Source organism: Myodes glareolus, chromosome 13 (assembly GCF_982192425.1).
Source record: "Myodes glareolus chromosome 13, mMyoGla1.1, whole genome shotgun sequence".
Classification (NCBI taxonomy): Eukaryota; Metazoa; Chordata; class Mammalia; order Rodentia; family Cricetidae; genus Myodes; species Myodes glareolus.
This window is the reverse complement of record NC_142038.1, coordinates 51,787,115-52,363,830: the sequence shown is the minus strand read 5'-3', so window position 1 is coordinate 52,363,830 and position 576,716 is coordinate 51,787,115. Positions and strand designations below refer to the sequence as shown.

The 576,716-nt window shown below is 43.5% G+C and overlaps 4 protein-coding genes, 3 long non-coding RNA genes, 1 other non-coding gene and 2 pseudogenes across 10 annotated transcripts; 5 read left to right on the top strand and 5 right to left on the bottom strand.

Moving 5' to 3' along the window:
- Positions 1-74,572: 74,572 nt before the first annotated feature.
- On the bottom strand, positions 74,573-76,776 carry LOC146891684 (uncharacterized). The gene is made up of 2 exons (XR_014996925.2): positions 76,730-76,776; positions 74,573-75,173 (listed from the first exon to the last, which is right to left on the bottom strand). It is a non-coding gene; the product is annotated as an uncharacterized LOC146891684 (long non-coding RNA).
- Positions 76,777-110,824: 34,048 nt separating this feature from the next.
- Positions 110,825-111,180, bottom strand: LOC148120027 (NADH dehydrogenase [ubiquinone] 1 alpha subcomplex subunit 3 pseudogene; annotated as a pseudogene).
- A 2,002-nt stretch (positions 111,181-113,182) lies between these two features.
- On the top strand, positions 113,183-121,330 carry LOC148120026 (uncharacterized). The gene is made up of 2 exons (XR_015734716.1): positions 113,183-113,358; positions 119,459-121,330. It is a non-coding gene; the product is annotated as an uncharacterized LOC148120026 (long non-coding RNA).
- A 5,420-nt stretch (positions 121,331-126,750) lies between these two features.
- On the bottom strand, positions 126,751-138,079 carry LOC146891685 (uncharacterized). Its single transcript, XR_015734717.1, has 2 exons — positions 137,872-138,079; positions 126,751-126,906 (listed from the first exon to the last, which is right to left on the bottom strand). It is a non-coding gene; the product is annotated as an uncharacterized LOC146891685 (long non-coding RNA).
- Positions 138,080-138,103: 24 nt separating this feature from the next.
- Positions 138,104-264,995, top strand: Ctnna1 (catenin alpha 1). The gene is made up of 18 exons (XM_085699709.2): positions 138,104-138,253; positions 162,758-162,864; positions 164,541-164,736; positions 182,565-182,731; positions 183,194-183,313; positions 190,027-190,296; positions 192,766-192,969; positions 230,235-230,315; positions 231,405-231,557; positions 244,335-244,427; positions 247,667-247,823; positions 252,592-252,792; positions 253,661-253,812; positions 260,030-260,140; positions 261,211-261,392; positions 261,533-261,638; positions 262,907-263,041; positions 263,863-264,995. Exons 2-18 carry the CDS (start codon positions 162,760-162,762, stop codon positions 264,148-264,150), a joined length of 2,721 nt encoding a protein of 906 aa, XP_085555835.1. The 5' UTR covers positions 138,104-138,253; positions 162,758-162,759; the 3' UTR covers positions 264,151-264,995.
- Lrrtm2 (leucine rich repeat transmembrane neuronal 2) lies at positions 220,239-224,019 on the bottom strand. The gene is made up of 2 exons (XM_048442452.3): positions 223,280-224,019; positions 220,239-222,931 (listed from the first exon to the last, which is right to left on the bottom strand). The coding sequence occupies exons 1-2, from the start codon at positions 223,281-223,283 to the stop codon at positions 221,385-221,387; spliced, it is 1,551 nt and encodes a 516-aa protein (XP_048298409.3). The 5' UTR covers positions 223,284-224,019; the 3' UTR covers positions 220,239-221,384.
- A 9,200-nt stretch (positions 264,996-274,195) lies between the features above and the next one.
- On the bottom strand, positions 274,196-518,637 carry Sil1 (SIL1 nucleotide exchange factor). 3 transcript variants are annotated; one of them, XM_048442448.3, is made up of 11 exons: positions 518,486-518,631; positions 477,001-477,091; positions 452,448-452,564; positions 432,253-432,391; positions 356,416-356,536; positions 347,335-347,434; positions 334,189-334,380; positions 327,573-327,694; positions 276,610-276,706; positions 276,020-276,184; positions 274,196-274,705 (listed from the first exon to the last, which is right to left on the bottom strand). In XM_048442448.3, exons 3-11 carry the CDS (start codon positions 452,556-452,558, stop codon positions 274,349-274,351), a joined length of 1,404 nt encoding a protein of 467 aa, XP_048298405.1. In that variant the 5' UTR covers positions 452,559-452,564; positions 477,001-477,091; positions 518,486-518,631; the 3' UTR covers positions 274,196-274,348. The 3 variants fall into 3 exon arrangements, with proteins under 3 accessions (XP_048298405.1, XP_048298406.1, XP_085555836.1); XM_048442449.3 differs by lacking the exon at positions 477,001-477,091 and having other exon boundaries at positions 518,486-518,637; XM_085699710.2 differs by lacking the exons at positions 477,001-477,091; positions 518,486-518,631 and adding an exon at positions 506,363-506,465.
- Positions 318,360-318,458, top strand: LOC125405892 (small nucleolar RNA U13; annotated as a pseudogene).
- Positions 355,848-356,147, top strand: LOC148120025 (signal recognition particle RNA). Its single transcript, XR_015734791.1, has one exon.
- Positions 375,731-377,008, top strand: LOC148120024 (neuromodulin). The gene has a single exon (XM_087896157.1). It carries the CDS (start codon positions 375,792-375,794, stop codon positions 376,476-376,478), a length of 687 nt encoding a protein of 228 aa, XP_087752283.1. The 5' UTR covers positions 375,731-375,791; the 3' UTR covers positions 376,479-377,008.
- Positions 518,638-576,716: the final 58,079 nt, after the last annotated feature.

Sequence of the window (576,716 nt, the reverse complement as noted above, 5' to 3'; positions counted from 1 at the left end):
ACAGGTGGTTGTAAACCATCTTGTGTGTGCTGGGACAGAATCTGGGCCTTCTGCAGAACAGCAAGTGCTCCTAATTGCTGAGCCAACTCTCCAGAGTCCCCAGGCAGAGTTTTGTAGACCTGTATTTTCTTGTTCTTGGGTGCACTTTGAGAGATGTTTTTACCTTCCTGCTGCCCAGTCTCTCACCTTCCCATGCCTTGGTGGATGGTGTGCCAGCTATCCTTAGCGTAAACTTGAAGAATCCTGTGGATTCTCAGATGCAGACTTGTCCTTCAGTGTCCGGATGTAGCATAGTGTGAAGTGGAAATCAAAGCCTGAAGTGTGTGATGGGGGCTGCAGTGTGTAATGAGTTCAGGTCCTCTGCCCAGTCAGCCCAATGCTTGTGTGGTGGTTACATTTAATGGCCAACCTGACTATCTTCTTCCTGGACAACTCCATTAGCTTTTCCCTTGGGAGAACTGGAGTGGACAAGTGCATGGGTGTGGGGCGGGGGTTGAAATGCATCATCACACCACTTGTGGCAGTGTATGCCTATAATCCCAGCCCTCTGGAACGCAAGAGCAACCGCAGTTCAGACATACTTGGCTAAGTTGAAAGTTAGAAGCAGCTTGGGTTATATGAGACCGTGATTCAAAGAAACCTAATAAATGGGAAAGTCCCTTTACATTCTCTATTTTACAGTTCTGAATTTATAGACTTAACGTTTTTGTTTTATTTTGATTTCCTGAGGATATTTTATGAGTTCCATACACTGTGTACAATTATTGGCTTTGGCAACTGAAGTAGAGCTGGGTTAGGTGGCACCTTGGATGGGAAAGAAGGTGGATGTAATGGTCTGTCCTGTCCCTTTAAGAGACAAGTCCCGCCCAATTTCCCCACCCCTACAACACCATCCACCAATTCAAGCAATCTTCTTTCCCCTTCCAGCCTGAGCTCCTTCCTTTCTGTCCCTCTCCCAAAGAGCTAGCTTCTCTCCTACTCTCCTCCCCGCTCTCTGCTCCCCCCCCTCTGCTTCTCTCCTTCCCTTCTTTCCCTTTCTCCTCCATTACCTACTAAATAAATACCCACTTTGTCTGCATGGCTTGCCTATCTGTTTCTGTAGGTCTGGCTGACCTGCTGTAAGGCTCCCTGCCTGGGACTTACTGCCCCTTATGGCTGGTTGCCCACTGCTGCCCCCTGGGGAACCACAGCATTTTATTTTTACCATAACAAGATGGGCTCAGATCACCTACTTTTTAGCTCCACAAGCTGGGGAGGAATAAAAAGGACTTCATCATTTCCCCTTGTAATGAAGAAATTGTTGGCTCTATTATGTAAACATCGGGGGAGTGAAGAATAGCTCAGTGACACTATGCTTGCCTAGCAGCTGTGAGCCCTAGGTTCGAATCCCAGCATGACAAAAAAAAAATAGGACCTTGGAATTTTCTCAGAGAGATTCTGTAATGATGCTGGTCAGAGAGGAGAGGGCAAGGAGAGAAGGGAAGTCCCAGGACACGGGAGCAGGGCTGTGAGTGAGAAGAAACTGCTTGCTACTTCAGGAGAGACGCTGCAGATCTAAAGAGGGAATCAAATCAGACCAACTCAATGTCTGCCAGGGAATACTTAGGTTCAGCCCCCCCCCCCCCCCGCCCATTGAAAGCAAGGAAAGGAAGAAATCCCTCAGACCATGGCTAGTGCCTGATACTCAAAATATCAGATCATTGTGAGGCCGGAGGTAGACACGGCCATTCCCTGGCATGTAAAGGACACGCAAGGTACTAAGAAGAAAACGCATCTCCACCAAGGGATTCCAGCTTCGGTATCTCCCCATTCCAGCCTTTAAGCTGCTGTCAAACCACATTAGGGCAGAATATTGAACCCTACCATGTCCCAGCTGCTGGGGATTTCCCCAGAGACGAGCATGTGACAAAGCAGGCACAAAGTTCCCGTCCATGTGTCTGCTCCTGGCATTGCTGAGTGCTTCTACCAGGTCCTACTCTCAAAGTCATTTTCAAAATCTAAGCTAGTTGTTCAGGGTGCTGCCTCCCCACAAAGTCGCGAAACTCATTATAGGTTACAAAGGTCCAAGTTCGTAGAAGCAGTCTGTGAAGTCTGGGGTTGAGAGGCCACACTAGAGGGTTTACTAGGCAGGCTCTTGGACTGGGAGAAGCAAAGTATTGAGTTCAGGTCCTGGTCATGTCAACACTTTAGGGAGTTTCATCTCTATAATACTGCTAGTAATGAGACAAGGCGATGGTGGCACACTCTTTTAATCCTTCACTAGGGAGGCAGAGACAGGCAGATCTCTGTGAGTTTGAGGCCAGCTTGATCTACAGAGCAAGTTCCAGAACAGCTAGGGTTACACAGAGAAACTCTGTCTTTAAAAACAAAAACACAGCAACAACAACAATAACAACAGAAGAGTTCAAGGCGAGCCTGGGATGAGGCTGAGACCCTGTTCCAGCAACAACAGATGTATAAATGGAAGCAGAGGAGGAGGAGGACAAGCGGAGGAAGGACCAGGAGGCTTTCAGAAGATGTCAGACCCTTAATCTTGAACTTGGAATTTTCAGGACTGTAAAACTAAATCTAGGGGACTGGAGAGATGGCTCAGCGGTTAAGAGCATTGCCTGCTCTTCCAAAGGTCCTGAGTTCAATTCCCGGCAACCACATGGTGGCTCACAACCATCTGTAATGAGGTCTGGTGCCCTCTTCTGGCCTGCAGGCATACACACAGATAGAATACTATATACATAATAAATAAATAAATATTTTAAAAAAAACTAAATCTGGCATTCGAGAAGCAGAAGCAGGTGCATGTCTGTGAATCTAAGGCCAGCCTAGTCCACAAGACCTAGTTCCTGGACAGCCAGGACTGTTATACATAGAAACCCTATCTCAAAAAACCAAAAACAACAACAAAAAACAAAACTTATATAACAACCCCTCCCAAAGACCCCCAAAAAACTAAATTTCTGGGGGTTCCATGTTTTGATTTTAGAGACAGACTCTCCCTATATAGCTCTGGCTAACCTCAAATCCACAGAGATATGCCTGCCTCTGCCTCCCAAGTAGAGGTATAAACATCAATGCCTGGCCCAATCTTCGTGGTTTTTAAATATAAATTAATTTTGAACATTTTTTAGAAAATGATTTTTTTTAGTTATGTGTTTGTGTGGACATGAGTGAACGTACCCGTGGAAGCTGCAGGTTTCCCATCCCAGATCCCCCTGGAGCTGGAGTTATAGGCAGTTGTGGGCTACCTAACACGGGTACTGGGAACTGAACTCAGGTCTTCTGCAAGAACAGTCCATGCATTTAGCATCTCTCCAGACCTTTAAGCATACTTTCATAGCAATTAAAAGCAGATTAAAACACAAGGCGTGCAGAATAGAAGACTGAGACAAAGTTGCTTGCTGTGATTCTCCATGCCTCAGTTTTCCTCCACCAGTGACCTGTCATCTGACCCCAAATTACATTCCTAATTCTTCAAAGAGAATCTGATTTTTCTCCCCTCTACACACCCCATCCAGGTTGCCCTGGCTCAGAGCTATGGTTGCAGGGATCAGGCTCTTATCATAGACTACGTGATTATGAGACAAACCAGACAAGCAACGACAAAATCAGCAGCTCACAACTGATGAGGCATCGTCTGTGCCAGGTGTGGTAGAAAGTGATTCTGATGGCTTGACTCCCTAGCGTAGCCGTCTAAACCCTGTCGCGGTAGACTCGGGATTTCCCCATTGTGTCCAGAAGGGTGGGCCGACTAGGAGTTGGCCCACTTAGGGTTCAATGGCAGGCAGATGCTTCTGAGCGGGAGCTTGGAAGCAGCGTCTCTGCTGCTGCTGAGGTAGAGCTGCGGGTGACGCTGTTGCTCTAAGGAGAAACGAAGGGTGTGCAGGCAGTGTGCTCAGCATATGCGGTCCAGATGCATCCTGCAGGAAGGAAGGCAAATGAACCTGGTCCCAGAGTCCTCCAGCTCTTTGAGGGTGTGGCATGAAAAAGATGCCAGTTTCCACTTAAAGTTGACAAACGCATGACACCCCCACCCCCGTCAGATTCTAGTAAAGATGCTGTTTTCCCCTTAGTTTTAGTCTACAATTTCCCAAAGTTATCTCAGCAGGAAATCATGTCTTTCTCTGCAACACATCTACTCACAAATGGTGAACCTTAGGACTGTAGCGAACGCTTCCTTTGGCTCTCGGGATACCCACCAACCCCACCCAGTCTCTTTAAGTAGTAGCAACCCCTTAGCTGGCAGTGAGGATTTCTGTAGCACAGAAAACTTGGTGACCAGTCAGCTCAGATGACAGCCACAGGGTACTAATTAGCCTAGGTGAGGCAGCAGCTGAGGTTTCTAGGCTGCAGGAAGAAGCCTTGCAACCAAACTGGGCATTTCCCCTGCCACGGCTCTTGTCTAGACCCCCGCACATCACATCTGGACTGTCAAAACAGCCTCCTGACTAATTTCCTTGCCTGCTGGTTTCCCTGTCCGCCCCCCACACCTGGCCACAGCTGTCTTCTTAACGCGCTGCGGTGCTGGCCCAGCTGTAGTAAAATCAGCCTTCTTGTCTGTCCTGGATCGCCCTGGCCTACCTTCCTCCACAGCCTACACTGTGCATGGAGCTGAGTCGTTCCAGATTCTTCCCTACATGCTGCTTCCTCCAGCCAGCGCTTGGAAAGCTCCCCACTGCTTTCCCTGCTGCTTCTGTCAGATCCCTGCCTTCTCATTCAGTCTCTTATCCATTCAACAGCAGTTATGTGGTGCGCAGGTGCCAAGCACTGTGCTAGGTTATGACCCGGTCCTTTGCCTCCTGGAGCTAATACAAACAGATAAATATACAAATGAAAGCAGGACAGTTAAAGACATAAAAAAACAAACCAAGAAAACCAGGTGGTGGTGGCACACGCCTTTATTCCCAGTACTTAGGAGGCAGAGGCAGGTGGATCTCAGTGAGTTTGAGGTCAGTCTGGTCTACAGAGTGAGTTCCAGGACAGCTAGGGGTACAGAGAAACCCTGTCTTAATAAAACAAAACCAAACCCCAAAATACAACACTGAGGTGATTTTCTTTAAATTTAGACTTGTTTATTATACTTCATGTGTATGAATGCTTTACTTGCATGTGTGTGTATCATATAAGTGCTGCTGAACACCCATGGAGGTCAGAAGTGAGAATCAGATCTCCTGGAACTGAAGGAACGAGAGGTTATAGCCCCATGCGGGTGCTAGGAATGAAACTGTGTCCTTTGCAAGAGCAGCAGATGCTCTGAAGCATTGAGCCATCTCTCCAGTCCTGGTTCTCGTGTAGCACAGGCTAGCCTCAAAATCATTATGTAGCTTAGGAAGACACTGAACTCACGATCGATCTTTCTATCTCTATTAACTAAGTGCTGGGATTGCTGGCACGTAGCACTGTGCCTGGATAACTAGTGGGTTTCCCAGCAGGGCACATATTCTTTCTTGGGCCCCAGAAAGCAGTCTGGGATAGGCTGCTTGGGAGAAGATGTTGAAGCATGCTGGTTGAAATGCTGTTAGTCATTTGAAAGGCAGATGGTGTGTAAACTAAGATGGGCTAGGTGTGTGGGTTTTCACCACGCGTTAAATAGGACGGGCACTCAGACCCAATCCACCTGTCTTCGAGGAGAGTCTCTGGCTGGTCCCATCGACCTGGAGAAGCCAGGTAAGAGAGTATATCAGGACAGCGGAGACTGGAGGTGGAAAGTCAGAGAATGACCGGCCTGTTCCCTACATCCTCTGGTTCAGGAACTGCCTCCCTCCTCCCTAGCTCCCAGGCTTTTCTAAGAAACACATTCAGGCAGTTGGTTGCCAGGGCAACCCCAGAAGGCAGTCACAGTCCAAAAACAGATGCTGAAGCCCCCCACCCCGAGCCTCGGTGCCCTACTCTGAGAGACAACAGGGTGTCCAGTCCCCTCTGGGAAGCAATAGAACAGGGCTGAGATGCTCAGGTGGTCTGCGTGGAGGGTGTGGGAGAGCCTTTCTAAACCTCAGCAGTGTCCCGAGGAAGGAGGTGACTCAGAACAGTCCAGGGCATTTTAATCCACACAAATACTTCATGCTTGACACGAACAACATATCCTTGCTTTCTGAGGCACAGCTAATTTATTTCAGGCCTCGGGCTCAGTAACGTACAGTGACAGCCTGCAGCTCTCACGCGTGTGTGTGGAACCGCAGTGCTAATGAGGCTGCAGACATGGTGGATTTCTCCTCCTCACGGTGTTTCTGCTCTGTTGAGTCTGAATGCCAGTAACTCTCTCCTCTTCCTGAGCTGGGACCTGTGATCTGGGCCAACAGGTACTAATTATAGGAGAAGGCAGAAAGCTCACACTCCTTAAAGACATGCTCAGAGTCTCTGGAACGCCACGGTGCTTACCTGGGCTCACCGCTGCTCCTGTCTCCCTCTCTTCTGCCTGCTTGAAGTACCCACTGCTCGCCCCACAGCAAAGAAAGCTGTGTTCTGTGTGGTCAGCACACTGACTTCCAGTTTTCCATCTATGGCTCAGGCAATTTATTTAAGTATCCTGAATCATTCTTCACTCATGAAATAGAATTGGTACCATCTGCCCCAACTAATCCCACAGGGTTATTGTTAAATACCACATAAGATTATTTATTTTTATTTATTTTAAATTCTTTATTATTTGATACAGGGTGGCATGCATCACCACCACCACCACCCAGTTCATCTCCCAAATTCTAAGATTGCAGGTTATGCCCAGTTTCTCTAACGCATTGAGGGTAGAGCCCAGACTTTGGACATGCTAGACAAGAACTCGACAAGTGAGCTATATCCCCGGTCCTAGTTTGTCTTGCTTTGAGGTTGTGTCCCACCAGAGTTCAAAGGCTAGTTTCAACTCATGGCAGTCTTTTTACCTCAGCCTCTCAGCTCCCTGGGATTCTTGGTGTAACACCATACCTGCATAGGGTAGTTTAGGGGCGAACACTTTCTGAAATGTGGGCAGCAAAACTGAGAGGAGGAGGAGGAAGAGGGAGAAGAAGGCACCGGCACTGTGCGGCCTACTGTTGAATGACTGTGTTCTAACAGCCGTCTTCTTTACTCATGGAGTGCCATGTGAATGAAGATGCCATTGGTTTTACTCAGCTCTTTCCCGTCTGCTGTGCATCTTCTGGTGAAATCTGTGGCAGCTGTCAGCCATGCGGGTGCTCGCTTCTCTGAACCAGTCCGTACTGCTCACTCCCACTACCTCACATGCTCAAGTTTCCTGTTCCTGGATGGACTGCGAACTCAGGAGGACCGGTTTTAGTTGCTGTCCCGGAGAGAGTGAACCCCGGGGACTGGCGTGATTCCTCACTGGTTAGCAGTACTGACTGCTAGAGTACCTGGGTTTGAGTCACAGATTCCTGGACCTGCAGGGCCACTGACCATTTCCAGAGGTTCTGATGCCATCTTCTGGCCTTTGTGGGCACTGAACACACCTAATGCAATCATACATGCAGGCAAAACGCACATGCATAAGACAAAATGAAAAAAATAATAATAATAAAGGCACTGAACAGATAGCTGCTAATTGAAAGCCTGAGGTTGGCTAGCAAGATGACTTAGTGACAGAATGTTTGATGTACAACTCTAATGTCTGAGTTCGAGACCTGGAACTCGTGTAGAGGTGGAAGGGGAGGACTGACTCCACAAAGTTGTCCTCTGACTCCACGCCTGCACTGTGGCTCATGCACACACAGTAATGATTAAAAAGTTATTTGTCTTGTTTTTTTGTCAAGACAAGGTTGCACTGTGTACAGGCTGGCCTGAAAAATGCAGAGATCTGCCTGCCTCTGCCTCCTTGTTTGGGCCTCTGAATGCTCCAGGCATGTATATGGTGCACACAGACATTCAAGCAAAACATCTATACATGTAAAATAAACATAATAATAATATAAATAATTTTGGTTTTTTTTTTTTTTTTTTTTTGAGACAGAGTTTCTTTATGTAGTCTTGCTGTCCTAGACTTCACTCTGTCGACCAGGCTGGCCTTATGCTCACAGACATCCATCTGCGTCTGTTTCCTGAGTGCTGGAATTAAAGGAGTGCACCACCACCGCCCAGCAAAAACATAAATTTTAAAAGAAAGAAAACCTGAAATTGAAATGTCTACCCACTAGTTATAGTACAAGTTGTAAATGTCCTTTGCTTGTCTTTCTTCGTTTTGTGTAACTCAGTGTCACATGTAGCTCAGGCTAGACTCAGACTGGTTAGGTAGTGAAGATTACCTTGAACTAATAAATAATTTCAAAATGATTTTGCATGTGTGTGCATGAGAGAGAACAGGTGTAAAAGTCAGAATAATTTTGGGGTTTCAGATTCATTTGAGACTTGTGAAGAAAGCACTTCTACCCAGTGAGAGTCCAACCTTGAACTTCTAATCTCCCTGCCTCCACCTCCCAAGTGCCGTGACTATAAGCATGTGCCACCATGCTTGTTTAGCGTGGTGCTGGGCCAAGCACTCTACTAACTGAGCTACACTCTCAGCCTGAGAATGCCCTACACTTTTCAAAGCAAAGCCCTGGGTGAAAACACAATTATTTTTCTTGGTCTTTATCAAAAGTCAAGAACCCATTTATGAACTGAGGTTTCTAACCATTAGGGTTTATTTAAGATTATTTTCTGTGTATGAATGTTTTACCTACACTTATGTATATGTGCCATGCACCTGGTGCCTGTAGAGGTCAGAAAAGGGCATCAAATTCTCTGGAGCTGGAGTTAGAGATTGTTGTGAGCCACCATGTGGGTGCTGGACCATAACCCTGGTTCTCTGCAAGAGCAACAAGTGCTCTTAACCTCTGAGCCATTTCTCCGGCCATGTGCATCACCATCATCTTCACAAAGTCTTTACTGAGCTCCTGCCTTGAGTCTTCTCTTTATAGGACCTGCCTTTAGAGGTGCTGACCGCGTGCTAGTATTATAGCTTTTGACAGAGCGCTTACTTCCCTGTGCAAGGCTCTGGGCATAATCCCTAGCACCAGAGAGAAGAAACAGTGCTATCTGTTACCCCCGTGTTCTCTTTTAAATTATTATTATTAGCCAGGCTGTGGCTAATAATAATAGCACCTATTATTATTAGGTGCACTAATAATAATAATAATTATTATTATTAGTGCACCTCTAATCCCAGCACTCAGGAGTCAGAGACAGATAGATCTCTGTGAGTTCGAAGCCAACCTGGTCTACAGAATGAGTTCCAGGACAATCAAGGCTACACGGAGAACACAAAAAGGAGTTCTAGGGGGGCTGGAGAGATGGCTCAGTGGTTAAGAGCATTGCCTGCTCTTCCAAAGGTCCTGAGTTCAAATCCCAGCAACCACATGGTGGCTCACAACCATCTGTAATGGTTGCAGACGTACACACAGACAGAATATTGTATACATAATAAATAAATAAATGTGTTTTTTTTTTAAAAAAAAGGAGTTCTAGGGTATCTAGTCTTGGGCTACAGTAATATCCTCCTGTCTCCAAATGGACAAAAGACCAAAAACAACAAAGAACCCCTCAAATTTTGTCATTAAAAAATATAGTGTCCTTCCTCTCTATAAGACTAAATAGAGGACTGGAGAGATGTCTCAGAGGTTAAGAGTCTGACTGCTCTTCCAGAGATCCTGAGTTCAATTCCAAGCAACTATATGGTGGCTCACAACTGTCTATAATGAGATCTGGTGCCCTCTTCTGGTGTGCAGGTATACATGCAGGCAGAACACTATAACTAATAGAGATTTATAAAAGAGAGAGAGAGAGAGAGAGAGAGAGAGAGAGAGAGAGAGAGAGAAAATAGCAAGGAAGACTAGAGTTATATTTCAAGAATGATTTTTCTCCTACCTCAAAAAAGTCAGTAGTTGTGATAAAGAGACACCAGAACTTTTTTTTTTTTTTTTTGTAACTTTTGAACCTATCCAGGAAGTCATTCTGTGGACGAGGCTGGCCTTGAACTCACAAAGATTCATCTGCCTCTTCTTCCTTAGTGCTGGGATTAAAGACATGCACTACCACTGCCCAGCCACTTTATACGGTTTCTTAAAATCTGGGGCAGATGGTTTCCTGGGGAGATGTATTCCTATCTAAGTGATTGACAGGCTCATTTGGATTAATTCTCAAGGAAGTGGTATACGCTTGTTCTTTACTCGAAAGCTTCTGGCTAGAGAATAACCTTATGATTTGATCTTGGATCTTTTTGGTGGTTTAGAGACAATTCTGATCCCTCCCTGATTTAGTCTTTTTTTTAAGCTTTGTATATATTTGTATGTACACGTTCATGAGTGCACATGTGTGTGCAGGTACACACAGAGGCCAGAGGCTGACATCAGGTATTTTTTCAATTGCTCTCCACCTTATTTTTTGGGGTAGGAACCATCCTAAACCCAGACCTTACCAATTTGGCTAGGCTAGCAGGCCAGCAGACGTGCACTGCTCCACACGGCCCTTTTCTTTGTCCTTAGGATTGCATGGCAGGTCCTTTACCAACTGAGCCATCCTCCCAGGATCCCTCTCTCTTTTTGGCTCTTTTGAGACAAGGTCTCATATAGTCCAGATTGGCCTCCTACTCATGTAGCTAGAAGATGACCTGATCGTCCTGCCTCTCCTCTCAAGGGCTGGGACTGCAAGTACACACTACCATGCCAGCTTGAGTTCTGGTTTCTGCTGCTGATTGCGAGAGGGTAGTTCATCCTCAACGTCTCTCAAGCCTGCTCATGTCTGACCTAGCCGCGCTCACCAGCTGTGCACAGGGACCTGCGCTGCTTTCTCGCCAGTCGGATCTCACCTAGGGCTTTCGCTCTGGGTGCTTTCACAGTTGACAGGCTGCTGCTCTATCCAGCTGCTATACTTTCTTATCATTCAAGTTTCAGACAGAATTACAAGTGTTCCTGAGGCCCCATTTAAATACGATTTGAGTACTAGCGGCCGATTCAGAGGAAGCTGAGGAGGTTCCCCGGCCCTGGCAAAGAGAAGGTAAGGGTCCTAAGTGACCCATTCTTTGGGATGAATTCACTGATTAGTCATGTGATCCTAATCAACTGGTGTAAGTCTCTGAACCACAAGCTTTCTTAACTTTCTCTTTAAAAGTGTTTCATGGAGTTCTTTAAGGTGGAACAGTGGACATAATGTTCAAGGACTCATGTAGATGTCTGGTGGAGAGGACATAGGCAGGGAAGCACTTGGCTAGCAGTGGCTGGCAAAGATGGAGTCCGCCTGGCACTGACTCCTTCTGACTTCCCTAATGGGACCCAGGACGGCAATGTGGTATCTCCTGATATTCAGTCAGGTCCTCTTGACTTATGTTTCTTTTTCCCTCCTTTCCTACACCTTCTCCCTCCCATTCCCTCTCTTTTCTACCTTTTTTTTTCTTTTGAGACAGGATCTCATATATAGCTCAGGTTGGCCTTGAACTCACAACTCTTCAACCTTAGCTCCTAATCGTTGAGATTACAAGTGAGTACCACTTCACCCTGGCTTTCATTGGTTGGTCTTCTAGAGTTTGAATTTCAGAGATCATTGAGTCCTTCTTTTTCCTTTTGCACAGTGAGGCTTCTCCCTCAGACAAACTCAGGACCTCTCCGCCATTAGCTGAGTCTGAGGGCAGCACGACCACCTTTCTTTAGCCCCCGTACCAGAAGTCGCTTTCTAGAGTATGCCGTGGGAGTCACTAGGAAGAGCTCTAGGGTTCTCCTTATAAAGGCTGCTGTGGAGGGAGTGGGTCAGTCTTAGGGTACTGCCGCTGGTGTTCCGTACTAGAAAGTGCTGGAAAGGTAGAATCCAGGCACTCAAGACTCACTGCCATCTCCACCTGCTGCGCTAGGCCAAAAGTGACTGACCTCCTGCACTACAAGAATGCCAAGTACCAGTGCGATGCCAGGCCCAGGAGAAGAAAAACAGAACAGAGGAAGGGGGCTTGGTGATGCTTTTATTTACTCTTAACTGTTTATTTATTTATTGTGTGTGTGTGGGTTGGGCATGTGGAGAGCACTCCCTGGGTAGGTGGGCATGTGGGGAGCAATCCCTGGTAGGTGGGCATGTGGGGAGCACTCCCTGGGTAGGCGGGAATGTGGAGAGCACTCCTTGGGTAGGTGGGCATGTGGGGAGCACTCCCTGGGTAGGTGGGCATGTGGAGAGCACTCCCTGGGTAGGTGGGCATGTGGGGAGCACTCCCTGGGTAGGTGGGCATGTGGGGAGGACTCCCTGGGTAGGTGGGCATGTGGAGAGCACTCCCTGGGTAGGTGGGCATGTGGGGAACACTCCCTGGGTAGGTGGGCATGTGGGGAGCACTCCCTGGGTAGGTGGGCATATGGGGAGCACTCCCTGGCATGAGTATGATCAGAGGACAGCTTGTGGGAATCATCTTTTCTCTCATCACTACTGTTAAGTTGTGCTTGCCCAGCTCTAGACCCGTGTGTGTGTGTGTGTGTGTGTGTGTGTGTCCATATGGATGTCAGGGAATTATACACCTGTATGTACATACTGTGGGAATGTAGGATGGTCAGTAAATCCAGGGCTTGTCTGTAGCCGATCTCCCCCATCACTGGTCCTGGAGGGGGCGCTCTAACCCAGTCTGCAGGCTGCCTAGCTGCCATCCCCACCCCCAACAGCAGCATCTCACTCTGTCACAACAAGGAGCTTTGGCAGGAAGGGATGAAGTGTGGGTGTTCCAGACAGCAAAACACCCTCAAGTTTCAGGAAAATGGCAGGAGAGATGCCAGCACACAGGGAGCAGGCGCCTTCTGCTTCTCACTAGGCCAGGACATATACCATGATTTCCTTCCTTCCTTTCTCTCTCCCTTCCTGCCACACCCTGACTGTGTGATTCAGGAAAGGGAAGCCTACAGTGAGGAGAGAAAAACAATAAGAGATGCTATTTTTGAGCTCCTCCTGCTCTGGGCAACATGGTGTGTGCTTGCGTGTGTGTGTGTGTGTCTGTGTGTCTGTGTGTCTGTGTGTGTCTGAGACACAGAGAGAATGGGGTGTTGTGCTATATGGGAGCCTGTAAATGTGTGAACATGAGTATATCTGTGTGAATATAAATGCTAGTGTGTTAGTGAGTGGAGCTGACTGTGTTCTGGGAACAGTGGAAACAGGGTTGAAAGAATAGAAGGAACAAGCGTACTGTTGGTTCGATACTTGCCTCGGGTAATCCACATAGGTGTGGTGGATATTTGACTATATTTGTGCATTAGGCTGGCCATTACTCCATTTTATATAGAACTGGAATAAAGATATATGAAGCAAAAAACCCTCAAGCTAGACGCTTTTCACCTGGTACTTATGAGTTAGGGAATCCACCTGCGCGGTGGCTCCACGTCGCAGGACAGAAGCTTACAGCTCAGAGCGCTCACTTAAATGAGGGCTGGGGCTTACCGTGATCTATTTGCTTACAAAATAGTTGAGTTTGTAAATAGAACCCCAAGGGGAATATTTATCCACCTCAAGAAATGGACTTCTTTTTACCTTTTTGAAGTATCTATTTGAATTCCAGCAATATGATAATTATAGATCACTTCTTCCCAGCAATTCATTAAAGCAAGTCCTGGAGGCAATCCCTGCAGAAAACAGGAAGACTGTTCCTTTCTACTTAAAACACCTATGGTGAATTCTAATACTTTATCTGACTTATTAAAGTAATTCACATATGATCATAATAACTTCTAGGACTTACTGAATGCTTATCACAAGCCAGGCATTGGTTTAAGACTTATACACATGGCCTGACCTGGTGGTGAAGATCTTTTCCTTTATTCTTTTTGGTTTTTTTGAGACAGGGTTTCTCTGTGTAGCTCTGGAGCCTCTCCTGGAACTTGCTTTGTAGACCAGGCTGGCCTCAAACTCACATCTTTAATCTGGGCACTCAGGAGGCTGAGGCAGTCAGATTTCTGTGAGTTCAAGGCCAGCCTGGTTTATGTAGAGAATTCACAATGAGCTGAGCAATGTGGTGAGACCCTGAATGGGAAAGAAGAGGAGGAGGAAGGACACTGACCGGCTCAGAAGTGAAAGAGCTCCGAAGGTCCTAGGGCAATGCTTCTGAATTCCCTCTGGAAGGCAGAAGCAGGGACGGAAATGGGAAGAGGCTGGGGAGAGTCCCAGCCAGGGAGCACTAGAGAGCAGCTGTGTTCCTGGGATTCTCTGAAAGAAGAGCTGGATTGTGAAGGTGGGGAGGGAGCAACCTGGGAAGAAACTACAGGAAAGGGAACCATCACTTCTGCCTGCTGAATAGGGCGTCAGCACGCCCCTGCCTCTTGCTGGACTCAGTGCCTTTCTAGAGAGGCCTAGCAGAGTGCAACGAGGGCTCATGGGGGCTGTGTGGAAGCTTGGTGACCCCAGGATTTTAGTCACAGGAGAAAGGGCCTGGAAGGTGGAGACCAGGCCTAGACTTTGGCATGGAAGGTTGGTTTTGTTTTTGTTTTGTTGTTTTTTGTTTAAATATTGATTTATTTATTATGTATACAGTGTATACAGTGTCCTAGCTGCATGTATGCTTGCACGCCAGAAGAGGGCACCAGATCTCATTATGCATGGTTCCTAGGAATTGAACTCAGGACCTCTGGAAGAAGAGTCAATGCTCTTAACCTCTACGCCATTTCTCCAGCCCCTTGTTTTTGTTTTAAAGGAGCTATTTCACTGTTACCACTGGATTTCATTGTAAACCTGAGAAGAGATAAAGATGTGGTGAAATAGACCATAGTACCTCCACTTGGCAGACTGAGCAGGGAGACCTGAGGGCAAATGCACAGTAAGACCTTGACTCAGAGAAAACAAGAACAAGAACAAAACGAAAATGCTGAGGTGATCCGGACAGTGGTGGTACCTACAGACATTAACCCTGCAGGTGTGTGTGTGTGGGAGGGTATCTCTGTGAATTTGAGGCCAGCCTGGTCTATAGTGAGTTCCAAGACAGGCAGGATTGTTGTACAGAGAAACCTTGTCTCAAAACAAACAAACAAACAAACAAAAAAACAATAAAAACAAAAATAAAATAATTTCTTTTAAGAAAGAATCTCAGACTCATATGTTCCCCAGGCTACTCTCGAACCCTTGAGTTCATACCTCAGCCCTCACAGTAGCTGGACTTACGAGCAGATGCCACCGAGCCTGCCTAGAAGAATTTATGAGCGATTATAAGATATCAAGATCTTTACCAAGGTGACCCTAGGGACTGACTTGTTGGAGCTTTAAAAGCAAGAGGTCACAGCTTGATGAGTTACCTGGGTGCCTGGCCTGTTGCACGTCCCAGCCTGAGTCAGGGAGCAGCTTTCTATTGTAATACTGCAGACTCAAACCATGTCTCCTAAAACCTATCTCCAACGTGCCTAGCCTCACTCACATGTGTGGTTACACCCTACACACACACACACACACACATACACACACACACACACACTCACACATATACACGTGTGGTCACATACTCCACACATGCGTGCAATAACGTCCTCCACACACTCACTTGTGCAGTCATGCCCTCCATACATGTGTGTGGTCACGCCCTCCACATCATGCCCTCCACACACTCCAGTTTTTCTGGCTCTGGTCAGTTTCCCCTCCAGATATTTTGGTCTCTCTCTGTCATATGATGTTCCTTAAGCTCTGAGTGTTTGTCCTCTGATTTTCTCAACTCTTCTCCCACCCTGGGACCGGGATAACAAGTTGCAGAATGTGTAAGGGTCCAGGGAAGGTTAAAATCCTGAGATCTTGGACCAGACAGGTATCTCTAATTTCCTAGAATTTAGCAACTGCTCAAATGAGGTAGGGGAGGGATGCCTTCTCTTCCACCCTCTGCTGGCTTGAAGAGGGCACATAAACAAACTAATAATCTGAGTGTAGACGAAAGAAAAAAGATATCTTTCCTAAGTTCAAGGCCCAGACAAAGAACGGGCCGTTCTCACCCCCTAGAGCAGAACGCAGCCAGAGAACATGGTACCAGCTGTGACTGAGACAGATGTAGGCTCTAGTCCCACATCTCATAGTTTCTTCTCATAGTAAGAAAGGAAATGAGAGATTTTTCAGGCCTTAAGAGATTTGAGATTGATTGATTTACCATTCATTCATTTATTCATCCATTATGTATGTAGTGTTCTGTCTGATGTATGCCTGCCAGCCAGAAGAGGGCATCAGATCTCATTACAGACATTGTGAGCCACCATGAATTTGCTGGGAATTGAACTCAGGACCTCTGGAAGAGTAACCAGTACTCTTAACCTCTGAGCCATCTCTCCAGTCCCAGAGTTGTTTGTGGTTTTGTTTTGTTTTTTCAAGAATTGGTATTCTAACTGAGTGTGATGATGTATGCCTGTAATTCCAGCACTTGTATGGAAAGGTAGAATGTTCAGGAATTCAAGGCCAGGTTCTACTACACAGGGAGTTCAAGACCACCCTAGGCTTCATAAGACTCTGTCTCAAAGACAGGCATGGTGTATATTCCTTTAATCCCAGCATAAGGGAGACAGAGGCAGGCAGCTCTCTCTGAATCTGAGGCTGACTTGATCTACACAGTGAGTTCTGGAACAGCCAGGGATACACAGAGAAACAGTGTATCTAAAAAAGAAAAGAAAAAAGGGAAGAAAGAAAAGGAAAAGACCCCACCTGAAAAGATCACAAAACAAACACAGAGCAGAGAACACAAGAAAGAGGAGTCAGGATTTGCCAATCCCCATGCTAGTGCTAATCAAGGGCCATTCTTGGTAACATAGAGGAGATGGTCAATATTCCAAGTAGGAACCCTGGATTCCTGTCTTCTGAGAAAGATAACCGATAGCCATTCTGCAGATGGATTTACAAGTCTAACAGGGACAACTGGTCCATCAGAACTAGGCTGTCTCAGAAGAGGGGCCTCCAGCTCTTACCTTTATGTGAATGTGGTCACCGGCTTTTATCACATGAGAATTGCGTTCAGTGTTTCTATGGTCTGGACACAAATAATTTACCTGCCAATCCCTTTGAAGGATAATCATTAGCCAATCATAGGTTCGCTCTGAGTATGAGCACCTGAACTCAAATCACAGTGCCCTCTTACAGCAGAGGGCTGTGGTCTGCCTTAGTTACTGGTCTTATGGTTGCAGTAAAATTCCTGACAAAAACATGATGGGAGGAGCTTATTTTGTCTCAAGTTCCTGTGTACAGTCCATCATGGGGGAGGCAAGGCCGCTGCTCACCATGCTCTCAGTCAGGAAGCAGCCAGAGATGAGCACTGGTCCTCCGCTCACTCTCTCCTTTTATTCAGTCTGGACCCCCAGCTACAGAAATGGTGCCACCCATATTCACGGTGGATCTTCCCAGCTCAATTACCCTAATCTAGAAAATTCCTCATAAGTACACTTAGTGGTTTGTCTTCATGTGGATTCTAAATGCCATGAAGTTGATAATCAGGGTGAACTCTTGTAAGACTAAACAGATGTAGGCATCACTTCAAGCAGGTAGAGGCTGCAAGTTTGTTTCCCAACTGTTCAGACCCGAATAATCACACAGAAACCATATTAATTACAACACTGTTTGGCCTATTAGCTCAGGCTTCTGATGAAGTAACTCTTACATCTTAAATTAACCCATTTATTTTAATCTGCATTTTGCCATGAGGCTGTGGCTTCCTGGATAAGTTCAAGGCATCTTCCTCCTTTAGCAGCTACATGAAGTCTCCCTGACTTCACATACTCTCTCTATATATCTCTGTTCAGATTTCCCACCTGGCTTCACCCTGCTAAGCCATTGGCTGAAATAGCTTTATCTATCAACCAATAAAAGCAACACATATACAGAAGGACATCCCACATCATCTTCCATTTTCTGTCTAAATAAAAAGTAGGGTTGTAACTTTAACATAGTAAAATTACATATAGCAAAACAGGTTCAAGCAAGAATTACAGTTACAATATTTAGTCTATTTGTATCTGGCAAAATTAAAGAAAATATACTATCATCTATTTTATCTTTGTGAGTCTAAAGTTTTATATTAATTTATTTTTCATCATAATTAAGGAAAACTATATCTGTTCTACAACTTCATCAAAGACTTCAGGAGGATATAATATTACCTAAGTAAATAGGAAGTGAAATCAAGCAACTTCCAAAACTCTAGAATTGATAGAGACATCTCACTGCCTGGGAGGTTACCCAAAGATCTTCTTTAACGTTGGGACATCCATCTTTAGCCTACAGGCCTATAGTATCTTCCAGACTTTCCAGTGAAGCAGAAGATTTGAAGATCTGTTTTGCCTTATAATGGCAAAGTTTATCAGTTGCTTTCTTCTGTGTTCTGTAGAGAGTCTGACTGTTTCTTCTATGAGGCAGAAACCCTAAAGGACCATGCTGTCCTTTTGTTGGCATACAAGAGAGTGCCAAAATAGTTTAGAATGGATTATAACAAAGATTTACTTACTAGGGATAAACTCACAGAAACAGCAGCGATCCACAGGTCTCTGCATGCACTGGGAACTGAAATCGAATCCAGCAGCCTAGAACCTGGGCACACTCTTCACCTGCATTCACAGTACATGGGACCACACCCAAAGTGGGCTGGTGTCTTAAAGGCTATTGGCTGAAGGAGTTCCCACAGCAACTATGAGACACACTGGTGGTGGAAAGAGAAGGGCTCACGTGTGTGAATACTTGATCCCCAGTTGGCAGGACTGTTTAGGAAGGATCAGGAGGTGTGGCTATGTTGGAGGAGGTGTGGCTATGTTGGAGGAGGTGTGTCATTTGATGCCCAGTTCTCTTTCTCTTTGTCTCACAGTCGTAGATAAAGACATGAGCTTGCAGCTGTTTCTTTGCTCCAACATTATGGACTCTAGCCCTCTGAACCCTTAAGCCAAATTAAACACTTTCTTTTCTAAGTTGCTTTGGTCATAGTGTTTTATTACAGCAGTAGAAAAGTAATGAAGGCAGGAACCAAAGGGAGTTTTCTCATTGTGATGTGGCAACCTGCTGAAGAGGGAGGATATAGAGCCAGGCGTTGGTGGCACACAACTTTAATCCCAGCACTCGGGAGGCAGATGTAGGTAGATCTCTGAGTTCAGGGACAACCTGGTCTACAAAGGGAGTTCCAGGACAGTCAGGGCTACATAAGGAAACCCTGTCTTGAAAAACAAAACAAAACAACATAAAAAGAGTCAAGATATAAATGGAATCCTGAGGCTGAGAAAGCAGTGGTCTCTGGGGAGAGGGAAACACAAAAGCAATTGCAGCCCAGCGTTATCAGAGCAAGTAGAAAGCCACAACAAACTGGCAAAGAATAAGTTCTTTATGAGCAGAGGGTAAGAAGCAGCTATGGGAAGTGTCTAAGAAAGAACTCAAGGTGTTGGTGAAGATGGCTCAGGGGTAAAGACACTTGCTGCCAAGACTCCAGGGCCCACAAGGTATAAGGACACAACTGACTCCTGCAAATGTGCTGTGGCTTCTACTTGTACACACACACACACACACACACACACACACACACACGAAAAAACATTTGAAAAAGAAAGAAAAGAACGGACCAGAAACAGGGAGAGTGGAGCCTAACCCGGATGGCCACTGCAGAAGTGGGTTCTCAGGAAGATTGCTGAGGGGCAGTGGCCGCTGAACTAGTGAAGACGAGATTTCCCAGAGACCTGGAGACTGAGAGGGCTGTGCCCTGGCCTCTGCTCCCTGTCTCTCTTCTCCCTTTCCCTGCCCCACATTTTCTTTGCATGCCAGACCAGACACATCCTCACAGGCTGCTGCTCTAATTACTTTATCCCGTTTTAATTCTGCTGAGTTAGGAGCCTGTGAACTCAAGAGGAAATTCATGCAAAATACGGGACAAATTGAATGTTCCGGCATCTTAGAATCAAGTCTGACCCTATCTGCCCCATTCATCCTTCCTCTAGCTTGAAAAATCTGGGGCTGAATGTGCTGTTGGAAAAAAAGTGGAATTGATGGGTAAGATGTTGGGTTTGATTGAATAATTTGTGCATTTCTGAAAGCATCAATGGACAGAGTAGAACTTTCCAGCCTGTGTGGGTGATGGGTGTGCATGTGGGTACTTTATGGGGCTCTTTTTGGAACCGATGGAGTCCATTTCTACAGCTCTGAAATACTGTCTGTGGTCATAATGTTTCCTTATATGTCAAGATGTTTACAAAATCTGCCCTCAAGAGACGAGAGCAGGAAGACTGAGTTCAAAGTCAGTCTGAACTATGGTGAGACCTCATCTCAAAACACAAGATAGGAAAGACTTCTTTATTCCTTACTGTGAGAGAGCTACATGGAGTCTGAGGGCCGGCTTGTCGGGCTTTCTGTCCTGTCCAGTTGCCACAGCTGGCAAGTCCCAAAGAAAATCACACAGAACGTCTGCATTAAACATAAACGGATTGGCCCATTACCTCAGGCTTCTTGTTAACTCTTGTAGCTTATATTAACCCATTATTCTTATCTATGCTAGCCACATGGCTCAGTACCTTTCTCAGCAGGGCAGGTCACATCGTGCTTCTTCCATGATCTGGGAAGAACTGCCAAAAGAGCTTCCTTCTTCCCAGAATACTCCTGTTCTCATTGGCACACCTCTACTTCCTCTCTGGTTTTCCCGCCTATACTTCCTGCCTGGCTATCAGCCAATCAGCATTTATTTAAATATAATTGACAGGATACAGACAATTCTCCCGCACCAGCTACATGAGAGGCTGAGGCAGGAGGATTGAGAATTCAAGCCCTCCTTCAGTATATGACTTTGAGTACAAAGTCAGCCTGGGCAGCTCAGTGAGACCCTGACTCAAACTGAAAACATTAAAAGTGGTGGTGGGTCCTAAGGATGTAGCTCAGGAGAAGGGAGTTTGCCAGGCATGCCCAGGGCTGCGGATTCAATCCCAGCCCACAAAATACAGTGATAACTGAGATGGTAAAATGACATTTTTAATGAATTCATGAAAATACAATAAACAGTCATTATATACTAATTATACCAGCTAATTTTGGTAAAAAAAATATTGTTTTCTAAAGAAATAAAAACTAACCCGGTGTGGTAATATGCACATTCAGTTCCAGAACTTGTGGGCAGAGAATTTGAGGCTAGGCTGGTCTACAAAGTGAGTTTCAGGACAGCTAGGATAAAATAGACAGAGCCTGTCTCAGGAAAAAAACAAAACAGAACTCGAATACAACGCCCCCACCTCAACCCAGCATTTTAGTTCTTTAAAGATTTATTATTTTGCTTTATGGATGTGGATGTCTTTCTTCCATGTATGTCTCTATACCACCTGCATGCTTGGTGCCTGCAGCAGTCAGAAGAGAGCATCTGAGTTACAGAGGTTGGAAGCCACCCAATGATTCTGGGAGTGGAACCTGAGTCCTCTCTGAGCACCCCTGTGGTGGCTCACACAACTATGGCCCCACAGACTCAAACGTCAACGTTAGGCCCACAGGGAGTGGCACAGTTAGGAGGTGTGGCCTTGATGGAGGACATGTGTCCCTATGGAGCCAGATTTTGAGGTTTCACATATGCTCAAGTCATGCCCAGTGGGACAGACTCCTTCTGCTGCCTGTGGAACTTTCTAGCTCCTTCCCAGCACCATGTCTGCCTGCATGCCTCCTGCCATGACAATAATGGGCTAAACTCTGAAGCTGCAAGGCAGCCGCAGCTAAATGTGTAAAAGGAGCAGCGGGCTGCGTTCCCACCCGCCACCCAGCTAGTTTTACCTGAAATAATTACATGGAAACTGTATTCTTTTAAACACTGCCTGGCCCATTATCTGTAGCCTCTTATTGGCTAACTCTCACATTTTGACTTCAACCCATTTCTAATAATCTGTATGTCACCACGAGCTCGTGGCTCACCCGGAAAGATTCAACATGTCTGACCTGGCAGCTTCATGGCGGCAGCTCTCTGCCTCTGCTTTCTTTCTCCCACAAGTCTGTTCTGTCTACTCTGCCTATCTAAGCTGCTGTCCTATCAAAGGCTGAGGCAGTTTCTTTATTAACCAATGAAAGTAACACATAGACAGATGACCCTCCTCCATCATAAATGTTTTCCTTTAGAAGAGTTGCTGTGGTCATGGTGTCTCTACACAGTGACTGCGACAAACTCCTACATACATATACATATCTTTTTTTTTTTTTATTCATTGCCTGTCCTGGAACTTCCTATATCGCCCAGGAACACCAGTTTCTACATTTTATTTACTTGAGTTTGTGGTGTGAGTCTATGTGTGGCTGCCCGTGAGTACACGGCATCCATTTGAATGTCAGGGCATCTACTAGAAATGGATTCTTTCCTCCCACTGCAGATTCTAGGACTTGAATCACATTGTTAGCCTGAGTAGGTATTGATACAAACAGGGACACCTTGGAGGAGGGAATGCCAACTGAGGAATTACCTCCATCAGATTGGCCTATGGGCACATCTGTGGGGCATTTCTCGACTTCTCATTCATGCAGGTGGGTCCAGTCCACTGCGGGAGTACTGTCCATGTGCAGTCGTCCTGGACAGTATAAGAATGGTAGCTGAGGGCTGGAGAGATGGCTCAGAGGTTAAAAGCATTGCCTGCTCTTCCAAAGGTCCTGAGTTCAAGTCCTAGCAACAACATGGTGGCTCACAACCATCTCTAATGGGGTCTGGTGCCCTCTTCTGGCCTGCAGGCATACACACAGACAGAATATTGTATACATAATAAATAAATAAATAAATAAATAAATAAATAAATATTAAAAAAAAAAGAACGGTAGCTGAGGGTTGGAAAGATGGCTTAGCACTTAAGGGCATTTCTGCTCTCTCTCTTGCAGAGGACCTAGATTCAGTGCCCATCACTCACAAGGTGGCTCACAACTTCCTGTAGCTCCAGTTCCAGGGGATCCGATGTTCTTTTCTGGAGCCATTGTGGGTATTGTAGAGACCTACATGCAAAGAAATCATCCATACACATGAAATACAAATCTTTCAGAAAGGAGAGAGAGGCAGCTGGCTGTGCGCTGGGAGAGAGCTGGAAGCTGTAGTCCTTCCTCCCTTTAGTGTCTGCGTGGGCTTCCTAAGTAATGGGCAGTAACCTGCAAGTCAAGTCCACCCTTTCCTTCCCCAGAGTGGGTGTGGTCAGTTTTCATCCCAGCAGCAGAAAGCAATGCAGGACAAGTGACAAGCGCTTTTCCCTGCTGGGCCATCTCACAGGCTTGACGCACAGTACTTTCTTTGTGTTCCCTAATGTAATTTGTTAATGTATTTAATTGAAATAGAACTTTCCGGGGGCTGGAGAGATGGCTCAGAGGTTAAGCACATTGCCTGCTCTTCCAAAGGTCCTGAGTTCAATTCCCAGCAACCACATGGTGGCTCACAACCATCTCTAATGGGGTCTGGTGCCCTCTTCTGGCCTGCAGACATACACACAGACAGGATATTGTATATATAATAAATAAATAAAAATAAATATTTTAAAAAAAGAAATAGAACTTTCCCCTCTTTCATCCCACCAGCCCCTTCCAGTTACCCTCTCTTGAATCTCTTCTATATTCCCCCATTCTCAAGTTGATAGCCCCTTTTTCTTTGATTATATTTGTTACATGTGTGTGTGCATGTGCACATGCAAACATATGTAAATAGAACCTCCTGAGTCTGTTTTATTATTTGTGTATATAAGATCTCAAGACTGATAACTCTGCATTGGATGGCCATTAAAGAGTCTCATTCCAGGGCTGGAGAGATGGCTTAGAGGTTAAGAGCCCTGACTGCTCTTCCAGAGGACCTGAGTTCAATTCTCAGCAACAACATGGTGGCTCATAACCATCTGTAATAAGATCTGGTGCCCTCTTCTGGCCTGCAGGGATACATGCAGACAGAACACTATATACATAATTAAATAAATCTTTTTAAAAAAAAAAAAAAAAAAGACAGTCTCATTCTGAGATTCCGGGAGGCAGGATAGCCATTTTGGACTGAGGTAGAGGTTCCTTCCCTGTTTGAGTTCCTGTCCTGACTTCCTTCGATGACTTGAATGGTGACATGCAAGTACAAGCTGAATAAGTCCTTTCTTCTAAAAAAAAAAAAAAAAAAAAGAGTCTAATCCCTTGGAGAGGCTGATTCTCCTCCCAGCAGTCAGTGATCCCCTACAGCTCTTTGTTTAGGAGTGAGGAACCTCAACATTTTCCTCCTTCCATCTTGGCAGATCCGTTGATATTACCATGTTCTAATCTTGTTTATACAAACATTTCTAAGAGAGACTGTATCCAGCAGATTTCTTGTTATTCTGGCTCTTACAATGTTTCCACCCCCTCTTCCATCATGTTCCCTGTGCCAGGAGCTGTTTTGTAGATGCAGCCATTGGAGCCGTGCTCTCTGAGGTCCATTCATCTCTGCATTTTTGTTTGTTTGTTTGTTTTGAGACAAGGATTCTCTGGAGCTTTGGTGCCTGTCCTGAAACTAGCTCTTGTAGACCAGGCTGGCCTCGAACTCCCAGCTTCTGCCTCCCGAGTGCTGGGATTAAAGGCGTGTGCCACCACCACCTGGCTCATCTCTGCATTATTGTTTACAGAGGTTTCTGCCCTGCCCAGTCCTACAGCCGTTCAGTCCCAAAGAAACACACAGAGGTCTATATTAATTATAAACTGGTGGGCCTATTAGCTCAGGCTTTCTTGCTAACTTTCTTACATCTTATATTAGCCCATAATTCTTGTCTGTGTTAGCCATGTTGCTTGGTACCTTTATTAGTGAGGCAGTCTCATCTTGTGTCCTCTGTGTCTGGGTGACAACTGCAGACTGAGCCATTTCGTCTTCCAAGAATTCTTCTGTTCTTGTCACCCCACCTATACATCCAGCCTGGCAACTGGCCAATCAGCATTTTATTAAACCAATAAAATTGACAAATCCTTGCAGGGTACAAGCCCATTGTCCCATGGCACCCCCCCTCCATTTTTTTCAAAACAACAACTCTGAATCTAATCTCCTTGTTTAGCTTTTTTCCTGACCATTATCCATAACAACTTTTAATCAACACTCTAAACAAAGACAAACATCCATAATCCATGTTTTGGTAATGTAGGTGTAGTTTTCCAGGCTACTTCCTGCTGATTGGGGGCACTGATAATCTTATGGGGACCTAAAGAAAATTTAGAATTATTGTCAAGTCCTGACTGAAATATTCTGTGAGGCTGGATCATCTCATCCAGCAATCTTGAGGCTGTTCTGGATATAGATCTTGGAGAAAACTCCAACCCTGGATTCCAGGAGTACCACTGTATCTAGCTTTTTATGAATTCTGGGGATTCAACAATCAAAGGCTTTACCCATGTAGCAATGCCTTATGAATGATAAATGTTGTTTTCCATGTTTATCTACACAGAAGAAATCTGGGTTAAGTCAATCTTGGTGTTCTTAACTAAAAGTGTCGTTCATCTGCTGTGGAACAATCTTTTTGAACACTATGAATATGTAGTTCTCTTACTGATTAATGAAGAGCTGACTGGCTAATGGCTAGATGGGGAAAGGTTGGGCAGAACTTGTGGACAAAAAGAAAGCGCAGAAAGAAGATGGTGAGGTCGCCAGTGAGACATAGAGAGAAGCAAGATAAGTATGCCATGCTGAAACAAGGTACGGCCACACGGTCAAGTGTAGATAAGAAATATGGACTTGTTTAAGTTGTAACAGCTAGTTAGTAACAAGCCTAAGCTATCAGCCAAGCATTTATAATTAATAGTAAGTCTCTGTGTGGTTACTGGGGAGTCGGCAATCCTGATGAAATACTCTGCCTACCTTCAGCCTTTCTTCTAAGACCCTGAGGCAGTCCTCTGCTCCAGAGAGCTGGAGACCCATTGGAGTAATGAAATAAGGTGACCAGACCTGGGAGATCGAGACACTTCTCTGAGGGGGCTATAATAATATATATGGATATAAAACGATTGAGGTGACTGAGCTGTTAAGAGCACTGTCTACTTTTCCAGAATATCTGGGGTGGATACCCAGCACCCACAAGGCCTCTGACAATTGCTTATCACTCTAGTTCCATAGGATCAATGCCCTCTCTGGCCTCTTCAGACAATGCACACACACCTGCTGCACAGACATACAGGCAGGCAAACACCCATGCACATAAGATGAAAACAAATACATCTGGAACAACGAAGCGCTTCTCGGAGCTGAGTACTTTTCCCAGATAGTGACAGGATTAGGCATTTCTGGGACAGCGACTAGCTGGGGCTCATTTCAGAGTGCCAGGCCGCAGAGCCCGGTCAGGACTCTGGCTGCTGAGGTTCTCGCCTCTGGAGCGTGGGGCACCATACAGGTTCCTTATTTGGGGAGAGCAGATGCTCAAGCCTCCCCTAGGCTGGAAACCCAGAGCTCAACTGAGAAGGCGCCTCTTTCTCCACTTATCCATTTCTGGTCGTACCTCTTGTCACATTGTTGTGTGCTGTGCAGAACTGGCCTGGTTCTGATGCAGGGGAATTGTCTGTATTCTGTCAATCATATTTTAATAAAACGCTGATTGGCCAGGCAGGCAGTATAGGTGGGAAAACCAGACAGGAAGTAGAGGTGATGCAATGAAAACAGGAGTATCCTGGAAAGCAGGAAGCCATTCCTTCACTCCTGCGCAGATCACTGAAGAGGCAGCATGTAACTTGCCCAGCTGAGAAAGGTACGGAGCCATGTGCTAAAGTAGATAAGGATAATGGGGTAACATAAGTTATAAGAGTTAACAAGAAGCCTGACCTAATGGGCCAATCAGTTTATAACCTGATGTAGACTCCGTGTGATTTTCCTTGGGACTTGCTGGTGTGTTGGGGTACTGGGCGGGACAGAAACTGCAACAAGCCGGCCCGTCATACTACATATGGCACCAACGTGGATAACTGAATCCACATAAAGCGTGAGAAAGCTTGGGAAAGAATAGAGTAAAGCATGTTTTCTTGGTAGCAGCAATTTCTCAGGTCTGCTCTGTTTGCTAGAGCAAGCAAGCGCTCTCATCTAAGGGAGACTTCCTGACTCAGCTTTAGCTGCAAAACCTTGCAGCTCTTTAAAGAGGTCCTGCCACAAAACACTTAAATGTTGTTGATGACAAGCTGAACGCATTCTTTTCAGTTTTCAGCTGTAGCAGGAGAAAAGCTGTGCTGTTTTAAAATGCCGGCTATCTGGGCTGTCCTGCCAGAGCAAACTCTGACTCTTTCAGGCAGGCAGTCCGACTGAGTGTGGTCTGTGAGCAGAATGCTGCAGCTTGCTTGCTGGCAAGGACCTTGAAACGCCATAGAGTTGTGGCAGTGAACACAGTTCTGGCTGGTACCTCAGCCTTGAGGCTGAAAAGCTAAGGAATGAGCTGGATCTAGCCGTCAAAGCCACAGCTCTCCATATTGCTTAGTAAATTAAAGACTCATATGGTCAGAAAAAGAAAAATATACAGTAAAGAGAGATTCAAAGAGGAAGAAAACCTCTAAATGGTTTACAGTGTGTATATGCAGGCTAAAAGTTAAAGTTCTTAAAGTTAAAAGGAAAGAAAGAGAGTAGTTGGGTGTGGTGGTACACACCTTTAATCCCAATGCCTGGGAGGCAGAGGCATATTGACCTCTGTGACTTCAAGGGGTAGAGGTAGATTGACCTCTGTGACCTCAAGGTGTGGTAGTACATGCCTTTAATACCAATGCCTGGGAGGCAGAGACAGATCTCTGTGAGTTCAAGGTGTGGTAGCATACACCTTTAATCCCAGCACTGGGGAGGCAGAGACAGGAGGATCTCTGTGAGTTTAAAGACAGCCTGGTCTACAGTGTTATTCCAGGACAAAGATATACAAAGATCCTGTCTCAAAAAGTAAAAGTAAAAATAAAAGAAATAGAGGTTAAAATAAAGCCACATAAAGATGGAAAATGCACAGAGAATCTTCATACTGTATGCTATTATGCTCTCTTTAAATTGTTTGAATGCTGAGGAAGGAGCAACAGTTGCTAAAAGACTTTTGTTTATAAATGCTGCTGAACTAACCCAAGATAGGTATTTTGAAAATACCTTGGCTTCAAAACTAAAGTCAAAAGGTATGTTATTTTGGAGAAGAGATTCTACTTTTGTTTCCACAGAAAATGAGAGGCTCTGGATTTATTCAGAGTTAAGAAAATTCATCTTTGACCAAGGGAGACCACCTGAGCAATCTCCGGTAGGAACAGATGGCCCAGATGTCTGAGTTCTACATCCAGAACGGATTCAAGGCGCTGCCTGAGATGATCAGGTCTCACAGGATACTCCAGTCAGGACTTGATTATAACTCTAAATTTTCTTTAGGTCCCCATAAGATCATCAACGCCCCAACCAGCAGGAAGTAGCCTGAAATACTACGCCCACATTCCCAACAAATGGACTATGGGTACTTTCCTTTGTTTAAAAAAAAAAAAGAGGGAAATGATGCAGGGGAATTGTCTGTATTCTGTCAATCATATTTTAATAAAACGCTGATTGGCCAGGCAGGCAGTATAGGTGGGAAAACCAGACAGGAAGTAGAGGTGATGCAATGAAAACAGGAGTATCCTGGAAAGCAGGAAGCCATTCCTTCACTCCTGCGCAGATCACTGAAGAGGCAGCATGTAACTTGCCCAGCTGAGAAAGGTACGGAGCCATGTGCTAAAGTAGATAAGGATAATGGGGTAACATAAGTTATAAGAGTTAACAAGAAGCCTGACCTAATGGGCCAATCAGTTTATAATCTTATGGAGTCTTGTGTGTGATTTTTCTTTGTTGCTTGCCGGCTGTTGGGGTACTGGGCTGGACAGAAACCCCAACAAGCCGGCCCTCATGCTACATGGTTCCTGTATGTCTTCCTCATAGCAACCCTCGGCCTGCTTCAGAGTCAGTGTCTGTGTCAATATGATAATGCCGTGATAATGGCCAGGAGATGTCTTCTGCTGACTGATTGGGCCCTCTGGAGTGGCGTCCAAGCCCAGGCTTAATTCTCCCTGGTTAGGAGGCAACTGGGACCCAGGGCTGGAACACAAGATATTGGCTAGGAAATTATATCTGGAAAAGCACTGAGGGAGAAAATTGGAAGTATCAGAATTTCCCAGGTTGCTATCCTACAGGGGCCAAGCATCGTTAGCAGCAGCACTAATTACGATCCAGAAGAGCCAGGTCAGACTGCCGAGCATGCCAAAGCAGCCCTTTGGAGCAGCCTTGGGAGCTGCTAGGGCAGAGGCAAAGCTGCTGGCAGGGCAGGGAGGACCTGAGAGGAGACTGCAGGGTCATTCAGACACATGGCAAAAAGATGGAGAGGTTTACCTGCGGGAGGTCCTCATGTCCTTCAGAGGGCTTGGTCTGTAACAGGGAGTGATACTGCTTTAATGACCTCTACCTGCTAAGTTTTCTATGTATTTCCTGTGTCTGTCTTTGCTTTACATTTTCTCTCTTTTTAGAAAATTATTTATTTTATATGTATAGCTGATTTCCCTGCATGTCTGTGCACCATGTATGTGCAGTACCCACAGTGGCCAGAAGAGGGCGGTGGATCCTCTGGGACTGCAGTTATAAGTGGTTGTGAGCTACCATGTGAATGCTAGAATTCTCTTCCCCCATCCCTCCCAGTTCTCCCAATCTTGCCTCTCCCCCATATCTAGTGCTCTTCTGTTTCCCTTCAGAAAAGAGCAAGCCTCCCAGGGATATCAACCAAATACGGCATTAAGGGATCCAATAAAACTAGGCACAAACTCTCATACCAAGAGTGGATGAGGCAACCCAATAGGAGGTAAAGAGTCCCAAGAACAGGCAAAAGAGTCAGAGACACATGGGGCTGGAGAGATGGCTCAGAGGTTAAGAACATTGCCTGCTCTTCCAAAGGTCTTGATTTCAATTCCCAGCAACCACATGGTGGCTCACAACCATCTGTAATGAGATCTAGTGCCCTCTTCTGGTCTGCAGGCATACACACAGACAGAACTATACATAATAAATAAATATATAAATATTTAAAAAATCAGAAACACCCCATTCCCACTGTTAGGAGTTCCACAAAAACACAAACTACACAACTGTAATACATGTGCGGAGGACCTAGTACACACTCACGTGAGCGCCGTGATTGCTGCCTCAGTCTCTGTGAACCCCAATGAGCCCTGCTTAGTTGATTCTCTGGGCTGTATTTTCCTGGTGTCCTCGACACCTATGGCTCCTACAATCCTTTCTCCCTCTTTTCCACAGGATTCCCTGACCTCACCGAACTGGAGTTCTGGTGGCCAGTGTGGCCTCTAGTCAAGTGAGGAGCCTTCCCTGAAGTTCAGGGTCAGGACTGAGCATGGTAACTCTTATAAAGGAAAAAAATCTCTTGGCGCTGGCTTCCATTCAGGGGTTTAATCCATTATCGTCATGGCAACATACAGGCAGATACAGTGCTGAAGAGGCAACTGAGACTTCCATGTCTGGATCCACAGACAGCAAGAGAGAGAGAGAGAGGCCTGTCCTGGGCTTCTGAAACTCCAGTGCCCACTCCTAGTGACACACTTTCTCAACAAGGCCACTCCTCCTAATCCCTGTGAAGTAGTGCCATTCCCTAATGACAAAGCGTCCATATACATGAGCCTATGGGGGCCATTCTTATTCAAACCACCACACTATTGTTTGAATATATAATTTGATTGAGGTAATCATCTCATAATAGTATGTATCTCAAAGCATCAAGCTTTATATGCTTACTTTTGTGTGTGTGTGTGTGTGTGTGTATCTCCCTCAAACACTCTCTGCCTTATTTCTTTAGTGTGTGTGTGTTTCCCTTAATCACTCTCCACCTGAGTTGTGCAGAGGACAGAGGAACACAAGTGTCTTCTCTGTCACCTACTGCCTTAATTGTCTTCAGACAATGTTTCCCACTCAACTGGAAGTTCACAGTGTTTTACACTATGTTAGCTGGCCAGCAAGTTTTGGGGATCTGCCTGTTTCTGCTTTCCCAGTGCTGGGGTTACAGACACATGCCACTGTGCCTAGCTTTCTGAGTGGGTTCTGAGAATCCAGCTCCAGGTTTCATGCTTGCCTGACAAGGACCGTGCTGACTGCACTATCTCCCCAGTGACCTAAATATCTGCAAACTGTGTTAGTCAATTAGATCTCAATAAAACTGGGGGGAGGTGGAGGTGACCATGGTGTCCAGCTAAGCTGAGCCCTCCAGATCATGACTTGAAAGCAGTATATATTGCCCAGCTCACATCCTATCTTCTGCATTTTGACCAGTGACTGTCCTTGGCTCCAAGGGCAATTAGGGACTGTAATCCCTTTTCTGAGCCTAGTTAATCATAGATGAGGACAAGTTTGGTGAGAAAATCTTGACTTTAGGAATAGTCTCTACAGTAGTTACCCTACTGCTTTGTTTGTTTGTTTTTTAAAACGGACACTCACGCAGGGTGTGGTTGTGCACACCTTTAATCCAGCAGTGGGGAGGCAGAGACAGGTGGATCTCTGTGAGTTCTCTACCAGTCTCACCTACACAACGAATTCCAGCACAGCCTGGCTTACATAGTGAGATCCTGTCTAAGAGTAAATAAACAAAAATTAATAGAAAGTTCTGGAGCTGAAAATATGGCTCAGGCATCAATGCAAGGACCCAGGTTTGGTTCCCAGCATCCACATGGTGGCTCACAAACATATGTAACTCCAGTTCTAGGGGATCTGATGCTTCTTCTGATCTTCGTGGGCACCAGGCATGCCCATAAATGCAAATAAAACACACACACACACACACACACACACACACACACACACGTAAAAGTGAATAAACAGTGCTTTGATTACATGCCTGCACTGCCGTGTCCCGTTACAGTTTGTTTCCGATAAGGTGACTAATGGCATCTGAAATATGTTTATTTGTTCTCTATCTGTTTTTGCCATTACCACAGTGATCAAGAGTCCACATAGAGGGGCTAGAGAGATGGCTCAGCCCTTAAGAGCACTGACTGCTCTTCCAGAGGACCTGGGTTCAATTCCCAGCACCCACATGGCAGCTTACAACTATCTGAAGATCCAGTTCCAGGGGATCTGACACCTTCATACCAATGCACATAAAATAAAGTTAAATAAACTATAAGAAATATTTTTTAAAAAAAGAGTCCACATAGACACATTTGCTGAGTGAATGAAGAGGGTTGAAGAAGACAGTATGTGGTGCAGAGGCAGCCAAACTGAAATTTCTGGAATCCACTCAGAAGGACCCATTTCTTGTTCTTTAAACTTTTTTTAGAATTATTTTTTTTAAATATTTATTTATTTATTATGTATACAATATTCTGTCTGTGTGTATGCTGCAGGCCAGAAGAGGGCACCAGACCTCATTACAGATGGTTGTGAGCCATCATGTGGTTGCTGGGAACTGAACTCAGGACCTTTGGAAGAACAGGCAATGCTCTTAACCTCTGAGCCATCTCTCCAGCCCTAGAATTATTTTTTATAGATTTATTTGTATATTATGTATACAGTGTTATGCCTACCAGCGAGAAGAGGGCACCAGATCTCGTTATAGACGGTTGTGAACCACCCTGTGTTTGCGAGGAATTGAACTCACGCAGAGCCCTCAGTGCTTTTAACCTCCAAGCCATCTCTTCAGCCCTACTTTTGGTTTTATAAGACAGGGTTTCTCTGTGGAACCCTGGCTATCCTGGAACTTGCTCTGTAGACCAGGCTGGCCTCAAACTCAGAGATCCTCCTACCTCTGCCTCCCTTCAGGGATTAAAGGTGTGCACTACCACCGTCCGGCTATTTATTTTATGTGCATGAGTATTCTGTCTGCATGTCTGTACGTGCATCGCATGTGTGCCTGGTGTCTGTAGAGGTCAGTAGACACTGTTGAATCCCCTGGAGCAGGGTCTCTCTTAGCTGGTCTGCCTAAGATACAGCTTGAACCAGTTCTCATTCAGTGCATGGGGGAAGGTGAGGAAAGGTTGCACAGCCAGGCAGCTAGCGGAGACAGAGGGGAGGACCTGGAGTGTTGGGGAACCCTGCGTGAAGGGAGAGAGGAGTGGAAACGCTGGAGTTAAACAGGAGATACATTTCCTGAAAGATTGCTCCATTATCCTTTCCTGCTCTGGGCAAAATGGAAAAGGCCATGGCTGTTGTTCTCCCCAGAAGGCCTCCCAGGGCCACTGAGACACTGCTCTGACATTTACAGCAGGAGAAGACCAAAGGCCTCCTGCCTGACTTGGGGTTTCCATACTGAGAAGGTTCCATTTCTCCCACCTTGCATGAGGCTGCCTGCTGCACCCTCTCCCAGGTTTTCCTTCTCTTGACCTTTTTCTAAGCTTCTGTTGTGGGAATGGAGCAGGAAGTAGAGCCAAGAGCGAAAGTAACTTTAAGAAATTTTTTTAAAGACTTATTTATTAATTATGTATACAGGGTTCTTCCTGCACGTATGCCTTTAGGACAGAAGAGGACACCAGACCTCATTACTGATGGTTGTGAACCACCATGTGGTTGCTGGGAGTTGAACTCAGGACCTCCGGAAGAGTAGTCAGTGCTTTTAACCTCTGAATCATCTATCCAGCCCAACTTTAAAAATTTTATGACACAGCCGGGCAGTGGTGGCACACGCCTTTAATCCCAGCACTCAGGAGGCAGAGGCAGGCAGATCTTTGTGAGTTTGAGCCAGCCTGGTCTACAAGAGCTAGTTCCAGGACAGGCTCCAAAGCTACAGAGAAACCCTGTCTCAAAAAAAAACAAAACAAAACAAAAAAAAAATTATGACCTCTTATTCTTTAAAGACATAGTGGTTTCTTACTGTCTATCTGTTTACTGTGTGTGTGTGTGTGTGTGTGTGTGTGTATACATGTGTATGTACACACGTGGAGGTCAGAGGACAACTTGCGGGAGTTAGTGCTCTCCTTGCTCTCCTTCCACCATGTTGGGTCCTAATAATGGAATTTAAGTGATCTGACTTGGTCATAAGTGTCTGTCCTGGCTGAGTTACTATCTCACCAGCTTAAGCAATAGTTATGAAACTTTATTTTATTTTATTTTTTTGTTTTTCAAGACAAGGTTTCTCTGTGTAGCTCTGACTGTCCTGGAACTCACTTTGTAGACCAGGCTAGCCTTGAACTCAGAGAGACCTGCCTGCTGCATGCTGAGATTAAAGGCGAGTGCCACCACCGTCGGACAACAGTTCTGAAGCTTGAACGTGTGTGCTGCGGTACATATACCCCCCACATACACAATGAATGGATGGATGGATGACATTAATTGGGGAACTTGAGAATGTGTGTTACCTGTTGCCACACCTAGACTTTCGATTAATAGATCTAACTAAGAACTGAAAACGTACATTTCTAGAGAATTCCCAGCTGACTCTGTCACTGCTTGTCCCAATTATTGGTCTGGAGCAAATAATTTGGGTTTAAAAAGGAAACCTGTCCCAGTGGTCCTGATCCTAAGTCCTTTCTCCTCCACTCTCCAGCTAAGGGAAAGTGGGCTTGGGTTATCACAGAGTCATTCAAACGAATGCCAATGACTTTCTGACTATAAGAGCTGCTGGCCAAGACACCTGTCCCACCTGACTCTCTTTCTTGGGCTTGGAAAGTAGCATCACCTGTTACAGGTAGAGGGCAGGAGATTATGGCTGCAGAGTGAGCGGGGGACCCTTTGTGCCTACACTTCTGCTCTCTGAGATTAAAACACCTGTTCCTTCCTGGACTGTGCTCAAGCTGATGTCCGGGAAACTATGCTTCATGTCCCCAAGTCGTTAGCAGGCCCACATGGGCCTCTCCTGATCAGATTCCTTGGTGGCAGCACCCTGAAGAGTGAGGTTGTGTCTACACCAGCTGCTCAGGTGGACAGGAAGTGTCTAGACAAAGATCCTGTCCCAGGTGGGCACAGAGCTGACCTTATAAAGGCTCCTCCCTACTTTAGTTCATCCGACGATAACCTGTCCTCCACTTCCTATATGGTAATAGTGCCAGCATGGACTTCCTGGTCATCTTGGCTAAAGTAGCAAGACACTGTCCCCACCCTGCACAAACCCCATCTTACTGTCCTTCCTAGTTTAGAGACCAGTGGCCTTAGGCCATGCATATGCCGTGGTAAAGTTCACGCACAAAGCCTGGGTCAATCCTGGCACTGCATAGAAGTGCAGCTGTGCTTTTCTGCACACAAGCACATGCTTTAGCCACTTAAGTGTGAGACCAGCCTGAGACACAGGCGACCCTGTCTCCAAAAAAGAAAGCGAAGGAAAGCCTCCTTGGAGTGTATTTCTGCCTTCCTGACCCACTGTGCCCATCCTGCATCCATTATTTTACCTCTATAATTGCAGTGGGGAGGGGAGGCTTCCCCCATACTGCTAGCTTCCCTCTTACAAGTCCAAAATTCCAGGGCAAAGATGGAGCTTAGTTGGTGGAGTGTTTGCCTGGCCTGCACAAAACCCTGGATTTGATCCCTGGCACACAAAACCAAGCGTAGTGACACACACCTATAATCCTAGCATTCAGGAGGCGGAAGCAGGAGAATCAGAAGTTGAAGTACAGCTTCTTCTGCATAGTGAGTTCAAAGCCAGCCCAGACTATATGAGATCCTGTCTTCTATTTTTTTCTTTTCAATTATTTTTAACTGGTTTGCTTGAGGACTTGGCTACTTCCTCTCAATCTCTTGGTTTCTTTGAAGGTCAGGTAAACCACTCAGTTTTGTCTTGGTGATATACAGCTTCAGCACAAGTGACTCCATGTTGGTTTGTCCAGTTGAGCCTAGTGTAGGAGGTCAGACTAGACCTACGGCCTCCTATACGTTTCATTTAGCAGGTCTTTGGGAGACAGGGAAGATTAGATGGCATACGAGGGTGGGAACCTCACAATGTGACTGTGGTAGCTTCCTGCTGCTTTTCGATTCACCATGAGAGGATGCACTGGCAATCCGGAAAGGGGTTAAGCATGTTGGTGGTCTCAACCTGGACATTCTGCCTCCAAAACAGTGAGGAATTCATTTCTGTTGTTCGTAAGTCACCTGGCTTGTTTCAATAGCCTGAGATGACTATGACTAACCCACTAAATAACTGCAAATCCCACAAAGAAACAACATGATGGAAAGGAATGACACCATATTCCCATCCTTACTCATGAAACACTCAAGAGAGGAAGGGGTGAGTTTCCCCTGTAAGAGGGGATCAACAAGTGCCAGAGATTAGTTTTGGCTTATCTGCCCCTCATTTGCAAAACCTTAGGACCCAAAAGAGATAGAATCAGGCTGCTATTAGAATCACAAGGCTGAATAATGGTGACTTTTCTCCTCCTAGGCAGGGAGAGTCCATATGGGCACCAGTATTCCAGGCTACAAACAAGCTGGCTGCTTGGCCAAGAGCTCACAGCCTTTCCCGTTCCTGCCTTTCCCATCCTGGCTGCTCATCCTGAGGTCCGAGCCACAGGGAACCCTCTCCAATCTGCTGGAACAGAGCATCACAAACTGTTCCTGTTGTGGTTTGGGCAGTCGGCTCCCCAGCCTGCTGCTGCTAGAAAGCAACTGGGAAGAGATGCAGCCACAGCATCCCTCTACGTGCCAGTCTCTTCATTTGGACAGAATCACGTCCGAGGCAGGCAATTTCGGGAATGATTGGAAGAATGGAAGAAGACAGAAGTGCTCAGATGGTCAGCTGGGCAAAGGCAGGCCACATTGTGCCTTAGGCTTTCCCCACTAACCAGCCTTCTGGCTCAGCCAGTTCAGACCCATCTGCCCAGCTTTCCTCCCAGGCCCTACGGAAATAACAGATCTTCCCATTTCTGCTTCCAGGTCCCACCTGGCCCATCCCCAAGATGCATAAGCCCCCCGACAGGAGGCTGGCTTGCTGGAGGGCCATGTGAGCAGGGCACAGGCTGCAGCCATTGGTGTTAGTTGATGAGCCTGTGGCTTAGAGCTAACTTAGGCAGGTGGGCACACTTAGAGACTGAATGCCACCTGCTCCTGGCTCCCTTCCCTCTTAGGATGTGATGATCCAGAAAGCAGACTTTTGAGGGGTGAGGCCCATGTTTGACCCTGGTGTGCCCCTTTTTAGCCAGCCCCTCTGATCTTCTGCGAGTGCAGAGTGGCGGCGTCTATCTGTCGTCCTGTTATTTGGGAGCCTGAGACAAGAGGGCCCAGCGTTTGGGGCCAGACTGGGCTGTGGAATGAGACACTGTCTTAAAACAAATAAATATCATTTGTTTGTTTGATTCTTTAAGGTGCAGAATTGGGGATATAGCTAGTGGTAGAGCACTTAGCATGCTCAAGGTCTTGGGTTTAACCTCAAGCCCTGAAAGAAATAGGCAATCATTAGAGTCATTTGAGAAAGAATGAGTAAGCCAACTGTATACAGATCTCAGTTATCTTTCTCTCGCCTGTCCCTGGGTCCTCCTGGGTGATGTTCTCACAGGAGATGCTCTCTTGGCTATCAGGGCTGTGGAGATGCTCCCAGAAGGCAGCCCCACCCCACTGAGGAGCAGGCAGAGCCCTGAACCCTCTAGAACAGGGTGACCGACCCTATGTCTGTGTTGTTCTTCTACAACACAGAGGGGAAGTGGACAAAAGCTTAGGTCAAGGAGACATGGGCAGGAGAGGGTACAAGGCCTGATCTCTGCTGCTTCACCCCAGAAGCCTACAGTTCTGAGTGGGTTTCCATACCTGGAAGACAGGTTCAGAGGAGCAATGTCTGCTGGAGACTGATGTCAAGAACCTGCTTTCCCTCCCAGCCTCCTCCTTGGTGATTTACAGGAATTATTTGGACAGAAGAGTTAATGGAAGTAGGTTGCCAGTGCGTGGGCAAATTCATCACTGTCTCCTTGCATTCCGAGAGCGGATCTGTCTTTCAGGGTAATATATCCTGGAGACACTTCCCAAGACCTGAAAAGTGTAGGCTACCTTGGGAGGACAAGGCTGGGGCCAGCCTGGGCAGAGATTTTTGTAAACTTGGGAGGGTAATACACTGCAATGCGGCTGTTGGAATTGTCTGGGAGGACTTTTCCTTGTGTTTCTCTAGCCATGGGCAGGGGCAGGGGGAGCAGAGAGTATTGGCTTTCATGGGGATGCCTAAGCTTAAGGCCTCCCTTCCCCCAACCACCTAAAATAGTCTTGTCACCCCCCCCATCCCCCAGTGCCCATTGTTTAGTGTGGGGAAGTGGTAGGAAGGGGGAGCCATTTGTTGGTGCAATGTTCTGAGGGGAGGGTCTTCTACTTTCACCCCATTGCCAGCCTCCTATGGGCTCTGCTTGCCCTGTCTCATTACTGGGGACTGAGCTGTTCTGGAAATACAAAGACCTAGTGCTAGAAGCCTGGGGACAGAGGGAAGGGGAGCTGAGGATAAGATTACCTTGCATATGGGGGTGATTCTGAGTTCAGTGAGTCCAGTGAGGAGAGCTGCCCCCTCCACCTTCACATTTGCCAGGCCTTCTCCACAGACTGAGTGGTGTGTGTTTGTGTTTGTGTGGATGGATCTCCATGTTTAGTGTGAGCCCACACAGCAGCTGTAAAGTGCAGAAGCCCGTTCCTGCGCTCTGCAGCCTCTGCGGGCCTCTCTTAGACGTTCACTTGCGGCCCACCGATCTGTTCCTGCCCTTCCTCTAACTAGTTTCTCACCATCTATCTCCTCTTTCCCCCTGCCTTCCCGATCTTGGAAATGGAGCAGAAGAACCTCCCTCCCAGCTGCTGGTACTTACGATGCACAAAATGAATTTGAATCAGAATGAAGAAGGAACTAGGAATGGAGGCGAGGGGAGGATGTCCAGGAGAGAAAGCAGCCCTGTAGAATCCTGTAAACTCGGGGAACATAAGAACTAAAGGCGAGCCATTTGTGGGTCTCTCCTATGCTTGAACAAAAGGAGCAGGATGCTCTCCTGGAAATAGCTCCTGCCTGCCAGTGGTAAATGAGGGCCCCCTCCCTCTGGTCCTTACGGAGTTGCTGGGAGTATTAGGATGTCTTTCCTGGACTCCTCAAGACCCAACGTCAGAGCCCAGAGGTGATTGACCAAGTGTCTCAGCTTCTCTTGGGCTCCGAACAGGAGTTTGGTCTTGCTACGTGGAACATACGTTTTCTTCTGAGGTTGGTGACACCTCTCTTCAGAGCTTTTTGCCTGTGTCTAGAGGTCACACTGCAGGGCCTGGGAGAGACAGCCTAGGTGTTAGTCTCCTGTCAGGTCCATAAGCCTCCTAGGCAAGTCCAGCTCTGATCGAGGTTCTGATATTACTTGGAGCAGCTCCGGAGCCAGGGTCTTCCTGGGGGGTCTGGCCTCCCGCAGTGGCCGAATGTGGACCACTGTAGCTAGTTCCTTCCTAGCCAACCTCTAGTAGCCTTCCCAAAAGCTAAACAGCAGGGGGCGCTCCAGAGTCACGCTAGCAGATTCTATGGTGTCTCATCTTAGCCTTGCCTTGGGAAATTTTGCCTGTCAGGATGAAGGTGAGCAGAGCAGACTATTCAGCCTCTGGAAGCAGTCTTCTTCTGGCAGACAGAGACAGAAACTTGAGCGGAAACTGGCTCCAACTTGTGTGGGGCTCCATGGACTTCAGGAAGCTGAGAGGACAGTTTGTGAGGCAGCTCTCTGTGGGGATGTCATGGCTCAGGCTGGCTCCCACCTAGTTTGGGGCCATGTAACTTTTGACCCTTTGCCAAAAACAAACCCCAGGCCTTCTCCGGGGAGTGGAATATCTCAGTTTTCTTCAGAAATATTTTCAGATCAATCTGTGTTGCTATTGCCCATGCCCTTCCCCCGAGGCTCTTCACCAGTAATGAGGACGGGAGCTTTCTCTTGCAGATCTGACACAGTCCCAACTTTGCCTGAATTTACTGGAGTCAGATAGGCTGAGGCTGCTAAGCAGTTCTATGGGTGTGGCACATTCCTGACCCAGAGCCCACACAACTGGGCAGCAGCTGCCAGGAAAGGAAGTCCAGAAGGGAGAGGCTTCCCAACAACCCCTTGGCACCACATTTAGTAATTTTTCCAGTTGTCTTTTTCAGATTTTCTCATCACACCCCTCCCCACCTCCAGACAGACAGACAGACAGTCAGACACACACACACACACACACACACACACACACACACACACACACACACACACACAGACACACACACCAAAACCAAAAAACAAAACACCTGACTCCAGAATTCCTCCTTCCCAATGAAAGGGCCTGTGTGGTGTTGGTTCATGGGCCTAGCAAGGGTAAGATGTCTGTGTCAGGTTACACAGCCTAAAAGAAAAGACAGACCTTTTGGCTTTTACCACCTCCAACCTCTCTTTGTGGTTGAACTGGGGCTGGGGAGCCCAGGAACAGTAGAGGGAAGAACAGAGCCTCTGGACTGGACACAGGCTTTGTTGCCCACAGAGCTGAAGGTCAGGTTTGTGTTTGTTACAGGGGATTCATCCTCTGAGCTGGAGCCTTCCATCCAAACCAAGTCAAACTCTCCCTAGAGTGTGTCTTTCCTGGAAATCAGAGGCTTTTCAGGAGCCTCCCTGGGGGGGGGGCACAGGCTTGCCTAGGATTAGGGGCACCTCCACTTTCTTCATGCCCCAGAGTCCTAGTGTTGATCAGCCAGTCCTGCTGAGGTGCTAACTCCAGGGTAGTGGGGGTGGGGGTGGGAGAGGACTAGTCCTCTCTGGAGGAAATGCCATAGGCCTGCAGCCTTTTCCTTCTGTCTCTCGGGCCTTTCAGTCACGGTATTTTTCATGAGATTTCACCTGAATTCCTGCAGGTGCACTTTATCCCACGCTTTAGCATCGAAGACCCTGGGACGCTCACTTGTGCCATTGGTGAGAATGCAGACTAAGGGGTTAGACTGCAAGGGAATGGACAAAGTCCCCATTCCGTCCCGTCCCAGACTGGCCTCTAAATCAGAGAGAGATGGATCTGCCTCTGGCCCCAAGCTCTGGGTTAAAGACGTTCACCTCCATGCCCATCATCTGTCACTTCTTTTTGACTGTAGGTTTGACACACGGAGCTGTAGAAAGGACCAAGGATGAGAAAGGGCTACACTGATTCTAAAACCCAAGATCAGTCAGTCTCAGAAGTCAAAAGTGCAAACTGGCAGTGGTGCACACCTTAATCTCAGCATTTGGGAGGCAGAGGCAGGTGGATCTCTGTGAGTTTGAGGTCAGCCTGGTCTACAGAGCAAGTTCCAGGACAGTCAGGGCTACACAGAGAAACCATGTCTTAAAAAACAAAGATAAAAGCAATCTGATTACAGGGGAAGGTCAGTTCAGGCACCCTCTCCACTATTGCTTAGGTGCTTAGCTGGGGTCAATGTTGTAGATTCCTGGGAATTTCTCTGGTGCCTGGTTTCACGCTATCTCCATAATGGCTCTCTCATTCAAGATATCATTCCTTGCTATCCCTCTCTGTCCAGTCCCCATGGTTTTTTGTTTTGTTTTGTTGTTTTGGGTTTTTTGTTTGTTTGTTTGTTTGTTTCGAGACAGGGTTTCTCTGCAGCTTTGGAGCCAGTCCTGGAACTAGCTCTTGTAGACCAGGTTGTCCTCGAACTCACAGAGATCCACCTGCCTCTGCCTGCTGAGTGCTGGGATTAAAGGAGTGTGCCACCACCACCCAGCTATTTGTTTGTTTTTAAATGGGGTCTCATGTAGCCCAGGCTGGTCCAGAATTATGTAATTGAAGATGACTTCAAACTCCTTCCTGCCTCCTGACCATTGGAATTAGAAATTTGAGCCATCGTGTGCAGGTTTCTGTTTCTTTTTGAGACCATGTAGTGGTTTGAATGAGAATGCTCCCATAGGCCCATATATTTGAATACTCAGTCCCCCACTGGTAGAACTGTTTGGAAAGGATAGGAAGTGCGACCTTGTTGGAAGTGTATCACTGGGGGTGGCTCTGAGGTTCCAAAAGCTCAAGCCATTCCCTGTTAGCTCTCCCTGCCTTGTGCTCCTGCATCAACTACTCAGCTACTGTCCCAGTGCCATGCCTGCCTGTTGGCTGCTGCGATCCCCACCATGATAAACAGGAACCATAAAGCTCTGAAAGTGTAACCCTCAAATAAATTCTCCTCTGAGCTGGCTTGGTCACAGTGTCTCTTTGGTGGCACCAGCCAAGGAACTAAGAAAGAAAGGATCTTCCCAGTAACCGAGGCCTCGGGTCCTCAGTTGTCCTTGCACCCCCACCCCCAACCCGGTCAGTGCTAGGGTGTGCGCCACATAACACAGCGGGGAGCCAAGGGAAAGCAGAGCTGGGCTCCTCTTCATTGAGGCTGAGGTGTGGTCAGAGACACAATTTTCCATGGAATCTGCAAGTCACAATTGGATCAGTCCTAACCCCGATTCGGATTTTACAGATAAATAAGTGGAGTTACAGTGCTAATAGCAATCAAAATGGGAAGCCATTGGTATCTTGGGGGTAAAGTCACTTGTCACTACACCTGACCACCTGAGTTCAATCCCTGAGACCCACTTAACACAGAGACAAGTGGGCAGTGTTAGTGCAGGCCTTTATTTCCAGCACTCAGGAGGCACTGGCAGACACATCTCCGTGGGTTTGAGGTCAGCCTGGTCTACAGAGAACATTCCAGCACAGTTAGTACTGTTACACAGAGAAATCTTGTCTCAAAAAAACCAAAACGAAAGGAAGGAAGGAAGGAAGGAAGGAAGGAAGGAAGGAAGGAAGGAAGGAAGGACGGACACAAAACAAGTCCTGCATGTTGTTTTCTGATTATATGTGTTAGCTGTGACTTGTGCAGGCAGGCACGTGCGCACGCGTGCGTGCGCACACACACACACACACACACACACACACACACACACACACTAAATGTAATTTAAAACATAGAAATAATGATTAAATGTTTGCAGCTTAAAGAAAAACTTACCCAGTGTTGGGCCTTATGCAAACACATTTGTAGGATTATTAAATCCTGGGACTCATATTATCCCTATTTCCATCTAAGAAAACAGAGTCTGAGAAAATAACCGAGCCAAGAGCCAAACGGCATCCGACATCCACACAGACAAGCTGTGACCCCTTGTCAGTACTGCCTCCCACAGGGCACTCAAGGACAGCAAGCGGTGGCGAGAGGCCCTCTGGACTTTGAAAGCAGAACCCATGGTTCATTCCCGCTGTGCAGAAGCACCCTCCCCTGTTCCTCCCAAACAACCAGGGTGTGAAGCTTCACTGCTATCTCCCCGCCACCACCCCCCGCCACCCCCCCCACCCCCCGCCCCACCGCTCCTTACAGCACTGGGCTACGGAACAAGCCCACAGCCTGAGCTCAGAGCCTCACACGAGCTGAGAAGGGAGAGGGGAGCTGCTCACTCAGCCTGAAGCCTGTCTCCTTGTTTACCCCCAGACACACACCCCAACCCTGATATCCTGTCTGGGGCTCCTGTCAGTCTTTGCTCTCTCCCAGAATCACTGTGAATCTTGCAGGGCTGCGGTTGCCTTGGTAACTTGATGGGAGGCTCTTGAGGTTTTGTGGAACCAGAGAGGGATGTGGGGGGCGGGAGGGAGAGAGGAAGGCAGGGAGGGGTACTGGGCTCTGCTAGGCTGCTGGTCACAAAAGGGAAGGAACAGTTCTAGCCCTGGCCGCCTGTTAGCCAGCCAGTCCTTCTCTGGGTTTGGCCTTGGTACCTTCTGTTGAATCTGCAGTAGTTTTGTTGGGGGCTGGTGGTGGGGACTCTTTATAGTCGAACCCACGAGGAAAAGAACTATGAGGTAACTGCTCTGTCCTTGGAGTTGACTCCCATAGTCACCCAGAGCTGAGGGACTCCTGCTTGCTTCCCACCCTGGCCCTGAAGTCTTAATTGGTTTTATGAAGTTCAATGCCTGTATTTTATAAGATAGATAATTATAGTGAGGGGAGGTCAGGCCCTCCTCTGCTAGACTTGGCAGGGCCTCCAGCCTGCTGAATTTCCAATCAGCATCCAACACACTGATGGGACCTGGGTGGGCGGGGCAGCCGGGTCTGTGGTAGTCACTGTGTGAGGAGGGCCTGTCTCTATTTTCCAGTCCCTGTGATGGTCAGGAGAGAGCTTGTGCACCACCTTCGTCTCCCATTCCCATTCTGAACGCTCTAGAGCTGCCTTACTGTGAGGCGGGCGCCTATGGGAGTATAGGGAGAGGAGGCAGCAGGGGGCAGGAGGGGTGGTTATATAGCTGTCTTTCTAGGGCAGCTTTCTTAGGCTTGCTAGAGGGATCCGGTATGGTGCAGCCCCCTCCCTACTTCCCCACGGCAGACCTGGCTAACTGCCTGCTGGAGTGCTGCTCCATTGAATGCCTTAAGCTGGCAGCGACAAGGGCTGAGGAAGGTGGGGATAGATAAGGCTTAAGGATGGCTTCCCACTATCGCTCGTGGACACGGAGAGGGGGCAGGGCAGAGGGTTCCATGTCCTTCTTCATGCCATCAGCTGCCATCCAGGATTGCAATTCACAGAGACAGTGAAGGGTTGGCTCCTGCTCCGTGGGCCAAGCTGTGTGCCCTGCTTCTCTGGGAAGGCTGGCTGTCATAATGACAGGGACAAACCTTTATTTTCAGGTTGAGTCCGGTTGCTGACTATAGCTGGCTAAGGGACAGATGACCCCAAATGCCTCCTTAACAGATTATAAGCTCTGTCCTCCCCCTGATTTCTTACTCTTTGAGAAAGTCCAGTCTTCAGGAAAGAAGGGAGGAGCGAGAGCTACCCAGGTCCGCAGCCTGGGACCCCCAACCCTGCCCCGTGAACCTATCAATCCCTTTTCCCTCTACCCCCTTCTTTTAATTAGCTAATGTCTATAAAAGACCAGGTGCTGTAAAAGCCCTATACAAATGTGGAACACAATTTCATTTCCAAGACTAGCAAAGAATGTATTTGCCGACTTGAACGAAAGGTCACTAGGCCTGCCTGGGACAGAGGCCAACTTCCCTCTCTCCAGGGCCCAGAGGAAAGACATTTCTGGAGGTCAGGTAGGGAAAGGAGAAGCCATGTAGGGACAGAGTGCCAGTCACACCAAGGATCAAGTCCCTGGACATCATGCCAGCTTCCTACCTGTATTAGTTACTTTTCTAATTGCTGTGCAACAAAAGCAACAAGAAAAAAAAAAGAGGATCTGTTTTGGTTCACAATTTAAAGAGCGATGATCCATCGTGAGAGGGAAGGTATAATGGTTGTCACATGAATTGTAGGTCACATGGCATCCACAGTCAGGAAGCGGAGGGAGATGAATGCTGGTACTCAGCTCACTTCCTCCTTTTATTTGGTCCAGGGCCCCAGGTGAAGATGTGACAGCAGCCTTCAGCATGGGACTTCCCTCAGCTAAACCTCTTTGGAAATGCAGGCATAGACATGCCTGGAGGTGCGTCTCCTAGGTGATTCCAAATCCAGTCACCTTGACAACGCTGATTAGCATCCCCACCCGAGTACATTCCTGACTCCCAGAGCTCCAGAAGAAGGTCCTTTCTGTAGCAGCATCTTGGCGGTTCTTCACCAGCGGTATGATGACATTCACATTATTAAACATGTACTGGCTAGCAGCCTTTGTTAAGGGCAAGAGCTCTCCAGCTCAGGGCCTGGTGGCTGTCTCTGCAGTGGGGATTAGAAGCTTGTCCTCTGCACAAAGGACCTTGAAACCCTGGGGAGAAGGTTATCACTAATCATCTCGGGCCAGTGACAAGAGTTCCTGTTATCTGCCCTCCTGAGAACTTTCAGTGTGGATGTGGCCTACGCTTCTGAACTCTACTGTCCTTGCCCTGGTGATGACAGGCCCAAATCCATTAGGAAAGAGCACATAGGTCCAGCTTGGGGGCGGGCGGCAGCTCTTCAGTAGAATAATTGTTTAGCAAATAGAGATGCCAGAACTGGGGAGATTCTCAGTCATTAAGTGAGTGCTGTGGACCGTGAAGACCTGAGTCCAGATCCCAGCACCCACATAAAAGCTGGGCACAGGAGTCCATGTCTGTAGCCCCAGTACTAGAAATGTGGGTACAGATGGATCCTTGAGGTTAGTTGGCCAGATAGTGTAGCCAAAACAGGTAGCTCCAGGCTCAGTGAGAAACCTTGTGTCAAAAACAGATAGATGATAGGTAGATAGATAGATAGATAGATAGATAGATAGATAGATAGATAGATACACACACACATACATAGACAGTAAGTAAGATATGGTGAAGCATGCTTTTAGTCCTAGCACACAGTTAGTTCCAGACCAGCCAGAGCTACACAGTGATACCTTTTCTCAAACAAAACAAAATGGTGAGAAGCAATAGAGAAAGACTCCTAACATCCCTCTCTGGCCTCCACACATAATGCATGCGTGAGTATACCTATCCAAAAAGACACATTTGCATAAACACACACACAACAAAAACGTAAGAAAGAAGCAGCCCTTATCCCAGGCACCAAGAAAGAATGAAAGGAAGAGAGGCAGAAAGGAAAAAAGAAAAAAACAATAATGAGACCAATTAACCTCAACAAATTCCGTGTCCAAGGGGCAGCTTTCCCGTTTCTGGTGCCCCAAGGCCTACACCAGTCACCTGTGTGTCTCTGCCTCTTGAGAATTCTGTTAGCCGGTTCTTAGGAATGCCCGCCCTTCACCTCTAAGCAGGAACTGGCTTTGGTTCAGCTCCAAGGTGAAGGGGACTGAGAGAGCAGACTAGGAGCCTTAACCTTCACAGCTCCTAAGGTGCTGTGTGTGTGTGTGTGTGTGTGTGTGTGTGTGTCCAGAGAGCAAGGGAGAGTGCAAAACTGGGAATGAATGTAGGTTCAGGAAGAAGCTGGGAGATGGATGTGTTTCTGCTTCTTCTGGGCCTCCTTTGTCTCCACTCCCATAGCCCCCTAAAAGCTGAGCAAAGCTGGTGAGATAGCTGGGAGACATGGCCCCACGGCCCTCCAGCCCCCACTGTGTCCCTAAGTCCTCCTTTCTGGCTTGTCTTCAGGATCCAGGTGTCTCACTCTGTCATCAGTTCATTATCATTCTGAAAAGTTATCTGTCCTTGAAAAAGCTAAGGCCAGTCCCCACCATTTGAGAGGAGTTCAGATGGACAGAGGCATAGGGAGGCCACAGGCATCCACACAGCATGCAGGGACTGGTTCCCAGAGTGTGTCTAAACAGACAAAACCACTAGCATGCAAACACACACCTTTACACGGGGGTTTCATGTCACCCAAACTGCCGTGCCATGGCAGGCACACAGATGCCCCAGTTCCCATAGGGCCCAGCAGCCTCCACCTCTAACACAGGCAGGGACCAGGCTGCCCAGGCTCTGAGGATGGGGGCAGAACAAAAGTGGAATATGGAGGACAAGGTTAGAGATCTCTGAGTTCCATTAACCAGAAGATGCGTGTTGTGAATAAGAAAGTGGGGAGAAGGGCACCGCGGAGTTGGTTCCTGACAAATGCGTCCTCACTTCCCACCCCTCCCCCACCCCCAGGAAGCTTCTTGCTGTCAGCAAAGCCATTTAGGGATTAGAGCAGCTCCCTCAATTCTCTCTGCCTTATACAAAAGGTGCTTTCAGTTCACGTGCATTTCTTCTTCATGGATTTCATAACACACAGAGACGTTTCCGCCTCAGTACCCACCTGGAGTGCCTGGTCCGCACAACCTAGCCACTCAGGCTGGCCTTGACTTTCTGGCAATGCTAGCCAGTGACTGTCATACTCCAAGAGGGCAGCTCCAGGCACAGCCAGGAGAGGACATAGGTGAAGTGTTCCCAAAGAACAAGAAAGGGTTCTGAGCTGTGAAGACAGTTCCCCAGTGGGGCGCAAGCCTGGAGGGAGTGGTTTCAGCTTGTAAAACTCTGGGCAGGTCCGCTACATACATCTAGTTGATTCATCCTATTTATTTACACCCAGTGTGTGTGAGGCTAAGTACTAAGAATACAATATTTGAGCCAGCAGTGGTCGTAGTGCACGCCTTTAATCCCAGCACTCAAGAGGGAGAGACAGGCAGATCTCTGAGTTCGAGGCCAGCCTGGTCTACAGAGCGAGTTCCAGGACAGTCAGAGCTTTTATACAGAGAAACCCTGTCTCAAAAGAACCAAAAACCAAACAAAACAAGACACAAAAATCCAATTGAACAAACAAAACTCCCCACAACATTGAATAAGATAATACACTCATCGCTGTTGCCAGGCATAAAGATGAAAACCTGGAGAAAACCAGATAATAATTCAGAATTATGAAAAGAGCTAAAAAGAGAACAGACAGGATACTAAGTTAGATAACAAGAAAAAGATCCGGGATTCAGATGGAGTAATCAGGGAAGTATAGTGCTGCACACTTAGGCCTCAACGCACAGGCAGGAGCCAGGTAAGATAATTACAAAAGCCCCCGTGCCAGGGATTGCAGAGAGACAGACAGCAGGGTGGCTGGTAAGGTGATGGGGTGGAGGAGGTGGATGGCTAAGTGATCTGTCAGGAGACGAAGGAAGCTTACAAGGTTTAACAGGAAGAGAGAAAGGCTTGTCCTGACTCCCATTCAGCAGGAGTCTTCAGAGGGTCCAGGTGGGTCTAGGGAGGTCACCGAGCAGGATACTGTAGTCATGCCAGAGAACAGGAGACAGGAAGAGGAGAAGGAAACAGCCAACTCCTAAAAAATGATGTCCTCAAGATACCTGATAGGTATGCGTCAAATCCTTGTCTTGAGGCTGGAGAGATGGGTCACTAACAGCACTAGCTGCTTTTTCAGAGGACCCTGGTTCGATTCCCAGCACCCACATGATGGCTTATAAGTGTCTGTAAGTTTGGTCCCAACACCCTCTTCTGGCCTCCTCAGATACCAGCCACACATGTGGGGCTTGCATACACATACAGATCAAACACCTACACAGAAAGTAAATAGAGAAACAAAATAAAAGGATCCCTTTTAGGCTGGGTGTGATGGCACATGCCTTTAATCCAAGCACTCGGGAGGCAGAGGCAGGTGGATCTCTGTGAGTGCAAAGCCAGTCTATATAGAATGCTTGTCTAACGGTGGGGAGTGTTGCTCAGTGGGCAGAGTGCTTGTCTAGATCCGCAAAGCTCTAGGTTTGATCCCCAGCATTAAATATATCAGGCAGTGACGAATGCCTGTATTCCTAGTCAGAAAGTACAGAGTTTGAGGACAGCCATGGGCTACATGGGAGCCTATTTAAAAACAAAACTAGGGGGCTGAAGAGACGGTTTGGTGGTTAAGAGCATTGGTTGCAGCTGCAGAGGACCCGACTTTGATTTCCAGCACCCACAGGTGGCTCACAGACACCTGTCACTTTAGTTCTAGGGGATCCGGTCCCCGAGGGCACCAGAAACCCGTGTAGTGCCAATACACACACACATACAGGGAAAATACTCAAACACAGAATAAAATAAAATAAACCTAATGAAAAACAAAACAAAAAGGATCTCTGTCTTAATTTGTCCTTCTGTCACCTCCAAGGTCCACTATGTGCTTTTCCGTCTCAGATCCGAGGGGGTCCATGGCTGCTACTTCCTTATTTCTAAATGAACCCACGGAAAGGGCTCTGTCTTTTGGAGATTCTCCAGGAAGCTGTCACCCTTCAGGCTGCCATTTTGGGGAGGGGTCATTTTCATTGCCTTTCTGCCCTTCTGATCTGGAGTAGGACCACAGAGCCACATGTTAGATAGACCGAGGCTGACCGAGCCGTGAAGACCCAGAGGCAGCCATCTGCCACCAAGTCCAGGTTCCCCGTGCCTGTCCCATCCCGCATGGGGGGGGGGGGATGAGGACAAGGCAGAATTAGAATTGGGAGAGCTACTCAGGGCCTGAGCCGCCCTCTGGGGACTCAGGAATATGAGCTGCGGAGCTTGAGCATCCCAGGTAACACTCAGGATTGAAAACTGATTTACAGTCAGAAAGCAGGCGGGCGGGAGGGGGAAGGAGGCGGGGGCTCTGTGTACAGTGCAGCCTTGTAGGGCGGCGGTAATTACAGATCACATTGAACTGTCCTTACCGCACACTGAAGGGCAGTGGGAATGAGACTCTAAATCACAGTTCCTCGATGTTCACCGTAGCTCACTCCTGTGATGTGGCCCCAGAGCCCAGGGCTGACACTTCTGGACACACACACACACACACACACACACAGAGCCTATTAGGAACTAGCTTCCCTGACTGGAGATGAGGAAGTGGAGACGTTACTGGCAGGAGCTGCAATCCCACAAGCCTCGCTGTTTGTCCCCAGCCCACAATCCCACCATTTCTCATCCTCGATTTCCCTTCTTCCACGGGGCTCTGAATGACCAAGCATCATTTGTTGGAGACACCCAGTCCTCCATTCCTTGCTCTCGCAGCAGCTCTTTGCCTGACAGCCATTGTCTTTGTTCATTAGGGACCACACCCATTTACTTCATTGCAGAGCTGGGATCCTGGGGCTCCAACCCAGGGCTTCCTGTCTGCTAGGCAATCAATCTACCACTCCAATACCCCTTTTCCCATCTTGCGAATTTTTACCTGAATTTTGGCCATCTCCTAACTAGATCCCCTCTCTCTAGCTCACTCTCTCTCCTCATCCTAATTCTTCCCATTATTGCAATGGTAATATCTCCAAACACACTTCTGACTCCGTTTTCTTTTTTGGGGATAAGGTCTCTGAGCCATGTAGCCTTAGCTGGTCTGGATACCCCTCGCCCCATGCAGACCAGGCATAGCAGAGACCTCTGCTGCCATGAAAGGTCTACTGCCACCAAACCCTGGCTATCTGACTCTAATTTTAATTTAAATTGCCTGAAAACCCCAAGGATGGAATGTAGCCCAGGCTAGTACACTATGTAGCTGAGGATGACTTTGATCTTCTGGTTCTCTGTCCCTGCTTCCCAGATGCCCAGATTATAGGCATAGGCCTTCTCCCTTGGTTCCTGGGTTTAGGAGGCAAAGGAAACCCCATTTCCTCTCGTGGATCTCCACAAACTCTTTAAGGCAGGTTACTTCCTATCCTCAACTAGCAGCCTGGGGAGGTACGACTTTTTCCCTCGAAGGACCCTTTCCGTGGCCAGACAGATCCTGATTCTTAGAAACAGTCACAGAGATTTCCCTAATCTCCCTGTCGTTCTGTGCCTCCCCCTCCCCCGCACTTCCTGGTTCAGGGATATGGCAGGATGTAGAGGTCAGACAGCAGACAGATCTGATTGAATTCTGGCCCATGACCACACAAGTTATTTGCGCAACATATAGATTGACAGTCTGCACCTGGACTGCCGGAGTCAGACACTGCTCTGCTGTTCTCGAGCTTGGTTGGGACAGTGACTTACCCTCTGTTTGGTTTCCCCACTTCTAAAATGAGGGCAATAATAGCACCTCCTGGATTGCTCCTTGCGTGAAAACAGACGTCGTGACATTACGGCAGTTTTGTGCTCCAGCACTTATCACTGTGATTTGACCTCCCTGAGCCTCAGTTTCCCCCGTCTGGAGCAAATCTCCAGAGCTGTTCGCCTCACTTTCAAAGCTCTGCTCTGTTTGACTTTTCGCGCTGTGCTGACTGGGTCTTCAAGCCGCGCTCGCAGTCAGGCACTCTGGCCGTGGCCCCAGGCTTCGCGACGAGGGACCTACTCTTCAGCCCTAACACTTCTTCTAAAATATTTCTATTTTAAATCAATGGAGCCTGTGTGCAAGTGTGTGTGTGGGTTCAGTTGGGAGTCTGTTCTCCCCTTCCACTGTGTGGTCCTGGGGATTGAACTCAGCTCATCAGGAGCGGTTAGCAGGCTGCTGTCCGGCTGGCTCCTCCCATTACTCCTCTGGAGTTTGTTTCTCGGATTCTCGGAGTCTGGGCAGGAGGCAATAGTTACCTTCTTCCTCCTACTCCAGATCAGTCTGAGTCCTGGAGGCCGTGGGGTTCTCTTCCCTTTGGGAGCAAAGGCCATGGGGACACACCCACCTCTGATAGCTTTCAAAGGAGGAGCACAGCAGGGCCTGATGGTACACACCCAGGACGTCAACAGAGACAGGAGGATTACTGTGTAAATTAAAGGTCAGCCAGGGCTACCCAGCAAGACCTAAAAAAAAAATCCCAGCACTCGGGGAGGCAGAGGCAGGCAGATTTCTGTGAGTTCAAGGCCAACCTGTTCTACCTGAGCCTTGTCTGCACATACACCTGCACACTAGAAGATGACATTGGATCTCATGGGACTATAGTTACAGATGGTTGTGAGCCACCGTGCGGGTGCTGGGAATTGAACTCAGGACCTCTGGAAGAACAGCAATGCTCTTAACCTCTGAGCCATCCCTCCAGTCCAAGCCTGGTCAGTTTTAAAGAAACAAACTGAATAGGCAGGGAGCCTGGAGACTGGAACAATCTAGAAGTTAGAGGGGAGGTTTTTGGGCTAGAAGAGGTGTGTGTGTGTGTGTGTGTGTGTGTGTGAGAGAGAGAGAGAGAGAGAGAGAGAGAGAGAGAGGGGGGGGGGGAGGGAGAGGGAGAGAGAGCGGGAGAGGTCAGGGGTGTGTTTGGATATGTGTCATAGGTATGCGCTAACTGTGGACTGGATGTCCCGTTTCCCTGTGGAAGGAGATGATGGGGGAAGTAATGGCTCTTCCTGACAGACAGAAACCCACTTCACAGATTTCTGAGGAACGCTGAGTGTTACTCACCAGCAATCCTTCTGTTTACCTGGTCAGAGTCTAGTGTGAGCTTAGCCCAGATTGTCATTTTAGGGATTAGGACCTAACCCAGAGGACCCAGGTTTGGTTTCCAGGACCCACACGGTGGCTTACAACCACCTATAATCCAGTTCCAGGGATCCTACAACTTCTTATGGCCTCTGTACATGGTGTACAGACACATGTGCAGGCAAACACCCATACAAATAAGACCATTTTAGTAATAGTAATAACAATAATAAAACCCCACAAAATTAAGTTTAGGCTTTGGGAAAGACCTATGTAAATGGGGAATCCTGTGAAGCCTGAGCTGTCACTTCCCTGGAAATGCAGGCGGGACCTTTGATATGATCAGCAGCAGGTTGCTTATAGCCAGAAGCATGCCCTCCAGCCTTGGTGGGCGGGATTTCCAGAGGAAGCTGCCTCCCAGGCCCAGCCTCCAGAAGTCACCCTGTACCAGGCTTGGCTTCTCCAATGGCTTCATCTCATGCTAATTGTTCATTTTTAAAGACTCAATCAGCTATTTATTTTTGTGCTTGATGAATTTGCATGTGATTTACATAACATTAATATTCACACACATGTTTGGGAACCCTGCTTTCCTTTGTTCTAACTTAAGCTGAATTCCTGGCACTTAGTTAAGAAAGGAGGAAACAAACAAACAAAACTTTCACAGAGTGAAAGGAAAGCATTTATTTAGAACAAGTTTCTAAAGTCTCTGGCCCTGCTCAGACCATCTTTCTCTCCATATTCCTGAGTCTTAACCATGACACCCCAGCTTCCCTTTAATTAGAAAATTGAAAGTACATATTCTCAAGGACTAACATGCTCTCCCTAATGTTGGGCCCCCTTGGGCTCAAAGGAGTGGCTCCTAAATCAGGAGACACGTGTCACCAAGACGCCATTGGATAGGAACACATGGGGTCCTTCCCCAGATTGCCCCTTACCTCCAGCATGGTCCCCTCGAATTGTTCAGAAGCCTTGTTTATGAGTCCTCCGACTGCCAGCAGCAGATGGCGGGTGGGCGTGCGTGTGACTTTGTGTGTGTGTGTGTGTGCTGGCATACACATGAGCTGTGCACACATTACAGAAGTGTGCACACATGTGAGACTGTGAATGCCCACGTGCACACTAGTATACCCGCCAGAGGCGGTGGAGGTAAGGATATGGGAAGGCTTCATCCAAGAAAATTGTATGGTAAATCTGAACGTCACGAAAGGTGACCTTGCCTTCCCAGCCCTACCCCGCAATGGAGAGGCACAGAGAAGTCACAGCAGCAAGAAGAGGTCTCAGGGAAGTTCCAGTATGGCATCTCCCAGATCCCCCCCCCTCCCCCGGAGGCCATGAGTCACAGAACCCAGTCAATGCTGTATTCCACTTGTCTCTGCCTTCTTTATGCTCCTCTCCCTGGCCTGGCCTCTGCCCCCACGGGCTTCTGAGATTCCTGAGACACCCTAGCCCTGTAGGCCTCCATCAGGGAAGGCAGGGGCCCGCAGCTAATGCGTGAAGCAGAGACACAGTAAGGAGAGAGAGGAAACAGCCTTCTTGTATATGGAGGGAGCATGGAAAGAGAAGCTGAAAACATAACAGAGAAGGAGACAGACAGAAAAAGAGAAGGGGAGAAAGCGTGAGGAGGGGGAGTGGGCTGGACTGGAAACATGGCTGAATGGGTAAGTGCGTGCAGAGCTCAAAATACCCGGAACCCCATGTAAAAAGCAGGCGTGGAAACACATTTCTATAATCCCTGTGCTCTGATAACGGCATGGGAGACAGGGACTGGAGAATCCTTAGAGGCTCACAGGTCTGCAAGACTGGGCATCGAGCAACAAAGAGACCCTGTCTCAGGTGGAAGACAAGGCGTGGCAAAGTTTGATCTCTGACCTTCACATTGTGCATGCACACTCCTATAGATGAACATGCACACACATTGCGTACATACACACAACGAAACATACAAGAAAAAATAGCAACAGCCAACCAGGTGTAAAGCAGGCAGGCAAAGCTGACAGCTGTGGACTGCTCCCCCTCCTCAGGGTTTTAGACTTGCTTCTCTGTTTTTCTACCCCCCATCTTGTTTAGGGGCTCTGGAACGAGTGCTGTAGAGAGAGTCTCAACCCCACAAGCCAGCTCAGGGTCTATGCTATTGCCTGGGGACCCTAGTGTCTCAGCTTGGTCCCACCCTCCTCAAAAATGGGGTCTAGAAGGAGGTGGGAAGAAAAAAAAAAAGCGAGGCACAGGGAGAGGGTGAAACTCACTGGGGCAGCTATGCCTCTTCTGTGGAGACCTAGTTCTCCCCAGAGCCTTGGCACTGGTCCAGCCATTGTGTCTTCTGGTCAGGTCCTTGCACTCAGTGACAGCCTAAGCGGTCACTTCTTGTCACTGACGGAAATCAGAACAGGGGCCCCTTTATCTGACAGTGAGGAGGACTCTGCCCTGTCTCTGAGACTCTTAATTTCCTAAAATGCTGTTTGTTCCCAGCATAAAGTGGGAGGCATAAATGAAATCAAAGCCTTTGTTCTATGTCTGAGGCAACAAAATGGCAGCAGACTGGAAAAACGGGGCTTTCACAAGACTGCCCTAACTTCCAGTGGAGAACTCACCTAGATCTGTGACTGAACGTTTCTAGAGACCTGAAAGTCTGGTGTCCAGGCCTCGCACATCACGCTTCTGCACTATCACCATCAACAGCGATAGTGACTCTGATCGTAACAGCCAGCATTTACTAACGCCTAATACATGCCAGAGATTTCGATATCTTTGTGTGCATTATTTTATTTGATTCTACAGCATCATTATGGTATGCTCACCACTGTGAGAAGTAGAGGAGAAAACTGAGGATCCCAGGGGTCCAGGATCTCACAGCTTGCAATAGAGCTGAAATTTGAACCGCGATCTGTTTCTCACTGGCTTTTCTTTCTTTGCTTTAATCATGCATGTTTTTGATATTTGAGTTTCAAACCAAAGCTTTCGTCTCTCGGAAGTACTCACTCATCTCTCCCTGTCTCACCTGCCCTCTGGCCTGTGCCACCTCTGGAAAGCCCCAGGTCTTGTGGACCATCCGTCACGACAGCTCGGGTTAGATCTGAAGTTACACTGGAGCCCTTGGGGTTGAAGTGGTGAAGAAAAGAACAGCCTGCACCTCAGCTCCCTTCTCCAAGAGGAAGGAGATGAAAGTGGCTTGTCACTTCACATCAGGGGCAGCAGGAGCTTGCTGGGACGGTTTAGGGTCACACGGTGCCTTAGGCCTTGGTTCCCATAGACATACCCTGGCAAGACTCAAGAAATGCAAGACTGTAGGAAGTTACAGGTCCTCAAGGGAGCTGGGGACAGGGACCAAAGTGGAACAAGGAATCCTTTTCCACCAGATGTTGTGTTTGGTGCTGTTGTTTGTCCGCCAGGCAGTCAGAGCTTCTCGTTCGTGTGCTAGGTGCAGGCTTCAGACATCTTGGAAGGCCACAGGTGGTTTTTGGTAAGCTCAGGAGAAAGAGTGTGCTAGCCAGGCATGGCGGTGCCTTCTCTCTACACTCAGGAACTGAGGCAGAAGAATTGTGAGTTCAAGATCAGTCAGGATTATACAGTGAGAGTCTCTTTTAGAGAGAAAGAGAGAGGGAGAGAGAGAGAGAGAGAGAGAAAAAGAGAGAAGAGGAAAGAATAATGTTGGAAGGCATGTGGCTATGGTTTTTTGTTTGCTTGTTTTATTTTTTTTTATTTTTTTTAAATCTTTTTTTTTTTTTAAAGATTTATTTATTATGTATACAACATTCCTTCCATGTGTGCCTGCAGGCCAGAAGAGGGCACCAGTTCTCATACAGATGGCTGTGAGCCACCACGTGGTTGCTGGGAATTGAACTCAGGACCTCTGGAAGAGCAGCCAGTGCTCTTAACCTCTGAGCCATCTTTCCAGCCCCCCCCTTTTTTAAAAATATATTTCATTACATTTATTTATTTATTTAGTATACAATATTCTGTCTGTGTATGCCTGCAGGCCAGAAGAGGGCACCAGACCCCATTACAGATGGTTGTGAACCACCATATGGTTGCTGGGAATTGAACTCAGGACCTTTGGAAGAGCAGGCAATGCTCTTAACCTCTGAGCCATCTCTCCAGCCCCCTGTTTGCTTGTTTTAGTATATGATTTACTTTTATGTTGTGTTCTTTGGTGTTTTGCCTACATGTATGTCTGTGTGAGGGTGTCGGATCCCCTGGAACTGGAGCTACAGATGGTTGTGAGCTGCCATGCAGTTACTGGGAATTGAACCTGGGTCCTCTGGAAAAGCAATCGGTACTCTTACCCGCTGAGCGATCTCTCCAGCCTGCTGATTTTTTAAAAATTGTGTGTGTGTGTGTGTGTGTGTGTGTGTGTGTGTGTGCATGTGCATGGGTGTCTGTGTGTGTCTGCATCTGCCTGAGCACAGAACATAGTGCTTATGTGGAGGTCAGAGGACAGCCTTGAATGTTGGCTTTGCATTTTACCTTGTGCGAGGCAGGGCCTCTGGTTTTCTATTGTGTATGCCAGACTAGCTGGCCTCTGGCCCCTGAGGTTTCTCTGGTCTCTGCTCCTCATCTTTCAATAGGGGTATTGGGGATTTAACCAACTTTCTGCTGTGGTTCTCAGGACCTCCCAAAGCCACCTTGCACCAGACTGCCATCTCAGGCCTTCTCCGAGAGAATGTTCTGGAGCTCTGCTGGGACCAGATGCTCCTCTGGGAGCTGTGAGTAAATCAGGGAGGGAAGTACATAGAGGAAAGAAGTGCAGGATCAGGACAGCTGCAAGGGCTCACACAGGGAGAGCAGTGGCCATCTGAGGACAGAGTCGGAAACCTGGAGACGAACCAAGAAACAGAAGACAGCAAGCCCCTAACTGAGCCACAGTGCCTGCTTTCTGCTGGAGTCTGGGTGTAGTCTAGGGAAACCTCTCTTTTAAAAGTGAGGAGGTTGAGGTCCCAAGTGAGCAGATGATGCTGCCTGAGGCCACTCTGCTCAGACTGAGTCTCTGTTCAGTGCCTAGGAGTGTGTGATGAGGTCCTGCCTGGGCTACCTTGTGTGAAGCAACAGGTCCTGAAGGGACTGGTCAAGGCTCCGCCAGCCATCCCCACTCACTTCCCTCGCCCGGGGACCTCAGCGCCTTCCAGCTCTCATCGGTGGCTTGCACTGAACAGCTGCTTTGCTGCTGCACAGAGCGCCTGGGAGGATCATTGCACACGGAATTGCTTTACAAGCACAGAGCGTTGTCAAGTCTGTGATTATGCCAGGTCAGTGAGGGCTGCAGCAATAATGGGAGGATTAATATCCACAACACGGGAAAGAGGGACACTAATGTCTGCCATGTCCTCTTCTCTCGGTCACCTGCCCCGAGAGAAAGCACTCGGTATTTCCAAATTGACTTAAAGAAATGTGTGGTGGCAGGGCTGTCCCTCGGTCAGCCGTCACTTGCCCAAGGCAGAGAGATTTTAATTTTCAAGTTGTAATGAGAAAAGGAAACTCAGAATTAAATAATATTCCGGTGAAGCAGTCAAAATAGCTGCCCAGACTCTGAATCAAGGGGAGAAATAGAAATTAAAACCTCTCTACCTCATTCTCTAGCACCAAGTGGATTTGAGGAAGCGGGGCTGTGCAGTTGCAGAAGGACCCTGTAACCATGGCCCTGAGGTCAGAATGGGACGCCTACTCCCACTTTAGGGTGATCACAGGATAATGAGAAAGAGATTCATATGGTGTGTTTTTGTTTTGTTTTGTTTGTTTATTTTTTTGTTTTTCGAGACAGGGTTTCTCTGTAGCTTTGGTGCCTGTCCTGGAACTAGCTCTTGTAGACCGGGCTGGCCTCGAACTCACGGAGATCTGTTGCCTCTGCCTTCCAAGTGCTGGGGTTAAAGGCATGTGCCATCACTGCCCGGCGTCATTCAGTGTTCTTAGAGAAGAGATTTACCTTCTTCAGGTTTGCTTCCATGGGTTCTAACCCTCCTGAGTGAGGTCAGGTAGGCCATAAAGGTTGATCTGGGGTCCTGGAGGGTTGATGGGCAGAGCTTCCCTCCTCTCTGATCTCCTGAGTACAGAGATACTGCTGTCTTTTGTGTAAGTGTGTCTATCCCCAAGGGAGACCTTTTCAACTGTGCTTGTATTTCAGGGCGATGGGAGCGGCCAGAAACCGTTAAAAGGCACATGAGAACCGAGGGACCATGCTTCTGGCATCATATCCCAGGCCCCAGAGAGATCTGTTGCCCTGGCCTTGCCCTTACTATCTGCTACTTCCTCCTTTCTTTATCTGCCTACCTACTTAACCAGAGTCGCCTGTGTGCTAGAATCTGTGTGTGGGTTAAGGCCTACAGAAATAACCAAACCCAATTCCTGTTGCCAGGGATGAGAGAGAGAGACAGGTGGTCGGAATTACCGTACAGCACACCATGCTAGGCAGTCAAGTATGGCAGGTGGCTCAAAACCCGGGGTCAGGATGATCTGGGGGAAACACTGCCTCCATCACCATCTCTTCCTTTGGGACAGAGCTAGTTGCCCAGCCCGATCAGTTTGCTTGTCTGTATAATGGGGATAATACTTGTTTTGCAGGATTTATGCCAAGATGTATTAAAATAATCTTGACAACTGCTTGGAACTATCCCTACCTGTGGGAAACACCCATTAAAGACCAATTAGAATTACTTGAGGGATCCTAATGTTAATTCATTAGCCTGGACAGGGAGCTTACTGTGAGCCGACCAGGGTAGCAGCAATTCAAGTGTAGCCCTTATCCTGAGAAGGCCACAATCTGTCAGAGAGGTGTGCAAACAGACCACTGAGAAACGCGTCATCACTGCTGCCTCTGGGAGCTGTCATTTTCTAAACACTGACCTTGTGATGGAGACACAAGGTGTTTTTTGTTTGGTTTTGAAGTAGGGTTTCACTGTACAGCCCTGGTTGGCCTGGAACTCACTATGGAGACCTGGTCTCCAACTCGCGGAGATCTGCCTGCTTTTTCATCCCTAGCTGGGATTAAAGGTGTGCGCCTCTACACCCAACTACCTGAGTTTTTTTTTTTTTTTTTCCCCGAGACAGCGTTTTTCTGTAGCTTTGGAGCCTGTCCTGGAACTAGTTCTGTAGACCAGGCTGGCCTCAAACTCATAGAGATCCGCCTGCCTCTGTCTCCTGAGTGCTGGGATTAAAGGCGAGCACCACCACCGCCCAGCACTACCTAAAATTTTAAAGGTCCACTCTCTGACTCCTCACCAACTTTTAGGGGACATATCCCCCTCATTTACAGAGAGTCCATAACAACTGATACTTCCGAGGTCATGGTGTTTGCAGAGTGAAGTTTTGATGCAGTACTGAAGGAGTGATCCACTGGGCCTGAAAAGAACCCAGGGAGAGCGTCAGTGCTGAGGGCAGAGTCTGGAGAGAAAGGATATTGTCCCAAGACCCCTAGGGGTCTGCAGGAAACCTGAAATTGCTGGCAGCTCCCAGGGGATTCCCCATGTCCACAGATCCCCAAGGCCCTATGTTCCCAAGGTTCCCTGCACCCACTTAATAGTTAGTGCCATGTGTCTCTCAGCACTCTGTCATAGCCTACAAGGAGGGTGACCATTTGAGAGAGATTGTGAACCTGGATGAAGGATAATTAGTGAAACTATAGTTAGCAGTCTGTAATTCCAGAGGATTCCAGCTCGATTACAGATTCCCTCAGGTCTTCTGCCTAGGCTAGAGAACCAGTTCCAAGAAGTCAGGGTTGGGGGGCTTGGGACCCCAGGGAGGCCAGGAGGCACGAATAACCTAAAGACAGATGTCTGGCATCCTTGGGAACTTTCAACTGGATCTGGGACCGGTAAGCATCTCTGCCATGCTTAGTCACTTTCCTTCCATTCTTTCCTCCTTTGAGAACAGCCACTCAGAAGGCAGCCATCTTGGTGTAAGCATAGATTTGACGGGCAGAGCCGGGAAGTGGCATTAGGATCCATCTGGCTGGTTCCTAGGCTGGGGAAATGTGCATTTGTCCTCATTAGCATTCTGTTTTTCTACCAGGAACAAGGAGAGGCAAGCACACTGCTCGAGCAAGGGACAGCGGCAAGCGGGAGCTCCAGGATTGAGAAGCCAGCAGAGTTCAGGACCACCTGTCCTCAGCCAGTGGCGTGAAATGCTGTCAGCACAGTGTGTGGTTTGAGGAGGCTCTGGGGAAAACTTTCCTACCACAAGGTGGGGAAGCTTTGGCGCCTGTGACAAACAGATTGCCGGTGCTCTCCATATACAGGCCAGAATAATGTGGCTTCGGAGGAAAGAAAATGAATGATGGACAGGCACCCGAGGTCTGACTGCCACTCCGTCCTTGAAGCAGCTCCCTAATTCACTCCTCACACGGAAGAAGCTAGCCCTGGTAGGGACCAGCCCCCACCGAAGCAGGAAGCCCGTGCACATTCCAATAAAGCACTCAAAGAGGCAATTATTTCTGGGCTGCCTATCCCAGAGCAGGGCGCAGGCAGCCAGATTTCCAGCATCGCTGTCATTGCCTCTGGCTGTCGGCAGAATTAAACTTCTTGAGAAGTCAGAGTGAGCTGGCGCCAAGGGGGTTGGGATTGCTTACCTGCCTGGGGCCTGGGACATGGGACTGGGTGAGGGACTAGGGCATGAGGGTGGGGACAGAGATCCTGTCTGTAAAATGACCTTATAGGACCTCACAAAGTAACACATGCCTGTTTTATGTACATGTTGAAACATATGTGCGTGTATACCAAGTCTTCCTATCACCCACTGAGATGTGGCTTAGATGCTATCACGTGCCTGCTTAGTGCTATGCCCTGGGACCCTCCCTGATGCCTGTCTGATGCTCAACATAGACACTGATTGGTGAGTGGATGTGCACACTGTGGCCTCCAGCAGGCTCCTGACAGACACTGAGCCTCTCCTGGGTCTCTTCCCACACACATAGGTCACACAGATACTGGAGAAGCGCCTGTGCTTTGCTGTCTCCTGAATGATGCTGTACAATATTTGGTAAATCTCCCCAAATGTGAGAAATGGACTGCCTGAGACACGCCAGAGTGGGCAGTGTTCTAGCTGACCACCCACAAGGAGAAGGCGCTGTCTCAGGCCTCACATTCTCTCCCGCACCCGATTTGGAAACATTCTCCCGCCCTCCTTTACACCCTCCTATCTGCAGCCTCTTGCTGTGGCCCTCTCGCATTTTTAGATGTCTCTTATGCACGGCTTCAGATTCTACCCACCAGCTGTGACAATCAGTTCTGCACTAGCTCCCGCCTCCTCCTGCCCTGTGACCTGACCACAGCCACCCTCTCAGGCCCAGGGCCTTCTCCTTTGGCTTCTTGCTTTGGAGAGTCTCTGTTGCCAGAGAAACTACCTGCAACCCAGCATGGCCAGGTAGATAATACCTTGGGGGCAATTCTTGTCAGTGAGGGTGGATACCTTTGGATAAACGCATTCCCTTTTTAGTCCCTGGTGGGCGGTCCATGAAAGTTCTCTGAATGTTTCCGGGTGTTTGAACCTGTGATGTTGTGTATCTTTCCTCTGTCCCTTATTGCATGTGTATGGGGTGTGGGGGAGAGGTGCCCTCTGAGACCTCCACAGCCAGCCTAGTAGCAATCCTTGGGAGACAGTTTGTTTCTTTTCTTTTTTTGGGGGGGGGGGGAAGGAGGGAGTTGAAGAATGGTTCCTGGCTCTCCTGGAACTCACTTTATAGGCCAGGCTGGCCTTGAACTCAGAGAGCCACCTGCCTTTGTTTCCTAAATGCTGGGGTTAAAGGTGTGCTCCACCACTGCCCTGCAAGAGAGGAGGCAGTTTGTTTTTGACACAACTAAGTAGCAGAGGTTGACTCGAAGTTCAGGACTTTGACCCTGAGTGGTGTATTTTAGGCATATTTAGGCACAGCACAATTTGGTGCAAACTTTCCTGGTGACAATTAATTCGACCCCATGTGTACTGTAAAGGATACGGACGTCTCCTTGAGGAACGAAGTAAACCAAATAAAGATTGGACGTGACTACATCAAAATTCTTTGTGAAGTACATGAAGGTGGGTTCTGTAGACTGACTGAGGAAAATAAGCAGACAGTAAAGGTCTGGGGGAAAGATGCAATTTGGGAGTATGGTCTCAGGTCACAGAGAGAGAGCAAAAGGTCACCACCAGGCAACAGTTCTCATTGTCAGCTTCCAGCCTTCTGAGTGAACAAAAGGGTTCGCATCCATTCCTGTGAAGAAACAGCCTTGTGTTTAACGTTCCAGGTCCCCCTAATGCTTATTTGTAAGCACAAAGACCTCCTCCACACCTCCCACACCTCACCCCTGCTCTCTGGAGCTCAGCCTCGTTCTCAGGCCCAGATATCAGCGGAGCTCAGGCTGTCACTGACCTGGCCATTAGCTTTTCTTACAGAGAAAACCACTTCCTGTTTCCAGAAGAAATGCCTAATGCCTGGAGCACATTTGTCTCCGCTAAGGACATCGGGACAGGACTTGAAAGACCAGAAGTAAGCAGCAGCCAGGGGTTCTGGGAGAAGAGCGCGCCATGCCTCCGCTAAGGAAGTCGGGACAGAACTTGAAAGAGCAGAAGTAAGCGGCGGCCAGGGGTTCTGGGAGAAGCACGCGCCAGCTCTGAAGCCCGGGGCAGGAATGACCTGAGCAGAGCCAGGGTAGAGCAAAGTGAGAGAGCAAAGCTTGCAGTCCCGGGGCTCAGGGACCACAGGGACCGAGCTGGGTTGGCTCTGCAGACGGAAGGACTGTGCCCTCTCAGTGCGTCAGGAGGCGAGCCCCACAAGAGCAAGGCGAGCCCTGCTCCTCTTGTCCACTGCCAACCCCGTAAAGAGCAGGCACTTAATTGTGAAGTGAACGAATAACATCTTTCTTGTCCTTGTCCCAGCCACCCCTCCCCCACACAAAGGGACAAAATTGTCCCTTCTAAGACTGTATCCCTGGAAGGTTGCTAGCCTGGAACTCAGTGTGTATCCAGGCTGGACTCGAACTTGTGGCAATCCTCCAACCTCTGCCTTCTGAGCTTTGGTATTTACGGGGCGTGCCACCTTGCCTGGCTTTGGTTTTGATTCTTTGAGGCGGAGTCCAGGCTTCAACTTTCTGTCCTCCCGCCTCAGCCTTCTGAGTGCTGGGAACACAGTCATGGGTCACCGTACCGGGCTTCGGTTGGTTTTTCGCAGAGAGCCTTCCAAGCGAGGGCACTGCCTGCTCCACGAGGGCACTGCCTGCTGCTGCCTCCTCTTCACCCATGGTCGGTTTTAGTCTGGCGGCTTACTCTTCTGCTCCGCTGGACTGATACCATTAGTCAACCCCCCTTGGTTCTCAGGCTCCTTAATGAGCCGCTGTCTCCTCCGTCTGAGAAGGGCCTGCCCTGGTCTGCTGCTTCCCAGGGAAACCAAGGTCAAGCATACAGAGGGCAGAGAAGATCCCAGACTTTCTCCCAGCACCCACCACGCTCCGAAGGCCGTGGGGAGGGAGGGAAGGAGTCTCTCTGAGCAAAGGAAGGAGGGAAGACAGCTAAAATTTAGGGTAGTTATAAAGAGTCCATGGAGAACAGAATTGACTATTTTTCACTGAGTGGCAAAGAACAGGTTGAGATGGCAGCGACAGGAACAGGGGCGGGGTGACGGGGAGAGAATCCATCACGGCAGGCAACTGAGGACATGGGTTGAAGGCCTTTCCTGCTGCTCACCACTGTTCTCCGTGTGTGGAGGTGACAGAGAAACCTCTTAAACGCCACACGGAACACAGAACTGAAACGTGTTTCCTTGGTTGCTGTTGGCTGCTCTGAGGCAGCCCTGGGCAAGGATGTCCAATTAGGGGCCAAGGTGACAGGGGGCTTCTGGGTTGCTGTGTAACAATAAGAGTTACACTCAGCAAGGGCCTGCAGGGAAAGAGACAACACAGAGAGTAAGCTGAAGAGGCCACCGCCGACCTGTTCACATGCAGGCAGGTTATAGGAAGACGGGCAACGACATGGAGGGAGCCAGAGCCTAGTACAGCAGAGAGTGCCTACGTGTGAATGTATATGTGTGTATTTTATATGATACCTATACCATATGCATACATGTATGCCTGAGTGTATGTGTACCGTGTGCATGAGGAGCCTGTGGTAGTCAAGAGGCCTTGGCTCCCTTGGAGCTGGAGTCATAGATGATTGTTAGCTGTCTGCTATGACTGCTGGGGACCAAGACCCCTAGAAGAGCAGTAAATGCTACTGCTGAGTCATCTCTTCAGGTCCCTCATCCCCCCCCCCTCCGGCCCCCCACCTGTGTTTCTAAAAGAGAATCTTGGGGCTGAAGAGATGACTCTCAGTTAAGAGTAGTTAAGAGTGCTTGCTGTCCTTGTGGGGGCCCAGAGATCAACTCACAGCACCCTCAGCAGGGGGCTAGCAGCTGCCCATATCTCCAGTTCCAGGACTTCTGATGTCCTCTTTGCCCTTTGCTGGCACCCACTTGTCCCTTCCCTGCAACAAATAAAATGTGTGTGTGTGTGTGTGTGTCTGTGTGCTGAGTGTGCATGAATGTGGAGGCTAAACAGCAATCTTGGTTGTTGTTCCTCAGGTGTCATTTATTCACGTTACTATTTGGTTTATTGTTGTTTTATTTTAATTTTTAAAATTAAATTTTATTATTTTTTTATTTTAATTTTTTTTTCAAGATAGGGTCTCTCTGTCTAGTCCTGGCCATCCTGGGACTCACTCTGTAGATTAGGCTGGCCTCAAACTCATAGAGATCCTGCTACCTCTGCCTCCTGAGTGCTAGAATTAAAGGCATGCATCACCACTGCCCGGTTATTTTATTGTGTGTGGAGGTGTGTAGGGGTGGGGAGTATCCATGTATGCCATGACCCATGTGTGGAAATCGCTGAAATCTGTTCTCTCCTTTCACCATGTAGGTACCAGGGATTGAACTATAGGAAAAGCACGTGTCAGCCAGGTGGTGGTGGTGGTGGTGCACACCTTTAATCCTGGCACTTGGAAGGCAGAGGCAGGTGGGTCTCCAAATTCAAGGCCAGCCTGATCTACAAAGTGAATTCCAGGACACCCAAAGCTACACAGAAAAACTCTGTCTTGAAAAACACCAAACCAACCAAACAAACGTTTGTCATTAATCTCAGTTTACTACTATTATTATTTTGAGTGCTGGTGACCAAACTCAGGCTGTCTGGCTCCTGTCACTCATAAACAATTTATTAACTGAATCATCGCCCCAGCTCCAGTTGAAAGGTTTACCAGAAAGGGGGGGAGGGGAGAAACGGGAACTGACAAAATCTGTGGGACAGTTGTGATCCAACAGGAGCAGTACCATCCTGCCGCCCCCTGTAGAGAGATGGGGAACTCTCACCCCACTGGCGCTTCTGCTGGCACCTCCATTGGCCAAACTCAACAGGAAGCCAGGATGACACAATCCTCATAAATCAGCTTCCTGCGGCACTGAGCGGGAGAAATGGAAAGATTAGAAGCCTTAGTTGTTGTTTTGAGACAGTCTTATGTAGCCCAGGCTAGACTGGAAATCAGAACCTAGCCATGGATGAATTTGAACATCTAATCTACTCACCTCCGACCCCCACATACAGGTGTGCAAGCACCCCACCTGGCGAGCCCTCCTCCTGATGTCAGCATCCTCTCAACACAACTTATTTCTGATTCTAAAATAATCTTTCAAGTCCCTGTGTTACTTGTGCTCAGAAGCCATTTGGTCTTCATTAGTTGGTAAGGGAAGCCCAGCCTGGCTGCGGGGGCTCCAACAGAGCAGAGGGGATGGCAGGCACCCTGAATTGGCCTCACCCAACTTGGCCTCTACTCTTCACCTTGCATTTTGTTATATCTACCTATTTATTTTGGCTTTTCAAGACAATGTTTCTCTGTGTAGCCCTGCCTATCCTGGAACTAGCTCTGTAGACCAGGCTGCCTTGAACTCACAGAGTTATTTGTGGTTTTTTTTTTTTTTCAAGACAAGGTTTCTTATGTATTGCTGAGTATCCACACTTCCTGGCACAACCTTTGGGGGCTTTGGCTGGGGCACTGTTTTAGCATACCCCTCCCACTTTCGCTCACAGGTGTTGACCGTATGGTCTCACATGCTAACCATGCACTCACCCACTGAGTCATAATCCCTACCCTACGGTTACAATCTCGGTGAGCTGTCAAGGAAGGCATGTTCCGTATTCCGTCACCCTGAAAAGGGGTTGGTGTATTGGCATGTGACCTGAATGCTCTTTCCTGCCTTAGTTTTGGATGGCATGGCATGCCCTCATGTGAACCCCGAGATTACATCTAGAGTGAGTATCCCAGTTCCACTGTCTGCTTCTTCACCTTCATCTCCCTGCAAGCCACCTCTATCTCTTCTTTCGGCTTTTTTGTTTGTTTTGATTTTTTGAGACAGGGTTTCTCTGTGTAACTGTCTGGCTGTCCCAGAACTCTTAGTAGACCAGGCTGGCCTTGAAGTCACAGAGATCCACCTGCCTCTGCCTCCCGAATGCTGACCACTTAAAGGCGTGTGCCATCACTGCCCAGCTCCTCTATTTCTTTCTAATACAATTATTTTTTGTTGTTATTGTTTTTGACTTGTTAAAGTATTTGTGTTGTTTGCAACCAAAGAAACCTTTTTAAATTAGTATACAAGAGTTCGACAAACTAATGGGCTTTACTGTGACATGGTAATCAAAGCCAGGAAATCTGCTCAAATGTGATTTCAAATCTGAACCTGGGGCTTGGATTCAAATCTCAGGTGGAGGGCTAGGGCATGGGGGCAGGTCAGTGGCAGAGCATTTGCCTAACGCGCAGGGAGGACTTTGCTCCCTAGCACAGCAAACAAGGCCTTATCAGTCCTGGGAACAGCAGGGAAGAGTGTCCGTAGCTGTTGGATTCACGTCCCAGTTCACTTCAGGAATCCTGGCTTTGTTGGACTTTCAGGCTGCTTGAGTCATAGCTTAAAATAGTCAAACTTAGCTCCCATGACTCCCTGTCCCGAGGCCCCCAGCAGGCCAGGCATATCTCCTTGTTATTTTCCACAAACAGCAAATTCATAATGTCCTGGGACACCTGATAAGCTGGTGCTCACCGTCACCAGAGCCTCTGAGCCCCTCTGACCTTAGGTCACCCCTGCTTCCTCCTTCCTGAGGGCCTTCTGTGCCTCATCAAGTCCACAGCTGCTTGCAAGCCAACAGCTCACTGCGTTCCAGTGAATGTGGGCCAGAGTCAGTGATGGGGGGTGTTGGGGCTTGATAGGAGGCCCTAAGTGTGGCGTCCAAGTGCCCGAGTGCCCTTTCTAAAATGGACCTCATTGGAAAACAAGAAGCCAGCACAGGCTGTGCCCATGGTCCTTTCGTCTGTAAATGCCCTGGCCTTGTGACCCACAGCCTCCGTTCGCTTCCCCATTGCCTACCAAGCACCTATGAAGTAGAGGCTGTGTCCTGGGTTCTGGAGGAACTTAACAAATAGTAAGATATTTATAGTCTAGTAAAATTTAGTTAGAATTAAATGTAGACTGGGCATAGCGGCACACGCTTTAATTCCAATCCTTGGGAAGCAGAGGCAGGTAGGTGGATCTCCGAGGCCAGCCGGGTCTACAGAGTGAGCTCCAGGATGGTCAGAAACTATGCAGTGAGACTCTGTCTCAAAAATCTAAAATAAATAAATAACAAAATTTTAGTAGAATGACATGTTATAAAAGACACCCATGTTTAAGTTTTCTGAGCTGCAGGCTTGGTTCAAAAGAATGAAAGGTATTCCGGCCATCCCAGGGGAGAGCTGGATTTCGTGTTCTTGAGGTTTGGATTTTCTTGACCTCATAAGGATCCGCGTGTTTTGGGGTAGAAAGAAAAAAAACTATTAGTGTCAGGTTGGGGGCAAGAAAACTTTCAGACAGGGTTTGGCATTTTTGTTTGTTTGTTTGTTTTGTTTTTCGAGACAGAATTCCTCTGTATAACAGTCCTGGCTGTCCAGGAACTCACTTTGTAGATTAAGTTGGCCTCTAACTAAAAAAAAAGAGAACCAGCTGCTTCTGCCTCCCAAATGCTGGGATTAGAAGTGTGTGCCACCACACCCAGCCCAAACAAAGATTAGGCTTGGAGGCCAGATGGTTCCAGACTGAAGAGGGCTGACGTGAACTCAAGAAGGTTAGTTAAAACTCAAGACTGGAAAGGGAAGGGAGGCGCGGATTGTATCAGCGGCAGAGATCTGTTCCAGAAGGAGGGCCAACACGACAGACTATATATAACACCATTGCTGCGTGCGGAGCACCCTGCTAAGCACTCGTTACGTTTCTACTTATTTCTCAGAAGAACTCCGTAACGGAGATACTGTTGTGGCTTTCATTTTACAACACAATAGATGATGTGAATTGCTCAAGGATTATGGGTCTGAGACAAACTGGGAGCCAGGTATAGTCGTGCAGACTGGCCACAGAAGGACACAACAGGGGAGTCTGTGCTCCAAAGGGTGTCATTGGTAGACCTGGTACAGAGAGGACCAGCTGCCCCAGCCCTTGGCCAGCCTCCACCAATCTTGTGAGAAAGGGTTTCTTTCAGGTAACTAGGGCCGTGGTTCCGTTTATCAGTGGGGGCTCATCGCTAGAGGTTGACTTCGGCTGTGTGGTTTGCCTCTCCTAGTGTCTCCCTCTCTTCTTAGGAGCAGGAAGCCAACCAGATGGCAGAAACACATGAGCACAAGCCCATTTTATACTTCTGCTTATGTCGTGATCCTAATGGCAAATAGAGACTGAGGCAGGAGGATCACTGAAAGTTTGAGGCTAGCCTAGGCTGCGTAGCAAGGTTCTGTCTCAACACAACCATCACAACTAAGTCGTGTGGTTGAACCCAGAGTCAAGGTACAGAAAAATACTTTCCTCCCAGCCGAGCAGATGAGCTGCAAAGCCACTGGGGAAAGAGTGTCTGAGCAGTCCCACCGCCCAGCGAGGTTAAAGGACTTAGACGTCAGTCCAGTGTCCCACAGGGCTTAGGCTGGATTTAGCTGTGATTTAAAGAAAGATTGAAATGCTGTTATAAAGACAGATGCTAGCTGCAGGGACCACAAAGTTCCATATGAGATTCTTTATCTTTTCAGATTTTATTTTAGTGAAACTCTTAAAATGCTTTTAACCGAGAGCATGCTTTGGGTGTTCTGGAAGACAGGACAGCTGCTAACAGGTTTCAGAGCCCCAGTACCGCCTGCAGGCCAGCGTTTCCCTTTCTGATGCAGCCTTCTCAAACAGGGATCTGTTGTCTCAGGGAGTCCTTGCATTTTCAACAGAAGCAACGGTGACAGCGAGTCACTGCAGACAAGATGGAGAAGAGGCCCAGAGATGTGCGGGGGGGGGGGGTGGCACCTTAGTTAGGGCTTCTATTACTGTAGAGACACCATGACAACACTTGTAGAGGGAACATTTCATTGGGGTGGCTCACTTACAGTTCAAAGGTTCAGTCCATGATCCTCATGGTTGGGAGCATGGCGGCATGCAGGCCGACATGGTGCTGGAGGAGTAGCTGAGAGTCTACATCTTGCAGGCAGCAGGAAGTCAACTGGGAAACTGGGCAGTATCCCGAGCATAGGAAACCTCAAAGCCCACCTCACAGTGACACACTTCAAACCCACTCCAACAAAGCCACATTTTTTAATAGTGCCCCTCCCTATGGGACTATGGGGGCCAATCACACTCAGATTACCACAGATGGCATTTGGAAGACAGTGGGACAGCCCTGGGGATGATCTCTGGGTTCCTCTCAGAGTGGATTTAATCAAATTCCTTGTATCAAGGACTTCTGGCCCTGGCACTCACCTATCTGCTGCTGTAGGGCATAGCACTGGAGGAGCCTGAGAGGTGCAATGGACAAATTCTCTGGTCTTTAGAGCATGGCCAATTTGGGCTCAACTCTTGGCTTTGACAGTTATTAGATGGGGAGCCCTGGCCATCTGAACTCACCTGGAAGGGAATCATGATACTGTCATGAACATTTGAGATTAGAACCCACCAGGGAGGGTTTGTTTGTTCTCCTGGTTGGTTTTGTTTGGGTTTTTAGAGTACTGGTCCTAAGCTCACTATGGAGCTGAAGGGGTTACCTTTCTGGCCCATCCGTTCTCACCTCCTGAGTGCTAGGGTTACAGGTGTGCACCGCCATGCCTGTTTTATGGGGTGCTGTGTGCATAGGGTTACAGGTGTGCACCGCCATGCCTGTTTTATGGGGTGCTGTGTGCATAGCAGACAAGCACTATTCTGTGCTACATTTCCAGTCCTTAAACTTCCTTTGACATTTATTTATTTAGTGCGTGTGAACGTGCCTGCCCTCATGCATATGCAGAGGTCAGAGGATAATTTGTGGGCGTCAGTTCTCTCTTCCTACCATGTGGGGTTTAGAGATCCCACTCGGACTGTCAGGCTTGGCACAATGCAAACAGTTTTACCCAGGGCAAGCCTCTTTACTCCGAGTCATGTTACTAGACCTGAAGACAAAACAAAAGAGAACAACAAAACGCAGGGTCTTGCCATGCAGCCAGCTCAGGCTGTCTTGATACTGTGGCACTCGGGAAATGTTCTTGCCCAGTCCCTGAGTAGCTGGCACTACGGCCCAGTATCCTCTTAGCTGAGGTTTTGGAAACCAGTTTCTCTGTGAGGGCAGCATCTTAACTGCCGAGCCATCTCTCCAGCACACCTGGGGTTTATGGGAAGGTTTTTGATTTCTGACTCAAGTTTCTTAGTGGCCATAAGATTATTCAGGTCCAACAAGGGTCATTTCAGTCAATGACATATTTCAAACAATGTGTCTGCTTCATATCATGTTTCAAAACATGTGTCATGTTATATTGTCACAAAAGTATTCATAGTATTTTTTTAGTTTTGAACCTGAAGCATTTATATATAGTTACAACTTTCTTTTCATTTTTGATGTTAAACTGTTTTTACTTTTTTGGCCAGGCACTATGGTGCACTCATTTATCTCCAGCCTTGGGAGACAGAGGCAGGCAGGGCTCTGTGAGTTTGAGGCCAGCCTGGTCTACAGAGAGAGTTCCAGGACAGCCAGAGATTCATAGTGATTCATAGATTCAAAAAAACCTAAAAATTCCAAAACAAAAAAATTAAACTTTTTTCAACACCTTCTCTCCCTTCTTCTCTCTCTCTCTCTCTCTCTCTCTCTCTCTCTCTCTCTCTCTCTCTCTCTCTCCCCCCCCTCTCCTATCTGTTATTCTCACTTTATAGGCCTAGAATTCACTATGTAGTCAATGTAGGCCTTGAACTTTCTGTGATCCCTGTCTCAGTCTTCCAAGAGCTGGGTGTGCAAGCATAAGCCACCACACACACCAGTTTACTTGTTCAATTTGTTTTCTTTACTTTATTTCCTTCCTGTTTATCCTGAGTTTATCTTGCTGTGATACCCCATTCTTATTTATTAAGATAGATTCTTAGCTCATTTATTTTCAATCGATTTGTGTTTCTAAGACAAGCATTTAAGCCTATTACATCTCCTCTTGGAGCCTAAAAAGATTTTTTAAATTTGTATGCATGCATGTATTTATTTTGGTTTTTTGAGACAGAGTTTCTCTGTGTAATTTTGGTGCTTGTCCTGGAACTTGCTCTGTAGACCTGGCTGGCCTCGAACTCACAGAGATTAACCTGCCTCTGCCTTCTGAGTGCTAGGATTAAAGGCGTGCGCCACCACTGCCTGGCTCCAATTTCCACTTTTAAATTCACTTACTATTTATTATTATTGTTATTAAATTGGTGGTACTGAGGATTGAACCTAGGGCATGACATATACCAGCCAGGCCACTCTGCCACTGAGCTATGTCCCTTACCTGCCATTTTTTTTTACAATGCTGAGGGATTGAATCCAAGATCTCATACATACAGAATATATGAATATATGCTCTACCACTGAGCTGCACCTCCAAGTCTCTCTCTCTCTCTCTCTCTCTCTCTCTCTCTCTATATATATATATATATATATATATATATATATATTATAATTTTTTTGAGACAAGGTCTTGATATGTGGCCCAGGCTAGCCTCAAACTTTAGTTCCTCCTGCTTCAGCTTCCCATGGTTCCTTTTGACTTCCTTCAGGTTCTGTTTAGGGTAAAGTGTCTCCTGTGAGGTATTTTTAGATAGAATCTAATGTAGCCTAGGCTGGCCTTGAACTTGATATGTATGACCTTGATCTTCTGATCCTCTTGCTCCTACCTCCCGTTGGGATTACAGGTATACATAACTATGCCTAATTTATTTATTTATATATATTACTTACTTATCTAACAAATATTTTTGTTTTTTGTTTTTCGAGACAGGGTTTCTCTGTGGCTTTTTGAGCCTGTCCTGGAACTAGCTCTTGTAGACCAGGCTGGCCTCGAACTCACAGAGATCTACTTGCCTCTGCCTCCCGAGTGCTGGGATTAAAGTACGTGCCCCACCACAGCCTGGCTTATCTAACAATTTTTAAGGAAGATTTTATTAGTTATTTTTATTTGTGTATGTGTGGGCCTGTGTGTTATGTGCACATGAGGGCAGGGGCCCCTGGAGGCCTGAAGGTATTGGATCCCCTGGAACTGGAGTTACAGGCCATGATGAACAACCTGCTGTGGGTGCTGGGAGCCAAATCCCATCCTCTGCAAGAGCAGCAAGTGCTCGTAACTGCTGAGCCATCTCTCCAGGCCCTATCTAAATTCTTTTTTAAAAAAGATTTATTTATTAATTATGTATACAGTGTTCTGCCTGCATGTGTCCCTGCAGATCAGAAGAGGGCACCAGATCTCATTACAGATGGTTGTGAGCCACCATGTGGTTGCTGGGAATTAAACTCAGGACCTCCAGAAGAGCAGCCAGTGCTCTTAACCACTGAGCCACTTCTCCTGCCCCCACATTTAAATTCTTAACCCAGACAATTGTCAGTATAAAAATACCATTTTAAACCCTATGTTTTGAAGTGTTTTGCTGCATAGCAATAGACAACTGAGGCGGTGCCGCCATCTTGTTTGTAGTCCTCCCGATCAGGAGACTTTCATTTCCCATCACAGGCCATACACTCTGTGTTTGCCACATAATCCCAATAGAACCTGAAAAAAAAAAAAAGCAAGCAAGCATGCCAAAAACATTTTATGTAGGCTCTGTGACAACCAAACTGCAAATGGATATTCTCTCATTAGTTTTACTGCTGAGTTGAATTTCCTGGGATACCTGTTTATCAAGTTCTGTGATATTAAGACCTCCTTTATTAAGCTTGGTGGCTTTAATCCCAGCACTCAGGAGGCAGAGACAGGTGAATCTCTGAGTTCAAGGCCAGTCTGGTCTACAGAAGGAGTTCTAGGACAGCCAGGGCTACACAGAGAAACCCCATCTGAAAGAAATTTTAAAAAAAGAAAGGCTAGGTGTCCCCCCGCCTCCACCTGATGTGTTGAGCTTTGAGTCAAGCTTTATTGAGAGCTGACATTTATTAAGAAATTTGTGTATTTATTATTTTTGGTTTTTCAAGACAGGGTTTCTACTATGTAGCCCTGGCTGTCCTGGAAGTAGCTATGTAGACCAGGCTGACCTCAAACTCCCAAAGATCTATGTCTGCTTCTGCCTCCTGAATGTTGGGATTGAAGGTGTGTATGCTTACTTTAGTAAGAACCTTAATAAGGGCTGCATTACTCTTTCTAGGAAAGCCTGTACTATGTCTGGATGCACACTATCTTTTCCCGAAGCCTCCCTCTCACCTCTTTCCCTTCTAACATCCATGCTTAAATCTATGTTTAAGCCTTTTCTTAATAAATTCCAACTCTGGGAGCTTCAGAAATGGCTCCATTAGCAAATGTTTGCTATACAACTAAGAGGACTTGAATTAATTCCCCACATCTCACTGAGAAGGCTGATCCTGGTGGTGCTCAACCTTGTAACCCCAGAGCCTGGGAAGGTAGAGACAGGAGGATCCCTGGGGGTGTGCTGGCCAGAGCCTAGTCAATATTGATGAGCCTTAGGCCAATGAGAACCTCTTGTGTCAACAAACAAGGTGGGTAGTTAGATAGCTCCTGAGGAATGACATCCAAGGCTGACTTCCATGCTTCACATGTACAAAAAATGTACCCCCCCTCTGTCTCTCTGTCTCTCTCTCTCCCTGTCTCTCTCTGTCTCTCTCTGTTTCTCTCTCTCTCTCTGTCTTTCTCCCTCTCTGTCTGTCTGTCTGTCTGTCTGTCTCTCTCTCTCTCTCTCTGTCACATGCACACACACATACACACACACACACACACACACAGAGGGTCAGGGGAGTATAAATTACAACATCACTTTAAAGAGTATCAGGTATATTTTACAGATGTGAACTGAGGTGGCTGGAATGTCCTAGCAATATGTTTTGTACATGCAAAGCTCACGTCATGAGAAGGGTGTCGTTGGCTGATCTAGGTTGTCAACTTGGACACTTCTGGGAAGAGGAAACCTCCACTGAAGAGTTGCCTTCATCAGCTTGGCCTGTGGGCATGTCTCAGTGGGGAGATTTTCTTGAATACTAATTGTTGTAGGAGGGCCCTGCCCACTGTGGGCAGGTGAACTTGGGCAGTAGAGAAAGGTGGTTCACTGTGAGCCGGGAAGCAGCCTTCCTCTGTTGGTTTCTGCTTCAAGCTCCTTGACTTCCTTCAGTAACGGACATTTTTTCTTTTAACCTTTAATCCAAACCAAACATTTTCCTCCCCAAACTGTTTCTGGTCGTAGTGTTGATCACAAGAACACTAGTGCGGGGTCTCTAGCACGCCGTCTGTCTGCTTCTTGGGTACGGCAGGGCTGTTCTCCACTTTCACCTCCAGTCCTGAGAGCCTGCAGGCCGCAGTCTATAGTCCCGTGACGAAATGTGCTTCCTCCCAGTCTTTGTCCACTAGGCCCCCTGGCTATTCTGAAAGGCAGGACCAAAGCAAAGCCATTTTATTTTCTGCATTGTAATGGCATCTCTAGCAATGGCCATGAGATCATCATCCCTGTCACCATCATCATCATCATCATCATCATCATCGTCACCATTTCCTGCCATATTGGGGACTGACTGGGGCCTCCTGCATTCCAGATAAGAACATTACTGCTGACCTTTATCCTTCATCCCTATTTTGAGGTAGTCTCAAAGTTGCCTAGGTTAGCCTTGAACTCACTTAGTTGCTAGCCTTTCCTAAGTCAGGCTTTAAACAACGTGGCTGACGCTAGCCTTGTTCTCAGCAAGCTGAGACCCTTCCTCTGTCTTCTAAAGGGTAAGGATTACGGGCCTTAGAGGCATGTATTACCACACCCGATGGCCGCGTAGGTCTTGAATTTTTGATCCTCCTGAGTAACTGAACTTTCAGGGTTTTGCCACCAGGCCCGGCTTGCATCACTTATTTTTAAGTTATCACCAAGGCCATTCAGTTCCTACATTGAAACCTCAGAGGATCAGCAATTCTCAGCTGTTATTACAATCGCCCATTTGCTTTTCTGGCCCTGGGGCCAATATTGACTGCTCCGATTACAAATTTTTCGGTAGTTTTATCTCCTTTTGTTCCTCCAACGTGTTTGTTACCAACCCCTTGAATTCCTTCTGCCTTACCTATCATGATACCTAGAGCAGAATCTGGTTCTTCCTGATTGCTATGTTATTGGCTTTAGGGAACTTCGCGTGGCCTGACCTTTATTGACTTTCAACCTCCATGTCCCGATTATTCTATCTCGCTCACGCTGTTGCATCCACACTTGTCTCCTTTCTGTTCTAAAAATAACCTCACACTTTTCCTGCTTTGGGGGTCTTCACATCTGTTGTCCCAGCGCTTAGAATACTTTTCTGTGGTGCTTGGAGAAGCTTATCCCTTTTCATGTCTCAGGTCTCAGCACAGACGTCAGCTTTGCCCAGCAGCCCTCCTTCCCTGACCCCTTATCCAGCAGGAGCCTACCACACCCAGATTCTCCTTGTATCCTGTATTGTCCTCAAAGCACTTGTCCTTAGCTTTAACTTAGGTCTCCTTAGATGCAAATGAAACCGAAAGAGCAGGGAGCTGGACTGTTTTGTCTCTTACTGCATCCAGTCCTGGTCCTGAGCTGGGGCTCACTGCACGCTTTTGGGAGAAGAGCTAATGAAATGGGTGGTGCACAAGCATCCCTCAGCCCCCAGGTGGGCCTGGCACCCACTGAGATGTTTGGTATTGAAGACCACCAAGGGAGATCTTTCTGCCTCTCTGAAGGCAGAACTACCAATGTTTGGATCCCGAGCTCCACTTGTGCCCTCAGACAGGCCTCTCCTGGGCAGGGGGTGGCCTCCCCGTGGCTCTGCCCTGTCTCCTGGCACATCCGAGTCAGCCTCCTCCTTTGCATGCTTCTAGCAGGCTTCAGGGCATTGGTGATTAAAAGTGCAGACCTGCACAGGGCCAGTACCAATTAGGCAACACGCCCACCATGTGGACAGCTCATCAATTCTAAACAGCCAGCACTTACCTTGCATGGCTAGACTTTCTCCATCTGTTTGCTGGATTTGATAACTGCAAAGAAAACCAATGAGATTGCTATAAAATTAATTTTTGATCATCACATTCTTATCACATAAAAACATAAAATTTCTGTTATATAAACACTTAACCCAAATCATTGCTGTAATAAAAAGCTTAATCCAAAAAGACAGTGAAGTGTACACTGTAATAGATATGACTGTAAAGAGACGTTATTTTCCTCTTTCATGACGCTGTGAACAAAATAAGTGGTAGGGCTTTATTCTAAACAAAGCAAAACAAGGATTCATTTTATTGCTTCAGGACTGTTCGGAAATCAAGGCAAAGACTGAGGGTCCCTTGTAGGGCTGTGTGTCTCACCAGGGCATCTGCCTGTTGGCCTGCCCTTGGGAAGAACTCTGTGGATTTTAAAACTTCCTGCTCTGGATAATAGGCAGGCTGAAGCAGACAGAGGAAATAGAAAGCTCTCAGAAACATTCCTGGGATGGTTGAGGGTAGCTTGTCTGTGGTGAACTTGCCTAGCATCGGGAGGCACTGGCTTCAGTCCCCTACAGACACACACACAGACACACACAGACACAGACACAGACACACACACACACACACACACACACACACACAGGCAGGTAGGAAAACAATTCCCAACAAGGCACTGAGAGGAAAGGCTGTCCATGGCCTGCAAGAGAAAACAGTGCGTCCCCAAACAACCACTCTGGACCTGCTGCTGACTCACTGAGGTTATAATGCAGGATCTGAACGTCTTGTGAACAAGATGAATCAGGCCTAGTAACAGAGACCTGAAATTCCAGCTACGCTGGAGACTGAGATAGGAAGGTTGCTGGCTGGGTCAAGCTGGACTCTCCGACTCTCCTCAGACACCTCAAAGAGGAGTCAGGCTTCCATGGCTGCCCCACGTTCCTCTACTCAGGCTGCCCTGCTATCCCTCTGCTAAATGCCTCCCCAACCCATCTTAACCCTCTTCCCATGTCTAAGCAGGGTGGTGCACACCCTTCATCCTAGCACTTGGCCGGTGGAAGCAGAAAGGTGGGCGTTCAGGGTCATCCTTGGCTACCTGGTAAATCTGAGGCCAGTCTAAGACCCCGTCTTAAAAAAGAAAGTATTACTAACTCTGTCCAAAAGCCATCCCAAAAGACCTCCCCAAGATCTTCTCCAGACTCTGCAAACTGGAAAATAATTCATTTATAGAGCTGGGTAATTTTCCATGGGATTCTCCGTCAAGGAGACTGAATTCTGGTTAAACCTAAAATGGCCTCAGCAAAATACAAGATGGAGAAACCTCTGCACTGTCCTTCCCTGTTACACCATCACACCATCCTCTTAGCCTGAGGCATAAAACTACCATGTGCTAAAATAAGGGAGCCCCTTCAGCTAAAGCTGGAGCCCATGGTTTGGGAATTGTTGAGCATTGTTTATTATAGCACAATCTAGCAGAAGCTAGACTAATATGTCTTAAAATAAATTCTTAGACATACTTAAATTTGAATTTATTTTACCTCCATATATGTATGTGTACCATGTGAGTGCCTGGTGTCCACAGAAGTCAGAGAGAGTGATGAGTCCACTGGGACTGGAGTTAAGGCCTGCGCGAGCTGCCCTATGGGTGCTGGGCAGCAAACCTGGCTTCCCTACAGGAAGATCAAGTGCCCTTAACTGCTGAGCATCTCTCCAGCCCTGACTCATATATCTTTACTGAATTGTAGGTCCAGTTCCTCGGTAGAGAGAATCGCTTCTCACTCATGATTTGTCTCTTCTCCTTCACGAATGTAGTCAATGCCTGGCCAAGAGTGTTACAAGGGAGAGGGTTGCTTGTTTGTCCCAGCCACCTGGCTAGCTTACACCCGAAATAACCACACAGAAACTGTATTAATTAAAACGCTGCTTGGCTATTAGCTCTAACTTCTTATTGGCCAACTCTTACATATTAGTTTAACCCATCTCCATTAATCTGTGTATTGCCACATGGCAGTGGCTTACCAGAGATTCTAACCAGTGTCCATCTCAGGCAGAGGATCTACGACTTCTCTGACTCTGCCCTTCTTCCTCCTAGCATTCAATTCTGTTTTCTCCACCTACCTAAGTTCCACCCTATCAATTAGGCCAAAGCAGTTTCTTTATTCATTAACCAATGAAAGCAACATAAAAACAGGAGGAACTCCTACACTATTTCAGGAACTATTTATTGGGGGACAAATAAAGAAATGAGGCCAGCATTATTAAATGTTACTGCAACGATCCCTCTTCTTGTGCATCTTCAGACACATGAGATTTTACTGGTGCCATCTCACTAGGCTGCAGGACCGCTCTAGAAGAGCAGAGAATATAGATCAGTTGTCCATTCCACATCTCTTTTTGTTTGGAGAACTAAATGCTCATTCTGATGGGGCTGCCAATCCTAGTCCCAGCCCCTTTGAGAGCACCGTGGGCATGTGATCTAGTTCTGTCCAATCACAGTGTCCCATCCTCTGAACACTGTGATTGGGCTGGAGAGATGGCTCACAGGCTGCTCTGTCTTGCCCAGGACCCAGGTTTGATTCTCAGCACCCACATGGTGGTGGACAACCACCTGTAACTTCAGTTCCAGAAGATAATCAGTTGGATCTCTCTTGGAGAGCGCACAGAACAGAGAATGTCTACAGAGTTCCAAGTCAGATATGGTGGCCCACACCTGAAATCCCAGCACTGTGGAGGCTGAGGCAGGAAGATCATTGTTTGAGGCCAGTCTACATACATACTACAGTGCTACATAGTTCTAACCTAGCCTGAGCAACATATCAAGACTCCAGTTTCAAAGAGACAAGGAAACAAATAAAGTATTTGGAAGGGCTAGGGACGTAGTTCAGGGCCAGAGCACTTGCTTGGCATGTGTGGGCCCCCAGGTTTCATCCAAATACCAGTGAAAATCTCACATAAAAACTTAATACTGCTCAGAACTTTTTGGAACTCCTTTAATGTGTGCTGTGGAACAATGGTCTTTTACCCTGTCACTTGTATTTTAAATAAACACTGATTGGTCAGTAGCCAGGCAATAAGTATAGGCGGGGCAACCAGGCAGAAAGTAGATGTGGGTCAATGAGAATTCTGGGAAGAGGGAAGTTTCAGTCTGTAGTCATCACCCAAACAGGGAGGACCAGTGCCAGACACAGAACAAGCAAGATGTGACTGCCTCATGGAAAAAGGTACCAAGCCACGTGGCTAAAACAGACAAGAATTATGGGCTAATATAAGTTATAAGAGTTAATAAGAAGCCTGAGATACTAGGATAATCAGTTTAATAATCAATGTAGACCTCTGTGATTTCTTTGGGACCTAACGACTGCGGGAACCAGGCAGGACAGAAACCTCAGTCAACAAATGTGTGTGTGCATGCCTGCAGCAATGGAACACTAGTGCTCACCTCTTTGTTCAGCCCAGGACCTCAGCTCACGGAATGGTGAGGCCCACATCCAGGGCGGGTTTTCTCATCTCTGTTAGCTTAATCTAGATAATCCCTCACAGGCATGCCCATACCCCACAGGATTGTTTAATAGACTCTCTTTTTTATTTAAATCTTTTTCTTTAATTATTTATTTATACTTATTTTATAAGCATTGGTGTTTTTGCCTCTGTGGATCTCTGTGTGAGACTGTCAGATCCCCTGGAATTGCAGTTACAGACAGTTGTGAGCTGACATGTGGGTGCTGGGAATTGAATCAGGGTTCTCTGAGAGAGCAGCCAGTGCTCTTAACCACTGATCCATCTCTCCAGTTCCTTGACTCTCTTAAATTGACAATCAACATTAATTAGCACAAGCCTATCCCTTGTCAATTTGACATTCAAACATATCATTTACATTTGTGTGTGTGTGTGTGTGTGTGTGTGTGTGTGTGTGTGTGTGTGTGTTTGAGACAAGGTTTCACCATGTAGCCTCAGCTAGTCTAGAACTCACTACGTAGACCAGGCTGGCCTCAAACTCACAGAGGTCTGCCTGCCTCTGCCTCCTGAGTGCTGGGATTAAATGTTTTTTTTTTTAAACTTGTACTTTGCTTTGTTTTTGTATGTTGTTGCTATTGTTAATTTTCAAATTTTATTTTATTTTTATGTATAAGGATATTTTGTCTATATGTTTATCTGGGCACCATGTGTACCCTTGAACTGGAGTTACAGATAGTTATGAGTCACCATGTGTGTGCTGGGAATCAAACCCAGGCCCTCTGGAAGAGCAGTCTGTGCTTTTAATGGCTGAGCCATCTTTCTACCTCATTTTTTTTTTTTGACAGTGTTTCACTATGTAGACCTGGCTGGCCTCAGCCTCACAGAAATCTACCTTTCTTTGCCTCCTGGGTGCTGGGATTAAAGTCCTATGCCACCAAGCCTTGCAAAAGAAAAATTTTAAGAAGAATATGTTTTTATTCTTCATTTTAATTTTTTTAAAGTTTATGTATGTATGCACACTTATACATGAAGTGTTTCATTATCGCATTTGCACAAACATTTCCCACATACATAATAGGCATGCTCAGAAACTAGTCGAATCCTTCCATTACTTCCCTAACCCACGGGGGTGGGGACTATCGTCATTTTTGGTAGGGGAGGAAGTGAAAGCCACTTGATCTGACACAATTGAGGAAAATATCAAATCAAACGCAATTCCTCATTCCTAGAGAGAATGCAGAGAATTCAGCCCAAAAGGGATGGGGCTAATGACTCCCACATCACCATCCAAATCACCTTTTTTTCCGTATTTTTTAAAATTGTTTATATTGAGTTACATATTTTTCTCTGTTCCTCTCCCTTACTCCCCTGCAAAAGAAATTTTTATTACACTATTTCATTGTATGTGGGGACACATGCCGCTGTGTATGTGGAGGTTGGAGGACAACTTGTAAGAATACATTCTCTCCTTCTGCCATGTAGTCCTGGGTGGGAACTCGGGTGGTTGGGCTGCTGGCATGCAGCACCATTACCCAGTGGGCCATTTCTCTGGCCCAAGCATGTAAACTTTGAAGCCATCACCTTCTTCTCTTTGTTCCCATAGGCTCATGCCCATCTTAAAAGGCAAAATACATTCAGTCTAACTTCTAGAAGGCCCATAAGCTTTGACAGTGCCGTCACCGAGTGTAGCCTGGTGCGGTTGTTCACGTGTTTAATCCAAGCCCTCGGGACGCAGAGGCAGGAGGATCTCTGTGAGGTGGAGGTCAAATGAATAAAAGACATAGTTTCAATATTTAATGGCACAGAACAAACTTTCTCTTTCCAAAAGGGGGTGGGGTGGGAGCAGAGCAGACAACGATAGGACCAAAGTGGACCTGAAGCCCAGCAGTGCAAACACTGCAGCTCCATGGCGGGCATCTGGAGTGCAGGGGGAATCTCCTGGGCTCCAAAGGGCTTAGCCCTGACTTTCTAGAGCGGCTGCCTGTGGTGCATATCTCTCTTTTGGGCCAGCTCTACTCGGTGCCTGAAACTTTCCTTGGCAGATGTCTCGTGGTCCTGGCATCTCCAACAGTGTAAGATCCCCGTTGCGATTTAGGCTTTGTCTTCATAGCTTCGCGCAGTGGCCACTCAGGAACACGTTGAAGGGCCTCCAACCTGCCACACGTCGCCTAGCCTCAGCAGCCGTCTGAAACCATGAAGCAAAACTCCTTGATCCCCTCAATCTTTTTTTTTTTAAGTTTTTTTTTGTTTTATATTTATTTATTTTTATTTTATGTTCATTGGTGTTTTGCCTGTGTGTATGTCTGTGTGAGGGGTCAGAAGCCTTGGAACTGGAGTTACAGACAGTTGTGAGATGTTATGTGGGTGCTGAGGATTGAACCTGGGTCCTCCGGAAGAGCAGTTGGCCATTCTTCAGGTCTGCAAGCCGAGTTCCTGTGAGTGACACTGCCAGGTGCTTCTAGCATAGGATGGGCCACAGCTGTCCTTTAGAGGGGGACAGTGAAGCCCGAGGGATTCCCTGGGACATTCCTATAGAAACTTGGAATAAAATACTACAGAGGTGTGGCATGAAACCGACGGAGCCAGTTCCTGCCAAACGCTTCCTGCCGTTCTCACCTGTTTACAGTGCTAGAGTGGCAGAGGATCTTGGAATAAGACCCTAGCAGAAAGCCAGATGGCGGTGGCTCAGGTTTTTAATCTCAGCACTTGGGAGCCAAAGGCAGGTGGATCTCTGTGAGTTTGAGGCCAGCCTAGTCTCAAAAAGCAAAAACAACAACAACAACAACAACAACAAAACAGAAAAACAAAAACAAAAACAAAAAAAAAGAAAGAAAAAAAAGACCCTAGCAGAAGCATCTACAGACGTGAACAGGCCTAGAAGTCAGAAGTCATTGTGGTGAGGCAAGGAACACGGGTGCATGGATAGGAGGCCCCTGAGGAGCAGAGCTGGGAAAGCAGCAGAATTATTTCTAAGGTTCATTTTGGGACAGGGTAATGGCATCTGCGATTCTGTGAGTCGGGGATGAGGGCACGTTGGTGAAAGTCCTACATCCTGGCCTCTTGTCATAGACAGGCCAATGCAATGGTGACAGTACGTGTAGTTAAGAAGACAGATAAATGTTTGGAGGCTAATAGTAAAGGTCTTGAGAGAGCCATCCAGGACACACTGACAACAGAAACCTTTAAGGCCATAGATTCCAGCCTCCAACATGGGTAGAGAAAACAAGGTACAGGCAGGGAAGTGACCTTCTCAAGGTCTTACAGAAATGAGTGCCACAGCTGCTGTCCCCACACTTCTGAATCCTGAGGTGACAAGCCCAAGGTCTCTTCTCATTTTTAATATTCAAAAGAGAGCACGGAACAGGCCGGAGTTGTGTCGTACATGGCTGCTTGTGGGAAGCGGGCATGTGTTTCAGCCCTTGCACTGGGACCTGAGTGTCCCTGGAAATCAAGGTGGCGCCCTCGGGGGTGTGAATGACACTTCTGCTCATTCCAGTCACACGCAGCCCACCTTCGAATGCAGAAGGGTGTTCCTCAAGCCCTCTGGGCACCGCGTCTTCGCCTGTGATTTTCTCTGATGATATCTTGTTTTGCCAACTAAATTAAGACTATGACAGAGAACAGAGACTACCTCTAGCAGTTTAGTTCAATTAAGATTTCACATCAACAAATTAAAATGCATCCTTACCGTCTGCAGAGGAAATCTGCCTGCGTTTAGGAGGCGGCTCTGACATTTGCTGTTCAAGCACCTAGAGGATATGAGCTGAGTGTCAAACAGGACTCATCCTTGTGGGGGCCTGTTCGAGGGGTTCAGAGTCAGGATTTACATCCATAAGGTTACAGCCTTGGGGCCACAGCTTCCCAAAGCACCAACTTGAGCCTTTGGCAATCTCCTGGTCATTGGTAAAATAACAAAAATAATAACGCTATCACATTTTCCATGAGAAAAAATGGTTAATTCAAAGTAAAGGACCATAGGAAATACTTGGAATTGTTTAATTTGTCAATCATTCTTCAGGAGACTAAGGATGCAGCAGCGAACAAACCCGGCACTCCCCCCACTCTCCCACAGCTTTGCTGTATGGGGGAGAGACAGGCAATAAACAAGACAAATGAGGAAAGTGTGCAGTAAGTTAGCGGCAATAAGAGCAACGGAGGGTAACAACGCAGAGAAGGAGAATGGGAGTGTGCGGGGTGGAGGAGTCTGTGGCTTTAAATACGATGCAGGGAAGACCTTGATGAGAAGGTGACAACTAAGTCAGGACCTGGAAAAGAGAAGGAGTGAGCCACAGGATGAGGCCGTGCTCTGAGCGGAGGAATGCTGGGGTGGGGGTGGGGGGAAGGTTAGCTTGGCATTGTGGGAGTGTGTGGAAGGAGGAGGCTAGTTGGCTGGAGCTGTCTGAGCTCAAGGGAGAGGTGAATGAGAGGGACCAGAAAATGGCAAGAGAGCAGAAGAATGTTCATTCTCTGAGTGAGCAAGGAGCTAGTGCAGGGTTTGCTGTACTGAAGAGACCTGGTGAGTCTCATCTTTTTTTGTTTTTTTTCGAGACAGGGTTTCTCAGTGTAGCCTTAGCTGTCCTAGAACTCACTCTGTAGACCAGGCTGGCCTCTGCCTCCAGAGTGCTGGGATTAAAGGCCTGCGCCACCACTGCCCGGCTGCAATTCTCATCTTACAGAAGGAGGGAGCAGTGGTTACTTTCCTTACTGCTGTGACCAGACACAAGACAGAAGCAACCTAGGGAAGGAAAGGTTTATTTTGACTGATGGTTTCAGGGAATATAGTCCATCGTGTTAGGGAAGGTTTGACAGCAGGATCACGGGGCTGACAAGTGCCTCCACGTCTGCCTTCAGGAAGCAGAGACTGGTGACTGCTGGTCCATTGTTCTTTGTATCTATTTACCCAGTCTAGAAGTCCATCACCACATTTTCTGCCTTTAGGGTCTGGCTTTCTTCCTCACTTGAGGCCATCTGGAACCGCCCTCATAGACATGCCTAGAGGCATGTAAAATATAAATAAGGAGGCATACAAAATAAAGGAATAAATAAGCATTCAAAATTAATAATAATATCATAGCAAATCCAACATGTAAGATTAGTAACCTTTTGGAACCTTTAGCCCTGAGGAATGGGGCCAGGGCTCCCGCCCTTACCAGCAGCACTTGAATGATGACAACATGGCTCCAAACAGTAGGTCTTTCCCTGTAAATTGGTGGATGATCTATTCCTTTAAGGATGACAGGTAAAGGATACTTCTCTCCACCCAGCAAATTAGAGGACTTAATGAGCTGCAAGTTTCATGTGACAAGAGCTGTGCCCATGGCCTGCGGCAGATACCCACCAACACATGCGACGGTTGCCATGCCCGTGGCTGCTGCAGATCCCACCAACACATGGGTGAGCCCACACACCACATGTAACACTCAGAAAGCAGTTGCTAAAGGGTATCAATAAGGTTTTTCTTACCCCCTGCCCCAAGGCAAGGCTTCTCTATGTAGCCCTGGCTGTCCTGGAACTCCTTCTGTAGACCAGGCTGGCCTCGAACTCACAGAGATCTACCTGTCTGGGTGGTGTGCTTCCGCCACATGGGTAATTTTTCTCTGATAGAATCTTATGTTCCCCAGTCCAGTCACAGAACTGCTGCTAACCCAGAATGGAAGCTGACCTTGAACCCTGAGCCTCTCCTCAACCTCCCAAGTGTTGGGATTGTGTGGAGGTGGGGGCTGTAATGGGTCCTGGTGATCAAATCTAGGGTTTGTGCTAGGCCAGTGCTCTACCAACTGAGCTATATCCCAGCTCTTAGTGAGGTTCTGGACATGGAAGTAACTTGGTAATCGGGAGACCATGTCTCTCCCCTGTCAGCATTTTCTTCTGGAAGCTTGACTATGAATAGAGTTCTGTGCCTACCATTCCTACTATTTGAAGTGAATGAGCAAATACTTTTCATTTCTGTTTCAGAAAAAAACTAACAGCTAAATTAAATTATTTTTTACTTTTGTATCGCTCATTGATTTTTCTCTCATGGAACTTCAGCATCCCTACTTTCTGAGTCAGAGCATTGGTGTCATTTCCCAGAAAGGAGAAAAAGCGCACCCAGCATGGAGCTTTGGACTTCCCACTACTTCCAACTTCTATTTAACCTGCTTGGTAATTTGCATAGATCTACATACGTTATGCAATCAGCCTGCTCTCTTCTCACATTTAAGCCTAAAATAATTTTGCTTTATGGTGTTTCCCTTATCTGCTGCCTTCTATATTTCTTTCTGGTCTTGAAATTTAGATTTTTTTTTTTTTTGTAAATGGAATTGATGGAAGGCCAACAAGGGAGGAAGAGACTGGGGAGCAGAAGGATGAGGTCGTCACAGGGATTCTTCTATTCATTCACAAGCCACGTATTGAGCACCTACTGTGTTCTGGGCCCTGAACCAAGTGCTGGGAGCAGAGAGTGAGCAAGTTAAACAGTTCTCACATCCCGCTCATAGTCTAGCGAGGAAAACACGTAACAAACACAGACAACGGTGAGTTCTGACACCAAGTAGCTGTCGTAAGGAAAACACAGCTACGTGAAGAGCATTTTTCTTTGCCTTCCCCTCCTGACAGACCCTTACTCTGTAGCCCAGGCTGAACGCAAATTCATGGCAATCCTCCTGCCTCAGCCTCCCAAGAGCTGAGATTATAGACATGAGCTGTCTGGCCTGGCTGAAGACTAATTTGGAGTAAGTAGTAAATAGGTCTCTCTGGGAAATGATATTTGGGCTGATACCAAGACGGCCGGGAAACAGTCACATGACATGAGATAGCCAACTCTTCCAGACAGTGAGAATAGCAAAGACACCTTGAATGAGAGTGAGCTCAGAGGGTGTGAGGACCAGAAGGGAAGTGTGCCACTAAGGGTGATTTCAGTGGAGGGAAAGAGAAGCCCCTGTGTAGAATGGCACAAGAAGGAGGATTTTTCTTGCTGTACATAAAGAAGCCTGGGAGGGGCTGGGCAGTGGTGGCACGAGCCTTTAATCCCAGCACTTGGCAGGCAGAGGCAGGCGAATCTCTGTGAGTTCAAGGCCAGCCTGGTCTACTAGAGCTAGTTCCAGGATAGGCACCAAAGCCACACAGAAAAACCAGAAGAAGAAGAAGAAGAAGAAGAAGAAGAAGAAGAAGAAGAAGAAGAAGAAGAAGAAGCAGAAGCAGAAGCAGAAGCAGAAGCAGAAGCAGAAGCAGAAGCAGAAGCAGAAGCAGAAGCAGAAGCAGAAGCAGAAGCAGAAGCAGAAGCAGAAGCAGAAGCAGAAGAAGAAGAAGAAGAAGAAGAAGAAGAAGAAGAAGCAACTCGGGAGGGGCTAGAGAGAAGTCTCCACTGACAAACCGCTTATGGCAGAAACATGAAGATCTGAGTCTTTGTACTCAACAGGGGTGTGGGTAGCGCCAGGGTAGGGAGGTGGGGACAGGATTCCTGGAGCGCTCTGGCCAGCTAGTCTAGCTAAATAAATGTGCTCCAGATTCAGTGAGGGACTCAGTCAGAAGAGAAGATAGAGAGCGACCTCGGAAGACGCCTGGACCTCCAGTTTCCATGTGTGACTGCACACATACGCACACGCACACACATACAAACACATATCCACCCCCACAACCCAACCTCACACACAAATCAGCCAAGGAATGTATAGACAGGGTTCCAAGCTGGTCAGTTTTGCAAATCAACATCATCATAGGTGCAGAACAATACCAAATGAGAAAGAAAGATAGAAAACCTCCAGCATGCCCCTTCCTGAGCTGGGCCCTGGGGAGAGATCCTACAACTGGTTCTGGGTCTAAGTTTCTCAACTGAAGTGAGAAAGGACTAGACCCCAAAGGGTCAAGATGGACTGGGAGGTCAGAGTGGCTACAACGTCGGTAGGAGGAAACAAGGGCTGATTTTAGATTCTTTGAATGCAGTCGTTTGAAACTGCCTAAATCTCCAGAAACCTCACCTGATTTGCACCAGGAACTCCCTCTAGCAACTCCCACCTTCGAGAACTCATCCCACCTCTGGGTGTGGAGTGATGGGAAACTGCTCAGCCAGCATCAGACACCAGTGGCTGCTGAGAACACCACGGAGGCCACTCTTCCCTCCCCACGGCTCAGCTTCGCTGTCTGCAGAGTGTTCCGTGATCCCAGCACTGGGGAGCATTAGGAGCTCAAGGTCATGCTCAGCTACACAGCGAGTCTGAGGCAAGTCTGGACTCTGTGAGGTCCTGCTTTTGATGATGTTGTTGTTTAAAAGAGAGAAACACATGCACACAACACCATCAAGGAGACGGCATCTGCATGTCCCTGGAAAGTTACTGCTCTTGTCCATCTTCCATGAGAGACAAAGAAATGCACAGACATGGACACACATATACACTCATATTCTCAGACATAGACATGCACACATGCACACAGACATACACTCACATACACACAGATAGACATAGACACAAATACACACACACACACACATATGCAGACATAGACACTCAGACACATACACAGCAATAGATACACACACATACTCAAGGATGTATGTGTACACACATTTGCTTTGTTTTTTTCATGTAGCCTAGTCTAGCCTTGAACTGTTTATTGGCTAGTTTTATGTCAACCTGACATAGCCAGAGTCATCTGAAAGGCAGAACCTCAATTGAGAAGATGATTCCATAAGATCTGGCTGCAGGGCATTTTCTTATTAGTGACTAAGGGGGAGGGCACAGTCCCTTGTCATTGTGGGTGGTACCATCCCTGGTCTAGTGGTCCTGGCTGCTATAAGAAAGCAGTCTGAGCAAGTCATGATGGGCGAGCCAGTAAGCAGCTCCCCTCCATGGTCTCTGCATCAGTTCCTGCCTTTAGGTTCCTGCCTTGCATGAGTTCCTATCCTAACTTCCTTTGGTGAACTCTCATCTGAAATTCTAAGTGAAATAAACCCTTTCCTTGCCAATTTGCTTTTTGTCATGGTGTTTCACCACGGCAATAGGAACCCCGACTAAGACGAATTCTGTCTCCAAAGACGGCCTTGAACTCCTGCTTCTACTGCTCAAGTATTGTGAGGACAGGAACAAGCAGGTCTGGAGCGCTCTCTGTTTTTAATTACTTCATTTTATTGGTTTGAAGCTAGGGTCTGGCCCAGGCTAAGCATATGCTATGTCGCTTAGCTGTATTCTCAATGCAGAATTTCAAACACGCTCTCCCACTCCTTGGGAGGGATGCCTGACATTTTAAAAGAACTGCACTCCAAGAGGTGGGGACAACAGCCTTAGAGGTTCCCTTTGGCCCTTGATTCTTCAGACTTTTCTTCAGCAGCCCCCAGCCTCCCAGCAGCCTTTATGCTTCACATCAAATGTCCTTGGAAACAAGCGAGGCTGATATCCAATAAAATGGAAGCTAGACTTGGCTGAGTTATTATCCTTTTTTCCTGATAAAAAGAGGGGATGTATTTTCATTACTGGCAGAGCTTTTAGCTGGTGCGGACAATTAAGCCCTGGAAATGCAGAAATTCATTTCATACTCGGAGAAGATCTGAGGATGAATCTCAACAAAACCAGGCACTGGAGGAGCCAGATCAACAAAACCAGGCACTGGAGGAGCCAGAAATCTGGCTGTGGTGCCCAACCATAAAATGCCATGGCATTTTTGTGATAACGAAGAAAAGCAGTCGGCTGTTTCCAGCTGCTCTCCTGGTGGGATGAGACCCCTGCCCCCAGCAGCTTTGCTGTTGGCCCTCAGGCCTTTGCTGGCCAACTGCTGACTTTCTGCCATCTCTCGGGCAGGCTGAGGAGGGTACAACCTTAGCAGAAAGTTTCCAGCTAGCTTCACCTTTAAGATCTACGCATTCTTTTTGTCTTCCCATCTCCTGATTGTCTCTGTCACCTTTCCACCCAGACTCCCTCTCCAGAACCGGAACTCTGAATCAAGGGAGCCACTCATTCCCAAAGACCAGGCTGGCCTGGAACTCACAGCGATCCGCCTGCCTCTACCCCCCAAGTGCTGGGATTAAAGGCATGCGCCATCACCACTCGGCTAGTTTCTTAAAAAAACCAAAAAGTCATTTTCAGGCCAGTGTGTTGGCACTTGCCTTTAATCCCAACACTTGGAAAGGAAAGGCAGGCAGATTTCTGTGATTTTTTAAGGCCTGGTCTACATATCACTGAGCTTCAGGCCAGTGAAGGTTAACGCAGTGAGACTCTGTCTATTATTATTGCCAGAAGTGGTGGCATATATCTTTATCCCAGCACTTGGGAGGCAGAGGCAGGCAGATTTCTGAGTTCAAGGCCAGCCTGGCCTACAGAGTGAGTTCCAGGACAGTCAGGGCTACACAGACAAACCCTGTCTTGAAAACAACAAGTTATTATTATTGGGTTGAGGAGATGGCTTAGCTGTTATGAACTCTTTCAGAGGACCCAAATTCAGTTCCCAGAACTCATGTTAGAAAACTCAAAGCTGCCTGTAACTCCACTCCGGGGAAACCAAACTCTCTTCTGATCTCGTTGGACCCTTTGGTTTGTGAGCATGTGCACACACACCTGAGTGCTCTCACACAATACACACACAGGCACACACAAATGAAAAGAAATCCTAAAGAGTTCTCTATGTGTGTGTGCACATGATATAATGTGCATATGTCAGTGTGTGTGCCACAATATTTTTCTAGAGATTCTTTTGTTTCTTTCTGTCGAATGCCCATGTATGTGTGTGTGAGTGTGTGTGAATGTGTGTGTGTGTGTGTGTGTGTGTGTGTGTGTGTGTGTGTGTGCCATCCAGAGGACAATCTTTGGTGTTATTTTTCAATCTCTGTCCTGATTGTTTTTTGTTTTTTGTTTTTTATTTTGTCCTGTTTTATTTTGTTTTGTCCAGTTTTTTCTTTCTTTCTTTAGTTTTTCCAGACAGGATTTCCCTGTATAACAGTTTGTCCAGCTTTTGAAGCAGAGACTCTTGCTGGCCCAGTAGGTTAGGCTAGCGGGTCACCAAGCTTCAAGAACCCATCTATCTCTGTCTTTCCATTGCTGGTATCACCAAGGCCAAACTCAAGAGAGTCACGCTTACAACCAATTGAGCCATCTTCCCAGTCTCCTTTCTTCCCCTCCCCATTTCCTGCTACCCCGAGACAGGTTTCTCTGTGTCGCTCTGGCTGTCCTGGAACTCTCTCTGTAGACCAGGCTGGCCTCAAACTCAAAGATCTGCCTGCCTCTGCCTCCTCAGTGCTGGGATTAAAGGTGTGGGTTTAAAACCATGCCTGGCTTCCTTTCTTGCTTATAAAATGATGAATTACAATGCTGATTTCCAGGCAGTGGTTTTCAATCTTCCTAATGCTGCAAGCCTTTAACACAGTTCCTCATGTTGTGACCTCCAACCACAAAATTATTTTCACTGCTACTTCATAATTATAATTTTGCTACTATTATGGATTACAATATAAACCTGTGTTTTCTGATGATCTTAGGTGACTTCTGGAAAAGGGTCGCTTGACCCCCAAAGGGGTCGAGACCCACAGGTTGAGAACCTCTGTTCTAGAGGTTGAGACTAGATGACCATCTCTCACCCTCCCTGCCCCGGTTCAACCCAAGCTAGAGAAGCTGTAATTGGAAGGTTATCGGAAGCAACACGTGTGTATATGATGCGGCTTGTTGCTTACATCTGCCTTCTCCTTATGCAGTGAGCAACTGAGGGGCAAGCATGGTCTGCATCTCCTATAGCCACACCCTGCCGGGCAGAGTCAGCTTCTGACATCTGAAGAACGAGCCAAGAACGAGCCAACGGAGGCACGTCTATGTGGGTTTGTTGCTGTTCTGTTAGATGCCCACAGTTCTTCTTCTCACAGCCTAGAAAGTGCAAAGGACTGAGTGAGGGTCAGTAGAGGATTGCAATCGGCTACTTTATTACATTTCCCCCTTTAAACCACTTAAGCTCTCGTTCCCCTCCTCTTTGCTGTTAGAAGTGATTCCAAATCAGTTGTGAACCTTCTCTCCCCTTGAGGGAGTAAGACGAGAGCCGGGGTGGCTGTCCGAGTTTATTATCTTCCCCATTACTCAGGCGTGTTCCCCTGAGCTTGCACATGATTTCATTTTAATGCAGTTATTTGTATTAGGCGAGGCTCCAGCTCAGCTAGGCCAAAGTGGGAGGGTCTGGGAGCCAGGGGAGAGCTGATGGAAAAATAAATACCCTGAAGGTTCATGAAGATCTGACCGTGGCTTTAATGTGAATCAAATTTGCTCCAGCCTCTTCTCCCCCAGTCAGCATTTCTGCTAGAAATAATTTGTAATTATCAAACTCCAGTTAGGCCAACGACTCCTTGCACTGGACTCTGATATGATTAGCAAAAGTTTGGGAATGTGATTTGCATGGCTCTAGTCCTCTGCCAGCGACATTCCTGGAGAAGACACCTTGTCCTTCCTGGCAAAAGAAAACCCAGGAACATACAGGATCTGGGAACTAGACTTCCAAGTCACCAGGACTGCTGCTCCAGGCTGGCCCAAGAGCAGGTGCTTTCCTGGAATCGTGATGTTGAAAGAGTCCCCATCTCAGCATGTAGGAGCTGAGAGTCAGTGAGTGGCCATGAGGGACAGAACCAAGTGCATGCTGGTCAGCATCCCTAGCACTGCGGACGAACTAACTGCTCTTCCGTGACTGCCCAGCCCCAGTGTGAGTTGTCAGAGGTGAGCCTTGGCGGTGGCAGGATCCTGCAAATTTCAGAGCAATTTAGTCAAAGTCCTAAGAAAAAGATTAAGGACTCGGTGGTTAAGAGCACTGACTGCTTCCAGAGGACCTGGGTTCAAGTCCCAGCACCCACATGACAGCTAACAACTGTCTGTAACTCCAAGACTTGATACCTCCACACAGCCATACATGAAAATACAATTTAAAAAATAAATTATTAAGAAAAAGGTTAAGTGTGGCACACGCCTGTAATCCCAGCACTTCGGAGGCAAAGCCAGGCAGATCTCAGTGAGTTTGAGGCCAGACTGGACTTCAGAGTGAGTTCCAGGACAGCCAGGACTGTTACACAGAGAAACCCTGTCTCAAAAAAATGAAAAACAAAACAAAACAAAACAAAAACCCTGTAAGCTTTAGGGATTGGAGAGATGGCTTGGCATCCACATGGAGCTCACAGCCATCTGCAACTGTAAAGACAAAGGTGGAAACTGGCTATGGCGGTATACACCTAGAAGCCCAGTGCTGGGGTGCTGAAGCAGGAGGAGGCTGACTTGGGGGTCAGCCTGAGAGTCACAACAAAACTGTCTCAAAAACACAGACAAAAACATGTCCTCACAAAAAAGGGAAAACATTTGACAAACTGAGAATCTACAGCTTTCCTCGGTTCCTGGGAGAACCGTGGTCAGAGGATAAACTCCTCCCCTCGTCCCCTCAAAGTGTGACTCAAAGTGTGACACAGGCAACCGCACAAACGAGAAATGAAAGCTACCAGAGCCAGAACAGTAGGAATGAGGTCTTGAGCCACACCACAAACAGATGAACCAAATGAATGAAACCAGACACAAAAGACCAATAGAATACAATGTCATTGATAGAAATATCCAGAAGAGGCGAGCCTAAGAGACAGAATGATATTGGCGATTAGTAGGACATGGGGGGACTGCCAATGGTGGCAGGGCTTCTTCCTGGGCTCGGTTGATGGCTGCACAGTCTACTTTTGAGACAGGGTTTCTCTGTGTAGCCCTGGCTGTCCTGAACTCACTCTGAAGGCTGGCCTCGAACTCAATAGAAATCTGCCTGCCTCTGCCTCCTGAGTGCTGGGGTAAAGGCGTGTCTACCACTTCTCTGCCTACATTGTACATTTAAGAATGGTGACAACTTTGCCTTGGGAATTCTCTCTCATCTAAAATCCAAAGATAATTTTGGATGAGAAGTCCGATTTTCCTTCAGTCTCAGTCTGTTGATGATTTTCTGGAACCAGATCCTTTCCTACTGACTGGCCAAATCCGACGAGTAAGCTGCTCCTTCCTCTCCACTCAGGGTCTGGGAACAGGAAGGAGGGAGGAGGGAGGCAGGGAGAGGAGGAAGGGAAAGAGGAAGGATCTGGAGAAAGAGGGCTAGGGCTGGGCAAAGCTTAACTTCCAGTCCAGAGCAATAAGGCCCCACCATCATGAAGTCTCCTGAAATTTCCCTTCTGTAAAGCATTTCATCGGACACACACCATTCTGGACCAAAAGACCTCATGCTGAATCTGTTGTTGCCTTGTTGTGGTACAGGTCTGGCTGTTACAGAGAGCAATGTGTTTGTTCTGGATAGTGTACCAGCAGAAATGGCGTCACTCTTTTGAGAGCAGGACCCTCTGTCTCACAACTCTCTTCCTACAGAGGGTGTGTTAGACATACCTGCTTCTCACGGCCTAACTTAACTGTCGTCCTAGACCAGGCGAGGTGTGACCTGGGCCTGTAATTGCAGCTCCTATGGAACCGACACCAGAGGATCAGAATTCTAGGCGATCTGGGTTACACAGCAAGACCCTGTCTCAAAACACAAATAAGCTGGGCATGATGGTGCTCACCTTTGATCCCAGCACTCAGGAGGCAGAGGCAGAGGCAGAGGCAGAGGCAGAGGCAGAGGCAGAGGCAGAGGCAGAGGCAGAGGCAGACCAGTTTCTGGGAGTTTGAGGCCAGCCTAGTCTACATATTGATTTTCAGGACAGTCAAGGCTATAAGGAGAAACCTGGTCACAAAAAACTAAAAACAAAACAATGACAACAACAAAAGCAAAAAAGCAAAAATAAACGTGGCCCTGGGTTGGGGGTGTAGCTGGGTTGGAGGTGTATACTTAGCATCCATGAGGCCCTGGTTTGATAAAGAAAAAGAAAGATGAAAAAACAAAAACAAAACCTATCAGCAAGGCCATCATTCTGTATTCTTTATTCGTAGGACTAGGTTGATCTCATCACTATAGACAAGGTAAGTCACAGGTTCTGACCCCTGTCTCTTTGGGAATCTGAGGGGCGGTAGCATGGCATGTTTAAAGTGTTGCTTTGGAATTGTAGGACCCCCCCCCCTCCACTCTACTACTTCCTGGTACTACATTGCACAAAGTGTTCAGCCTCCCAGGGCCTCGGCTTCCTTGTACGGAAAGCGCGGGGATAACTTCCTCACTCATAGGATTAGCATGGGGATTGGATCACTAGTGATGGTACATACTGAATGGGGGAGAAAAAGAAATAAAGAAGAAAGGAAATGATTGGTCCCAGGTTTCAGCTCCAGATGAATGAAAAAAAAAACCAAAGAAATATAAAGGAAAAGGACATTACTGTTCCTAGGTATAGTGGAGAAAGAAGTTTCTACAGATATATCAGAGAACAGAGGCAGAGGCAGGAATACTAGGCATCTCTCAGCCACTGCCCATGTTCCTTCTCAATGCTAGGACACACACACACACACACACACACACACACATTGCCTTTCCAACTCCTCACACCTCACCTTTCCCAGTCCCAAATTCTGAAACCCGTTTCTCTCCAATCCTCATAGTGGCCCATCTAGGTGCTCTATGAACAAGTCAAGATTTATCTTTCACGTACAAGGAGGTTTTGGAGGTAGTTTCCCCCCAAAAGAGTTTTCTCTTAAGGTCAGGACCCAAAGAGGTCCAGGATGCGGGAAAGGTGCCCTGGACAATACCTAGAAGGAAGGTCCCTGTGGAAAATACGGTACCCTCAGAAGCCCTCTCTAGGCAAACACTTGCCAGAGCCACCGAAGTGAAGCCAGCATCGGTCACCTGCTCTGCATAAATCATAAACTGGAAGATGGGGAGTTACAGTTTTCCGGAGGCGTTACATTAGCATGTTGTGGATGCCGCTTCCCCAGGCCTGACTTTCCTCAGGCATTGCATGGGACTTGTTCTCTAACTGCCTAAGAAAGCAGGGGAAGGTAATGTATGTTAATTTTTCCCTTTCTGGTCCATTAATTTCTGCGATGTTAATATATCTTATGTGGAGCCTCCTGTTAGCATAAGCCCTTACATCCGTAGGGTGCTGCTGGGGTAGGGGGTGGGGAGAGCTGCTCATACCAGTACACAGTAGGGCCCCTGTGTCTGCCTTACCAGCCGGCCATTGTTCCAGCTGCCTGTGAACGCTCTACTTCTGTAGACAGGAGAGGATATGGCTTTGGCTACTTCAACTGAAAGGGTTTTGATTTTGCATTTTTGTGTGTATGGGTTATGACAGCCTTGCAATATAGCCCGGACTGGCCTCCTGAGCCTCCTGCCTCAGCCTCCTGAGTGCTGGGATTTCAGATGAGAGTTCCTCTCAGCAATGAGTCCTCGAACTCCCAGTGGGCAAAGGTCCTTGGGCACGTTCCATCTAGGGTCCTTTTAGCCAGGCTGCAGGAAGTTTGGTTGGTACAATGCACTGACGGGGACCCTGAAGCTGGAGAATTAGCAAATACTTTGTGAGCACCTACATATAACATACGAAAGTTCTGACCTGAGGGGGCAGGGTATGGAATTCATGAATGAATAAAACGTAATTTTTGTTTTAAAGGTCCTCTTATGTGTTGTTGAAGATGACAGAGAGATCCAGCTGTAGTCAGTTCTGTTGTGAGGTGACACGCGTGAGCCTAAAAGCAAATTTTCCAAGGTATGCAAAATTCTTCAGGACGTGTGATGAAAGTGAAGTCGGGGCACAGTCTTGAGAAGACTCATCAGCAACACACAAAGATTTGAAAAAGGCTAAAACCCTGAAAAGCTTGTAGTGTAACTTTACAGAAGTTAAATCAAGCCAGCTGTAGTGGCTCCTGCCTGTAATTCCAGCACCAGGGACACAGGCAGGAGGATCCGGAAGTCAGGGCCAGCCTAAACTTTAAACTTCTCCTCGAAAGTGAAAGTGCCAGGATTGTAGGCAGGCACCTTGCCCGGCTCAGCAGGATTTCCCACACTTCCCGGGGGCTGCTTGCAAGGGAAGTGGTGCAGAAGGGAAATCACGAAGTTTGCTTATTTGCTTGGTTTCCCTTACAGCAAACATAGCTTCAAATCCAGCCTTAGAGGCTAGGTAGGCTTGCACACATGGCAGGCATGCTGGTGATCCCAGCACAGGAAGAAAGGAACAGGATTGCTGCCTCACTTGGTCTAAATAGCCAGTAAGCTCTAAGCAGCCAGCACATAAAAATAAACATATGCTTTAGGCCAGGGCTATCCCACAGATATTCCTCTCAGCAGGGCAGGAGTCTTCCGTGTCTACTGTGTCTAATACGGTGGTTACTGGTCACATGTGCCTATTGAGCCCTTGAAATGAGTATGACTGAGGAGTGAAATTTTATTTAATTACCATTTATATTTAAGCTAGGTGTGGTGGTTCATGCCTGTAATCCCAATTTTCTAGGAAACTGAGGCAGGACGATGCCACAAATTCAAAGTCACCCTGGACTATAGAGTAAGATTATAAAAAAAAAAGTGGGGGCTGGAGAGATGGCTCAGTGGTTAAGAGCATTGCCTGCTCTTCCAAAGGTCCTGAGTTCAATTCCCAGCAACCACATGGTGGCTCACAACCATCTATAATGAGATCTGGTGCCCTCTTCTGGCCTTCAGGCATACACACGGACAGAATTATCTATACATAATAAATAAATAAATATTTTTTTAAAAAGTGCATGGGGGGTAGGGGAAGGCTGGGAGATGGTTTAGCATGTTTGAGCACTTACTGCTCATGCATGAGAACCTGTGTTCTAGTCTCAAGCACTCTTATAAAAACCTGGGTGTGGCCACATCTATGTGATCCCAGAGATGATGGGGGTGGAGACAGGAGGATCCCTGGGGCTTTCTAACTGTGGGCCTAGCTCTCCTGTCTCAAGGAATGAGGCCATGTTGGAGCAGAACCTCTGACATCCTCCTCTGGCTTCTGGCTATGTGAGATCCTGCCTAATAAAACAAAATAAAACAACAACAGCAAAACAAACAAACAAAAAAACGCCAAAAAGCATTGTGGAGTACTTGTCACATGGTAAGAGCTCAGAAAATGCTCATTTTTCTTCCTGCTGAACTGGCCAGCGCCATCCTGGGGCCCACCTGTGGTATGAGATTGACCGTCTCCTCAGGCTCGACCTGGATTCCTTACTGCTTGCTCTGATCCCTTCATGGGCTTTTTTTCTTCCAGGCATTAATTCTAAGCACCTGCTCGTTATTAAAGCAAATCTCTCTTTACCTAGCACCTCGTGATCCGAACAGGCAGCTGTAAATAGAAAGTGTACTCCCTATGACGCAGCACTATTGGCAGTTTGCTCTTTAAAGGTTAATGGCCAGGGTTGTGCCTTCGGAAACCTTGGCCGGCGTGCTCAGCAGACAGAACTGCAAAAGCAGGAAGGTGGGGCTGAAATACGGGGGGTGGGGGGCCAAAGGCCTGCAGAGTGGAGGGGTGAATTTCTGTAAAGAGAATAGCAATATTCTGGAGAGGGGAGGAATGACTGGATGTCGGAGGACCCCAGCCAGCGAGGTGACAGGGCTGTGGCTTCAGTCTGCCTCAGTGATGGACCAGTTTCTTATTGCAGATCTTTCTGGACAGCAAGAGCTCCTGAGAGGCCTTGCTGTGATAATTTGGTGCCTGATCATGCTTCAGTTGCAATTTATTTAAAGTCGACAACAGGGTTCCTGTCTTTTGCAAGCAGATTCCCAGCACTTGAGTCTCCTAGGGTTGGAATTTTTTTTTCCTTTTTCTTCTTCTTCTTTTTTTTTTTTTTTTTGGTCTTGATGAAAAAGAAGTTAAATTTCACACTTATTATAGCACCTGGCACCTGACAACCCCCAGGGGCTGTGTAAAGGCTAATGAAATGGAGCCCTCAGCACTACTGTAAACAGGGAAGAAGAGAGACCAGGCTCCTTATCCCCTTTCCACAGGAAACAAAGGGTCACACCTGCCTTACCTCTGCAGCACAAGTTGCCAACTTCAGAGAGCTTGTGGCTGGCTCTCAGAGAGGGTTTGGCTCAGAGTATCTCTTGGATGGCAGGATCTGCCTGAGAAATGGGTCTATATGGCTCCAGAGGCCTGAACTGCTGCAAATGAGGTGCCAGGCCCAGGTGTCCTTCAGCTTCCTACGCTCAGATAACAACCTGTCAAGGATGTTGGGCTTTTTGCAAATGCCCCCAGGGATTAAAGGGCATCTGCAGGTTGTCCCTGGCATGGGAAGTGGGTACAGGATTTGGGGTGTGGCTTTACTCAGAAGTATTAACAGTGGAATACCCTGCCACTCTGTCCCGTCCAGCCAATCCCTCCATCTCATGCCTGACTGGGCGGGAAAATCACGGGCCTTAGGTTTTTATATTTTGTCTTGCTGAGTTTTGTTGTTGTTCTTTGTTTGTTTGTTTTGAATAAGGGTCTCTCTATGTGGCCTGACTGTTTGGCCTCAGATTCAGAGACCCTCCTGCCTCTGCCTCCTGAGGGCTGATTTAAAGGTATGTGTCTTCCTTTTTTTTTTTTTTTTTTTTTGCATAGACTCCTCCACATGGAGGGGTGGGAGGGGCTGAGGCTCCTGGGTCCCCACCTATGTGTCTTCTTTTTTGAGGTTGCACACTTATCATTCAGCTGACTGACTGGATAGAGTCTCCCGAGATTTGTGAATACAGTAACACATTGTTGCACTTGGCTTTTTTTTCCCAGGGTTATTTATTTATTTAATGTCCATTGGTGTTTTGCCATGGGTATCAGGTCCCTTGGAGCTGGAATTACAGACAGCTGTGAGCTGCCATGTGGGTGCTGGGAATTGAACCCGGGTCCTCTGGAGGAGCAGCGATCTCCCCAGCCCCTGTACTTGGCTTTTTACGTGAGTGTTGGGTCCCTGACTCAGGTCCTCAAGTTTGTACGGCAAGCGCTTTACCAGCTGAGCCATCTCCTCAGTCCCTTTTTTTTTCTTTTGCTTTTTTTTGAGAGAGGGTTTTTCTATGAAGCCAAGGTTGAACTTGGGATCATCTGGCCTCAGTTTCCCAAGTGCTGGGATTACAAATGTTTCCATGTATTTCTCCTTTGTCTTGTCTCCTCAGATCTCCACTGAAATCTGAATAAATGGTGCTTAGTGACAAATCTTAGGGTCATGTCCTGGGTAGGTGTAGACAGTTCAGTGTCTCTAGGTTTTCATGTTTCATGGGATAAAAAACTGCAATAAGAAGGAACTCTAAAGCTGGGACAGTGGCACATACCTGTGGTTCCAGTACTCAGGAGGCTGAGGCAGGAGGATTGTGAGTTAGAGGGCAACCTGAGTTACATACATAGTAAGACCCTGTCTCAAAAGTATAAAGTAATTGAAAATGCAAGATCAAGTTCTTGGTACTGTGAGTCTGGCCCAGTGATTCCACTCTAAGCATATGCAATCCTATGCTACAGCCCTGAGATAAATCAGTATTTGACTGCACGCTTCCTTTAGGGCCGCCAAGAAAACCTCGCTGGGAAGTGTTTGCATAGCTGTGATGGAAAAAGCAATCCAGCGAGGCAGAGAGCTTGAATTAAAGGAGTCCAAGGAAGCTGCCAAGTTTGGAGCCCACTCAGAGAGCAGGAATTCCAAATTTAAAACCCAACTCTAACCTTTGCAGGCCTAAGTTCCATTTATTCTTGGCAAGCTCATGTCTTTTGTTCATGGAGAGAGTAGAAGCTTTAAGGGACTCAGAGAAAATTCTCTCTCACAGTAAATCACTCTCACAGAGCCATGGGGAAGAAGTAATGGCGACCGAACAAGGAAATTATGACTTCTTTTTCCCTTTGAGTTGTATAGGGGAACATAAAATAGGGGGACATGTGAGGGAAAGAGTGGTTGCAGCATCCCAGCCAACGGCAGCTCCAGAGCCATACTGTAACGCTGTCTGCTGGGTGAAATAGGAGATGTTGTCAGGAAGGTGGACAATGGGACCCATGGAGCAAGCAGAGCATGCAGGACACGAGGAGGGAGGTAACAGGAGAAAGCTTACTTACCATCATAGAACTAATTATAACATGTCAGTCATGCCTGTAATCCTCAGCACTCAGGAGATAGAGCAGGAGAGTTACCACGAGTTTTAGGCCAGCCTGGACTACATGGGTACATAGTTACACAGTGAGTACCAGAAATAAATATAGTGAGACTCTCTCTCTCTCTCTCTCTCTCTCTCTCTCTCTCTCTCTCTCTCTCTCACACACACACACACACACACACACACAGGGGTTTGAGAAAGACTGAGAGATTTATTTTACAGAGTTCCTGAAGGTCATACACTAGAGTTAGGCAGTTCTGAGGTAGTCTGTCTGGGGCTGCAGCTATCAGAATTGTTCACTGGAAGAATCAACCCTCAGTCATGAACAAGATGTGTTGGACATCTGTTTGTTCACAAAAGTGTGTATTAGGGTTTTTATTGCTGTGATAAACACTGCAACTAAAACCAGCTTGGGGAGGAAAAGGTTGACGCTTCTAGGTAACTGTCTTAGCTGCTGTTCTGTTGCTGCGAAGAGACACCATGACCAGGGCAACTCTTCTAAAAAAGGAATTCATTTAATTGGGGCTTGCTTACAGTCTCAGAGGTTTAGCAAGTCTGTTAGCATCATAGTGGGGAGCATGGAGGCAGAGGGCAGACATGGTGCTAGAGACGTGGCTGAAAGTTCTATATCCAGTTCCAAAGGCAGCAGGAAGAGAGCCATTTGGGCCTGGCTTGGACTTCTGAAATCTCAAAGCCCACCCCCAGTGACACACTTCCTCCAACAAGGCCACACCTCCTAATCCTTCTCAAGTAGTGACGCTTCCTAATGACTAAGCATTCAAATATATGAGCCTATGGGGGTCATTCCTATTCAAACTACCACAGTAACAATCCATCATCGAAAAAAGTCAGGGCAGGAACTCCCGACAGGAACCTGGAGGCAGGAACTGAAGCAGAGGCCATGGAGGAGTGCGACTTAATGGCTTGTTCTCCATGGGTTCTCATCGAGGACCACCAGCCCAGGCGTGGCACCACCCACAGTGAGCTAGGCCTTCCCACATCAAACATCAATCAAGAAAATGTCCCACAGGCTTGCCCACTGACCAATCTGGTGGGAGCTTTTTCTCAGGTTGAGGTGTCTTCTTCCACAATGGCTCTAGCCTGTGTCAAGTTGACATAAAAATTAGTCAGCCAGCACAGGTGAATCCCAGAACAAATGAGAGTAATGATGGAGACAGACATCTTTTGTTAATTTTTTTAAGATTTAAATAACTTTCATGTGTATTGTGTGCTTGAGTACACCAAGTATATGCAAGTGCAGATGGAGGCCAGAATAGGGCATCGGATCCCTGCAACCGGAACAGAGAGCTGTGAGCTTCCTGATATCGGTGCTAGAACCAAACTCAGGTCCTCTGCAAAAGCAGCAAGGACTCAACCACTGAACCACATCATCAACCCCCATTTTTTTAAAATGTTAATTACGTGCATCTGTGTGTGAAAATGTATGTGTGTGAGTGCAAATGTCTGTGGAATCCGGAAAAGAGCACTGGATGCCCTAGAGGTGAAGTTACAAGTGGTTTCAAGCTGTCTGGTATGAGCCAGGTCCTCTACAAGAGCAGTGCTCGATCTTAGATCTCATGGGCTGTTAATCTCATTAAGTATGCAGATGGTGTATATACAGATGTGCAGTGAAACATTCAAACACAGGAAGTAAAAATAAATAACCCCATAGGCTAATCTTAGAAGAGACATGGTATTATTTCTGCTCTGTTCTTGGTCACAAAGCTCAACTCTGGCAGTGTGTGGAACTACGCCAGACGTGTGTATGGGGGTGGGGGGGAGATTGATGAAGACTGGGTACTACAGACAGGAAGGGCACCGAGTTCAGCTCAGCTGGTGGTTCTGAGATCCTGTGTGCTGTCTGGTTTAGAACGGGGCAATCTTCAGAGAAGGCTCCGGTCACCATGGGCTGTATATTCTGAGAATTGGAGAATTGTGTCTTATTCTTTCCTGGTCCTCTGGTGCCTGGCCCATATCTGGTGTATAGGATGCAAAGTCCTCCATAACTGTTGGCTGAGTGGTGAGATGCGTAGGAAAACATAGAAGCAAAGAAGCAAAACTGGTAAACTGGGTAAGGGTACCGAGTTTGAGATCCAGATCTGGTTGTTTGTGTCTGTGATTCTAGCATTGTGTAGGCAGAGGAAGGAGGATGGGAAAATTAAGTGTGGGTCACACGAGTTCCAGGCCACTCTGAGGTATGAGATTCTTTCAACCAAACAACATTAGCAACAAAAAGGGCTGACTTTGGGGGGGCTGGAGTGGTTAAGAGCACTGGCTGCTCTTCCAGAGGACTCAGGTTCAAATCCCAGCACCCACATGGCAGCTCATGACTGTCTGTAACTCCAGTTCCAGAGGATTTGGCACTATTTTAAAAAGGAGGGGAGTGCTGAGTTTGAACTCTGGAGCTTAGACTTTGTCTCTTGGGTGACGGGAAGGTCATTCCTACAACTGAGCGGGGGTATACATTGTCCCCAGGTGTGTGCTGGCTCTTGTTGCTTCCTCTGCCTTCAATAACTGTTCATCATTCAAGGAGAGAAGATATTAGAACCTCTGAGAAAGCAGGCAGGGCATGTGCGTGCGCACGCGCGCGCGCGCGCGCACACACACACACACACAATCACTTAGAAGAAGGCCAGTCTCAAGTGTACATCCAATGAAAAATGAAGGCATGGAATTTGGAGACATTTTCGGTGGCAAACAGGGATGCAGAAGACAACAGGGACAAGGAAGGGGTTGAGCTTTGTTCTGCTTTGACTCCTCTGGGAGTTATGTCAGAGTAGGGCTATTTGCATAGAGGAATACAAGCGTTCTCCAAGGCTCTGGAGTTGTAGCAGATCTGATCAGCTAGAGTCCTTCCAGGTGCCCAGACCCCTGCCTGCCAGACACTGCTCACCGCACATCTGGGTGCCTGCTGAGGTTTTGCTCTGGCCACTGGAAGATACTTGGCTGTGTATAGAGAAGGAAGAGCCAGAGTTAAGGGCTCAGCTATGGTAGCAGCTCTATCCGTGACAGAATGGTGGTGGGGAGGGAAATGCCCAGATTCCTCCCCCCTCAGCTGGGCTCACTCTGAGGCATGTTCCGCTTTGCCTTCCAGAGTTCCCCAACAGACACGGCTTAACTGTTTCATGTTTCTTTATTTTGAGGGGCTAGTACTGCTGTGTTGCTCAGGTTGGCTTCGAGCTTGGAATTCTCTTGCCTCTGACTTGAAAGTGTTGCATGTGTCACCACGGTTTCCTTTCCTCCCTTCCTGTCTTAGGTCTCTACTGCTGTGTTTTAACATCATGACCAGCTTGGGGAAGAGAGGGTTTATTCATTTTATGGCTTGTGGTTCGTCATCCAGGGAAGTCAGGGCAGGGACTGAAGTAGAGGCTACAAAAGACTGCAGCTCACTCAGCAGGCTTCTTAGTCAACCCAGCTACCTGTCCAGGAGCAGCCCCGCCCACACTGGGGGTTCACTGGCTACTGGCAGGGTGTCTCCTAGGGCAGTGCTGAGACAGGCACTGGGTGTGTGGCACTGAAGAACATTTGGTCTTCTCCCTTTATGCCAACCTGTGGCCCTCCAGACACGTTGTATCTTATTTGATTTCTTCATATTTTAGACTCTTAAATATGAGGCTGGGGCTTGGAGAGAGCCTTGGTTTAAAGGTCAGCAAAAGTCAATCTAGCCCTCTGGGCTTTTGGAGAGATAAGGCCAGGCCTACACAGGTGGTCAGCCAAAGTGTGTGGGGTTGGCTGAAGATAAAAGATCTCTGCCCTTTCCCCTAGAGCAACCTTTCGGTTTCACTCCTGGAATCCAAAAGAAAAAAAAGGCTGGGTTTGCTGCTCCCATGAGTTGGTAGGCAAAGTCTTTAGCAGACCAAGGAAAAAGTCCTGAAAGTGAGAGGGGTAAGCCCAAACCACAGCCTGAGCACACTCTTGGGTGGGCAGACTCTGTTCTGTTCTCTCTTTCTCTCTCTCTCTCTCTCTCTCTCTCTCTCTCTCTCTCTCTCTCTAATATATGTGCAGGCACACGCACAGGCACACCCACACACACCCACACACACTCTCTCTCGATGCACTCATCTACACTCCTTATTAGACCACAGGATGCCAGACCCATCCTGAACCCTGTGACTGTCCTGAAAACAAAGCTTCTGTCTTGCACATTAGCCTGCTGCTAACCCAGAAGTCACCAGTTCCTTGGTAATGACGCAATCAACATTCTTCTGTTCTGAGTGGTCAGTAACAATTACAGCAGAGGAATGCAGACGTGTATCTCCACTGTTGCCCCAGCACTGGAGTTTACAGGCACAGGAGGCCTACAGAAAGACTGGCTCTTTCACACCCCTTTCAAGGTCCTGACCCCAAGGGAGGGTGTTCCTTTCACACACCTAGGCCTTTGCATTTTCTTCACTAATGAATGGGACTCAAACTTGTGGTACTGGCTAGGTAGGATAGGTTGTCCTGAAGTTCACGATATAGCCATGGCTGGCCTGGTGCTCTTCACATACAACACACTTGCCTGGAATCTGTTATGCAGACCAGGCTGACCTGAAGTAGCCTTCAACTCAGAGATCAGTCTGCCTTTGCCTCCTGAGTTCTGGGATTAAAGGTGTGCGCCACCATGCTTGGTGTTGCTGTTGTGGTACCTGAGGGTATTGGTCAACAGATGCCATCTTCTTCTTGTTCACTGACCGAACTCCGCCCATAGTCTAGGTTAGCTGGCCTTGAGCGTCAAGGGGTACACCTGTCCCTGCCTCCCATCTCAAGTCACCAGGATTAGAGGCAAATTACACACCTGTGTTTTCCTTTTATTCCCTCTCTCATTTTTGTTTTTAAGACAAGGTTTCTTTATGTAGTCCTGGCTGTCTGGGAGCTCAGTATGTAGATCAGGCTAGCCTTGAATTCAGTAATCCTCCTGCCTCTGCCCCAAGTGCTGGGATTAAAGGTATGCCCCACTACTTCTGGCCCATACCTGGCTTTTTATGTGGGTTCTGGGGCTCTAAACTCAGGGCCTCATGCTTACAAAGCAGGGACTTCATACACTGAGTTGTCTCCCCAGCCTCTTTGTTTTTTGAACTCATCATGTGATCGTGATCTAGGCTGGCTGGCCTTCAGTTTAGGGCAATCCTCCAGTCTCAGCATTCTGAGTGCTGGGATTATATGCACGCTCCACTACAGTGCTCAGTGTTAACTCATGTCTACAAAGAGCTTCACAGTCCAAGAGGCGCCTTCTTGAAGTTACTGAGGAGAAACAGTTTCTAGACACAAACTATGGTGTTCATCATGCCCAAGGCTCTCAAGTGCTCTGCAGTCACACGGAGCTGAACAAAGACGTTCATTCTTTCATTTCCCCAGCTTCTGAGGACATAGATGCTGATCTCAGGCTCTTGAGTCCTCTCTTTCGACAGTGATGGGACAGATGATGGTGAGGACCTCAAGTCCTGTTTACTTGTGCCATGTCCACCCTAGTAACCCTGTAGCCATGTACGGCTCCTGGGATAAGGTTATGTGGCCAGGACACTTTCCTAACCTTCAGAGCAGATCAACGCCATCTAGCCTTCCGTCTCAAAGGCTCTCTCTTTCATGAGGTTCTTCCTCCAAAACCCACTTTTGTTTTTTGTTTTGTTTCTGCCTCAGGCACATTTTCTCTTTAATTTTTGGAACCCAAATATAAGGGAAATATCATTTTCTCCATTCTGACTCACTTACAATTAAATACACTTGTTCCCATCTGTGTCTGTATACATCTGCATACATTTAGCTATAGCATCGCCCTGAATTTTGGAAAATGATGTGGCTGGTGTTATATTTTTATTCCGACTACCAAACTGGCTGTGAAGACCAGTGGGTGTCTACCCACCCAGTGACGAGCCATTCCGGCCTGTCTCTTAGGGAGGTACTTTCCTCCACAGACAGGCCTACAGACCTTCAGGCAGTACTGCATTTGTGGCCACTGGTGTAGACTCTGAGTACCAGAGCTAGGTGTGCTTCTCTCCATCTTGGTGCCAGACTTCCGTGGTCATAGCAGCTCACTCTGACTCCTTATACTGCTTGGCATTAGCTGTTTTTCTGGATTTAGAGGTGGGAGTTTGCAGGTTCTCAAGGAGGGTGCCAGGGACAAAGCGATGTCAGGCACTGTGCCCCACTCCTGCCAGCCAGAAGAGCAGAGCAGACTTTACTGTTCAAAGGCATGTGGTAGTTAGTGTCTGCCTCGCCTCTGTACCTAAAAATACCACACTCTGGTTGTCTTAAAAAGTCAAACAACAGGTTACATTGTAAAGATCATGTAGTGAGACAGAGGTGACCTTCAGCATACTTAACCTTTTTATTATGATTTCACTGAATAATTTTATTTATATAAATATGCTAAAATAGAACTTGCCCAGTGAGAATTACAGGATTCAGGAAATAAAGTATCAACTGCTTCCACTAAAATATCAAACTAAAAAGAAGAGAGGGAAGAGGAGGCTCAGCTGTTAAAACCATTTGCTGCTCTTCCAGAGGACCCGAGTTCAATTCCCAGCTTTAGTATCTTCTGTACTCTAAAGGCACCTGCGCTTATCTTTATACACACACACACACACACACACACACATGCACACACGCATGCATGCACGCACTCACGCACGCACACACATAAAAATTAAAAAAATAATTTTTTTTTTCAAAACAGGGCTTCTCTGTATAACAGTCCTGACTGTCCTCGAACTTGTAGAGATTCATCTGCCTCTGCTTTCCCGTGCTGGGATAAAAGTTAAGAGCCAACACTACCACCCAGCAAAAAATAAAACTTTTAATTAATTTTTTGTTTGTTTGTTCATTTTTTCCAGACAGAGTTTCTCTGTGTAACAGCCCTGGCTGTCCTGGAACTAGCTCTTGTAAACCAGGCTGTCCTCGAACTCACAGAGATCCACCTGCCTCTGCCTCCCAAGTGCTGGGATTAAAGGTGTGCACCACCACGCCTGGCTTAAAAATATTTTTCAAACAATTTCTTTTGATTATATTATTTCCCTTCCTCTAACTCCTCCCAGATTCTCCCCATCTCTTCCCCACACTTCATGTTCTTTCTTTCTCTCTTAAAAAGAAAAACAAAAACAAACAAAAATGAGAATCAAAACAAAAGATCAACTAGACAAAAATGAAAGAAAGAGTACATAAAAAATATGAAGTCCAATTTGCACTGGCCAATTACTTCTGGGCATGGGGTCTGCCCTGGACTGTGGTGGATATGCCTAATGACACTCCATTAGAGGAAACTGAATTTTCCTTCTCAGCAGGTATCAATTGCAAATAGCTTCTTGATTGGGAGGGGGAGTTTGTTTACTTCTTTCTACCTTTGGCATAGATCCCCAAGACTCAACAGGAGTAGTTTGGTAAAGCCATCCCTTTTAGTACTGACTGCTCTATTTTTTTTTTTGTCCCCCCAAGACAGGGTTTCTCTGTAGCATTGGAGCCTGTCCTGGAACTCACTCTGTACCAGGCTGGCCTTGAACTCACAGAGCTCTGCCTGTCTCTGCCTCCTGAGTGCTGAAATTAAAGATGTGCACCACCACCAGCCCGGTAATACCGAGTGCTCTAAATTCTCCCACTCTTTGCCCATTGTCCAGTTGTAGGTCTCTGTTGGTTATCATCTCCTGCAAGAAAAAAGCTGTGATGAGGGCTGATCGATGCATTGATCCATGGGTACTGCAGTGTGTCATTAGGAATCATTTTGTTGTTACGTTCCTTTAGCAGAATAATAGTAGCAGGCTTTTTCTCTAGGTTTTTGGACTGTCTAGCAGTGTCTGGTATGGGTTCCATCTCATAGAGTGGGCCTTAATCTAACTTAAAAAGCAATTGCTTACTCCCAGGACACGTGTGTCACTATCGCACCACTTTAAAAAGAAAAAGTAAAAAGAATTTGAGGCCAGCCTGGTCTACAGAGCTAGTTCCAGGATAGAGAAACCCTGTCTTGAAAAAACAAAAAAAAAGGAAGAAAAGAAAGTTGGGCCTCAGGTGGGTATAGCTCAGTGACAAATAAAACCCTGGGTTCAAACAAACAAACAAAGAGTATGAAAACAATATCTGAGGGCTAGAGAAATAGCTCAGTGGTTATAAATTTACAAAACTCACATGGAGGCTCACAACTGTCTACAACTCCATTCCCAGGAGACCAACACCCTCTTCTGACCTGCACAGACACCAGGCACACATGTGGTACACATACATACAAGCAGGCAAGATACACAAATAAAAAATTAATCTTAAGAAAACAGCATTTGAAGCAATGCTTACTTTTTGCTGTCCTATAATCTTTTCTTGGAAATTATGGAAAGGGGGGTTCTGCTGATAGGTAATCAAGACAACTAAGGGGAAAGGTGGGCTTCTGTATTTTTTTTTCTTGCATCACTTTTAAGGCCCATGGAGAAATATCTGCACCCCACTGAAGAGATAGCTTGGGATGACACCAGAATTTATTCAAGAGTCTTCCAGCTGCTCCAGGTTTCTTTAGGCTGAGAATCCATGAAAACAAAATACAGGCCATTTTACCAAGTGTCTGTCTTTTCTTTTCTTTTCTTTTTCTTTCTTTCTTTCTTTCTTTCTTTCTTTCTTTCTTTCTTTTTTTTTTTTTTTTTTTTTTTTTGAGATAGGGTTACTCTGTGTAACCTTGTGTGTCCTGGAACTCTCTCTGTAGACCAGGCTGGCCTTGAACTCAGGGATCCACCTGCCTCCATCTCCTGAGTGCTGCAATTAAAAGCATGTGCCACCACATCCACCTGTCTTCCTAAAGCTCTTGCCTTTGTAGTGTGAGACTCACTCGAGGCTCTCATGCATGGTAGGCAAGTGCATTACTGAGTTGCACCCCCAGCCCCAATGATCCCTTTGATACCTTGTTATTTTGTGACTACAGAGAGATTATTTCTTGGCCCATATTTCCAGTACAAAGTTATATAAAATTAACTTATCTCTTTTGGTAGGTGTATCAATCCCACCTGGCAAGAATAAGCCATCACCACATCTTAAACCAAATTTGAAGCAAGCTTTAATTAAATACTGGGTAGGCAGATGGTCTCCTACCATCTACCTAGGTCCATACCTGGGTTCCCAGAAAAATGGTCATGAGTTACACCTTGCAGAGGCTTAAAGAGGCAGCCACACAAGGCCACTGTATTTCCTATCAGGTTCAATCAGAGGCAAACACATATTCTGATGAATTTCCTGCCCATATACCTCTCATCCACATGTGATCAAGCACATCCGGTGCAGATGGGTCGAACAAACACAGGATGAACAGGAATTTATTCTTTTTTTTAAAATTTACTTAATTTTTTTATGTGCATTGGTGTCTCGCCTGCATATATGTCTGGATGAGGGTGTCAGATTCCCTGGAACTGGAGTTACAGACAATTGTGAGCTGATATGTGGTTGCTGGGAATTTAACCTGGGTCCTCTGGAAGAACAGTCAGTTCTCTTAACTGCTGAGCCATCTTTCCAGTCTCTTCCCCTCCCCCCGGAACTTATTCTTAACTTCAAACAGAACTCTTAACCTGTAAGGTATATTTTTCCTGTTTTGGTCTCACAAGTGACTATGTATTTACTTTCTACATTGACAGCCTTGTCCAAGAGGCCTTGAATGGGATTAATCTGAGAGGCTACTATACAGCCCTTAATGTTTAGTGGTTATGGTCAGCCATCTGCTCTATAAGTACCAAATCTTTTTTTTTTTTTTTTTTTTTTTTTTTTTTTTTTTTTTTTTGTAGGGTTGGTTTTCCTATTTTTATTTGGCGGCAACAGGGAAAGGGCCTCTTTCATCAACAGGAGTATTCACAGGTTCTTCAGCCATTCCAGGCTTGGGCCCTGAGGGTCCTGGGGGTGGCTGGACACATCGGGCATGTTTCCATTATCTCGTACAGGGACTGGGTAGTTGTAGCATGTTGCCTGGTTGATCATGGAAGCATACTTGGTGTAGGGGCTGATTATGGGCATAATTATAGCAAGGCCCCAGACTGAGAAGGACACCACCAGCACCGGCTCCTTCGCCCAGGCATTCTTGAGGAAAGTGGTGATTCTCGCGGCCATCTTGGTCTTGCAGTACCAAACCTTTTATACCCAGTTTTCCTAATTTCTTGTTGTGGGATATTTGTACACTGTGTGAAGATATATTGCTGGGATTGGTTTAATACAGAACTGAACAGCAATAGTTAGACAGAAGGTATAGAAGGGACCTCTGGGCAGAGAGAGGAGGTAGGAGAGGAATCTAGGCATGGAGGAGACACCAGCAGACACAGAGAGCAAACAGGAGGTGTAAGATGGAAGAGAGGTAAAGCCACATGGTAGAACACAGATTAATAAGAATATGGTTGATTTAAGTTATAAGAGCTAGTTAGGAATAAGCCTAAGGTATAGGCCAAGCTTTCATAATTAATAAGAAGTCTCTATGCCATTATTTGGGGACTGGCTGGCAGGACAGAAAAAGACTCTTTACAAGCTTTCTTGTCAGACTATCTTTGGATCGCTTAATGACCTGGAGACTTATTATTAATTATGAAAGCTTGGCCTTTAGCTTAGGTTTGTCTCAACTAGCTCTTATAACTTAAATTAACTCATATTTTTAAATTTATGTTCTTGATGTGGCATTACCACTCTTTCATCTTGCATCCCATCTCTTCTCTCTTATCTCCTGGCATCTCCCACATGCCTAGATTCTTCCTCCTCTTCCTTTCTCTTTACCTGAAGTCCTGCCTATCTCTCCTGCCTAGCTATTGGCTGTTCAGCTTTTGATTATACCAATCACAGGAACACATCTTCATAAAGTATATAAATATTTCACAACAGTTTCTGACTTGCTTATTTTTGTTCCTAACTTTGTATATATGTAATCAAATAACTCCTATGCCAAAACAGATTTAAAAACACTATACCACACATAATTATTATGGACTTTGTTTGGTTATGACAGACTCCCTTGTAGTCATGTATCCCAGGCTATCTTCCAATTCACTTCTGGTTCTCCTACCTCTGTCTCCTAAACACGGGGACTGTGGGTTTGCACCACACCGTAGTTTATGTTTCGTGAGATATGTCTCCTTACGTGGCCAAGGTAGACAGGAACTGGCAATCCTCCTGCATCTACCAGCCTCAGAGTACTGGGAATATCAGTGTGGTAGTGTATGTTCTGAATTCTAGGGCTGAGGAGGTTAAGTCAGGAGTTTGCCACTTTGAGACCAACATTGAGTACAGAGACCCTGTCTCAAAACCAGAACACCCCACCACAAAGTGGCTCTTGCGTTACTTTGAGAAATAAACAGCAAGAGATTAGGTAAGCAAGACACAGAATGGACAGCATCTGTGAAGCAGGAAGCGGGAGGCGCAGTAGGCAGGTGGTGAAGACTTTGATACAGGTTTCATCATCTGCAGAAGGAATGAGAGGAGCTTGCTAGGAGGATCTTCAGAGCAAAGTGGACCTTGTGTCTCAGCTGGGCTGAGACTGACAGTCAAGAAATAGACAAACAATCTAGGTGTGCTGCACACCTTTAATCCCAGTGCTAGGGAGGCAGCAGATTTCTCTGAATTTGAGGTCAGCCTGTTCTACAAAGTTAGTTCCAGGACAGCCAGGGCTACACAAAGAGACACTGCCCCCCCCCCCAAAAAAAGAGAAAAAGATAAATGAAATGTGCTCTATAGACTATGGAACGCTACTCTGTCTTTATTTTTAACAGACATATCATTCTTGATTATGAATACGTGTGTGGGTCTGTGTGTAGGTATATTCACATGAGTGCAGGCGCCCACTGAGGCCAGAGGCATCTGATTATCCTGGAATTGAAGTTATGGGTGGTTGAGCAACTCTGTGTGTTGTAGGAGCCCGTTTGTTTGTTCCTAGCTGCCCAACTCGAAATAACCACACAGAAACTGTATTAATTAAATCACTGCTTGGCCTATTAGCTCTAGCTTCTTATTAGCTAGCTCTTACATCTTAATTTAACCCATTTCTATTAATCTGTGTATCGCCACATGGATGTAGCTTACTTGTTGTGGGAGTAACTTCCGCTGCCTCAACCAATAATCACTGAAGCAAGAGCCCACAGTGCAGCGGGGAGCGACTTCAGCTCCGTCAGCCAATAGCTGCTGAAATACCAGCCCACTGGGGCGTAGTATATTTCTCTCTTAAAAAGAGAAGCAGTTCCGGAAAAGGCTCTCTTGGTTCCGGCTCTTGGTTCCGGTGCTCGGTCTCAGCTGCTGCTCCCGGCTCCTGCTCCAGCGACTAGGCTCCCTTCCTGACGGTTTATGGTGTATGTAAGTTTTACCCCCCGCCAAATAAATAACCCCTTAAAACATAACTGGTGTGGGATTGATTCGTTAATAATTGGCGCCCAGCGTTTGGTTTAAGAACCGCCCCACCCCCCCACCCCCAGCTCGGCCTCCCAGGATACACAGGTCCGGACAGTCTCTGCCGGCTTACTTTGCCCTGTTCGGCACGGATTTTTAAATTTCTCCTTGCAACGTGAGTCAAAGAGCTCACAGCGCAAGCTCCCTTTGAAGTTCCAGCAAGCTGTTTGAAACCCATAACTGATTAGGAGTGCTGAAAGCAGCTTGACCCTTAATCCCGGCACAGGGACACAGGGCCCAAAGCACTAGGCCTCTTTAGCAACAGCGCAGTGGCTGTGTCACGACCCTCTGCATCCGGTTGAACAGAGCAGCAGGGCCTTGTTTATTGCCTTGTTTTTTGGCCACTAGAAGCTCTCTGACCTTTTGTGATCTGTGGATTTAACCTCTGGATTTGAGTGTATATATTCTAGAGTTTACTTTCTCAATCAACACCACTGACACGTGGATTCAGGTGCGCCCCACCTCCTACTGGCAGGCAACGGTCATTACAGGTAAGATTTTTCTTTTCGGTTGAAAATAAATACATACATACATACATACAAGTACAATTTCCTTTGATTGAAAATGTCGGAAAATATTACTATCCAAAAGTTCAATGGTTTTTTCAGTTGCGCTATGGAGGATATTCTGAAGGATGTCTCAGATATTCCTCTTACTTTGTTATTCCTGGGATCTGTTGCTTTTCTGGTGTTTGGCTATTTTATAAGAAAGATACAGTCCTTACAGACTGAATCTACAATGCTGAGGGCAGAGATTAAAACCTTAAGAACAATTCAGACTGATACCAACCTCCTCAAAAAAGAGTTTGGAGATTTCAAGGAGGAAACTAGATCAGAGTTTGGAGTTTTCAAGCAGGAGACTAGATCAGAGTTTGGAGTTCTCAAGGAGGAGAATAGATCTTTGTTTGATATGACTCGGTCAACTGGCCAAAATATCAAGAAGGTACAGTCTGATATTGCTTCTTTAGAAGGGAGCGTCACTGCCCTGGAGGAGGGGACAACCAAAATGACGCATAACCTCCAGTCCATGACTGTAAGTGCTGAAACATTAGCTGAGAGGATTATAACCATTGAATGTGAAAATCGGACTTTATCAAAAGGGTATGATAGATTAATTGACAGGATTTCCATACAAGAAGGCACAGTACATGCCATGAGGATTATGTCCAAGGAGGATATCGTGTCTCTGACGGACAAGGTCCATGCCTTAGAATCGTTAATGAAGGCTTTGGAGCATAATACTGGACAGGAGATTCAGGACTTACAGAAGGCAATGGTGAGCAGATTTAATAAGATTGAGGAAATCATAGACTCTGATGAACAGGAGCAAAAGGTAGAAAGGCAACCTTCACCTCAAAAAACTCTCAGTCTACATAGAGTTATACCTGCCTTTCCAGTAATAACATCAGAAAAGATAACTGGCTCCAAAAACCCTAAGGTCGTTAAAGAACATACATGGGAGCCTATACGTATGAATGATCTGAAAGAATTTAAACAAGCAATTGTGAATTATGGACTACATTCATCCTTTGTTAGGGAGATGTTAAAATCCTGGGCTCTGAGCAACAGGGCCACCCCTAAAGATTGGAACCAGCTCACATCAGCTGTCCTTGAGAACGGACCTTTATGGCATTTCAAATGCCTATTCAAACAAGAGGCCAGACTTTTACAACAACAAGAATCAGCGAAAGGAATTGAGGTTTCTCTAGATCAAATTCTAGGGGAAGGACCTTACTCTGATCCTCAGGAACAAGCTCTTTATGATGAAAACATTTTATCCATATGTGCTACAGCAGCTCTAAGGGCCTGGGACAGGGTTCAAGACTCAGGTCAGAGAGTAGAATCGTATGTCAGGGTCAAACAGGGTCAGAGAGAACCCTTTAGTGACTTTTTGCAACGACTAACTAAGGCTGTACAAATAGGGATACCTGATCCAGAAGCAAGAAATATAGTAATTGAGTCTTTGGCTTATGAGAATGCCAATGTAGAATGCAAAAGGATCCTGGGGCCTTTAAAGCTCAGATCAGCGCCTTTGGACGAATGGGTTTTACATACAATGAATGTTGATACATTTGATTATGGCAATGAAACATGGGTACAAGAAGCAATTTCCAAAGGTAAAAGGAGACATCAGATTACAAAATGCTTTCATTGTGGCAAAATGGGACACATGAAAAGGGACTGCAGACAATGGAAGTCCAGGAATAATGCCTCTTCTAGGAATAACAGGAATAGGAGGACTCAGCCTTCAGGTTTATGTAGGAGATGTGGAAAGGGCAGGCATTGGACGAATGAGTGTAGGTCAACAAGAGATAAACAGGGCAACCCGTTGCCATCGGGAAACTCAATAGGGGGCCTCTCGAAGGCCCCCATGGCAAATGTGGTCCAGTCATTTCCGATCACTGCAGAGAACATGCCTCTTCAGGGAAATTAGAATGCCCCATGCCTGCTGTTAAAAGCAATAACGGCCTGAAGGATGAGTTAAATGTGGTGAATGAATCAAGAAATCTAAGAGGACAAAGTAAACGAATATTCTGGCAGACTTCTATAAATGAACAAAGGCCACAGCTAAGAGTGTGTGTAAATGGCAAACTTATTACTGGCTTACTGGACACAGGTGCGGATGTAAGTATCATTACACCAGAGTCTTGGCATCCGCATTGGCCTCTTCAGGAGGTAGATATTCAGTTCTTAGGAATTGGAACCCTATCTCGAGTAAGACAAAGCACGAGATGGGTCAATTGTATAGGTCCAGATGGACAAATAGGAAAACTAAGGCCATATGTAGCAAATATTGCAGTGAATTTGTGGGGCCGTGACCTATTGCAGCAATGGAATACCCAAATTAACATTCCTGCTGCTTCCAGAGCCCATATTTCTGAGGACAATATTACAAGATATTACAGATGGCGGAAACCAGCCATTAGAGCTATACAAGAACACAACACAATTGATGGCTCTTCAGAGGTACCAACAGCCATGCCTCTACAATGGTTAACTGAGAAACCAATATGGACTAAACAGTGGCCTTTAGCTGAGGAAAAGTTACAGGCTTTAGAACAGCTGGTACAAGAGCAATTAGATGCTGGACATATAGAAGAATCTACCAGCCCTTGGAACTCTCCTGTGTTTGTTGTTAAGAAAAAATCTGGTAAATGGAGAATGGTGACAGATCTTAGAGCTATCAACAAGGTTATTCAACCTATGGGCCCTCTGCAATCTGGAATTCCTCTGCCCTCCCTGTTACCAAAGGGATGGCCTCTTATAGTTATTGATCTGAAAGATTGTTTCTTCACTATACCATTACAAGAAAAAGATAGAGAAAAGTTTGCCTTCACAGTGCCTACCTATAATAACTCTCAGCCTGCAAGGAGGTACCAGTGGACCGTCCTCCCACAGGGAATGTTGAACTCTCCCACCCTGTGCCAATATTTTGTAAGCCAACCATTGAAAATTATACGCAAACAATTTCCTAAGTCCATAATATACCACTATATGGATGATATCCTGATATCTGATCAAAACAAAGATACCTTAGAAAGGCTGTTTGAAGAAGTAAAACTAGTATTACCTAAATGGGGATTGCAAATTGCCCCTGAAAAAATTCAGAGAGGAGATTCTGTTAATTATTTAGGTTATAAAATAGGCTTACAAAGAATTAAGACTCAAAAGGCACAAATCAGGAGAGACCGGTTACGAACGCTTAACGACTTTCAAAGATTATTAGGAGACATTTCCAGTCTACGACCAGCTGTTGGGATAACACCTGATCTAATAATTCATTTAAACAAAACCTTAGATGGTGACAAAGATTTGAATAGTCCCAGAGAGTTAACAGCTGAAGCAGAAAAGGAACTGATGATGGTTGAGGAAAAATTACAGGAGGCACATGTAGATAGGGTGGATCCAAATTTTAGTTGCGTTCTAGTTATATTGCCTTCCAGAATTTCTCCTACAGGAATTTTAATGCAGAGGGAAGATACTATTTTAGAATGGATTTTTTTACCACACAAACCAAGTAAAAAATTAAAAACTTATGTGGAAAAAGTCTCTGAATTGATTATAAAAGGAAAATTGAGACTTCGTCAATTAGCAGGTATAGACCCATCAGAAATTATAGTGCCTTTCACTGCTGATGAGATAAAAAAGTTGTGGGAAGACAATGAACCATGGCAAAGAGCTTGTGCTAATTTTTTGGGAGAAATCAATAACAATTACCCAAAAAGCAAGAGACTTAACTTTATAAAGAGAACTTCTTGGATCCTCCCTCGAATTGTCCGTGATGCTCCAATAACCGGAGCCCATACATTTTATACCGATGCTAATAAATCAGGGAAAGCAGGTTACAAATCAGAAGAATTGAGTAAAGTGGAACAAAGTCCTTATGATTCTGTCCAGAAAGCAGAATTATATGCCATCCTTATGGTGCTTAGGGATTTTAAAGAACCTCTTAATATAATTACTGACTCACAATATGCAGAAAGAGTTATTTTGCATATTGAAACTGCTGAATTTATACCTGATGATACAGAACTGACCTCATTGTTTATCCAGGTACAAGACATGATCAGAAACAGGCTCTGCCCTATGTATATAACGCATATCCGATCCCATACAGGTCTGCCAGGTCCTCTAGCACAAGGTAATGCAGATATTGATCAATTATTGATTGGTAGTGTGCTGGAGGCATCTGAATTTCATAAAAAACATCATGTCAATAGCAAAGGCTTGAAAAAAGAGTTTTCTATTACATGGCAACAAGCTAAGGAGATTGTAAAGAAATGCCCTACTTGCTCTTTTTATAACCAAACACCATTGCCTGCAGGGACTAATCCAAAGGGTATTAAAAGGAATGAAATTTGGCAGATGGATGTGTTTCACTTTCCAGAATTTGGCAAGTTAAAATATGTACATCACACCATTGACACTTATTCAGGCTTTCAGTGGGCAACCGCTTTAAGCTCAGAAAAAGCTGACTCAGTAATCACACATTTATTAGAAGTTATGGCCATTATGGGTATACCTGCACAAATAAAAACAGATAATGGTCCAGCTTATGTATCTAGGAAAATGAAACGATTTTTTGCTTATTATAATATTAAGCATGTTACAGGTATACCATACAATCCTACAGGTCAAGCCGTTATAGAAAGATCAAATCGTACTATAAAGGATATGCTAAACAAACAGAAAGGGACGAAAGATACCCCCAGAAATAGATTGCATAATGCTTTATTAACCTTGAATTTTCTTAATGCTAATGAGAAAGGAACAACAGCAGCAGAGAGGCATTGGATAATGGAAAAAACTTCTGAACTAAACCAACCTGTTTATTTCAAAGACGTGCTGACCTCTCAATGGAGGCCAGGAGATGTGCTACGTTGGGGAAGGGGTTTTGCTCTTGTTTCCACAGGAGAAGAAAAATTGTGGATACCATCAAAATTAATAAAGGTTCGATTTGAAGAGGAGAAACCTCTTGGAAAGGAGAAATGACAGCTCATCCACAATGATGATATTCATAGTTGTTCAAGGGACCCTGGATATCTGAATACTGACAGATGGAAAATAATGGCACAATAAGGACTATCAAGAAAACTGAATAGGTTCTGTAAGTAAAATATACTAAATCATATTTCTAAATTTATAGAGCTGGTTTTAGAGTTGGACTCTGGCTCAGTCCCTCTCTAATTCCAAGCCTGTTGTTAAAAGAAAAACCCAGAATTTCTGGAGTTTCTGTCTCATGTCAAGAGCCATGATATGGGACAGAAAGAAATATGAGTTTAGAAAACATTTTTACTTTTCTTCATATCTATCATACCTTTCAGTGAATATATCTATCATGTCCTTCATTGAATATATGTATGTCTGTATATGTCTATATGATTAATATACGATTATATATTATTATAATCATATAATATATGATATTAATATATGATTAATATATATGATTAATGTTTAATTTTTCCACAATGAACAATAAGTTTTTCCTGCAGTGACATTTGAAGTTTCCAGGAAGAAGATGGGGCCCCATAACAACAACTCCACCTGGTTGATATGACATCATGATACTGATAGCGCTACTACAAGACCTGTTTTGAGTACCAGCTGCACAAGACGATGCCAACGTGGTTAGCTGAAATGATGCACATCTTGTACAACATTCTGGCCAGACCTCCACAAAATACTCAGAGACTATTTGCAATTTTAAAAGACATTGATCTTGAAATTTAACCATCATTTTACTTTCACAGGATCCCCCAGAAAGAACGTCGCCCCCATGACAGCTGGAAGTAATTCTAGAGAACGACGTCCCCTCTCCCAGTAAAGTTTGTCCTTGGGTTTAGGGACATCATTTAGGGGTTGGTTATAATTAGTATAGGGTTGAGGGTTGGGGGAGGAATTTTATAAGCGCAGGAATCAAAAAAAAAAAAAAAAAAGAGGGATAATTGGATTATGGGATAATAGCTTTGTACTTGTGAGTTATTGTTTTTGACAAATATATTGGTATTGATTCTTATATATTGATACAAAGTTAAATTATGTTGACTATTTTATGCATACATGCTTCTACCTCTGTTTAAAACATTTTTATGTATTGACATATATATATTGTATTGATATATGTATATTTTACCATATTGCATTGTACACTTCTACCTCTGATTAAGATACTTATATATTGTTTATGTATTGATATATATATTTACCATATTGCAATGTATACTTGCACATTGTTTATATTTGGAGGTCATATTGTCCCCATTTATTGCACAGTTGTTTACTATTTCAGTCTTTAAGTTAGATAGATATTGAGAATAATATAGATCAATAGTCATCTAAGTTTGTCATTTATAATTAGACTAATCAGGTTCTTTAGATACATAGAGATTATATTCAGTATAGATAGATAATCTTCAACCTCTTCAAAGAGCTGTAGAAAATGGCCTTTAATCTAACTCAGAGTTCTGTGGTAGGGAGACACAATCCTTCCTGGCAACACTGATCTATTCCCGAGAGAATGTTGAGCACCAAAGACACTCCACCTGGAGCCTTTCTTCTTGGTAGAACTGGCCTTTGGGTAAAGAAATGCCCATACCTCAACTACTGACAGAGTTGCAGAGTATCCGTAAATGGATAAAACAGGACTGTCATATCCTGCCAAGACAGGATAAGATAGTTTTGAAAAGTTCCTTGCCTTTGAAAATGGTATGTCAGTTACGTTAGGCCTTAGCCAAAGTTGGTTGCTTCAACGCTGCAAACGTGATTTTGGGTGATTGCCCAGGTAGCCAGTTGTCTCTGTGATTTGTTACATGTTCTGGAAGTTTGATTGCACTTCCTAATTACTTAGGTAACATTATTTCCCTTCTCAGATCTTTGATGGGATTGAAGATTATATAAACGTAGTTACTTTCCTTTTATGACGTGGCCAAGTTATTTCTTATACAAGACTTAAGCTAGTTAGAATAGGATATTTGTATTTATTGTATATAATTGTGTAGGTTTGTACTTACTGTATATAATTTCGTAGTAGGCTTAGAACTCTCTTACTTAAAAAAAAAGGGGGAGGTGTTGTGGGAGTAACTTCCGCTGCCTCAACCAATAATCACTGAAGCAAGAGCCCACAGTGCAGCGGGGAGCGACTTCCGCTCCGTCAGCCAATAGCTGCTGAAATACCAGCCCACTGGGGCGTAGTATATTTCTCTCTTAAAAAGAGAAGCAGTTCCGGAAAAGGCTCTCTTGGTTCCGGCTCTTGGTTCCGGTGCTCGGTCTCAGCTGCTGCTCCCGGCTCCTGCTCCAGCGACTAGGCTCCCTTCCTGACGGTTTATGGTGTATGTAAGTTTTACCCCCCGCCAAATAAATAACCCCTTAAAACATAACTGGTGTGGGATTGATTCGTTAATACTTACTGGCAAGGCTCTATCTGGCGTCTGTCTCTGGTGGGGCTACATGGTTTCTCCCTGACTTTGCCTTCTTTCTCCCAGCATTCAGTTTAGTTTTCCCCCCGCTTACCTCTATTCTGATCTATGCAGGCCCAATACAGTTTCTTTATTAACCAATGGTATTCACAGTATACAGAGGGGAACCCCACATCTTATGTGGGTGCTGAGAATGGAACTCTGGTCCTTTGGAAGAGCAAGAATCCTTAAGATTCTTGCTAGGCCCCTAATATTTATTTTTTTAAAGAAAGAATTATTTATTTTGGCTTATGACTTCATAGGTTTCAGTCTATCTGCTAAAGAGGATGCAGCAACTAGGAAGCGGGGAAGAACGCTCAGGATGCTGGGACTTCATTCAGCCATTCAAAGACGTTTCTTATCTCTCTCTTCCTTTTATTTATTTATTTGGTTTATTTTATTAGTGCTGTGTGAGAGTGTCAGATCCCCTGGATCTGACAGTTGTGAGCTGCCATATGATTGCTGGGAACTGAATCCCAGTCCTCTGGAAGATCAGCCAGTAACAACTGAGCCATCTCTCCAGCTCCTCTCTTCCTCTTTTAAAGACATGACCTCACTGTGTAGCTCTGGCTGGCTTGTAACTTGCTACTCTCACCAGGCTGGTCTGAATTAGTGGTGATCCTCCTGTTGCTCAGCCTTTTGAGTTGCTGGGGTTACACACTGGCTCCTAATGAAGACAGTTCTGACACATGCTACAGTGTTAATAAATCTTGAAGGCACTAAGTGAGTCAATCACATAAAGGTGTTTACATTTTTAAAAAAAATGACATTTGGGCTGGAGAGACGGCTCAGCGCCTGAGAGCACTGGCCGCTCTTCCAGAGGTCCTGAGTTCAGTTCCCAGCACCCATACGGTGGCTCACAACCATCTGTAATGAGATTCTATGCTCTCTTCTGGTGAGCAGGCATACATGCAGGTAGAATACTCTATAATAAATAAATAAATATTTAAAAAATGATCTTTATATGTAGGGATGAGGGGTGGCACACACGTGCCATGGTGCACATGGGAAAGTCAGAAGATAACTTGTGAGAGTCAGTTCTCAGATTGGTAGGTTTGGTGGTAAGTGTTCTTATCCATTAAACAATCTTTTTTCCTCCAAGATAGGGTTTCTCTGTGTAAAAGCTTTGGATGTTTTAGAACTCGCTCTGTAGACCAGGCTGGCCTTGAACACGCACAAAGATTCACCTGCCTTTCCTGCCTCCTGAGTGCTGGGATTAAAGGCATGTGCCACCATTGTCAGACCCATTCCCCCTCTCTTGAGGATAAGAGTCTCATTCTAGAAGTGAGTGCCTGGAACTCATTATGTGGCTCAGGTTGGTCTCTAACTCATGGTGATCCTCCTGCCTCAGCCTGCTGAGTGTTATGTTTATACGTATAAGCAAACATGCCCAGTTTCCTTCTTTTTTTTTTCTTCTCTTTTCTTTTCATCTTCTTTTTTTTTTTTTTTGTTTCAAGACAGGGTTTCTCTATGAAGCCCTGGTTCTCCTGGAACTCACTCTGTAGACCTGGTTGTTCTCAACTCACAGGGATCCATCTGCCTCTGCCTCCTAAGTGCTGGGATTAAAGGCGTGTGCCACTACCACCTGGCTTCCTTGTGTTTCTTTACCTATAAAACCAGGGTGCCACACCATACCTGACTCACAAGCTAATCTATGTTGTTAGGCATGGTTAACTATCAAGTGTGCTGTCTGTTTAGTATCGTACAGCTAGACTAGCTCAGAAGAGTCTCCCTACGACCCTATGGTTCTACGCTTAGAGCTGGGAAAACTGAAAATTGGCAAGGTCCCACAGCCAGAGCTCTGTGGTCACAGGCAGCACGGAGGTGGTGTCTCTCATCAACTCTTTGTTAATGCACCGTAAGTTTTTTTTTTTTTAAAAAAAAACTGGTCCTTAGTCTTTAGCAATAGCCTTTTCCTCTTCATCAAAACTCATCATCTTCAGCATCATAAGCATCTTCCAAAATGACTTTATTAAAAGCAACTAATTACCCATCCTGCTGTTCTATATTTTAGACAACAATAATTACAGAGACTTCTATAAGCTTAGCAACTAAGGCTTGGATGAACCAGTTAAGGGCTCGAAGGTAGCATATATTAAATGCATAGCTGTAGAGTGGTTGCTCATGTTGGTTGATGGACCAAGGCTTACTGAGAGGATGAAGCCCCATTTCCTACCCGATCACTGTGAGAGAAGAGTTGAGGATGGGCTTGGTGTAGTAAGAAACCCTAGCAGGCACTTTCTCTAGACCTCTGGTTGGTCCTGCAAATGTGGTAGTAGAACTAACCTGTACTCTAAAATATTTCATTTGAATTTAAAAAATAAAACTTGCCTGAAGATCAGAGAGTAAAACATCCCCACTGCTCAGCTCTACAGACCAGGCAGCAATGACACACACCTTTAAGCTCAGTAGCTACACTAGTTTGCCACAGAAACTGGGTGGTAGTTTTGCATGCCTTTAATCCCAGTCCTAGAGAGGAATATAAGACGAGAGGAGATGGCTCTCAGACACAGTCTCATTCTGAGATTCCTGGAGGCTGGATTGCCATTTCAGATTGAAACTGAGGTAAAAGCCAGTGGCTAGCTGCTTTCCTTTCCTGACCTTGGGGTTGAATCCCAGTATCCATCTCTGGGTTTTTATTAATAATGCTACAGTACTTCTCTTAATACCCTCTCACACTGGGAGGTGGTGGCACACACCTTAAATTCCAGCAATTGGAATGCAGAGGCAGGCAGATCTCTGTGAGTTCTAGGCCAGCCTGGCCAACAAAGCAAGTTCCAGGACAGCCAGGGCTGTTACACAGAGAAAAATTATCTCAGAAAAACAAAAATAAACTATAACAAAAACAAAACAAAACAAAAGCAAAAAACAAAACCCCTCTCCCACTCGGGAGTGTGGAGGTGGTGATCACATCACCTTTTCCTGAGTTATCAGAATTTAATCTGATGCTGGTTTTCTGGTGTGGACCATATAGGGAAGGGCTACTGCTCCACTGTGGTATTAGGTTTACCAACCCTTCCCCCCACTGCCATAAAGATGACCGCAGTTTCGTAATTTATTTCTCTAAACCACATCAATTGAGAAACAGTGAGGCAGCTGTTGTATGCTGGCTCCTGTGCTGCACTGGGGGTGGGTGCTTCTCTTTAGGAACTCAGACAAGTCCAATTGGTACACTCAACAGGACAGCGAGGGGAATCCTGACAGAGGTGTGTGCCAGAGCCGAGTACTTGGGAAACTTCAGAATTCGTAAGAAAAGTGAGAATAAATGTGGTGACCAGGAAGGAGTGACCAGGAGAGGATGAAGATGGCCTAGAAAAAAATTAGGGCTCAATTTTCAAGGCAGATCTAAAGACCTATGGATCTCCACCCTTCCAACTCCCAAGAAGTGATCATAGCAATGGAAAGAGATGAAGCGGGAAATACACGACAGGGCCATAAATTCGTGCATTTACTTGGCATCTAATATGTGTCAATCATTTTTCTAGGAATTAAGCTGAACAGGGAGCAAAGAGAACATACAAGGTCATTGCTTTTAAGCCACATGCTGGAGGGAAAAGCCCAGCAACCATCAAGTAGATGAATAAATAATTTCACATGGTGATGTGTGCTATGAAGAAAATATAATGTGAACGTCGGGTAGGAACGGCTACTCAGGTGTCTTAGGTTGACCGGCCAGGAAGGGCATTTGGAGGAGGCAAGATTTCCATGGAGACTGCAGGATGAAAAGATGCTGTGCAGGTAGACACAGGAATAAAAGCCCTACATGCTAGGGGACAGACATGGAAAAGAGCCCTGTAGGCCAGGCAAATTTATTTAGATTTGCCTTACAGCTGAGAGACATTGGCAACAGGGAAGACACACCAGACTGTTCAGCAATCTCCCACTGGTCTCTGGAACGCCAGCCTCAACAAAGACAGAAGATATCCTTCCTTCTTCACCCTCACGTCTAAAGCCTCCCTGAAGGTCAGGATGGGCAGGAGACACTTTTCATTATCAAATAAAAAGGTCTTTCATGCCAATACCCAGACATTTAGCTGAAAATAAGAAGGTAAGAGAAAGGCTTTAAGGGCACACAGCAGTCAGGGTTGTGTGTGTGCGCAGGACAGCATTACCTGAAGCACTGAGGAGACAATCCATTGCTAGCCGAAAGGACCTTGTGCTGTGCTGTGAAAGGCTTAGGAAATCGGGAGTGCTAGGGGGTGGAGGGGGGGCAATCACAGAAGCAGAGATTGTTGGTTGTTTGACACTATAAGCAAATGACTGAATGACTCCTGCCGGTCCAGTGCACAGAAGCAGTGACAACTGTCACTTGCTAAACTGGTTTTTGCTTAGCTCAGAAAGTATCAGTAGGGATTCATTGAGGGCTTGACAGGCACTCTCAGCAGGGTCTACTTTGTAGATGAAGTATGGTATCCTGTGGGATAGTGTCCAGTCTCTTGTGTATGGCCAAAGCAGTTTTAATACTCATTTATTCAGGTCACTGTACTGTTTAAAATGGAACTCAGATGCTAGAGTGCTTGCCTAGCACATACAAAACCATGTGTTCAGTCCCCAACATCACATTAAAACCAGGAATAGTGCTTTTGGTTTGTAAACCTAGCATTTGGAGGTGGAGGCAGGAAGATCAGAAGTTAAGGCTATCCTCAGCTACATGGCAAGTTGTCTACCTGAGACCTTATCTTAAAATACAAAAACTAAAATAAAACTCATGAAAGCTGCCTAGCAGTTTCTGCTGGGAATGACATTCAGAAGACGTCCTTAGCATGGCCTGATGCTGCTCTCGGTCATCTTTCCACTCCCGGACCCTCTGCCTTCCCATATTGCAGCCAACAGTATGTCACTTGCTGTTTCCCCAGTACACTGTGTTCTGCTACCCCATGCCTCTGACGAGGCTATGCTGCTGTTACGGGATGCTGCTTTTTGCTGTACAATTCCTCTTCACCGAGCTAACTTCTGTTCTTCTGGGATTTGACTTAGAGCCAGAACTTTCCCCAACCACAGTCCTCTTCCCTAAGTTCCTCTCCAACACCTGGGCCTTCAGGTGTTAGCTCAAACAGTTTGTCCTGAACCCTCATTCATTATTCCAGGCCCCTTCCTATAGATTCTATTTCCCTTAGCACTCTGTAAGCAGCATGAGGGGAGTGCCTTACCGGTTTATTTCACCAGCATATCACAGTTTAGAAGAGGACTGTTCACTACATAAATGAACTCCTTTGGACTCCACACCAGATGGCGGTCAGTCACTCCCGCCACAGCACTTCTCTATCCTCCCAGTGACTTGGTAAATCCGTGTCTTAGCCTTGCTTTCTACTACTGTTATGAAATACTAGAGTAAAGGCAACTTGGAGAGGAAGGGGTTTACTTTATCTTACAGCTCTCAGGTCACATTCCATTACCGAGGGCAGCCAGGGCAGGAACCTGGAGGCAGGAAGTGAAGCAGAAACCAGGAAGGAATGCTGTTGTATGGAGGCCACTTGCTCATTTCTGATCACCCAGACCTGAAATAATTATACAGAAAATGTATTAATTAAATCACTGCTTGGTCTAGTTCTAGCTTCTTATTGGCTAGCTCTTACATATTTAACCCATTTCTATTAATCTGTGTATCGCCACATGGCAGTGGCTTACCAGCAAAGTTTTGGCATATCTGGTCTCTGGCAGCAGCTCCATGGCTTCTCTCTGACTCCACCTCCTTTCTCCCAGCATTCAGTTTAGTGTCCCATACCTCCCCCACCTCCTGCCTGCAGCTCTACTCTACCCTATCAGGCCAAGCCAGTTTTTTTTTTTTATTAATTAACCAATTGTATTCACAGCATACAGAGGGGAGTCCCACAGCAGAATGCTCTTTACTGGCTTGCTCCCCAAGGCTTGCTCAGTCTTTCTTACATAACCTAGGAATGGTACCATCTACAGTGGGCTGGGCCCTTCCATATCAATCATTAATCAAGAAAATGCCCTACAGACTTACCTACTAGCAATCTGATGAAGGCATTTTCCCATTGAAGTTCCTCTTCCAAAATGACCCTAGCTTATATTGCTTTGACAAAAACTAATCAAGACACTCCTTGTTGGGAGGAGGACTGTAAATTCACTGTTTACCTGGCCTATTGCTGGGCTACGAGGCATCCAAAAAAGTAAAAGCAAAACCAAAACAAAATGAAAACCCCTCTTGGATTCAGGCGATTTCTCCCCACCTGCTATGGCCTCCTCAGTAGAGGAGCCATGGAACAAGCATATATTACATGCTTAGATTTCAATTTTGGGGATGGGTTAGAGGGGATAAGGGAAGGCATGGTGGCACAGCCAATAATCTCAGCACTTGGGAGGCAGAAAGATTAGGATTAGGATCTCAAAGCCAGCCTGGGCTACTTGAGACACTCTTTCTTTCCTTTTTTCCTTCCTCCCCTTCCTCCCTCCCTCCCTCTTTTCTTTGTTTCTTTTTGAGACAGGGTTTCTCTGTGCAGCTTTGAGGGCTGCCTGGAACTCATGAGGTTGGTGTTGAACTCACAGAGATCTGCTTAGCTCTGCCTCCAGAGTGCTGAGATTAAAGGCGTGTACCACAATGGTCTGGCAAGACATTATTTCAAAAGACAAAACAACAAAAACAACTACCCCCCAAAAACCCAAAACTACAAATTGAACTTGATCACTTAGCCTTGCATGTGTTTCCCATGCCCACATCACAGCACTGTATCACCAGGACCTCAGTCCTTACCATCTCCTAAAGACCTTGAATGATTTGGCTCCTGCCTGCTTTTCTGTCCTTATTACTGTTAGCCTTATCCCCACTCACTACTGTTCAGCACTCTAGCCTTGCTTTTGTTTTTTTGAGACAGGGTCTTGCTATGTAGCTTTGGCTGTCCTGGAATTCACAGAGATCACATGCCTCTGTTTCCTTGAGTGCTGGGATTAAAGGAGTGCTCATACTTCGTACTTATTTTTGTTCCTCTGGACATTTCTTCCACTGTGGGAATTGTTCTAATCATTCAGGCCTCAGCTCAAGCATTATCTTTTCAACAAAGCCTTTCCTGAGCCCCGTATGTGTGCACTCCTTGCCACTGTTGCTAGCACTGACTGTCTGAAATCATACTGCTCATTTGTTACCTATTTACTACATTTCTGTCTCTCTGGAATGTAAGTTCAGGACTTCTGTAGGCCAGTGTATAAGCTTTTCTTAGTACAATGTGTGGGCATAGTAGGTGCTTCTCCCTCCCTTTCTTTTTCTTTTTTTAAAGGCAAGGTCTAACTTTGTATCTAGGCTGGCTTTGAATTTTCAGGAATCATCCTGACTCAGCCTCCCAAACACAATGATGAGAGAGGTTTGAGTCACTATGCTCAGTTTAAAAATATTTGACTGAGCAAATTAAATGGATAAATGAGTGAATACAATAGCCATTTGTGGCAGAGGGCAGGTCCTGTCATACTTACAATCAGACAGAAGACTGATATACTGTGATTAAAGAAACGAAGAATCTGGCCTGCCAAGAGCTGATGGAGGGAGCCAGGATGAAATATGGCCTTGCCAGATTCCAACATCAACACCCAGGATCTGGGAGTCTCATGACAAGCTCAGCTTGTCTGACTCCAACCAACCCACAACCAATCTGAACATGGATGAACCAAAAATAGGGGCCGCCTTGGCTTCTACTTTATGTCCTACTATATTCATAATGCCCATACCGGGACCAGTGGGGCACAGAAAGATTCCTGACATATATGTGTCTGTGCTCTAGTATAGCAGGCTTTTTTCTCTTCAAGTTTCTTGGAACCAAAAAAAAAAAAATTGTTGGTGAGCAACAGAAACAATGAATGAAGACAGATGACTCATTTGCAATGCACCTGAGATCTAAAATGTATTAATTTAATTCAGTTTATAGTACAATGCAACAATTCTTATTTTGATAGCCCTTTTCATACCCATATGAAAGTCTGAAAACGCCATACAAAGGAAAATTTTAGAATGGTTGAATACACAGAGCCAGGTTTCTACAATAAAGCCCACTGGAACTTTAAAGACAGAAAAAAGCACAGCCTCCCTCCTCCATCTCTTTCTCCTTCATAGGTGTAATTTTGCTGTTGTCAGTCTTTTAACTTTCTCCCACACAGGCTCTCTACCCAGGCTGTTATCAACAAAAATACGAACATGAAAGGGGTGGGAAGCACTTGTTTTTATGTACACATCTTTGATCATATCAGAGATGAAAGAGTGAATACCCACTCCTGCTGCTTTTAAGAACTAATTCTTGAATCCAGTTTTGTAAGAAAGATGGATAACAAAAAATAAAGAGATGCTTAGACATCTCCCCTAAGTGTCAAAGGCCCAAGTTTAACTCACCATTTCAAACCTGTGGCGTTCTGTTAGAACAGGCCTAGAACAGATGAGTGGGAAGCTCTGCACTGGGCCCTCCAAATCCCCCAAGGCTCCCCTGTCCCCTTCTTGAAGCTGTGCACAAAGACAAAGTGTATATGGCACAGCAGCACACATTTGCATTATTCTCACAAAGGCACAGTCTTGGCATGAAAACTATTCTGAATGTGGCTTTACAGCAGATTTTAAAAAGCAACATTGAGCTAGCAACAGGGCTCAGTGGGTAAAGGTGCTTGCCACCAAATCTGATGAACCAAGTTCAATCCCAAGAGACTCTGCACTTAAAAAAAGTGCGACACTGGCTGTTCAGAGACCAAGGGACTATTTGGGAAAAACAGTCTGGAGTTTGGAGAGATCTTTGGTTCTGGAGTTGGAGAGATGGCTCAGCAATTAAGAGCACATATTGCTCTTGCAGAGGACAGTTCACTCCCCAGTAGCCATATCAGGTGACTCACAAACCCCTGTAACTCCAGTTCCAGGAGGATGCAATGTCTCTGACCACTTCAAGCATTCTGTGCAGTTGCAAGGCTGGGCAGATGGTTCAGCAGTTAAGAGTATTTGCTGTTCTTGCAGAGAACTGGGGTTCAGTTCCCAGCACCCACATGGTGGCTCACAACCTCTAGTTCAGAAATTAACTTCAATTTCAGGAGCTCGGACGTCCTCTTCTAGCTTTATCAGGTGCAGGCATGCATGTGGCATACATATACATGTAGGCAAACATTCCTATGCATAAAGTAAAAATACATAAATCTTAAAAAAAAAAGCTTTGTGGGCTGGAGAGATGGCTCAGAGGTTAAGAGCACTGACTGCTCTTCCAGAGGACCCTGGTTCAATTCCCAGGACCCACATGGCAGCTTACAACTGTCTGAAGATCCAGGTGCAGGGGATCTGACACCTTCACACCAATGCACATAAAGTTAAATAAACCATAAAAGTATTTTTTTTAAAAAAAAGCTTTGTTTCTGAATTCTGGTTGATCTCTGGTCTCAGTGCTGCCCCACTCCCAGTACAACCTAAGCCTTTGTTCTCTTACAGAGTGAGGAATAGAACGGTAACTGTCTTAGGACAGTGAAGAGGTGGGAAGGAACAATGGCACTTTGAGCACTGAGTCTGGTCTACAATAAGTATAACAAAAGTGAAGGTGAGAAGCAGGCAGATTCCATCTCAGTAGTCCGAGTCGGTTTTATTGGAATATTGAGGAGCTTCAATCTTCCTGTAGGATGAAGGTTGAGCACATTCAGAGGGGCTGAGGGACAGGCATATATACATACACACATACATGAGCTACCAGGAAGTTATAGTTAATTTTTTTGTGGTTTAACTGGAGCAGGGTAGGTTGTTTTCGATATCTAGGAATATTGTTTGTACAGGTGGAGGGGGACAGGTCAGGTTGGGGCCAAGCCTTTATGGCTAAGGGCTATTGCCCAGTACAGCCTGACTCAGTTCCTCATGACCCGAGGCTACTGTCCAAAAACAAGGACACAGGAAACTAGAGTGGTTAGTTTTCATCATTCAGAGTATTAAAAAATTATTGTGGATGAACACATTAATAAGTGCATCTTAAGCTTTTATTACTCTGCTGAGGCTGAGACAATGCAATGAATTAATGATTCAGAACACCAGAGTCATCCTGAGAGACTTTTAAAAATGCTAACTACCGGGGCTGGAGAGATGGCTCAGTGGTTAAGAGCATTGCCTGCTCTTCCAAAGGTCCTGAGTTCAATTCCCAGCAACCACATGGTGACTCACAATCATCTGAAATGAGGTCTGGTGCCCTCTTCTGACCTGTAGGCAGACACACAGACAGAATATTGTATACATAATAAATAAATAAATAAATATTTAAAAAAATGCTAACTACCTCCTGAAGATTTGAATTTGAGTTACTAGAGGTGGTGCCGAGGTATGTTTTTTAAAAAGTTTGCCTGGTGATTTAGTTGAGGATGACCAAGCTCTTGTAGCCCAGGCTGGTCCTGAACGCATGACCCTCCTGTTTCCACCTCCAAGTGCTGGGATTACAGGCATGAATCAACACACCGAGCTCAAGATTTTGCAACTTTTATTACAAGCTGCAGGACTGGTTCTTGTTCTTTATCCCTCTTGAATTTTACTTACCATTCTGTCTTCCTTAGGATGTGGGTGTCTCAAACGCAATAACAGCCAGGAAAGTGCTTTGTAGATTGGTGAATCTATTTGCCAGCATGATGTAGGTAAATAATTACGAAGTGTTCACAATGCAGAGACTCTACAAAATGATCTTTGCCAGTTCATCTTTATTGACATTTTGATATTACTGTTTCCTTTTTTAAACCCCAAGAACAATTATACTAAGAGTTTAAGAAAAACACAGCATGGTTTAGGTTAAAATCCTGGCAGCTACTAGGACAGACTGAAAAAAATTGTGCCTTTTCAGTCAGCCATGGGAGAGAGATCACTTATTAAAATAGGAACAAGCATTCCTAAGAATAAAAGTGGGTAGTGAGTACAGAAAAAGTCCCAAAGTCAGTATTACTGTTTCATTATCTCCTGTGCTCTTGCTGACTGACCTGTGCTTCTCTTAGTGCAGCATAAACTTTGTGTGTGAACTATATTCAGCAAGGTAAAATCTGATGACATCTGAAGCTTCAACCCAGATGCCATCAGTTGACGTCAGCAACCAAGTCCTTGGTTTAAATGCTTGGTTTCCTTCCTATATCCATGGCTCTTCATTCTGTCTACAAATCTATTTCCCAGCTTTACTGGGAAGCTGGATTTGTGTTAGGCATCTACTATATCATTAAGGTAAATTCCTAGCTTGGCCTCCCTTCTTTGTAGGTCAGTTGCCCCTGAGTTCATAACCCTCCTGTGCTAGCCTCTTGAGGGCTGGGACCACAGACAGCTGTGTACCACTGCTGCCATTTCCTTTATAGTCCTCCCTCCCTTTTTGAGACAGGGTCACATTATGTATTCCTGGGTGTCCTGGAACTCTCTAGGTAGACCAGGACAGTGTTCAACTCACAGCAATCCTCCTGCCTCTGCATCCTGACTGCTAGGATTAAAGGTGGATACTACCAAGCAGCAAAAAAATTATTGGTGACGGCTGAGGCAAAGTCTAGCTATATAGTCTGAACTTGTGTTTATTCTGCTGCCCCTTTCTTCTGACCCGTGCAAGTAATTTTAATGTTTTTCCTTTTCATTAATTATGTGTATGAGTGTTTTGGCTGGATGATTTATGAAGCCTGGAAGCTAAAGAAGGCATCAGATCTCCTGGAACTGGGGTTACAGACAGTCCTAAGTTGCTATATAGGTACTGGAAATTAAACTTGGGTCTTTTGGGAGAGCAGCCACTGACTACAGCCCCTACAAAGAGTTTTAATGTGTATTTTATGTCCCACATACTGGCTAAACTATGGGAGAAAACGAAAAACAAAGAAACCAACCAACCAATCAACCAGACAAAGATGAAGTATTCTACAATGGAGGGGAAAGAAAATAAACTTCTGGTGGGGAGATGATGGCTCAGTGGATAGAGTGCTTGCTCATAAGCATAAGGGTGTGAGCCAGCACTTGCATATAAGTTAGGCAAGGCAGTATTTGTAAACCCAACCCTGGTGGATACAGGTGAATCCTGACAGTTCACTATCTAGCTAACCCAGTTAAAATAGCAAGTTCCAGGTTAGTTAGAGACGATCTCAAAACATAAGCAGAAGGTGTCTGGCTGGACACTGCTTCGGGCCCCATTCCTTCCCATGTTCTAATGAAGAACATGTCTGGTCTTGTGTCCTGCTCATTCACACTAGTCTTTTCTGTACAACCAGGACATATCTCCTCTGGTCCATTCTTTCTGGCAGTATGTACAGTCCACTGGTCCCACCTCACCTGACTACCACACCACGGTTCATGAGTTGGGCAAGGGGCTGGAGATTAAAAACCACACACACACACACACAGAGAGAGAGAGAGAGAGAGAGAGAGAGAGAGAGAGAGAGAGAGAGAGAGAGAGAGAGAGAGAGGTCATCTTTGAAACAAGAATGCCCCTTTTATTGTGTTCCAGGGCAGTTTTAAACTCTCCTTGACTCATGGCCACGCCCTAGCTCTCAGGGACTTTTCAGCTGCAAATCCACCAGAAACCACTCCCTTGTCATTAGGAACTCATGAGGGTCTCGTACTCTGGCAGGCAAGGGGGTCATAGAAAACTCAGGGTTTGAAGGTCTGCAGTCCCCAACAGTAGTCCCCAACTCTTCCCATGACGAGTCCCAGTCATAGGGCTGGTGTTAGTAATCTGTTTTTTCCTCCTAGCATTTCCTCAAGAAACAGATTCCTGAGGTCATATGCTTCTTCACCCATATCTTCCCATTGAGTGTAAGCCCACCAACTCTCCCTCCCCACATCCTCCCAAACTAACAGGAAGTAGCCAGTTTTGAACCAGTGCTTATCCAAGAAGGTCAGGGCTGTCTACCTGGAAACTCCGCCTCAGCCCACTCCTCCCCATTCTACCCCTCCTCAGAAAAAACCAACAAAAGTCCAGGCTCCTCAAAAAGCTCAAGATCACCTCCAGGATATTTAAGTGACCCCTCCCCCACCAGCGGTTGGTTCAATAAACCTGGCCTTTTTAATTTGGCTTGATCTGGTTTACTGGGTCGGCAGAGAAACCTACTATTAGGGTACAAAAAAACCCAAAAACAAACCCCAAAACAAACAAACAAACAAACAAACAAACAAAAAAACCCCACCTATCAGAAGGGCTAGTGAGATATCTCCGCAGGTAAAGACTTGACACCAAGCCCAAAGACCTGAGTTTGATTTCTAAGGACTCACACCATAGAAGCAGAGATCTGATGCCCCAAAGTTGTCTTTGACTTCCACACAAGCACTGTGGCACAGCTTCCCCGTCCCCACAGAACAAAATAAATGATTGAATGAATAAACTGTAACTTAAAAATATAAGATGAAAAGTGAGAAATGATGCCAGGCGGTGGTGATGCACACCTTTAATCTCAGCACTCAGGAGGCAGAGACAGGTGGATCTTTGAGAGTTCTAGGCTAGTCTGGCCTACAGAGTGAGTTCCAGGACAGCCAGGACTACACAAAGATACCCTGGCTCAAAACACCAAAACTGGAAAAAAAAAAAAGGAAAAAATAAAAAATGGACTAGGAATGCCGCTCATTAGCAGAGAGCTGTTGTGAAAATCCCTTCCTTAGGGAGACAGCCCTCTATCCTCCTCCTCAGAAAGCCCAAAAACAAACCAAAGTAGTCTTAGCATCCCAAGTGATACTGTTTCAAACTGTACTTTGCTTCCTATTCCTACCCACATTCCCTTGGTCGGAAGAAAACTCATCCCATCACCATCTCTGCATATTTCAGTCAATAAGTACTCCCGAGGGGCCTGTGGTGTTCCAAGTACTAACCTAGGCGCCAAAGATACAAGACTGAGCATAATAAAACTTCTAGCCTCATGTGGCTTAAATTTTAGTAAAAGAAGTCAGGAAAAAGCACTGAACCATATATGCTATCATATATATGACTTTATAGATCATATATACAATTAAGAATATGTACTCAAAATGATATGGCACAAGGTGATAGAGGTTGCAATTTTAGTTACAGTAGTTGAGAGGAAGTTTCACTGGGGAAACCTGAGCAAAGCCCTGGCAGAGACAAGGGAGTGAGTCAGGATGGATTTGGAGGACAGCATTCCAGGAGAAAGAAAAGGCCCTCAGGCAACAGCCTACCCTGGAATGGTAAAGAGGCCACTGTGTCAGAGACGTGTGTGGGGGCATGGGAGCTCTGGAGGCCTTATAAGGACTTGGGCTTTTGCTCCGATGGGTGAGAGCTACTGGAGGTTTAGGGCAGAGCTGGTGAGAGTGTGGGACTTAAGTTTTACAGGATCACCCCCTTAGGCTGCAGAACCAAGGCTAGAGTGAGTAAGGCGAGGGCAGAAGGAGGGAGGCAGGTTAGGAGTCTCCTGTGAAACTTAGGCAATGGGATGATAGTGCTGACTCAATTCATGACGGTAACAGTGGCGATGCTAAAAGCTTGGTGCATTCTGAGTATATGTTGAAGTAATCAAGTAAAAACATGTGAGAGAAAGAACAGTCAAGGTTAATTCCAAGATTTCTTTTAAGATACATCTTATTTTATAATCATGCCTGCATATACGTATGTGTACCACATATGTGCCTGATGATGCCTGTGGAGGTGAGAAGAATGTATTAGATCCCTTGGAACTGGAGTTATGGATGGTTGTGAGTCACCACGTGGGTTCTGGGAACTGAATATAGGTCCTCTGTATGAGAAACAAGGGCTCGTAACCAAAAAGCCACCTCTCCAGTCAACTCCAAGGTTTCTGAATTAGAGCTTCTAGCTAAGGCGAACCTGCTGTGGGGTGAGTAGAGCTGGGGAGTTATCAGAAAAGTAGTTTTAGATATGTCATCATGGAAAGTTTGACAAGCTGAAATGCCTATCAGAAGTCAAATATGGAAAAACATCAAACAGAGACCTGAATATGCTGAGTCTCAAATTCAGGGAAAAGGTTTAAGGTGGTAACGTAATCCTGGACTTTTCAGTATAGTTCTTGTCAAGCCTAGATAAGACATTCATCAATGGCTTGACAACACACAGAAAAAGATAGCCACCGGGCTCCAGGACACAGCAGTTCTTAAAGCTTCCTGAATTCAAGATCCCTTCATGCTATTTTTCTTCATTTATTTACTTACTTGACTTAATCTAATTATTTTTATGTGCGGTGTTTTTATTTGCAAGTTTTTTTTTAAACTTTATTTTTTTTAGACAGGCTTATTTCACTGTGTAGCTCTGATTGACCTGGAAGTCATTATGTAGACCAGGCTGGCCTTGATTGAACTCATGGAAATCAGTCTGCATCTGTCTGCAGAACAATGGGATTAAAAGCATGGGTGATGAGAGTCTTAGGGTTTCTACTGTTGTGAACAGACACCACGACCATAGCAACTCTTTTTTTCTCGAGACAGGGCTTCTCTGTGTAGTCCTGGCTGTCCTGGAATTAACTCTGTAGACTAGGCTGATATCAAACTCACAGGGATTCAACCTGCCTCTGCCTCCTGAGTGTTGGAATTAAAACGCCTGCCAGTGGAAACTCTTACTAAAGAAAACATTTAATGGAGGTCTGCTTATAGTTTCAGAGGTTCAGTCCTTTATTGTCACGGTGGGAAGCATGGCGGCATGCAGGCAGACACGGTGCTGGAGGAGTTGAGAGTTCTGCACCTTGATCCACAGGAAACAGGAAGAAGTCTGTGTCCACACCCGGGGTAGCTTGAGCATAGGAGACCTCAAAGCCCACCCCCACAGTGACATACTCCCTCCAATGAGATGAAAAAACCACACCTCCCAATAGGGCCACTCCATTTGGGGGCCGCTTTCTTTCAAAACACCAGAGTCAAAACCCCAAAGCTAGAAACAGAATAGAATATAGTTGGACAAGAATGGTCTTTTTGGTTTTCTTTTTGTAGTTTGTAGTGCTGAGGATTGAACCCAGGGCATAGTAGGTAAGCACTCTATCACTGAGACCTGTCCAATCCGATCCACCTTTCTTTCTCTTTCTTTCTTTCCTTCTTTCTTTATTTCTCCCCCGACCCCTTCTCGTTTTTTGGAGACAAAGTTTCTCAAAGCCTGTCCTGGAACTCACTCTGTAGACCACCTCGAACTCACCACCGCTCGGCGATTGTCCTGGTTTCTACCCAGGCACTGAGTATGTGCAGTCCCTCTGCCCAAATGTTAAAAAAAAAAAAAAGTTTTAGGCCATTCTTACCGATACAGCTAGTTTGAGATCAGCTTGACCCAGGTGAGCTCCTACCTCAAAAATAAAATAACACAACCAAAACAAAAGCCACAAAAAACAGGTTCTGAGGGTCGGATTCCCGTTCCACTGTGCCCGGAGCGGTGGAACGTTTACTTGGAGTTGTTTCTCCTAGGTTGTCCCCTTTTCTGGGCGCCTTGGACTAGGAGACAGGATGACAGACGCCACAGGAGTGAGCCAGCAGCACCCCGCGTCACCACGCAGGGCCCAGGGAGCCGGCCGGGGCGGGGCCTTCCGGGGCCGCGCCCCGAGACTCACCTGAGCTGGGAGCCGTGACTCACCTGCCCTCCGCCCGCCTTCCCCGGCCGCGGGCTGTTCCCTGAGTCGCCGCCCCTCCTTCCCGTCGGGGGTCCGGCTCTACGCGCCCCGAGGCCATACGAGAAGGCCTTCTGGGGGTCCTGGCTTAGAGTTGCCGGGCAACCAACCCCCGAAAGCACCGGCTGCGCCAGGCCGGGACGAGCGGCTTGGAGGCCGCGGGAGGCGCCGGGAAGAGCGCGCGGAGGGAGGTGCCGGGAAGGGCAGGCGGGCGCGGCGCGGGGCGGGCCGGGGGCGGGGGCGCAGGGCGGCCCATTTCCTCCTGGGAGCCGGACGGGCGGGAGACAAAGCGGCGGCCGTCGGCTTGGCGCCTCAGGAGTCGTCCCGCGCTCGCCTCGCTCGCCGCAGGTAACTCTTCGTACCTTCCCTCGGGGCGCGCGCGGGGCTCCTGCTGGGCCGAGGGTCCCCTCAGGCCGGGGGTCCCGGGTGACGGCGCCCGTTCTGGGCGGCCGCCGCCCTGGGGAGCGTCGGGCCGGGGCGGCTTCCCGGAGTAGCCTGGGCCTGGGCGGGCGGAGCCCGACGCTCGGGAAGCGGAGCGAGCGGCGCGGCGCTTCCTCGGGAAACTTTTCTCCTTCGAGTTTCTCAACTTTGTTCCCCGAACAGGGCGCGCGCTCGCTCGCGGGGCCGGCGTCGCGCCTTGGGCCGCCTGCCCCCACTGAGAGGCGACCGTGGCGTGGCCCTGGCGTTCCGGCGGCGGAGTGTTTTAGGGACGCGATTGTTCCCCGGAATTTTGCCGGCTGCACCCCTCCCCCTCTGGGGCCGGAGGTCGGGGGTAGCTGGCGTTCCAGCCCGACCCACCGAGTGTGGGAGTCGCCGCTTCCTGTTCTCCAGCGCTCTTGTCCTCTAAGGTGCGCCACACCCGTGTAGACCTGTGGCTGGGAGTTTGTTAATCTGGACTTTAAGATCACTCAGCCGCCTTCACTGCCTAACAGGACTGACTTTCCTCTTAGTTTTCAGGGGTGGCGTTAGGGTCTTGTTGCTGACTTTGTGTTACCGAGACCGGGTCTCGCTAAGTAGGCTGGCCTGGAATGTTCGGGCATCCTGCCTTAGCTTCCCCAGGGCGGGCGTTGCAGGCCTGCGATGTCAATGCCCCGCCTTTCACTTGTAAAGGAACTTGTGCGTAGAACTTGGGAGAAAAATGTTGACTGGCTGCATCCATAACCTTGGATTGCAAGCAGTGGTCATTCCCAGTAATTCAGCGGTTGGCTCAAACCGACGGTTGATACTCTTTATGTTCTTCGTCTTCATAACATTTTGTATGTGTGTTTTGCATAGAATTCACAATAATTTATAATGTAAACTTATGCTCACATCACTGTATTGTGTATTGTACCTTTCCGATAGGCGTTCTTGAAAAGGAGATTGTGTGGTTAGCACCGATTTTTAAAGACTACAGGTGGATGTTACTTTAAGAAACGGAATTTATTTTGGTTTACAAAAGGATTGAGTGGGCAAATCATTCGTACCTCTGCTCAACTGTTTGTATGTCCTGACTCATTAAGTTAGAAAGTTTTTAAAAATCCTCTTTTCTTTGAGAACCGGAAGCTTCTCTAGTGTCGTATCCTTTTTTTCCCCCAGACTGGATCTCACTATAAAACCCAAGCTAGCTTAAGTTTCTTGAGTGTTGGGATTCAGACGCGTGCCATACATGACACCTGTCTGGGACAAATTGTTTATAATACAAACAACAGAAACTTGTAGAAGCTTGGATGGGGGTGTTAGTACGTTTATGAGAATAAGTCTGGGAGTTATGAAAGGTGCTGGCTTTTGAACTGAAGTCCTGTGACAGGAAAAGGAGAGAAAAGCATAAAAGAGCCTGTAGTGTTGGGGAATCGTGATAGTATTCTGGTACCCCCCCCCCCCCTTTCATCCTCTCCCTTTCCTGCATGTGATTGTATCCTGAGTACATTGATTTTCAGCACCAGTTATGTGGTACCACTTCCATTCCCCTCAGAAAATTTTATATATTGATCAGAGATGAGGGGTGTCTTTTCCGTAGTTGAGAATCACTACCTTGTGCCTTCTTTCATCAGTGCCTCCTTCCCCTGTGGTGTTGGGGAAACAAACCTAGAGCCTGTGCATGCTAGTCAGATGATTTACCATTTTAGGAAGTCACATTAGTTACAGCACAGAGTCCTGCTTGTTGAAGGTGACGATGTAAGTGTAGTGGCTAAAACCTAGAAAGGAATAAAGGAATAGGGTCCTTAACAGGTATAAATGGCCTGAGCATTGGCACAGTGTTTGGAAGCCTAGAGGTTTGGAGGCATCTTTGTATTGAGTACTGAAGTAGGGAAGTCTCATGTAAGGTCGTCAGGGAAGGCAAAGGCCAGGTTACAGTTTATTCTAAAGCTGTAAGAAGCCATTGTAGGGCCTTTCATGATCTGAGCAGCTTTTTATTTCTTGTTGGTGCTTCGAGAAGATTTGAATTTGCGCCTATCTAAAAGCAGGGAGTTGAGTAAGGAAGGTCATGTGGGTAAAGGGGATCAGGGTGAATGGAGCTGTGTTTTGGAAAGGACCCAAATAAAGATTGGTTTGGAGGTGGAGTCCAGGCGTCTTGGTAAAATTGTTTTTTAATTGTTTACTAAGATCTTGGTCATGTCTCAAGATCTAGCATTTCATTTCTGGTAGCAAACTTTGTGCTGTGTTTTCTTAGTAACTTTGGTTTGTTTTGTACCTTGTTGATGTACCTGTTTGCCATCTCTGTTTACAGTGAGCCTTGTAAACCTCTTTAGGGCAAGGCTCATACTCTAACTTTTGGTTTGGTACCTGGCTAAGAGGGCAAATTAGATGCTGTATTGAATGAAGAAAGAAAAGATCTTTCTGGCATCTACTTATTTATGGTGGTAAATGACAACAGGTGAGGGAGCTGGTTACAGTCAAATTGTTGTTTTGGGCACCTTGAACTTTCTTCAGCTTTTTTTTTTTTTTTTAGCCAAATCTCATGAGTGTCAGAACCTCCTCTACAGTGCTTCGTTTACATGCCTTCTTGTCCCATTCTTTGCTTCCACTCCAGTTTTAGACTGTTTCTGAGTGGTGGACCCCTCAGTAGTATCTGAGTAAGCTGTTTCGTTGCTTGTTTTATTTAGCAAAGGCTCTTGATTGAATTTAATGATCCTCTTGCCTCAGTTTCCCGAATGCTGGGATTACAAGTGTGCACTACCATACTCGATTTTGCCTTCTTTTTATTTCTTTTATTTCCCCTGTGGTTTTCTTTTTGAACCATGTTGCTTTTTCTTAACCACCTGTTTTTTAAACTCCCTGGGTTTTTTCTTGGTGCTCAGTGCTTTCTTTGGTCTCTTGTACTAAATAATTTTCTTCTTCTTTTTTTTCCCTTTTCTTTTAGGGAAAAAATTTAGTTTTTCAAGACAGGGTTTCTCTGTATAACAGTCCTAGCAGTCCTGGAACTAGCTCTTGTAGACCAGGCTGACCTCGAATTTAAAGAGATCTGTCTGCTTCTGTCTCCTGAGTTCTGGGATTAAAGGTGTGCACCACTACTGCCCTGCTAGTAAACATTTTCTGTGGATGATTTCCTCCAGTCTGTCACTTCTTGAAAGTGGGGGAGAGGGTCTAGGTTTTATCTTATTTTTTTGAGAGGGTCTATGTAGTCCTGTCTTGCGACTCACTAAGTAGACCAGGCTGGCCTCAGACACACAGAAACCCACCTGCTTATGCCTCCTAGTGCCAGCACCAGAGGTGTGCATTTAATAGTAAACCTTTTCGAAATCAAAGTACAATTAGAGAAAAATGTTCAAATTATAATTGTCATTGTTCATGAATTCATACAAACTGAACACCATGTACATTACTGTTAGCACCCCAGGAATTCCCACTAGTAGCTGACTTTGTTTGCCCTTCTGCTTCTTTGTTTTGAAACCAGGTCATACTGTGCTGCTAAGAGTGATTGAGCTTTTTTTTTTTTCTTTTTTCTTTTTAAAAATTTTTCAAGACAGGATTTCTCTGTCTGTCGCTTTGGAGCCTGTCCTGGAACTAGCTCTTGTAGACCAGGCTGGCCTCGAACTCACAGAGATCCACCTGCCTCTGTCTCTGCCTCCTGAATGCTGGAATTGAAGGTGTGTGCCATCACTGCCAGGCTGTGATTGAGCTCTTAAAGTTCCTAAAATAAAAAAGCCATTTAAAAAAGTACACACATTTTAATGGTGCGGTGGCACACACCTTTAATCCTAGCACTTGGGAATCATAGGCAGGTGGATCTCTGAGTTTGAGGCCAGTCTACAGAGTGAGTTCCAGGACAGCCAGGGCTACACAGAGAAACCCTGTCTCAAAAAACCCCCAGCTCCCCATCAACAAACAAAAGCACATTTTATTATTTTGTGTTTGTGTGCACAAATGTGGTCAGAGGACAGCTTGGAGAAGTTGATTCTCTTCTTCCATTATGTGGGTCCCAGTGATCCAACTGAGGTTGTTTGGCTTGGTGGCAGGGCCTTTACCTGCTGAGCCATCCTGGCAGCCCACAGTTTCCACACTTACTTTTGAAACTTAATGCTATGTTATTGTACTGGTTAGTCTCATGGTGGGATTCAAGATCTTCTAAATTCTAGAATTTTACTTAAAATTTCAGAATTTCGGACCAATTTCTTTTCATTGATTTTTTTTTTCAGGGTGGGGGCTGATGTAGTGGCTCATACTGCAGAGGCAGAATTGAATTCAAAGACAGCCTGATGTACAAAGGGAGTTCCAGGGCTGCTAAGGGTATATAGTGAGATTGTGTCTCAGAACAGGTACTTTAATTAAATTTACGAATTCACACATGTGGACACACACACACACACACACACACACACAGAGAGAGAGAGAGAGAGAGAGAGAGAGAGAGAGAGAGAGAGAGAGAGAGAGAGGTTTTTGTGAATTGTTTTTTTCCTTCTACCAGGTGGCCTGGGGAATCTAACTCAGGTTGTCAGTCTTGTTAGTAAGTGTAGTAACTGCTTTTACCCAATGAACCCGTTTGGGAGCCTTTAATTTTTTTTTTTTTGAGACAGTGTTTCATGTAGCTCAGATTTATGTGGTGTTGGGGGTCAGACCCAGGGCCTCTTTCATGCTAGGCAATCACCTACTACCAGATTTATTTTTCTGTGGTGAATTGTTCCCTGTCCTTTGTATTTTACCCTGGGTCTTTCGCTGTTTTGTTGAAATGCTTTATAATAAATGCTTCTATACCTCCCTCCAAAAGCTGAGTAACACTGTCCCTACTCTTGAAGAAATGATCCAAAAAATCCTAAAATTTGTACTGATAAATGATAGTGTATTATTCTAGCCTTTGTTTACTTTAGAATTTTTATTATTTATTTATCTACCTGTCCATTTATCTATCTATTATTTATTTATTTTTGGCTTTTTGAAACAGTGTTTCTTTATGTAACAGTCCTGACTGTCCTGTAGATCAGGCTGGCTTCGAACTCACTGAGATCCTCTTGCCTCTGCTTTCCAAGTGCTGGGATTAAAGGTGTGTGCCACAACGTCCTGTCTACTTTAGAATTTTTATTTTATGTGTATGTGTGTGCACCTGACCGTGTATCTGTGTATCATATGTGTGCAGGGTCCATAGAGAGGTCAGAACAGGTGTTTGATCTTCCAGAATGAGAGTTATACAGTTTTGAGAACCACCATATGGGTGCAAGGAACCGCTTGTGTTTTTTGTAGTAAGATATGTACAACAAAATCCACCATTTAAACCTTTGTGTGTGTGTGTGCTCGTTGACTTTAAGTAATTGCATATTATTATGCAGTCTTTTGTCTCTAGAACTATTTTCATCTGTCCAAGGTGAATTTTGTACTCTGTAGCTTTTCATTCACCTCCTTTTGGGCCTTAGGCCTTGGCAGCTAACTACCCGCTCTGTCTGTCCGTCCGTCCGTCCGTCCATCATCCATCCATCCATCCATCCATCCATCCATCCATCCATCCATCCATCCATCCATCCATCTGTCTGTCTATCTATCTAGGGCAGTTAACCATTCTTTGAATTTGACTTTTTTTTTTTGGTGGACCTTCTCTTTTCCTCATTTCCTTCCTTCCTTCCTTCCTTCCTTCCTTCCTTCCTTCCTTCCTTCCTTTCTTTCTTTCAGTTAAGTTTTAAAATTGAGTGTTTTGCTGCATGGATGTCTGTGCCCCACGTATGTCCATGGGACCAGAAGAGGGTGTTGGATTTCTGTTGGAGAACAAAGGTCCTTGTGCTCACAGATAGCACCAGGGAAACCAGGAATGTTTGTTGAAATAGTAAGGGTTGTCTTTTAAAAGGAAAAGATATTTTCTGCCTGGAATGCTGGGAATGGTGGCTAATAGTTTAGGAGATCCTTGTGTTATCTGTAGGGCCAGGCCATACCAAGCTCCCACAAGCAGGACCACAGGTGGCTTATAGTCTAGGCAACCTTTGTATTATCTGTATGGCCAGGGCCTCCCCCAAGCACCTGCAACCAGAACTAGAGATACTTAAGTCTAGGTAACTTTTGTGTTACCAATATGACCAGAGGCACCCCTAAGTTCCCACAACCAGGATTAGAACTAATAGCCCAAATGAGCTCTGTGTTATCCGTATGACCATGCCCACACAAGACCCTCCCCTAACTCCTTAAGATAACACGGTAGCACATTTTGAACCCATCTTAATGGAAGACGTGACCAAGTACTTTAAAAGTTTTGATGTAATTATGCCTCCTTGTGCACAAGGGATTGTGTTACACCAAGAAACTTTTATTCCAGATTGTACTGTACTTAAATATGTCTACAATAAACTGCCTGGTGTTAGACTCTAGAAATTTGAACCAACCAGCTATTGAGTTGTGTTGAACCGGATTTCCTCCTCCTCCTCTTTTTAATTTATTCTTATGTGCAATGGTATTTTGCCTGCATGCATGTCTGTGTGAGGGTGTCAGATCTTGGAGTTACAGACAGTTGTGAGATGCCATGTGGGTGCTGGGGATTGAACTCAGGACCTCTGGAAGAGCAGTCAGTGCTCTTAACTGCTGAGTCATCTCTCCAGCCCACCTGGATTTCCTTCCATGTGGATTGTTAGTCTGTTGGCCCTGGTGGTTGCAGAAAACCCTAGAGATTGCCCTGAAACTGGCAGAGTTAAAGACCTCTGTGAGCTACCATGTGGATATGGGGAATTAGACACATTCCAGGCCAGAGCAGCACCACTGATCAAATCCCTAGGCTGGACTTTAAAATAAAATTTTTTTTGATGATATGCTTGAGCTGTAGTTTTTATATATTCTTTCATTGTTGTTGTTGTTTGTTTTTTGAGACAGGGTCTCTGTATTTCTGGCCATCCTGGAATGCCTTATGTAGATCAGGCTGGTGCTCACTATCAGATATCTACCTGCTTATACCTCCTAGTGCTAAAAAATATATATATTCTGCAGGGTAATCCCTTGTCGGCAAAGTGATTTGTAAATACTCTCTCTGGTTGTCTTTTTACTTTCCGTTGTTTGTGCTTCTTTGTTACAAAGTTTATAATTTTGATGATGTATGAAATGTGTTTTTGTTTCCTTTACTTTTGATGTCATATCTAAGAAATCATGAAATCCAAAAACTGTTTCCTTGGAGGTTTTCTTTCCACCCCTCTCAGCTAAATGGTGCGGATATGGTGAGGGCAGAAATTATGTCTCTCTTTACCTCTTCTCAGTGAGCCCTGAAGTTTCTAACTCAGGCTGGCCTCAAACTCAATAGCTATTCTGCCTTAGTTTCCCAAGAGCTAACATAAGCATGAACCCACCATACCTGGTTGAATAATAGATTTTTTTTGTTTTATTTTTTGATTTTTTCGAGACAGGGTTTCTCAGTGTAACAGTCCTAGTTGTCCTGGAACTAGCTCTTGTAGACCAGGCTGGTCCTGAACTCACAGAGATCTGCCTGTGTCTGCCTCCCAAGTGCTGAGATTAAAGGTGTTTGCTCCCACTGCCCAGTGATATAATTTTTAAAACTTATTTTACTCGAGCTGGAGAGATGGCTCAGAGGTTAAGAGCACTGGCTGCTCTTCCAGAGGTCCTGAGTTCAATTCCCAGCAACCACATGGTAGCTCACAACCATCTGTAATGAGATCTGGTGCCCTCTTCTGGCCTGCAAGCATACATGCAAGCAGAACACTGTATATGTAATAAATAAATAAATAATAAATAATTTTTTATTTTACTCGTGTGTATATGTGTGAGTGTATGCACATTTATGTGTGTGTGTAGGTGCTCACAGAGGCCAGAAGAAGGTGCCTAATCCCTTGGAGCTGGAGTTACCAGGTATTTGTGAATTGTCCAATGTGGGTGCTGGGATCTGAATTCTGGTCCTCAAAGATTGAGTCGCAAGCACTCTTAATTACCGAGCCATTTTTGCATCCCATTAGTATATAGTTCTTATAAGGGTAAACTAAACAATGGAGTTAGGATTTAATGATGAGGTATTTCTTTTTGCTAATTTGTCATTGATTATATGTCTGTACCTGATGAATTATAATAGCATGCTCTTTGGAGTTCTTAAATCTTATGAGACTTGGCCTTACAGTTTGAACTTTGTCATCTGTCTAATGAGTAAGATGATTTATAAAGGGTGTTTATTTTAACTTCTAATGTGATAAAAATGCTAATATAGTTTTTCTGTTATGAAGTGCTGGACAAGCTGTATTTTTATCTATATTAAGTGGCTTTTCTTAGGGGTGAATCAGTTTTTGTTTTGTTTTGTTTTTCCAAGACAGGGTTTTTCTGTAGTTTTGGAGCCTGTCCTGGAACTAGCTCTTGTAGACCAGGCTGGCCTCGAACTCACTGAAATCCACCTGCCTCTGCCTCCTGAGTGCTGGGATTAAAGGCGTGTGCCACTACTGCCGGACTGAATCAAATTTATCATTTAAATAATTACCGTGTTGCTAACTTGCTTTTATTAAGATAATGATAGTAAAAATCGCTTAGCTGCTGTACTAGATGGTAGTCCTTCAAGTCAGTGTGTTATTTTCATCTTTCTGCTTCCTGTGTCCGGACTTGTTTCTTTGTACGCAGTAGGTACTATTCACTAAATGCTAGGTTATTGGCCCAGGAGACAAAGTGTTGCTTTCCTTTTAAATAAAGATGTACCCTCACCTTTTGAAGACAAAGTCTCAGTGTGCAGTTCAGGCTGGCCTTGAATTCGTGATCCTCCTGTCTCAACCTTCCCAGTGAATATTAGAGTGCTAGGGATTATAGTCATTGTTACCACGCTTTCAGTCCCACCAGCTGGGGACTAACATACTCAATCCATTTGTAAAAGTAACACTGAGGATCAAGAAGCACCATGATAACATTCTAATCTTAAATGTTTGCTTTTATATATTATAACCCCATCTCCCAGAAGAGAATAAAGAGAAAAATTAAGTGGGAGGGGAGAAAGGTACATTACATTTGGGGAGGAGAATTAGCATTAGTTTAAGCGTAGTAGTGGATGCCCTTCTGTTTCTCTATCTCCCTGATTAGAAGCAGTAATTAGCAATAAGAATACAGTTCCCCAGTATCTGGAGGGCAAGGACCCTTATTTGTCCACCTGGCAAGCTGTTCCCGTAACATGTGCCCGACTAGGGAGATAGAGAGTTGCTGCTAGGCGAAGCGAGTTGAATTTATCCAATATGCATATGGTCCAAGCCATTGCCTGGAAGTTTCAGGACTTTTTCTTCCTCTCTGAGACAGGGTTTATCTGTGTACACTTGACTATTCTAAACTCAGTCTACCTGCCCTGCCTCCTGAGTGTCGGAATTCAGGGAATATGGGACCACATCTGGCTCTAGGATTTTTATTTACTTAAGTTAATTTTTTTTTTTTTTGAGTTTTCGAGAATGGGTTTCTCAGCTATGGAGCCAGTCCTGAAACTTGCTTTGAAGACCAGACTGGCCTTGAACTCAGAGAGATCTGCTTGCTTTCTGAGTGCTGGGATTAAAGGCATGAGCAGTGCTGCGCCACCATCACCCAGCTGACTGTAGGACTTTTAATACTAAAGCATCACAAAGTAGCTAAACTAGATAGATTTCTGCTGGTATAGTTATCTAGGCGGGAGGGTTATTGGTGTTTCCTGGGATGCTGTCTTCCTAACACTTCCTCCAGAATTCCCTGTTAGGGTCGAATATTATATTGTGTGTGTGTGTGTACCACATTGTATGTGTTTAGTATGTATGGATGTACCATATGTGTACAAGTGCAGGTATATGTGTAGTATGTATGCATGAATGATATGTGTACAAATGCAGGTGTGTGTGTATGTGTGTATTGGCCAGAGGACAACTTTTGGGAGTTGTTTCTTGTCTTATACCCTTGTTTTGAGGGAGGTGCTCTCTTTTTAAAAATTTAAAACAATTAAAAAATTTTTTTGGTGTATGTGCATGGATACATGCATACCATATGAGTGTGGAGGTCAGAGGACAAATTATGGGGATCTATTTTATCTCTACAGAGTGTGGGTTCTGAGAATTAAACTCAGAAATCAGGCTTCGTGGCAGTTGGCTTTACCCAATTAATCATCTAGCTGGCCCTCTCTTGTTTTGATTTTTTTTTTCTTTCAAGGTCTATAAAGATCTCCTGTTGTTTTTGCTGTTGTGCTTAATACTCTAGGGTAGCTGTCCTGAAGCTGTGGGTTTGTGATTCACTTCCATCAGTCCATAGGACTGCTGGGATTACAGATACACTTCACCAATTCAACTTGGAATAATTTTCTTTCTTTTACCTTTTCCTCCGTCCCTCCGTCCCTCCCTCCGTCCCTCCTCCCCTCCCTCCTTATTTTCTTTTAACTTAGCAGTCTGAAAGTTGTATATGAGGTGCCTCTAATGCCTCGACTTCTCAGTCGTTTCTTGCTCGTGTGCAGTCGCCCTTCTCTTTTCCTACTGTCGAGACTTGATTTTCCTTTCTAGGATCTTTTTGCGGTCTTTGTCCAGCGTTGGCGTGGTGATAATCACCTTGCTGTGGTAGATGCCCACAAGGACTGTTGTGCTATTAGCCTTTTCTCGCTGCACTCGTTCAGTATAGATGACATATTTCTTCCTGCACACTTGGACCACTTTGCCAATCTGCTGGCCTTTGTAGTGTCCTGGGACAACCTGAACTTCGTCATCCTTCCGAATGGGTGCAGATTGGACATTGTACTTCTGTCTCAGCTGTTTAGAAAGAACAGTGGTGGTGTGTGCTTTTAATCCCAGCGCGACAGGTGGATCTCTGCGAGTTCAAGGCCAGCCTGGTCTGTAGAGTGAGTTCCAGGACAGTCAGGGCAACACAGAAACCCTGTCTCAGAAAACCAAGGTGGGGGGGCTGTGCCAGGGGAAGGCAGGAAGAAGAGTGGAATTGTGGCATTTACTATAACTTTTATTTTTGGGATTAAAATTTATTTTTTAGTTTTATTTACTTTATGTGTATGAATGTTTTGCCTGCATGTATGTTATGTGTACCATGTGTTCCTGGTATCATCAGAGGACAGAAAAGAGGGAGTCGGATCCTCTGGATTGGAGTTACAGATGATTGTAATTTGCCATGTGGTTGCTGGGAATTGAATCCAATGCTTTTTGTAAGAGTAACAAGTACTCTAAACCACTGAGCCAAACAGCACCCCCAATTTTAAAAAAAGACTGAAAATATGTTACAAAATATTTAATTTATTGTTAGTATTTTATAATGATTAATTCAATTTCATATTTTTATTTTTATTTTATGTGCATTGGTGTTCTGCCTGCATGTATGTCTGTGTGAGGGTGTCAGATCTTGAAGTTACAAACAGTTGTGAACTACCATTTGTGGGTGCTGGGAATTGAACCTGTGTCTTCTGGAAGAGCAGCTAGTGCTCTTAACGGCTGAGCCATCTCTCCAGCCCCCAATTTAACTTTAGTGTTATAATCTATCTCATTTCTGAATTGCTAATTTGAAGGCTAATTCTTTTCTGGAATACCTAATTTTTATTTCCTTCTTCTCTATAAAGCTATGGGTTTTCCTTGTCATTTTCTGAGGTTCTGTTGTTAAATATTAACAAAATAAGTGGAATATCCAGTCATGAAAATGTTTTAATTGCTACCATTTGTTGTTAGTATCTGATATCAGAATGAAGATTTGAGTTGAAAGCCTGCACTGGTTTAATAGCAGGGTTGAGCTGCTGGCTGTTCTTGAAGTGGGGAGTGCTGTCCTAACTCAGGAAACACATGCAGTATGGCCTGTTTTTACAGACATGACGGAAAGGAACCATTGCGAATAGTGCATTTGACTGTGCAGTTAGCTTCAACACACGCTTTCTTTCCTATTAAAGACACATCGTTACCATTTACTCATACTATGCTAAATATTTCATTATATTATACATTTCATTATTAATCTGGGCCCTTTATCACAGTTTATAAAATAGGGTGGAGTGAATGAGCCAGAGGCTAAAAGGCAGTGTTTGTGAGATTTCTGTTCCTGGGGATCTCTACATTGACAAATGTTTCCTATAATCATGTGTTCCCTTTTCTTAGCTTCATTGATCTGGGGGTCATTTGGTTCTCAGAAAAGCTTTTTACTGGCTTTGAAGTGTATCTTTTAAAACCTGTCATTTTACAGAGGTGTGGTCAAATGAAATGTGAGCTTGATCCCTTGGAAAGGGGCAAAATCCAAGGAAAATGGAAAATGGTAACCCTGAAAAAAAAATTTAAGCTTATTTAAGACTAGTGAGATAAAGCCGTTTTTCTCGGAAGTGTTACTAAGTCTAAGGAAGTGTTATTCTGAATGTCGGTAATATTGGGAGGGATTCACTTAAATACAGCACCTTCATCAAAAACTTGCCAGTGAGCAAGATGCTAGAGAGATGTTATGTTTCCTAGCTCATGAGATTAGCCCTAGTAAATATCAGTGATAGATAGGAGTTGCAATCTGTGTCTATTTTTGCTAATCTTATTCCTCATTTCTTTCTGCATGTCAGTATTGCAAAATGAAAACTGAAACAGTTTTGAATCAATTCGGTTAAACATAGAAGATTACAAGCATGTGTCCCCTGCTCCTCGTTAGAGTGTTATTTTAGTTCAATCAGAAAAGTGATGGTGGGCCAGAGAGATGGCTTATCTGGAATGTACCTGCCTCTAGGTAGGATAACCTAAGTCCCGGAAGCCACAGGGTGGAAGGGATAGAGCCAGAGTTGTTCTCTGACCTTCACTCCTCTGTGTATAAATTTTAACTAGGATTCTCCTCAAAGATAGTCCCCCACACTCCCCCCCCCCCCCAGACAGGGTGTCTCTGTAGCTTTGGAGCCTGTCCTGGAACTAGCTCTTGTAGACTTGGCTGGCCTCAAACTTAAGAGATTCGCTTGCCTCTGCTTCCCGAGTGCTGGGATTAAAGACGTGCACAACCACCTCCCGGGTTAAGATAAGTTTTTCTTTTTAAAGTGATGGGTTGTTGATTGTGTTAGCACACACCTACAGTCCTCTTTTCACTTGGGTGGGAGACTGAGGCAGGGAAATTGCCTTTGTTTGAGGCCACAGCAGGGCTTAATGGCAAGCAAGATCTTGTCTTAACCGAGATCTTTGTGTGTTCACAGTGGCTCTTTTTTTTTTTTTAAGCCCTTGTGGCCACTTCTGTGAAACTAGAGAAGTGGAGCTAACCCTTCCTGTGAGGTAGAGAATGGATGGATGAGTAACTTTCCAGTTGAAAAATTATGAAGGTTCTCTTGGCAGAAGAAAAGTGAATGGAACGCTCTGGAGGCCCATGTTTTCATGGGGTGGAGACTGGGAAGGCCACCAGGCTAGTGCAGGTGAAGTTGGCTAAGTGAGGCTTTGGCTTTATCCTGTTTGTTCCTCTCAGAGAGGAGTGACCCAATAGAATAGAATAGCTGGGGTGCAGATTCATCAGGAACAACCCTTCCACACACACTCTTTATATCAGTTCTGGGAAAGGAGCCCAGGGCTCAGCTAGTGCTAGGCAAGTGTTGTGTCACTGAGCTGTGACACTACTGGCTCACTCACATTCTCCAGACCAGAGATAAGACTTAGGGGCTAGAACCTTCAGAACAGTGTATATTGTATCAGTAGGAGGATTATGTAGTCAGTGTTGACTGATGTAGGAATTAGGAGGGAGAAGGGGAAGGGAAAAGAACCTAGAATCTCCTTATAGGGACCTGGTTGGTGAGGCTTTGGTCCACAGTGATGGGGAGCTCCTAGGAGTTGGTAGGGGTAGGATTGTGAGGGAGGTGGTGCTCGTGACTGTGAAGTTTGAAGAATTCAGCTTTGTAGTTAAGTACTTGGAGAAATCCTGTAGACTTGTAGGAACATGACTTTAAGGACATTTTCTACTTTTACTTAATGGAAAAAGCAGGATTTGCGTGTACTATATAGTTGGGCTCTGGAGTGTCCTTCAAAGGCCCAAGTGTGTGGATGTGGTTGTACATGCCTTTAATCTCAGCACTCAGGAGGCAAAGGTAGGTAAATAGATCTCTTGAGTGCTAGCTAGTTCAGCCAGGGCTACCCAGAGTGACCTGATAGAAGAAGCTTTTGAACAGTGGTTCTCAACCTTCCTAATGCTATGACCCTTTAATACAGTTCCTCATTTGTGGTGACCCCAACCATAAAATTATTTTCATCACTATTTCATGGCTGTAATTTTGCTACTGCTATGAATCACAATATAAATAGTTTTGTAGATAGAGGCTTGCAAAGGACTTGCAACTTATGGGTTTGGTCAAGAACCATTGCTTTAGGAGATAGGGCCCAGTGGGATGTCTTTATATCACTGGAGGCTTGCCTTCCAAGGAGTTTATAGGACACTGGGGCTCCCCACACCATTGACGGATGTGGGATGTTCTTCTGGCCAGTAGACTTTATTTCACCATGTTTTCCTTGATGTATTGCCATAGGCTCAAAGTTGTGGCACCAGCCAGTTACAGACTAAAGTAACTAAAACCGTGAGCCAAAAATAATCTTTTAAAAGTTGATTATCTTATGTATTTGCTATATTCATAATACGCTGACTCAATATAGGTTTCCTTCTCCTTTGGAGAGGAATTGTTTTTTAGCTTTTCTCAAAATAGTTGTGAACAGTGAGAATAGAATGGCTCTAGAATATTTTAAGTAAGGAGGGATAGAGTCCCTGGAACTAGAATTAAAGGTCATTGTGAACTGTGCAACCTGGAACTCTTGATCCTCAAGAACAGTACACTCTTTCCAGCTGTATGGGAAACTTTTTACTCTGGTTAGATGCAACCAAGAAGATGATACTGAAATTGTGATAGGAATATTTGCTATAATTATGAGTAAATTTCTTTTTTGTTTATGGGGACTACCTCCATTTAAAACCCAGATATTTTCTTACTGTTCCCTTAATCTGAACTACTTTATAGTATGAAAAAGAAGAGTGGGGTTTGGCAATTTAGTCAAATAAAATTTGTCAGAGTAAGTCAATTATAAGGATTACTTTTTTTTTTGGCAGTTACAAAGAGATTTGGGAGCCTAGGTTCCTACTGCTGTGGTAAGTCTGCTTAATGCAGATACAACCTGGCATACCTATGGCTGTACAGAGTAATCCACAATCTGGATCTTGTGCAGTGTGTGACAGTTAATGTTGCTTTGGGTACTTTTAATTTCTAAATCTCCTGATTTACATTTAAATGAACCATCCTAACATTTCATTAACATAACCTTGCTGTTTAAAAAATTGGCTATGACTAGCATCCTAAGGATAGAAAAGCTTTGGAAGAGACACATTTTAGGAATGATGTTTCCATTCTGTTGTAAATGAACTTGTAATGTCTTTGTGAGAATGTATATAGCTCTTTCCACAAAGAGGCAGTTTGCCAACAGTCAGCTCCTCTGGGTTCTGATGGAACTGTGCTTTATTTCCTTTCTTGCTTTATCTTTCATACAGGTTGCTAGACAAGCAATTGACTCTCTTTCTGAATTTGTAGCGATATTTTGCTTTATAGACAAGATCACTATTTTTAAGGTAATGAAGACCGAATAACTGCATTTTAACCTTTTATTTCATTCCACTAAGTATAATTCCTCCTGAAAAAACTTAAGGTTGCTGTTTTTCATTAAGGCTGGCCAGCTCTAGCAGATTTTATAATAGATCTTGGAAAGGAGTACTCTGTAAGTTAATTGGAAAACTAGACGCTGCCAAGAGCTTTAAAAGTTATTTGTTTAGCTATTCTAAACAATACCATTAATTGTAAATAACCAGGAGAATATGACTAAGATTAAGACAGAAATTTTTTTCTTGGTAGGCTTGGGAATATTTTCAAATGGGTTGCATAAATTCAATTCTTCTTACACTGCTGTGCACTTTAGAAAGTATTTTGCCAGTATCTTGTGGAATATAAAAATGTTCAAGTATTGTTACCTTTAAACTTAAAACATGGAACACATTAAACTAGAGAAAATTAAGTTTAATAAAACAATTCAAAGGCTGTCGAGATAACATAAGTCAGCAGTTCTTAACCAGTGGGTCACAATCCCTTTGGGGGAGTCAGACAATCCTTTCACAGGGGTTGCAGATCAGATATTTACATTACCATTACCATGACAATAGCAGATTTGCAGTTATGAAGTAGCAACAAAAATAATTTTATGGTTTGGGCCACCACAACATGAGGAACTGTGTTAAAAGGTCACAGCATTAGGAAGGTTGAGAACCACTGACATAAGTGAAAAGAGCACTAGAAAGACCCTTTTGCTGCAGACACCACGTACCTTGTTTGCAGGGTCCTTTTCATAGTGGTGGGTGGTGCTATCTATGTAAGCTGGTAGATGAGAAAAGGCATCAGTGGTCTTAATCAGGTGTAAACCTTACTGACTTTACCAATAGTCTGCCAAGAAAGATGTCCCCACTTGTATGTACTATAGCGGTGTGATGGTTATGGGTGTCACTAAGCACTTTCTGTTAGGTTCTGTGAGACCCACCCCACAAGAGGAAACCCATGCACAGTATGCTAAACTTGATCAGAAACATGGGTTGGTTCTCACATCCAAATCAGATAGTTCTTGCAGCACCAGCTCTAGGGTATCCAAAGCCTGTGGCTTCCAAGGGCACATGTACAGAAAGGGATTTATAGGAAGGAGAGGGTTGACAGAGATAGGAAGGAAGACTAATTAGAATGTATTTTATACATGTATGAAATGTCAAAGAACAAATTTAATTAAAAAGAGACTTTAACTTTAGAGCTCAAAGGATGTAGAATATGGAATTCAACCTTAAGAATTATAAAAATTAAGTATTTTTGTTTATAATTTTATGTGTATAAGTGTTTTGTTATATGTACACCACATTTATGGAGTGCCTAGTGAAGTCAGAAAAAGGACATCAGGTGCTTGGAACTGTAGTTACAAGCAGTTGTGAACTGCTATGTGGGTGCTGGGAACAGAACAAGAGTACTCTTAACTGCGTAGCCATCTCTTAAATTTTTTTATTATATTTATTTATTTATATGTATTGTGTGTGTGTGTGTGTGTGTGTGTGTGAGAGAGAGAGAGAGAGAGAGAGAGAGAGAGAGAGAGAGAGAGAGAAAGGGGGGCACCTGTGAAGGTTAGAGAATGCTAGAGCATTGTTGGTTCTCTCTACTATGTGGGTTGGAGGATGGAACGTATATGCTTCAGGCTTCGCAGGAATCTGACTGGCTCCTCTATCTCACCGGCCCTTGGTTTTTATTTTTCTTTGTGTGTGTGTGTGTGTGTGTGTGTGTGTGTGTGTGTGTGTTTTGAGACAGGATTTCATAGTCCTAGCAAGCCTTGATTGATGACTTTTGCTTTGGCTTCCTAAATTCTGGGATTACAAGCATATACCATGTGGCCCACTCATTTTTTTTTCTTTCAAGATTTACTTTCTAAGATTTATTTTTGTGTATGTGTGTATATCTGTGTGAGTGAATGCTATGTGTGTGGGTGTCTTCAGAGGACAGGAGATAATGTCTGATTTCTTGGAACTGGAGTTAGAGGTGTTATGAGCTGCCTGATGTCGGTATTGGGAACTGTACTCGGGTCCTCTGCAAGAGCAGCGGATACCCTAAACTGCTGAATGATCTTTATCATTCTCTTCTTTTTGTAGATGAGAAAGTTGAAGCTACAGACAGAAGAAATGACTTCTCCAAAGTCAAAATAAGTTAGTGGAAAAGCTAGTGTCAGAGCTGGTGTTCTTCTGGTTATTGTTCTTTGTAAATTTTAAGATCTATAGTTTTGTTTGGGCCTTTTTCAATACTGGGCCGTCAAAGTCCTAACTTGGTTCTTTAGTATAATTTACTATTGCTTGATGTCACTTTTGTCAGAAGCGTGTGTGTATATATATATACATGCGTATATATGTATGTATATTTATTTCTTGTGTATTTGTGTGGATGTGTGCGCCATGGTATACATGTGGAAGTCAGAGAACACAACTTTGAAGGACCCAGTGGCTCTCTCCTTTTTACCATGTAGGACTTGAGGGTTGAACTCTGGTTGTTAGACTTGGTGTCAGCCTTTATTTGCTGATCCATTTAGCTGGCTGTTGACAGGGTTTTTGATTAAAGATGTTGTTTGCATAAGATAAAGAAAATAGGCCATGAATTTGAAAGAGAGAAATGAGGGTGGGTAGAGGTGTGGGTTGGGGAGTAATACATGGGAGAGTTTGGAGGGGATAACAGGTATTTCTTCGGACTGCTAGCTCCCAAATAATGATACGGAGACTATTAATTATGAAAGCTTGGCCTTGGCTAAGGGTTGTTCCCAACTAGCTCTTAAAACTTAAATTAACCTGCTTATATTAATCTACATTCTGCCACATGACTTGTTATCTCTGCTCAGTACTGTGCATCCCACTTCATCTGAGTCTGGCTGGTGAATCCCATCTCTCTTCCCAGAGTTGCTATCTCTGTCTGGAAGCCCCACCTATCCTCTCTTGCATAACCTTTGGCTGTTCAGCTCTTTATTAAACCAATCAGAAGGTGCCTTGGCAGAGACACATCATTACAGTGTACAAAAAGTCTTAAAAAAAATGCCAGGCCTCATTTTCTCTAAAGCTTGATATTTTTCTAATTTAATTGTGACATAATACGTTATTTACCCAGTGTCTATAGCCTCTGATAAATTTGCAGCTATTCATTTCATATTCTGGTATTTTTATTCAAGGTTTGGAAGGTTGTGTTACGGAATATACCTTTGAGTTTATAAAATTGAACAAAATACAGTATTGTCTTTTCACTAATCTGTAAGATTTGTAGTAATAGACTTTTTATTTCCAAAATTGATACTGTCGGGCCCGAAAGAAACTTGGGTCAAGGCTCACGCAGTATTTGTGACTCCTCCCAGCATTTCTCACACCACCCTCTACCCTAAACCTCTGCACCCCAGGCAGGCTTTGCTTCTGTTCCCCAGCTCCTGATTGTTAGAGAAGTCAACCAAAAATTTTTGGTTACTTGCTGCTCTCTTGGCTCATGGCTTCTCTTGGCCTGCGGCTTATTTCTAGGTCAGCGGACCGCCCTCCCTTACTCTCTCTTGCACTTTCTCTTTTCTCAAGGTCTGTTTAAAGTCTGGACCCTTCCAGATGCCTCTGACCGTTCTTTCCCTTATATCTACAATAAAACCCTTCTCAATCAAACCTAGGAACATTCATGTTTATTGTTATTCAGATACTTGTCTATTCTTTTTCACCTGTCCATGGCTTAATACTTCAAAGTCAAACAGCCTTGACATTATTTTCCTTAAAAGTAAATTTTTATTTCATTAAAAATTCTACATTAGGCAGTTTGTTTCTGTTATGTTTTTTTTTTGAGTCTTAAACAAGGTCTGTTTTGAAGTGTATATATCTGTTTTTATCAGTGTGTGCAATTGAGCACTTTCTTCAGCCTCTTTAATTAGGGCGAATTGTGAAGGAAGGTGATCTTAGAGACTTTTAAGAGTTTGTAGAATTTGGAACTGGAGATTTTGGGGAAGTTGTTGGTAACTGTTAAGTTTGGAGATTTCAAGTAGAAATTTGTATGTCTGGCTTTTCTTAAATTCAGATCATTTGAAGTAACCGAGTCTGTGATGATTGCCTGCAATTGATCAGTTGGGCATGTCTTTTGAGTTGGCCTTTTTTTGTAGGCCTGTTCTGTCCGTCCTCCACCTGGGGAGGCCAGGTGTCATTTCATTCATTGTGTTTATAGTCCACCTTTGTGTTGTGTTTTTGAAAGTAGCAGAGCCTCAACTCTTAACACACGGGAAGCCCTGGGACTCTGAAGCAGGAGAACAAAAGATTTTTTTTGTTTGTTGTTTTTAGACTGTAGCTCAAGTTAGACTCTGTCAACTCAGTATTTAGGATGTCCTTGTGATCATCCTCCTGCCTCAATCAAGTGTTCATATTACAGGCATAGACCACCATGTCTACCTTGTTAAAACAATTTAATTCGGGGGCTGGAGCACTTGCTGCTCTTCTGAGGACTGGGTTTCTGGTACCCATATGGCAGCTTATCCAGTTCCAGGCTATTCAATGCTCTCTTCTGATTTCATGGGCACTCTGCATGTATGAGATATGCATACATGCATAAAGGCAAAATAAAACATAAAAATAAATCTTAAATTAATTTCACTGTAGGTGTGTTGGCGTACACTTCAAAGGCAGAGGCAGGTTGATCTTTATGAGTTCCAGGCCAGCCATAGCTACATAGTGAGGCCCTGTCTCAAGTAACATAAACCCTTAAACCCTGTAACTTTTTTTTTTAATTTGGTTTTTCTGTATCTGGAAAGAATTTTATTTCAGAAAAATTAGAAGCATTTCTTTGGGAAAGTGAATTGTCGTCAGTGGTAGAGTAACCGCCTCACCTGTGTCAGGCTCTGAGCTCAGTTCCAAGCACTACTACTCTCTCCCCAAAAAGTGAATTGAGTTATGCTTGCTCAGTAACTGGGAGTTGCTCTGAATGCCCACTTAGAACTGGTTTTATTTAATCACAGGGTCTAGCCCTCTAATCCTGAAAGGTTGTCTTATTTGTACTGAAGCAGTCTCTTTGAAATGTTAGGAACCTGGGATTCACAGGGCAAATAATTTCTTCTGAAATGTGTTATCTGTGACATTTGATGACATTTACTTGAGCTGTTAGAAGCCTTTAACAACTTAGACCCACCCAGCTCTTAAGGCTTGCTGACTAGTGGACAAATAACCTTTAAAGACCAAAGAGTGTGTGTGTGTGTGTGTGTGTGTGTGTGTGTGTGTGTGAGAGAGAGAGAGAGAGAGAGAGAGAGAGAGAGAGAGAGAGAGAGAGAGAGAGAGAGAGGCTGGTCATAATATAAGCATAGAGAACAAATTCCTTGGAAACTGCATTTTGTGTTGTTAGATTAGGCAAGTCCACTTTTTTTTTTCATTCCCATTATGTGATTCAGCATTTTATTGATGCTTAGATAATTAAAGTGAAATGCTGAAACTTTGGAAATTTAACATCAATAATTATGCTTATTATAAAATCAGAATCCATTTTCAAATTATATCTTTGGGTTTCTTGACCTTTTCCTAATTTTATGAACTATGCCTCATTATCAGTTAGTCTGATATTTACTTAATATTAGTTGAAGTTATGTCATTTTGTGAAAAAGTACTACATATAGAGGTCACGGGTGTCAGATCCAGTGGGGTTGGAGTTAGAGTTGTAAGCTGTCAGATGTGAGTGCTGGTGATTGAATTTGGTCCTCTGGTGCTGACATCAAACTCACAGAGATCCACCTGCTTCTTCCTCCCAAGTACTAGGATTATAGGCATAAATCACCACCATAGCAGTATGGTGATGCTATTCTGAGCCATCCGTATAGCCCCCGGAGTGATGTTTTATCTTTCCTAGTGTATCTTGACAAGAGACAAAAATTTATTATTTGGTTAAGAGTGTATGTTCCATGTTTATTTTTGGTAAGGTAAAGTTAATGCTTTTCTTCCTTGGTCATAAATAATCTGGATTTCTATGACACCATGTAGTTCTTCAGTATTCCAGTTAGTATCCATCTACCTGGCTTAGGATCTATTTATCTCTCTCTCTCTCTCTCTCTCTCTCTCTCTCTCTCTGTCTGTCTGTCTATCTATCTATCTATCTATCTATCTATCTATCTATCTATCTATCTATCTATAAAGGTCTTTAGGCCTTTAATCTCAGCAGAGGCATAGGACCAGGTGAATCTCTTGAGTTTGGGGTCAGCCTGGTTTACATAGCAAGTTCCAGGCTAGCCCAGGGCTACATAGTGTCTCAACCCTCTCTCATTAAAAAAAAAATTGTGTGTGTGTGTATGCCTGTCTGTGGTTTTGTGCAAGTGGGTGCAAACTGCCTTGGAGGTCAGAGGCATTGCATTCCCCTGGACCTGGAGTTCTGGGCAGTTGTGAGCCACCTGAATTTGGGTCCTTCCAGGAGTAGATCTGTTTCTTCAGCCAAATGCTTTAGTGTTCTTGATTCTTCCATGAATCATCAATACTGTGGGTGTTCCTAAATGTTGATTTCCCCTTTTCTTACCTTTTTAAAGTTTTTGTTATTTTGTGACAGGCTTTTATTTCTTAGCTTAGATTGATCTTTAATTTATGATCTTTCTTCCTAAGCTTTCTGAGTGCTGGGTAAGTTATATGCTTGGCCTAAATGGTCTTTTAATTTAAATACATTTTCTGTATTCATTAGGTCTTTTGTTTGGAAGAATTTTCCCGTAATTCATATTAACATAGCCTATATCATCTAGAGGATCACAATCTGGTTTATCTAATTAAATCTGTAGAAAAGCTTTTTGAAAAAGACACTGGTTGATAGTTTTTTTTGTATAAATGATACAAGTTCAAAGTAGTTAAGGTGACTAAGTGTGCTCTTGGATTTTGTTGTCCTCATTTATCATGTAAAGAGTTTAATTTTGTTAATTGTGAAAATAACTTTTTTTCCCTGAATGACTGCATAGTTTCGTAATATTAGAAAATACAGCTAGGAGCCTGGTGGTGGTAGTGCTTTATTTTAGGTTGCCTGGAGCTGGAGTTACAGGCGGCTGTGAGCTGCCATGTGGATTCTAGGAACCAAATCTGAGCCCTTTGGAAGGGCAGCCAGTGCTTTTAACTTCGAACCATTTCATTAGTGGATTGAGATTTCTTCCTTCCCTTTCTCCTCCCTTTCTTTTGACAGGGTCTCACTATGTAGTTCTAGCTGTACTAGAACTCACTATAGATCAGGCTGGCCTTGAATTTACAGAGGCAGAATCTGTCTGCCTTTGCTTCCTTAGTGGTGGGATTATAGGTGTGTGCTGCCACATCTGTCTGGATTGAGGTTCCTTAATATATAGTGATTTTTTTTGTTTGTTTTTTTGAGGCAGGGTTTCTCTGTGGAATAGTTTAGACTGGCCTTAAACTCACAGAGATCCTCCTGCCTCTGCCTCCTGAGTGCTGGAATTAAAGATGTGTGCCACCACCACTGACCAATGTATAGTGAATTTGTATTGGACAAATTTTGTTTTTGTTTTCAGTGCTTACTTACAGGAATTTAGCATTTCTTTTTGTCATGAGTATGTATAAAAGCTACATTTTCAGCTCTGTCTAACTTTGTAACCAACGGGAATATCGGTGCTTTTCATAGTTGTAGTGATAGTAGAGCATGTCTTGAAAGAAAAACATGCATGACCAGTATTACTTGGAAGTAGTTATCAGGACTTGTTATCTGTATACCAGCTGGCCTTGAACTCAGAGACTCTTGCCTCTGCCTCCTGAGTGCTGGAATTAAAGGGCCAACACAGCCTGGTTTACTAAACGCCTTTAATTAGTGACTTGTCTGAATTGAGTTATTTCATAAGTATAAAATAATACTATATTTTGAACACTTGGTGCCTAGATAAGGTATCTCTAATTAAAAATATATTCATTACATATTGAAATATTTTGGATATTTTGGGTTAAACAAAATACATTATTAAAATCCGTTTTTTTTATGTTTTCACTGTGGCTACTAGAAAATTTTAAGTTACATAAATGGCTCACGTTATATTTCTGTGGTATGTTGATTCTGTGAAATTGCTAAAGGTATCCATGATATTAAATAGGATTTATTCTCCAGGTTATTAAACCCAGGTTAAATATTCAGAATAGGGAATGGAACTATGGCTCAGTGGTTAAGAGTTAAGAGTACTTGTTGCTCTTATAGAGGACCCTGGTTCCATGTCCAGCATCTACTACATGGTGGTTTGTAGCCATCCATATAATTTAGTTCTGGAGAATTTGATGCCCTCTTTTGACCTCCTTGGGCTCCTGGCATGCATATGGTGCACAGACATATATGTAGATAAATCAACACTTAAACACATAAAATACTTTAAATCTAAAGCAATAATGAAGTGAGGTATACCTTTGGGGATACTGCAGTAAATGCGGGGGAAAACTAATAGAAAATGTTTCTGTATTAGTTTCTGAATAAATTTTCTTCCTTCCTTCCTTCCTTCCTTCCTTCCTTCCTTCCTTCCTTCCTTCCTTCCATCCATCCATCCATCCATCCATCCATCCATCCATCCATCCATCCATCCATCTTGGTCAGGGTCTCACTCTATAGCCTTGAATGGCCCAGAACAGCCTGACTTCAAACTCATAGAGATTTGACAGCTTCTGCCTCCCCAGTGCTGGGATTAAAAGCATGCGTCATCAGGCTTGGCAGAAATTCCTTTTAAAATACCCTTCATTTTAGCTTCTCATGCTGCACCAATGTTGGACTGGAAAAACTGAAACTAGAAATATCTTGGTATTAGAGAAGCCAAACTTTAGAGATTCTGTGTGCTCAGAATTATCCCTTAGTGTTTGTAAGTTTGAAATTGTTATGTGTAAGAGGTCATTTGTAGGTTAGTTATAATTATTTCATCTTGTGAATGCTGCTTTACTGATAGGAAAGTCTTTGTTAGAGGTGTATTATGTATTTTATGTTTCTGTTTGTCATTTGCTTGATTCTGGCTTTTTGTTTCTTAGAAATGACTGCCGTTCACACTGGCAACATAAACTTCAAATGGGACCCCAAAAGTCTAGAGATCAGGACTCTGGCTGTAGAAAGACTGTTGGAGCCTCTTGTTACACAGGTAAGAATCTGGAAACATAAATGCATAGCTGTTTGAACATTCTTTTGCAATAGGCCTGGCTAACAGACTCATGAACAAGGTTGTTAGCTCAGTCTTATTTGAATTGATTGAGCTTGGCTAGTTTGATGATTTGGTTTCATTACTAGCTGAATATCAACACATTTATTTATTTATTTAAAAATTATTTATTTTTATTTTGTGCATTGATGTTTTGCTTGCCTGTATGTCTATGTGAGAGTGTCAGATCTTGGAGTTACAGTTATTAGTTGTCATGTAGGTGCTGGGAATTGAACCTGGGTCATCTGGAAGAGCAGTCAGTACTCTTAACTGCTGAGCCATCTCTCAGCCCCACATATATTTATTTAATTCTTTTTGTTACTGTTTTTTGAGACAGGGTTTTATATCACCAAGACTGGTATCAAAACTCCTTAAGTAACTGAGGCTGAACTTAAATTCTCCTGATCCATGTCTTTACTTCATCAATACTGTTTGGATTAGAGCCATGTGAACCATGCCTGGCTTTAGTTAGTTCTTTAGACTACAGTTGCTACCATTTTCTAAAGTCTTATTGCTGATGGTAAAGGTTTTTAGTATGTGGCACAACTGTCCAAATATTTGTGCTTTTCTTCACCCTCCATTAAAGAGGAAATCCAAGGAAGATGGGACTTGATTGTTACAGTTCCTCATTTGGCTTAATGTACCTTTCGTTGTGTAGGATTAGTTGGCAGGTAATTAAATTTAAAGGTGTAGGTTTGGTATATTCTGTTACAATATATGTATCATAATGTGATGGTGTTTATTAACTTAGCAGCTAGCTATATATCTTTCCTCTCTTGTAGATATTAGAGGAGAGAGAAAATGAGAATGGCATTTACTGTCTTAAAAATTGCCTTCCAAGGGCTGGAGAGATGTTTCAGCCGTTAAAGGCTAGGCTCACAACCAAAAATTGCCTTCCAAGTCATAAACTGTTATTTTATGTATCTATATGTAGCTGTGTGGGGGTTAGGTAGAATATTTGCTTTCTTGAACCCAGTATATACTGTATCTTTCAGGTCTTGTGTTTGGCAGATTTATACTGTAGCAAATCTTTAATCATCTTCAACCTACAGATCATCTGGCATATTAAACTTATTAATGATGGCTAAAGTTCTAAAACTTTAAGCATCATCACAATAGGTTTCTGTGGGCAATCTTTCTTTTCTTTATTAAGAACTTTTGCTAATTAATGCTAAGATTTGTGTTAATAAGCTCGAACAGACTTCAGAATTAAGTTATCTTTTGCAGACTGGTGACAATGACAAAATGTAGCCTTCTGGTAAAGCTAAATTTATTGTTCAACTTTTTCTAGAAATTCTTCACTAAAAAAAGGCATTGTACTTATCAGTAATCTTAGTTTTAGTCTGTAAAGTCACTCTAAATCCTAATGATTACTTAAGAAATTAAAATATGCATTGCATTTCTTACCTTACATATTAAAAATATTATTTTGGAAACTAAATGTAACATCGTTTTTCTGTTCTCCAATCTGGAAAGTGTTGTGCTATTTCACGCTCAGCAAGCTCTCTAAGTGTGTTGCCTTCCCTCCTTATGAATTGAGGCTGCTGTCTTTAGAGATATTAGTCTGTTACTTTTCACTTTAAATCATTATTCTTTTTTAAAAAAATTTTAACTCTTAGGTGACAACCCTGGTAAACACCAACAGCAAAGGGCCCTCTAATAAAAAGAGAGGTCGTTCCAAGAAGGCCCATGTTTTGGCTGCATCTGTTGAACAAGCAACTGAGAATTTCTTGGAAAAGGGGGATAAAATTGCAAAAGAGAGTCAGTTTCTCAAGGAGGAGCTTGTGGCTGCTGTAGAAGATGTTCGAAAACAAGGTAGGTCAATGATTGCTGTATATATGAAGAGATACAGGTCTTTCTAGAAACTCAGTAAAATTTAAAAATTACATTTATTTATATCTGTACACATACTTGTGTTTGTACTCAGCATGCATGTAGAGGTCAGAGGACGACTTGTGGGAATCAGGTTTTTTTTTTTGTTGTTGTTGTTGTTGTTTTGTTTTAAACCATGTATGTGTTGGGGATTGAACTTAGGTTGTCAGGCTTGGCAGCATCTGCCTTGACTGATTGAGCCATCTCACTGGCCCTAACTGGCCTTTTTTCCTTATGGGTTATTGACCTGGGGAAAGTTGACTGCTGTGCCATAAGAATACTCTGGAAGTTCTGTAGTGAGGACATAAAGTTCTGCTGCCAAAAGCCATCAGCATACGTTCCCAAGCATGTGAGTAATCTACTTTGGAAACAGAGATCCATTTGTATCCAAATTCAGATGACAGTACCCCAACCCCAAAGGATCATACATGTTCCTTTGAAGCTACCCTTGTTTTTTGGATGATTTATTAGCCAGCAGAAGAAAATATGAATTCCTTTCTCTAGAAGGTCTTTATTGGTTCTAAGCCCTGATGTGACTTGTTTTACTAGTATATTAAATAAATGCTTGTCTAAGGAAATGCCTTATGGTATCTATGGAAACATCTGGTTCCTAAAGGTAGTTTAGATGTGTTTGCTCTGTATCAGTGTTGACTACTTTTGATTAGATTGGAGTTTCTAGATTTTTTTTTTTTTTTTAAGTAAAGGACCAGGTAACATTTTAGTCTTACTGGCCATAGAATCTGTGCTGAAACTGTTCAGTCCTGCTGTTGAGTTGGGAAAGAAACTATGGAGAATATATACACAAATGCACAAAGGTATGATCTAATAAAATTTATAAAAGCAGTATTCTGTTTTGATATACAAAATATAGTTTTCTAATTTCTAATCTAAGATTTTCTATACTGCTTAATAATGTAAGTTTGTTATATTCAAAGAAGTATTTGTTTATATATTTATAATACTTTTGAATTCGAAGTCAGACCTGTGTTAGGGGCTTGTGTGTGCTCTGTGCTTTGTTTTCTGTGCAGTCATGACTAATGAATGCATATAGTTTCATACCATACTTTTCTTTTTTTTATTAGTCCGTTATATAAATAATGTGTATGAAAATTTGGGTACCTTAAAATACCACTTAATGCTATATGTGTGTCAGAAACATCCACATTCATAAAACTCAGGTCCATTTTCCTTCAGGGTAACAAAATGACCAGGCGAGCCTCCCATGGCAAATGGGAACCAGTTATCGATTTCAGGACTTTTAAACTTCTGTGATCTAGGGTTACATTATAATGTCAGTCTACTTAAACTAGGTGCTGAACCTTAAACAGACTGGAGCATATTGCTGCTTCTCATATGTGCCCTTTCTTTGTTTTAGGTCAGTCCTAGCTTCGAGAGCTGTTTTTTTCCTAGTTCTTATCATAGTGATAATTAAATGGGTTGCCCGCCTCTTTCCAGTTTATTTTGTAGTCTGCTGGTCTTTCTCTGTGGCACTTAAAACATGGTACCTGGTTTGTGATAGGTACATGTTTTAGGATAATTAACTATTTTCTAAAGAGTACAGTGTGAGTCTGTATTTCCTTTCTCAAAATTTAAGTGTGTTTTACTTCTCTTTGACAAATGAATATTTTCATGTAGGTCGAGACTCATAAAAAGTTGATACAGTGCACATGGTGTAAGAGTTATCCTTCCAGTGTTTTTAGTATGTTCACAGGATTAAGCTACCATTGTTGTCCTAAGTTCAGAGCATTTCTGTTACTCCCAAAGTCACTTTTTACTCATCATAAGTCACTGATGTCTTTTGTATACAGTAGGTTTTTTTTTTTTTTTCCTTCTTAATTTTTAAAGACGGTGGTCTTGCTACTTAGCTCAGGTCAGGCTTGCCTGGTACATTTTGCCTTGGTTTCCCAAATTATCATAAGTGTGTGCCGTCATGCCTGCCCCCATGCATATGTATTTCAGTAGTTCATACAGAGGAGGGCTGCCTCTGGTTATCTTAAGTGTATTTAATGAGTCTTTGAATAATAAGAGTTCTGACTAGTAAAAGAAAACACTTAGCTGCCTAAGGAACATTCAACTGACAGATGAGATGATTTAAGTGATTAGAAATGGAGAACTGGGCCGTGGTGGTACACACCTTTAATCCCAGCATTTAGGACGCAGAGACAGGCGGAGCTCTGAGTTTGAGGCTAGCCTAATCTATAGAGTGAGTTCCAGGATGAGCTAGGGCTACACAGTGAACCCTTGTCTCAAAAAAGGGAGGTTTCAAAAACAGGACGGTGATGTTAAATTGAAAGTGGGGAAATGAGGAATAGTTTCTGTTATTAATTGCTTTGTCTCAGTTGCTATAAGAAAATACCTGACAAATGCAACATAAGGAAGCTATTTTTGGCTAAGAGTTGCAAGGTATACTGTATAGCCTGCTGAGCAAGGTGTGTTAGCAGGACAGAGGTGTGTAGTCTCATTGCTCCTCTAGTCAGGAAGCAGAGAGTTATGAGTATTCTCAGTTAACCTAGTCTAGATAATGCCACATAGATATGCCTAGAAATTTGTTTCCATGATGAGTCTAAATCTGAACAAGTTGTTACTCAAGATAACTATTACATACCTTCTATTGGAATAGGATTTTGCTTGATGGTTGTTGTGAGGCTTGCCTCTTAGAAAGCTTAGGCAGGAAGATTGAAAGTTGCACCTGGGCTACATGTCAGCCCTTATCCTTAAAAAAAGAAAGAAAGAAAGGAAGAAAGGAAGGAAGGAAGGAAGGGAGGAAGGAAGGAAGGAAGAGAGAAAAGAAAAAGAACAACAACAACAAAAACCCTACCAAGCTAAAACAGCAGGGCTGTAATATTGGGCCCCATCAGCATTTTGTTTCAAAAGCTGATAATAGGGACTTGCTCTAATACCAGCAGCTTCGTCCCTGCTGCTCATGCACACACCTGGGTGAAGACTCAAAGAAGCAGAGGCATACCTTTATACAATCTTGCATTGTTTCCAATAACATTTTTTTTTTCCCCAGTAAAGAGGCCAAGTCTGTCATGGACTACAGAATAGCTTTGTCTTGGGAGGGGCACTACCACCACTAACAACAAAAAAATACAAAGAAAATGAAAGAAGGTTCAAGTTAATACATGATTAAGTAAAAGCGAATCTTCTAGAAAGAATATATATTAGAAAAAAAAAAACAGAATGGGGCTGGCTGGCTGATTGTGTGTGTTCCTCTGATGGGGAAGACACTCTTCTAGTAGTGTCTTTAGTTTTTTAGTTGCCCTACAGATACCATGACTAAGACAGCTTACAGAAGGAAGTGTTTATTGGGGCTTATAGTTTCAGAGGGCTAGTTAAGAGTCCATGATGGTCTTGCTTGGGAGCATAGAGGCAGGCATGGTGCTGGAGCAGTAGTAGAGAGCTTACATCCTTACCACAAGCATGAGGCAGAGAAACACTGGGTGCGAACTTTTGAAACCTCAAAGCCCATTCCTAGGGACACTTCTCATCCACACCTCCTAATCCTTTCCAAACAGCTCCACCAACTGGGACCAAACATTCAGATATATGAGCCTCTACAGGGCAATTCTCATTCATATCACCAAAGCAGAAAGACTGGTTTTTTTCTTTCTGTTTTGTTGTAGAATTTATAATTAGGACACATGGGCTCGAAATGTAAATTAATAGAATGAATATAGAAAGAATGATGAGAAGATAAATATCTGGTTAGAAATCTTCCTTAATGTGTTACAACATTGGATCTTGAAATTGAGAAGAAAGGGGGAATGTCAATCCAGTGAAGTAGGAGCACATGCAGATTGTGCTTGGAGAATGTTGAGGCTCATGCTGCAGGACAGTGTTAATGGAGCACTGGAGACAGGAAAGGTTAGAAGGGTCTGGAGATTTGGCTCAGATGGTAGAGTGGGTACTAAGCACGCACAAGGTCCTGGGTTTGATCTCGGAAAACATTCTTCCCACTAAATGGTCTAGGAAATTACTATGTCCTGTGGGTTTTTTGTTTTCAGGCCCAGGCTAGCCTTGACTTTATTCTTCAATTCAGTCTCTCACTTTTGTGTATGTTATTACCCTTTATTTCTCCTGGACAATTCTTGATAATTGTTTTGGTTGTATATAGTTTTGTATTAGGCTTAGAACTTTCTTATTTAGATAAAAAGGGGATATATTGTGGGAATTCATTCAACCAGTAAGTTTGGGGTACTGGCCTTAAGGTGTGTCTTGTTTGAAGACATGATCTGTTAAGAGAGACAGGTCGGTTTGCACGAGCTCTTGGATTGTAAAGACTGGATTAGGCCGTGTGAAGCAGTGTGTGGCTGATTCCCAACTCCCTTGGTCCCAGCTCCATGAACCTGTTTTCCCTATTGACCCCTTTTAATAAATTGTTATATATCTTTGTGGTTCTTGCTACAGGTGTGCTCTTGGCTTAGGGCACTATTTAAGGAGTGGCTTGGAATGCCAGGTGTGGAAGGGAAGAACTTTAAGGCAATGATATAGGATCACAGGATTCTATTGTTGGGACAGGTTCACAGCTTCCCATATGCTCCGGTATATAAGTGATACAGAGCTCACTCCCTCAGGAAGCAGCTCTTTCCAGTATTGGTTTGTGTTTATTTTTAAAACTTTTTCTTTTAAATTTAAATTGAAGTGTTTTATTTAATTTTAAGAAATTCTACCGTCTGGGCAACATCAAATATAAGGAAAAGTGGTGGTTCATGGGAGAGTAATCTTTGAGCTTTGTACTCCCGGGAAGATTGAAGAGGTTGAGAGATAGGAGAATCTAGAGGCAGGACTCTAAGCCTGGACACCGTTGTCACTACTGTGTGCTAACAAGGGGATGGAGGGAGAAATGTAAAGGAATAAGTTTTCATGCGGGTTAACTTGTGCAAATAACTGTTCTTTTAATCGATAAACTAAGGGAGTTGGTACATGAAATATTATGTAATTTATTTTCTTGTGACCTGAATCATTTTAGGAATATATTGAGGCAATGGTGGGTGCTAAGAACTGAGGCAAATTATTTAAATTTGAAAGTATTTGTTCCAGGAACTTGGGATGTAGCTTAGTTGGTAGAGTGCTTGCTTAGCATGCTTGAGAGCCTGGGTTTGATCTCAACGTCACATAAAACCAGGCAGAGTGGCATTCCCCTGTAATTTCAGTACTCAGTAGGTGGAGACAGGAAGTTCTAGGTCATTCTTAGCTACATAGTGAGTTCAAAGCCAGCCTGGGATACATGAAGCTCTTTCTCTGAACAAAAAAGAAAAGGGAGAAAAAAACCCTCATCTCAGCATAGAGCTATTTGCATTCAGCGCTGCCAGTTTTTAGTCAAGTTAGCATTGCTTGACAATATTTGGTCCAGTAATTTAGTTATATTAACAGCAATCAATTAATAGGTTGCCTTATTTTAACTTTTTTATTACATCTGTAGATTTTATATAAAATGACTGCCACAGTCAAGATACAAGGACTTGTTCATTTTTTCAAAGATCTCATCTACTTCTTGATATTCATTCATGTACCTCTTCACCTCTTTCCTGAATCACTTTGTAATTCTATCCTTTTAAGGATGTTACATTCATCTTTTGAGACTGGCTTTTTCTCCACTGAGAATGATGTCTGATTTTGAAGGTCATCAATATAGGTCTACGTAATAATTGTTTAAACTTTTAATTGCTATTCTGTAGAATGGTTATAACTTACCATGGGAAAGTAGAGATGCCTCTTGTATTTTATCCTCTTAACAGGTTATTTTTTTTCTATTTTGTTCATAAAGATTTTGTTTTATTTTAATTATGTACATATGTGTATGTGTCTGTATTTATGTATGTGTGTATGTATGTATGTGGGTGTAGGTGCACTTGAAGACAAGAAAATGTTAGGTGCTCTGAAGCTTTAATTACAGGCAGTTTTGAGCTGCCTTATATGAGTACTGGTAACCAAAACAGGGTCATGTGCTAGAGAAATCTGCAGTCTTAACCATTGAATCATTTTCCAGTCTTTTAACATTTTCTCCTCTACAGTAAAACTTTAATTTTGATTAAGTCTACTGTATTGGTTTCCCACACCATTTATGAATATAAATTCTTCATGAAGATTTTCATGTTTTCTTTTAAAAATTTTCATTATCATTTTATCCTTCCATCTGTTCGCCCGTCTGTCCATCCATCCATCCATCCACCCATCCATCCGTCCATCCGTCCGCCCCTCTATCTGTCATTGGAGGTGTTGAGACAGGTTTCTCTATGTAGCACTTTCTGTCCTGCAACTTACTATGTAGATCAGGTTGGCTTTGAATTCACAGAGATTCCCCCTGCTGGAATTAAAAGTGTGTGTCTCTATATCCAGCTACTTTTATGTTTTTAGACTACGTATTTAAACCTAAGTTGTTTTGGATTGTATTTTTTTTAATCAGGTTTAGTGTTTAGGTCACTCTCTCTTCCCCTTTTGCCTGTATAGAACCCAGTTGCACCAGCGTTGCTTGTTGGAAATGTTGTCTTCTCTCAAGTGAATTAATTTTGCACATTCATTAACAGTCTGTTGATTGTACTTGTGTGGAGTAGATCTGGGTTCTGTGTTTCCTTCCATTGATCTATGAGTCTTCATTTTCCTTTGGCCAGTTCCACACAGCCTTGGTTGTATAGCTTAATTATTATTATTTTTTATTTCTTTGTCTGAAGAAGAAGCAACTTAAGGGAGGAAAATTTTATTTCACCTCACAGTTCCTGGGATAGACTGCTCACGGCTGTGGTAGTGAACTCTCCTGCCGTCTGGGTGGATCAGGAACAGATGAGTGCTGGTGCAAAGCTGCCTTCCTCCAGCCCTTAAAATTCTTGGAAAGAACCCTCTTATTTGTATCATGTAGGTCTTGGGGGATAAAACTTAAATTTAGCAATAATTATAAATATTTAATTAAAAAAATTCCAGCTGGGAAGTGATGGTGCACTCTTAAATCCCAGCACTAAGGAGGCAGAGGCAGGTGGATCTTTGAGTTAGGGGCCAGCCTGGTCTACAGAGCAAGTTCCAGGACAACCAAGTCTGTTACTACACAGTGAAACCTGTTTGAAAAAAAAAATCAGCCAACTAACCAAATAAATAAATATATATGTGTGTGTATATATTATATTTATTATAGATTATAATATTATATATTATATGTTAATTTTGTAGTGCTGGAAATTGAACAGTGGGGCTTTGTTCATGCTAGGCAAGCACTCTACTGTGGACCCACATCCCTATTTCTAGTAAAAACCTTATATCATTTTCTTTCCATTTTACTAGGTTGAAATTGATGTGTGTGTGTGTGTGTGTGTGTGTGTGTGTGTGTGTGTGTGTGTGTGGTATATGTATCAGAGAGAGGAAGGGAGGGAGGGACAGTGGATAGGCAGGCAGGTAACCAATTGCCAAGAACAGAGGACAACTTTCAGGAGCCAGTTGTCTTCTTTCAGATGGAGTTGGAGATTGAACTCAAATTATCAGGATTGTTCTGCAGGTACTTTTAGTTCTGAGTCAGAGACTAGACTGGCCCTGGAATTCCCCATGTGTAGGAAGCTGGCCTTGAATTCCTGATCATTTTCCATCTGCCGCCTCACACCACCTTGTTTGGCTGATGATGTAACTGTTCTATACTTCTTTGTCCGTAGGGTTGTTCTCCTGGTGAGCATCAGATAACTTAATTCAGCCTCTTCTCCTCTTCTAAACGGCTAGAAGGTGAAGAGAGTTTGTTTAGTAAATGGCCAGCAAATCTAAAGAGAATGCTTTATATTTGGCTTGCAGTATCCCTTGAAGTCTTTTTTTTTTTTTTTTGGAGTAATTGTCTTAAGATTTTGGAATTTCTTAAGTTCTGGAATTTGGGTCACTATTCCATTTTAGATAAACTTTCCTAAATAATGCCATGCATTGTAGAGATAAGATTTCAGCTTATTGGAAGCAACCAAAATTGTTCTCTTCTGAGTATCAATCTTTATATGAGTCAGTCCCTCTCTCTTTCCCTCCCTTTCTTTTTGAAACAGGATCTTATCAGCTCAGACTAGCTTTGAACTTACTATATAGCTGGTCCTGATTTTGAATTCTTTTTTGTTTTATTTTGTTTTGTTTTTTTGAGGCAGGGTTTCTCTGTAGGTTTGGAGCCTGCCCTGAAACTAGCTCTTGTAGAACAGACTGGCCTTGCACTCCCAGAGATCTGCCTGCCTCCGCCACCGAGTGCTGGGATTAAAGGTGTGCACCACCACTGACTGACTTTGAATTCTTGATCATCTTCCACCATCTCCTGAGCTGTGAGATAACAATCATGTAAAACATTGTCTATCAAAGCTCATGACTTTATAAACATAGTTGTTATCTCCAACTACTTTTAAGTAGAATTCAGGAACACAATTTTATACTCATGTAAAACTGGTGGTCTTTTACAACATTCAATAGAGGATGAATAATATGCTTCCTTTTTTTTAAAAGTTGATATTAATTGAAACATTGTGTCAGCCATTATGTAGTAAAATAGGGAGCATAGGGAGCCTCTTCCTGTTTACAGTGTGAGTGATTTGTATGTAGGGAGTGTGTACACCATTCTGTGTGGGTTTTGTTTTGTTTTGTTTTGGGAGTGTGTTTGTGTGTATGTGATGGTACATACATCTGTGTGTGCACGTGGGTGTGGAAAGCTCAAGGTTGACGTTGGGTGTCTTGTTTGATTGCTTTCTAGCTGAAGCCAGATCTCTTCCTGAATCCAGAGCTTGCTAATCCAACTAGTGCAACAAGCCAGTCTGTTCTGAGGATTCCCTGTCTCTGCTAAGACTTGTAGGTTCTGGGTATCCAGACTTTAGTCTTCATGCTTTCAAGGTGATGATCACTTTACTCAGCCATTTTCCTAGTCCATAGATTTCTTTTTTAAAAGAAAATAATCTTGGCAAGGTAATTTTAGATGATGTATTTAATTTCTGACAAAAGGGATATGGAACACAAGCTGATTCTTGAGGTATATTACTTTTTTTCTTCTGGCAGCTGACTAAAGTCACTTTTGAAGAAAGTGAAAATTGGGTCTGTGTCCAGTGTAGATGTTGACAGCTTCAGACTGATGTTATTTCTGTGTAAGCAGCCTTAATGATAGATGATTGGTATATGTGATCAGGGCATAGTAACTGTCAGTGACTGCTTTGAACAACAGGGTTTGAGAGATAAACGGACAGAATGAAGTTTGAGTTTGCTGAATTCATGATGTAAAGACAAAACAGCCATGAGGAGATTTGTGTTGGTATGTGGGTCATTTTAGTCAGATGGAGGTGGTGGGCTTGATGTTACACAGGGGCCCTCTCCACAGGAAACAATTGACAAGTGTTTCTTTTATTTTTTATTTATTAATTATGTATACAGGGTTCTTCCTGCACATATCCCTGCAGGTCAGAAGAGGGCACCAGATCTCATTACAGATGGTTGTGAGCCACCATGTGGTTGTTGGTAATTGAACTCAGAGTCTCTGGAAGAACAGTCAGTGAGTGTTCTTAACCTCTGAGCTATTTCTCCAGCCCTTGACAAGTGTTTCTACCTTGCAATGCTGAGTCACTCAGCATTTGAGAAAAGATTAAGATTAAGTCAGTTCTGTTTTCAGATTGTGTAGTAACTTTCTTCATTAGAGCTAACAAGTTAGCTGATTTTTCTCATAGTCTTACTTTGAGTTCTGACTTGCTCTTTGCCTTTTTATCTTTGCTGCATGGGTAAAATTGTCCAGTTTTTTCCTTCCTTTGTGTGTCTTTCTTCATTCATCCTTTTAAATATCTAAATCCATTCTAAGAACATCCATTGCATTTCCTACTCTTCATGTGTTCCTAAGGCCTATGATTAAGTTAAAAAAAATCAAAAAACCAAAAAAAAATTGTTCATAATGCCTCATGCCTCTATTCTCATCTCCTGGTCTTCATTTTAGTTGAAAGCAAGAGGGAAAGCAAATATAAGTTCTGGGAACCATTAACTGGTCGTCATCTGGAAGCTTTATGCCTTAGGTTATATGTCTGCCTCAAACTGTAAGTCTCTAGGGTTGGTGCTATACTCTCTTTGACTTGAGATGTGTCAAGGATGCTGTCTGCTTCTGGATCTGTGCCCTTATGTGAGCATATGCTGCTCTGCAGAGATTCAGTGCTAATGCAGCCAACTTGTAAGTGAGGAAAGAAGAGTGAAATCATTAAATTCTAATGTTTCTTACCATTTTGAAATTGTTCCTCTTTTTAAAGATCTGACTTGTTAAATTCATAAAAATAACACCCATTGAAATAATGCTTTTAAGTTAGAGCAGGTAATATTACTGTCTTAACATATTTGTACAGTGTAGTAGGGGAAGTTACCTTAGTGTTTTGCTTTTGTTTTTTAACAATTCTTTTCTTTTTTTAACATTTATTTACTTTATGTATACATGTATGTACTTTAGTGTACATGTAGCTATGTCATGTGCTACTTGGAAATTAGTGGACAACTTGAGGTAGTTGTTTTTTTTCTCCTTACCCTATTGTGTCTGGGGTAGGACTCTGGTCATCCAGCTTGATGGTAAGTACCACAACCTGCTGAGCCAGCTTGTTGGCCTCTTAAAATTTTGAGATAGGGTTTCATGCCAACAAGACTGGTCTCCAACTGGCTATGCAGCAGAGGATGATCTTGTGCTCTTGTCTTCCCTAGTGCTGAGATACAGGTGTGCACCTTTGTACTGGCTTGGTTTTGTGGGGTTTTTTTTTTTTTTGCTTTGTTTTGTTTTGTTTTGTTCTTTGGAGACAGACTCTTATTCTGTAAACCAGGCAGGCCTCAAATTTGCATCAGTCCTTCTACCTAAGCATCCCAAGTACTGGCATTACAGGTGTGCACTAGCTTACCCAGTTTAAGTGTTAACATTTGCCTTTGGCATGACTTCAGACGTGATGTTGCAGTAACTTGGTTTCTACCAATTAATTTCTTAAAGAAAGTGGTTCCAAGCTGAAATGCGTGTTGTGCATTTATTTGAATGTGTAATCAGGAAGCAAGTGTCTCTCTTTGGAGTGTTTCTGAATAGCAGCAGGGCACACTTGAATTAGTAAGGAAAATGAGAACATGAATATGTGTGGTACTCTATTTTAATTTAAAGAAACATTCTGCCAACTATAAAAAGTGGAAAATGCAAAGTTTCTTTCTGTGCCGCCAGGGGTTGAGAGGAGAGTAGATTGAGAGGTTTTCTAGGATCTGTGGATTTGGATTTAAATAATTTGATATTAGCTTGATGGGGTTAGGTTCACTTTCAGGTGAAAAGTACCTGCCAGAGATTCCTGGAATTGTGTATCATGTTTTCTGTAGTCATGGTGTATCCAGGGGCCCAGGAGTTTTGCCAGAATGCAAGGTGAGGGTGGAGGGATTGCTGAAGTGGTGGAGTGATTGATTTCCTTACTTTCTTCCCCTTTCTCGTTTCTGAAATTCTCTTTCTTTAGGTGTTAAGATCTGTGGCTTATGTTAAACTCTTAGGTATAGGATACTGTATGATAATGTTTTCTTTAGTGTTTGTTTCTTGCTACTCCGGGTAGAATGGAAAAAAAAAGATGATTCTTTTTGGGGAATTGAGAGGAAACAAAGTCTTATAGCTCGGATTGCCATTGAATCTGTGATTTTTCTGCTCGGCTTTCTGAATATTAGCATAGTCATGAATCGCCTTGCCTGACCTTAATAAAATCGTGTGTGTGTGTGTGTGTGTGTGTGTGTGTGTGTGTGTGATCGTAAGTAGTAAGTAGAAAGGAAGGGAGGGTGAGGGATCTCCTGTACCCAAGCTAGCCTTCAACTTCAACTAGCTGTAGATGTCCTTGAGCTGTTGCTGCTTCCTGAAAGGTGAGATTACAGGTGCGTGCTACCAAGCCTGGCCAAAAGAATTTTAAACAAAAGTTTGCATTTCAAAAACAAAACAACATCATCAAAAAGGAACAGCTATTATTATTTTGTACTGATTTGTTTTGATACTAAGAGCAAAAAAATAAAAATTACCTAAAATTTTGTAACAAAGAAATGATGTTTGTGATGGAGAGATTGACAGTTAAGAGCACTGGCTGCTCTTTCCATTTCCAGCACCCCTATGGTAACTCAACTTTCTGTAATTCCAGTTTCAGGGGATCCAATACCATCTTCTAACTTCTGAGGGCTCTTTTATGCACATGGTAGACATGCATATACCCAGACACACATACACATATAAAAGAAGTTCATTTGCAGTTTGTTTTCTGTGACTATGCTTACATGGGTACATTGTGCTTGATTGTGTCTTTTTTTTATTTTATAATTCTGAAAGATGTTTAGAATCCAGTTACTTTTTCCCTATAATACAATTTTATGAGTGTATAATATTTTCCACGGAGTGAGACAATTCAAATACACTATTGTACCAGCAAGCTATAGATTTTAATTTTTCCCCTGTGTATGTGTGTGTATGCTACGGCAAACTCCTGGACCAGCCAGTTATTTCCGTCACCGTCTGGGCTGTATAGATGGACCCAGGCTTGGTGGCAAGCACTGTTACTCACTGAGCAGTCTCACTGGCCCTGAAGATTTAAAAGAATATTGTTAATGTTATTCATTTTTCATAGTTTTAAGCAATTTGATAGACACAATGATGTATATAAATATATGTTTAAGTTTTAAATAAAAGGCTGAAGGCAGATAATGAGATAAAGGAGAGGGAAAAGGTTTCAGGGCATTAAAATCCTGATGAGTTAAAGAGAATAAATTGAACAGAGTCCTGGGAAATAAGATAGGTTTTAGAATTTTCTGAATGTCCATAAAATTGATCTTGAAACAGATAATTTGAACATACTTAAGATGCTTAATATTACTTAGTTGTTTACCTGAAAGCTTCTGTCATTTTAACACAGGGCCCCTTTTTTCCTGGTCTGCAAAAAAATATATCCAGACGATGTCTTAAAATTTTTTTTTCTGTTGGATTTGACAACAACAAAAAGTATGCTCTCATAAAATGTTTCAGAAATGCCTTCCTAAGGTTCACGTAATAATTGAATTTGTTTTCCTGCATCAACTGTAAATAGAAAAAAAATAACAGTTGAGATTGGGTTTGCAGATAACCACTTTATCTGTGGTTTACCCATATATTAAATATCTGATTTTTGTAAACCCTTTAAAAAGGGTTTTTGAAACCAGGAGCAATGGTACATCCTTGTAACCTCAGCATTTAGGAGGCTCAGACAGGAGGAGCATGAGTTTGAGGCTAGCTATAGACAGTCAATATTCTGGCATAGGTTAGTCAATTTCAATCTTCCCTGTGGTACACACATTGTGGTCCCCCTTTTCACTATGTAGCACTGATTCTTTTCTACCTGTTGTTTAAATAGAAAGAAGAACAAATCTCATTAATAAAGACACTTGGGGCAGGAGAACTGTAATTTGTAGCCATGTTCCTCTGCTGACAAAAAAAGGGGCACTTTTCTCCCCATCTCCCTCTTACCTTGCCCTTACCTTTTCCTGTCTATCCCCCTTCCCCTTCCTTTTCCTGTGTACCTCCCTTCCCCTTCTTTCCTTCCTGGATTTTGAATATAGAAAAGTTACGGTCAAGAAGCAAGCTATCAGTATCTTTAAGGGGCTGGAGGATGGCTCAGTCACTAAAGAGTGCTTTCTGCTCTTGTGACTTGAGTTTAGTTCTTAAGGAAGCACCTGTTTCCATGGCTCACTACTGCCTGGAACTCCAGCTCCAGGGCATTAGACATGCCTTTTTGCCTTCTTGTGCACACACAAATAACACAGAAATAAAAATAAGATATCATTACTATTGTTTCAGAATTTTTTTTCTGAAACAATAAATTTTGGAGTTTGTTGGCATAGAGTGCGGGCTATGGGGGTGTGAAGCTGTTGGTGCGATAGTTAAGTGAGGGAGATGAGAACTCCCTTGAGAACTAGAGAGAATCTCAGCTTGGAAAGCCTTTTTAAAATGTGGAGAAGTTGAGGTGGTTTGGTTGGCTCAGCAGATTAAGACACCTGGTGACTGAGTTTGGTTCTAGAATCTATATGGTAGAAGGGGAGGACCAACTTTGGCAGCTTGTTTTCTGACCTCATGTGTAATGTGGCACCTGCATCTTCCAAATAACCAAGTAAATAAATAGATGTCAGTAAGAAAACAGTGAAAATGTGGAAAGATTAAGGGTCAGTAAGGTGAGTTTCCCAGACTGGTAAATCGCAGTAGGACCAGGTCCGTTTTTTAGAAGCACCTTTCTGTGCTGTACAGGTGGAGTGAAGGAGGTAGCTGCTGCAACAGTTCCTGCTTGGAGCCAACATCTACTTTATCCTTAAGAAACTTACAAACATGACTGTTTCATTTTTATTTTTCTTTGCCATTTAAAACAGGGCCTCATATCACAAGCTACCTGGAACTTGCTACGTATCCTAGAATGGCATTGAACTTCTGATTCTCATGCCCTGTTTTCTCAGATTGTGGGATTACAGATATGTTGGGAAGGGGCTAGCTCTTTGTGTCAGAAAGTCGAGATCATCCTCAACTACATAGCTAACCTGGGCTACAGAAGAATTTGTCTCAAAACAAAGAAACAAACACACTAAATACTCACCATGAAAGTAAGCAAAGAAACAAAAAATTTAGTACAGCATAATAGTATCTCTTTGCAAAATGTGGGCAGCTCATGCCTCTAATCCCAGCACTGTGGAGGTGGAAGAGAGGCAGGAGGGTTGAGAGTTCAAGACCATTTTCAAGTATATAAGAGTTTGAGGCTACCTGGCATATATTAGACACACTTTATTTATTTGTTTGTTTGTTGATTTATTTATTGGTTTTTTTCGAGAAAGGGTTTCTCTGTAGCTTTGGAGTCTGTCCTGGAACTAGCTCTTGTAGACCAGGCTGGCCTCAAACTCACAGAGATCCGATTGACTTTGCCTCCCGAGTGCAGGGATTAAAGGCGTCCGCCACCGCTGCTCAGCACTTTTTTTTTAGTTCTTGAAAAATTGTTTTATGTGTGTGTGGATGTTTTTGTCTGAATGTATGTCTGTGTACCACTTGCATGCCTGATGTGCTTGAAGAAGGTAGAGATAGCTGTAATCTGACATGGGTGTTGTAATTTGGACCTGTGTTCTCTGGAAGAGTCCTGGAACTAGCTCTTGTTGACCAGGTTGGCCTTGAACTCACAGAGATCTGCCTGCCTCTGGAGTGTTGGGGTTAAAGGCGTGCGCTACTACCTCCCAGCACTCTTAATCACTGAGCCATCTCTCCAGCCTGAGATACCTGCCCCCCTTTTTAGGTTTAGGGTTCAAGTTAAAGAAAGAAAAACCTAGCCACTTCCTTTTATAATTATCCATCCAACTTCTTTATCTACAGCTGTCTTTATAAAGTTTGATTGCTTTCAGGGGATATAATTAAGGTAATTGATTCTTCAGGAAGGTCTTTATCTGAACCCTGTTCTAATAAAGGGCCATGGGCTTATTTTTGTTTCCTCATAGAGGAGCTTAACTGTTATCTTTGATCCAGAAGAAAATGTATCAGGGGTAACAGATCTGGATTCCTGGCAGATGATGTAATAGAAGGTTCTCTCTTTTTAAAACTTTTAATCATTTTTACTTTTTATGTTTTTGGTTTGTTAAGACAGGGTCTCTCTGTGTAGTTCTTGCTGTCCTAGAACTCACTATGTAAAGCAGGCTGGCCTCCAACTTAGAGATTCACCTGTCTCTTCCTCCTGAGTGCTGGGACTGAAGGCATGTGTCATCACTCTCAGCAACCGCTTTTTTTCCTTCCTTTAATTTTATATGTTTGGATGTTTTGCCTGCATGTGTATCTGTGTGACATGTGTGTGCCTGGTGCCCTCAAAGGCCTGAAGAGGATGTCAGATCCTCTGGAACTAGAGTTGCAAGTGATTATAAGCTGATCCAACTCTAGGCTTGTGGAGGATTTTGATGTAGGAACTCAGGTCCTTGTCTCACAAACACTTTTACTCCCTGAGCTGCCTTGCCAGGTACAGAATTCTCTTAAGTTTAATCTCTTTTATATCTTAGTAAATACCACATGTGTTATTATTGACTAGAAGGTACTGGGAAAAAAAGAGTAAGTTCTCAGTTTTTATTGTTGACCATGTCATCTGGGATAGCCTTTTGTTGATGTGCAGGAAGAGTGCTTTGATCTCAGAAATACACTGTAAAGACTTAACTGACATCTGTTATTTACTTATTTTGAGACAGGGTCTCATTATATATTATATAACCCTTGATATTCTGAAACTCACTAAGTAGATCAGTCTGGTCATGAATTCACAGAAATACAGCTGCCCGATTTCCTAGTGCACCACCACTTGATTTACTTTTGTTTATTTGTTTGTTTATATTTAAGACACGGGGTCTCATGTAACCAGTCTGGGGTGGAACTTCAAATATATTCAAAGCTGACTTTGTAGTTCTGTTTTCCTCTCGAATCCTGGGAAAAAATTATTTTTATTTTTTATTTGTTGTAGGCGGTGATATATAAAGAGACATGTCATGGCATGCATGAGAAAATCAGAGTTCAGCTTGTGGGAATTGTCTCTCTCCTTCCGTTATGTGGGTTCCAGGGATCAAATTTAGGTGATCAACTGTGGTAGCAATTACTTTTATCTGAAGGGTCATCTTGCTGATCTGGCTTAATTATTGACTCATTTTCTGTTTTTAATTTTACAAAAAAGTGCTTATTAAACTCTTATTGGGTCAAGGAGAAAGATCATTAAAGTGCTTGTACTTTAATGTGTGGGGCTTGGAGTTTGGATCATCAGAACCAATGCAAATGTTTGGATGGGTGTGTGGGGCCACTGTAGTCCCAGCACTGGGAAGGCAAGGACAGATCAGAGCTCTGACCTCAATGGATAGGCCTTGCCTCCACCCCCACATGTGAAAAAGAAAATAATATTATTTATCTTACTGTCATGTTTCTTTACAGGGATAGCCTTTAAGCAGTCATTTGAATTTAGTTCTATTAGAGGCTTGTTTGTATATTCATCGTTTTGTGAATTCAGAAGTTGTTTTAATTAATTGTTCGGTTTTGTTTATTTACTGGATCTTGGGGAGGTGAGTGATAGGGAAACTGGGTGAAACTTTTTAGCCTGCCAGCATTGAACCAGAAAGTCTTCTACCTCAACCTCAGAAATGCTGGGATCACAGTTATGGGCCACCATACTCAGATGTTCAGTGTGACTTTCTTTTTCTTTTTTTTTTTTTTTATTACTAAAAAGCACCTGTCAGGAGATTAAGGAATTGTTATGGCTGAAAGCTAGAAGATGTTGCAGTTGATACAAGTTTATCTAATAATTTCTTTTAGTTATTTGCTGTTGTTTGATTTTCTAAAATTTTTAATATTACCTCTGTGCCTGACTGTCACTTGGGGGGGCATATATTATCATTGAGTTAAAGCAAGACATATTTTTAAGTCTTTTTGTTATATAGTGTCTAGTCATTTTCTGGGTATTTTGTTTTATCAGTGTTATATGAGGATTCTTCACTGTAGTACAAACCGAAGGGAGAAAAACATAAACAGTATTCTTAAAATACATGTATATGTGAAATGAGTGTGCGCTATTTTCCCTTTAAATAAAACACTTAATTAATGGTTTTCTGAGACAGGGTTTCTCTGTGTAACAGCCTTGGCTGTCCTAGACTCTTCTTTTAGACCAGTCTGGCCTTGAACTCATAGAGATCCCCCTTCCTCTCGAGTGCTGAAATAAAAGGCGGGTGCCATTACACCCAGCATTATTTTTTAATAAATAAATTATTTGAGTTAATTTCTGCTGATTTTGTGTTTTCGTTTTCCTGACTAGGAGACCTGATGAAGAGTGCCGCTGGGGAGTTTGCAGATGACCCGTGCTCTTCTGTGAAGCGAGGTAACATGGTCCGCGCAGCTCGGGCTCTGCTGTCTGCGGTTACCCGGCTGCTGATTCTGGCTGACATGGCAGACGTCTACAAGCTACTTGTTCAGCTGAAAGTTGTAAGTTTGGGTCTCTATCTATAATTTCTTCTTTGTGTTCTAGTGAAGGTGATGCTGCCCATAGTTAGTTTAGCATTAAGATATGATTTGGTTTTGAACCAGTGATGGCTTTATTCGGTTTCTTCTCTATTTCAAGTATATATAATACTCTACTATAGGTCACTGTTGTCTTGGTTTTATTGAAGAAATTGTAGCAAAGGTGTTCTTCTGACTGTCTCCTTTTATAATACTCCTTATATGTTTCTGTGTACTATTAGCATTCTAGAATTAGAAAACCAAAATATAAACTGGTTAGCTGCTCCCCACCTCCTTCGAAACACTCGGGTAATATGAGGGTGTATCAACAACATGTATTTGCTTGAGTTATTTTCTGAATAGTTGTTAAAGAAGGCAGAGTCTTAGAATTTATTCATTTTACTTATAGATTTGTCTGGTTTTGCTTTTGGGGGTTGTGTTTTTTAGGTGGAAGATGGTATATTGAAATTGAAGAATGCCGGAAATGAGCAAGACTTAGGAATACATTACAAGGCTCTGAAACCAGAAGTAGATAAGCTGAACATTATGGCAGCGAAAAGACAACAGGTACAAGCATGATTCGCAGACATTTTGTAATATTATTTACTTGCTTAGTCCTTTGTCTGTTGAGACAAGGTCTTACAGCCCTGACTGACCTGGAACTCACTTTATAAAACAGGCTGGAGAGTATTTTATTATATCTAGTGGAGAAGACTTAGTTTGTCTAAATTTTCTAATGGTATCATTACTTTTTCCCATTCATGTAGTTTCAATAAGAGCTTAAATTAAAAGATATCTTTTAAGCCTAGCTGCAGTGGCGCATACCTTTAATCTCAGGGCTCGAGAGAGAAAGATAGGCTAATCTCTGAGTTTGAGGTAAGCCTGACCTGTAGAGCGAGTTCCAGGACAGCAGGGACACACAGAAAAACCCTGTCTTGAACTCCTGCCCCCCTCAAATCTTTTTAGTATTGTGCCAATAGTGAAGCTATAATTTTCACTCAGATTTTCATAATATGTTTGTTTCACATAGTTCAAGGCTGTCCTTAAACTTACAATCTTTCTGTCTTATGCATTCTCTCCAGCATCTGAGTACTGGGATTAAAGGCATGTACCAGGATATTTGGCTAAATTGTGTTCTTAAGTTAAACATAGTAGCAGTCAAAAACTTGTGTCTAATTTTAGAAGCTTAGTAGAAAGTAATTTTGCCTTAGTTTTAATTTTTCTGTGCCTGAGTCCATTAGGAGTTCCTTATACTTTAGCAATTCTCAGTCTGTATGCCTCAAACCCTTTGGCAAATCTTTAGCTCCAGACATATTCATATTACAATTTAGTAGCAAAATTACAGTTATAAAGTAGCAATGAAAATAATTTTATGGTTGGGATCACCACATATGAAGATCTCTATTAAAAGGTGGCAGCATTTGGAAGGTTGAGGACCACCGGTATACATGATCTCAGTGTATTAAAGAGAAATATCAATAAGTGTTAAATGTTCTTGAAATAAGGTACCAAGAAAACTTACTTTCTCTGTGTCTGATTTCTACCCTTGTTTGCCCTCTTCCTGCCTTAGGAATATGACCTGTCTGGATATACCCACGAACTCACTTTTCTTTAGGTTCCTATTGAGGTTTGGCCAGTGGAAACATGATAGAAAATCTGAAGAGAAAAGCGAGTGAAGCTATGCTATGTATAGGCTCTTCCCTGCTGCTGGTCCTCAGTCACTAAAAGGCACAGTCTGTAGACCTTGTTTCTAAGTTTTGGTGACTATCATCTCTTGTTCCTTCAGGCCTAGAGTTCCAGTGACGTTATGTTTGCCCTTCACTTATATCTTTTTTTTGTAACAGTCATTATTTTAAATCTTCATTATATTGCCTTTTTTTCCTGTTGAGATTTTGAGTGATACATGCTTTCCAATTTCTTGGGTTATTCCTTTTCACAGATTATACTTAATTTACCCTATCCCATCCTGGGATGGACCTTAGGGTCTTGGCAAGTGTTTTACACTCAGCTACATCCCTAAATGTAGTTTGCTTAATTCTTTTACCTTTAGATTTTTTTTAAATTTTTTTTTATTTAGCTCATGGTTCTGAAAGTTTGGGATGTCCAAGAGCAATGTGCCATTACCAGCAATTGAGAAGACCCTTCTTACTGCATTGAGCCGACAAAGAGCTTCCTTTGTCAAGAATGCTCGGGTCTCTTCCTTGCCTTACAAAGTCACTAATGTCACCATTGGGGTTACACTTTTCATGAAGTATTTAATTTCTGTTTGCTTCTCAAAGGCCCCATCTTCAAATATTATTGTGATTTGGGGCATTGTTTCCAAGATATAAACGTGGGAGTTGGGTACATTAATACCATAGCCAGAGTAAAGATGATGGCAGAGGTAAGGGGTATACCTGTGAAGTTTTTTAGAGTGTGACCTGTGCCTCATTGTTAGCTATGGTTCCTCAACATACAGAGTATTTTGATGTTCAACTGTCATCTATTCATAATGCAGAAAGATTTTTGAGATGTTTACAAGAACTCAGTGCCTCTTATTCCTTAACTACTCTGACTTGCACGATTGTTTTCTGAAACACTCCAAAACTGTTTGGCAATGGTACTGTTGGTGTTTTATTTGTTTAAATCTGTTCTAGTTTGGTTTAACCTGATCTAGTTTATCAGGTACCAGGTATAGTCATTTTTATTCATAAACATCTGATCAAGTGTATCTATGGCTACAATTCTATATTGTTAAGAGGGAAACAAGAAGAAACTTACACTTGAATTTCCAGTTCTTTTAGTAGAGTCATGTTAGATTACTTAGAGTTTAGCTTTTATTTCTTATTTACAGTGCATGGGATGGATAAGTCAGTAGTTTTTATAAAGTAGTTTTTCCTCTGTATGTTTTCTGTTTATCCTTAGTTTGCTTGAATTATAACCAGATTGGTGAAGTTGAGAAATCATGACACAATCTAAAACACAGAATTTTTTTTTCCTTTTCACAGAACACTTTTATAATTAACTTGTCATGCTGTTTTATAGCTTACTTTTCACCAGATTTTGAATTACTTGATAGCTTGTATAGCTTGAGGAATACTTAATTATTGATTTATTCATATTGCAACACTAATTACCCACATTAGTGCCCTTTTTACTATCTTTTAACAAAAACCTGTACAAGGTAAAAATAATTCTAAAGAGGGAAAGTAGAACTTCAGCAACTAGGATAGATGAGACTTGGTTGTTAGTCTCTTCCTTGTTTAAAGTTTATCCCTAATGCTTGGCAAATGGCAGATGAAGAGTTTGTTCAGAAAATGCTCACATAGACAATATGTTCCAGTTATATAAGTATCATCACTAGTCAGTACTTGTTATACTTTATTTTTGAAATGATTACTAACTCTGTAAAGCCACAAGATTTTGTTTTTAAACAGCCTAATATAGTCTTAGGAAAAGTGAAAGTTCTTGTTCTTGACTTGTCAGTGACTTAGGGAGGCCGGGTGTTGGTAACTCATTCTGGTGCCTGTAAACTTTAGGTAGTCATGGGTATCTGTGACAGCTTTTGTAAGAGACTAAGCTTTTAAGCACATAGGAATGCTCAGGCTGATTGTACATATAAATGTTTAAAGGGAACGGTGGCCATCGGAGACTTAAGAGGTTCTTGACATTGTGGTGAGAGCAAAACATTCAGAAAACGCCCACAGAATGTTCATGCCACATGTTTAACCCATAACTTGAGTCTTTTTTTTTTTAAATCATAAACTGGTTGGCCTAGTACCTCAGGTTTCTTATTACCTATTATAACTTATATTAGCCAGTAATTCTTACCTGTGTTAGCTACGTGGCTTGGTACCTTTTTCTGCAAGGCAGTCACATCTTGTTTGCTCTGTGTCTTGATCACTACTGCAGACTGAAACATCCCTCTTCCAGAATTCTTGTTGCCTCACCTCTACTTCCTGCCTGGCTATTGGCCAATCAACGTTTATTAAAAATAATACAAGTGACAGGATACAAGACATTGTCCCACAGCACTCCACCCCCTTTATTTAAACAAGAACCCTGAATCTAATACCCATTGTTTAGCTTTTCTCCTGGCCATTATTCTTAAGAACCTGTAACCAACATTCTAAACAAAGGAAAATATCCATAGTTCGTTTTGGGGGAATGTGGGCATGGTTTTCCAGGCTACTACTGCTGATTGGGGACGCTGATAATCTTATGAGAACCTAAAGAAAAATTTGGATTATGGTCAAGTTTGAATGGAATATTCTGTGAGGCTTGATTATCTCAGCCAGCAGCCTTGAAACTGTTCTGGATGTAGAACTCAGACATATGGGCTATCCGCTCCTACTGGAGATTTCTCAGGGGGGTCTTCCTTGATCAGACCTGATTTTTCCTAATCCAGAATGAAACCACAGTCTCTCATTTCCTATGGAAACAAAAGCAAAACCTCTTCTACAAAGGAACATATCTTTTGACTTAAATTTTGAAGTCAAGACATTTTCAAAATATATAGGTTAGATTAATCCAGCAGTATTTATAATCAAATATCTTTTACCAGCTTTTGCTCTTTCCTCAGCCATCAAACAATTTAAACAACACAGTAACACACAGTATCCAGACTCTCTGTGTAGTTTTCATCTTTACGTGGCTTCATTTTAAACTCTATTTCTTTTATTTTTAATTTTTGGCTTTTGAGACAGGGTTTCTCTGTGTATCTTTGGAACTCACTCTGTAGACCAGGCTATCATTGAACTCACAGAGATCTGCCTGCCTCTGCCTCCCAAGTTTAAAGGTATGTGCCATCACACCCAACTACTCTCTTTTTTTCTTTTTTCTTTTAAGGACTTTATCCCCCCCCCCCCCAAGCTTATCTACATTTTTAAACACACTGTAAATTGTTCAGTGGCTTTTTCCTCTTTGAATCTCTCTTTACTGCATATCTCTCTTTTTCTGACCACGAGTCTTTAATTTGCTAAACGATACGGCTAGGACTAAAGCTGTGGCTTTGGCTGGATCCAGCCTATTCCTTAGCTTTCCGAGAGTCCAGCCTCATGGCATAGGTACTGGCCAGAGCCATGTTTATTGCCCCAACTCTATGGTGTTTCAAGGTCCCTGCCACCAAAAAGCATGTGGTCAGCTTTTCATTAACACCATTTAGGTGTTTCGTGGCAGGATCTCTTAAAAGAGCTGCAAGGTTTTGCAGCTAAAGCTGAGACAGGAAGCTTCTCTTAAATGAGAGCGCTTGCCTCTAGCAAGCAGATCTCAACCGAGAGAGTGCTTTTATTAATAAGCCATGTTTAACTCTATTCTTTTCTGTCTAGAATTACTTTCCAAGTTCTGTCAGGTTTTCTGTGTATGCAGTTGTCCACACGTTGGGCACCATTTGTTGACCAAAATTTCTGTCCCACCCAGTCCTGCTGTCATTCAGTCCCAAAGAAACACATAGAGGTCTACATTAATCATAAACTGGTTGGCTCAGGCTTCTTATTAACTCTTATAACTTATATTAGCCCATAATTCTTGTCTGTGATAGCTACATGGCTTGGTACCTTTTTCAGTGAGGCCATCACATCTTGCTTGCTGTGTCTGGATCACGACTGTATAACTTGAGTCTTGAAAGGATTCGCAGTCTAAATCCACAGGATTCTGTTTCTGAGTATTCAGCCTAATGTGCTAAGCTACAGGGCATTTGGCATCCTGTGAACTATTACTCAAAAATTCAGGTTCCAAATGAGAAAAGAATTCTAGGTCGAAAAGTAAACTGTCACTGTATAAGGTTTGAATGAAGATGTAAACCCCCAAATATATGTGGAACTGAAGTTTCAGAAGAAAGGAACCACTTAGTGTCTCTAATGTTTAAGAAGTCGTCTAGAAAAGAGAGCCATTAAATAGCTAATTGAGTCTTCTGAGTATTTGACTTTTCTACATTATTTAAATTTTTCTCTTCCTGTTCATCAATAAAAACCCAGAGACAGATATATTGGGGTCCAACCTGAAGGTCAGAAAAGCAAACAGCCAGCCACTGGCTGTTACCTCTACCTCAGTTCAAAATGGCGATCCTACCTCCAGGAATTCTCAGAATGAGACTGTGTCTGAGAGCCGTCTCCTCCTGTTTTATATTCCTCCCTAGGGCTGGGATTAAAGGTGTGCACCACTACTGCCTGGTTTCTGTAGCAAACTAGCATGGCTATTGGGATTTGACCAGTGGGGCTGTTTTACTCTCAGATCTTCAGGCAATCTTTTAATATTTATTAAAATACAAATGAAATATCACTACAATTCATACATGTAATACTAATCTTAAAATCATTTAAATTTGTATTCTAGTATTTAATTAGTAACATTAATGTTGAAAATTTATGTTCATATGTAAAATACTGTTGGAGCAGATTTAGAGTTTAGGGTTATTCCTCCTCTGTATAGTGGTTCACATTTACCAAAGATTCCTGTGTGGTTTTTTTTTTTTATGTTTCAGTAATGGCTGTGTGCCAGCTGTGCTTCCTTCCTATCTTGTGTGTCCTTATTACCTAGCATACCCATCCCACTTAGTGTTCTAGATGTCATTAGTTGGAATGATGCCAGCAGCCTCATGTCCTTGTACTTATGGGATTGAGGAAATGTAAAAGGACATTTTCGCTTAAGGCCACATTTATAGAATATTATAAGCATGCATTGAAATCATGGAATATGTGAGCCTTCACTTTATGACTTAATGGCCAGTGACTTGATTGATTTTTCTTTGTGAAGAGAGTATTGTTTTGTATTTTGAATTGTTCCTCTGGGTAGGAAAAAAAATGGAGGAGGTGTTGTATACTTAAGAGAATTAATTGCTGGTCATATCCTTACCTAGTTGATTTGCAAAGTTCATACACAAAGAATGTTGTGTTTCAAGTTTCACAAAATTCTTGTAATAAACTTAGGTTACTTAAAATTTCATAGTATTTCCTTTAAATATGTCTGTATGTACTTTTATATCTATTTTAATTATATGGACCTGTTCAAGATGTTTTTTTTGTTGTGACTTCTTTTTCATGCCTTATTTAATACTTTCTTGGTTCTAGGTACTTTATTTCATTTTATTCATCAAAGTGCTAAAAGAGCTATAATACTGTTCCTGTTTTGCATAAGAAAAAATTGAACACAGAGTTTACACATAAATGTAAACTCACATGGCCTGAGACTTGTGATGTCAGAGCTCTGTCTTAACTTACTTTTGGGTTAGGTTAACACAGATATGTCTTGATATGAATAGAACCCTTATAAAAACCCACCAATTTCTTATTTTATTATTTTAGGAACTGAAAGATGTGGGCCATCGTGATCAGATGGCTGCAGCTAGAGGAATCCTGCAGAAAAATGTTCCAATCCTTTATACTGCATCGCAGGCATGCCTACAGCACCCTGATGTTGCAGCCTATAAAGCCAACCGGGACTTGATATACAAGCAGCTGCAGCAAGCTGTCACAGGCATTTCTAATGCAGCCCAGGCTACTGCATCGGATGATGCCTCCCAGCACCAGGGTGGCGGCGGTGGAGAGCTGGCATATGCTCTCAACAACTTTGATGTAAGTTATATTTGGAAGGAAACTTTGGGCTCTTTACCACTTGCCAAAAGATAACTAGTTCCTGGGGAAATATGATCAAGGCTTGTGATGAAAACTCATCTTCCAATTAAATTTGTAATCTAAGTAGAAAAAAATTATTATGAATCATAAGTTTACTTTATTGTAACTTGGCTAAAAGCATTTCTCTCTCTCTCTCTCTCTCTCTCTCTCTCTCTCTCTCTGTAATGTGGCTAAACTTCTGCATTCTTTTATGCAACTTATGTTTCCTGTGTGGTCGTGCTTTTTCCTTTTAATATGGTCCTTATTGAGACTCTGAGTCTGGTTCATTCTAACCAGAATTTTGACCATTTGGCAAATGGACCTGTGATAGATTCAGAAGCAAACAGAGTGTGTGTTGGCTTTGTCTCTGGGGTACTCATGGTCTAGTGAGAGATGTAGATAAATTACACTGCTGTCATCTTAATCTTACCTGACTGTATGGAAAGATTTCTGTACTCTGTGATTTGCTTTGAATCATGAACACAAAAAATTAAACACATTGAAACGGATTTGAAATTAAATTTTTATAATAATGCTTTTATAGATGATGCCCTAGATCTCTCCTATGTATATGATGCGTATCTACTATTATCTTTGGTCCTCACATTAATGTTTTGTGCTTTGCTTTTAATTTTAGCCCAAAGTAAGTCATGGCTTCCAGTAGATGAGATATTCTTTTTTTGAAACTAGGTCTGGCTATGTAGCCCAGGCTGGCCTCCATCCTACCGTCATGCCTCAGCCTCCCCACATGCCACCATGACTAGCTTTGTTTTAAATCAGTTGTTGGAAAAAATAGGTATAGGTCACAATCATCTTTCATAATTGAAATGTTGAAGTATAGCATTAATGTGATGAAATATATTTTGTTTCAACAGTTTTTTTTTAATTTTGGCATTTTTATCTTCTCTATACTTGGACATGGATAATTGTTTTTTGCTTATATGCACTGACTCAGAACTTTTCATAAAGCATGAGAAAAGAAAGGTAGTGTTATGCCTAAAGACAATGGTATTTGAATTGAGTTTTTAACAAGAATTTTTTTTTTATTGCAGAAAATTAAATTCAAGGTCTCATCCATTCATGCTAGGCAAAATACCACTGAATCTAGTCTCTAATTCTCTCACAGAATTAAACATGGAATGACCTTTACCATTGTTAGGATATGTCTTGTAATATACTCTTACCATTGTTTTCTTCTGCTTCCAACTTGGTAACATTAAGTATTTGTCATTTCCAGATACCTAGAACCATATTTGTGCTAAATTGAATAGTAGATCAGAAATATTTCTCTTTTAGGGTCACAGTTTCTTCATTTGTCAGATGAGGGGGCTGTACTACATAATCTTTACATCGTAGTTCTGTGACAGTATTAAAATCTGTGACCATTTCTTCTTCATTTCTGTGGTCCAGAAGGTATCAAGTCTTCCCCCAGGACTTGACAGTGTTGGAGATTAAATGCAGGGCCTTACACATGGTTAGACTAGTGCTTTACTAATGAGTTACATTTCCAGCCCCATATTCAACCTTGATCAGAGAAATCCTGTAAACGGTCAGCTAAAATGTAGCTAATGATTAACTGGAGGTGTTGCATGATCACTTTCAAAACCCAAGGTTCTTTGGAAAGAAAGAGAAATGTTTTCTCTTTGAAAAATACTAAGCTTTTGGCAGGAAAAAGAGTTGACATTTAAGTTGAAATTATTAATGACATAATTCTATGAAGAAAACAAAATTAAAACCAAAATATTTGGATAAACATTTATTGGTGTGAAGATCAGTTGTATTTAATAGACATGTGAATAGTTGACCATAAGTTCTTTATAAATGCATTTCTTGAGGAACAAAAGCCAGTACTTTAATTGTTTAAATCTGTCTTATAGAAGTTATAGACTGCACATAAAGAGAGTTCTTATTTTCCTTATAATTATCATTTGATAATTTTAATAACCAGTACTATGCAGGCTGACCTTTAGATGTTTAGGAAAAGTAATGTGAACATGGTATATTGTGTTTGCATTTGTGATAGTCATATTTTATTCAGACCCTGTTGGCAAATAGTGCTCTCTTTGAGAAGTGATTACTGATACAGTTTGGCAACTCACATGGAATGACCTTTGTCTGTTATAAAGAGTGCATTTTAGGTATTGGGATTGCATCTTTTTTCAAAAAAAAATTATCTCACTTTATTTTGTGTGTATTGGCGTGAAGATATCAGATCCCCTGGAACTAGAGTTACAGACAATTGTGAGCTGCCATGTGTGTGCTGGGAATTGAACTTGGGTCCTCTGGAAGGACAGCTAGTGCTCTTAACCACTGAGCCATCTCTCTAGCCCTGGAATTACATCTTGATATTTCTATTCAGTACTTTCCTTGTCTTTTGAATAACTGAGGAAACAGAAATGAGTATTGATATCAGTAACACTTTCTCTGTAGAAACAAATCATTGTGGATCCCTTGAGCTTCAGCGAGGAACGCTTTAGACCTTCACTGGAGGAGCGCCTGGAAAGCATTATTAGTGGAGCTGCCCTGATGGCTGACTCATCCTGCACACGTGATGACCGTCGTGAGCGCATTGTGGCAGAATGTAATGCTGTCCGTCAGGCTCTACAGGACCTGCTTTCAGAGTACATGGGCAATGTGAGTGTCAGAATTTCTCTTTGAACTAAGATGTCTGGGGAATATTTTATGGCTGTTGGTGGTCCCCTTGAAAAGACTCATTTCTCTCTATTCATTCATTCATCATTCATTCACTCACTTACCTATTATTTGTTTGTTTGTTTATTTAGTGTGGTGTTTTATCTACATGTGGGGCTAGAAAGATGACTCAGTCTTTAAAGTCTTGCTGTGCAAGGATGTTGACTTGAATTCAGGTCCTTAGCACCTATTTAAAAAGTAGGTATGGTGGTGCTTGCCTATAATCTCAGAACTGGGAGATAGAGATAGGTGGATATCTAGGTCTTTTTAATCAATCAGTCTACCCAAATCCTGTGAGCTCCCAACTCAGTAAGAAACCTATCTAAAAAGATAATAATGGAGAGCAACTGAGGAAGACACCAGAGGCTTCCACATACATGTGCACATCTGTGCACCTATATATAAGAAAATACACATCAGAAAGAACACAATATAAAATTTGATGTTTGACTTTTTTAACTATAGAAAATACCATAACTGTTGGCCTTTTATCTTTATGTACCTTTCCTTCCCCTTCCCTTATGCTTTTGCTGCTCCAATTATTTAGTTCTAACTTAAAATTACTATAATTTAGACTGTATACCCAGTATTTTGCTGTTCTAAGGAAGGAATAAATAAATAAAAGTATCTTAAAGAGTCTCCTGTGCCTCTACTAGATTGACTGCCCCATGCTGACACTACTTTGTGTAAATAATAGTGGATGTGAATCTTTAACTGTGGTGTGCTGAGTATGAATGACCTCATCCTTGAGCACTTGGTATAGTGACGATATTGTTTCTTTGTACAATAGTGAACTGTTTCATTAACTATTAATACATTTTAATATTTTTCAAAATAACGTATTTTAAAGGGAGAAGTGATGAAACAAATTAGTTATTCCTAGTGATTTTATATTTTGTTTTACTTATTTAATTATCACTTTTCCAAATAAAGATACTGGTTGATAATCTTTTCTCATAGGTTCTTTGCAACACATTTTGTTTTGTTCACTTACATGCCTTTATCAATGAAAGGGTAATGGTGAGCCATGATGCTGTTCCCACGGTGAAGATGAATGCTTTTCTGTTTTTACCTGATTTAACCATATGTGAAGTTAGTGAAGCATATTATTTTAAGTTGTTGCCATGCTTTGATTGTGGGCAATCTACCTAAGAAAAATGAGTTTAGAAGTTGAGTTAGATAGATAGTAGTGAGAGTCACAGTGGATATATGGAATTCGTTAAAAAAATGCTTGTCTATGGATTGAATATAAAATCATAAAAAAGTGTATAGGTTGAAGGGTATCTGATAATGTAGGAATCATGAGCCAGAGTGTGTATGTGGATCATCTGCTATTTTGTACAGCACTGAAAGTCATATAGAAGTGTTCAGTGCAGTTGTGATCAGGAAACTACTTTGAGTATATTCTAGTAGGTATATGATAATCATACAGAACTTTGTAAATAGTCTTCAAAATAGCCCTTGAAATTATGGGATTGCTCAGACTCTACCCAGTCATCCTGGTCATGAGTAATCTGATTTCTTCCTTGGCTGCCATACAAGTAGTGTTATTTTCTCTTTATGTTATGGATATAGGAAAATGTATAAACATTCATACAGAAAATATATGCTAAGACTACAGTTTAGCACTCTTCGGTGGCACTACGACAATATTTGATGTTTAGGCTAAAATTTAAATATTGTTGTGTGGGGGTCATGAAAGAGCTTTTCTTGAGTTTCAGATTGGGAAATTATCTTTGGCTATTTCTTTTCATTATCAGTTCATGGAACATTAAACTCAGTCTTGTCAAGATTTAATAAAAGCCAGGAGTGATAGCCTACACACTGTATAGGCAATTGAGTGTCTGTGATTTCCAGGCTAGCCAGCAATACATAGTGAGACTTTATCTTAAAATTAATGGAGTTAGAGTTGAAAAGAGGGCCTGGTGGTTAAGAGTGTTTCCTACTCTTCCAGGGACCCAAGTTGAGTTTCCAACACCTTTATTGGGCAGCTCACAACTACCTGTCACTAATGGTACAGTAAAAAATTTATGGTAATTGGGGCCTGGAGAAATGACTTAATTGGCTAAGATCGTGGGCTGCTCTTGCTGAGGACCTGGGTTTGATCCCCAGCACCCAGACTCTGTAATTCCAGTTTCAGATGGTCTTGACACGCTTGTCTGGCCTCTGAGGACATCTGGCTACACATGGCAGGTGTATATATCCATCCATCCATATACACAAAAATAGTGAAAGAAAGAAAATTCTAAGTGCTTAGTTACCATTAGCGCTCTCACAAGAGAGGTTGAGAATTGTGCCACTCATCCATTATACAGTTAAGAGCACTTTATGCTCTTGCAGAGGACATAGGAGTTCCCCCCCCCCCCTTTTTTTAACTTTAAGCTTGCTTGATTTTCTCCATTTCTCTCTTTGGCTTGCTGGGTGAGACTAAGCCAAGTCTATATCTTTATTGTAATTGGAGTTTCCATGTTTCCCTCCATCTCCTGCTGAAGGCCATTTTGAACTGTACCGTTATTTATTATCTCAGTGTTTGCAATTTTTCACCTAATTGTATACTTCCTTGAATTGTTATTTAATTGCATTTCCTTTATTAATATAATTTCTGAAAGTAGGTTTTAAACTTTTGGAAGACTAAACTATAAAAAAAACCTCTTATGGTCTGTAAACTGCTAGAAGCAGTACTCAGTAAAAGTACACTTGATGAATTCATGCTGACATGGGAAAATGAGTAAAATGAACAGTTTTAGATATTCATATTGCTAAGAATATGCATGTGTGGAAAAAAAACAAAAAACTCAATCTTGCTCTTATAGACTTTGTATTGTGTGTGTGTGTGCGTGTGTGTGTGTGTGAGAGAGAGAGAGAGAGAGAGATATTTTCTGAATGTCTTTTGTTATACAGATAACATTTTTTGGGAAAAAAATTAAACCCAAGGACTCTGAAGTAGGTAATTAGTAAAAATGATATATTAGTTCAGAATGAGACCAAACTTAAATTAAATGACTACCAAATTCCCTTTTTTTAAAAAATATTTTTATGGTTTATCTAACTTTATTTAATGTGCATTGGTGTGAAGGTGTCAGATCCCCTGCAACTGGATCTTCAGACAGTTGTGAGCTGCCATGTGGATGCTGGGAATTGAACCCGGGTCCTCTGGAAGAACAGTCAGTGCTCTTAACCACTGAGCCATCTCTCCAGCCCCCCAAATTCCCTTTTAAAGGCTCTTAAGGATAAGGAAGCCAGCAGCCTTAGTGTTCCTATTTGCATCACAGTTTGAAGGGATGGAAGGTTAGGCAGTCTTGTCTTTAGTTCACTCACTGTGAAGACTGTGTAAATGATAGATATTGATGTAAAAGTAATACAGCTGACTCTACTTAACATGGAAATGCCACAAATGCATCATAGTAGAAGGGTCTAGAGTAGATCCTTTCGGGTTTTACAAATACCTGCTCAATTCCATTGAAATGAAACCTGGTGATTGTGGTTCAATTTATTTTGCTTTTTATCTATCGGCTTAAAGTTGCATTGGGTATGGAGGTTCTAGAGAGTAAAAAAACAGCTTTGGATGAGTGTCATGATCTTTGAGAATTCAAAGTAAGTGGATTGAAATTAATTAAGCCTGGTGTGGCTGTGCATGCTTTAATCAGACTCGGCACTCAGGAAACATGCAGGAGGACCGAGTTGGAGGCCAGTCTAGGCTATATAGTAAAACCCTGTCTCAAAGGAGGGAAAAAATTTTTTTTTTTAAATCTTAGTACTTGGTTCTGTATATAAGCACAAAATACTTGTTTAAGTAGGATTTACAGTTTGTTGTCAGGTTAGCTTAACAAAATGTTCAGGACCACACAATTTTTGAAATGAAATCCATTTGGTTTTGTCTTGAGTAGTCTTCCTCAATAATGTATGGTCATATATAACTGGAGTGAGAGCTTGTAACATTGGTGAGAACAAGCTTTATTCTGTGGACATACATAGTTCTAGCTCTGTGCTTTTTCTTGTGTTAGCCATTCATATAGACAGAATACTTGAAATTTGACAGGTGGTATTTTATAGCTATAATGTATATATAAACTAAATACTAGATTAAACTTAGTACGCAAAAGGAATGTAAAATAGTTCATTGATAAGTATCAAAATAAGTAAAATCTCATTTTATTTTGTGCTTTATTAAAAGTGAGCCTTAGAAAATTTAAAAGCCTATTCGTGGTATATATTTTTGATTTGTATATTATTTCTGTTGGATAATTCTAATTGAGTAACCAACCAGCTAAGGTGGGTGAATGTCCAGAATGGTACAGTAACCCATGTATAGTAGTCATTATACAAATGCCTTATATTTCCTTATGATTGGGACTTTAGTTTTAGGTTACAGGTCTGTGTTAGGCCAACGATGGTAAGGACATGTTTATTTGTATCTGTGTTTGCCTGCCTGCCTGTATTTCTTTCCTCTTCTTCCTCCTCTTTGTTTTAGTTAGTTTCACTATATGTTGCCCATGCTGACCTCAGCCTCCTAGAGTACCGGAATTACAGCTGTGAGCTTCCACTGTGCTCAACCAAGATGAATGTTTCTTAAAGATACATTAAAAAAACAAAACAAAAAGCCCACAAGATTTATTTACTTTATGAATGTTTTACTTTCATGTATATCTGTGCCATGTGTGTGCCTTGTGCCCTCAGGTCAGATGAAGGCTTAGAGATCCCCTTGAACGGGAATTAAGAATGATTGTGAGCCATCAAGTAGCTGGGAATTGACCTTCTGCAAGAACAAGTGCTCTTGACTACTGAGCTATCTATTCAACTCCTAAGGATACATTTTATCTTTGTTTTAAAATACACTTTTTATATGTCTGAGTGTTGTACCTGCACATATTTCTTTGTACCACCCATGTTCCTGGTACCTGTGGAGGTCAAGAAGAAGGATCTGATCTCGTGGAACTGGAGTTAATGGATTGTTATGAATCATCACGTAAGTGCTGGGAATTGATTGCAAGAGCAACAAGTACTCTAAACTACTGAGCTTCAAACTCTCCAGCCCTCTATCTTTGTTTCGTTCTAAAACATGGTAATTTTTACCATGTGTTAAAAGAACACAGTAATTGACCAGTTTTTGAATTGAGCTGGATATATATTGAGGAGACTTCATTATGCTAATACACCAGGCAGAACATTTTAATTTGATTTGCTACTAGTTTGGTGTGGAATGCATGCCTATAATGCAGTTAATATTCCCTTTGCATCATAGTAAGGGGAAGCACTTAGTTTGGATGTTAATTCATTCTCAGTTTTTCAAATTCTTTCCTGTAATTCCCTCACTCCCGTGCTCTGTACTCCTCCCTTATAGGACAAATATCTAAAACTGAAAGCCTGCTGGCTATTGTGTTTCACACTTATTATCCTATCACCCTGGAGACAGAAACAGGAGGGTCACAAGTTTAAGTCCCACTTGGGTGACATAGTAAATTCAGATCAGTTTGATCTTCATAGTAAGTCCTAGTTACAACACACAAATATGCATTGTATATATAATATGTACATATGAGTGATAACTTTCTATACTAATATTTTTTTCCTCATTCATCTAAAAATCTTGTTTTTGAATAGTGAGGTGTTTCAGAGGGCTTAAGGTAGCAAGTGCTTACTAAGATTATGGTTTCTTTTTCTTTTTAAATCTTTTTTTTAATTTATTTACTTTTTATATGTGAGTGCTCTGTCTTTATGTACATCTGTACGACAGAAGAGGGCATCAAATCCCATTATACATGATTGGGAACCACTATGTGGTTGCTGGGAATTGAACTCAGGTCCTCTGGAAGAGCAGCCAGTGTGCTCTTACCCACTGAACCATCTCTCCAGCCTCTTATTTTATTTTCTTAAGCAAAGTTTGCTGTAGGAAACGATGACTTTGAACCTTTAACTTCTGAATGCTCTTAATAGGATGATTGGGCTGGGGTTGATGGTTTTTGCCAAGTGCTCCAGCCAGCCATGCTGCAGGTGTGTTCTTTTCGAGTTAGAGTGGCATGCCCCTTCCCCAGTTTTCAATATACGGTTGTTTAGAGTTGCCTGTTCAGATGCTTTATGACAGGCAGTTCTAGTTCTTCTGTAAGCTCTGCTTTAAAATTATCCTTCCCCAGGACAGACAGATTGTCTGTCAGGATATTTCCAGCTTTGACTTCAGGCCTGTTCTATTGAAAATTGCCTTCTTGGTTGACACATCTTTGTTATAACACCAAATTAGAAGAACATAAGTTTGCATAGTATAATATTTTCTTGAGTGCATGTCCTCATTTTTTTGTGCGGTGGAGGATGTTTGTGGTTACTCTATGGTTACTAATTAGTAGTACTTGCTAATCACTAGATAGCTTATTTAAAAGTGGAACACTTGCCATATTGAACCAAAGAATGACTGTTTCTTTGGTCACTCTCAAAAAGTGGCTGTAAGGCCTTTTCATAGTGGGGTGACTTGAAAACTTTTACAAGGAAGATGTTTTAAGTTTGCTTTATGCTAAAGTAATGTTTGACCTGTAAATTGTCTTGCAAATTGTATTTTCAGATGTGTTGGAACAATCAACCTCCTGCTGTGTTTTTATAGTTGCACATATTCTAGTTTCTGGTTTTGTGATTATTGCAGTTTATGTTAGTCTGTGAAGTAGAATGCAGTGTACCATCACATGCCATGTTGTCCTTGCTAATTACTCTTTAAAGTTACTCTGAATTATTGGTTGGAGTTACTTTTCCCTGCTTTGAGTCACATTTAATCTCAGAATTTGAGAAGCAGAGGCAGGTGGATCTCTTGAGTTTGAGGCCAGTCTGGGTCTATGTAGAAAGTACCACGCTAAACCAGTCTATACCGGGAATGGGAGTTGGGAAGGGAAAAAAATGCCTTCTTACTAGTGAAAAATTGGACATGTAAACTGAAATAAAGCCTTTCCTCCCTAAGTTGCTTTTGGTCATAATATTTTATCACAGAAACCTGACTAAGATATGTTTGGGAAATCCCATTATCGTTATTGTGGCTGAGTATCATTGTATTAGATGTTTAAGGATACTGTCCTTACCATCATTTCTTCCTACAGCCACCAGCAGTTTTTATTTTTATCCCACTTAGCTCCCTACCCTTCACTTAGTGGACTTGCTAGTTTCAGCTAAATTCTTCTGGGATTTCTATGTAAATAATAGGGTGATGTTTCAGTTAGCAGTGGAAACTAAAGGAGGAAAATACTAGAGCACAGTGAGGTTCTGAGAGGCTTTGGTGAGAAGCAACATGAATGAGAAAGATAGCGAGTCATCCTCTTCACTCCCCCTCCTCTCTTCCCTGGTAGCCAAGGCTGACTCTGAACGCCTCATCTTCTCCACTTCCCAAGTGCTCAGGTCACAGGGTATGTGCTGCCATGGTCACACCGCCACATCCAGCCTTAGCCTTATTTTTAAAGATCTATTGTGTGTGGCAGGAGGCAGTGTATTTATTTGGCCGTAATAATTTAGTGGTCTTCATTTTCCTTATTGTTTACTAGATTTTAAATAAAATGTAAAATGATAGTGATGGGATAGAAGTTGTTTATTTGGGCTAGCTTGTGCCTTATGTGCTAGTTTTTTATTGAGAAGTACTTACAATTTTAGGTGCTTTAAGCATTTGGGGGTGGAGGATATTATGGAGGTGTTGGAGATTGCACTGAAAATCTCCACTCATTGCCACTGAACTATATCCCAGACCCCTTGCTTTTCTTTTTAACATTATTTTAGAGTCTTTGCTTTGACAATTAGTTTTGAAAAGCTACCACTCTTAGTTAGAGGGAGCCTGATTTGATAGTATTCCATCTACAACTCTACTCATATTTGATCTCATTTCCCCCTTTTGATGCTCATTTTGGGGTACAAAGATAAGAATGAAGAACTCTGGCTTAAAACAAATTGTATTAGTACAACAGAAGCACATTGCCATTCTAAAGCACTGGAACATGTTGATATTTGGAAAGATACACAGACAGGGTTGGGATTGGGAAGAGAGTAAGAGAATGATAGGAGATAGAATCGAATAATCGTGGGTTGATTAGTTAGCAAGTATTAGCAGCAATTTAGATTATTGGGAACTAAAACTATTTTACAAAGCAAAACTGGCTAGCAGTCCCTTTTCTCATGCCATTGAGTAGCTCACCAACAACATCAAGAAACTTTAGAAAATCTCTATGGGGTTATTTTTTTTTTCTCCATTTCTTTAATTTGCCTCTCAATAGAAGGTATTGTGTAAGAAGCCAAGACTGACTCAGTCTAGTGAAAAAAGGGTTGTGGGGGGTGTTTTGATCATCATTGTTATTATATTACAAAATCTTTGATTGCCAGCTTTCTTCTATGGTAGATTTAATCTTTAATCATTTTCTGAGGTCCAAGAAAATGAACTGCAGAAGTAGAAATGAAGGAAACAATATCATTTATCCTCTATAGACAGTGACACATTAAGGACTAATGACTGCCAAAAGGAAATGTCAGACACTAAGCTAGTCTACTTTTTTTGGCAGCTAAGGATCTGGTGAATCAACAGTTTTAGGGTGTGTGTGTATTTAATGTGGGCGAAGGAAGAGAATGTCTAACATTCCTTAAGGCCCCATTGAGATCAGTACAGTTAGACTTGGAGCCTAGCTCTACTTTTCCTAAACCCAAGAGAGGCACATACAACAGAATAAAGGTAAGGTGGTCATAGGGCTTTGTGGTTAAGAACAGTTGACTGTGCAAGCAGGAGGACCTATTTAGCATCTATGTAAAAGTTAAATATGACTACGTTGTGCCTGCAATCCCAACATTGCAACATGGAGATTGGGAACTTGCTGGCCAGCCAGTTTAGTTGAAATGGTGAACTTTAGATTCAATGAGGGGGAAAAAAAGGTGGAGAGTGATGGAGGAAAATACCTGACACCCTTCTCTTGCTTCTGCATGCATACATACAGGTACCAACATCTCCATTCCATGCACACATTCACACATGTGTGCACACACGAATAATAATGACAAATAATAATAATAATAAATCATTTTCTATAGAAATTCAGGCAATTTGTTTATCCTGTATGATGTAGAGAATGTTTTTTTTTTTTTTTTTTTTACTATTCTGAACATTACCTACATCCGTTATAGACAAAATTACATGGGTAGTGTTTAAACCTGTATTGTATGTGAAGTTGGTCTACCTTTGTCTTGAATACAATTATAGCCTATAGGTTTTGGTCGCTATTTTACTTAAATTACACAAATGTTGAGTACTTTTAAAAGTTGCTGCATCAAAAATTGTTTCTTTCAGGGCAAAAATAGTTGAAGATGGCTCAGCAGGTAAAGGTGCCTACTATGCTAAGCCTGATTTTTTTTCTCCAGAACTCATATGGTGGAAGGAGAGTAGAGACTCCTACGAGTTGTCTTCTGACCTCTACTCTGACATTGCGGCATGAACATGCCCTACACAGATACATAATACTAAAAAGTAAATAAATATAAAGAAATAGTTCATGAATGGAGAAATCAGAAGTCAATCTGACTAGTTTTCATTTCATATATTTTGTCTCCTATTAAGCAGTGGTGGATTTATGAAATGCAAACTGTTTGCTTTAGAGTATTTTATTTAAAATTATGATTTTATGTATGGGCATATGCAGTACATATGTCTGCATGCACATAGAGGTTAGAGGTCAACTCAGTAGCTTTGGTTCTCTTTTTGTAGGTTCCAGGGATTGAATTCAAGTTTCTAGGCTTGTGTACCACCTGCTTTTGATGCTATTGAGTCATCAATTAGATCCAGTTACCATATTTTTAAATCTTAGGTTCTTAATAGAAAATTGTACAAATATTCACCTAGAATTTGATTATAAAATTCTAAGAACTGTTAAAAGGGCTTAACTTTATTATGTTAAGTACATACCTGGATTTGAGGTGGGCAGAGAGAGTTAGCAAGCCTAGAGATTTGGGTTGAAATACTGGCGCTTACTGGAGCCTGAAGGATTTATAAAATTGTATAGTAGAAGTTGTGGGTTGACTCTCTTTTGTCCCATCAGTGGTACTTTTTGTTGGTCAACAGCCTGCATTTTCAGCTAGCTATGCAGACCTCATTAGGCCTTTCTTTATGATATACTTGAGGGAGTCCATAGTCTGACACTCCAGTTAGGTTTGGTGCTGTCCAGCAGACCTAAGGTGCCTTCCTGCCAAGCTTGCTAGACCCTTTGATGAAGTATTGGTTAGTGTTGGCAGCTTCCTTTGCAATATTTAGTAATCCTGAGCCTTTGTCACATGAGTTCGTTCGTTTCTACTGTAGAAACTAGCAAGAATTTTATAAGTAGAAACCAAGTTTTATATTCTCTGTATATAATAAAAGTTATAGATTATGCAAATTTATATTATACATATAAATTTATATATAAAAATAGCTGCTAGACGCAGGTCATGTTAACCATAACTAAATATTGCTAGGATTTCTCCATCAATATTAACCTGCTCCATGCTCTAATATATTGATCCGTGGATGTTTACAACCATACCAAAATTTAACAAATTCATATGATAGGTGATTTTTTCCCCAATTGTTTTGATGTTTTTTTTTATTTTTATTAAAAATTCCCACCTCCCATTTCCCTCTCCCTCCTCTCACTCCCCTTCCCCCTCCCTCTCCAGTCCAAAGAGCAGTCAGGGGTCCCTGCTCTGTGGGAAGTCCAAGGTCCTCCCCCCTCCATCCTGATCTAGGAAGGTGAGCATCCAAACAGACTAGGCTCCCACAAAGTCAGTCCATGCAGTAGAATCAAAACCCAGTGCCATTGTCCTTGGCATTTCAGTCAGCCCTCCTTGTCAGCCACGTTCAGAGAGTCCAGTTTGATCACATGCTCCCTCAGTCCCAGTCCAGCTGGCCTTGGTGAGCTCCCATTATTCCAGAGCCTTTTCTGCAACTAGATTGAAATTGATGTTTTTTAAAAGCTGTCATATTTCATTTTTTTAAAGTTTTTTTTTTTGTTTTTGTTTTTCGAGACAGGGTTTGTCTGTAACTTTGCAGACTCTCGTGGAATAGACTTTGTAGACTAGACTGGCCTCAAATTCACAGAGGTCCTCCTATCTCTGCCTCCCCAGTGCTGGGATTAAAGGTGTGCATCACCACCACTCCACTCAAGATGATTTTTTTACTTAATGTTTTTACTTAAAATATAAAATATTGGGTCTTATTTCATTTTCACAGTACTTATATGGTGCTGCCATAATTTGTTACTCAAGGCATTGATTGAAAAAGTCAAATGTAATGCCTCTTCATTATTGTTTTATTGGAATATTATTTCTCTCTCTTAGAAAAAGCTTGATGATATTTCTGGTGCTGTGGTGGGAAGTAAAATCTGTTTTGGTAGAGATTTGCGTGGGCAAGTTCTTAGGAAACTTATTTTGAGGAGGTTCATCTCAGTTGACACCCTACGAGAAATACTATGTATCTTTGTTGCCCCCAAATAAGTCCCAGTGAGCTATAGAAGTATCTGAGAGTCCTACTTCTTGACCCACAGGCAGCAGTAAGTGAAATGAACTAGGCACTTGAACTTAGGGACCTCAAAACCTGCCTCCATAGCAACACACTTCCTCCAACAAGGCCACACCTACTTCAACAAGGCCACACCTAATAGTGCCACTCTCTATGAGTTTATGGGGGCCAATTATATTCAAACTACTACACTTGGTGAGATTGGTTGGTTTTGTTTGTGGGATAAACACATTCTTATTTTGAAGTTTTGTTTTCAGAAATGTTTGAATGACATGTTTACTAATACATGTGTGTTATATTATTGTAGGAATTGTCTGTGGAGAGACTTTGTTCTGATACTTGATAGTTACATCAGTATGAAAAGTTACCTAAACTTGCCTGAGTGTCTTCTGCCTCTGCGCACTGGGCATGATGACAGTGCTCATGTACCTAGCATATTGTGAGGCTGGAGAGCTACGCCAAGGACATGGTCACTCCTTTATAATCTTGCTACAATTACAGAAACTGATTGTTTGCTTTATAACTGAACTGTTCAAACAGTCCTCTTTTTGTTTTTAAGCAAGATTTCTAAAGGGTTTTGTAAAGTAATTGCACTTAATATTCTGTTGGTAAAAGCTTATTCTCTTGAGTCACGTCTCCTCTGCTTTCAGTTGTGGTCATTATGTGGACCCTGGTAATAATGGCGGAAAACTATATCAATTAATTTTTAGCAAGTAGATCCCCACTGACTGTTGCAGAACTTATTTTATTGTGCCCCGTTATCTTGAGTGAAGTTGGTGGCCCCATTCCTAGATTCATATTATTATATTCTTTTTACTATTAAAATGTATATTTTGCTGGAGTCTGGCATACGGCATAGTTCATTCTGAGTTATCTGGCATAAGGAAGCGAGACTGAACATCAATGTTCATTCTCTGAATTCAGTTTTGAATAGGCTTCTTTGTATAAAAATCTCTTCATTATTTATTCCTACTCCTTTTTGATTTTGATGATTGGATTTGAAATAGACTTGCTATTTGAATATATATGTTCCTTTTCTTATTCATTTTTATAGGTTGTATTTATATTTGTCTTTGTTTATTTAAGAAAAATCTAATGCTAGTAGGAATGCTATTATGAACAACCTTTTATGATTTTTTTATAGTTCACTGTTTCAGGGACTTGATAGATGATTGAATAATTAGCCAGTTATGAGTTTAAACATTGCCTATGTTACTAAAATAGACAGTAGAAAAGGCAATATGATGTCTGGAACGTCTTTCTCCCTTTTATGTTATATTGGATATTTCTCTCTTAGGGTTTTTAAAAGACCAGAGGAAGATTCTCATTAAGAGAAAGTCTTATAGTTAAGGTGGACTGACTCTGAAGTGGTGCTTGTTAGCTGGCAGTGTCCTCACCTCTGCTTTTGGAATGTGAACTCTTGATGTCAGATGGTATCTGTGCATTCATCCTTGGCTGGGCTGGAACTTAGAGAAGTGGGCCTGCCTTTGCTTCTGAGATTAAAGGAACACACAACACACATGCCATTTCTTTATATTTGTTAAAACATTTTTAATTAAAAAATTTAGCTTACATTTATTTATTGTGTTACAGGAGTCAGTTTTCTCTTTCTACTATGTGAAATCTAACTTTCTACTATGTGAATTCTAAGAACCAAACTTACGTGGTTTGGCTTGGTGGCAAGCACTGTTACTCACTGCACCATCTTATTGGTCCTGATAAAACATTAAAAACCTTTAAAGTTGGTATTGTATTTATAAGTTCCAAAAAGTCGAGTATGAAAGAATATATAAAAAGAGTCCTTTCTTTCTCATTTCTTTTATAGTCACTTAATAGGTTTTCTATTTAGTTTCTTGTATCTTCCAAAATTATTTTATGTAGCTACAGTAAACTACATGTACATACACACAAGTAATATAAAACTACTTTTAAAAGAAATATATTACCTCCTTGGACTGATTTTAGGTTTTTCTGTTCTATGTTTATTAGGACATGATTTCATTATGTGGTCAAGCTTGCTTGAGCCTGTAGCTCTCCTCCCATGTCCTTTGGAGTGCAGGAATTTGTACACATGCAGCACCACACCCAGTTCAAGGATCTTTTATATCTTTTGGCCTTATAATGAGTCATTGATTGTCAAACAGGTATTACAATTTGAAGAAATATTTTAGTGTTCTCTTTGTCTTTAGGCCACTGAATTTTACTCTACTTCCCCCTGTTATCTAAAACCGGTTTTCTTTTTCTGGTTCCCCCAAGGAAGCTAATCTCCATCTCTTTGCTTGTCTTGGTCCCCATGCTTGACTTCCAGTTTTCTCTGTTTAGTCCCCATGTGTCACTTCCTATTCTGTCTGTTGTGGCATCAGTTTACAGTGTCTTAGCACAATGAGCTATAAAGGTCACATGTGTGGAATAAAACCATTTTTTCTTGTTTCACATCTACTGTCTTAGGATAGTAGTCTGTTATAGATTGTTCTATATAATATATTTCTTCTTAATCAGTAATTAATAATAACCTAAGTGTTACCTTTATAGCTGTTAGACATTTAGTATATTCTTTAGATGCTTTTCTTGAGTTGCCAGGTCTATGTACATTTTATTAATTTATTAGCCTTTCTCCTCTAAGTTGAAAGTCTTTATTCACTATAACAATTTTGGAAGTTTTATCTTTTTACTATTGTCTTTTCCAGTTTCTTTGCTCATCTTCTATAGCCTTTAACTTCTAACCCTGGTTCTTGTACAAAAACACGTAATTTATTTTTTCTTAATTTTTAATTGCTATTATTACATCATCATTATAACACAAACAAGACCCCATTCCTGTCTCATTCCTGCTTTGTTAATGATAATAATGTCTGCATTCTCATATTGGAATTACAGTTCTAACTATGGAAAAAGAATTTTTATATTTGGTTTAAGGGATACTGAAAAAATAATGGTAGAAATTGGATGCTGTGCTCTAAAGAGAAAGAAGTGTGTATCAACAGAAGGTACTTTCTGCCATGTGCCAGTTGGTATCAGTATAAAAACATGCAGTGTAAATCTCACCAGTGATATATTCAGGAAGTTGAGATTTAGGATAATTTCACAAAATGTGTTTTGTTTTGAACATGGCATTGGTAACTAGGAGATAGGAGAACCTACATTAACCCTCCCTTCTTTCTTTTTCTTTTCGTGTTGTTGGGTAGCAAATCTAGGGATTTATACATGCTAGTCCAAATTCTTGACTACTTACTGAGCTACATCTTAGTCTGCCTTCTTCAAACTCTATTTAAGGACCTTGTTCTTCTATTCTGCTGGATAATGCTATGCCTGATTTCTGATCACAAGTCTTCTGGAATCTTTGATCATTTCTGATACCCCTGGCAGTTGATTCTACTTGCCTGTGGGCTATGATTGCACCATAGAGAAGAAAGGAAATAGTTTCAATCTCTAAACTGGAGAGAGAATCAGTGTATGTCTATCCAGTTAGCCTAGGGAATTCTGATTAATATTGTCATAGTTCTGGAATAAGATTCGGGAGGCTTCTATTAGGCCTACTACTAAAGCATTAAGTACTTGAGTGAAGGATATGGACTATTTCAGTACTTGTAAAGGTGTCCCAGTGTACCCCATGAGGTCAGCTTTGCTCGTGAGACTACAGAGTAGCATTTTGACTTTTCTTCTTCCAGCCTCAGCTGAGAGATGTAGTTTACTTCTTTCTTGAGCAGTGTTCCACAACAGTAATTTTAGCTTTTCCAGTTTACATCTTATTTTTCCTGTTAACATACTTTTCTTTTCTGTGTCCCAACCTAGTTCCAAGATCCAGTGAAGTCTCTGAGTACTATAGTCCATGAGTTCAACTAAAGGTTCTTCTTTATGTAGCCTGTATTTCTTTTTAAATCAGAAATTAAACTCCACCTTAGTAAATACAGCTTTATAGTAAAAACAAAAAGTTATATACAAACAAATATTCTTTTTAATAATTTTATACACAAAGCTTTTACATAGATGTTGTTGTATGCATGTTTGATCCTTTCATCTTCTTCTCGTTACCTACATCTCTCCCACATTTTTTTCCTCCTAAGTCACTGTTGTTAGCAATCTGATATGAATAACTCTATACTTTCCTCTGCTTCTATGATATGTTCTTAGTTCTTCCAAATTACCAAACTATAATCATTCCCTCCTTTTGGCATAAACATTTTCTTAATTAAGATGATATTATTGCTTACAATTATGCATGTTATTATTTAAAAGCACTTGATGGGGGCTGGAGAGGTGGCTCAGAGGTTAAGAGCACTGGGTGTTCTTCCAGAGGACTTGAGTTCAAGTCCCAGGAACCACGTGGTGGCTCACAACCATCTGTAATGAGATCTGGTGCCCTCTTCTGGTGTGCAGGCAGAACATTGTATACATAATAAATAAATACTTTTTTAAAAAAAAAATAAAAACACTTGATAAAAAAGGTGATTTTTGTTCATTTGTTTTAAAGATTTGCTTATTTTACTTTATGAGTGTTTTCTCTTTCATGTATATACTATGTGTGTTGCTGGTACCCATGGAAGTCAGAAGAGGCAATTAGGTGCCCTGGTTGCCATCAGTTATGAGTAGTTGTAAACCACCATGTGGTGCTAGGAACGAAATGTGGGTCCTCTGCAACAGTGACGAGTGTTCTTAATCTCTGAGCCTGCTCTCCAGCCTCCTTGAGAAGACTTTAGTCTTATTCTTATTGCTGAGTATTAAAGTCTTATTTTTATTGCTGATTTATTAAGAATATATTATTTTAACCCACAGTGTGAGTACTGTAAATTATTTAACTACTACTTTTTCTGATGAACATTTGCTTTTTAAATTGTTTTAAAAGGATTGTGTGGGCTGTAGCAGTGATTAACCCTGAAAGGTACCCTTGTATTTGGTGCTTTTATTTTTACATGAAAAATTCTCAGTTTTGTTTTTAGGGAGATAATTGAGTTGTGGAAGGAGGGGAAGAGAGGGTTATTTTCTACAAAGGGCTAAACCTAGTGGCTGTTGTACCATCAGTGTAAGATACTAGCCTCATGCTCTACCTACTAATAGTATTGTTTTAATTTTGCCTGTGTGCCGTGTAGTTTTTCTCTCTGTCAAGTACTTATTGTAGTTAGCTCCCGTTTTTCTAATAATGCGTGGATCTTTTTCTTTATTAGAAGCCATTGAATTTTACAGCTATTACTACAGTATCTGCCATTTATTTTATATTTTCTCACTCTTTTTGTTGGTAGATTTTAAACAATCACATCAAACTTTTGTTATTTTTATGCATTTTTGTTTACATTTTATTTTATGGTAATGGAGTGAGTTTCTGTTTGAAATGAAATATTCTCATCTGAGATGACTTGAATGCAACATTTGAGTCCTTCATGGTTAAATCACAAGAAGCAGAGCCACATGAAAAGGTGTATGTGCGTGTGCGTGCATGCCTGTTTTAGATTTATTGTAGAGATTTTAATATTATGTAATCATGGAAGTTGATTAAAAGCTTGTGTGAGTCTGTTGCTTTTATATGTCTTTTATAAAAGAAGAAGGATTTTTAAGCTCGGTGTTTCTAGGAATGAATTGTCACATTTAAGTGAATTTCGTATAAATCGACATATTCCAAATATAGATTCCTTTGAAAAATGTCATGGTTGAATACAAGGTAGTAATTAATTGCCTTACTTTGAGTTAGAGGTTTTTTTTTTTTTAGAAAGTTCTTTTCACATAGACCATTTTAATTGTTTAGAATCAAAATTCTTTGACCTGGATGGCTAGAAGATGCAAACTAGTTACAGTTTTAATGATGTTCTTAGAGTCTTTTCCTTCTATGTTAAAAAAAAAAAACTTTCTTTCTCTTATTGGTACCCTATTTGCAGTATTTTATACATGTAAATAGTTTCTTCTTTTAGTAGTTTTCTGTGTGCACATGAATCCTAGGGCATCCCATTAGCCTGACCTGTAAATAGTTTGACTCCTTCACTTTTTTTCTGTTTATATTGGCAGAATTTATCTGTGCATTATTTGTGGTTATGCAAGTGTTGGTTGGAAATATTGAATTTGACCTCACACATATACATGATAGGTGTATATTGAAGTGATTAGCTCTTTCTCTATTCAAGTATAAACACCCAGTGCTAGTTTAAAATAAACTAGTAAAAATAAAACTCTGACAGAAAGTGAGATAAGTAGTGGGTTTCTCTTTGACATAGTTTTCGTCTTGATCAATTTGCATCTCCTCTCCACTCCCTTAGATTTATACATTTTGTATATGCTCCCCCCATCCAGTTCAAGTGGAGACTTCTCAAGTAAGGAAAAGACAGAATGAAATGCTGAATAAATGGGCTGCTGGGCATCACCAAAGAGAAACTGTTGTAGGGAGGAAGAAGAAAGAACAGTTTGCTAAACTCTTCAGATTGCAGTTGACTAAGAAACAGAACTTATGTGGTCATCTGAAAACAGGACAAAGAGTGATAAGAGGATAATTGATTTGAACCATTAGATCTTTCTGATAGGAAAAAGTGCTATTAAGTCTCCATTTTTTCAGTTCTTTCTCTTTGGCTTTTTTTGTTTGTTTGTTTGTTTGTTTTACAATGCATAGTTTTCCTTATTCTTTGTAGTACTGTTCACTAAAAAGGAAAATAAATTACTTATATAATAATGTCATTCTGCATAAGAGTAAGAAATACTCTATGTGACATACTCTTTTCAGTGATTTTCCCTTAGTATTGGTACTGTATTTTTATTGATATCATAGCTTTGAGACTAACTTATGATCATTTACAAGTACTGTCCATTTCAGAGAAAAACAAAGCAGACACATGCAAAAGAACCTGATATTGGGGTTCAGAATGTAAAGAGCAGAACTGGTCCACACAAAGTCCGGTCTCATGACTAGTCTTTTAACCTAGATGCACAAACTAGTCAGGGCAGGGTATCCAGCTCCTGTGTGTCCTACCTACATATACCATTGTGGATATAGGGAGCTGAAATTAACCATTAGAATCCCTTGAATAGTAAGTAAAAGAAAATCTCATCATACTGAACTAAACTAGAAGGTCCTGTCCCCCTTTTCTAAATTGCTCTTTGTTGAGTTATTTTGATTGGGAGGAAGAGGGTTTAGTTAGACCTTAGAGCAGTGATTCTCAACCTGTGGGTTGTGACCCCTTTGTAGGTCAAATGCCACTCACAGGAGTCACCTAAGAGCACTGGAAAACACAGATATTACCTTATGATTCATAACAGTAGCAAAATTATAGTTATGAAATAGCAATGAAAATAATTTTATGGTTGGGGTCACCACAGCATGAGGAGCTGTATTAAAGGGTCATAGCATTGGAAGGTTGAGGACCACTGTTGCTCATACTAAGTTGCTTTTCATTACCTGGAGGTATTGGGGCTTTATATACTTCAATGTTGTACAGGTGAGGCAAGTCCTTAATAATCTGCTACTACATGACAGGGCACAAAGCATCTCTTACCTAGTTCTGAAAGCTGGGGAAAACAACAAGAATTGATTTCTGTTAGGTGGTCCTCATTTGGATTGATTAAATTTAAATTAGAGTAGATTTTTAATGTATAGCCATCAGATAATTTTTATTTTGCCTAAGTAGAGACATTAGATTTGAGAGCTAGTCCTGATTTTAATAAAAATGTGGAAAGAAACTTCTTATTTGGCTTGTCAAAGAACCACTACAATTATAATGACTTCTGAATATATACTTTGTAAAGAAAAAGGAAGCATTTGATAATGGAGATAACTAGAGACAACAGAGTTAAATTTCAGTAAGGAATAAAGTACTTTTAAATCCTGAAACTTGCGGCTGTTGTGAAGTATAATATGTAAGATGTAATTTTCCAGTCTGAATTTGTGTTATTTAGTTGGGAGGTAGATAAAGACTTGAGGCTTTTATTAAAATTTATACTGGCAACCACATCACATAATTTTATTACATGTGCATGGGTGTTTTGCCCGCATCTATGTCTGTACCGTGTGTGTAGTGTTTGTGGAGATCAGAAGAGGGCATTGGATTCTCTTGGAGTTACAGATGGTTGTGAGCTGCAGTGTTGGTACTGGGAATTCCAGTCATCTGGAAGAGTGGGGCTGGAGAGATGGCTCAACAGTTAAGAACACTGCCTGCTCTCCCAAAGTTCCTGAATTCACTTCTGAGCAAATACATGGTGTCTCACAGCCATCTATAATGAGATCTGGGGCTCTCTTGAGGAAGCGACCTGGTCAGTCATCCTCATCAACTTAGACCATGAAACCCAATACGGACACATTCAACAGAACCACTGTCATAGATGGGCTGCCCATGCCTCAGCATTGCCAGGGCATAAATTTCATTCATTTGTTTTTCCTCTGGAAGAGCAGTCATTGTTTTTAACTACTGAGCCATCTCTGCAGCCCCCATAATTTTTTTTAACAAAACTAGTAGTTCCACTGAGTTTTTTTTATTTTTAAAAATATTTATTTATTATGTATACAATATTCTTTCTGTGTATGCCTGAAGGCCAGAAGAGGGCACCAGACATCATTATAAATGGTTGTGGGCCACCATGTGGTTGCTGGGAATTGAACTCAGGACCTTTGGAAAAGCTAGTAATGCTCTTAACTGCTGAGCCATCTCTCCAGCCTCTCCACTGAGTTTTATAAAAGTGTAGCCATTAATGTCTTATAGATGAAAATAATGCCTTAAACCTTGTAACAAGGTTCTTTCATAGAAATAGAGAAGGAACAAAATCAGTAAGTTACCTTTACACTGTACTGCGGCATTAATATTTAGTATTTATATCACATTGGGGAGAGTTAGAAGCTATGCTCTAAAAATTTGAAACTTTATTTTGGAAATATTATAAAAATACATGGTAAATATATGGAAACCTATTAGGTTTACTAGGAAGAAAGGACTAAAGCTAGACCTTTTCCTCTGTCCCCAGCACATGTTTTACAAAGAAGATACTTGTTCTGCCTTTCCATGTGAGGATATCCTTATGAGAGTTGGAAAAGCTGGAAATACAAAACTGTCTTAAGAGACTGTGTCTTTTCAGGAAGCAGTTTTAGGTTGGAAATGAATAATCAACATTGAGAGATGATGTAGGGCTGGATGTGGTGGTTCATCCCTGTAGCCCAGCACTTAGTAGATAGATCAGACTGAAGGCCACCCTGAGTTACAAAAAAGTAGCTGTGGGGGGCAGCACATGTCTCTAATCTCAGCACTCCAGTACAGGGATAGATGGAGCTCTGAGTTTGAGGCCAGCCTGGTCTATAAAGCAAATTCCAGGACAGCTGGGCCTACACAGAGAAACCCTGTCTCTAAAGGCCAAAACAAACAAACACATAAAAAAGAAGCAAAAACTAACAAATAGGGACAGGAAAGATGGCTCAACAGTTAAGATCACCAGCTGTTCTAGAGGGCCTGAGTTTGATTTTCAGTGTTCATGTGGTGATTCACAGCTGTCTGTAACTCTACCTCCAGGGGGGTCCAGTACCCTCTTCTGCCCTCTTTGGGCACTCTATGCATGTGGTACATGGACATACTTGCAGGCTCACACATACAAATTTTAAAAAAAAGTTTAATAAAGAGAAAACAATAAGGGTTGGAAAAATGGCTTTGGGGTTAAGAGCACTTGCTGCTCTTGTAGAGGACCTTGTATCAGTTCCCAGCACCTACATGGTGGCTTACCGCCATCTTGCCACTCCAGCTTTAGGAGATGATGCCCTCTGCTGGTCAACTCGGTGATTGCTTTATCTATTTAAACCTGTTCTTTCTTGGGAAATTAGTTATCTTACAGACTCATAGTCAAAGAGATAGAAGAAGTGTGAATTTATTTATCTATTTAGTGGGTGTCCTGTGTATGTGTGGGAACTACATAGTTTAAGATGTGGCAAGGAAGAAATAAATTACTTATACATGTAGACAAAGCATGTAGTATGAGCCAGTAGGCTGCTTATCAAGAACTGACATGACAAACAGGTCTGCTGATTTTCTAAAACTTCTTAGTGGTTTCATCTGACATTTTTTTCTTACTGTTTCCACATCTGACTCCATTTATTCAGAATTTTGCATGTAACTCTCTCCTCTAAATAAAACAATGTTTTTGTTTTGGGTTCTTTTGGGGGGTTGTTTTTTGTTGTTTTTTTTTTGTTTTTGGTTTTTTTGTTTGTTTGTTTGTTTTTCGAGACAGGGTTTCTCTGTAGCTTTGGAGCGTGTCCTGGAACTAGCTCTTTGAGATAAGATCGTGCTCTGTTACCCAGGCTGGGCTCTTAATTTGTAAATCTTTTACTTCAGCATACAGAATGCTAAGTTTACCACTACACATGGCTAAAGCCTCTTCTTTACCAGATGAGAGCTGTTGTTTTTGGTTTTGCCTTAGTCACCAGGAAGATCAAGTTTAAAAACTTACTTTGTTGTTCTATTAGTGCTGTCTAATCCTTAATTATGAATTATTAAAACACTCTAGGATTCAGTTTAATCTTTGCAGCTATGCATAATATTGTATTAATTTCTAAAGATTCTTGAAGTCTGTTAATCTCATTCTGGACCTTTGAGGTTTAGAATTTTGGCTTTTTTATCATTTTGCATCCAATTTAGCTATTCTGCACATATGAATGTAGTTTACCTTTTTGATTCTATAGAATTGGGCTCTATTTAATTATAACCACATTGTTTTTTAAAGTTCTGGGCACCAACCAGTTGGTCTTCATTTATTTGACAGCTAAGCCTGTGGGGAGGGAGAGGCAGCCCTCACACATGCTAGGCAAGTGCTATATCACTGAACTGTATCCTGATGGGAAATATTTTGTTTTCACGAATATTTTGACCCCTAAAATAACAAAACAGATTAGCTAATATAAATAGCTATTGATTCTTATCTGATCATTTTTTAGAAAAAGCAATTTACAGCTTTGGTAACTCTTCTCTAACCATGAATACCAGAGTCTAATGGTAGAGCTGAGCCAAGCACACTTGTGAATGATTGTGCAGTGTAGTTTGTCCTTAACTACAACTCTTTGTACACCTTTCCTGTGCTTATTGGTAAAGTCTCTTGACATTTGAAAAAAGACATTGAGAATTGTTTCTGGAACTGCAGTTTTAAAGTATGGTTCCCGTGGAAGAGATGCGTCATCAGCTGTTGTCAGGTAATGTTCACAGGTGCTCCATAGTCCTGACTAATAAGCAGGGAGTCCTTTGAGGCCTTAGGTTAGGCTTTGTTGCCAGACTGGGTGGAGGGCACAGAGAGAGGTTCTACAGGTTAAGACTTCTCGTTATATGTGAAACATTTTTATAAAAGGAGTGTGGGAATCACTTTAAATTAACATTGAGAGAAATATCTTCTTTGTATTTCAGTGGGAACCTAAAAGTCTGTGGTCATCCATGCCATCCTAAGACATTTCTTAGAGAGGTCAGGAGTAACTACATGGGGATTTTAAAATTAAAATGTAAGAGAATTATATTAATAAGCTCTGCCTTTTTGCTCCATAAAGTATAGAAATTTGCTCCTTCTTTTGTAGTGGCATTTCATTTGTATTTTAATAAATAAAGCTTGCCTGAGGATCAGAAAAGTAAAACAGCCCCACTGGCCAGCCTTACAGACCAGGCAGCAATGACACACACCTTTAATCCCAGCAGCCACTAGTTTCTATAGACCAGGTGGTAGTGGTGCATACCCTTAATCCAAGAACTAGAGAGGGCTATAAAATGGGAGGAGACAGCTCTCAATCTCAGTCTCATTCTGAGATTCCTGAAGTCAGGATCACCGTTTCTGACTGAGTTAGAGGTAAGAGCCAGTAGCTGGCTGCCTTGCTTTTCTGACCTTCAGGTTAGCTTTATTTATTAAAATACAAATGAAATGCCACTACATTGTATAAAGTGTAAAATGGCCATTACTGATGCTAGCTAGTGTCAATGCAATTATTCTTGATATAAAAGTGTATGCTATGCTTTCTTTCTCTCTATTCTGAAGTAGTTACAGGGTTTCTACCATGAGAACTCTGATAGCCACTGGTCCCAAGAATCACTGAGTATTGGGAAGGAGTTGGCTTCTCTTTGTGTATGTGGAGGGGTACACATTTTAGTAGTGGTATACAAGGTGATGCTGAGATCTCTCCATTGAGGTGGAGGCCAAGTTTCTGTTTGTGTGCACATACATGGAGGCCAGATGAGGCTATGTGTTGTCCTTTGACTTCTTTGAGGCAGTTTATTTCTGAATCTATAGCTAATGGGTTTTTGCTAGGCTGACAACCTGAAAGCCCCAGTGATCCTATCTCTTCCCACTTCTAGTGCTGGGGTTGCAAGTATATTACATACTTGTAACATGCTTGGTTTGTTATGTGGTGCTAGGACCCAAACTCAGGTCTTTGCAGATGCACTGTAAACACCATCTCTCTAGCCCTAAATTGGGCAACTCTGTCAGCCTTGGGGCTGGATAAGCATGAGGTTCAAACAAGGTGAATCATCCATGGCAGTTGGTACCTAGAAACCTAGACAGTTTCTGTCCAAACACTGCAGAGGCATAGCATTCTGCCTGAGGGTATTTAAGCCAAATAAAATCACTTTTAAAAAATAAAATCTTTGCTTTTCTCATTCATACCTCTTGATCTTTTCATCTAGGGTAGAGGAGGCCATACAGTGAAGCTTATATTCCTAGCATCGATAGCATCTATGGACTGCAGGCAGGCGTGGTATGCAAGATGATCCTGGCATTTTTTTCTCCATTGAACTAGAGGCCAAGTTTCAGTTTAAGTCCAGGTACCAGGGTGCCTTTTTCAATTGTTTCAGACTGCGGTAGTCTGTTGTACCAGGAGAATTGAGACAAGCGACCAACCCCAGGGCTTATGAGCCCTACTTTGTATCCATTTGTTAAGTCTGTGACAACTGGTTATTGAGTGGCAGCTTTTTAGCATGGTTTGTTGTATGTTGTCATATTCCGCCTCCCTCACCTCCCCATTGCTTAACCAGATTTTGCCTCTGTGAAAAAAGACAGGTAATGATTAGCTACCCTTTTTCTGCAGACACATCGACACTGAGAAACAGCTTGGTACAGAACAGTTGTTCATCTTACTTCTGTCTTAAATACCTATTCAAGTTTTCCTGCCAGCACTTGCAGATTTCAGGGGGAAATCAGAAACAAAAGAGACATTTGTTTTTTTACAGTATACACAATTTTAATAACAAAACTTTCCTGTACACTGTATTACGGTTTTCCCAACCCGATTCCTTGTATAATAGTATTTTCTTCCTATCCCCCAATGCCCCACCCCCCCATGGCTCTTAAAAGTAATTGAACAGATATGTTTGGACTGTACTTTGAGTTTCCAGTCTCAGTGTTCATAGGTTCCATGTAGCATACTGATTTTAAAAACTCAAGGGAAGAAAAGGTTAGTTGAAGGAGTTGGAGACGTTTTCAGATGTCTACAATAGTAGAATAAGAAAGCATCTGTGGTCATTTTCTGGTTTTTTTCAAGCGCTGTGAGTTTGCTCCAGGTTAGCTAAAGAAATACTTATTATCTATAGGTGGCCCATGTTGTCTTTGAAAAAAAAATCTTTTCTGGTTCAAGCACTTTAACTGAGAAGCTATGAAAATTTTGTTCCAAACAGACTTGATTGCTTGATGTCCCTGGATTGCTGCATTAGGAAAATTATCATGTAAGTTTGTTGTTAAAATATTCTTTGAAAGTACCTATGAGAGAGAGAGAGAGAGAGAGAGAGAGAGAGAGAGAGAGAGAGAGAGAGAGAGAATTTATAGCCCCACTCCCCTACACAGCTATGTGTGGGAAGTGTGGCTCAAGAAAATAATAAGACTATTTCATATTTTAGAATTCAGACCAGTGCTACATAGCGCTTGCTTTTATTGGAAAGATGGGGTCTAGCTTTTAGTGACTAGCATTATAATAAGCAGATGGACTTTAATAATTAGTGAGTAGAATTAGGAAGTTCAGTCAATTCCATTCATTGAATTGGTACAGAAATTAACTTAGACTCATTAAGAAATTATATGTGATAATACAATTATTTGGCTTAAAAATTAGTGTCTGTTTTTTGATGCTGGCAGTAAGTATTATGAGTTTTGAATGGATTTTCAGATTTACCAGCTCACTTTCTTTTCAGAAAGGTAAACTAGAATTTCCTGTAGGCTACAGAAATGAGTCACCATAGTTGCAAACTTGTTCTTAGTTCCTAGGTAGATATTTCATTTTTCTAATTCTCAATGATCATTTTACACTAACTGTTAAAATTGAGGAGAGGGAAAGGTGTGTTGTTAATGGTTAAGAGAATCAAACCCCACCCAAAAGCCCTCACATTTATGACTTAGAAACTATGAATGGTTTTGCTGTGAGGCAGTTCTTCTCTGGCCAGTTGGTAGCACAGATACTGCAGTACAAATACATGTTAGGTAAATGGAACCCTGCTTTCTGGAGGCAATTAGAAATGACAATTTGTGCTTTAAGTAAGAAAGGAAAATACCTGGTTGGCATTGCCTTTACCAAAACCATGGAAGGAAAAACAAACGAACAGTGTGTGCCTCCCCTCCCCCACCATAGTATGCCTTGGTGGCTTTGGCACTGCTCTCAGGTGCTAAATGGTTTGCTCTGCTACATATACTTCATTAACTATGTCCTTTAGAGTCAGTTGGAATTCCTAGTTATATTGCTTACTTTTTAACTCACAATTTGAATTGATTTTGGTTATCATTTGAAATGATGACAAACCATTCATCCTTTAGGGCCAGTGGAGTCTTATATGCTCAAAGCTGCTGCTGTGGACAAGCTGTCTATCACCTGATAAATGGCAGTGGTCGCCATCATACAGTTGGTAAATTCTTCCCCATCTCAGTGGGGAAACAGTGTGCTGTGCTCTGTTCCGGAAAACCAGCATCTGTCTTGGCTCAGACAAGCCCAGCGTCTGGGTTATCAGGAGATGAAATGCTTGCTTGCCACTCAAGATCAACTGAATTGAACTGCTCTGAGGCTTTGCCAAACTAATCTACCCACCTTAAGTACATAAAGAACACATATTTTCACTATAACCTGAATATTGTTTGCTTTTTGCTAAGAGATTTGAAATGTGGGTGGTTTTTTTTTTTTCTGTGCTAAAAGAGGAAAATTGTGATTGAATCTAGGTCTGTAGTAACATTTCAGTTCAATCTTGGGGAGGAAATAAGCTTTGAGCGAAGAATATAGTGATAAACATCCATGTTAAGGAAAGGATGCCTTCCTTTTTTATGTTAGTGCCTTTCTTTAAGCATTTATACATTTTTTTCCACATACGAATGCTTGTGTTTTTTTCCTGAAATCAAATTGATGCTTTAATTTCAGTTTTCTCCTATATGTGGAACCTTCTTTGTAGAAAAATTCTACATGAATTGGTATCTTGAGTCTAAATCCTCAGTATGCCATCTCTTGCTTTAAAGAAGTCATAATTGAACACTTGTGTTTCTTTCCTTCATGAAAAAAATGTGGCATCATTGTCATTTGTTATTATGATGAGAGCATCCGTACTTACACCAAGAGCCTCCTTCAGTATCATACAGGTCCCTGAGCGTCGCTTATTTGGTGCAAACTGTACATGATAACATTTGCTGCTTCATAGCTTCCACTAACCTGAGAGTCGGGCTTTCAGAATCTTTCTTTGCTGTCTGACTTTCCTTACTGTTGTGTGGCTGCAGGGCCTGTATCAAGAGTTCTGCCTTAGGACTTGCCTCGGAAATAGGTTAGTTTTGTCTCAAAAGGAGCTGACAATATAAATGTGTATCTTTATTAAAGGTCAAACTTTAACATCATATTTTGAAATTAATTCTTCATTGTTTCTTTATAATGTAACAAGAATCAGCGTTAGGCATCTTTAGTACCTAATTATTTTTAATTTGGGTCTTTGAAGTTTAAAGATCAGAAAAAGACAGAAGGAAGAAGCTTAAACAGTTTGTCAAGGCATCTTTAATCATGAGAGGGGCTGTCTTTTCAAACCGGATGGAGTATATCAGGATTGTTAAGTTGACTCAGTTTTTCTCTTTCCAAAATGCAGGTTTTCACATAAGTTTAGCATTTAGTAAGTTAATTAGTAAAATGATAATTTAATACTAGTTTAAAATAATAGTCTAAATGCCACAAAAATCAGCATGTCCATTATAAGTTAAACTAGAGTTGTATAAGAAGTCAGTGTAATTATTTAGTATTGATTTATTATAATGAGACCTTTTAAAATAATTGCTTGGATTTATTGTTGAAAATTAAAGAGTCACCCGGTTTTATTAGAGTTATGTAAAAGGTGCTGGTTTCATGATGTAACTTAGATAATATCTATTAAACCAGGCCAAACTCTGAAAGAATAATGTTTAATATTTACCAGTCTTAAGCACACATGTAAGTCTACTTCTTCTCATACTGGCAGTAAATTATAGGTTGAGTAAATACCACTTTATCTTACAAGAGAACTTTAGCTGTCTCCTTTTAAGCAGGAAGCCAGTTGTGGTCCATGGGATGGAGGATAATAATCAAACAGGTTTTCATCCCTATCTATTTTTGTTTAGTAGCTTCTTTCGGAACTGTTTTCAGTAGAAAAAAAATAACATATGGAGGAGACCTTAGTGTAAATGTTTACATACAATAGTATATAATTACATACATGAAATGTTTTATATTGAATTAAGCATTTAGATTTTCCAACAAGAGTGCAAATTAATATGAGCATTGCTTCATTTAACACTTAAAATGTTTTCATTAAAAAAATTAAAAATACTTCAACACTTCAAAAACTCAAGTCTCCACTTGATTTGGAAAATTAGGCTTAATGTCACCATTGGTAAAAATTAGATATGTATTTAGCCCCTACTATGTAAAATAGGTTACTTATCTGATGTGATTTTTGATGATGAGTAGATATTATACTTCACATTCTTTGTATGGCAGCTGCTGACACTTGCACTGTCCATAACCATTAATGATGATGAAAGGTCCTTCATGGGTGGGCTCATACTCATTATACGGTCCTTGGTCTGACATGTTTGACATATGGAGTCGTGTTTGGGATCGGAGCTGCCTGTGGTTCTGAATCATTGAGCACTGTCTGATTCTTCTTAAAGTGGGAGGGCAGCACTTCCTGGAAATGAACACTATAAAAATAATAAAAAAGAAAGAAAACAATAAAGCCATTGTTCCTGTAATTACTCGCTGAGTGAAGATGGCATTGTCTGGTTCGGAAAAGTGTTCCTCTGTAGTAACTGCTATGCCTGCAGTAGTTGGAATTTCTTTGTCTCCTACATGGTAACTCGATGAGCTGATTCTTTTTGTATATTCAGTGGTTGGATCTCTGTAAGTTGTAGCCATGGCAGTGACAGTGGTTGATAAATTCCAGCAGAGCTGAAACCCGTGGACCGCATCTAGAATATCCTCTCCCTGGGTGTGGTCAGGGCTGTGGCATAGGATGGAATGCTCCCACCGACCTTGGAAACTGCCCAGCCAGGAGGCGAGAGCACACACTCGGGGGCTGCATTCCCACAGATTGCCAGAGAGGCCAACGGTTGTGAGGGATCTCAGGGAGTTTAAGATTTTGGAATCAAGACTGTTTAACTTGTTGTTATCCAGGAGGAGTATTTTAAGATTAGGCATGGTTTCAAACACCGTTAAGTCGATGGCTTTGATTTCATTTCCAGTTAGGTCTAGCTTTTCTAAAGTGCTCCAGGTCCATTCCATCCCACATGTCAAGTTGCTGATTTTGTTCCATTGTAAGAAGAGTGTGTGCAGACTGCTTAGCCGGAGGAAATGAGCAAAATTAATCTTTGTCAGCTGGTTGTGCTCTAGGTGAAGCTCTCTTAGTTTGATTAATCCTGCAAATCCATTGCGAGCCAAACTTCGCAAACGGTTTGTGCTCAAATCCAGAAACTCTAGACTACGACAGTCCCAGAACAGGCGTACTGGGATAGTCCGCAGGGAGTTGGAACGCAAATGCAAGGTCTGCAGCTTCCGAAGGCCATAGAAGAGCTCAGGATGCAGAGATGACAGCTGATTAAAAGACAGGTCCAAATTTTGCAGGTTAATCAGTTGGGTAAAAGTTGTGTTTGGCAAGTAAAATATTTTGTTGGAACTTAAGATTAACTCCTTAAGTTTATATAGTCCTTGGAAAGCATCTTCTTTTACAGTTGAAATTTGATTGTGATCTAAGTGGAGCCAGGTGAGTTGACTGAAGCTGGCAAATTGATCTCTTTCAAGCGCTGTGATGTGATTGTGCCTCAGGGACAGGCCCAGAGAACCCTTGTCTGTGGCGTTTGGCACTGAATGGAAGCCCTGAGAGTCGCAGTAGAATAGCAGCTTCTCACAGCGGCATTTGGGTGGACACGCCATACCCAGGGCAGGCAGCATTTTTAAAACCACACTCATTGCATATATTGCTGCCAGCATAGGGGCCCCTAATGGCCACTTGAAATGTAAGCCTGCAGAATATAATTTAAGGAAAACAAGAAGATAGGATATGTTTCAGCAGAACACAGGGGCTGTTGAAAACAACAACAATGTAACATCATAATGAAAGATTTCACTGCATGGAACATTTTTCATTTACTGCAGAAAAATTAACCTTGTATACTGGAACACAAAACTTAAACCATGTATAAAGGAGATTAAAACATGTTCCTTTCCTTAGTGTTTTATGCCTTTACATTAATTTTAAAATCCGAAAACAAGTGATTTGCATCATAAAATGGGAATTCACCAGCTTAGTTTATAAAAGCGTGAATCCTCTTTGATTGTAAAAGAAATGCCATAGAAATGCATGGACTTACCCATTCTTCTGAGCACATTGGAGGCTGCATTCAGTCGAGGTTGTCAGACTCAACGCAGTGAGTCTGTAAAAGGCTCTAACATGCAGGAGCCTTTGACCGGTTTCCTGTTTTCTGTGTCCCAGGATTTCCAAGTAAAATTCAAATCTGCCAGGGTGAATTGGTTTTTCCTTAGGATATTCCTCTAGATAGCATTGGTTTCATTTTCTGTGGTGCTCTGATCCCCTAAATCAGCTTTGATTATCAGTTAATAATTTCCTCCTCCTCTGATTACTGCTGGTCGCCGGAGCTTCAGGCTCTCCTTACCGCAGCTGTTAGTTCTCTCGGTCTTAACTTGTTGATGGCAGATGGGCGGCTTGTCGCGGAGAAGAGCCTCTGGAGCAGCATGAGTGCATTTACTGAAAAGCTTTTCCGAGAAACGGCACAAGAATGGATTTGCTTATGTGCTGCGACCACACAGAACTGTATATAGGCTGACGTCACCGGGTGACGTGTCTTTTGTTTGGGTTTTCCAGAAGCTTTACTGTTAAAAAGCACTGTGCTTTGTACCAGTGTCAGGGTCGTTACAAGACCCCCTGTTTACAATAAATTGAGAAAGAAGAACTCCCGACTTAAGAATTTGGTATTCCTTCAGTGTAGGAAGCAACAATGAGGTTGTAATAAATGCTGCATTCAAGAAGACCCATCTGAACAGTGAGTTGGACTAGCAGAGTGATGATTTCTAATGCGTGTGAGAGCTAGTGTTAGACTGCCGATTCTGCATAGAGATCATCTAAATGGGCACGATTGATTTATGAAGTGCTGATTTAATGCCAGCCTATGCAAGGTACGCTTCTGCTCTGGTAGTTTGCAAAGCTGTTCAATTGCCTTGTTGTCATGCTTGGTAAAAAGCAAAGTATGACTCTGTTGCTAAACTAAATGGGCTTAGTTTTATTGTCATTAAGAATTTAACATTATAAAGCCAGAAAAAAGAGGGTAGCTTCCAAAAGAAGTCATTTTGGCTTTTTTCCTCCATTCAGAATTTCAAGGGAATAATTCTTTTCTGCTTATTATATAACAATACTTTATTACCACACTGATTGGAAAACAGTGCTGAGTTGATCTTTGAATATCCTACCAGAAGAGAGGAGCAGATTGACACCATCATTTTTTATACAGGTGACCCAGATGTTAGCAATTTTGAACAAGTTTTGTAGTGGGCCTGGATTCTGACACAGTCTTCAGAATTTCTGCTTCAACATCTCACCTGTTCCTTAACTGAAAGCCACAGTTGCTACTGAGATTGGGGTGTTGTAACACCAAAATTTTGAATCTCATAGCAGCTCTTGTTGAATTCCGCTTATGAATATGAAAGGGCGTTTATATTGGAATAGGATTTTGTTGGTTGTTTTTGCTTGACAACTCTAGCTTTTCCTGTTAGATAACTTTTCAGACATGAATGTTTATGGTTAGTGTTATATAAATGCATGAGATGTGTCTAGCATGAATCGGGGATATGTTGCAGGCCAGACTAAAGGATTGCCTTTTACATAACTTATCTTGCTGATGTGGCTATATGAACTTAGTTTTCCCCTTACCATTACTACTTACCCTTAGTGAGTCCTGTTTCAAACCCAAGAGTAGAAATCTCAAAAGTATTGATGATGTCCGTGAAATAAGCACATGACTGGCCTGTGGTCTTCTGAGGATTTCATTCCACTGGTGAATTCTAAGAAGTCTTTATGTAAAGAGGAGAATTTTCCTACTGGAGTAGGGCTACTCTGGTAACAACTGGAATCCTATTAGTCTCTTACTTGGGGTCATGTGTAAAGGTTTTGTGGAAACTCTAGTAATGCAAATATATAATTTTAACCTTTTCTACAAGTGACCCCAAGGTGGGTTTAGAAGTGTAAGACTTTGTTGAATGCAGCGAATGCCTAGACTGCATGAGAGAGAAGGTAGCAGCAATCCTTTGAGGGATAAGTAAAGTTCTTATGGCACATCTGACACTGGTAAAGGAACAGTTGTGTAGACACTGTCAGACTGGGATGCACTACAGTCCTCACTGAATGAGCTTTGCGTCACAGTTATGTGTACTACCGTGATGTTGATCCTCCCTGTGATACCTTCCTGTACTCTGGTGCTTATTAATCTTGGTCTTTGTGTAGATGGGACTATGAAGTGTTATTACCTGTTGGTTTTTTTGTAGATACATTTTAATCAGATCCTACTGAGTTTGTGAATCTAGGTTTTAGAAACACTGTTCACTATGAGCTTGGCCCTAAAAGTTGCAAGGCATCATAATTAGTTGAAAGGAAGCCCTTATGATGTTGTTAGTATCTTTCTGAAGTCAGCCACATTCTGATGAAAAATAACCTTTCTAATGTAGAAGCTGTTTAATTCTTACTAACTGCCTTAGTTGTAGGAAAAATGTGAGTTAGTTGGATTAGATCAGCCATTATTAGGAATGAGTTGTATGTAAAAACTGAAGGGAAAGCGTTTCCTTCCTCTTAAACTCTTAGAGCATTTAGTTCCTTTCTGATTTTTAGTCTGTTTGACCCCCTGTTAATTTATTAGTAAAGTGAAACTATTTAGATTATACCATTGCCTACTGATTTACCTAGTGAACTGAAACTTCAAATTATATTGTCTCTGCTGTTCTGTCAACTTCTGAGGGAGGGCGGTTGCTCAGATGTGCAGTGGAAAGAAGTCGTGCTTTTTTTTTTTTTTTGTAAGAGACAAATCTTTTGCCTCAGCCTCCTAAATAGCTGGTGTTACAGGAGCCTGCTACAACTCTGAAGGGGTGGGCATTTCTACTTTTTCCATCAGAGTGACTGAGGACACAGCCTTTCCCAACTCGGCAATTATTTTTTCTTACTTGTCTACTTTTTGGGTTTTGAAGGCCGAGGCTGTGGCCAAAAGACAGAGTATTTACCTTAAAATTGGTGTATGTGGCAGGTGGTGGCAGCACACGTCTTTAATCCCAGCTCTCAGGAGGCAGAAGTAGGTGGATTTCTGTGAGTTTTGAGGCCAGCCAGGACTACACAGAGAGAAACACTGTCTCAAAAAAATAAACAAGCAAAAGACATATACATACACACACACACACATACATGTATATGTACACACAGGTTTCATTGATAATTTCATTCATATTTCCTCCCTGAGTCTCAGTCTTTAAATTTTTTTTACTTTTATCTGTACCAGTGTTCTGCCTATGTGTGTGTGTGTATGAGAGAGAGAGAGAAAGAGAGAGAGAGAGAATGAGAATGAGAATGAGAATGAATCCAAGCATGCTTTGTTCCTGAAAAGGTCAGAAGAGGGTATCAGATCCCCTGGAACTGGAGTTACAGGTGGTTATCCACTGCCATGTAGGTTCTTGGAACCAAATTCAGGTCCTCTGCAAAGAACTAGTGAACTACTGAGCCATCTCCATCTCCACTGTTTTTTCTGAACTAGACTTTCTTCTTGACATTTAATGCTTTATTCCACATAGAAATGCTTTTGACTTAAAGTGGCAGTATCGCTTCTGGAAGATGGTGTTTGTGTACATACCACTTCAGGGCAGAGGAGGCAGAAATTAACCCAACTCTCCCTATAAAATAGTTTTAAGGAAATTCAGCAAGTGGTGGTTATACTTACTTGCATTCTTCTATGTGAGAGTTTGTGATTAGAGAGTTACTTTCCAACTTGGAGTGACATATAGACATGTAGGTGAAATTTTTATCCTTTCCTGGTAGACAATGAGCTTTGCACACACACCTGTTTAATTGTGCCTATTTTAGGTTTCTGTTGCTGTAAAGACCAAGAGAGGTTGTGCTATAGGCTGTGGGATCACTATGAAGGAATAGGAACTTGGAACTTAGAGTTGAGGTTGACCAGTGGAAGTTTCCAGAAGGAGATGACTCTTATCCCAAGGAAAGATAGAAATCAGAATACATTAGGTGAGAGAGACCATGACAAATTTGGAGAACCAGAACAGATATGGATAGCTGATAGTATGGAGAATGGCTAGGTGATCTTAGTTGGCAAAGTAATGGAAATGGCAGACTCCTCCAGGGATTGTATGTAGAATAAGAAGGTGAAAACTTCTGGCAGAAAAGCCTTAAGACCATTATAGATTCTTTACCTTGGAATGTTTCCCCTGCCAACAGAGTGTTGTTTGTAGTTAGGTTGGGTAAATTTTTTATAGATTTGTTTTGAAATTTAGAGGCCAAACTGTGCTTTGAGGTGCCACCAACAATGTCAAAGCCTTTGTTTTTGCCTTTGTGGCTGTTATATTTTCCATCCATTCCATATCAAGAATGGAGTTGATATCTGCTGGGTGGTAGTGGTGCACACCTTTAATCCCAGCACTTAGGAGGCAAAGGCAGGTGAGTTTGAGAGCTAGTTCCAGGAAAACTAGGGCTACATAGAGACACTCTGTCTCGAAAAACTGGGATGGGGGGTGGAGTAGAGAAGTATGTAACTTTTTCCTTTATATAGTTTTCCTTTATACTCTGATGTGGTATTTTGTCATTAGGAATACCTGTCATAACACTCCATGATACTGCATATTGTTGAATTAGGTATTGCTCTGAATTATTATTGTTGTTGCTATTATTATTAATTGTGAGGCTGGGTCTCATTATATACCTTTAAATGTCCTGAAACTAAATATGTAGACCAGACTGGCCTGGAATTCACAGAGATCTGCCTGCCTGCTGAGTACTAAGATTAAAGGCATGTACCACCATGCCCAGCCTGCTCTGAATGATTTTAGATTCTAAGACTTCTGTGGAAAGAATTGTGGTTAGTTCTGCCCATTTTAAGTGTATGGAATAGGCATGGGGGTTTGTCTACATAAATAGTAGTCTGTTCCATAGGAGGAAGGTCTAGCAGCTTCTCTGATGAGATGAGAATTCCTAATTCCAGAATTGTACTATTAGAGACTGACCCAGCTAGAAACCTTTGCCTCTCTTCACCTTAGCTGGTATTTGCTTCCTGGAGGGAAGCTTTATCGTGAAATATTCCTTACTGTTTTCTGAGGGAACCCTTTGCCACTGCTAAACAGTGGCATATCAAAATGAAGCAAACACTCAGGGTCTCCATGCTGTGGAACACAGTTAGGTGAGAGCTCAAGATTGCTTACTTTAGTTTCTTTGTTCTGATAAAAGGTACACAAGTTCAACATCCTTAATCTGAAAACTTTAAATCCTCCAGATCCCTAAAGTTTTTTGTAAAAAGTCTATACAAATATTCCAAAATCTAAAAGAAACCCAGAGTTCTGAAATATTTCTGGTGCCTGGCATTTTGAATAAGGGATAGTCATTTGTGCCTCCTGGTTGCTTTTCCTAGTATTTATGTTTGAATTACTTTATTTTATAAATAGCAGTTCACAGCAACTTTAATTTTAAAAGAACAAATTCAACTTTATAAAGCAGTAAGCATATTTTTGAGTTTTTAGTTTTATGTGTATAAACGTTTTCTGTATATGTGTGTGTACACATACCCAGTGCCCACTGAGGTTAGTTAGAGAGTGTCTGATCCTCTGAAAGTACACAAATGGTTATGTTCCACTATGTGGATTCTAGGAACTCAACCTGAGTTCTCTGCAAGATTTGCAAGTACTTTTCTTAACTCCATAATCTCTCTTAACTTCAATAAGCTATTTTATCAAGCTTACGTGTTCAGGTTGTGAGTGGTGTAGATGCATGTGTGTTACATTTTAGAGGATGACCAGAACCCTAAACTTGGTCTTTGTACTGAAAAACCAATGGACTAGAGGCCAACAAACATGTTGATTTAAGCGCTCTGTCCAGCACATTCTAGAAGGATCAGTAACTGCATCTGAGCTAACTGACCCTTTTTTTGTTTTGTTTCGATTTTTGCAATAGGGTTTCTTTGTATAGTTCCGGGTGTCCTGAAACTTATTCTGCCTGCCTATCTCCCAAGTGTGCCTGGCCTGACAGACCTTTCTTCACTGAGGCATTTTGTTCCTACAGTGAGGGGGTGGGGATGGAGGGAGGGAGAGAGGGAGAGAAATTGATTTTTAGGGTAGTTTAGCAGCGGCAGAATTAAAGGATTCATGGTGTGTGGTGGCATTGTGTCTTAAAATGGATGTTCCTCAAAGGTCTTGGGTGTTTTGCCTACATATTTATGTGTACCTCATGAATATGTGGTATGCTTGGAGACCAGAAGATAGTGAGAAACTAGTTACAGACAGTTGTGAGCCACCATGTAGGTGCTGGGATTTGAACTCGGGTCTTTTGGAGGAACAGCAAGTGCTCTTTTAACTGTTGAGCCATCTCTCCAAACCCGCATCTTACGTTTTGGAGATTGGGAAATGGCTTGCTGTGTATGCGCAAGGACCTTGACCTCAGCTTGATTCCCAGAGTTCATGTAAAAAGCCAGCTGTGGTGGTACCCTTTATTATCTATCTTAAAACTGAGGAGATAGAGACAGAAGAATCCCCGAAGTTTGCAGAGCTTAATCTAGCCAGCCTAGCTAAGTCAGTGATGAGTTCCAGATTCGGTCAGAGAACCTGTCTCAAAAACCACAATGTTTCAGGCTGAAGAGATGGCTAAGCCGGTAAGAGCACTTGCTGCTCTTGCAGAGGATCCTGGTTGGTTTCCAGTTCCCATATGACTATTGAAAGCCATCTGTATAACTCCAGTTCTAGAAGATCTGATGCCCTTTTCTGGCTTCTGTGGGCAGCCATAGTGCCCAGAATACAAATACATATATGCACATGTATTAATATGCATACACACTCGTATATGTATATATGTATGTACATATATGCATACATACATGTATACAAATATACATATATTCAGACAAAACACCCTACATTTAACAAATAAAACAATCTAAAAAAAATTTAAAGCCCATTTTACTGTTGTTTCTTTTTTATTTCAGTGTTTCTTTAACACTAAATATTTATAGACTTTCCTTGAGGTTTCTTGATGTATACTCACATGAGCATCTGTTTATTTAGGCTGGACGTAAAGAAAGAAGTGATGCACTCAACTCTGCAATAGATAAAATGACCAAGAAGACAAGGGACTTGCGTAGGCAGGTAAGCTTTTTTTTTCCCTAAGTGTTAGTTTTATTTCTAAAGTTTTCAGCTTTAGTTTTGATTAAAATTCTAATATATTTTTAATTAAGGGAAAGGGTAAGTCTTCTGAAAAGTGGCTTTTCTGTTGTGTTGCTAATAAGCTTATTAATGACTAAAAAAATCTCAGAGGGATGTTGACTGTGCTGTTCCCTCTGGGGTGGACTGAATAAACTAGGTCCAGTGTGAAAAGGATGTATGGGCAGGAAAATCAATTACAGATGACTTGGGGACCTGTGAAAATAACCTCAGAAGATTTTGTTGTGTTGACTTCCATACGCTAGATTCCAGTTTCTCATGTGTCCACCCATTCTGTTTCTGTATTACCAGTTTGTTCCCACTGGTAGAAATGTCTTTTTTAGCTTAAGTACAGTAATGTTGGAGATGCCGAATTTTTTATGTTAATAAATTTAAAAATCTGTTCCTTTAATGACATATAATCTCATTAATATTTTGAAATTAAATTTTGTGTTAAAATTTTTAGAAGAAGTTAGAGCTGACTTTATAAATATGTAGTATAATGTATTAAGACAAGTTATGGTGAGAATTTGAACAGTTTTCAGGAATTAGTAAAGACATTTTATTGTTCATATCAGATATAAAACAAAACTAAAAATTGATATACCTTTGGTGAACCAAGTGTCAGCAATAATTAGAAAGATAACATTTAAAATTCATATAGGTTCATAACCCTATAGTGTAGATAAATCAGGCAGTGCTCTTTTTCCTTTTTTCATTTAATTTTAACTAATTAGACTAATTACATATATTCCAAAGCTATGTACTAGTTCAATCCAGAGCATTGCTGTGATCCCACTTAATTCTGTAAGTTCCAAGAAAAGAAAGAGGTACTGTCTGGAAAACTGAAGTTCTGCTGCTGAAGTGCTATGTGTGGTATGAACTGTGGGCTCTGCCGTCCTTTTTGCAGGCTGCTTTACTGCACTGCTTATGTGGGGGCTTAGCTGTATGCGTTCTGCCTTGTCTTTCGTAGATGTATTATATCACAGTTTAACTTCTTAGAAATAAAATCAAATTTACACAATTTATTACTAGCTTCGCAAAGCTGTCATGGACCACGTGTCAGATTCTTTCCTGGAGACCAACGTCCCTCTTTTAGTCCTGATTGAAGCTGCAAAGAATGGAAATGAGAAAGAAGTTAGGGAGTATGCTCAAGTTTTTCGTGAACATGCCAACAAATTGATTGAGGTAAGTGTCTGATTAACATAGGTAACTTAGTGAGTTAGCAGTTTTAATCACATGATTGAATTAACTATAAGTTTTCAAGGGCTCACCTAATACACAACATTTATAAACAGTTTTTCAGTTCTCACTGGGTCTCTATTATGTTTGTGAGTTTACACTGATTCCGTGGATAGCTTTTGTCCTAGAAGCTTTTAACACTACCCCTTACTGGTAATGCAGCTGAAGTGAGACTGTGAGCATCAGACTTACAGTGCAGACAGACAGTGGCAGCAGCTGTGATCTGGTGCTCTTCTGAAAAGCGTCACCTGGGCTTCCATCCCAGCAGGTTAACTAGTTCTCACTTTCTATGTCCTGCCTGTAAAAAGAGGTTACTAATGATACCATGTTCTGAGGACCAAAAGAATGATAGATATGCTAGGTGTTTCACCTTACACTCAAGGTAGATGTGACTCCGTCCTGTTTTAAGAGTAAAGAAGCCCCAAATCAGCTTAATTAGACATAATTTTACACTAGAAATATGTGTGGAAATGGTTGGTTTGTAAAATAATTAGAAAAGGTGAATTACCACTTAATTTCAAGACAAGTTTCTTCATTTGTTAAACAAATTTATATTAATTAATTATTAGTATAGTTTAGAAATGAGACACACACAAAACATAGCATTAGTACAGAAACTAATAATTGATAAATATTCCATAGACCTATTGGTAAGTGATCATTATTTAAAAGCAGAATGTAAAATGTGATTTATAGTGAAACAACCCAAGTTAACACTATAAAAATACTCCAAAGAGCCGGGCCGTGGTGGCGCACACCTTTAATCCCAGCACTCGGGAGGCAGAGACAGGCAGATTTCTTGAGTTCGTGGCCTGCCTGATCTACACAGCGAATTCCAGATTAGCTAGGGCTACACAGAGAAACCCTGTCATTCCAAGGAAACTATCAGTAATCACATTAAACACCTTACTAATTTTACACCTCATTTTCTTTGACTGTTGACTTAAGTGTTTTTGAAGAAAATTTTGTACAGAATGCATAGGTCAGCCTGTTATTCAAGTTAATGATTTTGACATTTGGAACTAAAATTGAGAGTTTCATTTGTATCTCCATTAAGCATAATCTGGTTCACAGCAGTCATGTGACAGTATGAGACATAATTTTCAAGTGGACAGAAATTGTGTTCCGGAAACTAGTCTCTTATAGGTAGCCTACTTATTAAAAAGTTCCTTTGAGTGATATGCGTCAAGGCTTGGAGTATTACTGTCCGAAGGAGGGCAGCTCTTGTCTGTATCCGAATGGAAGGCCCTTTATTCTTCCAGTCACGTCATCCTCAGGCTCTCCCACCAGCGAAGCATAGCTGATATTTGAAGAGCACTTATGGTATACAGCACTGTGTACTTTCTATAATTCTTTTTGTGTGGAAACTGAGGCTTGAAGAATTGGGAAACAATAACTGGGCTAGGCATAGTGGTGCAGGCCTTTAATCCCAGCACTCAGGGGCAGAGAAGGCAGATCTCTGAGTTTGAGGCCAGCCTAGTTTAAAGAGTGAGTTTCAGAACACCTGTCAGTACAACCCTGTCTTGAAAAAACAAAACATGGTTGCAGGGAGAGAGGGAGAATATGAATCCATCACTGACTGGACTTGAGAGTCTTTGAAAACTTTTTTCCAGACTTAAACATTTCATTTCATTCTGAACATAGTCTTCAGAGACATGATGTTCCTCAGCACAGCTCAGTTCTAACCCTTCTGTCACCTCTTTCCCACTGCATACCCTTTACCCATTACCTTCTCCTACATCTTACCTGTCTGTTTAAATGACAGAGGATTTTCATTACTTGAGGCATAACCCCAGGCTATGTAGTGCCATTCTGCAAACAGTTATGATTATATTTATGATAATTGAGACAGTAAGATATATAATTAGTATGTCCATGAAAAGGAAATTAATTTTTAAAGAGTTAGAAGCCTCAAATTCCTAACTCAATGCAGAACTTTTTTTTCTATGACAAGACTTCTCCTCCCCCTACAACCTTTGTATTATAATGACATACCTTGAGCTAATCAAAGACTTGTTTTTTAGCAAAGGTAAAATGCTCCAGTGTGTTTTATTAATCCCTTGATTTGATTTCTTTTCATTAGTTGCCTTCCAGTTGAAGTAAATGTCTACAGGCCAACTCTGATGTGAAGGCCTGCTTCCCCTTATTGGTTCAACAGAATTAAGAATAGTGAATAAAATATATACATGATTGGTTATATATTCATATAATTGGAAAGGAGAAGGTCGGGTAACCACTAAGGATATTTGCAGGTGTGTTTTGAAAGAGTGATCTTTCTGAAATGCTGTAACAGAATTCTGACACTAACTGCCATGAATCAGTGTAAACCTACAGGGAAAGGTTCTAGGCTCCAGCAAGATCAGGCTCCAAGATATTACCACTCTGACCAACTTGCCTCAAATCCTAGGCATTTTCATAACTTATTTCTGGCTTGACAGTTGACTAGAGCAACATGTACATTTAACGTTTTATTTGAAAGATAAAACTTTTATTAGTCAGGACCAGCCAAATTAAGAGACACATGGGTTGGAGCTTGGGAAAAATTTTTGTTCCCCAAGTGGATGGAATTGGGCCATTCCACCCTCCTATAACAGTGGTAGATATACTAACCTAATAGCTCCCATGAGTTTCTATATCCAGAAATTTTGTTCAAGTTTCATTACGTATGCCTGGTTGTTGGATCTCAGTCTGACTCTCACTTTTCTCCAGGTCAAGCTGGCCTCAAAAGCTCCAATTATTTAATCAGATGGTTGGTTCCCTATCCCAAGTCACCTTACTAGCATAAACTATCAGTTCTGGCATGGGTAACTGAGGTACTACTTTTAAAGTTGAAGAATATTTGTATTTTATGATGAATCAAAAATAAAACTAGACCAGTTACATAATGCACAGTACTATTTACTTCAGTGTGCTCTGAAGGTATGTCACATACATGTTTTTTTAGTAGGTATCTTGAGTACACAATCTGCCTAGTCCACTCCATGTACATACCAGGAAGAGGTTAAGGCTGCTGAGTTTGTTTCCCCGTAGGTTCATTTTACGATCCTCACTCACCTATTCACTCACTACTTCTCTTACCTGGTACGATTGGCTTTGAGCTTTGCTTTTCTTTGGAGTTTCTGCCTTTAACAGTCAGATTTACTCTTCTCTTCAGGGATCAAGTGGATTATTCAGTGTTTACTTCTTATAAAATGATAGGTTTTTTATTCAGCCGTATAAATCCCTTTCTGTGTAGCTTTTTAAAGCATCATGTATGCTGAGCTTTTAAGAGGCAGAGTCTAGGAATTCAAGATCAGCCTGTTCTGTGTAGTGTGTTCCAGGCTATCTTGGGGCTACATAGTGAGACTCTGTAATATCTGTGTTTCCCCCACCCTCACCCCCGCCCCCATCTAAAAATCATGTAGACCTTCTGGGACTCCTTCAGTCTTTCAGTCAGAGAAAACTCACTGTTGTCAAAGACAGTATATGCTGCTTGTGGAGATTCCTCTCTGCCTGTTACAAGAGGGAAGCTCTCATCCACTCTACCCCCGTCCATCTTCTTGCTGTTACACACCTGTGAGTTGAGGGTACTTTCAGTATAAAATACGTACTTTAATACATAGTTTGAAAACAATGACATTGGTTCGTTTCATTTATTACATATTCAAATGATAATAGCTTTAGATAAAATGTATTTCACCTTTTTAGTTTTTTAACATTACTACTGAAAATTTCACAAGTCTCTGCTGTCCAGTGCTAGATGGTTTCCAGGCTTTTGGGGAGCTCTCTTTATCACAGCTCTTCCCTGAGTATCCTCCATTCAAGTGCAGCTCTCAGTGAACACCTGCTCCGGGGACAGTAAACATAGTGAGACGGCAGCCAAGGCTTTCATTGTTCTGGAGATTGGCTTAACATTATATCACTGGGTGATTTTTGGCCTTTGGGTGATGGCTATGTGCTGAGATTCCCATTTACCTTACAGTCAGCTAGAGCTCCTAGGTTTTTCCTACAGAGGGACCTGCTCTGTAGTGACATCAGGTCCACCTGTCAGTGTGGGTGCAAGTGGGTATTTGGCTCTGTGTGTAGTTTTGATACTGCCAGTGTAAACTTAGATCTGGTCTAATCTTTTGTCAAAATTGCTGCTGCCGTTGCTCTTTATATTATCAACTTTCCAAATTTGTGTCATTTCTTCTATCTATTCTACTTTGTGTGTGTGTGTGTGTGTGTGTGTGTGTGTGTGTGTGTGTGTGTATATAAAATTTCTCTTTTCATCTAATCTGATGTTTTTAAAATGTTGTCTGAGATAAAGCATAAGATAGAAAGAACCTTTCAACTTGCCATTGGAAATCTCCTGATTGAACAGGTCTTCTGTATAATTGGCCTTTCAGCCAGTCAAGAATCCTTTTATTTTTATCTTGCTAAGTCATCTAGATAGGATAGGTCTACACTGTTCCCCTCATGTCCCTTTCAGTATTGAGCATGAGATAATTATATAAAGTCTATCCTAGCAGTTTCTCTGTGAATATATGCACTCTCTCTTCCTAGAGCAGGTTTCCCTACTGTCCTGTCCAGTTTTCATGTCATTAAAAGTCAGTCTAGAAAATGAGAAACAGATTTGCAAGTATTGTTTAATTTCTGTGATCGTGTCTATAGTGTAACAATCATGTGTTGGATTTCTGCAGCAGCTCCTAACAGGTATTTAGCTTGCACTTTGATTCCTGTCTAGCTTGTTTTCCGAGAAGAAAGCCAGTATGATCTCCTTAAATCAGATCATGTCATTCCTTTGCTTCAGGACTTTTCTCATCTACCTTTGCCATGGCTTCTAGAGACAGATACGATACAGTCTGAAACTGTAGTAGCCATAACTTATGAAGTGTCCTATCTCATTTCCAGCTGCCTTTATTCCTACAGGACTACAGGTCTCCTTCTTCAGGCCTGAGTGTACTCTCTGCCCAAAAGTCACCTCCACAGAAAAACTTCCCTAAATCCCCTCAGCTTATGTACTTTACAGCCTTCCTTATTACCTGAAATTAGTGGATTTACTTAATTTTCTTATTTATCTAGCCCTACCCACTCCAATATAATGTTGTTTTAAAATAGAATGATGCCTAATACATACTAGGTTCCTAACAGCTAGTAGATTAGTGAACTTTCTCATTCTCCTTGTTAATAGGTGTTTTGCGGGTGCTCTCTTTCTGCATTCAGCCAGTATCTAGACTCTGATTCAGTTGTGTGTAGATGGTAGACAAACAGAGCTTTTTATTATGGATTGGTCTAAAGTCATCTTTATACAGGTACCATGCATATTGTGTGTGTGTTTGGGTTTGTGCATACACAGAGGTCTTGGGTCCCTTGGTTACATATGTTCCAGGATGCCTGGCTTATTAGTAGACTCTAAGTCTGATCCTTATGATCATGCAGTTAGCACTGATCCGTCTCTCTAGCTTAAATCAGATTTCAGGGGACGTGAAATTGAGAAAAATCTGGAGAATAAAAAAAGTTGAAAAAAACAGAGTTGAACAGTATTTAGCTAGAATTAAGCTTTCAAACACCTAAACAAGTATTTTTTATAGATTGGAAGAGGAAAAAAAATATAGAAAGATTATGTTAGCAAACATTTGTGGACTTCCTCAGCCAGGGATTATGGTGGTTCACACATTTAATCCCAGCGTTTGGGATACAGAGAGGCAGAAGGATCGTGAGTTCAGGTCCAGCCTGGTCTGCACAGTGAGTTCCAGGACAGCAAGGGTTGCACAAAGAAACCCTGTCTCAAACAACAAAACAAGCAAACAAACAAAATGTAGAGATGTAGCACTAAATAACAGGAATCCTTACCCATGTGAATATTATCTTCAACATACAAGATCATCTCTACATACAAGGTCATACAAGCCATCTCTCCAGCACCGTTACTGATGTCTCTATGTTAGTCTTTGATTAAAAGTACACTTAGGTGGGAATTTATTTGCTGTCAGAAATAGTAACCTTTTTGTCATGAATACATCATCTGTGTGCCCTTTTTGATGACTTCCTTCCTTGCCTACCTTTGTTTCCTCTTCAGCTGTGCGCATCATAAGAGCTAAGGAGCAATCAGTGTTTTTTACTTTTCTGAGTCTTCTTTCAAATTTATAAATTATGAGAGTAAAACAAGGAAGTTGTTTTTAGTATTCTTGTCTCTTCAGTTTCAGATAGTGTATTAAAATATACTTATGATGGTGAATTTGCTCTGCTCAAGTTGCATCTCATTTGCTGCCTTGTGAATTAAGAATTACAAAATAAATATAGCTCTTTTACTATTGGGTTCCCTCTCTTCCAGTTTTCTCATAGTTAGAATGTCATAGGGTATAGCTGTATTAGCTTGAAATGTGTATTTTTGACCCAATGAAAATTGAATGCTCTGCATTATATATTTTATTTTTGTTGTGAATTCATACGTGTTAATATGGAACAAAGTGTCCTTGAAGGCTCTGAATCATTGGTTTTAAACATTGATCTTACATGACTAGTTGTGTATTTTCTCAGTACTTCTATATGAAACTCTAGCAAATAACAAATGAAGTTTCTATCTTCTGTAATTGTTGGAAGATGCATGAAAGAAGTGAGGTGTCCGAAGAGAATTGTGACCCTGGATTATAGAGGAATTCTTAGTGTTTGTGCTTAGCCTTATATTTTCCAGGAGCTGTAAGTTCTGGTGAAACCGAGGTGTGTCTTACTTGTTCCTGGGCAGTCTTTACTTTCTCCAGACCTATCACCCTGTCAGGTTAACAAAACAACCCCCCTTCCTCCCTCTTCCTTCCTTCTCCTGTCTATTTACTTCGTGTAGGAGAGTGGGTGCACATGCTCACACTTACAGAAGTCAGAAGGGAACTTGCAGCAGTGATGCTTTTCTTTTACCAGTTGGGGACCTTAGGTAAAACTCAGGTCATCTGGGCAGGCAGCGGACACCTCCCCCCCCACAGTCATCTTAACTACCCCAAAAACTCTATTCTTTTTTGTTTGGTTTGGTTTGTTTTTTATTTATTTATTTATTTATTATGAATACAATATTCTGTCAGTGTGTATGCCTGCAAGCCAGAAGAGGGCACCAGATCCCATTACAGATGGTTGTGAGCCACCATGTGGTTGCTGGGAATTGAACTCAGGACCTTTGGAAGAGCAGGCAATGCTCTTAACCTCTGAGCCATCTCTCCAGCCCCCTTTAACGCCCGTAGGGAAGGCTCTCGCCTTGAGTCTGGTGCCTTAGACCACTTGGCCATCCTGACACCTACCACTCGGCCATCCTGACACCTTGTTTTAGTTTTTTGAGACAGGGTTTCTCTGAAGCTTTGGAGGCTGTCCTGGAACTAGCTCTTGAAGACCAGGCTGGCCTCGAACTCGGAAAGATTCGCCTGCCTCTGTCTCCTGAGTGTTGGGATTAAAGGCATGCGCTACCACCACCCGGCTCAGAAACTCTGTTCTTAAGGTGCTTCAGTATTTTTCTTTTCTCTTGGAGAGTGGTAGGAGTGGTTGAGGAACACTCTGCCCCGCCTTGGCTATGTTTCAGTACAGATAATAGGCCTGTGAGGCATGGTTGTTCAGACCTTTAATTCCAGTACTTAGAGGTAGAGGTAGGCAGATGTCTGTTTCAGGCTAGATCAGTCTACATAGTAAGTTCCAGGCCAAGCAGAAATGTATAGTAAGACCCAAAGAATGTAGGGTCTCCCATTTTTCTCATTGAGAGATGTCAAAAGCCAGCTTGGACAAAACTCATACGTTCCAGGATAGGAGTATGAGAATTAGAATTATTAAGCAAAAAAGAAACAGAGAAATAAGAGACAGAAACACAGAACAGCATCGGGAAGGACATTCAGTAAAAATACTGAATTCACCGTGTTTGTTCTTCCACCCTCTTATATACTTTACTCCAAAGGGGGAGCGGAGAGGCAACAGACTTCATTAATATGATATAAGGAATAGTCTTGAATTCTCCGACCTTTGGTCCAGGTGGAGCAGACCCACCACTGCACTCAAAATACTAATTAACCATATCCTAGGTCAGCAGTTCTTGTTTGTAGCCACACCTTTTGTCAACAACTTTGAGAAAGCAAAAATAAGCTCAAATTTTTTAACCTCCAGTCAATGAAGAACAGGCTAACAGCTCTGTGGGCCCTCACAGGAAGATGGCCCTCTCATGTTTAATGCGGCACCTTTTCTAAGTTTGCTGATAGATTAGAAGTAGAGAACTTTAAAAATAATTTATCATTTAAGTAAATTCACTGTTATAAATACTGTTTTGTATTTGTTACTAGTGATGCTTTTTTATACTCTTATTCTCCCTAAAAGTAGATTAGCATGACTTATTTTGAACAAAACTATATATGATGAAGTTATATGTGGGAAGCTAGGACCAAGTAAAGAGTAGCAGGCGGTATAATTGTCTTGCAGGAGTTTGGATTTCATACTGAACTACTGGGGTTGGGGTGTTAAACAACCATGTAGGCTGAGAAATTCATGTTGATTTGTTGTTGTTGTTTTTTTTTTTTCTGGAACATAAGTCTTTCCTAAGACTTATTTCAGAAAGAATCCTTTTGTGAGATTTGTATATGAGGCATCTAATGATTGATCTTCAACATCTTACTAATAAATATAGGACAGCTGTTTTTCTTTAATGGCAAGGTCATTTGCTCACATCATACGCTGTGAGGAGCTGTTCAGTATGTGCATTGAAATGAAATGAAAGAACTGAGAGCATTGACTACCATTACTGATAGGTGGATTCATTTGTGCCATTAGTTTTTCCTTTCTTTTTCTTAATCCCCATTCATTCTCTCTTAATTCTTAGTTCGTCTGTCACTCATTCTCTATTATTAACTCTTTTTTTTTTTATTACATTATGTATTTTCTTCTTTTGTTTTGATGCCACTACTTGCTGTTTTATTAGTAGAACCTGCCTCAGTCTTCCTGTCGGGGCTGAATGCTCCCATGCTTCTTGTTTGTGTTTTTTTTAATTTAAATTTCAGATTCTCTTAAGATCCCCTCCCCCATACATACCACTACTATACTGGGGATTGAACCCAGGACCTCACTTACTAGGTAAATACTCTACCACAGAGCAACATCCCACCCACCCACCCCAAAAAACAAAACACCACCATACCCTTTGCTTTTACTTTTTAAAGATTTGTAAAATGGGGCTGGAGAGATGACTCAGCTATGGATACTAGCTATAAACAAAGGACATTAAGTTTATGGTTCATGATCCTAGAGAGGCTAAGTTATGAGGTGAACCCAGAGAAAAACCATATGTAGACCCACCTGGAAATTGAAAACACACAAGATTGCCTGGCAAAATTGGGAGCATGAAGGCAGGGGATAGAAGGAAGGGTTGAAGGAGAGGGTTGAGAAGAACTTGAGGGAACGGGATGGTTGAGATGGAGGAAGGACAGATATGAGAACAAGGAGAGAGATACCTTGATTGAGGGAGCCATTATGGGGTTAGCAAGAAACCTCGCTCTAGAAAAATTTCCAGAAGTCCACAAGGATGATCCCAACTAAGACCCTAAACAATAGAGAGAGTACCTGAACTGGCCTTGCCCTGTAGTCAGACTGGTGATTATCTTAAATACCACCATAGAACCTTCGTTCAACAACAGATGGAAACAGAGGCAGAGTCCCATATTGGATCTTTGGACTGAGCTCCCAAGGTCCAGTTGAAGAGTGGAAGGAGTTAGAATATGAGTAAGGAGGTCAAGACTATGAGGGGTCACCCACTGAGACAGTTTGCCTGAACTAATGGGAGCTCACCAACTCCAACTGAACTGGGAGTGAATGAGCATGGGACCAAAATAGTCCCTCTGAATGTGGTTGACAGTTGGGGCAATCTGAGGGGCCACGGACAGTGGCACTGGGATTTTTCTCTACTGCATGTACTGGCTTTTTGGAATCCTATTCTCTTTGAATGGATACCTTGTATTAGGGAGGGCCTTGGACTTTCCACAGGGCAGGGTGACTGCTCTTTCAGAGGACCAGGGGTTCAATTCCCAGCACCCACATGTCAGCTCACAACTGTCTGTAATTCCAAGAGCTGACACCCTCACACAAACATATGCAGGCAAAATGCCAATGCACTTAAAATTAAAAAATAAAAATATTTTTAAAAAGGTTTGAAAAACAGGGTCTTACTAAGTTTCCCAAGCTAGTTTTGAACTTATCTTCCTGCCTAGGTGGGATTTAAATCTGCGTCTTTAGGTCCAGGGATCTGAGACAGGTTCTTTATTGTGTAGCTTAGACTAGCCTGGATTTCTTTATCTTTCTGTCTTAGCCCCCTGCTCCTGGGGTTACAGGGTACTACTATGCCTGTCAAACTAAAGACTTCACACTGCTTTTATTATTTAATGGGAATGGGTGTGTTGCCTGCATGTATGTGTACCATGTGCATGCTTGGTGCCAGTGGCTGACAGAAGAGGGTGTCAGATCCTCTGCAACTAGAGTTACACCATTGTGAGCCATGTAGGTGCTAGGACTCAACAGCCAGTGCTGTTCTTAACTGCTGAGTTGAGCTGTCTCCCCGACAGATTAATTTTTTAAAGTTATATCAACTGCTGTTCCAAATCTAAAGGTGCAGATTTTCCTCAGTAAGAGGTGTGAAGGATTTCCCTTGCCTTACTCCCTTTCACAGTAGCCAGGTCAGGCTCGCTTCTCAGAGAGCTCTGGTTGAGATGTTGATTTGCACACTTGTCACCCTGAGAAGTGAGTAATCCTGGAGGGGCATTGAAGTTTATTCATCCAGAAAAGACTGTCAGTGACAGGCAGCACTTCCCTTCCCAGGCCTTCTAAAACACTGTCCTCTTGAGAGCATTAATGCTCTCATAGTACACCATAAACATTTTAGAATAATGTTTTAAAACAAAGGATAAACTGTCCGTAGCCTTTGTTTTAGAATTTGTATCAGGAAACAAATGACTTAAAGAATTCAGTATCTCACTTGTAGTCAAGAATATAGTCCTTTCTGTCTAAATTTTGAAAACATGTGTGAGTTATGAGATTCAAAAAAAATTGAGATGATATGAATTGAAATAGAATTGTTGGTGATATGAGGGAATCCCTGTTACTGACCTCTGAGAGCCACTAGAGAGGTCAGGGGGTAGGGCTATTTGCACACCTCACCAGGGAGCATGAAGGTTTGTTTTCTAGAATGCCCCTCCCTTTGGAGTTTTTTGTTTGTTTGGATGGTTGATTTGGTTTGAGATAAAGTCTTCTGATAACCCAGATTGGTCTCAATCCTGTAATCCTGTCATGCACAGCGATTATAGGAATTCGCCACCACCCCTGGCGTAAAATACATTCTGAGTTTTAAGTCTTAAGTTTTTTTTTTTTAATGTGTTCTGATAATTTCGGTGAGTTTAAACAAATGACAGTCTCTAGATTGTGATCTTTTAGAGAACCGTGTCTTTGGTCAGGTCAAGTTAACGACAGAAGGTGGAATTATAAGTTTCTAGGATCTAAAACGTTTTACTTGATGTGATTTTTAAAGGGTTTGAGACTATCAGAGGTCACTTCCCAATTTTTATTTTGAAATTGCTTGCTACTTCTATTTTTCCTTGTTTTTAAGTATAATAAGATTCTAGTGCTTAATAGCTGGTAGTCATAACTGTAATACTCCAAACAATAGCCATAATAGTAAAATTTTTTCTGTGTGTGTTTATTTAAAATCAAAGGTTTTCGCTATCACCCTTTTTTTCTCTGACATTACCTCTGACAGTCTACTGCCTATGCCTTTATCATTCATACGCAGTTCATTCCCGAGGTGAAACTGTCTCAGCACTAAGTATGTGGTGGGCCTGGCACTCCTAATGAAGTGGGCAAGGCTGTCACCACTGCTACAGTGTCGCTGAAGAACTGAGTTCTCTGTGTAGCCTGAGTCTACAAGCTGGACTGACACAGCCTGTAAAATCATTTCTGGTTACGTCGATTGTGCCATGGAAAGTGTTGGGAGGGAAGAGAAAGGTTTCCATTAAAGTAAACCCTGCCACACAAGAAAGTCCAGCACCAGTGTCCTAAGAAATCAGTTGAAAGAGGCTTGTGTTCATGTCTGTGGAGTGTATCATCGTTTCCTTTCCTTTCCTTTTTTTTGGTTTGGTTTTGTTGACAGGGTTTCTCTGTAGCTTTGGAGCCTGTCCTGAAGCTGCTAGCTCTTGTAAACCAGGCTGGCTTCGAACTCACAGAGATCCACCTTCCTCTTCCTCCCAAGTGCTGGGATTAAAGGCGTGTGCTAAGACACCCAACTCATTGGGTCCATCTTAATATCACCTTCACGGTGTTTTAAAAATCTTCTTAGTTGACCTGTGTTCAAATAAAACTTAACTTATATTTCTACATATGACAGTGAGAACAGCAATATGGAGTTTTAATTTCCTTCTTTCAAGAACAGCTACAAAATTTATTATTTGTGGATACTACAGTTCCTTCCTTGGTGTTTCTTGGCTTTTTTTACATAATGTCTGTACTAGACAGTCTTATAGACTGTTCAGGCAGATTGGAGCTCCTTCAAGGCTTGGGAGTTACCTCTTCTGATACCAGCCTACAATATAACATTGTGAGGTCCTTACAGTTAATAATGTATCCTAATGAACTGATAATCAGTCTGAGAAGTGAAACTCCTTGGTGCTTTTGGTATCTCTCTGTTCTGGGAAGGCCAGAGTAAGAGGTAGGTATTAGCCTGTTTTCCAGTCAAAGAGAAAATTTCTATGTCCTTCCCTCTTGCAGGTTGCCAACTTGGCCTGTTCAATCTCCAATAATGAAGAAGGTGTAAAGCTTGTCCGAATGTCTGCAAGCCAGTTAGAAGCACTCTGTCCTCAGGTAAAGTATAGCCAACAAGCTTACAGTGTCTCCAGCATGGATTTTAGTAGAGTGGGTGTGAGTTTATTTTATTAGGTTTGCTTTTCTTCCTTTTCTTTTTTCCCTCCCTCCCTCCTCCTTCCTTCTTTCCCTCCTTCCCTCCCCCGCTGCTTCCCTTTCTTCCTTTCATTTTAAATAGAATACTGATATACATAAACCACATTGCTTGAAAAAGTATCATTTTTTCTTTATCTCATTCTACTGTGTCCTTGCCTTTCATTTAAGATGTGTAGGAAGGGTCATCAAGACAGCTCAGTTCTGCCAAATCTGATGACCTTGATTCTATTGCCAGGGCCTATGTGGTGGTTAAGAGAGAACAGACTTCCACAAGTTCTTCTGTTTTCCACACATATGGCATTGTGTGCATATGTTGTGTGTGTAGTGCACAGTTTTCCGACCGGCCTGTGTGCCATTGTGACACTACTGTCACAAAGCATCTAGTCTGCTTTGCTGAAGTGTCTGCTGCAGATAATAATAGTAACCTGATTGAACCAGCCGCTGAAGTAAAGCCTAAAAACTTCTGTGTAATAGTGACACTTGGAAAGACAGGCAATTGGGCTGGGTTAAGTGTATTGCTAGAAAGTCTCTGAGGTGCTTAAAACAACTAATGTTTTTTTCTATTTTTCACTTACTTACTTGTGTGTGTTAGCACATGTTCCATGTATTCATGGTGTGAAGACAGCTTGTGAGAATTGTGTCTTTTCTACCACTATATTGCAGGTCACTAGACTTGTCAGCAAGATCCACTAGCTGCTGAGCGCTCTCACTGGCACTGGTTAGTGCTTTTCTGAGTGTTCAGTGTTACTTGCAGTCTGTGAGGGAGTTCTTCCTGCCACTCAGGGATTGCTAAACTCTTCGGTGGTGTTTTGATGGAAGAGGTTACCTTTCTGCTTTTCCAGACAGAGACCACGCACAGCTTAGTCTCAGACTTAGTTAACCTCTATGCATGTCCTGCCAAACCGACAATAGCCGAAGACAAAGGGAGGCACACAGAGGAACTGTAGTAATGGGCCAGAGGTTGCAGGCATCCGGTTTCTGTGTAAAGTCTGCAACCTTAAATGTGCTGTGACCCTGTCACTGTGGCTCTTTCATATGACTGCTGTGATGGACCAGCTACCAATCCCCACTGTCTGATAAATAGTCTTTATACAGTCATAAAATGGTCACGAGACTGATTGCTATGCATGTAATTAACACAATAGATTTAATCTACTTTCAGGCTGACCAAATTGTATGAAATAAATTTAGGGTAGATTCTAAAGATTATACTTTTTCTCAAGTTTACCATTTTATCCTCCCAACACTTTAATATCTTTGGTTCTCTGTTTCGTTTTAAAATGCTTGAAAAGCGACAATGCTTCCACATATCTTCAGAAACAGATGGTAACATACGCTGATCACACCTACCAAGAGTATTTATATAAATGATCTTAAAGCCTAGAGAAAAAAATCACAGGGAGAGTCTAGTTGGTCCTAATGAAAATGCTGGAGTGTATGGACTTGTGACTCAACCCGTGTCCCAGCATGAGCCCACTGCACAAAGCCTTATTTCTCTCCTTTGCAGTGTCATTTAAGATGGACCTCAAGACTGAGCTTTAGACAGTGCCCAAGCCATCCTTGGTATTAGGGGTATGACCTGAGTAAAAGGCCTTTCCTGAGGGTGATTATTCTTTATACATGCAGAGCTGGGCAACTTGAGTATTGACAAGTACAAATTGGATGATGTGGGGTGTTTATCTCTCTAGTTATTTAGATAAGTTGCAAGAGACCCCATTGGCATTTCTCCAATGGCCAAGGGTGGTAAGACTGTTTTCCTGTGTTCACCCAACCCTTTTCTGTGTGTCTTTTGGAGAAGGACTTTTCAGATCCTTTCACACATTCACCGACTGCAGTGAAAAATGGTAGTATGAAAATGAACTTTCAGAAGACAGTGAAGAGAGGTTGTTCGAATGAGTTGTAAGTGGGGTGTGACTTGAGATACGGCTCAGCAAGTAAAAGCAGGGACTACACTTGCAAAAGACCCAAGTTTGTTTCTCGGTACCCAAGTTAAGAAACAATTATAAAAGAAAAGTACCTCTAGTCCATGTTCAAAAACTAGGAATCATAGAAAACTCCCTTAGCTTAGTTTAGGATATCTGTGAAAAATGAAGATCGGAACATTGTAGTTAATGGCTCAAGACTAGGTGGTTTACTCTTGAGAAAGAAGACAACCGTGTGCACCCTTGCACTTTTCTGGGTGGTGGTGGTAACTTAGTAGTTACTAGAAGATGGGGATAAGGAGAGAAGAGGAAAATGGGGAGTGCTTGCTAATACATTCCAAGTCTTCTTTTTGGAGTAAAAAAAAATGGTAAAACTGAGTGTGGTATCATTGTGACTATTGTCATTGAATTCTGTGCTTTAAATGGATAAATTGTATGAATTATAAACTGTCTCTCAGTAAAATATTTGTATGTGCATGCTATACTGAGGCTGGATCCCTATACATACCAGGCAGCTATGTCCTCAGCCCTGTATTTGTACTCATGAGCACACTATATATTATGGAGTTGTTATAAGTTGTGTTAAGATGACAAAAGGAAAAAAGTCCTTGGAATTGGAATACAATACCTTTATTATGAATGAATTTGGGTAAGTTTGGCATTTCAGATACAGGTCATTGTTATATACTATTGGGCATTATTGGCTACTTTTGTAATAGTGATGGATAACTGAAATGACCCTAAATATCCCACAGTAGGAGAGTAACATAAGATACCTATAAAATGGAATACTGAACAATGTTTTAATATATACTTAATCATGCTGACATATTTAAAAGAAGGAACCAGGATAGTTAATCATATGTGGCCTATAATTTTAATCATATAATTTTTTGATGGTATATTTGTATGATTGAGGTTTTTTAAAAAGCTTGAAATTTATGTCAAAAATTATAGATTTGCCTTCACAGATTGGAGAAATTAGAGGGAGCCTTCATTTGTTTACAGTTGCCTATTGTTTCCAAATAAGACTTACTGTTTTGGTGTTAAAGTCTAAGACCTGCGGTTCAGTATTTCCTCTTTGTACTAGTTATGGTGAAGCACATGGTGTTATGTTCCTAGTGACAGGGAGCTGTTCCTGCTCTGTTGACCAAATCACCCCATGTGATTGATTTGAGTGACTTTGAGATAGATAGTGATGCGCATTAATGTCTTCTGCAGGTTATCAATGCTGCGTTGGCCTTAGCAGCAAAGCCACAAAGTAAACTGGCCCAAGAGAACATGGATCTTTTTAAAGAGCAATGGGAAAAACAAGTCCGTGTTCTCACAGATGCTGTTGATGACATTACTTCCATTGATGACTTCTTGGCTGTCTCAGGTAATGAAATGGTTCTCTAGTGTAGTTATTGTCCAAGTCATAATCACAGACAAAACACCTTCAAATATGGGCAAGTAAATTCTGTCAATAACATGCTGGTTTCCAGTTTTATGACGTTCTGACCTGAGTCCTGAGCAGGGGGAGTTGGAACTGGAGCTGTTTTCCTCATGGTGGGGCTGCTGGTCATCCTGGAAGAATTAGTTATTGGACTAGCCAAACCTTTCACTGCTGGTATAGACTGAGACCCTCTGGCTGTAACCTGTGTAGCATATAACTATCCATCCCTCTTGATATTTGAGTTTAGACCTCTGTCTTGGTACTGCTGGTCATTTATTATGAGCCCATGAAACTCAGAAGGAACCTCTCAGCTAGTTTATTGTAGAGAATGCTCTCCCTTCTTGGAAAGCTTCTGTCTATTGGAAGTGATCGTAGTGTACCTGACTACTTCCCCAAAGACTGTGTCTGTCTGATGCAGTGAGAGAAAACAGAGAGGAAATATTTAAGTGCCATTTAATTATGAACTTGAAAAAATAAATCTGAGTAATTCACGTCACAAAAACAGTTGATTTCATTATATAAACATAAAATGGTAATGACATAGTAAATTGCATTCATATAGAACATGTCTGTCAAATGCAATTTAGTGTTTATCTCACAGAAATAAATTTCAATCCTATCTCCTTAGAGTTGAGTAATACTAAATGCATTCTCTCCTTAACAGGGCTTCTATTGCCCTTGGCTGTGTCTTCTCCTTGGAAATGCTAGGCTTCCTGAGGCTAGTGGCTGTGGGCAGATTTAGTGACTGGGTTCTTGTAGAGCTGAAACTACCTGTCACCCCAGGGAACCACAGGCTGGAATGTGGAAGATGTGAGTGGCAATGGGGCTTGAAAGAGAAGCAGAACTTCAGTACGTGCACAGCACAGTCCTCCAGCAGTGACCTAAATAAGGGTGACACTGTGTTCTGCATACCAATGTGTCCCTGTCTTTGCATGAACTCAAGATGGTAGTTTTCTTTTTGGCTTAACTTGAGAGAGTCGGGTATAGGTTGTATGTTAACTGCAGGAAGACAGGGTAAACCATGTTGCCTCAGAACTACCAAACTGCAGATGCTGCCACTTTAAAACAAAAAATTCATTTGCGAGCACATTGTTGCAGGTGCCAAAAAAGCAGCAATGACCTTTTTGGGAAATCTTGGCCTTCTGTTGTTTTTCCCAATGAAGTACGGAATTATTCTTTTTCATAGGTTTAGGGAAAAACATTCCACCTTCATAGCACATTTTTAAGCAAACAACAAATTTGGAAATCTAAATGCAAAGCCCCCTCTGGATAAGTACTACATTCCTACAGTTTTTTAAAATTAGGTTGGATATGTTTACCGGGCTTTGTCTCCAGGAATTTTCATTCTTTCTTACAGTAAAGTAAAATATCATACAATCAAAATGGCTCTCATATAACAGACAACAAAAGGGATTCAGTATCGGCATTTAGTGGGATCCAGACAGGATTTTTTAGGTTATTTTAATATAAAACAGAAGACCAGTAAAGAGAAATCAAATTTTTTAGCAGATTCACTTTTATCTGGTGAATGGGTTCAACTTTTATGTAAATAGGAGTTTAAGAGAGATTGACTTGGTGCAGAGCAATTGAGCCAGTTTCTGTTTAGCAAATTCAAGCCCAGAAGTGTTCTCTTGAAGCAGTGCTGTTTCAGAGCATCTGCATTCTGGCTGCCTACTTCTGGTGTGTTTGTCTGGTGTTGCAAGCGATTAGTAATCAAGGTGTTTTTAGAGCCGTGGTGAGGGTCAAGCTTACTGTGTAGAGTCCTAGTAGACTAAGCAGTTAATTCATAGCACTCTGATCTTGTCCACTAGAATTCATCCATAGCCAGTAGTCCAAGAAGGGATTGGGCCCTGTGAGACCCTCCTCTGTCCATGATTGACTCTTGTCAGGTTCAGTGCAGGCAGCTGCTGCTGTGAGTTCATATTGTAATGGCTGTCATGACCAGGCATTTCACAGGCCTTTTCCTTTCTTCTGGCTTGTGCATTCTTTCAGACCCCTTTCCACGCTGTTCTCCAAGCCTTAGAGTGGGTTGTGTAAATGTCCTGTTTAGGGCTGAACACTCAGCCATCCCTTATTCTCCTCACCTTGAAAAACCAAGTGTCTTTGTGTTCACTGTTGTCAATTGCAAAGAAAAGGACTTCGTCTGTGTAATACAAACAAGTGCTCAGGTGGTGTGACACCAGTTTAACTAAATAGCAGCAGTAAGTTCCCTTTGAGGGTCCAAATCTCCCTAGCTATGGGCTTTCGACTGGGTTTATATTGCCGCTTCTCCTTTTTATTCAGTCTAAGACCATGGTTAAGATGAGTCTTCCTAGTAATTACTCAGAGGTGTACCTAAAGACTTGTTTGCTTGCTGAATCTAGATACCTTCAGGTTGACAGTCAGTATAGCCATTGTTAAAATGTTTATTCCCTGCCTTGTTTGGTTTTGATATGAAAGGATTTTATGCTTTTTTTTCTTCTGTAGTAAAATAAGAAAAACTGTAGATGAGGATTTCTCTTTGGAGGAAGGAAGCAGTACAAGCACAGCTCACTGACTAGAGAGAATATTAATTGTGTGTGTGTGTGAGAGAGAAAGAGAGAGAGAGAGGTCAGGTAACTGGATAGAAGCAAGCTTAGGAGGGAAAGGGTTCAGAGTTCAAGGGCACAGTCTCTTATGGCAGGAAAGTCCTAACAGCTGGAGGTTGAGGTAACTAGCCACCCTGTATCTGTAGTATCTGTAGTCAGGAAGCAGAGAGTAAATGTATTCAGCTCCCTTCCTCCCTCCTCCCCCCCTTAATTTTTAAGTTTATTATTATTATTATTATTATTGTTTTAAGACAGGGTTTCTCCTTGTCTTGAAACTGGAACTTCTTCTGGAACCAAACTGGCCTTGAACTCAGAGAAATTGGTCTGCCTCTACCTCCTAAGTGCTGGGATTAAAGGCGTGTGCCACCTTTGCCTGGTTTCTTTCTCCTTTTAGTACAGTCCAGGATCCCAACCCAGGGACTTGTGCCAGCCACAGTTGATAAAACTTGTTAGCCCAGTTAACCTAACAAGGTAACCCTCACAGGCTTGCCCAGATGCTCACCTCCAGATGTCACTGTAGATCTCATCACACTTCCTAAGATATGCAGTCATGTGTTAAAGGGACTTCCTTTGTTACTAAAGAGTGGCTTGCATACCTTCTCTGGTTGTGACCACTTACTGTATTGTGGGAACTCCTTCAGCCAATAGCCTTTAGGATACCAACCCACTTTGGGTGTGGTCTCATATAAGTGCAGACAAAAAACATGTAGCCCCTTTTCTGCTGGATTCAGCTCCAGTTCCCAGTGCACACAGAGGACTGCGGATGGCTACCCATACTGTGAGTTTACCCCAGATAATAAAGCTCTGCTATACTCCATTCCTGGCTACTGTGGAACTCTTAGATACAACAATTGGACATCCAGCATGGGAAAAAGACATGGGGTGGGAAGAGTCAGGATGAATTTATTAAAATTGGGGCTTAGTTTTGAAAACATGTGTATCTAGATGATGCTTTTTGTAGAGTACATCACTGAGTCTGAGGTATTAACCCCCTCCAAAGTGTTAACCACCCTGAAACAGGATGAGAATTAAAAGAAATAATATGAAAAACACTGGTTTGTAGTTTTCTTAGCAGAACCTTTTCTTTTAACATTCTTACCTTTGTAATACAAAGTGTTTCTTTCACATTGATCTTGTGTTGCTTTCAGAAACGGTAGTTTCAACACCTGAGGCCTTGAATGATGAACAGGTTTGGTATACATTTGCTTTGTTGTCATTAGTATGTAGGGGGTTTGGATTTAAAAGATGCTTCAGGTCCATTTCTTCTAGTTGGCATAAAGATCCTGAAATTTATGCTAGAAATTTTGTGGTTTTGCATTCCATGCAATGGCATGGAATCATTCTTTCTCATTTTTTGTTTTGTTTTTTTGAGAGAGTGTATTTTTGTGTCTCTCAAGTTATCTTGGAACTCGTTCTGTAGACCAGGCTGGCCCTTAATTCACAGTAATCCTCCTGCCTCTGCCTCCCAAATTCTGGGACTAAAGGCGTGCGCCACCACCCGTCTCATTTTCTCTTTCATAGTGGGAATTCTTATTGTTTCTTAGCTTTCCTTGGAAAGACTTTTGAAACCAACTCATTTTTTAATTTTCCTCACATCATTAATTATTGCTTTTTTCTGTTCTCCTTACCTCCATTGTGTTAGGGATGGGATCCAAGACTGTGCACATGATAGGCAAATGTTCTAGCATTGCTAGTCTTTGAATGGGATCTTACTATGTAGCCCAGATTGGCCTTGAACTTGCAGTCCTCCTGCCTCTTGGCTACTGTGTGATGGCAAGTCTGTACCAGTGTGGTTAACTAGTTTTTCTCTTGGGAGTTCCCATTCTACTCCAGTAGTAACTGCTAAACAGAGAGACTAGTTTAGTGCTACCGGCACCCTGGTCGGGAAAAGTCAGGTGGTCATACCATGGACATTTTTAGAGGACAGAGGACAACTTGCAGGAATTGGTTCAAACTCTGTTCTAGCTCTACCCTCCTGAGTGCCAGCATGCCACTGTGTGCTTGTGTCCAGCTTTGTATTATAAAACTTTTGGCATATGTGGTTGGCACCAAGCCTGTCCTCTATACATACAACATGCCATTCTACTATGTCACCCTTTAGTAGAAGACCTGATCCTTCATTCAGCTTTTTGCTTGTTCCTCAGAGAATCACATTTTGGAGGATGTGAACAAGTGTGTCATTGCTCTCCAAGAGAAAGATGTGGATGGGCTGGACCGTACTGCTGGCGCCATTCGAGGCCGGGCAGCTCGAGTCATCCATGTAGTCACCTCAGAGATGGACAACTACGAGCCAGGAGTTTACACAGAAAAGGTTCTGGAAGCCACCAAGCTGCTCTCCAACACAGGTCTGAGGACTGTCCCCTGTCCTAGTCTTCTCCTGGGTCCCCATGATGACTCCCAGCATCATTCCAAATCCTGTGGATTACACACACAGAACTCAGCTCTGGTTTTCTACACACTGGGTGGCTCATCATACTAGCGAGAAGTTGGTTATTAGACAGTTTATAAGCACATTTTTCCTTTGTGTGTCTGTGATGAACTATGAGTATGCCAAACATGCATGAAGGCAAACTCCCATATACATAAAATAAATGTTTAAAAAATTAATGGCTTTATTGGATGAAAAACAGGCAGTGTTTTCAGCACGGGTCTGGCACATAAATGACTGCTTACTATATTTAGTTCTGTGCTGGGATGAGGAATGGCAGGTCTTTACCTCCTTCTGGACCTCTAGGTGTGTGCAGAAGTGAGATTGGCCAGGAGCCAGCAAAAGTAAAGCTTTGGTGATGCCTGTGCTTTAGTTTGTGCATAGCGTCCTGCTAGTGAACACATAAGTGAAGGTGGGTCCCCCCTCCTGAAGTGCTGTAGATTGAACCCAGAGCCTCTTACATGCTAGGCAAGTTTACTACCACTAAACTACTATTCCACCTTTTGTAGGTCCATTCTTAAGGTCTCAAAGTAGTTAGTATCATTTCAGTTCTCAGTCACCCAGTTCTAGATCAGAGTGCTGAGAAGGTGGCTGAGTCCTTGCAGATACTGTCCGTAAGTTCACCTATGAACATTGTGGTCTATTTTGCTGGTGAGCACTGGGCACAAGAGTAGAAACACAGGATCTTTGTCCTGAACTTGACTCTACTGCCTATTCAAGGATTCAGGAAAAGGTTGTGGAGTGCTGTCTCCTTAGTGTGACCTGCCTGTCTCTTGTCTCCATAGTCATGCCACGGTTCACTGAGCAAGTGGAAGCAGCTGTGGAAGCCCTCAGCTCAGACCCAGCCCAGCCTATGGATGAGAATGAGTTTATCGATGCCTCCCGCCTTGTATACGATGGCATCCGGGACATCAGGAAAGCAGTGCTGATGATAAGGGTGAATAACCACATTCTAGACATTTCAACAGCTTCTTCTCATTTGCTAACTTGAGCAGTGTGTCGTTCTGGAGCTCAGCAGCTACCATGTGGTGTATTGAACCATGGGTTCTGGGGCTCAGCAGCTACAGTGCGGTGTATTAAACCATGGTTTGATCTGTTAGAATGAGATAGAACCCAAATATAGACCAAACAAAGAGATCTAGCATGATTGGGCTTAAATTAATTTAGGGAACTTAGTTGGATAAAACAGAATAGTTAGAGTTACAGGGGAAACTACAGAAAATAGTCTCTTAAATTTCAGAGAAGGAGCTTCTTCTTAAGGTAAGTAAAGTTACTGTACTTCTGTTCAGAAGGAACACTCCTCTCCTTGAAGGGAAACCCAGGCAGGAGGTTAAACTTTATTCAGGATAAAGAGTGGCAGCCCCTGATGATGCTCCATGGCTCAGGGCCTAGTGCTGAGCTGAGTGGAAGTCCTACCTCCAAGTCTTATGTCACCCTTCTCAGACAAAGCAGCAGAATGACCTAGACCTCCCTGTGAACTGGGACAGGGTGGGGTTCTGAAACTGCAGATTTCTCTGTCAACATGTCCTGGGCCTGTGTCTTCCAAACTGCCTTTTCCATAGCTGTGGATCTCTTGCATGTTGCTCTTGAGAAAAGGAGCAGGGTTACCTGGGTCTCATTGTCATCATTTGTGTGTCCCATGCGTGCGAGCGTGCGTGAGTGCGTGCCTGTCCCCAGTTGTTGCAGGCTTCCAGAACAGGCATTTGGAATACAATGCCCACCTATTGTATTGCTAGAGCTTTGCCTGCTGTTGTGTAGTTCAGTCAGTCAATTGATTTTCATTTATGCCTTCACTGTTTTCTAGTTAAACCTCCAAGGTATTAGACAGGGACTCTGTCTTACTTTTATACTCCCTCTTCCTAGTCTGCAGAAGTTAACCACCATGTCAGTTTGGGAACATGTTGAAGGCCTGTTGCATTCATTTTGTATGCAATGTTGAAACACTTAGGCAAGATCACCATTCTCTGGTTGAGGTAGGAAAATTGTCCCAAGCACACTGGGAAGAGGAATGGTTGTAGATACAACTGCAAGATAGCAGAGGCTTTAAGTCTTTGAGTGCTGTGCTAAAGAAGAACCCGGGTGGGCCTGGGATGCTTTAGTGGATGAAGGTGTCTGCCACTAAATCTTGTGGCCTGAATTTGATCCCCAGGACCCACATGGTTGGAGAGGATCAACTCCTGCAAGTTGTCCTCTTGAATTCCACATGTACAAAATAGATTAAAAATACCACTTAAAAATGGTTTTTAAAGTTAAAGCAGAAGGATCTTATCTACTATAAAGGCTGATCTGATTGAACTGTGGCAGCCAGTGGCTATAATATGGTGTTAATGGATCCCAAGGCTCCATATACTCCAGTGCTGCATAGTTCTGCTCATGTAGCTTGAAGTCACGTTAAAGCCAATGGGATCAAAGCTGTGTAGTGTTTCCTAGGAGGTGACTCAGACTTAGAGCACCATTCTGAAGAAGCAGTCTGGGTACTGATAAAGTTCATCCCGGGAGGAGGCAGGCAGCTTAGGTGCCTCCTCCAAAATAATCCCTTTGTCTCTCTGATATGTTATTCTCTTCTTTTTACTGGGGAGCTGGAGTGAGGACTCAGTGGTTAAAAGCACTGGTGCTCTTTTGAGAGTTTGGACACCCACATGGTGCCTCAGAACCACCTGAAACTCAGTCCCAGGGGATCCCATGCCCTCTTCTGGCCTATGAGTATGCCAAGCGTGCATGAAGGCAGAACTCCCATACACATAAAATAAATGTTTAAAAAAATTAATGGCTGTATTGGATGAAAAGCAGGCAGTGTTTTCAGCACGGGCCTGGCACATAAATGACTGCTTACTATATTTAGTTCTGTGCTGGGATGAGGAATGGCAGGTCTTTACCTCCTTCTGGACCTCTAGGTGTGTGCAGAAGTGAGATTGGCCAGAAGCCAGCAAAAGTAAAGCTTTGGTGATGCCTGTGCTTTAGTTTGTGCATAGCGTCCTGCTCACTGATCCCGTCGCTGCCTTTGACTCAACAGTCTTGAGTAGAAATGAGTCCCAGTGAGAAAGCCAAAGCCAAGTATTCATTAATGCTAGCCTTGGCGTGTATATACACACACACTTGAGTTTACTGCTTGTTTGATTCTTACCAGTCTTTAGGTTACCAATGGTGGTCTTTGATTGATCCCACTTTGATCCCACTTGTCACTTTTCACTCAGCCCTTCAGCTCTTTCTTTTTTTTTTTTTAATACATTATTTTTGTGTGTGCATGTATGGAGGCCATAGGACAATTTGTGGAAGTCAGTCCTCTCCTCCTACCGTGTGGGTCCCAGGAATCAAACTCAGGTTGTCAGACTTAGTTGCAAGTGCCTTACCCACTGAGGCATCTTACCAACCCAGGTCTCAGGTTTAAGTAAGTATATCTCCTTTTCGTAGGCTTTCTGCAGTCTTAGTATTTCTCATTTTTCTGCTAAGCAAAAATCAGATCAGTGTAGCCATTCTGATGGAAGTTTCTGAGGCGGAACTTTGTGAGGGCCCTTGGTGCCCTGTGGGTTAAGTCATTCCTCCAGCTTTGGTCTTAGAATCTGTAACCTTCCCACACCTGAACCTCTAACCCTGTCCCTGTCTTACCAGTCCCATTGGAAATACTGGGCAGTTGGACTATCTGCCCCCTACTGTTGTGCCCCTGTGGCCACTGCTTCCCTCTAGGAGAGGTCCCTGTCATTGTTCTTGGCTGAGGTTGCCCAGCATCCTTAACTTATTCACTGTCTCTGTACTTTCTTTATATGATTATGTTCCTCATTTTGGGGTGCGGGGGAACACACCTCTCAGCCTCTCTCTATCCCAGTCTCCTTAGCAGGAAGCCCTGTCCTCTTCTCTTTACCTGCATTTCTTTGTTAAAATATGCTTTATTTTATTTTATTTTATCTTATTTTATTGATACTTATTGAGCTCTACATTTTTCTCTGCCCCCCTTCAATCCTCCCCCAAGGTCCCCATGCTCCCAATTTACTCAGGAGATCTTATCTTTTTCTACTTTCTATGTAGATTAGGGCTATGTAAGTCTCTCTTAGTGTCCATATTGTTGTCTAAGTTCTCTGGGATTGTGGTTTGTAGTCTGGTTTTCTTTGCGTTATGTTTAAAAACCACCTATGAGTGAGTACATGTGATAATTGTCTTTCTGTGTCTGGGTTACCTCACTCAAAATAATGTTTTCCAACTCCATCCATTTTCCTGCAAAATTCAAGCTGTCATTTTTTTCTGCCGTGTAGTATTCCATTGTGTAAATGTACCACATTTTCCTTATCCATTCTTGGGTTGAAGGACATTTAGGTTGTTTCCAGGTTCTGTCTATGACAAACAAAACTGCTATGAACATAGCTGAGCACATGTCCTTGTGGCACGATTGAGCATCCTTTGGATATATATCCAAAAGTAGTATTACTGAGTCTTGAGGAAGGTTGTTTCCTAATTTTCTGAGAAATCGCCACACTGACATCCAAAGGGGCTGTACCAGCTTGCATTCCCACCAGCAATGCAGAAGTGTTCCATTTTCCCCACATCCTCTCCTGCATCAGTTGTCATCAGTGTTTTTGATCTTGGCCATCCTTTCAGGTGTAAGATGAAATCTCAGGGTTGTTTTGATTTGCATTTCTCTGATGACTAAGGATGTTGAACATTTCCTTAAGTGTCTTTAAGCCATTTTAGATTCCTCTGTTGAGAGTTCTTTGTTCATGTCTGTACTCCATTTTTTTTTTTATTGGATTGTGTGATATTTTGGTGTCCAATTTTTTGAGTTCTTTGTATATGTTGGAGATCAGACCTCTGTCTGATGTGGGGTTAGTGAAGATCTTCTCCCATTCTGTAGGCTGTCGTTTTGTCTTGTTGACCGTGTCTTTTGCTTTACAGAAGCTTTTCAGTTACCGGAGGTCCCATTTATTAATTGTTTCTCTCAGTGTCTGTGCTGCTGGGGTTCTATTTAGGAAGTGGTCTCCTGTGCCAATGCGTTCAAGTGTACTTCCCACTTTCTCTTCTGTAAGGCTCAGTGTGGCTGGCTTTATGTTGAGGCCTTTGATCCATTTGGATTTGAGTTTTGTGCATGATGATAGATATGGGTCTGTTTTTATTTTTCTACATGTTGATATCCAGTTATGCCAGCACCACTTGTTAATTATGCTTTCTTTTTTCCATTTGATTTTTTTTTTTTTTGCTTCTTTATCAAAGATCACATGTTCGAAGACGTGTGGATTGATATCCGGGTCTTCTATTCGGTTCCATTGGTCCTCCTGTATGTTCTTCTGCCAATACCAGGCTGTTTTCAGTCCTGTAGCTCTGTAGTAGAGTTTGAAGTCAGGGATTGTGATGCCTCCAGAAGTTCTTTTATTGCATAGGATTGTTTTGGCTATCCTGGGTTTTTTTGCTTTTCCAAATGAAGTTGAATACCATTCTTTCGAGGTCTTTGAAGAATTTTGATGGGCATAAAATATGCTTTCTTTAGAGGCTGATTTTGCTAAGTTCCATACTTACATAGCCAATTTATAACCTATTTTCAGTTACTGTGCCCAGGAGTGAGCCCCAGCTTCCAAAGCCAGATTACTCAATAGTTAATTCTTCCACTTGCTCGGGTCTACACAGTGGCTTCCCTGATCAAACAGCAAGTCTGATTGGCTTTGTCTTCCCTGTTGGGAATGTGCGTGTTCCCTCCCTGGTCCAAGGCCTGGCATCCCTTACCTAGTCCCGCCCCTCTGCCCGAAGGCCCCTGGGTCGCAGTCTGACTGAGTCATCTGCTGCTCCATGCTCTCCTAGGCGTCCGTATCCCTCGTCCTGTCATCTGCTGCTCTTCTCACCTGAGCTGGGACCCAGCCAGTGAGCCAGATTGCTTTTCCTCGGTGTACCAACATCTCTCCCACCTGCGTGTCCCACTGCCCTGCTCACAGATCTGCCTGTTTTCAGTCAACGCGATGACTCCGTTTGCGGCGCTCTAGGAGGTCATATAGTTGTCTCAGTCTTTGCCCACTGCTCCTGTGGTTTCCTGTAGAATAGCCGAGTGAGTGAAAAGGAAAAGGAGCTTTCCTTTCAAGAACAGTTCTTAGGACCCAGATAGGCGGTGGGCAGGTGCTGCTGTGGAAACCTCTCTAGACTTAGCACGCCAGCTCTGTGACCAGAGCTTGGAGGTCACCCTGACAGGATCTTTGTGGCTCTGACACCTGTGATCCCTGCCCACCACTGTTCTTACCTCTCTATGGTAGGCCCAGCCTTTGCCTGTCAGAACCCACGCTCATGTCCCTGAGAGCCTCCCACCTGTTCTGTCACTTGATCCTCACAACAAGGCCCTGGCCATGACTTGCCTTAGGGCCTGGTAGAGAGGAGACCTCAGTCAGTGCCCTCCTGTCACAGACTAGTCGTCTGGGCTAAAAGCCAACCCCAGCTGTCCTGCCTAATGACGGTGTCAATCAGTAGCTAATGAGGAGAGGCTGGCAGGTTGTACAACATACAGATTTTACTAAGTAGTTAAAGCAGAGAATGAGAAGCAGCAGTCTGTCCCGTTGGTATACACTGATTTCTTATCTGCTATATTCTCTTTTTCTTTGATAAAAGTAAAATAAGACTTTTAATAATATATCGCTTTGTCTTATTCCTCAAAATAGCCTTTGGCATCCAGAGAGAAAGTCCAGTATTAATGTCATTTTCTTTTTGCCATAAAGTGGGACTTTTATGAGAATGCTTTCTGTCGTATGAAACATACCTAATTTAAAGACTTTTGACCAAGAGTAGTTTTCACCTTCATGCGCAGATGCAGCTGTATTAAAAGGGAAATCTTTATGTTAGAGCAAGCCTGAGCTCTTCACCCTATGAAAGGAGCTCTCTTTAAAAAGTAAGGGTGTGGCCAGGCAGTGGTGGTGCATGCCTTTAATTAGCACTCAGGAGGCAGAGGAAAGTGGATCTTGGTGAGTTTAAGGCCAGCTTGGTCTACAAAGCAAGTTCCTAAACAGCCAGGACTGGTAACACAGAGAAACCCTGTCTCCAAAAACCAGTAAATAAAAAGGTGAGGGTGTGGAGGCCACACAAACGACTCCGGTGACCTGCACTCTTGGCCGCCTTGCTCTGCCCAGATGTCATTCAGGGAGTCTGGAGGCAGGGGACTCTGTCTGGCTCATAGTCTTTTGTCTTGGCTGCAGACCCCCGAGGAATTGGATGACTCTGACTTTGAGACGGAAGATTTTGATGTCAGAAGTAGGACAAGCGTGCAGACGGAAGACGACCAGCTGATAGCTGGACAAAGTGCCCGGGTGAGAATCCGCTTCCTGTCCCTCTGACTTACTCTGTAAAGCTCCCTGCCTGTTTTCTCCTCTAGGATATTTAGCAGTATTCAGGGCTCCGTTCTTCTTGTCTTTTTTTGGTGTTATGACCTAAATCCTAAGTCATGGCACCTACTGATCATTTGTGCCTTCCCACCACATGCCTTCTCAGCTAGGAACAAGGCTAGAACCTGGGGCCTCGACTACCCGTTGGACTGCCAGTTTATGGTACCCCAAGTCAGAAAAGGCTGCCAATCTAATCAGAATAATGTTTGTTAAAAAGAATTTTGAAATACTTCTACCCATTGCATTGATAACTATGGGGGTGAGCTCTTAATTATTCATGGGCCTTAAAAATGTCCAAAAAAAGCCCATAAAATCCATTAATACATTCAAGAAAACCAGTCAGCACCATTGCATTGGAGTCATTAAGTCTTCAGTCAATAAGATCTCTGCTTTTGGAAGTGTGCCAAGATATATCTCTAAGAAGTCTATTTTCTCACTCCATGGAAATCCATCAGAGAGCTTGTCCCTGCCCTAGGCCTTACCGAGTCGTGAACACTTGGAAAGCTAAGAGGATGGAGCCCAAGCTGTGGGCTTGAATTGGCAGTTGACCTCCAAAGTGCTACTTGTCACGTAGCTAAGGTGTATGCTCCTCAGCAGATTCTCTGTGTTCTCACACTACCTCTGGTAGGCCTCTCAAACTTGGGGATGTCTCTTCAGGGCTCCACCCACACACCCTTTCCTCTCCTTTCCTATTGCCACAAAGAGCAGCAAGCTTAAAACTTAAGAGTCAGGCCATCGGATCAGCACAGGTGTTTGACTGTGAAGCCACTGAGTTAGCCTCCTGTGCTGTTTCCTCCACATTCAGACATGTTCGGGAAGTGGGTCAGGAATTTAGGCTGCAGAAAATTTTCTGCAAGGAGAAGAAAATAGCCCTTCAGGCAAAGTGAAACTATTAAAGCATTATCCCACTACCCATGTTGTGGATTGCTGCTAGAAGTCTTCTTGGCTAATGCCCTGTGAGAACTTCCTAATAGTGGTTTGGCTTGTGATTGTAGGCGATCATGGCTCAGCTTCCTCAGGAGCAAAAAGCAAAGATTGCAGAACAGGTGGCCAGCTTCCAGGAAGAAAAGAGCAAGCTGGATGCTGAAGTGTCCAAGTGGGATGACAGTGGCAATGACATCATCGTGCTGGCCAAGCAGATGTGCATGATCATGATGGAGATGACCGACTTCACCCGGTGAGCAGAAGCCCACTCTGCAGACTTTGCAGAGAGGGGGAGTTTACTTCTCCAGGACCCTGATGCTTTGTTAACATCTCTTCTCCATTCACCTCCAACCAGGAGGGGCTTCATAGACAGGGATCCTGTTCTCTTTTCAGAGGCAAAGGGCCACTCAAAAATACATCAGATGTGATCAGTGCTGCCAAGAAAATCGCCGAGGCGGGATCCAGGATGGATAAGCTTGGCCGGACAATCGCAGATCATGTAAGTGCCGGTCTGCTGGCCGCTGCCGAAGCAGCTGTCCGTGAGCATTCTCAGGGGCCACAGTCTATCTTTGAAAACTGCCCTAACCTACTTAATTAATCTCAGCATACGTTCCTAAGGATTTCTCAGATCTGCTTCTCTGACAAGTCTCAGGAGTTGGGTGTGTATGTCCAAAAACTTTCTATCACTAAATCATTAAAAACAGCCTCTATCATTTCTTTCTCCCTTCTGAGAAGTCCACTTCCGGGCAGAAGCATATCCTGCCTGTCCCAGCACTGGCACTGATGTATGGCAGCCTCTTGCTGAGGTTTCTGTAGAACTTGGGAGCTCTGAGGACTGTTAGAGGTTGGAACAGGTGTCTCAAAGCACATTCCTGTGGTGCTTAGGCCAGAAAAGTTCTATCAGTTGTGGGTTTTCTGGGCTACAGAATGAGTGACAGCTGCCCCTCGTTACTCAAGCCACCATTTGATGATCATTCTTGACTACCCTGTAAAAAGCCTTGTGGACCCGGTCTTTGCTGTCTGAAGTCAGTAGCTCTATTGATCTCTCACCTACCTGGACCACTGTGGCCTATGACCTATTCTTTTCTCCATTTTGCATACAGCCATCAACACTGTCATTTTACAGTGCAAATCGGACTTGAATCTGTCCTGCTTCGGTGGCATCTTAGGAAAAATCTAAAAGCTTTCAGCATTTTATACCACGCTGCTGCTCACTTCATCCTCGCCCCCACTGGGAGCACTGTGTTTCCCTCTCTGATGAGACCTAAACACCTGGGCTTCAGTGCAGCGTGGGCAGGGCCACACTTCTAACTTTTGGTAATCATCTCTGCCTAGAGTGAGTGTCTGTCATTAGGGGCTTATCTTGTGGACCCCTTGTTGAGCAGACAGTGCCTGAGGCAGAGATGTTAATTTACATAACTCAGAACGTTGACTTTTCTGTATGACTAGGCCCTTCCTTGAAATCACCTTGTAGGGCCAGGAGCTTCTTCCCGGGGCTGGAAGCCTAGGCATAGGGTGGTCGTTTGCAAGCAGGCGCTGAGTTACTGAGTGGAAGGCTCGGGGTGCTTCACTGTGTGCCCCGTGCAGTGCTGCATGGGATGTAATGGCCTTAGAGAAGAGAGCAGTTCACCCCTCTTGGCCTCTGCTCCTTCAGGAAAGGAGGGAGCCGGTTGGTGCCTACAGGGAGCCTTTGAGAAACAGCCCTGGGAGCAGGGGTTATCTCAGTGGGGCTGGGAACATATAGTGCTGAACTTCTTGTCCCATCAGTGCCCAGACTCCGCCTGCAAGCAGGACCTGCTGGCCTACCTCCAGCGCATCGCTCTCTACTGCCACCAGCTCAACATCTGTAGCAAGGTCAAGGCTGAAGTACAGAACCTTGGTGGAGAGCTTGTCGTCTCCGGGGTAAGTGTGGCAATGAGAAGTGGTGGTTAGTGGGAATTGGCTGAAAGTATATGTCCCTACATACCACCTACCTACTTGAGACACAGAAGTATAGAGACCAGAAACTGCAAAACCCATCTGGGTCCTGGAACCCCACAGACCACACACTATCTCTTTGAACTACAGCACTTTTAGATGGCATGGTTGGTGACAGCTGGAACCATTGCCAGGCCTGGTCTCTTCCTTCTGCCAGCTGCTCTTTGGGAAGGGGTGTTTTTACTTCCCCACCCCCACGGTAATTAAGCCTGCTCAGAAATGACCAAGTAGAACTGCGCAGGCTGCTTTCTCAGTTTCTACCCATAAAGAGCTGAATTGTAGCAAGTCATCAGGTCACAGTTCTGGGTCCCTCTCACTGTGAGCAAGAAGAGGAGACATTTTTCTATATCTGGAGAGAACACGTCTCTATTCTCTAATGGGAGACCAGACCCATACCTGAGATCACCAGTGTGTCTTGGATGGGAGTGGTCTGACTTCAAGTCTTCTCTGTCACTGCTCATGGGGCCTTGCAGTCACTCAGGACCATCCAGAAAGTCCCCGGCCCTGGGGGACAGGGCTGCTGAGGTGATCTTCTATTTTGTGTTTTCACCATTTCTTCTCAAAGGCAAGTCTTTGTGGGTTATGTGGATAAGAACTGCCATTGAGAGAGCAGTAACAGCCTCTGCACAGTCTACGGAGACCCCAGGCCCTGAACCTAAGCTGCTGTGACCAGGCCGCTGCTGTGACCAGGCCTGCATGTATGCAGGGTGCGTCGGGCTCGTCACCACTCCCTCTCTCCCTTGTAGGTGGACAGCGCCATGTCCCTGATCCAGGCAGCCAAGAACTTGATGAATGCTGTGGTGCAGACCGTGAAGGCTTCCTATGTGGCTTCCACCAAATACCAGAAGTCACAGGGCATGGCCTCCCTCAACCTTCCTGCTGTGTCATGGAAGATGAAGGCGCCTGAGAAGAAGCCCTTGGTGAAGAGGGAGAAGCAGGATGAAACACAGACCAAGATTAAACGAGCCTCTCAGAAGAAGCATGTGAGCCCCGTGCAGGCCCTTAGTGAGTTCAAAGCCATGGACAGCATCTGAGCCACTCTGCCCATGGGGCCTACAAATGCTTCACGCAGATATATTTGCTAAGTAGAAAACACTTAGATTCCACGGGAGGTAGCAGATTTTCAACCCAACCAGGTGGTGAATTTTGCAAGGACATGTTTGTGTTAAAGGTGTTTAAAAAAAAAGCTTTAGAATTCAGAAGTATATTTCTAGCTATATTTTTATAAGCTTAAATGAAAATAAAAGTTCCTTAACCAAAGAGTACCACATTAACTTCTGGTCACATTTCAGAGTAGGATGAGGTTTGTTTTCTAGGTAGAGATGAGGGCTGGAGGAGAGAGGTGGCAGCGTGGAGTTAAATGGCCAGGGTGGACCCAGGGTAAGCCACTGGGCGGCCTGAGAAACAGCCTAGAGAAGGAACTTCTTCTGAAGAATAAACTATAGGAAACAATAAAGCATAATGTATTGTGTAGGAAATTGATTGCTTTCTTTATGAAACAAAATGGGAATTATAATGCATGGCTACAGTTACTAATGTGCTCTGCTGCAGGACATTAATAGAGCTGCTTTTTCAGGCTAGAAAGATGTGATGCCATAATCAGAACACGCTTCCCCCATTATTCCAGCATCAAATGCAAATTCATCATCGGCCTTACTTCTCATAACTGCAGTGTTTCCTGCCTTGGGCTGGCAGAGAAGCCTGACAGAATAGTGTTTGCCTAGGCAATAACTTAGACTCCACCTTATTTGTGATTTTTGTAGTAATTACCATAGCTATGAGGTAAGATTTTACTACTGTCTTATTTAAATTTTATGAATCTGACTGTTTTTTACACTAATTTTCCCAATAAAGTCCACTATGAAACCAAGAATAAGAAGTTATTCCTTTGCCTTCAGTAAGAATCTCAGACTTCTGACTCATCGTGCCTCTGCACCCCCAGCTCACACAGGAGGTCCGGTCGTGTCAGCCTGTGTCTTTCCCCTGTGAGTTTTCATAACCACTCTTCAGGATTCAAGTCAAAGCCATGGGCACAGTCATATCAGCACTTGACCGGGACGTCAAACCCCATTCCATCTTGGGGCTCCTTAGACAGATGGCTGTGGCCATTGTCACCTTACAAGTCTCCTTTCTGCTGTTTCAATCAACTCTTGCCCTGCCCACTCAGTTGCTGTCCCCTGGTCAAGGTGACGGCCTTCCACAGTCTGTCAGACTGGGCCTTTGTTCCTATCTTATCAAACCTGCTTATGAGGGGGGACACACTTCCTAGTCACGCTTCCTCCATGTGCCTTCACACACACGTGCGTGCGCCCTACACTCCTGCAAGATCTTGAAACACTTGGGAGTCCTTGCAGATCTTGTGGTGCCACAGAGTATGCGACGTGACTCACTGTGTGGGGACTTCATGAAGATCCCAGGGAGGTGCTGGTCCCTGCCCCTTGACATTTTTCAGGACATCACTCCCCTCTGCCTCATACTGCTGACCTGGGCCCAGGAAGACCTGCTCCTCTCAGCTTGGTGAGGCCTGAGTGAGGGAAAGGCTCAGGTCCCTGTTCTGCATGCCACTCCCTCACCTGCCGTGCTGCTCTTGCTCTGATCTCCTCACAACAGCCCACGCAGTCATTGCAGGGCACCCCGGCCTCTTTACCCTCAAGGTCTGCACGTTCCTAACCACCCTGCCCCCTTCTGTGTCCTCTTCCCCAACTTGACCTCTGTAGCACCCAATTGCTCAGAGCTTCCAGGCCCAACCTGCAGGACCTTCCACACGGGCCAGGGCCACCTCCCCAAGAAGGAGCTGCTGCGATGAGCATGCCAGAGTCGTCCAGTTCTTAGCATGTCACCCGTATCTGCAGCATGGCAGGTGTCCATGTTCTCATCTCTTGAGCCCTCAGGCTGAGGCAACAGATGCAGAGGCAAAACCCCTCATCCAAGTTACCTGGCACCAAGTGGCTTGACCCCAATGCCAACTTCAAGGTCTAGTCCCACCAACATCCCCCGGGTGCCAGGCATCCATGAGCTTCAGTTGTATGTGGTACCTACCTGCTCTAGGCTTTTGTGATGCTTCAGATTTCTTCTCTTCTCTCAACTCCTTGATGCCTGTGTTGTTGCCATGGTGCAGGGCTCAGCTCGGAGTTCTGCTTCTCCTGTCTGTCCCACCATGACAGCATACAGGCCTGTGGCCCCCACACAGTGCCTACTGCTAGATGTCCAGCGCAGGGCCGGGAGAGGCTCCGCCTCTACACTCCGCATCATTTACAAGCAATAAAGCATGCCTTTGTCAACTGAGCTGACTTACAGCAGCCGCCACTAATTCTCACTGCACTCTTATACCACAGCCAACCTATGTCACCAACAAATGACATCAATGTTGTTTGACATTTCTGTTTATCTGAGGGAGCTAAACATGTTAGAACCATACCTGTTGGTCAGTGTTGCTGATCAGACCGTTGTCACCAGGTCCTGAGCTACCTACCGTGTCACCACTGTGCTCACACATATGTTTGATTGGCAGTAGTATTTTATGCCCTTTTTAAAATGTATTTATGTATTTATCTATTTATTTATTAGTTTTGAGATGGCCTCACACTGTTGACCAGGCTAGCCTTAAACTTTGAACACTCCTGACTTCCCAGTATCAGAATTACAAGCATGGTGATCCACCATGTCCACCACCACTTTCTTAGAAGTCAAGCTTCCATCTTGGAATGGCTGTCCAAGTTTCTTTGGTACAAGTTGTTACCATGTCCGATCACTGCCCTATTCTGATTGATTGCTGTTCTGAACCAGAGTTGGCGTAGGATCCCCGGGCTGTGCAGTCCCCTGAGCCAGCGAGGGTGAACAGCCTCCAGAGCACAACAGGAGAAAAGAAGCAATGGGTGGAGGAACCGCTGAGGTTCATTCTTGTTTTTGATTTTTAAAAATTTAGGGTGGGGTGGGGCTAGAGAAATGGCTCAGTGGTAAGAGCATTTGTTGGGGTTCGATTCCCAGCACTCACATGGTGGCACACAACCATCTGTGACTCATTTCAGGGGTCCAACACCCTCTTCTGGCCTCTGCGGGCACTAGGCACACGATACCCAGATATACATGCAGCCAAAACACCCACACACATAATAAATATAATTTGAGACTTTTAAAATAGAATTAAAATTTAAAAGTAGGTTAGAATTTACATATAGTAAAACCTACTCTCTCTGATGTCACTGGATAGTTACCACACTCCCTCCTGCTACCCCAGGGTAGTTGGGGCACAGCCTTTCCCTCTTCTGCCTCTATATAAATGCAATCCCTTGTTCTTAGCCTTTGCATCCGGTTACATCTGGCACGGTGCATGTCGGGGAGCACGGAGCCTTTGAGCAGCACACGCTGCCGTGAGCACCTTGCTCAGGCTTCAGTAGTAAGTTCACTAGCGGGTGCAGTGTGCCCATTCCTCCTCTAAGGGACTGGAACTGTTTCTAGCTTTGTCTTTCTAATATATACGTTTTATAGAAGCATTTAAACACAGGCTTTTTTATTTTTCTCAAACAGAAAGAAGGATGTGTTCTGTCCTAGGTATGTTTAACTGTAAGAGGCTTGCAAACCTCACAGCCGGTGTACTGTGCCATTTTGCATTTCACCAGCAGCAGTGAGCGAGCCTCCAGCTGTTCCACCACTGGCACTTGGCATTCTCAGGCTGTGTGTGTTCGGTATAGGTGTGTGGTGTGCTTCATGGTGGCTTTATGTGCATTTCTCTAACAACTAAGGATGTTGAGTGTGCTCGCGTGCTCTGCAGCCATCTGTGTGTCTTTGGTGAAATGCCTTTTCAAATCTTTTGTCTTTTACCGTGTCGGCCACAGACGGGCTCTGACAGCTCCGTGCGTATCTGGATATAAACCTTCCGTTAAATATATGATTGCAAAGGGCTTTCTGTTGTCGGTTTTATCTTCTTAGTTTCTTACATTTTACTCTGAGTCCAACTCATGGGGGTTTTTAGTTTTCTGAGTGGTGAGCTGGTGTTATATCTAAGAGCTCTCCCTGACTTTAGATCACAAAGATTTGTCTCCTATTTTTTAGGAAAGATTTAGATATAGGTCCATAATTTGCTACACAGGCTGAACTGTGTAGTAGTTGTGAGGTTTGGGGTCCACAGGTCTGACTGCTATGGTACCATTTATTGAAAAGACAATCTTTTCTTAACCTTTGTACCTTGGTGAAAAATCAGTTGCTGAGGTGGCACACACCTTTAATCCCAGCACTCGGGAGGCAGAGGTAGGCAGATCTCTGAGTTTGGGGATAGCCAGGGCTCTATAAGAGAGCCTGTCTCAAAAAGAACAAACACCAAAACCACTTAACTATATAGTAGCCGCTCCTCATTTAGTTTTGCTTTTTCTTCATTCCAATTACCCTTACTCAACCATGGCCCCAAAATATTAAATAGAAAATTACAGAAATTAACATTTTATAAGCTTCACGTTGGACACTTGTGTAGATAGAGCACCACTCACTCACTGGTCAGCTGTCCTGCTGCGATGAGCATCGGACTGAGCACCGGCCTTTGTCCACACGGCATCCGAGTCACTGAGCAGCTGCCTTGGCTGTCAGAGGGACCCCAGTCATGGTAACGTAGCTCTTATAATCAAGTAACACCTAATAATAATGGCTCCAACATGCAAGAGTAGTGATGGCTAAATCTGGACACACCTCTAAGAAGCTACACAGTGCTCTCTTCACATAATAGGGGATTCTCAACGGAAGGAAAGAAAATTCACTAGGAAACTGGGAGAAAAGGAAGATGTTCTCGTTCTGCTGTTAAGTCTCCAAGATGCAAATCACTGCCACTGTGCAGAGGTGCATAGCTGAGACAAATGTAGTGAGTTCCAGGCCATCCAGGGTTACATGGGGAGACCTTGTCTCAAAAATCAAAACAAGAAGATAAAAAGGCATCATACAAAAAAGGAAAAACAAAACAAACCCAGGCAGTTTTAGAGCTAGGCAGGATCTGAGCTTCAGACCTGAAAGGCCAACCCTGACCATGGGGGTGGGGGGCTATTTTTGTTCATCTCTGATTTATTGATCTATATGTCTATTCCTTCTTTCTTTCTTTCTTCCTTTCTTTCTTTCTTTCTTTCTTTCTTTCTTTCTTTCTTTGCTTATTTATTTATTTATTTATTTTGGAGACAAGAGTCTCCACATAGCTCTGGCTATCCTGGAACTCACTAAGTAGACCAGGCTAGCCTCAAACTCACAGAGATCCACCTGCCTCAGTCTCCCAAGTGCTGGAATTAAAGGCTGCCATTACCATGCCGGGCTATGTATCTACTCTTTGGTCAAAGTCATATATTTGGTCCTTATACCTATGGGCTTGTAGTCTTTTTTTAAAAAAAATTGTATTTTATGTACATGGTGTTTTGCCTGCATGTGAGCTGCCATATGGGTGCTGGGAATTGAACTCAGGTCTCCTCTGGAGGAGTAGCCAGTGCTCTTAACCCTTGATGGGCATCTCTTCAGTCCCATGGGCTTGTAGTCTTAAAATTAGCTAGTCTGAGTCCTCCTCCTTTTCAAAATTATTTTAATCATTCTAATGCCTTTGTGTTTCCACTTAAATTTTCAAACAAGACTCATAACATCTAAACATAAAATTAACTTTGCTGAGGCTCACATCCCAGCTGCATTGAGCCTTCCAATCCTGGAGCTCAAGTATGTCTTCCATTTATTAGGATCGTCTTTGATTTTCTTCTCTGATATTTTATAGTTGCCAGCATATATACTGCAACTTTGCCGCCATAAATTATACTTCATTTTTTCTGCTCCACCTATAAAGTGCCACTTTCAGATTTTAACATCTAACTATTTATAACAGTGTAACAGAAACAAACACATTGGTTTGGGCAGAGACTTTGCACCTGTCCTTTACAACATAATAGCTCCAGGACCCCTTCTTCCGCGGAGTCTGTGGGCTTTCGCACACTGGCCGTCTGTGAATACTGTCTCATTTCTGCTTTCTAACCTGTCTGCTTCTCATTTCATTTTGCTGCTAAGGCCCACCCAGAACTTCAGCACAATCCTGGGGAACTGTGAAGATGGTGGCCCTTGGTTGGTATCGACCTTAGAGGAATGAATTCAGCCTTTCGGCTGAGAAGGGCAAGTGCAGCATTATGCAGACTCTTGTGAGATTAGGGAAGGTCCTTCTGATATGGGTGATCTGGCAGGGATCTGCAGAGGGACAGAGCAGGCAGGGCGACATATGTGAACACACACAATCAGCTCACTGGCAAATAGCAACAGCATCTGCCTGTTGAGAACCTGATAACTGCTGGGTGCCTCAGCTGTTCTAATCTGGAGGCTTGGAGATGCTGGTTCCCATAGCAGAGGAGGCAGTAGCAGCAGCAGGGCAGATTAGCCAAGGAGGGAGGAAAGGCCTTCTGAGCAAAGGGCCAACAACTGGCTTTCTGCCATGCCCCTTTTAATTGGCTGCTGCCAGAAGGCTCCGCCCACATTTGGGGTAGGTCTTTACACACCTACTAGGGTGATTCTATTTTGTGGAAAAGTGACATTAAAATCAACCATCCCAGGCGCATTTGGCTGGGTTTTGTTCCCTGCTCTGCATCTATGAGATGATCCCATGGCCTTGCTTCCAGGGTGTGAACACGGTAAATGGAGCTGAACCAACCATGCTCTCCCAGGTGCTGGGTTTGGTCCCTCTAACTCCCCAGGCAAGCGCCCACGAAGTGGCAGGCAGGGATACCACGTGGGAGCCTGGCCAGCTTTCTGTGACTCCAAAGGGGACTGACTGAGTCAAGGAATTTTCCCCAAGTTGAGAAAGTCCTGGGCACAGGCCCCATCCCACAACACCTGAGAACTGTGTCAGACTTACAACCTGTGGAAGTGCAGGAAAGTAAATGTGGATGTTTACAGCCCTGAGTTCGTGGAGATTTGTGGCAGAGCAATAGAAAGCGCAGAGAAAAACCCGTGCTCTGGAGGAACCAGCCGCTGTTTCCTCCAGGCTGTCAAATGGACTTTACAGCGCATTTATTTAGTTGTTGGCGGCTTATCTACTTCTCACCTTTAATGCTGTGGATTCACAGTGACGGCCCCTTCATCTCCAATATGGGTGATTTGTGACACCTGGCATTCACAGAGCCATCTTTTAGTTTAGTTTCACTGATCTTTCTCTATACTTTTTTTGTTTTCAACTTTATTGGTTTCTTTTTTTAACTAATTTATAAAATTGCCATTGACTTTTAATGTATTAATGAGCCATAGGTTATAATCATTTTATTAATTTTTTTTGAGACAGGGTTTCTGTGTTGTGTAGCTCTGGCTGTCCTGGAACTCACTCTGTAGACTAGGCTGGCCTCTAACTCACAGGGATCCACCTGTCTTTGCCTCCCTCTCCCCAAGTGCTGGGATTAAAGGTGTGTGCCGCTGCCACCACCCAGATTCATTAATTAAATTATAAATTTATGACAGAGACTGTTTTATCCCCAGCTGAGCATGTTTGTGATTCCCAAGGGTCCCGTCTGGCCCCTCCCCTCCTGACAGGCTCTGCTCCTGCTGCCCAGCGGAGCCTGCCGTGCTCATCTGGCTCCATCTTGCTCAGCACATGCCCGACTCACACCAGTGAGCCAGAATGTGCATGCAAGAGGTGAATGAGCAAAGGAGGGACATCAGGAGGAGGGCATGGTCCATGACAAGGTGACAGGACACTGGATCACGTGGTCCTGGTGACACATGTGGCTGCACCTTAGGCAACAGCCCCTTCTCACCACTTCCTCCGGCAACTCCAAATGTGGCTTTCTCAAGTGAGCCCCTCTCCTCAGCCTCAAGCCCTCCCTACCTTACCTGGGCGATTCTATTCTTCAAGCCTCATCTCATCTTGGGCATCATCGGTGTCTGAGGGCCTTTCTATGACCATTCATCTCAGAACAGGACGAAAAACTGAATATGCAAGCGAATTAATAAAAACCAAGCTTTCTGAGAAATGGGGTAGGACCTTGGCTCACCCCTCCCCTACCCACACACATTGCAGCCCACTTCCACTGTGGCCCCTCAACATTGCAGCTCTCCCCACTGTGCCCATACACTGCAGCCCCCGACACTGCAGCTCCCCACACTGTGGCCCCCAACACTGCGGCTCCTTCCACTGTGCCCCCACACCGTGGCCCACCCCATACTGCAGCCCCCAACACTGTAGCCCCCCACTGTGACCCACCCCACACCGTGGCCCACCCCATACTGCAGCCCCCGACACTGTAGCCCCCCACTGTGACCCACCCCACACCGTGGCCCACCCCATACTGCTCCCACCCCCTCCACTTTGTCCCCACCGTGACCCCACTACTGTGGCGCACCCCCACACTGCAGCCCACCCCACACTTTGGTCCCTTACACTGAGGTCTTTCCCCACTCTTCCCCCCAATGCAGCCTTTTTTGGAAGAAGCAACCCAGGCGCCAGATACTAACCATCAGTGTAGAGGAGCTGGCAGTTCCAGGAGGTCCGACCACGTGACAGAGATGGGAGTTTCACTCCAGTTTCGGTGGTTGCAGCCTTGCTAAAATTCACAAGCCTTGAGTCCTGGCCATGCTCCCTGGCTACCAATCCCAGGACAGCACTGAAAAGCAAGGTAAACCAAGGAGCTTTTTGTAGACCTGAAGACCCAATGCTGGCCAGGGTAACAGCTAAGAAACAACACATGAACCCTGGCTCCCTGCTCTGAGCCAGATGACCTGGGTGATGCCAAGCAGGTTACAAACTAAGCTCACCTCCAGTGATGCTCTAAGGGGGATAACTGGGTGGGGTGAGCCCATGGCTCAGCAGTCTAGCTGGACGGCCGCCCCTTACTGCAGTCCCTGCCCCAGGGATCACAGCCCCCAGCTGCTCTGGAGACAGAGATGTGCTGGTCTGCATCATACACGAGGGCAGAAGGGACGGCGGGGACCTACATCAAGTGGTGACACTCTTTTCATGGCAGCCCCTTCCATATGCCAGACCAGCAGGCAGGGCTTGCCGTGCTCCCAAGGGCTCGGGAGTATGCTACCACAGGGGCCTGGCTGGGGCTCCCTACAGCCCCAGTCAGCTATGTTCCAGCCCCCATCTCGTTCCTTTCTAAAACCCACTCCCAGGCACTCTGACCACATCTCCAAAGTGCCCAGCTCCTGCACAGCCCTTCTGAACCATGCCTTGCTTGTGGTCGAGGCAACAGTGCCATCCTCCCGAACCTGCTTCCTGTGACCACAGGTATGGTCGCAGTGTGTCCACTCAGGCAGCACACACGGGCTCCCCGAGTCAGTTTGTTCCTCTGGGAAATGCAACACCACAGCGCTGGGTCTTTAAAGCCAAAAGGCAGTGGTCCCCATGGCTGGCAGACTGAATTCTGATTCCCACAGTGGACGTGGCCTTCCCAAAGACCAGTTGCTGCTCTGATGACCACAATCATCCCTGCTTCTTTGTGGCTAATATGGGCAGAGGAGGGCTGAGAGGAAGACCAGGAAAGGAACTGCAAGGGGCAAGACCACCCACTTAACCTTCCTTTCTCTGGGCCTGTGAAGCTGAGCGTTTTAAACCAACAGTGACCTCCCCAGCTTCCCTTCCTGGGGATGCGGCCTCAGGAGCCAGCAGGAGTCAGCCTTTGGAGCTCTGGGAAAGACTGAAAAACAAACTCACCAGAATCCAAATCAGGAAAGCCCAGAACTGGGGTTGCCATGGCAACTTGCAGCAGGCTTCCAGCCTGGCATGAAGCCTCTCTGGGTGGGGGAGTCTAGACTTGCCAGGAGGGGTTTGCCCCTCCTTAGACTTACCCTTGACACTGGAGGCAAGGGCACAGATGGGGCACGTTTGCCTTATTTAGTAGCCAAGCAGGTCTGGCTTGCCTGGGCATCCCGTTAGCTGATACAAGATCACTTCTCTCCCAGATCAATGCCCACATGCAAGGGCCACCCAGGATCCTCCCACCGTGCGGACTCCAGCAGGCCTTTCTTGAGAAATCTGTTACTAGAAGCCCTGGGCTGACCAACATGTCACTAGAGGCCCATCATCAGTGGCTCACAGAACTCTCCTCAGGCACCCCTGATGTGCACAGACACAAGAGACACACCACAGTCTTCATGTCTCTGTTTAATCACCAAGCCAGCTCTGTCCAGATAACACTCATGCCCCAGTAGGGAAGTCCTCCTCCTGGTTGATGTCCCCGGAAGAGCCCACCCAAGTGCTCACTAGCATCGTCCCAGTCCAGTCCTGGTACCAGTGTGGCAGCCTCATCTCAGCTCCTTTAGCAAGCTGTTGATGGAGGCCAACAGTTCCCGGAAGTAGCCATCATCTTCGCCTTCTTGGAGCTCCAGGGAGGCCAGTGCTTGGTACTCTGCCTGGAGACTGCTTAGTGTCCTGCTGAGCTGGAGGTCCTGACGGTAGTGGTCCCGGCAGGTGGCCAGGAGGGCGCCCAGCGTCTGTAGCACCTTCTCCCGAGCATCATGCTCTGGGAGTGCCAGGAGGTGGGCAGTGATCTCACACCAGCCTTGTTCCCGCAAGCCCGGCAGGAGGTGAACCTGGCGATACTGCTGCAGCTTCTCTGGGGATGAACCCTGGGTCAGCTCTGCCTCCTCTTCAGCAAACATCTGTGCAGCCGGGACAGGGTGGGTAAGAACAGGCAGCAGCCACCTGCGCTGGGCTGGCTCTTCCCATCAGGAGATGCTTAGCTATTTCTATATGACTCTGGGCTACCAGGGGCCTCCTGGGAGGCAGTCAGCTGAACTCCTGGCTTTTCATATGCTCCCTCAACCCTCTGTTTGTGCATGTGTAGGCATATGTCTACATAGAAGCCCAGGCACCAAGGTGCTGCCCCCAGTAGAGGCTCCCCAATGCTGAGGCAGAGGAGGAGTTAGCTGCGGAGTCAAAGCCTTGAGGTATATATGGTGGTCTATCCAAGCAAGCTGATGACTCACATCCTTAGGTCATTATGGAATACCCACCCATGTCTGCTTACAGTTCTTCCTTAGGAACCGCATGAGGTCCTGAAGTCCCCTGGCTCAGAGCCATCATTGTCCTCCCTGAGGGAGAACAGCTGAGTCCATAGCACTTACAGAGGGGACACCAGAGGAGAGGTCTGTTCTTCCCTGGCAGTGTCAGCAGGCAAGCTCTCCTCTGGGCCTGCTGGCCCTCCTTTTACAATGCCAAATGAAAAGTCTTAATATTTGGCTCTGAGAGAAAGAGAAGAGAGAGGAGAAAGAGGAAGAGAAAGGAGAGAGGAAAAAACAGACGAGAGAGATGGAGAGAGGGAGGAGAGACCCACTGCTTAGAGGAAATATGGGGCGGGGAGGCCTGCGGCTTCCAATGGTGAATGAGCATCAAGCCCAGGATCAGGCAGCTGGCCTCACCAGTCAGCAATGGCCCCACAGAGGCTAAGAAGAGAACCCACTGCAGAGGTTAAGAATCCAGGCCTACTTCTCTCTTCTCAAAAAGGTTTGCCAAAACCAAAGTGAACTGGGCACCAAGTCTCCCCCAGGTAACAAACCACTGGAGTTTGTCCTGAGCCCTTGCTCAGAGCCAAAGCTCCCAGAGGAAGTGTGTCTAGGTTTCTAGAGCCCCAGAGTTAGCACCAGCCCAGCCTAGCCCTGGTGTCCTGGCTGCTGAATGGCTCCCAGGCTCTGCTGCTCCATCCCTCCTACGCCTTCCTCGATGCCTGGCTGCCTGCACACTTGGCATTCACATTGCTAGCACCTCCTCCCTTCCCACCAGCCCTCAGGATCCAGCTGAGCTGTCATGTCTCATATAACATCCTTTTTGATACACATCTTTTCTATCTGTCCGTCCGTCCATCCATTCTGTCCCAAGTGCTGGACAGAAGCATTTGGGAGGGTACTTTGGTTAAATGACCAGAAGTGAACACAGAGCAAAATGAAGGGGAAGGCAGAGCAGGTGCAGGCACTCACCTTCTCGGTGACCAGGTCATAGAGCAGCGTGACCACACGCACGGCCAGGACCTTCGCATTCTTCTCTTGCACGAGACTCCTGAGGACCTGCAGCCCCCCGAGCTTCAGGAACTGCTGCTGGGCATAGGGGAAGTGGCGCAGCAGGGAACACAGTGCAAACAGGACCTGGGTGGCACAGGCTGGGTAAGTGAGAGCCACACAGATCTGTACCAGTTCTAAGGCACAGGAAAAAGCAGTCAAGATTAACCAGTGACCCAGCCCAGCCTCCATCCTTCCTGGCCTCTTTATTCCCTTGGGTATATCTGTACTCCAGAACTCAGGGTAATGGAAGCCACTTTAACAACACTAAGCAGGCAAACAATGGACAAACAGCATGGCTCAGGAGACTGGGGGGATACAAGACCATCGGGCCACAGCTAGACCCAGGCCTCCAGATGACACGGCCATCTACTTTAGCTGGTGTGAGCTCTCCTTGACACCAGTGGAAAGCGCTCAGGCCCCTATGTATGGCATAAGTTGGAAGGAGTCTTTCCCCTTCAGGCCCCGCAGGTGTGCCGGACACTGGGCAGGGGCAAGAGACAGGGCCTTGCCTTCTTCTTGGCGGTGAGAGGCTGCTCTGTGGCCAGGATGACCAGTAGCTTCTGCAGAGCTCCCCCTTCAATGGCTTCCACTTGGACCTTCGGATTGCTGCGGGGAGAAGCACAAGACACTGTGATACTGGGCCAGGCAGTGGTGGCACACACCTTTTATCCCTGAACTCAGGAGATGAGGCAGGCGGATCTCTGAGTTCAAGACCAGCCTGGTCTACACAGTGAGTTCCAGGATAACCAAGGCTATACAGAGAAATCCTATATCAAAAAAACCGCAAAAAACTAAAACCCAACCCAAAGGAAAACAATAACAAGAAACAAACAAAACCCCACAACCACCACCGGAAAAAACAAAAAACAAAAATGGGCTGCTTCATTGGGCCCAGGGTCCAGGGACGGAGCTGGGGCTAATACCACACCGACCTCCCTGGGAAGAGTCAGGTAGTTCAAGGATGGCCCTTTTCCTAAACAAGGATTATTCATCTGGGAAAAGGAGATGAATGAATGTGGATCCACCTGGGTACAATGGGCTAAGGCAGAGATGAGAGGGCCAAGGACCGCATGCCAGCCTGCTGATCCTCAGGAGCCAACAGACTAGGCACTCTAGGACAGAAATCTCTTCTCCCACCATCAGACCATTCTGAAACTGAAGCAGCACCCAGAGGTGGTACTGCGCTGTCCCTGCTGTATGAAGCCAGGGTTGGAAGCTCCATCTCCCATGACCCAGGTGGCCACACACTAGGGAGAACTAGAACTGACTCTGCTCTCTAGGTCGAGAGCTGGAGGCCAGGCCCACCCTCCACCCATGCAGCACTCAGGATCTGCTAGAACACCATCTGGGAAGAAGCAAAGCACAAGAGACCAGAGTCTCTGAATGCATAGCAGATCTTCATGCAGGCTCTGCTAGAGCTGTGACTGTGACGTCCCTGTCCCCAGGTTCTCCATGCTCAGCTCAGAGCCTGCCACACTATAATGCCTGACAACACACTAGGGAATGAACAGACAGGACACCACCACTAACAGACCCAGCACAGTGCAGGAACACTCAAAACCCGCTCTGAGCTGAGAATCTGTGAGGCCATCAGGACAGTCACTTTCGTCCTGGGGCTGAAGAGATGGCTCAGCGCTAACAGCACCAGCTTCCCTTGCAGAGAACCAGGCTCGGTTCCTAGCACCTGCCTAGCAGTGCATGCCTGCCTACAACTTCAGTGCCAGGGGATCCTGTAGTTTCTGGTCTCCAGGGATTATTTATACATGTTGTGCACAATATACATGCAGTCAATCACACATATACAGAAAATAAATAAATCCTTATATTTCAATTCCATATTCCAGCTAAGCCCCTAAGCAACAGTGGATAGGGTGCCTGAACTGGCCTTCCTCTGTAATCTGATTGATGACTACCTTGATTCTCATCATAGAACCTTCATCTAGCAACTGATGGAAGCAGATACAGAGATTCACAGCTAAGCACTGAACTGAGCTCCCAGAGTCCAGGCAAAGGGGGAGGAGTGGTAACATGAGCAAAGAGGTCATGATGGGGATGCCCACAGAAACAGCTGACCTGAGCTCACTGACTCTGGACTGACAGTGGGTAAACCTGCATAGGACCAAACTAGGCTCTCTGATTGTGGGTGACAGTTGTGTGGCTGGGGCAATCTGTGGGGCCACTGGCAGTGGGACCAGGATTTATCCCTAGTGCTTGAACTGACTTTTGAGCCCATTCCCTTTGGAGGGATACCTTGCTCAGCCTAGATAGAAGGGTGAGAACCTTGTTCCTGCCTCAAAGTGATGTGCCAGACTTTGATGACTCCCCGCGGGAAGCCTTACCCTCTGTGAGGAGTGGATGGAAGGATGGGGTGGGTGGAAGGTGGGGGAGCAGGAGGACAGGAGGGAGAGGGAAATGGGATTGGTATGTAAAGTGAGAAAATATTGTTTTAAAAAATAAAAAATATAAAAAAATATTTCAATCTCAGCCCTCCTGTATATAAGGAGGGTACCAGGCAGGGGACATGCTGGGAAGCCCAGATAAAGATATACTTTTACATCTTTTCTTTCTTTTCTCCCTTTCTTTTTGAGACAGGGTCTCTCTACAGACCTGGAACTCACTATATAGACCAGGCTGGCCTTGAACTCACAGAGACCTGCCTGATTCTGGATTACTGGTGTGCACCACTATGTCTGGCACATTCCTTGTGTTCTTATTTTTTTAGTTTGCGGCACTGTCTCACTATGAAACCCAATCTAACCTCAACTCCACCACCACTCTCCTGTCTCGGGCTCTTGAATGCTAGGATTGCACACATGCACCATGGTCCTTTGGGGTTTTTTTCTTAAATATTTATTTATTATGTATACAATTCTGTCTGCGTGTATACCTGCAGGTCAGAAGAGGGCACCAGACCTCATTACAGATGGTTGCTGGGAATTGAACTCAGGACCTTTGGAAGAGCAGGCAATGCTCTTAACCGCTGAGCCATCTCTCCAGCCCTGGTCTTTTGGTTTCTAAGATCACATTAATGATCAATTATGGAGCATGTGCCAAGCACAGAAGCCTATACATTCAGGTTCTTAACAAGTTCAGGGCTCTCCCACTCAGAGATCCATGCAGGGGTCGCCTGAAAAGAGAATTGTCAAGCTGAAGGTCACACAGCTTGTAGCTGATAGTCACACACACCTTATCAGCTCATGAAGGTGTACCAAAATCCCATGAGTCGTTGGCTAGCTTAAGTTCATCACTAAGGGGGCACCAGCACCCTGGAACCTCCAAAGCACCTGGCCTCCTAAACTCTGACTTGCTAGCCAGGCAGCCTCACGGTGTTCCCAACAGTGTGGTGGGGCACAGAGAAGCAAGGACAAGTTGGAAGCAGTCAGCTTCTGTTCTGGTCCAGAGTCCAGAGAAAGGAGGAAAACTTGTACACAACACGGCAGCCCTCACAAGGGGCCCAGCATACAACCGGTAACCCCAAAGCTGGGCAGATGGAATGCTAGGGGTCAAGTCATCCCCCCGGCCCCATGGCCTGCCCCTTCTGCTCCTGCCAGGAAGCAGCTTCAAGGCTGAGAGCAGACCTAGCTACACACAACTTTCCTTCATCCTCCGTTCTGGCTTCGCCCATCAGAAAGATGTAGGGAGAGTGCTGACCAGTCCCATGGTAGCTCCACCCTTGTGCATAGGGAGCAGCCTGAGGAGAAATGGAGATGTCCCTGGAGATGGCAGGCAGTCTGTGCAGGGGCCTGGGGCAGGGCTTGTTCCCTGCCTCATTCCCCCTGCTTGAGACAGGCAGCTGCTTCATCAATGTGAGTTAATTAGGTCATTTCTGTCATCACGTGGCTAAGGAACACTTGCCCCCAACAGACAGGGTCTATGAAGGGAAGACTGCCGTGCTGGAAATTCACTAACATCAAAGCTACCTCCCAAAGAAGGGGTGCTGTGAGATCCGACAGTGTATCAGCCCTAGAAAGCACCTCTGAGGCGCCCCATTCCCATGGGCCCTCTGAAGACAGCAAACAAAATCTATCACAAAATCCACTGTTAGGGTCTTAGCAGATCAAGCAGGGCTAAGCATCAGAACCCTTCCATGTCACGCTGGAAGCAGAGCAAAGAATTCACTTCTCAGGCAAGCTGCCAAAGATCGAGAACCACCTACGGTCACGCCACCAGAGTCCGGCCTCCCCAGGGAACAAAGCTCATTTAGAGCAGGGGAGAACAGGTTCCAAACACAGGGATGAGAATCAGAGAGAAAGACAGCTGGAGGACTTCTCAGGAAGTAGACAGAGGACTAGACACAGTTACACACGTGCCTGTGGCAAGACACGGCATGGGCAGCGGGGCCCGCATGTCTCCTTAATTTGGAGACATGGAAAGGCTAGACTTTTCCATGTCTCCAAATTAAATGGGGTGTCTGCACCAGCTCTGGGCCCAGCCCTGGGACCTCATGACCTCAAGGTCCCACAGAACACCCCTAATGGATGTGAGTGCTTTCCAGGCAGAGAGTTGAGGAAGCAGAAAGGGGGAAGGTTGGGCCAGAGGTTTCAGGTGGCTTTAGACTGTGCAGGCAGGTACAGACAGCAGGACGGCTGTACAGACAGCAGGACGGCTGTGCAGATGGCAGGAGAGAGGCTCCATTCCGTCAGCCCGGAGCAGACATTACGCTGCTCCAGAACAGTCCTTCTCTCCAGGCACCCAGTCACGGGCCCTTGTTGTTCACAGCTGTGTGTTGGGGGGTGGATGCCTACATAGCTCAGACTAAGCTCTAAGAACATGCGAGAGCCAAGGCCTGCAGGACGGTCAGGGAGAGTCTGTTAACAGTGGCTGATGACTTGGACAAGCCCCTTGATGGCGTCCTCCCCTGGGAATCCGAGCTGGGGTTACCTCACATTAGAGACAGAATGACTAATGCTAAACCATGTGTATACCAAGACTATACCATAGTGGACTTGTTTCACAAGGAGACCTGACCAGATTCTTAAGAGCAGAGCTATGTCCATGCCAGCCCCATCCCTCTCAGTCCATGGGCTCTGGACCAGAGTTCTGCCCGAGCCCGGAGGAGGTCAGTCCTGGTGGCTGAAAGGTGGTGTTCTACAAAGGGCATCTGAGTATGTTCAATAGGCAGACGCCTTCCTTGCTCTTTACCGATGCCAGCAACACCAGTGCTCAAAGTCAACAGGAGGACACGGAGGATGGAGCTCGTCTACGATCCGCTAAGCAGGCTAAATTGAACAAATAGCATTAGCACTTGGATTGTTGGGGCGCTCACAATCAGCGAGTCAGCTGGCTGTGTGTGGAGGGCAGTGGCAGCTGTGGCTCCGTAAATCTTAAGTGGGGCAGGCAGGGAGAAGGGTGGATCTTAGAGCTGGAAGCGATTGCAGTTGCTAAAACCAAACAGGTGACAGCAATGTCAATTTTCCAATGGCCACGGTCATATTTTAGCTAAGCTGAGCAACTGTCTGGCTACCTGTCCGGTAAAGACCTGACTTCAAGAGCAGCCAGCAGGGCCAGAGACCCGTGAGAATTCTGCCTGACACAGGTCTCAGGACTGCATTTTCTAGCCTTGACCTTCAGGACGAGCTACATGACTTTCAGACCCAGGTAATATATGAAAATGTGGGCTCTTTCGGAGAGTGTCAATTTCAAGGTGGTTCCAGCAGAGCGCTGGGTCAAATGTGGGGTTCTGTGCTACTGCACTGACCTTCAGGACACTGTGGGGTACACAGAAACCCTGCTTGGGATAATCTGACCAAAAGTCAAATGTGGATCTGTGAAAAGGAAGAAAATGTGGAGGAGGCAGAAGTCTGGGATGAGAAATGGGGGAGGCTGACAAGCTGGATGGGGCCAGGAAATGCTCAGGTAGAAGCCTGGAGCAGAGCTTGCAGCTACCAGATTACCAGATGGAGTGTGGGCTCGTGGGCTCTGGGCATGTCCGCAGGGCAGCAGGCACACACCAGGGCAGGTGTGTGTTTACTCCTGAACACGGCGGAACAGGTTTCTGCAGAACTGGCAACACGATGCCAGGTCAGGAAGCTGACAGTGACTCAGCCATTGACGGCGTTCAGTTTCTGCCAACCACCCCAGGGTGGACCTTTTCATCCTAGGTCCAGTCCGAGCATAGTCTGTTAGTCTCCTCTGCTCTGGAAGTCCTGCTTTGCAGGACACTGACATTTAAGAGTGGAGGCCACTTGTACAATGTCCCTCAGTTTGGATTTATCTCATGATTAGACTGAGGTTATTCATGTTGGCAGAAATATCACAAAAACCATTGCTTATTTCTAAGTACTTCATATCAGAGGACACAAGATGTCAATCAGTCCCACAGCTGGTCATGTTCACTTCGAATATTTGATTATGGAAGGGCTTGTCGGATCTCTCCACTGTAATATTATTTATCCCTTGGAAGTTAATAATATTGCATGGAGACCCTTGGAGATAGTAAGACAACCCATTTCTCATGAGTCTTTCACCACTGGTTGGTTCTAGCATTCACTGGCAATTCTTGGTCAGTTATTTCTGTGTTGTCAAATGATGACAGATACACTCTGCCATGGCTTCCATCTTTGTATGTTGGCACTGTACAGGAGAGAGCTGGTCTGTCTTCAATTGTTCATTTACATACCAATATGGATTCATGGGCTCTCATTTAACTTACGGGACGTAATTCACCTTAGTCAGTATTCGGATGCTCAAACTATCCTTGAACCAATCACCAGTTCCTTTCATTGTAGATTATATCTTTCTGACATGTTTGTTTGTTTGTTTGTTTGTTTTTGAGACAGGGTTTCTCTGTGTAGCCCTGGCTGTCCTGGTACTTGTTCTGTAGACCAGGCTGGCCTCAAACTCAAGATATCTGCCTGCTTCTGATTCCTGAGTGTCGGGATTAAAGGCATGCGCCCCCCAGCTCTGATGTGCTTTTTGCATTCTTTGTAAGGATCACATTTTCTGGCACAAGATGCTTCTATTTGAAATGCTGTATTTCTTCTGAAACTGACTGAAGACATGTTGCACTGATTTCTCTAAGGAGCATTGATTTTGGGGCACTTTTTGAAAATACAAAATCTAAACCCTACCTTCATACACTAAAGGTATCCTTTTCCGTGCGTGTTCCGTCTGTCTGTATCCTGAGAACCAGCATTTGTGATAACTAGCCAGAAGCCTAACCTGTGGTCTTCTATGTCACCTCTGATAACCTGCTGTCCAGTACTTGAAGAGCAGGAGAGAGATCACCATCAAACGAGACAGCCGCATGCTGGTTTAACTCACTCCCATCTGCTATCCAACAGTCTTCTGAAGCCGAACTGCAGTCCACTCTCAGGAGGCCTCTACCTCCCGTTCCAAGTCTGCCCCATCTAAGTGGAAGGTGCCGAATTCTGCCATGATAGGTCACGGCCCTTCTGACGCTCAGGCACCAAATGCCCAGAGAAGGTTCCCCTGTGACCTGGCACCACAGGACCCTGCTCTTGTTCTCACTGTGACTCTTGCAGCCCTGACTTCCACAGGAGCTCCATGGGATGCTCGGGGCTCCCAGAGCCCAGTCCCGCCAGCCATCTGTGTTGTAGGTCCCTCTGTCCCCATGCTTGAGGCTACCTCTGAGCTTATGGTAATCCTTTATAGAACCGACTTTGCTTAGATTAGCTTCCTGGAGGACAGTCACATGATCGTCTGATGAAACTAAACACCGGGCTTCTCATTCAGTCTCCCTGAAGAAAAGATGTTAAATGTACACAAGCAAACACCAAGTTACACCCTGTGAGTGCTGCGCCACACCTTCTGCGGGGCCAATTTTCCCTACACAATGAATACAGATTGGTATATGTATTAAGTAAGTTGTTTGTATCATTTTACTGACAAAATTAATTTTTTTGAGATAGGGTTTTCCTATATAGCCCTCATTAAGAGACCTGTTTGCCTCTTAAGTGTTGGAATTAAAGGTATATGTTACCACACATGGTCTCTAAATTAAATGACTTTAAAAGATTATACCACAACAATGACCAGCATGGCATTATAATCCTAAAGGTGCAGGAGTAGGGGTTAGCACACATGCCTTGGCAGCAACCAACAGCTGTCTACTTGGACTGAAGGAGCTCCCAATCTGGGCAGTCGGCGGGGGGTCACACCTTTAATCCCAGCACTTGGGAGGCAAAAGTAGGCAGAGCTCTGAGTTTGAGGCTAGTCTGGTCTACAGAGTAAGTTTTGGGACAGAGTTGTTACACAGAGAAACCTTGCCTTGAAAAAAAAAAATCCACTAAACAAGTGAGAAACCATGTCTGGTACTGGAAACCTGGTCAACTACCCAGGGTTAGTGAAGTCACAGATCTTGGAGCACTGACAACTGTCACTTTATTAAACCAGAATAATCCCCAACTACAAGCTAAAAGTTTGTTCTAGTACTCACAGATAAGTGTAGGTCTCACCTCTCACCAAGAAAACTTCTCTTTACAATACATGGAGGCCATTACAGAAACCACAACTAATCAAGATGCAGAGCCCAGCCCCAATGGTGCATCCATGTGTGGACTCAGAGGGGGCAGAAAGATTTATGGGCCAGAGGAACAGGGAGTTTGATGTGAGATTGTCTCCTAGGAATATCAGAAGCCATACCCACACCCATAAAGCCAGCACGGCTGCCCAAGCAGGAGCTGAAGAAGAACAGCAGCAGACATATCAACATGGACTGCAGTGGGGAGCCCAGGAGGCCTCAACTCCACTAAAAACAAACAAACAAACAAACAACTAAGGACCGCTGAGAACGAGAGTCTCCTAGGAAAGAGCGTATCAATTGGTTATCAATGCCAAATGGTCAGTCCTGACAACATACATAAGTAACATTATACAGATCGAACATGTTATACTTACGTGGTTAGAACACATACACATACATGTAACAATGCTTAATGAAAAGAAGAGGCCATGAATGTGAAAAAGAGCAAGAAGGGGTGGAGAGGGCTTAGAAGAACAAAAACGGGTAAGAGAAATGCTGTAATCATATTATAGTCTCAAAAAAGAAAATAATTAAAAAGTATCTAAAAAATATTTGTTTTAATGTTTATGGATGATTGTACCACATGCATGCAGTTCCTGTGGAGGCCAGAAGAGGGCGTTAGAACGCCCTGGAGCTGAAGTGCTGGGTAGTTATGAGTGGCCTGGAACCGAACCCCTGGGTTCTCTACAAGAGCAACAACCGCTCTTACTTACTGAGCCTTCTCTCCAGCTGCCTAAAGTTAAAATTTTAATAGGAAAATTTAAAACATGACTTTGCTAGGAGCCTTTTATCCTAGCCTTCGCTTTGATTGTTTTGATCTTCACTCTGCCATGGACCCATCATGCTAATTATTCAGCCTTCTGTGTTATCTGTTGCTGTGCTTTAATAAAAGTATCAAAACATGAAGGGAAGGACGGGAGGGGAAAGAAGATTCAAATCCCAGCCTGGGCCGAGTGTGACGTGAGCTCTGGGGTTCCCATGGAAGGCCTCGCTGAACTGACCTCCCACAAACGCTGGGTCTGAGGAGGCTACTCAACTCTACACCCTCGCCACCTTTCCTGCGTGCAGCAGATCACGCTGTGACTCCAGCACATTTTCAACAAATGCAGACTTCCTCTGAGGCCCTGTCATCGTAATCTCTTAGCTGGCAAGGTTTTCTCAACAGGGAATTAAAGGTAGGAAGGTGTGCAAGGGCAGCTCGTGGTATGTATGGGGACATGGACGGCTGGGCACGGGCATGCTACACTTGTTTCTGTGTTGTGTTGACTGAGATCAATGAAATTGATATTTGTTTTCTCAATAAAGAGGGGGGGAAGCGGGGAGGGAAATAGGGAACGACTTAAACATTAAATTAATCTGCAAGATTGGGTCCTCTGCCCTTTCAGCCCCCAATACACTGTAAAGATCCACGCACACACAGGCCTCATGAAGATGTCATGTGATTTTTCAGAACTTCATCTGGAGAGCCAGTGGCTCATTTACTCAAAGCCATGCTCCTGCCACTAACCCCTCTTAGCTGTGCTTGTCTACTCTTTCCAGCGGAAAGCCCACTGCCCTAGAAAAAGAAGGCAGAGGCAAACAACAGGAACCATGGGTGCCCACCACACGGGGTCATGTGACTCAACAGGCCATCTGGACCCGCCTCTCTCAATGGCAGCCTCTCAAGTCTGTAGCCACCAGCTTTCCCCGTCTGGCTCCTCCTGGCTCTCAGAGGTTTACTGTTTTCCTACCTTGTTGATTTTTTAAGCTTTTCAAGAAAGTCCCAACTCAGGCCCCGATTTTAGGCCGCTCCCTCGGCCCCTGCAGCAATCACTAGGACTCTATTTTAGAACTTCTCAGTTTCCAGACTGAGTCATCCTTCTTTTCAAAGATCTAGTTCAGACATCACATCTACTGTCTCTGGACCCTTCTGAAATCTGCTGTCTCTAAGATCTGTAGTCAGAGACTTCCTGTGTCCCTCTCCAAACACAGTCAGCCTCTGCAAAGGCTCCCCAGCCGCTCACTGCACCAGAGAATTCTTCTTTTTATTCACAAGACAATTTTAGTGGGGATTTTTTTCTTTGTTGTTTTCTTAATCTCCTGAGAAATGAAACTGTTGGAGAAGTGAGTTTAATTTGTGAGCAAGTTATCTAGAGATTGTAGCTCCGCTGCTAAGAGTGCTTGCCTAACATACATGAAGCCCTTGGTTCAGTCCTCAGAACCTCATAAACCAAAATCATAGGTAGAGGCAGGAGGATCAGATGTTGAAGGTCATCCTTGATTTTAGAGTGAATTAAAGGCCAGTTTGGAATATAAGAGACCTTATCTCAAAAAAAAAAAAAGAAAGAAAGAAAAGAAAAGAAAACAAAAGAAAAGAAAAGAAAAGAAAAGAAAAAGGCAAGAATTGATCTGAACCTGCTCTCTGCAGAAGCAGCTCTAACCGCAGACGGTCACGGGAGCTTCTGCGGCAAGGGCACAAAGGGACAGTGATCCCAGCGGAGGGCTGATGAATGGGCAGGTCCTTTGATAGCTAAAAGACAGTGAGTGAACTGAGTGAAGAGCGCATGGATCTAGAATCCGAGATCCTGGGTTCAAGTCCTACGCCCAGCATTTCCAGGCTGTATGTCCTCCCTCTGGTATCTGTAAAGTGGGGTGCGCAATGACGCCTCGTAGAGTCACAGGTGACAAAAGACAATTACTAAAGTTCTACGATGTCCCCGATGATATCCCCGGGTTTCCAGGCTTCTCAGCGTGTGGCAGGGTACAGGCAACACAGCTTCCCAGCAATGGCCGAGTTCTCAGTCTCAGCTCTGTGGCTGCACAGACAAAGGCATCACTAAAGGAATGCAAGGGGGAGAAGTGTAATTAACAGGCTAGAGGGAAAGACTGGGAGGAAGGATCAAAGAAGCTAATTAGACTGGGCTAGAGGGACACCACAGGGTGGGGGACGTGGAAGAGAGAAGGCTAAAGAGAATTCTCTGTGGCCTCCAATTATTCTAAGAAGTCTGTGCAGTTGTCTCTGGCAGTGAGGGGTGAGGGAGGAATAACAAGGTTAAGCAGAAGAAAATTTAAGCTAAAGCATGGAGGAGCTTTTGGATTCTTCTCCACCCTGAGATTTCTCATGCTCACTGGAGAGTTCAGAGAAGGTGTGCACTTAGGTCATTTATACCACTTGGTGGCCTGCCACCCACAGGTGCACAGCAAGAGGCTCTTCCCAGCAAACCACAGTCGCCCTGCTCTCAGCTACAACAGTAAATACTGTCAGCTGACCCGCATGACTCAGTACAGACTCCCCACTCCCCCAGTCCGTGTTCTCAAGAGCTCTGAAATGAGCTCTGGAAGCCAATCATCCCTTCCCTCAATCCCCTCCCTTCTCTGTGCTCTAAAAATCTCAGTAAACATAGCATATCTCACTGTATGAAAAATCATCTCAATAGGAGTTGCTTTTGCCACACAACTGTAGAAATGTTTATGAATGAGCCATCTCCTAATAGCAAAAGAAAGGCAGCAGCCGTGGGATGGTCTAGAGCTGAGGATGACAACAGCACAGAGCTTCATTTACAGGATTTGGAAGTCGTATATCTACAAATGTCTCTGCTGTGCAACATACACAACACGCCTCAAAATATCCTTTGTTTGCTGAGGTTTTGCTCAGATATTTAAGGTTTCTGACAGTTTAAATATGGTGAGCAATATGGTGAACCATCTAGATATTTTACATCATTGTATTTGGAAGGATCTTTACAATTAATTCAGGTTCTAACAGGCACATGCGGCACCAGGCTCCTGGTTTCCCTGGGGTTGGATCACTCGGTGAGGATGGTCTCACAGTGCCCACTCACATGCAGCTTTGCCTGTGCTGTAACAGAGGAGTGGCCTCCTCAGCCTGGCTCAGGGATCACAAGGAGAGATGGCTCAGCAGGTAAGAGCGCTGACTGCTCTCACAGAGGACCTGGGTTTGTTTCCCAGCTCCCACATGAATGCTCACCTGTAGTTCCCAGTTCCAGGGAATCTGACACCCTCTTCTGATCTCCATGGGTACCTGCACACATATGTTGCACATACAGATAAGCAGGCACACATGCATATGCAGAAATAAAGTTTTGAAAAAGAAGGCTAAAGAGAGCCCCTCTCTTGTTAGTACCAAGAATTGAACCTAAAGCCTTGGGCAGCTAGACACTCTCCCACAGCTTCCTTAGCTATAAGAAGGAGGCCTGATCTTGCCAGAGGCCCTTTTCCTGATTCATCAGATGCAAGAATTAGGGGCCTAGAAGGAATAAAGGCTTCTGATTCTAGAGAAGTCCTTAAGAACCGAGGGATAGTCCAGTGACTCATAGCCTCTAGAGACAGAATAATGGACGGGTGGGGTTGTGAACACACTTTTCCTGGGACTCCTGGTCCAGCCAGCTGTTCTACAAATAGTGACTGTGCTCAGCAGGCAGCTAAGGGTCTTAAGTCCAGAGTAAAGAATGGGAATAGTTCCTGCCCCTGTTATGTGTGGACAGACAGGGCTGCCCAATGATGGGATCATTCAGGAAGATGTCTTGGCAAAATCTAAAGTCACTAAGAGCAGAGGGGAAAGGCTAAAATTCTGTTAACACTGTCCATCTGATGTCAATAAAATTTAGTTTTTGCTGGGTATGCACACCTTTAAATGCCAGCCCTTGGGAGACAGATCTCTGTTGAGTTTGAGGCCAGCCTGGTCTTCACAGTGAGTTCCAGGACAGCCAAGGCTACACAGAGAACCCTGCCTCAAAAAAAAAAAAAGACAAGGAGGATCTTTTTATTTTTAAGAAAATGTTAAAAATTTCCTTCCATAATCCCTTTAACTCTGTCTCTGATAAATCATTAAAAGGCCTTCTGCAAAGATCATTTTAATGTCAAAGGAAAAGTTACACTCATAAAATAGTGTCAGAGTATGAACGGTTTGTTTAAGATTCAGCAACTGTCACGGAATCAAATACAAAATCTCTATAGTCTAGCAAGGGAAACAAAGGCCTGGCGCTACAGACTGAATTTCAGATCACAAGGTAAAAAGAGAAAATATTAAGCCAGTTCAAATGTGGATTGGCAAATGCATGACCCTTTCCAGCTGCCTGCATATGGGACAAGGCCAGCCCGCCTGAATGTGCCTGACCCAATCCTAGCACAGCCCATGTCCAGGATACAGGGCAGGATGTGAGGTGAGGTAGGCAAAAACCTAAAATGGAAGACGCTGGGAAACTGGGACCTGGGCCCCATTGGGAGCTAGAGGTGGCATTGTGGATAAGGCCAAGCCTGGGATCTACTGTGGGTGCGGGGAGGGGGGTAGGTTAGGGTAGGGAGCTTTGCCCTTTCTTGCCTGTGCGTCAGACACTTGGGTGTCCACGGAATCTAAGTGCAGGCACACTAACCCATAATAGTCTTCAAGTCTGATCTCCCATGGGGGGTTGCGGGACAATGTTCTTGGCCCCTAGGCCATAAAAGTGCTTCACATTTTACCATCTGGGATTTTTTTCTTTGAATCTTAAAGACAATTCAGTCTTTCAGGGTGCCCTATTAAAATGCTACTGCCCCTTGGTTGGGAACAGTCACATATAAGCAGGGTGATCATATAATTTATTGTCTCAAGCGGGACAAAAGAGTGAAAGATGGCGCTATTAATTATTGCACTGGAACAATAGGCACAACAGGAACATATGGCCGACCACTGTCTGTGTAAGGCTTGTGTCAGGCTCTGTGAAAGACACAAGGGTAAGAACGTGCTTTTCATAGAAGCTGGGTACTGAGCTGAGGGTGGGGTCCCTGGGAACAGGTTAAAGTCTGACTATACAGAGGGAAGAATAGAAATGCTACACAGATCTGAATTTGAATCCAGATGTCCTTTCTGCATGGCCTTGAGACAAGTTCATCTATCTTTGTCAGACACCTACATCTGTAAAATGAAACTTATTTCATAAAGTCCTCATGAATATTAAATAAAAAACATGATAAGATACCTGATACTGCTTTTCAGTAAGTCAATATTATTAGCATTATCAAGATTAGCCATCTTGATAATGTCGGGAGCTGGAGGAAGGGTAGAAGAACAAAACACCAACACCCCAGACCTAGTACAATCGATTCAAAATAACTCTGAGGCCCACGCCTCCTGACCTCCTGACCTCGGATTTCACACCCTGACTCAGCCATCCACTACTGTGCTCGCTTCAGCTCCTGGTGGCAAATGCCATTCTCCAGCAGGGCAGACCACAGAGAGAAGTCTGCAAATGAGCAGAGGAGGAGCAGACCCCATTCCTGGGGCCCTGGACACTGTCTGGAGGGTAATGGCATACCCTCTTCAGCTCCTTCGGCGGCTGCTGACAGAATGCAAGAATTAAGGCAGTGTTTCAGTCCTGAGGAGAACGGCTTCTGGGGTACCTCCACTCAGTAACTCTCAAGTACTTCTCAAATACCAGCTCATGTCCTCCCACGATAACTCAATGAGGCAGATACTATTGTTCCCATTTCACTAGACCACAAACTGAGTCACAGAAAGCCAAGTAATTTTCCAAGGTCATATAACTTAAAAGGGGCAAAGTCCTGGAAGTCCCAGCATGAGCATTCAAAAGATTCCAGGAGGCACGCACTGCAAGCTGCTAGCTGGAAGGCCACGGAGGTGTCTACCTCACCCGCACTGTTCTGTCAAGACACCAGAGGAACACTGTGAGTATCACACAAGATGGGCGTGGGATCATGGAGTCAAGCACATCGCGATGCTAACTGCCAACATCATCCATCATTTGATTTCAAAGTTTGACTCAGGATGGGGAGAAGAGGCCATTTGTGTGTCCTGCTAATCCACCTCTCCAGTGTAGACGCCAGACTGGAGACAAATGGCTCTGTAGCATGGTTCTTAAAGTCCGCTCTCTGGCCAGCAGCACTAGCAACATCTGGGAACTAGGCAGAAATGCAAATCCTCAGGCCTCGGGCCAGCTTTGCTGGGTCAGTAACTGTGGGGAAGAGGAGTGGCCATCTGCATTTAACAAGCCTTCCGGGTGCTTTTGGGCACACCTCAGTCTGAAAAGCAAGAGTAGGGCACACCTCAGTCTGAAAAGCAAGAGTATCCAGGACACAGCAAGTTGGGCTCTCTCATGGCCTGGTCGGGAAAGGCTAGCCTCGGGGCAGGTAGGAGAGCCCAGTTCTTGCAGAGACCAGGCTGTGAGGGCCACTGCCAAGAAGATGAAAAGCTCCCAATAAAACCCAGACCTACCTGGCCACACTGATCAAAATACAATAAAGAAGAAAGTGAAAAATCTGACAAAAAAAAAAAAACAGGGCTTCAGTGGGGGACAAAATACAACAATCTTCCGCGGAGATGGGAAGCATAAAAGAAATGTTAGATGTTCAAAGAGCCAAATGTCGGAATGACAAAAAAAACAGGAGAATAAAGACAAAGTGTGGACATCAATGCTACACGGGCTGCAGTCTAATGATGGCAGTAGCAGGGACCAGCACCACCCGCCCTCCCAGAGACTGCTTCCCTTCCCCCACCCCCTCAACATGACAGCCTATATAAATAGTCTTGAGGGAAAAAATACCAGCAATTAGTCACTGAATCTTGCTTGTTAGAATGAGGGGAATTTGGAGAAAATCACCAGAGGCTCTGATGACAGGCAAGCTTGGCTGCGGAGGTCCTGTGACTGGGTTGGGAACATGATCACCAAAGGGTGGGTTGATCCTGCGCTCTTTGATGCCTGCCAACTTTTAACCAGAAAGGGAAAGATGGGGGCCTAGCCACTGGGCCATACTGAGCTCCAGGCTGGTCAAGTCCTGGTTGGAAGTCCTTTAATGAGGGCTGAGGCAGGCTGGAGCATGTGTGGATAAGGGAAACCCAGTGACTCCAACTGAGCAGAGGGCTCCGTGGTGGGACAGCAGGACAGTGCCTAAGCAACGTGCTCACGAGGAAAGCCGGGCGCCACACTTCCCTTCTCCTGGCCTGAGGCGCGCGCTTTGCAAGTGGTGATCAAGCAGCCCAGGGCCTCTGCTGAAAATAATGAACTCTGTCAGGACTGAAAGCCGTGGAGTAATGAAGGAGGGTCCCCTTTTCCCAGGGACTCTCTCAGCTAAACATGCTGTGCTCTACATCAGCCCCTATGGAAGCCCTTACCTGTCCTCCTCCCTGATTCTGTCTTCAGCCGTCTAGTTTCAAGTCTCTCCTCAAATGTCACTTCTGCTCACTCCCATCCAAGGACGATGCGGCCCTCACTGCGGTCCTCCTGTCTTCCTGATGCCTTTACCCCCCTTCAACATTCTCATCAATCTGATCGGTTAGCTTCTCGGCAAACCATGAATTTCCTTGAATATGGACTGCGCTTTGTTGTCTCTTCATCCCCATTCCAGGTGTCTAGTCCAGTGCAAGGCACGAGGTAATGAGCTACCCAGAGAGATACGTCATGCCTGTATCCTATCTCCACCAGGACAATGAGACCGGAGTGGCCAGCCTTGTAAACTTGGCATGGAATTGGGCTTCACATGATCTTCCTTCCTTCCTCAGTGGTAAAGCTCTGAAGATCACCCCAAGCAATGTCCTGAACATTACCTTCTCTTCCCTTTTCCTTCTCTTCTGTTTGATTCCTTTGGCCAAACCCCTCATGTGCCCCCACATCTGTGATCCCTTGGCTACTTGAGAAAGGGATACAGCAGAGCTGTCCAACAACCCCTCCCCAGTACTTTTCCTGGGAATGCCAACATTTGCCTATAAACAAAAATTAATATTTAAAACAGATAAACTAATTTCTAATCATACTAATAGAACTTTAGGCAGGAGAAAGAGAAACAAAGACTGATGGGCTACTAACCTCCATATGGCTCCTGAAATAAAATAAAATCTCTAATAAGTTAAATGGCTGCCTCTGCCATGTATGAAGCCAGCTGTGACTCAATTCTATGGCTAGGCACTGCACACATATGCTCACAGGTGGCCACCGTTGCCTTTTAGCCTGACTTCACCTGTCTGGCTGACCCCCGGTGAGGGCTCTCAGTGAGGATCAGGGCAGTGTCAGAACTCTCTGACTTCCGTCCTGGCATTCCATCAAGCTCTCCAGACATCTCTCAGGTCAGCACACACTACTCAGGAATGGCTCCTTGGCCCTTTCTTCTACCAACCATGGTTCTAAGAGCAATCTGAAGTCAGCTTTGCTTGGGGTTGTGATAGACCCACTGAGGAGGTGGCACTGAGCCACACAGAGGAACGAGAGCGCTGGACGAGGGCAAGGTCAAGCTGACAAACATCCCACGATGAGAAAGGATCGCAGGAACTGCAGTGGCATAATGTAGCATAACAGATGGATAATTAGATTTATTCTGAGAGCTGTAAAAGTAAGTAATTAAATAAAAATATGGAACAATGAATCTGCCACCGAGAGACACCTAACAGGCTCATGAGGGCCTTGCAGCTGGCACAAGCAGCCTGGGAGAGAAGTGGAATGGGAATTTCTCACAGTTCCTGATGTTTAGGCACAATAAGCTAAGCACCAGCTCAAGATGGGCGCAGGGTGACGACCTAGTCTGAGAGGGAGCCATGCCCCTGTTACAAGCAGTGCTATGCCGTGGTGAAATCATCTCTTGTGCACAACTGAAAGACTACGACTGGAGGGAAACCAATAAAGTCCCTATCAGTGCAGCTGGCAAGGCTCTGACATTGTAAGACTGACTGTACTGTCTGTCTGAAGTAGAGGAAGGGAGACACGAGTGGACGCACGACAGGGTCAGGACTTTCACTTTCTCCTAGAAGCCGGAAGCAGGTGAAGCTCAGCAAACCTCTAAGGAGCGTGAAGCAAGCACCCACTGTGTACAAGGCACAGACTAGGTATGCGACCGCACCAAGAAAACATATCATCTGGAATCTGTTTTATATCAGGGGTTATGGCATTGTTGTTGTTGTTTTGGTTTGATTTTTCAAGACACAGTTTCTCTGTCAACAGTCCTGGCTGTCCTAGAACTCGTTATGCAGACCAGGCTGGCCTTGAACTCAGAGAGATCCACCTTCCTCTGCCTCCCCAGTGCTGGGATTGAAGGCATGGGCCATCAGTAGTGACTAAACTAAATTTCAAAATCATCTAAGGAAAAGGGACTTTGTTGGGTCCCATTGAAAGGCAGGATGACAGAAGCAAGAATAACCAGTGAACGCCTCTCAGGCTGCCTCTCTAGGTGTGGTTCCCTCAGCTGTTCTCTCAAGTGGGGTGAGTCTGGCAGCCAATGGCACTACACAGACCAATCCCAACATAAAGTGAACTTTTCCTTTCCAGGAGAAGGACACTGATGTTGTGGGCTATTTGTACACTGTGTGAAGGTATATAGTTGTGACTGGTGTAATAAAAGGCTGAACAGTCAATAGCTAGGCAGGAGGTATAGGCTGGATTTCTGGGGAGAGAAACAAAGAGGAGGAGAAATCTAGGCATGTGGGAGAAGTCAGGAGGCACAGAGAAGAAAGAGGAGATACAGATGGGTTAATTTAAGTTATAAAAGCTAGTTAGGAACAAGCGTAAGTTATAGGCTGAGCTTTCATAATTAATAAGAAGTCTCTGTGCCATTATTTGGGAACTGGCTGGAGTGTCAGAAAAAGACTCGTAATATATGGTGTCCAATATGGAAGCTCGAATATCCATATAGGACCTGAGAATGTGATCTCTCGGGTAGGCTCAGCATACAAAGGCACAGCACCTTTAAGAGGCCCTGCTGTACACAGCTCCTGAAGATGTCATCACCCATAGACAACAGGAAGCAGTCTAGAGAATATGATGCTCATATTCCCAAGAGGTTGGTGGGTGGTTTTTGGTCATTCGGTGGGTTATGGATGTTTGTCATCATTTAGGGGACTTGATTACAAGTTGTTATTGGTCATGGTCAGAAAAAAAGCTGAACAAAGGAGATTAGATTCAGGGAATCTCTTTCTGAGGGGAAAGGGGGAATATAGTGTAGAAATGATGGGATAAAAGGGTGAATTGTTGAATATAATTTTGAATAACTACTAGTCTCAAATATTTTACAATGGTATGGACTGTTAAGGTTATTTTTGTTATACTATATATATATATATATATACACACACATATATACACATATACATATGCTTCTACTCTTGCTTAAGGTGTTGTACCTATGTAGCTCATTTAAAAATGTAATGTAAAGTTTGGGTCCTTGAAAGCTATTTAGGATAATGTAGAAAGATAAGTTAGTAGTTAATCATCTATAACAATTTATAGGTATGTTTTCAAGGTCAAACAGATATATTTTTAATAGATGGTCTTTGAACACTTTAAAGACCTACAGAATATGACATTTAAAATGTTGTAATAATGGGGACTAGCCATTAAATGCTAGGCTCACAACCAAAAATAATGGGGCCTGGAGAGATGGTTCAGCAGTTAAGAGCACTGGGTACACTTCTGGAGGACCCGGGTTCAATTCCCAGAATCAAACCGGCAGCTCACAACTGTCTGCAACTCCAGCTCCAGGGGATCTGACACCCTCATATAGAATATATACAGGTAAACCACCAGTGTACATCAAATAAATAAAATAAATAGGTAAATAAGTAAATAAATAAATAAACCTTTTAAAAGACGTTTAAGTCAGGAGGTGGTGGCACACGTCTTTAATCCCAGCACTTGGGAGGCAGAGGCAGGCGGGTCTCTGTTAGTTTGAGGCCAGTCTGGTCTACAGAGTGAGTTCCAGGATGGCCAAGGCTGTTACACAAAGAAACTCTGTCTCTGACTCTGAGGAGTCTTGGACAAAAAGTCCTGGGGTGGCTGCAATGCCCCCTCAGTAAAACAGTCATAGTTTTCCACAAGGGTTCTCCAGGGTCACGGTACTTCTAAAAGCAGCTGCTCACCCTAATGTCTACCCCATACAGTGACTCTGCTCAAAGGGCTCCCAGTGGGGCTCTCCCTGCATCTAGCTTAAAGAGAGAGGTGATGCAGGCCTGCCACCACATACTGACTCTTGGTCGGCTCCAGTCAACACCCTGTCTATTTGACAAAGCACCTTCCCTTCACAGGACTTCAGGGACTTCGGCCTAACTTCACACAGCTCAGAAGACACCCTTCTTCCTGCAGCTCAGAACAAGCTCGTGGCTCCCCAGGTGCTGAGATGTTGAGGAGCCAGCTAGAGCCAGTGCATCAAGAGTCAGGGCCCAGAAGGACATCATTAGGCCTCAGCTCTGCATATTCTTAAGTGATTTTCCAACTTCACAATGAGCCTAGGGTCTGCTCTAAGGGATGGTACTAGTCAGCACCTAGCAACCAAGTCCTTTCTACTGCTATTAAGTGTCCGTTGAGGCTTTCCCTAGAAATATAAGTGCTAGCTAGCATAGAACAACCAAATGCTCTGGCTACTCCTGGCTCTTGGAGTCACACTGGAGGGTCTGATTCAAAGCAGTCATCTGAGGCCAGATGTAAAAACCAGGGGCTGGGCTGAAGGGCAGCTTGCACATGGATGGCCCTGGCCGGAAGTCCTCTAAATTGGCTCTGCTCCTGCTCCCGTTGACAGCGCTTGACCGCAGCTAGTTAAGCTCTCCCCAGAGAAAAGCAGGTTCACACCTCCCACTCTGCCCCTGGCCTTCCTCAGAACAGAATGAGTCACTAGGCCAGCGTCTGGAGTGAATCTTAGCTTCTATGGACCCAGACTGAGCGCACGTACTTCTTCTTGGGCTAAAGCTTTTTTTTTTTTTTTTTTTGGTCAGTCTTAGAAACAGTTTCAAAGGTAGCTAACCTTGTTTCCAAAACCACTGAGCTTGGCCAAATGGAAACATCAAAACAGACTGTTAAAACATTAAAACTTTACTAACCTTTTACAGCACAGTTGAGGAGTGGGCTGAGCAGTTAGCAGCAGGTGAGCAAGGCTCTGCAACAGAATCCACGACAGAGGGTTCCTGGGGCCGCAGGTCAGGAAGGAGCAGTGAGGGACAAGAGGAGGAGGAAGGAAGGCAACCTGGGAGCAGTATGTGATGAAGGGGAGACTACTTGCTCAGCCCTAGTGAGGAGTACACTACTCCTGAGTAATGTCTACCCATCAGGGGGCTGAAGGGACCCAGGCAAGTGCTGAGTGTACCCCCAAATTCAAGTCAAACTTAAGGCTGCGAAAGGCTAACGTGGCCCAGAGGGAGACCATGAGAGTGGACATGTAAATTCAAAGGAGTCATACCAGAGAACCCAACAGCATCTTCTATATCTTAATTTTATTATCTTCTTTTAGTTAGAAAACAAGATAGGTTCATGCCATATTAGGGAACAAAATAGAAAAAAAATGCATCCCTCTTTTCTTTGCTGTTTTGTTTTTTGAAACAGGGTTTCTGTGTAATCCTGGTTTTCCAGGAACTCACTCTGTAGATCAGGCTGACCTCCAACTCAGGGATCCACCTGCCTCTGCCTCCCAAATGCTGGGATTAAAGCCATGAGCCACCAGACCCAGCTTTATCCATCAATTAAAATAAATGCAATATATATGCAATATACATGCAATAAACATTGCATATTTATAAATGCAATGGGCATACAGAAAAATTGCCCATTTCCCTTTGATATGGGTCACCACTATCCATGTGATTATTAATCTAAAGACCCTACTTCCCTGGAGGGGAGGCTCTTCAGACTCCCCAACACAGCTCCTTAACACCAAAATGAGCAGCAAACAAAAGGGAAGACAGTGGCCAACCATACTGTAAAAGCATCCCGGAGAATCTGACATTCCAGGACACTTGTGTGAACGTGATGTCAATAGGGTCTCTTCCACTGGCCTAGACGAGAGTGAAGGATCTTTGTAAACAGGGCCTCCCTGGATCTTTTGCCTATAGCTGGCAGCTCCGCGTGTCCTGGCTACCCACGGGCTCTCATTTTTACTGCCATAGCTGTCACCACTGGTGTCCTCCCTCTCTGATCTCTGCACTACATCCTCCAAGTTCCTCTGAGAAGCATCAGTGACAGCGCTGAGCAAACTGAGAACAGGAGATGACCTCATAGCCTTCGTGTCCTAGCGCCAGCTCCCAATTACTTGTACTGCTGAATAATTGAAAAGAGGAGAATAATCCACTCCGCTGATTTGGGAAGCCAGCCAGTCACACAGATTATCTCAGAGTGAATTATTCACATGTGGGATAATTGGGAATTGCCCAAACTTCTGTTAGAGGCTCAGACATCACATGGAAGGACACTGAAGATGGGAAGTATGAACACTAGAATAGGGCAGAGACCTCTCCTGGGCTCAGGTGTCCTTTATAGTCATGACAAATTGCTGCCCTTCAATGGCATGATGGTGACAGTGGGACAGCACTGGTATCAGAACAGTCACGTGTTGGGTCCTGGACTCTGTGTGCACTCTCTACACCACAGCGCACACAATGCCATCAGGAGTCTGTGATGCATACTGTTCTCTCCAATTCTTAGCTATGGAGGGCAAGATCAGGCAGCCGAAATAGTTCATCTGGGGGGACACCACACTGAACTGTCCATCCAGAGCCCAAGCCTTACCCAGGATAACTCCTCCCCAACTCACCACTTTGTAAAGAGGTCTTTCCAACACCTGAGACTGGGAGAAACTAAAATCGGTCTTCTTTGGTACAATGCCATCTAGCCACCTGAATGTATGTAAGCAGTGCTATGGAGGGGCTCAGGAAGAGAAAGACTAAGGCCTCTTATCAATAGTCAGCGCCAGCATGCCAGGCCTGTGACCTGGAAGCAGATCTTCCCATTTAATCCCAGATAACATCTTATGCACACATTAAAATTCTTGATCTATACAAGCTATGACAAACTATAGATTGTTATTTTAACACTAACTTTGGGAATAATTTGTTATAGGGTAACAAACAACAAATGGGTAGGAGGAAAGGAAATGCTTCCAACAAATGATAATGTATCAATAGGGCAGGTCTGCTGTCAGGGTCAGATCCCACTAAAGCTTGACTAACCCCCAGGGTCCACAGAAAGTGAATAAAGACCTTCAAGTCCCAGGCACGCCAGCATTCTAGTCAAGAGGGGGTTTACCTAACATACAATCCACGTTCCTCTGTCTCTAGGGTGATGGAAATAACGCAAGAGCTGCCGAGCTTGCTGGGATTTCTCTGTCCTCCCTTTCCCCCCACTGTGACCCTCAGAGGGTCACACAGTCAGCACTAAATGTATTTGTTGCATGAGTTGAGAACGAATATTAGACAGTTCTTCTCTGCAATTCATCTACATCCTCCTACAACTCCCCCTTCTTACATTCCACATCATTTTAATGTTTGGAAAGCTCACCAGTGTGTATAACTTATAGGGTCAGAGGAATAACACAAATGAAATTAAAAAGAAATATGTGCGGAGAAAACAAAACTTTTATGATTATGGGACTTTCCCAGAAAAACCTAACTTCCACTCTGAGCTGACTGAGGAAATGTTAGGGTAAACAAAGAAAGGGCAACAGCACTTCCATTCTGAGCCCCACCTGTCAGGAGCTCATCTGGATGTCTAAATGCATCAATCAATTCACTAGCTCTCAAAACACCCAACCCTAGGCAGATACTGTTGTCCCCATCTTACAGATGTGGAAATTGCCTATAAGATTTAAGTTTTCCCATGGTTACAGAGCTAACGAGTGACAGGGTCAGATGTAAGTTTCAGCCATACAGCCCCAGCTTTGCACTTCACACAGCATAGCATATGGCCTCTCAAGAGCTACCAGGAGCCATGCAAAAAGCAGACACCAACATTGTCCTTGGGTTGTGCATCTCTAACCTAGCAGCACCCTCACTGCCAATCCTAACCTCAGAGAGAAGGAGCAGATGTGCTGGTGGCTGGCAGAGATGGCAGGGTTGTTCTGCTCCTCACTTTAGGGCCATGGAAAGGGCTCCAGGTAGACACTATGGTCCTGAGCCCACCAGTCACGTTCCTATAACAAAAGTAATAAAACCACAACATCATCTTGTAATCTGGCAAATAACCTTTCCAGTCATCAAATGCAACATAGCCACAAGGTCTGCCATGCACCTTGGTGAGGGGGTGACTTGAACTGGACACCAATAGAGAACTTGCTGAGAACGGTGCAAGGCTGGAGTCTCCACCTGAAGACTGTCCACAGTACGACCAGGACGGTGTCAGCCATGGAAACCACAGCTTACTACTCTCTTGATCAAAAGCCACCACACCTTCTTGTTACTTAGAAAAAAGTTCCAAATAATGCCCCGGGGTATTGAGGTGCACTGCCTAAATGCACCCCAATTCCTGCCACCCTGGCCTCTGACTGCTCCATTGACTGGCTCGATTTGTCCTTCCTCAGACCCCTTGCCTAGCTGTCCCCTCTGCCTGGAAGGTTTTTAGCTCTACCATGTGCACTGGGTACAGAGGGCACATCCCTTCACGGCGGCTCCATGGTTAATCCACCCAGGAAACCCTGTATGCTCTACATTCTTCATATATTTTACTATAGGCATTTGAAAACAGCTTTATTAAGATAAGATTCACATATAAAATTTACCCACTTGAAGTATACAATGCAGGATTGGGTACAGTTTAGTGGGAACACTTGCCTAGCATGACTGTGGCCTGTCTATCACAGCATCAGCAGAAAGATTAAATTCAGGGGCTTTTAGTATATTCACAAGGTGTGCAAAGATGGCTACAATAAATTTTTCGCACCCTGCAACAAACGAACAAAAAGCCTTTCCTTCTCTTAGCAGCCACTCCCCTGTCTCTTCAACCCCATCCCATCTCCATGCCCCAAGCATTAGATATCCACCAATCCATTTTCTGCTGATATAGAGCTACGTATTCTAGATAGTTCATATAGATGGAATTACAAAATAAGATTTTCACGGCTAGTTTCTTTGACTTAGCATGTTTAAAAGTTTCAACCTTGCCAAATTTCAGAGCACACTTCAGTATCAGGACAACCCTGCTACTGAATGCTTTTCTACTGTATAATAATATACATGTGTTCATTTGTCAGTTGATGGGCACTCAGGTGGTTCCACTTTGGGACAACAGAGAACAATGCTACTACCCATGTTCATGTACACTGTCTTCTGGGTATGGAGGAGTATGTTCTTATGGTTGATAGCAGCGCCAGCTGCATGTTTTTCAGAGTGGCTCTATCATCACATTCCCACTGAGCATGCCTGAGGTTTCAATTTCCCCACATCTTGTTATCACTAATAAGCTGCCTGTTTGCTAACAGAGCCATCCTGCTTAGTAGAAATGACCTCAACCCTTCCTTGAACAACTGCCTATTCAGAGCCTCTGCCTTTAGAACTGGGTTTATCTTTTCATTATTGACCCACAAAGTCATCCGTTGTTGATTTGAAAACATTCTTTATATATTTTGGATGCAAGTCCCTTATTAGTTAAATGATGTGTAAAATTCTTTTCTCATTCTATGAGGGATCTTTTTAAATTTTTTTCCTGTTCAGTTTTTTTGTAGCATCAAACAAAAAACAAAAGAATAAGTAAAAACACGGAAGTATTAGTTTTTGACGACACAGATTTTAAGAACTAATTTCTACTGTAAAGATAAGCCATAAAGGAAGAAAGACCCCCCCCCCCCTTATTCACTATTATATCTTTGGGTAGATATTTAGTACATATTTTTCTCTTTTAAAGGTTTTTAATTTTTAATTGTGTGCATATGTGCAGCATGTGGGGCTGTGGGCACGTGCAAGCTCACAGAAGCCAGACGAAGGCTCAGAGAGGTTACCAGGTAAGATGCCCCAAGTGAGTGTGGGAACCATCGACGCTGCTCTTAACCACTCATCCATCTCTCCAGTCCTCAGCGCAGGGTCTGAATGGATGGAACTTTAAGGGCAAGCAAGCCAGGTAAGTGCTGGTATGGGCAGGGAGGGTTGTTCTGAGGGAAAGGGAAGGCAAGAGCTGGTTTCTTACTTCCCTTATCTAATCTCTTCCAAGAACAACAAAAACTATCTGAAAGGCAAATGTCCAAGCCAAGGCTCCTTATCCTCAGGGATCCTGGACTTGGCTGCCCAGGGGAGGCATTTTGTCAGTCAGGCAAAGAGCTGGGAGGTATGATATGAACTCAGCATGAACTGAATCCTGAACTTGGCAGACAGTTTAGAAAATTTGCTACAAGCCCTCAAGCCAGGAGAGGGTAACCTAACAGAGGGTGGGGTCCGGACAGCAGTATGGGAGCCTGTCAGTGGCAGATCAAAGAGATCCAAAGACAAGGATGTCTGCCCTTCCTTCCCTGGCTCCCACTGACTTCTGTGTTACCTTTTCCACCCAGTGCTGGGGATGCAACCCAAAGCCACTCACTCCTATGCAAAGCCTGGGATTTTCCTTCCGAGAGGGTATGACCTACCGCACATGGCAATAATGGTAGTGTATAAGCTGTTTATGGCTCACAGGCAAAGAAAACAATAAGAACTCAAATTATAGTAGTCAGTGGTAAGCAACTGTATCTTAAATACAGAAAACCACTGTGGAGAGCACCATGTGTGTGGTACCCTCCTTAATACTTACCACCATTTGCATGACACAGAGGCAAGAGACTGGCTTTAAAGCCGCACTGCTTGGTTCTCATCTTAGCTGTGGCACCGGCCACTGCTGTGCCCTCGCCAGGACCTCCTTAAGCCCCAGCCTATTCATTCGCGTAGCAGAAACAATAGCTGGACCTGTTTCACAGGAGTGTTTACTTGCCCTGATCCAATCAGAGTGCGTGGCAAATGTCTTAGTTTGGTGCCTAGCATATAGGTGCTCATATTTCTAAGCATTCTTCATTTCTTGCTCTAACTCTAAACATCCTGAAAGCAGCAGCTGTGCTAAATGCATCTTTCTGTCTCCTGAGAGCGTAACAGAGATGCAATTCAGTAAACATTTGTCAGATGAGCTGGCTTCCCTAAGCCCATGTGTCATGAGCAGCAAGCACAGGGGTCAAATGCTTTTCTCTTGCCCACAGCCCTTGGCTATGCACTACCTCAACACTCCTTCCTACCCACAAGGAGAGGAGCAGGGGAGGCAGTTGCTATCCCTGCAGGCACAGGGAGAGGTGAGAGTCAACAGGAAAACGAAGGCACGGGCAGCACACCCGTTCCCGAGAGTACTGCCCTATTGATTTCCGCGTGTCATTACTAATAACAACTGGCAGAGACAGAACATTCCTCTTCCAGGATGACTGTGTCATTTTATAGTGGTGTCTCATCTCCCCACTGCCCCAGCAGTTGTAGGAAGAACTTGCTTACGAGTATGAGAGCCCAAGGAATTTGGCCAAGTTAGTGAGACCCTGGTGTTTCTAGCCCCTGAGTCCCTCCACATCCCTAGATGGCATATCTGCAACCCTGGGACTTTGCCACTATGGTTCTTTAGGGACATTTGTGAACAAAATTGTTTAACAAATACCACGGTGGTAAATGACATCAGGTACAATTCTCCAAAGCATCGATTTCGGTGGGAAGCCCTTAGTCATGACTGCAGCTTGGCTGTGTCCTCCCGTCCTGAAAGAATCACAGTCACCAAGCAGTCCGAGGCCAGAATGCCATGCAGAAATGAGGAAGTCAAGGACGAGACTTTCTTCTCTACAAGACATACACAGGATGTATGCCAGAGCAAATATCTGTCCTGCAATCTCCTTCTACTCTAAGGAGTATTCAACATGCCGACCCTTGCCACATGCAGTTACTCATCCACCTGGATACAACAAAGAATAACGGTCCAGGAGAAGAGGAACAGCGAAGCTGGCAAAAACTATGAATGCAGATGCTAGCAATGGCCAAGCCTCTTTGGCATCCCTCTTGCCAGGGACCACAGACAGGCCCTAACTACCCATCCCTATGAGAGTGACCTCTGTTCTGCTGAAAACAGCGCATGTGGCAATGGATGCCTATCTTGCCCACAGACAGGTGGAGCAGGACGACTATGAGCTGTGTCACTTTCTTTTCACCACACCCAACTAGACTGGAGGACTAGAAAAGGTGGCCAGAGTGCTTTCCTGGCCTAGAGGATAGGTTCCAGTGAAGGTCTAAGAAACCAAAAGCTAGGAAAAAACCAGGAAAAAAATTCCTCTTCCACTTTATATAACCAACAGAATAAGGAATATAAATGGTCCTCTGGTTTCTGAAAAGGGCAAATAACATTTCCAGAACCCCAGGAGAAACAGTGCCCAATGCAGATGGGAGATAAGAACCAGGCTCAAAAGGAAGCTCCCTAGACCCAAGATCCTAAGGAAAGACTGGTATTGTACCACCTCTTCTTGAGGCCTCTGAGTTCCAGGCAGTCAGGAATTGCTGGAGAAGGAGAATATATCTCATCAAGGTTGTCTCAGGCTCAGGGATTAGATACTGCACAGTGCTACTGTTCACAAAGGGACCTCAGCAAAACAGGAAAATTAAATTCCATGGAAACTATAGTCAGAGCTGACAGTGAGGTCAAGATAATGCAGGACATCGCAGTATGGAAGTGGAGACCAGAGCTTGACTGTGACCCAAGTGTAACGGCCCCGGCCTTAGCACAACTGACACCATGACGGAATACCATTCAGACCCGGGAGTCCTGCATGAAGGTAACACCACCTGCCAGAATGAGAACAAAGACCCAATCTGTCAAAGTCCATAGTCCTGGGGAAGTCCTTAATTGTATTAGCCTTGTTTTTTGGCTTCTGTAGCTGTTCTTCTAGCTAACTATTTGTTAACTGAAGTATGTCGGCCCAGGACATGGTTGTCATGCTTAAAGTCTCGGGGCTGCACTCAGGTCCCAAACACCCAATGTCGGCACTGGCTGGCTAGTAAAGATTTTCTATTGGCTTGAACCTGTACCCAAGTCATCTTCTCTGGTGATACCTCACAGCACAAGGGTTAAATGTGGGTCGTGGTTTTAGAACTGCTAATTTGAGAGCAAGGAACCTCCCCTCCTCCCCTGGGGAATACTGCCTTTTAAGTGTGTTTGGGAGAGAATTATCAGTAAGGATGAATCCCCTCCTTTCTTTCTCCTCCTTCCTTCTCTTCTTTTCCCCCCATGTTCTGCTGTGCTAGTCCATCTAGGGAGAAGCAAGATCCCTTGGTTCCCACTGACCTGCCTGGTTAGCGACTCAACAGGAAAACACCTCCCACCACAAAACGAAAGCAGACTTCAACTGCTTTCCTTCTGGCTGACTCTCATGTAAATGAGCTGCCTGCAGCCTGACTCACAGGAACTCAAAATGGAAAAAACAGAGAGAAAAACAGTACAGTTCAAAGGTAAAGGTGAGCCTGGCCTATGCAGTGAGGTTTCACTGCTGTACAGGTCGCATGCTGCCAGGCCTTGGCATGGGTACCAGAACTTGAAAGATACTCACTGGCACATTCCTGAAGCCAGCAAGAGCCCTAGCTATCAACTCCTCTTGTTTTTACACCAAGGAAATGGAAATCCCAGAGAACTAAACTGAGACCTTATCATCAGCTTTCTGTAGAACTAAGCCTGTGTCCCCTATGTCAGTCTTCTGGACCCAGATTAGAGTCAATTTCGGGCTCTGCCCCACCCCCTGGTCTCATAGTTCATCTCTGACCAGAGCTGAAGACTGGTCAGTGATGGTATGCTGGGAGGCAATGTGGTTTCCCTTCTCCCTCCATTCTGCCTGGCTCTGAAAGCAAACACCAGGCTGCCTAGCTCACCAGACAAAGTTCAGCACTGACAAGGCCTCCTAGCAAGACCCAGAGCATCCATGGTCCTAACAGACTTGGATCCTATGACTGTGATCCGTACAGCATCAGGTCTCCCCCTTCCCTCTCCCTGAAGGCTCCCAAGGACAGCAGCTGTCCTAGGTGACTGCTCCCAACATTAAACACGAACACACCCATCTATTCACTATGGAGAAGAAGCAGTTATTTTGATTCTATACATTATGCATCCTTGCTGGAAAGAAAAAAAAAAGAGCAAAATTGCATTACAATCCTCTCTGTTAGATTTCTGCCCCCAAAAGACAGAAACACAATCTGGAATTAAACCTAGTTCCCAACTCCAAGCAGCTCTCAGCTCTCCTCTCTCTTGCTCCTAGCTGGACAGCTCCAGATGTGTGGCGTTTCAGTGACTCACCCTAATGTAAAGAACCCGCAGAACTAATCATGGGCTCCAATTGATCTAGGAGGCCACTGGCACAAACGCCTGTAATCTGGTTCTAATCTTGTTTGTTTCCATTCCAATTATCCTGCACCAATGTTTAAAAATGGGAACTGTCTGCTGCATATATCCCGGCCATTTCAGCAGAGAACAAATCCAGGCCACTGTGTCCTTTTCTCTCGTCAGGACAGCACCAGACGTCTCAAGGCTCTGACGGGGATAGACCAGCTCGAACTCTTTTCAACTCTAAGGATTCAATTAATCATAAAGCCAATTCCAGTCTGGGCTCCATCTGTCTCGCTTCCCTTCAGGGACTAATAATCACTCATTGTGTGTTTTTACACACTAGTTGAACTGAAATTAAGACTGATTTCATCACAGTGCCTTAAAAAAACAAAATCCATTTCTTGAAAAATTTAGACATATTTTTTATTTGGATAAAGATACTTTTAAATAAAATAACTTTTTTTTTAAAAAGAAACTTTAGAATTCTTGATATCGTAATTCTACCCCTCCAAAAAACAAACTCAAGAAGAAAACAGACCCCCTTGGAGAATCAGCCCCTCCCAGAGTTGAATGATCGCCAGTCTATCCTTTGACAAAGCATGGATACCCCAAAAGAATGTGAGGGGAAAATGGAGCTAATTTGACATTTTATACACTATTTTAAGAAATTTAACTAGCCATCAACTTGGGACTAGTGGACTTAATTTACTTAAAGTTTAAAGGTACTTTCATTTAAAATAATCTATTCAGGAGGGCAAGAGGGGACACTGTTTTAGCATTCAGGACCCCTGAAGTCCCCGGCTAGCCCTGAGGAGTCTCAGCTCTCCCATTCCTCTCCAAGACGAGAAACATGACTTCTCTTACACAAGCACCCTAGCTCTTCCAAAATCAATATTAAGTCTCCTGACAATACTTGGGATTCCCCGAACTCATTCCCTATACCCGTGAAGACAGTCTTATTACAAGGAAGACAAGCAGAGAAGCAGCCAGGGCCTAGTCAATCAACCTCCTGGGTCTGGGAAGTATGCCTAATTCACTAGCAGGTTTCAACACGGAAAATGCGCACTGCAAGGCTTTTTACTCTGATTTTTCAGAGCTCATGGCCTGTCCGGATCCCACAGGTCCTGGTGGATGGATGCTGCACTGGGTCTTCAAGAATAGTCCCGTAAGGTTGCACTGTAGGCAAGGAAGCCCAGCATGTGGCTGCTTCATGCCCTAACAGCTCTCAGAAGAAGATCCTGAAACACAACTCCCAATCAGAACTAATGACAGTCATTCCAAACTTAACATCAAAGATGTTTTATGAGTCATACTGGCTTTAAAAAGCCAGCAGTAATCATTTCATAGACACAACAATCAAATACTTCCTTCATCTGAACAATAAATTTTGCCTAGTAAAAAGTCTAATTAATTAAAGCACTATCATTTTAAAATGTGTCAATGTAAGCATTCTCAAAACTTCCAGCTAAGATATTTTATAATTATGAAAAAAAATTACCTCCTAAGAACATCTTCATGGATTGATAACACATGCTATTCAAAATATATTACTGGATGGGAAAAGAGGCATTATAGAATTATGTCTATAAATGAGCAGAATACAAGATTTTATATATGAAAATATTGAAATAAAACTCATTATTTTGCACACCACCTAAAAAGTTAATTAAACAAAAAGAACTTAGTAACAAAGAGGAATCATGTATTTGCCTTTTATGTAAAAATGACTCAGATATGAATAAGCATCTCTGGCAGAAACAGTGACAGTGGCTGCCCTGAAGGGAAGGACTGGTAAGCTCAAGGCAAGCTGAGAGTCAGCATGCCCCTCTGGGCCCTTTGCACTGTGAATCATGTGACTCTATTACCAATCAGAGTTGAAGATACAATGCTTAGGTAAATTAATTCAGACACTAATCAACCACAGTCCAGGGGAAAACAAGCCTTTCCCATCTCTCAGTTGCACGGTGTTAGTGAGCCTTCATGTACAGATTTCAAGAACACAGGACTAAGAGCAGCCACAGCGAGAGAACGACGTCCCCAGTGGTTATTAGGCCTACCTGCCAACAGGTTGCAGCACCACAGGGGAATATGGAGATGAAAGGGAGAGAGGGGCAGGGAGGGAGGGTAGAGAGGGAGGGCCGGGAACAGAGCCTGGCTTTGTATAGCATGCCCAGCTGCCCCACTACGCACCCTCTTGCTTCATCAGCCTCCAATCGTTTCTCATCTTACAAAGTAAAAAATCCAAGCGAGTCACAGGCTACGAAGGGCTTTGTGTGATCCTTGTGGGGACACGTCCCTTCGGATCCCAGGGGTTCTCTAACTGGGCAAGAAATGCCACATGAAAGCCAGATCCTAGCCTGAGAACGGAGCTTCTGACTCATCTTCTCACTCTGCTGCCAGCTGGCTCAGTGGTTTTGAACAAATCTCTTTAGCAGAGGCACTGAGTGGGAAGTGAGGCCCTTCCATCCAGCCACTGATCAGCTGTTCTCAGTTCTCTGGCAAAGGCATCTAAGCAACAAGGATTCCACATAAAGTGACACATGTATGCTCCAAAGCTTACATTCTTGTCTTTCTGGCTGAGAAAAGTCCCACAAACTTACTTCTGGGTCATCTACTCCTTGGCCTTGGTTTCTCTTTGAATTTTGGCTTCCCTGTAAGTTGGGTCTATGATAACCCAAAAGAGTTTCGCCTCAGAATAAGAAGATTGTAAAATGACGCTTGCTTAGATATGGGTGCCAGAGTAACCGCTATGGTGTAAGGTCCCTCTAGGGTCCCCAGAACTCCCAGCCGTATGCCCTGCTTCAGCGGTCTTTGGTCTCTTGTTGTGAAAATCGAAATGACTGCTAATCACAGAAGTAACAGAGAGAGGGCTCCCAGGAACTGGACAGGTGGTTTCATTTTATTTTTCGTATGATTTCCAGTTGGTTTCCCCCCTTTTATTTTTCTTTGTTTCATTCTAATAAGCTTACAATCTTCTGTATTCTTCTCCTTTTGTGGGTGCTACGCAGAGAAGACTCCAGGACAGCGGTCTCTATCGTTTAAATCATCTTGTATGTTCCAGTCAGAGTACGAAGGCCCAAGACAATCTCCTTTCTGGCATGGTGACCAGACGCCCTGGGTGCAGACTAGACTACTGGGGTCTGGCTGTGATCTCTCTCCACACAGCAGCCTGGCTGTGTGACATGGTGACCAGACGCCCTGGGTGCAGGCTGGAGCACTGGGTCTGGCTGTGATCTCTCCCCAGCAGCCTGGCTGTGTGACATGGTGACCAGACGCCCTGGGTGCAAGCTGGAGCACTGGGGTCTGGCTGTGATCTCTCCCCAGCAGCCTGGCTGTGTGGCTATGGGACCACAGCAGCTGATGAAATGTAGAATAAGTGGAGAGAAAATGGGATAAAAATAAATTGGTCTTAAGCCTCAAGGTTGTGTATGCAAGTGAAATGCAGTGAGGGAAACAGCCTGGGAAGTCACTCTTGGAGAGTTCCCTGAAACAAAGGGATTATGGACTGTCCAATACAAGGATCCTTCTGTTCTATAATCACACAACAGACTCTTTACCCAACGCTGTTCATTAAACACAGTGTACTTCAGAGATAATGGAATACAGTCAACTTCCTGAAACAGAGGCTGCCCCACCAAATGTCAGTGCAGGACTGAAAAGCATAATGCTGATCAACAGGGCACAGGGTCAAGATTTCCTGCCATCTTTCAATTACTGCCCTCTCCCTAGCCTTTACCATTCTTCCAAGTAATGGATACCGTTACCAGCAGAAGCAGAGTTGGGAAAGAAATTTTTGGTTGATTAGAATTCAATAAACAAAGCATTAAGAAGTGTCTGACAGGAAGCTTAGAAGTGCAATGCAGGAGTTTCACCTATGACCCTGTGACTTAAATATTGGAGAGAAACCTCTCAGAAAGGATATGGTTTTTATAAAAAATAAACTTGCTATAGCTGGGTGTGGTGGCGCATGCCTTTAATCTCAGCACTTGGGAGGCAGAAGCAGGCGGATCTCTGTGAGTTCAGAAGCTAGTTCCAGGACAGCCAGAGCTACACAGAGAAACCCTGTCTCAAAAAACAAAAACAAGCAAACAATAATAATAATTAAAAAAAACCCAAAGAAACCCTCCTCAAAACATACTTGCTCCAGTCAAATCAGAATTATTCCCACGCCGCTCACCCTCACCCCCGCGCACGTGTGCATGTGCGAAGAACAGAGGGGTGTACTATTAGGTATTTTCCTCAACTCTCTCTCTCTCTCTCTCTTGACACTAGGTCTCTCACTGAACCGAGAGCCCACCGATTCATCTAAGTTGTCTGGCTGGCAAGCCAAGGGATCCTCCTGTGTCTCCTTCCCTAGCACTGGGTTTACACAATGTAACCCTGAGGATTAGAACACAGGTCCATATGTTTGCACCCTACCTCCCTAGTCTCCCTAACAGGATGGTCAGAGCTGTTTTCAGGGTTGACCTCCATTGGGGGAGAGATTGCAATTATCAAGCAGCTAATGAGGCTTAGCGAGGCTCACAGTCACCTCCTGTGCTGGTTTCAAGTCAGCTTGACACAAGCTGGAGTCATCAGAGAGGAAAGAGCCTCTACTGAGAAAATGCCTCCATAAGATCAGGCTAAGGGCAAGTCTGAAGGACATTCTTTGTTTTTCGAGACAGGGTTTCTCTGTGGCTTTGGAGCCAGTCCTGAAACTAGCTCTTGTACACCAGGCTGGCCTTGAACTCACAGAAATCTGCCTGCCTCTTCTCCTGAGTACTGGGATTAGAGACCTGTGCCACCACCACTGGACTCTGAAGGACATTTTCGTAATTAGTGATGAATGGGGGTGGTGCCATGCCTGGGCTGGTAGTCCTGGATTCTATAAGAAATCCCAACTCTTCTCTACTCATATCTTTCTCCATAATCCCCCAATGTCAGATTCAAATGTTGTATAACCATTAAGGGCACAAGAGACTTCACTAAAACACTCAGAGGAATGTCCCTCTCTGTGAGATCTGTCGATCTTCACTACAGAATATGATTTGGTCATCTGGGTTCATGGTTAACTCTTCCATAAATTATCTGTGGGCCCCTGGATAATGTTCTTCTCTGTAAAGCCAGGGCACTATTACCTCAAGTTGCTGTGGTGATTAAATGTGATATTCTATGGAAAGTCATCGCCCCGAGCTCCTTCTCCTCATTCCCTGGCACACCTCTCTAGGTCAGTGCAGTCCTCTCTGTGCTCTTTAAACCCTGCCCATCCCACTGGCAACAAATCATTACATGGGACCCTTGGGACCATGTAGTTTAGCGGTGGAGTGTTTTCCTGGCATGTGCAAAGCCCTGGGTCTAATTCAAGAATAGCTAAATTAAATAAACAAATACATAATAAAAATTAAAAATCATATAAATCATATAGTAACAAACTTGTACAGCTTTTTCTTTTCCTTTCCTTCCCCCCCCCACCTCTTCTTTCTTTCTTTCTTTTAGACAAGATTTCCCTGGTTGTCCTAGAACTCACTCTGTAGACCAGGCTGGCCTCGAACTGCAGGCCACTGCCTCCTGAGTGCTGGGACTAAAGGTGTGCACTGCCATGTCCTGTAGATTTTTTTTTTTTAAATACAGAGTCTTGCTATGTGCCCATACTGGCCTTAACTCATTATGTAGCCCAGGCTGGCCTCAAACCCATGGTAATCCTCCTGCCTCAACTTCCCAAGTATATGGCTTATAATAGGATTTTTGTGTGTGCACCACCATAACCATCTTAATTTTTCTAAAAAAAAAATCACAAAAACCAGGAGTCTAGGACTGTGCCTCCATGATGGTGTCAATCACTTTCCTAGATGCTGTAACAAAAATCCATGACAGAAATAGCCTATGGGAAGAATGTCACCGTGGGAAGGCTGTAACCATGGGAAGGATGTCACCGTGGGAGGAACATCACTGTGGGAGGGACCGCACTGTGGGAGGGACATCACCATGGGAGGGACTGCACCGTGGGAGGGACATCACTGTGGGAGGGACGTCACCGTGGGAGGGACGTCACCGTGGGAGGGACTGCACCGTGGAAGACAGGCATGGCTATGGAGGTATGAAGAGGCTGGTGGCACTGAGTCTGCAGTCAGCAAGCAGAGAGATGGACATGGATGCTTAGCTTATTATGTTCCCCTCAGCCAATGGATGCTACCAAAGTCTGTGTGGGTCTTCCTTCAGTTAGAGCTCTCTGTAAACACTCTTACAGACACCCTGAAGTGTATCTTTTGGGTGATTCCAAATCAAGTGAGATTGACGAAGATGAACCCCCACAATGGTAGAACATGTACTTGGCATACACAAAGCCCTGGGTTCAATCACCAGTAGCACAAAAATTAAAAATATACTTGCACCAAATAGAGAAACATAAAGAAGCTGAGTCACTGATAACGCCTTGAGCTATCTTTTCAAATGTCAAAACCCAGGGAACCTTATGACTTTTTTTCAAAGCACAGATCAAATAGCCCTTATTTTACTTAAGCTGCATGTGGCAGAAACTCTCTGGTGCTCAGGATCTGCTTCTGCACAGAAGCAGAATTTTTGCTCAACAAATACAGACTCCATCTCTTTCTCAACCTCTTTGGCAGCCAGGACTGGCCATGGGACTTGGTTTGGGCCATCATGACACGGGTGGGAGCACTGGCAGTCTTTGGGACCCTCCCTAAGGGACTCACAAGGGAGTCTCCTCAACAGCTCTCGGCTACCCTGATCTCTGGAGGAAAGGGTAACTTCTTAGACATGGCCTCACAGCATAACTGAACGGAACTGGAGACTCTGGGGTCTACCTGAAACAAAGCTGCCACCGAGCCCTAGGCATCTGACCTGAAGTTGTTACATGAGAAAGAAATAAACATTATATTATGCCATTTTCTATCACTTACAGCCAAATTCGTAACATATAGATTGAAACCATAACCCTCCCCTATCTAGAGTATGAATGTGTGCCTTACCTCTAACCAACAGAACATAGTAAAGATAACAAGGTGTATGTGACTATGTATGTGACTACACTACAAAGACTAACAATCTAGTTACTGTCACACAAGCAGGAGGACCTGACTTTGGTATCTAGCAAACAAATTATTGCTGATGGTGGCACACAATTTGTAATCCTAGTGCTGGGAGGTGGAGACAGGAGGCTCCTTGGGGATTACTGGCCTAATCAGTGAGTCCCTGGGATCCTAGTGAGAGACTATCTCAAGAAACAAGGTAGGCAGCTCCTAATCAAGGTTGACCACTGGCCTCCACAGGCATACATGTACACTGTATACATATACATGTACCATCACACACGAACACTCATGTACATATACGACTAATGTTTGCTGAGAAATGTTCTACTTTGGTAGCTTTTTAAAAACATGCCTTTTAATTAAATTGTGTGTGTGTGTGTGTGTGTGTGTGTGTGTGTGTGTGTGTGTGTGTGCGTGCGAGCATATAATAAGCAAAGGACAACTTTAGGAGCTGGTCCTTCCCTTCCATTGTGGGTTCTGGATATCAAGCTCAGGCCACTGGGCTTCCATAGCAAACACTCCCACTCCCTGAGCTCCGCACCAGCCCACTCACTATCTGAAGAGACAAACTGGCATGATGGGAGCAGTTTGCGGTGGCCATGTGACAAGGAGCTGAAACTTCTAGCAAGTAAAACATGCCTTTAGTCTGACAGTCTATCAAGAACTGAATTCTACTCACAATCACACAAGCTCAGAGGAAGATGCCCCCAATCAAATTCCACATAAGACTCAAGCGCCAGGTGACAAACGGGCTACAAAACCACAGAAGACATAGTTAAATCAAATGCGACTCCTGATGGCATATGTGATAGAATACCTGGGCAGTGTTTGCAGTCATTGTTTGAAGTAACTTAAGTAGCAAAATATAACTAATACAATGGCCAGGAACACTCATTGCAAAAATGTAGGGACGATTCTCTATTACATAATATATAAATAAGCTCACCAAAAAAAGTCATATATTTCATGACAATTTTAATAGATGAGAAAAGAAATAAAATCCAATATAGAGCCCCTTGGTGGAGGTGAAACTGAGACACACACACACACACACACACACACACACACACAACACACACACCTTTATCATATCCACCTAAGCAAACATATACATAACAGATATAAACACATTTGCACAAACAGGTAAAGCATACACACAAACACTACTGAATGCCCACGTCATGCTGCATTATTAAACACACAAAAATCATTCTTGTCAAGAACAGATATAAATGAAAGTAGCTGTCAGGACCATTTCAAATGGGGAATGTTTAAAATTGTTTATAGGCATTATGAGCAGGTGAATTTAAAAAAAAAAGCTGAAAAGATACTAGAAATAATAAGTCTTCAATAAGGAAACTAGTAGTGCTTGATTTTTGTTATTTTGGTTTTAATTGTTTGTTTCTCTCAATAGCCACTGGCTATTTCTTATAACATGCAGACACATGTTTTGAAAACAAACATCGAGTATATCTTTTGATCTTCTCAGTGGTCGGGGGAGTAGCATGGAAGGGTTGGAGAGAGGAAAGAGGCACATGATGTAATTATATTTTAACATAAACAATTAAAGGCTTTGCTTTTAATACAGTCCAGATAAAGTCTTGCCATGTAGCCCCCTCAAAACACTCCTCAATAGCAACAAAAGCAACAAAATCCCCATCATGGCGATGCTGCTGCAGTAGGACAACCTGAGCAACACAAACAAGATCCTGCTTCAAAACTGAAGAGCAACAAAACATGGGACTTTAGACCAAAAAAAAGGGAAGGAGGATGGTACTGAAGCCGCTCAGGCCCGGGCACTCAGAGAGTCAGTCAAACTGACTTTGGGTCCCCTCAACCATTTAGGAAAAAAAGCAAGTATGTCAAAAACAAGAGCTCCTTCCCAACATGGGAATCCTAGGAGTTTAACGACTCAGGTCCTAGTTAAAGGCAATTCAGAGCAGCCGCGTGAGCAATAACTGAACAACTGGGCACAAAGAATGGGTGAAAAGCACAGAACTGAAGCCAGCCATTCAAGCTGCAGTCCGGCCTCCCTGTGGCTTCACATCCCTGAGTGCCTGGGAAGCGGCAAGCTGTGAGCTTCATGTGAGATAGTCCTGGATTTTTAACGCCAGGCACCTGTCAGAAATATCAATCCTTTCTAAAAGAAGAAAATTTCCTGACTGGATTCAAATGATTTTGTTTTTTAAACAGTGAGTAGGTCAGGTGTGGTGGCAGAAGAGCTGCGAATCTGAGATCACAGTGAGTTCAAGGACAGCCTGAGCTACGACCCAGACCATCTCAGGACACCAAAAGGACAAAAGCGAACAAACAAAAAAATGAGTAGAAGGGGGAAGAAAGCAGACGAGGGCAAAGGGCAGCTGCCGGGCTGGACTAGGCAGGGGTGCTAGTGTTAACTGCCCTCCATGCCGGCAGCCTTGCAAGTGGGCACAGTGAACAGGAAGATAGGAAAAAGAGACACGCCAGATTTCAGCAAACAGAAGCAAAAGTCCTAAAAGCCCTAAATGTTTAACGGACAGATTCCATAGTAGATTTGACACAGCAGAGGGAATATTAGTAAACAAAAACAAAAACAAAACAAAAACAAAAACAAAACAAAACAAGCTGCACAAAATTATCTGGACTGCAGCAGCAGGGATGTGATGTAGAAAGGAACTAAGGAAACATGTTAAACACAGGACAAGGGGCTGGAGAGATGGCTCAGAGGTTAAGAAAACTGTTCTTCCAGAGGTCCTGAGTTCAATTCCCAGCAACCACATTGTGGCTTACAGCCATCTATAATGAGGTCTGGTGCCCTCTTCTGGCATGTAGGCAGACATGGACACTAACACTGTGCACAAAATAAATAAATAAATAAATATTTAAAAATTGAAATATTAAAAAAAAACCCACAGGACAACCAAGTAAGAAGGACCAACGTAGAGTCAGTGGGAGCCCCAGGAACAGGAGAAGCAAAGAAGCAGAGGTGGTATTCGAGAGACGGCTGGGAATAGTAGAAAGATGAAAGAAACACATTCAGACTGAAGAAGCTTAACAAATTCCAAGAAGGAATACGTATTAGTTACAATTACACATATAATCATGCAAAATAACAAAAATTTCTGGAGGAAGTCTTAAATTAGGTGGGGGAAGAGTCTTTCAAAGTTATATTTCAACATGAACAATGGAAGGAAGGCATGATAGAACACACGTTGATTGTTAAAGTAAATGCTATCTAGAATTTTATACCCAGAGAAAATACTTGTACAAGAACAAAATTATGACATTTTAAGTCAAAGAAAAGTAGAATTTGACACCTTACTACATAATGTGTGCATTTCTACATGTAGTGCATAATGAATATGTGACAATAGACATACATGAGTACATATGTGTATAATACACACACAGAGGTTTGACTTATGATAGGCTTACACTTCAACAAACCCTTTTTAAATTTAAAAATGTATTTAACACCCTATTATACTGAACACACAGCTAAGTCACAACATGAACAACTGCTGAGTACCGTGCCCTGTGACTGGGGGCTGGGCTTGCTGCTGCTCAGCATACAGGAGTGCTGTTCCAGGTCAGCTAGCCAGGGTAAGAAAAATAAGACTTCACAACATGAACCATGGTTGGCATATTGTTTCTGCACCATCCCCAAATCTTAACATATGTGGAAGGAAGGGGCTGAAGGGAGACGGAGGTACTGCATTCTCAGAGAACTGAATGCACTGTCTTTTCAGCCATGCATATCCAGGACACTGACAACAGAAGGACACTGGTATTATCAGTCAGCTTCGTGTTACTATAAAGAAACAGCTGAAGGAGTCAATTGTTTTCTTTTTCTTTTCTTTCTCTTTTTGTTTTGTGTTTTGTTTTTTGTTTTTTGAGACAGGGTTTCTCTGTGTAGCTTTGGAGCCTGTCCTGGAACTTGCTCTGTAGACCAGGCTGGCTTTGAACTCACAGAGATTTGCCTGCCTCTGCCTCCCAAGTGCTGGGATTAAAAGTTTGCACCACCACTGCCCGGCTTGAAGGAGTCAATTTGTAGAGAGAAAAGGGGTATTCTCGATTCCTGATTCTGGAGGTCCCAGTCCACAATCAGGTGGCACCCCTGCGCTCAGTCTGAGGACAAGGTACATGTAGTAAATGGAGCAAACCACTGAACTAATGAGCCAGGAAGCAGGCAGAGACTGCATGTGACCCAATCCACTTCCAGGGAATGTCTCAATGGCACTGCCTCAATGGCACTGCCCATTAGTGCCCCCACGGGTTGACTATTTCCAAAAGTGCCATCCTGCAGTCCAAGCCTTTAATGCACAGACCTTTGGGGGCATTCATCCAGTCATAACAGAAAACTAACCATATAGAAAATCTCAACTTATTTCAAATGACTATAACCACGGGCACTTATCTAGTTACAGGTTCAATGTTCACAACAAGCACTGAATAGAAACTTTCCGCTGTATTTGGAAATAGAGAAATATAATTGCATATTAATCAAAGAACCACAATTAAAGTTTAAATCATTTCAATTGAACAATAATCAAAATGCTACATATTGAAATTTTCAATTCAATTAAAGCAATAATTAGCAGGTAACTCACAGAAGTGAAAAATATAGTCATCTAATACTAACAACTTCATAGATGTGATAAACACATTAAACACACTTAAGAAAAAAAAATCTGTTAAGTGAATGAAATCATCCTGAAAGACATAAAGACAAGGACACGTATAAAGAAATCCTTTTGTGTTTTCTAGTTGATAACTGGGTTTTCATGCTGCTGTGTGAGATGTCTCCTCAAATTTTGCTATGATGTCAGCACATTACCCATCTGACATGGGAAAAGAGACAGAAAGAACACTTGAGAGATGCTAGAAACAGATGGTCTAATACCATCCGCAAATAGAGAATATGGGGGAGAGCCAATGAAGCACATAGTACTGGTAATAAACCAGAAAATTTCCATGGCTGAAGTCTGTAGATTAAAATAGCACACGGAGAGCTGAAGAGGACACACTAAGACAAATCATACTTGGACATATAATGATGAAATTTGCTGATAATTAGATACAAATAAAAAACATTTTAAAAGATTGTAAAACTAACTGCTCTTAAAAGACAAGATTACAAAACTGGCAATATGCTCATCCTGGCAGTGCACATCTTTAGTCCTAGCCCTCAGGAGGTGGAGGCAGGAAGATTAGAAGTTCACGGCCACCCTCGCCTACAGAGCGATTTAAGACAGCCTGGTTTACATGAGACCCTGTCTCAAAAAATGAAGTGGATTGCTGGAGAGATGGCTCGGCTGGGTTCAAGCACCTATAAGGTTGCTCACAACTGTGTCATCCCAGTTCCAAGGAACCCAAAGACCTCGTCTGACCTCCAAGGGCACCAGGCACACATGTGCTACACATGTATATGCAAGCAAAACATTCATATACACAAAATAAAGTAAATTGATCTTAAAAACAAAATAGAGTGGAGAATCACTGAGGAAGATACCCAGGATCAAACTCAAGCCTCCACAGGCGTAAGAACGAGCACACACATGTGCACAAATACAGCACGTGGCCATTTGCATAAGAATTGCCCTTAGGCTCACATATTTGAATGCCTGGTCCCCCGCTCGGTGTAACTGTTTTCAAAAAGATTATGAAGTGCGGCCTTATTGGAGGAAGTATGCCACCGGGGTGGACTTGGAAGCTTCAAAAGCCCGTGCCAGGTCCAGACTCTGCTTCCACCAACTTGCAAATCAGGATGAAAGCTTTTAGCTGCTACTCTAGCAGCAGCCTGCCTGCTGTCATGTTCTCTGCCATGATGGCCAAGGACTCATCCTCGGAAACTGTGAGCAAGCCCCCAGCTAAATGCTTTCTTTTATAAGTGGTGGTGTCTGCACAGCAATAGAAAAGTAACTAAAGCATACCACATACACATATACACACACACACAAAGTCTAACTATATGCTATGTAACAAAAGATGTATCTAGAATATAATGTTAATAAATACTGAGAGAAAAGAGATGAAAAGATATACCCCCAAAATACAAGGTTAGTGGATGTATTAAATAAATATCAAACAAACTTTAAGACAAAAATAACTTCATAGGTGCTAAGATACTTCTACTCATGATACAAGGTATAGGCATGAGGTTACTAGAACCACATGTATATATATTTAACAGTCATACCTCAAAACACTAGAAAAGTGAGTAGTCACAGGAAGAGACAGAAGTAGAGATGGTGCAGAGGTTCGAGGTTTCCAGACTGTAAAAGAGGTGCAGTTTTCAACATAAGTGCAGTCTAGAGTGGGCCTGAGAATCTCTCTCTTCAGAATACTCAGAGCCATATGAACAACTCCTTTTTAACAACAAGATTTCATTTTTCTATTCTCTCATTCAGAAGTCCTAAAGTTTGTCTCCTCTAACTTTTGAGCTGAAGTTGGAAGCTCTCAGTCACGAGAGGACGGCAAAGTCCCCGAGGCAGCGTCTGCCCCAGCGTTCTGTGTCTCTTAGGATCTCAGGTTTATTTGGATTTAGGACTTCTGTACCTTCTTTCAGAGACACCACATAAAGGTTTGATGTTACTAATTTTCCCTGAAGCTATGCAAAGAAACCATCCTACAATCTCTTCTGCTGAGTTGAGTGAGTGTGTAAAAGAAACATTCAAATATTTAATCTCACATTTTCAGGTACTTTGATTCTTGGAAAATTTATTAAATATAGAAATCTTCTACTAAGATTTGTTTTGTTACTGTATTAACTACAAATATATACTTAGTAGAAAAAAAAGTCAAACAAAATGAAGTATAAAAAAATGACAAGTCCACTGCTCTAGGTGACATCATTTCCCTCTGATTTTTAGTGGTTTTAGTTTTTGTGTTAGACTATGTTGTTTAAGAATTTTCTTCCAGTTTTCTCTTAAATTATTTTTTTGAGTTATATTTTTTTCTCTACTCCCTTCCGTTCCTCCCCCTCTTCCCTCTAACCTCTCCCATGGTCCCCATGCTCCCAATTTACTCAGAAGATCTTGTCTTTTTCTACTTCCCATGTAGAATAGGAAATCATTTATTCTTAAAGTAGCCAAATAGACTTACACTCTGCAAAGTGCTGTGGACTTGGGTACCCATTCCTACTCCTCCAAAGCATTCATTTTTGTTGAGGAAATAAATGAAAGGATTGATGAGCTACGAAGCAGCCAATGTATTAAAGAGTCAGTTTAGATGTCCAGGCAACAAATGCTAATAAAACTGAAGATAAAGAAAGAACTCTGTGGTCTGGGGCTATGCAAGGAGAAATTAAAGGCGCATTCAATACTGCAAAGTCTGAAGGCAGCCGAGAAGAGTGCGGAGGAGGCGGGAGCACCCAGAGATGGATTCAAAAGAAACCTGAGAAGACAAGTTCATTAAGCGAACAGTGCCTCCTTTCCCAGAATGAAGTCTTGATCTCTTCAGTGCTTAAGGCAGCGGGTCAGGCCGAGAGCTCGTTTTCCACTTGTCATTAATTGTCGTCTGAAAATCACTAACCAGATTCCGAATGCAGTGCATGAGCCATGGCTATCCAGTTGCCTGGGCCAGTCTTGGTTATTACACTAATCACTTTATCAGAAACATGTTTTTGAATACCTCCCTTGTCTCTGGAGAAGGGCAGAAAGTAAGAACTTGAGGCAAAATGTCACATTAGTCCTATGGGTCACATTTAAACTTTTATTTAAATGCTGGCAACTCCAACGTCTGACCTCATCCCAATTTTTAGCCTTCTATTTTCTGGGCCTTGAGCCAGTAGGGTAACACACTCATTTCCAAGGGCTTAGGTTTTAAAGGGTCAAGGTGTGGTATCTGAATCATCCACTATTACATCATTAATAATAAAAACACTCTCCACTTCAGCCTCGTTCATTATCTCACGAGTAATTAATTTTGTAGGTATTACTTTCATTTGTTTCTTCATTTACTCTTCCAATAATTATTTCCTGACCATCCATTTAAGGCCAGGCCCTGGGTTATATAATAAAGAACAAGTAAAGTTAAAGTTACCCTACCTTCTCTAGTATTACCTAGCCAGGGAAATAAAGAGGAATCAAACAGCTACATAGTTGCAAACTGAGACAAGTACTCTGAAGAAGCAAGAGGAATATAACAGACTAAAAAATATGAGAGGGATTTTGGAAATTTATCAATATGAATGTAAGTTCAGTTACAAGGATCAGTTCAATAATCAACCATGATTCAAAAAAAGTGAAGACATTTAATTACTTTTCACAAAAGAGGCTGAAAATGAGTGTCCCCAAACAGCACTATAGTGTCTACACAATATCAGGAGGACACAGGGTCCTTCTGTCTCTCCTCTCCTCCTCCTCAGCTTACTGGTCTTTTGTCCTTGTGCTTCTCAGTTCACTGGTCCAAGGTAGCTGCTGTGGCTCCAAGACAGGCAAGTCAAGGCAAGAAGCAATGGGTGTGGCCTCCCTCTGAGCCTTCTACTCATGGAGCAAAATCCTTGCAGAAGCTCTCTAACCAGTATCTCTCTATGCTGCATCAGTCAGAACCGGGTCATTCGCCTATGTCCAAATCAATCCATATCCATAGAAAATGGGATCACTGTGCTTGGTTTAGATTATTCACGGCAGCGGGGGTGGGGGGAACTCTCTCATTCTGCACAAGACACTGAACTTACAAAGTCAAGATTCTCTAAATGAAGACGAGGAACAGGAGATGAGAGCAGTGGAGATGAAAGCCTGCAAGCCTGGTTTACTGACAGGAGTGAAGACAGAGCACAGACTCAAACATCATTCGAAGGTTTCAAGGTGAAGTAACTACAATAATTGTGACAAAAACAGATGAAAAGAGAATGTGGGAAGAAAAACCTAGTTTGTCAAAAAAAAAACAAACAAACAACAAACCAATAATGAATTCAACTTTCTCCTCTTAAGAGTGTGAGGTTCAGTCAGTATGGCAGAATCCAGCATGAGGGAATCTCAGGAAAAGGACTAGACTTGAATGTAGACTTTGTAGTGACTCACAATTAGAGGGGGTTTAAAACCACAGGAAGAGAAAGCCATTAGCAGATAAGCAAAGAGGACAAGGTTGGAAGATTCTTGGTGAGTAGCTACAAGTGGGAGACAGCAGAAGGTTGATGTTGACATAAAAGAAAAGGTGGGCTGGGGATGTAGCTCAATAGTAGAGCACATGCTTGGTGTGTGTGAAGCCTGGGGTTGAAGTGTCAGCACAGAACAAAGGAGGCAAAATAATCAGTAATGGACAAGAGAGTACAAGGACACACAGTTTCCAAGGAATGCCACAGCTAACACTGTTGACTGCTAGAGAGGTGTCAGTGACGGCAAAGCACTCTTGATAATCTTCAGGCATGGAGAGACAGAAACCAGATTGTAAAAATAGTGGGTTTGAGTATATTAACGTAATATAATTCATTAGTATCCTTTTGAATTTATTCTTTCAAGATGTTTGAAAATAAAAGGAAGAAAAATAAACGTTGTTAAGCTGTGCTGGAGGCAGAAGGGAAGCGGTGCACACTGAATCCTTGGTGGACGAGGAGGAACATGCCCTAGAGGGGAAGAGCGAGGAACACAGACTGCAGCAGGGAAAACAGAGCACAGTCCACAACAGGGACAATAAGGATGTTTGATGGGAACCATGAAGATATAAGACATAAGGTAAGGGACATGGTGGTGGCTGAACGCTAAAAGACACTAAAATAGGAATTTAAAAGTTATCTAACAGATAACAGGGATTAAAATACATGTTCAATGAAACCAACAATTTTGGTCCTAAGTGTGCCCACAAAGCCATCAGGAAGAGAAAGGGGAAGATACAGCCTAGCACAGAAATTCACTAAGGAACTAAAGACTAAAAATAGAGATGGGTCATGGTAATAAGACACTGGCCAAGTAGTTAAACATTACGGTAAGTAGGGCTGGAGAGCTGCCTCAATGGCTAAGAGTACTTGTAGAGGATCCCAGTTTAGTTCCTAGCACCCACATGACAGCTCACAACCATCCAAACTCCAGCTCTGGGGAATCTGATGCCCTCTTCTGATCTCCTTGGGCACCAGACACGCATGTGACATGCTGTGGGCAAAATATTCATATATAAAATAATCAAGAATTATTTAAAAATTAAGGGCAAAACATTGGGAAGAGCACAAGTGAGGAAACCACAGCCAAGAGGGCATGTGGGGGGGGGGCAGTTGCGCAATGTTCGGGAACACACTGGTTCTCTAAAGGAACGTCTTCACCCACATCTGCCAGGGAGGTTCCCGGGAAGATGCCAACGAGAGTGGTTACAGAACATACCCTTTCTACTGTAGCAATATCCTGTTTGGACTCTAACAAATAGCTTGCCTGAAGACCAGAGGGTGGAGCTAGCCACTAGTTGACCATAGAGGTCTGGAGGTCTGTACAGACAGACAGGAAGTGATATGGTTGGGTGGAGAGGCATTTAAGGCAGAGGAGACTGTTGTTAGGCATCTTTTCAGCAAAGTCAACAAGGTAAGAGTTGGCTGTATTTTGCTCCTTTCTCTCTCTGATCTTTCAGCATTTGCACTGATATCTGGCTCCGGGTTTTTGTTTTGTTTTGTTTTTGTTTTTCAAGACAGGGTTTCTCTGTAGCTTTGGAGTCTGTCCTGGAACTAGCTCTTGTAGTTCACAGCCTCTGCCTCCTGAATGCTGGGATTAAGGGAGTGCCCCACCACTGCCCGGCTCTGGTTCCAGGTTTTTATTAAGACCAATTAGAACTCATGCAACACCCTATGGCTGATAACACATGTATATCCCTTTATGTACTAGGTTTCATCATATCATATACACTGTGGACAGTTCAAATAAAAGTATTGCACACATCTGTGTAACTGTATAAAAATTTGCACATGTATAAATACAAACATGGTCATTAAAGACAGATACAAAACAACAAATGCAGGAGAAGGGGACGTGGGACCAGCGAAGCCAGAGCTCGCTGGAGCAGACACACCAGCTGCATCGTTCAGCTCGTGTCAGTTCAGTGTAGAGGTTTGCAAAGAGACGAAGGGAAAGAAAAGCAGCCCGTGTGCTGAGAAGAAGCAAAACCAGACTACAGAAAGCTGGATGGCTTCTGAAAGTCACAAGGTTTTCTAAAACTTCCTTTCTTACAGAAGCAAAAAGGACTTGTCTGAGACTGCTGGTAGCCAGACTGCAGCAGGCACTAAGAGGGCGACTGTGGGATGAGATCAGGTCACAAAAAGGTCAATGAGAATAACTTACTTGAAGAAGAAAGGCACTTTTAAAAGAAAGTAGCTCTGGAAATAGGAACCTGCTAACGGTCAGCACACACATTTCCGCACAATCTGCACAGACTTCACCTATCTTATTATACATGGGCAATAAGCAGAAAATGAGAATGTGTGACCCCCAATTGGGTGTTAATCATGTTTAAATAAAGGAACAAATTTTATTTCAGTAGCCATGTCAATTATGTTTCTGTCATCTTTTTCTTGATCTTGGAATAATTGATGTTTAACATCAGGGAAGAGACCTCTTCATCCACAGAAATGTGCATGGAAGAACTTATTAAGCAATTAACCCAGGCAGTCATATAAACACTCTCATGAAGCAGCAACATCAGCATCAAAAGACACTACAGAACATAAACACCTTAACAAAGACAAACTGGGGACAACAGGGCTTGTGCTGTGGAAATAAACGATGCAAAAATTTCCCTATAAGGAAAATTGATAGTAAAAAAGGACCCATTATGATGAGGTAATGATGCTGATGCCACATTATTATGGGCAAGTGCTTATTTTATATTTTTATTTGCTATTCATCTTTATGAGAGGCACTGGACACCAATTACTGTTCCCAGTTCAAAAGGTTGCCTACGAATGCATGATTCCAGGATGCTATTTCTAGAATGCCCCTTTGGCAAAGAGCAAGTTTATCTAATCACTGCGATTACACATCCGATCTAGTCTGAAACAGGGGGGTGGGTGCAGTCATCTTACTTAGGGCATCATAAGTAGGTTGTGCACATCACACAATAGCAGTGAAGCCAGCCTCTGACAGAAATAGTCTTACTTGTGTCGAGCTTCTCTTTGCATAAACCCTGACATTTTCCTGGTGTTTGGAAGCCGGCTTCTGGCTTCCAAAAGCTCTGGCGCCATCCCATGCTGTCACTGTAACAGCCTTCAGTGAGCTATCAAAACCCCAGCTAGAACACTTTGATTACAGTACTGTGCTTGCCATCACAACACTAAACTGCAATAGTTGACATTTTTCTCTATTAATATTAGTGATACTGTATGAACGCTAACATGGTCTCACACTAACACAGTCCAGTCATGGAGACGTCGCCACAATACTACATACTGGCACAGCATGTGGGCGAGGTATAGCGGTTTGCTAGGAATGTCTAAATGCATGCTTCTCTAGTCACTGGGTCCCCTTTAACAAGGAAGTGGTATGAAGATGCTACTGTTTCTCCAGAATCTATTTCCAGAAGCAATGGCAAGGAATATATAGCAGATCACATTTATACTGGAAGTATTTTGGAATAAGACTGAGATTTCAAAAATGAGTCTAGATGAAGAGGTTAGAATTTGAGTTAGTTCACTTCTGGCTTGAGAAGCAAGAGTGAACCTGAGAGAGTTCTCAAGTCCCTACAGCCTTATGAGGGAGAGACCCTGGGCTGAAACCACAGCTGTGTCGAACGGCTGGACAGGCGATTCCTCGGAAAACACTGGCTTTGGAAAGTGAGACTAAGGGAGACTGAGGTGTCCTGGAAGTCAGAACCTGACCATCTACAGCACTACCACAGAACAATCGAGGCCTGAAGGTCAAAGCAGGAATATAATAGTCAGTCAGTCCTACTATAGATAGTCCTACTATTGCAGACATCTTTAGATGAACATAACAATATAAAGGTATACTGATCTTTATAAGTGAGTAAAATGGCTTGATACCTACATATTTCTCCACATCGATTCTTTCCAGAAGCTGTCTACTGCTTGTCTTGCCTGACAGGTTTTCCAGACTAAGACAGACTAACTAAAACGCTAAAAAGACTCCATCCAGAGAATGCAATAACCTGACTACATGTTGACTGGTTCTAGCATGAGAGACAAAGTTACATCTTAAGTTTTAATTACTCTCTACCATAGAAATCCATGAAACAAAAATGCCTGTGATCTGCTAGCCCCTGCTAAGGACAGGCAGTTCCTGGGGCTGGGGCTACTGTTCATGGAGACAACCAGCCACAGTTTTCACTCCTCTAAACAAGTTTGTCTGACTCATCTGTGGCTGGAAGTGCTTCATCACATGTGGGTGGGAGGTTCATGGGTAGGAAATACCTCAGGTTGTATACTTGTTCCTGGTTGGACCTGGTGGGAAATGCAGTGAATTACGGGTTCTCCTTCTTAAGCCCTTGTAAAACTTGAGGGGCCATTTACCTGGGGAACCAGAGATGGGCTTGGCCAGAGCCCATCTACCTGACCAGCATTTGACTAAAGTTGCTTCAAAATTGGCTTTCTATTGTGGTAGTGGTCTTATTCTTGACTAGTGGGATTAACACTAGCAACTGGGGAAAGCCACATCCCTCTCAAAAGGCCTTTCTTGGCCAGATGCATCAAGTATTCACTAGATGTAGCTTTATTGGCCAAAGATCAACTCCCATAGCTTATCTCCTTTCTCACTACTTACTAGATGAGGCTGGTCCTTTATTCATTTTTACGAAAATGGAAAATGTGACCTAAGATCTTCAACTGTGTGTATGTGCACACATATATACATGCATGCATACATACATGAATACATACATACATGCATGCATGCATACATACTTATATACAAACCTCTATTTGGAATAAAGACTAACTCAAACCCCAGCTTCACCAGCACCACACTGACCAGCAAGTAACCTTTCCTCAAGCCAGTTAGGGCCAGTGACCATCCATCCATGCTGCTCACCTGGAAAAGGCCGCACCCAGCACAAAAGCAGCATACTCCTTCACCTGGGGTTCTGTGCTGTTGAGTCCATTAATCACCACTTGAAGGCCACCGAAGGACAGCAGGTCCTGTGCATTATCCATCTGCAACAAAGACATTGCTGAACTCAGGATAGCCATCAGGGAAGGAAGCCCTCTTCTGACAGCTCTTCTTTTGGTGACTAGCCAAAAACAAAGGTAAAAAACAACAGTGGCATCTCTTGAGTATCCAGGAAGGGTGCATGAGCAACCAAAGTTTTAAAGTAATCTTACATTTGAGAACTTCTCATCCATGGAACACCATTTATGAGCACCTGCGTGGGAATCAGCGGAAATGGCACCTAGCTCTTGCTGATGCTGCAGTGAGTCACAAAGCTTACTCCAAACACACAAGCTGTTAACACAAAGAACCTGGCATCATGGCACCACTAAACATGCCATACTTTCTGTGGATATACAAACACAATGGGAACAGTGGAGGCTAAAAAAAAGTTGACTTTTAATTAGAAACCAGGGACTATAAAAGGAGCCCTGTTGATGGGGTAGGGTGTGTGGGGGAGCAGTGGGGGTGTTCCACAAGAGTGCTGGGAGAGAAGTAACAATTATCCTTTTTTGTAATGTTGACTGAATCTGAGGACACTTATTATAAAGTCTGTACAAAAGTCAGTTTCCCAAAGGCTTCAGCCTAGGTCTGCTTTACTAACGAGGGACTATGTGACACCAGTGCAGGTATTTCTCCTCGCACAGCCAATAAGCTGAGTGACTGCAAACAATGAACCCACGTGATGGTAAAAGGTCTCATTACAATAGAATCAATACTAAATAATTACATACATGTACTTTCATACATCCTAGTTTGAGATGCTGATTTTGTGGCACTTAAATTATTATTTTAAATTATTATTAAATAACCATTTAGCCAGGTGGTGGTGGCACTTGGGAGACAGATCTCTGTGAGTTTGAGGCCAGCCTGGTCTACAAAGCGAGTTCCAGGATAGCCAGAGCTGTACAGAGAAACCCTGTCTTGAAAACAACAACAACAACAAACACACTTTACTAGAAAACTTACTATATAACAAATTTACTATAGAATAAATTCTATATTTGAATATATATGAAAAGTCAGATTCTTACTGCCCACACGATGCCACTCTGCAGCCAATCAGGAAGACTCAGAAGCGGGAGCACAGAAATGATGTAATGGATGCCTACCTTTCTCACCTAGAACCCAGAGCTGGTTCCTTTCTGACTCTGTCCTAGCTTCTGCCTCTAAACTAGAAAGTAGGTTCTGAGAGAAAACGCAAGTTGGACTAATGTCTGACTCTGTCCATGTTCTTGGTGGGCCTGATCTATCTTTATCACTTGGACGATCACTGTCATGCATTTTGACAGAACTTTCACAGCAGCAGAGGTTTTTACAGTCCAGTAACGAGAAGAGTAAGGGACACACAGTTGGTGCTCAGTGATTAACCCTGGAGTTGAAAAACAAAAATCCGAACTATTCCCCAAAGAAAACCCAACTGTGAATTTTAAAAACCAATCTATCTACAATATCTGTGCCAACAAGTGCATGAGTGCTATTACTACAGACCTGAGCAAGTAGCCATCAAGTCTGGCTGCCATGGTCGTCCAAGGCCAGCGCTAGGACTCCTCTGCCGTGCCCCGTACAGTGCCAAGCCCCACTGATCGGAAAGACAGGAGGCGGCACTCTGCTGACACAAGCGTCTCCTTTACAAACATCAGCTCACATCTGTCTTCTGTTCCCCCTTGCTCAGGGTTTCCCAGATACAAGCTCACTGCTCAAAATCCCATCAGCCCACATCTGAGATGGCCACTTACCAAACCCTGGCAGAGCAGCCGCCTTTGTGCCGACCCCAGCCCAACACAGCCCAGAGTCACTGAGAATCCGTTCTAGATTCCACTTATCTCTATGGCAACAATTCCATGAGATACAAGTTGCTGATATTTCTGTAAACACAGTAGCCTTTGAAGGTATCCTATCGTTGTTTGGCTAGCAATGGAAAGCAAAGGTTCATTCTGGCCTACTTGCACGCCAAAAGCTGGTTCTTCCCAGAGCCACATAGAAGATGGCAAGTTAAGAGCCAGAACTTTTCTCAGGCTCCCTCCAGGATAGGGCAAGAGCAGGGGAGAGGAGTGCAGGAGAGAGAGCGTCCGAAGGGGATGGAGGGAACTAAATCAACTCTCAGAAAAGTTCAGAGCACTACAAGATGGTGAGAGAACAGAAACCTGAGGAAGAAAGGTGGGGTAAATAATTGAGGAGTCACACGAGAAAAGGCAGGGACTCTACCCAGGGCAGAAGGGGCACACGGACGCCTTCTCATAAATAACTTACAAACTGTTTTCTACACACAAGATTTTGCTTTTAACATATCCTGTTTAAATAATTAAAATACGGCTACAGGGAATCCTTTGGCAGATCCAGTTCAAGTCCTTGAAGCACATGGCTCTTTAAGCCTCTACTCAGTGAATTTAGAGTGGGAATCGATTGAAGGTCCTGGCTAGAAAAGTTCTATTTGCCTCAAAGTTAACGTTCCACCACCCCATTCTCCATCACACTGGAAACCAGGCTGAGCTATGTATTCTAGAATCTCCCTGGGAAATCACAACTTACCAAGGTCATAGTAACAAGCTGAGTCAAATGACTCAGAACACTGAGGGCACTTTTGCCAACAGAGTGGGCTTAACCTTGGCTGATGACTTCTGACCGAGTCTGGTCAGTCCAAGAAATTGTAAGAGTGGAATGCGATGGCACCTGGGGATGGCACTGCCAGATGGGACCTGCAGGGAAAACGTTGTTGTTGCTGTTGGGTCATTGCTAGCTTAGCCTTTGTGTAACTCATCCTTCTAGGCATGGTGAGCCTTGTAGTAATTTTAGCCTTTCATGTGACCTAAAGCAAAACCTACAGAAAGCTAATACCTAAAAATTGACCCAAGGATGTTAAAGATGGAAAGCGTAGTAAAAGCTGTCAACATCAATAATCCTTGGAAGCCTTGATTCTTTAAATGCCTCTAATGGAAAAGCTGGGGAGGGGAGAATGTTTTCACCCTAAAGAAAGGACTAGGAAGGGGAAAGAGAACCCAGGTTCATGTTGTATCACCTTGTAAGAGGATCACAGTCTTGCTGTTTGGGGTCTGAGAAAGAGTTGAACAGGGCAAGAGAATGGAGTGACTCCTGTAGACAGCACGCTCAAGTTCACCACAGAAGCTGTCAAAACCCCGAGGAGAAAAACAATGTCTCTTAGCCTAGCTTAAAGAAAACAAGGACACTGTCATGTGCGGGTGGGGGACGATACTGAGGCTCTGGTACTCTGGGGAAGGATTGCATCCTTTGATGATGACCATACAGCCTTTTGGGACCACCAAAAGTAGCCTCCTGTCTGGGCTCTGTTTCCACCAAGGCTCCCTATCTCTGGTCAGATTCTCAACAACAGCTGGAGGGTTGCTTTCACCCCATCCTCTGTCCACTATGCTCCAATTCCTCTCTCCTTCATGGCCTATAAGGTTCCACAGTCTCTTCCTTTTCTTTTTTCTATCTCGTTTTAATTATATAAAATAAATTTTCTTTCTTTTTAAAATTTATTTATTCTATGTATTTTTTACATCATGTATCTCAATCCCCTTTATTTCCATGTCCCTTCACGTTCTACCTCCACTCCTGCACAACCCCCAAATAAAACAAAATTTAAGGAAAAAAAAGCAGAAAAAATAAATTTAATTTAAAAAAAGGGAAAAACTTAAAAATCTCACCCTAGAAGCTACAGTGAGTTATGTCATGAATCCCCTTTGTCCAGACATCTTAACTTGCTAGCATCATTGCAGAGAGTCACTGGTCTGTTGGAGGCCTCTGGTTTCTAAATACCCTATCAACGCTGGGCCCTTGCTAGGGCTCCTGCTGGATATCCAGTTGTTGCCCTGTGTTGTGGAGATCCTGCCGCTTTCAGGTTAGGTCCATTCGTATGCTCAAGTTGATCATAGATAGGATGGATGATGGGGCGGGTCAAGTAATAACCTTGGGTCTGGGCCTGAGCAGCCATAGTGCTGGTCCATCAGATATGAAATGGGGGTAGCTCTCCCATGTTTACAACTTCGGGGCTGGCTTAACTACAGCTGCGCTAACAGGGCCGGCTCTATTTTGTTGTCCTGGTGAGGTGCAGGGCCTGCTTTCTAGAGTGTTGCAGCTGGTGGGGGCCAGGGATGGCTCTCCTGCTCTTATGACCACAGGGTTAGCTCTACCACCTGCCCCAGATACTGATGGGTGGAGAGGGGTGCTCTCTGCCACAAGACATATGGGGAATGGGTACATCTCTCACATGTTCACCTACAACCTGCACTAACAGGTTGGTTCTGCTGTGCTTTCCTGGCAAGGTGTAGGGCCTGCCCTCCCGAGTGTTGCAGCTGGTGGGGGTCAGGGATGGGTCTCCCACAATGATGACCACAGGGCCAGTTCTTCCACCTGTCACAGGCACTGATGGGCAGGGCTGCTCCTCTTCTTCAGCTCTAGCCAACATCCCTTTGCAGTTCCTCAGATACTGTATACAATGTGATCTTCACTCTCCCCTAACCACTACCAAATCCACCCTTACCGTTTCCTAATTCCATGTCCTTAAAATAATAACCCACTGAGTTCAGTTTGTGCTCCCACCTCCTGTCTGAGACGCTCCTTAGACTGCCATTTTCTATATTGTTCTTCATTTTACTTTTTCATAATAATTATTCCCTTTCAAACAAATTATTTGGTAAATCTGCCCATCTGCCTCTGCTAGAAAGTAAGCTCCAATTTTGTTCATGAACGCATCTCAAGTGCCTAGGAGATGCCCGAGACTCAGCACAGTCCAGAGTCACTGGTTGTAAAGTACTGAACAAACCAACGGTTTGCCTTAGCCCTTCTTTACCCCATCCTTCGATTTTCATGCAAAAGGTACCCGTGTTCTGTGAGAACATCTAAAGTCTTAGGATTTAGGATCAGACTGATCTTGTTACAAATCCTAGCACTATCGTCCATCAGCTGGTTGGTCGTCAATAATCTGTCCTCAACAGAGATAGGGAACAGTCAGTCAGGAGCTTGAGGTGAGAGGAATTCCTGGAGCCCGGAATTGAGACTCTGCCTCAGAAACAAAAATAACACAATAAAATGAGACTCACTTGAAGCAGTAACTGGTGTAGACTGCTCAACGGTAGCGATTAGATGTTTGTATGGTTACCTTCTAGCCTCCCACTCTCCGTCTATGCCCGCCCCCGCCCCCGTGCCCCAGGCCTTCCACCTCACCAAGCCTACATCTGCGCACAGATGGCCTGCTCTGCCTGCAAAGCTCTAACACAAGACCTGGTAAACTTTTCTAAAGTTCCTAACAATAAGGAAACTTTCTTTCTTTTTCCTCTCTTCCTCTTTCTTTCTTTTTTCTTCCTTTCTTTTTTTTTTGGGGGGGACAGGGTTTCTCTGTCTGTAGCCCTGGCTGTTCAGGAGCTTGCTATGTAGACCAAGCTGACCTTGAATTCAGAGATCTGCGTGCCTCTGCCTTCCAAGTGCTGAGATTAAAAGCATATGCCACCACATCCAGCGTCAAATTTTAAAGAGTAAGTAAAACAATTTTACTAATTTTTGAGAATTTCATACATGTATACACTGCGATCTCCACTCTCCCCTTAATGACCCCCAAATTCACCCTTACCACTTCCTAATTCCATGTCCTTAAAAAAAAAAATAATAACCCACTGAGTCTAGTTTGTGCGGCCCATGTATAATGGGTAAGGAGCCGTCTACTGATGCATGGTTGAGCCACCAGGAACCACACCCATAAAGCAAGCTTCCTCCCCTCTCTCAGCCATCAACTGTCAGGGCTGGGCAGCCCCTTCTCCCTGCAGGCTGGGCTGCTGGCTGGCATGGCTGTGCACAGGTCCTGTTTCTCTGGCTCTCGCGCCATCATCACCCCTCCCCACAGTGTTCCCACAGCACTCTGAGGAAGGCGAGTACAACACAGGTGATGTTGAGGGGAAATGGAGAATAATTGGGAAGAAGCTGTCATCAATAAATATTTTTGACTTTGCCACAACTATTTGGTCTCTGCCACAATTATTCAACTGTACCACCATTGCATGAAAATAATAAAGACTACATCAAAAAGTGGGTGTAGCTATTACAATAAAGTGATATTTACAAATACAGATATTACTCCAGATTTGGCCATGGGCAACATCTGGCACCACCTGTTTAAGAGTTTCTCTTCTTCATCTAGCCAACTCCTATTCCTCTGAGAAGTCATCTTTTATTGACTCTAACTAATCAGTTAGTTCTAAGTTCCCCTATGGTATATTCCTACATTACCCTTTGAAACCCCTATTATAATCTTAAATTAACTGTTTGTTAATTTGCTCAGTTGTTCATTATATTTGCTTCCCTTTCTAGACTATAAGTACACATGATTATGCTTATTTTGTCTTAATGCTTAAAAAAATAGGGGTAAAAGTTCAAGCAAAAAAAGAGGTTTGTTCTAGCCTCCAAGAAGACATCCACTGTCACAGACACCAGCCTACACTGAAGCATCTGTAGGGTCAGATTTATGGGCAGGGAGACACCATACCTGGTGGACATAGTACTCGAGGTCGAAGAGCGCAGCGACCTTCTCTTCCAGGCTGGAGCTGGAGCTGTTGAATTTGTTTATCAGCCGCACCATAATCTGCATGTCACTCTCGAGAACAACATTCAGCTCGTCAAATTCCTTCTTCAGCTCCTCAATGGGGCGGAAGAGCTGCCTCACCGTGGCCTGCCTTGCCTAAAAAAAGCAGCAAAGGCATGATTAATCCAAGGAGCTAGAGACACTTCCCTAAGATCTGTCCAGTCTGTTGCAGATGGCCATCCTTACAGAACTGCTCTTCCAACACCGGGGGGATCTAATCTGTTGGGACAGATTAGATCTACTAGATTTCCAAGAGACTCAGAGAAGCCATCAGAATCTACCCAGATAGGGCTCTGCTCAAAAACACACTTAAGACATTCCCAGGCCTGCTTATTCAAGTTTGGAAGAAACATCTTGGTGCAAACACTGAAGTCAGGGAAAGCAAGACAAGTTCACGTTCAACCTCCAACCTCACAGGACAGCTAGAGTAAGTGGATAGTCTACACCATGGTTCTCTTTCTTCCTCAACCAGAATACCCTGGCCTCACACTGCCCACATTTTGGGGAAAGCCGGATGTGGGAAACTGTGGGGAAGAGCTGTCAGAGCAAGAACAATTTGCCAATGAAAATTAAATCACTGTCATTACTGTCAATCTAACCACAGGTGTACAATTTGTTCAACTGTTTGAAATGGCTAAATTACTGTATGTACTATACTCAAATCTCAAACAATGTTCTCTCAATCCTCCCCACCTCGCACACATATAAAGATTTTTAAAATGAAGTTATGTTGGAGGTGAATAAAAGACTTTAATTGGGTATTTTATACATGCGGCACTCCACTTTCTTCCTAATTTTGGTGGATAGTGCTCTTTATAAAGAATCTGAAAGATTGCAGTAGTTTATGTATCTATCTTCCAGGAAAAATTAAAAGGCATGGGTATTTATAAAAAGCAGGATGATGAGCGCTTGTCAGCTCCAAATTATCCATCTATTACCTATGGTTTCTCTCCCCAGCATAAGTGTTCTATAGAAATACCAACCAAAGGTATGAATCAGCCTCTTAAAAAGATGCTCCAGCAGAGTTCTCACATCTATGAGGAACCATACTCCATCTCTGGGCTGCAACCCTGTGAAATGCTCTTGCAAATCTCGGGGAGAGGTGTCTGGACGGTGAGCAAAGCCAGCAAAGACATCTGGGGAGGCTACGGCACTTAGAGCCATGGACAATAGAAACAATAAACAAGGGAGCTGAACAAATAAGGTACCTCTTGGGTGGATCTCTGTGAGTTCGAGGCCAGCCTGGTCTATATAGTGAGTTCCAGGACAGTCACGGTTAGAGAGTGAGACCCTGTCTCAAAAAAACCCTAAAAAGAAAAAAAAACAAGTGATCTCTGCTTACAAAGAAAGCCGATTAAAGAAACAAGAAGAAGAAAAAAAGAAGGAAAATTTAGTCTGAAATATTGATAAGCTCATGGGAAATTATAAAAATAGAGTAAGAGTATTCTGTATCTTTACCCAGTTCCCCCAACAGTGCCATCTCATATAATGACAATGTAACATCAACAGCAAGAAAAGGACGCAGGTACAATAGGTCTTATATGTTTTATAGTAGGTCTCATAATACAATAGAAGAATTATATTGCACCACCTTTTACACGCACACGTTTGCATGTAAATTGTGTGTATATATATGCATCATTTTATACACTACAGAGTTTCATTCAGGTTACAGACTTACGCATCCATCAATACAACCTCCCCACAGAGGAACCCACTGTACATGCTCTTTAGAGCTCCATCTTGTGCTCCCACTGCATCCCAGCCCAAAGCCCTGATAACCACTGATTCTTTTCTCCAGCTCTGTAATTCTGACATTTGGGGAATGTTATATAAATGGAATCACACAGATTGGCTTTTTTTTCACTAAGCATAATGCCCTTGAGAGCTACCCAAGTTACTGCACACATCAAGTGTTCATTTCTTTTTATTGCTGAGTATTTCATCATCTCCATAGAGTTTGCTTAATCATTTACCTGCTTAAGAACATTCAAGCTGTTTCTAGGCTTTGGCTATTGTAACACACCTGCTCAGCAGGAGATGGTTCAGTGGCTAAAGCACTTGCCACATGAGGCTGACAACTTGAATTCGATGCCTAAACTCAGGTGGAAGCAGTGAACCAATTCCTGAAGGTCATCCTCTGACCTTCTCATGTGCACTGTGGCATGTGCACCCCTACACACACATAGACAATAAATACATAGGTGGGTAGGTAGAACTGCTATGAACACATGAAGCCTATATACAGATTTGTTTTAACATTTATCTTATTTTTCTATGGTAAGGCCATATAAACACAAATGCTGGCTTATATGGTAAATATATGTTGTTTCATTTAAAAGTTGTTTTCCAGAGAATATGTACCATTTTACATTCCTATATGCTATGTATAAAATACCCCAGTTAACCATATCTTTACCAGTATCTAGTACTATCATTATTTTATGTCCTAATAAATGGTTATTAATATCTTTTTTTTTTCGAGACAGGGTTTCTCTGTAGCTTTGGAGCCTGTCCTGGAACTAGCTCTTGTTGACTAGGCTGGCCTTGAACTCACAGATATCCACCTGCCTCTGCCTCCCAAGTGCTGGAATTAAAGGCTTGCGCCGCCGCCACCACCACCCAGCTTTTGCCTTTTTTCTTTCAATAGCCCCCGCTCTCTCTTAAAAGATTTTATTTATTATGTATACAACGTTCTGTATGCCTACAGGCCAGAAGAGGGCACCAGATCTCATTTTGGATGGTTGTGAGCCACTACGTGGTTGCTGGGAATTGAACTCAGGACCTTCGGGAGAGCAGCCATTGCTCTTAACCACTGAGTCATGTCTCCAGTCCCTTATTAATATCTCTTTGTAGACTTAATCTGCATTTCTCTAGTGGCTAATGATGCTAAACAAGTTTTCATGGCTTATCTACCATCTACATATCTGCTTTGGTAAATTTTTTTAAAAACTTTTTCCCCAGTTTCTAAATAGGTTGATTTTAACTGTTGAATTTTGAGGGTTGTTTAAATATTGTATATAAAAATCCTACATTGGACTTGATGTATAAGTCATTGGTAGAGCACTTGCAGAGGTTTAACACATGCAAGGCTGAGGGTCAAACCCACTACCATTAAATACACAGACCTTGTGAGATATGAATAGCCCCTCCTTTGCACGAAGTTTCACATTTCAGGTACCACAGTGTATTAACTCAACTATCCTAAGTACTAATGCTAAATTTAGGGCTGAGGATGTAGTTTAGTTTTTGGAGTGCTTGCCTGGCATGCATGAAAACATGGGTTTGATCCCTAACACCACATAAATTAGATATGGTAGTGTATACCGCAATCCTACACATTCAGGAAGGATAGCAGAGGGTCAAGGTTCAAAGCCATCCTCAGCTACATTTTGAGTTTGGGGCCGAGATACATGAGACCCTGTCTCAGAAATAAAATTGGGATTAGAGAAATGGTGCAACAGGTGAGTGTGTATGCTGGTTGAGAGTGGTTGGGTCTTTTGTGCATCTGTTCAGAAAGCAGAGGCAGGGGATCTTTGTGGGTTCAAGGTCAGCTTGGGCTACACGGTAAGACACTGTGTCAAAAAGTACATACTGCACTCCCAAGGTGGCTCACAAGTGACTTCAGTTCAGGGGATCTGATGTCTTCTTTTAGTCACCGTGGGCACTCACAGACAAACCTCCACACAGAAACAGACAGACAGACAAGCACACGCGCACACAGACACAATCAGTGCTTCTTAGTCTTCCTAATGCTGTGACTCTTCAATACAGTCCCTCATGTTCTGGTGGTCCTCAACCATAGAATTATTTTGTTGCTACTTCATAACTGTAATTCTGCTACTGCTATGAATTTTAATGTAAATAGCTGATACGCAGGATATCTGATATGCGACCACGGGGAAAGATCTACAGGTTGAGTGGTGCTGCACTAAATAAATGTATTTTAAAAATTTAAGGAAGGCTGAAGATGTAGTTCATTGGTACCTATGAGGTCTTTGGTTTGGTCTCTAGTACTGAAAAAGAAGTTAATAAAATATATAAAGTGACAGAAAGGATAAGTGATACTAATAAAAACCCTTCATGTTAGAGAAACTCTGAGAAATTTCACAACATTTAAAGCTCAATAGGTAAAATCTAGAAGCTGATCCATACTTAGAAAGGAGCGTGATCAACCGCCAAGGCAGGAAAGATGCTTGCTTTGTTTATGCCAGCGTCTATGATAAACAGTCAAGCGGTATAGAGACTGCTCTACACTTTGGTAAAGGTTTCTGTTTTTGTTGTTTTTAAAACCAAGAAATGAAAACTTTACTTTTCAATGTTTTGGCTTTTTAAATTACAGCACTAAGTAAATATCAGTAGTACTACTTTTCATTTCTGTATACATTTATACCTGACAGGAATTACCAGCATGTGTGAGGCCCTGTGTTTAATTCCCAGCACCACATAAATTGGCGATAGTAGCTCATCCAGCTCTCAGGAGCAGAAGCAGGAAGATCAGTAGTTCAGTTGACTACATAGACTTGGAGGACAGACTGATCTTGTCCCCTGCTCCCCCTCCCCCAAAAGAGCTTGTAACATTTCAAAAACCCTTCTGGGATACTGATAGAAAATGCATTGATCTTACATATTTTATTATGTCGAACATTCCAATTCACGAACACAATATGTCTACTACTGAACTCCTTAATTAACTTACATCATTGTTCATATATAGATTCTATATATGTCTCCTTGGCTTTATGCCTAAATATTTTACTTTGGGGAGACATGGCATTTGTGTTTTTCATTTCAATTTCCAGATATTCATAGCTAGTATATAGAAATACAACTGAATTGTGATGGTTTTACATCCTTCAACCTAGCTGAATTCACTAATTTTAGAAGGATGTTTTTTGTTTATTAGGGGTTCTCTGGGATTTATACTCAGATGATCTGTCATCTGGAATAAGGAGCTGGGTTGTTTCTGTTTTCCTTTTACCTCCTCTCTTTGCTTTACTGACTTGGTTAGGGCTGTTTTAAATGAGTGATGAGTTAGTTAGGGTTCCTAGAAGAGCAGGAATTATAGAGTGACTCTCTGGAGAGGGCAGGAGCTTATCAGTATGGCTTACAGACTGTAGTCACAGGCAACAATGGCTGCCAATGAACAGAAGGTCCAATAATTCCATAAGACTGAATGTCTCAGCTGGTCTTCAGTACACACCACAATCCGGAAAAAGTAGGCTCTAATGCCAGCAAAGAAACAGATTTGCTAGCAAGGGTGAGAACAAGCAGGCCAAGAGAGAACTAGCTCTCTTCTTTTGTGTACTTTCTATAGGCTGCCAGCAGAAGGCGTGGTCCAGATTAAAGGTGGATCTTCCTATCTCAAAGATCTAGATAACAAATGGATTTTTACCACTTATAATTAAGAAAAAGTTCCTCACAGGTGTGTCCAGACATTTGGGTTTTAGTTGACAATTCCACATATTGTCAAGTTGACAGCCAACAAGACCACAGTGGTGAATGAGTAGGTCAATGGAGTTGGCCTCTCACTATGAAGTACACTCAATAGTCTTTCAAAGATCTCTTCATCAAATGGAGGAAGGTTTCTATTCCTGGGTTTTTTGAGTTTTCATCATAAACAGGTATTGAATTTCTGTCATATGTTCTTAATATCTCAATCGACATATGACAAGGTAATTTTTCTTCCACACGTTTGTAGGCTTTCTGGTGTTAGAATTGTTATTGAATTCTAACTTTATTCCATGGTGATCTGACAAGACACAGGTAGTTACTAATATTTTTTTGTATCTGTGGAAGTTTGCTTTGTTACCGAGTATGTGGTCAATTTTCGAGAAGGTTCCATGAGCTGCAGAGAAGAAGGTATATTCTTTCCTATTTGGGTGGAATGTTCTATAGATATCTGTTAAGTCCATTTGATTCATTACCTCTAGTAATTCTCTTATTTCTCTGTTAGGTTTCTGTCTGATTGACCTGTCCATTGGTGAGAGAGGTGTGTTGAAGTCTCCTACTATTAGTGTGTGTGTGGTTTGATGACTGCCTTGAGTTCTAAAAGTTTTTCTTTTACATAAGTGGGTGCTTTTATATTAGGGGCATAGATATTCAGGATTGAGACTTCCTCCTGATGAATTGTTCCTGTTATGAGTATGAAATGTCCATCTCCATCTCTTCTGATTGATTTTAGTTTGAAGTCAATTTTGTTAGATATTAGAATGGCCACACCCACTTGTTTCTTAGGTCCGTTTGCTTGGAAAATCTTTTCCCAACCCTTTACTCTGAGTAGATGTCTGTCTTTGTGGTTGAGGTGTGTTTCTTATAAACAGCAGAATGTTGGATCCTGTTTTCGTATAGAATCTCTTAGTCTGTGCCTTTTTATAGGTCAGTTGAGTCCATTAATATTAAGTGATATTAATGACCAGTGGTTGTTGATTCCGGTTATTATTTTGTGTGTGTGTATGTGTGTGTGTGTAGTAGAGTTTGTGTGTTTCTCTTCTTTGAGCTGTGGTTGTGAAGGGTCGCTAGATGTCTGGGTTATTGTAGGCAGTGTTGGCAATGTTGGATTCCTTGGGTTGCGATTTTCCTTCTATTGATTTCTGTAAGGCTGGATTTGTGGCTACGAATTGTTTAAATTTATTTTTATCCTGGAATACTTTGTTTTCTCCATTGATAGTGAATGATAGCTTGGCTGGGTATAGTAGTCTGGATTTGTATCCATGGTCTCTTAGTTTCTGCAGTACCTCTATCCAGGACCTTCTGGCTTTCATGGTTTCCATAGAGAAGTTCAGTGTAAGCCTGATAGGTTTACCTTTATAAGTTACTTGACCTTTTTCCTTTGCAGCTCTTAATATTCTTTCTTTAATCTGTATGTTTTGTGTTTTGATTATTATATGGCGAGGGTTTTTTTTTTTTGATCCAGTCCATTCGGTGTTCTGTATGCTTCTTGAAACTTCATAGGAATATCGTTCTTTAGGTTGGGAAAGTTTTCTTCTATAATTTTGTTGAATATATTTTCTGGGCCTTTGATCTGCAATTCTTCTCCTTCTTCAATCCCTATTATTCTTAGATTTGGTTTTTTTACTGTGTCCCAGCTTTCTTGAATGTTTTGTGATGAGAATTTGTTGTATTTGCTGTTTTCTTTGATCAGAGCATTTATTTTCTCTATGGTATCTTCAGAATCTGAGATTCATTCTTCTATCTCTTGTATTCTATTGGCTATGCTTGATTCTGTAGTCTCCATTCATTTACCTAGGTTTTCCATATCCAGCCGGTTCTCGGTTTGTGTTTTCTTCATTGCCTCCAATTCAGTTTTCAATTCTTGAACTGTTTCCTTAACCTGTTTGATTGTTTTTTTCTTGGTTTCCCAGGGTATCATTCACAGATTTACTCATTTCTTCAAACTTTTTGTTATACTTCTCATCCATTTCTTTACTTATTTCTTCAAACTTTTTGTTATACTTCTCATCCAATTCTTTAAGGGAGTTATTCATATCCTGTTTAAGGGACTCTATTGCTTTCATAATGGCACTTTTTTCAGCCCCACACTCTTTCCCCTCTCTGTTTGTAACTCCTTGCCATATAATGAGTTTGGATTCCAACGACACAATGTTACATCTTTTGTTGTCCCACAGGTGCCTAACACTCTCTTTGTCTTTTCCCCCAATCTATTTTTAATCTAATCAGACTTTACAATTTTATCTCTTTCTACTTTCTTTCCCTGACACCTGTAATCTGTTACTGAGCTAATCCAATGAACTTTTAATTTTTATTTATTGTATTTTCAGTTCAATTTAGCACTTATCTAACTTTCCATGGCTTCAGTAACTCATGGTAACTATGGTATAAAGATATTAAATAGAAAATTCCAAAAAATTCCTTCTTTAAAAAATATTTTAGCCAGGTAGTGGTAGCGCGTGCCTTTAATCCCAGCATTTGGGAGGCAGAGAAAGGCGGTTTTTTGAGTTTAAGAGCAACCTGGTCTACAGAGCAAGTTCCAGGACAGCCCGGGATACAAAGAGAAACCCTGTCTCAAAAAACAAAACAAACGGGCTGGAGAGATGGCTCAGTGGTTAAGAGCATTGCCTGTTCTTCCAAAGGTCCCGAGTTCAATTCCCAGCAACCACAAGGTGGCTCACAACCATCTGTAATGAGGTATGGTGCCCTCTTCTGGCCTTCAGGCATACACGCAGAAAGAATATTGTATACACAATAAATAAATATTTAAAAAAAACAAAACAAACAAGCAAGCAAACTATTTTAATTATATATGTTGTGGGGGATATATACAGGCACACGAGTGCAGGTGCCCACAGAGGGCAGAGGCATCAGATCCCTCTGGAGCTGGAGTTACATACAGGTGGTTGTGAGCTACCCAACATGGGTGCTGGGAACCAGACTTGGGTTTCTGTGCAAGAACAGTTCTTATCCTCTAAGCTATCTTTCCAGTCCTCCCACTTCTACTAATAATAACAATAATAATAATCCTTAAAGTTTAATTTATATGTTGCAAACTCTCATGCTATCTTATTCTACTTGCTGCCACAGACATGAACATCCCCTGTCCAGCGTTTCTGCCCTGCACATACTACTGTACATACTACCTACACACTAGAGAAGTCTTATTATGGTATGCAGGAACTGTTCTATTTTATTATAGTTGTCTTTAATCTCTTACCTTACCTAATTTGTAACTTAAACTTTTATTACAGGTATACATTATATGTTCAGCATTATGTACAAGGAGTCTTAGTACATATTCCCCTTGATAATTCTATATGATTTGTGATGGTTGAATGAAAATAGACCCCACAGACTCATAGGGAGTGGCATTATGTGAAAGGATTAGCAGGTGTGGCCTTGTCATAGGAAGTGTGTCACTGGGGGTGGGCTTTGGGGTTTCAGAAGCCCAAGCCAGGCCCAGTTTTTTTTCTCTCTCTCCTTCCTGATGTCTGTAGATCCAAATATAGAATTCTCAGTTCCTCCAGCACCATGTCTGCCTACTGCCATGCTCCCTCCCATGATAATGGACTAAACTTCTGAAACTGTAAGCCAGTTCTAATTAAAAGCTTTCTGTCAAAAAGTTGCTGTAGTCATAATGTCTCTTCACAGCAATAGAACACTGCTAAGACTCTCTCTCTCTCTCTCTCTCTCACTTTGTTGATGCTTTGGTTTGTTTCAAGAGTGTTAATAATTACTTGTTAGGCAATTTTAAAAACTGCTTTAAAAATTGCTTCAAAACTTGTTACGAGATTTCTACTTTTGAGTCATCTCAGCATTAGTGTCTGTCTGAGTCTGCTCAGGCTTCTATAACAAAATACCATAGATATTTTATACCTCACAATTCTAGAGGCAGAGAGAGAAAAGTTTAGGGCTGGAGAGATGGCTCAGTGGTTAAGAGCATTGCCTGCTCTTCCAAAGGTCCTGAGCTAAGCTTAGCAGCACATGCCAGTACCCGACAGACAAAGGCAAGAGTATCACATATGAGTCCAGTCTGGGACACAATGCAGTCCAGGTCACCCTAAGCTATGTACTGAGACCCTGTCTTAGAATACAAAGAATCTTTTAAATTATCTAAAGCTTGTTGATATTTCAGCACCTGAGATTCTCCAGTGTCCAGGGTGGAATATGTAGGGGTAAAAGAAGACCCAGAAAGATACTAACACATCATTTCCAAAGCTCCAAGATTTCTGTCAACACACCACTTTCCTGCCACCTTTTAGAACTCTCCACATCGTACCTACGGCTATACCAAGGGGTTAGTCACCTTTAGTGGGGGCGCTAGGGAACATGAGCTTTGCCAGAGTCGAAAACTTAAAGTCATACATTTTTCTAGTCAGACTTAAAAATTTTTTACATTTATTTATTTAGTGTGTGTGTATATGTGTGTACAAACTTGTATGTTATGGCATATGTATATATATGTGTGTATGCATGTGTGTATGTGCAGGTTTGATGGCAGGGACTTTACACACTGAGGCACTTGCCATCCCTGAGACAACTTTTTTGAGAGGTAAGAAAATTTATGTAAATGAATTAAAGTAACTATCAATTCAAGAGAACTGATACCCTTTCTCCTGCAAATTCATGTCAGATCTGAGGAAAACAATTGAGAGACATGATCAGTATCTGAGAGGATGTTTTTTTTACAAACAGAGCAAAAGTGTCACCCTGTATTTACAAGGCTTTATATAGAACAGGCTTAAAAACTAATTAGCTAAAAGTATGAAAGGCTCTGTAGCCAGGAGCAGGAGACCTGTAAAAACCACAACAAAACAACAAACTCAAACCCATTTCAAACCAATTTGCTTGTCCCAGAGTCAGTGCTGACATGGTCAATCAGCTCCACGTGAAAGAAGGACCCAGGTCCTCAGTGCAAAGGTAACAACATGACTCCGTCCCCAGCCCCCTGGGTGATGAGGCAGGCAGGTGGCTCTACCCAGCAGCTGTTAAGATCTTGCTGCTAAGCTGTTCTGTGGATCCCTCTGCATAGGGAAATGTATTCTTTAAACAACAATGGAAAACTTACAATCTTTGCCCTTACATTTTCAAATTTTCCAACAATTACTCACAGTTTTTCACACTAATTAAACTATGAAAAGAAAATGTCATTGTCTGAGAAGAAAATTTCAATTGTACTTACCAGGAAAGCAGAAAAGAGATGTAAGGTTAAGTGGGTTTTCATCCACAGAAGATATGGAACCTAGAACAACTTCTAAGTTCCTCACAGAGCCACCTAATGCCCCGAGAGAAGGGTCTAGAGCCCTGGCCACAGGGACACCAATCTTGAACCTAGGCTCCCAGACACAAGCGTTCTCCTGGCCTCTCCTTCACTGGGTGGCACATGCGCTGACCCCTCTCTGGCCAACCCACGTGCACTGCGCACCACTTTCTTTCACATGCTAAAGCTGTCATCCTGCTCCCTCCTTCTTTTATTTTTTATATTTATATTTTATGTGTGCACCATGTGTGTGCCTGGTGCCCACAGAGGTCTGGAGAGGGCACTAGATCCCCTGGGACTGCAGTTACAAAAGGTTGTGAACCACCATGTGGATGCTAGTTATCAAACCATGGTCATATGCAAAGAGTCACAAGTGTTCTTCTCTACCGGGCCAAGTCTCTGGCCTGCCCCTTCCTTCTACCATGCACTATTTCCTTGATAGACATATGGCTTTGGTAAGCTACCTAAAGACATGAAGACTTTGGGGTTTGTATTGGTTTGGCTTGGTTATTTGAGACGGAGTCTCTATACAGCCCAAGCTGGTCTGGAAATTTACTGTGTAGTCCTGGTAAACCCAGAACTCAAATAATCTTCCTGGTTTTTAGCCTCCAGAGTGCTGAGATTACAGCACTGGAATTATAGATGTGTATGACCATGAGTAGCATCTCATATTTTATTTATAAATATCTCCATTTTGACTGTTTTTGGCACTAAGAATCTACAAGTGTTGTCAAATGCATGGCGTCCCTGTTGACATCTACTGTTGCATTCCACTGATTTCTATACCGATGTTCTGACATCTGATAAGATGCACATTCTGGACTAGTTTGTGATCAATTTTGTTAGATGGTATGTGGGAAAAAAAAAGGTGGCTGCTTCACTGGGTTCTGCGGATAATGTTAGGTAATACATATAAAGCCTCTGCCTCCGCCTCCCTGAGATTACAGGTATGTGCTTTAATAAATCTTAAATAGGACACTAGCTCCACATTAAAGGTTCATGAGTCTCAGAAACACTTCTAAAGGACCTGAGGATTCCTGGGCCCACATGGTAAAAAGAGAGACCCAATCCTACCAGGGCACCATAACTTGCACTTCCCATAACCCTACAGAATAAACAGAAATCTAAAGGACCTAAGCCATTTTGAAATAAAAACTGTCAAGGACCTAATGCTGCTCTTTCAAGACTCCCCTGGTGTGCAAGAGAAAGAGCCATGAGGCAGGCAGCGGCAAACGGGGCTGTGAGGAAGGAAAGAGGGAGGAAGGACTTGGACCTACAGAGCAGCTGTCAAAGAAGGTTCTCTAAGGGCCACCAGGTCTCAACTGGGAATAACCAGAAACACTCTGTGTCCATATGAGATGGACAGTATGTGAACTCACGACCCACACTAAAGTACTATTTCTTCCTGGGGTGAGCTGCGTCAGTGAGTCCTCCCAGAAAGTAGGGCCACAAATTCTCCTGCTTTTCCTTCTTATACCTTGTCCGGTGTGGAGATTTAGTGCTAGGGAAACTTCAGCTTCTTCTTGTCCCACCCTGATTATATGCTTAAGAAACTAGAGGCTCCCAAAAGAATACATTTGCTACATTTCAAAAAGACAAATCCTTAGGCTTTGTGCTCTCTTATCTACCTCCTTATTTAAAAATTTTTTAAAGGTTTGCTTTATTTTATGTGCATGAGTATTTTGTCTACAAGTATGTCTGTATACCACATGTGTGCATGGCCTGCAGAAGCCAGAAAAAGGCATCAAATCTCCTGGAACTGGAGTTACAAACAGTTGTTAGCCGTCGCATGGGTGCTGGAAACTGAACCCAGGTCATCTGCGAGAGTAGACAGTGTTTTCAACCACTGAGCCATCTCTCCAAGCCCTATTAAAACAAAACAAAACTCAAATTTGTGTCTAATCCCATTGTTAAGTAAAGGTTCTGGGTTATAATCACTTCTGCTTTGTCTCACAATTTCCCCAAACATGTAGAACTCTGGATCCTACCTAAAAAAGAAACGCTTTGAGCAGTTTTAAAAAATAGTTATATAAAGATACCGGGCGGCGGTGGGCACGCCTCTAATCCCAGCACTCAGGAGGCAGAGGTAGGCAAATCTCTGAGTTCTACGCCAGCCTGGTCTACAAAGCAAGTTCCAGGGCAACCAGGACTACACAGAGAAACCCTCTCTTAAAAAAAACAAAAACCACACCAAACCATCAGCAAAAAAAAGTATATAAATTTTTTTTAATTTGTTTTTCAAACTATTTTACATTATTATTCTATGCCTACTATAAAGGCTTCCAGGTAAAACCAGTCTCTGCTGGCAAAAACCAACAAAAAAGACCGTTACATACCCGCTCATCCTTTGAATTCTCCGTCTCTGCTCCCTCCTTGAATTTGGCCAGTGCACTCTTGAGGTCTTGAGATGTGTAGGTGTTGGTATTGATGTCTAGCCTGTCCACAGAGAAGCTGAGAGTCAGAAGGAACATACTTCTCCAAGGCAGTGTAAGCTTCACCAGCCCCATTCTAATTCTTAGTATACTGTATACTTCTGCCGTAGGGCAGCCAGGACCCAACAGGATAACTGAACTTGAAGTCAAAATGGAATTATTTCACAAGACAGAAGGAACAGAGGCCTACACTGGACAAAGTGCTTGTAGCCAGCCACTTGGGCAGAAGCTGTGCTGCTGCCTTCTGAGTCTGTGTCCCAGCAGAGCCTCCAGGAGCAAAGGATTTAGACAGGAGTAGGAAGTAACAGGCACCTCCATCTATAATCCTGAGACTTGATTTGACAAGCCAACTTGTCTTGCATAATGAAATGGGTAGATTTACACATTAATGTTTGAGCACAGGGTGGGGTGCATGTGAGTCCGACAGAGGAACAGATGTGAGGGACCGGGGAGGAGAAGAATCACCAACCACTTTCTCCAATCACCTTCAAGAGGACGAAGTAAAAGAACCAATGTGACAGTGATCTCAAGAAGCTATGGCGATGACCGCGGTCTCCTCCCAGACCTCCCTGTGCCTGATCAGCCAGCCAGCCTGACTGGACAGAGCGCCTCTTCGGTGGGAAGAAGGCGAGGTGCCATCATGAGTGATCAGCTCAGTCAGAGAACAAGGCAGGAGTGATGAAGACAAACGCGAGCGAGCTGGCATATAGCCAGACGTCCAGCTGTGGTTAGAGACACAGCAGGACTCTCCCTCTGTTGGTTGAGAAGGAGTATACAGACATTTCAGTTCTTAACACAGGCACCCAAACTGAAGAGTCATACATTGTGTTCATGTACCCAAACTCTGAAGTCACGTGTTGTTTCTCTTAGAACTTAGTCCAGTGATGTTCCAGCCTCAAACTTGGCAAGTTTTCCTTAAGACCTCACATAACTGTCAAATGTTCATAATCCTCAATTCCATGGACTCACTACTTTATGTCACGCACAGTACAAAAGTTCCATCATTCACAGCACATTATCACAGTTGTTAGGAAAATGGACTGCCGTCGGGACAGAGATATTACAGTTCTGACAGGCAAGGACGGAGGAGCAGGTCTTAAGGAAACGGTTTTACTAGAAACATGAGCCCAAACATAACTAAAAATACCCCAGACACAAATGCACAACTGAGACTCCAAACTGTGGTTTAATACGCTTTGTGTTGTAGGAAATAAAAGTAGCCCCCTCTAAAGAATGATTTGGTGACCCCCAAACAGTCCCAGTTTCCCCTGATCCAGAATCCTGCTATTTTCTGGTTTACCAAAAGTGAACAAATAAATAACCAGCAAAGGATTTAACCTCTCTAAAAATCATTCACACTTTAAAAATGAAATGAGGGGGGATTCCCCACCTTTTCAAAATGTTTCTAGAGCTACTAAAAAACTCAAATTTACAAAATAGTTGATAAATATTCCTCTGGATTGTACAAGAAAGGAGGCGGGACCACTGACGGACATGCATGGTTAGTCGGACTCAGCTTCTTTCTCTTCTGCTTGTGAGGGGCTCACGTGTCCCATCTTTCCGTTTTCTGCAGGTGGAGCTCTAGTTTGCTGGTCACCACTTCAGCCTGCCTGCCCTCTGCTCCCCTCTTCTCTTCGATTTGCACTTTTCTAACAATGTATTCTTTTCCTCAGCCTTTCAGCTTGCATCCAGCATGGCAGCAGTGGCTTGGCCAACAGCCTCATGAACGGTGTTGGGTCCCACCTTTGCTGCGCAGTTCATGCTGCCAACCTTCCTCTTGGGCATTGTTGGCAGAACAGGGTGGAAGGCATGTACGAAGCTGAACCTGCTGCAGAACTGCACTGCCTAGCTGCCAGCCACACACAACTGCTGGAGGCAGTGGGAGAACAGGACGTGTCAAAGGGAGGGGAAACGGCTACTTCTTGCTCTATTCCAAATTCCAACAGGTCTCAGCCCTGGTTAGAAGGATCTATGTTCAGGACTCTCCTCATTCAGCTTGATCCATCACAAGTCTTTAGGGCTCTGAGGAAAATACTTGTTCTCACTAAACCTCAGTCCTCAACTAATTTATTATAGCTAACCACTCCCATTGCTGGAGCACTAATTAGTGGGTCAGCATGGACTCCCCCTTTAAAGGTGTGTTTCATTCAAATGATCAGCACAATCTCACACACTAGGAGAGATATAAGATTCTCTCCCTCCACTGCCAAGCATGTGAGGATACCACTGCCTGTTCCCATTCAGGAGCTGCAGGAGGAACAGATTCTCTTCCTCCTCCTCGACTTGGCAAGACTAATGCCATTTTATCTTGCATCTAATTTTGCCCAACACATGAAAGACAGAGGCCAACCTGGTCTAAGTAGCAAGTTCCAGGACAGTCAAAACAAGATAAAAGATACAGTGCCTCATTATGTAGCTCTGGAAAGGTTGGCCTCAAAGCTGGCCTTGGAGCTATCCTGTCTCTGCCTCTTAATGGCTGTTTTGTTTTTCATTATTTTTTTCCTGTTTACATTGGCACTAGCTTTAATGTAGAGTCTGTCCTTACCGTACGGCTAACACTGTTCTGTTGTTTGTTTTTTGTGTGTGTGGGGGGGCAGGGTCTCATACATCTCAAGCTGGGCTCAAACATTCTGTGAAGCTCTGAGTATGATCTCAACCTTCTAATCTTCCTGATTTCTCCTGCTTTTCTGTTGTACCTGAGATGGCCCTACAACTTCATATATACTAGGCAAGCACTCTACCAACTGAGCTAATTCCCAGCCCCATCGTTGTCTAACACTGTTCATCAAAATTGCCAGTGATTGATAATCAAACCGAATGGATTCCCGCCAACTTCATGTTCCTCTACCAATCAGCAGCATCTGACAGCTCTCCCTTCCTCTAAGTCTCCTGGTCTGTCACTATACTGCCCAGCTCATCACTCCTCCTCCATCTCTCCATGAGCCCTCATCTCCTACCCGAAACCCTAGATGCTGGAATGGCTCATAAGACAGTCCTGAATAATCTTTTTCCATCTCTAAGGAGAGACATTAAAATATTTATCTGACAGTGATGCCCATACTACTATCTTTAGTTCAAACCCCTCCCCTCAAACAGCAGGATCTTATACAACTACCTGCTAGGATTAATCTTGATTTTCATGATTAATTTTCAACTTTATTTCATCAGGTTGGGGGGAACAGAGGGGCAGAGTGCTGAGGGAGACTGTGGGTGGGAACATTTCGGGGTCAGGTAGAAGCCTGGAGCAGGACGATCTCCTAGAAGTCTATGAGGAAGACCCCAGCTTGACTCCTAGCAGTAGTGGGTAAGTAGCCTGAACTGGCCGTCTCCTGTGACCAGCAATAGTCATCAGAGAGGTGCCATCCAACACACTGATGGAGGCAGATGCAGAGACCTACAGCCAAACATTAGGTAAAGTTCAGAAATCCTGTGGAGGAGGAAAAAGGCTTATAGGAGCCAAAGAAGTCAAGGACACAACGGGAAGGCTTACACAATCAACTAACCTGAGCTCATGGGGACTCTCAGAGACTGAACTGATAACCAGGAAGACTGACCTATGCATTCTGTATATGTGTTACAATTGTGTAACTTAGTTCTCTTATAGAACTCCTAACAATGGGAAGAGGGGCAGTCTCACCTCATTTACTGGCTTTTGGGACCCTTCTCATATTGGATCACCTTACCCAGCATTAATACATGGAGGGGGGGTGCTTAGTCTTATTGCAGCTTGATATACCATGTTTTATTGATACTCATAGGAGACCTGCCCTTTCCTGGATGGGGGAAAAAAAGAAGGGGATGAGAAGAGCAGAGGGATGGAAGGTGGGAAGGGAGGATGGGGGTGAGGGAAGGCTGTAGCCGGGATATAAAATAGATGGGGGGGGGGATACCTAGGGGATTTAGCCTATCTGTAAAGTATACCGGTAAAGGCATCGTGGCAATTAAACCATGAGGCCCTGTCCTAACCAAGGGCTGTATCTTCCTGGATCTGTGAACTGCTTTGCTCTGCCATGTCCTCCCCATCATAATGGTCTGATGCTCCTGAAACTTTAAGCCCAAATAAGTAATTCCTTAAGTTATTTCTTTAGTGTGTACTCACAGCAAAGGGAAACTGACTGGTGTACTAACTGATGTCTCTTTGGTCTCGGTTTGCTCAAAAACAAACAAAAACAAACTCCACCTATGTTTATCTGCTTATGGGCCAGGTGTGGTCCCCGGCATGCAGCAGCAGCTAGGGGACAACAGCAGGAGCCGGTCCTGGTTCTCTCCTTCCACCACGTCCCAGGGATGAAACCTAGGTTATCAGACTTGGCAGCAAGCGCATTAACTAGCCAGCTGGCCCATCCAAGTGAGTTTCAGATGTTTAACACACACTTTACACTCGGTTAATAAAAAATATCACTCATGATACTTGTCTCTAAAAACCTAGTCCAACAGCAACTTTTCTATTTCAAAAAATAGCACCTCTAAGCACTCAGTGGCTCAAGCCCTAGAAAGAGGCCATATTCCAAATTTTCTCCACTCCTCAGCCTCTACCCTAAGTCATCAGCAAGTCCTTTGGCAGTACTTCCAAACTAACTCGAAATTCACCCACTCTGCACTGTGATGCCCTGGACTTAGTTACCACTCTGTCCTGTCTGGTCCTACTGAAATGGTGTCCTGGGGGGTTTTGCTGTTTCAATCTCTTATCCCGACACTACGGTTATTCTGTTAAGCTATACTAAGCCATTCTCTTGCCTAAAATGCTCTAGTCCTTTCTACTATACTTAGGTGTACTGAGAGCATTCAGAATGTTCCTCAACACCCCACACACTGTGTGCCACCCCACACATCTACTCCATCCTCACCTCTGCCAGTCTCCCAGCATCTCTTCCTCTCTAACCACCTGAGTCATTTTTCTGTTTCTCAAACTTGACAAAGCCTGGGGCTCTGCTTTTTGTTCCATCTGCTTGAAATGCTATATAACCCCCACACTTACAAACAGAATGCTTTGTAGGATTTAAGTTCTCTTTCTTTAGCTTTCAGCTCAAATATGTTGATGAGGTCTTCCTTCCCAACTCATCCTATCTAACATGGTCTCCTGCAGAGACTCATTACCTTGGCTCATTTCTTCCCTAGAACTTATTATAATTTGTAATTATCTTACTCATATGTTTATTTTCTTGGTTTTCTGCCTGTCAACCTCCACATGGCCTCCACTCACCTCATGGAGGCGACCACTTGTCTGTTTTGTTTCTCACTGTTTCCCCAGTGCCAATCACGCAGGCTTTCAGTAGGTCTCTGTGAAATGAACTAGTACAGCAGGTAAACAGCTTGGCCTTGGCTCATCTCTTCACCGCTATACCATACTGCAGCTCAGCAAGTGCCTGATCCAGGACAGTACAGCTCAGATGGAGCAGAGTCACCGCTATACCATACCGCAGCCCAGCAAGTGCCTGATCCAGGACAGTACAGCTCAGATGGAGCAGAGTCACCGCTATACCATATCGGAGCCCAGCAAGTGCCTGATCCAGGACAGTACAGCTCAGATGGAGCAGAGTCTGTCCTTTACTCCTCTAACACAGGAGGAAGTTTCAAAAAAGATTCCAGGGCAAAGAGATGCTTGTCTATGAAGAAGATGACAAGACGTAGAATAAAACTTTTATGCCTAAAAATATTCTTGAAGTCAGCAGTGCCAAAAGTACCTTCTGAGATAGCCCGAAGTCTCTGCCCCAGGCTTAGCGACCACAGGCATCCTGGCTCTAAGGAGCAACATGACCAGCAGGACTAGTGGACAGGCTTGGCTCCCTCTCTCTCCAGTTCAGTGACTCATCTGAACAACCTGATAGAAAGGGGCATGCTTGTCCTCCACAGCACACTATCAAATAACCAAAACACTGCCCATTTCAGGAAGCTGGCTCTTAAGCCTCTGTTCCAGGCCACTCACTGCTCCACAGCCAGGAAGATGCTGTGAAGTAGAACTAGAGGAGGCTGGTTGAGGCTCTGTCCAGCAAGGCTGCAACAGCTGAGAGAGAAGGGGAAATGTCTAGAATGCCCTGGGGCCCATTCTAGGGCAAAGCCCTCAGAAACAGTCCACACGGGAAAAGCAAAGAGGAAAAAGTAGGAACAAGGTTTCTCCTTATGGTGTCTCTACAGACTACACAGAGGCTTTTGCTCTAGGACAGTGGTTCTCAACCTTCCTAATGCTGCGACCCTTTAAGACAGTTCCTCATGTTTCACAACCATAAAATTATTTCATTGTTACTTCATAATTGTAATTTTGCTACTGTTATGAATCATAATGTAAACATCTGATATGCAGAATATCTGGTAAGTGACCCCATGCAAGGGTCAAGACCTGCTCTAAGAGGAACAAAGACAAAGCAGTGAGTGCTCCTACTGATGACCTGCGGTCGGGACGGGAGGGTGGAGGATGCAAAACAACAAACCAGAAGCTCTCAGTTAACCAAGTTCCTAGGTCAATATTCTTAAGCCAAAGAGGAGTTCGCTTTTTCATTAAAAAATAAGAACTGGACGAGCTGTGAGCGAAGAGTCCCATGTGCCTTGATTGATACACTGAAGCATGTGCACACACATGCTTTCTGGAGGTGGGAAAGGTAAGCAGGGTCGTCCAACAGTACCTGATTATTCTTATATGGCTGTGAGAAAGAAATAATTGTATGATTTGGGCCACCACAAGTATAGGCCTATATGAAGAGATAGGGAAGAAGAAAGAACTTTCCTAGTCTGTGATGACGAGAAATGCCTCCATTTTAATGGAAATTAGAATCTCCTAACTGTAAAAGCTGTCCAGATCTGCCCGTGCTCCTTTGTGGGGTTTATGAGGCACTGGACTAAACAGGGGCATGGACCAGCTAATGGTATTTTAGTCAGGTCAGTAAAGGAAAGGTCATGGAGCTGGAGAGATGGCTCAACAATTAAGAGAGCATGCTGCTCTTACAGAGGACCTGAGTTCAGTTCCCAGCACCCACGTCGGGTGGCTCACAACCACCTGTGACTCTAGTCCTAAGACACATGACACCCTCTTCTGGCCTCTGCAGGCACCACACACATTTGACACATACAAACACACATTTGATACAGTTTTTTTTTAAATGAAACAAAAAGAAAAAAAGAGCATGGTAGTGGTGACAAAATCCCAGTACTTGGGAGATTAGAGACAGGTGGATCTCTGTGAGTTCATGGTCAACCTTGTCTACAGAGCAAGTTCCAGGACAGTCAAGGCTACACAGAGAAACTCTGTCTCAAATAAATAAAGAAAGGAAGAGAGGGAGGGAGGGAAGGGGGAGGGAGGGAGGGTCTCTAACATCCCTTTCTAGTTTACATATAACTGTAAAATTTGTTAAGTTAAGCCAGGTGGTGGTGGCGCACACCTTTAATCCCAATGCTCGGGAGGCAGAGGCAGGTGGATCTCTGTGAGTTTGAGGCCAGCCTGGTCTACAAGAGCTAGTTCCAGGACAGGCTCCAAAGCTACAGAGAAACCCTGTCTTGAAAAAAAAATCAAAAAAAATTGTTAAATTAGTAATAATCAAAAAACTGAACAGAATCTATTTAATCAAGATTAATTCCAAATAATTTTCAGAATAGGGTCCACAAACTACAGTGATAGCCAGTTAATATTTTAAGCTTTATGCTGTCTCAACTCTACCACTATAACAAGAAAGCAGCCATAGATGACATGTAAAGAAATGCCATGTGAATTTCACATAATTTCCACAGTCATTAAATGTTCTTTTTGGGTTTTCTAACTATTAAAATAAGAACCAACCTGGATCATTGGCCATACCTAGACAGGCAGCAGTCCCAACAAGCGCACCCTAAGTGTCTGGTCCCTGTGTTAATGGTATATATTATATTAAGGGGTATTAATCCTGGCCACCCCAGGCCTAAGTTTCCCTTTCTCTCTTTCAGGAAATACCAAGCAAGGAAAATTTGTTAATTCGAGGTAATTAACAGGAAAAAAAGAAACTGTTAATTCTCTAAAATCAAACCACCCGAACTGGTTATTAAAAAGTTAGGAAACCTGCAAACACTGGGACTGCGGTAGCTTCCGCTCACACACTATGGGAAAGCCTATTTTAACCCTGCTAACGAAAGGAAAGTTAGTCTGAATTAGACTTCTACAGGCAATTTTATTGTTCACCAAGGGAATATTACCGAAAAGCAGAAGGCCTAACAGGCTTGTTTTAATGAATAGATGACTCATCGGTAATCAGCACATTAATTGCTGGGATTCAAATGGGTTCCCTTTAAGAACTGGGGAAACAGCTTCACTTTAAAGACAGGTTAAGAATTCCCCTATAGCATCTATTTTCTTTGCACGATATGTCTTTTCAAAGATTGTGGAAGTAAATGTCCCTGACAATTTTAATCATAAATTCTACAGTGTTAAATTTCAAATAAAAACTGTAACACACGCTGGGCGCGGTGGCGCACGCCTGTAGTCCCAGCTACTCGGGAGGCTGAGACAGGAGTATCGCTTGAGTCCAGGAGTTCTGGGCTGTAGTGCGCTATGCCGATCGGGTGCCCGCACTAAGTTCGGCATCAATATGGTGACCTCCCGGGAGCGGGGGACCACCAGGTTCCCTAAGGAGGGGTGAACCGGCCCAGGTCGGAAACGGAGCAGGTCAAAACTCCCGTGCTGATCAGTAATGGGATCGCGCCTGTGAATAGCCACTGCACTCCAGCCTGGGCAACATAGCGAGACCCTGTCTCTTAAAAAAAAAAAAAAGAAAAAGAAAAAAAGAAAAAAAAATTGTAACACACATAGTTGATCATGGAGCATGCATTTAGTCCCAGCCCTTGGGAGGCAGAGGCAAGAAGATCTGGGCTGAGTTCAAGGCCAACCTGGTCTACATAACAAGTCCCAGGACACCCAGGGCTACACAGAGGAACAAATTCACAGTCATGAATTAGGTAACGTTGCTAGTATTTCCAAATCAACGTCATCACTAAGCCTCCTAGTCTCTAGGACTAATACAGTACCTTTTGCCTTTTTTTAATCCTTTTAAATTATTTTGGAATTTGTCTTCTTGTTGGAGTTTCACCTCTCTTGCTCCAGTTTGTAGATTCAATCGCACATGGGATCCTGCAGGAACAGCCTGACCTGAAAGTCACAAAGAGAAAGGTTACATGGCATACAGGAAACTCGGCAGGACAGTGGATGGAGGGCTGGCTAACACACCGACAGGACCGAGCAGTTTCTGAAGATCAGAATACCATGTCCAGTTTACCTCTCTGACCCAACTCCCTCTGTGTCCTGATCACACACTCACTCAGACAGACTCTTTTCACTATTCTCTAACAGAATCTATAAGACATTAAGGTAAGGTGGTCAAAAGGACCCGCAATCTTAAGACCAACACCAGCTTATTAGAATACTTTGTACCTTCTGGGAATAAGGCTAATAAGCTTTGTTGTTGTATGCAGTGGGCAAATGGCGGCTAACTCCCCAACCGTCATCAAGACATTGCTGACACTATTGTCTTTTTCTGTAACACCCTTCTTGCCCCTCCCTTGGAAGTCCCACAGCATCCAAGACATCCCAGAATGCTAGCAAGCTCGGTAGCTCATCACCCTCCTTTTTAAAACTGGGCTCTTTTTCATCTCTTTTCCTGATCACAAGAACTATATTTCTTCCTTTTGGATTTCCCCAGGGGGTACATAAAATATGTGGTTCATAACACTTATGAATAAGGAAAAGGGATCTGATGGGTATAGTGATACGTGTCTTTAGTCCCAGCACTCTGGAGCCAGAGGCAGGCAGATCTGAGTTTGAAGACAGCCTGGTCAACAGAAGGAGTTCCAGGGCTACATGGAGAAACCATACATAAAAAAAAAAAAAGCAGAAAGATAGATATAGTAGCCAAGGAGGCAGGCAGCAGAGCTAAGAGAAACTGAAAAACTACGCCCACTTATCTCAGAGGAACAGATCCATTAGCTGGGGAAACAAGTGTTGTAAAAGGATGGACTATGTTATGCAATACACAAAGTACCCAGGGATAGTTTACAAGCGACTATGCCAATATCACGTACTACAAATAGAACATTATACTCATTCATCCAATCATTCAGAGAAAATGCATTTATGAGGCAACTATTAAATACCAGACCACCATGGTAGCTTCTAGAAATACAAAAATAAACTTTCTATATGTAAATAAAATAATTTTAAAATGATTTTATATATATATATATATAATGTTGTTACCCTGTAACCTATCTAGCCTAGAATTCACTATGTAGCCCAGGCTGAATTTGAACTCTTGATCTTCTTGCCTGAATCTCCTAAATCCTGAGATTACAGGCAGGTACCAAAACATCCAGCATGCCAGCACAAGGATTATTGTCACTGGCTGAAGGATTGACGATTCATAGAAGGAGCTTTTTGGAGACAGGAAATTTGAAGCAAAAATGATGCCTCTAAAACTGGGAGTGGTGGCACCGACCTCTAACCCTGGCATTCAGAAGATAACGGCATAAGAATGAGTATTTTTCTTTAAAAACAAAAACAAAAAAAGAGATTAATTCTGACACTTGGACTTTGTCTGTTTTCTTTGCCAGGGAAGGTCCTGAGTATTGGCACTGAGTTTGATTCAGGAGCACAAAATAGAAAACAGGCATGGTAGTAGTATCTCTAATCCCAATACTCAGAGCCTGAAGCAGGAGGATTTTGAGTTTGAGGCTAGCCTGAGTACTCAATGTGAGGACACCCTGAACTACATAATAAGACCTTTAAAAAAAAGTGATAATCTTAAAAAAATTCTTTGTAAGGAAAAAAAAACCCAAAAACCAAAAAACAGAAACACAGCCCAAGCTCTCTCGGGAAGATCCCAGGAACCCAGGGACTACGGAGCACCGAGGGAGCAGGGTTCACGGTTCTCAGTGGTAGAGGACTACGGCAGATTCTCGGGTTACCGTAGCCACTCTGCCTCCAACCACGGAAGTAGGAAACATCATACTGAGATGTGTCCTTTCTGTCCTGCCACTCCACTGCAAAGAAGAGCGGCTACAGCCCTAGCTGAAATACACAGAACCCGTGGTACATCTAATGAGCTGCAATCTGGAGCGGCTGCAGTTCTGGCTAAAATACACAGAACCTGCGGTACATCTAACGATCTGCTCGAAGGATAAAAGAGTATTCAAGTCAAAGCAGGGGACATCCTTCATTGGAGAGCTTTCTAATATACTATTGCTGGGATACACACCGGGAAAAAGGGAGTCCTAAATGAGAAGCCTGTGTGCAAAGGCTTCGTCACAGTGCACGGGTCAGGCTGGACCATAGCACTAGGAAGGTCATGGGGAAGGCTGGGCCACAGCACTGGGAGGGGTGTGGGCTCACATTGCTGCTCTATACACGGTCTGGTTTCTCTTCTTGGAACAGATACATAACGCTAATGAGCTGAGTTGAAAGCACATACCTATGATGCCAACACTTGTGAAGCAGAGGCAGGAGAATTACCATAAGTCCCAGGCTAGCCCAGGCTACATAGTGAATTCTAAGCCAGTATAGGTTGCAGAGTGAGACTCTGTCACAAGAAAAAACTAAAAACAAACAAAAATCCTAATGGCCTGACGGCTCCTGAAAAAGGTCAGGCAAAAACAGAGAAATCGCAGCTTCTATTCCTAACAGGTAATTCTTTATTTTATCCTCCCTGAACAACGAGGGAGAGAAGGTGCTTCACTCAGAGAGACCTCAAACTAGCAACACAAACAGAATAGTTCCTTCTAGGTGCATATTACAGAGATCGGAAACTCATGAAATAGCACACAGCTCAGTCCAGCTGTGCACTCAGACCACCTTTGATATACACATCTGCTTTGTCATCTCCAAAACTTGTCCAATTTTTCTGCTATGTCTCTGTCTGTCTATCTGTCTCTCCTCTCCCCTCTTCCTCCACTCAGTTTTATGAGACAGGTCTCACTAGGTAGCTCTGAATGTCCTGGAACTCACTATGAAGACCAGGCTGGTATCAAACTGAGAGATTCGCCTGCCTCTGCCTCCTAAGTGCGGGAGTTAAAGACGTGCACCATCATGCCTGGGTGATAAATCTAATAAAATTATTTGTTTGTTTACTTATTTATTTATTTTGATTTTTTTCAAGACAGGGTTTCTCTGTATAGCCTTGGATGTCCTGGAACTTGCACTGTAGATGTCCTTGAACTCAGAGATCTATCTGCATCTGCCAAATGTTAAGATTAAAGGTGAGCACCACCACCACGTGGTTAATATAAATTCTTTAAAAGGAAAAAAAATAAAAAGCCTATGAATTAAACAAATCCTTTCTTCCATTTTTCCACTATTGCTTTTATCCAGACTATCACCATATTTTTGGTCTGGACACTACCATAACTTTCCAACAGGCCTGCCCCACCCCACTCGTGTGTGTGTGTGTGTGTGTGTGTGTGTGTGTGTGTGTGTAGACAAAAGAAAAGGGAGAGGAGAGGGTGAGAGGGACAGAGAGTGGGGGGGGGGCAGGGAGTTAGAGAGAGAGAATTAATGAATACAATCTCTGCTTCAAACTGGATTGATGTTTCCTATTGTTCTTAGCAGAAAAGAGAAAATCTTTACCCTAGTTGTGAGGTCCACCAGTGCCCCCCTCTTCAGCCCTGTCTACCCCTTCTTCCCATGAAAGAACCTGTCCCCCGTCAGAGGGCATTTCACCTCTGCTCTCACTGCCGGGAATGCTCTGTCTAGTGCCAGCCTCCGCCTGGTATCTGCATTCGAACTAAGGGTCATGTCCCGCCCTGAGCAGCAGCCTGCTTCCTCAGGTCAGATCTGTCCACCCAAGAGCTTTCAGAGCACCACAACCACGTTACGGCATGCACCACAACCACATTACGGCATGCACCACAACCCATTTAAAGTTTATCTGGTTATATGTTCACCATTTTCTTCCTGGGGATTATCTCATGGCTCAGTATACAGTGAATGCTCAATGATTATTTGTTGAGTAAATATTTTAATATATATAGAGAAATCTTTTTTGACTGAGAGCTTTCACTAAAGCAAAGAGATTCATATCAATTAGTCATGTGAAGAGCTATTTTTACTAATAAAATACTAATGTTTATAACAACAATAGTGACATCGTAAATTTTCTGGTTTTGGTCTTAGAAATGGGATAGAAAAAGAACATGAATATATAGACATAATGGGTAGAAGAGAATAGGATCTTATGTGAATAATTATTTTATTTGGAGAAAATTCCAAAATTGCTCTTTTCACACAAGCCACCACAGGGGGCAAGAACAAGCACAATAGCGTTGACTCAAAACACAGGTTAACTCACTTAGTCTATGAGACCGGTTGTGGCAGCCCTCGCAGAGCAACAGAAAATACAACATTTCACATGTCTCCACCCTGCTGGGAAAAACGCCAAGTCGGAGTGTGATCTGACCTGCATCTCTTAGCTTCTGTAAAGGAGGAAAAACACAGCAAACAAACCAGCCAAGCAAGGAAGCGCTGGGAAAGAGCAGAGAAGTAATAAGACAGCCAGAAAAAGAAAGAGGGATTAGACGAAGATAGGACAAGGGCAGAAGACTGGGAACCCAAAGCCTCCAGGGGCTATTAACCCAGCACTGACTCTCTGGAGGCAGATCCCAGCTCTCAGTATCCGGGCCCACAGAGAGTGCAGTTCTACAGAAAGCAGTCCTTGCTCTACCTCCTGAGACTGTCAGTGCCTCTATCACCAGGACCCAGGCACATGACTCCAGCTTTTCTCATCTGTGGCGGAGCACAACGTTTCACCATTTTCTCCCTCTCTGCCTGTTATTCTATACCACGTGGCCCTGCACTTCTTCCTAACTTAGGGCAGAGTGTACTTTCCAGTGGACTTAGTTTAGGAGATGCTTTGGCTAACAAGACACTAACAAGGGCTTCTGTCCCTTGGCTATCTATCATTACCATGAGGAAGCTTGTCACTCCTAGACTTCTGTCCAAAGCAGAAGAGAGACCCAGGCACCAGCCCTAGATGCAAACTGCAGGCTGCAGGTGGGTCGTACTAAGATCTGGCATAATCAGCCATGTCAAGCTGAACTGTAGAAATTTACTTGAGATAATTTTAAATTTGGTTTAAAAATTGCAAAAACAGTACATATTCCAAACACCCTTTCTCAAAGTTATTATCTTACATAGTCACAGAACAAATAATATTAGTGTTAACTAATTAAAGACCCCTTTCCAACCTTACCAGTGTTACCACTATCCAGTTGTTTCCTTGTTCTAGAGTTATTATTGGGCTTGGTTTGGTTTATTCTTCTTTTTCCTTCATGTACATATGTGTGTGGCTTGTATATGCATATATGCATGTTCACAGAAGTGTGAGTACACATGTATGGAAGTCCAAGGTTAATATCAGGACTCTTCCTAATTCATTCTTTAAGAGGTCTCTCAATCAAACCCAGAGCTCACAAATAAGGATGGTCTCAAGAGCTAGCTTACCCAGAAAATTCCAACTCCTACAGTTGTCCTCTGACCTCCATAAATGAACCATGGCATGTGCACCACATGTGTGCACGCATACACCAATAAAATCCAATAAACAAAAATTTAATGCCAATCCATCCATATCTTTATGGTAAATACATTTATCAATGTTGTGTGGCTATATACAAAATCTCTTGGGTTGTCATTTCTTCCCAACCCTCAGTGGCATTGTTAACTGCATCTGTAACAGTTGGCTCATTTTTGTCATTTCCAATCCTTCTGGGTCCCATCACTCCTCTACATCCTGGCTGCTTCCTTTGTTTCTCTGGGGGCACATGAAGGGTGTGTGAGCCGTGACTGGCTCTAAGTGTCAGAGCTACACAGAAGGAATTACTGTTGCTTTAAGCCACCAAGCTTTGAGGTGCTTTGTTTATGGTGGCAATTGATCCCAATGGTCCTGAAACACTGACGTTAAGAGCAGCTAATAAAATAATGATTCTTTTTAGTGTTAAAATATGATAATGATGATGATAGATGGTAGTTGGTTTGTATGCTAAAGTCTTTAACTCAGCAAAATAAAAAGTAGGTTCTGGTCCTCAGAATTTTTTTTTTAAGTTTTTCTGCTTCATGGAACACTATAGTTTAGAAACTACCCTTGTATTCTCCCTATCCATAGGACATGGAGAATTATACACTATCTCTCAGGAAATTTGTTTAAAATTTTTATTTGTTCAGATAAAGAATACTGTCCTTTTAATCTCTAAGAAACAACCAGTTTATAAGATGCAATCCAATGACAGCAAATACGTCTAAGGGCCAAGCCAGTCTTTAAGCTTAGAACATAGAAACAGTCCCAGGAAGGCAGTTCTGGGAAGGACAAGAGAGGAAAGAGTCAGGATGCCTGACCATGAGGACCTGGGCAGAGGGACCTAGGAGAAGAGCCATTAAGAACGGTGGTCTCAGGGGTAGGAAACAACTGTCCATGAAGGAAGGCTGGTGAAGAGAAGAGAGAGGCCATCTGTTAGAACACAGGGAACGGCAGGGCCTGTGAAAAGTGCCCTTTCAGAATGCAGTCAAATTAGAACATCGGAAAGCTAAACAAAACACAGCTATAAATAGAATTCAGCCCACAGACACCAATTTGTCACTGCTGGAAAAGATACGTTTCACCCATTATCAAGTGTTGCCTGACTCAGGATTTATCCTAGCTCCTCCTAGGGCCCAGTGATTAAAATTCGTCCCTCATGGTCTCAAAACCGCAGGGGCCTCTTTAGGCCATGAGGCTGTGGCATCACCTGGCTGCCCAGCCTCAGCAGACATAGCACCAGCTAAGATGGATGCTCTTGTGCCTGCCTGGTAGCAGATGCTTCCACTGTTTTGTGGCTTCAGGAGGGAAGAGGTGTGAGGTATATTCTGTGGGATTCTGCTAAGGGGTGCTCTACTTCAGGATTTCTAGTTGTACCTGGACACTGAGACCTACAGCCAAATGACTGTCCCTGTTGGCCACATATAGTGAACGCTCACAACAACAACAAAGGAAAACAAAGAAGGAGTCACTGGACTCAACATCCTGACATCAGAACATGCTGACATCAGAACATGCTGACATCAGAACATGCTGACATCAGAATGAGCACTGGGTTTAGCCATTGCCTGCCCCAGTCAGAAGCAGGAACCAAAAAGTCAACAAGGACAAGGTGGGCCTCTGAAGGGCCCGACAAACCCAGACTCCAAGCAGCTCAACAGACAGTCTCCACCGTAACTCATGGCCACACACTTTAGCAACAGGGACAGTTTCAGTCCTGCCTCTCCCACCAGGGTCCTCTACCATTGGCCTGACTCTGACCTTGGTGACTGCTGTGTGTCCGGGACCATGGTTGGCCTGGCTAAGCACAACTGAGGCTTCTGTCTCTCTCAGGAACTCACTTTCCAGGAACATTCTCTGCCCTTCCCCCACCAGCAGGTACAGACGTGGTGGCTCCCTAAGCACTGGGCAATTAGACTTTTAACCTGATATGCTACCCACTGTCAGTGAGTGCATCCTGCCTCCAGATACTGGTTGCATCACTTAATGTTAGATTGTTAGGTTGTTGAATTCATTTGCTGTGTGTTTTTCATCTTGGTGTGTGAAAAAAAAATCAGGCATTTAAAAAAGACAACTGACCACCTACTTCTCTGTGACAAGTAAGTTATAGTCAAGACACACCATACTATGGGCCCTAAAACTCTGATATTCAGGCAGGTATGTCTTTGGTAGCCAGGTGAATTCAGCCAAATTCCTTTATCTTTCTGAATCTTTGCACTCTTATGTAACAAATAAAAAGAATTTACCATCCCCCCTTTCCCTAATGTGCTATACTCTTTGTAGGGAACCAATGAGAAACAATTACGGGTTCAGAAAAAGAAAAAGGTACTTCAGGAATGCAACCTCAAAGTCCCCAATAGGTAAATATCAATAAAGATAAAACAGACTTTACTATTAATTTTTAAAGTTCTTCAGGTATCTAATAAGAGTAACATCTCCCCACTAAAAAGCTGAATTTCTGAAGGGTAGGGATCAATTACTCAGGCCCACAGCTTAGGCTCAGTTCCAGGACACACAGTAGGCCTCCAGAACACCAGTTCCTTCTGCCACACCAGCCAGAAAGAATATGCCACACCACACGCTTCACTCGGGCTGCCACCTGCCTAACTAGGGCTGGGCAGCCCTGAGCCAGCCCAGGCCTGGTTGCCATGACTACCACAGCTCTCTCCTCCTGCCTTTGCCTTTTTATTCAAACCCCAAACAAGGCCTGGCAAGGCCCCTGCTGCACACAGATGAGCATCTCGTCTCCAAGGCAGAAGCTGAACTGAACAAGTGACAGAAGTGTGTGCACACATCTCTAGGGCACCCAACCCTGAACTGCATGCTGTTATTTTTTAAGTGAATTTTAAGTAAATTACAGAAACTTTTCTTTCTTTCTTTTTTTTTAAGTGAAACACTTAATGAGATATTCTGGGTTGTGGTTATACTGACACATTTTTTTAAAGAACTAAACAATGACAAACTGAGAAAAATAAAAGATTTCACCAAACTGATCTTTCACTCTGAGTCACAGACTCTAGACTCCATGTGGGGCCTTATAAGAGCTCTCTGGGAAGAGGCTTGTTCCCAAGTGTGTGCAGAGCTCTCTGGGCTGCAGGAAAGCCCCTCAGAGAGCTACCCCCATCAGCTTTCATGATCCTCCCAGAAAGAACCTCCAAAAATCTCTGTTGTCCCCACACCACTGTCCTGTTCCCAGTGCCAGGGCAGACAGATGACAGCTGGTCTCCAATTGCTATGACAACCAGAATTCACCAAAACAAGCCTCCCTGAGATGGCTATGCTTGATTGTCAGCTTGACCTGTGAGGGATTTTATCTTAAATCTGGACCATCTGAGGTCAGAAGACCTTTCCTAAATGGGGCCACACCTTCTGCTGGCAGCCTATATAGAGGACATGGAAGAAAGAAGCTTTTGCTCTGTGCCTGTTCGCCCTTGCTCTGGATTCACTGGCATTAGAGCCTATTTCTTTAGGATTCCAATATATGCTGAAGAGCAGCTGAAACATCCATCCTCGTGGACTGTGGACTTTCTGTTAGGAGACAGTAATTTTTGGGTTAGCTGAACCACAACCTGTAAGCCACTTTAATGAATCCGTATGTATGTATGCACGTACGTATGTACACACACACACCACATACACACACACACGCACACACACACTCCTTTTAGCAGTTCTTTTCCTGCAGAGAACCCTAGCTAATATAATCTCCAAGGACAAACACTATGGAAGTCACTTTGAAAACTTTCTCTTGAGACTGGGGAATGGTTCCATGAGTAAGGAGCCTGCTATGCAAACATGAGCTCCTGATTCTAGCACTTACATAAAACGCTGGGAATGGAGTTTAGCTTCTGTGACCCTATTACTGGAAGGGGCAGAGGCAGGAGGATCCTAGAGACTCAAAGCCTAGCCAATCTAAAAACTCAGTGAGAGACTGTCTGAAAAAATGAGGCGGGGGGAAATAGAAGAACTACCAATATTGATCTCCAAATAGGTATGCATGGGCATATTCAGCCACAAACACATGGATACACCACACACACGGTGGCCACCACCACCACAAAAAACAACAACAAAAAGAGATTTCCTGTTACAATAGAAGTGCCTGAAACAGGCAAGGGCTCTACTGAGCATAAGTGAACAGTGAGCCTCTCTCTACAGCTAGCCTGTCAGTGAACATTTACTGAGGCCTGGGCAAGAGGCTAATGTTTTCTAGACGCTCCTCCTATGACGGTCTACTGTGTATGCTTTGGACCCCCGTGTTGGTACCTACCAGGAGGGACACAAACAAATCCAGTCTGGTTCCTGAGGTCTAGTAAGTAAATGGGAGAGATAAGGGCACAAGAACTAAACCTAAAGAGCACTTTTCCTGAAAGCAATGTCTGAGCATGCTTGAAGCACCGGGACCTCAGCCTATAAACTGGAAGAGTTCAAGGAGCAAAAGGCCATCAGGACGTTATCACCATCCTCTCAGACACGACAGAGCTGAACTCAGAGAATGGATATGAAATGAAAGACTGAGCAGTGAAAAGGACCAGAAAAAGTAGGAGTTCTACCTCTGTCCCATCAGCATCCCCACAAAAGCATCAGAACTTTAAGAACATGCAATAAGTCTTCCCATTAGCCCCCTGGGGCATATCACAGCCCTGCATTTAATAATTTCAGAGATGAAATAAAGGAGACTAGGATGAAGAAGGCATCCTACCCACAATGCATGTCTGTACTTGGTCCCCAGCCAGCTCCTAGCCTACCCTCTCATCTCTCTTCCCTTTTGTACTTTACAAGACGGCAGTAAGACTAGCAAGTACAGCGGAGCCCCTGAGGCTTTTACTCACGGTGGGCATCTAGTTTCTGGGAAGTTCACCACCTACTGCCACCTCTCTCTGTAAGATACAGTCCCCATTCACTCCTTGTTCCCTTATCTTTACAGACTTCACTGAAGGGGGAGGAAGGGAGGAGGCTAGGGAGGGAGGGAGGGAGGGAGGAGAGAGTTGGGGTAAGGAGAGAAAAGACACAAAAACATTAGGAAAAAGGAAAAGGAATCATCCACAGATGTCCCACGCTATCGTCTCGCCAGCAAGAACCACGCGGGACACTAGGATTCTTCTGCAGAAATAGCTTTAATGCGTCCTGAGAGAAAGAGCATCAGCTAACATGGCTGGGGACCCCTAAATGAGGGAACCCCTCCTTTATATAGGAAGCAGTCCTTGCTTCGGACGTGTCACCCTTGGATTGGTCCGCTGCCCAATTAGCCCAGGTGAAGCCTCGGGAGTAGGCGGGGACAGCAGTGGAAAGTTACCTAGCACATGTGCGTTCACCTGGCGGTGAAACCGGATGCCAGCACCATCTTGTAATGGGGCATGTGGATGCGGCCCTTCACACACAGACCCAAGAAAATTTGGGGAAAGACTACACCTTATATTCTATCAGCCCTTTAAACTCACTTCAAAGCTACTCAGTAAAATGAAGACTGTTTCAAAAATTTTTGCCACAATTAAAATTAAGCATGATACAGAAGCTTCACTTCATAATGCAGAAATAGGAAACTGACGAACTGGGAGTGAAGGAGCTAAATGTGCCTGTTTCTCTGGATCAGGGGTGTCAGGCTCATTTTCTAGAGGAGACTCCAGAGGACTCCAGAGTGCATGTCTTTCCCGCCCAGGCACAATTTCATTAGCAGCTCATTAGCAGGTATGACACAACTGTTTCTGACTCTTGTTTCTCATGATATTTATTGGCTAATTGACACTTTGAACACAGGTTGACTGAGAACCAAAGAGTGCTAAACCTGCTCATTATCAAATGTAAAGCATGAAGCCTGCATCCTAAACATGTGTTTTGTCCTCATTTGTTTTCCTAAAGGAGAAATCACAATTTAATAAGAATGTTAAAAGACCAAAGTGTCAAGGTATGGAGATTTAATTCTTAATCTCTTTCCTTTCTCTGCCACATCAATTCCCAGGGACCCTGTCACCATAATTGGCGCGGTTTGTTCTCTTTATAGCACTCGTTACTTCCACAGCCAAACGTGGTTCTAGGAATTATTTCAAAACAGCATCAAGTACTAGTGACCTCTGTATTTTCCCTACCACAAAAGCCCCTCAGTCCCTGCACTTGTATGTTCTCAGCAGTGCAAAGTAAGGCGAACCATAGGATACCCAGAGGGACAAAAATTCCTAGAGTCAAATTTTCCTCTAGATTACCCACAAAGGATAAGGACATCCGCCCCTGCACCCCCCGCCCCCAGCTGCAGCCTTGGGGTAGACACCAGAGTAAGAGGAAAGGAAGGTGAAACAACAGGTACAGTGTAGAGAAGACAGTCACCAAACAACTGGTCACAAATCCTTGCCCCTTCCCATTGCAGGCACTTTGAAGAACAAATGGTGTCAGTAACTAAGCCGTCCTTCACCTATGAGAGTGTGTGGGATAATCTGTTTGTTGCTCTTATCTCAACAGTTTGGACCATGAGTGCTGAGAAACCTGCTCAACAGTGGCATGTTCCTTTCATCTCTACTGCTGGCTCACCAGCCAGAGCTGCAGCTTGAGCCATACAGATGATTCCAACAATTGCTTAGCCTAGGCGGCAAAAGAACCACTCATGAAGACCCTGCGCCACCCCTTGACAGCTCTAACTGTTGGAGTCTATCATCCTGTACTGATAAGCTCTGACTCATCTACACAGCAGGCATCATGGTATCTATCAATTTGACAGGGTTAATAAAGTTCACCATAAGGAGTAAAAAATACACATAAGAGATGCTTAGGGCTGACATTAAAGAGCTCTCAATATGGCATTTACTTTGTTTTTGCTTGATTTGTTCGTTTTCTCAGTTATGAGCCAGGGACTAGTGCCATGATAGATGCTCAAACTGTGTGTTCTCAACAAACACCTGCTTAAGTTCTATAGAGTAGAGGTGAGCACATAATTTTTGTAGAATTTCCATGCCAAACTGCCTTATTAAGGCTACAAAAAAAAAATCAATAACAGTGAAAGCTACAGGGTATCCGAAATAGAAAGGCAACAAATAAACCAGATAAGCCAAGTCAAGCCAACACAGAAAACAGTACTACAGCCTCCTGTAGGTCACCAAACCTATCTAAAAATCGAAGAGGTCAAATTCAGCAGTATAGCTTACATAAAAGCAGGGGTGAGGACTTAAATAAGAACAAATGCCAGCAACAGGGGAGAAGTTTCATGCTTCCCAGTAAGCTTGGCTCTGTCACGAGCTTCAGAGAGTTTTGTAACAGCAAACCAAAGAGATTAGAAAACAGCTGTCCAACTTTGGCTTTCTGCTCCTCACTGGATAGTGTTGGCAGGTGCCACCCAAGCATGGCCCTGGAGGCCTGGATATGCTAGGCCGGTGGGCACACAGACAGCGGTCTGGAGAACTTGCTGGAGCACATACCTCTGACAAGCCGCCTGTCTCACACCACAGACCTACACAGGTGTCCCGTTTGGTGATCTACGCCCTTCCATGTCCCTACGAGAATCCGGGCAGCAGCCACATCACAGGAATCATCTCCACGGCCCCCTCTTCCACCCTCCCATTTCAAACTTACAAAAAGATGTCAGATTTTTCCAGTGACCCCGCCCCAGCATTCTAGGAAACAAACCTGAGAGTTCATGAGGCCTAATCCTTATTAAAAAGTAAGTTTTTCCTCATTGTACAACACTTCCTGATACTGCAGTCACATGACATACCCCAAGGACAGCTTTGAGGACACCCCTTTCTTACTCTTCTATTCTCCTCACTATCCTCTCAAGTATCACACCTCTGCTAAAGTTCAAGAAGATGTCAGTACAATTATGGTTTCTTGTAAGAAGGCCCATACCTTCCACAGTTCCTTAAAGAGAAATGTAAGCTACTCTCCAGGTATGTACATAAGCATGCAGACCTTAGGCTTTTGCAATACAGATACAATACAGGGCCTCACTGCAATTCCTTGTCAGTAAGGATAAAATTAGGAAAATGCTTTTGGGTATCTGGTAACATTAAATATGACTATTTATCCATTTGATTTAGGGGGCTCCACTTATAGTTCATCTAATCCATAGACATTCACAAAGATATTTTTAAATGATAAATGATACTAAAAAAAAAACCCAAAATCCAAAAACAAAACAAAAAGCCAGAAAAGAAGTACTACGAGTCAAATAAGAACCAGAACTGAATTACAACAGAAGATGCCCTCTCAAGATTAAATCAGTAAAAAGGAGTAAAATTGGAAAAAAATATAAAGCAAATGTGCGTGGGGAGGGTCTGTAAAAAAGTCACAAGCAGTGAAGACAGGCAAAGAAGATCCAACAAACAAAGAAAATCCAGATAGGAGAAGAGAATACCTAAAGCCATGTTTCTTTACAAAAGTTCAGGAAATCTCATTTCACATAAAACAAGCAACAAAACCTCCCTATGGTTTGAGAAAACTTTACTAAAATAATATTTAAAACAGCATAAACATACCTACTACAACACCCTACAAGACAAATTCTAGGAAATCACTGGATTTTTAAGGGGAAAAAATGGGGGTATTAGGTAGAAAAAATAGTTATTTCTAAAGAAAACCAGGTTGTCAAGGGTGATTTTTGTTTGCTTGTTTGACCAGCAATACCTATTGCCAGCAGGAGATGGAGTGGTTCAAGAAACCAAATGCGCGGCAAGCCACGTCTGTATAAACACCACACACAAGAGCACGGGTAACATTGCCTCAACTAGTCCCTCCTAAGGACTTTATCAGGGACTAGAACTATTACACTAGAACTGGTAGTGAGCTTTACTTACACTTATTTGTAGAAATGAGACTAAATGAGGGTTAAAAAGAAAGTTCATAAACACACACTGACAATTTCAATTCAGTACAGCTGCTTGAGAACAATGAGAATGCGCAGACACACACACAAAGGGGTTTCAAATTGTTTTCAGTAATCTTATCAGAGGAGGTAGTACTGCCATTCTGAAACTCTTTATGTAGAATAAGAGAACAGAGTAATTATTAGATATTCTAATTGTATAATTCCTGTGTTCATAATCAAGACTTGGTGTGTCAGAAAAGAAATCAACATCAAAGAAGTTAAATAAAGATCCTATAGTCCTGAATGTAAGTAGGAAGTCCATTTAAATGTACCAAGTATGTCTTATGATTTTACTAGCACCTAGCAAAAGACAAACTTACAAATTATGACCAACCTGGCTATCCTGATGGCTAAATTTTACTCTTTAAAGTATCATTTCTTATTAGGAAATCAAAGATTCTTAGAGAAGAAGGATGAAATAGACAAGATGAACCTAGAATATCTTGACAGCAAAAAAGCGACTAGACTACTGGGTAACATGAAAAGAATCTACGTGAGAACTTTAGCTGATCAAAGATGGGACAATCTTAACTTCAATGGTAGAGTATTTGCTTAGCATGTGTGAGACCCTGGCTGCAGTCTCCACCATGCATGTGCATATAGCTGAACAAATGGATAAATCATTTCAAAGCAGCTGTGATGAAATAAACTGAAATATGCCTAAATCTTTGGGTTCATAAGAATCAAAAAACTTAAGGGACTCTTCAGAGGATGACTAGTTAACAATTCAGTACCTTAAAAAATTGGTACATAATGTGAGAGGGTTTGACTAAGAATGACCTTCATAGGCTCATATATTTGAATGCTTAGTCTCCAGAGATGGCACTGTTTGAAAAGATTAGAAGGACTTGATGTGGCCTTGTTAAAGGAAGTATGTAACTGGGGGTGGGCTCGGAAGTTTTAAAGCTCATGTTCTCTCTCTCTCTCTGGCCACAGATCAGGATGTAGCTCCCAGCTACTACTCCCCAGATTGCCTGAATGTTGCCATGATTCCCACCATGATAAAAATAGACTAAACCTCTGAAAGAGCAATCAAGCCCCCAGTTAAATGCTTTCTTTTGTAAGAGTTGCCCTGGCCATGGTGTCCCTTGACAGTAATGGAAGAGTGACTAAGACATAAGAGATTGGAGAACTAACTCTTTCTGAGGACCTGAATTCAGTTCCCAGCACCCACATAAGGCACACAACTGCCTATAAAATCCTCTTCTGCCTCCATGGGTACCTGAACACATGTGACATGTATTCAGACACACACACACACACACCACACAAATTAATTAATTAATAAAAATAAAAACAAAAGCTGGGCATGATGCCTTTCATCTCAGCACTAATGTGGGATTCCCCTCTGTATGTTGTGAATATCACTGGTTAATAAAGAAACTGCTTTGGACCTATAGCAAGGCAGAACTTAGCTAGGCAGGAAAAACTAAACTGAATGCTGGTAGACGGAAGGTAGAGTTTAGAGAAGCCATGTAGCCCCACCGCTGAAACTTTAGCAGGTAAGCCACAGCCACATGGCAATATACAGATTAATAGAAATGGGTTAAATTAATATGTAAGAGTTAGCCAATAAGAAGCTAGAGCTAATGAGCCAAGCTTTGATTTAATCAATACAGTTTCTGTGTGATTATTTTGGGGCTGAGCAGCTGGGAACCAACAAGTGGCCTCCTTACAACACAGCACTCAAGAGGTAGAGGCAGACAATTCTTTGTGATTTCAAGGTCAGCCTGTCTACCTACATATAGAGCTCCAGGACAGCCACCCTATACAATGAGACCCTTGCCTCCTCTAAAAACAAAAACAAAAACAACAAAATTGGCAAACCAGAAAATAAGCCATGAATCTTTTCCTTTCCTTTATGAACAGTATCAGTATGTAATGAAATATGAGAGGAAATACCTTCCTTATAAAAAAGTAACACAGTTAAAACCTTATTTTAAATGATTTTAGGTTCCAATATCATCATTCTTCAATCTCACAAAAAAGTTTCTAAAACTCTATGTACTTCATACAAAATAAAAGACCTCAAGCTGCACATATTCTCACCAAAGGGACAAAGCATGGACTAGAGGGAGCCCCAGGTGAGGAAAACAAGTGGCAGGGAAGGCTGGCACGGTGGGCACCAGGAACAGGAAGCATCACTTAGTTTGGGAAGTGACCTAAGTTATCCAACAAACTGTAAGAAAAAGAAAGGGCTATAGGGTCGGTATGCAGACTCAGAGACTTAAGATCTATATGGCCGTTTAGATGGCAACATTAAATTACAAGCTATCACATGTGGGTGATAAATTACTTGAAAATGGAAAGAAGTGGTTATTCAAAAGAAAACTAATAAAAAAGGACAGTGTTTGCACTTGGAGGAAGAGAGATATAGTTCATATGGCCATGGAGAGGGATTCAGGAGCCCTTAGCAATGTTCTTTCCCTTCCTGACTCTCTTCTTTCCCCTTCCCCTCCTCCTCCCTCTCTCCTCTTTCATTGCTGTTGATCTAACCGATGGGCTCACATATGCCAAGCATCTGATGAACTACTGAGCTACAGTCTCAGCTACCAGAGTTCTATTTCTTTACTTAGGCAAGGTTTTAAAGTTTCTGAGAATAAGGGAGGGACTATGGGGGAGGGACAACTAACACTAAAGGACCTTTGAAAAGCCATATGGAAACCTACCGCTGTAGAAGTTCCCTAAAACATACACATAAATGACAGGAATTTAAATAGTGTCACCACATAATGAGGAAGACAATGACCCAACCAGACATCTTATGCTATCAAAGAAAAACAGTACTGCCAGAAATGGGTACATGTTGTTGAATCATTGGTCAAAAGGTCCTGTGGATTCCCCTGAAAACATCCCAGGCTAGTGCTAAGGTTACTTTATTCTCCATAACATGATGGGTAATATCCTACTGATGAAAGCATAACTTACTTATATCACCAAATATGGAGATATTAAGCTTTTGTCCAACTAGAAGCTTCATCCCTACTACCAGTGCTTGTGTTGCTAGAATGTACTTTGCTTTTTACTGAAAGAGAAAAGTAATTATCAATATCTTGGCTATAAACCTGCCACCTACAACAGAGACCTGCCAGTAAGGCACCCTGGTGCAATGGTAACACAAGACGTCATGGGAACGAACAACCATTTTTTGACTGGATTTAAGGCCTGCTCCATGAGATAAAACCCATAAATGACACTGAAAAACTGACCAAGAACTTGAGACTAGATAAACCACGGCCCTAGGGGAAAACCTACCACCATTATTCTGCTAAAGGGATATAAATAAAATGACTACTAATGACTTAGAGTGCACCCACAGATCAGTGCTTGCTCAGCCCTCACCAAAAAAAGCTTCTTCTTGCAGCAGATGGAAATTAACAGAGGGACTCACAAGTGTACAGAGAATAAGAGACTTTAGAGCACTCAGTCTAAGTGAGATGTCTTCATCACCCTCTTCCCAAGGCTGAGGTATCTATGAAGGAGGCAGGAAGAATGTAAGAGCTAGAGGTGACTCCAAGGAGATGCATCTTCCAGACACTACAGGGCTGATGCCCACATGAACCCACAGAGGCTCTGACAGCATGCACAAGTGCTGCACAGGGTCAAACCAGACAAAACCCCCATCACAAAGAGAGGAAGTGGACACAAAGTCCTACTCCTAACCAAGAAGCTATTTGGAATTGTTGCCTGACGGGAAAGGGAAAATCAGTTTTCTCCAATGGAGTGTCACTGGGTCTATCTACCACCGTCCAGGACCAGGTCCAGGACCAGGGCTACTTGGCCAATGCAAAATGAACTTGATGTTTTTTGTGAACTTTTTGTTTGGCTTTGGTATTCTTTGTCTTAATGGTATTCTTTAGTTAGTTTGCTTTGATTTCTGTTTGGGAATATTTTTATTTTGTTTTTTTTTTCTGAGAGAGAAAAAAAGAATATGAAATTGGGTAGGGAGGGAACCAGGAAGGATCTGGTAGGAGTTTGAAAAGGTTAAAGAGTATGATTAAAACATACCATATAAAAACAATTTTAAAATAAAAATTTATGAGGAAATTTATCTACTCATTAAGTCAAATACCTTCTAATTGTATATATTTGTTCATAGTTTTATAATAATTAACTGGGGCTATAACTCAATAGTAGAATAGTGAATAGTGTATATGAAGAACTAGGTTCAATTTTTAGTAATATACACGACTAAATTAAAATGGAGTTTGAATAGAATATGCACAAACATGTCATCTCTGTTGAAAAAACTGGACTTTAAAAGACTTTTGCTTTCAAAATTATGCTTCTGTTGTTATCACTTTTAATAATAAGCATCTATTACTGTAATTATTATAAAATTTTCATTTATTTAATTTTGGGAGAATTTTATACTGTTAAATATATGTTCTTATGAACAAGTAGATAAATTACTTCAAAACTGTGAAAGTATAAAGTGTGTGATATTTTAAAAAGAAAAAATAAAGTAGCTGTAAAGAATCAACCAACCAAATGTTTAATCTCTCTCACTGGGAAAGATTCATTTGGGCTTCTTAGAATAAACTGTTATAGGGGCTGGAGAGATGGCTCAGCAGTTGGGAGCACTGGTCAGAGGACCCAGGTTCAATTCCCAGCACCCATATGGCAGCTTATAACTGTCTGTAACCCCAGTTCCAGGAGACCCACCATACTTAGACAGACAAACATGCAGAAAAAAACACCAACGGACATAAATTGTTTTTGTTGCTTTTTTGTTTTGTTTTGTTTTGTTTTGTTTTTTCAAGACAGGGTTTCTCTGTAGCTGTGGAACCTATCCTGGAACTAGCTCTTATAGCCCAGGCTGGCCTCAAACTCACAGAGATCCGCCTGCACCACCACCACCTGTTTTTTTTTTTTAAATTAAAAGATAAACTATTATAGAAATAAAGCACAGGAGCAGAAAAGAGGTGGAGGGGGGGGGGGAACAAGGAAGAGAGGAGGAAAGGAGAGGAGGCAGGAAGAAGGCCGGGGAAGATACCACCATGCTGTGCTGTATGAGAAGAACCAAACAGGTTGAAAAGAATGATGAGGACCAAAAGATTGAGCAAGATGGTGTCAAACCGGAAGATAAGGCTCATAAGGCTGCGACCAAAATTCAGGCTAGCTTCCGTGGACACATAACAAGGAAAAAGCTCAAAGGCGAGAAGAAGGGCGATGCACCAGCTGCCGAGACCGAGGCAAACGAGAAGAAAGATGATGCTCCCATTGCTGATGGTGTGGAGAAGAAGGAGGGAGACGGCCCTGCTACTACCGATGCAGCCCCAGCCACCAGCCCCAAGGCTGACGAGCCCAGCAAGGCAGGAGATGCACCTTCTGAGGAGAAGAAAGGTGAGGGGGATGTGGCTCCCTCAGAGGAGAAGGCCGGTTCAGCTGAGACAGAAAGTGCCGATAAAACTACCACTGATAACTCGCCGTCCTCCAAGGCCGAAGATGGCCCTGCCAAGGAGGAGCCTAAACAAGCCGACGTGCCTGATGCTGTCACTGATGCTGCTGCCACCACTCCTGCTGCAGAGGATGCTGCCACCAAGGCGGCCCAGCCTCCAACGGAGACTGCAGAAAGCAGCCAAGCCGAGGAAGAGAAAGAAGCTGTAGATGAAGCCAAACCTAAGGAAAGTGCCCGACAGGATGAGGGTAAAGAAGACCCCGAGGCTGACCAAGAACATGCCTGAACTTTAAGAAATGGTTTTCCATGTTGCCCCCACCTGAACCCTGTCTCTCCCACCCTTTCTCTGCTCCGCTCTGAAGTTTCCTCTCCTGTCCCGCTCACGAGTGTGAGCCTGTCCTCTCCTACCTACTAGCCCCCTCTCTCTGTGTGGCAAACATTTAAAAAAAGAAAAAAAGCAGGAAAGATCCCAAGTCCAACAGTGTGGCTTAAACATTTTGTTTCTTGGTGTTGTTATGGCGAGTTTTTGGTAATGATGATGCAGTCATCTTGGGAAATTCTTGCACTGTACCCCAGTTTTTTGATCTGGTGCGTGTGGCCCTGTGGGAGTCCACTTTCCTCTCTATTCTCTCTCTGTTCCAAGTGTGTGTGTGTGCAATGTTCCGTTCTGAGGAGTCCAAAATATTAAGTGAATTCAAGACCACTTCTGTTTCCTCATTTTCAATGTGATGGAATCAACAAAAAGGATTAAAAAAATTCAAAAACCCGGTTTGTTTTAAAAGTAAATAAATAAAGCAAATGTGCCAATTAGCGTAACTTGAGGCTGTGAGGCTCCTTTTTCAATCTGAATATTAATAAATCATGAGAGTAATCAAAAAAAAAGAAAAGAAATAAAGCACAGTGCTACACACCTTTAATCCCAGCACTTGGAAGGCAGAGGCAAGCGGGTCTGAGTTCAAGCCAATCTGATCTACAAAGTGAGTTCCAGGACAGCCAGGACTACATGGAGAAGCCCTGTAGTGAAAAGCAAAATAACAACAACAAAAAAAGATAAACTATTATAACTAAGGCCCATTACTAGTTATATACCTACAATATATGTACATTCTAAAATGAAGACTGACTCGGAATATAGAGGTCATAATCAACGTATACCACTAAGACAGATTCTAGCACATCCTGATAAATAAAGATAACTCCAAGTGATTACATATAAGAAGGATTTTTACAATGAAGTGCTTGCCAGGTATCTTTCTGGGCTATGACTTTGCAGGTGCAGACCATCTGGGAATAGCTGTCGTCCTCAGAGACTAGGCTCAACAGCCCCAGTCTCCCATGCCAATCTGTTCATTAAATCTTCATCAGGGAAGTCAGAGTGAAGGTGGATTCGTTCCCACGCTGGCAGCTGGCAGTGATGTGGTCAGGTAAGAGTCAAGGTCAAGAGGTTGGAAGATTAGTTGGTTGGTTTCTGGTTTTGTTTGTTTGATTGATTTTTGTTTTGGAGACAGGGTCTCTCTGTCTAGCCCCAGGAGGCCTGAAACCAGGTTGTCTGTGAACTGATATATACCTGCCTATGTAACCAAAGTGCTGGTATTAAAGGCATGTGCCCTTACACATGTTTGTTCGGTTTTAGTTTTACTTATTTTACTTTATGGGCATGAATGTTCTGCCTGCATGCATGCATGTGCACCATATGCATGTCTGTTGGATTCCCTAGAACTAGGATTATAGATGGTTGTGAGCCATCATGTGGCTGGCCCTCTGTAAGAGCAACAACGCTCTTAACCACTGAGCCAAGTCTCCAGTCAGGGTTTTTGGTTTCTGAGACAGAGTATATCAAGTAGACCAGATAGGCATTTTAAAAATAGAAACCTCTTCCCTTTATCCTCTCTTGCCTTCAGAAATAAGAATCTTTGGTGTATAAATAATGATAAGCACCCATCCCTACTGAAAAACAAAACAAATCATCAATGGGAGTCTATGGAAATTATCCATAAGACCTCTGATAGTGCGGTGTTCTAATCAATCTAGTAGAGCCCCATACTTCTGCCTTGAGAAAGATGGATGCAACCATGACTTTTAAAAATCTTCCAGCCCCAAGAACTTATTTTTCATCTACAGCATGAGATATCTCAAAACAAAGATTGTCAGCCAAACTGCTCTAAAGAGGGAAAGCAACAATCAGAGAAAGTTCCTGAGTGTGAAGCAGCCACCGAGATACATGGAAACCACAGTGTGCTTAGTTTCTATTTGTGCTGACTTCAACATTAAAGCTAGTTCCCTAACCACCGCTCCTGAGTGCCCCAGCAGTCCCTCCACTTCCCCAGCACTTCAGACACCAGTAACAGCACGTCTCAGAAAATAAAACACACCCACAAGATAACACCACATAAACACTGGAGTGTTTATGGGAAATGAATGTCAAGGTAAGGCAGGAATGTTTATTTGCTGTGTGGGAGGTGGTGATCCTGTATGTCAATGCCCCATTATGCTGAACTGATTTTAGTTTTAGCAAATGACTAAAAAAAGTGCCACATTCATAATTTTCTATGGCTATGGCTATCACAGCGACAGGCGCTTCAATGACCTCCACGGGTCTAGTTTCCAAGGATCTGAACTTTACAATCTCCCCCATTCTAAGGTTCTGCTTTTCCAGAACAGACATAGTGGCACATGGAGAACTGAGCTGGAAAACTGAACTTTCCAAGAGAACTCACTAGAAGCTATTCTTTTGACCTCATGACCTACCAGAAAAATCTAGATCCCATGTCCTTCTAAGGAGCCCAATTCCCTGTTACTTAGTCACAGCTGCAAGTTACTTAAAATGACATAAAGGGAACAGCTAATTTACGATCCTATTATTTTAATCTGACTGACCAGATTCTCACAGACATCAGCTTATTTCCCTTCATATCAGACAGAACAACAGTCCTGGAGTCAGTGCCAAAGCAGCATCTCATTCTCAGAGGTTCTGCTGACATTTATAAACAGATCCTATTTCTCTCTTGTGTTTTATGCTATCAGCTAAACCTGCCAACTTAAATTATTGCCTTGTAACAAAATCAGAGTTATCTATTACTCCAGAATGTGTACATGTCTGAGGCGTTGTACCTATATCAAGTTCTGCAAGGGTAGAAAACAAGACCATAAATAAACAAACGGGAAACAGAATGTGTTACCATTACTTCAGCAACAGAAGCTAAAAGTCAAATGCACTACGTGGAAAGCCACTAAAACAGCTGAATATATAGATCCTAGGGGACAGCAAAGCTTAATAATGATACAGCCATTTACACGTTGTCCCCTCCCACAATCAATCTCTTCAATCCCTGTGCTACAGTACCTCAGAGTGCCTCCATTTAGAAGAGTAAATGATTGTTCTAGGGTTTGTGACAGGTGGTGGACAGTCAAAAACATAGAAACACGATGTCAAAAAGATCAGATTTATAATCAAACTAAGAAACCAATTTCCTTCCAATTGATATGGCTAATGGCCACAGTTACTCAAAGTCCACTGTGGCCCCAAATATGCAATGAAAGAAGCAGCAAAGCTATTCTTCCAACTCTAGCTCTTTATCCCCTCCCGCACACGCTCTAAGATGCCCTACACTTTTCTAGGATCCCCTCCCACACACGTTCTAAGATGCCCTACACTTTTCTAGGATCCCCTCCCACACACGCTCTAAGATGCCCTACACTTTTCTAGAATTTCATGTTGCTTAATACACAATAGCTTTATATACAAAAATCCTTCATCGGTTCTAAACAGCTTCAAAATGATTTAAAATATGTGTCACTTATTTCAATCCCCTCTCTCCAAATTTTCTATTATCCAATCCCTAAGAATATTCAATATTTTACATTTTTAGATACTTTATGTGTCTCCATCTCTAACAAAATTTCATCTCCCTGAACTGCTCCTGTTAGATCTTGATACCTATCCACAAAAGATTCTCTTTAGGAACTTACTGCTTAGTCTTTAGCAACCACCATGCCACCTAAGCTCAGAAACTGACATCTCACCACACAGCAGGAGGAACTGTTCCTAAAGACGCCTCTCTAATGAACCTGCACATGTCCTGCAAAGGCAGAGCAGTGGGTACTGTCCTACACAGAGGTATCAAACCAACCACAGATGCCCTGGAATTTGAGGTGGCCCAGTGCCCCTGCAGAGCCTATTAACCAAATCCCATTCCAATCATCCCAGTCAACTCTCCAGCTAATGGGATGGAAAACATGCAGTCACCTTGGGAGGAGGGAAGGCGGTGTGGAAAGGGTGAGCCGTGAATGATGTCCCCACTTCTTCTGTCCCTCTGACTCCCGTGCAGATACTCAACACGTGGCCCAGGGTCACTTGTACAATGTGAATGTGCTTTTCTGCACCACACTTGCATTTCTGGGTACACACGCAAGCGATATTTGGTTCCTGTGGGTTACTATGTACTCTTGTGTCTCTGATACTTAGCTAACTTGCTGTGCTGGAAAAAAATTATGAAAGTTTATAAGGGTCCAATTTGTAATTGACAAGAATGCTTTCCAATATTTCTTTGACATTTCTGAAATCTAAAAAAAAAATTTCAACTATGAAGTCATTTAACACTCCTGGAATGCCTGTGGACTTGATTTTTTATAATATTTGCCTGAATGCCAAACATCTTCCCAAATGAACCTCCAGATTTTTACCAGACCGTTTTCCCCACACCTCTCTGTGAGAGCAAGTCAGAGCAGCAGGCAAGGCCTCCAGAGGCAGCCATGTGACTAGCTCAGCTTTACAGCCTGCATGACAGCTATCACCACACAACACACATGAAATCCAGGCGGAAAACCTGGCCCGGGCCAGCAGCTTTAGCCAGAAGTATCCAGTACTTTCCACTTACAACATTATTCGTTTGCAACGAGTCTTTTTCTGACCTATCAGCTCTGCTCCCAAATAATGACATGAAGACTTCTTATTAATTATGAAAGCTCATCTACAGCTAAGGCTCGCTCCTAACTAGGTCTTATAACTTAAATTAACCCGTTTATATTAATCTATATTCTACCAAGTGGCATTACCTCTCTTCCATCTTGCACCACCTGTTTCCTGTCCGTGTCTCCTGAACACCTCAGTTTATCTCCTTTCATATCATACCAGACAAACCAGGCAGTGCTCTTAACCATTGAGCTGTCTCTTCAGCCCCCTTTGACCATTTACAGAAGTCTGAAGAAGTCATTTATAGAAGGTTGAAGGATTCCCACAGCAACAAGCAATAATGAGCCACCTCTGTAAAAGTGGTATACATTCTTAACTGCTGAGCTGTCTCTTCAGCCCCAATTAATAGACTTTTGTTTGGTGTTTATACAAGACAGGACCTTGTACATTGCCCAGGCTGGCCTTGAACTGGTGATCTTCTTGTATCAACCTCCCAAGTACTGGCTGGAGTAACAGATATGCACTATCAGAGCTGGAAGATGTTTTAAAATTTTTTTATTCTGATAATAGTATGCATGTGTACAATGTGTCTTGGTTGTATCCACCCCACTTCTCCCTTCCATTCTACCTCATCCCACTCCTAAAGTCCCTCTCCTGCCTTCAGGGCATTTTAATATATAACTTACTGAGTCCAATTAGTGTCACATACATGCACAAAGGTATGAGATCACCCACTGGGCATAAGTAACCTAGCAAAGGCTACACCACCAGAAGAAAATGGACTCTCTCTTCCTAAGTAGCCATCACCTGCCAACAGTTCTTCAGCTAGAGGTGAGGACTAAGGACTCCCTCCCTGTCCATGCTGGGATGTGCCTGACTTGGTCTTGTACAGGTAACCATGGCTTCTATGAGCTTCTGAGTGCAAAGACCTCATCATGTCCAGAAGACAGCATTTCACAGCTCTCCTCTCCACCCTCTGCCTCTGACATTCTTTCTGAGAAATTTTTATTAAAAAATCAACATGAGTTCATTTTCACATTGCCATTTTACCTACAGAATGAAGACAAATTGATCATTCCATATACGGAGCCGTGGAGTGGGGATAAGGTTGTCTTGAGAGATGAAACTCTGGCTAACTGCACTGTGCCAAGTCCCAGCTAAAGTTTTCGATCTTAATCTATTATCAGTTTCTGCCCCCATCTCAAAAAACAACAAAATCAACCTAACAGAAAAAATACTTTAAAAATAGATAGTCAAAAGGACAGGTCTCCTCCACACCTATTCTGCTAAGGCAATTCTACAACATACTATCTGCTAAGGCAATTTGATACTATACTTCAGTACCAACTTAAAAAGAAAATGGGATGCTCACTAGATTTGTAACCCTAAAAAAACAAATCTTTAGAATCATTTCTTGTATGCTCTGAGATTTTATTAGAGATCTATAAAAGCAATAGATTATAAAAAAAATCCCTGCATTTTCTGAAACAATGTTGTTGAAGTCATTGTCCAATACACGGCCTCATGTCTGTTATAAAAATGCTCCTATATCAGTTGTTACTAGGATTGTGAAAAAAGCTTCTTTCTTAGTCAATATAACTATTAACTGCTTATTAGATTATAATTATGTCCATCATCTTATTTCCCCTTTTCTCTTGGCTATGAAGATATTCAGGTCTTAAAATGAAAGTAGTCAAGATGGTCACACACACACACACACACACACACACACACACACGGTTCCCCCTCCCAACTCCATTGTTATGGTTTGGATAGGAAGTATTCTCATGCATTAAAAACTTGGTCACTAGCTATTTAGGGGATTCTAGAAACTATTGGAAGTGGGACCTCAGTGGAAGAAACAGGTCGGGGTGAGGCATGTTCTTGAGGCTATATCTTGTCCCTGGTTCCTTTCTGCATCTTTCCTTCTTGTCTGCCACATGTTCCTCTGTGCTGATATTCTGCCTAAACCAGCATCAGTGAAGTCAAGGAATATAGACTAAAACCTCTAAAATCATGAGCCAAAATCAATCCTCCCTCCAGATTACATCAGGTATTCTGTCATACTCATAGACAGTTTAAACTACCTTAGTACATATGTAAGAAGTTTATATATATATACTTATCACCAAAAGATTCTTAAAGTCCTTTTTAGCAGAAGGCATCCTTATAAAAAGAAAAGTACATATTAACTAGTGTTATTGCAATATGGAGCTAGGAATGATCCACTAGATTGGGACACCAAGACATATATCCAAAGAAAGCAGAATGAATTGAGGCAAGTTGCTGGAAAAAATGGATGCTATGGTTCAGATCTTTAATACTCCCTGAGAGGCTGAGGCCTAAACACATAGTCTCAAGGTAACAATATCAGAGGTAGGGGAACCTTAAGATATAGGTGTAATGATCTGTACTGTCCCTTTAAGAGACAATCCCTGCCCACTCCCCCCTCATCTGCCAATCTTCTGCTTCCAGCCTGAGCTTTCTTCCTTTCTGTCTCTCTCTCAAAGAGGCAGCTTCTGTCTCGTTCCCTTCTCTCCAGTTCTCCCCATCCCCCTTCTGTTTTTCTCTGTCTCTCTCTCTTTCTCTCTCGCTCTGTCTGTCTGTCTGTCTGTCTGTCTGTCTCTACTCTCTGCTCTTCTCTCTTCTCTCCTTTCCCCCCTTTCCCTTCCATAACCCACTAAATAAATATCCAACCCCAAAGCATGACGTGCCTGTCTATCTCTCACCCACTATGGCTGCTGCTCCTCATGGGACTGGCTGCTTCCTCTAGGTTTCTCATCCACCACTCTACTCCCTGCCCAGGACCTGCTGACCCTCATGGCTTGCTGCCTGTTGCCACTCAGGGATCTGCGACATTTTACTTATACCATTACAATAGGGGAGTCAGGTGTAGTGGCTCATACATGTAATCAAAATACTCAGAAGGATGAGGCAGGAGGATTGCTATGAGTTTAAGACCAGACTAAGAAATATAGTGAGTTCTAGACAAACATGGACTAAAGAGTGAGACAATATCTCAAGAAACAAAAGGGCTGGGAAAATACCTCCAGTGAAGTGCTTACCGTGCAAGCATGAAAATCTGAGTTTGGCCAGGCAGTGGTAGCACACACCTTTAATCCCAGTACTTGGGAGGCAAAGGCAAGCAGATCTCTGTGAGTTTGAGGCTATCCTGGTCCAAAAGTGAGTTCCAAAAGACAGCCAAGGCTATAGAGAGAAACCCTGTCTCTAAAAAAAAAGAAAATTGAGTTTGATAACTCAGAACCGACATACAAAAGTTGGGCACTGAGGCTCATGCTTGTAGTCCTAGCACTAGCAAGGCAGAGACAGGTGGTCCCTGGGGCTTGGTGGCTAGTCGGCATAGCCAAATTGGTGAGTTGCAGGCCAGTGCAAAATGACTCAAAAAAAAAGGAAGGAAGGAAGGGAGGGAGGGAGGGAGGGAGGGAGGGAGGGAGGAAGGAAGGAAGGAAGGAAGGAAGGAAGGAAGGAAGGAAGGAAGGGGGAAAAAGAAAAAAGAAAGGAAAGGACAGGAAAGGACAGCATTTGGGGAATAATACCCAAGAGGGCCTCTGGTCTCCATGTCCACCTTCAACCCATGCATGTATACCACGACAAAAATAAGCATGCACACACATACACAAAACAAAAAACCAAAAGACAACAACCACCACCACAAGAGTAGGACAGGGTCGAAATATGCCCTTGAAAGTGACAGTGAAATCCCAGGCCCAATTTCGTTCTCTTACTACTCAGCAATGAAATGAGTGGCTTGATTCCATGTGTGCTTCTATTGCTGTGCGCTACTCCTTACATACCCCAAGCAATGGAGTCAACCCCATCATAGGCTAAACCTCTCTAAAATCATGAATCCAAATAAATCTTTTCTTACAAATTAATTATCTTAGGGATTTGTTATATTAACAGTAGGGGTAAAAGGGTATTCAATTCCATTCTTTCCAAAGAGAAATCTGAACTGAATAGAAATTCCATACAGGACCAATATTACTTTCTGTAGTTTAAGGAGCTAGGCTAAAAAGAAGGCTCAGTAATTAAGAGTACTTGGTGCTTTTGTAGAGACCTTAGTGAGAGGCTGGGGTGGGGGGCAGATCAGAGCCAAGACAGGTTTCCCTAGTAGCCCAGATAGAGATCAGGCCTTAGTTTTGATTCACTTAAATGGGACAGAGCTAAACAGACAGTCCTCAGGAAAACCACAACTTAGGAGCAACCAATCAGGAGGTGCCCACAGCCTTCTACCAGCTCAACAGCAGCACATGACCCCTTCTGCTGGCTCAGCAGGCTCCCCCAGTCTCCTGATAACTAAAGATAGCTTTCCCTACCCTGCTGTTGAGGGGGGGAAGGTCCCTAACCACTAGGACCTCCCATCAACCAGTCCCAGACGAATCTTTCCTAAACCAATCAGCCCCAGATTAAGCTCTTCTCCCTGGAATTTCCCTAACTCTGCTTAAAAGGAAATTGTGACCTTCTTTGGGGGTTGCTAAGTGCCACCCCAACGTTGGAATTAATAAAGCACTCTTGTTATTGCATCCGTGGCTATTGTTCTTTCCTAGGGAGGCTCTCGGGCCCTAACACTTAGTTCAATTCTATCACCCACATGGCAGTTCACAACTACCTGCAACTCCGGTTCCTGGGGATCTAATGCCACCTTCTGACATGCTTGGGTACCAAACAAGCACATGGTATACATACACACATGCTAGTAGAAGATTCATACATATAAATCAGAAAGAAGGAGGGAGGGAGAAGGTAGGGAGGAGGGAGGGAGGGAACAACAAGTTCACCAACCTGCCCGAGTCTGTGACTCTTTCCAGTGTCCCCAGCATAGTGCACTGCTGTAAAACAGAGCTCCCACAGACCTAGTAAGTGGTTACCAGGACCTTAAAAGACAACTCTAGATGGGACAGAGGTCACATTTGCTAATAAATAAATCAGTCCAAGCCACTAACACCTCAACCCAGTATGTACAGAGAATGTGAGACTGTACAGGAAGGAAAAAGGAAGAGGGCGGATGAGAACAAAGCAGAAGTCACCCTGCCGGGTACTGGAGCTAATATATACACTGTCTAAGCCATTTTCACAGAAATTATATAGAACACATATTTCCATCTTACAGATGAGAATTATTTGGTTATACAACTAATTACAAAATACACAAAAACAATACCAAATTACCAGACATTTTGCATCCCACAACTCACAGTGGTGCCTGCCTAGAACAGGCTGGTAGAATTGGGTCTTCATCTAGATCTGTCTAAAAATCAAAATCAGTTTTCCATTACCTGCTACTGCTTTCCCTCTGTGTCTGAGCCGGACAATGACATGGCGGCCCTGACAGTATCTCAGGAACAACCAAAGTCTAATTAGTTGTACCGATGCCCTCCCTGTTCTGCTCCAAGAAAGCTGATGGAGTTCAAAGAGCAAAGTCTCACTATGTGCTACAAGTCTTTCAGTACAAAGACAGGTCTGGGCTCCAGGATTGGCCTTGGAGGCTCTATAAAGCAAGTATCAGTGAATCTCAGTAGAGACCCCATTGGGGATAGATAAATAATAAGGCACCTCAGTTCCTTTGGCACATGGTAAATTGTTTTTGTTTGTTTGTCTGTTTGTTTGAGACAAGGTCTCAAAACATAGCCCTGGCTGATCTGGAACCCTCTATGTAGAACTAAGATAGCCTAAACTCAGAGAGAGATCCACCACTCTCTGCCTCCTAAGCATAAGGATTAAAAGCATATGCCACCATGCCCAGTATATAGGTGATTTTGGGGGAGGCCCACCCTGGATACTGGTGGTACCATAAGCTTGAAAGGGATAAAAGAAGAAAGCCAGCTACCACAACATTCAAATTGTGTTGATTCTCCAACACCCTTCCCCCACTTGTGCCTTGGTGAATTCTGCTCCATCATGACCTCCCTGTCATGACTGAAGCTTCTGAACCCATAAGCCAATATATATTCTCCATCCTTAACAATTTGTTTTTCTTTGGTATTTGGTCACAGCAATGAATGACTGATTAAAACAGAAAACTAGAACAAGAGATGTGTGGGGTCATTACTATGATAACTGACATAGGGGTGCAGAAATCTTAGAAAGTGTTTTACAAGACAAATTAGGAAAGGGCTGGAGACTGAGGTTAGAGATGCTATAAGCAGAGCTTCAAAGGGGCAGGGAGATAGCTAAGCTGCTCAAGTACATCATGTATGCATGAAGGCTTTTCAGATACCTAGTAAACATAGTGAAAAGCTGGGTAATCTGTAACCCTAGAGTTGGGGACAGAGTCTGGATCTCGATGGCTATCAATGAGTGCCAAGCTCAGTGAGAGATTCTGTCTCAAAAGATAAAGTGAAGAGTGATTGTGTAGGGCTGGAGAGATGGCTCAGAGGTTAAGAGCATTGCCTGCTCTTCCAAAGGTCCTGAGTTCAATTCCCAGCAACCACATGGTGGCTCACAACCATCTGTAATGGGGTCTGGTGCCCTCTTCTGGCCTGCAGGCATACACACAGACAGAATATTGTATACATAATAAATAAATAAATAAATATTTAAAAAAAAGAGTGATTGTGTAGCATGGAGACCAAAGGTAGACTTGAGGTGTCTCCTGGCCATTGTGTCTTTTGAATATAAAACTTGATTTTTATTTTATGGGGACTGACAGTTGAGTCTGCCTTGAGTCTCAGAGGATTTTGTTTTGTTTTGTTTCATTTTGTTTTTTGAGTCAGGGTTTCTGTGTAGTCTTGGTTGTCCTGGAACTCATTCTGTGGATTTCTGTAGATAAGGCTGACCTTGAACTCAGAGACCACCTGTCTCTGTCTTTCAAGCCAGCACTGGGATTAAAGGCTCGTGCCACCACTGCCCGCACATCATAGAGAATGTTTAAACAATATGGGAACTGATTAAGACTATGAAAACTCTTGGAGATGCACTGAACACACTTTACATTGTGAGCGAGACATGAACATTTTGGAGGTAAGAGTGAAAATTATGATATAAGGAAATATATTTAGGTGTTCAGTTGACAAGGGGTAGACTTGTGGTGGCCAACTTTATTGCCAAATTTATTTGGATGGAAAAGCACTTAAAATATTAGTAAAGCACATGTTCATTTTATTATTTTACAAGAGCCCTGCCTTGTGGTATATCTGTGTAAGTATTTCCTGAGAGGATCAACTAAATGGAAGACCAATCCAGAATGTAGGCAGAACAATCTCACAGGCTAGGGGCCTGGATGGAATTAAAAAATAAAAGGAGAAAGATATCACCAGCTAGCCCAGGTATTCATATTCATTCATTCATTCATTATTCATTCATTCATATTCATCCTCTCCCTCTCCTTTTCTCTCTCTACTATCTACCATAAAGATCTTACCCAATAATAACACAATTTCTCCATATCTGGCTGGAACCATACACCAAAATAAGTTCTTCCATTTTACAATTGTTTCTCTCAGGTTATTTGGTAACTGTGATGAAAAGGAACCAACAAAGTCAGAGGCCTTTCTCTCACTCCTCCTGACAAGCCTGCAGCTACTAATCTTTAGGGACTGCTGAACTAAATTACTCTAATACTACGTTAGCATCTAGGCTGCTCTATACAAGTAGATTCTCATCTAGATCAGTAAAAATACAGAGATTTCCAATTATATCCCTATCAATCATAATCAATGGGATTCTACTCAGGAAGCAAAGTAAGAATTAGAAGTTCATCAATCAACCCCATCAATCACATAGCTCTGGCCAGAGAAAGATCAGAGTCTTTAATCCCTCCTAAACTACATGAGTGTGAAGGGACCACAATACCCAGATACACCCTGGGGCATGGCAACCTATTCAACAAATTCTTGCAGAACAACCGCTGATCACAGGCATTAGGCTGAGTCCTTCAGGGGCACAAGAATTCAAATGGCACAGACTACTCCTGATTCAGGGACAACAAAAATAAGGCAATGCAAATCCACAGTCAAATTCAATCCAAGCACTGATGCGAACATCACACGGTGGGGGGGGCACAAACAAGAGCACGGGCCACTACAGGACCTAGGAAGGAGAACACACAGGTATGACTGGACTCTCCCCCCTCACACACCTTTTTACTTGCATTATCTTTCTGCTTACTATAGAACTAGACAATCATTTTTTTAAAGTGTTAAATATCACCTTAAAATCTCTTAATTATTACCTTTCTTCAAGGATAATCATTAATAGGGCTTAGTTTTGTAAAAATTTTTCTCTTTATACATTCATTTACATTTATTAGTACTTATAATTTCTTTAAGAATGAAATTACAGTGTCGGGCAACACGCTTTATCACTACAGCATGCCTTGAGTATCACTTTGGCAGCACACAGCCATCCACCTTCTTTGCACAACATCACAGTTCTCATTCCACTGCAAAGAGCACACTTCCATATGTTTTTAACAGGTAGAAACTATGTAAGCTAAGAGCCTAGAGAGAGAAGTGGAGCGGAAACTACAGGGCAAAACAACACAAACAAAAGCAGGGAAACTGGAAAATCCAGGGTATAACCAGGCGAAATTGAAACATATCCATAACTCCTCAAAACTGAAAGAAATGATGTGCTAGCTTGTTTTTATCATCAACATGACACAACTCGGGAAGAGTTAACCTCAGTTTAGGGATTGCCTAGACCAGACAGGATTGTGGCCATGTTGGGGGAATAATCTGGATTACTGATTGAGGTGGGAGGACCACTGTGGGAGGAACTATTTCTGGGCAGCCATATAAGAAAGTTAGCTATGAGCAAGCCAGAAAATGAACCAGCAGCAGCATTTCCCCATGGTTGCTGCCCCCAGGTTTCCACTCTAACTTCCCTCAATGATGGAAGTATAAGCTGAAAAAAATCTTTCCCTCCCTGCTAAGCTGCCTTTGGCCATAGTGTTTATCACAACACCAGATAAAGTAAAAACAGATGAGCATGTAAGGATTATAGGACGAGCAGAAACAAAGGATGTGGGACTTCTAGTCCAAGTCCACAAGCCACAGCTTAACTCCTAGATAATGGGAAAACAATCAGGACTTAGAACAGGTGATTCAACGGCAAGTATGTACAAGCCACACCTATTAGTAGAAATGTGTGTGCTTAGAAGGATTGCTGCAGCTGGGAAAGAAGTCAGAGGATGGGAGCAAGAGAAGACGGTGCATTGGAAATGGCAGAGCAAGGTGACTGATGAAACAGATCCTGGAGAAAAGGAGGAGGGACCGATCAAAGCTTCAGAGTGAGGTACCTAGGAAAATGATGATGACATAATTAAATAGAAAAAAATTTAGGGAGAAATTATATTTGGTTTATAAGGCTATCTGTAGTATCACACAACAGACAGATATATATCAGGCAGCAAAAATATGGAGTGGAGTCCAAGGGGTGAGTCAGAGGCAGAAACACGCAAGCTTGAGAGTCATCTACATGGCAATGAGGGCTGGTGCCAGAAGGTACTAGGGCAGAAGGTAAACAGAGAAGAGACAATGCTCATAACAACCCTGGTAAATGACTACACCTAAAAAATAGGGAGGAGAAAGAGGAATCAGGAGAGAGAAGAATGCATGCCAGTGAAATAACACGAAGAAGCAGCTACACACTGGCTAGGCAAACTGGCTCAGGCTTGCAATCCCACAGGCTAAAGCAGGAAAGTGGCTAAAGACAACCTAGGCTACATATTGAGTTCCAGGCCTAACAGGGCTACAGGTTAAGGACATGTCTCAACACACAGACACACATGCACGTACACATACATGCACCAACTTCATAAATGAGAGTCATTAAAATAAAAGAACGACACTTTTCTTCCCTCTCTAATCTCCCAGTCTCAGTATTGGGAGTAAGTAGACACCAATACTGTGCAGACCCCAAAACCCAATGCCATTTTTCATTTCCGGTTTAACATCATCCCTTGGTCCTGAATCTTTCTCCACAATTCAGTACGGTGAGAAAGCAGAGAGGCTGGCAATAACATCTTGGAAATGAAAGGCACCACGAGGGCCCTGCTATGAGGGGAAGACACAAAATAAGAACCAAGACAAGGCGGGCGGGGGGTTACAGACCTAAGGGGGTAGGTATAACAAGCTCTAGGAACTGGCAAAGGTGGAGGGTGGGGGAGTAGGGAGTAATTATCAGTGAACCAGAGAGGGAGATCAGTTACATTGGTTTATAGTCTGCCTAAGGAGAGAATGGGAGATTGGGCCCTGTGGCTTTGTGAGGAAGCTTCCGACTGGAAATCACAAGAAGCAACTAGGTCTCTGAAGATTCTCAAGACACAGGAGGAGTAGTCAAAAGAGAAAATCTTATCCCTTGTACCAAGGTCTCAAATAAGTGAGAGGGAAAATCCACCCCAGGGAAATGTTAGCAGTCCGCACCCTCCACCACCCAGCTACACGTGACAGGAGTCCGGTCAGCCATCCTCTGCCAAACACCCACTGTTTCCTCCTCTCTCCTCCTCCCATCCAGCTGAGGCAGTTGGCACCCATGTCTACTGTAACTGCAGTGCCCCCCCCAGGAATGCTGTCTCTGCTCCACTGCTGTCCATCACCCTCCCTTTCTACATCGAGCAATTATTAAAAGCCCTGTTGAGCTGCTGTCGCTGAACAGACTGCGCAGATTCTGACCCTCTGCGTCCTGCTGCTGCTCTCCCACAATGCTCCTTTCATTGACTCAGTCAGCAAATGTTTGCTGACTGCTGACTAGGTGCCCTTTCCTTTCTGTCACCTACCTGACAAAGAACACTGAAATAAAAAACCATCATGAAACATTTCAAACTCCACACCGGGACAGTTGATTGGCTAAGAATAAAAAGCCTTTCTAATAAGGGAGATTCGTTCCCCACGGGAACACATGCCCTGTCCTCAAATGCAATGGCTCAGCCATTCCACCTGAGAAGCAGTGTGTAACTTCAGCAACAGCCCACCTCGCTGCTATCGGCTCATTTACTGAGAGCAGCTTCAGAGGTAGGAAGGAAAGAGCCCTTCTGAAGTCTACTTCCCATGGATCCCAACCTAAGCTCTCCAGCCGGGCTCTCAGCTACACTGCCTCTACCATGGCAAGGGAAGATTTGCACCAGTTAACAGGCAGCCGACAGTCTGCCTGCCTCTACTGTAGAAGGCTACTTTGTATAGGGTTGTGACCCTCTGAGCTAACTAATAACTGGTGACTAAGCCAGGTATGGCTATAAACAACTAAAACCATTTCAGTCAAATGAAGGCAATCCAGAAGACAATATTTTCCAGAATATCTCAATGGGATGGGGCCAAGGATTCAACAGACTTCTAACAAGTCTGACTTCTTTGTTCAATCCTGCTCCTTCATTTTATCATAGGGGTTGGTCCTTAGTAAGCAGACTGTACCCCAACTGTGATCTTACCATCTGCTTCAGGAGAACCCAATCCCCAATCACAGGACACTTTTTAAACTTGGGAAGCAGCTGTATGTTGTGTCTCTGACTAGTGTAGATCTCAGAACTCTGGTATAAGGAACACCAACCATCACGGAATAAGGAAGCAGCAATAATAAACATCCCTTCTGTGTCTACGCTACTATGCAACATGAGCAGGACCTCCTAAAAGATCTTTAAAAAACCAAAATAACAGCGGGCCAAGAATAATCGTGTCCAGTACTACCCACAAATTACAACCACGTCCTCCAGTTAGCACACTCTACTCATTCACTAGTTCACATTCTGCCCTTTTGGAGAACCTCTGACTGAGCAGATGCCTGGCCTTCCGTACAGAGCTGATAGAAGGTAGCACACTTCTTGGCTACCTACTTTCTTCTTGGCTTTCTACTTTCAAACAAATGTAGCCTCCACTTCTAAGAGCCTTGTTTACCCCCTATCCTCTCTCCTCAATCTTGCACCTGGCTTTAAGTGTTAGAGTATTTCCATCAGCATTTATACATGGTCTCTAGTTCTTTGTTATTAAAAGTTTATACAGAGTTCATTAGCAGATAAATGGAAAAATAAATTTATTCATAAGATGGTATTAACAGAATATTGTTAACTATAAAATAAACAAAATATTGGTATATGTTGCATCATGGATGAGTTTTTAAAAATAAAAATGAAAAAACCCAGATAATAGAAAGTTACATATGATTTCCAAATAGAATATGAAATACCCAACCAATAAATCACAAATACAGAAAGGAGCTTGGTGGTTACAAAGGAGAATTGGTTAGAATGGGAGTAACGACTTAATGGATATGGAATTTTCCTTTGTGATAATGAAAATGTGGGAGGCAGTAAACAAATCTGTATACATACTGAATGCAATTAAACTATTTGCTTTAAAAGTTAATTTTGGGGGTGCAAGGACCAAATCCAGTCCCAGGACACTGGCAGATCAGAACTGAGCCAGCAACTAGATCCAGAGTCAGCAATCTCCACCGGAACAGGTACAGGGGAGTAACTGCTGGGCAAGTGAGACAGAGCCAGAGACTGCTGAGGGTCTGGACATGAATTTGGGATCTTCAAGGAAGTAGACCTAAGCCAGGACCCGGGTGGGTCTGGGCGTGGGTCTAGGACCTTCCAGGAATGAGGCCTGAGCCAAGACCACTGCCAGTGAGTGGACCTGGGACCTCCAAGGGAATGGGTAGGAACCAGAGATCTCGGCGGGCCAGGAGTGAGTCTGGGTCCTCAGAGGGAGACCTGAACTAGGACCTCTGTGGGTCCAGGCATTGATCTAGGACATCAAAGGGAATAGGTAGGAACCTGGAACCTCGGCGGGTCCGAGTGCCTGCATGAGTCTGGGACCTCCGAGGGAGTAAGCAAGTCCTCTGCAGGTCCTGGTGCACCCGAGCCTAGGACCTCCGAGACAGTAGATCAGAACCAGAAACCTTTCCAGGTCCAACTCCAACCCAGGGACTTCTGGAGAAGGAGCTCCAAACCAAGATTGACAGAAACAGGGCAAAGCCAGCAACCTAGGGCAAAGAAAGCCCGAGAAAGTAAACTCCAAGGGAGCAGAGCAAAGCATAGGAGCACTGAGCTACCTCCAGGAACACAGAGTAATCAACGAGGTAGTTAGAACTGTGACACTGACTGTACCATGGGGAACAACCATCTGAGCTTCGGATTCACTGGCACCTAGAAGATTATTCAACAGAATCTCAAACAGCACCAACCACACCTAGTAGAGGAAAAGATGAGTAGGAAAGTTAAGAACAGGGCTGGAGAGATGGCTCAGCAGTTAAGAGCATTGTCTGCTCTTCCAAAGGTCCTGAGTTCAATACCCGGCAACCACATGGTGGCTCACAACCATCTGTAATGAGGTCTGGTGCCCTCTTCTGGCCTGCAAGCATACATGCAGACAGAATATTGTATACATAATAAATAAATAAATGTTTTTTAAAAAAAGTTAAGAACACACACAACACCACAAAGAGCAAAACAACACCAATAAAACCTAAAGACCCTGCAACAACAAGACCTTAACAACCAAATGTGGATGAAGCAGAAGAAAATGACCTAAAAAAATAACTGCAAGAGAATGTTTGAAACTCTAAAACAGGAAATGAGAAATTCCCTTAATGAAATGAAAGAAAAGGCAAACAAAAAATTGGAAGACATCAGCAAATCACTTAAAGAAAAACAAGAAAAAGAAATCAAACATATGAAAGAAATTATTCAGGACTTGAAAACTGAAATAGAGGCAAAAAAGAAAACTCAAACTGAGGGAATTATACATATAAAAATCATGAGAAAACAATCGGGAATCACAAACACAAACATGAACAACAGAATATAAAAGATGGAAGAGAGAATCTCAAGCGCTGAAGATACAATAGAGAAAATAGACTCATCAGTCAAAGAAAACATTAAATCTAACAAGAGCTTAACTCAAAATATCGAGGAAATATGGGACACCATGAAAAGGCCAAATCTAAGAATAACAGGTATAGAAGAAGGAAAAAAAGTTTAACTCAAAAGCACAGAAGATATATTTAACAAAATCATAGAAGAAAACTTTCCCAACCTAAGAAGATACAAGAAGCTTACAGAACACTGAATAGACTAGATCCAAAAAAAGTCCTCTCACCACATAATAATCAAAACACTAAACATACAGAGTAAAGAAAGAACATTAAGAGTTGCAGAGAAAAAGGACAAGTAACATATAAAGGCAGCCCTACCAGAATTATACCTGACGTCTCACTGGAGACAATGAAAGCCAGAAGGTCGTAGTCAAGCGTTATGCAGACATTAAGAAACCATGGATGCCAGCCCAGACTACTACACCCAGCAAAAGTGTCAATCACTATAGAAGGACAAAACAAGATATAAAATGATAAATATAGATTTCACCAATACCTAATCACAAACCCAACCCTACACAAAATACTAGCACAAAATACTAGAAGGAAAACTCCAACCCAAGGGAGTTGGCTACACCAACAAAAACACAGACAATTGATGGTCTCATAGCAGCAAATCCCAAATAAGGAAAAAGCTCACAAATTAACATTACCAACAATGAAAACTAAATTAACAGGAGGTAGCAATCACTGGTCATCAATATCCCTTAATGTAAATGGACTCAACTCACCCACAAAAAGGCACAGGCTAACAGATTGGATACAAAAACAGAATCTATCTTTCTTCTGCATACAAGAAACACATCTCAACCTCAAAGACAAACAACATCTCAGAGTAAAAGGTTGGGAAAAAATATACCAATCAAATGGACCTAAGAAACAAGCGGGTGTAGCTATCCTAATATCTAACAAAATAGACTTCAAGCTAAAATCAGGCAAAAGAAACAAAAGGTCATTTCATATTAGTCACAGGAAAAATCCATCAAGAGGAAATTTCAATACTGAACATCTAATGCCCCAAATACAAGGGCACCCTCATATGTGAAAGAAACACTTCTAATGCTTATATCATACATTAAACCCCACACACTAAGAGTGGGAGACTTCAACACTCCCCTCTCACCGCTAGACAGGTCAATCAGACAAAAAAAATGAACAGAGAAATAAGAGAACTAACAGATGTTATGACTCAAATGGACTTACCAGATATTTATAGAATATTCCATCCAAACATAAAAGAATATACTTTCTTCTCAGCACTTCATGAAACCTTCCTGAAAACTGACCACATACTAGGTAACAAAACAAACCTCAACAAATATAAAAAAATTGGAATAACCCAATGTATCTTATCAGATCACCATGGTAAAAAACTAGAAGCCAACAGCAATACTAATTCCAGAAAACCCACAAACACATGTAAATTAAACAGTGCTCACCTGAATCATCAATGTGTCAAGGAAGAAATAAAGGGAGAAATTAAAGATTTCCTAAAATTCAATGAAAATGATCACACACAACATACGCAAAGTTATGAGACAGAATGAAAGCGGTGTTAAGAGGCAAATTCATAGCACTAAATGCCTACATAAAGAAGCTGGGAAAATCCCACACTAGTGAATTAACAGGACATTTGAAAACTTTAGAACAAAAAGAAGCAAACTCAGCTAAGAGAACTAGATGGCAGGAAATAAAGTAAGAGCTGAAATCAACAAAATAGAAACAAAAAAAATTACAAAGAATCAATGAGACAAAGAGCTGGTTCTTCCAGAAAATCAACAAAATAGGCAAATCTTTATGCAAACTAACTAAAAGGCAGAGAGAGAATATCCAAATTAACAAACTCAGAAATGAAAAAGGGGAAATAACAATAGACACGGAGGAAATACAGAGAATCATCAGGTCATATTTTAAAAACCTGTACTCCACAAAATTGGAAAACTTAAAGGAAATGGACAACTTTCTGGATAGATATCACTTACCAAAATTAAATCAAGACCAGATAAGCAAGACCTATAACTGCTGAAGAAATAGAAACAGTCATCAAAAGTCTCCCAACCAAAAAAAAGCCCAGGACCAGATGGTTTCAGCTCAGAATTCTACAAGACTTTCAAAGAAGAACTAATACCAATACTCCTCAAATTATTCCACACAATAGAAACAGAAGGAACGTTGTCAAACTCTTTTTATGAGGCTACAATTACCCTGATACCCAAACCACAGAAAGACATTACTAAGAAAGAGAATTACAGACCAATCTCACTCATGAATATTGATGCAAAAATACTAAATAAAATACTGGAGAATCAAATTCAAGAACACATCAGAACTATCATCCACCATGATCAAGTCAGCTTCATCCCAGAGATGCAGGGATAGTTCAACACATGAAAATCTACCATATAAAATAATCCACCATATAAACAAGCTAAAAAATAAAAACCACATGATCATCTTATTAGATGCCAAAAAAGCTTTTGACAAAATACAACAACCCTTCATGATAAAGGTCTTGGAGACAGCAGGGATCCAAGCAACATACATACCTAAACATAATAAAGGCAATATAGAGCAAGCCAACAAACTAAATGGAGAGAAACTCCCAGCGATTTCACTGAAATCAGGAACAAGACAAGGTTGTTCACTCTCTCCATATCTATTCAATATAGTTCTTGAGGTCCTACCTAGAGAAATAAGACACCAAAAGGAGATCAAGGGGATATAAATTAGAAAAGAAGAAGTCAAACTCTCACTATTTGCTGATGATATGATAGTTTACATAAGTGATCTCAAAAATTCTACCAAGGAACTTCTACAACTCATAAACACTTTCAGTATCACTTCAGGATACAAGATTAACTCAAAAAAAAAAATCAGTAGCCCTCCTGTACACAGATGATAAAAGGCTTTCTTCCTGTTTCCTTGGGCAGCAGACACGCCTGTGGTACATAGACATATATGCAGGTAAAACATCCATACACATAATAATGAGTGATAAAATAAATAAAATAGAATCTGTGTGAGAAAGGAATGACTTTTAAAAAAGAGGTTTATTTATTCATTTGTGTGTGTGTGTTTGTGTGCGCTCATATACAAGTGTACAAACATAAGCCATGAGGGTACTATCACTCTCCACTGATTCTTCTGAGACAAACACTCTTGCTGAATCTGGAATTTAGGCTTTCTCAGCTATGCTAGAAGCCAGTAAGCCCCAGAAATCATCCTATATCTTCTCCCAAAGCTGGGGTTATGGGCAGGTACAAGATGCCTTGCTTGCTAATTAGATGGTACAGGGATCTGAACTCTATTCTCATCATTCAATAGCAAGTATTCTAAACTATATAATCAATTTTCTAAACCAGTACTGATCAATTTTCTTTCTTCTATTTTTGTTTTTATTTTGTTTTGGTTTTTTGAGACAGGGTTTCTCCGTGTAGTCTTGGTTGTTTCAGAACTCACTCTGTAGACCAGGCTGGCCTTGATCTCAAGAGATCCACCCGCCTCTTCTTCTCCCTCTGGTGTGCTGGGATTTCAGGCTTGTGCTATCACTGCCCAGCTGCATTGATAAAATTTTTAATGAACAGTGTTATATTTAAAAAGGTAACCTTAAGTCCACTCTTTATGTCTACACAACAGAAGAACCCCAAAACAAATCAGGGTTTAAGTATGAATAATGAAACAGGAAAAAACACAGGTGAACTGCTCTGCTACCTGGGGATAGTGCTTAACTTCACTAATTATGATTCGAAATGTAGAAGCAATTAAAAATAAATTTGCTTACGCAAAATTTTAAAAACAGATCTGTGAGAAAATATCACAAGCAATATAAATGACAAACTGGGTAAAGTATTTAATAGTATAAAATCAATAACTGGCATAAAGAATTTAAAATAAATTTAAAAATCTTTATTATAAATAACAGGACTTTATTATAAATAATAAGACTAAGCATTTCACAGAAAGAGAACCACTATGTCTTTGTGATGGTCAGTTTGTTTATCACCTTAATGGGCTCTAGAATTACTTAAGTGGTAAGTCTATGGGCATGCCTGCAAGGAAGTATCTAGTTAGGTTTAATGAGGCGGGAAGACCTGCCCACTGTAGGTAGCACCATTCCCTGGGCTGGGGTTTTAGATAAAAAGAAGACAGTAAACTGAGCACCAGCATCACTTCCCTCTGCTTCCTGACTGCCTCGGGCTCCTGTACCCTGGAACTGAAGCCAAAGTAAATCTTCCTTCCTTAAGTTACTGCGTCAGCTATTCTGTCACAGCAATGAGACAGTAGCTAACACAGCCTTCTAAGAAGGTGAAAACATACTCAGCTTGCTCAAGATGAGAGAAGTGAAGTAAGGCGACAACAGGATATGCTGCTCTTCATCTACTCTGTGGCCACTGGCACACGGGTACTTGGGATACAAAAGGGTAGGCTGCACAGCAGGGAATTTAAGGACATGTTGTAAACCTTTGTTTAACTTTGACCCAGTAACTGACTTCTAGGAATTGGTTGCAAAGACAAACTGGCAACAACGCGAATAAGCTTGGAAAGCAAATTTCCCCCAGAGCCTCCAACAGGGAACAAAGCCGGGCTCAGTCCCTGGTTTCAGAACGTGAAGTTCTCAGCTAAACACACCCGGACTCCTGACCCACGTGGGGCAGGGTGTGAGGCCTCTGTGTTGTGCTCATTTGTTTCCAGGCTGTAATTCTCATCCCCGCACAGGGATGAGAAGAACGGGCAGTGTGTGACTTGGGGTCATCTAGCCTGGCTGCAGCATCAGGCAGGGCTAAGCTGCTGTGCCAGGTTTCCTTGCCTGACTGTCCACTGCCATGGGAGTCGAAAGAAAGGGAAAGTGGTCAAGGTGGGAAGCCCTGCATGCTGACTACAAGTGAATTCGGAGCACACAATCATTGCAACTTCCAATTTACCCTCCAAATATTTCTAAGTATTATTGTGGGGGTTGTTTATTTCTGTCTCCCTCCCCTCCCCCATTGTCTTTCATAGACACCTAGACAAACTGAACAGTCTTGAAAAAGGAAAAGAAAGAAAAAAAAAAACAACCTTAACAAAAAGGTAGTCATTGTTTGGTACAAATTTAAGTTTTCCTTTTATCTAAGTCTGTTTCTGCAGATAATTGAATCCAACTGTGATATTTGAATAGTTTAAGGAAAGTACATTCTATTTTACTTGGCCTCTTCTGTAAGATAAGCAAAATGGAAGGGCTTGCAAGATGCCCTGCTTATTTCTCTCCAAAAGGAATCCAAGCCCAGGCCTAGCCCAATTCCAGTGCCCTGCAGGGAACAGCCCTTTGTTTAGTCAGCACCGCAGGTGTGGCAGGCACAGCACCTAAAACAGAAGCTAAACCAGCCACATTCCTGAGCTCAGGACAGGAGAACCAGGAAAACAACAGGAGCTAAAAGTGCTTTCACTGTACAAGGGAAATAGCTTTTATCCTCTGTTACTGATCATGACTTCATTTGGGCCTCAGATCATATGACTCTATTCTTTGGAATGAACACTTCAAATATATTATGAGATAAATTATGTTCCAGCACAGGAAAAAGCAGATGCTATGAACACACACAGCCAGAAGTCCAGAGCCCACATCCTTTCCCTGAAAAAACAAAAACAAAAAACAAAGCAAAAAACTGCAACAATGTAATTCATCTACCAGCACCCGTCAATAACTGTATCAGAGACATCATAGGGTGCGCTGGCACTGGAGGCTGCAGCAGAAGTCCTCTGGATCCCCTTCCCATTGTTCACTCACCACATTGCTATCACCCCAGCACTACTAAAGGAATTCTTAAATCCATACTTTCAATTACATATTTATTACTATGTGATGTATATTTTCTTTAGGTTGTCCTAAATTTAGTTCACTTGAGATCAAGTGGTTTTGTCAGGTTCTGTTGTCTCAGATTGTCAATCCTATTCTCATTCCCAATATCTTTAGTGCTCAGCATGCAGAGAAGCTCAACACAGCTATGACTAGACAATATTCCTTTTCTGGATTTCTTCTGAATCAATCTCAATCCCCTTCCTCCATGTCTCTAGATCCACATATAGCCCTCCATCTGTCATGGTTGAATTGGAATCAGGGAGCAGTCCTGGATCACCAGCTTAAACCATTACTGGAGGGAGGTGTGTATACCACATAAATCAGGAGGAATATTTGCTGCCAGGATATTAGTAAACGAATGACCCCATCAACTCCTGTAAAGAAAACATTTAATTGGGGTGGCTTACAGTTTCAGAGACTCAGTCCATTATCATCATGGCGGGACATGGTGCTGGACTGCAGATGTGGTGGTGGAGGAATAGCTCCACAGGAAGTGGACTGACTGTCACACTAGGGAAGCCTGAGCAAAAGAGACCTCAAAGTCTGCCCCCACAGTGACACTCTTCCTCCTACAAGACCACACCTGCTAATAGTGTCACTCACTCAATTTGTGGGTCATTTCATTCAAACCACCACAAAAGTCAAGTACAGTCCTGATCCCTGAACAAGCAAGATGAAATGTTGTCTCAGAGCTGACACCCCAATGTGGAAACAGACAATAAATGCCTAGGGTAAAATATACAATGTTGAGCCGGACGGTGGTGGTGCACATGTTTAATCCCAGCACTTGGGTGGCAGAGGCAGGCGGATCTCTCTGAGTTAGAGGCCAGCCTGGTCTACAAGAACTAGTTCTAGGACAGGCTCCAAAGCTGCAGAAAAACCCTGTCTCAAAAACAAACAAACAAACAAATAAAAAAATACAGTGTTGAAATGTATGTGCTAAGGAGTTACAATGCAAGAAAAGGCATAAATATTGAGAAGAAGTAAACAAGCCTATGACTCTAGCTACCTAGAAATCTCAAATCTAAGACCTGCTTGAGCTGCGTAACTCAGTGGACCCAGTTACCAAAAGCAAACAAAATAATTATTTTAGAGCGTGGACTGGGAAGCTGGGCATTGTGACACATGCCTGTAATCCAATACCTGTAATCCAAACACTTGGGAGGCAGAAGCAGGAGGATCATGACAAGCTCAAGACCAGCCTGATCTACATACCAAATTCCAGGTCAGCCAGGGTTACCCAGGGAGTTCCTGTCTCCAAAATAAAACAACTGCACTCATGTTTGTACACACACAAAGGAGATGAGGCAAAGAATACGGCAATACAGCTCAGTGGGGATGCTCATGCCTGGGTCTAGTACTTCCTAAAGTACCAAAACCTAAGTGAGGAAAAGAAAATGAGAGGAAGAAATGAGTACTCCTAAAGTCTGGGGAAGCTTTTAATTGTAGATATAAGGGTGAAAGCAGGCAGAGGGAAGAGTCCAGGCTGAACATGGCCAGCAGACTAAACCGGAGCTTGAGAGGAGAGAGTGGGTAGGGAAAAGAGAGCTGACAACCAAGAGAAGCAGCCTGGGCCAAGAGAATGCATGGCCAAAGCGGCATGTTTATATAGGAATGGGAGCTGAGGGAAGGGAAGAGAAACCCTTGGGCTGGGGACATTGAAGGTAGGGCACAGTGAGTAGATCTGAGAGGAGCCTCAGAAATGAATGAGACTTGTCCTGGGTTTGACACCTAACACACTGCTACCATGTCACCTTCTCACAACACACCTGCCAGAACCAAGAAGGTAGCACTGGCTGTCACTGTACTTCTGTCCTTGTCCTGACCACGCCTCCAATTCAGAATACACTGATGTTCTGGCTTCTCAGGCTTTGCCATCCATGACCAGGACTGATAAATAATGGCTCATTTTGTAGCATGATCCTTGACCTAGTTTCATTTCTGCTGGGATAAAACACCCTGACCCAACTCAGAGGAGAAGGGGTCACTTTAGCTCATAATTCCGAACTACAGAATATCACTGTGGGGAAGTCAAGGCAGAGAGCTGCTTGCTCAGTGTTAGGTCCTGAAGACACCAGCGACAAAGGGCTAACTGAGGCGACTATGAACACATCAAAGCAGATGCTGGCCACCTCTCAGAACTCCTCACCCCCACCCCTGCCCTAAACTTCACCAGCATCCCCTCCCCCAGCTTTGCTTCCCTTCCCCTAGCTTCTCTGATTCCTATTTAACCCAGCATTTTGCCCACGTACTCTCTTTGTTTCTCTCTTTGTCCATTCACCCTCTCTCCTCTTCCTCTCTCTCCTCTATGGCCTGATCTATTCTGCTGGCCATGTTCTGTCTAGACCCTTAAAGATGCCTCTGGCTTTTCCCTCCCTTACATTTACAAAAACAAACCAACACCACCCTTCTCAGCCGTTCCTTGGGAATGGCTGTGCCTCACTCTCATTCACTTAGCACTCAGCTAGCTTTCTAGTTCAGACCAGGGCCCGAAATCAAAGAGTGGTGCTGCCCACTTTCACCCTGGGTCTTCCCACATCAGTCAAGAAATTCCTTCATAGTCATGCCTGTTTGGCTCAGGGCTTCACCCCAGCTCCTGACATAAGTTCCCTCCCCCGGGAGTTGCCTCAGTCCAAACTCCACCTCCAAGAAAGCTCCCTAAATGGGGAAACCCTCCTCAGGGAGGGTCAAGAAAGCCCACCCCAGGGAAGGTCAGGACCACTCCCACAGGCTATTTAAACTGCCCCCAGAGAACGAACACGTGGTCTCCAGATTACTTGTAATCTCCCCTTCTTTCTCTTCCTCACTCCCCTGGGCGGAGTGGTTTCCCCTGGGCCACCCGGGAGCACTGCATTAAACATGGGCATCCTTAATTCGGTCTGATTTGGTTTGATTGGGATTATTTCTGTCGGTGGAGAGGTTCATCTAAGAGAAAATATTTAACAATGCCCACGATCCAACCTGATCTGGACAATTCCTAATTGAGATTCTCTTCTTATCTGATTTTAGGTTGTGTGAAGTTGACAAAACCAAGGGGCTGGAAAGGTTGTTCCGTGGTTAAGAACATCACTGCTCTTTCAGAGGACCTAGATAAATCCAGTCCCAGGAGAGCCAATGACCTCTCCTGGCCTTTGCAGGCAAGAGGTGTGCATGTGGCATCAGACATACATCACGAAGACAAACTACCCAGCTCTTACTCTGCTGTGTCTGACCTTACCTCTGGTTTCTCTGGTGTGACCAATTTCGAGTGTCCTCATTCTCTCTTACAGTGCTACACCACACCTGCCCAACACTGGTGATGCTGCCACTGACCTTCGGGTATTCTTCTTTTTTAAAAAAAAAAAATTATTTATTTATTATGTATACAATATTCTGTCTGTGTGTCTGCCTGCAGGCCAAAAGAGGGCATCAGATCTCATTTCAGATGGTTGTGAGCCACCATGTGGTTGCTGGGAATTGAACTCAGGACCTTTGGAAGAGCAGGCAATGCTCTTAACCGCTGAGCCATCTCTCCAGCCCGACCTCTGGATATTCTTGATGCACAGAGCAGGCACCAAGTTTCCACAACTGAGAGTCACTATTTAACACTTACTTAGATCTGTTCCATGGAGAGTCACTAACTTAAAGCCCCACCTCCTGGAACAGACAGTGTCCCAGAGACTACTGGGTCTCCTCTTAGCTCCACCTCCTGGAACAGACAGTGTCTCACAGACTACTGGGTCTCCTCTTGTAAAGTTTTATCTTTTATCCTTCACTTATTTATTCAATCATTTATTTGAGTTTAGATTAATAAACATTTATTTTGCAGATTGGATTATAATCCAATATTATTGATATGATGTGGATATGGCTTAAGAGTGTCCCTGATAGATGTGATAATATGTGCCCTTTATTCCCAGAGTTTAGAAGTCAGGGAAGCAGAGGCAGGAGGATTACAAGTCTGAGGTCATATAACTAGGCTATACAGCAAATTTTCAGACTAGCCTGAGCTACATAACAAAACCTTGTCTCAAAAAACAAAAAAGAAAGAAAGAAAAAAAGAAAAAGAAAAAGAAAAGGGTACCCCAAAACTGGAAGGCTAGGTTGTCAGCTTGGTTCCCAGCAGCAAGGCTCAGGGATGATGAGGTCTCCGAGACATAGGTGACTACCAGAACATGCAGGGCTGTCCTAGGAAGGAGTCAAGGCTGTTCTCTTGGAAACCTGGTTAGATGGTTTCTATAAAAGCAGCAGGTCGCCCCCTTTTCCTTGACTTCCTATCTTATCAAGACCTCTCACAGATGCTCACACCTTCCATGAAGTCTTTACCAGAACAGAGCTGATGTCAAAGCAATGCTTTGAACTTCCAAAACTACAAGCTAAAGTGTTTGGAGTTTCTGGGTAGTTTTGGGTTGGTTTTGTTTGTTTCTTTGTTTGTTTTAGTTTGCTTGTTTTAATATAGAGCCTTGGTTAGCCCAGAGGGGCCTAAAATTAGCACTGTAGACTAAGAAAAGACAAGTTTAAATTCCTGGTACTCCTACCTTCTTTACCCATACAGCACTAAGATTATAGATACGTACCACCATGCCTGGTTAAATTTCTTTCCTTCTTAGAAATAAGAGGTTCTTTTTTAAATTTTCCCTTTCATTACACTTTATCTTATGGAGGAGCTGTGTGCGTACTGCAGTGTGGGGTAATAGGACAACTTGTACGAATCAGTTCTCTATATTATGTGGGTCCTGGAAATCAAACCCAAGTCATCAGCTTGGTGGCAAGCTTCTTTACTCAGTGAACCAGTCATCTTTCAAGCCCAAATTTCTTTTCTTTACCCAGAGTTATGTATTTGATATAGTAACAGAAAACTGACTAATCCAACTACCTTAGTTATTTTATTCCATAAATAAATTCAGTTTCTGCTACTAAAAGAGGCCTTTTGTGAGTGAAGACCTGAAGAAAATGAGGGAGCCAGGCACAGGCAAGGTTGTGGGCTGGGTGTGTTCTAGAAAGTGAGGGTAATTAGAGGACGGGAGAGGGAAGGGTGAGCATTAACAGATTAAATTACAGAGGTGGTAGTGAGACACACCACTGGGTGTGGTAGATAGGGAAGTAGCCTGGGAGAAGGAGCCTCAAAGGGTATTTTTAGGGACAGGAAGTCGTGGCAAAAGGACCACTGGCTACTGCTGCTGACAAGGGAAGGAGGGGCCCAATCTGGTAAGAGATGATGGTAGTTATATAGTGATGAAAAACAGTCAAATTTGGAATGTATTCTGAAGACAGTTTTCAGGATTTGTTGTCAGATAAATGTGGGATGTTAGAGAAAGAAAAGAGAAGAGAATAGCTGGAAACATTTGATGTGAATAATTGAAAAAAAATAGAGTGTTGCCGTTAATTTAAGTGGGGAAAGTTACAGGAATTCACTTGTAGACACAATAAAGTTTAATCACTCACTGAAGTAGAAACTGTCTGGTGGAAAGAGAGATCTGGAGTTCTGAGAAGCCACGCTTAAATATTTGCAAATAAATAAGCATACAGACATAGAGCTATGGGGTTAGGCAAGATCACAAGTCCAAGGATGAGCCTGGAAGCACCATAGCATTGGAAGAAATTAAGGCTTTAATCAAAGACAAAGTTGTAACTTTCTTCTCACTACATACCTACAATAGCCATGGATCCCATAACGCGGAACATTTTCAATATGCAACCTTAACCTTTCCATGGTCCCTTATAATTCTGCTCTCACTCTGCGCTTGAACTGCCATCAGCTGATAGTCATTATTAAACAATCACTTCTGCCATCACCCACGTGGAAACCTTCTCCACTACACTTCATCAAATTCCAGCTATTTTTAGGCCACAACTATCATCCTATCTTCTCTCTGAAATTTATCTTACTCCAGTGGATGATCTTCTCCTACACAACCTATCAGCTCTACAGCATCCTGCATCTATATGTCACTTACTACCCTATGTGGCTAGTAAACTTTACCTAAAACTATGACTTCTCTTAAGGAGAACAGCTTTGAGTGGAGAAAAAATGGTGAAAGGGAAGAAAAGACAGAAAGGGGGAAGGGGAGAAAGAGAGAAGGGTCAGCATAGCTGGCCTGAGCTACATAGTTAGACACTGTCTCAAAAAGAACAACATCTGGGGGGGGTGTTTTAATGATACAGTATTTGCCTAAATATAAAAAGACCTAGGTTAGATTCTCAGCATGGAGGACAGAAAGAGTGTGAGAAAGAGACAAGGAAGAGGAGGAAGAGGAAAAGAGCCCTTTCTGTGCCACATGCTCCTCCCTTCAACAACAGCCTCAGTAAGTGCTCACAGATGAGTAGGCTTTATGGCAACTCTGTTACCCAGACATAGAAAGTGCTTTGTGGTAGAGGCCTGCTTGTATCTCTTTTCTGTCTGGGACTGGGTCAGACACATGTGATCAGGCACTCACTAAATGTTTACAGTCAAACAGGTTGATGACAATGTCTCTGTCCCTGGCGATAATACAATCTTGGTACAAGACAGTAAAGACGTGTTCTGCACTTGCTGCTCTGTCTCATTGGAAGCTAGCTATTTCCTCGTCAAAGAAGAACAATCCAGGGACCAAATAGAGATTATATCCCAGGGAACCTGATACATAATGCAAAACAGCTAATACTCGAATCCTTGTGTAAGTGAGATACATACACAGCCCAGAAAGGAGGTGTGGTAACTTGAATGTAATTGGCCCCCATAGGCTCATAGGGAGTGGCACTATTAGAAGTTGTGGCTTTGTTGGAATGCTTATGGACTTGTTAGAAGAAGTATGTCACTGTGGGGGCAGACTTTGAGGTTTCCTATTCTCAGAATACTGCCTGGCATCTCAGTCAACTTCCTGTAGCCTACAAGATGTAAGACTCTCAGCTACTTCTCCAGCACCATGTCTGCCTAAATGACACCATGCTCTCTGCCATGATGATATCAGACTGCATCTCTGAATCTGTAGGCAAGCCACCCCAATTAATGGTTTTTCCTTTATAAGACTTGCTGTGGTCATGGTGTCTCTTCACAGCAATCAAAACCCTAACTAAGACAGAAGTTGCTACCAGGGACTGCGGTATTGCTGTGATAGGCCTGACCATGTTTTTTGTTTGGAGTATTATGGGCTTTGGTGCTTTGAGTTAGGAAAGCATTAGAATGCTGAAAGCACTGCTCAATGGGTCAGACTAGTAGGAGCATGGAAGGCAGTGGTGCTGAGTGTGATTTGATGAACTATAGCACAATTAATAAAAATCCAGAGACAAACAGGAGTTCAACCTGAAGGTCAAAAAAACGAAACAGCCAGCCACTTGCTTAGTTCTAATTCAGTTTGAAAAGGTGATCCTTTTATGATTTTTTTTTTAAAATGCTGCAAGATCCCCGGAGGCAGTAGGCAGCAGAAATGCTGTAGGTCCCAAATGGTGGTAGCAGGCCATGTGGCGGCAGACAGCGGGCCCTGGGAGCAGCCAGTCCCAGGCAGAGATGGCTGCTGGTCCCAGAGCAATGGCTGGTCCCAGGCAGGGAGACACATGGCGGGCGAGCAGGAGACAGAGACATGGATAGACATGACATGCAGAGTGAGATTGAATATTTATTCAGGGGGTTATGGAGGGGGAAGAGAGAAGAGGGAGGAGAGAGAGAGAGAGAGAGAGAGAGAGAGAGAGAGAGAGAGAGAAAGGAAAAAGAGACAGAGAAGGGGGAAAGCAGAGAAGTGGAGAGAGAGGCAGAAGCGAAGCTGCCTCTCTGAGATGAAGACTGAAAAAAGAGCAAGCTCAGGCCGGAAGCTGAAGATCAGCCTGCCTCAGCGGCTGGGGGAAGGAGTGGGCGTGGCTTGTCTTTTAAAGAGACAGAACAACCATTACAGATCCTGCCTCTAGGAATCTCAGAATGAGACTGAATGTGACAGCTGGACTGGGATTAAAGGTGTGCACCACTACTACCCAGTTTCTATGGCAAACTATTAGGATTAAAGGTGTGTGTCACCAATGCCTGATCTGTAAGGCTGACCAATATGACTGTTTTACTCTCTGATCTTCAGACAAGCTTTATTTATTAAAATACAAATGAAATATTGCTATAATGAACTGTGGGGATCAGGAGCTTTCAGAAGAGAAGAATGTTAGTATGTGGTCTAGATATTGTTCTTGAGACATTTTGGTGAACAAAATGGCTGCTTTTTGCCCTTGTCTGAAGAGTCTGCCTGGGGCTAAAGTGAAGAGTTTTGGATGATTACTTCTATTGGCAGAGGAAACCTCAACAGTCTAGTATACAGACTCTTATGTGGTTATTAGTGTTAACTCTGATGACTTACAATGAAAAGGAGCAAGATGAGCAAGGAAAAATATCTGAGGAGAAAAGAGCACCAGGAAGTGGAATAGAGCTAAATTCTGTATTCAAAGAGTTAAACAGATTAAGAAATGGAATAAACGGAGTGGTGACTACCCAGCTAAATTTCCCTCTTGTAAAAAGGAACTAAAGAAAAGCTTAGAGCCAGGTGTGGTGGGGCCACACCTTTAATCCCACCACTGGGAAGGCAGAGGCTGGCAGATTTCTGAGTTTGAGGCCAGCCTGGTCTACAGAGCAAGTTCCAGAAAAGGCAAGCTTAGGCAGTGAATGACAGAAAGCTGGTGAAGATGTACTTGAATGAGGGGACCATGTTCCAGTCCCAGCAAGCAGCAGAATTTGGCAGCTTCAGCCACGTAGTTCTGGCTTAAGAGTTAAGGATAAAGGAAAGAGATTATGGAATCTGCCCCTGAGAGAGACTAAGAAAAGCCAGTGAGGCCAGGCATGTGTCAGGGGTTTCCCTGAACGGAGGGCTAAAATAGCCCATTGCAAAAATCTGTGAAGTCGAAGCCTTGGGTAATCCAAGATGTTAGAGATGCCAGAGCCATGGGACACCTGCCGAGGAGAGCTGCTAACAGGAATGGAGCAGCCCAAGAGAAGTTACAGTCAACACAGCTGAAAGGAGTGGGAAATGTAGAGAGAGTTTTGATATTAGACACAAGGCTTTGTTTGAAGTCTGCCCGGCTAGTTTTCAATCTTGCTTTTGTCCAGCATTTCTTCACTATGCTCCCTTCCCTACATTTTAGAATGGTAATGTATATCATGTGCCATTATATGTTGGAAGTATATGATCTGTCTTTTAATTTTTACAGGTGATTATAGTTAAGAAATTTCATGAATCTCAGAAGAGATTCTCATGAATCTTACACTTAAGACATTGTTGAGATTGTGATAAATAAGACTATGGTAGCTTTTGAAGTTGGACTAAATGCATTTTATCAATATCATTTTGCATTATGATATTGTTATAAGCTTATGGGAGCCAGGGAGTGGAATATAGAAGATTGAATGTAATTGGCCCCCATAATTTCATAGGAAGTGGCACTATTAGGTGGTATGGCTTTGTTGGAGGAAGTTTGTCACTGTAAGGGTAGGCTTTGAGATTTCCTGTGCTCAGAATATCATGCAGTGTCTCAGTCAACTTCCTGTTGTCTGCAAGATGTAGGACTCTCAGCTCCTTCTCCAGCACCACATCTGCCTGCATGCCGTCATGCTTCCCACCATGATGATAATTGAATCTGTAGGCAAGCCGCCCCAATTAAATGTTTTTCCTTTATAAGAATGACTATGGCAATAAAAACCCTAAGACAAGAGATGACCCCTGCTGAGATACTAGGCAAAATAAACAAACAAATAAGTAAATAAATTAGAGAATACAAGTGCTTCTACTTCGGTGCATCCTTTCTAAGAACTTAGAGAATATATAAAAACAGACACAAGAATGTTCACTGAAGATTTACAAGGTGAAAAGTTGGAAGCTCCTACCATGCAAAATCAATAATCAATTCAGCATATTTTGTACTGAATTAAATGCCACGTTCAATACAACACCCAGAAAATCTTCAGCACACACTTAATCATGCACCAGAGGCTCTAACCTTCAAAATTCTCTGTCTCAGGAAAGGAGAGATGGTTTAATAGATAGATAAAACCTGTTGCTATTGCAGAGGTCTGGAGTTTGAGTCTCAAGAACCCATGTCATGTGGTTTACAGCCACCTGTAACTCCAGTTCCAGAGGAGCTGACACCTTCTTCTGGGTTCCTCAGGCACACAGGGAAGGAAGGAAGGGAAGGAGGGAGGGAGGGATGGAGGGAGGGAGGGAGAAATGAAAGAAGGAGGAGAAAAAAATATTTCAAAAATATCTCTCTTGCTGGGTGTTGGTAGTGCTCACCTTTAACCCCAGCAGCACTTGGGAGGCAGAGGCAGGCAGATCTTTGTGGAGTTTGAGGCCAGCTAGGCCAGCCAGGGATACATAGAGAAACCCTGTCTCAAAAGAAACAAACAAAAAGTCTCAAGCTATGCAGTGGTGGTGCATGCCTTTAATTCCAGCATTCTGGAGGCAGAGGCAGGCAGATCTCTGTGAATTCAAGGCCAGCCTGGTCTACAAGAGCTAGTTCCAGGACAGGCTCCAAAGCTACAGAGAAACCCTGTCTCAAAAAACAAAACAAACAAACAAACAAACAAAAAGAACAAACAAAAAGTCTCATTTTATTACATTTATTTATTTGGAGGGGAGGGGCCTGCTAGTCCATGGCCTGGGTGTAGAGAATAGAAGACAATTTGCAGAAGTTGGTTCTCTCCTTCTATCATGTGGATCCTAGGAAGTGAACTTTCTCACCAGTCCTGGCTTTGTTTTTTGAGATAGACTCTCATGTAGCCTAGGCTGGCCTGGAATTTACTATGTAGCTGAGGATTCCAATCCTCCTTAGTGCTGAGATTACAGGCATGCAGCACCGTGCTTTTATGTAGTGCTAATGATTAAATCCCAGGTTTTGTGCATGTGAGGTAAGCACTGGACTGAGTTCCAGCCCCAGGCTCACCCCTCACCCAGGCTCAACCCCAGCCCTGATCCAGCCCCATACCCAGTCCCAGACCCAGATCCCTGCTTTTTTACTGTTTTTTTTTAAATTGTTTTGTTGTTGTTGTTCTTTGAGATAGGGTCTTGTTTTGTAGCCCAGGATAGTCAGAAGCTTACTATGTAGCTAGCTCAGGCTGGTCTTTAGCTCATGAATGATCCTCTGGCAGTCTCCCAAGTGCTAAGATTACAGATGGATGCCACCAAGCCTGGCTCACAACGCTCTACATCTATAAAAGGAAAGCAGCGACAACCGTAAGTTCAGCATGAGGACACTTGGTCAGCACAGCTGGAAGGAAGAACAGGTCCATGGTGCTGATTTTACTGTTGTATAGCAGGATTTGGGTAGTTCTGCTGTTGTTTTGTTACTGTTTCCCTTTATGTTTTTCTGTTTTCTAAGTTTTCTGCCTTAAATACTTACTACTTTTTCCTCACTGGGGGTGGGAGAGAGAGAGTAATTTTAAGAAACAAACATGTAAGAGCCAAATTCTCAACTCTCTAGGTATTCAACTGCCACGGGCTCCCACTTCCATATAAAACGCAAGCCTCTTAAGATCCAGTACCTCCCACCACTTTACCTCCACAGGGCCAGCACAGGAAGGACTAGAGCTTCTGAAGGGCATGACCCTCAGACCTCTGGCTTTGAGTTCTGATACCCTGCACCCAGCTGAGCATGTACCCTGGTGGTTAACACACAGGGATGGGAAGAAGTGTCACAAACAGAGAAAGCAGGCGTCACTGGTACAATGCCATTGCCGCACTCAGTGCTCCTCTGCCCACTAATCTAGGCTGGATCCCTTCCTTTTCTGTCTCTCAGGCATTACACAGACCCACTAGAAGTTTAGATTAGTGCTGAACTGACTGTGTACTGCAGCTCCATCTTTTGCCTTTTTCTTTCTCCCTCTTCTTAAAAGGCAACCTTGCCTTTCAGCTAGTACAATGCACTGCACTGAACCAGTGTGCCAGTCAGTCTGCAGAGAATCATTGAGAGAATGAATTTGAATAATAAAAACCAGAACAAGGCAATACCTTGGAGAGAGCCTTGGTATAGTACCTACAATTTAGAACCTCATTTTGCTGCCTAATGTAGCCGTTGCAGACATTAGCCTAATTCTTGCTAGGAGAGTCCAGCAACACAGCAATACTAAACATGGGCACAGAGGACTGTGCTCAGCTCAGAGACAGGGTGTGAGAGATGAAATTAGACACACTTCATTCCTGGTGCAGATGAAGGCAAACCCTCACTTTTATCCCCCAAGTCACTGCCAACCATGTTTAGAATGAAAAACACAGCGGTTCGTATGGGAGTTAGCATAGGTATTAAGTCAGGGTCACGGAAGACTCTCCCATGACACTTATGAGTGTCTGCAAAGTTAATTTCAAATGACATTCAGTAACTGCATCCCTACAATAGATAGTGCTATTGCCAAGACAGATTTGCTGCAGGGCTAGGAAGGCTCCAGAACCTGCTAGCAAGTCAATTATCTGAGGCCAGAAATGGGAAGAAATCCTACAGAGGCCAGTGCATAGGGGAAAAATTCAGCTTGAGACTTCCACTGTGCTGACCCAACCACAAGCATGGGGTTTACACAGGAGCTTGCCGGTGGCTCAACTGAGAAAGAAAATAAAAAACTGACATAGGGAGAACCCAGTATGACCAGCAACTCTAGTCCAACACCAGAAGGCCCCAGTGACCTTGATGTGTCAACACTGCAGAGGAACAAGGACACAGAAGTCAGACTGTGGGAGTGGTTGGTGCTAAGACTGTCAACTTGTCTGAACAGGTTCCCACAGGGGCCAAAGCATTCTGCTCTACCTTCACTGCATTTAACACGTGACAAGCACTCAAATAAAACATCTCCAGCTGTCAACTTGAGTCTACCAATGGAGTCTCTGAAACATATGAAAGTGTCCGGCTGCAACCATCCATCCTTGAAGAGAAGAAATCACTGCTTGGGAGGGGAACAAAGGAAAAAAGCTGGATCCCCAGACTCCATCCAAGAGGCACGGGCAATGACGGGAGCAGCACAGGGATGAGAGGCAGACTGGCTCCTCATACACACAGCATGCTTGCATGGCAGGAGTCCTCATTGTGTGGGCGAGGATCAAGTCATGTTATGAAATTTCATTTTTCTAAACAGCATGTGAAAAATTTCTCCATTTCAGGAAGAGAAGGTGGGGAGGAGCCGGTGCTATGCGAACAGGGTGGTGGTCTACAACGGAAGTACAATTAAATCCTAACGTTAGAGGAACATCCCCAGAAGACAGGAAATCCACTCTGGAAGAAGCTATCTGTATAGGTGGGGGTAGGGCAGCTGTGGTTTTGGATGGAGGAAAAATACCACTGCTGTGAAACTGTATCATTACAGTGTTGATAATTTCCCTGTAAGAAGCAAATCTTCCCATAACTATAAATCAATCCCTCACTGCAATTTTAGAAATCTACCCCCCCACCAAAAAAAATCAGCTATTACCAGAAACTCTAAATGTTCCGCACTAGAAGTATAATTAGGGGAGATTCTGAACAGTGCCCTGAGGCAGGCCATACAAGAACAGGGTAGACAGGAGTTATATACACTTAGGAAGCTCATTTAGAGAATGGCTGTTCATAATGCATGCAGGCCCTGGAGTATGGACTCTCTCTCCTGACAGCCTGCCCTGAGACAGGCTGCAAGCCGCAATACTAGCAGATGGCTACCCCAGTGGCAATTGTGCATGCTCCAATGGCCACCTCTTCCTGTCCACCCTTCAGCTCAGGCTTTGCTCCCACAAGGGGCATGGAATTCTAGCCGACATTAACACTAAAGAATAGTGCCTTTCCCTGGGGAAAGTAAACATTCCCGTCAGAAGGCAGAAGCCAGCAGAGGCAATTTCTCTCTGTGCTGGGAAAAGGAGCTGCAAGCATAAAGTTGCTCATTCAAAAGAGACAGATGATCTCCGCGAGCCAAGCAGTGCCAAACCGTCTGTAAAAGGTTCGCACATCCATCAGCACAAGTGGCTGTGGGCGGAGGGGGAGGCAACAGCAAAGACGACTAACCCAGGGCTCTGCCCCCAGAAGCCCAGGAGAGGGGTTAGTCAGTCTCCTGTCTAGTGGGTTCTAGCCTGAGCTAGAGGCTGATTTTCAGTGGATTCTCTCTCTCCTACCCCAGGCATTTTCAATCTCCCAGTCCCTACCCCAAACCTGTCCATCTTAAACCTCTGAACTCACAGTCTGAGAAGGAAGGAAACTACTATTCAATCTGGAGCCAGACTTCTCCCTCCTACCATCATTCCCTGTCTTCTTTACTGACATGTAACTAAGAGAGAAATCATAGTTCAGTAGTCTTTTGCCTAAATAACCTATACAGAAACAGAGTTATGAACTCCCCCATGATACAATACATAATTCAGAGCCTGGTCATTTGTCATAGTATTGAGTAATCTGCCTGCATCCCAAGGGTCTAACAATAAAATATGTAAATCAATAGCAGAAAGCAGAACACCTCAGTTACTCAGCTAAAACACAAACAACATTTTTTTAGCATTGATTTTTTTTTAACTTACAAAATATGAGCTGCTGTTGGTAAATACTTGTAAGGGAGTTACAGGCTAGAATGGAAATATATTTGCCATACCCCACTGACAGCTAACTTCAAAGCAAAAACAAAAAGCAAAAAACTCACATTCTCCAATGATAATAACGGCTTTCTTCAACACACCCTGCTATTAGTTTGAGAGATGGCCACATCAGTCTTAAGAAGAGCACATGTACCTTTTGCTCGCAAGAAAAGCAAGCAAAATACCTGCTTTGTACAAAACCAAGACACTTAAAACAGGAAAGAAATAATAAATTATTGCAAAGCTGGGTTTGAACTTATCTTTCTTTCTTCTGGATGATCAAACAGTGAGCGTAGGGGTAGGAACTGTAACTGGAAACATATTGCCATAGTGACTGGGTGCTTAGATAGAGGGATAAAACAGGCAGAATTTAAATTATATTTCAAGGAACTGAGACAAGTGCCCTGATACTCTGATACACAGAGTTCGAATGCTAAGTGAGTGCCCTGTTGCAGGGTCAGACTGAGATGTGTCTACACTGATGTCAGAGCAGCCATCTCCTAAGGGTGCCGGAGGTGGACAGGCACAAGAGAGGCTGGTAACGGCCCTTTACTATGAGCCCTCACTCATGCCATGACGGATGAAATGGGATCTGGTGTCATTTGCTATGTAAGTGACAGGGCTATATTCTGGTCAGTTTCTTCTTTACCAAATAGGTCTCCTGGACATGTATTTACTGTACTTTAACTTTTTATTCTGAAGTAATTTTAGACTTTCAGGAAAAAAGGTACAGTTATCACATTCCTTTCACCTGATTCCTGAAAGTAATACCTTACACAACTATAAATCAATTACCAAAACTAAGAAATTAACATTGATAAAGCAGTAGCAATTGAACTATATTGTTCATTTGCATTTCACCAACTGCCCACTTTTTTCTGCCCAGAATCTAATCTATGACCCTGTATTTTATTGTCTTATATTCTTAGTGTCCTCCAACCTGTGACCATTCTACATGTCTGCCATTATTAAAATTTGTTCATGTACGTATATGTCTGTGTGAACATATACCTGTATATGTGTGCAGGTATACATTCCTAAACATGCACATTGATCATAAGAGGGCACTGAATGCCTCAGAGCTAGAGTTTGTGGAATGCCTGGCTTGTCACATGGGTCACGGGATGCAAACTCTAGTCCTCATGATCGATTGCTCAGCAAGTACTCTTAACTACTGAGCCATCTCTTCAGCCCCAGGTTTGTTATTCTTCCTTTTGTTGTTATTGTGGTTTTGTTTTTTTGTTTTTTTGGTTTTTTTTTTTTTTGGTTTTTCGAGAAAGGGTTTCTCTGTGGTTTTGGAGTCTGTCCTGGAACTAGCTCTTGTAGACCAGGCTGGCCTCAAACTCACAGAGATCTACCCGCCTCTGCCTCCCGGATGCTGGATTAAAGGTGTGCGCCATCACCGCCCAGCTGTTTTTATTGTTTTAGGGTATGCGTGTGTGCGTGTGCGTGTGTGTGCGTGTGTGTGTGTGTGTGTGTGTGTGTGTGTGTGTGTGTGTGTTTTCCTGAGGCACAGTCTCACAATGCAGTTCTGGTTGTCCTGGAACTCACCATGTAGACCAGGCTGGCCTCGAACTCACAGAGATCCACCTGTCTCTGCCTCCTGAGTGCTGGGATTAAAGGTGTGCACCACCACACCTTCCGCACATTCTTGTCCTGTACACCTCAGTGTTTGTCACTCTTGGTTTTGACACACTTGAAGAGTACTGGTGAGCTGTTTTCAGATAATACCCTACTCCATTTTGGAATCTGCTACTATTACCTTTAGTGTTGAACCAGACAAGTGTTCTACCAATGAGCTACCCCTCCAGCCCTTGCTCAATTTTGATTTCTCTAGTATCTACCCAATTTTAATAAAACAGAAACAAGAGCATTATTGTGAAAATATTATAAAGTATTTAGTATAGTGTCATATTCATATTACTTTCTCAATAAATGTTAACTGTTATCTATCTTATGATATAAAATGGGCATCTTTCCTTTTAAAAAGATTTACTTATTTTTCTGTGTATGTGTGTGTGCCTACATGAGTTTGTGTGTACTATGTACATGCACGTACCTGCAAAAGCAGGGAGAGGGCATAGGACCTCCTGGGACTGGAATTGTAGGCAGTTGGGTGCTGCCTGGTATGGGTGCTGGGAACTGAACTTGGGTTTTCTGCAGGAGCAGTAAGTGCTCTTAACAGCTGAGCAATTTCTCCTGCACCACCAATTTCTTTTTTAATGAGAACATATTTCATTAAATATTTCATTAAATTTAGTGGAATTAAGCAAGCTGCCCAAGGCTACACAGCTATAAAAGACATAGGTCAAAGTATGAACCTCAGCAGGCTGTGGCATTCAAGGTACCACAACAACAACCAAATGCCAAAATACATCCCAAGCTCTGCTCTCTGGCCACTCCTTCCCTAAAGAGCTTGAAGAATTGAAAGGGGGCATTTGTTTTTCTTTTCCAGAGGAGATAAATTTCATCTCAGTTTTGTCTTCACAACCAGATGACTTCTTTCTCTTAATAGGAAGCAGATTGCTAGACTTGGACAAAGAGGCTAAGAATAGCCTCTCTGAGACCTCCCTCTGGACTGGGCCAAGGCAGAGGGGATACATGGTAGTGGTCATAAAGCCATGTATAATTCAAGAGAACTCTAACAAGGCCTTTGCAATACATGGAGCCGTGAAGCCACAGGATGAGACAGACTGGAGAGACGGTGCAGCACTTGTCAGCACTGGCTGCTCTTAAAGCGAAACCAGGTTCCATTCCCAGTGCCCACACTGGAAGCTCACAGCCTACTAAACTTGTGTCCGAAGATCTGACACCCTTTTCTGGCCTTCCCAGGCACTTTGTGTGCACATGCTACACATACATATAGTCCGGCACACACTCGTACACATGAAATTAATAAATAGTTTTTTTAAAAAACCCTCTAGGATTCCTGTTTTCCCATGTCATGCCTAGAAATATTCAATAGTGAGCAGTCAGGCAATACCCCTTCTTCAGTCTGAGGTTCTTTAAGGCTGGGCATGTGTCATTTATACAGCACATGTGATTTTCATCAAGGACCTGGCCATGGGAGACTAGGAAATACAGCAACTACAGTTCAAGATTTGTTTTTAATGCTTTAACTTTAAATCACTCAGTTCCACAGACTTGATTTTCCCCAAATCCCCTCTCTGGCAATGCTAATGTGTTTTTCCTCTCATTCTGATGATCAATGAAATGTATGGCTGGAAGGGCTGGCTTGGAAGTCATTTCTTTGATGCTAACAGAATTAAGAAAATATTCCCTCAGCTACATACATCCCAACTATCCATCTCTGCCACCTGCCACTCAGCTACAGATAGAAGCCATTACAATGCGGCAGGAGAGGAGGCAACAGTGGCAGGTGATGCCAGAGAAAGGGAGACAAGGCGAGAGCATGAAAACCAGAGAGGAGCTGGGGAGATAAAGGGCTTGTTACACAAGCATGAGGCCTGAGTTCAGGCCCCTGTCCCCATAAAAGCAATGAATGATGATGTCTACAGTGTAGCAGAGACAAATAGATCCCTAAAGAACATTGGCAGCCAGCCCAGCCAAATCAGTGAACTCCACATTCAGTGAGACCCCGTCTCAAGGAACAAGATCGAGAGTGACAGAGCAGGACACCTGACACCCTCTTTTGGCCTCCATACAGGTACAGGCAAGCATGGACACCACACACACTCATATCCACACATAGCCCACACCTGTGCAGACACACACACCGTACACACACACAAAAAAAACAGAGAGGAGAGACACGAGTATTTTGCCAGTCACTCTAAAACCAAGACAGTAACTGACTCGCTTAATCACAGTCAGAAAGTTTTTAAGTAGGTGGAAAAAGTCCTAGATTTGAAGGCAAACAACAGCCCTCTAACCACCCTGCAGAGAGAGCCGCCTACTCCACTGTCTTTGGGGTCATCTGGCTCTAATCCAAAGATCTAAACTAGAGAACCAGGCCCAGCTTGCAGAGCGCTGCATTTGCCTGAGTACCCGCTCCCCCTTCCTATCAACAGCCTCCAGACGCCACATTATTCTGTTCTCATGAGGTCTTCAAAGGGTGGTGTTTTCAGGTTATCTTTCCACAGGTCTTTCATCTGTTTTGCTGTTTACTTGCTTGCTGTTTTGAGAGAGGGTCTCCTATGGCCCAGGCTGGTCTTGAGCTCCGACTCACTATATATAGCAAGAATGATCCTACCTACTGGCCAGGTTTCAGGTATACACAAACCACCATACTCAGCAGATGACTCTGCTTTAAGCAAGGTGCACAAAGAATTTAACACAAGGAAGGCTTTAAGAAAAATCAAGAAATAAAAAGAAAAAAGTTTTCTTCTCTATCCAATTGCTAAACTAAAATTCCTGTATCTTATTAATTCTCAATTATTCTTAGCCATGAGAAACATAATAGACAACCTCTGCTCTTCTGCCTAAAAGTCAGAGTTGGCAAACCCAGGAAATGCTAAGGAAAGGTTAAGCAAAGGATGTTCTCGAAACATCGAGGCTGTTGCTAGGGTGAGACCCAGGAGATTTCCTCTCTCCATGCTCCTGGGGTGGGAGGAGTTTTACAAATCTACTCTATTACTATTCCACAAACACTCACCTCTGCCCTGATAAACTAATTATGGGCACAGGTAATCCAATTTTACATTTTTTAATCCAAAAAAAGAGTTCTCATCTTCTAAACAACAGCATTACACACACTATATACATACTTTTCCGGGAACTGAAAAATATTAAATAAAGTTCAATTTTTGGTTTGTCCAAATTAACATAGTACGGAAAACAAGGGAATAAACAGTCTGTGAATTATAAGCAGTAACAGTGAAGCCTTAACATGAACAGAAACACAGTCAGCCGGACCACAGCACCAGCAGCCTGCAGAGCCCCTCCACAGTGTCCTGCTTCCGGTGCTGCCACTCTTCCTAAGCACACTGGAAAAGCAGAGGCTCACGTGGTACAAACGTCACTCTGCCGAGCCACTGTCAAGGTTCTCAAAGCATCCCACAGACTTCCCCTGTCTTCATAAGAGGGACGGTCAGAACTAGTTCACAGGGAGAGCCTTTCAGCGCCCCAGCCTACCAGAGATCTTCCTCACAAAGGCCCACAGCTGAGGCAGACACAGCGTCCTCACCGAGCCGTGAACAACCGAGCCGAGACCTGCCGACTACTCCTCTGCCCTCAGCTGCCCCACTCTTCAGCATCCACTGTCCAGGGCTCGCTGGTGAAAACCTCACCAGACTCTCACACTCAAGGTGTCTACAAGGCCCTTCCTGTGCTTGGAGATGCTGAGCTCTGACCACTTGGCTCCCATGTTCTCACAGTACTTCTTGCTGACTCCATTTTTTCTAGCATACAATCAAGCCCCTCTTTTCTATCGTCCGAGGCATGACCCGCCCTCAGTTTGGCTCATATAAAGGAAGCCTCCTCAACTTCTTTCAAGTTTTCTCACCTTTCCATGTTTCCTTCCCACCTCTCGCCCTAATTTCTAAAGCTCATCCTAATCAAGGGATCATGACTTTTTCATTTGTTACCAAAATCACTTTGTCCTATCGGAGACTTCCTGGATCTGTTTGTTTTGTCTTGAGACAAGAGACTCTCTACATATCCCTAACTGTCCTGGAACTCACTCTGTAGACCAGGCTAGCCTCAAACTCAGAGATCTGCCTGCCTCTACCTCCTGAGTGCTCAGATAAAAGGTGTGCACCACTACACCTGGCCTTCAGCCTGGATTTTAAATCCATCTGTGCTGATTCTTTTCCAACACATACAAAATGTCTCTTCAAGAAGCCTCAGTCACTCTACCTTTGGGAAGTCTTTCCTTCCAGTCCTGTTATGTTGTCCCAGAATCACATCCCCATCTAGGGTCTTCTTCATACCATAGCTCATACAGGCTGGCCTAGGTTATGCCTTCATAGACTTCCTGACATCAAGAACTACACATGAAATGCTGTGGGAGTTCAACTAATGAAACATGAAACAAAACAGTATTTTTTTTTTTTGACATGGCTCTCTTTGAGACTGCACTTCAGGTTTCAAACTTGCTCTCAAACCCGGGCATCTATATCATTTTCTTGTCTGCTACCACCACCCCTGGCTGGGCTCAATGACAGATTCATGGTACACAGACTTTTGCACTTTTAAAATCGACCAGCTATTGGTTCTACTCACTTCTTGTCTCTTACAGGTCCTATTCATAACAAAATGGACACTGCCTAACACTATCGTGTCATTATTTTCCAAAATACCTTGCCTTTCTAGCCAATGGAAAGCAAGTAAGTATGCGCTCACATTCAGGTTTATGGAATTTCTCCATCCACTCTTGCTTCCTCCCTTGCCCTCTCTCCTCTTCATCACTAAGTTACAGATCAATTCCTACATGTGTTCTGCAAAAATGAAACATGCAACAAGTTCTAGAAAAGGGCCTCTCGTTCGAGCTCCAGGCCAGCCCTTGAGAGCTATTCTAAGCACTTCTTAGTCCCCTTGGAGATGGTTCAGCGATCTCACCAGCAGGGTGGCTAACACTAGAAAAAGGAGGGCAACTGGAGCTACACTGATTTTCTGAACTGAAGCAGAGCCCTTGGCATGAAGGCTAACACTGGTATTGACAGCTCGTTCTCCATCATCCCTCTTCAGTCTAAGTTTTTCATCTCAGCCATTTGGGGAGTTGACCTTTGAAAGCTGAGGCTGTGCTACTCCGATAAGTACTCTTGATTAAACCTTGGAGAGAACAGGTGGATGGAAGCAGAGGAAGGGGGAGAAGAGACATAGGGGAAGCATTAAACATACAAATACTTGTTAAAAAAGGGGGGGGGCTGGCCAGCAGCTGCTCTCTATCACACTCAGGCCCACACAGACTGCACCCTGGACCCTGTTCTGTCCTATCCAGGCAATGAAACCAAATCCTAGGCAGATGTGTTCTAGCGGCAGTGCAGAGCTCAGCCAACACTACAGAGTGCCCTCAGCCTTGGCAGTACCTGCAATGGAAGGGGCAAGTCTTGTCTGGGCTTCGCCTGTTCAGTTTGGCAGTGGGGTTCAGATCTGGTTATTGAGGGGCAGCAGAGCTATCCAGGCAGCCTAGGAAAGAAACTTAACTACATGAGGAATGAAGAAATCTGCATGTCCTCACAGAGTCTTCTGGGACCTTCGTATGTGTTAGCCTGCCACTCTTCTCTCCTAGGGTAGTCATTTGTCAGCCTTCCCGATAGTCCTGGCAAACCAGGGCAGCTTTCTTCACTCCCCTGCCCCAGGCCCAAATCCATCACCCCCACTTGCCATGGCTGCTGCGACATCCAGGGCTCAGAATTCCTCATCTCTGAGCATTCTAGTCACTGGATTCAGTTTAGCAGGGTACTGATAACACTAAAACATCATTTTATGTTGTTCTGCTGTATTGAGAAGTTGGTTCTGAAGCTGGAAAGTTTCTGTCCTATGTCAGGGGAGCCACCTGACTCTGTGACAGCTGGGGAAGAGGGGACGACCAAGTAAGGCAGAGCAGCTAAAAATCTAGGCTAGTGGTTTCATTTAACTGCCTACAGCTTTTGCTAAGATATAAACCTTACCTCAAGATTTGCAAGGCTATTATACCTATTTTCTGTACCTAGAAATTTATAAGTTTATTAGATATGATTAAAAATCTGTAAAACTGTAACAAAAGTTGACTTAAAACTTACAACACAGGGCAAATAATTAGACATTTATACATAGATAATCTTACCATTCAGGCTATAAAACTCAACATGTAGACAGCACCATCAAACAAACAAAAAACAAAAAAATCAAAAAACAAACAAACAAACAAAAAACCAAAGACCTAATTCGTCAAAGTCCATAGTTCTGGGAAAGTCTCCATATGTATTAGCCTTGCTTTTTAACTTCTATAGTATCACGTCTAGCTAACTATTCTTGCTAACTAAAGTATATTGACTCAAAACATGCTTAAAAGCTCACCCCAGGAAAGGCTTAGCAAAGACTGACTTAACATATGTCTAGCGTCCTTGTCTTTGCTAACTTTGTTAAACTTTAGCTATTTTGATAGACTGAGGCATACAAGACACTGTGATATTCTGCAATGGTGCACTATAAAAGGATCAGGAAAGTAAATTTGCCAGTCTCCTTATACTCTATGTATGTTTTAAAGTTTTATTTTATACTTAAAAGGCTTCAATTAAAAAATGGTAATTTTTAAAGACTAAACTTAACACGAGTGTAACTGTAAAATGCTAATCTTATAAAAGCTACAAACTTGTAAACTGTTAAAGATAATTAAGACATGCAAATTAATAGTCACCTTATAAATAATCAAATTCTTTAATATATTCAAAACCATACTCATAGTCATGCTAAATACAAATGTAACTCATTCACAGGGTCAAGCTTTACTTAGACTCCTGTATGTGTTCAATGTTAAACCTAAAGCAGTAACTAAAAAGTTTATTTCAAGTCAAGTATACTTAGCAGACAGCCCTCAAGACTTTTCAGACATCTGTTGAATATGACATTTAAAATTATTAATTAAAAAATTTCTGTGATAGAGAGAAATACAGACTCCTAGTAGTAACACTAAGGTCTCCAAAGATGATAGGGCACAGAACTGAATTCTGGTAACATTAACCACTGGGCAAAGCTGCCCCATGAGGTGCCTGCACCAGGACCTGCCCCAACTGTGGACACTGTTGGGTTGACTGCCCTACGCTGCCTTGTCAAAGTGAGGTCAGTTTTCCCAAGTTCCTCCTGTACAGGAAAATCTCTTTCAGACCTTCTGTCCTGTGCGGCAGCTGAAGATACAATGCTGTCCAGGGGACAGCTGAAGACCTACAACCTTTGGCCCCAACAAAACCATCAAGACCACAACAGGAGCCTAGGGCAATCGTCCAGATAGCTGGCAAGTTTGTCATTTTAATGAATACACAGGTCATGTGGATTACACTTGCTGCTATAATTTATCCTTCTCTCTGATGATATTGATGGCTAATTGTAGCTCTGACACTTTTCTAGAGCTATAAGGTCTGCTGCTGAAAAAGGCAGACACTGTTTACTTCACAATAAAAGATAAACTCACAAAACAGGTTTCAGCATAACTTTTACAATCCTTCTTTTTAATAACTGATTAAGTCAATTTATTAAAATAATTGACTTACGCATCTGCAATAGTGACTTCAATGCCTGGCTCAATACTGATGAAGTAACCTGTCTAACGATCTCAGAAGGACTGTGTAAGACAATGAGTCACTTGTGGATTCTCATTTGGAAACCACCCCACGTCTTAGAACCTTCACTACAAGGTGTTTTTCCTCTAGTGATTCTCATTGTCTTCGTAAGCATATGCACCGGTTCTTTGGGTTTCAGATACTTTTCCTTTGCACCTCTGATTAAGACACAGTACACAACTTCTCCAGCAACTTCACGTTGAGGCAGGTGAGCGTGATTCGAATTTGGCGTTTTTTCCAGTATCTTCAAAAGCCATGGCTGAGGCGCAGTTGCAGACAGCATGAGTCAGGATCAGGGCAGACTGAGCGGAACTCCAGAGCACCCACCACCTCATCTCGGAAGTTTCACTATTCTTCTAGTTAACATTAAGGTCTCCAAAGATGATAGGGCACAGAACTGAATTCTGGTAACATTAACCACTGGACAAAGCTGCCCCATGAGGTGTCTGCATCAGGACCTGCCCCAACTGTGGACACTGTTGGGTTAGCTTGTCCTCCACAGACTACTCTCAATAATCAACCACTTATGTGTGTCTAATGATAATCAACTGGATAAAAAAATTAAAGTTTATATAAATTATAAAAGTCTAAACACAATTTAAGTTATAAATATCTTAGGATATAAAAGTCTTATGAAAGTTATGAGGATCTAATAAAAATATTTAATATATAAATATAAATTATAAAGACAAAAATGATTTAAAAATGAGAGCTATTTCAGATTTCTTTCCCCCTCTATGCTATTATTATACTAAAATTTTAAAAGTTCAAAGTTTAACATTAATCAATAAAGTGCTAATAAGATGGTAAATTACTACTATTATCAGTCACAAGCTCAAAATCTTAAAATTCCCCTAGTTGTCTTTCAAAATACAGATGCTTCTCATCATGCTAAAAAAAAAAATCTATGGAAAATCTATATACCCAGCCCTTGGGGCAGAAAAAAAAGTTCATGAATTTTAACCCAAAATAAGAGCTTTTGCTATGATTCAAAGATGTGAGTCTACTCTGTCTGTTTTGCAAACACCTGTTAGCTGCTTTTTCTACAATGTAGATTTCAGTACAGACTATAAGCAATGGCAATGTAAGCGCCAGGGAATTAAAATCATGAGACTTAGATCGACCTCTCACAGGCCAAATGGACTCCAGAGAAGCTCCTGTCAATCATCAGCCTAAGCTTCCCTTATTGCCTATTCCCAAGGGAGAAGCTCCAAATACAATGTTTCATTTACATTTTTTTTTAACTTCTGTCCCTAGTCTGTGTCTTGTCAGAGTTCCACTCAGATGGTGGACACCATATAGAAATCAGCTGTAGACTATACACTGTTCCAAAGGTGATTTACTCTACCCCAGCCCCAGGTAGTCCCACCAAACTGGAAAGTCCTGGACTTGTTGAAAACTTAAGTAAACCAGTCCAATTGAAGCTGACTGTTACCCGACTCTTCAGCTAGGCCAACAAACCAGATATTTCTGATGAATATTTCTCATTGATTCCAACCTTCCTGGGCCCTGACAACAACATCCTAACTTCAGCTGAGAAGAGAACAGATTGCCCCTTATCCACAGCAGAAGGCTGGAATGTTAGATAAAATGGAAATTTCCTTGCAAAGGGAGCAAAATGGCTACCTATAGTACCATTAATATTGATAGTACCAAAATTATATGGCCTTAAAAATTCTGTTCTTTCTATGCTAACCAAACAGATATACAAGCAGGCTATGCATCTTTTAATGCATGACAAGTTGTGTTTCCCCCAGATAAAGAACATTAAGACCCTATCAAGGATTTGGTATGGACACATAAGACAAGGGAGCAATGATAAATCAGCCTGCCGCTATCTAGGACTTGAGACCCATCTTATAGTAAAGACAAACAAGGTTTATTTCTGTTTATGATTAAACATAAGGATTGGACTATGACTTGCCTGAAACCTTAACTACAAATAGTTTTGACTGCCTGTTCCAGGAAATGGCAACCATGCCTTTGTTTCAAAAGGTTATTATGACTACCTTGTTATGACCACCTTCAGCCATGTCTTTGATTCAAGAGGTTGTTATAACCAATTTGTTATGCTTATGTTCTGCTTCTGTAACCCTGCCACCTACTCCTGAACTCTAAAGACCCTTATTTTCCCCATGTCTAATGCTGTTTTCATGAGCCAGCCTTTATGGAGAGACAGCCTATTATACAAATTTTTTTTTAAAAAAAAAAGTTTATTTTAATGAGTTTGCCCATGATGACTTGGGTCAGTGGTCTTTCTCCTTAAATCTGTGAAACTGCAGTCCCCCTGATAAACCTGCCAAAAAACAGAGCGGATGCTCAGAGAGGACAACGCTTAATCAAGGCTGGGGAAACGACTGTATTAGAGGACGAGAAACCAAAAATATGGGTAGAAAATAAACAAACTCCATTCTCAGAGAATCCCTAGAAGACTTGAAAGGCCCATAACTAGGAAAGGAAAGCATTGTACAGGTGTCTGATCCAAATATAAGCTCTTCTGAGCATCTCATTTTGAAAAGGGGCTAGGGGCAGCAGCTTGGGCCAAAAGGAAACAGAACCAAGTAGGATGTGCACACTTTTACCGAAGCAGCAGCAGGCAGATCTCTGAGTTAGAGGCCAGGCTGGTCTAATAGCAAGGTCAAGGCTAGCCAGGGCTACAAAGTGAGACCCTACAAAACAAAAACAAACAAAACTCACAAAGCTAGTTTCTTCTCTCTAGCTCCTCCTCCACATTTTCAAAACTACATTTAAGCCAGAGTGGAAGATCATCCAACAGATGACTCTTCCTTTATACCATTACCTCCTGGTGTCAACAAAGAAGTCTCATAGCTCCACTCTGATAAGACACAAATTTCAGGTATGGACTGGCCTTAGTCCTCTCCTAGGCTCTCATCCACTGCTCATGGACACCCCATGCCCTGAGTATATTCACTGTTTCAGTGTGGGATGAGTTGAACAGGAGAGGTAAGACTTCTGACAGCATCCTGAAGAGTAGTAACCTGTAAGATGACTCTCGGAATGGATGGTCATTTTGTCTCTCAAGCACAGATATGACAAGATTGCAGAAATACTAGAAGGACTGTACTCTAGTCTTACCTCAACTGCAACTTGTAACACACATAAAAGCTGACCTTTGCCCTGCATCCCTCACCACAGTGCTCCTAAAATGTATAAAATTTCCCTACATGGTAGCAGACTTTTGCTACTCACAACAAATTGCTTTTCAACCATGCCAGAATTTATGCTAATAAGTGACTCTTAGTGGGGATTCACGAAACTTCAGCATGGAAACTGGTCACCAGAAAGACGACTTCATAATTAGAGGGTTGGGATTTTAAGACCCATCCTCTATCCCTGGGGAGTGCAGGGGGACTCAAGATTGATTACTGATGGTCACTGCTTGGCAACAATCATACCTATATAATGAAACTTTCATTTAGATCATAAACAATAGGCTTCAGAAACTTCCTGAACGACATTTGAATTGGAAGATTGTGGACCTAAAGAGGGCATGAGAGCTGGGACTCAATGAGTCCAATTGAGTCTAAGAGTTCACTGTTGGTATCTCTTCCCCTTAGCTGCTCCTGAGTTGCATTCTTTTTTGTTGTTTTGTTTTGTTGGTTTTTGGGGGTTTTGTTTGTTTATTTGATTGATTGATTTTTTTCAAGACAGTGTTTTTCCATATAGACCCAGCTGTCCTGGAACTCACTCAGCAGACCAGGTTTGGCCTCAAACTCACAGAGATTCACCTCCCTCTGACTCCCAAGTGCTGGGATTAAAGGTGTGCATCACCACCACACAGCTCTGTGTTGCATCCTTGACACCACACAGATATAACATAAGCAGTGTATTCTGAGTTTATTTAGTTAACAAAATTATCAGACCTGAGGAGAGGGTGTGAGTGAGAATCCTGGGTAGTGAGAGGTACAGGTAACCCAAGATTTAGAAGTGACATCTGAAATGAGGGCAGTCATGGGGGAAACTGAGCCTTTAACTTGTGGGATCCAATACTAATCCTTAGTAAATCATATTAGAATTGAACTGATTTCTTGGACACAAAAAATGAACCACACCACACACCCACTGAGACAGCAAAGGATCAAAGGTCCCAGAGAAACAGTCTCACTGTCACCCTGACTAGGGTCAGGTGCTCCTCCAGACAGATGTCCAGAGCCTGCAGGAAATCAGGCTCCACTTTTAAACACTTGAAAACAGAGTAGATGGCCTACTATAAATGAGGTTTTTAAAATTCAATTCCCTCTTATTGCTCGCGCAGATCTGAAATGATCTGACCAGATGGCTGGCGCTCTATAATTCTTGGATTGCTCTCATCAGTTGTTGATGATTTAGATTTTTTTCTCTTTTCCATCCATCACATAAACGTGTTCCTGCACAGACTTCCTGCATGCTCCTATTGAGTGGGCTCTAATGCCAACATTTCAGGGATTCTCACAGTTGCCTTGAAGTCAAATCAGGTCATAAGAAGCCTTAGGCTGAGCTTGGCTTTCTTGAACCCAGGGGGGTCAAATAGGTAAGACTGGCGTGGCCTTTGTTCAGGTGTCCTCCTCACCTCCACTTCTCCTTCAAATCCCCAAAGAAAGGGAGCAAAGGTGTATTTTTTTAAATGAGAATATATTGAGTATGTACTGTTTGTCAGGCCCTTTGGGAAACAGCACACACACACACACACACACACACACACCTCACTTTATTCTCATACCACTTCTGTGAAGTCATTATTTACATCCCTATTTTCAGAGAAGAAAACTAAAGTTTAGAGATTACAAGTAACCTGAACCCATAAGCTCAAAGAAAACCACAGTCAGACCCAGTACCATACAGTCTGACCAGCCGCCCCCTCTGAGTTCTCAGCACTGGAGAAGCCCTGGTCCTGACACACTAATGGTGTTTTTGGTGTTCCGGTATTGTCTGTGAGCCTATAAGCTAAAACACAAGGGGTTCAGGTCCATTTTGTTCTTTAGGAAGACAGCATGGCACAGTGTTTAAAGTGGGCTTAAAGTGTTGTCTGAATTTCAACTCTCCCACTTGTTGGCTGTTTGTCTAAGTAATTTCTTCTTGCTGAGAATGAGTTTTGTCTGTGAAAATGAGGGCAGTTACAGCATCTACCCTCCAAGGATCCCCAGCAGAGTCAATGCTTAGTAAATGTGAGCTCTTATCTATATTTCAGCTACAAATACAGTACCAAACAAAAAGTGGAATCTCAGAAAATGCTCAGTAAAGATAAATTCATGGGATCTGGCTGTGAGCAGTGTTCTATAATAACAAGTGCACAGGCACAAACTTCTGGAATCCAGGACAAATGTCTTTGTTCCCTGCCCACAGCCAGGACTTGCCAGCAAACAGCTTTCCTCTGCTGGCTTACAAGCAGCTGTTGCTGGATCCACACGCGGATGCTTGCTGTGCCTCTGCTAGGTGAGGCAGATCCCAAAATAAACCAGAAGAAAGAGCGACAGAAAAATCACTTCCAGGAACAAGCAACTCCCAGTGAAGATGCTGACAGTAATAACAGAGGCAGGCCGATTTCAGGGGAAGTGGCTGTCTCAGTGCTGTGTAGTTGAAGCCAAGTTCCCACCTGGCCTAGTGGGAAGACCTAGGAAGTCATATGTTACTACCCTAGTACGCCAGGCTATAGCATGAAATCTGCCTATCTGCCTTCCTTCCAATGAGCCAGCCCATAACCCAAGCTGCCTGCATACTCTAATGTCTTTCCTTTGAGGGAAAAGGGAATCAGAGGTGCAGCTTCTTAAGAGGACAAAAGTCCTTTGAACAGAGGGCAGACCTGCTAGGCCTAGATAGGAGCACAACTATCTACACAAATTTACCATTGTTTTAAAAGTCCCCAGCATGCCCACCATTTTCCTGTGTGTCTGCCTTTGGCTCTCAAGCAAGAAAACGCTAAACTTTTTATTTGTGTTTATCCCTGCTCCCTCTTCAAAATTACTATTGGAGGAGAAAGGGAGAGCATCACACTGAGTCCCCTTCCCCAGGCAGGACCACAGGGGAGAGAAGGCTGCACTCTCATGCACTCAGTGGTGTCCAGTCCCACAAGTGCACTGAAGATGTGTGCAAGTGAGGAGGTGACCTCTGAAAAACCAGAGCATCTAAGCGATGCCTTTAGACATGCACTGGATAGAGGACTTTGTTTCCACAGTGCGCTCAGCTGCAACAGCTCTGCAGCAGCTTAGGAGAGTTTTGTACAAAAAAGTTTCCAAGGAGCTCTTGAGAAACTACACGTAGGGTGTTGTCAAAGGAGCATCAGTTAAATGGGAGATGAGAGCTTCTCTCTAGTTCTCCTGAGGCTCTCAGAGCCCACTCCTCACTCTATGCACAGCCTCTGGCTCTTCCTTCCAAAGTACTCACGCAGAGGCTCTCGAGCTGTCAGCAGCAAGCAGCTCTGCTGCCAGAGGGTAAGGCTCAAGGTCAGAAGTATGAGCCCTGTTCTGTTTGCAGTGTGGACCAAAGGTTTGCAGGGTGCTAGTGACCCAGCTGAAGGAGTGGAGTAGAAGCAGGAACCCAGAAGAACATCAGCCCCATCTACGACAGGGGCTTTCCTGTTTAAAAAAAAAAATACCAGCAACTCTACATAAAAGCAGAGAATATAGCCACATCTTTTACCTCATCACTTCTGAGAGCCTCTCTGAGCTATTCCTCAAAGACCAAATTCTGTTCTCAGAGAAGCTAAGAGAAGACAGGCAGAGCTGGACCTGCTGAATCAAATACCTCTGTTCTTAAACTTCCCTCTGCCTGATGCCATCAGCTTCCACTTGGCTTCTGGTGCTTCATCACTCTTCAGTGGCAGCAACTACCCATATGCAAGCCTAGCAGGAGTGATACTGCTGGCTGGCACAGCGAATGCTATCCCTGGCAGCACAGCAGCAATGGGGGCTGTGAGGACACAGTGATGAATTCAGCAAGGACCTGATGAAACGACACTACGCCTGCTGCCAGAACTTGCCATCCACTTTGCCACAGTACAGAACACAAACAGCTTGCACCTGAGAAGAGTCTCAGTATTAGCAGAGTAGGCCCCAGGCAAGGACAGCTGGAAATGGGAAGGAGGAGTGGGAAGTGAGCAAGCAGATCAAGGCTCTGAGGTCAATGACATAAAACAAGTTAGATAAACAGCAGGACAAGTTATCTAACCTCTCTGGGCCCCATTATTTTCACTGGGCAATAAAGACAGTAATAATTCTATTGCTACAAAGATCAGAGTCTGCACACGAGGAAGTTAGCTGTGGACCTGACTGTGGCAAGCATTTCACAATTGCAGGCTACTGAAACCTTTGACTCGGGGTCATGAAAGGGCTAGAAAGCAGTTCTTTCTGAAGACACCCCAATTATGATCAGGCAAGAACGAGCCCCCTTTTTTCTGTGGCATGGGCTCCTTTAAAAGCAGATTTGGGGCCCTGCGCAGTGCTCAGGATTCTCCTGTGAACACTGTTTCAGCAGCACTGAGCAGAGCAGCAGAGCCCAAAATAGCATTTGCATAGCAAGGCACATGTCACTGCCTCTACTGTGCTTCAGAAGTGCGGGGAAAGAAAGTTTCCCATCACGTGCTCACCCATCACAAGCCTCCCTTCCAGGGCACTCCCATGCCACAAGCCCTGTTCTGCTAGAGAATGAAGGTCCCTAGGCCCCAGAGCAGCAGGTACCACTCTGATGGTCACCGTGACAATGGTCGCTCACAACCTTCAAGAATAAGGACATTTGTGTATTTCAAAGGACCAGAGCAGGTCTGGTACCTGGCTGAAGAGCCTGCCACTCTTGAGTCGGCTGAAACACCTCCAGGACCTCAGTGTCTTGTTCCTCTTCTCCTCTGGTTTCCTTTGTCTCCGATTCCTTGTGGATACTCTTCTCTGTGCTGGTGAGCGCAAAATCATTCTGAGAAAAAAAAAAAAAGTGCATGACCTACCACGACAAGGCCCAGGCAAGAAGAAAGCAACAGCTTGGAGCCATCCACTCTCCCTGGATGCCCGTCCCACCTTCAGACATGTTTAGACACGTGCAGTTCCTCTCACAAGATCAGCCTCAGAACCAGCATGTGAGGCAGTATGCTTCTGGGTTGTACAGTACTTTAATACATGGACACCACCAGAAGAGTCCATGCTCTCCTGAGGGAGTTAAAGAAAATGCTAGGGAGAAGGTTAGCGCAGTAGCTACTTTCTATGTAACTGCTTGATGCAGACAAGCTGGGGCTGGGGTCTAATTGATTCCCAAGCAGTCTGGCAAACCCCCTGGGGACTGATCGGGCATAAATGTCCCAGGACATTCCAAACCATAGAGTAAGAATCATAAGCGGGAGAGTGGGATTCTAACTGGGCCAGGCTAAGAGCATGTCCAAGTTGGAAGCTGCTTGCCCAACCCCACTGCTTCTTTCTACCCCATGACATCAGGGAAGAATAAGATGGGAGTCTGTGAAGCACTCGGAGGGAGGGGACATGAACACCAAGTGTTGTTCATTTTGCCTCTTCCTGGTCTCCTTCTTTTAATGGTTAGTTTTATTTTATGTGTATGAGTATTTGCCTGAATGCATGCACTCGTGTGTGCCCAAGTGCACACGTGTGCCTGGAGATTTGGTTTCCCATTTTCAAACTTGTATAAAAGAAGTCATGTAAGCCTCAAGAAACTAGAAGCAGAGGGTTCCAGAGCTTGGGGAAATTACATTTAGGACAGCAAGGAGAAGTCCACACTACGACCTAGGTTATCCCAGTCCTCCCACCTCCTGTCATTACTCTTCATCCATTTGCCAATTTCTATTTCTTAGAATCTTTCTTTAACTATCTGTGCTGGGTACTTTACCTCACTTTGATTTCTCAGCCATGCTAAGCCTCCTGGGAGGTGTCATGTGCATGCACTTCCTCAGGTAGTACCTTAACACTAGAAAGGGGCTCCCACCTGCCTGGGTCCCGCAGTGTCTGATCTTTAATTAGCTGTCAGAGGAAAGGCTAAGGTGTTGAGGTGTTGCTGATGACAATACCAAACCCTTCCAAGAACCTTCACATTTTAACTAGAAATAAAAGCATGAAATTTAGGTGGCAGAATTTCACACCTTGTTAAGAACCAGAAAGGAAAATAACTTGGGCAAAAGAGGCTCTTAAATCGTCTCACAGTGAGTGAGACCATTGGTGATGCACAGAGGTAAAGAACTCAGCTCTCTATACAACACACAATTCAAATCTCATTTTGTGTGTGTGTGTGTGTGTGTGTGTGTGTGTGTGTGTGATTCTGAGCAACTTATTTAACTTTTGAAGACTAGGTATCTACATTTGTAAAGTAGAAATCATGATCTCCAGTTCACATGTTAGATGTGGTACTATAACACAAGCACTGGCCCTGAGAACAAGTACTTATCATCATCACGCTACTTAGAAAGAGCAGCCCGAGAAGTCTGTGCCATGACAACTAAGAGTAGCTGCACAATGCAGCTTCACTCGGGCAGGAAAGGTTGAGGTGGAGATCACTCTGCGCACGAGTTCAGCCTGGCTCAAGCAACTCTTATCTATTCAATTTTAAGTCTACACAAAAATAAACCGAAAAGAAAATTAGGGGCTAGAGAGAGGGCTTGATAGTTAAGAGCACTGGCTGCTTTCCAGAAGACCCTGGAAAAGTTCAGTTCCCAGCACCCACATGGCAGCTCACAACTATCTGTAACTGCAGTCCCAGGGAATCCAGCACTTGCTTCTGGCTTCCATGGGCACTGCCATGCCTGGTACATAGACATAGTTATAGGCAAAACATTCATATACATAAAAATAATGTATTTTTTAAAGAAAAGAAAATTAGACACTGGGTACATAGTAGGAGATAGAGAGATTGCTCAGCAGTTAAGAGCACTGCCTGCTCTTCCAAAGGTCCTGAGTTCAATTCCCAGCAACCATATGGTGGTTCACAGCCATCTGTAATAAGATCTGGTGTCCTCTTGAGAAAGAGACCTGGTCAGTCATCCTCATCAACTTAGACCATGAAACCCAATATGAACAAATTCAACAGAATTGCCATATACGAGCTGCCCACGCATGCTTCAGCATTGCAAAAAATAAAGTGATACATAGTACACATCTGTAATCATAGCACCTGAGAGGTGAAGTGAAGGCAAGAAGGTCGCGAGCGCTCAGCCTAGCCTCAGTTATACGAGCAAGTGCAAGGCTGGTGTGCACTATATAAGACCCTGCCAATGAGGAAAGGAAGAAGAGAAAGGAGAGAGAACGGTGGGTAGCGAGGAGAAGAAGTAAGAGAGAGGGAGGGAGCAAGGGTGACTTAAGAGCAGGATGGCAGATGTGTGTGTGAGGCTTCAGAAGAAATACTGTCAGGAGGGTGTGGTCATCCAGGATTTCCAACTGCCCAGTCTTCTGAGGTAAGTACTGGGTCTGTCCACTATCACTGTGTGCCCAAGACCTAGTACCTAAGACAGAGACAGAGAGAGAGAGAGAGAGACAGAGAGAGAGAGAGAGAGAGAGAGAGAGAGAGAGAGAATGAGTGAGTCAGTGAATGATTGACACTTCATAGGCAGGTGTGACTTTGGGGCCTTAGGATAAGGCAATCCCCAACCCCCAAGTCTTCTGCAGACAGATAGCAACCATATTCTAGACTAAGACTACTTTATCTGCTAAATACCCAGAACCTATGTTCTCTAGGATCAAGTCATGCTAGCCAGTTCCTGGCCAAGAGTGCTAGGTGACAGGATTAGAACGCTATTAATAAAAATGGCCTCAGAGCTGTACAGATCAAAGGCCTCCAGCGGCCATGCAGGAATAGATGTAAATGAGTACAGCAGGCCAGGCAGACACAACGGGGAGCACCAGGTCTGCAAAGCCAGCCCTCCCGCCTTCACTAGCGCAGCTGCCACGCCTCCGTCCACTCCTGTATACAACTGGAACACAAGCAGAAATCTGCTCATTTTTAGAATGTTAAAAAAAAAACAGACAAAATACCTAAGCTTTAAATTGCAGTCTTGCTTTAGTGTACCAAGAGGGAATTCCTGTATGTGTGACAGTAAGCAGGAAAATGATTCTCACAACCTAAAGTCTTCTGTTGTATGACAGACATTTTGTGGGGAGATGCAACACACAGGTCTACTCATGCCAGGAAGGGAACCCAGGACAGACTAAAGCAATGGCTGCATCAGAGTTCAATTTGGTGAACCCATGAGGTTTTTTGCTGAGGTTATTAAGGAGTATTGGTGAGAAATTACTATAAGCCTGGGGGTAACTCAGAAGCAGCTGCATCACCAGAAACCCCACATCAACAAGGTGCCCACTCACAAAACTTGCAGCCTGGCGCTCTCTACACAGCTTATGTGCAGTTCCACAGACTCAGTCTCTGTGCAGTTTGGCTGGTCAGTCTGTAGCCACACCCAGCCCTGAACTGCTCACTCCCTTTTACATTGTTGTAGGCTCCCTAAGAATCTTCCAAGTTCTTATTCTTCCTGGATGTGTGACCTGTTTACCTCCTGTCTACCATCTGAAGCTCCCTGGCCTCCCCCTCCTTGGACAAATATTACAACATGGAGGGAATGGTGTACTATAAAGGAATATGCCATTTAATACCCTTTAAAGTCCAGGCAGGGCTAGTAGTGTTCATCCTGAGGACTAGAAGATAGGAAAAGCTGCTTTTTCTGGATTTCATAACAGATCAGGTTCACCCAGCAACAGAGCTGGGTGAACCAACAGGTACCTGACGTGCTTCCCTCCATAACACAGGATCAGCATGTGCAATAGCTGCTGCACTAGTGTTCAGAGCACAGCACTTTAGAGTAGCAGGGAATGCAGCATGGTCTTAGTGAGAAGGAACCAAGTATACACAATCTACTGTCCTCTCTTAAACCACCTAGAACCACGTGGTGGGGAGCAAGCAAGCAGGAGGTTCACAGACACCTGAAGCATTACTGTAGCTCTCGCAGGTCCCGAGCCCCATCTGGAGCACTGTCACTGAGTTAGCATAGAGAATGCCCTCCTCAACACACGCTCCTGTGCTATCTTGAGGCTTTGTCCACTTAGGATCCGGGGAAGTAGTTGGATACCCACCCCCAGCAGTTTAGCCACTCGGCCTTGAAGACAGAATGACAAGCAGCACTGAGTACCGTAGCTGGTTAAGCTGTGGTCCTGTCATCTTCCTGCAGCCAAGACGCAATTAGGCTGTGCATCCTCAGTATCTCTGCCTACTAGAGGCCCTGAGATGCATGCAGACCGCCTTTCTTAGAAGAGTGGTCCTTCGAAGCACTCTTCAGTAATATAACCTTGGTCACACATACAAATACCCTTTCTGAGCCCGCTGGTGCAACCTAGCCCCTGGAGAGTGCTCACACGTGGTCCCTACAAATAGACAGGAATTATGACTGCCATGCTTCATATGCCCAGTTTTATGGCTATTTATGTACTCATATCTAAATATTTGGAGCCAGAAACGTCTCATAAGAGAGAGCATAAGACATTTGTCTTTCTGGGTTTGGGTTACCTCATTCAGTAATCTTTTCTAGGTTCACCCATTTACCTTCAAATTTCATGATTTCGTTTTTCTTTACAGCTGAATAGTACTTCATTGAGTATATGTCCCACATTTTCATTTTCCTTTTGTTTACTGGAGGGCATTTAGGCTGCTTCCTTTTTCCTGTCTGTTATGAATAGGGCAGTAATAAACTTTGCTGAGCAAATACCTGTGAGATAGGATGTCAAATTCTTTGGGCGTATGCAAAGGAGTGATGTAGTTGGGTCATATGGTGGAGCTGTGGCAATCCAAACCATACGGGACTGGCACGAAAACAGACATGTAGACCAATGGAATAAAAGCAGAAGAGCCGAGCTGAGCACACACAGGCACAGCCTTCTCATATTTGACAAAGAAGCTGGAGAAAACCAGTTTCTTCCACAGTAGCTCTCAGGAAATGTCTAACAAGCAGAAAAATGAAGTTAGATCCATATCTAATACCCTGCACAAAAATTAGCTCCAACTGGACCAAAGACCCCAATTTGAAACCTGAAATGTTAAAACTGCTAGAAGAAAACACTGACAGTGTCCTATATATTTTTTTAATAGAACTTTGTTTACTTTGGATTTAAGACCAATAATTGATAAACTGACTTCAGAAAACTAAAAAGCTTCTGTATGGCTAAGGAAATAATCAGTTGAGTGAAAGAAGAAACCCACAGAAAGGGAGAGAATCTTTACCAGCTATATATCTGACAGAGAAATAATATCTAGAATATATAAAAAACTCAAAAACTGTTGTGGGAGTAACTTCCGCTGCCTCAACCAATAGTCGCTGAAATACGAGCCCACAGTGCAGCAGGGAGCGACTTCCGCTCTGTCAGCCAATAGCTGCTGAAATACCAGCCCACTGGGGCGTGGTATATTTCTCTTTTAAAAAGAGAAGCATATCCGGAATAGGCCCTCTTGGTTCCAGCTCTTGGTTCCGGTGCTCGGTCTCGGCTGCTGCTCCCGGCTCCTGCTCCAGCGACTAGGCTCCCTTCCTGTCGGTTTATGGTGTATGTAAGTTTTGCCCCCGCCAAATAAATAACCCCTTAAAACATAACTGGTGTGGGATTGATTCGTTAATAATTGGCGCCCAGCGTTTGGTTTAAGAACCGCCCCACCCCCCCACCCCCAGCTCGGCCTCCCAGGATACACAGGTCCGGACAGTCTCTGCCGGCTTACTTTGCCCTGTTCGGCACGGATTTTTAAATTTCTCCTTGCAACGTGAGTCAAAGAGCTCACAGCGCAAGCTCCCTTTGAAGTTCCAGCAAGCTGTTTGAAACCCATAACTGATTAGGAGTGCTGAAAGCAGCTTGACCCTTAATCCCAGCACAGGGACACGGGGCCCAAAGCACTAGGCCTCTTTAGCAACAGCGCAGTGGCTGTGTCACGACCCTCTGCATCCGGTTGAACAGAGCAGCAGGGCCTTGTTTATTGCCTTGTTTATTGGCCACTAGAAGCTCTCTGACCTTTTGTGATCTGTGGATTTAACCTCTGGATTTGAGTGTATATATTCTAGAGTTTACTTCCTCAATCAACACCACTGCCACGTGGATTCAGGTGCGCCCCACCTCCTACTGGCAGGCAACGGTCATTACAGGTAAGATTTTTCTTTTCGGTTGAAAATACATACATACATACATACATACAAGTACAATTTCCTTTGATTGAAAATGTCGGAAAATATTACTATCCAAAAGTTCAATGGTTTTTTCAGTTGCGCTATGGAGGATATTCTGAAGGATGTCTCAGTTATTCCTCTTACTTTGTTATTCCTGGGATCTGTTGCTTTTCTGGTGTTTGGCTATTTTATAAGAAAGATACAGTCCTTACAGACTGAATCTACAACTTCAGAAAACTAAAAAGCTTCTGTATGGCTAAGGAAATAATCAGTTGAGTGAAAGAAGAAACCCACAGAAAGGGAGAGAATCTTTACCAGCTATATATCTGACAGAGAAATAATATCTAGAATATATAAAAAAACTCAAAAACAGTCCAAGAAAACAACCCAGTTACAAAATGAGCTTGGGATCTGAACAGAGAGCGCTCAGTAGAAGAAACACAAATAACTGAGAAATAACTCAAAAGTGTTCATCATCCTTAATAATAGGAAAATGCAAATTAAGACAACTTTGAGATTTCATCTTACCTAAATCATAATGGCAAAGATCAATAGAACAACTGACAGCCAGTGCTGTTGAGGATGTGGGGGTGAGGGATCCTTATTCACTGTTGGTGGCAGTGAAGACTGGTACAGCCACTCTGGAAACCAGAGTGGAGAATCCTTCAAAAGCTAAACATATAACCTGTTGTGTGACCCAGTCATTCTTCTTGGTGGTAGACATTCTGACTGGGGTGAGACAGAATTTCTGAGTGGTTTTAATTTGCATTTTCCTGATTGCTAAGGCTGTCTCCACTGAATTTCTTAAGCACTTGTTGAATTCTTTAGCTGCAGATTTGTTTCTTTTAAATCTGTCTCTCTGCTGCATTTATCATCCATGTGATGAACTGTTTCCCTAATTTTGCTGAGATATCTGTATTGTATTATCTCATTAAATTTTAAGACCATTATCATGAAATTTTTTATGTAATTCATTAACTTCTTTTTCCTTGTGGTTTGTTGCTAGCTATTTTGTTCCATTTTAGGCATGACACTACTTTTACTTTTATGCTGCTTGTCTTTCTACATTGATATTTGTGCATTTGTTGGCTTAGTTGCTACTACTTTTTGGCAGGAGTGGTGTTTTGAGACAGGGTTTCTCTGTGTAACCCTGGCTGTCCTGGAACTTGCTTTGTAGACCAGGCTGGCCTCAAACTCATATGTGAGTACATAAGTAGCCACAAAACTGGGAAACTATAAAGGGACCATGAGGATGGGAGCTTAAGAGGGGAAAAGCAAGAGTCTGTGATATGTATGGGGAAATGGGAAAATGGAGAGGGGACACTGGAATTGGGGAGGAAGAAGGGAGCTCAATCTAGGAGAGAGGACAAATATCACCAAAGCTGTTTGGTAAAGGCTGACAATGTTCCCTAATAAGAACCACAGACTACCTGACAAAAACCCCAGTGCCAGGATGGGAAAACTCCAAGTCGTTGGTCAGGATTTGAGTCCAAGAGACTCCCAGGATAATACAGCTGCTGATGTTGTTCTTGGGAGGTAGTAAGTCCCTATTGTTGAAGACACCACATATTTAGGATGCTGGATCTAACATAAAAAGCCTCCTATCTGTGGTCTAGCTTACATAGTACCAGAAAATACTATGCAAATTGCCAAGGGGGAGTAAAGATGAAGGAAACACAGTATATTTAGATAAAAGAGCCTATTCAACTGTAAAGAAGAATGAAATTTTATTATTCATAGTATTAACAGGAAAACACGTTGTTGGCAGGAAAATGGACAGAGCTATAGATCATCACTTTAAGCAAGATAACACAGACTCAGAAAGACGAATATCACGTTTTATCTCTAGACTCGCGCACGTGTGTGTGTGTGTGTGTGTGTGTGTGTGTGTGTGTGTGTGTCTGTGTAAAAGAGAGGAGGGGGAGATAAAAGTAGAAAAAGACCATGAGGGGGAGGAATAGTTCTAAAGGGGAGGACAAAGAGTGATGGAACGCATTTGACATGAAAACAGGGGAAGGAACTACTTGGTAAAAACAATACCAAAAAGAAGTAGAGAAAAGGAGAGCATATGGGGTGTATATAAAACTAAAACAGAATGATATGTGTATGAAAATGGCAAAATGAAAACCATCAGTTTGCTAATTAAATATAATTGATGTGGATGTCTCTCTATATATGTGTTGCTTTTATTGGTTCATGAATAAAGCTATTTAGGCCAATGGCTTAGCAGAGTAAAGCCAGGTGGGAAATCTGAACAGAGATTTATAGAGAAAGTAGGCGGAGTCAAGGAGACACCATATAGCCACCAAAGGAGAAAGATGCCAGAACATTACTGGTAAGCCTCAGCTTCATGGCGACATGCAGAGTAATCGACATAGATTAATTTACAGTGTAAGAGCTAGCTAGAAATACGCCTAAGCCACTGGCAAAGCAATGTTGTAATTAATATAGTTTCTGTGTGATTATTCGAGTCTGGGTGGCCGGAAAATGAAAGTACAGTCTCCTCTGTGTGTTCCTTTGGGACTGAATGGCTGCAGGACTGGGTGAGGCAGAAACTTCCATGGCACCCAAATGTTTGGCAAGAATTTCCACATAAAACCTGAGAAAGCCTTAAAAAAAGGATTCTAAACACACAAGAACAGAGTCAAGTGCAGCTTTTTGGTAACTGTCTTTTCTCCAGTAGGCTCTGTCTGCTGGTGGTGAGCAGAGGCATGGCTCCTTTCAGAGCGGCTTCCTGACTTAGCATTCATGGCAAAGACCTCATAGCTCTTTTAAGAGACTCTACCACCAAATATTTAAATGGTGTTTATGAGCAGTCGGCATCAGGCTTCTTAGTGGAGGCATGGACTAGAAACTCTACAGAGTTATGACAATAAATGTGGCTTCCGCCAGTACCTCCACCATGAAGCTAGACTCTCAAAAAGTTAAGGAGTAGGGTGGAGCCAGCCGCCAAAGCTGCAGCTTTAATCCTAGCCATGCTTCTCAGCAGATTAAAGACTCATGTGTTCAGAAAAAGACAGAGATATACAGTAAGACAGATTCAGATGGCATAAAACATCTAAACAGTTTACAGTGTATTTAAAAATATATACATAGGCTTGGGAGAGAAAAGGAAAAGGATAGAGAAAGTCTTCAAAGAAAAAAGAAATAGAATAGTTGGGTGTGGTGGTAAATGCCTTTAATCCCAGCACTTGAGAAACAGAGGCAGGCAGATCTCTGGGAGTTCAAGGCCAGTCTGGTCTACAGAGTGAGATTCAGGACAGCCAACGGTACACAAAGAAATCCTGTCTTGAAAAACCTAAAAAGAAAAAAAAAATAGAGGAAAAAAGCCACATAAAGATGGAAAATACACAAATAATCTGAATTATGTATATTATTGCATTTTCTTTCAATTCTTTTGACTGTGAATAAGCTAACCACAAAGAGATATTTAATTGCTAAGCTAAACCGACATATATATTTTAAAGGTATCTTAACTTCAAAATTTAAGTCTAATGACATGTTACTTTGGAAAAGAGATTTTGCTTTTGTTTCCACAGAGAATAGAAAGCTATGAATTCCTTACCAGCTAAGAGGACTTGATAAAATAAGACCCCCTGAAGCAATGGCCCAGGTGGTCCAACAGTCACGATAGCTTTAGGACTGCTGGTTGAGATGGAACAACCAAACAGGATACCTCAAGAAAGACCATATTAACAGTGCCCCCAATCAGCAGAAAGTAGTCTAAAAAACTATGCCCAAATTCCAAAATATTGTCTATAAATGTTTGTTTTCATTTAAAGGGGGTTAATTATAATTGGTTAATGATCACAGTCAAGGCCTTTCTAAAGAAAAAAAGGAGGGCCATGATATAGAAATGAATACTTTACATTGGTATGGACTTTGGTTTATTGATACAAATTTAAGGTCAATTTTATTATATGTATATTTCTACTCTTGTTTAAGGTATTATGTTTATAAAGCTCATTTAAAATGTAATGTATAATTTAAAATTCTGAATTAATAGATAGTCATATATAATAGTCAAATTTGTAGTCAGGTTTTCTAGATGCACAGAGATATATTTCAGATGGATAGGTATTCTTCAAACCTTTCAAAGACCTATAGAATATGGCATTTAAAATATTTTAAGAACTTAGACTTTCCTCAACAGTGAGACATATCTACTTCTGGCAGTACCAGTTACTTCAGAGAAGCTGATGGGCATCAGAGAAACTTGCTATGGAATTTGCCTTCAATGTGACAAAGCTAGCAATTTGGGCAAGAAAATGCTCTTGCCTGGACTGCTTGATGATATGTTGTATGAACTGGACAAGCAGGACCCACAGAAAAGTAACTTCTGAACTTTCTAAAAGATGGGATGGTCCTCCAGGGTTTCTTCTTCACAGAAGAAACTGCCAGACAATCTATAGGACACAGAAGAGATAAACTGACAAATATTGCCAGTACAAGGCAGACTAGATCTTCAAATTCCCTGCTTCACTAAAAAGTCTACCAGATATTAGGAGCCTATAGGTTGAAGATGGATGCCCCATTGTTACAGAAGAACTTTGGGTGACTGTTCAGACAGTGAGATGTCTCTGTCATTTCTAGCACTTTGAAAGTTGCTTACAATGCACTTCCTGATTACTTAGGTAATACTAAATCCTTCTGGGGTCTTTGATGGAGTTGAAAACTAATAGTTATAATTATAGTTTTCCTTAGCTATGATAAAAGACAAATTACATAAAACTTTAGACTCGCAAAGATAGGATAAATGGTAGAGTACTTTCCTTAATCTGCCAAATGTAAAAGGACTAAATATTGTAACTATAACTCTTGCTTGATAACTGTTTTGTATATGTAATTTCACTATGTTAAAGTCAAAAACTTTCTTTTTTATTAGACAGAAAAGGGGAGATGATGTGGGATGTACTTCTGTATATGTGTTGCTTTTATTGGTTGATGAATAAAGCTATTTTGGCCAAAGGCTTAGCAGAGTAAAGCCTGGCAGGAAATCTGAACAGAGACATATATATAGATATATATAGAAAGAAGGTGGCTGCCAAAGGAGAAAGTTACCAGTAAGCCACAGCCTCATGGTAATACATACAGTAATAGAAATTGGTTAATTTAAGGCGTAAAAGTTAGCTAAGAATATGCCTGAGACACTGGCAAAAGTTTTGTAATTAATATAGTTTCTGTGTGATTATTTCCTGGATGACCAGGAAACAAAAGTACAGTCTCAGTTTACACATAATTTCCAAATCTACCACAAACATGAATAACCATGAGTATAAATAAATTAAATTCCCCACTTAAAATAAACAAACAGGTTAAATGGATCTAAAAATAAGATCCAATGATATGCTGCCTACAAGAAACTCATTTCACTGGTAAAGTAGGCATAAACTGAAAGTGAAGAGATGGAGGAAAAATGTCACGCAAGCCGAAAAAAGAAATGAGCAAGAGTAGCTACATGGGTATTAGATAAAATAAATCAAAACTTTAAAACACAGATAAGGTCACCACATAATAATAAATGGACCATTTCAACAAGATGAAATAGCAGTTATAAAGGTATATATGCTCAAAGCTGGAATACCCAATTGTACTAAGCAGGATCTGTTTGTACATAATTACACATAGTCATGGGGAATTTAACACCCACTTTTGTCAAAAAAGAGATAATAGGCATCAATAAAGAAACCCTGCAGCTGAATTATACTGTAGGCCAAATAAAGTAACAGATAATTACAGAACATTTCATCTAACAGCTTCAGGATATACATTTCTTTTCTCAAGAAACATGGAGTTTTATTCAGGATAGATTATATGTTAGGCAGTAAGTCTAAAAAAAAAGATAAAAGACAATAAAAACTAAAATCTGAAATATTCTGTATTTTTTTTCTGCCAACAATTGAATAAAACTAGAAATGAATAAGAGGGATTCTAGAAATTATATAAATGGAGGCTATCAAGATAGCTCAGCAGGCAAACACACTTTCCCCCATGGCTGACAATACATTCAATCCCTGGTGTTGTGGAATTATCAGTTGAAAATGTGTTACATTTGTTTATGCTGTGGAACATTTAATCATGCAAAGATGTGTTGCATTCTTTTATGTTGCATTTGTTTAACTCTATGAAGCTGTGTTACTTTGCCTGCCCAAATCACCTTATTTTTAATCAAATTTGCTTGAACCAAGTATAGTAATGAACCCCTGTATATGTCAGAGTAAGGAAGATAAGTATACCAAGAACCTCCTTAACTACACAGTGATGCCAAGGCCACTCAAGAATCTATCTCAAAAAACTAAATAACAAGCCTTCTTGAAACAAATGAAAATTAAACTATGACATATCAAAACCTTGTGATGAAATATGCAATACTAAGGGAGGTTTACAGCAACACCTGCTTACATTAAAAAAAGACTTCCAACGATGTAACAGTGCAATTCAAGGAACTAAAAGAAATCACAGGTGGTAAAAAGGTAGGGGAAACAAGAGCAGAACAGAGCAAAGATACACACTGAAAAAGAAAAAAACAGTATCAGTAAAAAGAGCTGTGGTTGGTTTTATGAGATTTATAGCCCACGAAGCCCAATCTGGCGGTGAGCTCGTATGAAGCGAAGGCTAAATCTGAACTCCTGATCCTCCTACTTCTGCCTCCCAAGTGCTGAGATTACAGAAGCATGCCACCGTGCACAGATGTGAAGAACTGGTGTTCTTGAAGATAAACAAAATGGACAGAACATCAGCTAAACTACTCATAATGTCTTGGCTTAAGTTCCCTCCACACGCCCGTGTTCTGAACATCTTTTCACTAGCCCATCGTGCTGTTTTGGAGGCTCAGGAGCCTGTATGAAATGAGGTTTCTACTAAAACAGGTCATGAGGAAAAAGGCTCTGGAGACTATAGATTCTGGTTGTCATTCCTTCTCCCTTTCCGCTCCTGGTCCACCACAGCATCAACAGCCTCCACCACATGTTCCTGTCACCACAGTCACTCACCAGGCCATTCCTGTCATAATGGATCCAAAATCCCTAGAATCATCATTCAAAACACAATTTCCTTCTTTTTCTCTATCAGGTAATTTGTACACACTAATGTAATTAATACAATTAGAAAAGAGAAAAGAAACAAAATGAGAGGTTTAAAAGATTTACAACAGACACTACTACAGAAATATAAGTACTGTATACACAACTAAATACTAAAAATTGGAAACTCTAGAACAAATGGATCAATTTCTAGACACACAGCCTATAAAGCTGAACATGACATAGGAAGCTGAGCAGGCCAATGAAAAATAGTGAGACTAAACGATTACTATAAACTCTCCCACCAAAGGTAAGTGTAGGATCAGAAAGTTCAGTGGTATGGGTTACCAAACCGTCAACAAACTAAAATCAATTATCAAACTATTCCAAAGAACTGTCTGGTTCAGAACCCTTCCAAACTCATTCTATGAGGCCAGCATTATTTTAAATATCAAAACTAGGTAAGAATACAACAATGCAATGAAACTAGAGACCAATATATGTGATGACATAAATACAGAAATTCTTAACAAAATGATGGCAAATCAAGCACAAGAGTCTATCAAAAACAATAACAAATTTTAAAAAAACCCACAAGTCTATTGTGATTGCTCAGAGAGTTAAACACTTGCCCCACAAGCCTGATGACCTGAGTCAGATCCCCAGATCCCATACTAGAAGAAGAGAAATGACTTCCCAAAGGGGGTATCGAGTAAGATTTATTCCACAGGTGTAAGCATGGCTAACACACAAATCAATAAACATAATTAACCACATCAATAAAACTGAGGACAAAAACCACATGAGCATCCAAACAGATACATAACAAGCATTTACTAGTATTCAGTGGTGCTTATGATTCAAAAATCTAAAACAATTAGGTCTAGAAGGAGCAGATTTCCAAACAGCAAACCCACAGTTAATAGCATGCTGTAGTAGAAAGCTGAAATTGACTTCTCTCAAATCTGGAGCACAGCAAGGATGAAGAAACACAAAGAATATAAAATCAAAAAAGAGGTCAAATTACCCATGTTTGCAAATGACATGATTTTCAATAAAGTTACAAGATATAAATAAAGTCAATATACAAAAACCAAATACCTCTTTCATATATCAACAACAAAATTGCGAAGAAAGAAATCCTAATTCATACAACAGTACAGAGAGGCGAGGGGAATAAACTTAGCCAAGGAAGTAAAGTGTCTCTACAATGAAAATTATAAATCACCAATAAAAGAAATTGAAACACCCCTTCCAGGAAAATGGAAAGAAAAATGTCCACAGTACCCAAAATGATCTACAGAGTTGATGTAGTTTTGCAGAACTGTTTCTTATTTGTTTTTTTGGTTTTTTTTTTAAGACCGCTAAAATTTGGGCTGGCTAAATGGCAGCACAAAGCCTAATAATGGAAGTTTGATCCCTAGGTGCCATATAAAAGACCAACTAAGCTGTACTCTGACTCTCTATACATGTGTCCCCACAAACAACATCATAAATACAACAATAATTTTAAAAATTATGAGAATTGGAGAAAAATATTAGCAAGATTTTTAGCCACTAAGAGATTACTAACCAGAATATATGTAAGAAAACTAAACAAATCACCAGGAACAAAATCCTAGTGAGCAAATGGGACTGGGATGTACCTCTATGGTAGACTACTTGGCTAGCACAGATGAAGACCCTGGGGGGGGGGGGGTTCTGTTGCCACTGGGTTAAAGGTAGAGCTCAGTAACACAGCAGCTGCCTGCTGTGCACGAAGCCCTGGATAGACACAGCTTAGACACAGCTAACACGTATGAATAACCACACAGGCTCCAATGTTTGAATGCTTGGCCCCCAGTTGGTAGAACTGTTTGGGGAGTATTAGGAGATGTGGCCTTGTTGGAGGAGGTGTGTCACCGAGGGTAGGTTTTAGGTTTTAGATTTACCCAAACCATTCCCAGTCTCTGTGTTTATGTGTCTGTCTGTCTGTCTGTCTGTCTGTCTCTCTCTCTCTCTCTAGATGTTTGAATAAGAATGGCCCCCAGAGGCTCATATATTTGAATGATTAGTGATCAGGTTATGAAGTATGGCTTTGTTGGAGTAGGTGTGGCCTGGTTGGAAGAATTTATCACTGGGGGTGGGCTTTTGAAGTCCAATGTCTCTCTGATCTCTCTTTCTGCTTGAGGATTAGGATGGAGCTCTTAGCTATTGCTCCAGCTCCATGTACCACCACACTCCCACCATGATGACAATGCACTAACTCTCTGAAACAACAAGCCCCAGATTAAATGTTTTCTTTTGTAAGAGATGCCATGGTCATGGTATTTCTTCACAGCAATAGAACAGTGACTAAGACACTTCTCTCTGTGTGTGTGTTTCTGTTGTTTCTGTCTTTCATGTTTGTGGATCAAGTTGTAAGCCATCAACTGCTGCTCCAGCATCATGCCTGCCTCCATACTGCCATGCTTCCTGCTATGATGGTCATGGACTCTAATTCTCTCAAACTGTAAGCTTCCAATAGACTCTTTCTTTATAAGTTGTCTTAGTCATTGTGTCTGCACAGGAACACCATCAGCAGAGTACAAATCAAAACTGCAATGAATTATCATTCTACTGTGTTACAACAGAAGAAATAACATGCTTTATGCCCTATAGAGGCCTAACATTTTCAACAATCTTCTTTCCTCAGCCTGTTTTTTTAAACATCATTTCTTAGTATCATCTTTGAATCAGATTTTAAGATACTTCGAATTTTAGTGAAGAATGATACAAAATTGATGCTCTTATGTTCAATCTGTTCTCTCTGTTCACCAGATTTAGCCCCAAGTGACTAGACATTTTCCCAGGTCATATCCCGCAATTCTCAAAGATCAAGGATTCAGAATCACAGACAGCAGTGACATCAGCATCCCACAGACTGGACAGTTGTTCAAAGGGAAAGTTCAGAAGAGACATTGTAGAGAAAGAGCATTGTGAGGATGGGGTTATAAAAATCATTTAATCAGGCCGCCCTGACTAGAGCCTTTCCATGACTCCACCCACCTCAGCCCCTTGTGAAGCACAGACTATTCCCACCGTACGGACAAGAAGTATACGGCCTATTCATAATCACACTGCTCAGAAAAGCAGAGCAAAGATTTAGTTCTGGTCAGCACAGCTCCAAAACCCATGTGTAAAATCAGACTCAAATGTCTTAATTAATGGTTACACTCTAATGCTGAGAAAATAAAGCTGGCACAATGCGATAGATCACTAATACATTTGCCAGCACATCCCTCTCCCCAAGCAAAGATGTTCACGAGTCAGGCAAAAAGACCACAGTTTCAAAGAAAAAAAAACAAGAAAAACAGTGTCCTAACTAAGAGAGAAACCAAGAGATGAGAGAGGCAGGCTGTTCTTGGTCAACTCTAAAGTAAACCTCGTGCTTCTGTGCACTCACGGCTGGCTTTTCAAGGCTTCTTACACCGGATCCTAACACTCTCTCCTCCTTACCGAATCATTTCAAGTATCAATGGCCTCGCTACTGACTAGCAAGAAATCCCAGATGAAGAGTGAGCTGACAGCTTACCGCACCACACTCTGTAGAGCCTGGAGATGAGTATGATGTCTTAACAGCCAAATAAAACCTTCAAGATGGAAGAGAATAAGCACATCCTAGTCCTAGTCGGTAGACACTGCAAACAAAAAGTTCTGAGAAGAAGATACATCTGGCTGTGAACAAAAATTCCCAAGAGGAGTCTGTGTCACAGAAACTGATTGGCTAATTAGAATTTCAGTACTGTGGAGAGATTGGAATATCCAGGCCCAGAGGTTAATTACCTTATCTTGAGCTAGTTCTAGCCTTCCAGAACAGCCATGCCTTGCTCCCCACCCCACACCCCTACCCAGCAGAACATCTTGTGACAAGAGATAAAAACCTTTTAGAATCTGTCAAATAGCAGACAACTAGCTCCTACCAATCTAAAAGCTAAGAGTGTCATCAGATAGTATCTTGAGCCTGTAAGAAATCTTCACCAATGAGTGTAGCTACATCTCTGATAAACCCACCAATGTATTTTAAACTTGCCTTGATTTATGAGCTGTAAAATCTGTGTGAAACTGTTTCCATGTTGGACTATGGAATTTTGGGTAACCTAAATCTGTTCCTAGGTCATGGTCACTCAAAAGGCTCCCAATAAACTCTTGTTCCCTGTAAGATGAGAGCTGTTACTTTTGTGCCAACACCATGACATAGAAAGACTGTAGGGTAGCATATTAGGATACCGCTTGAAAAATTAACCACTGGAACAGCCACTCCCATACTAAAAATCATATCTGATATTTATTGGCCACATTGTGCTGGTGCCAATGCTAAGTATTTATCTAATTAACCACATTTAATCTACAGTAAGTTTCTGAAAAGGAGACAGCAGCCAGTCTCTCAGATGAGAGATGGTCACACTGTTAACGAGGCAGACAAAAGAGAACATAAAGGCTTGTGCTCTTCTCACTAAGCTCCACAACCTCCCCACTCAGTCGCGGTGGTTTTTGAAGGCAGGTGCCTCACAGCCATAGTGCTTCAGCTCTTAAACCCCTCTTAAGACATGGCATCCTGGGCTAGAGAGATGGCTCAGAGGTTAAGAGCACTGGCTCTTAAACAGTTCAATTCCCAGCTACCACATGGTGGCTTACAAGCATCTGTATGAGATCTGATGCCCTTTTCTGGTCTGCAGGCAAATATGCAAGCAAACACTATGTACATAATAAATAAATAAAATCTTAAAAAAAAAAAAGACATGGCATCCCAATTTAACCCTTGTGGTTGCTGTAACAAAATACCTAGTAAAAGCCACTTAAGGAAGGAAGGGTTTATTTGGGCTAGTGTCTTAAAAGGGGACACAGTTTGTCAGTTCCCATCACAGAGAAGGGATGCTGCAAGGGCTTAGGGTGCCAGCTTCACTGCATCCTCAGTCAGGAAGCAGAGAGAGATGAACGCTGGTACTGTTTGCTTTTCCTTTCTCTGTAGTCCAGGACCCAGCCCACAGAATGGTGTCACCTCCATTAACCCACTCCAGAGACTCCTTCACAGACATGCCCAGATGTCTGTCTCCTAGGTGACTCGCTCCTGTCAAGGTGACAGTGAATATTAATTACACACCAGAGAAGTACTACAGCAGGTACTGGGGAGAGACAATGTCCCCAGATCATGCTGAGGCACACAGAAACCCCATCCTGGGTAGTACTAACCAGCCCATACGCCTTCAAACAGGACAGTCCCAGGTCACCAATAACACTTGCTTGAACCCCAGGCTCTGAAGAAAAGATAGAATACTGGGAAGATGGCTGCTGCATAATTCAGATTTTAAATGCCATCAGGGCAGCACTTTTATGGTATGAGAAAAAAAGATGCTTTAACTCCTACTGCTCTTAGCACATGATGAGAGATTATGACAAACAGACACAGCTTCGGAACAGACAAGGATAAAAGCAGCTTCTGCCGATGAAAGTCAGTATTAACATTTTCTGAGACTAGATTCAATAGACCTAATATAAATGGGCCAGAATAATTACGGTTCTGAAAGCTCATCTATTTGGTTAGACTATTATCCAAAAGGGACTTACTAACACACAGTCCTTAAGTAAATTCATCATCATGCTTTGTTAATTGAGCATCTGCTAAAGCTCTCAACAGGGAACACAGGGATCCTCCTGAGCTGTAAGATGAGAAGGGGACACATTCCTGATCCCTCAAGACTAGTGGGTTCCTTTCTGGGCAACTTTTATTACTAGGCTATGTCAAAGACAGCCCCAACATCACGCTGTACTAGTCCTATCCCCCAGGAATCCTGAGAGTCCATTCTCATTGTCCTTGAAAAGCCAAAAAGAAAGAAGAAAGAGAAAAGAAAAAAGGGGGGGCAGACCAGCACCAGCAGGATCTTAGTCAGGGAACATTAAAAGCTGGAAAGGATTCGTGACTCCTAACCACATTCTCCACTCCACAAAGTGGGCGGAGAAGGAAAGAACACAGAAGACTTCAGAGAGAAGGTGGAAGCTTGCCCTGAGCCAGAGGTGAGCCTCAGCTGAGCTGAATTGTCATTAAATTCATCACAATTGTCATTTGCACTTCAAGGGTCTCTAGTTCCAAAGCTTTACCCAACATTTACTGAGAGCCCTGGGGGGTCGGAAAAAGTGGCCAAGGAGGGCAAAATGTAGGGAAGGGAGTTACTTGGAGCTTGTCAAGGGCAATCTATTGCTAGGACAATCCAGGAAAAAAGAAAAAGACCCTGCAGGAGCTTTAATGTGCTGCAGCCAGGCCAGGCATCTGTGGGCATTTCCTATCTACCCATGACAACACTGCAGCTCAAAAACAATGAGGTCCAGGCTAACCAACAGAGGCCCCAAAGAACAGTGAAGGAGACAGAGATATGGGTAGAAGAGAAAGCACAAGGACAAAGAAAGTAGAGGAAATCCCGGCCCGGCCCTCCAGCTCTTTCTCAAGTGGCTTTGTGATTCTGACCCTCAGTCTCTTCCTTTTTAGAATGAGGATAATTAGAGTTACCTACTTCATAGAGTTTCTGGGATGATTACATAAGAATACATACAAAACATTTAATACAATACTTGGTACATGGAAGCTGAGTATTATTTTATTATCATCATTCCTATCACCATTTTCCCCCAAGGGGAAACTGCCATGACCTTTAAAGAGAGACTAAAGGAACCAGAAATAAGAAAAAGGAAACCATTTCCATATTTCCATAAAAAGAAAACTCCAAGTCTAGCCTGTCCCATAGTGCTCTTGGAGATAAGAAGGCTCTCCCAGGCCTCCTCCGACCGCTCCAATCCATAGGAAGACACTTACTGAGTTCTTACAGCTGAGGCAGATAGTGAGCCAGGAAGTCACCAGCAACAGTCCAAGCAACATTCCTAGAGGAGCCATTCTAGTTGAAGGCAGGTACTGAGGAGCCATCATCAGGACCTGAGGGGACAAGCACAGAAAACACAAGGTCAGTGCCTGGCTCCCCATCATCATGACTCCCTTAATAGCACTTACTCCACAAATGTCAGTCATTTCCTGCACAGACGTGTAACAGGCCTTCTACTACTACTAGGTAAATCAATCTCCTGTAACTCAGTGATAGTCCCTGACTAGAAATGCATATTCTGTAACAGCCCTGGCCCTTCCTTCCTCATTAATAGTGCTGGGGCTTGTGGAAAGTGTTACTGACTGCAGTGGGAAAAGGAGGAAATTCACCACTGTGAACATGTGAACAGATACATGTGAATAGCTGCATGTGAAGAGATACAGGACCAAGTCCATATAAATATCTGCAATCAACGCCTTTTAAACACACCCACTGTCATAGCTGATGACCGTCAGCATCAGTGTCCTCTAACCTAGCAAAGCTCAACATTTCTAAGTCACAAAATCGTATGTACTACTTTTAAGAGAACAAACAAATCCTAGTGTAAGTATTAGTAGATGTTAACAATTTCAAACTATAAGGACTGAAAGACATCCTATATTCATGGATTGGAGACAGTATTGTTAAGATGGCAATCCTAACCAAAACAGCATACAAATTCAATGTAATTGCTATCAAACTCCACGGTGCTTCCTGAAGAAATGAAGAAATTTATCCAAATTCATATGGAATGTTAATGAGCACAGAACACCAAGACAACCATTAAAAAATGAAGAAGAAAGAAAGACTTTTTTTAATCTGCAAACTTACAACAAAGTTACAAGAATCCAAGTGTGGAATGAGCATGAAAACAGTCAGACAGACTAGTGAGACAGAAATGAGAGCAACAACCTCACACATGGTCAGTTTTCAACAGAAGTGTCAAAACTGTTCATCTGGGAAGAATGGGAGTAACTATCTTGAAGAAGCAATGCTGGAACAACTCACTATCCATAAGCAAAAGAATAAAGCCAGACCCTTCCTTTATAATAACACACACAAAGACTGACTCAAAATGAACCAGAACTAAAAGTAAAAGTAAAAAACTTTTGGGAGTGTTTTATGGTGGTTTGTTGGTTTGTTTGTTTTGAAACAGGGTTTCTCTGTGTAACAAACAGCCTTGACTGTTCTAGAACTTGTTCTGTAGACCTGTCTGGCCTCGAATCCACTTTGAAGCAAGGTCCTATGTCTGTCTGCATGCTCACCATATAGCTGAAGTGACACTGAGTCCCATCGCCCCTGCCTCTGCCTTCCAAGTGTTGGAATCACAGGCACGTACTTCCACACCTGGCAAAAATCTTAAACCATGCAAAGAAAACATAGGTGCAATCTTTATGCTATTGGATTTTGCCAAGGGTTCCTTAAAGGTGACACCAAAAAAGTAAGCAACAAAAAATATAAACTGGAATTCACCAAAATTAAAAAGCTTTGAATCTCAGAAAGCTATTTTATTATAAGCTTGGGGATATAGCTCAGTTAAAAGCATTAGCTTAGTGTGCATGAAGTCCTGAATTCATTTCCTACCACCACACGCATACCCCCAAAGTACATGAACATACACAAATATACACACATACACAAAGCCACTCATCATGAAAAGGCAACCTAATTATGAGGGAAAAAATTTGAAATCACCTAAATAATAAGAATTTAATATCTAGAACAAGGCTTGAGATTTAGTTTAGAGGAAGATCACTTTCCTGGCATGCAGGAAGCCCTGGGTTCAATTTGAGAACATCAAAAGAATACAAAAAAAGTCAGCGGCACTTGCCACCAAGTCTGACCACCTAAACTCAATCCCCAGGACCCATGTGGTAGAATAGAACCCACTTTCACAAGTTGTCCTCTGACCTCCACACATAAACCATGGCAGGTCACAACCACACACACAAATAAATAATATAAATGTGGTTTTATAAATATCAAAATATAATAATTTAATTTATAAATATAAGATCAAATTTTCCTGGGTTTCAACAAAAGACAGAGAAACGGAGTCTAGGGAGTGCGACTCAGCCAAAGTGGGTTTGCTTAATGCCTGAGACCCTGAGATCAATACTCAGTACTCTCTAAAACAATAATAATTAAAAATTCAAAACAACAAAGCACTAAAATAGGCATTTCTCAAGGAAAAGAAAGAGAGAGGAGGGACGGTGGGAAGGGGGAGGGAGGGAGGGAGGGAGAGAGGGCAAGTGAGCATGCACACACAAACAGCCATTAGGGACATGAAAAGATCCTGAGCATCATTAATCATTACGGAAGTGGACATCAAAACCACTTCAACCACTTCATACCTGCTGGGTGGTGGTGGCTCGTGCTTTAATCCTGGCACTTGGGAGGCAGAGGCAGGCAGATCTCTGTGAGTTCAAGGTCATCCTGGTCTATAAAAACTAGTTTCAGGCTTTGAGAGGCAGAGATGGGCAGATCTTTTTGAGTTCAAGGCCAGTCTGGTCTACAAAGTAAGTAGTCAGGGGTACACAGAGAAATCCCTGTCTCGAAAAACAAAAAGAAAAAGGAAGGATCTAAAAGAAAAAAGAGAGAGCTAGTTCTAGGACAAGCACCAAAGCTACACAGAGAAACCTTATCTCAAAAAACAAAAAAACAAAACAAAACAAAATCACTTCATACCCAAAAATAGTTATATTATTTTTTTAAGTAGGATAATAAACATTTTGATAAGGATTAAATGAAGTCATCGTAACTATTGAGGGGAATGTAAAGTATCATGGTCACATTGTAACACAATTTGGTTTTTCAAAAGACATTTGAGCCAGTGAGGTGGCTCATCAGGTAACACACTTGCCACACATGTGATCATCTGAGTTTGATCCCTAGAACCCTAACAAAGGTAGGAAAAAATCGATTTGACAAAGTTGTCCTCTGACCTCTGTACATGTACCATAATATGCTTGTGCCCTCCCAATACAATATATGCACCACAACTTTTTAGGTCTATTTTCTTTAGGTATATGTGTATGGGTATTTTGCCCATGTGTATGCCTGTACTACATATGCATATAGTACCCTCAAGGACCAAGAAGAGGGCATCAGATCCCTGGGACTGGAGTTACAGACAATTGTGAGCTGCAATGTGGGTGTTAAGAATCAAACCTAGGTCATTTGGAAGAAGAGTCAATGCTCTTAACCCCTAAGCCAAATCTCCAACACCAATTTAATATACATATATGAATTAATATTAACTTATATATATTAAATATATACATTAATTTGTATATACTAAATTGTTGTTTATATATAAATATATTTAATATATTAATATATATATGTGAGAGAGAGAGAGAGAGAGAGAGAGAGAGAGAGAGAGAGAAAATGTTAAGCTACAAGTGCAGTCAGAGAAATGACTTAGAAGTTAAGAGTATATATTGGTCAGACATGGTGGTTCCATGCCTTGAATTCCTGCACTCAAAATGCAGAGGTAGGAGGATCTCTTGTGAGTTCAAGGCCAGCCTGGTCTACCTAGTGAATTCCAGGACAACAGAGTTACATGGGAAGACCTTGTCTCAAAACAAAAAGTCTGCACTGCTCTTGCAGAAGACTCAGTTTCAGTTCCCAGCACCCATGTCAGGTGGCTAACAATGCCCTGTAACTCCAGGTCTGGGGAATCTGATACCATCTTCCGACCTCTGTGGCACCTACACTTGTGTGCATATACCCACACTGACACATACGTACACGTAGTTAAAATCAAAATAAATTTAAAACAAAATAAAAACAAACAAACAAAACCTCTCCATTTAAGCCAGATAGAAGGATCAAAAATTTAATGCCAGCCTGGACTGCATAGTGACACCTGTTTAAAAAAAGGCTGTACACCAGTTTTGTTCCTAGGAGTGCACCTAGAGGAGCTAAGAAGTAGGAAATCAGGCAGCTACTTGTGCATCTGTATTCAGAGACACTGTTCACAGTTCTCAAAAAGTAGAGCTAACCCAGGTGTCCAACAACAGATAGCCATTTAGCCGGGCACAGGGGTTCACGACTGTAATCCCAGTAGCTGTAAGGTACAAAGAGAAGGATCAGGACTTCAAAGCCAGCCTTAGCTATATAGTGAGTTCAAAATCAGACTGCATATGTATAATAAGATACTGTTAAAAAATAAACACAAAATTTTAAATATATACTATATAAAGAATGGACTATTACCCAGCCATATAAAAAGGTGAGGACAGATACATACAGCAACACAAATAAACCTCAAACCATTACATCAAGTGAAATAAGCTAGACACAAAAGGACATATATGATTCCACCTTCAAGAAATATCTAGAAATCACAAAGAAAGAACATAGAATCCACCTTCAGTGGTTAAAGAAAGGGAGAGTAGGGAAATCATGCTTAATAGAAAGAGAGCATCTATTTGTAGAGTAGTAATAAAATGTATAACAAAAGTTGGTCAGCAAAACAGAAAACAGGACGACTTTACCAAAACTAGCACACACTCTACAAGAAGCAGGAAGGCAAACATCAGGCAAGCACAACAAAAACTACAGAAGAATTCAGAATGTATTAGCCCAGACTCTTGGAAAGGGCTTCGTGCACAACCCTCAGCTCTGGTGTGACTCACTCAACACTTTACTTGGTAATGGTATAACCGAATCAATTACAGAGGAAGATTTCTGAAGAGTATGATGTTTACACTTCTCTCCCATATCCCTGCCACACTCCACCCTGCTCTGACTCCCGTCACATACTGCCCCAAGATGGACTCAGTTCTGCCTGGGCCCACTCTTGGAAGTTATTATCCCTCTGGCCAGTCTATGTCTTCCTAGGGGCAGACAGAAACCTTCCCTAAGGACATCTGCAGCCTTGAAAGAAAACAGCCCTGCTGGACCAGCACTGTGCTAAAAAAGCACAGCCAAACGGAAAAGCAAAGGCTTAGGACTAAAAATAGCTGCTCCACTCACCCAGCAGCAACAGCTTTTGCTTTCTGCCAGTCTCCCTCTCCATTTTTTATCACAAAATGGAACTGCTGAGTGCCACACAAGTTCCTCCCAGCATCCTGGCTTCCTGGGGGCACCAATCACACTGAGAGACAGAGAATGGGTTCACAGCAACTGCACTGTTCTGAGCAGGTGCCTGCCCATGTCCAGGGTGATGGAAAGGTGCCAAGCTGGCTAAGGATGAATAAGGGAAGGGGTTGCCACATTAAGAGAGGCTAGGGAGGCCCAGGGAGATGGGTCTCAAGAGGACACAGTCCTAGAGCTTCCAAATGCTTTTATCCTTCTTATCCCTGCAATCTTGACTTGAGAGGCAGGATAATGAGAGGGACCTAGCACTATTAGAACATAAAACAAAAGAAAATAGGCAGCCATGGTAACTCACATCTGCAATCCTAGCCCTTGGAAGGCTTAGTCAGGAGAATCACTAAGATCTCAAAGCTAGTCTGCCGGACCACAGAGTGAGAAGCTATCTTAAAAGAAAGGAGGGGGGAGGAAAAAGAAAGCACATTAACCCCAAAGCCACACATGTCCTTCCTCATGTGATAGTGTTCATATATATATGCATGTGCACACGCAGTCAGGTGCTCCCTTCCGTCAGCTAGGGATAAATATGGGACTGGTGATGGGAAAGACAAATGAGAAGTCAAGGGCAAGATGACAAATGAACAAGAGGCCCAGAAGAGACTGAGGGACGGTAGGTCAGGGACAGCCGATGCACACACAGCAGCTTCCTAGAGTAGGAAAGGGAATAGAGGGCAGAGAGATGGCAGCTCCCACAGGGCTCTCCTGCCAGAAGGAACATTGCTGCCAATACAAAGGATGAGAGATCAATTGAAAAATGGATCCTTCTTCTCCCCTCAATAATTCCACAAGGACCACACACCTGACCTGCTTATTGCTTCCATCCGTTTTCCCACAAAAGACAGCAGGCGTGGAGTTGGAGTGGGCTATTGGGAAGACTGAGGAGAGAGCTAGGTAAAGTGAGGTTAGGTAGAAGAATGAGTTCCCCAGGCTTTGCTGCGACACCCAGAGAACAAGCACAAACCCTGCAGCATGTAGCAGGGGTAAGTGTCTGTCCTTTAAGGCCTGGCTTGTAGCCAAGTCCCTTGGTTTTGGTAGAGAGAATGCCAGAAAAGCTTACCCTGAGCTTTGGCTAAAGTGGAGGCAGAGGGAGAAGGAGCAAGTGGAAGGAGCGCATAGCTGCACTTTGCCAAGATGACCTGAGAATCACAAGCAAGGAACCAGGCAGCTGGGACCACCAAAGGGAGCTTGAACATAAAGCCAAATTCATAGCATCCCACTAGGCCTGAGGAGAGCGCCCTCCCAAAGTACTTGCTGCCCACAATGCCAAGTTTACTCTGCATGGCCTGCCAAACAAAGCCTCCCATCACACTTGGCCTTCACAGAGAACAGATCTGCAAGCTTCACATATCTGGGCTTCATCCAACTTCAGCACCTCTCAGTCCAGGAAAGAGGAACTATGTCAGTGCCTCCCAGTAACTCTTCCTTAAGTGCTCTGAGACAAGGGAGACAATAGGTCTGAGATGGCCATTTGTAGACGGTGCAATCTGTGTTGTCAGTTTACTGTGGCCTCAGAGCTCCCACCTCCCGTGTACCTCATGCTGCTTTGTCCTCCAGTGATGGAGGAGGGTTATCTGTCTATTGCGTTATTTTCATTGGTCAATAAAGAGACTGCCTTGGCCCCTTGATAGGACAGAAAATTAGGTAGGCGGAGTAAACAGAATAGAATGCTGGGAAGAGGGCTATGAGCCAGACGCCATGGAGCCAGCCACCAGGTTAGACATGCTGAATCTTTCCCGGTAAGTCACACCTCGTGGTGCTACCACGAGATTATTAGAAATGGGTTAATATCAAGATGTGAGAGTTAGTCAGTAACTAACTCTCTAGAGATAATGGGCCAGGCAGTGCTTAAATGAATACAATTTGTGTGTTGTTATTTCTGGGACTAAGCTAGCCGTGCGGGAGCCGGTTGAGGCGAAAAGCAGGCCTGCCTGCAGCCCTCACTACAGATGGCGCCCACGTGGATAACTGCATCCACAGAAAGCCTGAGAAAGTTTGGGAAAGAATGGAGTAAAGCATGTTTTCTTGATAGCAGCAATTTCTCGGGTCTACTCTGCTTGCTAGAGGCAAGCAAGGCTTTCATCTAAGAGAGGCTTCCTGACTCAGCTTTAGCTGCAAAACTTTGTGGCTCTTTTAAGAGGTCCTGCCACGAAACACTTAAACGTTGATGAAAAGCTGAACGCACGCTTTTCAGTTTTCAGCCATAGCAGGAAAAAAGCTGTGCTGTTTTAAAATGCCAGCTTTCTGGGCTGTCCTACCAGGGCAATCTCTGACTCTTTCAGGCAGGCAGTCCGACTGACTGTGGTCTGTGTGCAGAATGCTGCAACTTGCTTGCTAGCAAGGACCTTGAAACGCCATAGAGTTGTGGCAGTGAACACAGCTCTGGCTGGTATCTCAGCCATGAGGCTGGAGAGCTAAGAAATGAGATGGATCTAGCCGTCAAAGCCACGGCTCTCCATATTGTTTAGTAAATTAAAGACTCATGTAGTCAGAAAAAGAGAGATACAGTAAAGAGAGATTCAAAGAGGAAAAAAAACCTCTAAATGGTTTACTATGAGTTAAAAATATATGTAGGCTAAAGGTTAAAGTTCTTAGGGTAAAAAAGGAAGAAAGAGAGTAGTTGGGTGTGGTGGTATACACCTTTAATCCCAACACAAGGGAGGCAGAGGTAGTTGACCTCTGTGACTTCAAGGTGTGGTAGCACACACCTTTAATCCCAATGCCTAGAAGGCAGAGACAGAAGCATCTCTGAGTTCAAGGTATGGTATCACACGCCTTTAATCCCAGCACTTGGGAGGCAGAGACAAGTGGATCTCTGTGAGTTCAAGGACAGCCTGGTCTACAGAGTTATTCCAGGACAAAGATATATACAGAGAACCTGTCTCAAAAAGCCAAAAGTTAAAAGTAAAAATAAAAGAAATAGAGGTTGAAATAAAGCTGCATAAAGATGGAAAATACACAGAGAATCTTGATACTGTATGCTATTATGCTCTCTTTGAATTGTTTGAATGCTGAGGAAGGAGCAACAGCTGATAAAAGACTTTTGTTTATAAATGCTGCTGAACTAATCCAAGATAGATATTTTGAAAATACCTTGACTTCAGAATTTGTATCTAAGAATATGATACTTTGGAAAGGAGGTTCTTCTTTTGTTTTCACAGAGGATGAGACCCTGTGGATTGCTTCTATCCCAATATGGTATGATAGACCACGCCCTCCTGAAAGGTTGCTGTGAACACCCTCAAAAAATTACTTCATTCAACTGTCAACTGAGATGAAGCTAGCAAACAGGTTTACTGTGAAAGACCTGATTAACAGCGCCCCTATTCAGCAGGAAGAAGTTTGGAGAGAAATAACTACGTCCATATTCCCAGATATTGTTTATAAATGTTCTTTTACATTTAAAGGGGGAAATGGTATAGATATGAATAATTTCCTTTGTTATGGATTTTAAGGTCAATTTTGTTATATGTATATATATATTTCTGATCTTGATTGATGTATTGTGATTGTGTAGTTCATTTTAAAAATGTAATGTATAATTAGAAAATATAGGTTGTTAATGGATAATTATCGATAATACTAGCTTGTAGTAATGTTAGTCTGATTTTCTAGAAGTGCATAGATATATTTCAGATAGACATTCATATCTTTCAAAGACTACAGAACATGGCATTTAATGTTTTAATAACTTAGGACTTTTCATGACAATGAGGCACGTCTGCTCCTGGCAGCACCAATCTACTTCAAGAGGAAGAAGGGCATCGAAGAGGCTCCTTATGGAGTTGGTTAGCCATTTGGGCAAGAAACTGTTCTTGCCTGGACTGTTGTATAAACTGGACACAGAGAACCCACAGAGAGAGGACTGCTGAACTTGCCTAAAGGTGAGATGATCTTTCGGGGTTCCCGATTCATGAAAGAGTCTGCGAGACATTCTGCAGGACACAGCAGATAGTGACTGAATTGCCTTTGAAATTTCCTGCTTCATGGAAATGTCTCTGGATATTATGGGCCTGAAGGCTGAAGATGGGTGCCCCAACGATACAGAGGAACTTTGGGTGACTGTCCAGGCAGAGAGATGTCTCTGTCATTTCTAGAGTTTTGGAAATTGATTACTTCTTGTTTACTTAGGTAATATTATATCCGTCTGGAGTCTTTGATGGAGTTGAAGAATGGATAGTCATAGTTATAGTTTTCCATTATTATGATAAAGATATAGTTATAAGTATTGTGACTGTAATTCTTGCTTGATAACTGTTTTGTTATATGTAATTTTACTATGTTAAAATGAAAGCCTTTTTTGTTTAAACAGAAAAAGGGGAAATGATGGAGGAGGGTTATCTGTCTATTGCGTTATTTTCATTGGTCAATAAAGAGACTGCCTTGGCCCCTTGATAGGACAGAAAATTAGGTAGGCGGAGTAAACAGAATAGAATGCTGGGAAGAGGGCTATGAGCCAGACGCCATGGAGCCAGCCACCAGGTTAGACATGCTGAATCTTTCCCGGTAAGTCACACCTCGTGGTGCTACCACGAGATTATTAGAAATGGGTTAATATCAAGATGTGAGAGTTAGTCAGTAACTAACTCTCTAGAGATAATGGGCCAGGCAGTGCTTAAATGAATACAATTTGTGTGTTGTTATTTCTGGGACTAAGCTAGCCGTGCGGGAGCCGGTTGAGGCGAAAAGCAGGCCTGCCTGCAGCCCTCACTACACTCCAGGCCATTGCACAGACTAGAGGAGAGGTCTGGCCTGTGTGAACAAGACAACCTCCAGTAACTTTAGTCTTTTCTGGGGAAAGAAGACAAGCAGCCAGTAAAGGGAGGGAGAGGGGACTGTTGGGTTCACGCATGTTCTGACATGGCTGGCTAACACAGATGGTGGCTGCCCCAAGCCTCAGGAACAGGGCATGCCGACAAGAGAGGCTGAACATGTGAAAATGTCCAGGGCAAGGCTAGTCACACCAGCAGCCCACCTTGAACTCTCTGGAGCTTGGTCCTACCTACAGTATACAGATACAAATTGTTTTCCTCATCTTCTAATTTCAATTTTATTTTATAGGAGGGAAACTGAAAAGATAAAAAGATTGGGTAGAAAGCATAGTACAATGATTTAGAGTCAGACAGATCTAAAAAAATATCAATTCTGACAAATTCCTAGCCACTTGATCTTGGACACAACTTTAGAAAGCCAGCAGGATGGCTCACTGGGTAAGGGCACTTGCTAGCAATCCCGAGACCCACATGGCAGGAGAGGGCTCCCACAAGCTGCCCTCTGACAGTAGCACCGTGGCACACATGCACCACACACATAATAAAGAAACAAATGTACTAAAAATTAAAGACAACTTTGCTAGGCTTTACTTTTCTCATCTATAAAATGGTCATAATAAGAGTTTCTACTTCAAAGAGTGGACAGGGGGAATAAATAGGTAATGAAAGGGAAGGGTTTAGTGGCACTTAGCAATCCCTCCACTGTCCGGTCAATGAGGGCAAGTCAGGAACCCCAGAACCACATTTCAGAGCCCACACCTCGCACTTCCAAGATCCACAGTTTCCAGCTGACACATGAGGCTTTTGTTGTGTACCTGCTCCCGGGAGGTGAAGAAAACATATTAAAAACAAAACAAAAAAGATCTCCACGCCTGAACACAGCCAGTTCTGAGCTGAAATCAGGCAGCCCCAATCCACGCAGAGCTTTCTCGGCACACTAGCACTCAGAGAGCCAGGCCCATGCACACAGAACTGGCAGCTGCAGAATCAGCTGTGAAGCAATCCCGTGCTATCAGACTGAAGGCTAGAGGATGCGCTCTTCCCACAGACACGGGCTGTACAAATGCGGACACATCACCACTCACCTCCTCACAAGCAGAGGTTAACCATCTAATCTAAACAGATAAATAGGAAATGCAAAGGGGATATTGAAAGAATATCCCTGACATGGAGGAACAATGCACAAAGGCTTAAGAAAAGATATGCTAAAAAATAACTTGAAGGACAAAAGAACTAGGTTTAGAGCGGTCAGACAAATAGACTTTTCCCCAAGATACAAACTAAGCAGAATGTCAAGAAAGAGTCTTTGACTATCAAAAGAAATATGACTGCTAACTATAGTCCACCCACTAGCTGGCCAGACTGGACTCAGAACTGGCCATTTGTGCAATAGGCACTGTATTTCCCCAAGTAGAAAGGTCATTCCTAGGGTCAATCAAATAGAAACTTCTCTTAAATCCAAGGTAGTCCAAAGCAAAAGTAAGAGACTGTTGGAAGACACAGTTTCCAGTGCACACAAGCCTGTTCTTCTCTGAAGAGGGTTGAAGAAACAGCCCAAGAGGCCTTTCCAACAGCAGTGCAAGGACAGACTCTGGCTCTGCTAGAGGACACAGGGGCCAAGAGAGTTCTACGGGCCCACCTGGAACAAGAGCTCTGGAAGAAGAGAAGTAAAAGCAATGAAGACACATTCTTGGCTCTTTTTAATCCTTTGTACTCAAAGAGGTGGGAGGACATGACCCACCTCATGCCCACTCTAGGAGAATGAAGTACATATTTTCAAGAAAGAAGCTAAATAGATTATCAGAAAATTGCAATCTTAGAGACAAAAGATAATGGCTATATATAAGAGCAATCAAGAGACAAGTAAAGTGATTGAATAAAAGAAAGCCTCGCCTGTCCCTCTCCAGATTGGTCTCAGCCTTCAAAGAATCTGAATGTTGGAAGCTAAAGCTCAGTCTTCACTTGGATTGCTGAATCCAGATGACAAGGCAGCCGCTCAATCGGCCACAGAGCATAGCAGCAGATTCATAACGGTTCTGCTGGAAACAGAACGGGAAGTGAGTAGGGCAAGGGCTTTGGTGCCATCAGACAAGGAGTGAGGACCAAACAGGAGTAGAGTCACTGTCTTATGGAGAAACCTCAGAGTGCAAAGGACAGCAGACAAGAACAGTCCTCACCTCAGTGTCCACTGCAGGTTAGGGAAAGAAAAGCAGCAGGCTGAGAAGCCAGAGGAGCAGCAATGAGACGAGTGTGCTGAATCACACAGTCCAAGAGAGCAGAGACTGCACAGATGAATAGTGTTGCTCCTAGAAACCTGGGCTATTAAGTGAAAATCCCAGTGCCAAGTATGGGATAGCCTGTGTCAGGGAGTTCCCAGAAGCACCCAAAATAATAGAGGCTAGCATTATTTGTCTTGGTTACACACCAAAGAAAATGGTCAGCTCTCATGCCGAAGATATCACACACTGGATGTAAGACAAAAACCAGGCTGGAATTGATCTGAGAGCCTCCTCCACACTGGCCAGCTTTCGTACTACTGCAAGGTGCTGTGGGGAAAATCATCATCAGTGATCTTATCCAACAGTGGCCTGAACTGGAGTGCTAGAAAACAAGCGTACCAGGCAAAATGTAACCACTGGGGCAATTGTGGCATGACTATATGAGAGTAAATTAACTGCTTTCTAACTGGATTTGAGACCCACTCCACAGGAGGGAACTCATAACTGGTACTGTAAATCTGGTCAAAAGTCCATGACTAAAGAGGTCATAGGCCCTAGTAGGGAATTTACTGGTTTTGGCAGTGGACCTGCTAGCAAACTGCCTTTATATGTGTTTATATCCATAGATTAGTGCTGGTCTTAATCTTGATCAGAGAAACCTTTTGTAGTAGGCAGCAGCTAATGCAGACTTAAACCTGGTCAAAGTTCTAGGAAAAACTGACTGTTGAGTGCCGTGGCGTATCCCTAAGTGAGACATCTGCATCGGTCACATACACACACACACTCCTCTATGGCTCAAGGAACACCACCAAACATGGGGTGGGTGGAGCCAGAGGATGGCAAGGAGTGCTGTGAAACACTTCCTTCTGGACATGAACTCCCAGCAGCTGTGGTTAACTGCAGAAGACTTACCTAAGACCAAGCCAGTCGACTCCAGCACGGATGGGAGAGGGGCTCATGAGGTCCCACCCTAGCTGAAGAGTTATTGGCAGTTAACAGCAACTGGGGGAGTTATTTTTCTTTGGTGGTATAGCTACCGGTAAGTTATCCATGTTCTAGGAGGTAACCCAAAATCTATACTCATACAAGCAACCAGAATTAAACTGAGTCATAAAAAAAAAAAAAGACATGAAAGTAGGAAAGGAACTTGTTGGGAAAAAAGGGACTTAGAGAAAACAGAAAAGGGTAAAAATGGGGTAAGGAGGAGTGGTTATAATCAAAACACATGTCTTTCTGTTTGCTTATTTGTCTGTTTGTTTCGAGACAGGTTTTTCTGTGTAGCCCTGGCTATCCTGGAACTTACTACGAAGGCTAGCCTCAAACTCACAGAGATTCACCTGCCTCTGCCTCCCCAGTACTTGGAAAATCTGTCAAAGAATAAATTAAAATATTTTTAAAAAGAGAGAAGAAAGAGGTGTTGGAATGATGGCTCAGCAATGAAGAGCATTTGCTTTCTTCCAGAGGAGCTCAGCTGCTGGCACCCATGTCAGACAGCTCAGAACCATCTGTAAGCCAGCTCCAGGGGTTCCGACGCCTCTGGCCTCTGTGGGCACCTTCACTTACATGCACATACCCACATGAAGATAGATACACTTACACATAATTAAAAATAATAAAAATAAATACATTTTAAAGAGAGGAGAGCGAATCACAGGAAAACCCAAGTTGTAAATAGCAATGCCAAGAGCTCAGTCCAAACGAGGAGTTGATCACTGGATTTGGTAGTGAGGCAGCAAGAGGGTCATTCAAAGAGGAGCCACATGTAAAAATGAAGTTTAAAAACAAATGGAGGTCAAGGTAGTACACTTTGGAGTTTAGAAATTCTCCATTTTCCACTGGATTCTTAATTTTAAAAAGTATACTTCAATAGTATGACAGAAGGATTCTCCAATGCCATGGAACAGGTTCCTACATTAATATACAGCCATGTCCAAGAGCACACATTCCCAGGACAGTGAGGAGCAGCCACACCACCAGAGAAATGAGGCACGGGAACAAATTCTCCAAGGAGAAACTCATGTCAGACATAATTCCATGTACTCTGAGCCCCAGCCATGTCCCAGTCTGCTTAGCAGTTTTGTTCTTGGTTAAGTTGTACTGAGTATAACTGTAGAATTGGTGTGGAATAGGAATGCATCAGTCAGACTCCTTCTCCCGTCTTCCAACACAATAACTAAGCATCCCAGAGGAAAATAAATTCTGTCAAATAATAGCTACATGCAACATTTATGAAGCACTGTCTACGTTCTAAGCAAAGTGCTGAGCTCCTTTACTCCCCACAATAACCCTCTGAGGTGTTTCTGATATGCTGCTCATTTTACCCACAAGGAGACAAAAATTCGGAGGTTAAGTAACAAGCCAGAGTTCATGCAGCCAGAGAGCAATAGAGTGTAAATTTAACGCTAGTTGGACTGCAGATCCAGGGCTGTTGCCATAGGCCATGCTGTACCTCCAGGGGTCTGTGAAATCAGCCACAGAAACTGGATCCATCATTTTATTTGTTCTGAAATAGTATAAATAAATAATAATATTTTGTGTTATGACAAATTTTTAAATGAGCCTACTGGGGCCCTCTTGTGGCTAGACCTGCTTCTATCATGTCCAAGCTACTGTGACACCCACACAGCACACGCGCACACACACACAGAGTGCTAATAACAATAAAAGTTACAAGAAACTACTCCATCTCATCTCTACTCCAATACAGTGTTCTAGGAAAAGTGCTGAGCTCCTCCACTCTCCACAGCAACCCCTCTGAGGTGGCTCTGACATGTCAGTATAATGACTCCGGATTGATTCAGGTATGACTGACTAGCTATGTAACTTTGGGATAGATGATCAACATTGTCATCTTTATACACAAAGACCTGATAATAACTACTTAGTAGTATAGTTATCAGATTAAATGAGATAACAAAATATAGAGAACAGTGCCTGACACAAAGTGGAAGTTCAAAGACTCTTGGAGCTGAGTAGAGCACTGTGGTGCAAACCTTTGATCTCTGCACTCAGGGAGCAGAGCCAGGCAAGTCTCTCTAAGTCTGAGGCCAGCCTGGTCTATGTAACAAATTCCAGGCCAGCTAGGGCTACATGGTATGACCTTTTCTTAACAAAATAAAAATTAAAAAGCTTGTAGTTCAATATCTAATATTAGAGAAAATTCTGAACAGAACAAAGTAGTAAGGACTCCGCCACCATCCAGGATTGCCTCTGCTTGGCAGTCCAGTTCCTGCCTAGAGCCCCGGCCTGAGCCACAAGTTACCCACAAGCCTGGACTATACAACGGATGGTCTTACACACTGAAACCTAAGTGATACTGGTTGTGTCTGAGTCAGGGCCAGTTGATCAAAAGCTGAAAGATGCTTCAGAATCCAGCTTCCTAATGACTTAGCTCTGTCTTCAGATTCCTGCTGATGTTCTTCTATCTCTAAAGAGTATCAGGGATTTCAGCAGAAGCCACAACAGGCACAGCAGAGCAGGGATCAGAATTCATCATTCCTTTCTCCTAATGCCTCTAAGCTTCCAGAGGACAACGGTATCTCTCAGTGGGACTGAGGGAAAGAAAACCTCCAGTTCATAGCTCCAAATAACATACCAATCCTTATTCTGTGCTGGTTTATAAGCACTTGGTATTCATACTCACACAGATACCAAGTGTGTGTATGTTTTTAAGTTTATATGTTTACTTACCACTTATCTTTATTTTTTAGGTGTATGAGCACTTTGCCTGCATGTATGTAAGTGTACATGCACACAGTGCCATCAGAGGCCAGAAGAGGGCATCAGATCACGTGGAACTGGAGTTATAGACAGTTGTCAGCTGCCATGTGGATGCTGGGAACCAGGTCCTCTACAAGAGCGGTTAATCTCTCCAGCCCCACACATTTTAGCATTAGCCTCAGTATCCTGAGCCTCGTGGACCATATTCTACAGAACAGAATTTACCAAAGCTACCACTGCTGACATCAAGAGGTTTCAATCAACAGACAATGAAGCTTTCCACATTTAAGGCGTACAATTATTTAAAAGAAAGTTCCCTGGGGGATATGCCATGAGAAAAGAGACACTACTGTAGGCAACTTGAAATACAACTTTGTAATTGTAAGATAGACAACAAGAGTCCTCCTTAACTTACAGAGGTCTCTCAAAAAAAAAAAAGGCATTTTCTTATAAAAACCACTTTGCAGCAATATGAGAGGATAGGCTATCAACCACAGAACTGACAACTACTCATGTTGACTACAACTGTCTTCAGGTAACCAAAGCATTATATTTTATTCTTAAAGTGCCTAAGAGCCCACAGCTATTTATAATACCACATCCTTAAAATTTGAAAGGGAGATGAATTTTAAAACATACACATTTACATACGTGGGCAGAAACACAAAAAATCAGATGCTTCTCAACATAACTCAGAGAGCCATAACTCACGGGCTTCACAATCCCACCCAACACCCAGAGAAAATCAGGCATCTTCTCCCAAAGATGGTGGGAGGGTGGGTAGGTAGCCAAGAAACAAAGAAACCTAAACTCAGCACTTGGCACACAATTAGGGAGCAGAGAATTGTAAATGCATTGTTTCTGGCTCTAAATATATCTACATTTATTACCAATTTGGGATCAGAAACTACATTTAGTTCTGCCGTGACCACATGCTAAAAATATTAAGCAGCGTATTGCCTAGGAAACGGGAGTCAGTCCTCTAGGCTGCTGCAGCCTTACTTCAGAGCTACTCTGCCATGCTCCCAGGACAGCCTTCTTGGGCTTTACTGAGATTCTCATTGTAAGTAAAATTGCCACTATTCTACCAAAAGTTCTCCTTTGCATCTCAGAAGAAAAAGATGGACACAGTGGGACAAGCCTATAATAACAGCACTTCAGAGACAGGCAGGAAGTTTGAGACAGAGCAGACTTGTATTGAGTTCTAGTCAAGACTATTTCAATAAAAAAAGATGGAGGAAAAAGGCAATGGGGTGAATATGATCAATGCATTATATACATGTATGAAAATGACATAAGACCAATTATTTATGGACAATGTATGCTGATGTAAAGTTTGAAACATTAAAAGTGACCAAAATGGGGGGTGGGAGGTAAGACTATAATCCCAGCAGAGCCAGCAAAAGGAGGAGCACATCCTTAAGGCCAGTCTCAAAAACATAAGTCTGTCCAAAAATGGAAAAGAAAAGAAAGATAAAAGGGGCCTACCCAAGGTTTCCTAGTTAGCACTAACTGTCAACTTGGCATACTCTAGAATCACTTGGAGAAGTGGTGTGGGAGAATTGTCTGTATTCTGTCAATCATATTTTAATAAAACGCTGATTGGCCAGGCAAGCAGTATAGGTGGGAAAGTCAGACAGGAAGTAGAGGTGGAGCAAAGAGACTGAGAGTATTCTGGAAAGCGGGAGGCTCTCTCTCCACTCCTGCGCAGACCACAGAAGAGGCAGCATGTAACTTGCCCAGCTGAGAAAGGTACGGAGCCATGTGGCTAATGTAGATAAGGATAATGGGGTAACATAAGTTAAAAAAGTTAACAAGAAGCCTGACCTAATGGGCCAATCAGTTTATAACCTATGGAGTCCTGTATGTGATTTCTCTTTGGGATTTGCTGGCTGTGGGGTACCGGGCGGGACAGAAACCTCAACAAGTCGGTCCCCTCATGTTACAGAGAAGGTCTAAACTGAATTAACTGTCTCTATCAGGTTGGTTTGTGAGCATGTCTGTTCTTGTCTTGATAACTTCTGTGAGCAGATCCATCCACTGTGGGCAGATCCATTCCCTGGGCAAGTAGTCTTGGGCTCTATCAGGAAGCTAGATAAGCAAGCCAAAGAACAAGGCGGCAGCAGGCAGCGTTCTTCCATGGTTTCTGCTGTACTTCCCTGACAGTAGATGAGTTCCTGGATTGGAGAAAATGCTGTGTGAAATAGCAAGAGTCTTGCCTTCAGGCTGTTGACCTGACTCCCCTCAATGATGGACTGTGAAGGTTTCATCCTATGAAACCCTTTCTTCCCCTAAATTGCTTTTAGTCCAAGTATTTTAGCACAGCAATAGAAAGAAGACCAGAACACTGTGCTCTCTTGGGTAGTCAGGCTCTACGTCACAGGCTTGTCACAGCTGAAACCCATCTGACTAGCAAGTCCACAAGGGTGAGGGATAATTATCTGCCCAAGCTTTTACCTTCAGATTCCAACATTGTCTCACACACACACAAAAATTCTGTTGATTGAGCAAAAGTAAAAACACTTAAAAAAAATGGACTAGCAAATGATTAGCCATTTTAAAAATTGTTTTTAGGGGCTGGACAGATGACTCAGCACTTAAGAGCACTGGCTGACCTTTCAGATGACCTGGGTTCAATTCCAAGTACCCATATAGCAGTTCACACCTGTCTGTAAATCTGATGCCTTCCAGCATTCATGGGCACTGGCACACACATGGTACCCAGACATACATGCAGGAAAAACACCTATACACACAAAAAATATTTTTTAAAAAAATGTCTATTGTGATCAATAAAAACAGGTGCATAAAATATTACTGATGAGACAAGCTAAAGGGTCATTGAAAATTCAAGGCCAGCCTGGTCTACCTGGAGAATATTAGGCCATCTATCAAAATGCACTCCCTCTCAAAATATTGAGTAGAAGAAGCAGAGCTATTATATATACGAATTACTAGTTTAAACAAAGTATGTGTGGCCACCTCTATGATCATATACAAACCTAGAATTATGGAAAGCTGTGCTCAATGGAGTGTTTTATCCTGAAATGTTAACTACACAAGAAACATTTAAATAAGTTCTCTTTTGATGATCTCATGAATAACTTAGAGGCCTAGTCAGAAAGTCCAGGATCAGACCATCCATTATCAGGCCAAGGAAACATGGGGAAAGCTACGATTTAACCCTGCTCGCCAGGGCAGCCTCCAGTCTGAGTCTGAAGAATCATCAGTGGCCAAAAGTATCAAAGCAAGTATGAAAAAGTGGACTTGACCCAGCTTCCAAGAAAAGTGAGTGTTAACAATGAAAGCAGTGGGCTGGGGAGACGGCTCCGTGAGCAGTGCTTGACATGCGACCATGGACACTTGAGTGTGAATTCTCAAAACCCACATTTAAAAACAAAACAAAACAAACAAAAAAAAAATCAGCTAGACATGGTAACATACATATCTGTAATCCCAGCATTCCTGTAGGGGGGATGGGAGAGGAAAAAAAGGAAAATCCTGGGAAACTCATGGGCCAGTGAGCCTAGATTATATTGGGGTAGGGAGGTGGGGGGGATCATTGATACAGATATATCATACACAGACAAAGAATAGTTTAAATAAATTATTCTTCCATAAAGCACAACAGAACACCTCTTTTTTCATTTTATGTGACCAGCCCGACCCTGATATTAAAGCTGGACAAAGACATTACAAGAAAATTACAGGCCCCCCACAGGCACATAGATGTAAAAAGACTGAACGTAACATTAGTAAACCATTTTTAACAGCATATTAAGAGACTAATACAACATGATCAAATCATATTTGTCTTGGGACATTTAAGAGAAGTGGGAGGCACATGATCATCTCAACTGGCAGAGAAAATGCACTTAAAATCCAACACCTTTTCATAGTACTAAACAAAGTAAACCAGAATAGAGCAGAACTCAGCACATGACGAGGAGCAGACATGAGAAGCCTATAGCTACTACTGTATTTATCGGTAAAGGCTGAAAGGCCTTCATCTAAAATCAGGCACAAGATAACTGCTTTGGCCACTTGTAATATGCACAATAATAGAGCAATTAAGGGGGAAGGCACCTGTAACAGAAAGAGCAGCAGAAAATTATCTCTAGGTGAAGACTGCGCAATCTTACATGTAACAAACAAAAACTAGAGAATCAACCAGACAATCTGCTAGAGTTCCTAAATGTAGGGAAAAATAATTGTATTCTTTATACACCAGCAGTGAGCTTTCAACAAAGGGATGAAAACGGGGCTGGAGCCGTCTCTGTGGTAAGAGCATGCACTGCTCTTGCTGAGGAGCCATGTTCAGTCACCAGCACCCGCACCAGGCAGCTCCCCCCTGCCTGAAGCACTGCTTCCAGAGCAGGCCTCGGACCTCCAAGAGCACCTGATCTCAATGACCCACACAGACACACACAGGTATACATAATTTAAAGCTAAGACGGAAAGGAAGGAAGGAAGGAAAGACAGAAAGATGGATGGATGATGGCCAGTGGTGGCACAAACCTTTATTCCAGCACGCAGGAGGCAGAGGCAGGTAGACTCTGTGAGTTCGAGGCCAGTCTGTCTGGTCTACAAGAGCTAGTTCCAGTACAAGTTCCAAAGCTACAGAAAAAAACCTGTCTCGTTTAAAAAAAAAAAAAAAGGAAAAAGCAATGTTACCTAAAATATTACCAAAAAGGATAAAATACTTAAGAAATTAATTTAACAAAGAAGGTGAAAGACTGTGTACTAAAACCTATAAAACACTGCTAACGAAATTAAAAAGATCTAAATAAACAAAGACATCTTGGGGTGGATTAAAAGATTTAATACTGTCAAAATGACAATCCCACACAAAGGCACAGATTCAACACAATTCCTCTCAAATTCCCAGTAGCATTTTTTATGGAAATTGTGTGTGTGTGTGTGTGTGTGTGTACATATATCATAAAATTCATATGCTGTTTTAAAGGACCCTGAATACTCAAAATCTTGAAAAAGAACAAAGGAGGAGACAATAGTTGAAGAATTTACAAGTCCCGATCTCAAAACTTATGACATAGCTCAATTAAAAATATTAAGAACTGGGGCTGGAGAGATGGCTCAGAGGTTAAGAGCACTGGCTGCTCTTCCAGAGGTTCTGAGTTCAATTCCCAGCAACCACATGGTGGCTCACAACCATCTGTAATGAGATCTGGCGCCCTCTTCTGGCGTACGGGCATACATGGAGGCAGAATGTTGTATACATAAGAAATAAATAAATAAATCTTTAAAAAAAATATTAAGAACTAACATAAGATAAACATATAAGCCAATGTTTATTTCAAGAAAACATCTACAGACAACTGACTTTTAAAAAACATTTTGTTTTATCCACGCATGCACACATATGTGCATGTATACGGTTGCCTATGCTACAGCACATGTATGGCCCTCAGAGGACAACCCAGGGGAGTCCACTCTCTCCCTCCACCACATGGGTCCTAGGGAATGAACTCAGGCTGTCAGTCCTCACAGCAAGCACCTCCAAACTCACAAGGCTTGAAAAATGGATCAAAGACCTAAATTTAAAAGATAAAGACTATACAACTCTTAGAAGAAGACAAGACACACTTTAAGCTACAGAGAAACCCTGTCTCAAAAAAAACAAAAACAAAAAACACTTTCATGAGGCTAATTTGATAACTGTTTAACACCAAAATCATAGGTAACACAAAAAGGCAATAGGTAAGCTGAACTTTGATAACATTAAAAACTTGTAGCTAGAGAGATGGCTCAAAGGTTAAGATCATTTAATGCTGCTCAGTTATGAAAACAAGAGTTCAGATCTCAGTAGCCCAGACAGCCTACAAGACCCTGTAATTCAAAAAAACAGGGTACAGACCTAAACAGAGAACTCTCAAAAGACAAATCTAAAATGGCTGAAAGACATATAAGGAAATGCTCAACATCTTTAGCCATCAGAGAAATGCAAATCAAAACAACTCTGACATTCCATCTTACACCTGTAAAAATGGCCAAGATCAAACACACACATACACACAAAATGATGACAGCTTATGCTGGAGAGGACGTGGGTGCGGGTGGGAGTGCAAACTGGTACAGCTGCTTTGGAAATCATTATGGCGGTTTCTCAGAAAAATAGAAAACAATATACCTCAAGACCCAGCAATACTGCTTGTTGGGTATATACCCAAAGAATGCTCAATTGTACCATAAGGGCATTTGCTCGACTATGTTCATAGCAGCATTATCTGTAATTGCAGAACCTGTAAACAACCTAGATGCCCCTCAACTGAAGAATAAAGAAAATGTGGTCCATTTACATAATGGAGTACTACACAGCAGTAAGAAAACAATGACATCTTGAAACTTTCAGGCAAATGGATGGATCTAGAGAAAACTATATTGAGTGAGGTAACCCAGACACAGAAAGACAATATAATAAGTACTAACTCATAGGTGGCTTCTAGACATAAAGCAAAGAAAACCAACCTACAGTCCACAACCCCAGAGAACCTAGAAAACAAAGAGGACACTAGGAGTGACACACATGGATCTACATAGGAAGAAGAAAAAAAAGACAGGCTCTCCTGAGTAAACTGGGAATGTGGAGGTCACAGAGAGGGTAGAATGGAAGGGGGAGGAAGGGAGGGAAGCTGAGAAAAATGTATAGCTCAATAAAAATAATAAAAAATATTTTTTTAAAAAAAAGAACCTGTAATTCCTCCAAGAGATCCAGGGCTTAAAATTTACTGTATCAAAAAAAAATAAAATAAAAATTGATTAAAAAAAAAACAGTTTGGGGCTATAACTCAATTGGCAGAGAGCTTACTTTACACGTGCAAGGTCAGGGCTTTTATGCCCATTACTGGGGGAAAGGGAGCAGGACAGGAGAAAATGTTTGCAGATCATATCTGATAAAAATATAATATCACAATATATAAAACACCTCCTACAATTCAACAACAGAAAGAAAAACTGTATTTGAAAATGGTCAAAGAACTTAAAACTTTGAACTTCTGATCTTCCACCACCACCGTCTACGTGATGGGAATACAGTCCCCAAATCAAAGCTCGCCTAAAGCTTAGGTCCTGTGCTAGGGCTGAGGACAATATGGTATTAACTTGAAACTTTCAATGTCCTCCCAATCTCAGAGCTATTTCAACTATCCAAATAGCCTCAGTGCAACCCTGATTGGCACAGCAAGATCTCACCCCATTACCAATTCACTGCATCAGCACTACAGAGGAGAGCAATCAGCATGGGGAAACGACTGAATTATGTCAGCAGCTGTAAACTGTGCGCTGTCTCTTCTCCTCCAAGTCCATGTTCACCTAAGTCCAACGCCTCAACAATGAATGGGCATTTGTCCAGTATCTATGTCAACTACAGTAACCAAAATTGAGTTCAATTAACAGTATTTTAAAATCCCAATTAACTGATTGTTTAAAAGCTTTAATCTGAACAATATAACACTTTAACTTCAAACAGCCCTTGATCTCTTAGTTAAGCTATTTGGAAAATAATATAAAGCACAGTGCTCTGAGGAGTCATCTCCAGGCCCTGACCTCAGCAAGACATGAAAGGAGAAAGATGCACTGCATATTCCTGGGGACGCTCTAAGAGTTGCCCGGGTTTTCTAAGGAGGTGTCTTTTCTTTACAGCTCTGTTGGTCTCCATAGGACAGCAAGAACAAGACAAACACATTCTGAGCATGGAAAAGCACCAAAGGCAGCTACAATATATTTTTTTAAAGTGTAGTTTTTTAAAGCACACATAAACCCAAGAGAGTTACTTTTCCCATCTGGTATCTGTTCTTCTTAAAAGTGGTATATCAAGGAATAGTCATGCATGTGAATAAGGGTGCACAACAGGATTTGTAACAGCAGGTAGGGTCAAGGGGCCCAGAAAGATGCCACCAACCAAATCCCAGCCTGCCAGGAGTCAGCAGCCTGCAACTGACAGAGGTACAGATAGGCAACAGCAGCATCCAAGACGGGAATTTGCAAAGGGATTCTGGGTTCCAGTGAGTGAACTTGTGATAGGGATGCCAGCAGGACCCTTAAGTCTCTCTTGCCAAAATAAGTGCCCTGGGGATGACTTGCCAGCTAGTCTTCTCCTTGAACCAGATTAGATGGAAAAGAATGACATGCCAAGGTAAATGCATCCTAGAAACAGTCCACTTTATCAATTGCTTTTAGACAGAGTATATCCTGGCTAAAAATCAGAAAGCATTTAAAGCCCGTAGTTTAGATATGATATGTCATTACCCAATTCCAACAGGTTATAAGTAAGACAACATTTTTGTTAATTTTTATTTTATGTGCATGGGTTCTTTTCCTACATGTATGGCTGTGCAGCACATATGTGCCTGGTGCCTATGGAGGACAGAAGAGTGTGTCAGTGTCCCCTGGGTCCATAACTGGAGTTACAGGTGGTTGTAAGCCACCACATGGATTCTAGAAATCAAATCTGATTTTCTAGATGAGGAGTCAGTACTCTAAACCACTGAGTCATCCCTCCAGCCCCAAAATAACATCATTTGAACAATAACAAGGGGATGAGAGATGCCCAGTCCTCTCGTGCCTTAGCTTTATAACAAGTACCTCCATTCATTCTAGTTGCCGTACAGAGCAAGTACCTCAGTCTTGGTTGACCACACTTTTCTGTATCTGTTGCTCAGTCTCTCCAATGTACTCACCAAGTGAGAAGCAATTCTCTGTCATCATTCCATTCTGCCTCCAACCACTCAGATTCCTCTTGTGGTGATTATCAAAAAGCAACAGCAGCCTCTGGTAATGCCAAGAGAAAATACTAGGTTCAGGAAGTCAATACTGCAAAATTCTCACCATGAAAGGCAACCACTCCCTTAACAACCCATAACGACATAAGCTTTGGCTTCAGAGAAGCCATGCTTATAACTCACAGAGGTGTGGGGAGCATCTAAAAACCACAAAGAAGTACTATGCCCACACAGTACTGACGCACAGTCCACTTACTAGAGGTTTACACCTACACAAAAGTCATTCCAACCCTGCATAAGCAGTTAACAGGCCAATCTCCCTCAAAAAAGGTATTTTTGCGAAGACATTATTCACCTTCCCAAATAGGAGAGCTATAAGAAGAGCAAAACTTCATACATCATGAAAAGGTGAAAAACAAACCTGAAACATTCATATCCAGTTGTAGCTACAACACATCCAACTGAAAGACATACATCCTTCCATACATATTTGCCAATGCCTGTAACATCCCAAATATGTACAGATGCTGGGGGTACAGAGAATAAACAAACAGGGATGTTCTTCCCTAGGAGCTCCCAGAAAGGCAAGGGACACACTAAGTTAAAGAGCCTTGCCAAAGATAGCCTCCAGGCAAGAGTGTGATGTGCCCACCATGGTATGTGGGCCATAGAGGGCTTACTGGAAGGAGAAGTAAGCTTGGAAGATTAAAAGTGGAAAAGACAATGAAGGGAGCATCTCAAGTAGAGGCCATGGTGCTTTTTGAAGATCTGACCCAAAACTAGGCATATGCATTTATTTCAACAAATGAATGCTGGAGCAAAGAGCTGATGGGCAGCAAACACCACGATATGCAAGGACCTTCTTTCCCATACTGATTTGATAAGTTCTGAACACACAGCTCATTGCACTGTCCTAGCAAATCTCTGGAACCTCTCTTTTCAGAATGATCTTAAAGGAGAAACAGGGACAGAATGAAGCCTGCCACCTAGGTAAATGGATCATCACAGTTTAACTCTATCCATGAACTCATTCCTTAGAAACCCCTAGCTTCTATTTTTCTTAATAGAAAGAGGTGGTTAACAGAACTGGAGTTAGATCACATTTACTGCAGTGAACAATTTGAACACTGAAGCAACATGAGATTTTCAGCATAGCCTTCGCACTGCCGGAAGGATACTCTTACTATAGTCTCCTGCATGTTTCACACTCAAGTCTAAAACTAAGCCCTGTTCTGCACTTTATATGCCTGATTCTCCTAGAGGTGCCTGATAGCTATCCTACCAGTCAGAAATGCATGAGCCCTGGGAACCAACTTCCCCTTTCCTTCTGCCCCTACTTATCAACTACTATCAGTTTATTTGTGAAGCTTCCCTATATTCTTCACGTTTCTGTTCAAATCCCTCACCTTCACTCAGAAGGCAGAGGCAGGTGGATCTCTGGAAGTTCAAGGCCAACCTGGTCTACAGAGCGTGTTCCAGGACAGGTTCCAAAGCTAGAAAGAGAAATTCTGTCTCGAAAAACAAACAAACAAAACACCCAACCTCCCCTTTTAAGTGAGATGAGCCTGTAGGGTTTCAATAGGTCAGACCAGGCAGAGCATCAGAGTGAAGCAGAAGCCACAGGTTTTACTGGCTCAGCCCAGAGTCACTGGAATACCCAATGGCCACCTTACTGGATCCCTTTAAATAGCGCTCAATAAAACTCACTTTTTCTTCAGAAAAAGAAAAGCACTCACAGAGCCCATTTAACAGCAGCAGACCTCAGAGAGTAGGCTTCAGGGAAGGCCTGGCTCCTGCACAGAATCTTCAGAAATGTCACTGCTTTAAGAGCCCAGAACCTAAAGTGAGGCCTGTGATGACAGAACTCAAATCCCAAGCAAAGCAAAGAAAACTTAGCTTGACACGTTCACCCTTCACTGCCCATGGAGGTGCACGCCAAGGATCCAGTGGGCTGCAGTCTCCACTCCTACTTCCTCCTCCATCCTACACTGCCATAAGGAAAGTCAGTAGGTGGAACTATCTGCATCTGCCAAAGCAGATGTAAGAAGGCAATTTTCAGAAGGATGTTAGTCTTGACAGTACCCTGAAACTCTGTTTTCCAATATAAAAGACAAAATATAGGGAAGATAAATCATGCCTCTCAGCCTCAGATCACAGAAACCTTCCTTTCACCCTATTCCTTGAAATTGACCCTCATACCACCTCAGAAGAAAGAAATATACTCTGAATGAACAAAGGGATGGAAAAATGAACAAACAGCAGGCTGAGGGGCCAGGAGGAGGAGCAACAGGAGAGGAAGAAGGTCCTAATCAAACAACCTTTCATTTAGTTCAACGCCTCCCAACACTAACATAAAATGCTGGAACACACAGGTGTGTCCAAAGCGAGGAAGAAAAAAGCAGAGAGAAAAGCCCTCCCTTCATCTCCCTGGCATGGCAGCTTGCCAAATGTTTCCTGACATTAAACCATGCCTAGCAGCATACGTGCAAATAAAAACTTCACCGTTTATCATATCTAGTGCTCTGGGGCCTTATGATTTCTCTTCTAAGGCAAACCCTGCCATTCATCTCCTTGATTAAAAATTGATTTAATTTGTCTTTCATTAGGTAGGTACAAGGGAAAAACAGAGATTCCCAGAGATAACTCGCCCCAAAACAGGGCTGTGCTGAGCCCCAGCGACTGCACAGCCGGGTCCCAGCCCACTGCCGAGGAAAGAAAATTAAAAAGCTCACAGCGCGGAGCTTGAGTTCCAGCCAAAAGGAATTATCTTCCCACAAGTGTCTCTGTTGGATTTTGGTTAATAGAAAAAAACTTTTTAAAGGGAAGGAAAAGAAACCCCAAGGATATTTAACATAAAACTTAGAAATTCTCTATTTTTCAAACTCCCTTGCAGGGAAAAAAGCAGAGAGGTCTTTATTCTCAGTCCTCCTTCTCAGAACTTCTCTCCATATGACGTTGTAAAATTTTCAATTTGGAGGGAGCATGGCTGAGGAATTCTAAGCCTCGGTGCAGGCTCTGCAGTGAGAGCTGAGGGGGAAGGAGCTGAGAAGGGGTGGGAGCAGCTGCTCTCAAAAGTGGAACACAAAGTCCTCAGCAACAGGGCCTTGGGCTACAGGGCTGAGATCAAATGCCAGGCCCTCAGGCCTGGGGCAGGCCACTTTCTCCTGGCTTCAGACTCCCACAGATAGGTGGTAATATGGAAAACACAGGTAACCTTCATTGTTCTGTCAAAGGACTCTGGGGTACCAAGGTCAGCAAATTACATGTACACACCCTGATTAAATGTTAATGATATTACTCAATAGGCACCAAATAAATTTAACCTGATCTCCCACCCTGTTGAAAACCTTTATTTTCCTATGACCCTCAAAAATACAGACTGTGATGGTTATTCTTGGTTGTCAACTTGATTATATCTAGAATTAACTAATGGGGCACACCTGTGAGTGATTTTTTTCTTTGAGTGGGAAGAGCCACTTTTAATCTGGATTTCTAAGGAGAGAAGACAGATCTTTTGAGGTGGGAAGACCTTCCTCTACTCTGGTCACGCCTCCTGCTGGGTGCAAATTCCTACTCAGGTTAGAAGGTGAAAGTCTCCTCTAGGGTCTCCAGCCCTCTAAAAAGGAAGTTTTTGTTCTTTTCTTGTTTGCTTAGGCCTCCTTAGCAAATCCTTTCTCTCACTGACATTGGAGCCTACTTCTCTGGGATTCCAGTGTATACTGAAGAGCAGCTCAGACATCTGGTCTTGAGGAATGAACAACCACTGAATTCTTGGACTTTCCATTCATAGGCAACCACTTTTAGATTAGCTGGACTACAGTTTATAATTATTCTAATAAGTCCCTTTCCTATATCGATAGGGAAATTCATTCTATAAACTGTTACTCTAGAGAGAACCCTGATTAATACACAGACCAAACTCTACACTCAAACCCTTGACCACCCAAGCCCCAAAGTCTGTGCTTCTTTGTCACCTTGCCCTTACACAGCCTTTTCTCCACGCTCTGTGACACCTCCTCCCAGCAGGAGGCTTTGTGCACACGCCACTCCTTTTGCTTGGAAGGTCATTTTCTCCTAGTCTTCAGCTGGCAAATTCCTACTCAGGTTAGAAGGTGAAAGCTTCCTCTAGGCGTCTCCAGCCCTCTCCTCCGGAGGAGATTCAGTCTATCTGAGCAGCATCTGCACCTTATCACAGTAGGGCATTGCTTTTTCAGCTGACCTTCTCCCTGGTGGATTGTGAGGTTCCTAAGGATGGCGACCACACTCACTCTATACTTAACACTAAAATACCTAACAGCCTGGACTACCTTGGCAGTTGACATAAACATAATGTCAGCCTTCTCTGTTATGTCTTGACTTTCACCTCCCAAAGCCAGTTATGTAAGTGCTGCTGCCACCATCGTCACCATCACCACGGCCCCCAAGCCCTCACACTTCACTGTCTGTAACAGGCTCAGACTTTAATATGTTCACTAGCAGTCTGTGGGCACTTGCTATGGACATGGTACTCCATAACTAAGTAACTAACATAGAGACTGCCCCCCCCCTGCCTTTTAGAAGACAAAAAGGACATTTACATGAATACTCAACATATAAAAATCAAAAGTATTGCCAGGCAGTGGTGGTGCACACCTTTAATCCCAGCACTCAAGAGGCAGAGGCAGGAGGATCTCTCTGTGAGTTTGAGGCCAGCCTGGACTACAGAGTGAGTTCCAGGACAGCTAGGGCTACACAGAGAAACCCTGTCTCAAAAAGCCAAACCAACAAACAAAAAGTACAATTAAGAGAGAGAGCACAGAGACAGCAGAAGTGGCCGAATAATTACGACAATATTTCCCGAACACCCCCAGCTGTTTCCGTTTCTCTTCATCCTCACAGACAGGAATCCTCCAGTATCTGCCCCCCAAACTCCCACATTTGCTAATCCAGATCAGACCTTCCAATCTGGGTTTCCACTTGCTCTAGATTAATTCAAATTCTGTTTGCTTCTGCTCTGTGAATCTCTTCAATTCCTTTCTCGGGTATCTTTCATAATCTCCTGGCTTCTGCTCATCTCCTCAACAGTCACAGATGATCACTTGCTATTTATTTTTAAATCTGCATTTATACGGAATGGTGATGTAGCTCAGCTGTAAAGTGCTTGCTTACCATGCATGAAGCCCTGAGTTCAATCCCCAGTACAATGTGACATACCTGTAACCAAACCCCAGCACCTGGGAAGTAGGAGGAGAAGAATTAGAAGCTCAAGGTTTCATACCCAATTCAAGGCCAGCCAAGGTTAGAGACTCTGTCTCAAAAAAGGAAAAAACCATCTTCGTTCACCCAGGAAGACCTCGCCCACTGTGGGTGGCACCACTCCCTTGGGAGCAGACATAAAGCAGAGCACAGGCAGCATTGCTATATTCGTTGCCCTATGCTCTTGGCCATGGATTTGACTGAGTTCCTGCCTGGACTTCCCCTCAGTGGCAGACTGTAACCTGAAATTGTAAGCCAAATAAACCCCTCAGTTGTTTTTTGTCAGGATATTTTACCACAGCAACAGAAATGAAACTAGAACAATAGCCCTCAAGAGGATGCTCTAAGTTCGATTACGTTCCAGGGAGATTCAGCACTGCATACCCATTCACTAGCACACAGGGCATTGACTCTATAGGCCTGTCCTAGGGTCTCTGAATGCTAAAGTTACTCTATATAGCTACCCACTCCTTTAATCAATATGAACCTCTATGAACCAAAAATTGTGTCCCCTATAACACCATGCTCAATGTCCTGTACATAACATGTATGATTAGTGTTTATGATTGAATCCTTGGTAAGAAAATCAAATAATCCTCTCCTGTTCAGGTATTTCAATACAATAATAATAATAAATTCTCCAGGGTAGCCGGCGATCAGGCCTGCCCTTCCCCCTCCAAGCCTCTTAATTTAGTCCATCTCAGGGGGACCCTCACTCATCTAAGGAGGTGCTGTCCCAGTCTTTCCACTACCAGGCCAAGAAACCAGTGTTGTAAAGCACTCTTTTAATGAAGGAATTTATTTCCTGTTATTATAGACTGAGAGGAAGAATTTCTCAAGGAGCCAGAAATAAATGGAAGGGAGGAAAAGAACAGAAATTAATGAATATTGTAATGACCCCCTGAAGTTGCAAATCTGAACATTTCTCACTAGAAGACAAGTATGAAAAACAAGATAAGATGCTTCTGGGATGCATTCATGAAACAGCAGGTAACAAAACAGATAAAATGTATTTACAGTAACTCGCCAGGGACAGCTACCTTTCACTAATAGCTATCAGACACTGAATACCACCGTAAAAATAATATTCTTCCCTTCCTTATTATGGAGTTACAATTATCCATAAGAACAGAGCAACATGACCATTTTGAATGATAACTAGGGATAATTTTATACCCTTCCTTATTCCTAAATATCTAGGCACAAGCAGATAAACAGCCAGATTATACCTCCCTATATTAAATTGCTTCAACTAAAACCAGAAACTACCATAGACTGGTGTCTTAACTAACAAGGATTTATTTTCTCAGCAAAATGGAGGCTGGAAGTTTAAGATGTGAGTTGTAGACAATACAGTTTCTGGGTGAGAGACCTCATCCTAGCTTACAGACAGCTGCCTTTTTACGATGTCCTAACACAATCTTTCCCAAATGCAGCACAGAAAGCATGAAAGAAAGCACACAAGAGGGAAAGCGAGTGTACGCCTGCAAGCAAGCTCACTGGTGTCCCCTCTGCCAGGAACACTAAGCCTATGGTAACAAGGTCACACTCATAGTTAATTACTACCTTTCTCCAAACAGACCCACAGTTGGGACAAGGCTTGCAATGCATTGGGGGAACACATATTCACACCCTGGAAGAACAGCCCACATACCAAAAAAGGAAAGGGAAGGCTGGATGAAGTAACCTTGGAGACACTTGCTCACAAAAGTGACCATGAAGGTATGATGGAAGAGTCCCAGTATCAAGGGGGCCATGGTGGGAAATGAGGAATTTATTAACAATAAATTCTTAGGTTGGTGCTAGTTTTGTTTTGTTTTTTTGTTTTTTGGTTTTTCTTTGGAGACAGGGTTTCTCTGTATAGACCTGGCTGTCCTGGAACTTACTCTGTAGACCAGGCTGGCCTCAAACTCAGAGATCTGCCTATCTCTGCCTCCCAAGTGCTGGGAGTGTGTGGTTTTTTGGGGGGGGTTTGTTTGTTTGTTTTTTAGGTAGTGTCTTACTGTGTAGGCCAGGCTAGCTACAAACTCTCAAACTAGTGATCCTCTTGCCTCATCCTCTGTCCTAGTTTGATTTTCTGTTGTGACCAAAACCAACTTGGGGGGAGGGATTTGTTTTCTTATGCCTAACAACCCATCACTGTAAAGCCCTCACTGAGGGAAGCGAAGGCAGGAACCTGGAGGCAGGAACTGAAGCAGAGAGCACAGGAACAATATTCCCTGGCTTGTGCCCGCTGCTTGTGCAGGCTGCACTCTTCTGCAACCCAGGGGTGCTGCCAACAGCTCACTGGATACTCCCACAGCAACTGTTATCTAGAAAATGCTCCACAGGCCAATCTAGTGGGGGCAGTTCCTCAGTTAAGGCTCCCTCTTCCCAGACGACTGTAGTTTGTGTCACACGGACAAAGCTAGCCAGTGCATCCTCTCAATTCCTGGGGTTACGGTGGTGTCCTACATACCTAGCATAAATATATACTCTTGGATTTGGGGAGAAAGGCAGAGTTGTTTTGTGGACTACTTTTCTTTTTCTATATAACTTTAATTTTTATTTTATTTATTTATTTATTTATTTATTCTGTGTATGTGCTACATTAGTGAAAGCCTTTCCCAGAAAAAAAAAATAGGGCCAGCATGATGGCTTAGTGGGTAAAAGTGCTTTCTGTCAAGCCTGATGACCATGTTCCATCCCTGGAAGCCACCCTCAAACTGTCCTCCCACCCCCATATTGCATTATGGCCTGGGGGTAGAGAGGGGGTATGGATGTGCCCAGTCCCTCCTGTTCCAGCACATACTGAGAGGTGAGGGACCCAGCATCCTCTCTGCCTCCAGACCCTCAGAGGACTCCACTGTAGCTTAGGAGCTGCAATTTCTGACCAAAGCAACTCTTGTGAAATCTATTCCACAGTCCTCAGAGGTGAGGGACCGAGTCTCCTTAATAAACCTTGAGGTGGAAAAGCCCTTCTCTCCTGGCAACCAAGAATCTCTGGCCAACTCCAACTATTAGTGGAGTCTGAAGGCCTGGGACAGCCTTAGCTGTGAGAGAGAAGACTCTCGCTCAAGCACTGCTGAAGCTGCTACACAACCTCCCAGCCTCACAGCAGATGCCCCCTACAATCTATAGCTTCTCTTTCTCTCTTCCTGTCTGAGACTCACAGCATTGATCTGAGGACTTCCCCACAAAACACCAGATTGAGACCAACAGTTACACCCCCAGATGAAGGCTTTCAGCCCTCATCACCCAAAGCCCTCAATGCTCTTAAAGCCCTGGGCCAGGCACAGAAGCCTTCTGATAAACAACCCCAGGTATGTGTCTTTTCTCATAGCACCCTCAAGAGTCCCGGTCAGATTAACGAGTGACAGATAGGACTTATGTGTCATCCCTGTACAGCTCAAAAAAGTTACTAAAGAAAAAAAACACCTGCAATTAACTACCTGAGACTGGGTTTGTTGCTTTATCAGGGAAAATATGGAAAGAAGCCAGACTGAGTGTTGCTGGGTCAAAGACAGGATGTGGAAGAGGACAGTGGGAATGAATATACAGATATGATCAAGATACACTGTTGCATTAAAAAGAAGAAAGCCAAGACCGAGAGTCCAGAAAGGAAACAAGTGCTTACCCAGGAACTCTACAAGCTAAGTAAGCCTGCTCCAGAAAGCAAGCCCACCAAAGAAAACAAAGGCTTAGTCCAGTCAAGTCAGAAGCTGCTGAGTGACACAACTAAACAGTCAATAAAGTCTACAGCACTTCTACTACAGAGTTGCCACTCTCAGAGCCCAACCTCCAACCAGAACAAAACAGCAGCCAGTCAGGACTTCCTTCATTTGCATAGTGGGAATAGCATGGGGGTGAGGGATTTCCCAAACTGGCTAAAACAGACATTCCAAAATACCTCTGGGTGCTCACTCCCCAGCCTACTGTCTCAGGCAGGTGGTTCTTCTATTCCTGCCATGCCTACTACACTCTCATGGTATACTCAATAAATTTGCTTCCTTCTAAAAGAGAAGAAAGAAAAAGAAAAAACAAAGAGGCAGAGAAAGATTTAATAAAGCAAAAATAAGCTCAAAGGTGCTACCTGTGAAGACTTCGCGAGAAGTAACCACATGCCCAGAAACACTGGTAACTACTGGGAACAGCAAAAAAACAAGGACCAGAATCTGTTCTAAGTCTCCAAAGGAAGCACAGCCCTGCCAACATCTGGTTTTCAAGCTAGTAAGAAATACTTCTGAGAAAATAGATCCATGCTGTCTCAATAGCCACAGGAATCTGCAGCAAAGTCAGGCTTTGACCCTGGCCCTGGGACTCACGCCTGTACTCTTGAGCACTGTGTATTGCTCCTATCCTGCAAAGGAGCCTTCCCAAATCAGACTTCACCTGTGAGTGACTCTGCCAGGAACTGAAGCAGCCAGGACTGACAGTTCTTCTACTGCAGGGCACAGAGAGGAGCTTCCCTTTCTCCCACCATTACAGCCAACACTTACTGAGCCAACTTCTTGTTTTCATGAGTACATACTTACTCATGTGTGCTTCATGAGGAAGCATGCAACAGACTAACAAAGGTTCTCGTCTGATTTATTAGTTGGCACTTAATTGTCATCCACATCAAGAAGCTCCATCTAGTCCACAATTTATTCTTCTCCACACAGACATGTGTGAGAAGGGACATGAGCTCCAAAGGAGCAGTTCAGAGTCGGGCGATGGTGGCGCACACCTTTAATCCCAGCACTTGGGAGGCAGAGGCAGGCGGATCTCTCTGAGTTTGAGGCCAGCCTGGTCTACAAGAGCTAGTTCCAGGACAGGCTCCAAAGCTACAGAGAAACCCTGTCTCGAAAAAAGGGGGGGGGCAGTTTACCTTCCCTTCTGCCCCAAAAGAGATTGCTGTTCAACACTTTTAGACTCTATGAAACACTAGGTGGCCCCTCTTTGGAAGCTTTCAGGTTGAGTGCCAGTCAGAGTAGATTGGCATAGAGGTCCTTCATGTTAAGCCACTCTGGAATGAACAAGCAAGCTAATAAACACAATATGTCAGGACAAAGGTATAACATATTAAAATGCATTTTTGAACTAATTTTTACAAGTACATTCAGCTTTAATTATTTATAACACTTCAAAGTAAAACCACACATGGTAGTGTACACCTGCAATCCCAACGCGTGGGAGTAGGGCAAGGAGATCGAAAGTTCCAGGTCAGCCTAGGGTACATGAGGCCCTAGGCCCTGTCTCAAAAAAATAAAAATTAAAAAAATAAATAAATAAAAGAGGGCAGGCGGCAAAATACTGCAATGTTTTGTAAAACAAAACATGTTTTGTTGGTGGACACTATGAATGCTATGGCTATTGATTCTTTGCTGAGGACCAGTTTTGGGTTCCTGAGAGACATCAGTTTGGTAGACTAACAAAGGGACGACCTAGAATTTACTAATGTAGTAAAACAAAGCACTCAGAATTTTATTTTTTCAACTTGCTGGATGCTTTTCCTTGTCCCCCAGGCTCTTACCTTCTCTAAGTGTCCTCTAGCTACTTTCCACTATCTTTTCTCTTGCCAAAAAGGATAGTATTAGTCTACGTGGAGCTGCTATAACAGCTGAAGTTTAGCAATTCATAAAGAATAGGTTTCCTACAGTTTTGAAGCTGGGAAGTCTAAAATTCAGAATTTAGCACCTGTTTAAGGCCTTTCTGCTGCTGTCCTCAATGCAGAAAGAAACACATAGATAAAGGTCAAATGCATCCCTCAATCAGCAAGACATCCTAAAGCAACAGCTATAACCCATCAGGAGAGCAGGGCCCTCAGAACCCAAGCACTTCTTAAGGGCTCCATCTCTCAGCATGACTGCACTGGGGTTAAGTTTCCAACACATCAACTTGGGGAGCCACATGCAAACTATAGCAAGGTTTGTCTCCCCAAGCAGCAATTAAAGCTACCATGCAGGGTATTTACTCAGCATGTACTAACTCACATAAGCCCTGAGCATAGGTACCATCAGTACCCCACACTGGAGGTGAGGAAACAGATGCACAAAGGTTAAGCCATTTTCTCAAGGTCACAATGTTACTAAGAACCAGAATTAGAAAGCAGATCTAACTCTGAAATCTAAGCTCTCCCTCCACCCCTCTTCTCCTAGCTCTAGTGGCTGGAGACACAGCTCAGAGATGAGGAGCACTTGCTGCTCTCTCAGGGAACCTGAGTTCAGGTCCCAGCACCCACACCATATCTGGCAGCATACAACTATCTGTAATTCCAATTCCAGGCAAGCCGATGATGTTCTTTTCTGGCCTCTGTGGACACAGACATACACATACAAATAAAAAATGAATCTTAAAAAAAAGAAAACAACAGTCTATATACATTGCAGGGGAACAATGGGCTGGACCATAACTAGACTACTGCATGCCAAATCTTTGTGTTTAATAGTTTTGAGACAGTCTCATTTATTAGACTGGCCTCAAACTAGCTATGTAGCTAAAGCTGGTCTTGAATACCTTATCCTCCTTCCTCCACCTCTCAAGTGCTGATTATAGATATGCTATACCACACCTAAAGCTCTTAACCCTATCAAACTGCCCACCTGATTCACAGGAACTGAGGGGTGGAGCTTACTACTATCATATAGACAGACCAGATGATTCATGGGAACTGAGGGGAGGGGCTTGCTACTGTCACATACACAGATCAGATGATTCACAGGAACTAAGGGGCAGGGCTTACTACTGTCACATATACAGACCAGATGATTCATGGGGACTGAGGGGAGGGGCTTACAACCATCATGTATATAGACCTTACAGAGATAAATGCACAAGCTTTGGTTTGAGTCTCTACACCATTGAAAGCCTCACAGACTCTAACAACCATCCAGAAAATTTCTTTCCATTCCTCACAAAATAATCTGGGAACTACTTAATCCCTGAAAATCTGGCAGGGAGACATGCAGGGTCCCACCCGACTTAGAGAAGAGACAGCTGATAGAGCTGGGAGGGCATCCAGTGAATACATCGTGTTTATTTCTCCTAGCTTTTATATACCCCAGTCCAGAAAGGAGAGGGAAGGCAAGAGGCTTCGTTACCAAGACACAAAGAACAAAGTAGTTATCTTCTTAATATCCAAAACATGAAGTAACTACACCCGAGGTCAAAACATCCTGCTAGTAGCCACACCTTAGGTCAAACCTCCTGTCAATAACCTTGAAGCAGCAAGAACAGGTCTGAACTCTCTGACCTTTAGTCAAGGTCAGAATCCACTTCTGGGACACAGAGTGTGGGACACAGAGACAAGTGGATCGAGCTTACCCCTTCCCCCAGATGACTTAAGTCTCTAATATCTGAAGGCAGTAAACCCCTGCTTCCTCCCCATCTAAAGCTCATCAGGCCATGACCAGTCAGATTCTTATTCTACCACAATCAAATAGTAGAAGTCCTTAAATCTAAGTGAGAAAATCACCCCCTCAAAAAGTCAAATTAAAAGGAAAGAGTAAGAGAACAAAGTTCAAGCTGCTATTTATTATGTATCAGGAGGTTCTGGGTTCTTAGGCTTCTTATTAAACATTCTGGCTTCACATTCATTTTCTTTGCTTAGTCCTAATTACTGCTTGAGCTCTTTTCAAATGGATCCCCAAAGATGTTGAAAAAATGAACTGAAAGGTCAACTTGCTCCATGGGAACTGCAAGGAGCCTCCCTGACATCTTGCTCTGAAATGATATTTTGTAACTTCATAGGCTAATACTCCAAATTAATCAAGGTAAAGAATTCACCATTTCCCCTGGTAACAGGACTCACAGAGGGGCAAATGGAAAGGAAGACTGTACTAATGGGGCATGGATGACACCTCTCCCAGTTAGCAGCACTAGAACAAAAACTGTGTGGTTTTTATTCTAAAGCACAAGACTTTAATCCGATCACTTGGGAGACAGAAGCAGGAAGATCTCTGAGAATTGAAGTTAGTCTGGTATACAAGTTCTGGGTCAGCCAGGGCTACATAGTGAGACCCTGTCTTAATAATACTAATAGTAATAATTTTTATAAAAAACTAGCTTCTAAAGTCTACCCAAATCAAGAGACCAGAATTTACAGCATCAAAATTCCAAAGCCACATGACATTCCAGAATGCTGGACAGTGAGGAACTAGGGCAGCAAGCAAGAGACACAGAAGCCATAAAAACTAGGACCGGAAGTCCTGCTGCTTCTCCTGCCAGCAGCTGGCAATGAAGGCCTGAGTCAAGTTTCTGAAAGGTTAAGACCATGAAAGGGGGTATTAAAATAAATTGAGAGAGAAAACAGAAAAAGATCAGAGAAGGAGAGTCTCAGTGCACCAGGTTTGCAATGTGTCTGCTCTCAGAGCTGACGTTCTGAGTGCCAGATTTTTTAAGGTTTATTTTAAGAGCTTTGAGGCCTCTTGGGAGGAAAAAAAGAACTCACTAATTCTATCTTTCAAAGTCTCTGGATTTTGCTGCACAGGAAGGCATTTGCATGAGGGTGAACTCCCTCTTAGCAAAGGGTCTTTCTCAGAACTTGGCTGTGCCCGTGCACACATGAGCACATGTGTAGGAGACATCTGGGAGCTGTTTCAACAGCAGTCTATTATCCATCAAGGTGTGAGAACAGAGTCCAGAGCACAGCTGGGATGCCTGTCCTCCAAATCCCATGAAGACAAGGGGTTTAAACTGCTTTTGGAGTTCTCACCTGAGAGTTAATCTAAAAACAGGGAATCAATGTAACCCAAACAAAGGTGTGTAATTGTTTCCTGTAACAACACAACAACAAAACTGAGAACTAATTTAAAAAAATAGAAAGAGAGTAAGATAGAAAGTTTGATTTGTTATCACTAGAATTTAGGCTACCATCCCCCTGAAGGTGAGAAGCATCCCGGGCTTGGAGACTGGTTAGTCCACTTTTACATATTAGGAATCCTGGTTAATTAGAATGGCGTGTGAGACACATCTTCCCACCCAAACCACCTTTCTACAATCAAAAAAAAAAAAACAAACAAAAAAAAAAACATTATAACCTCTGAAGACAGCTATGAAATTTTCTGAAAATAACACTTCTTTGAAGAAAAACTACAGCAAAAACACAGGGCCCAAGGGCTAGGGGCCAGGAAATAGAGTTAGAAAGAAAGGATGAAAGGAATTGGGCCCAGCATTTAGCCTAGAACCACCAGGCGAAGGTAAAGAATTAAGAGGAGACTTAGTAAAGATTTCTAAGTATAGTGAAAACCCACTCTCTGGCTCCAGAAGCTCCAGAAGCTCCAGAATACCTCTTACAGGCTTCTTCCTGATACTCTTCCATTAAAAGGGAGAGAGGACACATGGTTAAAATGGACTTCTAGAGAAATTTAGATATAAATTGAAGATAATCCCAAAAAGAGAACGGTTAGTAACAGCCACAGTGAAGGCACTGACTGCAGAGCGGGGACAACAGGTCAAGAGCTCTAGGTCAGCCACAGGCCTTCAAACAGGAGTCCAGAAGGGAGCCAACCAAAAGACTGTTGTCCACCAGAGAGACATATATAAACCAGTATCTAAGGCAGGTTAGGAAACATACTTTGAAAACAGAAGAGTAGAAGGCAGTGTTGAGCAGGTGACAGGAACAGTAGAACTGACTGCTTACCCGTCCCGCCATGGCTATGGCTATAACCACAAACCTTTTTGAGAAATACAAACTAACCTCTGCTGGCTAATTCCACCTGATACTCTGTTGCTCATATCCATCCATGGGCATTTTATTCTCTAAGGACTACATCCTTTAGTGCTGAGAGCATTTAAGCCTCAAATACTTGCAAAAGTGGCTGGAGTTCCACTGGCCCATACTCTACAGGTTTTGTAACACTGCCCTTGCCAAGCACAGGAAGGAACTGCTTTGTGTTAGGGATGGGCACACCAGTACTAGGCAGTTCCCCACAGTCTATAGCCCCTCTACCGTCTCCACAGCTCCAAGGCTACTGTTAAAAAGACAGTTAAATATGCCAGGCTTTCACTCACAAGCCAGCAGCTGGCATGAGAATCCATGGCACTGAAAGAAGTACCACCTTTCTGACTGCCCCTGCCTCACCCTGGTGCCCACTCCCACCTGTGAATGTGCTTCTATCTGGCCACTGTCAATTTGTCAATTCTTAGCTAACAACCTTGTCTAAGAACTTCAGAAATATTGCAGAAAGTGTCAGTGGAAAATCAAGAGTGAGATAAATTTTCCACGACCTGGTGTGTTTTTGTGTTTTATTCCAAGCAAATACATTAAAGCTTGCTTCCTTATAACACAAAACCTAAAAATCAATACTCAAAGCACAGCAACTATATACTCTTCCTAACAAATGTCAGGAAAGAAAAGAACTACATAAAACAAAGCAAGGAGAAAACAGCATCACCTCAGAATGAGACCATTACAAGGGGTGGGGAAAGCACTTAATAAATAATGAACAAGAAAGAAAATTATTTTGATTACATTTGTTTAGGAAACAACACAGTATGAAGATGAACACTGGTAAGCCCAGGTTCTGAGTTATAAAAGAGCACATTCTCATTCACAAGCTCATTCGTTCAGCAAATGTTAACATCTCCTCTATGACCAGGACTCCTCCTAACACTAGGATACTGCAGGACAGACAGGCACACTCACTGTGCATACACCACGTGGAGGGAAGGAAGGCCGCGTCTACAAGAAGCAATCAAGCAAGAACATTGGGTGATGTTCTGGTTTTGGATATGATTAGCTTCAAGAAATTTTTCAGGGGGCTGGAGAGATGGCTCAGTGGTTAAGAGCATTGCCTGCTCTTCCAAAGGTCCAGAGTTCAATTCCCAGCAACCACATGGTGGCTCACAACCATCTGTAATGATCTCTGGTGCCCTCTTCTGGCCTGTAGGCATACAAGCAGACAGAATACTGTATACATAATAAATAAATAAATATTTTAAAAAAGAAATTTTTCATATTAAAACCTGGTAGCTGGGGCTAGAGAGATGGCTTAGCAGTCAAGAACATTGTCTATTCTTCCAGAGAACCGAGGTTCTACACCCAGCACCCACATGGTAGCTCCCAGTCATGTAGTTCTAGGAGATTTGATGACCTCTTCTGGCTTCCAAGAACATCCGTGTACATGTGTATGATGCACAGATGTACATTTAGGCAAAACACCCATACAAATAAAATAGTAAAAACTGGTAGCCAATAAATGAAGTACTGAGAATAAAAGGCCTGTAAGAGGTGTTTAGTTCATGGGGCACACCCTTAATGATGAACTAATATAGTTCCCACAGAAATGGATTAGTCCTCTATCTCTCCTGCACAAACAAGCCCCCTGCCTTCACACTTTCTACCATGAGTTGAAGCAACCTGAGGTCAAGAAAATGCTTCTCAGACTTCAAACCATTAGCTCAGATAAACGTCTCTTCTTTACAAATACCTAGTTGTGTGTGGCTTTTTTTTTCTTTTGGTCTGAATAAAAGCTAACTCTGCCATGCAGCATATTGTGCAGCATAGAAATGTCTCTGTGTATGGCAGCAGGAATCCATCACGCCCTCCTGTCTGTGCACACCTAGCAGACCTGATTCTTCCACGTGCCCAGGCAGGAACAGCAAAGACGTGCTCTCAGCTACCTTCCTTACACCGAGTGGGCATACAAGCACACAGACCGTAAGTGGGTGGCAGGTCACATGGGATAGTCCCAAACAGTTGGGCGCCAGACGTAGCTACAAATATCCTCCATTCAGCTGGTTTCCTGGAGTGGTTTCTCTCCACCCACCTGGTCCTGCTCACTAGCTCCTGCAGTCTCTTATGAAATAACCACTCTGAGGCTTAATATCAATTACATACTCTTTGGCCTATTAGCTCAGGCTTATTAATTAACTTTTACATCTTAAACTAACCCATTTCTATTATTTTACATTTTACCATGAGGCTCGTGATTTGTTACCTCTTGCTTCTTGGGCTGCTACATGTCTTCCTGGCTCTGCCTTCTTTCTCCCTGCATGCAGTTTAGTTTTCCCACCTAGTTCTATTCTGCCCTGCCGTAGGCCAAAGCAGCTCCTTTATTAACCAATGGTAATAAAACATATTCACAGCATACAGAGGGCAATCCCACATAACCCAGTTTTAGATACTTTGCTATAGGAACAGGAGATGGATTAAGAGATGGTTATGTTAACTTGTCATTACATACTAGATGAAAGGGAAAAGCCTTCTCAGGAACACAGCAGAACTGAGATATGGATGACAGAGTCAAATGAAAATACATAAGAGTGTTCCAGGCTAAAGATACGGTCAGATCAATGCCCAGTATCTTGGAAGCTGAGGCTGAAGTCAGCCTGGGCTATATTACAAGACCCTGTCTTAAAATAAAAGAAAATAAAGAATATCAACAAACTTCCTTATTCCAAAACTTACTACAAAGCTATGGTAATCAAAAGTGCGGTCACAGGGGCAGCCTAGATCCACTGATGGTTAAGCCTAAAGGCATCCACAGGCTCACCTGATGCCATGATGCTCAGGTGTGCAAAAGACACCCGAGGGGTAGCCAGGGTACTCCTGGTCTGGGCTGCCTAAAGCCATCCATGGCTGCCCTGTGCACCAGGCATGTGGGTGCCATTATGATGAGCAAGTAAATATAGGGTGGAGAAAAGGGGAAGAAAAAGAGGAAGATGGTTCATGTGCTGTGGTAAATGGCAGATCTGAGAAGGGAGGACTGTGAGGAACAGGCTGATGTTGGTGGTCTGCGTGCCACCCAGAACCAGGATGATGTCTGGGCCTGGGTTGCTGCCTAGGGTCATATGTGGGTCCATGGACTTACTGCAGCCAGGGTCTATGTTGACATTCATGACCCATGTTGCCACCAAGGCCATGGAGATGCCTAGGGTCTAGGCCACAACCTGTGGCTAGGTTGGTGTCCAAGGGCCTTGCCAATCTGAGTGGCCTGCATTGTCACCTCAGGCCATGGTGTCGTCTGGGCTAGGGCTGCGGCCAGGGGCTATGTCTGGGCCTATGGCCCTACCACAGCCAAGGTCTGTGTTGATGTCCATGGCTCCTGATACCGTGAAAAGCCACGCCAACGCCAGTGGTCTGGGTCGCCACCGAGGACCATGTTTGTGTCCTAGAACCACACTGTCACAGAAGCCATGCCAATCTGAGTAGCCTGCAGTGCCACCCGGTGCCATGGTGACATCCAGGCCCAGGCTGCTGCTGAGGACCACGTTTGGATCCATAGGCCTACCACAAACAGGATCTGTATTGATGTCAGAGGCCCATGGCAACACCAAAGGCCACACAGATGCCCAGGGTCAAGGCCACAACCTGTAGCCATGTTGGTGCCTGAAGGCCATGTGGCCTGTGCTACCACATGGGGCTAATGGTATACCCTAGGCCAGGGCTGCTGCCTAGGGCCATGTCTAGGTCCATGGCCCAGCAGCAGTCAGGGTCTGAGTTTAAGTCCATGGCTCCTGTTACCACCAAGAGCTGTGTACATGCCCAGGGTCTGGACAGCCACCTGAGACCACATTGGTGTCTGAGGGCCTTGCTACTGCTGGGGTCATACTGATCTGGGTGGCCCATGCTGCCACTGGGACCATGGTGACATCTGGGTCAATAGGCTGCCAAGGGCCATGTCTAGGTCCATGTTCCTGCTGTAGTTGGGGTCTGGGATGATGTCCATGGTCCGTGCTTGCTGTGAGTCACAAGCATTATATAGTAAAAGTACAGCTAAAAGATCACTAGACAAACTCATGGGAGTTTGTCATTCCATCCAATGAGGAACCCAATTTGCAAAGCTTCGGGAACACCTGTTTTTTTGGATAGTCACTGTCAATTCTGTAGAAATCTTGTGAAGCCACGGCTCTTCTCCCTTCCATCATGGAATTAATCCCAAAATATCCCAGCAGGGTATAAATCATTCTTTGAAATAACTTCTTCCTGTGCAGGCAACTAGATGACTTCTCCCACACTGTGGGGCCCTGGTGGGAAAGCATTCATTCACTCAACAAACCTTTGTTCTCATAGTCAAATCTACATAAAGCTAGTCCCCCACAAGTATCCTTATTGACAGGGCTTATCGACAAGAAAGGAGCCCTGAGCAGGAGGCATAGAGCAGGGGAGACAGTATGTCTGCTCTTACTGATAAACAGATCTGGGTGGCCCTGCATCCTCTAACAGTCAACTCAGGGGAGTATAGCCTACTGGCCTCTGCTCTACCCTGACAAGCTATTAATATTCTATATTTATCTTCACCTTTCATGTGACACAAGGTCTTAGTCTAGGAAATTAATTGTTTGCCCCTAAAACATATAGGGAAAAAAAGCTTTGGTTGCTAAGCCAGCCCCAGAGAAAGAAATTCCTTCTCACCTGGGTGTCAGTGGATATAGCATGATGCTTAACTGGGAGGGATGGGGGGAGCAAGCTCCATCCTAATCCTCCCCGGTATCTGCTGGGGAGCTTCACAGCCACGCCCCTTTTGAGACATAAGGTGCCTACCTTCCTTGTCAGTCTTTTATCTATCCTGTTAGTCCTAAGAAATGGTATCATTGTTATTTACCAGAAAATTGCTAAGTATGTCTGTGTGGGTATATAAACTGGAAACCTTGTAGGATGGAAAGAACAGCAAGAAACATCAAAAGAGAAACATGGAAGAGAAACATTGAAAGGGAAACATCAAGAGAGCATTAGAGAGAGCATAGAAAGAATAAATGGGACATGATAAAAAGACTTAAGTGAGTTAATGTATTTAGTTTACCCTCAGACTTTAATAGTCAGGTTTTCGCCTGCTATAGCGGATCCTTCTGAATCCTGAGAGGTTTAGTGGTACTTAACCCCAACATAAACTTTAATATGTGCTGCCACGGGGAGAAGGGGTGGTCACAGAAACCATGTGTGTTGAAATCAGAGGGCCCTGCTGAGCTCCCTGCCGTTGTTAAATACTGCAACAGGAGAGCTGGCTTCTGTACTTAGAAGTGGCCCCACCCCTCGCCGGGGGGTGGGGTGGGGATGGAAGAGCTAGCCCTAAATGGTATAGCTGGCTCTGCACCTCACCTGACGGGGGCAGTCCCAGGCCCAGACCAACCAGATCAGCTACCACTGAGACCCCCATCCTAGACCTTGAGTTAGTCCACTGCTAACATTCTATGCCCAGGCTCACCCCATCTCTGACCTCCGGAAAAATAACTGCAGGATCTCCATGACCACGGCAACATCAGTATATATGAGAGGAGTTTCAGTGAGGGTCCAGTGACGATGGTGTGCCAGAGACCTTGAAACAGATCAATGACTCATTGTAATGAATGACCATTTTGTGGGGTAGGGCCAATTGGGCAAAAGAGTATACTAGATGACCCAATGCCACTAGGATGAATGAAGAGGTGTTAGAAAGTCGAAGGTGCGAGGTGGGTTTTTTGTTTGTTTGTTTGGGTTTTTTTAATTGATTTTTAGGGAGGGGGTTTGGGGGGACAATGCAGGGGTGAAGGGAGAATATAGAGGGACTGGGAGGTAAGCAGGATTGGGTGCGTGATATGAGATTCCAAAATAATAAAGAATTATATTATCTTTTTTTAAAATGTGGTCACTGTTCCAGAACTAAGAGCACAATTTATTACAGAGTCCAAAACCAAACAGGACAAAGATTAAATGCTAAACTTGAGAGCAATTTTCATTGACTATCTTCTGCTTTTCAGCTACAATGGGCACCCAAGGTTCTGAGTGATCCTGCCACAGAGCTCTGCTAGGCTAACCCACATCACAGCTTTCAAAAAGAGGGTTCTGGTGCCTGCTTCTCTCCCAGGATGAAGCTGCACCCTGATGGTTGTACTGTTCTCAAGTCTAACTCGGGCAGTCAGCCCAAGTCCAAGGGCCATTCTCCTAATCAACACGTTTCCCTTATAAGTGAAAGAGTCCCAGAACCTTCATCTGGCGATGGATGGAGACAGAGACAGAGACCCACATCGGAACACTGGACTTAACTCCCTAGGTCCAAACGAGAAGCAGAAGGAAAGAGAACGTGAGCGAAGAAGGCAAGATCAGAGAGAACCTTCATCCCACGATGGATGGCGATACAGACGGAGACCCACATTGGAGCACCGGACTGAGCCCCCAAGGTCCAAATGAGGAGCAGAAGGAGGAAGAAAATGAAAAAGGAAATAAGGACCGCGAGGGATGCGATCACCCACTGATACAAGGGGACGGATCTAATGAGAGTTTACCAAGGCCAGTTGGACTGGGACTGAACGAGGACGCAATCCAACCAGATTCTCTGAATGTGGCCGGATTCTCTGAATGTGGCTGGCCCAGAGTCTTTCTGAAAAGCTATTGACAATGGCACTGGGACTTGTTTCCTCTGCATATACTGGATTTTGCGGATCCAATCCGTCTGGACAATCACCTTCCTGGACCTGGAGGGAGGCGGGAGGAACTTGAACTTCCCACTGGGCAGGAAACCCTGACTGCTCTTAGGGATGGAGAGGGAGGAGGAGAGAGAGTGGGGGGAGTGGGAGGGTGGTGGGAGGAGGGGCGGAAATGGAAACTTTTATAATTTAATAAAATTACTAAAAAAAAAAAAAGAAAGAAAGAAAGGGGTAGTGGGTAAACCAAAGAATCACTAGGGAAGGACCCTGAGAGCCAGGGGTCTGAAATTGCCCATCAAACACGTAACAGTTATCTGGCAGCCTGTGACACTAACCCAGTTTCCTTTATGCCACAAACCCATCCTGTACCTACTTCTATCTTCCTGGCCCTCCAGACATTAGCTGGTACCAGGAAAGAATGTGTGTACCCTTATACCAACTAGTAGCAAATGTCACACGAACTGTGACGCTGCATCTCAGGGAGTCACCAGTGTCAATGGCTAAAGGGGTTCAAGGTTAAAAAAGTGACTCCCAATCAGAAATGACAGCTAACAGAAGGCTAGTGACACAGCAAGTTACAAATGGCTCTGTGTCAGACACGCGACAGATCTAAAAACTCTAGGTCTTCATCTAGGCAGGCAGAATAATGCCAAAGTAAGCCACCACGTCTGCTGAGTGGCCAGGGGGTCCTCACAATACACTGACTATGACACTGAGAGAGGGCCTGAAGCAGGAGGGAAAGAATACTTTTTTCCATTCATTTTAATATAATTATTAATGTGTATTAACCGTAAACATTAGTGGGGTTTCCCTATTAGCACTTACATAAATGAGTATATTGGACTTTGATTATATCTTCCACCCACCAGGTCTTTCATCCCTCCCCCAAGTAACCCAAAAGTCCATTTATAGATTGAAGAAGAATCAGCAATCTATTACAATAATACTCCTGCTCGGATCCTCATTCTCCTCTTCATTAAAACCCACCCAATGTATTATAAATCCAATCATCTCACTCCACAACCACAAGCCCCTCCTAAGGCAGTGCCTTGCATGGCTGACTTGTCGAGGTATACACACATCCTCTCTTGGCAGCAGTCAAGATCTAGAGCATCAGAAATGAGCTGTAGTTAGTTGTTCTCCACACTATATAGTTAGGAAGATTGAGGGAGGTTTAAGAGGGGCTTGTGGTATAAAACAAACCAACAACAACAAAAACTGGATTAGAGTCAGTGGTGCCGGGCCAACCCCTGCAACACTACCTGGTTACCTACTCCTTTCCTGCGCTCCATCTACACTCTCAGCTCAACACCCCTAACTGTGGTGACAAATCTCTGCGGGGGGAGGGGGAGGAGCAAGACAACACTGGGCCTGAACTCCTGATCCTCCTGCCTCTGCCCGCAAAGTGCTGGGGCAAAGCATGTCCACCTCACCCAGCTGGGATGGTAAACTTGGTTGTCGACTTACTAGACTGATACACAGGAAAATAGAGTGTACTGCTGTTTACACTTGTGAGGGCTCTGATCTAATTAGTGGATCAAAATCTAAACAGGATGAACATGGTTGTACATGCCTATAATCTCAGGAGGCTTAAAGCAAAAGGACTGCTACAAGCTTGAGGCTAGTAAACTACAAAGCAAAACCTTGACTCAAAAGAACAAAAGCTAAGCCAGATAGTGATGGCACACACCTTTAATCCCAGCATTCGGGAGGCAGAGGCAAGCGAGTCTCTGTGAATTCAAGTCCAGCCTGATCTACAAGAGCTAGCTCTAGGACAGGCTCCAAAGCTACAGAGAAATGTTGTCCCAAAAAACCAAAATCAAAGAAAAAAAAAAAAACCCTAATCGGGTGTGGTGATCCATGCACTTAATCCCAACAGAGAACAGGCAGATAGATCTCTGTGACTTTGGGGTCAGCCTGGTCTACAGTGACTTCCAGGACAGTCAGAGCTACATAGTGACACCTAGTCTCAAAAGAACAAAAACTAGGGAGCCGACAAGACTTGCTGCCAAGCCTGACCACCTGAGTTCCACACCCAGAACCCTCTAGAAAGAGAATCAGCTTTGAGTGCACACACACATGCACATACAGACACAAGTAAAAATAGAACCTTCGAGATGGCTCAGTGAAAAAGTGCTTGTTATACAGACAAGCCTGGTGAGCTGAGTCTGAGCCCCAGAACCCCCCCACACAAGCCAGGAGTGGTGGCACATGCTTATAATTCAAGCACTGGGGAAGCAGTGACAGGAAGATTCTTGGGGTTCACTGGCCAACCAATCTAGCCAATCAGTGAATAACAAGCCAATGAAAGACTCTGTCTCAAGAAAACAAGGTGAATTGTACTTGAAGAACACACAAGATTGACCCCTCTGGCCGCCACATGCACATGCATCTCACACACACACACACACACACACACGCACACACGCTGAACAGAGGATTGGCAGGTGGGGCCTAAGTGGAGGAAGGAGGTCACTGGGAAGGGTCTTTAGGGAGCACATCTTGTACTGACCACTTTTGTCTTTGCTCTGCTTCCTGTCCACCATGAGATGAGAAGCTTCCAACACATGCCTTACCACCATGATAACCTGCTTGCCATAGACCATAATCAACAAAGCCAAAGACTATGGACTGCAGCAACTAAACTTGACCAAAATTAATCATTCTTTAAGTTGTCCTTCTTGGGTACTTGTCATAGAAACAGAAAAAATGACTGGGGCCTAAGCAAAAGCTGGGCACTCACCTGAAATGCATAACCCCATGTTACACTAAGTAGAAAGTAATTGTTCGTCAAAATTTCACTCAACCATCATCTCAGGATAGCCTTCCTTGGTGCAGTCTTCTCCCAGACTATCCTTAACAAATATCCTGATGCTATGCTATTCCTTTCTCTCAATACACTGTTAATTTAATGGTTTTACATTTGTTATTTGATTCATGTGGACATCCATAAATACACTCTAATCGGAACTGTATCTGAATAGTTCATGAATGAATCTTGGGGCCTCCAAGTATTAGGAATGTAGCAGATGTTCTATATGTTTGTTATTAAAAAGGCAAAACTTCAGGGACAGGAAATGAAACTGTCCAAATCAAAATATTCTACTTATAGACGCTGTTCTCCCTAAATGACCTTAAGCCCAATCATTACTCCCTTCCCCCTTCTTTTCCAAATTTCTTATAGAAGTTACTTTCTATGTCCTGCCATTCTTCCAAGGGTGGTAGCCATAGAGACAAGCTGGCCTACTGCCAAAAATAGTCTAAAAAGATATCACCTTGTCTGTGTGCTCTATCTGGTCTTAGAAAATAAAAGTCTACAGCAGAGGCCAAAGCAGAAACACAAAATCCTTTACCCAGTAAAGACACAGAACCAAACAACCAGCACCCTTGCAAGAAAAGAATGCTCCCCAGGACAGGCAGTGCCCCCAAGTGACCTACCCAAAGGAAAAGGGAAGAAAAAAGGCTTCAGAAGCAGGGACACTGCTCCCTAGAGGGACTTTAAACTCTCTTTTCCTTCTTGCAGAAAGCATAAATGTACCCAAACATTAAATATCAAAGTCTCTCCTGATGAGGCAGCTTCAGAGGACTACAGATCATGGCTCACAAAGCAGCATCAGCAGCTGAGGAAGTTCATATAAAGCTCTAGTTGAAGCCAAAATTCTCTACAGAAGCAGGAGGACCTTCTCCCTACCTTTTTCTTCTTTAGAAGACAGGGGTAGATATGGAGAGACAGAAATATTGACTGAGCACCACAAAGCGTCAGGTATAGGGAAAGATTCTTTAGATACAAGGATATTAGTGGGAATCAGGAGCATATACACGGATTTTTGATATATTGCAAGTTAAGCAACAAGTCCAATAGCAAGGTCAGAAGACAAACTAGATCATTCTGAATCCAAATACTCTTAGCTCAGTGCTGTCTCCATATCTGCTCCTCCTCCCGTCACCACCATCTTCCTGGCCAGAACTGGGAAGGCAGCTCTTGACAACTCCTTGTGAAGCCTGTCTTCTACACCAAGAACACCATATTGGTTTAGACAAAATTCGATGCACTTGCATTTCCTATGGTGGTTCACCATCAGGAGCAGAGTTATCTGCTGCTATGGGGATATTGTAATAATTCCTTCCCTGGGCAGATGTCAACATCATCCACACTCGCATTACAAGATCCCAACAACAAAACAAAGTATGACTCCGCCAAGGCTCACCCTAGGGATTTTACTGGATTTTCTTACCCAGCATGGCAAGGGGTTGTTTCCAGGAGCACAGATTAACAGGAAGCAACCACACTAGAAAGTCTTCACCCAGAATGTGAGTGTGATGACTCGCCCATATTCATGTAGATAGAGCCCCCTTCTGCTAATCTTTCCCGACCCCCTGTCAAGATCCCGCATGCAATTACATCAGAATTGCATACAAACACTTGGGAAGAGGAGCTGAAACTTCAAGCGAGGGTCCAAAGACTCTCCCCAGCCCCAATCCCTTGATATGAGGTCAACCACCAACCAGCCGGTCTTGGGGATGGTCTTTTACAATAAGGCACAGCTGATCTAATAAAGAAGGCAGCCACTCTACCAACAGGAGATGAAGCTGGATTTCTTCTTTCTAATGAGGGCCTGGGGAGAAATCACCATGGTTAGAGAATACACTGCTCTTACAGAGGACCCAAATTCAATGTCCACATCCACACAGGACATCTCACAACCACCTAAACTCCAGCTCCTGAGGAATCTAATGCTCTGGCCTCCACAGGCACCAGCACTCATGTGTGCATACCAATACACAGACCCACACATCTACACATTTAAAAATAAACCTCTTTTTAAAACCAGATGTAGTAGTGCACAACTTGAATCCCAGCACTCAAGAGTTAAAGAATTTCTGTGCGTTCAGGAGCAGCCTGGTCTACAGAACAAGTTTCAGGCCAGCCAGAGCTACACGATGACATTATGTCCCTAAAATAAAACAAAACCACAATAACCAAATAATCCCTCGCAAGAAGTCTTTCCTAGAAACCATTGCTGCTGAGCATTGAGATGATAATCCTGTGGTCCAGAACACCTCAAACCAGTGTCTGCTGGGCCGCCATCACTCCTAGGAAAGTACTTGCAGGGTAGACAACCCTAGCTGAAGCCCGCGTAGCTCTTTTACCTATTGTGATGGTTTCAAACAAAATGGCTCCCAAAGCTCCAGAATAGCACAATTAGGAGGTGTGGCCTTGAGGAGTAAGTGTGGTCTTGTTGAAGGAAGTGTGTCACTTTGGAGGAGGGCTTTGAGGTCTCATATATGCTCAAGATACCACCCAGTGTCTGAGATCACTTCCTGTTGCCTACAAAATGTAAGACTCTCAGCTACTTCTCCAGCACCGTGTCTGGCTGCACGCCACCATGTGGCACCATGATGATGATGGACTGAACCTCTGAAAATGAAAGTCACCCCAATTAAACGTTTTCCTTTATAAGGGTTCTGTGACTAAGACGCCTGTGTAGAAAAGCTAGCAAATCCATAACTGAATTGTCATCCACAAGCATCTCCTACAAAAATAACATCCTCTCATTGTGCTGTAGTTCAAGCAGAGAGGGTACCAATTCCATAGCTGAATCATTGTCTATACAGCATCTCCTACAAGGAGTAGCACCCATTCATTGTGCTGTAGTTCAGTTAGCCCCTCCCCTGTACTTATTTCAGAATCTACCTCCTATCAAAATCTATGTCAGCTGATTATTAAAATAATAACTATTATTCTATTATAATAAAATTATTGTGCTTTTCTCCTGCACTTGACATCTGTTGGCTGATAGGTTTAACTGGTACAGAAGCAATAATTATGCCATGGCTTCTTCTTTCCAACCAAGCCTCTAGTGTGACTCTTTACACTAAATCCAACTACAGTAAATGATCAGCCCAAGGATGTTAGCTGGGATCACTCACAATGCTTTTGGTGGTCACAGCACCAGAAGCAAGAGGCTCAGCTAGGTCCCTAATTGTCAGCATATCTGCCCACTCTCCCAGGAAGATGAAGGAATTTGAGGAAAACATCAACCAGGAAACAATTTATGGTTGGAAACACCAATAAAGCTGGAGGCGTCATATACTATATGTGGAGGGACAAGCAGTCCCAAATCACAATGTCACACAAACAGTAAGAAAGAAAGAGAAGGACAAAGCATTTCTCCACTGGGAGTTCTGAAATAAATGGTTCCCAGAGAGCTATTCTGCTTGCTTCCCCATACACATTCCTTGGCAACTTCCTGTGAAACTGGCAATAGGGGAAGAAGGAAAACAGAGCTCTATCTTCAAGCTTCTATTTTGAAACAGAGAATCAGCATCCTGGTCACAGGGCCTTCTTTACAGAGGGCCAGCTAGGGGCTGGATGGAGTCTGGAGCCCAAAGCAAAGCAGCAAACCAGGACGCCTGTCAGCTCACGCCCCTGAATTTACCTGGGACACTATGATAAACAAGGTTGGAAAAGATATGACTCCATGACTGCAGAATATGAATATGACTGAACAACACACCAGTCCTATTAAAGAAAAGGCAACCTACGGCAACGCTGGCTAAAAACCTAAGAAAACAACCCCACTAGGAGACCAGGCTTGGCCCACTTTGTTCCCTACCCTGTAATACACAGGGCTTTTTTTTTTTAAGGAGGAGAGGGGGCGGAAGGTTATTTGAATTTAAATTACCAGTGAACACTATAATTTGTGTACAAGGAGAAAAGGGACATTCAGGAGTGCCAACAGTGTCCCACAGGCTCGTGGGACATGTGTGGCTGAAGCAGTAGTGGCCCTGGGGGCTTTTTCCTTTTGCTTCAACACACTGCTTTCATCTCTTGGGAGCAGGCAAGCCAGCAGGCAAAGCCCATGTAACACAAAGAGGCACTGTCCCCTCAGACTAAGGAGAAGATTGCCCTCTCAGGAGGAAATTCATAGACAACCACACAGAATAAGCAAGATTAATCAAAAGTAAGCCATCTAAGGAAGGAGTAAGAAATATTACTGAGGACAAAGACCACATCTGTCTTATTTACCACCACCTAGTAGCCAAACAAACTTGACACACAGCAGGTGCTCAGAAAATAACAGTAAGCTAAATGACAACTATAAAGGATATTGGGCTGGAACTGACTCAGATGAACCAGAATCTGTTACTAGAATCTGTAACAAATGGACCATGTTTTGCAAAGAACAAGTGAAGAACTGGAGAAGAAAAGTGGGCGTCTACAATAGCTGGGGTCCTAACAGACTGGTGAGATGAGATACACCCTTGAAGGACAAGGGAGGAGTGAAGAGAAAAACGGGAAGAGGGGAGCCAATGGTACAATACATTGACCATGTGCCTACTTACTACCTATATACCTGAAAACTCCAGCGGGGTGCAAATGAGGAAGTAAGAGCAAAGCGGTTAAATAACCTTTGAAGTCTCCCAGCTAGCAAAATGGTTTGAACCTGGGCACATCCAATCCAATGACCCAAAAGCTTGCCACCATTCTTTGTCTTGATTTCATCCAAAGGCAAGCTGACTTTGATTTTTTTTCTCCTAATGTGAATCTTTATTGGCATCAGCTACTTGAGGGGGATGAAGTGGGAGGAGTGAGTGGCACCAATACCAGGCCATCCACGCTTCATGGGCTTATAGGTGGTGGAGAACTCACCCAGGTAGTGGCCAGTCATCTCTGGTTTGATTCCCACCTGGTTAAGGTCTTGCCATTTTACATGCTCACCACACTGCCTACCATCCTACGCAGAACGATCATGTCCTTCAGGTGGGTCTTCCCCACCTTGGGTTTCTCCACAGATGGCGCCTCCTTCTTTGCCTTTTCAGGCGCTTCAGTGCTGGCTCCACCACAGGTGCCGCCTCTAGAAGGTGCTGGACAGCTGCATGAACGGCTCACAGGGCATGTCCAGCCCTTGATCCAGGTCCACGCTGGGGTAGGTGAACTTAAGGTCGGCTTCAGCCATCTTGGCAGCTCCTCGGAAAAGGAAGCGCTGGCTGAGTCTGCGCAATTCTGGCTTTGATTACTTAAAGAATGTTCTTACCTGTTCACACAAATCAACGTTAGTAACCATGTTCCTGAAGTTTGTTAACTGGAACTATTGCTTCATGTGTTTTTATTCCAAATGTTTACAGAAGCCCTCTGGGACTAAATTCTGGGTGACCAGCTAAGTCTGCAGGGGTCACAGCTAAGCTATCAGCGGGTTCATCTCTACACAACAGCATGGCCCCACCTCACAACTGAGGAGAAGCTGAGGACTGGGGAGATAAGTTTAGTTGTAAAGTGCCTCCTGCACATGAAGACCTCAATTTAATCCCAAGTACCCACACAAAAAGCCAGGCCTAGTGGCCTGTGCACTTATTTCCAGAAGGGGGGGTTAGAAAAAGACAGATCCCCAAGGATAGCGCCAGCCAATCTAAGCTAAATGGCAAGCCCCGATCCCAGTGTAATACCCTGACTCAAAAAAAAAAAAAAAGTTGTCTGTGGGGTAGGTGCAGGGGAATGGGAGGTTTGGCACGCCTTTAATCTCAGGGGTTCAAGGCCAGCCTGGTCCACAGAGCAGGGTCCAAGACATCTAGGGCTACACAGAAAAGAAAAAAAAAAAAAAAAAAAAAAAAAGTGAATAGCTTCTGATAACAGCTGAGGTTAACCCCTGAAGAACGCACACACACAAACTGAGAATGACCTCTACAAGCCCCAACAAGAACCTCCCCAGCCCCCAGCTATGTCAGTAATGCACAGCATCATCTTTGAAAGCTTTAAATCCTGATTCAAGTAGAACAAGCAGAGGTTACATAGCAAGGATTCCTACTTGAGCCCCAGAAACAAATGAGCCTTCCCACCATGGTGCTCATGTATCCCCAGAGTTTCCAGAGACCTTCACACCCTTGACCTCAGGAGTGGCAGAGTTATGAAGAGCAGGGTGATTTATAACATATATTTCTCAAGAGACCGTCAGTAAAGATAACCCGGTGTTTCTAATGGATGTAAATACCCTGCACAAATTCAAGGGCAGCAAAGGGTGACTAAAACTCTGAGGGTGGTTATTTTGCCTTCTGTAAAAGGACTTTCATCATTTAAATTTGGGTTTGCGTTTGAAGTTTAGGAAGCTGATGGTTCACCCAGGTGTACAATAGCTGCTGGAGGGACCTATGGGAAGAGGCCACCCAGCAAAGGAAAGCTGTGTAGAGAGAGGAGGGTCCCCAAGGAATGTCCTACATGCCAAGCCATATGTTGTCAGGATATTAATCCAAACCCATCTTGCACACTTTACAATGTTTCCTCTCTCTGGGTTGTGGAGGATTAAATCAGCATATCCAAGGACTACATGAGTCCTTCCAATTCTATCCCTACTTACTTCTTTGCTAAAAAGATTTGTAACCTGGAAACAAAGCCTTCTCCCTAATAGCAGCAATAAGTCACAGCAAAGAATAGGAAAGCAGGCTGTCAATCCAAACTCCCCTAAAAGACACTGCTGCAGCAGAGCCTTAGTCTCACCACACCTGACAATGAAGGACTGGACTCCTTAACCCCTTCCTCCCCAGTGCCCAATGAACTTAGAGTCCTGAATTAGGAAGGCTTGAAATAAAAGCAGAAATATAATGTAATGGTTCTATTTCTACCACAGCTGAAACAGTTCTGGGAACACAGAAAAATAAGATGAGCGACCCCAGAGTGAAAAGAGAAGTATGCAGATACGAGGTACGGGTGCCTGATGAGCCCCAGCACCAGCTGTGGTCCTCAAAGACTCTACAAACCCTGTTTTTCAAATGTAAATAAAGACACTCTAAGGATCAGATAAAATAACATATTTGCAAGTCTTTTTTAAAAATAACATGTTTGAAAGGCCTTCATAAGCAGTAAAATTTGAAAATAATAAAATATTAACCATATTTTAGGCCTGACTAAAATGGAGGTACCAACTCCAGTGGGTACTACATTGCTTTGACCTTAAGCCAGCCACATTTAGGCTATCATTTCACACATTGTACTTCCTTCATGTATTTGCTCATGCAGAGCTCTTCGCAGAGTGTTCCCAGGACCTTACACTACACCAGCCTGAACACTACAGTCCAAAAACTGTCAAATGCACCTTAGCAAAGGCTGGCAAAAAAGCAAAACTTACATACATCTCAGAGACACCATCTTTCAAACCTTGCTTTGGGGGCTGGAGAGATGGCTCAGTGGTTAGAGCACATATTGCGTTTGCAAAGGACCTGAGTTAGGTTCCCAGCACCCACATCAGACAACTTAAAACTTCCTGTAATTCCAGCTCCAACAAATCAGATGCCTCTGGCCTCTGAGGGCACCTGCACTCATGTACACATATCATACACAGGGGACAAACATATACACATGGTTTAATATTTAATATTTAAAGTTGCTTTTCATAACCCAGTAAAATCAGAATACAGGGTGAGTGGAGCACAGAACCCAAGTGATGTTCTACAAGACCAGCCCAAGAGACTAAGTCACTATCTATAAAAAATTAGAACACTCAACCAAAGCCAGGCTTTCACCAAAACTCCCTCCAAAGCATCCAGGTCATATCCTCTACTCTTTTTATTCTGCTATGGAAAATCTAAATATATAAATTCTAGTCTCTACCCAAAGATCAGGAACAGGTAGCCTATAGGTGAAAAACAGACCAAAGAAGGGCTTTGGTAAGCCCTAGAGACTGTACCAAAAAAAAAAAAATGTCTATTTCTAGCTTTTCTTGTAATAAGAGATGATGAGGTCATGAGAACCACAGTCACCCAAGACGATGACAAGTTACCAAGCAGCTTCCATCATGTACCACTTAAACACTCCAATGAGCCGGCCCCGTGGTGGTGGTGCGTGCCTTTAATCCCAGCACTCAGGAGGCAGAGGCAGGCGAATCTCTGTGAGTTCAAGGCCAGCCTGGTCTACAAGAACTAGTTCCGAGACAGGCTCCAAAACTACCGTGAAATACTGTCTCAAAAAAAAAAAAAAACCCACTCCAATCTGACATAAACCCACCATCCTTTGCTGCTTCCTACTGACTTGACCATGAAAATATCTAAGTTGATGACTCCTATCCAGTGAAAGACAAAAGAAACTGTGCAACTGAACAGATACGTAAAGTGACCAAACAGCAGTAATTCTGAATTAACAAACTTTTATCAAACACCATCTCTGTGCAAGGAATTGTGCTGAGGGATGAATAGCAAAAAGAAAAGAGAACACAATCTCTAAAGGAATTTCTAATCCAGCTAAAACCAAAAGCCCCCGGGTGGTGGCAGCATAAACCTTTAATCCCAACACTTGAACACTTATGAGGCAGAGGCAGGTGGATCTCTGTGAGTTCAAGGCCAGCCTGGTCTACAAGAGCTAGTTCCAGGACAGGGTCCAAAGCTACAGAGAAACCCTGTCTCAAAAAACCAAGCCAAAACAAAACAAAACAAAAAAGCATAAGATATGAGCTGGGTGGACATCCTGGCATGAGCCTTTGATCCCAGCACTTGGGAGGCAATGACAGTGTATCTCTGAGTTCAAAGTCAGCCTAGTCTACAGAGTGAGTTTCAGGGTGGCAGGGTTGTTACACAAGGAAATCCTGTCTCAAAAAGAAAAATAAAAAAAGCACAAGACATATTCTAAGAAATCAGTCATCAGCCAGCTTTGGATTTGAAGGGCTTAAGAATAGAATAAAGCATGATGAACTCACTGTAGCTGGGCATTAAGGAAATGGAATTTCAACAGTGATCAGTTCTCAGGTTTTCATGTATTAATTCAACAGCATTCATGGTGTTTATAATGTACTCAGCATTATGCTAGGACACACAAAATAAAAGTAAAGCCCACGTCCTTGAGTAGCTCGTACAATAAGGAACAAGTAACTAACCAGAATAAGGAGTGCTGGATCCAATTACCAAGGTGTTGCTATGGGATACAGATGAGGAGTTAATAGGGCTCACCAAAGGCAGCTCTGCAGCATAAAGCGCGGCATCCACAATACTCTAGCGAAAAAAAAAAAAAAAACTGGGCAGGGATGCAAGCATACAGCATGCTCAATGCACCACACAGACCAGTTTATCAGGAGTAGAGGGGACCGGTGACAGCTCAGGGGTATAATTCAAGTGGTGAGACAGGGGAATCAGCCATAGGCGTGGAACACCAGACAACTTTACAGCAGTGGGTGTCATGGAAGGCATCCAGGTCTATGTGTGTACTGCTCAGCACTGTGTATAGGAAGACTTGCAGCAGCAAATCAGAAGCAAGAAATACATGGCTTCTTTAATGACTGAGAAACACAGTATTAGGAAACAGAGAGCAATAAGATGGTAAGAAAGAAAACACAGAGGTTTGCCAAGAAATTTGAAACAATGGTATTTTCTTGAAAATTCTCTAATTCCATTTTTAAAATCAAATCAGATTTGCTTCCCACAGAATAATGAGGTTTCACCCTATTTCATTCAGAAGAGCAAGGCATAGGCTATCATCACAATGCTCAATTTAAAAATATATATGATTTGAGATGAGTATAGTAAAAATGGCTTCGGGGGCATTTTATCTACTCCCATTCTATCAGTTATAAAGACTTTTGTTTGAATGAGGATCCTAAGAGAGACATACATAGATCTAATCTATATGGGAAGTAGAAAAAGATAAGATCTCCTGAGTAAATTGAGAGCATGGGGACCATGGGAGAGGGTTGAAGGGAGGGGAGAGGCAGAGAGGGGAGCAGAGAAAAATTTAGATCTCAATAAAATTTTAAAAAAACTTTTGATTGCTTTGGTTTTATAAGCAACATACTCTAAACAACTGAGCCAACCAACCAGATCTGTTCTGGTTTTATAAAACAGTGCCTCATGTAGCCCAAGATAGCCCCAAATTGACTATGCAGAAGACATCCCTACATTCTTGATTCTCCCATTTCACCTACCCAGTGCCAGGATTATAAGCATGTGACAGCACACCCAATTCAGCTATAAATATTTCTTTGGGGGGAGAGAATATTGAGGTAGCATCTCTCTGTGGAGTCCTTGCTATTCTGGAACTAACTTATGTAGACCAGATTGGCCTCAAACTCAGAGATCTATTTGCCTCTGCCCGTTGAGTACTGGAATTAAAGGTACATGCCACCAGACCCAGATGAGCTACAGATCTTAAAGAGAAACAGTCAACTTCAATACAAAACTACTATGCCTTCCTAGCCTTGTACCAAGGACCAAAAATGAGCGCAGAAACCAAAGGGAAGCTGTGACTGGCTGCAGAAGAGAAAGCAAGGTGAATACACTGTCGAAGGTCCTCCATACAGGCTCTGGATCACCCAGCCTGGGCCCATCCTATTGACTACTGAGAGCAGAGCAGTTCACTGTACTGGAGGAAGCACTTTTCATTTCTATTCTCTCAATACAGCCACAAAAGGAGGTACTGTTATTCCCTTCCTATAGACTCAAAACTAAGGATTACAGAAAATAACTTAAACCTGGTAGCTAGCAAATAGTTAGCATAACACCACAGGCCCAAGTAAGCCTGTGTTTTTACATTGTTCCAATATACATTCATTCATTCATTCTTCTTTCTTTCTTTCCTTCCTTTCTTTCTGTTTTAGAGATGTATTCAAGATTTGCTTAGGTTACCAGGCCAGTCTAGCCAGAGTTTTATTTTTAATACAGAGAAAGACTTCACATCTTATTTCCTCTGAGGTAAGAACAAGAAGGAAAACACTTCTACGTGAGTAGAAAACAAGTTAGCATAATTAGGAACCCCTCAACAGCGAGATAATAGATGAGGCGTGTCTTGGAAAAGGAAAGTCAGGTCTTTCCCTTCCTCACAGATTTTTTTTCCTGTCCCCAAAGATTTTAACCACAAAAGCATCTTGCCTCTTTACAATGCTCTCAACAGCCCTACTGATTTCTTTGGTCACCCTCTGTTGGCCCCTGGCTTGTATCCTGGCTTTCAATAGCAGGAGAGTCCCACTAATGCAAGTAGTTTTTTTAAAAGGTATATGGCTCATCTAATTTCCCTGGGGCTTAGTTTGTCATCAATAAAAGAAGAGCCCATCAATTGCAAAATTGATGCATTGGGTAATAAAGCACTAGAGAAGTATCGCCTGACTGCTGACCCCCAAAAACAAATCCACAAAAACATAAGCAGAGCTGCAGATGTAGTTCAGTTGGTAGAGTATTTGCCCAGACACTCAAGTCCTGGGTTTGATCCCAGCACAGTAGCCACTGTGACACACCTGAAAATCCCAATATTTTAGAGGATAAAATATAGAGGCAGGGGAATCAAAAAAAGCTTTTAAAAGCTCAAGGTCATTTTCAACTATAAAATGAAACGTCCATTTTAAAGTCCTCACCATACCTTTCAGGTGCATGCCAAGTTCTTCCTTCAGGTTCTAGAACTCTTGAACATACAAAGCAGAAGGGGCAAATGACTTGGGAGAGCAGAGGACGACCTACACGTGAAGATCGGGTCACCAACTGTGCTACTCCTTTTGTCAGTGAGGATGAACTCCTTGGTGAGCTTCCTGGCCAGGGAGCAGACCTCAGAAGCATGCCCCTCTCCATTTCCCTGAGGATATGAAATGCAACCTGGGCATCAGACAGTAACTACCCAGAGATTCCAATGTTCAGTCTGGGAAAACAGACTCAGTCGTGAAAGCAGACGGCCCACAGAGCACCAGCAGAGCAGATGGCAAATCAAAACACCTCGGAAGTCCAACGTTTAGAATACAGACAATAAGAACAAAGGCAATTCTAGTCTCTTTGGAGGAGCCCAAGTAGAATTGCCTCTCCCACCTCCTCCTCTACTGCCATTTCTTTTCTTTTATAACTCTCTTACTAGCATAAGGACTTTAAGAAAGCAGCCTGCTTTCATTGTTCTGAAGTTTGGAAATAAAGTTCCAGGCTGACCTGCAGCTCATGACCCTCCCCCACCTCAGAGTCCAAGTGCTGGGATTATAAAAATATGCTGCCAGGGGGTGGTCTGCCTGCCTCTGCCTCCCAAGTGTTGGATTAAAGACGTGCACCACCACTGCCCAGCTTGTCCATCTTAAAGGCAACAGTCACCATCAACTTTAAAAAGAACAGCTTCTGTTTTGAAATACCAAGAACATTCATAAGTAAAACATAAATGTCTATTTTATAAACATCTAAATGTCAAAGTCAAGGGTGGGAAAGATGGCTTAGCAGTTAAGAATACTTGCTGCTAGGGAAGATGGACAGCCAGCATAACCACACCCTTGTCTATGAGCTGTGTGTGTGTGTGACAGTTTTCATTGTCAGCTTGGCAGAATTGGAATCACCATGGAATATAAGGGACAGCCTATATCAGGTTGGCCTGTGAGCATGAGTGGGAAGGAATTTTGTTCTTTCTTTAAAGCTTTTTTTTTAATTTTATGTGTATGGGTGTTTTGCCTACATGTATGTATGTGCTTGATTGGTGCTCTCCAAAATCAGAAGGGATAAGATCCTCTGGAACTAGAGTTACAGATGGTTGTGAGTCACCAAGTGTGCCAGGAACTTAACCTAGGTCCTCTGGAAGAACAGCCAGTGCTCTTAATTACTAAACTGTCTCTCCACTCCCTTTATTATTTCTAATTGTGTGTGCGTATGTGTAGGAATAGGCACCTGACTACCAGAGGCATAGGATCTCCCTGGAACTGGAGTTATAAGCAGTTGTGAGCCACCATAACTGATTGAGAGAATCAAACTCAGGTTCTAAGCAAGAGCAGCAAACACTTAACCACTGAGCCATCTCTCCAGGTGCAGGAGGAATTTTCTTAATTGGGTTAAGATGTGGCAAGATTCACTCTGAATGTGGACAACTCACATTCTCTATGACCTCCAGACGGCAGAGTGACAATTCCCAGAAGGCAAGAAGGCAGTTTGGTTCAACACAACTCAGTGGCTGGTGTTAAACTTCTGGAGTCCGGCTCCAAGTGGTTTTATTTTAGGCGTATTTAAGCACAGGACAACTTGGTGAAAAACATATTCTGGTGATAATTAACTCAATCCTGCATTCACAACAAAGCATATATAATCTCTCTGAAGAACAAGGTCAGCTAAATATGTATCAAATGTGACTATATTGAAACTCTTCATAAAGTCCATGAAGGTAGTTTCTGTAGATCGGCTGGGGGAAAGAAAATTTACAATAAGAGTCTGGGGAGGGTCTGATATCCGAAAAGTATCAAGCCACACTGACAGAGTAAAGGTCACCAGGCTATCCCCTAGTGCTTATCTGTAAACACAGAGATCTCTGGCCTCCTACAGACAACACTCATCTCATGGTCTGGACCATGATCAGTGAAGAGTGAGCTGAGCAAGTAAGCAAGAAAGCATTCATTTCTCTCTACTCTTGACTGCAGATATGCGACTTCAATTTTCTGTCTCAACTGCCCCAGATGGAGGACTTTTACTCAGAACTGTGAGCCAAAATGAACCTTTCTCCCAGAAGCTGCTCTTGCAGGGTAGCTTGTCACTTATCACGGCATCAGAAATGAAACGACCTGCGGCTGCTGGAACCTGAAGGTTCCCGTCCACTGGAGTCTCCTAACTCCAGGAACAAGTCTGCACAAGTGACAGTGTCGAGACTCCTCACAAGCCAAGAAGAACCCATGCACCTCAGCAACCTGAGTCTTTTATAAACCTTTTGTCCCAAAGATAAACTATTATTGCGGATGACATGAACTAGAAGGGCCCAACATCTGAATAACAGGCTATAAGAGGAAAATCCATAAATGAAATAAAAAAACAGAGGGCAGACTATTTCCTCTTCAGATCACATGTAATTAAAATATGAAGCTGTCTACTATGAGAACTAAAGCTTGAAGCTTAAGGCCAACTCAGAAAAGGATCAAGTATTTATCCTCGCTCAGAAAGAGAAAAGATTAGCACCATAAGGATGGGTCTCCAAATTGACACCCAATCTAGAAACTAGAGATGTCTGTGCTACAGAGCATGAAAAAACACCAGCGGGGGCCCCTAGCAAAATTCTTAGGCTCCTACAGCCAAGGGACAACCATTGTAAAATTCAGATTTAGCCGGGCAGTAGTGGCACACACCTTTAATCCCAGCACTCAGGAGGCAGAGGCAGGTGGATCTCTGTGAGTTCGAGGCCAGCCTGGTCTACAAGAGCTAGTTCCAGGACAGGCCCCAAAGTTACAGAGAAACCTGACTTCAAACAACTTTAAAAAGTGTTCAGACTGGCTCTCTGTAGAGAGGCTGAGTCAAGGGCTAGCAGATGGCGCCATAATAGTTTCAAGTAGGATAAAGCCAGTGTATAAATATACAAACATGAAAAAGAATCAAAAAGCATCTACCTTTATAGATATCCATGCTCTAAATTTTCTCATTAACAGTAAATGTTCAAAGTAGGGTGTGATTCAGTTGTAGAGTGTGTCTGCCATGCACAAGGTCATAAGGTTTGAGCTCTGGTATTTAAAAAAAAAAAAAGCAAGCTCAAAAAACTTCCCTTACATTGGTTGGCATGTAACCATCCTTTTAAATAATATTCCCATCTTAAGCAGTGAAAAACTGTCCATGGTCATATGGCCAATAAATGGTAAACTTTAAAACTCCTGTTTGCCACACTCCAAAAACCCATTATGTCTATCTCAAAAAACAAACAAACAAACAAAAAACCCCACAAAAAAACATCATTCACCCATTTGGTAGGATGAAGCAGAAAGGTCACAAGTTTGGGGCCAACCTAGGCTACCCAGCAAGTTTAGGGCTATTCTAGGCTACAAAAGAGACAGCGTCATTTTTAAAAAACAAAACCAAAATAGAACATTTAAATTGTTTCTCTGAAGAAAGGCTTTCTCAAGGACTAGAAGACAGCCTCCATAATAGTTTTATTTAAGGATAGAGAGAGTGGAGGCAGGTGGTGGTGAACACCTTTAGTCCCAGCACTCAAGAGGATCTCTGAGTTTGAGTCAACCTGGTCTATATATTGAGTTTCAGGACAGTCAAGGCTGCAAATGAGATCCTTCTCAAACAAAACAAAACAACAACAATAATAATTCATCTGAAAACAGGCCAGTGTCAAGGTTTTATAGCCATATGCCACTTGAAGAGTTTTTAGAAAAAAAGAAATAGTGTCAGATGTTAATGAGACTAATCTCCAAAAATCATTTCTGGGTATAGATTTTTTCAAAGCTGCTTTGGACAGTAGCCATATCACTCAGATAATGCCCACCTACAGCCCCCAAGGCAACACCTACACACACCACTGAAAGGAGAACAGGAGAGGGAAATTGGAGGCTCTAGTGTGTTTGTTATTTCAAAATCCATTTTGTTATTTTTCAGTTTCACTTAATTGGCCTTTTTCCCTGTCATGAGACAAACTGGGGCTCAAAGTTGGCCTCAGTAGAGATGAAACAGCCTTCAAAAAAACAACAGGAAAGAGGAAGAAAACAACATCAAATACCATGCAATTTTTATTTCTGAGCTGTCATGTGCCTACTAACACACTCTCCATTCCCATTATCAGCAAAATATGCAGTCTTTTCTATTGCCCGTTTCACTTAAACAACACATGCATTAATACTGACTGAATTTACTACCTGAATAAAAGGTAATGATAAATCTGGTATGGCAGCAACATCTTAAGTATCCAAGAGCCAAGTCCCAGTGGAAAACGCCGACCAATTTCTGACCCATATTACACAAATAGCAAATCCTAATATTACATTATGGTTTCCATTAAAATTTTATCTAATCTTTAAATCTGTCTATATATCAGAAAGAAAAACTTTTTTTGAATGTAAAGCTAAAAAGGCTTGTGCACACCCACAATCTCTCACACTCCCAAAACAATTATTGTTAGTATTTGGAAATGTATCAGTTTCTTCGACGAAACACGAAGGATTCATTTTCTTCCTGTCTACCTATCGTGAGATAATCTAATCATTCCCGCAAAGCAGTCTGTAGTTTTGTTTTGTTTGAGTTTGGGAGAGCCAGCTGGATTTGAATGTAAGCCAAGCATTATAAATGCATTTAGAAACTGATCTTACATACGGGTCGGAGAGATTAGATACGTAAAGGGTCTCAAGTCTTCCAGGCCGAACTGGAATTTTGTGTAGCTAAGGATGACACTGAAACTTCTGATGCTTCTCCTTAGTGCTGGGATTATAAACATACACTATAGCGTATATATACGCCTGGTTTATGCGATGGTAGGAATCGAATCCAGGGCTTCATCAATTGAGCTAATCTCCAGCCCTCGTCAATATATAAAGGCATCTAATTTCTGGATAAAGGAAATTTCTGGAATCCAGTCCTTTCCCATCAAAAGATCACCTGAAAGGAAACACCTGAGATGTGAGCAGGTGCCCACACACTACTTTGTCTAAAGTTCCTGGGAGAACCCTAAAGATTAAGCACAAAGTAATTTGAAATCACAACCAAATCCACAACCTTATTACCTGTGCGTTAAAGGCAAGTTTTACATCTACCAGTGCAAAGGAAAACACGTAAAAGGAGAGATATAATAATAAGGGGGTAGGAGACGATTTCATGTCAAGAGACTCGGGAGGTCGACCAATTACCACAATGTCAACTCTGGATGTATCTCTGAGAGCAACACCTAATTCACCCACTTCTTTGGACAGATGTGGGAAAACTGAGGCCGAAAGGGGAGACTAAAGATGGAAACTCAAAACAGATGTGCAGTCCAAAGCCACTGCCCCCTCTTCTGGCGCTGGAGGGGTTCACTGCGTCGCTAAGTGGAAAATGACAGAGCACAGGGGCTGCCAGCCTAGGGCGCAGTTGGACGTCTCGCCCGCGAGGCACTGAGATGGATGTGGTGGGACCCGGAACACTGTGGGAGGGTGCGGGGAGTGCGGCAGGGACGAGGCCGCTAACGGCAGGAAGCCAGGCCGGTACCGTCCGCCCTGCGTCCCGCTCCAGGGCCCGGGGCCCCCACCTCCCCTACCTTCGGCTTTCCACCGCAGCCGAGGGGCAGACACAAGCCCCACAATTCCAGGCGGCTGCAGCGGCAACCAGCTCCTCGTGCGCAAACGCGGCGGCAGCGGCTGCCTGAACCTGAAGACGCGTGGCTAACACGTCATCCTTAGTCTTGCCCAATGGTAACCTGCCAGAACAGCCTCCGGCAGTTCACGCCCCACGCTGCACTGTTAGCCCCGCCCTCCCCTGCTGCTAAGCCCCGCCCCTAGCGTCTCGCCCCGCCCCTAGCGTCTCCCTCCGCCCTAATGTTGAAGTTTGTTCTTGTCCCTCCGCTGGGAGCAGTGTCTAAAAAGAGATACCCGTGGGTCTGTCTTGTTTCTCACCTAGAACTTCAGTTTCTTGCTTAATTTCCCAAGATTGTAATTTCTTTCTAGCGTAAAGATCTTCAGAAAGAAACTTGAGGGGGTGGGAGGTAAATATAAATCACGAAGTTATGACTCAGTTTATGACACAAATTGAATCTCAAGCAATAAATAGTCCTTTGAAAAATTCATGCAAAATAGAGCACCTGTAAGTCACTCGCTTTATAGAATTATCTTTTGAGTGTGTTTTTTTTTAAAAATAAATTATTTTAAAGATAGGTCAGTGCATTTCTAATCTTGCCATACCACGGAATATATATTTGCCGAGTGATGCACACTCACAATAATTTCACAAGATTAGAATTGCTGTCCTCTTTCCCTAAAAATAAAGCAAAGCTCAAAGAGAATGTTCTAGTTTGCTTTCTGTTGCTGTGAGAAAATACTGACCTAAAGCGACTTGGAGAAGAAAGGGCCTATTTGACTTACAGGTTATGAGTTCATCCAACAAAGTCAGGCCAGGAGCTTAGGCAAGAACTGAAGCAAAGACAGGTGAGAGCTACCGCTCACTCTCTGTCTTTTTCCGGTATGCTTAGCTACCTTTCTGGTACAGCTCAGGTCACCTTCCTAAGAATGCTACTGCCCACTGTGGTCTGGGCCCTCCTTCCACTGCCAAACTAGGAAATGCCAAACAGACATACCCATGGGTCAGTCTGCTGGAGGCAGTTCCTCTACTGGGGTTCCCAATTCCCGTGTGTGTCAAGTTGACAACTTTAACTACGATAGAATAAAGGATTTATACAAGGTTATAGAATGAAAATGCTAGAAGTGAGGATTCCAAGTAGATGGGGTACCTTCGAAGTCATGTTTTCTTGGTACTATACCACATGTACAGACCCATCAAACCTGACTAATAAGATAGTTACAGGGAATTCTAGGCCATTTGTGAGTGAAGAAAAAAGTAATCCAAGTCATCAATGTCCTCAAATGGCAAATATTCCCCAAGATGATAACAATAAACTTATTTCTGGAATTCCTTTCTCTCCTTCACATATTAGGTGAGCTTCCAGCTTTCAATTTACTTTCTTAATTATGTTTATGTCAATCAGATGGGAAATTGACTTTATAGTCACTGAGCAAAGCCTTGGGTAGTAGCTAAGAAGGGAGAATGAACTCCTGAGAAGTAGTTGAGTGGGCAGTGCCAGTTAATGAGAAATGATAAAACATTCCCTTGGGTTCCAGACAAGAAAAAACAGACAACAGCTTACTCTCCTATGGCAAACTCAGGAGACCAGTGAGAGAAGGTGAACCCAGGAATAATGCCACCTTGTGTCACACTGCCTTAGTAAGTCAAAAATATTGCAAGTCAAAAATGCATTTAAAGCTGGGAATAATAGATTGGATTTCAGCACAGGAGGCTGAGGGAGTAGGATCACAGATTTGAAATCAATCTGAGCTACACAGTCTATTTCAGAAAACCAAAAGGTAAAGTGAGAACGACATTTGATACCTATGCTGCCAGCAGGAGCTTTACAGCACACTGCAGAGTGCCTGCTGTTTACCCTGCTAGTGACATGGCTAACTCAGGGCCAATACTACTCAGCATCTTGGGGGGATGTGGCAGTTACTCTCCATCATCCACTTCACATGACTTAGAATCATCAAGGTTGGGGCTGGAAAGATGGCTCAGTGGTTAAGAGCATTGCCTGCTCTTCCAAAGGTCCTGAGTTCAATTCCCAGCAACCACATGGTGGCTCACAGCCATCTGTAATGAGGTCTGGTGCCCTCTTCTGGTCTGCAGGCATACATGCAGACAGAATATTGTGTACAACATAAATAAATAAATAAATAAACAAACAAACAAACCAAAAAAAAAAAAAAGAATCATCTAGGCTATCAATTTCTGGATGTATCTCTAATGTATCTCTAAAGGTGTTTGTCTTAGGGTTTCTATTGAAGTGAAAAGACACCATGACCACAGTAACTCTTACAAAGGAAAACACTTTTACATTGGTATGCTTACAGTTTCAGAGGTTCAGTCCATTGTCGTGATGGTGGGAAGTGGCAGCATGCAGGCAAACATGGAGAAGTAGCTGAGAGTTTCACATCTTAATATGCAGGCAACAGGAAGTGGTCTGAGACACTGGGTGTGGCTTGAGCATATATGAAACCTCAAAGCCCACCTCCACAGTGACACACTTCCTCCAGCAAGGCCATACCTACTCCAACAAAGTCACACCTCCTAATAGTGCCACTCCCTATGAGTTTATGGGAGCCAATTACATTCAAACTGAAAGATCCTCAGAGAGGAGTCTATCGGGGAGTTCTCCACTCAAGAACCAGAACCAATCCACTGGATGCAAAAGCACGAGGTAGTTTATTGGATACACAGGCGCCTGTGGATGCTACAGCAACCAAGTTACTGAGCATGCTGGGCTGAAGGCACATTATGTATTTATAGGGATTTAAGAGTTACATAAGAGGCTGCATAGCAACAAGCATTTCATTGGTTCCCAAATTGGCGGGCTTAGCTCACCCCAGGAATGGCCCCATGTTTATTCCTGAATTTCCCCGAAAAACCACAAAGCTAGATAGAGAACCCTGCAGCAAGTTGACAGTTTCGATAGAATGCCTTGGGGGTGGGGTACTCCCTCTCCTCAGCCTAGTCAGTGGGTCTGCAACCCCTGTTTTAGCATCAGCTGGGCCGGGCAGACTTTCCTTCTATGGCCTAGCTAAATTTCACAGAGTCATTAGCTGAGCCTGGGGGCTTTCTTTCTATGGCTCAGTTAAGTTTCAGCAGAGTTTAACATAGTATGTGGACATGGGCGTCTTTCAAGTATGGGGGAGGCCTTTTATTACTACCACAGTGTTTAAAGTCAGAAGACACACTGTGGATGTGGGCAGCATTGTTCTGGGGGCAGGGAACCCAAACTGAATGCAAAGGAGAAAATGAGAGGAGTATCAACGTTCATCTCTTTCTACTTCCTGTCTGGAGACAAAATGTGACCAGCCTCCTCATGTTCCTATTGTCATACCACCATAAAGGACAGCAAACTAAGACCCACACAAACAAGAATAAATCCTTCCTGCCTTTAGCTGCTTTTATCAGGTACTTGTCTCAGCAAGAGAAAAGTAATGATACAAGGGGATGTGTTTGTTTATTTGTATTTTTTGAAACAGAATCTCATTTTATAGCCCTAGATGGACTGGTACTAACTGGGTATGCAGTCTGGCCTTGAATTTGCAATCCTCCTCCCTTCGGAGAGGCTGAAGAATATAGACATAAGCCGCCACACCCAGCTTGAGGGAACCTTTCACCACAATCCTGCTGCCAGGAAACCCCTCTGTGTTCTTAGACCTTTCGTGCACTTGAATGTGAGCACCAAGCTATATCCAGCGTTGGCTGTGGAGATGTGGTTGTTTGTGAACTGCTCCTTCTGGGTTCTTAAGCTCAAAGAGCTCAGGGTCAGTTAGCAGTCATGGAAATGTAAAAAGGTCAAATCAAAACAGCCAGCAAGTGCCATTTTGCAATACTATTCACAAGGAGCTCAAACTGTAGCCCAGTTTGTTAGTACTGCAGTTGTCCAAAATCCCCTTCCTGGATTTTTAAAAGATTTATTTTGCTGGGTATAGTGGTGCACATCTTTAATACCAGCTGTCAGGAGGCAGAGGCAGGTGGATCTCTGTAAGTTTGGGGCCAACCTGGTCTACATGGTGAGTTCTAGGACAGTCAGGACCAAAGAGAGAACTAGCCTCAAAAAATATTTTATTTTTTTTTTAAAAATGTGTGTGTGTGCTTGTATGTAAATGTGTGCACATGGGTGCAGGTGCCCACCAAAATCTGGAGTTACAAGCAATTAATTGTGAGCTGCCCAATATGAGTGCTAAGAGCCTAACTCATATCTTCTATAATAGCAATACATGCTCTTAACCATTGCCCCATCTCTCCAGCCCCCTCCTCCCCTAATTCCTTTTTGAGCAATGTCTCTTCAAATACATTATCTGTATCACACACTCTTATGAGATAGTGGGGAAGATTTTGTTCCCATTTCCACAGAAACAAAATCTCTGAACCCTTTAAAGATGTGCCATCCAGCTGTGGCTTTTGGGTACTACTTTGGGAAGTATCTTGATGCAAGGATGGTAATGGTCCCAGAAAAACCAATATGGAGAAGCAGGACTCTAAAGAGAATTCCAGAAAAGACCAAGGGAAACACTCATGTTAAGAACTGGAATTCACAACCACCTGGGTTGAACTTGGAAGAGGTAGGTCCAGCCAAGGCAGGGTAAAAAGCAGCTGACCTTTCCCCAGACTTGGGCACTCATGGGCCTGTATCACCAGCTTCATTGGTGAAAGTCAAGAATTCTAGTCTCAGGCCAGCAAGATGGTTCAGTAGGTAAAGGTACATGCTGCCAGCACTGAAGGCCTGAGTCTGGTCCTGAGGACCCATGTGGTAGGAAGAAAAAAACAACCAAAATAAGTTATCCTCTGACCTGCACCCGCATGAGTGGTACTAGCATGCCCACACACGTGTGCACGTACACACGACTAAATGAATAAATATAATTAAAAGTAAAAATAAAACCAAGTTTCCTATTTAATCCTAGTTTCTATACCCAGAAACCCAGAAACTGCATTGCTGAAGACCTCAAAGAACAGGAAGAGGGATAAAACGGCACAGTATTTTGAGTCCTTATGAAAGGGGTGTGAGGGTTTCTTGACAGCAGGCTCCTACGTGAGAGAAGGCTTTGGCAGCTCCAAGACTCTGGAGCCAGAGGAAGGTCAGTAAATTTAAACTGAACTAGCTCTCAGCTAAATAGGCCTTTCTGGTTCAAAGGGAACGCACTGAAAATAAAGGCAACCCAGAAGACAGACAAGATTTCAAAGTATTTTCCCCAAACAACATCCCACTGAGGCTGAAGCAAAGCTCCAAGAACCATGGCTCTGTCAACATAAGGACTTCATCCACACAGCTATTCATAACCACAGACATCTGACAAAATGCACCGCCTGCGGGCGCCCGCAGAGGCTTGGAATTGCAGGATGCACGCACGCCAAGGACAGACACAGCTTTAGCCCTGTTCGAGTTGCTCACTGCAGCATGAGAAAGCATCCTCTGACTGAGTGTCTTAAAACAACAATAATTTATTTAGCAGTTTGGGCAGGAGGCAACAGAGAAACATCAACCCTATTCCATGCATTGCCAACTTGGATGGCATGACAAAGGCAAGATGTTCAATCATGGGGCTGGCAGTTAGCGCTGGCTGTTGCTCGGAGTCTCAGCAGGTGCTGTCACCCAGGACACTGACAAACTTCTCCAAGTAGCTCTTAAATCCATCTTCCATTGCTATAACAGAATACCACAGACTGGATCGTTTGTCATGAGTGGGAATTTACTTAACTCATGGTTCTGGATGCTGAAAGTTCAAAATGAAGAGGTGATGTATAGTGAGGACCTCCAGACTGCATCATTCCTTCAAGTGGAAAGGTAATGAATATGTGTGAATGAGCAAGGCAGGAGGGGTGGACTTGCTTTGTAACTTTTTATTGATAGAGTGACTAGTCCACTCTATCAATAAAAGCGTTAGTAATTCCCTAGACCCCGCCTCTCAATGCCATTACAATGGTAAATAAGTTTCAATAGAGAGGACAAACTTTCACATCATAGCGCCCTTCCTACAGATTGGAGGCTGTTTCACAAAACTAGCATCTGTTGTGGAATAATCTTTGTGTATACTATGAAGATGTGTCACTCCCATTGGTTTAACAAAAAGCTGAATGGCCAATAGCTAGGCAGGATTTCCAGGCACAGAGGACACTGGGAAGAAGAAGGGTGGAGACACCATGAGATGCAGAGCTTGCAGAATGGGCAGTGCACAGGTGAGGTAAACGAGCCTCGGGGCAGCACAGAGGTTAAAGCAAATTGGTTAAGATATAAGAGCTAGCTATCGGCTGAGCTTTTATAATTAATAAGTCTTCCTGCCATGATTTGGGAGCTGACTAGTGGGACAGAAAAATCCAACTACAAGCATTCCACCCGAACAAGGCATTAAAGGGGATGGTGTTTTAGGAGCTAGCCTCAGAAGTTACATAGTATCACTTCTTCCAGACAGTTTTGATTGCCAGAATCCCAGAGGTCAGCACTCAGTCAAAGAGACCATCATCTCTCCATAGTATCTGTGTCAACATCCTGCCAAAAAAAAAACATGAAGAGGCCAGCTGTGGTGGCACATGCTTTAAATCCAGCACTAGGAAAACAGAGGCTAGCCTGATCTACAGAGCAAGTCCCAGGGCAGCCAGGGCAACACTGAGAAACCCTGTTCCAGAAGGAGGAGGAAGAGAAGGAGGAGAAGGAGGAGGAGGAGGAAGAGGAGGAAGAAGAAGAAGAAGAAGAAGAAGAAGAAGAAGAAGAAGAAGAAGAAGAAGAAGAAGAAGAAGAAGAAAAGAAAAAAGGAAAAAGAAGGAAGAAAACATGAAGGATAAGCTACACCATAATAGCCTCTCATAGAAAATTCAGTCTGACAGAAAGCCCCACAGTCTGACACAAACACCCACGCTCCTGAGCACAGCTTACACATTCAGCACACAGACATGCCTACACGTGTATGCAAATTAATATTCTCCGTTCACATACATGATAGGTCACAAAATGATATGCACTTTACCACAAGTTTATTTTCTAATAATTTTATAGTTTGATGCGTAGAGTAAAAGATATATATATGTACATATAAATATGTATGTGAGTGTGTATTATCTATGTACACACAGACATATAGTTTCTAGAAACCCAGTCAAGGGGCTGGAGAGATGGCCTGTTAGTTTTTATTATCAACTTAACTCAACCTGGAGTCACTGGGAAAGAGGGAGCCTGTAGCCATGTCTGTGAGAGACTGTGTTGATGCAGGGGGGGCCCAGCCCACTGTGGGTGGCACCATCCCTAGGCAGCCAGGCTTGGCTCCGTAAGAAAGTTAGCTGAGCATGAGCCAAGGAGCAAGACAAAAGCAGCATTCCTTCATGGTTTTTTACTCAAGTTCCTGCCCCATCCTTTCTCACAGAAGAACCCTGACTTTGAAGGGTTAGATGAAATTAACCCTTTGCTTCCCTAGTTGTTCCCGGTCACGGCGTTCCTCACAGCAGCAGAGAAGCAAAGCTGGAACACTACTCTTTCTTTTTTAATTGATTTTTATTGAGCTCTACATTTTTCTTTGCTCCCCTCCCTGCTTCTCCCCACCCCTTCAACCCTCTCTCATGGTCCCCATGCTCCCAATTTACTCAAGAAATCTTGTCTTTTTCTACTTCCCATGTAGATTAGATGTATGTTTCTCTTTCTTAGGGTCCTCATTGTTGTCTAGGTTCCCTGGGATTGTGACTTGTGGGCTGGTTTTCTTTGCTTTGTGTTTAAAAGTCACTTATGAGTGAGCACCAATGCCAGAGGCATCCAAGGGCACTGCACTCATTTGCACAACCCCACACACATGGGTCCGTACACACACCTCTCAGTTAGAGTTTCTATTGAGGAACAAAACACCAAAACAGCAAGTTGGGGAGGAAAGGGTTCACTCAGTTTACATGTCCACAGCACTGTTCATCATTGAAAGAAGTCAGGATAGGAACTCAAGCAGGACAGGATCCTTGAGGTAGGAGCTGGTACAGAGGCCATGGAGGAGTGCTGCTTACTGGTTTGCTTTCCATGGCTTGCTCAGCCTGCTTTCTTATAGAACCCAGGACCACCAACCCGGGGTTGGCACCACAATGAGCTGGGCCCTCGCCCATCAATCATTAATCAAGAAAATGCCCTACAACTGGATCTTATTGAAACATTTTCTCAGTTAAGGTTCTCTCCTTTCAGAAAACACTAGCTTGTATCACATTGACAATTAACTGTCTAGCACAACACATAGTTAAAAATAAAAATAAAATCTAAAGTTGAGTGGTGGTGTCACATGCCTTTAATCCCAGTACTCGGGAGGCAGAGGCAGACGGATCTCTGAGTTTGAGGCCAGATTGGTCTACTGAGGAAGTTCCAAGATAGGCTTCAAAACTACACAGAGAACCTTGTCAGAAAAAACAACAACAACAACAACAACAACAATAATTATAATAATAATAAATAAATAAAAATCTTTAAAAAAATGAAGAAGAATAAAACTAGTTAGAGCCAGATATGGTGGCACACACATAATCCCAGCACCTAGGAGGCAGAGGCAGGCTGATCCCTGCAAGTTCAAGGCCAGCCTGGTCTAGTGAGGGAGTTTCAGGCAGCCAGGGCTGCAGAGCAAAACTGTGTTTTAGAAAAGAAAAAGAAAGCCCACAGTGGTGGCACACTCTAATCCCAGCACTCAGGAGGCAGAGGCAGGCGGATCTCTGAGCTATTCCAGATTCTAGAGGCATGACGATCAGAAAGTTGAGATCGTGCTTGGCTACACTGAAGGGCTGAGGACAGCCCAGAACAAATAAGAGCCTGTCTCAAAAGCTGTCTGACTAGTTGAGATTGTTGAACTCTATGTTTCGTATTTGGGGTAAACCAAGCCGACTGCTACTAGGCCTCCTTAGCCTCCTTATTCCCCAGGGAAAGGTGAGTGCACTCTCCGCCCATTCCACAGCCCCATGATGCAGGACAATCAGATGCAACAGGGAGTCAAGTCAAAGCAGGAACTCAGTTTATTACTGTGAGCGTCAGCTTATATAGGTTAAGTGACATGGTGTGATGTGGGGGTACCTCCAGCCAATGAGAGACAGCCAAGCTCTCCCTCTGTCTGGAGGGGTGTCTACCTAGATTTTGTTGTCTCATCCTCACTTGGTTCCCTCAAACTCGAGCCAGGCTTTTCTCTGTTTTACAGGCCTCGAGGTACAGGCCCTGTGATAATTTTGGCCCAACATCTCCCCCTTTTGTTTTATATCCCACCCCCTACCCCAGTCACCAAACCAGAATAGCCCACTGGGGAAAGAGTATGGGTCAAGGCCACCCCATTCAAAGTTTCGGCCTGAATACCCTCAAACTGAGAGTTCATCCATTGTGACGCGCTCCCTGACCAGCAGGAATGGACGGTCACAAAATCAAGAATCCTTCTCAATCACAATTTATTAGAGCTCCTTGCTTGAAAGGGGGAATGGGGAACAGGGATGACGAGAGAGAGCGAAAAATCCAAAGACAGCCGCTTTTCTAGGGTGAGAGGCTCGAATGCTGATTGGTTGATGCCATTCTACTAGGATCCAAGGCCACGGGACAGGTCAGGAGACCGAGTCTCTTGAAATGCAAAACAAGGCTCCAGCACACCGGCCTAAGGCGGCAACATCAAAGGATATGTATACCTCCAGGCTGTAGGAGTGCTGGCACTATCTGGCCAAGGCCACATCCAGGCGGCTCCCTACAGCTCCTCCTTTTATTGTCTTTTAGAGCAATAAGGCAAAACTATTTTCCAATCTGGTCCCCACCTCATGATGTGTGGACTGATTAAAGAAAAGAAAAGCAAGACACACCCTTCCCGTGCAATGGGACAATTACTTCCCTGGGAGTGCTAGGGCTGTGTCTGCACACCCTCCGCCTATGCATACCTTCCTCTGTGCCGTGGGACTATCTGGTCCCTAGAGGGTGCAAAGGCTATGCATGGCTAATTGCCTGTGAGCTCTTTTGAGGCTGAGAGCCAAACCTGGGGTGAGGATACACATTCCAAGACTGCCAAGGCTTGTGCCACAAAGACCTTGTCCCTCCTCACTTGGGCTAGCAGGTAGCACACCAATCAAAGACATACAGCACTTCCACCTAGACACAGCATGCCAAGGATATCTCTGCTCCCACCCATCCCCAAGGAGGGAGAAAGGCAGAATAGAGTCAGTCAGAAAATTGTTAAGAGATAAGAGGTTGCACAGGGTGCTGCTCAAGGTGATAACGTGAAACAGTTGCTCTTGACACCGCCCAGAGGGTCATCACTGGCACGAATCTTCCACAGCAGGACACTCAGCATCCACTGGATCATCTTTCTTCTTTATTTCTCTTGTCAGTCTCGTTGGCACCCAGATTGGATCTTCACGATTCTGAGGGAAAATGCAAATTGCTCCCCTGGATCTGGTAATTACCTGATCCGGTCCACACCATTTATTAATCAATACATCCTTCCACATGACCAAATCTCGCTCTGTAGAGCTTTCAAACAGGGCATGCCTGTCTGCTGCTGTTTTTCCAGCAATATTTTGAATTAAAAAATTAAGTGTAAAGAGTGCAAGAGAAATCCTTTCTCTGGGGGAAGCTGCTATAGCTATTCCCCCTTTTTGCTTTCGCAAAATTTCCTTTAAATTTCTATTTGCTCTTTCTACGATACCCTGGCTTTGAGGATTGTATGGTAGGCCAGTGGTATGTTCAACTTGTAATTGCTTGCAAAAGGCTTTAAAGCCCTGTGAGGCATATGCTGGGCCATTGTCGGTTTTTAAACGACTTGGCTTTCCCCAAGCTGCCCAGGCCTCTAAGCAATGCATTTTTACATGAGTTACCTTTTCCCCTGCCAGTGGGGTGGCATGAATTATTCCAGAGCATGTGTCCACCGACACATGAACATACTTTTGTCTGCCAAACTCCGAGATGTGAGTCACATCCATTTGCCAGAGTGAGTTTGGCTTTAACCCCCTGGGATTTACCCCAATATGTGGGGGATGTAACATGGTCACGCAGGAGGGACAGGCTTTTACTATCCTCCTGGCATTTTCCCTAGAGATCTTAAACTTTAAGCGAAGTGTATTCGCTGGAACATGATAAAGCTGATGGAAATCTCTAGCTAGCTGGAGTGAATCTGTAGCCACAAGGGCGAGTGCTCGAGTAGCACCATCAGCTTGAGCATTAGCCTCTGCCATAGGTCCTGGCAAGAGAGAATGGGCTCGAATATGAGCAACATAAAAGGGATTTTCTCTTTTTAAAATATGTTTTTGTATTTGTAAAAGAATATTAGACACTGTACTTGAGCTGCGAATTGAGGCTGCAACCTCAAGAGAGGCCACAGCATTGACCACATATTGTGAATCTGAAATTAAATTAAATGGCTCAAGAAATCTCTGAAACACCTCCAAAACCACCAAGCACTCAGTGACTTGGGGGGAATCAGGCCGAAATTGAAAGACCACAGGTTTAGCATTTCCTGCCACCAGAGCCCCTTTTCCGGTCTTTGAGCCATCTGTATAAATAGTTAAGGCTCCTTCTAATGGGTGGGGCGAGGTAATCCTGGGAAAATACACCAAATTTTTCTCCACAAAATTTATTAAGGGGTGCCTTGGCACATGATTGTCAATAACATTAGGGAATGCACAAAGCAGGATAGCCCAGCCATCTACTGTGGCTGTCAAAACTTCTACCTGTTCCCTCGTATAGGGAATTATCAACTTGTCAGGCATTCTCGCAAAGTGGGCTAAGCAAAGCTTTATTCCCATTAATGCTTGGCCAGCCACCAATTCTGGATAATATTGAACAGATCTTGCTCCTATGGAATTTCCATGCATCCACCAGAGGGGTCCATCTTGCCATAACACTCCAGTGGGATAATTTTTTGTTTTGAGAATGCATAGCAAAATTGGTAAGGATGGATTCACTCGCTGTAATTGAGCTGTAGTAATAGCAGATTCTACCCTCTTAAGGGCCTGCATTGCAGCCGGGGTCATGGCTCTAGGTGAACAGATATTAGGATTGCCTTCTAAGATGGAAAATAAAGGCAAGAGCTCAGATCGAGGTATATTTAGATATCCTCTAATCCAATTTATATCTCCCAGCAACTGCTGGAAATCATTAAGAGTTTTAAGGTGATGGGTGCGAATAAGCACTTTCTGAGGCCTGATGCTTTCAGGGGTGATTATAGTCCCCAAAAATTTCACCATCGAAGATGTTTGTACTTTATTTGAGGCTATGTGGAGTCCTTGCTCCTCCAAAAGGGATGTAACCTTTTGGAAAACTTCCTTCAGGGTCTCCTGATGTGGGGCAGATAATAATAAATCATCCATGTAGTGAACAATTTTTACCGTAGGAAATTGTCTCCTAACAGGACTCAATGCTGCATCTACATATAACTGACATATGAGGGCGCTATTGGCCATTCCCTGAGGCAAAGTTTTCCATTGAAACCGAGCATTGGGTTGCTCATTGTTAACAGATGGAAGAGTAAATGCAAACCTTTCCCGGTCCTGGGGACACACGGGAATTGAAAAGAAACAGTCCTTGATGTCCAAGGAAATTACAGGCCAATTCTTTGGTATTGCTGAAAGCAATGGAAGACCCTGCTGGGCTGGGCCCATGACCTGCATCTGAGCATTGACTGCCCTAAGGTCATGCAGTAACCTCCAACCTCCAGAAGCCTTTTTAATCACAAAAATAGGCGTATTCCAACGCGATACAGAATGTTCTAAATGTCCTAGTTCTAACTGTTCTTGTACTAATTGTCTTGCAGCTTCCAGCTTTTCCAAGGAAAGGGGCCACTGAGGGACCCATACCGGCTTATCTACTAGCCAAGGGATGGGCAATGTCTTTTGTGTGGAAGCTACAGCTTCAGTGGCCCCTATGAAAAACCCAAGCCTTTTCTATCTAACTTGGAGACAGTCTCAATAGGATTCTGTCTACCTTGGAGACATTTACCAAGTCCCTTATTGGGAACATAGCCCTGACGTGCCATCATTTGCTTACTGGTATCAGAATAATCATTTGTAAGTCTCAATCTCATTTGAGACTGCACATCCCTGCCCCATAGGTTGATGGGCAAATCAACCACAAAAGGCTGAAAAGTCCCTCTCTGATCTTCTGTTCTCCAGACTAACTCCTTAGCACTTATATGCGGTGTTTGTGCATACCCCAGCCCTTGAAGGGACTGGGAGGCCTGTTGTAAGGGCCAGCGTTTTGGCCATGCTTGGGATCTGATGATACTTTTATCTGCTCCAGTATCCACCAGGCCTGAAAAAATCTTTCCTTCTATTTCTAAATTTAAGATTGGTCGCTGATCAAGCTCCAAGGATAAACAAGCCAAATCTACTCCCATGGGAGCAAGGCTTTTGTCCTTTAAGACAAGCCCCTCCGCTGGAAGCTTATTACGCCCTGAAGGCAGAACTAAGAGTTGAGCTATTCTGTCTCCTGGGGCGATGGAAACTACCCCGTATGGAGAATGGCAAAGAATTTTAATGCAACCTTCATAGGCAGGGTCTATGACTCCAGGATGGACTATCAGGCCTTTCATAATTGAGGATGAATGTCCCAAGACTATGCCAACAGTATCTTTTTCTAATGGCCCAAACACGTCAGTTTCTATGACCTGAACTCCCATATCCTGAGTTAATAGCAGTTTGGAGGTGGCACAGAGGTCCAGCCCTCCGGAGCCTTTGGCTGTCCTTCTTGTTGGGACGATGGAGTCATCTCGGGGACTGCCATCGTGTTCTGAATTGCCCCAAATATTTTTGGGCCCTGGGTGCATGGGCCCCTCAATCCGTTTTTTGACAATGACTGAATAGGCATAGGAATAAGTTGTCCATTTATATCCCTAACTGATCTGCACTCATTAACCCAATGTTTCCCTTTCTTGCATCTGGGACAAATGTCTGGCTGCCTCTGCGATGTTGCAGCTGAGAGCCCTGAAGAATCTGAGGCATTATGACTATTGGGACATTGTTTTTTGAAATGCCCCAACTGTCCACATTTAAAGCATGCCTTTCCCTTATCTCCTCTGACACCTCTGGCAGCAGCAAGCACAGCAGCCGCCAGCCCTGCATTGGTTAGAGGCCCCCCAACTTCACGGCAGGCTTTGATCCAGGCTTCTAATCCCTTTCCCTTTACTGGACCTATTGCTCTTTGACATTCCTTGGTGCTCTGCTCAAATATTATTTGCTGGACAAAAGGCAATGAAATATCTAAATTCCCAAACATTCTTTCAGCTGCCTCTGTCATCCTAGCCACATAATCAGAGAATGGCTCTGCAGCACCTTGAATAATCTTGGTTAGGTTACCAGCTGTTTCACCTTTATTAGGGAGTGATTTCCATGCTCTATAATGAATCTCACTAACCTGCCTATAAACCTCCCAAGGATAATGATTCTGATTTCCAGCAAATGCCCCCTGTCCAAGAAGCATATCAGCCGTCCACTCTGGGTGGCCACTTTGTATGTTAATGCGCTCTTGGGTCTGAGCCTTGTCCTGGACTATAGATTTAAAATCCAGGAACTGCCCTGCTGGAAGAGCTGCTCTTGCAATCTCCTGCCAGTCTGTAGGAGTCAGCGCTGTTGTAACAATCCTTCTCAATAATGTGATTGTATAACTGGCATTTGCTCCATAATTTCTCGCAGCTTCAACCAAATCCTTCAGCTGTCTGTATGGGATTGGTTCATACCACCTATTGTAATTCTGTGGCTCCTCAAAAACAGGAAAGGCAGCAGCCAGTTGCGACCAAGTTTGCCTTCCTATGAAGCTGTGACCTTCTGTAGCTACCTGCTGGTACATGGGTGGAGGGGCGGATGGGGGGAGGGCAGCAGATACTGGCGCCTCGTCTCTTCTGCCCTTTGTAGTAAACACATCAACATCGCCCCGCCTCCGGCTACCTTGCTGCTCTTTCTCGGATTTAGCAGTTGCTTCCTCTATTTGTTCTTCCTCCTCTGATAAATCTAAATCTACAAATTCTTTCACTACTAAAGCTATGGGGCTTCTCTTCCCCTTTTCTCCTTTTTTTATTTCCGGATCCTTATCTTTTAATTTTTCCTTTTTCTTTCTAGGCCTACACTCTTGTTCCTCCTTCTGATCTGATTCTGAAAAGCTGTCCTGATGTTTCTGTAATGCCTTGCGACCCTGTTTTAATATCTCTATATTACGTTCTTCCTTCAAGCAGTCCCGCACCATCCTCCAAAAAGGAAGTGTGCCTCTCCCAATATTTCCTTCTGCTTGTTCCAAATCCCTGCCTAGCTTATTCCAAGATGGTAAAGTTAGGTCACCTGAAGCTGCAAACCAAGGTGAGACATCAATAATGTCTTTTACAATGTTAGCGACAGTGCTAGAAGAGATCTTTAAATCACGCTGTCGCAAAAGTGCCTGGATTGAGCGATAAATCTCCCTGGGGTTCGAACTGGCTCCATAAGAATTGCCCATGGTGCGCACTTACCCCCTGGGCTAAAGAAAAAAAAACCTCCTTTTTACTTACAAGGAAGTCCTTTTAGAAAAATGCCGCTTGATCTACTGCGGACTTATTTTTACTTTTGACTAGAGCTGTAGTCGCAGCAGCAAAGGCACTCACCATCTGGTTAATCACAGCGCAACCCAAAGCAACAGAGAAGAAGGAATGCAAACATTACCACTCTGGACCAGCCTTAGCAATCAGCATACATCTGGAGGATTTCCTGACGTCAGTCACCGCTCTTTGTGTTGAGTTCTGAATTCTGCTCCCTCCTTGGCTTGTTCAAATCCGGCGTCCCGGTTTTCAGCACCAAAATGTGACGCGCTCCCTGACCAGCAGGAATGGACGGTCACAAAATCAAGAATCCTTCTCAATCACAATTTATTAGAGCTCCTTGCTTGAAAGGGGGAATGGGGAACAGGGATGACGAGAGAGAGCGAAAAATCCAAAGACAGCCGCTTTTCTAGGGTGAGAGGCTCGAATGCTGATTGGTTGATGCCATTCTACTAGGATCCAAGGCCACGGGACAGGTCAGGAGACCGAGTCTCTTGAAATGCAAAACAAGGCTCCAGCACACCGGCCTAAGGCGGCAACATCAAAGGATATGTATACCTCCAGGCTGTAGGAGTGCTGGCACTATCTGGCCAAGGCCACATCCAGGCGGCTCCCTACAATCCATGAGATGAGATGTATTGAGCCTATCATAATGTACTCAAAGGACCATGTGTTGTACCTGTTGTATCTGTTTTTGGAATGCTTGTTTCAGCCTTTGGAGAACACATGGGCCAAAAAGATCAATAAACAAATAGCCATCGGCCCAATTAGGGAAGAGATGAGTGTGGTAAGCCATGGTGACCAATTAAACCAGGTCTAATAGGGGGTCCTTGACTTAAATGAATTAATATCTTTGCTTAACTCATCTAGGGTTCTTGTAACTCTCCCAGAATGGTCTGTATAGAAGCAACATACTTCCCCCAAGTGCCCTGCAAATTCCTTCCTGTTCCGTAAACAGCAAGTTCAAGCCTCTCCTATTTTGTAAGGTTACCCTTGCTAAGGAATCCAAAGACTTTTGTAAATAACGTAATACAGTCTCTGTCTTTTCTAATTATGTCCAGCCCAGTCTGCTCACAACAATAGTAATCAAGAGCCACCCCACAGTTTCTAATAGCCAAGGCAGTCCGGTTGCCTGGGCATACATAAAATGGTGTCTGCAGGAGGGCATGTCTCCTAAGGACATGAGAACACCTAGGTTCATTAAGGTAAGATGCCTGGGGTAGTGTGCACCCCTGAAAGCCTACACATTCAGGTCTCCCTTTCGATCTCCAGAATCCAATCTCCCACATCCCAGCTCTTAGGCACCAAATTGCAGAGGTCAAACATCAGGTCAGGCCACCACATCCAGGGTGTCATCATCTGAGAAGTCTGATTTAGGATCCCTAAAGTGCCAGCGCTCGACAGGATCCACGTCACCTGTGGTTGGTGGGAGCCTGGACCTCAATCCACATGAGAAGAGTTAACAGGATTACCACCAGGAGGACTATCTGAAATAGATAAACAGGCAACACTTTCCTCAAGGGTCAATCTTCCTTGGGCAGTGGCAATTTTTCTTTTCTTGTGTTCAAATTTAAGGGTTGTCCACTATAATCTTGGTCTTCCCCATTGTTCTGAGGGGAAGGAAGAAATTTTAAGTTATGATTGGGTAACCATATAGGCATTTCCCCTCTGTTTGGGAAGACACATCCATATCCTAGGCCCTGTGTCAACAAGGGCTCTGGGTCCCTCCATTAGTTAGTGAGAGGATCCTTCCACCTAACCTTTAGGCAGGGCCTTGTTGGTTGGAATCCCCAGTGTTTCTGGAATCTGTTTTGTTCATCTGATTTTTGAAAATTTAAAATATTGATGGTTAATAACATCTTTTTGCAGTTATAGATGGGGGGAGACTTCTCCTTTTTGTTTTATAAGGACCTCTTTGAGATATTGGTGATGTCTTTTAACAATCATTTGACCCTCAAGGTTGTATGGGATCCCAGTGGTATGGGATATATTCCATCTTTGGAAGAATTCTTTTAATGTTTTACTTTTAAAACAGGAGCCGTTGTCGATCTTGACCTGTTGTGGTAGTCCCAATAGAGCAAAACATTGTAAGAAGTGGGTTTTGGCATGGGTTGCCTTTCCCCTGAATGGGCAGTAGCGCAACATGCCTTAGAGTATGTGTCTATGGTCACAAACATATATTTTAACTTGTCAAACGGAGGGTAATGTGCTACATCTGTTTGCTAGATGATATTGGGTCCTAACCCTCTTGGGTTCACCCCCGGCCCTTGTAAAGCGGGGAGGATGGGTACAGAGAAACTGTTGGCAAGTCTTACATGTATGAACAATTCTCTTTAATTCTGTTGCAAGGATCTGGGGGTATAGGTATTTGAGTTCTCTTCAGTTCTCACAAGTTAAGTCATGCATTTGGGTAGCATTTTGTACGGCCAGATTTGAGACCTCTATGGGACAGGCCCCTGAAGCTGCAGCATCTGCAGCAGCAGTCCCTTGGGAAAGGGAGCCAGGGAGGTGTTGGTGTCCTCTGAGATGTTGAATATATATGGTTTTTTTCTACCTTCTAAGAGCAATCCAAGTTGTATCATCAAGGCAGAAATAGGATTACCATCCAATGTGATATAGGCATAGGGTAAATGTGGCAGCAGGGTTTCCAGCCCTGTGGGAAGTTCAAGTTTGTCCCCCCTCCCTCCAGGTCCAGGAAGGTGAGTATCCAAACAGACTGGATCCCAAAAATCCAGTATATGCAGAGGAAACTAGTCCCAGTGTCATTGTCAATGGCTTCTCAGAAAGACTCCGGGCCAGCCACATTCAGAGAATCCGGCCACATTCAGAGAATCTGGTTGGATCACGTGCTCGTTCAGTCGCAGTCCAACTGCCCTTGGTAAACTCTCATTAGATCCGACCCCTTGTATCAGTGGGTGATAGCATCCCTCGCAGTCCTTCGTCATTTTCTTCGTCCTTCTGCTCCTCATTTGAACCTTGGGGGGCTCAGTCCGGTGCTCCAATGTGGGTCTCCGTCTGTATCGCCATCCATCGCCAGATGAAGGATCTATGGTGATAAGCAAAATATTCATCAGTATGGTTATGGGCCAAGGCCGGTTCAGGCACCCTCTCCTCTGTCCAGAGAACAATCTGGGGATCTCTCCTTGGACCTGGGATCCCATATATAATCAAGTTTCCTATAAACCCTAAAATGACTCCCTTAGTTGAAATATATTCTTCCCTGATCCCATATTCATTCTTCCTCCCTTCCCCCCATCCCGGTCAACCGAGCTTTCTCCATTCCTCCCCTACTCCCTTCTCTCTAACCCTCTCCCCTTCCAACAACCCTCCCACCCCACCCCATGCACCCAAGGTTACCTGGGATTCTTGACTATTTCCTACCTCCTGGCGGATAGCTAAATAATCTTCATCAGGTTCGTCTTCTTATTTAGCTTCTCTAGGATCACGAATAATAGGCTCAAAGACCTTTAAATTATGGTTAGAATCCACTTATGAGTGAATAGAGGTTGCCAGGTTCTGGGACCTCTTGTAGGACAATATACACGGTCATCATTTCCTTATATTGAGTGGATTCCTTACAAGGGAAAATTTTGATAATCTTTGTCTTGGTCCCCCGCTGCAGGGAAAATTGCAAAGGCAGTCCCATTCTTCCTGTCATCTGTGCAAACAGTAAATGCTTTGGGGCAGGGGTCTAGAAGAAAAGACTAAGGGAACTCTCCAGTGTAGTTCTTGATATAGCTTCTCTAACTGGGACTCCCCAAAGTGGGTGTCCAGGGTCCCCAGAAATCCCTCCAGGGCGAAGCTCAATTGAGAATAATGCCTCCCATTCTAAATCCTTAATTTTGAATGAAATTATTAATTTAGAAGGATCTTTTCCATAATATCGGAGAGACGTTTCCCTGATTTTTATGATCATATCAGCTATTTGATCGACTCTCTGGGAGTGCCCCCAGGGTGGTGTATACCCATTCTAGTGGTTGTGACTGCTGAACAATGGCAGCCAGCATGGTCTTTTTCCCTAATAATACCCAGTCTTGGATAGGAATGTTAGGATTATATCTCACCAAAGAAGCCTGATGGAGCTCGTTGACAAATTCAGTGAGTTCCTAAGAGCCCTTAGGGGGTAAGGCAATGATCTCATAAGGCTGCCTTCCTTTTAGGAAATCATATAACACATCAAGTCTCCCAGTCTCTACAGGCAACCAGGGCCTTACCCAGTTCATTTCCCCCAGTATCTTTTGTAATCCTGACAAAGTGAGAGGCTCAGGCAGGATTAATTGGGGTCCATTCACTTTGGCTTGAGTGAGTGTTAAGTAGGATCCCAATATATGAAATGGGGGTATCTTTTGTATTTTGTTTGGGTTTATTTTAAAGCTATCTTCTTGGAGGATATCAACAATAGTGGTTACCCAGGGAGCTAGCCCTGATTCCTCCAAATGCCCAATGATTAGATCATCCATATAAACATATAGGAGGGTATTATCTTTGTCAGAACAAGAAGAGAGGATACTATACAAATATTGTTGGCAAAAGGACGAACTATTGGCCATCCCCTGTGGGAGAATAGCCCATTCATATCTCTTGTCAGGTCGAAAGGAGTTAACTGTAGGAATGAAAAAGGCGAACTTTTCGCAATCCTCATGAAGAGGAATTGAGAAGAAGTTCTTTAGATCAATTACAGTGAGATGAAACTGGGGGGGGGACTGCTGGGACCCAAGGCAAGTCTTAAAGGGGCCCCTACTTATCCTTTTCAGGGCCACTGGGGCATAAGGAGGTGGCTGTAACATGAGGGGCCGGCTTGTTGGGGTTTCTGTCCCACCCGGTACCCCACAGCCGGCAAACCCCAAAGAAAATCACACACAAGACTCCACAAGATTATAAACTGATTGGCCAATTAGGTCAGGCTACTTATTAGTCCTTGTAACTTATATTAATCCATTATCATTATCTATGTTAGCCATAATGGCTCAGTACCTTTTCCAGCTGGGCAGCTTACATGTTTCCTCTCCTGTGGTCTGGGCAGAACTGGGAGGAACCTCCCTGTTTCCCAGAATTCTCCTGTTCTCATTGCATCACCTCTACTTCCTGCCTGGTTTTCCCGCCTATACTTCCTGTCTGGCCAATCAGCGTTTTATTAAAATACATGATTGACAGAATACAGATAATTCTCCCGCGCCAGGTGGCCACTCCTCGTCACAGACATATTCCTTCCCCCGGAACTGTTCTTCAGTAAATTGTGCCCATTTTTGTTCTTCCCCTCACCTGTGTCCTTTTCTCCAGTTCTTTTGGTTTACTGGTAGCTGTTGAATTCTTCAGACCTCTCCCAACCTTTGATCTTTTCCTGTTCCTCGCCTGTCTCCTTCTCCCACCTTCTAGCCAGTTGGTTATTTTCAGATTCTTTAGACCTCTCCCAGTCTCTGACCTTTTCCTTACCTGCCATTGGGAGAGGCAGAGCAATGGGGTGAAAACATGCCTTGAGAGCCATGTTGGATAGAACTCCAATGGTGAGGGTATATCAAAGTGTTTTTCCCTTTCTCTGGCCAGGGTCTCCACCCAGTTCCACGTGTCCCATGAGAAAAAGATTCCCAGTGGGTACCCAGGGGGCCAGGGTAATTATATCCTCCCATGCCTGGATCACACTGTGGTCTGAGGATTCCAGGCCTCAGGAGAGTAGCATATGCATATATCTCAGTGCCTGAAGCCCTGGGTCATTTTTGTGTGAAGTTGCTTTACCCATCATGGGGCCCATTCACCTTGATGACCGCTTTGCCCTGGGACCAGTCACCCCACATTCTGGCACCAACTGCTAGGCCTCCTTAGTCTCTTTATTCCCCAGGGAAAGGTGTGTGTGCTATCTGCCCATTCCACAGCCCCATGACACAGGACAATCAGATGCGATAGGGAGTCAAGTCAAAGCAGGAACTCAGTTTATTACTGTGAGCATCAGTTTATATAGGTTAAGTGGCATGGTGTGATGTGGGGGTACCACCAGCCAATGAGAGACAGCCAAGCTCTCCCTCTGTCTGGAGGGGTGTCTACCTAGATTTTGCTGTCTCATCCTCACTCGGTTTCCTCAAACTCGAGCCAGGTTTTTCTCTGTCCTACAGGCCTCGAGGTACAGGCCCTGAGATAATTATGGCCCAACGGACTGTCACAGTTCTGTACAATTTCCACCCTGCCACTCATACAAACCTGGAGAACATCCTAAAAACCAGGCTGCTGGGTAGCTGCACCTGCTCCTTGGATTAATCTTTGATTGTCCTCCCACAAAAGCCAAGGCTACATCTCCAGGCAGGGGGTTTCAGAAAGACCAGTGCCTGTTGTGGGAGAGTTGACACCGTGTGAAGATGCATTGCTGTGGTTGGTGTAATGAAAAGATGAACGGCCAGTGGCTAGACAGGAGAGTATAGGTGAGACCTCTGGGCAGAGACAACTCTGGCAAGAAGAGAGGCCAAGCTGCCAGCCAGACCCAGAAGAAGCAGGGTGGGCAGTAGAGAGATGAAGTAACAAGCCTCGTGGAAGAATGTAGATTAAAAAATATGAGTTAGTCAGGTGGTGGTGGCACATGCCTTTAATCTCAGCATGTGGGAAGCAGAGGCAGGCAGATCTCTGTGAGTTTGAGGCCAACCTGGTCTATAGAGCAAGTTCTAGGACAGACAGGACTGTTACAGAGAGAAATCCTGTCTTGGGGGGGGGAATATAAATATGTATGTATATATGTATATGTATGTGTATATGTATGTATATATGTATATGTATGTGTATATGTATGTATATATGTATATGTATGTGTATATGTATGTATATGTGTGTGTGTTAATTTAATTTATAAGAACTAGTCAGGAACAAGCCTAAGCTAAGCCAGGGCTTTTACAATTAATAATAAGCCTCTGTGTCATGATTTGCAGGCTTGTGGTCTCAATGAGAAAGTACTACTACAGGTGCCTACTGGAATCACAGACATATTGGGTCCAGGAGCTGAGCTTACCAGTACAGTTCAGGGCCAGCAAGCTAAGGATCGGAGAACCTTTCTCTCCTCTGCTGTCATCCTTCAAAACAGTACCCAGCAGACTGGAGAGAAGGTCTCTGGCAGATAAAGGCAGCAGCAACCAAGCCTGACAACCTGACCTTGGACTCTGGGACCCACACGCTGGAAGGGGAGAACAGACTCCTGCAGGTCATCCTCGCCCCTCCCCTGTGCACGGCATAGGTGCCCTGCACCTCTTACCACAGGACAGATTTTAGCTATGATTTAAAAAAAAACATTTTTAATCTTACAAATAAAGGACTAAAATTGTAGGCCAGTGATAGAACACTTATATAGCATGCACAAGGTCTGGGTTAGATCCTCAGAGAAAGAAAGGAGAAGAGAGGGGAGGGAGAGAGAAAGTATATACACTTAGGAAGCATTCCACCCAGCGCCTGACACGCGGTAAAGTGCAAAATTATCTTAGCAATTAGTTCTATTCTTTTCTGTGCCTATTGGCCATGCAGGCATCACAATGGTGGCTGAGCAAAGTCAAGTAGCACACAGATACATGCACGGGTACTTACAAGATCACACGGGGGACTCTGCTTTACATATCTACTTAACATTCCAAGTAATGATCTTAGTTTCAGACCTAAACGTACAAGGCCCATTATACATTCCTAGGCTGCCTGGCACTTCTGGGAAAAGCCTGTAAGAAAGGGTATTACTCAGGTAAACAAACCCTCTCTCTGGAGACAAATGAAAGGCACAAAGGAAAGCATTTCAGGGAAGGAGCTGCTGCGCTCTCTCAGCCAGGTGACGGTGACAAACTGAACGTGGCTTTTCCCGGGAGCCTCCTTAGTACTCCGTATGTTGGAGCACACAATGGGCTGATCCAGGCGAAAAGGAGCTGGCAACATGCAACTCGTTCTTATTGGTTCAGCCACTGTGGCTTCCTATTTCCCCACAGCCTCCACAGAGACAACCAGGGAGGGAGTCGCAGGCACCAAGATCATTATGGAATTATGAGTCTCATCGAACCATCATTAGAGCCACCGTAGGGAAATAAATCTTCCCTGGCTGGAGCTTGATTGTAAAGCCATAGGAACTCCGCTTCCTTGTCCTAACTCGTGCTTCTCGGGAACAGGCTGCTGTCAGGGCTGAGGAGTGAAATAAGGTCGAGGAGCCCGGGACTCAGAGCCACAGCCTTGTCTTCTCCCCCACTCCGTGCAACAATGACAACAATAACAACCTATCATTAAAGAGAACATTATAGCTTATGTATAAAGCTTTTTCATATCTCTTAAATTGTTTTATTCTGTGAGATGCCGGTTTTATTGTTCTTCATTAACCAAAATGGGAACTGAAGTTCAAATGCGCTGATACAGCTCAGCACCAGGCACGTGGCAGACCCCAAATTAGAATGGGTAGCAGAGACTGCTCCCTAAGGTTCCAAGTATATGCCAACCTTGATCTAACTCAAAAATCTAATACTTTTGTATTAAAATGAGTCCAATTCCACCCATCATATCCATCCAAGTGAAATGCTATGAACAAGGGATCCAAGGGTAAATAGGCACAATGAGTCCTGAAGTAGAATTAAGATGGTCTCAAATTCTTTGCCACCCTATTCAGGAAAAGGTGAGGCATATTTCCATTCCCTTTGAATCTCCGCTGACATGTGAAGGTGAGGTAATGCTATCCCTATATGAGCCTAGCCTAAGACTTGCCTCTGCTGGTCTGTAGTAAGACCCTGTGTCGAAAAAAGGAAGGAAGGAAGGAAGGAAGGAAGGAAGGAAGGAAGGAAGGAAGGAAGGAAGGAAGGAAGGAAGGAAAGCCTTAAACTGGAATGGCCAACATGATGCACAGACTTTTTTGCCAAGACAGTACCAAGGAAACTGTTAATGGTAGTCAAGGTCTAGACTGTGTGTTTCCAGGTTCTTGGCATCTTGTTCAAGTATGACGTAAAGGCACAAAGAGTTTGCGACATACCAAGAACCCTCTTCTCAAAGCCAAGGGATGGCACAGATTGCACAGTGCAGATCAACCGCGTGCCACAGGAATGAAGCTGTGCCACCCCAGCGCCTATATGCTCGATTCAGCCCACAAAGCTGCTCAAGGGCCCTGACTATTGCTTGGGATTGCCTTTTGTAGGGTTCAAGAGAAAGAGGAGGTTGGTTACTAAAAGGGATAGGGAGAATGGTTCTGTTTTGATTGACAGGTTAAGCTACTTGGCCATTTTTTTCTACTGTGCATGTCCTTTCTCATAATGCATTTGGTTTAGTTATATACATACTCACTTGTGCATAAGCATAAGGGGTTAAATAGGGAATTCCCCCAAAAGTTCACTTTCAGGACACAGCTTGCCTTCTGGCACACATACCCAAAACCAACCTAGGCTGCACGAGCACCCCCATCCTCACATCCAAACTGAATAGAATGCTTCTTGGTCTTTTGGTGGTTAAGGGAAAATGAAACATATTCTATTATTTGGAGTGGCGTTTACATGCAGCTTGGTACGGGCAGGGCTCTTAGGTTGATAACAGGTCACTAGGTGCTTTGTTTGGAGAAAGGTCTGTGTGCACAGCGATTGTGCGTAAGGTTCTCAGGGGGACAAAATGCACTGTTAGAAATAGGATGTGGAGGCTGGAGAGATGGCTCGTCAGCTAGGAGCACTGGCTGCTCTCCCAGAGAACAAGGATTCTATCCCCACCATGCACGTGCTGTGCATAATACATGGCAAAACACTCATACACATAAATAAAGTTAATCTCTGGTTAATATTTATGGAAAAAGAAAAGAAATAGGATGCAGACTTCTGAGATAGTTCAGGGTTAGAGACTCTCGCTGCTAAACTGGGTTTGAACCCCAGGACTCATGGTGGAAGGAGAGAACAGACACCAACAAGTAGTTCTCTGACCTGCACAAACCTCCATGGACACAAATACCCATACACAAACACACACACAATTAAATTAACAAATGCAACAAAATCGGTGCAGAATTCTTTTTAAAGAAAGGAATGAGGGTGTGTACACAGCACAAGTCAAATGGAGTCTCAGGTTACTAAGCTATTCCCTGAAAAGCTTGCCTGCCTCAGACACAGACCTCCAGTGTGACCCGTCTAGGTGTCTTGCCATTGCTTGCGTCTGTTCTCAGCTGAACCCTCTCATTCCACACATAGTACGACAGGTCCACACATTTATATCGTATATCCTCTCAAGTTGGGTTATGCAAGAAAAGAACTAGTGTGCTCTTCTCACAACCCTAAGGAATGGGAGAGTCTTGACGGCCCTCACTGCCTGAGCATCTGCCATTCTTCTTTGATGTTGTAACCCTGTGTAGCCTTGTGCAGCCTTGACTGTCCTGGAACTCTGTAGCCCACGCTGGCCTTGAACTCACTGAGATTCACCTGCCTCTGCCTCCTGAGTGCTGGGACCAAAAGCATGTGCCACCACTGCCTGACAGGCTTTCTTAAGGTGAGACATAATTCACATACCATAAAATTAATCTTTTTAAAGTTTGAAATTCAATTCAGGTATAGTGGTACATGTTTATAGTCCCAGTACCTATGAAGCTGAGGCGGGAGGATTATGATTTTAAAAAAAATAAAATAAAATAGCAGGACTGTGGTGGCACACACTTGATCGCAGCACTCAGATGGTAGAGGTAAGAGGATCACCCACCAACTCAAAAAAAGCCCGCTCTACATTGTGAGTTCCAGACCAATCTACACAGCAAGATTTATCCTCTCTCCTTAAAAAAATAAGTAAAATATGTAATTCGGGGCACGGTAGTGGTGGCACTTGCCTTAATCCCAACACTCAAGAGGTAGAAGCAGGTGGATCTCTGTGAATTTGAGGCCAGCCTGGCCTCTAGAGTGAGTTCCAGGACAGCCAGAGCTACACAGAGAAACTATGTCACGAAAAACCAAAAAAAAAAAAAAAAAAAGTAATTCGGTTTATTTATTTATTTATTTTTAAAAGGTGTGTTTGAGAGAGGGTCTCTCACTAACCTTGGAACTTACTGTTGACTTTCAAAGATTCATCTGTCTCTGTCCACCCAGTTCTTAGGTTACTGAAGTGTGAGTGCCCTGCCTGGCTTATTACATGGGAGCTGAGATCCAAACTCAAGCCCTCACATGGCAGTTTACTAAGTAAATCCACCCTATGGACTAATAGGGTAATAAGTCCACCCTATTGTTTGTCTTATTTATTTATTTATTAAATGTACAGTGGTCTGCGTGCGTGCACCAGATTTCATGACAGGTGGTTGTGAACCACCATGTGGTTGCTGGGAATTAAACTCAGGACCTTTGGAAGAGCAGGTAGTACTCTTAACCACTGAGCCATCTCACCATCCCAATTCGGTTTATTTTTTAGCATTGTTAGAATGTTGTACAAATACCATTAATTCCAAAACATTTTCATCTCCCTAAAGAGAAACCTTTTTAAATGATTTTGTTATTTTTATTTCATACATATTGTGTTTTCCTTCGTGTATGTCTATGCAAAGGTGTCAGATCCCCTGAAACTGGAGTTACAGGCAGTTATGAGCTGCCATGTACGTGCTAGGAACTGAACCTAAGTCCTTTGGAAGAGCAGCCAGTGATCTCAACCACTGAGCCATCTCTCCATCCCCAAGAAACTATTTTTAAAATTTATTTCTTTATTTATTCAGTTTTGTGTATGTGTGTATGTGGCATGTGTGTAGGCGTACTTATGTGTGCGTGTCCACATGTGACACAGTCCACATGTGGAGGTCAGGGAATAACCTTGGGTGTGGTTTCTTGCCTTTTACCTTGTTTGAGGCAGTTCTACATACTCCAGGCTAGCAGGTCTGAGAATTTTGGTGAACATGCTGTGTCTCTGCCTCCTATGTGGCCACAAGTGCTGAGACTACACGCACAAGCTATCGATTCCAGCTTTGAAATGGGATCTGAACTCAAGCTTCCAGGCTTGCACGCTAAATACTCTGACCTGCTGAGCAGTCTCCCAGCCTCCAAAGAGAAATATGCTCGTACGAGTCACTCCTATCCTCTCTTCCTCCAGTCTCCAGCGACCACTAATCTATTTCTTTTCTGTATCAATTTGTCAGTTTCATCTAAACAAAACCGAATCCTATAGTAGCCGAGGCAAGCTTTGAACTTTCCAAACTCCTATGCCAATCTTCTGAGTGACTGGGAATATGGGCTTGTGCCACCAGCTCCAGTTCAACCTAATAGATTTAAACCTAATTGGCTTAAACCTGAATTATACATTCTGCTTCCAGTGCAGAGAAGAGAGAGTTGATTTTACCAGATCCAGAAAGACTGAAGAAAGAATTACGGTGCACTAGGAAGAAATGGGAGATCGTTACCAGGTAAAGAGCGATGAGCTCTCCACAGCAAATCGATAGGTGGCTGCTACAAATAACTATGGGCTATTGCATATGGGAGCCAGGCACGGTGTCAAGAGTACATGCTATGTCATTCAGTCTTCACTGTGAGCCTGTGGAGACTGTGTTCTTCCTGCTCTGTAGACGAGAAACTGTGTTTGAGAAAAGTTGACTATGTCACCCAAGATTGTACAGATAGGCAGGGAATGTATTTTCTCACAGGTCTGATTGTCAAGTGCCCAAGAAGAGAAGAATGATAATTTTTTAACTGTGCAACCTGCTAGAAGCCCTTTTATTTTGTGTGCCCAATGTCGCTGTTCTCAACAGAGAAGAGCCTGTGGGACCAGAAATTTCCCTTCACACCAAGAAGAGAAGAAAGCAGATTTTTATCATGGGGGGAACTGTTGACAGTTTTTTCCTTTAGATTTCCAAGTAAGCGTCCCAATTTGTCAGTTACTGCATCACTGGCAAGAGACTAAATAGTATATTTCTCAACAGCCCCACTTCTTGTACTGCCCATCTTGTTCTAACAGGCCTGGCAATTCAGCCCCACTGTGCTCTTGGCCTCCTCCGGCTATGGTTTACACGAGCTCTTAACTCTTCGTTGGTCCTTATGGCGAGGACGTGGGGCCAGGGATCTCTGACTACCCACTCTCTGCTCCGCTAGACAAGAGCCCAGATGGTGAGTGATGGGGGCTGGGGAGTCAGATGATGTAAAGGCTTGAAAGGTTATAGGAAACCAAATTTCCTTGCCTCTCTCCTCAGCCTGTTTCCCAAAGACTAGCTTTTGGAGTATCATGGCAGAATAACTACATATTAAACTTTCTGCCTTATTAAACTGATTGCTAAGCTTCAGGCTTACAGCATCACACTGACTTTTCCTTGAGAGACATCCCCTTCCTCTACCACGCATACACCTCTCCACCAAAGCAACTTGAATCCCAAGCCCCTGAAAGATTTACTGTCAGCACTGCAGACAAATAAGTGAATAACCAGCAGTTGATTCTAAAGACAGGATGCTCATTTGCATGAGTAGTTGTGCCTCATTTGCATCGTATTTGCAAGTCATTTGCATACCATGTCCACCCTGTCAGAATGTATATAAATCCTTTATACTTTCACTTTTTTATTTTCTAAAAAGGTCTACACCCCCACATCCTGCCCAGACTGTCTGGTAAAATTACAGGTTGAGGATTCCTAGTTTGATTGTAAGGAGCTTATGTGTCAGGTTGTGAAGATCACCCACAGTGATCTTGGAACCTCATTTAATAAACTTTATTCATTTATTCAAATAAATAAGTAAATAATAATTAAAAAGCAGGGCATGGTGATACATGTCTGTAATCTTAGCATTCAAGAGGTAGAGGCAGAAGAAACACCATGAATTTGAGACCATCTTGACCTATATAGCTTGAGGCCAGGTTTAACTGGATAAAGACCATGCCTACAAATAAATAAATAAATAGAAAATAAGATTTAATATTGCTATGATGCTACATGTCTGTAATCCTAGCAAACATGAAGCTGATACAGGAGGATTATGAGTTTGAGGGCAGCCTAAGATAGTCTGTTTTGAAATGTTTTGATTACATTTATGTATGCATGGATGGATGGATGGATGGATGGATGGGTGGGTGGGTGGAGGCATATATCACAGTGTGCACGTGGAGGTCAGAAGTCACCTCTCTCCTTCCATCATGTGGGTCCCAGGAGTCAAACTCAAGTGCCTTTAACTACTGAACCACCTTGCCAGCCTATAGTCTTTTCTTGAGACACGACCTCATTATGTGGCTTGGCTATCTTCAAATTCTCAGTCCTCTTGCCTTAGTCTTCCAAGTGCTGGAATTACAGATGTGTGCCACTATACCCAGAAAAAAAAACATATTTATAATTTCCAAGCATGTTTGTCCTAAATCCGGATGATATATCTATGAATAATGAAATAAAAATAATTAAATAATCAAAAGCTAAATACTACATGCAGGCCTCAGGTGGATTGCCCTGGGCTCTGAGGAGGAAGCATGGTCCTGCCCAGAGTCAAGACAGACTTAGTGGAACAAGGAGACTCACACACAGATCTGGAGCACCCTGCCCCAGGTTCTGAAGAGAAACACAGGCCCACCTGGTCCCTTGCAATCGCTGGGCAGAAAGACACTATTACGGTGAGCAAATGTGTGATGTGGTATGGGAGAGAGAGAGAGAAAGAGACAGAATGCTTGTTGGTGTGGGAGAATTGTCTGTATTCTGTCAATCATATTTTACTAAAACGCTGATTGGCCAGGCAGGCAGTATAGGCGGGAAAGCCAGACAGGAAGTAGAGGTGATGCAATGAGAACAGGAGTATTCTGGGAAGCAGGAAACTCCCTAGCCACTCCTGCGCAGACCACCAAAGAGGCAGCATGTAACTTCCCCAGCTGAGAAAGGTACGGAGCCGTGTGGCTGACATCATAGATAAGGATAATGGGGTAACAAAAGTTATAAGAGCTAATAAGTAGCCTGACCTAATGGGCTTATAATCTTAAGGAGTCCTGTGTGTAATTTTCTTTGGGGTTTGCCGGTTGTGGGGTACTGGGTGGAACAGAAACCCCAACAAGCTGGCCCCTCATGCTACAGCTTGTGTCCTGTGGACAGAGACATATCTGAAGAGGTGAAATTGGTGGGGAGTGAGCCAGTGTGGGTGGTTTGATTGCCACCCAGGGCCATAGTGATGTCTCAGCCTGGGCTGTTGCCAGGACCTTTGTCTGGGTTCATGGCCCTGATACAACCATGACCTCTGCTGATGTCCGTGGCTCCTGATACCACCGAAGGTGGAGATGATAAGGCTGTACAGAGTTGGCCCCGCATCTCAGTAGCTGCTCACACTAGGGAGAACTGGCCCTGCCCCTCGCAAGCTGAAGCTCTCAGAAGAGAGGGTCCTACACCTCATCTGGGCAGCATAGGAGGAAGAGTGAGCTGGTCCTGAGGGCATGAGAGTAGGCGAGCAGTCACCCCTGCCAGGTGGTGAGGGAAAGATGCCTCCCTTCACCCTTTGCCAGCTGCAGCAGGTGGGGGACCTGACCCAACCCCTCACTAGCAGCTGCACTTTAGAGAACAAGCCCTGTGCCTCTCCTGGGCAGCACGGTAGAGTTTACCCTATAAACAGGGGCATGAGTAAGCCAACCCTGAGGGCGAGAGAGGGGCAGAGCTGGTACCACCTCCCTCATTTGTAGTGTAGTAGTGGGGTTGAGGGAAAGCTACCCTACCACCTCCAGCTGGCAAGGGAGCTGACCCTCCTCCCTCCCTCGTACCAACTGCAGCACTCAGGAAAGTGGGCCTGCACCTCGCCTGGGCAGCACAATAGAGCTGACCCTACTGACTGAGCTGTGGGTGAACCACCCTGAGGATTTATCGTGGGAGATCTGGCTCGGCCCCTCATCTGCCATATGGTGGTGTGGTAAGGGGAGACATGCCCTCCACTGTCGTTCTCCACCTGTGGAGAGGCAGGTTGGAGAGCCGGCCCTGAGGTCACAAGACCGGAAGAGCTGCCCCTGTCTACCATCCGATGCTGCAGCACTCAGGAGAGCTGCCCCTGCACCTCTCCTGGGAAACACAGTAGAGCTGGTCCTGATGGTGTAGGTGTGGGAGAAGGGGTCCTGAGAGACTGAAAACAGACCTGACCCCACGCTTTGATAGTCACAGCAAGGGGTGAGCTAGCAAGGACAATGCTCGAGAACTCACCCTGGCGGTGAGGATAGGGGAGAGCTGGCGACTGACCAACTCTGCCCAGAACCAGGGTTATGAGTTGGCCCACCCCAACATTCACTCCATCTGTGATCTGCTGGAGCATGTGAAGGGGCCGGTCCTGTGGACCCAAAGCGGCAAGATCTCCACAACACAGGGCAACAACAGGATATCCAAGAGGAGTCCCGGTGAGGGCCCAGTATAGATAGTGTAACAGAAACCAGAGGCCTCAAACAGACCAATGACTCTGCAACGAACGCTTGCAAGTAAAGATACATGGATAAAAGGGTTTACTGCGTGACTCACTGTGTCACACTACAGCTTCCATGATGAGATTGATTGTCTTTTCTCTTAAATTTTGTTTTATTTTATTTTGCAGGGGGTCATTGCAAGGGCAGAGGGTGGATTAAAAAGGGACGGGGAAATGAATGGGATCGAGATGCATGATGTGAAAAACACAAAGAACAAATTAAAAGAAAGGTTTTTTAAAAGGTTAAATGCAGTCATTTCAGAAGATTATTTGACACATCCAATCAATAAATACAGGTGCAATCAGGGGTGATAGCCCCCACACACCTGTAATCCCACTACTTGAGAGGTAAAAGCAAGATGAGGACTCCAAGGCCAACCATAGCTACAGAGCAAGTTCGAGGCCAGCCTGAGCTACTTGAGCCCTTATCTCAAATAAATATCTCAAGTGCAAGTCAAGCCACTAAGATTTCCTGAAATGTCATGTGGGATTACACATTATGCTTACATTATGAGTTTTAAAGAATAATCCTGAATTTAAATGATAAACTTTTCCAAATACCAAGTAGTCATGAACCCTGGGTTTGGAAAATACCAATTGGAGTAGCACTTTAAAAAAAATAGCAAAAAATTCAAGGGCCAAAATGTGGCTTAGCCTGTAAAGGCTCTTGCCACCAAGCCTGACAACCTGAATTTGGTCTCTGGGACGCACATGGTGAAACAAACCTATTCCACAAAGTCGTCTCCTGACTACAACAGATACAGATCCTTGATACATTTGAGCATACACATACACACTAAAATAAATAAAGAAATATTGCTATGACAAATTCAAACAAGGGGTGCCAGTGGGTGAGTTTTTCTGAAAGACCTGTGTCACTTGCACTACAGAGAAAGAAACTCTGTATCGTAAACCCCGCTCCCCCCCCCAAAAAAAAAGATGGCACAGAGTCAACTGTGCAGACTCCAGGAGTCAGGCAAGTGGCAGAGCAGACTTGTTTATTGCACAACGGGTATTAGCAGATCTTTATAAAGCTTCCTAGGAACCAGGGGGCAGCCTCATCTGGAACTCCTTCATTGGCTTCAGCCATCTGATGTCTGGCACCATCAGTCTCCAGGCTCCATGGCAGGCTCTTGATTGGCTCAAGGGGAAGTTATCAATGTGTATGTTCTTATTAGCTAGCTCAGAAGGATTTCCACTTGGGCTGTATAACTGGTTGAAACTAGTCAGCTGGCTTCCTCCTACATGTCCACCCTTTTTTATTATTTTATTGTGGGAGCTCAGCAAGATTCAGAGTGCCGGTGTTCTGGCCTTGCCATCCCTGCCTCAGGGGGTACCCAGCAACTGGACTGTGCCTGTCTTAGGTTGGCTTGCTAGACAAGATCTTACTTGTCATTGACTACCAGTCCTCGAAAGGCATTCTCCCTGGAGAGCATTCTCAGGTGGAAGAAGGGCCATCTTAAATGGAGGTCTTTTGGATTTCCATGAGCCATGATTGTATGACCTCTTGAGGGGGACCATTACAGGATTGTCCATTAGAACCTGAAGAGTCACCTAGGTGGCTGCCTGTTGTCATCTGCTGTGCTGCAGGAGACATCTGAGAAGAATGAATATCAATAATTGTATTGTGCCACATATAACTGCATATATGATGATCCAGGAGAGATCCAGGGGTGTCTCAAAGTGTTTCCAAATCTTAGTGATAAAACTTGTCTCAAAAGTCATAGGAGGTAGCCATGTCATATTGAGGCAGGAAATGTATACTTGTAGAACAGAATAGTTGAGAAATTTTTCTGACCAGATGTTTTTTATATATTAGGCAAGTTGTGTCCTGGTCTGGGAAATGTTGGACATTTTTTTTTTAACCTACTAGTAAAGGGTTAGGCAAATCAACCTGAAATGAGGATCACAAACCAGCAAGGTCATGTCATGGACAAGCTCTACTTTGTTGTCAAACCAGTAGGTACAATGAATAATCAGTCCAGCTCAAGAACAAGCTATATTTTAATAATTGAAAAAAGGGGAAAACTCACGCTATCAGAGTGAGAGGTCCCAGATCCAAAATGATCCAGTGGGCGCGGCATAGGGATCTCCAGGTTTTCTTCCCTGGGGACCAGCTCACCATGCCCCAATTCACTGTGATTGGTTAACAGAGTTTCCCCATCACCTCCCCTCTTTGTCTAAACAAGATCAATCCAAACCCAATACAACTATATACAATAGGAACAGATACCAAATACAAAATTACAAACAATAAACAGTATTAAGCAAGAAACGCACAACAAAAGTTTTACTAAGCATCTTATTTCTAAATAATATATTGAAATTAAGTTTAGCTAAATCATGAGGAGGGTAGCTACAGTTATCTAATCTTCAACCCCATCAAAGATCTGAGAAGGGAAGTAATATTACTTGAGTAACCAGGAAGTACTATTGAGAAACTTCCAAAATGTGCAACAAATGACAGAGACAACCTACTACCTGGGCAATCATCCAAAGTCTCATTTGCAATGTTGAGGCAACCAATTCTGGCTAAGGCCAAACGTAACTAACATACGATTTTCAAAGGCAAGAAACTTTTCAGAACTATCTTACTCTGTTTTGGCAAGATATGACAGTCCTGTTTTATCCATTTACGGATACTCTGTATCTCTGTCAGTGGTTGAGGTATGGGCATTTCTTTGCCTAAAGGCCTGTACTGCCAAGAAGACAAGCTCCAAGTGGAGTGTCTTTGGTGCTCAACAGTCTCTCGGGAATAGATTGGTGTTGCCAGGAGCGATTATGTCTCACTACCACAGAACTCTAAATTAGCTTAAATGCCACTTTCTACAGCTCTTTGAAGAGGTTGAAGATTATACTATCTATACTGAATGTAATTTCTATGTATCTAAAGAACCTGGTTAGCCTAACTATAAATATGACAGACATAGATGACTATTGGTCTACAATTCTCAATACTTATCTAACTTAAAGACTAAGACAATAAACAACTGTGCAATAAATAAGAACAATGACCTTCAAATGTAAACAATGTATAAGTATCTTGATCAGAGGTAGTAGTGTACACTGCAATATGGTAAATATATGTATATGTCAATACAATATATATATGTCAATACATAAAAAATGTTTTAAACAGAGGTAGAAGCATACTCACATACAATATTCAATATAATTTAACTTTGTATCAATACACAAGAAGCACTACCAATATAATTGTCTAAAAACAATAACTCACAAATACCAATCTATTATCCCATTACCAATTATCCCTCTTTGTTTTCTTTTTTTTTCCCAAGAACTCCCCTGAGCTATAAAATACCTCCCCCATCCCTCAACCACATACCAATTATAACCAACCCCTAAATGATGTCCAGTTTCCCCATCACTACTTCTTCTGCGAGCAAATCCACCCATTGTTGCAAAACATGGATAGTTTGGTATATAAGAAAGGCATACATCATCTATCCGGGAAGGACTGTGGAAGAGCAGGTTCCTCAACCCATTGGTGTACCTCAGTGGTCAGGTAGGGACTCATATGGGTATTGTTGAGCTCTGTGGGAAAACGCAAGCATATCCTCTCCCCGCAAGTCAACATCAGAGCAGGAGGTTGCCATTGGAGGGTGAAAGGGTCCCTCCATCTTCCTAGAGGCAGCAGTGTGGCACAGGGTGGTATGCCCAGTGTTTATAAGCAGGGCTGAGTCCTGATTCTTCAAAAATAAGAAAATTCAGATGAATAAGGCCTTAGTTAGGGCCAGATGAGGGCTTTAGGCAAAGCAGATTTGGCCAGGATATCCTTGTGTGTTCTATGTGTTCTCTCCACAATGGCCTGGCTTTGAGGGTTGTAGGGGGATGCCAAAGGCATGGCTTATCCTCTAGGAACTAAGAAATTCATTGAGTTCCTTAAAAGCAGGGCCATTATCAGTCTGTATGGCACATGGCACCCTCATAATCAGCATGGCCGATTTAAGAGTTTTAATAACACAGGAGGCCTTTTCCCCTGAGAAGGCCACAGCATACATGAAGGAGAAGCAGGTACCTACCATGACATGAACATAGCAGAGACTACCACACAGAGGGTGGTAAGTGACATCCACCTGCCAGATTACATTGGGCAGGAGCCCTCAGGGGTTCATGCCCCCCTTAACTTAAAGAGAAGGCCCAGGGGAGGCAGAGGAGCAGAGGCCATGCAGGATCTAAGTGTTTACACTGAGAAATGGCAAGTTCCCGGAGGAGCCTGTGAGCCTCTAGGGGGACAGAGAGAATTGTGATGGATGAAGTGCTCTCAAGGAGGTCAAGGTCTGCTGTCATAATCATAATGTCAGTTTGATCATAGTCCCCTGGTCAGGATGCCTGGGAATCCAGTGTGCGACCAAATGTGAGACCAGGGATGGGCTCTCAGGGCTAAGGTGTCTTGTAAGGACAACATGGTCACATATAAATGATTTGTTCATTCTTTGACTTGGGAAAAGAGTGGAGTACAAATGGCCTGGACCATGTACTGGCTGTCAGAGAAAATATTGACAGGCTCAGACTCACATTCCACAAGGACCTTCAGGAGGGCTAGTAATCCTCCCTATTATACATAGCCAGGGTTGGGCGGTACTTAGGTCACATGTTTTACTCCCAGATGCAGAATTAAGCCCCCGAATCTGTTTTTGTTGGAATCTGAGAATGCCAGGGTACTTTAGGAATAGGAGAAGATGAAGGAGCACTGTGGGACCTGACTTCCAAGGGGAGTAGGGAAAGTGAGGCAAGTTTTTTATCTTGAGGTGGGTGGTTATCCAGCATCCCAGGAAAGCATGCGATCATTTCTTGGAAGCTGATAGTCTTCCCATAGGGACTGAGAATATTGCAGGGAAGGGGGAAGGATAATTTTGTCTGGCTCCCAGCCATAAGTTCTTCTGGGCCTTAATGATGAGGCAGAAGGCCATTTTAAATTTTGAGGTTGAGGTGATTTTTTTGTAGATCTGAGAATGTTTGGTGTATCCACATTAATGGCCCTGATTGCCAAAAAAAAAAAAAAAAAAAAAAACACTCCCAAAGTACTGACGGTAGTCCAAAGTATGACTGCCAGGCGGCACCTCTGAGGCTGTGTCTGTCTAAGGAGGTGACAATTAGGCAGGAGGCCACCTTACAAAGGAGGTCTTTGGTCTCTTGTGGGAGCCTGATCTTTGCCAAGGAGCATGTAGGGCCCTCAAGTAAAACAAGGAACACATTTCTTATTCCAGAAAAGGCAAAAACAGTTTAAGCCAATTAATAGAGCTGCAAAGTTGCTGGAGCTCTCCCAAAGTGAATTGGTCCTTGGATGTCAGACTGACAGACAAGGGGCATCATTGTCAGGCTATGGAGAAACCTAGAAAAGCATAGGGAGGAAAAGGCTGAAGCTTTTCAGGGACTACCTGGAGGCTGAGGGCAGCCAAATCTTCTAGGAGGATCAAGAATTGATAGATATTGAGCATTCAGGGTGTGCCAGGAGGTTGTCATCCATGCAATGGACCAGAAGGACGCCCTTGGGAACATTGAGAAATGCCTGGGGAACATAGAGCTGGCAAATAGTGAGGTTGTTTTTTATTCTCTGGGGAAAGATCATGCATTGGTACCTTTGAGCAGGTCACAGTATATTAGACTCTCAGAATGTAAAGGTGAAGCGGCATTTATCTGAATATCAATGGGATCTTAAAAAAAAAAAAAAACAGTCCCAAGATAATGAAGTCTAAGATAAAGATGTGGTGAGAAGGAGGAATGATGGCAACGGGATGGGGCAGTCTGGGCCATGTGGTACCCATTTTTCCCATTTGTTCATTAACAGCACGCAGGTCCTGGAGTAATTAGTAACAGCAGGACCTCTAGGGGATGACAAAGATGGGGGTGTTGTGTCTGTTGGCAGAAGGTTCTAGGTGTCCCAGTTTGAGTTGTTCATTAATTAATTCTTCTAAGGTAGTTAATTTTGGTTCTATTATGGGCCACTGCTCCACCCTGATGTCATTATCAAAGAACAAAGAAAGAGCACTAAGGTCAGGGACCCGCTTCCCTGAGGACTCAGGGCAGGCAGTGGCTTTTAGAATTGGGGGTGTGCCTCTGGGTCAGTGTGCCTCAGTGAGGGAGGAGCGCCCTGAGAGACCCAGTATGTCATGGGTCATGATATCATCAAAGGAGGCACAGTCGTTGGTCAGGACTACGCCCATATCCTCTAGTATATCTCACCCCCAAAGATTGCATGGGATATCTGCCACTCTGGAGAAAAGGAACCTTGGCTGCCATCTATGCCCTTCCAGTGTACCAGGCGGACCACAGTACGGTGTTCTTCTGTCCTCCCACTTCACTGATGGAGGGGATGGGTCTAAAGATTTCCAATGAGGAAATTCAAGGGCTTCTGTTTCTGTGATGATGGCGATGTCTGCCCCAGTGTCCACAAGTCCCTTCATTGCCAGCCCATCAGGACATATGGTCATCATGGGAGAGTGTGGAAAAACAGGAAGCGTCAAAAACACCCTCGGGGTGTCTTCTCTTAGTGGTCGGGCTGAGGGGTGCCCCATCTAGGGTTTAAGGGGAGTCGGTAGACTAAAAGTGGCAATCTTTAGCCCAGCAGAAGCCCTTGTTGCATTTAGGAGAATGTCTTGGGGTGTGCATTAGGGCAATCCCCACACAGATGGCCACAGCCCGCACAGGAGCAGTCAAGCCGAGAACCCTGGTGGTGGTCAGCAGACTACTGTCTACGAGACATCAGAGAATCAATGGATGCTGTCAGGACAACAATGGGACCTGTGCTAGGGTCCAGGCCCCTAGTGACAAGTATCCATTTGCGAATATCATCATTGCAGACCCAGTCACTACATTACGGGTGGGGACACTGAGGCCCTCCCAGGTCAACTGCTTAATTAGCATTTCCCTAGTGGGCCCTGGGTGGACTCTCTGCTCCACAGCCATAGTGACCCTGGAGAGGAAATCAGTGAACGACTCCCCTGACTGTTGGACAACATTACAAAAACAGACTGAAGGATTGGGGGTACATGATTTGAGGGCCTTAAAGGCTAGATTAATAGATGTGTTTTGGACTTGTTTTTGTTTTGTTTTCTGTTCTTTGGAATGACTCATTTCCCAAAGCACTACTGAGGACTAGAAATGTTATATTTGTGGTTGTTTTGACTTTTATAACTGAAAGAGAATGAACATTTAGATTTCCTTCCAAAAACACAAAATGAAGCTACAGAATTGGGTGTTATATTCAAAGTCCTTATTAATAGGCCTCTGATAGACACAATCACCAAAATGGATTCTTGCTGTTGTTCAGGGGCTTCTCTTTGATGATTGTTGGCTCTGCCTAAAGAGTGTCTGTTCTTGAGTCCCTCCTAAATTATTCTGGAAACGGATCATTTGTATATAAATTGGAGAAAGCAACCATGTAGTATAGCAGGTGAATTTGAAGGCTCACTTAAATACCGCATTATTTGGGACTGGAGAGCTGACTCGTGGGTTAAGAGTGTGTCTCGCTCTTGACAAGGACCCAAGTTCAGTTCCTAGCACCCACATCAGGCAGCTTCTAAACACCTATAGCTCCATCTCCACGAGATCTGCCTCCTCTGGCTTTCTCAGACACCTGCACTCACATGCACGTAAACACATACATGCACTTAAAAATAATAAACACAAAATCTAAAAGAAAGATAAAAGAAGGAAAAAAATAAAAATAAGGAAAGGTGAGAAGGAGGGAGGGAGGAAAGGCAGTTAAAAGGAAATTAAGTAGAGAGAATTATAGAGCAGTGGTTCTCAACCTTCCTAATGCTGTGACCCTTTAATATAGTTCCTCAGGTGTGGTGACCCCAACCATAAAATTATTTCATTGCTGCTTCATAACTGTAATTTTGCTACTGTTCTGAATTATAATGTAAATATCTGATGTGCAGGATATCTGATATGTGGTGGCTCCCAAAGGGATTGGGACCCACAGGTTGAGAACTGCTGGACAGCAGAAGCTGGGAGATTTCAAAGAAAACTGAGCCAGTAAAAAAAGCACCAAGAAAAAGTCAAGAAAAAAAAAAAAGGAAAGAAATTGTTGGATCTAGCAATTAGCTCTGGGTGTTGCTATACAAGTTTGTAATCCCAAAACTTGGGATGTGAAAGCAGAAGGATCCGGAATTCAAGGCCAGCCTCAGCTACATAAAGAATTCAAGGATAGGTTAGGCTACCCAAGTCCCAATCTCCAAGACAAAGTGGTTTTCTAAGAATAAAACTGGAAGTTTAAGGCAGAGATCCAGCCCTAGCAACCCTAATAGATTAGGCTCTGCCACCCATTCCAACCTGCCAACTAAACAGACAAGTATGGCCACGTTGGCGGTGGGGGGGGGGTTAGTAAGTGCATTGGAAAACAAACAAATGAACCACTAAAGACATCCAGTGACCTCACTGAGAAGCAAGGAAAGAGGATTCTGACAAATTTAAGGCCAGCCTGGTCTATACAGCTAATTTCTGGCCAGCCAAGAACAAAAAAAATTTTTAAGCCAATCAATGAAACAATTATATAAAAAGCATGCAGAGAGCTTTTAAGCACAGTATTTCTAGGCCTTTATTCCTACAATATTCTGATTCAGTAAGTGCAGAAAGAGCCCAGGAACTGTCTTTTTAATAAGGGCCTCAACTAATGTTAAAGCACCGATTTGGAAAATTACTGGCACTTTCTGATGGAGCGAAGCTCTCTGACCTGCAAATCCACTCCCGTTTTTACCCAAGAAGGGGGAATATATGCCCACAAATGGACATGAAAGAGAATGCCCATAGCAGCATAATTCACAATAGTTAAAATTGGAAACAGCTCCGTGTGTCCATAACAATTCAATGAGAAAGATGATAAAGATTACCAAAGAGCAGTGAGGGTTCCAGTGTCTGGAAAATCAGACACTGAAGCCAGTGACCAGTGTCCTGTGGGTTCCCCCCCCCCCCCCGGAGGCAGAAGCAGAGAAAATGAACCTTGCCAGAGCTAGAATTAGAGCCGGAGGAATAAAATGAGGAGGTGCAAAGGGGAGAGAGGCAGGTCTGGAAGTGAAATGACCGCCTTCATCTTGAGAGCACATTGAAACTCTCCAGTCCATAGGTTCCCTTTCGTTCCGCCTACCACCTTATGTATCACGCCTCCTTCTCCTTGGATGTACAGGTAGGAAAATCAGCCGACCCACTTTGCTTTGTCCGAAGGGATGGAGGCTTAAAGCAGGAGAGGCGAGAATGGTTACCGGCAGGGTCAAGGAGCAGCAACCAGACAGGCAAAGGCACGCACCTTTGAGATGCTAATGGACAAGAGGTGGGAGGGGGCGAATCCTGTGTGGTCCAGATATGGGGCCTGAGGAGTTTGTCATCTGCAGGGTATGGTAACTGGTGAGCTGAAAAATTAATTAGGCTGCTCCACATAAGGCGGGAGGGGCTTCTGTCTGAGCAGGTGTCATGCTAACTCGGCAGGAGGCTAGGTGCTGATTTGAATGTGCCAATATCCTCTCCTTTCTCTCTCAGTCGCAGCTGGTTCCAAGCTGCTCTCCGGGGAAGGGCATCAGACAAGTGCAGTCTTGCAGAGATGTGAAGGAGGGTTTTCTAAGGAGAGAAGGCCAGGAAAGGAGAGCGGAGGCGGCTGTACCATTACAACTCCAACTTTACTTCCTCTGTCCCTGGAGACTCAGTAGAAGCCTGGGGAGAAAATCCAACACTTCCCGAAGGTCTGCTTTCTGGCTAGCCCCATAACAAAGGCTTCCCCTTATTCCTCCGGCAGCCCCCCAAGCCCATTATCATATCCACTCTAACGTGTATGGAAAAGTGGAGCTTAAAGGTAGGAAGTGCCACCTAATTAGTAAGGGGACAGAGGAGCAGTGCAGGTAGTCATACCTTATTCTTGACGAAACTTTGCTTCTTTGTTGAGGCTGGGTTTCATGTAGCCCAAGCTAGACGAATTCCATATACAGAAATGCTCACCTTTGGTCTTCTTGCCTCTACTACCTCCCAAGTGCTGGGATTAAAGCCCAGTTCTGAATTTTTTTTTTTTTTTACTATAATGAATAGAATGGTTCTTTCCATGCACCCAGGATCAATCAACCCTACCCACCATCAGGGAAAGAACTATAGAGCACTGACTTCTTGGGTTCTGTTTCCTCCATTCCTCGGGCTCCTAATGACAGCAATAAGCAAGACTGTCATCCACCAGGAATAATAGTAACAACAGAAATGAGAGCTGTCAACCCTTGGGGTCTTACTAAGTGCTAAGCACAGTTTGAAGTGTTTCATACGCATTATTTAATATTTATGTTCACAGCCCCTTCAGACAGCCAACAATTACTCTTTCAAGTACCCATGGACCACCTAAAGAATTTTTTTGAATACAATCTTTACTCATTTTACATAACTATTCTTGTTCCCACTCCCTCCCCTCCTCCTAGTCCACCTTTCCCCCCACTCCCCATCCACTTCTCAGAAAGCTTAAGACTTCCCATGAGGAGTCAACAAAGTCTGACACATCATTCTGAGTCAGTACCAAGGCCCTCTCCTCTATATTTAGGCTGAGCAAGGTATCCTTCCAAAGAGAGTGTGTTCCTAGACACCAGTTCAAGCACTAGAGATAAATCCTGGTCCCACTGCCAGTAACCCCACAGACAACCCAAACCTCACAACTGTCCCCGACATTCAGTGGGCCTAGTATGGTCCTATACAGGTCTGTCCATCCCATCCCGTCCCCATCCCTCACCCCCACCCGCTATCAGTCCTGAGTCAGTGAGCTCTCACTAGCTCGGCTCAGCTGTTTCTGTGGGCATCACCATCATGGGTTTGACCCCTTTGCTCATATTATTGCTCCTCCCTCTCCCGGACTGGTCACCAGAAACTTGGCCCAGAGCTTTGCTGTAGATCTCTGTATCTGCTTCCATCAGTTGCTGGATGATGGTTCTATAACAATGAAGGTAGTCATCAATCTGACCACAGGGGAAGGCCAGTTTAGATATCCTCTCCATTATTGCTTACAGTCTTAGCTGGGGTCATCCTTGTGGATTCCTGGGAACTTCCCTAGTGCCATGTTTCTCAATAGCCCCTTAATGGTTCCCTCAATCAGGATATCTCTCCCCTTTCTCTCCCTCTCTGTCCTTCTCCCTTCTTGAGCATTCTGTTCCCTCATGTTCTCCTCCTCCATCTAAAGACACTGATCACAAATTAAGTCAGAGTGCATGTCTCATCAGGCATCAAGAAACCAACAAACTGCTTTACCAATGGAGCTCAGCAGAAAGACAGCATGTTTTTATTTTTTATTATATTTGCTCTCTTAAATTTATTTTTGTTACTTCGCCACAACTGGTCTTGAGCTAACTATGCAGCCTAAGCTGATTTCAAACTATATTCAGTTCAAGCTAGCCTCAAACTAATGGCAATCCTCTTGTCTCATTTTTCCAAATAGTGATATTAAAGCTGTGCCATTATGCTCAGGCCCCTTTTCTTCCTTTTTTTTCTTGTTTTTATTTTTGTTTTTCAAGACACGGTTTCTCTATGTAGCTTTGGAGCCTGTCCTAGAACTCACTCCGTAGACCAGGCTGGTCTCGAACTCACAGAGACCCATCTGCCTCTGCCTCCCGAGTGCTGGGATTAAAGGAGTGCTGCACCACTGCCTGGCTTTATTTCTTCTTTTATTTCTAAATATCTTGCATGTGAAAAAAAAATCTTACGTGTGTGCGTGTGTGTGTGTAAGTGTGTGCGTGTGTGTGTATGCATAAAGTGTGTGTGTGCATGTGTGTGTAAGTTTGTGAGTGTGTATGTGAAGTGTGTGTGCACGCGCTTGTGTGTGTGTGTGTGTGTGTTGCTCATATGAAAGCCAAGGATCAGTATTAGGTGGTGCCTCCCTCAATCATTCTCTACCTTTTTTAAAAAAAAAAAAAAAAAAAAAACAAGGTCTCTCACAGAACCTGGAGTCCATCAATTACCTGGACTGGCTGGCCAGTGCGCTCAGGAATCTTTGTCATCATCGTCCCAGCCCTCCAGCTCCTCAGCCCTCCCCCAGCAGGGGTTACATGGACAGTGGGGATTGGAACTGAAATTTCACGCTTGCCCAACAGGGACTTTACCCCTTAAGTCATCTCCCAGCATAATATCTCCATTTAAAGCTCATGGCTGCAATTTTAACACTTGAAAAAATGGGGCAGGAGGGTTGGCGTGAGTTCGGGGCCAGTTCGGACTACATGTTGAATTTGTAGATCAGCTGTTGCTACAGAGTGGAATCTTGCCTCAAATACACACACACACACGAGAGACAGACAGACAGACAGACAGACAGACAGACAGACAGATGGAGGTGCTCTGAAGTCAAACATGGTGATGAATCCTGTAATTTTTGCATTTGGGAGGCAAAGGCAGAAGAATCATGAGTTCAAGATCTCAAAAACAAAATAGAGCCGGGTGGTGGTGGTGCACGCCTTTAATCCCAGCACTCGGGAAGCAGAGACAGGTAGATCTCTGAGTTTGAGGCCAGCCTGATCTACAGAGCAAGTTTCAGGACAGGCTCCAAAGCTACAGAGAAACTTTTTATGGGAAAAAAAAAAAAATAGGGCAAACCACGTGATTTAAAGACAGTGTTAATGAGGTAAAATAGGAAGCCATGCATGTTTTAGGGAAAGATTTTATTAAGCAGAGAGATAAACAACTAAGTTTTGAGATCAGAAGATGTGTGACATGTTGAAAGTAAGCCAGGGACAAAGCTACTTGGAGAAGCAAGAAGGTATCAGATCATGAAGAACACTTATCTGTTTATTTAATTTTTGAGACGGACTCTCAGAATGGGATGCTGAGCCTATTATACGGCCCAGGCTAGACTTGAATTAGATATCCTCCTGTCTCATTTTCCTATGCACTAGGGCAACAAATGTAAGTCACAACACTTGGCTCATTTTATTTTCCTTCAATTGAGGTAAAAGTCATGTAAAATACAATTTTCTATGTGTGTGTGTGTGTGTGTGTGTGTGTGTGTGTGTGTGTGTGTTTCTGGGGAGCAAACCCAGGGCTAGTTCCCTATCACTGAGTACTACTTCAGACCCATCTTAGCCATTTCACATATGTGTACATGTTTTTAATGTGTGGGCACTTGTGCATGTGTGAGAGGCCAAAAGTCCAACATCAGGCAGCTTCCTCTGGCACCCTCCACCTTAGTTTTTGAGGCAGGGTCTGACTCTAGACCTCACCAATTTGACTGGCTAGTCAGAAAGCTGTTGTGGAAGAATGCTTTTTTATACTGTAAAGATTTGTCACTCATGTTGGTTTAATAAAACATTGATTGGTCAGTAGACAGGCAGGAAGTAAAGGTGGTGCAAACTAAGAATTCTGGGAAAAAGAAAAGCAGAGAGCAGTCATTGGCCAGAAGCAAAGAAAACAAGATGAAAATGCTTCACTGAGAAAAGATATCAAGCCATGTGACTAAATATAGACAAGAATTATGGGTTAATTTAAGTTTTATAAGAGCTAGTTAATAATAAACCTGAACAAACAGGCTAAAAATTTGTAATTGATATATGCCTCTATATGTTTCTTTGGGACTGAACAGCTGCAGGACCAGGCAGGAGAGAAACTTCTGTCTACAGCAAGCCCCAGGAACTGTTCTGTCTCCTGTGTCTCTACACTGAAATTTCAAGGATGAAGCACCACAACCACCTTTTTCACATGAGTACTGGGAATCACGCTCAGGTCTTCATGCTTGAATGGCACTTTACCAACTAAGCCATCTCTCCTTTGTTCTTTGTTTGTCTATTTTTAACAGGTTTTTTTGTGTTTTGTTTGTTTGGATGGTTTTGGTTTTTCAAGATAGGATTTCTCGGGGGTTGGAGAGATGGCTCAGCAGTTAAGAGCATTGCTCTTCCAAAGGTCCTGAGTTCAATTCCCAGCAACCACATGGTGGCTCACAACCATCTGTAATGAGGTCTGGTGCCCTCTTCTGGCCTGCAGGTGTACATAGAGACAGAATATTGTATACATAATAAATAAATAAATATTTTTTTAAAAAAGATAGGATTTCTCTGTGGCTTTGAAGCCTATCCTGGAACCAGTTCTTGTAGACCAGACTGGCCTCAAGCTCACAGAGATCTGCCTGTCTCTGTCTCCTGAGTGATGGGATTAAAGGCATGCGCCACCACTGCCCAGCTGTTTTTACCAGTTTTTCAGTACAATTCAGTGTGCTAAATGTATCAATGTGCAGCCAATTCTGGTTCTTTGTTTTGTGTGTGTGCACGCTTTTCTTTTTTAAACACAGGACCTCATGTAACCCAGATTGGCCTCACTATGTAGCCCAGGATCTTGAACTACTGCTCCTCCTGCCTCAATCTCAACTGCTGGGATTACATACGTTGTAGTCCACCACATGAAGGGGCCTGCTGCAGGGCTCATTCTGGAACTGGCAACACCAATAGCCAGAAGAGGAGGGTGTGTGGATTATGGAAGACAACAGAGCAAAGGAACCAAGGAGGAAGGTTCAGAACAAAAGATCCCAGGGGAGAGGACAGGAACAGTGGGCGGTGATTGCACACACCTTTAATCCCAGCACTTGGGAGGCAGAGGTAGGAAGATCTCTGAGTTTGAGGCCAGCCTGGTCTATAAAGCAAGCTCCAGAACAGCCAGGGTAGTTTCACAGAGAAACCCTGTCTCAACAAAACAGAAAAGGCACTAAGAGTAATCAAGTCTTTTGATAATGCTGGCACTCACAGCAGAGGAAGCTAGGAGGTGGTGGAGGTCCAACAGCAGCCAACAGAACAAAGAAAGTCCTTTACTTTCATAAATCCTTACAAGGAAAGGGTCTCTGACCTTAGAGGGAGGGAATCTGAGTTTAGTAGATTAGATTCTTCTCTACTACGAAGTTGATTCTATTGTTCCACTCTATCTTGAGGTTGTTACAGATTAGGAGTTTAGCAACTCCAGGAAGCTACTAAGTAGGATGTAAGGCCTGGATGATTGCTCTACAATGGCAACATCTGTGATCTAACAATCTCTACTGTCCCTGAACCTCTTCAAGACTCAAGATTTCTTTGTGCGCAGAGGCATTGTGTCTACAGGGTGGAAATGGGCAGACCCATCAATAACCACCTAAGCTTTTGAAGAATATATACACCTTTTTCTTTCAGCAAAGCATAGAGTTTGAGTCCCTTGAGAGAGGGTGGACTTTCACCAGTATGAAACCTAGGCTAAGATGGACAGTGGTGGCTATTGCCTTTAATCCCAGAACTTGGAAGGCAGAGGCAAGTGGATCTCTGTGAGTTCAAGTTCATAAGAGGAAGGTAACGACGACTATCTAATTTTCAACCCTATCAAAGGCCTGAGAAGGGAAATAATATTACTTGAGCAGGCAGGAAGTACAATCAAGCAGCTTCCAAAGCAAGCAATAGATGATGGAGACTATTAACTTCCTGAGCAATCACCCAAAGTCTCATTTGCAACATTGAAGCAACCAACTTTGGCTAAGGCCTAGCATAACTGACAGACCATTTTTAGAGGCAGGAAATTTTTTAGAACTGTCTTACCCTGTCTTGGCAAGATTTGACAGTCTTTTCTCTTGTGTCCTGTGTCCTATTTCCAGATACCATGTACTTTATCAGTGGTTGAGGCATGGGCAGTTCCTTGCCCAAAGAACAATTGTGTCAAGAAGAAAACAAACTCCAAGTGAAGTGTCTTCAGTGTTCAACTTTCTCTCAGGAGTATATTGGTGCTGTCAGGAGCAATCATGTCTCATGTCAACAGAACCCTAAGTTATTTAAATGTAATATTCTACAGGTCCTTGAAGTGGTTGAAGATTACCTATCTAGGCAGAATACAATCTCTATGTATCTAAAGAACTTAATTAATCTGATTGTATGTATAACAAATATGAACAACTATTGACCTAATATTTAATACCTGTATAACTTAAAGATTAAGGCTTTATATCAGGATAATAAATAATCTATAAACAAATGTGCAACAAATGAGGACAGTGGCCTCAAAATGTAAGCAATGTATAATTATCTTGATCAGAGGTAAAAATAATATATAATACAATACAAAAATTATCCTAAAAGTTGTATCAATATACAAAATGTCCTAAACAGAGGTAGAAACATGCATGTATACAATCAGACAGAATAACTTTGCATAGGTACACAAATATTGTAAACAGAAATAACAAATACAATTTGAACTTATATCAATATATAAAAACTATACCAATATAAATTATCCATAAATAATCGCTCATAAGTATTCATTCTATTACCCACTATTAAAGAAAGAAAAAAAAGAAAAGGAAAAGGAAAAAGAAAAAGAAGAAACCTAGGCTAAGAGGAGAGACCTCACATCTGTAGAATAATTTGTTTGGTTGTCACAGCAATTATCACATTGGTTCCAGACAAAGCCCAGTCACAATGAGGACAGAATTTTAAATTATGACTTTCCAGAGTCTCATTAAGTAATTGGTGCTGATCACATTTTTAATGGGGAGCAATAAAACCCTCCTATTTATATTACAACGGGCAGAGAAAAGGCTTGGCTAACCAGATAATTGACAGGTGATATGGAGACCAGTTTTAAGGGTAAGGAAAAAGCAAGAGACTGGGAAGACTTTGCCCATGCCTGGTTTTCAGCTTCTTACTTGAATGGATTCAGCAGAAATTGCCTTGGTCCTCATGAAAGCCCATAACTCTGCTTCCCAGAAGCCAGACACTGAGATAAGAGTTGTCATTTAATAGGATTTTCTACAGCTGGCTAAATCGTTTGCTAAGTGAGCAATTTCAACCATCCTTCCTCTATTCACTAGCAAGGAATTAAGCTTGCTTTTCGTCTAGCCTGAACCCCCACCTCTTACAGCCTCATCCCCTCCCCAGTTTTTAGTTACAAAGATGGTCTTGGTTGAGACACAGAAGGTTCCAACTGTAACGAGCTTCACTGGGCCCAGCTGAGCCAGCAGATCACATGACTGTAAGAAAGCCACAGTTTGGGCTATGGCTCAGCTAGCAGAGTGCCCTGGTGTTCATCCCCCACATCCCAAGAAACTGGGCCTTGTGGTACATACCTGTAAAGCCCAGCACTAAAAGTAGAGGCAGGAGAATTAAAAGTTTAAGATCACGCTTTTGTAGTATGCTTTCTCATCAGACTTTCTTTGGACTGCCAGCCTGAAAATAAAGACACAGAGACTTCTATTAATTATGAAAGCTTGGCCTTTAGCTTAGGCTTGTTCCCAGCTAGCTCTTATAACTCAAACTAACCTGTTTCTATTAATATACACTCGGCCCCGTGGCTTTTACCTCTCCCCTATTCTGTACGTCCAACTTGCTCCAAATCTCGCTGGTCTCTTTCCCATGCCTAGATTCATCCCCACTTCCTCTCTCCCCCTGGAAGTCCCACCTCTTCTCTCCCACCTAGCTATTGGCCATTGGGCTCTTTATGAAAGTAATCAGAATGCGCCTTGGCAAAGACACATCTTCACAGTGTACAAAAAGATTATCCCACAACAATCCTTGGGTACAGAGTTTGAGGCCAGTAAATTATATGAGACCCTGTCAAAAGAAAGGGAGAAAAGAAAAGAAAAAGAAAGTCACAGTCCTAATCCAATCCCATACATCCAAGAGTAGATATACACACACTCTCTGTATGCCAGTATCTCCTGAATAGGAGCCAAAGTGCATGCTGCTTCCATGACTGTAGATGTCTAAGGATGTAGCTCAGTTGATAGAGTACTTGCTTGGCAAGCACCGAGCCCTGGGTTTAATCCCTAATACTTCATAAATTGGCCGTGATGGCATAGGCCTTAGGTCTAGCACTAAGAAGGTGGCAGCAGGATGATCAGAAGTTCAAGGTCATCCTAAATCTCACAGTAAGTTCCAGGCTAGCTGACGCTACCTGAGGCTTTGGCAGAAAATGGAATTCTTTTCTTTCCTTAACTTTCCCCTCATTGTTTTGTTTTCTTGAGACAGTCTCTCTCTGCAACCTGGCTAGCCTGAAATTTGCCATGTAACCTATTTTGCGGAGTTCCTCCTGCCTCAGTCTCTGGAGAAGGAGTTGCCATGACTGGCTATAAACACACTTTTCTGTTGTTGTTCTGGGGATTGAAGCCAGAACTTCAAGCATGGTACATTAGCTACTCTACCACTGAGCTACAGTCTAAGTATATTTTCATTCTGAGACAGGCTTTTCAACTGGGACCTTTCAGTAAACCTCACAAATCAAGGGATATTTGGTATCACTATAACTACCAGGCATTTGGAAGAGATACTAGAAAAAGCTACAGGGGAAATCATGGGATTTGGGAGCTAGAGTTAATCAAAGACACATCTGATGAGGAGGAACTCAGTTTTCCCGAGATTCACCCTGTTGACTGGCCTGTGATGTCCTACATCTGAATTCTCTGTTCTGTATGGATGAGCATTCCTCACCTCTCCTCTTCCTCATGCTTTTTCTCTCTTTGCATGCTCCTCCCTGCTTCTTTCTCCTTGGGATTGATAGGGTGTCCCAGTTAAGAGAGAGGATGCCCTGGTTTGAATGTTTGTCCCCTCCAAAGTTCATGAAATCTAATACTGCTGTGATATTACGAGGAGAGAGGATGTTTCAGAAGTATTTAGAGGCTGAGCATAGTGAAGCACAAATATAATCCCAGAACTGAGGAAGGCAAGGCAGAAAGAGTATGAGCAGAAAACATTATAAAAGATAAGATGTACGATGGTTGTATTTTAAAATAATTTCATATTATTGGTACGGGAGAATTGTCTGTAATCTGTCAATCATGTTTTAAATAAACGCTGACTGGTCAGGCAGGAAGTATAGGCAGGAAAACCAGACAGAAGTAGAGGTGATGTAATGAGAACAGGAGAATTCTGGGAAGGAGGAAACTGATTCCTCCCACTCCTGCCTAGATCACCAAAGCAGCAGGATGTGATCTGCCCCACTGAAAAAGGTACAGAGCCATATCTAAAATAGATCAGAATAATGAGTTAATATAAACTACAAAAGCTAATAAGAAGCCTGACCTAATAGGCCAATCAGCTTTATAACTTATAGAGATCTCTGTGTGATTTTCTTTTGGGGCTAAACAGCTGTGGGAACTGGGTGGGACAGAAAACACAAACAAGCAGGCCCCCCTCATGTTACATATTATTATTGTTGTTATTATTATTATTATTATTACTTTATCTCACTATACAACCCGTATGGTTTGGGATTATGTAGACCAGGCTGGCTAAGAACTTTTTATAATCCTCTCGCTTCTGCCTTCCAAGTGCATTGCTATGCCTAGTTTTATGTGGTGCTGGGGATCAATTGCAGGCCTTTGTGCATGCTACACAAGCACTCTACCAACAGCAATATCCCAGGCCTCAAAACTCATAAAAAGTTAAAATATGAGGGCTTTCCCATCAAACTTCAGTTCTGCCTCCTGTTGACTCGGTGACCTTGTTATTCTTATTTGTAAAACAGGCCTTAGGTCATTATGAGGATTAAGTACATTACAAATATGTGTTAAGAACCTAGCCTGTAGGGGCCGGAGAGATGGCTCAGAGGTTAAGAGCATTGCCTGCTCTTTCAAAGGTCCTGAGTTCAATTCCCAGCAACCACATGGTGGCTCACAACCATCTGTAATGGGGTCTGGTGCCCTCTTCTGGACTGCAGGCATACACACAGACAGAATATTGTATACATAATAAATAAATAAATATTTTTTTTAAAAAAAGAACCTAGCCTGTAGCAAGTATCCAGCAAATGCAAACAGTAAAGAAAAATTAGAAAACAGCAATTAAAGAGGAAAACTGCAGCCAGGCTGTGGTGGCGCAAGCCTTTAATCCCAGCACTTGGGAGGCGGAGACAGGCACATTTCTACCAGTCAGTCCGATCTACACAGTGAGTTGAGAAAACAAAAAAGGAGAAGGAGGAGGAGACCACAGGCTGAAGAAGGACCAAGAGTTCAATGACACCTGGGCAACCTAGCAAGGCACTGTAGCCCAGGCAATGGCACATACCTGTCACCTTAGCACTTGGGCACTTTGGTGTCTCAGGTGAAAGTGTCCGGAGTCAAGGAGTTAACATGGGGGTGACAGTTATAGGGACAGAGCAAAGACCTAGACTTTGAGCCACTGGAAGAGAGAAGGAACAACCACTCCTGAAAACAAAAATCCTCCTAAATGAGCCAAGAGACACAGCAGAATCATGAATAGGATGTTTAGAGCCACAGGGAAAGATTTTAGATTTTAATATTTAGAAGGAAGGAGACTTTGAGTTGGCCAAGTAGAACAGGGAAGAGTGGACTCTTATTTCCTCTTCTGCCGTGGATTACCAAAAGGATGTGGAGCACCCTCCTCTGGAGAAAACTGGACAGACAGAGGCAGAAGTTTGAAGAACAATTGTAGACCGGTTCCACCTGGCCTCTGTGGACACTGAGCTGGCATTCAAGGAGGAAGGCGGGCCTGTTCCCAGTGCACAGTACTAAGCAGGACCTTGGAAGCTCCTCCTTGCTACCCTTAGGCCCAGTCTCTCCCCCACCCCCCCAGATCTAGACCTCCCTCCTACCAGTCCTCTTTTGGGGAACAGAACCCGAAGCTCTGTGGGCAGAGTATGCCGCCTCCATCACTCCTCCCTCTAGTGACTCATTCCCAAGACTGGGGGTGGCAGGAAGTTCCAGGACCCGAGAACTGCAGCCCCATCCGGCTGGCAGCTCCGAGGCATCCTTTACCCTTCCCTCCTCCCTCCACCCCCGCCACCTCTCTCACTTCCAGCTCTGACTCTTGACATTTCTAAGTAAGAGACACCCACTTCCCCCAAAGCTCATCTTGCCTTTCTGTTGCCTCCTCCAGTACTCAACAGCATCCCCCAGGGGCTGCTGGCTTGAAGCTGCCTCATCCCAGGAGAAGCAGGCACAACTCAAACCTACGGCCCTTTTCTGGGGAAGGTGACGAGGTCTTTGAACGGGAGGGCTCGTGGTCTAGACAGCACTCTAATTGACACTTAAAATAACAACAAAATTGTTTTACTACATGCTAAGCTCATCCCGAGCTCCGCCTCATTTATCCTCACACCAGCTCTGTGGAACAGCCACTGTTATCACTGGCATGTTGCAAATGAGAAAAGCGAGCAAGACCTAATTGGAGGGAAGCAAATTTGGGGCTCAAACCCACATCTTGCATCCTATGCCGAAGTCACAAGGCTCTCCTCCTGCCTATCTTGGGCCCCTTTGAGTACGTTCAACCTTTGAGCAACTCCACAGTTGCTATGGTAGCATGCCATCCTCAGACTGGGGTTCGTGGGGGCAGGGCTCGAGCTCTAACCTCTCTCGTAATTCTGAATCATTTCTGGAGACCTCTCCCACCCTCCACTCCAGTGGGAATATTCAAAGCTGCTCAGAGAATTTTCACCTCCCTTAATATTCCTAATATTCCTACAGGACAAGCAAACATCTGTGTGACTCTGGGGTTCCTAGGGACTACCGACCCAAAAACAGGACGGAGGGGAGCACTACATATAGACATAGACAGCAAAAGGAACCTACAAACACACATGCCTAGGGTTATTTCTGAATTGCAGACAGAGCTAACATCTGTCAAACCAGAAACACAGAGACGGCCCACGTGACAGCAGAAATAATAACACCCTTGAACTCTGTAGCACTTGATCATTTTCAGGCACTTTACAAACATTTGGTTCTCTAGATGGCCTCCTAGGACCCCAAAAAGCAGAAAGCATCTTTTATAAGCTGCCACAACCTGTCAAAATGTACTCCTAAGAGCAGGTAAGGTAATAAGTGAGTTAAGCAAACTGAAGCCTCAGTGGGTAATTGAGAGTTTTTATGGTGACTCTATCCACAGACTCCTTAGATGTCATATTTCCACTGGATTATCACATTTACATAACAGTGCCGGGTCCGACCCTGATAAATCTTCCCTGCTTGGGGATAAATATAGTGAAAATGTTCTTTTGTTGACAGCAATTTGTTTTCCTACACTACTGTCCTTCAATTTAGGGAGGAAAGAGCAAAGCTATTGCTTTATGAAGGGAGGGCAGGAAGAAGGAGGAGAAGAGGAGGGGACAATGATAACAGAGCCAGACCTAGAAGAATGAATAAAGGAGATACTGAGGGGCAAAGGGATAGACAGAAGGAAGCCCACTGTCTCTTCAGCCAGGGTTCAACAGTGGAGAAATGGGATGGGTGTGCAGAAGCCAGGCTAGCTGCTGGGGAGTATGAGAAAGATTTCCAGGTCATTTCTGGGTTACTGTTGTTTGTTTTTTAGACGAAGCCTCACAGATGCCAGGCCAGACTGGAGTTCCTTATATTGCCAAGATGAACTCAAACTCCTGATCCTCTTGCCTCCATGGCCGACGTGTCAGGATTACAGGCATATGCCACATGCCCAGCTAAATTCCTAAGTCTTTAGAAGCTGTGCTAGGCTCTCATTTTTGTCCTTAGTTAGGAGAGGGCAAGAAATTAAGTAGAGCTACAAGGCTCCTTTTGAGGTCACTTTTAATGAGGCATCCAAGTCTTTTTAAGGATCATACCCCATCATACCCCATTAACCCCCCTCTCCCCACAAACCTTTATCTAGAGTTCCAGGATAGCCAGGACTGTTACACAGAGAAACCCTGTCTTGAAAAACCAAAATAAAATAAAATAAAAAATAAAAAGAAAGAGAGAGAAAAAGAAAGACATAAAGAAAGGCAAAGAAAAAGAAAAAAAGAAAAGTCCTTTCCTTCAAAGGGTGCTCAGTCTGAGTTTCCAAAGGCAGCCAATGGAGAAAGAGTTTATTCTGATTTATAGCGCCAGGACACCGTTCATCATGGAGGAGAAGGAATAGTAGCAGACAGGCTGTTTGCCTTGTATCCACACGCCTGATATTAACAGGAAGTGGGACAGGCTATTAGACCTCAAGGCCCACCTTTACTGACCTACTTCTTCCAGTGAGGTTCCACCTCCTAAAAGTTCCCGACTTCCCAACACAGTGCCACCAAGTGGAGACTAACTCCCAGCGGGAGAGCCTACAGGGGATGTTTCAGATGCAAACCACAACACCATGCAAGCATGAGGATCTGAGTTCAGACCCCATGTACAACTGGGCATAGCAACAATTTTCTGCAAACTCGTGTTTAGGGAGCAGAGACGGGTGGATCCCAGCCACCCTGGAGAAAATGATGAGCTCCCAAGTTGACTGGGAACCCATTCGCAAAAAAATAAGGTCAAGCATGGTGTTACAAACCTTTAATCCCAGTACTCTGGAGGCAAAGGCAGGTAGGTGAGTACCTCCAACACACCAAGACAAAAACTGAATAGTGAAAGAAAGAGGGGAGAAATACCAAAGGGCATAAAACCTGCACCGGGGAGGCAGAGACAGGAGGATCCTGGGACTTGCTGACCAGTCAACCTAACCAAATCAATGAGCTCCAGATTTAACCCTATTTCAGGAAATAAACTGGAGAGCTAGCTCAGCCAGTAAAAGCACTGGCTGCTCCTCCAGAGGACTTAAGTTCAATGTCCAGCATCCACATGGTGACTCACAGCTGTCTGTGACTCAGTTCCAGGGATCTGGCACCCTCTTATGGCCTCTGCAGGGACCAGACATCCACACGGTGCATACACATGGTTGTGAGCCATCATGTATGGGCTGGGAAGAAAACCCAATTCCTCTGCAAGAGCAGCCAGTGCTCTTAAGTACCAAGCCACATCTTCATGCCCGAGTGCATATCTTTCTGCGTCTCCACATAATTCTGCATCTGGGGATCTCGGTTGAGTTCAGAAACAAATGAACCCTTTGGTCAGTGCACAGGTTTACAATTCTTCCCAGAGAATGTGGGCCCTGGTGGAAGGTAGGAGGAAGAAAACATGAAGGTTCAGGACAATGTCGAGGTTGTTAAGCCTTTTCCATTGCTTCTTCTCCTGCAGTCTTAGACTCACAGCCAAAAGAAGCATGTCCATCAATGTGGCTGTCCCTTTGTCTTACCTAAGCACTCTGTCACATGTCATAAATTGAGCCATGCTAACTTCCTCCTGCTCCTCTTTCTCCTGCGGGCACTGTGCCTCTCTTGGAGCACGTGTGTGCTGAGCCTCTTCCCAGCACCTGCTCCAGGTCTCTGACAGCTTGGCTTCCCCATGTTTGATAGGAAGACAGCTGTGAGGGACCACGTTGTTTCCAAAAGAGCAGCTTGTACAAGAACCCCAAGAGCCTGACACGTTTTTCTAAGTGGCGGTGTCGTGTTTAATATAGAAAATTATGTTGTGAGTGGTGGGAGAGGAAACAGGACAGCCGGGTGAGACCGCCTTTTATTGATATGTTAGTCTGTGTTGCACTACTCTAATACAATACCTGAGCGTGGGTAACTTACAAAGGACAGGAAATTATTTCTTACAATTTTAGAGGCAGGATTAAAGGCTAATATCTGATGTAAGTCTTTATGCTGGGGAAAACCATAACAGAATTCAGAGGGTAAGAAAGCATTGGGGGAGCCGGGCAGTGGTGGTGCACACCTCTAATCCCAGTACTCGGGAGGCAGAGGCAGTTGGATCTCTGTGAGTTTGAGGCCAGCCTGGTCTACAAGAGCGAGCTCCAGGACAGGCTCCAAAGCTACAGAGAAACCCTGTCTCTAAAAAAGGAGAAAGCATAGGAGGGCTGGAGATGTAGCTCAGTCGGTACAGAATTTGTCTTAGCACGTACAAAGCTGTGAACTTAATCCCAAGCACTGAATAAACCAAGTACAGTAGCACGTACCAATAACATTAATTTTTAATCATTGCCCTTGGAGGGTAGAGGAAAGAAAGTCTAAAACTGAAGGTCATCCTTGGGTACATAATGAGTTCAGGGATGATCTGAGCTGCTTTTTTTTTTTTTTACTTATTTACTTTTTTATATTTAATTATTTTTCTTTTGTGTACGAGTGTTTTGTCTGTGTCTATGGACCTGGGCCATGCACGCAGTGCCTGCAGAGGCCAGAAGAGGCATCAGATCCCCTGAAACTAGAGTTTCAGATGATTGTGAGGCACCATTTGGGGTGGTGGGCCGAGTATGGTACTGGAACACCCCTAAACCCATCACTCAGAAGGCAGAGGCAGAGGCAGATGGAACTCTAGGAGTTCGAGGTCAGCCTGGGCTACACAGCAAATTCCAGACCTGCCTGGCCTACATAGTGAGTGAACTCTGTCTCAAAAACAAGGATGTGTGTGTGTGTGTGTGTGTGTGTGTGTGTGTGTGTGTGTGTGCTAGAAAGGTAACTCAGCCAGTGCCATTCAAGCATGAAATGAGGATCTGAGTTCAGTCTTCAGCTAAAAAGCACCGGGGAAGCAGAGACACAGAGACAGGTAGATCCCTGGCCGTTACTGACCAGCCAGCCTAACCTAATCAATAAGCTCCGAGGGTCTGTCTCAAGAAACAGGCTGGACAGCTCCTGAGGAATGACCACCAAAGTTGACCTCTGGTCTCCATACACAGAGGCAAACACGTACATGTGTCTGCATACACACAAATACATGCAATTGCACAAAAAAAGAAAAAAGAAACATAGGAAAGGAAGAAAGCAAGAAGAAGCTGAATTCACTTTTTTTAGGCAGTCCACTCCAGAAACACAGCAAACCATTCATGAAGGCAACAATCTAGTCACCTCTTATCAGGTTCCACCTTACAGTGGCGTTAGCCTGGGGATTGTTTGCAATGTATGAATTTGGGGAAGACTCTAGAACCACAGCAGTGGAGGATTTTGCTGTGTGGGTTATGAAAACCATTGAAGATTTCTGAGCTTGTTGGAACCCACTCCCCTCCCACTCAGTCCTCTTCAGTTACGGCTCTTTCTTTCTACCCTGCATGCTCTGCTCCGTTTGGCTGACACCAAACTCCCAACAGCACCAACAATTTACAGGGAAGCTTCATTAGGGAATTTTTCTGTTCACATTAAGCTCATTTCAAGCTTTCAGCACCAACAGGTGAGGAGAGTGGCTCCATTAAATTATTTGCTCTGAGTTACAAAACAAGGAAGAAGCAGAGCCTCGTCTCTTAACCATTATGTTAAATGACTCATGCTCTCTACCTTTCTCTAAGTCTTTTCTTTGGGGAAAAAATTTAGAAATATCTGTAGGATGCCTTTAGGACTGGAGGCAGAAAAGAGAATAAGTTGGGAACTTGTCTTATTTTTAAAATTACATTATTCTGTGTGTATGCAGGGGGTGTTGGCTCACACTCGTGTGTGTGTGTGTGTGTATGTGTGTGTGTGTGTGTGTGTGTGTGTGTGTGTGTGTGCGTGCATGTGTGCATACTTGTACTTGCACTGGGGTGGAGCTCAGAGGACAACCTGCAAGGGAGTCAGCTCTCTCTACCGTGTGGGTTACTGGGATTGAACTCAGGCCTTCAGGTTTGTTGGCAAATGCTTTTTAACCATTGAGTCATCTTGCTGTCCCAGGTGATTCATTTTAGAATCAGGACATTCTGATTTG

Coding starts and splice junctions, on each gene's coding strand:
- Sil1 (XM_048442449.3), bottom strand. CDS start 452,558: ATGATGGCTCCTCAGTACCTGCCTTCAACTAGAATGGCTCCTCTAGGA. Junction 276,185..276,609: donor CTCTCACCGCCAAGAAGAAG/GCAAGGCCCTGT, acceptor TGTGCCACCCAG/GTCCTGTTTGCACTGTGTTC. Junction 274,706..276,019: donor ATGACCTGGTCACCGAGAAG/GTGAGTGCCTGC, acceptor CCGGCTGCACAG/ATGTTTGCTGAAGAGGAGGC.
- Ctnna1 (XM_085699709.2), top strand. CDS start 162,760: ATGACTGCCGTTCACACTGGCAACATAAACTTCAAATGGGACCCCAAA. Junction 162,865..164,540: donor TGGAGCCTCTTGTTACACAG/GTAAGAATCTGG, acceptor TTTAACTCTTAG/GTGACAACCCTGGTAAACAC. Junction 231,558..244,334: donor ATGCCAACAAATTGATTGAG/GTAAGTGTCTGA, acceptor TCCCTCTTGCAG/GTTGCCAACTTGGCCTGTTC.
- LOC148120024 (XM_087896157.1), top strand. CDS start 375,792: ATGCTGTGCTGTATGAGAAGAACCAAACAGGTTGAAAAGAATGATGAG.